Source organism: Pseudorca crassidens, chromosome 7 (genome assembly GCF_039906515.1).
Source record: "Pseudorca crassidens isolate mPseCra1 chromosome 7, mPseCra1.hap1, whole genome shotgun sequence".
In the NCBI taxonomy this organism is placed as follows: Eukaryota; Metazoa; Chordata; class Mammalia; order Artiodactyla; family Delphinidae; genus Pseudorca; species Pseudorca crassidens.
In genome coordinates this window covers 68962367-69471167 of record NC_090302.1, presented here as the reverse complement: position 1 = coordinate 69471167, position 508801 = coordinate 68962367, and the positions used below count along the sequence as shown (strand labels likewise).

The 508801-nt window shown below is 39.6% G+C and overlaps 2 protein-coding genes and 1 long non-coding RNA gene across 6 annotated transcripts; 2 read left to right on the top strand and 1 right to left on the bottom strand.

Moving 5' to 3' along the window:
- Positions 1 to 22429: 22429 nt before the first annotated feature.
- Positions 22430 to 286875, top strand: MLLT3 (MLLT3 super elongation complex subunit). 3 transcript variants are annotated; one of them, XM_067744496.1, is made up of 11 exons: positions 22439 to 22721; positions 24099 to 24279; positions 162112 to 162194; positions 172015 to 172158; positions 209630 to 210331; positions 263961 to 264036; positions 265816 to 265945; positions 268545 to 268644; positions 274182 to 274253; positions 275407 to 275478; positions 282278 to 286875. In XM_067744496.1, the coding sequence occupies exons 1-11, from the start codon at positions 22710 to 22712 to the stop codon at positions 282407 to 282409; spliced, it is 1704 nt and encodes a 567-aa protein (XP_067600597.1). In that variant the 5' UTR covers positions 22439 to 22709; the 3' UTR covers positions 282410 to 286875. The 3 variants fall into 3 exon arrangements, with proteins under 3 accessions (XP_067600595.1, XP_067600597.1, XP_067600596.1); XM_067744494.1 differs by lacking the exons at positions 274182 to 274253; positions 275407 to 275478; positions 282278 to 286875 and adding an exon at positions 269842 to 270180 and having other exon boundaries at positions 22430 to 22721; XM_067744495.1 differs by lacking the exons at positions 22439 to 22721; positions 274182 to 274253; positions 275407 to 275478; positions 282278 to 286875 and adding exons at positions 22948 to 23171; positions 269842 to 270182.
- Positions 286876 to 322208: 35333 nt separating this feature from the next.
- On the top strand, positions 322209 to 379807 carry LOC137227069 (uncharacterized). Of its 2 annotated transcripts, XR_010944682.1 has the most exons (5): positions 322209 to 322451; positions 373453 to 373494; positions 375950 to 376640; positions 377780 to 377884; positions 379063 to 379807. It is a non-coding gene; the product is annotated as an uncharacterized lncRNA (long non-coding RNA). The 2 variants fall into 2 exon arrangements; XR_010944683.1 differs by lacking the exon at positions 377780 to 377884.
- A 20642-nt stretch (positions 379808 to 400449) lies between these two features.
- On the bottom strand, positions 400450 to 401105 carry LOC137227068 (small ribosomal subunit protein eS7-like). Its single transcript, XM_067742431.1, has one exon. The coding sequence runs from the start codon at positions 401062 to 401064 to the stop codon at positions 400486 to 400488; it is 579 nt and encodes a 192-aa protein (XP_067598532.1). The 5' UTR covers positions 401065 to 401105; the 3' UTR covers positions 400450 to 400485.
- Positions 401106 to 508801: the final 107696 nt, after the last annotated feature.

Genomic DNA, 508801 nt, shown 5'->3' with positions numbered 1-508801 from the left:
CACTCCTTCTTGGAGTGGCTTCTGAAAGATTTATCCACCCAGCTGGGTGCAGGTGTGATTTGGGAGGTGATAGAAGAAGCTTGGACGCAGGCCCTGCTGATACACTTCCTATCTTCTTCCTGGCTTCCCATCTTCTATCTGCCTCCTTCACCAGCTTTTAGGGTATCCTTCCCCACCTGCCCAGGGGACAACCACCCATCTTCTCTGTCCTCTGGGAACCCTGCCTTGATAGGGGTTCCTTTTTAGTGTGGTGCTGCCACAACAAAGCTGTTATGATGATTGAAGGGAAAAGGCCAACAGACAAACAACAGAAGGTCTGTTTAACATCCACGGATACAGAAACTTACAGAAACAGTCAGACAAAGCAGGAAACAACATAGGGCGCTTATAGTTGGATTTACAGACTTTTCAGGTTCCCTATTGTGCCCATTGTGAAGAGTGAGACATCTCTTCCATTCTCACAGGGAATTTCCAGTCTTCCCTCTGCCTGATTTTCTGGAGACCGCAATTGTCATGTCTGCTCTCCAGCTGCAAGCAATTGATGCAAATTAACCTCAGCACATTCTGGAGTGTTTACTGGGAGACCAAGTGAGCTGATTTTCCCAGTAGACAATCTTATAACAGCCCAGATTTCAGGTTTGCTTTTGTTCGGTCCACTTCTATGTGTGGTGTTTCCAGACTTATTAGGGTTATCCCTGCATTATTGTGAGGGACATAGCATGTTAGTAGCAAGGAGTCTGGAGGTCAGATCGCCAGGGCTTGAATTTTAGGGTGACCATTCATCCTGGTTTTCCCAGGACTGAAGAGTTCCATGGAGATGCAGGACTTGTCAGTGGACACTTCTGGGCAAACCAGACAGTGGGTCACCCTAGGCCTTTGCTACTTACTAGCTGTGTGAACTAACTTCCACAAAGTATTTAACCTCTCAGGGCCTCAGATTGCTCAGGCCTAGAATGGAGGTAATAATAATATCCTAACATCATGGAAGTATTATTTGGGTTAAAAAGTTAATATTTGTAAAGTGCTTATAACAGTTTCTGGCATACATAAGTGTTCGTTAAATTAAAAAATTAAGAAAGACATAATTTTCCCCTGGGCAAAATCTCAGTGTCCGTGTATTGCTTGTATTTTCTGCCATTATTTTAGGGACTCACAACAGTGAGTTTCTCATTTCTCTGCATTTGCATATACACATAGAAACATTCTAACTAATCAATTTTTTACTGTCAGATTTTCACATGTAACAATACATACTCAAAAACCACATTTTCATAGTAATGTTGAATGACAAAATGATATTATGTAAAGTGATGTGAATAATAAAGAAGGACCGCTGATTGTGAAGAATGTCCTCCAAACCCCTGACCCTCTTTCCCTTCTACTCTCTTGCTATTTTGAACAAAGCCCCATTATAGTAATTACTGTATTGTATTAGAATTGTATGTCTATTACCACAGGAGAGAGGATGTGCAAGGGGTAGCGCGAGCACAAAGGGAGTGCCTGCACTGCAGCTGACAGAAGGGAAGGAAAAGACAGCGTGGTCAGGGGGCTGTTAACACCGGAAGTGAGAGACCCAGTGATCAGCAGACCCTAACCCGTCAGTATGGCCACACCTCCTCCAATGGAGGGGAGTGGCTAATCTAATCTAGATTCTAGAGAAGGCAATAGGAAGTGTTCACTCCCAGAGTCCACCAAAATGAAAAAGATGGATGCATTAGGTATTTTTTCTCGCTGCTCACAGCCTTTTGACTAAGAAACCCCGCCTTTAAAATATTTGTTAATGGACTTCCCTGGTGGCGCAGTGGTTAAAAATCCGCCTGCCAGTGCAGGGGACACGGGTTCGAGTCCTGGTCCGAGAAAATCCCACATGCTGCAGAGCAACTAAGCCCGTGTGCCACAACTACCAAGCCTGCGCTCTAGAGCCCAGGAGCCACAACTACTGAGCCCGCGTGCCACAGCTACTAAGCCCGTGTGTTGGAGCCTGTGCTCCGCAACAAGAGAAGCCACCGCAATGAGAAGCCCACGCACCACAAAGAGTAGCCCCTGCTCGCCGCAACTAGAGAAAGCCCGCACGCAGCAACAAAGACCTGACACAGACATAAATAATAAATTTATAAAAAATAAATAAATAAAAGAAGAGTTTTCATATTTAAAAAAATTTTTTTAAATAAAATAACAAGATCTTTAGGTTTTACTTGAACCCCTTGAAAAGGATCCATAGATACCCAGTACTTCTTAAAATCCTTTCTTCTCTGTTCTACTCAGCGAGGCAGCCCAGCCCTGATCTCCCTAAACCCTGTACCCAGTTCTTCATTCCACTACTTTCACTCACAAATCTAGGGGCATTTGTTCCTACTCCACTTTTCCTTATTATACAAACCGACTTAGTTGCTTGGCTAAAGTGTTGCCACCTCCTAAAAATGTTCTTATGTTCTATATCCGTTCTGTCCTTCCAATTTGCTACCACCATTGTGGTTTCTGAGCACTTGAGACACGGCTAATCCAATTTGAAATATATTGCAAGTATATATACACCGAACTTCAAAGACATAGTATGAAAAAAGGATGTAAAATATCTCATTAATTTTTCTATTGACTGCATATTAAAGTGATAATATTTTGAATATTTTGGGTTAAAAAATACATTATTAAAATTAATTTCATGTTTCTTTTTCCTTTTGAAAATGCATCCACTAAAATATTAAAAATTACATATGTGGCTCACATTACATTTCTATTGGACAGTATAGTTTCAGATCAGGGGTCAGCAAACTTTTTCTGTAAAGGGCTTGGTGGAAAATATTTAAGGCTTTGTGGGCCATATGGTCTCTGTCACAACTACTACATTCTGCCCTTGTAGCATAAAAGCAGCCATAGATAATACATAAACTAAAGAGCTCCACTGTGTTTCAATAAAACTTTATTTATAGACACTGAAATTTGAATTTCAAACAATTTTCACGTGTCATGAAATATTCTTTAACATTTTTATTTATTTAGCAATATAAAAGCTTTTTTTTTTTTTTTAAGCTCAGAAGGTTTGAAACCTGATTGGTCTCCTGTTGGCCATAGCTTGCCCACCATAGATTAACTACATCTGTTCTATGTCAACAATGTGATCCTAGGGATAAGACTATCTTCGCTACCCCAGAAAAGGCCTCAAGGACTAGACTGGTTGAATAAATGGGTGAAATTCAGACGGCAGAACTCTAGGTAACCAGAGGAGGATAACCTAGTCTAATGGGGCAGCCTGGACTCCGTGTCAACTGAGTTGACGGTCAGATATGTGAGCCTTGGGTGGCTAGATCTTCTGATTTTTTTTTTACCAAGAGAAACAGGCGACTCAGATTTTATGGAAATTTTTCCAATTACTAGTTTTTCCCCCCCACTTCTTTTTTTCTTTCCTTTTTTTTTTTTTACATATTGGAGTATAGTTGCTTTACAATTGTGTGTTAGTTTCTGCTTTATAATAAAGTAAATCAGTTATACATTTACATATGTTCCCATATCTCTTCCCTCTTGCGTCTCCCTCCCTCCCACCCTCCCTATCCCATCACTCCAGGCAGTCACAAAGCACCAAGCTGATCTCCCTGTGCTATGCGGCTACTTCCCACTAGCTACCTACCTTATATTTGGTAGTGTATATATTTCCATGCCTCTCTCTCGCTTTGTCACAGCTTACCCTTCCCCTCCCAATATCCTCAAGTCCGTTCTCCAGTAGGTCTGTGTCTTTATTCCTGTCTTACTCCTAGGTTCTTCATCACATTATTTTTTTTTCTTAAATTCCATATATATGTGTTAACATACGGTATTTGTCTTTCTCTTTCTGACTTACTTCACTCTGTATGACAGACTCTAGGTCTATCCACCTCATTAAAAATAGCTCAATTTCGTTTCCTTTTATGGCTGAGTAATATTCCATTGTATATATGTGCCACATCTTCTTTATCCATTCATACGATGATGGACACTTAGGTTGTTTCCACCTCCAGGCTATTGTAAATAGAGCTGCAATGAACATTTTGGTACATGACTCTTTTTGAATTATGGTTTTATCAGGGTATATGCCCAGTAGTGGGATTGCTGGGTCATATGGTAGTTCTATTTGTAGTTTTTTAAGGAACCTCCATACTGTTCTCCACAGTGGTTGTATCAATTTACATTCCCACCAACAGTGCAAGAGGGTTCTTTTTTCTCCACACCCTCTCCAGCATTTATTGTTTGTAGATTTTTTGATGATGGCCATTCTGACTGGTGTGAGATGATATCTCATTGTAGTTTTGATTTGCATTTCTCTAATGATTAATGATGTTGAGCATTCTTTCATGTGTTTCTTGGCAGTGTGTATATCTTCTTTGGAGAAATGTCTATTTAGGTCTTCTGCCCATTTTTGGATTGGGTTGTTTGTTTTTTTGTTATTGAGCTGCATGAGCTGCTTATAAATTTTGGAGATTAATCCTTTGTCAGTCGCTTCATTTGCAAATATTTTCTCCCATTCTGAGGGTTGTCTTTTGGTCTTGTTTATGGTTTCCTTTGCTGTGCAAAAGCTTTGAAGTTTCATTATTTCCCATTTGTTTATTTTTGTTTTTATTTCCATTTCTCTAGGAGGTGGGTCAAAAAGGATCTTGCTGTGATTTATGTCATAGAGTGTTCTGCCTATGTTTTCCTCTAAGAGTTTGATAGTTTCTGGCCTTACATTTAGGTCTTTAATCCATTTTCAGCTTATTTTTGTGTATGGTGTTAGGGAGTGATCTAATCTCATACTTTTACATGTACCTGTCCAGTTTTCCCAGCACCACTTATTAAAGAGGCTGTCCTTTCTCCGCAGTACATCCCTGCCTCCTTTATCAAAGATAAGGTGACCATATGTGCGTGGGTTTAACTCTGGGCTTTCTATCCTGTTCCATTGATCTATCTTTCTGTTTTTGTGCCAGTACCATACTGTCTTGATTACTGTAGCTTTGTAGTATAATCTGAAGTCAGGGAGCCTGATTCCTCCAGCTCCATTTTTCGTTCTCAAGATTGCTTTGGCTATTCGGAGTCTTTTGTATTTCCATACAAATTGTGAAATTTTTTGTTCTAGTTCTGTGAAAAATGCCAGTGGTAGTTTGATAGGGATTGCATTGAATCTGCAGATTGCTTTGGGTAGTAGAGTCATTTTCACAATGTTGATTCTTCCAATCCAAGAACATGGTATATCTCTCCATCTATTTGTATCATCTTTAATTTCTTTCATCAGTCTCTTATAATTTTCTGCATATAGGTCTTTGGTCTTCTTAGGTAGGTTCATTCCTAGATATTTTATTCTTTTTGTTGCAATGGTAAATGTGAGTGTTTTCTTGATTTCACTTTCAGATTTTTCATCATTAGTATATAGCAATGCCAGAGATTTCTGTGCATTAATTTTGTATCCTGCTACTTTACCAAATTCATTGATTAGCTCTAGTAGTTTTCTGGTGGCATCTTTAGGATTCTCTATGTATAGTATCATGTCATCTGCAAACAGTGACAGCTTTACTTCTTTTCTGATTTGGATTCCTTTTATTTCCTTTTCTTCTCTGATTGCTGTGGCTAAAACTTCCAAAACTATGTTGAATAAGAGTGGTGAGAGTGGGCAACCTTGTCTTCTTCCTGATATTAGTGGAAATGCTTTCAGTTTTTCACCATTGAGGACAATGTTGGCTGTGGGTTTGTCATATATGGCCTTTATTATGTTGAGGAAAGTTCCCTCTATGCCTACTTTTTGCAGGGTTTTTATCATAAATGGGTGTTGAATTTTGTCGAAAGCTTTCTCTGCATCTATTGAAATGATCATATGGTTTTTCTCCTTCAGCTTGTTAATATGGTATATCACGTTGTTTGCTTTGTGTATATTGAAGAATCCTTGCATTCCTGGAATAAACCCCACTTGATCATGGTGTATGATCCTTTTAATGTGCTGTTGGATTCTGTTTGCTAGTATTTGGTTGAGGATTTTTGCATCTATGTTCATCAGTGATATTGGCCTGTAGTTTTCTTTCTTTGTGACATCCTTGTCTGTTTTGGTATCAGGGTGATGGTGGCCTTGTAGAATGAGTTTGGCAGTGTTCCTCCCTCTGCTATATTTTGGAAGAGTTTGAGAAGGATAGGTTTTAGCTCTTCTCTAAATGTTTGATAGAATTGGCCTGTGAAGCCATCTGGTCCTGGGCTTTTGTTTGTTGGAAGATTTTAATCACAGTTTCAATTTCAGTGCTTGTGATTGGTCTCTTCATATTTTCTATTTCTTCCTGATTCAGTCTTGGCAGGTTGTGCCTTTCTAAGAATTTGTCCATTTCTTCCAGGTTGTCCATTTTATTGGCATAGAGTTGCTTGTAGTAATCTCTCATGATCTTTTGTATTTCTGCAGTGTCAGTCGTTACTTCTCCTTTTTCATTTCTAATTCTATTGATTTGAGTCTTCTCCCTTTTTTTCTTGATGAGTCTGGCTAATGGTTTATCAATTTTGTTTATCTTGTCAAAGAACCAGCTTTTAGTTTTATTGATCTTTGCTATCGTATCCTCCATTTCTTTTTCATTTATTTCTGATCTGATTTTTATGATTTCTCTCCTTCTGCTAACTTTGGGGTTTTTTTGTTCTTCTTTCTCTAATTGCTTTAGGTGCAAGGTTAGGTTGTTTATTCGAGATGTTTCCTGTTTCTTAAGGTAGGATTGTATTGCTATAAAATTCCCTCTTAGAACTGCTTTTGCTGTATCCCATAGATTTTGGGTCGTCGTGTCTCCATTGTCATTTGTTTCTAGGTAATTTTTGATTTCCTCTTTGATTTCTTCAGTGATCACTTCGTTATTAAGTAGTGTATTGTTTAGCCTCTATGTGTTTGTATTTTTTACAGATCTTTTCCTGTAATTGATATCTAGTCTCATAGCGTTGTGGTCGGAAAAGATACTTGATACAATTTCAATTTTCTTAAATTTACCAAGGCTTGATTTGTGACCCAAGATATGATCTATCCTGGAGAATGTTCCATGAGCACTTGAGAAAAATGTGTATTCTGTTGTTTTTGGATGGAATGTCCTATAAATATCCATGAAGTCCATCTTGTTTAATGTATCATTTAAAGCTTGTGTTTCCTTATTTATTTTCATTTTGGATGATCTGTCCATTGGTGAAAGTGGGGTGTTAAAGTCCCCTACTATGAATGTGTTACTGTCGATTTCTCCTTTTATGGCTGTTAGTATTTGCCTTATGTATTGAGGTGCTCCTATGTTGGGTGCATAAATATTTGCAATTGTTATATCTTCTTCTTGGATCGATTCCTTGATCATTATGTAGTGTCCTTCTTTGTCTCTTCTAATATTGTTTATTTTAAAGTCTATTTTGTCTGATATGAGAATTGCTACTCCAGCTTTCTTTTGGTTTCCATTTGCATGAAATATCTTTTTCCATCCCCTAACTTTCAGTCTGTATGTGTCTCTAGGTCTGAAGTGGGTCTCTTGTAGACAGCAAATATATGGGTCTGGTTTTTGTATCCATTCAGCCAATCTGTGTCTTTTGGTGGGAGCATTTAGTCCATTTACATTTAAGGTAATTATAGATATGTATGTTCCTATTCCCACTTTAATTGTTTTGGGTTCGTTATTGTAGGTCTTTTCCTTCTCTTGTGTTTCTTGCCTAGAGAAGTTACTTTAGCAGTTGTTGTAAAGCTGGTTTGGTGGTGCTGAACTCTTTCAGCTTTTGCTTGTCTGTAAAGGTTTTAATTTCTCCATCAAATCTGAATGAGATCCTTGCTGGGTAGAGTAATCTTGGTTGTAGGTTTTTCTCCTTCATCACTTTAACTATGTCCTGCCACTCCCTTCTGGCTTGCAGAGTTTCTGCTGAAAGATCAGCTGTTAACCTTATGGGGATTCCCCTGTGTATTATTTGTTGTTTTTCCCTTGCTGCTTTTAATACGTTTTCTTTGTATTTAATTTTGACAGTTTGATTAATATGTGTCTTGGCATGTTTCTCCTTGGATTTATCCTGTATGGTAATCTCTGTGCTTCCTGGACTTGATTAACTATTTCCTTTCCCATATTAGGGAAGTATTCAACTGTAATCTCTTCAAATATTTTCTCAGTCCCTTTCTTTTTCTCTTCTTCTTCTCGAACCCCTATAATTCGAATGTTGGTGTGTTTATTGTTGTCCCAGAGGTCTCTGAGACTCTCCTCAGTTCTTTTCATTCTTTTTTCTTAATTCTTCTCTGCAGTAGTTATTTCCACTATTTTATCTTCCAGCTCACTTATCCGTTCTTCTGCCTCAGTTATTCTGCTATTGATCCCATCTAGAGTATTTTTCATTTCATTTATTGTGTTTTTCATCATTGTTTCATCTTTAGTTCTTCTAGGTCCTTGTTAAATGTTTCTTGCATTTTGTCTATTCTATTTCCAAGATTTTGGATAATCTTTACTATCATTATTCTGAATTCTTTTTTAGGTAGACTGCCTATTTCCTCTTTATTTGTTATGTCTGGTGGGTTTTTATCTTGCTCCTTCATCTGCTGTGTGTTTTTCTGTCTTCTCATTTTGCTTATCTTACTGTGTTTGGGGTCTCCTTTTTGCAGGCTGCAGGTTTGTAGTTCCCATTGTTTTTGGGGTCTGTCCCCAGTGGCTAAGGTTGGTTCAGTGGGTTGTGTAGGCTTCCTGGTGGAGGGGACTACTGCCGGTGTTCTGGTGGATGAGGCTGGATCTTGTCTTTCTGGTGGGCAGGTTCACGTCTGGTGGTGTGTTTTAGGGTGTCTGTGAACTTATTATGATTTTAGGTAGCCTCTCTGCTAATGGGTGGGGTTGTGTTCCTGTCTTGCTAGTTGTTTGGCATAGGATGTCCAGCACTGTAGCTTGCTGGTCGTTGAGTGAAGCTGGGTGCTGGTGTTGAGATGGAGATCTCTGGGAGATTTTCGCCGTTTGATATTATGTGGAGCTGGGAGGTCTCTTGTGGACCAGTGTCCTGAAGTTGGCTCTCCCACCTCAGAGGCACAGCACTGACTCCTGACTGCAGTACCAAGAGTACCTTTCGTCCACATGGCTCCTCAATTTGGGATGATTCGTTGTCTATTCATGTATTCCACAGATGCAGGGTACATCAAGTTGATTGTTGAGCTTTAGTCCTCTGCTTCTGAGTCTGCTGGGAGAGATTTCCCTTTCTCTTTGTTCTCACAGCTCCCAGGGGCTCAGCTTTGGATTTGGCCCCACCTCTGCGTGTAGGTCGCCAGAGCGCGTCAGTACTTCGCTCAGACAGGACGGGGTTAAAGGAGCCGCTGCTTCGGTGACTCTGGCTCACTCAGGCCGGAGGGGAGGGAGAGGCACGGAATGTGGGGCGGGCCTGCGGCGGCAGAGGCCGGCATGACGTTGCGCCGGCTTGAGGCGTGTCGTGCGTTCTCCCAGGTAAGTTGTCCCTGGATCCCAGGACCCTGCCAGTGGCGGGCTGCACAGGCTCCCCGGACGGCGGGTGTGGATAGTGACCTGTGCCCGCACACAGGCTTCTTGGTGGCGGCAGCAGCAGCCTTAGCGTCTCATGCCCGTCTCTGGGGTCCGCGCTTTTAGCCGCGGATTGCGCCCGTCTCTGGAGCTCCTTTAAGCAGCGCTCTTAATCCCTTCTCCTCGCACACCAGGAAACAAAGAGGGAAGAAAAAGTCTCTTGCCTCTTCGGCAGGTCCAGACTTTTACCCGGACTCCCTCCCGCCTAGCTGTGGCGCACTAACCCCCTGCAGGCTGTGTTCACGCAGCCAACCCCAGGCCTCTCCCTGCGCTCCGACCAAGCCGGAGCCTCAGCTCCCAGCCCCGCCCGCCCCGGCGGGTGAGCAGACAAGCCTCTCGGGCTGGTGAGTGCCGGTCGGCCCTGATCCTCTGTGCGGGAATCTCACCCCTTTGCCCTCCGCACCCCTGTGGCTGCGCTCGCCTCCGTGGCTCCGAAGCTTTCCCCCCCACTGCCACCCGCAGTCTCCGCTCGTGAAGGGGCTTCCTAGTGTGTGGAAATCTGTCCTTCACAGCTCCCTCCCACCGGTGCAGGTACCGTCCCTATTCTTTTGTCTCTGTTTTTTCTTTTGCCCTACCCAGGTACGTGGGGGGGGGGGGGTTCTTGCCTTTTGGGAGTTCTGAGGTCTTCTGCCAGCATTCAGTAGGTGTTCTGTAGGAGTTGTTCCACGTGTAGTGTATTTCTGGTGTATCTGTGGGGAGGAAGGTGATCTCCGCGTCTTACTCTTCCGCCATCTTCCCGGAAGCCTCCCCCCAACTTCGTATGTAATTCCCCCATCACGGTTTTATTGTTTGTGAAAACATATTCTTTCCTGAAAAATGGATTTTAAATGACTAGTAGATGAGAAGTGACATGGCTCAAACAAGGCCCAATTTTTATTTTAGTTTTACCGTGACTGTTTCACAGAGAATGAGTACTTAGAAAACTGTGTGTGTTCACTGAAGGAAAAAAAAAATCCCAACATGAAAACTGACTTGGGGGCTTAAAAAATACTGCTTTCACCTTTGGTTTAACAGTTATTTGGGGGCCATTTTTATTTCTAGTTTAAATAAATTTTATACTATTAGCTTAATGAAAAGTTATTCTGAAAAAAATTTTTTTCTATTCACAGTAGAATAAGATGTCCCAAATTTGTTATTTGGGGAAAGTCTGCCACTTGGAGACAACTTCTTGATGTCAGAGAACTTCCTTTTTGAGAAATGTGCTTGGCTCAGAATTACTTATGCTCCCCAGTTTTGCCTGCTGGGCTTGCTTATACCCAAGAGTTAAATCATTTTATCTTTTTTTTTTTTAAAATAAACTTATTTATTTTTGGCTGTGTTGGGTCTTCGTTGCTGCGCATGGGCTTTCTCTGGTTGCGGCGAGGGGCTACTCTTCGTTGCGGTGCACAGGCTTCTCACTGCAGTGGCTTCTCTTGTTGCAGAACATGGGCTCTAGGCACGCGGGCTTCAGTAGTTGTGGCTCACAGGCTGTAGAGCGCAGGCTCAGTAGATGTGGTGCACGGGCTTAGTTGCTCCACAGCATGTGGGATCTTCCTGGCCCAGGGCTCGAACCTGTGTCCCCTGCATTGGCAGGCGGATTCTCAACCACTGTGCCCTCAGGGAAGCCCAAAAAATCATTTTATCTTTGATATTAAGGAGTAGTTTAGCCAACTTATATTTAGGTTAAAACTTTTAAAAGGAAAACAATCTGCTAAGATTGATTTAATTCTGTTTTGTAGCATTTTTCATGCATATTCATATGAGTTCAGTGAACTCTTGACTCCAGACATGTAAAATTAAATAATGAAGCCTCTGCAATTACCTTCAGACCTAATTTTTCAAGGTTTCTACCCATGAAACACAAAGTAGCTTTTGAAAATGACCAATTTTATTAAATTTGTGGGTGGAGTGGGGAGAGTGAAGTTAAAAACTGCTGCTATAATAAAACCACACCAAGGTTGTTTTAATTTATCCCAACTGGAAAAATGAAGTTGGGTGCACCTCAACCTTGATGGCCTTTGTTCATAAAGACAGAATCCTGTGTAGGGATAAATAGCTTGCTTCTCCATTCCCAAGTTGTTTTAAATTCCAACTGTGCCCATGATATCTTATTCATACTGTTTCTTGTTTTTTAACAAGTAGATTTAGTCCAGGAAATATATCATCTTGAGGAACTCAAAAACTAAATACTTATACATTTTTCATCATTGCCTTTTAGCAGATTTTCTTATTTCTCTACATAGTTCCAAGTGTTTCTTTCCTGTGCCTTCTCTTTTTTCTTCTCTCTCCTTTAACCAACATCACTCCACCCAAATTGCCTTCCCAACATTACTCCACCCAAATTGCCTTCATTACTCCACCCAAATTGCCTTCCCAATTTAATTCTATATAAAACTGCAAAGTTTAATTCCATGTGTGCTTTACATATAATAGGTGTACAATAAATATCTGTTAAAAAATAAAGCTGTTAGGGAAACTGGTTATTCTTTTCTGTGCCACACTTTTCTAATATATTCCATCAACAGTTTTACAGATTGGTGGATCTAGGAGTAGAAGCAATGTCATCCACTTATATGGTAACTGTAAAAAGTAACCAGTTTTACTTTTTTTTTTTTTTTTTTTTTTGGTACGCGGGCCTCTCACTGTTGTGGCCTCTCCCGTTGCGGAGCACAGGCTCCGGACGCGAAGGCTCAGCGGCCATGGCTCACGGGCCCAGCCGCTCCATGGCATGTGGGATCTTCCCGGACCGGGGCACGAACCCGTGTCCCCTGCATCGGCAGGCGGACTCTCAACCACTGCGCCAACAGAGAAGCCCCAGTTTTACTTTTAATAAGGATTACAGGGATCATAATTTCTTTCCATTCTTCCCAAAATAAAACAACAAAAATCAAAGCCTTGAGTGTCTGACAGTGAAAACATTTGTACCAAGTTGGTGAGTCAAGGAAAACAAAGTGATTTGAGATATTTTGTGTTGTGGCCTGGAAACTCTCTTTACATCATTTACCTGCCAAGTGCAAATGACCTCTGCCTTCATGCTCAACTGAAGTTTTGGCTTGTAGATCAGTGTGTTAGCTCTCTAATCCAAATATCAGGGGTATGGCAGGATCAGTACACAGTTTTAAGTATGGGTTTGTATAAGAGAATTAAAAGTCTTAACTGAAGGAAAAGTTAAGAGGTATGACATCTCTGAAGGACACCCTGGTACCTTTTGTTTACAGAGTAAACAGTTTGGGTAAGAACCACAGTATAACAACTAATTAACTGAGAAACTATATGGACTGTGTTATATGCAGTTATAACTACCACATTGGGGTTACTGAATAAAAATCAAAATCTGTCTTTAAATTCTTTACCCTTAGAGTAAAAAGAATTGTTCTACAATAAAGTTATTATATTTATAATTCCCATACATTTTGTTTTGTGGTCTAGTTTGGATTATTTTTTTCTTAAAGTGATTTGGATTTATCTTGTTTATGTGTTCTTTATTTTGGAGGTTTTTTTTTTTTTTCTCCACTTATTTCTCTCAGTGACCTTCTCTGCCCCTGACTGACATTTTAGGGAATGAGTGGTGACTTTGTGCACTCTCTCGCAAGTTTCGAACGGAAACACACGGCTCTCCACCTTGTTCCTATTTTATCTACTCTTACCCCATTCCTCTCTCTGGTACATGGTTGGCAAAAAAAAAATCCCCATAAGGATCCTGGCCCTAAAAATGAGAGCCTGAAGAGTAATTTTAAATCTGTTATTCGTTCAAAACTGCTGGCCGATCTTTAGACATTGCATTGCCTGTTCTGGATCAAGAAAAGGTCCTATTCCTGATTCTGAGAAGTGCTAACCTGACAGGTGTCAGAGGTAGGTGACCTTTAAAGAAAATATTAACTGGGAACAAAAGCATTAGATGGTTTCTAAATGAGCCAAGGCTACTCATCCAGCTGCCCTTGAGCAATAAAAAAGGGAAGTCAGTGCATTAAACACCGGGTCAGTGATAAAAGCCATGAAAAAAAAAATCTTTCTAAGTTAGGCAATGCTGATATTGGCAGTCCTTGAATGCTATTAAACGCACACACACACACTTCTTTTTGAGAAATGCTTAATGGAGCACAATTAAGCGGTCTGTAGAATTGAATGACCTTTAAATTGCTGTAATCTCATGAGGGAAACCTTTCACATACAGCATCTACTTTTGAAAGAACATTCACATGAAAATATTGTCACTAATTCAGCAGGGCATGCCAGACCCATGTCCTGTGTCTTGCTCCCTTTTGGAGCCCTTCATTGCCAGAAAAGCTGAGACCACTAAAGATGCTGACCTCAAACATATCAGTCAACCAAAAGCCATCCCACTTTTATAATTCAGAAACAAATTTGGTGATAAGCAGAAAGGGGAGATTATAAAGCCTCAAAGGGCCAAAAAAATTTTCTGACCTTCTATCTTTTCTTTCAAACAAAATCCTTTAGATTATAATATTTTCTCTCCTCATTTTCCCTACTTTTGTTCTTGTTAAGCTTTTTTTTTTTTTTTTTAGGAAACAAAAAGACACGCTATTGAAAAACCATATACTGAACTGTGAATTCAGAAATTAGTTTTGAATCTTGAGGATCATTTTCCACCTAAAACTTATATTTTGAAAAAAAAAATCTACAGGAAAGGTAGTACAATGATCACCTCAATTCATTTGCATTCTCTCTTGCTCTCAATTTATAACTATGTATAACTTTATGGACTTATTTATTATTTTGATTGATCTACTTGAGAGTAAGTTATAAGTTACAGACATCACAACACTTTCCTAAACACTTCAGCATGTATTTCCTAAGAACTAGGAGAGTCTTCCATATAACCACAAAGCCATTAGCACATCCACTTAATTTAACCTTGATACCATATATGTAGTACATATTCAAATTTCCCCAATTGTTCCAGGAATTTCCTGTCTGTTTTATTGTTTGTGTTAGTTTTGGGATCTAGAATCTAGTTAACTATTAAGTATTGTATTTAGTTGTCACGTTTCTTTAGTTGCCTTTAGTCTGGAATATTTCCTCACTTTTTTTTTTAAGGCGAGAAGTCAGTTATGATACTGATTTTTTTTTTTTAACACTAATTTTGTATTAATACAGTCAATGTAGTTTTTTTTTTTTTTTTTGAAGATGTTGGGGGTAGGAGTTTATTTATTTATTTTTGCTGTGTTGGGTCTTCATTTCTGTGCGAGGGCTTTCTCTAGTTGCGGCGAGTGGGGGCCACTCTTCATTGCGGTGCGCGGGCCTCTCATTATCACGGCCTCTCTTGTTGCGGAGCACAGGCTCCAGACGCGCAGGCTCAGTAGCTGTGGCTCACGGGCCCAGTTGCTCCGTGGCATATGGGATCCTCCCAGACCAGGGCTCGAACCCGTGTCCCCTGCATTAGCAGGCAGATTCTCAACCACTGCGCCACCAGGGAAGCCCCATGATACTGAGTTTTGAAGAATCCAGGCTAGTTACCTTGTAAAGTGTCTCACATGACCTGGATTTGTCTAATTTCTTCCTCACTGTTAGATACAAAAACTTCTGGCAGGAATACGACACGGGTGATGATACATGCTTTTCATTGCATCATATCAAGAGGCATATGATGTCAGCTCATCTCATTATTGGTGATGTTAAGTCTGATCACTTGGTTAAGTGATGTCCGGCCGATTTCTCCATTGTAAAGACTCTTTTCTCCCTTTGTAATTAATATGTAATATGTGGAATGATGCAATGAGCCATTGTATCATTGTGAATAATATTGTCTCCAAAAATCTTTCATTCTATATGTTCAATACATATTGGTGAGCCTTGACTAAATCTATTACTGCGTTGGTTGCTGCAAAATAATGATTTTTCAAACTCTATCATTCCTTTTATGTATATTAATTAGCTAGTATTTTTCTATAAGGAGACACTTTTCTTTTTACCTGCTCGTTAATTTTTTTAAAGTACCGTTACAGACGCATAGATTCTTTTTGAGAGTCAAATTGTCCCAAATTAACTAATTGGAGCCTTTAGAAATGAAATTTTGATTTGGAAGTGCTCTCAGTACTTGTTTGCGACCTTAGTAAATAATTCCAACCTCCCTTCCTTCCTTCCTTTCTTTCTTTCTTTCTTTCTTTCTTTCTTTCTTTCTTTCTTTCTTTCTTTCTTTCTTTCTTTCCTTCCTTCCTTCCTTCTTTCCTTCCTTTCTTTCTTTCTTAAGGATTACTGCCAATGTCATGGCTAAATCTTTTTTCTTTCTTAAATAGAGATGTAAGTGAATAACAAGGGTTTATTGTTAAGTGCTTAATAACATCTTTTATTTTTTGTAACAACCTGTCAGCTCTAAGGCAATAATTATGAAATGACTTGAAATAAATAATGGTGTTAAAGGCATCCTATGCTTGTATCCTGAGTTTTCAAAGGACCAAGAACAATGGCTGACCTTCAATGGACAGCCAATAAAAGTTAATTGAATGCACTGAATTAATAATAAAACCAAAATGTCAAAAGTCATGAAGCAGAAGCCAAAAGATTGAAATAATATATATTAAGGGTCTAATTGTATAGAAATAAGTAAACTTCTTTTCTATTCATAAGTGACTTTTAACTCCTTGTTAAAACTTGAAATTTCCCCCAAATTGCTACCAGTACAGTTCAGAAGATAGTCCTTCCCAGAGAAAGACAAATACTGTATGTTATCACTTACATGTGGAATCTAAAGAATAGAACAAATGAATGAATATAACAAAACAGAAACAGACTCACATACAGAAAACAAACTAGGGGTTACCAGTAGGGGAAGGAATGGAGAGGGCCAAGATAGGGGTAGGGGATTAAAAAGTACAGACTACTATATAAAAACAAGAATATATTGCATAGTACAGGAAATATAGCCAATATTTTATAATAACTTTAATTGTAGTATAACCTATGAAAACATTGAATCACTATGTTGTACACCTGAAACCAATATAATATTGTAAATTAAATATACTTTAATTAAAAAAAATCATCCTTCCCTAACTTTCCCTTATTTGATTTCGTGAAGAATACATAATAAAACTATGTAATTAGTAATAGCCTCTAGGAGTTCTTTTAATTCAGCACACTGGTAAATGAATATTCCTTCTTTCTTATCAATTTGTGTTGCTTCCTAGATCAATAGTTTTTTGCCAGATCACTCCATCTCTGGGATAACAAATTGCTTATAAAAATTAGAAAGTGGGGTCCAAAAGAGGCATGTGGACTAATATACAAGCTTTTCTGTGAGAAAAGCTATGAATGGAAATTGACAAATTAGATGCCGTCATGCACATTTTGTATAGTTAAAAAAAAACCTAACTGTAACATAAATTTACATTAAAAAAAACGCCACACATAAATTGTGTCATTGTAGATTATCTACAAAGTGGATAATATGCTCATGGATCATTCAGAGCTGACTGTAAATAGTTTAACTCAACCAGGATACCTGATCCCACCAGAAAATACTAAATCACTCACTTCTTAGAGGCTTAGTATTATTTTCAAACCACTCTCAAACCATTTAATATATGGAAGGGAGTAATTTCTTCTTCCTAAATTTCTCTGGCAGTTTTAATTGAAGTTTGACCTCTCAACCTTAGTTCATAGGCCTAATATGTTATTTTTTCATTTTTACCAAATAAGGCAAAATATAATTTATGATTTTAGGATAAAGTGATTATTTTAACTCTCCATTCTTAATATATGAATGAGAGAGGTGAAATCATATATAAAAACAGAATTTACACTGAAAATCAAGGAGGTCCAATCATTATCTAAAGAGAGATAGGAAATTGTACAGTAGCCTTTGAAGAGATGCCAGAGATACATAAAGATAGAGCAAAATGGTCTACTTTTTAGATAGATTGTTTTATAGCAAGCAGTTTCAATTTACCATGTATTTTACCTATAAATATTTCACTGGGATTCTCATATATATTAGGAAGACATTTTCAATCATACTATATCAATTGACCTCCAATATTTATCTTGTTTCATATTGTTGGTCTTATATAATATCCCTGATTAATTTTCAGGCCTTGAGGTGCTATTTATTAAATTAGGGATACAGCCCACTAAATTAATAAATTATTATTGTGGAGGCATTCTTGTCTTCTGAATGTATAAGTGCACTGCTTAAATTACTCTCAGGGAATAATTTACACATGAAGAGGCTCTGGTGGTTAAAAAAGCTTTGTGTATTTCTTATCTCTGGAAATAGTCTTGGACTAGGTGCTTAATTGGGTATCAAAGCAATTGTTTTTTCAAAGTGGTAATGATTTGTACTATTCAGTGGTGCCCAACACACTATCCTAGAACTGTGAATTAAATATAATGTTAAAAAATAACATTTTTAACCAAAAATTTCCATAAGAAACAGAGATTCTGTCTCAAATGAGAAAATATGCTCATGATCTTGAAAAGGCTTAGTAAGCTTTCTTTCATTGTGAGATTTTTTTTTTTTTCTTAAAAGAGCTGCAATAAAGTGAACATGGAAAACACTTCAGATCAAGGAAAAAGAAATTAGACCTTGGCTGCTGTTGCAAAAAAGATATTACTCCCCTCCCACCTTATTTTAAGTATTAAAAGGTAGAATTGAGGGCAATGCCCCTGGGCTTCTAATCTTGTGCCACTCTTTTTCTTGTCCTTGGGCTGTTCGTGTCAAATTTGTATGCTGCTTGCTTATGTGTGACACACATCTCTATCCCAAATGTAGGCATTATAAAAATTTTAAAAAGATATGGTTTTGGTAAAACATTTCCCTTGGGTCATAAACTCTGTGACAGCAGGAACCCTGTCATTCTTATATTCTTAGAGATTAACTCTGTGCATGGCACATGGAATAGGAGAAATATCATTTTGGTGAGTGAATGTATGGGTGAAATACACAGAAAAAGTGCACTATTATGGAAAAAGATCCTTAATTATTCTGAGTCTAATATTTGCAAGATGTTTGGTTATGTCTGTCCCATTATCTGTTTTTTATCCATGCATATTCTTCCTTTTCCCCCAAAATCCAGAGAGCAAAGAATGAGCAATGGTTAATTTTAATTGATTTGATTATTTGAGTTTGTACATCAGTAATCTATCACAAGTAAGTAAAATTCTATTGAGAAGCAACCACTGCTCCTTGACACCCTAATTACTCTTTAAAGGAGTTATATTGTGCTAGAAACATCCAAACTGGCCTCAACTTCTAACTAAACAAACCAATTGCAAATAAAAGGACTGGAGCCAAAATGATGGTGTAGGGCAGTGGCAATGGTGGTGGCAATGCTTAGGAGTTAATATCCATCCCAGACACCGTCTTCTTTTATTCTTCATCAAGCATTTTATTTGATATGATGGTGTCAATTGCTTTTCTTTTCTGCTCCTCAAAACTAACCCTATGTTGCTTCACACTGTGCTAAGTACTACAGTATGAATTTTGGTAAGATAATTGCTTTTTGTATAAATAAATGGTTTTATCCTCATCACTTCCATTTAATTTTTTTTTTGTATTTAGAACTGAAAAAATTTGTCTCAAAATTTATTTGCAAACTCCTTTTTATAATTAAAAAAAATACTTTCTATAATTACATTGTCAAGTACCCAAAAAGTTGTTTCACATTTGTACCTCACTTAAAGTGCAAGGATCTTCAGATGTGCTGGGTACAAAATTAATCTGCTGTTATTTCTGTTTTGAATCCTTTTAATTAATAGCTTGTTAGAATAGGCTATAAATAATATATCGAAAGACTGGCATAAATTCCTTTGCCCAAAAGTTGAATCTACATTATTCATGGTTGTGTTATCTTTCCTTTTTTCCCCCTCCTTGTCCTTTTGTTGCAAAGAGGTCACGTAAGGACGTCCGTGGAAGGGCTCTGTGCGCCATCTACTGACGAAATCTATATTTCCAGTGTCTGGAGAAAGAAAAGAATTAACACCTCCGGTTTTTAAAGCAGTCTCTGAGAAAGGAGGAATAATGGGAAAAGACCTTCTCTGACTCTCTGGTTTATTGGTGACTCCCATAATAAATCCGAATTCAGCAAATACATAATTCAGAAAGGAGACATCAGTCCCTCAGCGCGAGTACGAGTTATAGAGAGAATCCCAAGACATCCCGGTTGGCATTGGAAGAAGTTAGCCAAACCCTGAAGTCAACTCAAACGAAGAATAGATTGGTATTTTTTCATCTGTGTGCTAAGCTAGACTCGCTGCCTAATGGTTGCCACTTTATAAGAAATGGCTTTATTTTTTTTAAATTTTTATTGGAGTAGAGTTGATTTACAATGTGTTAGTTTCCTGTACAGCAAAGTGAATCAGTTATACATATACATATATCTGCTCTTTTTTATATTCTTTTCCCATATAGGTCATTACAGAGTACTGAGTAGAGTTCCCTGTGCTATACAGTAGGTCCTTATTAGTTATCTACTTTATATATAGTAGTGTGTATATGTCAATCCCAATCTCCCAATTTATCCCTCCCCCCTGCTTTCCCCCCTGGTAGTAAGTCAGAGAAAGACAAATATCATATGGTATCGCTTATATGTGGAACCTCATTTGCTTTTCAGCAGTCACTTTCAGTGTCTTGCCTGAAAGGAGGGTGTCCCGTAGGAATGGTAAGCCATGTGGCAGGTCTTTTCAGGGAGGGGGCTTTATCTGGCACCCCTAAATCATGGCATACAGGAAGTTCCTACTTTATTCTTCCCCGCACAAGGCCATGTAAGATGGTAAGAATGCAGTGGAAAAGGGGGAATTTTCCAGGTTTAATTCAGAAGGAACAAAGCACAAGTGGCCCCAGAGCAGGGACCTTTCCAGCCCCACCCCATCATGATACACTTCACCAGCTTGGGCAGAAACAGGAAGTAGGTGAGGGCAACACAGAGCCCTGTGAATGTGACCAGGGCACCAAAGAAATGGCTTTATTAATGGCACATCCAGATAACCATCAGTTTCCTATCTTATTATTCCAAAGGACTTCTCTCCAGTTTGATTATTTTATTTAAAAATTAAATAATGCATAGCGAGTAGGTCCATCCTTCACATAGATCCTAACACATAGCTCGTCAATGTGTATGTAAACTTAGTCCTTATACACACAGACACAACTACACATACACCTACAAGATGACACGCATCAATGTACATGTGGGTCAGCTGCAAAATCTAAGCTCTTGGACTTGGGTTAAAATGTTTCTATCTTCAACTGTTCTCTCCATTATATACTAAATTCAGTAAAAGGGTGGGAGGAATTGGAGTCCACAGGTAAAAGAAGCTTTCTTGGTTGTAGGTGGGAGGGAGAGAGCAGAGTATCAGTTTTAGGGCTTCAAACCGCTTCAATCGGAGGCTTGCACTGGAAATTAAAATTGGCCCGAAGCGGTCCGATGTGATGTGGGTTATCTTCGCGTGAGCAGCTGGGAGAACTGACAAATTAACGTCGAGGATCCCGGATACCCTAGCTAACCTCCTTCCCGCTATATCGCTCTCTTTAATCCAAGGGCCCATACAACTTGCTTTCGTGGTTTGAAGAAAGACAAAACGAAAAGAAGAAAGCAAGAAAGTTGAGCCAAAAAATAAAAGAGAGGCAAGTAAAGAGGGAAGGCAGGGAGAAGAGAATGGAGCCAAGAGAAAGAGTCAGAAAGAAGTTGGGAGGTAGGAAAAAGGGGAGAAAAGGAAGAAGATAAAGAGAGCAAAAAAGGAATGAGGGCAAAGAAGATGCAAGGATCCTTCTTTAACGAACCGAAGTTACACACATATTTCACTTTCAAATCAGTTGTCTAGATCTTATCCGTTTCCTTTCTAAAGGTTGTCTGTGTTGCTAAAGGAAGCTAGTCAGTACTCCTACCCCGCCCCACGCGTGGCTGCGCTGTTCTGTCCCCGGTCACCGAGACCAAGTACAACCCGAGTGGAAACCTTTGCAGGAGCGCGACTCTGGGAACACTCCTGTGACTGGTTATCACCCGGGAGCCTAACAGGATTAATACCCAGAGATGGATTACGTTGGCTGTCACCAATACGCCTAAAGATTATAATCCAATTTATGCACATTACAGCCAGTGTTAACTTTATCTGCTATTTTAAGACTCCCAGTTGCCCCGCGCGTCCTTAGAGGACAATTTGCCACGTTCTTATGCAACCCAGCAGGCTGTCAGGAGTGGGAGCCTCCCCAAGAAAACTCCCAACCTGGTCCCCGAGGGTCTGCACCCAGCACTCCCAGGTATCTCGCTTTCACCTGGGCATCAATTTGTGGTGCATCCCAGCCGGGGATTACCAACGCGGGAGGCGTTCCCTGGGAAGGAACTAGCCTTCTAGTTTCTCTCTCTTGTTCATTTCATTTTAAAATTTTCGGTGGTGGTGGCAGTGGCAGAAGGGCGGGGGTGAGTGGATGGGGAAGGGGGCCAGGGAATTGTTGCCGGTTATAACCGTCTCAGCGACTGCTTTTAGATGCTTGTTTGTAAGGGTGGCATTTCTCTCGCTCTGTCTTTAAATAAGTTTGTTTGGGTGTGAGTTCTTGCCTTTTCAGCACAAAACCATAAAAAGACGTGGTGGAAAGTGAAAGAAAGCCCCCTCCCTCCCCCGAGCGTGCTAACTAACACCAAAGACTTGATTTAACACCCCTTCTCCGGCGGCTGGGGGCTCTAGGCAGTGGCTACATTCCAGCAGTTTTAATCCGTTTTTTATTGTAGGGCGAGAGGAGTTTACACAGGGTCTGGGATGGCTCCCCAGCTGGCCGCTCTCCCTACTCCAGCGCCCCTTCCCCGCCCTTCTCCCTACTTCCCCCCACCCCCCAGCAGGAACCTGTTACTTTAAGCGAGGCGTTCCAGTGTGGCGGTGCGGGCTGCCGGGGTTTCGGGTGGGTGGCCGGTGATTGGCTCTTTCGAGCTCCCCCTGGCTCGCTCGCTCTGCCTCCCCGCCCGCTCCGCCCCGCCCGCGCGCCCTCCCTCCGCCCCGTGAGGCTCGGAGCCCCGGTGTCAGGCGCCACGGCGCATGCTCCGGAATCTCATCCTCTGGCCCTGGAGCTGCTGCTGCTGCTGCTGCTTTTGCTTTTGGGGCTGAGTTTAATAAGCGAGCGAGCGAGCGAGCAAGCGAACGCGGGGGGAAAAAGGCAGAGAATGTCCGCCATCTACCCTCCGCTCCTGGGCGCGCTCTCATTCATAGCAGCCTCTTCATGAATTACAGCTGAGGGGGGCGGGGGAGGGGGGGTACCACACAACACCCCAGCAAACCTCCGGGCCCCCAGGCATGGCTAGCTCGGTAAGTACATACAAAAATAATAATAAAAGACCCCCACCCCCCGCCTTTCCTCCCTCGCCCTGCGCCGCCGCCGCCGCAGCCCAGACAGCGCCAGCGCTCCGCGGTTCCAATTAGAGAAAGGTTGGTACGGCTTGCAGGGAGCTGCTGCCTCTCCCTCAGCCTCCGCTCCCCTCCCTCCCTCCCCCCCCCCGGCGCGCGCACACACACACACACACATACACACTCACACACTAACACACACTCGCCCCTCCACCCCCCGCGCCTCCCTCCTCGCCTCTCTTTGCAATCGCAAGAAGCGCACTCTCGCTCACACGCGCGCACTCACACACACACTCACACACGGTGGAAGGAGGCGAATAATAACTCAGCCATATTTCAGCTGCCGCCGCCGCCGGGAGCCGCGGGCACAGTCCGGGGACGCGGCGAGCAGCCTCGCCGGCCGCTACGATGGTGCGTTCTCCGCGGCGCGCGAGTGTGAGCTGGAGTGTGCGGGCTGACAGCGGCGGGGCCGCACGCAACTTTGCCCCCGCGCCGGGCTGTGCGCAGTCGGGGCTCGGCGGCTGTCCGTCCGCCGCCCTGCCTTTCCGAATTTCATTTTTTGGGGGAGGTGGGAGGTACTTTGGGGCCACTTTGGCTCTTGGAAGTGTGTTGCGGGGGCTCTCTTAGGCTGGCCTCGCCGATCGCGTGGGGCTTTTCGCTGGGGGGAGGTGCGGGGTGCCTTAAGTTATGGACGCCTCGGCGTGTTTTCCTGCGGGCGTGTGTGTGTGCGTGCGTGTGTGTGTGTGACGACGTCTCACTTTTGTTGTGCACGAACCCCGTGGTAAGAGCACGGGAGTTTGTGCCCATCGGCGGAGGCTGCCTGTAGTTTCCATTCCGCCTGGCACAGCGCTCCACACGCACGCACACACACACGTACACAAAGACTTCCTCGGCGTGTGCCTGTCGCCGCGGCACTTTCGGGGTGGGGGCTCGCCAGAACCCCCCTCGGGAGTCCCAGTTACCTCCCCTCCCACGCCGGGCAACCGCCCGGGCATCGCCTCCTAATTGTCTCTAATTTGTTTCCGATGCATTCGTTGTCGTGCTTGTAGTGGATGAGCGTGCTCGCCCCTCTTTACCCCCCAACAACCAGACCCCTCTTCCCGATCGGGGGTAACATTCCGTTACAATCCCGGCGGGTGTGGATGCGGGCCCGGGGGCGTGTATTTGGGGGTGTGGGGTGTGCGCGCCCACGCGCGTGAAACGTGGATGCAGAGGGCACCGCCGTTTCCTTTTATGTGCGTTTCAAGAAGGAGGAAAAAAAATGTCAGGCGCAATGTTCAGTGTCGAACGGTCGCCTTCCTGTTGTTCACGGCTGTCTCTCCTCCCCCCTGCCCGCAGTGTGCCGTGCAGGTGAAGCTGGAGCTGGGGCACCGCGCCCAGGTGAGGAAAAAACCCACCGTGGAAGGCTTCACCCACGACTGGATGGTGTTCGTGCGCGGGCCGGAGCACAGTAACATACAGCACTTTGTGGAGAAAGTCGTCTTCCACTTGCACGAAAGCTTTCCTAGGCCAAAAAGAGGTAGGGCTCGAATACAAAAGGAGCTTGATAAAAAATGTCTTTGCTGGAGGAGGAAACAATCGCTTGGCCCGGGCGGTCCCCCTGCCCCTCTCCCCGCCCCCCGCGTCGCGCTCGCTGGCGTAGCTCGGGACCGGGGTGCGCGGCGCCGCGCTGGCCAGGTCCCCGCTCCCGCCCGCGCGCGCGCCACTTCGGCTCCGTGAAAGTCACCGCAGAGAAAGGACTGTCAGGTGTCGAGTGTTTATTCATCCCAAGCCAGCCCTCACCGGTCCTCTGGGGTTAGCCGCGGGTTCTGCGGGGAAGGTGCAATTAGTTGTTGGGTTTGGAGGCGTGGGGAGCGGGGCTGGAGGGAATAAACAGCTTGCGCCTTTTTTTTTTAAACCTGGAGAAATTGAGATTTACCTGTGTTGTTAGCAGAGGATGCATGGGATGTACTTATTGTTCCCTCTTGAGAAGTCGCCTGTCTTTAGGGTCTTCTCTGCCTTCTTCCCTGTGTATGAGGCTTTAGGTACCAGTTGTCATAGACTTTTCTTTTTGTGGGTTAGCCACCCCGACCTCCCACTGTCAGGATTTTATGTTCGGTTTGGGGGGGGCACTTACTGGTCCCTGGCTCCCCGATGGCACTTGGTTGCTCATTCGATTTTGAGCAGCGTTCAGAAGTGTCTGCCCCATGTGATCTGCAGGGAAGAGTCCCTGCAAAGGTCGAAGCTAAGTTTCAGAGCAACGGTGTTGTCTTGCCTTCTGCTTCATTCCTTCCTCACCTTGGTTTTTAGCCTTGGTGTCTGGTTTGCATAATTCTGCTCAGCCTCTGCGGTCCCAAACATTTTCCATAAAGGACAGTTTTGAAAAAAGAGGAACAGAGTGTTATTTTACAAGAAATTTAAAGAGGGTTTGAGAAATCTCCATTTCTGTTCCCTTCAGCCTCTGGAAAGCTACTGTCTGGTTGTTTTAGTTGGATTAGTGGAGGTAACAGTACAAATACAATAAGGTGCTTTGTTTGTGAGCAGGTTTATTTATCTAAGTCGACACAATGGTTAGTAGTTATCTTCCATTTGATCCGTAATCTTTATTGGCATCTAGAACTCCTGCAGTTTCTTAGCTTAACATCATAATAAATCCATCTGCTTAGAGCTACGTGGAAATTATTGAACATTCAGGGGCTTGAATAAAGAAAGGAGAAATGCTCTGTGCCTTAGAGGTGGCAGAGGTTTATGTTAATGCTTATTTTTGTTTCCAGAGCTCTTGTAATGGGACTTAGGATTGTATGTTTTGCCTATAGTGGTTTGTTTTATAGCTGCTCTTGAAAACTCAAACAGTTGAATTTGATGTGCTTTGCTGGATGGTTAATAAATGAATCCACCATCTAATAGAGGGGTAGGGGTATATGCATGGTCTATCGGAAATAACATTTAGATTTTGTTAGCAGTTTATATCGGAATATAGCCAGAGATATTATACTTAAATTTTCCTTCGAACTGTAATGAAGATGAGTATTGTCAAGTTTCTGTCATTATGTGAGGTTGGGTCTGATGCTTTTTGGAATCTCGCTTTCCCTTTTCCATGTGTCCATAGAGCCACAGCAGAGGAGTTTAAACAAAAGAAACCACCTTCTAAGATCCTTTGTACACACTGTTACAACTACTTGCTGTTGTACATTTCAAGGTGAAATACCCTTAACAACAACAACAACAAAAGCAATATTTATTATGTTAGGAAAAACTAAGCCAGCTGGCCGAAGATGTAGCTTTTAAGATAACTTTGTTTAGGCACCTTAACAATCAACAAATTGGCATTATGAAATTAAAGATGATCAACCTCTCCATATTTCACCACTGTTTCTCTGCTTCAGTGGGTGTGTGTGGTGACGTTTCCTTTTATTTCCCATACTTAATGATTTTCTGTCCAGCCTGAGGGTACCTGAGAGTGCTGTCTGTACAGTCCACACCTGGGAGTTTTGTTGCTAGGTGTGGTAAGTGGCTTGATAACACTGATGTCTTCTCAGACGCCTCTAGTGAGAGATGTCTGCTTGTTGGTTGGGCTCTTCAATTTTTATTCTCAACTGTGGAGTTTCTTTATGTAGCCTATAAGCCATTGTTTCAAAATGTTTATTTTTGGATTTTTATTTGTATGTGTGCTTCCCATGATGTGACAAGTCCTGGGAAAAATGCCAGCTTACATAGCCCAGGAGAGACCTTGTCATACTGTAATTACACATGATTCAGATTGCAAGAGAAGGTTTCTCTGTTCATTGGGAATAGTTAGTTGTAAATTAAGGTAACACCAAACATTCCACCTAATCCTGGGACTTATTTTTTGGCTTATAAGGTCTTTCGAAATGATAAGAATAAATACAGAATAAGAATGCCAGGCATTTCTAAGTCTACTTCCATACTTTTTTAAGGTGTTATATTTTTGATATTATGGACTATAAACAGGAGGATTGCAAATGGGAGAAACTGCAAAAATGGTTTTGTGAAAAATCTGAGTTACAAGAAATGCACATACTGTAAACTGTAAATGGCTATTAATAATGACAATTTAAATCACTTTCAATATATACGGTAGTTGATAAACAGAAGTGGGCTTAGATCTGAGGATGAACTGCTCAAGCCACAAAAATGGATGAGTTCTTAGTTTCATAAATCTTTGGTTTGGAAAAGCGAATTGATTTTCAGGTTGATTTCCTTTATTTCACAGTAATATTATGAGAACTTGTAGAGGAGGAAATTACAGTAAGTTCAACTTGTTGCCCAGTGAGAATTATGTATACAATTTCAGAATTGAGCTAATTGGACTTGAATTAATAAGGTTTTATTCTGTCCTAAAGACAGTTTCAATTTAAAACTACTAGCACAAAGTTCTAAAAGAAGATTTTGATGAAATAGTGAAGACTGGAATAGCCATTAGCCATTACAGAATCGGCAGGTCAAACTATAATGCATTTTAAAACTATCTACTTGCAAAAAAAGACTATATTTTATTTATTAGTATCAAAGATTTATAATAGTCTGATATGACTGAAATGCAGTCATATTCAAAACATTTCATTTAAAATATTAATGTTTTCATTTTCAGCATGATGTGAATTTGAGTGAACTTTCTTTCCAATTATTGCCATCCTTACTATTGCAGTCTGTTTCATTGACATTTATTATATGAAATCTGTTGCTTATTATTTTCTGTAAGCTAATTTGGCTACTGGTATGATTTGATAGCTTTTTATTTGTAGCCTTAGTCCTTTGAGTGGGCAGATAAAGCATGATAAATTTACACTTATAACTTGCCTTTGATTTAAGTGTTTGAGCCCAGCTTTACTGTGTAGTTCTGATTTGTGTTAAATAGTTTTCCGAAATAATTTGAATAACTTTTTATCAGGGTATCTAAAATTTGAGGGGTTACTAGTTGAAAATACGATGTGCACCTGAAGTATTTTCTCTCCTGAGGTATTTAAAAGGTTTATGGAAAAAACAAAGATGGGTGACTACTGACACATTCAGTGAGTCTTCTGAGATTTATGTAGAGTTCTGTATGGAATTAAGATGACCAGTGAGAACAGTTTTACAACTTGACATTTTGAAGCAACATAAAGTATAATTCACCAATTAAAAAGCTGAATTGCTGGAGAAAATCTCATGTGCGGTTAGTGAGAATGTAAACTGGGCACGGACATTTTGGAGGGCATTTGTCAAAATCTATTAAGATTTTAAATGTTTATACACATCAGCCCAGCAATTTTACTTATAGGTATTTTCCAACAGATATGGGGTCACAAATCCACAAAGTTACAGCATATTTTTTGTGACTCTATTTTGATAGCAAACATTTGGAAGCAAGCCATAGAAGGGACCTCAACTGGGTACAGTTAGATTATGGTAATCTACTAAAAAAGAGGGTAAATCTATTTGTAGATAAAGAAAGATCTTCAAGAGATGGTAGGTGAAATAAGGCAAGTAGCTAAATCACTGTGATCCCATTTAAAAAATGTGTTTATACAGATAAAAAGTATGTGTGTGTATGTGTGTAAATAAATAAATTCTGCATGAATGGGCACCAAACTTTTACTAATAGTTTTCTTTAGTGGATGCTATGGTATTGGTGGTGATGAGGAGTTTTTTTTTTTTGTAGTGTTTGATTTTTTAAAATAAATGTTAATTCTTTACATTTAAAGCATTCCAATGAGCACTTATTACTTTTTAAGATGAAAAAACAAGAGTAAAGTCCCAATATACACTACGCCTTTCAGAGAGGGATTACCACGTAGCTCTCTAAAAGTGACCTTGAACTGTCTTGGGTAGATATCATTGCCCAGTGATAATTAGGGTTAGGAATTTCTATGCAAATTGTATCTATTAATATTGACTGTATTCAAACTTAACCAGAAATAGTTTGAACAAATTACTTATTAATTTGTTTAAAGATAACAACCATCAACCTATTAGGTTAGCACATAAATACTATTTTAATGAAAAATTATTTTCTAAAACATAAAGAAGAGTGAGAAGAGTGGCATCATTTATTTTTGTGTGTGTGTGCAAATCTCTAACATTTTGCTTAATAGAAGACAACTGGGTCTGCTTATGTCTTTTATATTCAGTCTGTTGTGTTATCACACATCATGTAGCCTCTGGAAAACTCCACTGTACACTCAGGAGAGAATGAGAGTAAAAATGGCAAATAGTGTCTTAGAGTTGTTATGAAAATAGCTTTAATTTTGCCAGTTCCTGGAAAAGATTTTGGGCATCCTGGGGTCCCCAGACTTGTTCATGGAGAACCTCTAATATAAAATATTCAACTTACAACTTGGCACAGATAAACTGCCCTGTTATGTGGAAGCTAATTTTCTTTGTAACCATTATTATTGTTGCTAATAAAAATACTTGGGCTTCCTTGGTGGCGCAGTGGTTGAGAGTCCGCCTGCCGATGCAGGGGACACGGGTTCGTGCCCCGGTCCGGGAGGATCCCACATGCCGCGGAGCGGCTGGGCCCCTGAGCCATGGCCGCTGAGCCTGCGCGTCCAGAGCCTGTGCTCCGCAACGGGAGAGGCCACACAGTGAGAGACCCGTGTACCGCAAAAAAAGAAAACAAACCTATTTCCTGAAAGAGAAAAGATAAATCTTCCAAGGTATTTGCATGGTTAAATTCCAGTGTAACAATTATCTAGTGATTTTTTTTTTTCTAAAAGGAAAATCCAAACTTGGTTTTACTGGCTATATTTTACAGTTAACATTACTGTCCGTTTTATGGTGCAGAAGCCTTTTACATCTATTATTTTAGGTAACCCTCTGTAGAAGTACCTCTGGGAGGTAGATAGGGCAGGGGGATCCATTGGTTTCATAATTTTTCTTTAAAGATTTTTTGTTCCTTTGTTCTTTGACATTTCCTTCTAATGGTCTTCTATGGATCAACCTTAGCCCTTTAGCTCTTTTCCCGGTCATCTATTACAGATGATCCCCACTACTTAACACAGATTTTACAGTTCTAAGATGTGGAGCTTTTTTTGTTTTTTATCTCTTAGTGACTTAAGTCTTCAAAAGAGAACTTGGAAAGTTTAGATATTTGGCAATGGGGGGGAATTTTTAAACACAATTATAGCAATTATGTAATTAAGCAAGGACTCGATATATTACTGAACTTACTGGACTTTAATCTTTATTGTCCAGACTTTAGGATATTTTTGATCTCTAAAACAATGTTTCACACTGTCCTAATGGAAATACTATAGAATTCTGTGGGTTTTTTCCCCTTGGTTTTTATACTTTCTTTTTGTTTTTATGTTTTTACTACTCAGTGAAGCAGCTAACATGTAGAAGGAGAGGTTCTCTTGTCTCAGTGATACAAATTAATATTCTTTTAAAACATTTTATTTTGTGTGTGTGTGGCCAGAGTGTCTTTACTTCTTTCTTTTCCTCATAATGTATATTTTAATGCTTTAATCTTCTATTCTCTTGTATTTTGTGGTTCTCCTTATTTTGTTTGTAGTGCTGTATTCACTTTTGGGAATATGATTTGTCTGAAAAGAGTTTTTGCATAAATAATTTCCCACTGATGATATTACAGGTACTTGACAAGTTTTTGTTATGTTATAGATCATAGAAATTGAGAAATTACATTGCACAGTTGTACAATTCAGCTTTTATGAAGAATGCAAACATTAATTTTTTTACATGCAAATGAAAATTGTATTTTCTAATTTATACATATGTGTTCACTGTAGAAAAACCAAACCATAGAAATATAAAGAAGGAGTTACCTGAAAATTCTTCATAGATAACCATAATTAATATTTTGGTAGGCATCTTTTTATATTTATGTATACACACAAATATAAATTAACTTTAAATTAACATTAATTCATTCAACAAGTGTTTTTTGGAGCTCCTATTATGTGTCTAGAATACTTCTAGGAGTTGGGGATGAAACACAGATGAGCATTCCTACCCTCATGTTATGTGGTAGGATATCTTTTTAAAGCTGAATTTGATGGTATCACATTAAATATAGATTTATTTATTTGAACATTTATATTGTTCTTAGTTTTAATTTGTTATGAATAATGCTATGATGAACATCCTAGATATTCATTTTAATGGTTTTTCCAATAATTTCCTTATGTATATAGATTTTACATTTTGATATTCATTACCAAACTTCCCTTCAAAAAGATTGTACCAGTTTATACTTCCCTAGGAGTTGGGAGACTGCCCATTTCCCCACGTGGTTGCCAATACTGGGGATTAAAAGATTTTTTTTTTATCTTTGCCAATCTGCTGCATGAAATGATACCTCATTTTTATTTGCACTTATTTGATTAGTAATGCCACATATCTTTATGTGTTTATATATTTACTATTGCTGTTTGTAATATGCTTGTTTTGTGCCCTTTTCGTATTTCTGGAAAAAAAGGGGGGGGGCGTATAGGAAAATACAAAGGGAAGAATGATAGAGCAAACATTCAGATCCCCACTGCCAAGAATGAACAGATGTTTGCATTTTATCATGTTTGATTCCTTGTTGATTTTTAGGGAATCAAGTATTATAGATGTGGCTCGAGTGTTTAAATATTTCCCAACCTTTTCTTCCAATTCTTCAGCCTTTTCCCCATCTATTTATGTACATTTGCACATTTATATTGCTACAGGTAGTAGTATATTGTGTCTTAAAATCTTCATGAAAAGTATCATACCGGGTGAATCTTTTTTTTCAACTGAGATATAACTCATATACCATAAAATTCACCCCTTTAAAGTGTAAAATTCAGTGTTTTTTCAATATAGTCATAAGATTGTGCAACAATTACTATTTAATTCCAGAACATTTCCTTGAGTAAATAATTTTGCATCTTGCTTTTCCCCCGTACTCAATATGTTTTTGAACGTTTTGCCATTTCATCTTTAGAGAGCCAACTCATTCCCTTTAATTTTTTCTGCTTAGTATTTTGTTGTAGGAGTATGTTCTATGCTTACTTTTCTGTTCTTCTGTTAAGGACTATATAGGTCATTTTCTGTTCTGTGCAGTGAATATCTTTGTACTTGGTACCTTGTACGAATGAAAAAGATTTTGGATATAGGCCTAGAATACCAGTTGTGTGTGTGTTTCCATTTGCATTAGACATTGTCAGATTGCTCCACAAAGTAGTTGTGACAGTTCATACTCTGTCAGGGAATGAGTATCATTTTCTCTACATCTTTGCCAATGTAGGATATTTTAAGATTTGTTATTTTTGATATTAGTTGAAATACGGTGTCTTTTTGTTTTTATTGGCATTTCTGTGCTTCCTAACGGGGTTAAACATTTTCTATATGTTTACTGACCATTTAGATTTCCTCTGTATTGACTTCTTTTTATATCCTTTGTCTTAAAAAAAAAAAGAAGATTGGGATGTTTGTCTTTTTCTTATCTGTGGGATGTTAATCCTTTGTTATTTGTGTGGAAAACATCTTGTCCCATTTTTGTTTCTGTTTCTTGTAGCCTAATGTATGGTATCTTTTTGTCATACGTAAGTTTTTAATTTTGTCAAATTGATCTGTTTTATTTTGTTTTCCTGTCTGGTTTTGGGGTTTTGTTGAAGAATATAATTTGTGGGCATGGTAATGTGCTTAACCAATAGGCTTCATATGTGTAGGATACAGTGAAAGGACTGGGGGAGATGTAAATAACAGAAAGAGGAGGTCCCTGCCTTCAGTGTGCTTGTGTCTTTCACAGCTGGAAAGGACACTTGAGATTCTTCATCTTTGTTTACCCTCTCATTTTACTTTTAATCGGAAGCCTAGAAATGTGAAGTGATCTTGCATGTAGACACAATGGTCACAAGTATGCTGGTGCAAAGATAACTAGTAATAAATGGTGGTAAATGTTTACTTTTGAAACACTGAGTAATTATTCACTTATATTAGCAGACACATGTTCAGCCATAACCGCTTTTGTAGACATGATCTAGGACTTAATTAAGTGGTGGTAACCATGGTAGGTACTGTTTAAAAGGAAGAGGTTCTCTAGCTGCTTTCAGGCAAAATCAAATTCATTTTATGGATTAATTGAAGGTTTTCCTTTGAGATTAAATCATTAGGAAAAATTGTGATGGAATGGTAGGTATTCCCTGATATGTTGTACCCCCTCCATCATAAGATTGCAGTTCCTTGAAGGATGCAGAACATTGTGTTAAGAAATAATGTTGCATGACCTAATCCTTTTAACTTAAGTGTGTTACGTTTGTAATGACTGAGGCCTGAAGAAGGCCTCAATTCCGTTTATCATGGAATTTCTAAAAAGATAAGGCTAGCATCTGGGTGTGATTTAGTTGGTATGTAGTAGTTAACGATTAACTTTTTGGATAAAATCAAGGCACCATCATTTTTTTATGAAAGAAAATTATGACTTGTCTTGAACTTAATTCTGAGGGCCATTTATTTAAAATAATGTTCATAAGTGATTATAAAGATGATCAGTTGAATTTAATTAGTTACTACCCAAGAGTTAGAAGATTGATATTCTCAGAGCCAAATAAATTTTAATATATTTAATTTTGCCAAACATGAATTTTTTTCGTTGTTCCTTTCCAGCAGAAATCATTAGTTGGTTATTTTCCCATCAATACCAGGCCAAATGTTATGTGCATGTATTGATTTTTAAAAGCAAAATATACATTAACAATTTCCTAAAATATTAATATAATAACAGTGGCCTAGACAGTAGAGAGATTTACTTTCTTCTTAATGTTTCTGGATGTAAATTTAGTCAGCATGATGCCTTTAATTTTTACAGATAGGTTTTATGCTCTCCTTCTCCTTTCCTCTCAGGGTGGTGTTGGGGAAGATTAACGTCAGATTATTCCAGGTGTCTATTTATTTTGGTAAGCATTTATAACATTTTAAGTGTTTAAAAACAAGGTTCATTGTAGACTTCATGTCATCCATACCTTTTACCCGAAATACTCCGTTCATACGAGTTGCTGCATAATGAAAGCTTTCTTTGTGTTGAAGAAATATTCTTCTATTTTACAAAATGTTTTTTTTCGTTTGAGTTCTCTCCGTGTTCCTATAATATAAGCAGCTGTTTTGTACTGACTGTTATTGAAAAACAGAGAGTCAGGCTATTGGGATTTGTTTGCTTTTAGTGGGATAGGTTATGCAAAATGTTGACATAGCTCCAGATTGTCTTATCATGGTTGTTTTATGACTTTTCCTACCTGTGCCCACAAGTAGCACAGAGCAGTGGGCAGCTACTTTCCTCATCATATGGAGCACCAGGCACGCATTACATGTTTCAGCCAGTCCAGCACTCACCTCTCCTTGTGTACATATCTATTGTTCCTGCTGTGTTGCATTAGAGTTACACATCCAAGGAGATGGGACGTATAGCATCACTGTGGATAGTACTCATACCTTTCATCAATGTAGTCTATAGACAGTAGACCTTTTGGGCAAAAGTATAACATCAAAGAGGATATCACAAGTCAGAAATAGTTTGAGAATCCTGATTTAAGCATCCCCTTTTCTAAGTGATAAATTATTACTCTGTCTTCTGAAACTTATTTCTTCTGTACCTCTAATAACTGGCTTTGTATAAACAGAACCACCACTTGAATTCAGCAGGAAACATTGTGTCCGCTGAGAATCACATTTTCTAGAATGGGTTTTAGCTTATTAGTTATAGGCAAAAATGAATTTTTCTCCTCTTCTATCTTTCCTCCCTTATTCTTTCTTACCTACTCCAAGTGCTTGTTTAAAAGCTGGACACAAATTTGAGCAACTTGGACAGGTCGATCATTTTTTTACTACTTAATCCATGAAATACAACTAGCCTTTTACCTTTAAAAATAGGAGTCAGATTTATTCCAGTAACTGGTACGAGCAGTATTTAGCAGTGCAGCAGGAAAGGCTCTGGCCTGGGAGGCAAAAGGGATGTGTTTGGACTGAGTAAGCTCTGTGTTTGGGCTTTTCCAGCTCTGAAATATTATTTTTCCTTAGGTTTTAAAAAAGGATAAATTCTGAGTGTGTCATTGATCTAGTGTTTTTATAATGATGAAATAACTACCACTTATTACATATCAACTGTATATTGGTTATCATGTTAGGCAATAGGCATGTGCTCATGTGTTTGCTCACTTTTCATAAATGTAGTAATTTGGACAAGGATTTTTTGAAAAAAAAACAAAATGTTGATATGAACTTCAGTATAGTGGAATTTTACCATTTAAATGGTGTGTGAACAGTGGAATGGGTAAAAGACTTGTTGAATATCAGAGAAATAGAAGATAACATGGGTAATTCACCAAGTAGGTTAAGTTTTGGTTATGAAAAGTTACTTTCTGACTATATTGGTGCCATTTATATCAACTGTCAACTACTTTTTGTAGGTTGAAGCAGTCCAAGAACTCATGAGACTCTGTGTTTATTTGAAACAACTTCTTCAAATGTGGCTCTTGACCAGGTCATTAGATCACTGTGTTTTTTTCTTGAAAGTTGACTGACTTTTTTTTTTTTTAATTTCATATAACATAGGCCAGACCTTGAAATTTTGTCACTTGTTTTGCTTTTTTGAAGTATCATGTTTCACATAACTATTAGTGTTTCTGTTATCAATAGAATAATAACTGGGGACTTGGGCTTAAATTATCATATGAACAGGTTAGAAGAAAGTATGTCAAATCTTTGATCACTCAACATACTTGCAGGGTTTTCTGTTTAATAATTCAGATGCTTAATTGAAGTTGCCTTGAAAAGCAAGTACACTTTCAGTCTTTACTTGCAGCATGCTGCATAACTTTTAGGTTAAAGAAAAATAATTCTTGTTATCATTACAACTTGTTAAAGGGAATTGTCAAGTGACTGACTAGAGCCAAGGATTTAACTTATACAAAAATACTCAAATGCAAACATTTTAAAGAGAGCAGCAAATAAATGAGAATATACTTATGTTGTAAAGGCTGCACAGTAGTTCGTAGTTAATGCTACTTAATATCTTTCTGTGGAGTCTCTTTTTTGTGATTTATCATGATCATTGATTTTAGTAGGATTTAGTCCATTTTCTTTATACCAGAATGTTCAGAGTTGTTCATCTTTACCCACATTTGGAGAATTGTATGACAGATAAAAATACATCAGTGAAAAGATGGGAAGAAAATACTTCACACAGTGTTACAGAAGTTATCTCTGGGAGGTGGGATGTCAGGAAATTCTTGTCATCAGTAAAATTTGTTGGATTTTTCAAGCTTCCTTGAATGCTACATATTACTTATGTGAAAGTTAAACTAGATACTTAAATGTACATAAGGATGTGTTTATAATAAACTTTTTAGTTTTTTAAAAACGTAATCTCATTTGGAACATAAACAGGAATGTCTTCCCCAAGGAACATTTTCACATTTTGTTATTTGAAATTTAACCACCATGTCATTCTTAGTGTTTTCTTTTAATATTACTATGAATATATGCATAAATATTTCATAGGTTTATTGTAAACTTTAAAGAGAAGGATGTAAATCATGTTACCTTTCTTGACAATTAATGTTGTGTTAAGGTGTAAAATTAATCAGATTAACCTGACTTGTACGTACATGACACACAAAAATTTTTCTTTGTAACAGAAGGACAACTGTGTTTAATATTTCAGTACAGCATACATTTTTGGAGTACTTAGGAATGTTTTGAGAAGTTTTGACCTTTCTTACCTGTGGAGTTTTGATAAGTATACCTTTGTTGATTAATATGTTTATCTTGATGTGTAGTGGTAGAAAAATTTCCAGAGCCTACATCTGACTTTAAAAATTGTCTACAAATGAAAGGACTCTCATTATGTTTAGATATATGGTGATAGTGTTAGGAATAAATGGGGTCTATAGTTGGAAATAAAGATCCACTTCTAGCTTGTGAGTCTTTGTATATAATTTGGAAGTTAAACATTAAATTTTGAGAAATAAAAAGTTAAAAAATAACTACCAAAACCAAGGCAAAAATAATGTTTGGGGCAGGGAAATAAGTAGTCCTTTTTGGATGGAGAATTGATGCATAATTGCATAAACACAAATAATATTTAGCATTAAAGTGGTTTCAGTACTGTTTTATATATAGGCTACAAAAATAACTGGAAGTTAAAACATGAAATTACATTTTAATTTTCATTTTTTATATACAATGCAGATAGATTGATATGAATATTTCTTACACACAATTAACAGAAATAATTTCTGCAAAACGAGGGAGTTAATTTTAGTTGTCTTAAAAGGTCTCTTTGCAATCTAAAGTTTATCTGATTAAGTACATTATATTATGATTAATGGGAAACCATCTGTCTTTATTTTAACATTAAGAAATAAGCATTACAAGTGTACTATGCTCAGATGCATAGCAAAACTATATGTCAAATAAAAACAAATCTGTTTTCCCTTTAGCATTAGATGCTTTTACAAAATTCATAAGTTATAGTTAGCCAGATTAATTCTGCCTCAGAATATAAAATATAAAAATTGATGTTTGTAATCTGAGCATTTCTTTATTTGCTACTTGAATAAGGTTGCCACTTTAGTTCTGTTGGGTAGCATTTGGAATAACATATTTCATGGGCTTTAATTTAGTTCTGCTGATAAATTTTTACTTAACTATTTCTATTCCTTTTGAGAATGCTAAATGGAATTCATAGTCGCCTGGATTCCTTTCTTCAGGATTAAGGTGTGTATGAGAATGAGGAAAATATACTCTTTGGCACCTTGATTACAACTCACCATATTTGCTTGCTATTGTTCTTATTAAATTAACTTATGTAGATGTCTTAACTGCAGATATAGAAAATAAAGTAATTGTTTTAAAACCTGTTTTAAACGAATACTCAGGGGACCAAGCTGAAGATGTGAGAGTTTGAAAAATATGAAGACTTGGTTAGAATATTGCAGATTGTTAGAGCTTCCCAATTTGGCACTAAATTAAATAAATATGCTCATAGAATTTTATTATAGGACAGACAAAGCTGTGGTCGACTAAGATAATGTGTAACTGGCTCTTATTTGGAGCATATAGAGTGGGAGCATATTTTGCAGTGAAAGGGGAACTAAAGGACAAGGTGTTCTCTACTTGTAAAGACCTCAGAGTTTTCTTTATGTTATTGTAGAAAGACATTATTTTTGCTTTGGCGTGCTTAAAACTAAAGGGCAAATGATCCAAAAGAATAATCTTGAAATTCAATAGCAAGAAAACTACTTGACATTGTGGGCTGGAGGCCAGCAAACGTGTTGCTTTCATTGAATGCGTGGGAAATGGGGCAGGCCTGGAATTTAAAGAGACAGGGTGCAGTACCCTAGAAAAGAAAGCCCTCCTGTATGATTTGCTTACATGGAGGAAAAAAATAGACTTAAAGTTTTCTCTGAGGGATCTTTATTGGATCAACTATTGAAGGCATTGAAAGACACTGAGTGAATTTTTCCCGACTCCACCTCCCATCTCCCTAGCCATCTTCTCTTGTCTGAAATTGGTGCCGAGTAAAACTGTTTACAGCAGAGGAGAAGCAGCTTTTCAAATAAAAGTACTTTCTAGCCTGTTCAAATGGAGGATAATGTAATTCTCTCTGAAACTGAGCACTTATTACTTTGTTTATGTAGCTGTTTAAAAAGGGGGTGCCTGGCATAAGGAAGGGGGGGTAACGTAGGAACCTCTGCTTCAGAAATTACTGTTTTTTCTGTGTCTGAGTTTTCCTCCCCATCCACTCATGAATCCCCCTTCTCCCCCTCCCCCCACCTCCCACAATCCCTCAATAAAATAGTATTTAAAAGACTTGAATCACCAGTCCTATGTAGCAGCTTCTTGCTGGAGGCAGTAATGTTGTACTGTTTTCAATGGGTGGTCTGGAATCTCCATGGGAGATTTTTACAGGCAGTGGGCTCCAAGACCCACTAAGTGTGTTATATTGAACGTAACCCGTTAAGTTCCCGAGCCATCGAGAATATACAGAGATAGTTTTACATTATTGAAGTCCCATCGTTAATTACTTGCAAACCAATTTATTTGATTTTATTTGAAGAATTTATGGCTTAAATCCCTGAAAGTGATTCATATTAACCCAGTATTTGAGGTTTACTTTTTAAAACAAGTAAGACATTCATATATATGTCAATTCAGGAGTACTCATTTGTGTGTATATTTTATTTTTATTTTATTTTTTTAAAAGGTGGTATCAATTTAAAAAAACTTATTTAATTTATTTTTGGCTGCATTGGGTCTTTGTTGCTGCGTGCGGGCTTTCTCTAGTTGCGGAGAGTGAGGGCTACTCTTTGCTGCGGTGTACGGGCTTCTCATTGCGGTGGCTTCTCTTGTCATGGAGCACAGGCTCTAGGTGCACGGGCTTCAGTAGTTGTGGCACGCGGGCTCAGTAGTTGTGGCTCGCGGGCTGTGGAGTGCAGGTTCAGTAGTTGTGGCGCACGGGCTTAGTTGCTCTGCGGCATGTGGGATCTTCCCGGACCAGGGCTCGAACCCGTGTCCCCTGCATTGGCAGGTGGATTCTTAACCAGTGTGCCGCCCAGGAAGCCCTGTGTGTATATTTTAGTTAATGGGTGTTTTTTGTTTGTTTTAATTCTCCTCCTTTAGGGAACCTACACCTAGTAGTCATTTCCAAATGTTAAGTAATTGAAGCCATATTTCTCCTAATTGAGATAGTGTAAAATGATAGGATCTGTTATAATCAGAAAGTATATCAGGTATTTTCATAATCATTATCTCTTAGCTGTGGCATGTGGCATAAATGTATATTAACCTAAAATTTAACTAAAATTGTTTTGGGTCAAACCTTTGTAGAAGCACACAGGATTGGAATTATATATTAAATACTGGATTAAGATTGCTTTTTAGAAAAAAATTGTTTTTTATGCAAACTTAAATAAAACAATACATTTACTTATACACTGTAAATATTGAAATGGGGAATGCTGCAGTCATGCCTGTTCCTACATAATTTAGTTTAAAATTATTTTGGAGTTTCTCGTGAGACCCTGTGGTTATTAACCAGAGTGATAACATAACTTTGTTGGGTCACTGATTTGATTACTTTGTTTCCCTTATTCACATTCTTCACAAAATTAGTTTATGGAGAATGTTGAATTTCTATTTAAAATAAATATCTGTAAGTCCTGATTAGTTAGAAGTCTGAAATACCTGTTTTCCGTAGGCTAAATAGAGAAGAATTTAGGAGTAGGCATCTCGGATATATTGATAAATAAATGAATGATGATATATGATGAGAGAGCATTTTTGTTTGTTTTAAACAGTGTCAGTGGTTTTAGGTGGAAACTTGTAATCCTTAAGGAATTGAGTTTGTTTCTTTTATAAAAATTAATTTAAACTTGTTTTAGGTCATATAAAAATGGTACGAATTCTGCAGTCTTCACTGATAGAATCAAAGCTCTGTGGCTCAACAGTTTATAGCAATGACTAAATGGTTTGCCTTTTCTTTTTTAGTTCAGTACTGGTCCTTGAATAGCTAAAAAGTTTTCCAGTAGTTTTTACAAGTAGCTTTAAAGAAGTGATAGCCATCTGAAGTTTATCTTGTGTAGCCAGTATTTAAAAGTTATTAAGGTTGTCTACACACAAAAAAGGAACAGCTCTTATGGCTATACATGTGAATAAAAGTTAAAGGTTGGTAAAATTAGCTTGTCAAGTAAACTTGACTGAGGAATAATTTTGTTTTCATTATCCATTCCTCTGGCTGAAAATGAAATAGAAACGATCTGGTTACTAAAGACCAGCGCTGTATTGGATCACTTCCTTGAGCTTTTGCTATGATCGTTAAAGGCAGAGTTAGACAGCTGCTGTAGATTTTGCCTGTGGCCTCACAAAAGAAATTGTTTAACCCTGTTAGTTTCAGACACTATCATTTCTACTTTGCAGATACACTTACTATGTTCGATATAAGTGATATACTTGCTGTGTTAGATATGGATCTCTCTGATTATGATTTGAACTTCTGAATTATAGGAAGGCGGTGTAGCAGAAAATGAGTAATTTTAGCACTCTACTACAAAAACAGTCTCATGTCTTGGAATGTGACATATCTCAACATTTTTGCTTATATTCAGACAGATTTAAAAACTTCAACTTCTACTTTTCAAAGTTAGACTTTGCATTTGTATCTGAAGACCTCTAGGGAATTCTGCAAATTGTGAAAGTTGACTTTGACTTATACTCCATTATAATTGGATATTTAGATGTCCTTTTTGGGGCTTGAAGTTCAGAGGAAATACTAAGTCATTGACTTTAAAATCTCATTTTGGGTAAGTGTAAAATTAGAACAAGGCACGTACTCCCGAAATTGATGTCATAATGTTAAAAATCCCAACGATGTTGGGTTCCTTTTGTATAATGCGTTTGCATTATTACTATAGGTTTAAAGGGCAGGGAAATACTTTATTGTTCAAGCTGAAGAGGGCAAGATTTTGAAACCTACTGCTATGAGATTAAATCAGTGTGTTTGCCCTGAGGCTTCAGCCATTCAATCTGAATTCATAGTCTAAAATTTTGGATTCCTTCTCTGTTTGAAAAATAATACTTCTTGAAAATTTTAGGACTGCCTTTTCCCACTCACATGAAAACTATTGAGGCAAATTATCAGGGTTAAGATTTTCATGCAATCAAGACTGCAGGTACACTTCAGAATTTTAAAGAGAAAGTTCACAGCCATTTTACATAAAATTTTACTGGGCTTTTCATTAATCTAAAATAACTGGTCTATAAGTACTTTATCAGTGAAAACTGCTCAGCATGTAAAATGAGGAGCAGAAGAGCACAAAGGCTTCCTGCAAATTAAGGGCACAATGAGTACTAACGGACTTTCCAGCCATCTCCAGCTGTGAGATTATTATAGTTTTTGCAAACCCTTTTCTCTCAAAACTAAATCAAGAATGGTAGAGTCCTGATAAAAAGAAGTGTAGAAAAGCCTAACTAATCCTTAGATGAGTTACTTCAAACGTGCCAAAATAGAATAAAATCAGTTAATAGCATGGATTAAAGGTTACTTTTAATGCATTTTTATCACTCACATTGAGAATTTTGTTGTATGTTGATGCATTTGGCCTGGGTTAAAAAAAAAATCAGAGGGAAAAATATAATTAAATGTGAGAGATTACACAATCACGTTGTTATGAGGAAATTTAGTACCAATGTTAGGTGCCAGATTTGACCTACGAGATAAAAGCTGTGTACTTGAGATCAGAGATGTAAACAGGTGGCTCTAATTTTGAGTGGTAAGTTTTCCGGTTATAGTGAGAAGGCTCATCTGTGTACTACTAAGAGTTGATTTATTATGTAGATGTAAAAAAACAACATGGCTCTCTGTCTTTGGAGAAATATGTACAAGTGGTTCCCTGGATAAGAACGTGGAAGGGTGCTGAAATCAGATCTGGATTAATATTTTAAAAGTGCTTGATTCTTACAAGTGGTGAAGGGAAAGAGAAATAAGAGGCAGGTTTTGGGTGCAGAGGTGGTCTCTACTATTTATGCAACATATGAAATGATCCCCTTTCATATACACAGGGAGACTATCATCTATACTTTTAATTCAGAATCACATGTTTGCCAACTGCTTATTCTGTGAAATACTTTTCCCACTTAACTGGCATATTATGATAGAGCTGCTAAAAATATTGGGTTAAGGAAAAACTGATTTGGCATGCTGCCATTGGTAGGAAGAATTTTAAAAAAAAAGTAATGTCTTCTCTTTTTGGTGCAGATATATAGGTATAGGTATGAGTGTGTGTGTATGTATGTGTGTTTGTATCAACCTTAATAAAATTTTATTATATGAACCTGAGTAGCGGGAGATTTTATAATCATGTCACATTTGCCACTCCTCTAAGATGCCCAATTGTAAGTTTCTCTAATGGAACTTAGCATTTATTCCCTTGTAATAGACGTGTGTAATGTTTTTACTGTGGCTTAATAGGAAATAGGCTGACTGGTACTCCGAGCACATGTGTGTGCTATGTATATTGGATATTTGTATCTGCCATCCCACTTATAATTGTAGTGGTTTTTCATAAGCCATGTGATGATAAAGTCCTTTTAATTTATAGTCAAAACATACAATCTCCCATAAAGTTCCTCTACTTGATATTCTGACCAGATTTAACCTTATACAAAGAGCTTCCAGCTTGAATGCTTTTTGCAACATTGAATAAATACTGCGCTGTATAGTTATTTATGTGCTCAAAAGTTGAACTTTCGTTCCATCCCAGTGTGTTCCCATGGGATATGTTATTCTAGCAAATCAGAAAATTTCTCTGAAAGCAAAGTAATTCTTAATTTTTGGAGGCTTGAAAGTGGGGAAATGCCCTATGCACGAGGGGGAAGAAATTCTAGTTGCTGCCGAATTGTTTTACTCCTGTAGTTATGTCTTTGTGTGTTTATAGGAGTGGGAACATTTTATCTGCTGTGTTTCTGTTGAGGTTGTTTTTCTGCAGTGCCCCAAGAAAAGTCCTGGAAGCTGGCTTTGAAGCCCTGTGGACAAGCTGGATATCAAAGAGCCAGAGGAATTCGGCAGTAATTGTTTTATGGCTGGCCAGAAATCAGACCTATTTGTATAGGTAGCACACAAAATAGCTGTGATTTGACAATTTGGTGCTATTTATACCTACCATAAAAAGAGAAAAGAAAAAGTTAAAGGGGTATTTTGGAAACAGGAACTAAGCTGTAAATGCAAATTGCTTCACCATTTTCTCAAAGGAACAAAAAAGGAAAGAGTTTAGGAAGTTTTTATTGAAGCTGCGTTATTGAGGAACTGTCTGCTTTTAGGATATTTAATATTGTACTCACACTGAAACTACACTTCTTTCTGTTGGCAGTTTTTTTTTCCTATTTCCATCTGATTAAAATTATTTTTGTGGAGCAAGAGAAACTCTCTGGAGGAGGTACAGTGAAAATCTCAAAGTTTTCAGCTCTCTTAACAGACCTTTAATATTTCATCTTACTGTTGTTATTTAGTTTGGGATAAGAACCATTTGTTGTTGCTAGAGTGAATTTTTTTCTTTCCAGATAAAAGTTATGTTTTTGTCAAGCAGTCACAGGTTGTTTACCGGTGTAGTGGGTGGGGATTTGCCAGGTACATTTTCCTGGCTTTTAGGAAACATGCAGAAGAACTTTTTAATGACTATTCTTGATCTGTCAGCTTAGAGAAGTCTTTTTGAATGCAAAGTGCCTAAATTGCGACTCTCACCTAGAGTATATTCCAAGCTCAAGGTGGGCGGTGTATCATGATTTGTCTGTACTTCAGTGAGCAGCCCAAAGTGAAGTTTGTTTCCAGAATGTCATTCAGACCTTCTGAGGTTGTCAAATGCTTCATTGTTTTGCCTTGAAACCCCCAGTCCTGAGAGCAGTCTGAGTCTGGGGGCAACGGTGCAGAGAAAAAGCAAGCACTTCTGTGATTGACTACACTTTTTTTTTTTTTTAAAGAAACCCTAGAAATGCCTTAGGGACTCCTGGGGCTTTGTCACATTTTAAAACCATTTTACCACTGAAGGCATTTCAGTGCTGTCGAATTGGGACTGTATTTATTTGCTTTGGTTTTAATTTTTTTCTCATTGGATTCTGATCCTCCAATAATAAGGAGAGTGGTCTTTGTCAAGTGTACCTTAATTTCTCAGGGGAGGCCCTGTAGTTTTGATTGGATGAAAAGAGTTCACTGAGGGTAGGGAAAAAGAAGAGGAAACGGGTGGAGATAAATCTGGTATTGGGACAGTCAGTTTTGTCTTTACTTGAATGAAGAGTTAGAGTTTAGTAATCTGTGTGAAGGATCAGAAGCATCTGAATGAAGATTTAAAATGGGAATTTTCTAAAAGCCTAAAACCTTAATTGGATTTCAAGATGGATTCCCTCTAGGGAAGTAGGTGTTTCTTCTCTATAGAGAAGAAACATGGTGGACTGCTGGTACTCCTCAGGAGTAAGAAAACTCAGATAGGAAAAGGTAAGGACATAGGTAGTTATAGACCGCCTTTGTGGGTTGAGGATGTACTGTGGGTTTAGGGCAGGCTAATGAATCTAAAGTACTGATCGTTTATTCTGCCAACACAGAGTACATACTATGTGACAGGAACTGCTCCCAACATTGACGATAACAATGGGAACTAAAGCAGTTCTTGTCTTCTTGGGGCACTTAGTCTGGCATCAGGCATGACCAGAAAAAAAAAAAAAAATCGCAATACAGTGAGATGAGTGCTTTTATGAAGCGATGAAAAGCAAAGCTGTGGAAACAAAGTGCTGAGAGATTAGTTCTGCTCAGGTATCAGAATTTGAATTAAGTTAAAAAAAAGTTACAAGTGAAAAGTCTAATTAAAAAGAAGAATTATGTGGATTAAAAAATTATCCTGCATCTCTCACATGGTTGGCATTTCATCTCTTTGATGTTTCCCTTCATAAGGCTGTGTGATGTTTTGAGACTTTCGGAACTCTCGGGGTTAGCATCATAGAATACAAGGTTATATAGCTGAAAGGAGGTAGGAAAGCAATTTATAGTTACTGAAGGTTTAATTCTGTACCCTGTTCTTCACATTTTACAGCTGTAGATCCAAGACTCAATATTAAGTAACCTGTCCAAGGTCCATATCGCTTGAGTATAGTGACCGTATGTCCTGGTGGCTGGGGATAGCCCCAATTTTTGTCTGTTGTTCTGTGTCACTCTCAAAACTGGTGCTTTTTGGGTGATAGGCTGTGTGATCACTTTGTCTTTGAGTGGCATAACTAAGATTTAAACTCAGGCCTGTTTGACTCCAGGTCTTAAGTTCATCACTGTTTTATCCTGTTTATTCTATGGTTCTAGGTCATGTCTCTAGTTCCAGTTTGGTCTCGTAAGGATTGTGAGACATAGGTCTGGCTCAGTACAGTACTCAGTTCTTGGTTGGTGATGCTTCTCATGGGTGATGGAGAGAAACATGGAACTTTCATGCTACTTTTTTTTTTTTTTTAACATCCTGTCACTAAAATGTTTTAGAATGTAATTTTCCTTCAGAAATTTCAAAGGCATTTGAGGAACTTTATGTCTTAGGAACATATTTGTAAATATCAGTCATCATTGCATGGTACTAATCAAGGAAATTGTGGTGATTTGAGTCCTTCTGGATAAATGGAAATTTGGTGCAACTCTTGATCACTGAACAAGTTGCTTTTCCCTTTATTTTTGTTCCCTTTCCCCACCTAATCAGAAGCCTAGAGCAGCAGAACAAGGTTAGAGGAAAGTAACTCTAATTTGGAAAAGAAAATTGGAAACTTATGTTCTGATTTGCTCATACGGGTTAGCTTTTCCACCAGGTTTGCTGGGCAAATACTGAGAATATCACTTTTATTTGGTCCCGTTTAAAAAGGCTCAACACTTCAGAAGGGTGAAGTTTTAGAGGTATACTGTCTATCAGGTAGGTTAGCTAAAACTTAAATAAAATAGATTTAATTTACTAATAATCAGTTCTGGTAATTAAAGAATTTTATTTTGTTTTGTGTCATTTCTCTTACATGCTGTGTCACTTCTCATCAGAAGATGGGGTGATCTGAGCAGTGCTTCACTGAGGCTGTAGTCTTCACTTAAAGAAGGACTAATGTCAGCTCCGTGTTAGCCTTTGAATTACACAGAGGGGTAGAAGCAAAATAAAGCCATTTTCAAGAACTTCTGGGATAGGTTGTGTTGGGGTGGGATGGAAATGCCCCATGTTGCGCACATCCTACTTCTGGCCCAAATTTACAATTCTGTTCAGTTATATGACTTCTCTGCCCTTGAATAGCTCAGAGACTTATATGGTAGGGGGAAGGGGAGATGGAGTTGTAAGCAGATACATTTCAGTATCAGTTAATTACGAATTATAGTTGATGTAAGAATGGAGTTTCTTGGGAGCATAAATGGGCAAATTGAGACTGAAGATGAACACAGTTGTGTTTCCATTTATGTAGCACATGTTTAAACCTGACTCTCTTTTCATCTTTTGTCCCATTTTTGGTTTATAAAGCATTTTATGTTGTTTTGCCTTTTTTTCCCCAGTGACTGTTTATGACCCAACTTGAACAATACAATGAAATTCTTCTTTACCTCTAGCTGTTGTGAAGCCAAAAATAGATCTGGGCTGAGATTGGACTTTGTGGCGCAAATTGTGGTTTGCAGGTTATGGCTGTTATTGTTCCAACAAATAACTGTATCTTAAAAAGTTATTTAGAAGTAAAGCAAATGTTGCTGAGACAAAAGGGGACCTGGCTGATTTTTAAATGGTGCTTTAAAACAATAAGCAGATGTCTCAGTTTAAAGGGCCATTTGGAATGAAATTGTTTTAGTTAAAAAATACTAATAAATTTCTGTGGGATAGTAGGATCGGAGACTGAAGTCGTGCAGGAATCTTACCTGTTATAATCCCCACCATCCCACCCCTGCCCCCTTTCCTGCCTCCGCATTTGTGTTTCCCTTCTTTGGAAATTCAAAGGCATGAAGTAGACTTCAGAGAAAGAAAAAAAACAATGATAGTAATTACAAGACAATAAAACTCTCCCGTCACACTGGTCAAGGGCAGTGCAGGAGCATTGCTCTGCAACAGTACTGTGTTCAGAAGAAGTATGGAAGAGTCCAGTCATAAGCATTGAAAGGGTAAGAAGGGCTAGACCTCATTTGCATGGTTCAAAAGTAAATGACTTCCTGAGGTTCTTAATTAAAGAGTGCAGTGAAGGCCAGTTTGTTGCAAAAGATAGCTCATTTGAACTTTTAATTTGATATCTATACAAATCACTTGAGGGATGTGTAGGATCTATTTCTGTTCTAAGGCTGCTACTTTGTTAATGGATAGGATTTTTTTCTTTTTTTCCCCTCACTGTATCACTCACACTTTTGCCCATCGGAAGTGTTGAATAAACATTTTATAGTAAGATACTTTTGTAAAGCACTTGATATATAAAATTACTTCAGTAGTAATAGCTGGTATTTAACTCCTACTGTGTGCCAGCCTGAGTACTTGAGTACTCTGCAAGAATTACCTAGTTAGTCTAATGGTCACCCTATGAATTAGAGTACTACCAGTACTACCCCCATAATAAATGAGTTCATGAAGGTTATAGGATACAAGATCAGTATACAAAAATCAATAGTATTTCTGTATACTTGCAATGAACATTCCAAGAATGAAATGAAGAAAACAATTCCATTTATAACAGCATCAAAAGAATAAAATACTTAGGAATACATTTAACAAAAGAAGTATAAAACTTATGCTCTGAAACTACAAAATATTGTTGAAAGAAATTAAAGAATATATAAATGAAAAATACCCCATGTTCATCAGTTGAGAAACTTGATATTGTTAAGATGGCAATACTTCCCAAATTGATCTACAGGTTCAGCGCAATCCCTATCGGAATCCTAACTGGTGTCTTTGTAGAAACTGACAAGTTGATTTAAAATTTATGTGGAATTTCCAGGGACCTAGAATAGCCAAAACAGTCTTGAAAAAGAACAAAAAAGTTGCAGGACTCACACTTCCTGATTTTCCAACTTACCATGAAGAAACATTAATCAAGACAGTGTGGGTAGACATATAGATGAATGGAATAGAATTGGGAGTCCAGAACTAAACCCGTGTGCCTCAGGTTAACAAGGGCGCCAAGATCATTCAGTAGGGAAAGAATAGTCTTTTCTGTAAATGGTGCTGGGCAAACAGGATATCCATATGCAAAATAATGAAGTTGGACCCTTACATCACACCGTACACAAAACTTAGGTCAAAATGGATTAAAAAATGTAAGCTATAACTGTAAAACTCTTAGAAGAAAGCATAGGAATTAATCTTCGTGGCCTTGAGTTTGGCAGGGAATGGATTCTTAAATATGACACCAAAAGTATAAGCAACAAACGAAAAATAGATAAATTGGATTTTATAAAAATTAAAAACTTCTGTACTTCAAATGACACTCTCAAGAAAGGGAAAAGACAGCCCACAGAATGCGAGAACATATTTTCAAATCGTATATCTGAAAGTGGCTTGTATGTAGCATACACACACAATATGACAACCCAATTAAAAATGGGCAAAGAATCTGAATAAATATTTCTTCAAAGAAGAGAAACAAACGGCAGTAAGCATGTGAAAAGATGCTCAGTATGATTAGTTAACAGGGATATACAAATCAAAAGCACAGTGAGATACCATATTATATTTACTGGGATGGGCATAATAAATCAGTAACAACCATTGGTGAGGGTGTGAAGAGATCAGAACCCTTCACACACTGCTGGAGGGAGAGTGAAATGGTGCATCCACTTTAGAAAACAGTCTGGCAATTCTTCAAACAGTTAAACATAGAGTTACTGTATGGCCCAGTAGTTCTACTCCTTGGTATCTACTTAAGAGAAATGAAAACATATGTTCACACAAAAACTTGCACATGAATTTTTATAGCAGCATTACTCGTAGCCAAAAGCTAGAAACAACCCACATGTCCATCAGATCATGAATGGATAAACAAAATGTGGTGAATTCATACGATGGAATATTATTTGGCCATATAAAAGAATGAAATATTGATACATGCTACAACATGGATAAACCATGAAAACATTGTGCTAAGTGAAAAAAACCAGTCACAGATCACATATTATATGATTCTATTTATATTAAAAGTCTCAGAATTGGGAAACCTATGAAGATAGAAAATTGGTTAGTGGTTGCTTAGGGCTGGGGAGTTTGGGGTAAAAGAGAAGGTGATAGCTAAAGGGTACAGGTTTCTTTTTTTTTGAGATGAGGAAAATGTGAAATTGTGGTGATGGTCGAGCATATCTGAATATATTAAAACCATTGAATTGCGTGTTTTAATATGTGAATATATAGTATGTGAATTATAACCCAATAAAACTGTTATTTTAAAAAAGTATCCCTAACTTTCATTAATAACAATGTTGACACAGTGTCTTCATGTTTATACATTAGGGAAATAAATTGAACCTTGATGGTATGTCTTCTCTCTTATATAAGGCGCATGTCAACCAACATTCCAGGGTTATTGGTTGCTGCAATACAATTTATTAAAAGCATTGTTGGGGCTTCCTTGGTGGCACAGTGGTTAAGAATCTGCCTGCCAATGCAGGGGACATGGGTTCGAGCCCTGGCCCTGGAAGATCCCACATGCCGCAGAGCAGCTAAGCCCGTGCGCCACAACTACTGAGCCTGCGCTCTAGAGCCCGCGAGCCACAACTACTGAGCCCTCATGCCACAACTACTGAAGCCTGTGCACCTAGAGCCCGTGCTTCACAACAAGAGAAGCCACCGCAGTGAGAAGCCTACGCACCGCAACGAAGAGTAGCCCCCGCTCCATGCAACTAGGGAAAGCCCACATGGAGCAGCGAGGATCCAACGCAGCCAAAAATAAATAAATAAAATTTAAAAAAAAGAGCATTGTTTCCTGGATTGAGCTAGACCTAATTAAAAATGTATATCTAGCTGCTTTGGTAATTTTACTCTATGTTATTTTGTGTGTGTGTTTGCTTTGTTTCCATCCATCAAAAATATAACTTCTTAGTTGGTAGGAAATAGTTAACAACTGTTCATTGAATGCTTACCATGTGTAGATACTTTTCTATGATTTTAATGTGTTATTCAGTACATCTCACAATAACTCTATAAAGTAAATATAGTATAATCCTGAGTTTAATGATGGGGAAACTGAGGCACGGGGTTTAGGTAACTTACTCAAAGTCAAATAGTAGGTAAGTGACAACGTGGTACTAGGTAGCAGCAATGTTTTGTATTATTCTGGGCCAAGCGTATCTTACCTCATACAATAGATGTTTCTAGCTGTGTGTGTTTAAAATAACTTTTTGTAAGTGAAACCATATTTTTAGTGTGTTAAAGGAGCCTATTATTTTAAATGAAACCTGCAAATAAATCAGTTCCTTTTTATCAGTCTTGACAATTGTGACATCTTAAATCAGGGCACTCCTATACGTTTGACTGAATGTAGTAATTTCTCTGGTAATTCTGTTGATTTAGGCTAGGTTTAAAGCTTTATTAGTTTCATTCTGCAAACTTTTAGTGAGGTCCTATTTTTTTGTAGTAAAGAAAAAGTGCTGGGATTCCCTGGTAGTGCAGTGGTCGAGAATCTGCCTGCTAATGCAGGGGACACGGGTTCGAGCCCTGGTCTGGGAAGATCCCACATGCCGCGGAGCAACTCGGCCTGTGAGCCACAACTACTGAGCCTGCGTGTTTGGAGCCTGTGCTCCGCAACAAGAGAGGCCGCGACAGTGAGAGGCCCGCGCACCGCGATGAAGAGTGGCCCCTGCTTGCCACAATTAGAGAAAGCCCTTGCACAGAAACGAAGACCCAACACAGCCAAAACTAAATATAAATAAATAAATTTAAAGAAAAAGTGCTATAAGAAAGTCCAAAGGAGGCAACTCCTGATCTAAAATTAGCTGGTGATAAAAGCTTATAAAATAGTTTTCCCTGAAACCTGTCCTTAATTTAAGGTTTGTGTATATAATCTACAGGTGCACTGTCTAAAACAGTAGCCACATGTGGCTATTTACATTTAAATGTAAATTAATTAGAATTAAATAAAATTAAAAAAATCTGTTCCTTAGTCAGTAGCCACATTTCAAGTGTTTAATAGTTGCCTGTAACTAGTGGCTGCCATATTGGACAGAACTGGACTAGAGAAATAGTAACGTCCACAGGACTTCTTTTTACAGGAATTAAGATGGTATATGTGCTTTTGTGGGGAATGATAAGTGGAGGAAAAGGATCTGATGGTACTTTTTATTTAAACTTATATGTTACATTTTTTTTCAATAGGATGAAAGCATACGTAAGTTTTATGTGACATGGGAGCCTTCATAAGAAATGAAGAACCAAAGATACAGAGCTGTGTATTTTTTGCTACTCTTGATAAAGAGTAGGCGGTCATGAAGAAATAGGATAGATTGGGGCATCTGAGGTAACTGTAGTAAACTGGGAGAAATTTAGCGAGGCCTGTTTGTTAGGATTCTTCTTGGCTGTCCCTTTGTTTTCAGAGATAAGGATGCTCCTTTCCTCTGGGTATGGGGAGGGCACTTTTATGACCTTTCTAAGTTTTTAGCCTCTTATTAGTTACCTTTTTGCCAGTTCAATTTTTTATAATTTTTCCCCCTTTTTTATTGTCTGTTTTCACAGGGTTGTCAGTCAGTGTACCTAGTCTGCCACGTAGATTACCAGTTTATTGTAAAAGGATATAACTCAGGAACAGTCAGATGGAAGAGATGCATAGGACAAGGTATGGGGAAAAGGCATGGAGATTCCTTCCCCACTCCCTCCAAGCTCTCCACTCTCCCCAAATCTCCATGTGTTCACCAACCCAGAAGCAATATGTGTTACATTTTTTTAAAAAGCTTGGAGGATCTTCACAGTGTCCCTTCCAAACTAAAAAAATAATGGGTAACTGAAGTGTTGGTAAAGAATACTTTAAAGTATTAATTATGTTGCTTGTTAAATGGAATTCTGTGTTATTAGAAAGTCCACCCGATATGCTCATAAGAATTTAGTAAGCTAATAAATTCATTAAATGTAAAGGGAAATGTGAAGGCTTTGGTAATATACACTTTCTTAACATTTAATTATGACAAAAATATATGTTAAGAGAATAATGCAGCAGACATTCATATGCCACCATTCATTAACATGTAACCATATTTGGCTTGTGTGTATGATTTAAAAGTGAGTTGCAGTCACCATATTTGAGCCTTTAATACTTAGGGCATGTGTCCCCTAAGACTCAGGATGTTGTCCTGTGTAACAGTGTTATAATTATCACTCAAGAAAGAAAGAATCAATTTGTTTGTAATAATGCCAGGCCTATTTAAACATCCAGCTGTCTCCTAAATATCTCTTTTCCCAAATCAGGATCCCATCAAGTTTTATGCAAGTCTTTAGTTTTGAGCATCCCTATACCTTTTATTTTTTATTTCCATGAAATGACAGCCTCCTCAACTTTATTTTGAAGAATTTGAAACCTACAATAAAGTTGAAAAAGTAGTACAAGGAATGCCCACGTTCATCAATTGTTAATGCTTTTCTCCATGTACTTTATCTCTTTGTTTATAGTTATACCTCTCAATCGTTTGAAAGTAAGTCGCAGATATCATGGCCTCTTACCAAAGCCCTAAGTACTTAACAGTGTATCTCCTAAGAACAATAATTTTCTCCTGTAAACCATAAAACCATTGATCGCATCTAAGATTTAATGTTAGCCTTAAGATGTCATGTCTCCTTGGTATCCTTTAATCTAGGACATTTCCCATGCCTCCACCTTTTTCCCCCTTCTGATCTTGACATTGATATCTTTTAGGAAGCTAAGCCAGTTGTGTTATAGAACTTCTTACAATCTGGATTTGTCTGTTCATTTCCTCATAGTCATTTAACTTGAATTCTCTGGAGTTAGATCTGTAAGCTTTGTTGCATTTAGGTTAAGTATATTTAGCATGACACTTCCATAGGTATTTCTTGTTGCACTTCACATCGGGAGGCACTTAGTGTTGATTATCCCAATATTAGTGATATGGAGCTTATCACTTGGTGGAAGTGGCAAAAGCTATTGAAAAGATACACTTTTCCCCTTGCAATTACAAAGTGACTGTGTGACGATACTTTGTATCTTTCACATGTCATGTTCCGCAATGGTCTTTCTTATAATGATTTTAGCATCTACAGATGATCCATTGTGGATGAACCAGAATTAGCTATTACACTGGAATTGCACACTGGTTATTTTCCTAGTTTTGTAGTACTGTGTTTAAAAGGATAGGTATAGGATTTATTCCATTCCCCATTTTTATCGATTACTATATGGTTTTTGAATCAGTTTGTATCATGGCAAATGCTTTCTGTGTTTGATTTTATGGTTAATTTAGTGAAATCTGTGATAATATAAAATTCTCTATGTAATCTAATTTCTCCAATAATTTTTAAATGTTGAGGTCTGTTGGAGGTGGGTCTAGGGGGAGGGAACTGATTCTAGTCACATGTTTATAGTCATTTTAATTTACAGCATTGAAGCCCTTGTTTCTTGCTTTTGGATATGCTGTGGCTTCTGAAGAGCCATGCTGTTTCAGAAGAAATTTCTGCCTCTGTAGATTTAGCTACAGTTCAGGAAAATTTTGTGACCTTTTATTAAGTTCTGGGCATGGACATCAAGAATGCCATCATACACTTAACAGCTTTGGAAGCAAGTGTTGGAATGTAACTATATAAACTTTTTTTTTTTTTTTTTTTTTTTTTGCTTTTTGCCTTCTCTTTCATTGCTTCTTTGGTTTTATCACCAGGGATGGGTGTGAAAGCAACTTGTCTGAAATTTTGTTGCCCTTAGGGAGTGACTTAAAATTCCCAGGCTAGTTTTAGAGCTGATTCTTGATCTTGGAATGATGGAACAGACCTCCTGGTAATCTTCTCCCTGAAGTGAACGTGGATTCTAGGAGGGGTCTGACGAGTCCTGAGTGTAATGGTGGGGTTTTCTTTTTGTTTGTTTGTTTTTATTTTCTTTTGCTGATGTACTTTATTAAGGAAATTCTCAAACTCTTGGAGGTAATGTTTACTTCAAATTTTAAAAATGTGTAGCCAGCTGTAGTGTTATCTGCTGAATTGTGTCCCCCCAGCTGTCATATTTTTATGTTGAAGGTACAACCCCCCAGCTAAGAATGTAACTGTACTTGAAAGTGGAGTCCGTAAGGGGGCAGTTACAATTAAATGAGGTTATTAGGATGGGCTCTAATCCAGTATGACTGATGTCCTTATAGAAGAGGAGATTCAGAAACAGGCGTAAAGAGAAAAGACCCTGTGAAGGCACAGGGAAAAGATGACCATCCACAAGCCAAGGAGAAGGAGGCCTCAGGAGAAATCATTGTGGCTGATACCTTGATCTTGGACTTTTGGCCTCCCGAAATGTGGGAAAATAGGTCTCTGTTGTTTAAGCCCCCTAGTCTATGGTATTTTGGTATGGTAGCCTGAGCAGACTGATACACCATATGATCCAGCCATAGTGCTACATATTTATCCATATATATATTACATTTTAATAAATTTAATATATAACTTAAATTACATTTTAATAAATTTAATATATAATTATTCTGGCTTGTATCTTAAGCTACATATAAGGCAGGAAAGGGGCAATATGGGTTAGAAATAACCAAATGCTAGGGTTAAGTAAGGATGGATTATGAGCTTAAAAATCCAATTTCTCATCTTCCATTTTATGTTATTGAGATATGTGATTGGAATAGGTAAACTGTCCACCCGTGAACTTGCCCTGTTTTCTCTCTGATACAGGTTTTTATCGGTTTCACTTGGGAGTGAAAATATGTTACTAGGATTGGTAGCTCACCAGTTCCTATTCATTCTGTTTCTTCAGCATCTCTTAAAAAACACTTTTCTTTTGTTTTCCATTGGAGAACTCATTTTCCTGCTTTTAGTTTAATCTTCCTTAGAAACTGTCCTTCACATTTAATACACATCCAGTCATTCACTTCCCTGCTTAAACACCTTTGTCTTAAAAGCCTTTTTCTGTGAAAAATTTTACAAGCAAGATACTCCTCAAAGGCTGAGTCCACTGTTTGGACAAGTTTAATTTTCAGATGATCCTTCGTTCTCCAAACATTTCATTATTTCCTTCCTTTGTGTAAGTTGTCCCCCTGAGTCTGGAATGCCCTTGGTGCCACACCTGGAGTCAGTTCCCTTTTTATGGCCTTCAGCACTCGTAGGTTGTTTTAAAATGTCTGTTTATAAGTTTGTCCTGTGGGCCAGGGTGAGTCCTTTTGTGGCAGCATTTGCTGGACACACCTGTCAGATCACTACCTACAATGGAACTATCTTAAAAATATGCTGCTTCCTGGACCCTCTTCCAGTTGTATGGACTTAGAAACTTTTAGAGTGCAATCTGGGAAGCTGCATTTTAAGCAAGCTCCCTGGTGATTCTGAATTGGAGCGCCTCTGCCCTGGAGTAGGGGGAACAACTTCACTCATCCCTAGAGTCCCTGCCCTTAGTAAGTTAGAAAAAACATTCCGGATAAATTAGGAAGAACAATAAACTAGATTTGAAAAAGCAGTCCAACAGGTTGAAAAATGCCACTAAATTTACTAAAGTGCCAACATTATTTGAAAGTAATATGGATTTAAAAACCCTCTGAAACTCAAGTCTTCAAAATGTTGATATTATTTTGTATTACTTTGGAATAGATATATTGGGGGTTGGGTAATGTGAGTAAATGTCCCTTGCATTCTTTTTTTTTTTTTTTTTAATGTCAGGATAGCAAAAAAGTGTAGAGACTCTCTACTTAGCACTAACGTAAAGGGGATTTGGAATTCCTAGGAGGGCACAACTGCCATTTTCATCTATCCTGGCTTCTTGGATGTTTAGAAGCTTGAAGGGAGTTGTTTGTTGCCCATTGAAATGGATGTAACAGCTGAGGAGGTTAGAGTGCTTGGTGCAGAGAAAGGTAGACAAAGGTTTTCCAGCTTCTAACAACTGGCATAGATGACTTTGCAAACAGGCTGCTCATTACCTGCAGAATGTCTTGTCCTGGCAGATAACTTGCCATGTAGAGGGCTGCCTAGAAATCTCCGGTTAACACCATCGTCTGGAATACTAGTGCTGTTATAGGGGGAACTCAGGAGATACAAAGCTATGAACAGAATCTCAAATTCTCTTTTTAAAAAAAATTTTTTTTTAAGATTTCCCAGTGTACTCTAAAACTACATTATGGATTTTTTTGTGTCTTATAATTTATGTTATTGTATTATTACCAAGTGGAAAGATTAGGGGACTCCTTTGTCTTGGAGATGGAGTCCTGGATTTGAATTCTGGCTTTGCTGTGTGCTAAAGGCCATGTAGTGAGAAAGTTTCCCTAATCTCCAAGAGACTCTGCTTTCTTTTACGTAAAATGAGGATAGACAGATTAGCTTCTTCCACTTCACTCAGAATAGTGATAATGGGATTGAGTAAAAAAGAGATTATGTATGAGAATGTGTTGTAAATGATAAAATGCTAATAAATCAGTGATGTTAAGAAATTTATTACTATCTGCCATTACCGAAAGAATGTTTTGAGTAAATAGTTTGATTTACAGTTGATTATAGCTTAAAGTTTTAGCCATGAAAGAAAATCATTTTTATCTATTTTGTGTCTTACTGGTTTTCAAAAAAGTTTTCTTTGTAGATGTGAACCTATTGGGAAATAATTTTCTCCACTTGCTTATCCCTTGGAAATATGCAGTAATTAAAATATCAACTTTTGTTTAAAATACTTAAGAGAAATTAGCATGTTAACATTATTTTAAACTGCAGAATCATGCCTTTGTTTTTTAATGCCTTTTATTTTGTACTTGACGCCTTAAAAAAGAATTGGCTGGCTACTACCTAGAGAGTTTGAAGAAAATTAATCAATCAGATTTACTACTCAGGAAAGAATCATGCTTTTGGTTTAAAAACAGATTGGAGGTTTCATTGCAAACTTTGAAGAAGTCTAAATAAAGGATGTAGAATATAGATAAGAAAAAAGAGTATTATACTAGGAATAGTTCTTTCCTAGTCTCTTATATTTTTTCTTTCTTTTCTTTTTTTTTCTGCTCCCACCCCCACCTGTTAGAGAAGGGGCAGCTATTTCTTTTCCTGTCCTCACCAGCAAGGCCCACTGCTTCACTACTTTTTCTCCCTTCCTTCCTCTCCTTCTTGGAAGGAAAGAAGTAAAAAAAATTTCTTTGAGGCTTATTAGGGGCTTTAAAAATGAGTTTGATTTGTGACCTGTCATAGTTTGAATAATTTGCTCCCATGGTATTTTGCTTATCTCAGCTTCCCAGCTGCATGCCCAACTTCTGCCTCTTCTCTTCTTGGCAGGTTAGTTTAGCTTATTTTTAAGGAGTAGAACCAGTTGTCCCCCTTCCTCCCCCCCCACCCGCAACCTTACCCCACCCACCCCTCACCCTGCTTCCAGTGATTTTCCAGGGGGATTGGGGTCAAACAACTCAATTCCCATTCCCACCCCACCCCCCCTTTGTTTTCCATCACTGAGTAGCCTTGACTTCCCGATCATGGCAGAGTACCCATCCATATTATATTTATTCTTTTTGAAAGACTTTGTGATTTAAAAGTCAGCTGCCAGTGAGGAAAAGATAATGGATGCAGGTCTCTAACCAGTCAATACAGTAAGAGTGAGGCTGACCATTGGTGATAGTCAGTGTTCCCTCCCTTCTCCCCCTGTGTATCTGTCAATTTAATGTTTCTTGGTCCTGAGTGCATTAGAAAAGTCTAACACATTAGTATTGGATGGGGCCCAAGCGTCTACATCTCTAGCAGGCAGCACAGGTGATCCCACTCTAAGGTGGCCATAGGACCACACTTTGGAAAACATACTTTTAGAATAGTGAAAATAGCATGTTGCAGACACCTCACCAAAGGAAACATACAGATGTCATATAAGCGTATGAAAAGATGTTCAACATCATATGTCATTATAGAATTGCAAATTAAAACAACATGAAATACTACTACCCACCTATTAGAATGGCTAAGACCTAGAACACTGACAACACCAAATGCTAGCAAGGATGTGGAGAAATAGGAATTCTCATTCATTGCTGGTGCAAAATGTTACGGACACTTGGAAAGACACTTGGAAATTTCTTACACAGCTAAATGTACTCTTAACGTGTGTTATGCTCTGAAAGTTTGTATCCCCCTCAAATTCGTATATTGAAGTCCCAAACCTCAATGTGACTGTATTTGGAGATGGAGCTTTTATGGAGGTAAGTAAGGTTAAATGAGGTAAAAAGGGTGAGGCCCTGATCTGATAGTATTAATGGCCTTATAAGGAGAGACTTGGAGCAGTAGAGAGACTGCTCCCCCCCCCCCCCGCTCAGCCATGTGAGGACCTAGTAGCCATCTACCAGCCAGGAAGAGAGCTCTCACTAGAAATTTAATGAGCTGGCACCTTGATCTTGGACTTTCTGGCCTCCAGAACTATGAGAAATAAATCTCTGTTGTTTAAGCCACCCAGTCTATAGCATTTTGTTATGGCAGCCCAAGCAGATTAATACACAATAGCATTCAGCAATCGTGCTCCTAAGTATTTACTCACATGAGTTGAAAACTTACGTCCACACACAAAAACAATATATGAATGTTTAAAACAGCCTTTATTCATAATTCCCGAAATTAGAAGTAACCAAGGTGTTCTTCAATAGGTGATGGGTAAACAAACTGTGGTACATGCATACAGTGGAATATTTTTCAGCAACAAAAGAAATGAACTATCAAACCACAGAAAGATATGGAAGAACCTTGAATGCATATTAGTAAGTGAAAGAAGCCAGTCTGAAAAGCATACATTTTGTATCATTCCAACTCTGTGACATTCTGGAAGAGGCAGAACTTTGGAGGAAGTGAAAAGATCAGTGGTTGCCAGGGGTTTTGTGGGGGAAGGAAGGAAGGATGAATAGGGGGCGCCCAGGGAACTGTTAGGGCAGTGACATTGTTCTGTATTATACCGTAATGGTGGATATAAGGCATTATGCGTTTGTCAAAACTGGTTGAATTACAGCACAAGGAGTGATCACTAATGTAAACTATGGACTTTAGTATTGGTGCATCGGTAGTAACAAACGTCTCACACCAGTGCAAGATGTTAATAATAGGAATGTAGTGGGGTGAGGTGAGATGGAGTAAGGGAAAATATGGGAACTCTGTATTCTCTGCTCACTTTTTTCTGTAAACCTAAAACTGCTCTAAAATGTATAATTTATTAATTTTTAAGGGCATTTTGGGTTCAGTCTTGTTTCATAAGGGAGAGGACTGAAATCAAGATGCTATAAAAATTCAAAATTTTTTTTTCATGGATTGAGCATCAGATACAGACTTTGTTCTGTTTTAAAAATGAGAGAAAAAAGAGAAAAACGGAGACATCTTCAAACTGCAAGGGGTTTACTGTCCTTAAGCAGTGATAGCACCTTCAAATGCCTTTCTGTGGTGGTTTATCATTTAGAGAAAGAACCAAAGGTAATGATATTTCTCTTACCAAATTAAAGGGTTAGTTCTGTGAAGAAATGTTAGATGTGAAATATTTTCCTGGTACCCGATAAAATTGTGTAGCGTTTCCCGGTCATTGAGTGGGTAGCAGATGAAGTTAAGGAGCTTCAGCGACTGAGGATGGATGGAGTCCTCTTCAGTATCTCCTGTTGACTACCAGGGGCCTAACAGCTTGAGCCTATTAATTAGCTGTCCTTGTTCCTGAACTCTGGTTTGAGACCTGCCTGTTAGAATAGGAGCCAGCCACCCCAAGAGTTAGCGAATTGCTTAGCCTCTTTCTGTTGCCCCCCAATTTTTTTTTCTCCAAGCAAATTTTTAGTGTGAGTTAGAGAAGACTTCTTCAGGCTGCCCTTTTAATCATTAAAGTGGCCTCTTAGAACTCCTGATTTAATGAAACGATAAAAATATTTTGTAATTAGCAGATCAAAGCACTACTGTGGCTGCTGTTTACATTGTCAGTATGTAAATGGAACTTCTAAAGGGAGTGAAAAGAATTTGTTTAACACCTCTTTAATTTTGTTTATGTAATTCTTTTGCTTAAACATCTCCCCCACTACCACTTCACATTGATAATGCTAAGGTAAACATTAACTTCCCCCCTCTCACTTTAGTATCAAAGAACTTAAGAAACAACAGTGTCTGAATTGTCGAAGTTTACTATATTTAAGTCAGAATTTACTATATGTGAGTTCAACCATCCTCTAAAATGAAACATGGTCTTGAAAGGTTCATCCATCAGCCCTAAGTCATAAATGAGTCTATTGATAACTTGAATTTAAAGAAGCACCAAGGACTTCCCTGGTGGCGCAGTGGTTAAGAATCCGCCTGCCAATGCAGGGGACAAGGGTTCGATCCCTGGTCCGGGAAGATCCCACATGCCACGGAGCAACTAAGCCTGTGCGCCACAACTACTGAACCTTCGCTCTAGAGCCTGTGAGCCACAACTGCTGAACCTTCGCTCTAGAGCCTGTGAGCCACAACTGCTGAGCCCATGTGCCACAACTGCTAAAGCCCACGTGCCACTACTGAAGCCCGTGCGCCTAGAGCCCTGCTCCGCAACAAGAGAAGCCACCACAATGAGAAGCCCACGCACCTCAGTGAAGAGTAGCCCCTGCTTGACACAACTAGAGAAAGCCCGCGCACAGCCACGAAGACCCAAAGCAGCCAAAAATAAATAAATTTATTAAAAAAAAAAAAAAAGAAACACCAAAAAGTATTGGATGTATCCGTGGTAAATCTTGAATTGGAATTTGGCACTGTCCTTCCATGTGAATAAACAAACGCAACTTAGCTTGCATGGCTTGTTCGGAATATACTGTATATTTAAAAATAAAATCTGTTGACAGAAGCTTTTCTGTTTAGGTGGTTAGGCAGGTTGGCCCTTGTTAATTGCTGTAGATTCAGTGTAATCCCTCACACTGGAGGATGGGGCACTGTCTCCTTTGGCACTCTAATCTGATATGATTACAAGGCTGTGTCTGATATGGCAACTATTTTAAATAAAAATGAACAGTGACCGCTTTATTTCAAGGTGCTACCTGGGCATGTTTGGGGAGGGGAGGCAAAAGGGAAACATTGGTAAGTCTTGCCTGTCTGGAAGGAAAACTACCGTCGACCCATGAACAACACGGGGGTCAATCCACGTATATTTTATAGTCCGTTCCTCTGCATGCTCGGATTCAATCAACCACAGATTGAGGTACTGAAAAATATCTGGTGTAAATGGACCCTCACAGTTCAAACTGCATCGTTCAGGGGTCAACTGGTACATTGTATGTCAAGTCATACAATACATGTATGTATGTATGTATTGTATGTATGTCAAGTCATACATACAATACATACATACCTTTCATATTTTGCTATTTCATAGAATATTAACTTTGTGTACCCCCATAATGGCTCTCGTCAGCTCCCTGCTAAACGTTTCTTTTAAAAAGATTTATTTATATGTATTCTTTCAAAAGTCAGGATTCTTGCGCATAAATTACTAGGGTACTTAAAAGTCTGATTTGGAGAGATGCTTTTTAAGTCTCCTCATGGCTCTTTATAGAAGCCTGTTTCCCCTTGTTTCTCCATGATGCTAATTTGATTTATCCTTATTCTTAACCCTGTTTTCAAAAACTGTTAAACGTTTTACATCCCTTGAGTTAGCACTGCCCAATAGAAATAGAAGACAAGCCATGGTTGTAATTTTAAGTTCTCTAGTAGCTACATTTTAAAAAAACAGTAGAAACAGGTAAAGTTAATTTGTTAAAATATAATTTGTTTAACCTAGTATATCCAAAATATTATCATTCAATTTGCAGTCAATGTAAACAATCACTAAGGTATTTTACATTTTTTCATACTGAGTCTTCGAAATCTGGCGTGTGTTTAGATTTCACAAAATATGCAGTTAAAAAAGTAGATTAGTATACTCGAATTGTTCCAAATATATTCAGGTTTCTTGGTCATTGATCAGTTATATTTTAAACATTTAAATTAATTAAAGTAAAATAAAAAATGCAGTTCCTCAGTTGCACTAGTCACGTTACAAGTGCACCATGGCCACATGTGGCTGGTAGCTGCTGTACTGGACGGCATAGTGTTCTTTATCTGTCATTTTTTCTTTGATAGGTTTCCCATTTTCAGATAGTGAATCTGAGGCCCGGATTATTAATCATTTTTTTTCATTATGCTCTTGTAATATTTAGAACATACCTTAACTCAGAGTGATTCAGAAATTTTGAGCACACATTTTGTGCCAGATATGACCAGGGAAGGGATGATTTACCTAGATTTATTTTTACTTCATCTAGCAGTTCTTAAATTCCTATTTAGTGAAGGTCAGTGGAAGAGTCTAGAGTAGAATCCAGGTCTTTCAGATTGTTGTCTGTCTCTTCTTTTGTGCTCGATTCTACTAATTCCCCTTGCTATGGAGTATTTCCTTTCACGAGTGATAAGAATTTAAAAGGAATCCTTTTCTGTTTAGTGGCATTGACCTGTTGAAACCTGTTGAAACCATACCACTCCAGCCAGTTTTAGCAGGGAGGGATTTGGTATAGGAAATTAGGTCCTTCATGTATCTTGGAGGAGCTGGAAGAGCAGGCTCTGGGTTGAATTTCTAAGAATGACTCCCAGAATAACACTGTAGAACTGGCTAGCCAGGGAAACTGCTACCTGTGCTGTAATCAAAAAGCTGAGCAGTCAAGCAGCCTCCCATCTTATAGTAGCAGGGGTCAGGACCTCATAGCCTAGCTGGCAAAATGATGTGGGTGTTGGCTGTTGGGTTTGAAGCTGGGGACCGAATACCAGGACTTCAGCCTCAGAAGCACAGCCCTGCCTGATAGCGCTACCTCTTCTTTTCCGATCTGTCATGGTTGCGTCTGGCAGGAGCTCTGGTAATGTGGTCTTTCTTCTCTTGCTGTCCTTTCTTGTGCAATAAAGGGGCTAGAATAGATGTGAATGAACAAGCGTGCAATGGTTGCCCAAGTGGTTACTAACTTATTGGTATAGAAGTCAAAGATTGGGCCAGTGGGAATCTTCACTGAACCTGGGGCTATTTGTCTTGCTGAGATAATTTCACTGCGTGAAATCGAAGTGTAGTCAATTTACAACGTTGTGTTTGTTTCAAGTGTACAGCAAAGTGATTCAGTCATACGCACACATACATATTCTTTTTCAGATTCTTTTCCATTATAGGTTATTACAAGATATTGAGGATATGTTGTTTTATTTTATTTTATTTTCTCTTGAGGTCATTCCTCCAGGTCAGTAACTTCTGGAAAGATATGGACAAATTGTAATACTCCTGGACCAAACTTGATTATTCCATACTTTGAAAACCTTAGAGTTCAATTCTACATGAATATATCAGTGTTGTTTAAATATTTATGTTACTGTTCTGTCCTACTTTGTGATGTTTTTGCGTGTCTGAACATTCAAGGTCTTTAAAATGTGGAAGAGGGGAGAAAGCTTGAAATTTTTGCCCTACTATTGTTCTAACTGGGTTATTAAATGCATCAAACATGGGGATAAGTCACTATAAGGAGCAGAATGTAATTTTGGAAGAGGCAAGTAGAAAGAGTTAACGTTTCTTTGGATTGTTGTGGGTCAAAATAATAGACATTGGGCAGTGTTACAGAATTAATCCTGGTATAAAATACAGTACTTTACCATAGCGACTTCTCACAGAACTCTTGTTCTTCAAAATGTGTATAAATCAAATAATTTGAAAATTCAGACACTGGACTTAGGTTCAGTTGTACCTAATTTATCATTCTTTTATTGCATCTCTAAATGTTTAGTGTATCTCATTGTGATTAGTATACGCAGTGGGTCTCTAAATGGGGTCCCCAGCAGCAGCATCACCTGGGAACTTGTTAGAAATGCAAATTCCTGGGCTTCATCTCAAACCTTTTGAATCAGAGACCCTGGGGGTGGGGCTCAGTAACCCACCATCTGCATTTTAACAAACCCCTCCAGGTGGTTTTGATTTTCAGTTTAAGAGCACTGACATTAAATGAATCAATATTCTTCCTATCCCACTCAGTTCTGTCAAAAAAAAAAAAAAGGCAAAAATATTTTGTCCTTGGGCAAGTAACTTAACTTCTCTGTATCTCAGTTTCTCTTCTGTGAAATGGGAAAATTTATAGTTTGGGGTTTGACGAGGATTAAATGAGATAGATGATTGGTGTCATATGCATAAAATAGTTCAATAATTAATTACTATTAACATTATTGTTATTATAGCCCCGTTTTTCAAAAATACTTTTGGATGTAGCAACTTCATTCCAGTTTACCAAGGCGAGACTTAAGATGGACAAACACCCAACCTGTTTGGTTTAGTCCTCTTAAATTATGTCACATTCTATAATTTATATTTCAGGTCACATTTAGCTAATTATAGCTTTGTTTTTAGCCAGTTTAAAAAATGAAATTTAGTTGAATTTCTTCTAACTTCTTTTCTAGGTCTTCTTCTATTTATCTCCATTTTAGTGCTGTTATTTGTATCATGTTTAAGTAGTTTTAAAAAAATCCTTTTTTACTCTGACCTAGTTTTCAAACTTGGTGGGCAACATGAAAAGATCAACAGGAGAACAAACCAGATGGTTTCTTTAGGTAGTAGCCTGGAGGTACTTCTTTTTGTATGCAGGAGTATGCTTTTTAAAGGAGAGATTGTATCTATTCATGGAGAAAACACTTTGAGCTAGAAGAGGTTTTCTTATTTTAATTTTCTTTCAGATAATACAAAGGTAGGTCAGATATTTTCTTTGTTCCTGAAGCTAATAAGTGGAATGAGAAATCTCAGAGTTGTAAGCTCACCTGAGTTCATAAGACTTAAATAAAATACTCCTTTACAAAGTTAAATAGCACTATATGAAAATACATCTTTGTTTGCTAAGGGGTGATGTGTATGTGTGTATGAGTGGTGGTCCTGGTTTTGTTTGTGTGAATGAGCATGTTTCTGTACTACAAAGGCATGTCGTTCTATTTTCAGTGAGTAGTTTTACTCGTAGCTTCTTTGTATGTTATACAGTCTAGCAATTGTGTAGTTAGTTTACAAAGTCTCTGTATGACTCATCTTCAGGCTATGGCTTTTGCAAGTTACACTTAAAGGTCAGAGTCTATTTAGTCTTTAACCCAGCCTTTTCTACGTGGGAAGTGAGAGTCAAAAGGAGTAAAAAGTATGGAATTTGTTGGCTCTGGATTGAGACCAGTATGTTTTTTGGGGAAGGGGCTGCCTTTTAAAGGAGAACAATCAGTATTGCTTGGAATTCCTAGAATTGCCAATTAATTTGAGATGTAAACTTTTTTTTTAAAGTGTTGTTCATTAAAGCAGGCCTTGGGATTTAAATTTTTGCTTAAATGTTTAATTTCTGTATCACACTGACAAAAACAACAAACTAAGAAATTCTTAAGGATTCAGAATTCCTTTTTGCCCTCATGTCATAAATATGCATACATCTAAATCTGTTTTGTTGTCATAGACATTCCAAAAATCTTATTTAAACAAAAACAGTTTGAAGTAATTAGCTTGAAATATTGTTAAAACAGTGATGGATGTAGGAGAAATAATTTTTATATGTTCATTTGAAAATGTAGTGTTTAGCCTTATTTTACTCTTATAAGCATTTATAAGCATTTATAGTAAGCATTAGAATAACAAAATACAAAATTGAAAAAGCAAAATATTTTGAGTACTCAGTTGCTTTTTATTACTACCAAGCTAGTAAGGCAGAAAAAGCTAGTAAGGGAGAAAATTAAGATTCTATGACTTGATTCTTTGGAATTCTGACTGTTGTCACTGTATAAACAAATAAAGCAATCTCTGGCTGCTCACAGAGTTTTTGTCCCTTGGACAGATATAATGTCCTGGCATTTTTCATATTCTATTATCAAAGCCAAGGTCTAGAATTTTAAGTGGGAAGTTGGCTCTGAAATAATGAAATGCCAAACAAAGCCCATCTGAAAGTCCAATAAAGTAAAATTATAGTATTGCAAAATAAGAGAGTTACTGAACTAAATCCCCACAATTTGAGGATCTTTGCTATAAAGATGTTATTGTGTTATGAGAGGGGAGGGGCGGTAGTTTGGGCCAGCTGGGGGCATTACTTTGATCCACAAATGGGGAGCTGAGGGTTCATTTTTCCCTTGGGGTTACTGAGGAGGAAGAATGCTGGCTGGTACCGACCACAGCGCATTATGTGGGGATGAAGCCTTTACTGAGCTTCTGCTTCGTGTTGAGAGCCAAGCACTGAGTTAGGCGCTTTACATATAAATAGGTATTGTTAGCGCCACTAATAGGGACCAAAAGTGAGATTGGAAGTGGCTAAATGATGACATGCCTAGGGTCATGGAGCTTGTAAACCGAGAAGCTGGGACTTGAAATTGTCTCTTTACTCCAAATCTCTTTCTGAAACTGGGTGTTCTGAATACTGAGGACGCTGCTGAGTTTCCCGTAGCGCTGGTTTGCCGAAGTTTCATCATAGGTTGTTTTCGTCAGCTTGTGCATTTTTCGTAACATCCAAGTACAGTTTTAAATATGTTGTAGGAAATCCGCTCTATAATCTTCCTGACATCTCTAGACTTTGAAAAGTCTTAAGATTTCTTGGTAACTGTTTTGTTTGGGTGTTAATTTGGGAGCATAGATGCTTGCTATTCAGGGTGGACTCACTACTTGTATTGAGGGAGTGAGCCTGTTTTACAAGGATCGACACTGTGTCCTGATGCTTGCAACAGCCAGCCCATGGGGGCTTTTGGGATCTAAAAGACAGTTTTTGCTTGTTAGCAGTTACTTTGAGCAAGTTACCTGGCTTCTCTAAGGTTCACTTTTAGTAAAATGAGAATGACAGTGGTTTCTTTAGGGGGGTTGTGAATAACACAGTGCTAGGCACATAAGCACTCTGCTATGGTTGATCTTTACATATAAATACCATATAAATAGGTATTGTTAGCCCCACTAATAGGGACCAAAGTGAGATTGGAAGTGGCTAAATGATGACATGCCTAGGGTCATGGAACTTGTAAACTGAGAAGCTGGGATTTGAAATTGTCTCTTTACTTCAAAATCTATTTCTGAAACTGAGTGTTCTGAACACTGAGGGCGCCACTGAGTTTCCCATACCGCTGGTTTACTGAAGTTTTATTACAGGTTGTAATCATCAGCTCGTGTATCAGTTTATGGAACTTTTAATTCTTCTTGATGTATTCCTTTTACAGTCATTTTCCCTCCCTTGGTCTTGAGGATGGACAGAAGGAATGTAAACGCTACTCTTACATAGGGTCCAGGCTCTGGATCGTTTTACTTTGGGAATTTTTTGAAGTAGATTAATTTCTCTCTTTCTACCTGGGAGTTTCCTCTCCTGTTTTTCTCTCAGACATCCTGAAGACAAAGATGTGATCACATTCTTGGTTGAAATCACTACTCCAACTCCACTCTGTTTAAACTCTCTAAATCTCAGTTTCTTCATTTCTGGAATGGGCATACTACTTGTACTTCATCTCAGGGTTATTAATGAGGATTAGGTGAGAGTACAGTCAAATTATTTGTACATAGCCAGGGCTCAATCAACTTTAGCTGAAAGGGAAAAATAAACCTTTTTAAACAGATGATATTTGCCCTTCAGGAAAAGGAATTAATTTGTTTTACTTTCTATTGGGCTATTTTTGTCAGATTCTTTTCATTCTGTACTTATTACATTCTTGCTTGAAACTTTGTTTATGTGGATTTCTGCGTGTGTGTGCCTCAGAGCACAATGGTTTTCTTTTAAATTTGGACCTTGCTACAGCTTGGTTTACTGTGACAGGAGTGGCTTCTACAGGCATCCAGATGAGAGCATCATTCTTCACCAGAAATGTTTTAGCAATATCATCAGGCTGATAGTAAATATTTACTTCTGAACACAAAGTGGTATTATTTTTGTTGAAAAGCTCACAGAAGAAAATAAAACAATCCAGAATCCCTCCGAGGGGTCGTTAGTATTAGCATTTTACTGTATGTACATACTTTTGTGCCCCTCCCTCGCTTTTTATTATGGAAATTTAAAGATATTCAGAAAAGCGGAGAGAATTGTATAATAATAGTATTCACTACTTAACCTCACCTTCTTGTGTCATCAGTACCATCACCCAGCTTCCTTTTCCCCCTTTCTCTGAATGGATTTATTTTGAATTCATTCCTAGCCATCTATCTCCTCATTTAACCCATAAACATCTCAGTGGCAGATGCTTTTTTTTTTTAACATCTTTATTGGAGTGTAATTGCTTTACAATGGTGTGTTAGTTTCTGCTTTATAATAAAGTGTATCAGCCATATGCATACATATATCCCCAAATCCCCTCCCTCTTGCGCCTCCCTCCCACCCTCCCTATTCCACCCCTCTAGGTGGTCACAAAGCCCCGAGCTGATCTCCTTGTGCTATGCGGCTGCTTCCCACTAGCTATCTGTTTTACATTTGGTAGTGTATATATGTCCATGCCACTCTCTCACTTCATCCCAGCTTCCCCTTCCCCCTCCCCGTGTCCTCAAGTCCATCCTCTACGTCTGCGTCTTTATTCCTGTCCTGCCCCTAGGTTCTTTAGAACCTTTTTTTTTTTTTTTTAGATTCCATACATATGTGTTAGCATGCAGTGTTTGTTTTTCTCTTTCTGACTTGCTTCGCTCTGTATGACAGCCTGTAGGTATGCTTTTAAAATGTGATCGATCACAGTTCTACTCCCCACCACCACCTCCACGTGACCCCGCGTGCCTCTGATACTTCAGGGCATATTCAAGTATCTCTGGCCACTGTATTTAATTCTTCTTAGCTTAGGGGTTCTGTTAGTTGATTTTTCTTTAATTTGGAATTGTTGAGTAGCTATAGAACCAGGATTCCAAGTCAACATCTTATTTGTCCCCAAAGGCAGCTCTAGGTAGGGGATGGAGGTGGGAGATTTTCCTGGATGGAGTTGAGGGAGGTGGGGTTGGGAAGAGTTCTTGAAACGTGGACCTTTCTTTCCTTTTCTTTCTTTCTTTTTTTTTTCTGAACTCTGGAGCTTTCAGAGTTAGAAGCCAAGTGTTAGTCTATATAGCCATTCTCGACTGAACTGAAGGCCTGCTTGGTTCGTGTATGAGCCAATTTGCTCATTTCAAAATATATGTTACTATTGGACATGTACCCAATGTCTTGGTCACTGGCCCATTTTATAAATCTGGGTAATGATGATAATGTGGTCAGGGTTATTTTATTGACCAAGTTGTGTAACGTTTCTTCTGTCCAGTGAATTCTTAAAGTTATGCTCTCTGGAAACCTGGCAAGGAAAAGGTGAACTGGTAAAGATGAATTAATTAATTCTAATTTCAGTGCTCAAATATGAAGATTTGCTAAAACAGAGTTTGACATAGAGTAGTTAACTATGCCGTTTTATGTTTAAGCTCATTATTATTTGGGGTGGCTGTCAGTTGGCAACTTTGATAATTTGAGATTGCAATTAGCAAGGCTATTAACCTTTTTAAAAAAGTTTAGCAAAGTTAAACAGTTCCTACTATTAAATTGAATTGTATATGAATTGGTTAAATAACTTATGTTAAACAATTTTACTGAGTAGAATACTACTTCTAGCTCTTTCGGTTATGGAAGCCCATAAGTTTAGATGCTTGGAGAAAAGAGACCCACCCTAATTTTAATGCTTTAACCCTATGTTTTAACATCGTAAATAGCTTTTTCTTGGCCTTTGAATGGTAATATTTTCTTTTGTTCTTGTGGGTGCTTCTGGAACTCCTTTTTTTCCCTAAGAAGTTTACACATTTTCAAACACAGTTCAGACACAGTTTGTAACCCACGAATGTCCTATTCCTAGGAAAGGTTGATGCCTTGGGAACCCTATAGGGGCTGGGTGGTGCCTTTAAGGCAGTAGGAGAGCCCTTCAGATCAGGGACAGAGCAGCCTTCCAGAATCCCAAATTACTCTGGATACGTTTCACAAAAGACATCTGGATGTGCTGCTGTGCCTCAGTGTCCCTGTATTGGCTAACCATTGGTCGTTTGGTGTACCACCTGGAGGCACAGGTCCAGATGCTATCTGTTCCTTTCCCCCTTTCCAAATTGCACGTGGGCATGGACATAGGCACATGTAAGGATACTGACATCTATTTCCTCTTGCCTCTGGAGCCCCCATCAGGACTCTTGTAGATTCCTGCTCCTCTATTGCTTTAACTTTAATCATTGATTGATTAAATATTTAGTGAGCACCTATTTGTACCAGCAGTGTGCCAGGCACTGGATAAGTAAGGCAGTTCTTGCTCTCATGGAGTGCATAGTTTGTTAGATGTGACAGATCTATAAACTGATAAGCATGTACATGTTTAAGCATAGAACTGGGCTGGAAGGATACATATCAAATGGTTAGCAGGGGTTGGAGGGAGGAGAGAGTGGACCTGTTTTTAATGTTAGATGTCTAGGTAATATTTGAACCTGTTAGAAGCATATACTATTCAGGCAATTAAAGAGAAGATGCTGCTGTGTTAGGTACAAGAAACATACAAAAACAACAGTGGGGAAAGTGATTAGTTCCATGGAGTACAGGGGCCAAGGAATATTTTTTGAAACATTTTTTTCCCCCTTGAGTAGGAGGAGGAAAAGTGCAGGGTTAGGGAGAAGGCTTTTCATGTAGAGTTTCAGCAGTGACTAGCTCACACCAGGTCTCTGCGCACTACAGCTTTTCCTTCCTGGGGAGTGGGGAGGTAGCATGCAATTGTATTTTCTTTGGGGACTTGGAATGTATGTGCTTGAATATATTTTAAATATATTCAGTACTTTTGAAAAGGTGCCATAATTGGTGATTAGGTTTATTAAAACTCATGATTAGAGGCGAACAATTAAACTGGTCTGTGGTTAACTTTGTTTCAATAGGAATATAACATTAAGTTGAAGCTTACCCTGCAGTGTATATTAGATTGGGAGCATGGCAGGTGTGGTCTTTATGGCAGTTGCCCTATAAAGGAAGTGAACAATTAGGTTCTCAGGTCAATTGGGGCACTCTGGAAGCTTTCCCTTTTGGGCAATGAATTGGTAAGTTAATTCTCAGGTCTTCTGCCCCAGGAGGGCACAGTTACAACTCACAGTGGTGGTGTTTTTTTAAAACTCATCTCTCGCAGCTCCTGAACCCCACTTTTTCTAAGTGTAGCTGATAACCCAGTGGAACCTAAACTTGATCATTGTGCAGTTTGATCAGCAGCACACTTGCAGAAGATAATCTTGTTAATTGGAAACACATGCTCAAGGGGGTATCCTTTTATTTTTCCAGTTGATGGGAGAAAACTACATACCCAGAAAAAAATACATGGTCAGTCAATACCCCCGAGATTTTTACCTAATTTATGTGGAATAAAGCACTTAATTCTTTGATTCTCTGTTCTTGTCAATACTGTAGTGATACCATTTCTGGAGGTTTGCAGGGTGTTTTCATTCTTTAACCATAGATAAATGGTAGGCTTGTGAGCTGAGTTTAGTGTAGAAAACAGTCATATTAAGTGCCTGCACATACTGTGTGGTATTTCTTCCCCTTCCTACAAAACATTTGCCTTTTGGAAGAATGGATGGCTCAAGGGATTAGTGATGGGGAAGTGTGGAGGCTTTCACATTGGTTCAGATTTGACCTTGGTCAGTGATGCTTGAAAATCAGCACTATTTAATAGGCATTAAGAGAGCCCACTTTTTGATCCACTTCCAGTGGATAAATATCCATAGTTCTTTAACGCCATAGTTGCGGAACTAATTGGCAGAATTAAATGATTTAAGAACTTTACTCCCCTTTTGCCCTCAGAAAATGGTTGTTGTTTAAATCAGAGTCTTGGAGACGGCATGAGTCATTTCTGAGTCCTGGAGGCTGTAGCTAGCTTTGTAGCTCTTACTGTATTGGGAAGCTTGTGTGCTCTGCATTGCTCTTAGTAGGGGAGACTGGAGAGGAGGGCTGTTTTTCCTTGCAGTTTGCAGTTTTCTCAAATTGGGGGCTGCTCATCCCTAGACCTGCTTAAAAAAATATTGGAGTCATTCATTGTCTAAGATCCATTTTTCTTTTCTCCATGATCAAAATAAAGGGGGTGTTTTCTTATTTTCCCTCCCCTGGAAAATTTCAGCGCATAAAACTTTTCCTAACACCCTCCTTCTGATTGATACTCTGGACTTTTGCATTGTGGCTCCAGTGAAGTTAGTGGTATTTTAAGTTTTAAGCTCACTAGCTGCCAGTCCTGATTATATTTGTAGAGCTTCCAGGGAAGGGTGAGCATTCAGTGACGATAATTACCTGGTAATTTGTTTGCCGAAAGATGGGCCCCTATATTTAGAATGATGACAGATCAGAATATTTGGCTAAGTGTATCAGTCGGTGTCTCATTTTTCAAAACAAGAAAACGCCAACATGAGACTGTAAAAAAAAAAAAAAAAATGTAATGCTGTGGATGGAGTTTCCATGCCCAGTGAATTTCTGTCCTGCCTAGATTCTTTCACTTATTTATTTTGAAAAGTCATCTTTTTTTTGTTACATCCTAAGTTAGGTAACAAAGAACTTCTGGCTGGTTCTTTTTCTTCTTTTGTAGGTTCTATTTGTCATTCCTGCAACTCACATTCCTTTTTCTTATTCAGTTTTGGACACCAGCATCTTTACCACATAAAGAAGGTCAAGTACAGAAATCTATAGGTCTGACTGCCCTTTGTTCTCTCTGTCTGTAGCCAAGAGGTGTAGACAAGGCCTTCACTAAAGGGGAAAGGGAATAAAACAATGGACTTTCCAATCCAGCTGAGAAGCTTTAGGTTGTGGGATGAATTAGAAGTGCTATCAGGAAGGCAGAAAAGCTGTGGTTATTCTTGAGTAGGTAGCGATGTTGCGTATTCTGGACGTCCCTGTGGACTTTTATTGGGCTGTTTCTCTCCCTGACACAGAAGGAATCCAGAAATGTATTTAGGATGGCTTATCTGAATAAACTATCAACCAAAAGGAAAGGAAAAGACTGTCTTCAACTATTGGCTGTCAAATATGGGATGCCATCCCCACCTCAGTAGGGATCCGGCTTGGGCACAGCAAGGTTAGATAGTGAATGAATAAAAGGTATTCTCCATTGTAGTTCACCTCCATATAGAAAGTGATTCTTAAAAAAAAAAAAAAAAAAATATGTAAGGGTGTTTAGAAATAAGCAGATTGAATTCCAGGTAAACCCATTAATGTTGTTACCTGGTGACATGTTACTGATTTTCCTAGGACTGTACTTGCAGTCTGTATGCTTTAAAGGTATTCAAATTTGGAGGTGATCAGAGCATAAGAGATAAAGTTTCTCCCTTGAACCCTGCCTAGTCTGGTTCTTGGGACCATTCCCCAGTCTGCCTGATAGCTCTGACAGGCTGTTGTGCCCCTCCACCCCAGGTCCTTGGGATCCCAGCTCTCATGCCAGCCGGGCTCTGCTGTGATTTGGTGGCAGTGGGATGGGGTGTTGCTGAAAGGTGTTGGGTTGGGTGCAGTATGAGTAAAATAAAGACAATGCCAGGAGTGCTTCGGTGACCCAGGGTTTTGGAGATCCCACAACTCTCATTAGTTATGACCCAAAGCCAGCCCTTCTGAGGAGAACCTACTTAGTCACCTGTTCTGCCACATCAAGCGTTAGGGAAGTGCTTTCACAATTCCAGTCCCTCCAAGTGGAAAGATAGGCAGGACTGCCAGGCTGTTATTCTTAAGAATAGTGTCTTCTCTTAGGGAATCCAAATTATACCCAATCATTCCCTAAATACACTTTCTATATAAAATCGCATGTGTATCCAAGAGAGGTGATTCTGCTGTCTTTAAAAATATTTTGTCCTTTTTTTTGTTGTCACTCTTCACTTGCATTTTCTTTTATTTCATTTCTGGATCTGTTTAACCAAATTGTCTCTGAAACTGTCTTTGCTGGTTCTAAGAGTCCCGTTGGTTGGCTGTTTATGTTTATGAAGTGGCTTCTTAAATCCGGTTAGTGTCAGATCAGATTTTAAATCCCCTTGCTCACTACTTTAGAGATGCCTTTTGCTTTTGGAAGTGTAAATTATTTTTAAGCTTTTATTTTGTAAATGGTAGTTGCGGTGGTGGGAGCTAGTGGCAGGAATGGAAGCAGAGACAGCAAATTTTAACCACATTTTAAATTGCTTAATTTCATTTGTCAGGTCATATTTTTGCTGTTGTTTCTATGTAGTCTCTGAGTGGGGAATTACACTGATTATGAAACTGGTTTTATTCTGGAAATGATAGAATCATTTAGTATAAGGACATAGGCCTTTTTACCAGCACAGCTCTCAGTACTACATCGTAAATGTTGACAGGCGTGGCTTTGTATATTTCCTCAGTAATAAATGTGATTAAATAAAGCACAAAAATATTACCTATAAAATATTCATAGAAAGAGAATATTGAAATTCTTGTGTCTGAGGTTACTCTTAGTATTCTCCCCATCTCCCAGTGGCGATCCACCGTCCTTCTTGACTCTAATCACCCTCCTCCCACAACAGACAAACATGAAACAAAACTCTCAATTCTTCAAAAGGATCAGAGAGAGTTAATTATAGTGATATGCAGCAAGTAGGACGATTGTAGCTGTTGGTCTGTCCCAAAGCCTACAGAAGGTTCTTATTTCATAAGCAGAGATAATTTGTTTTTCTCTGTGTGCCATATGGTTTTGCAACTGCAGAGATCAAACAGATTTGTGGATGTAAACTTCAGTTCTGTACTTAAAAATTTTTTGAGTGGTGTGGAGATTTTCATAATGTGCTTGAATCATTGATGCCAACCAGGTCTGTTAGAGTAAAGGAGTCCTTGTCAGTTCTGTAAGCAACTATGTATCGTGGTTTTTATTTGCCTTGGACTTTAAAGATGGCTTTGGAAAGGAAACTTGGAACACGAATTGTCAACTGGAATGCAGTGATTATTTGTTTTTCATAAAGACGATGATTAAAACCAGGAATCATTAACACAGAGGAATACTAGTTCTGAGGCTGCCCAGGTGGTCTCTGGAAAGGACTGGAGTTTTAATCAGAAAACTTTTAATTATACTAATTTATTTTGAGATTAATTGTTTTGGGGATAGTCTTCAGAATTAAGAGTTTGAGTGTCCTGATGGTTGTTTTTCACAGAGCAAAAAGAATATATGTGTGCCAATGATTTCCCCCTTTCTTTTAGTGACTCTTTATATGTGCTCTGTCCTGGTCACAATAAGTATAATTTTTTTTTTTAAAACACAGACTGGGTGGCTTTTATTTATTTATTAAAAATTTATTTATTTTTGGCTGCGTTGGGTCTTAGTTGCTGTGCGCGGGCTTTCTCTAGTTGCGGCCAGCGGGGTGCTACTCTCTTCATTGCGGTGTGTAGGCTTCTCATCGTCGTGGCTTCTCTTATTGTGGAGCACGGCCTCTAGGCACGCAGGCATCAGTAGTTGTGGCACTAGGGCTTAGTAGTTGTGGCTTGTGGGCTCTAGAGCGCAGGCTAAGTAGTTGTGGCGCCCCGGCTTAGTTGCTCTGCAGCACGTGAGATCTTCCTGGACCAGGGCTCGAACCTGTGTCCCTTGCATTGGCAGGCGGATTCTTAACCACTGTACCACCAGGGAAGTCCCACAATGAGTATAATTTTTAAGGTAGTGTTTGGTTTATCTAAAGTAGATGCAAATTCCCTGCTCCCTTTGTTTTCCAGTTTTTAAGTTCAACAGTGTATCCAAGTTGTCTGAACAGCCTTCATTTATAGAACTAATTTTTTTTTTTTTTTTTTAGTAAAGTAGCTCTCATCGGTAGGGTTAAATCTGGAGGGCAGAGCCGGGATTGGAACTTGGCCCTGTAGAAGTAAAATTTGATTGATTCTAAGGTTATTCTCTGTGTTTGGAATGTTCTTTCCTGTTAGCATGTAGTATCTCCACAATCCCTTACATCTTAGATAAATTATTATTCCCTGGGGAAAGTCTTCAGGACTCTAGACTCAGCTTCTTACACTATTAGATTTTCTGGGCACACCCTTTACATTCTTCTCTGGTGCAGTAGCCAACACATTTGTAATAATTAATTCTTTAATTTTTGTTAACCTGGCTCTCCTGCTATTATCTGGCTCCAGAAAACAGGAACTGTTCCTGTCTTGTTTTCCACTCTGTTCCCAGCTCTTGGCTCATAAAGTGTGTTCAGTAAATATTTGTTGAATAAGTGATAGTATAGTTGGTGTAAATCATGCTTAGTATGTTTAAATATATCACTTTTTCTCTTTTGCAAATTTTCATATAGAGCATCTTCCAAAAAGCAGTTGTGGCTTTTTATTTTTTTAAATGGCTGCATACCTTCTTCTTGCACATATTCAAAAAGATCTGGTGCCTGGGTATCCAGATGTTATTCTTGTTTTTGTTTTTTTTTCCCCCAACTTGTGCATGGCAGCTATTATTTTGCTCTTTCCCAGCCTTATAATTCCAGAACCCACAGCGGAAGCAGGCAGACAGTAATGAATTTGTACCAAAATCTTACAATATGCTTCATCTTTGTTGGTATAGAGAGCAAGACCTGAGACTTTTTGAAAAGTACAGGGTCATAAAGTGAGAGCTCTCAGAAATCATGTCTTCTGACTCATTTTATATTTGATGAAACCAAGGGCACAGGGAGTTTACCTGGCTTCACCCAAAGTAAAATGACTAGTTAGCTTGGTTAGAATATGAGTAGGGTTAAGAACCTAGTCACCTACCTGAGTCCAAATTGGTACTCTTGCTGCTACAAAACCTTTGTATTTGGCAGAAAGTCAGTTTTTCTCTTTTCCACAACTTCTTGAGGAAGTTAGTATAGTATCAAACGTTCATGAATGACTGCCCCATAAATATGTTTTATACTCCTTCAGGCAGTGGTCATAACAGATATCCAAAATTTGATAGTACTTTATCCTACATAAATCAGGTGGAGGAGACCCTGAAATTGAAGGACGAAATGTGACTCATTTCAAAGGTGCAAAGTGATTTGGCAAAAGGTTCCGTAATAGTCAGGTTTCTTCTGGCCAGGCCTCACCATGCCTCTGTGCCGCCCCTCTAAGAGACTTTGAAATGAATATCCCCCATCAAATAAACCCAGCAATTTATTTGGAGGGGAGAGTCAGATAAGTTCAGATGGATTGCCAAAATGAAGAGGGTTTTCACCCTATCAGAGTACGTCTTCCTTCCCCCTGCTCTGATGTAGAAACCCCCCGAGGCATTTTTCGATAAAAGCAGCTTGGAAACTGGAAGGTTAACTTGAACACCGCACACTTCAACCAGTTAACCAGAGCTTGGTTTACTTTATGTTGCTTTTTCATAACAGAAGTTAAAAGGGTCTCATCTTTTGAAAGTACTCGAACATCCGTCTTTAAGGTGTAGGAACCAGCATCCTTTACTGCTTGCTTCAGGAACACAGATATTCCAGAATACTTGTATTTATGTCAGTATTTTAAAATGGAGTCATAAATAAAGTATAATAACTTTATATTTTTATATAAACTTATTTATAATAGACACAAATTAGGGAAACTGCCTAATCAGGAATGATTCCCTAGGGGCCACATCTGCATGGAGCCCCCTTTTTCTGCTACAGGGATCTTGGCCATGCAGTGGACTCAGGACAGGATAAACCAAACTCAGTGCCTCCACCCACTCTCACCCTTCAGCCTTTTAGCAGGAAGACAAGCAGTGTGGTCCCATCATCCAAGCCAGGCCAATTGGGACTCTTCGCCAGGATTGTGAAGCTCTGAGGAAGATGCTCTCCCCTTCCTCTCTGTTTGCAAGCTCGGAATGTTTCCACCCCAAAGCAGTTTGCAGTCCTGGTTCTAGCCTTGGGGAGCCAGAGCTCACTGATGAAAATGACACCAGCACGTCTGAGTTTCTCAAAGTGGGCAAAGTGAATATGAAATGCATTTACTGATATTCCAGGGCTGTCCTTCAGGCAGTGGTTGTAAAACTGTAGTGTATGTACTCAGGAATTCTCTGGAAGTTTGTTTAAAAATGCAGATTCTTGAGCTTCACCACAGACTGAGCCGTACTGGCTGGGGGCTCCCGGAATCTGTATTTCAGACTAACAGCCTAGATGATTCTAATACTCCTGGGTGCTGTTGAATTGATGAGAGCCTGTTCTTCCACCTGGCAGCCAAGGATGTTGGTTTGCATTAGGTGTAAGTTACGTTTAAGTTTATTGCAATTAATAAGGTAGGTTTATGGCAGTTCGGTTCAGAAAGGTGCTTCCTCGAGGCCAAATACAGGGTCACATTTATTATGGCAAATTATTTGTTTAAAAACGCCTTGCTTTCCTAAATATGTGATTTTGGGGGCGGGGTGTTGCAGTCAGTGAAATCAGCTGTCTGTAGCCATACACCTGCCAGCCCATGTTCTCCAGAGCTGCTCTTGTGGTCCTCTTTTTGGCTTCCTTCCTGCAGTTTCCTTTTCTTTTTACAGCCCACTCTAGGCCAGAATGATTGGAGGGGAGCAGGCAGTGGTATCTGTATCAGTTTGAAGAGTGAGTCCATCCAGATCTATTTTGGTTTTCCTTGGTCACTGATAGTGATTATCCCTCTACCTCAATTATTTTCCACTTATTGTCTCTTGATGCAAGATAAGGAATGGAAAGAAGCGCTGAGCATAGAAAGCGTGACTTTTCCCAGGTGTTTGTTCTCAGGGCTCTTTCTATTTCTTGCTACTAGATTTTTCTGTCTTTGAAATGCAAAGGCTTGAGGCCCTGAGGAAAGGCCAGGGTAGACTTTTTTGTTAACTGTGATACCCTTGCTAATGTTCCTCTCTCTTAACACAAGTTGATTTGTGCAGAGTTTTTATGGACCCGATTGTGTTTTCACCATCCATCTTTCTTCAGGAAAGATCAGATGTGGTAGATAGATTGTTCTCGTCTGTTCCTTCCAGCTAAAGGGTAGCCTGACATAGGTAATGAATGGGAAGCAGCTGTTTATAAAGATGTTGGGCTTGAGCCTGTACAATAAAAATCTGGGCCAGGGTGTGATTATAGTAGTTGTAGTAATAATTGTGGTGTTAATACTGATGATGATGTAGCAAAAACTATGCGTCAAGCAGTGTTTTAAGGGTTTTAAATGCATTAGCTCATTCAGTTTTTACAAAACCCTGAACAGGTAATGTTGATTATAGTCCTCATTTGATAGTTGAGGATACTGGACCATAGAGAGGATAAGTAACTGGCTTAAGTTAGTAAGTGGCAGAGCCAGCATTTGAGATGAGGTCACCTGTCACCTGATCCATGCTGTCAATCCCACTAGGTTATTCTACCCTCTTACCAAATTAGCAGTTCATAGCACCTGAGGAGAAGCTGGTCTTTCAAGGGAGAATGGGAGAATTTGGAGGAGGCCTGGGTCTGTCTTCCTGGCAGTCTGGACAGGGGCTAGGAGGTGGGAAAGTGCAGAAGCCAGTGGAGGAAATGATGTCTCTTAGACTCAAAGTGCAGGTACAAGCTAACTGTTAGCTATTGTTAGTTAAAGGCCAGAAAGGTAGCTGGAGCATTCCTCTGAATGAGAGTCCTTGGATGCCAACAAGCTGCTACCTGTGTAGCTCTGTGGTCTTCAGATTTGTGCTGACATCTAAACTTTCACCATAAGTTTAGCTTGTATCAAAAGATATAATTTCAGGCATATTGTAAAAATTCACATTTAAAAGTAAACCTTTTACATGATATCCTTAAATATAGTCGATGAAAATCTAAAGATTTTTGTACCAGCCACCATTCATTAAAAAAAAAAAAAAAAAAAACAAGCTCTTTAATTGGAAACTTATCTGTCCCCGTTAACCTTGAATTCTCTTTTATCCTACTTCTCCCCCAGTTTTTATTCTAATATAATACATGTTCAGGTTTCAGAGTCTTTTGTTGATTTTCATGTCATACTTATAAAAAAATGTATAAAAACTTTAAAATGCCTTGTGCCTGCAAGGATTACTCAATCCAGAAGTAGCTGTTTAAACATTTCAATTGTTAGTAGAACAGAGGTGATCAAAATGACATGATTATATTACAAATTATGATAAATGATAAAACTAAAAAGTAAAAATGTGTTTCGTTTAAAAATTATCTCTCACAAGTCTGTGGGTGCTTTTTTTCCTCCATGTTCATTTTTTAGTAGCTGATAAAAGATTAGACGTCACTTCTTTTCTTTTCTTTCTTTCTTTTTTTTTTTAACATATGCAGGCACTAAAAAATCTTGTTCCCGAAAATGAAAAAGGGAGTATTATGACAAAGACAGCCAATTCCTTATACAATTCCTGAAGTTACGTGGCAAAACTCACACAGTGATCTGTCATCAAAAATTATCTTTAATGATTGGCTGATGACTCAAAGATTGGATCCTCTAGTTTTGTTTGAAGCAGTCTGACTTGCAAAAGTATTTGCTTCCCTGCCTGTAGATGCATCTATTTCTTACACGTTTCTTTGCACTCAGACCAGCTTATATCTAGTGGCTCTCCTCTTTGGTGTCCTGGAAGTTTTATGTCCCTGGTGAGATGTCTGAGAAGTGTCCTCACTTGAGCAAGTGAGGAAAGGGCAGTTAGGAAAGAACTGTTGATGTTTCCAGGCATATAACTTTTGGGACAGAGGACACAAGGAAGTTGAAGATGGAGAAATTGATTTCTTGCCTTTAGAACAGTTTTCATGTACCCTAAAGGGTATACGTAGCCCAGTTTGAAGACCATTGTTGTAGGATGTAGTACACCAGAGAGGTTTAAAGTTTTTTCATTTCCTCAGCTCTGTGTGTTCAAGAATTCAGTTTTAGCTTCTAAAAGTGTCGCTTGGGTGCTTATATACATCTAGATTTACACAGGAGACTGACTTTTAAACCAAAATGCTATTTCCAGTATGAAAGTCAACCCGAGAATCTGGTTCAAGTTTAGATTCAGAGGATGATTTGTGGGGTCACTTAGGTGACCTCCAGGAGGAGCGCTGGCAGAAGACTGGGCTAGCTGCGGGGCAGGGGGGAGTTAATGGGGCTGGCCACCACCATATGCTTTATCATGCTTAGTTCTGTGAAGCCCTGAGTTTGATGTGGCTGAGTTCTCATTAGTTTGTTAATTAGTTAGAAAGGAATAATTAAGATATATACATTTACCTTAGGTATTTTAACTGAATACATAAATACACTCCATTCTCCATTCTCCTGAGGAAAGGTCACTAAATATATATATATATATATGTCCACTGATTGGGGTTCTGAATGGTTTTTCTTGCATTAACCACACGCTGATACATTATCTATTCTAAAAATGGAGCAAGAATTTGAAGCTCTGTAATCTGAGGTTAGAATCTTTCCAGATTAAAATTATTTTTTTCTTCCAGTCTTAAATTCTCTTTCCTAAGTTGTTGGGGCAGATATTAATTTAGATGCTCCCTTCATTAAGCATTTGCTTTAGTTTCTTAAAAGCAATACTTTTTCACCCTCATTTCATTTTTTAAAAGTAGTACTTTTTCATCCTCAATTCATTAAAAATGTAAATAGTCAAAACTCCCCCCCCCCCCCCCCGCTAAAAAAAAACAAAACCCAACAAAACCAAACCAGATTTGGGAATAAACAAAATGCCTGTGCTAAGTACATTATTATGCAAGAGGTATTTAGTAGCTCTGAGCATCTACTGTTTGGAGAGCATCACCTGTGTATTTTATAAAGGGAAAATAGGTACCCTTATTAGAGGGAGGAAACCAAAGTCAGTTAAAAGTTTAAAATACAAATAATTAGCTTTGTTTTTTCCTATTGCATGTAATGTTGCCTATTATAATGTTCCATGAACATATTTTATTCCTATCACCCATTTTTGGTGTTCAGTAATTTATAAAATGAGTTTTAAGGACAGACAGTTGCTTGAATGTGGAACTGGAACTGTTTTTATGATTATACTAGAAGCTTTCCTCTGTCAGAAAGTAGTAACAGAACTTGTAACAACTTGTATTGGTTTATATTCAGCCAGGCTATGAATTTCCTTAAATAATAGAGAACAGAGGTCTTTAAAAAATTGTGAACTGAGATTTTTTTCCAAAGGTGAAATGAAAGCAGTACTGTACAGGAAATTAAATTTTGGGGTAAGGAAGTGAAATTGGTCTGATTGAAATCATTAATGTCTCCTTAATGAGGAGTTGTATGAAAAATGTTAGGCAGAGAGTGTGATGCCAGTTAAAAATTTATTTAGTTTGAACAAACAGTGTTTGGAATTGAACGGAGAAGAAAAGGAAAATTTTTATATGGAAGGAATTAGTTGTCATTCTCAAGGGTATGGAAAGCTGCTGGACCATTACAATTGATTTGCTTTTTTTTAATAATTAATGCTTTTTTTTTTGGCCGCGTTGGGTCTTCGTTGCTGCTCACGGGCTTTCTCTAGTGGGGGCTACTCTTCGTTGCGGTGCGTGGGCTTCTCACTGCGGTGGCTTCTCATTGTAGAGCACAGGCTCTAGAGCGCAGGCTCAGTAGTTGTGGCACACAGGCTTAGTTGCTCCACAGCATATGGGATCTTCCTGGACCAGGGCTCGAACCCATGTCCCCTACATTGGCAGGCGGATTCTAAACCACTGTGCCACCAGGCAAGTTCCACAATTGATTTGCTTTTGTCTACAGTGAAATACTTGATTCAGAGATTTGTGATACCAGTTTTTAAAAATTCTCACAAATTAGTATTTAATATTCTAGGGACATTTTCCTTTGTTAGCAGTGTTGTGAATGTCTATATTTGCATATTGTAAATTAAAAAAATATACACTGTTTCCTGTCTTTTAGAAGTTAGGAAAGCATCTAATGTAGTTCTAAAAACTTGGTGACAGGTTCAAACTCCTGTTTGTTTCTTGTGTTCCAGATCTGTAAGATAAGAGTATTTAAAAGTTCAAGTAATTTGACCAGCTTCATTGAGAAAGCCCCAGTGAATGCTGGTGTTAATATTTAGAGTTGGATATTCAATCATAGGTGAGGGATAAATCCTACTCTAATAGGAAGGCAAGAAAATGAGCAGGATTCTATACGTATAGGCCAAACGTTCATGTGAAACACAGTGGCTGCCCTAATAGGTGCTCAGTATATGTTGTTGAGTGTTATGGATGAGTTGAGAGCAGCTGGGATTTGTGGGCTTCAGGAGTACAGGAATTCTCTCTGACTCAGTGTGTTCAGGGCACCTAACACCATGCATATGGGGCATATGGGGATCAGCGGTCCTTTGTTGTGAATGAGGTATATTCGGGGACATGGATGGCCACCTCCTTCTGGATGAGTGTTAGCTCCTCTAAGTATTTTGGAAGAAGAAATAACCAAAATGATAGCCTCCTCTTTCCTTTTCCTTGATGAATCTGTTTTCTTCAGAGTTATACTTAGTGTTGATAATTGAGGACTTTTTTTGTTTTAAGTGACATTTAAAACTTCTCTGAGATTCATGGAGTTAAAGTACAAAAGTGTGACCATAAAACAGGGACTTACTTCTGGATTCTGACCTCTGGTGGTGAAGAATAAACACCCATTACTCATAATAAAGGTCAGATTCTCAGATTTTCTCTGGTACTTTCTGGATGTCCAATACAAAGAAAGTCTTTATTAGAAAAAATGTTTTAGTGTGTGTTTTCAATTTTTTTTAAAAAAAATCTTTATTTTCCAGCACAGGCTTTTTAATAAACCTATAATAACATTTAGGATATACTTTTATAAGGCTCGTTACTAAAACTGGTTTTGTCTTTGGGAACTGGCCAGGTGAGAAAACAGGATTCTATGTGATTTTTTTTACTATGTAATGCAATTTTGAATTTGACTTCTTAAACTTTCTATTAAAAGTATTTTTCAAGTAAATCTAAGGTTTATTTGGAAAAAAAATTTCATTGTCACCCAATATATACAGGGATATATTACTTGTGAAGAGTGCCAAGGTAGACTGTTTCGGGGTCTTAAAAACAACAGTTTATCAGAAACTCAAAGCTTATCCTTATTGTTGTACCAGTTATTGGCCTTGTAGGTTCTGTTCTCATCCCCTTCATCTCAAAACCTTTATTTTTCCCCTTTTAATCCCCATTAAAACTGGAGTGGGAGATGTCTTAGCAGCTAGAGTCTAGCTGCTAGTGGTGCCAGATTTAATGAGGTGGTTGTAATGATAAAGGTTACTCTGCTTCATGTGAGTGATGTCAGATGTAATTAAATTTTTTTTTTTTAATTTTGGTAGCTTAGGAAATTAAAAGGATAATTTTTTAAGAGGCAGCACTTGCTGCCTGGCATCTGAACGCTACCTTGGATCTACTGGGTGGTCTTCTACAACTTGCTTAACCTTATTTTTTTCTGCGTTAAATAGGATTAAGAATGCTTCCTCTTCTAGAGAGTTGTAAGAAGGCTCTGATACGACTGTAAAGTTCTTCGCAAGCAAGACTCCAAGTAATAAAGAAAAATCTTAAAACGTCTTTGCTTCTGTTGCTTACTATCCTCCCCCTGATAAACTTCTGAGAATTGATCAAAGTTCTGTAAAAGGAAAGTGGTTACAGTGTGTCAGGAAAAAGACATGAGAAATAAGTAATCCATAAACTTTACAGTCATAAGGGGGTTCGGGTGGGTGGATCTGATGACTTGGCAATTGAGAAAGAGAAGCAAGTGTAATCATTGATTTTATCAGAGCAGCTTTGTGTGTTTGTATATGCACACAGGGGGATGGGGATCGAATATAGACTTAACGATTAACATTAATTTCAGGAGGTTACAAAAGTCTACTCTACATAAATCCTAGACAATATTACTGTGTCTGTAGGGTGTGGTATTAATGCTCAATAAAAAACGATGTCAAATTCTGTCAAAATAGAGCTTGTAATAAATATGTGGTTTGCTTCCTTTCCTAGAATTTTTTTTTTTTTTGGTTCGCGGGCCTCTCACTGTTGTGGCCTTTCCTGTTGCGGAGCACAGGCTCCAGACGCGCAGGCTCAGCGCCCATGGCTCACGGGCCCAGCCGCTCCGCGGCATGTGGGATCTTCCCGGACCGGGGCACGAACCCGTGTCGCCTACATCGGCAGGTGGACTCTCAACCACTGCGCCACCAGGGAAGCTCCCTTTCCTAGAATTTGTGTTTTGGGGCCTCCAGGTAAATAATTTGTATTATCACTGGGAGTTTATGAAAGTTGATTTTAGTATAATTAACTCTGTGTTGAATACTGAAATCAGAAACTGTCATCTTGGTCACTAAGCAAGTTATTTTCTGATTCTGGAATTTCAGCACTTTTAGCTTTGAAGGTTGTTTCGGGTTTGTTTTTGAATTGAAAAATGTCACGGGAAAGGATGGTTGTTAAATTCATGACCAATCAGGAGAATTTATAGGGCTCAGAATGTTTGGTAAATTCCTTTAATTAGATGATATTTCCTCTGGACTTTTCCCAAGGAATGCAGTTCCATGTAATAATTTACCGAAAGGGAATTGAAATAAGGAAATATCACCTTTGGGGCAGGAGGCTGAGGGGGGTGGTTGATTAGAGTGCTTTAAAAGCAGTCTTTGCTTTGTAGAATACTTTGGTTTGAAGAGTTGCATGGGTCACAAAAAGAAGCTCATTCAGTTATCAATATGGGAGTATCTTAGAAATTAGACCAGGTATGTTATTATTCTTGGGGGGGGCCTGAAAATAAATTCAAGAATTGGAGGTGTTCCTCTTTTTTTTTTTCCTTTTTTGCGGTACGCGGGCCTCTCACTGTTGTGCCCTCTCCCGTTGCGGAGCACAGGCTCCGAATGTGCGGGCCCAGCGGCCATAGCTCACGGGCCCAGCCACTCCGTGGCATGTGGGGTCTTCCGGGACCGGGGCACAAACCCATGTCCCCTGCATCGGCAGGCGGACTCTCAACCACTGCGCCACCAGGGAAGCCCAGAGGTGTTCCTCTTTATCCTCGTGTCTGCTGGCTGCTAAGGCCATTTGGAAATTTTAGCTAAGATGTTGGTTTATGTTTCTTTACTTATTAAATTTTCATAATGAGGATTTTTTTCCTCAACAGAATGAGTCATTTAGAGAAGACTAAAATATATTAAACAAGCTTTAACATATTAAAGAAATTATATATAAACACACACACACACACACACACACACAGTTAAACCAGTGGCACCAAGGAAGAAATCTAAATGGAGAAAAAGAAGGAGTTATGTAATAAGAAGAAGCAGGGTAGAAAGCCGTGGTTAAATATGTATCTCTGATTTACGAAGGGCTGCATATCTAGGTTCTTTTTTTCTCTTTCTTCCACTTGGGTGTCTCATTATTTATAGCCACTTCCCTCATAAAGTGCTTTGAGCTTTTGGGATAAATAAGAGGAATGAAACTTGAAATAGTTGGCAATTCATTATCAGCCCTATATATATTACAGTATGGGATTGGAACTATTGTCTAAAGTGGAATTCTGAGTTTTTGAATTGTAGGTGAGATTTCAATGCATGCTTCATGCTCCCATTACTCAAAATGGTTTGGGGTTTGTGATATTGGGAGCAAAGACCTGGTTAACAGGTCCTGTAGATCACTGGTTAAGCCACAGGATTTCTGTTGGGATCAACATTCAGTTTTATGAAAGCACTGGGGGTGGAGAGGGCAGTGGGATAGGCATTCCCTAATTTGGTTGTATTGACAGTGTTCTGGAACCAGATTTCCTACATGTGTATGCTAGGAAAAGAGACAGAGGTCCCAGTGGAAAGATCATTGGGCGTCTTAGGTGGGGAAGGTTGGGAAGAAGTATCATCTATTTATAATTCTGTCAGGCTGGGATTTGAGGGTCTGGGTAGTTAGTGGTCTTACAGTTCTTCTCAGACCAGCCAAGGTGAATTCTATAGACTTGGTTGTACATTGTAGTGGTTAAAAACATGTCCTATAGAGTCAGACTGTTTGGGTTCAAATCAAAGGTGGTATTCTGCTAATCACCTGTGTGACCTTTGTTCATTTAACTGCTCTTTCCTTACTTTCCTCATCTTCAAAGTGGGGATCATAAAGTATTTATAGAGTTAGAGTGCAGAGTAAACAATATATGTAAAATATGTAATATATGCTTAAACAATTCCAGGCACAGAGTAAGTGACACACGTGTTAGCTATTATTATTATTATTACTAGGGACTATTTAAGAGTTAGTTGTTGCTGTCATAAACCATGTTGAGTTAGTAACAGAGATGGTGTTTCTTTGTAGAGAAAGCAAAGCCTGTTGTTGGGTCCACACATATTATAGTAGTTGCCTTTTCTCTTTTGAGAAGTTTCCAAGGAAACTCCCATAATTTACTGGCGATTTGAGTGGTTTATGCCTTGCCAAATGAAGGCTGTATTTGTAACACCTTGTTTAATTTTACTATTTTTTGTTAATGTCTTTGAGTAAAATGAGTGTATTGGTCAGTTTGAGCAGATTGAAGTTCCCAACAATGAATACTGTCCATGAGTAACTTTCAAAGACATTCAGGTGGATAGTTTTCTCCCTTTGCAGCTCTTTGCTGCCCTTTGATCAGCCTGCTGACCAGAGCTCTCAGGAAAGATTACACCTGAGACCAGGCGATGACTTCTCTTTTTAACTGAAGTATAGATGATTTACAATGGTGTGTTAGTTTCAGGTGTACGGCACAGTGATTCAGTTATACTTATATACATATATGTATAAATATATTCTTTTTCATATTCTTTTCCATTATAGGTTATTACAAGATATTGAATATAGTTCCCTGTGCTATATACAGTAGGTCCTTGTTGTTTATTTTATATATATAGTAGTGTGTATCTGTTAATCCTAAACTTCTGTTAATCCAAAACTTCTAATTTATCGCTCCCCCACCTTTCCCCTTTGGTAGCCATAAGTTTGTTTTCTATGTCTGTGACTCTATTTCTGTTTTGTAAATAAATTTATTTGTATTATTTTTTTAAGATTCCACACGTAAGTGATATATTTGTCTTTCTCTGACTTACTTCACTTAGTATGATAATCTAGGTTCATCCAGGTTGCTGCAAATGGCTTCGTTTCATTCTTTTTTTATGGCTAATCTTCCATTGTGTGTGTGTATGTATGTATACATCTTCTTTATCTATTCATCTGTTGATGGACATTTGGTTGTTTCCATGTCTTGGCTACTGTAAATAGTGCTGCTGTGAACATTGAGGTGCATGTATCTTTTCAAATTAGAATTTCTGTCTTTTCCAGATGTATGTCCAGGAGTGGGATTGCAGGGTCATATGGTAACTCTATTTTTAGTTTTCTAAGGAACCTCCATACTGTTTCCCATGGTGGATGCACCAATTTACGTTCCCACCAACAGTGTAGGAGGGTTCCCTTTTCAGGGGATGACTTCTTTTGAATCTTACTCTTGATAGGACCATTCCAAATGGATGTTAGGGCAATATCACATAACTAGGGCAAGCATATTTTACCTCTGGTGTTTCCAGCAATTAATTATTACAATGAAAATCCATTTACTGTAAGCACACCAATGGGATATCAAATCTAATCTGCATTTAGCACCCCTCCTGGATGACTTACACTTTTTCCATTTCATTTTGTATTTTTCAAACTTCAAATGCTGAGTGCTTTCCAGAAAACAGCTTCCTTGGGGAGGAGGAATCTGCTTGGCTAATCTGGGACTGTACCAATTAGATGCCATGGGAGCAATCATAAATTAATGCTGTAGGACTAAAGGAGAGTGAAGACTGATGAAATTGATGCCTTTTCATATTCCTATTAGAAACGCTTGTTGTGTAGTATGGTAGTCACTAATTGAGCACTTGAAATGTAGCTCAGACTGAGGAAATGAATTTTAAATTTTATTTAATTAAAATTTAAATCAGATTTGATTCAGTTATTGGAAAATTATAAGTATGTTTAGAACAACTTGGGTATGTGAATCTACTTTTTCAGCTATAAGGTTTTTGAAATCTAGATACTTGTCAAGTAGTGCCAGTGAAAATTTAGCATCTAAATTGAGATGTGCTGTAAGTGTAAAATATACACTAGATTCTAAAGACTTACTGTGAATGAAAGGATGTAAAATAGCTCAATAATTTTTTATATTAATTACATTGGAAACAATATTTTAGATATATTAGACTAAATAAAATATTAATTTCACCAGTGCCTTTACTTTTTAAAAAAATGTGGCTACTAGAAGACTTTAAATTACATGTGTTGTTCATGTTCTTTTTCTATTAAGCAGCCCTGTGTTAGGCTGCTTCCCCCTAATCTGTGTATTTGGAAGCTTTTTAATATACTGTTATGTCCCTGTGTTTTGGGAGATCATATTTTGGAAGAGTGCATGAGAAATAAAAATCATCTGGAAATAAAATGATGAGATTAATGTTTATTGAGTATGAAAACCAGTCTCAACCCTGTCCCTTTTATGATTTCAAATGAGTGTTTTACAAGTAGATTTTCTGCTGCTGTTTTACAAGTAGATTTTCTGCTGATTTAAATCTAATAGGGTTAAAGAGGCATGACTAAAGTATGAGGTCGTTAAATAAGACTTTAGGTATAGGTAGTATATTCCTGTTGTATATTCGTGGTTTGGTCCATAAAAATACATATAACAAAATACACCCTGTCAACAATTTCCAAGTGCACAATGAAATATTGTCAACCACATGTACCCTGTGCAACAGATTCCCAGAACCCCCCAGTCCTGCATGATTGAAGCTCTACACTCAACCTAACAACTCCCTCCATTCCCCCTCGCTCCAGCCCTTGGCAACCACCATTCTACTTTCTGTTTCCATGAGTTTGACTACTCATATAAATACCTCATATAAGTGTAATCATGGAGTATTTGTCTTCCCATGACTAGCTTATTTCACTTAGCATAGTGTGAGGGAGCTTCATCCATGTTGTAGCATATGACCGGGTTTCTTTCTTTTTTTAAGGATGAATAATATTCTAGTGTATGAATATACCGTATTTTATTTATCCATTCATCCATCCATGTACATTCAGGTTGCTCCACCACTTGGTTTTTGTGAGTAATGCTGGAGTGTACACAGGTGTGCAAATAAATAGCTCTTCAAGATCTTCTTTTCAGTTCTTTTAGATATATACCCAAAGTAGGATTGCTACCATATGGTAGTTCTATTTTAATTTTTTGAGGAACCTCTATACTGTTTTCCATAGTGGCTGAACCAATTTATATTCCCATCAATAGTGTATACGGGGGTTCCAGTTTCTTCTCATCTTTGTCAACATTTATTATTTTCTTTTTTCCTGATAGTGGCCATTCTGACAGGTATAAAATGATGTCTCATTGTGGTTTTGATTTGTATTTCTCTGTTGATTAGTGATGTTGAGCATCTTTTCATATGCTTCTTGGCTATTTATATATCATCTTTGAAAAACGTCTATTCAAATCCTTTGCCCATTTTTTTTTTTTTTTTTTGGTGGTACGCGGGCCTCTCACTGCTGTGGCCTCTCCCGTTGCGGAGCACAGGCTCCGGACGCGCAGGCTCAATGGCCATGGCTCACGGGCCCAGCCGCTCCGCGGCATGTGGGATCTTCCCGGTCCAGGGCATGAACCCGTGTCCCCTGCATCGGCAGGCGGACTCTCAACCACTGCACCACTAGGGAAGCTCCCTTTGCCCATTTTTAAATTGGGATTTTTGTTTGTTATTGAGTTGGAGTTCTTTATATATTCTGGATACTAACTCCTTATCAGATGCATGGTTTGCAAATATTTTTTTCCCATTCTATAGGTTGCCTTTTCACTCTCTTTATTGTTTCCTATGTTGTGCAGAAGTTTTAAAATTTGATGTAGTTCCATTTGTCGCTTTTTCTCTTTTGTTGTCTGTGCTTTTGGTATCATATCTAAAAAATGCTTGCCAAATTCACCGTTATGAAGCTTTCCCCCTATGTTTTCTTCTAGGAGTTTTATAGTTTCAGGTCTTAACGTTTAGGTCTTCAATTCATTTTGAGTTAATTTTTGTGTAGGATGTAAGATAAGGGTCCAGCTTCTTTCTTTTGCATGTGGATATCTAGTTTTCCCAGCACCATTTGTTGAAGAGACTATCCTTTTCTCATTGAGTAGTCTTTGCACCTTGTCAAAGCTTATTTGACCATTTACCCACGGGGTTTATTTTTGGGCTCTTTATGCTGTTCCATTGGTCTATATGTCATTATGCTAGTACCTTACTGTTTTGATTACCCTATTATAGTAATTTAAAAAAATCATTTTTTCCCCATGTTTTTAAGGGTCTGATTAGGATTGTTTAGAAATCTCTATTGATAATGCCTTCTCTAATTCTTTATAATTTTTAACTTTTTGCATTTTTGTATCCAGTATCTCTTTCCCAGAAGTCTAAGGCAGTTTGTTATTTCTCTTTTTCCCTTTCACCTCAAGCATGTTTGGAACAACTTGAGTATGTAAATCTACTTATTCAAAAGGGATGGCAGACGGTGTGAATTTAGTTAGGAATGTTTGCCTCGTCAGGTATTCCTGGTCTTCAGATGGAGGTGGGAAGGCAGGGAGGAAGGTTGGGATTGTTTAATATGCTGTACTCTAGAAATGTGGGAAAAAGGTTAAGACTCTGCAGCGAGATTGCCCGGGTTTGAATCTTAGCTGTAAATTTGGGGGAAATAATTATTTTTTGCCTCTTGTTTTAGTTTCCTCATCTATAAAATGAAGTTAGTGGTAGAAGCTACCTCACAGGAACATTCAGAGGGCAAAGTGAATTAAATACAGTGCCTGGCACATATTAAATGCTGTATAAGCATGTATTTTATTACTTTGAATATTAAAAATAAAAGCTAAAACACTTGCTAAATTCTTGGGTTCTGAGCTGACCAACCTTTCTAGTTTCACCAGAAATAATGAACAAATGGGGCACACATTATTTCTGTCCTTGAGAACTCTTAACACCCAGATGGTGTAATAGGTGATTATACATTCTTAGGTCAGTGGAGGTTTCAAAATCTTTTAATGATTATATGAATGTTACATTTATATTAAGGGATATTACAAATGTTGCCATGTAGTTTATCATTTGTCTTCTGTCTTGTAATTAGTTTTTTTAATGTATGTGTAAAACCTAGGGTATGATGAAGATTAATGTATTTGAACAGCATAAACCATGATGACGCTTTGATATTGGAGTGCTTATAATATGCCATGTCTGTCAAATAAATTTTGCAGTTTAGACTTTATTTTCACATGGCAATAAATCATCTGAAGGATCTGAAGTTTTAAATTTAATGGTAGTGCTTTTAAATTTCATTTTCTTGGTGTTTTAACTACGTTTAACTTTTATAGCTTGTGTTGCTGTATATTTGAATTATTCCAATATTTGAAAAATAAACACATGAAAGTCCAGATTGGAACCAAGGATTTGTTTGAGATGTATATATATCAAGGGACAGGACTCCTTTTTCTTTTTTAAGCTGTAAATGAATAAACAGCCTCAGGTGTTTTTTGTTTGTTTGTTTGTTTTGTTTTGTTTTGTTTTTGCGGTACGCGGGCCTCTCACTGTTGTGGCCTCTCCCGTTGTGGAGCACAGGCTCCGGACGCGCAGGCTCAGCGGCCATGGCTCACGGGCCCAGCCGCTTCGCGGCATGTGGGATCTTCCCGGTCCAGGGCATGAACCCGTGTCACCTGCATCGGCAGGCAGACTCTCAACCACTGCGCCACCAGGGAAGCCCTCAGGTGTTCTTTTATTAGGAAAATCATGGACGAGAGCTTATGATTCAAGATGTTTGTGAATGGTGAGATGATCATCTCTAGGGAAGTAAAAGTTCTTTGGATAAGAAAGTGTATCTAAACTGTCTTGTACAAAAGGAATGTTATCCATATTTTCCTCTACATTTTACATTTCTCTGCGTATTAAAAATTACCCCACCCCCTCCCCCAGACAAGTGGAATATTTTCACTTTTGTAGCATACATCTCTGGCATCAAGGGAGACACACCTGTGTATAGCACCAATCCTCTATGGGAGTATACCTTTGTTGAGTCTTAGCAGTTTCTTGCCCAGCTGTAATAACATTGAGTGCTTGTCTGTTTTTTCCAAGCCATTTTGGAATGTGTAATATTTTTAATATCTGTAATTAACTGAAAAGTAACTGTCCATGAATGCGTGTGTTGAACACCTTGTATGTGACCTTAAATAATTGGCTACTGAGTGGCTTCCCATCGATAGCTTGACATGGGCAGTGCAGGCACCTACGTTTCATGGTCCTAGATGTCTGTGTGGCTGAAACCCTAGTTATAAGTGAAGAACCAGATGGTTGTTCTTCATTTGGGCTGCCGATCTTAGATATTCTACAAAGCTGCTCCTGTCTATAAATGCAGCACTTATATTTTCTGCACAGCATGTGCCTGTTGGCAGTGTTTTTGTTTTTCTAGTTAAACAGCCGTACTACCTGCAGGAAGAGTCACACACTGAGCTGAGAAGAAATAGCCTTGGCTGGATAGTTTGCAATAACTTTGTAATAAAAAAAATGCACACAGTAGATTTTATTAAAGAAAAAACCATTCTGTCTACAAAAGATTACCCTTCAGGAATACTCATCAGCATTCAAGAGCGAATTTAAATTGCAGGGACTGTGATTAAAGTGTTGTGCAACCAGGAAATAGGGTCTTTTTGTCTCGCCTATGGTATTACCTTCTCCTTTACTCAACTTTTTCTTCTAAGCTAATTACCGCTTATTAGACTAGTAGCGAAAGAACCATAGGGATATAGCATATTAAATTTACCACCTAGCACAGTGGTTTTTATGAAATTCTCACCGTTAAGGGGGTTGAGGGGACCGGTTGGATAAACACAGTGCCTAAATGATAGCCGTCAGAATCTGGAGTCAGAAATGACTTTTTCGTGATGACATGCTTCTTTTGTCATTGCACGTACTGCTATAACTTGGGACACTTGCTCTTGCCCAAGGGTATGGCATGAACCAGAAGTATGAGCTCTGTCGCAGTTGTAAGATAAATATTACAAAGGCATTTTCCACTTCCTGTTCTGCTATCCATTTATCCACTGTCCAGTGAAAAGAAAAGAAAAAAAAAACAAGATGCCAGTAGTATTGCTTTTTGCATGGCTGAATTAATGAGAAAGCATAGACTTCTGTCTCTTTGATTTTTTAATGGATTGATTGGCTTTTTGCCTGCTTGACTACATTAGGGAAAAAAAATCCCCTTTTAAAAATTACAGTCAGAAATATACCTGTGATGGACTTTTAAAAGCTGTTTCATATTTAATAAGTGCAGGAGGTCCTTATAAGTTTGAGGCATTCTCCCCTCACTACCACAGCCCCCTGTTTAGTAATAGAATCACATAGCCCTGTCTGCCTCTTGACGGATTAAAAGGCCACCCTCATTGGGCCTAATTTATGCCTTGCTCGGATATTTCTAGGCTGAGATGTGGATGGGCGTCCTCCCACTTGTCTGTTTTTAACATTTGCCAGCATCGAACTGTTTTGAGCACGTGGTGGTGTCTGGGATGTGGAGTAGGTGGGAGTTGAGATGATCAGCTAATCAGGTCTCTTGGAGTGTACTGAATTGTGGGAACATCTCCTCCAAGACCCTGCTGCTTCAGCACCTGTCACATTGTACCTGTTGTAATCCTAAATGTGTTCCTTGCAGTGTCTGTTTCTGCTGAGCGATGCAGTTTTCTTTCAGTAACTATTTTGTCTCTCATTACTCAGATATTTTCTGATTGATTTTTTTGGATGTGCATTTCCTTCCTTCCTCTTGGTTTCTATTAAAAGTCCGTTGTGTCTAAAAAAGCATTGCAATCTCTGGCCTCTTTGGCACCAGAGCTTGCTAGGGTAGACCTGATTGTGCTGTTTACGTGCCTGTGGAAGACTTAGAATTTGTTATTTCGGAATGCTCGTCCTTGTTTGTGTAGACCATGGTTAGTGTCAGCTTTAAACAATTTTTTTCTAGTTTTGTGAGTGCTGGTGGGTTTCATTTGCTTATTGAGAGGGGCTCTGCAGAAAACAGCATATTTTTAATTCAAACTCATTTTCCATTCATCCAGGTAGGACAAGGTTGGGTAAAAATGAAGGGCAGTGCTACCGAAGCTCAGAACTTTTCACATGATTCTGTCAATTCATAACTAATTTTAAACTTTGAATTATTTGAAATTGTTTGGTTGCCTATATATAAGACTGAAGCAGAAACATAGGATCACTATTTCAATTGGACCTTTCCCCAACTTTTTCAGACATGGAAAACTCTAAACATGGATCTGTAATGAAGATTTTTGTCCCCATCATTGCCATTGCTGTTTGCCTTACTTGCTTTTTAGAAGTTGGAACAATTCCTTTACAAAAGCAGCTTCCCAAAAACATGTCTTACAAAAATCTCACAAATACATTTGCTAAATATTCCTCCTTTGAAAATCTGCATTTTGTGTAGTAACTGTTAAATTTTCTGGTGGTAGATGTCAGCCACTAAGATGACATTTTCTTAGATACTCAAATGACAGAAGACAAAGTTTATAAGTTGGAAAAGTAGACCCAAATTATATACCATATGACTACAACTGTGTTAATTTTTCACATTTATGAACACATAACATTTTGATGTCTTCTTCTAGTCTATAAATGTTAACAGTGGTTTGTCCTGGTTGGTAGGTTTATGAGTGATTTTAACTTTTATATATATTTCTACATTTTCTAGTTTTTCCATACTGTATATCTAACAACAATAACAACAACAGAAAACTCTTTAAAGTGTTGCTGGTGAATCTTTTTAGTCAAGCAATATTTTCTAGATTATTGCAAAGACTTTATCATATACTTGAATATCTTAATTTTACAGATTAAACGAAGGCTATAAGGTTTAATCTTTTGCTTAAAACCATGACATTTAGGGGCTAGTACCAAATCTGTAATTGAATGCAGCTATGAAAGCAACTTTGAGATTAATTTAATTTGGTCATTTTTGTGGGATTTGGAATAGTGCTGCCTATGACTATATTAACAAATAGTGATGTTTTGTAAATATTTTAGTTATTTAGTATAAGCTAAGATTACGTTTTTTAGCCTTCCTGTAAATAAGTAGTTTACACAGATTGTTAAGCAGATATGATTGAGAGGTCTTACTGGGACTATGAGAGGAGACATCAAGCCATCCTTCGCCTCAAAGATTTTTAAAATTTGTTTTTAACGACTGTTTTGTATATTTTATATTTTGAAAATGACAGGGAACCAACAGTTTTTTAGTCTAATGTAAAATGCAATTACACATTTAGTGTCATACTTCCTGTCTTAGAAATTGATTGAAATTAATATTGCTAGTGAAAGTGAGAAAAAAGAGAAGAGTTTAGGGGAAGATAAATGAGAAGCGAAACTTGCTTCTCAATGAGGAGTCTATAGAAATTAGAGTGGCCACCACCAAGGTGAAATCCTAATTAAGTACTTGATAAAGACAAGCGATGCTTTAAAAAAGATGAAAAGAAAACAAATGAATACAGAGTTGAAAAGAAAATGTATTTGAAAAAGCAACTGTGCAGTGGATAGAGGGTGGAAAACAAGGGGTACTCTGTCATGATAAAAGCTAAAAGCAAAACTAGGCTATTCTTGGATTTTGCTTTTTGAGGGAGAAAACAAGACATATTAAAGAATATAAGGAGATGTATTAAAATAAATTTGGGTAAAAAGTATGTTGTAAATAAAAGATATAATCCATAATTCATCTAAAATGTGTAAGCAGTTTACAAAAGACTTTCAGATTGTGGCTGACTGAATACCAGTTTATATTCAGTAATTGTTTCTGTGAAGTTATTTACCAGAGAACAGGACATGTAAAATAGGTGTGAATTTCTGAAGAATATTTTTCAGATTTTGAAAGAAAGTTGTTGGATAAATTCCCCTTTATGTCATCTAGGAACTGACAGCTTAACCTCTATTTCTTGGCTGATTGAAGCTCTGAAAAATTTGATAGGTGAGTTGGGTGGAATATTTCCTAAGGGGCTTTGAAGTGCTTTTTCCCCTGGGCATACATTTTGCCTTTCATTGTATAAAAATGAAATGCATATCTCAAAGCAAAAGTTTAGTGACTCTTTCTTACAGTTTTCATATTAAAACAGGTATGTTCTAGTGTTGGTAATTTTTTATTCACGTAATGGCAAGTAGGGGTAATAATGGAGAGCCAACCTTTTTATTACTTCCTGATGTGATCCTCCTTTATTTGTGAAATCAGTATATTGAGGTACTGTTTTTTGCTGGCTTTTGTTGATCAGTACTTATCATACTGATCAAAATAAAAATATTTCTAAGCAGAGTTAACAAACAGTAACGTTATATGTCCAACCTTTGACATATATAGGTTTCCCTTTTTCTAATAAGAAGCATTTCAAAAAAAAATACATTTAGAAATAGAATGGACTGACTTTTGAGTTTCCCTTGTTTCTCTGTAGTGGAGATGGTGAAAAACCCTTAGGTAGCTGGATAAAAGAGTAGCTCCAGAAAGGAGGAAGAGGAATCAGAGATGTGAACACAAAATCTCAGTTTGGATAATTAGCCTGGGCGATAGAAAACTGGATTTATCATCTTTAAGTCTTAACTGTCATTTCCCATGCCTTAATAATGGTCTACTAATAATGCCTTAATAATGGTTTTCCATATAAAAATAAAATCGTGAAACAGTAAGCATACTTCTAAAATGATCTCAATTAACATGAATATTTTCATGAGTTGCTTGTTCTAGGCTAGCACTGCTTGATATAGTTAAAGGAGTGTCAACTAAATAAACAAATTTGATTATAATTAGATTATAATAAAATTTCCTTGCAATAAAAGTTTGTACTGTTTCTTCGTTGGCCATCCTGTTCACATATCCTGATTTGGCTAAAAGAGTTATAGATGTAAGTTTTTAGAACTTCTGATCTCAACATATTTTCAAATTAAATTAAGAACATGATTATTAAAGATACTCTTTCTCCCTAAGGAGAAAAAGTGGTTCCATTAAATTGGTTATAAAAACAAAACAAATCTTTCCCTGTATAGTTAAGTATTCCATCTTATTTTGTGTTTTTTTTTCTGCTAGAGATGGCGGTTTTTCAACATTGGTGGCACATTTGAATCACCTGAGTTCAAAAAAACTAGCAAACAAAAATCCCCAAACCTGGGCTGTACACCCAGATTCTAATTTTAGTGGTCTCAGGTGTGGCCCTAGCATCAGTAGTTGTAAAATGTTCCCAGGTGATGTAATGTTTAGCCAGAGTTGATAACCCTGTGCTAGACACTTATTTCTAATGGACATTGATAGTATGACACTGGCAGTCTGATTTTTCTGGACATTACACTTCGGTGCACCCTGAACTTTCATACAGTACAGGTTGAAGTTCCCTACATTATTACCTTTCCTACACTTGGGGCTTTGATATACGAACTGATGAGTACTTTGAACAACCCTACAGTAGGCTGCTGTAGTGGATTGAAAGGTGGTCCAGAGATTTGTCCATGTGCTAGTCCCTAGAATCTGTAAATCTTACCTTATTTGGAAAATAAGTATTTTGCAAATTTGATTCAGTAAAGATCTTAAGATGAGGAAAGAAGAGGGAGATTTGGTAGACACACAGAGGAGACAATGTGAAGATGGAGGCAAGGATGAGAGTGATGAGGCCGCAAGTCAAGGAATGCCTGCAGCCATCAGAAGCTGGAAGAGGCGAAGAACAGATTCTCCTGTAGAGTCTTTGGAGGGAGCGCAGCCCTGCTGACATCTTAATTTCTTCTCAGAGAAACTGATTTCGGAATTCTGGTCTCTAGAACGGTGAGAGAATAAATTTGTGTTGTTTTAAGCCACCAAGTTTGTGGTTAGTTGTTACACCAGTCAGAGGAAACTAACATAGCTGCCTTTCAGCTACCAGTTGGGTTTTGGTGGCCTGCCTTCCCTGTCTACACAGAAATATGTATTTGTGTAATCCATTAAATATTTAATTGCATTACCCCATCTTATAAAAATAAGTTGAAATCACAGAAAGGTTTTGTATATGTATGAGAACACACACGTGTATGTATTTATATATATACACACACAGTAGTGTAGCCTATAATCTTAATGTGATTGAGATAAAGATGGAAATCATTAGGATGGGTCTTTAACCTCAATTAGATGCTCATTAGATTTAAGCTGTGCTTAATGATGAAGCAAAAGAACACAATTAATGAACATGTACTGAATGCTGGAACTGTTTTGTTGAAGATTGTTTCTAAAAACATGAGAGATAATTAGGGATTTTAATAAACTTCTGTTGCACTGGGAATAGATCATCTCTTAAAACATTTACTCTGCTTCTTTGACTCTAAGGTGTACCACTTTTCTCATTTATGATCTTCAGATATCTTAAAATAAATGTGTTCATTTAATGTCTTTTCCCCTCATCCAGAGATGTTGCAAAGTTAATGATGTTGTTCTGAAATAAAGGTGTTTTAGGATTGTGGCACTTCATTAAGTCTGTTTGACTTTTCAGATTTGACTCTTCGATATTCAGTTTGAGCATATTTTCTACAATGCATTATGTTAGAAGGCAAGCAGTACCTATATGACGTTCTGAATGAAGCTTCTAATGTTCTAATTTAGTTACTGTTTTAGGCTTCAATTCCCAAGAGCTACCATAGTAGAAACTATATCTTACAGTAACTTTGCTTGTTAAGATGTAGGATCTTTAGTGAAAAAGTCATAGGCTTTAGAAGTAATAGGTAGACCTTTTTCATATGTGATATCATGTTTGTACCAAATAGATTAAAAGCTTCTGCCCAAGCACTCGTATCCAGAATATATAAAGGACTTGGCCAAATCAATACAGAAAAGGCAGCCAACCAAGAGAAAAAGTGGATAGAAGACATTAACAGACACTTCATGAGAGTGTCCAATATGTACAGCAAACATATGAAAGTTGCCTAACCTCATTAGTCTTTAGGGAAATGCAAATTAAACCACAATGTAATTCCTCTACACGCCCACCAGAATGGCTAAAATTAAGAAAGACAATAAAGTGTTGACAGGAATGTAGAACTGCTGGTAGGAATGTAAATTGGTGCAAGCACTTTGGAAAACTGCCAGTAAAGTTAAACATAGACATATTCAATGATCCAGACATTCTACTCCTAGGAATGTGTGTGTGTATGTGTGGGTACATGTATAAGACATGTGCAAGAATATTCATAGCAGAACTACTCATAATAACTTAAAACTGTCCATCAACTCTAGAATGGATAAATACATTGTAGAATATTCCTACAGTGGAAAAATATAATTCTGTACATCAGTGAGGATGAACCAACTACTGCTATACTCAACAATATGAGTATGAATGAATCTCACAAACATAACAGTTTAAGAGTCCTAACACAAAAGAATGTGTATTCTATGGTTCTTTTATTCTAAAGCTCAGGAAAAGAATCATGCTACCTTTGGATATGTTGAGTTTGGAGGAGCAGGCTTCTGAGAAGCTTATAATGTATGTCTTGAACTGGGTGTTGGTGCCTCTGGTTTGTTGATTTAGTGGGAAGTTTATCAAGCTGTATACTTATGCTTTGTTTCACTTTTCTCTATGCGTGTACACTAAACTTGGGTAAGTTTACTTTATAAAAAGTTCATCATTGTCAGCAGTGTGCTTGGCAGCTCATGGGCTCCTGATTGCCTAATAAATATTTGTTGGTTTTACTTGATTTTTACATTCCTAGTGCCTTATGAAAATTTTCACATGAACTATTATAGTGCTTTCTAATCTTAAACATACATGTCTTCTCCACAGCAACCGTCCCCCCTCCGCCCTGCCAACCTTATGGACCTCCAAACCTTTCTTAGCCATGGCCAAAATTACAAAAGATATTGCTTATTAGGTCTCAGTACAAATATCCTTGTCATGATTTTTAATAAATGCCTTCAAAGAATGTCACAACACGTAAATTTAGAGGGTCAGGCTTCAAGCTAAACTACTATGGGTCTTGTGAGACCAGTTATGAGTAATAGTTTGATGAAAGGTATTAAAAGCCTGGACTGACACATTAAAAGAGCTAAAAAAATCTTACAGCAAGGAGGTTGTATCCCAAACCTATTAAATGGAGAAGCATGTGTGCCCAGTGACCTTGAGATTGACTAGACCTGCATTTGAGAGTTGACAGGAATGGTTTACAGATGAATGGAATAAGAAGCATGTGTAGTGGGGATACTGTTACATTTGATAGGAGGAATGAAAACAAGAGCTTTAAATTTCATTTAAAACCTTGGTCCTGCAAAAAAAACAACCACCAAGAACTGAATTTGTCTTTCTATTAGTAGAAATTATTTTTTCACTGCTCCTTTTTGTCTAGTCCTGCTTCTTTAGTCCTTTAGTTTCTTGTTCATGCCGGCTCCCCTGTCCTCTCTTTCCTCTTCCTCTGCTTGGCTCTCCCCCTTCCCCTTCCTAGTGGGTAGGTTGCTTTCCAGACTGCTGAGGATGCCTTGGCTCCCTCTGCAGCCTGAGGGGGTCTTTTTCCCTTCTGACTAAAGCAGCTCGCAAGGGTCTATCATTTGTTTTGTTCCTTCTGGAAGGAAGAGTTTTAACTTCTTGTCTCCCTTTGGGATACATCTAAACAATTAATCAGGAGTAAAGGGGCTATGGAGTTGGGGAACCATCAGTGCCCAGCAGAAGCCTGTTCAGAGATTGGCTGGATTCCTCTGAATGGAAGGGGAAGCGTAAATATGAGTGGTAATCACACCTGAGATCATTGATAAAACTTGTGGTGGGCCATTCATGATAGCTACCTACCCTGCGCCCCAGTCATTTTCTTTAATATTTTTATTTAGAACCGTTATTTCTAGTTAGTCACAGTAATTCTGTTCCTCTGCTTTAGAAAATTAGGAAGAGAATTTTTATCTTACATAGTAAATTTCATATGGCAGAAATACTTCATTATTCCATCGTACTGTGGAACAGTTTTATAGACATTTTCATGGAGATTGTTATATAAGAACCAGGATAAGGATAACATTAATTCTGTGTCGTGATACAAATAGTATTTTAAGAGGCAGAACACTTGTTTTTATTTGTTTTTGTTTTCTTCCTTATTCTTATGCTATACATGCTGGACAGGAGCTTCCCTGAATATTTGAAACAAGAGGGAATAAATGTCACATATGACCTCAAAATTTGCTATCAGACAAACAGAGCCACCTTTAAGTATTAAAAAAAAACCCCAACAAACCATTAGTAGCCAGTAATTGTATCTTCTAAGGAGTAAAGACGTAGTACTATTGTCCAGAATGGTTCTATCAGTATTTCGGAGAAGAAAAGCTAATTTTTAAAATGTGCCATTGCTTTCTTCCAAATAATGTTTAAGCTTTAATATCCAATTTATCTCTTCCCAAGTACAATACAGGGTTATTTTAATTTTTTAAATTAATGCTTTCTTTGGTGGCTTTCAAAGCTGAAAGAGATGACTTTGGTGGTCTTATTTGAAGTGTGAATTATCAAAGAGATTTCTATATAAAACTTGTTCATCTACTTCAGTGATAATTTAAAAAACATGAATAGTTTGGTGGTGATAATAAGGGGGTCTTTATTTCTAACAAAAAAAATTTTTTTTGTTATCAAAATTTGATTCTGGGTTCTGGGAACAAATGTCCTCTACATTTTTACATTTGGTTTAATGAGGAAACTCCTCACAGCATGAGTTCAAGAGTATTAAAAAACGGGACAGAATTAAATGATAATTTTCCCTTTTAATATCAAATGGCGTCTTTGTTCCTATGCATTTATTCATTCTTTTTCTACATTCCCCCTTTTTTAGATTGCTGTTGATCTTGGATACCGAGCTGCATTGGGTAAACAGAATGAGAATATTATGGCTATTTTTTCAGCAATTAATGAGTTCTAGCTGGTCTTAATTGCTTATGGCATCATGGACAGTAAGGGATTTCTCTTCATTAAATCCAGGATTCAATTCTGATTTAAAGAACAGAAAGCACTGAGTTGTCTTTTTCATACATCACTTGAGGACACATTATCCTACCATTTTCTTCCTGTCTAGACCATGTGCATTTAAAATTCTTTGCAGTTTAAATCTTCCTTTTATGGTAGGGTTACTGTAATATGGTGTTGAACCAAGAGTCTCTTTAGAGACTTGGATTTGAGTTACAATTAAATATTCCTCTTCTGTCAACTTGGGAGTTTTGAACTTAATTTCATCCATTGTCTCCCATTTACACACATACACGCACACACACATACACACACACACCACTGCTTCTGTAGCTTTTTGTGTAGCTGTTGTGCTGTGGCCATGGGCCAGCATTCTCTCCTAACATTTTGCCACTTTCAAATGTGCCTTGGATTCTCCTGTCCCTGTGCCTTTGAGACATCATCTCCCCTTCCCCAAATATCCTGTCATCATTATGGTTGGTGAATTCCCAGTCTTCATTCCAGACTCAGTTCAACTACCACCTTCTCTAGGAAACAGTCTGTTCTGTCTACCAAGTAATCAATCATCCCTTCTTTTTGTGTGCCTAACTCTTGTGTGTTTTTACTGTGGTATTCTTCACCTTGATCTCTATTTTCTTGTGTTAGTCTTTACATGGTTCTCTAATTATTTACATGCCTTTCTATTTTACTAGACTTACGTTACATGAAAGAAATTGGAATTCACAGCACTTGGGATGGGACTTGGTTGGTACAAAGTAAACTCAAAATAAGTACTTTTTAATTGATAATTGATAAGATTTGTGAGCCAAATATGTGACTATAGGTCAGCTTATTCCATTTGAGACTTAATGATATTCTGTGAGTTTAACATGAGATATATATATATGTACATGTGTGAAAAAAAATATATGCCATGTAATCACATAAAACAGTGTGGCTTAATATAACGACGTGCTGCTATGCAGGAATTGTTTATATAACTGAAAGTGATAAGACATAAATTTAATAAACTTTTTCTTTTGGAATAAATGAAGATTTCCAGAAAAGTTGCAAAGATACTACAGACAGTTCCTGTACCTATCACCCAGTTTCCCCTGTTGTTAAAGTCTTGCATTACCGTGATATTTTTGTAAAAACTAAGAAACTAATGTTGGCACATTACTATTAGATAAACTCCAGACTTTATTCAGGTTTCTTTAGTTTTTCCACTAATATCCTTTTTGTGTTTCAGATGCAGTCTAGATATCACATTATGTTTAGAGAACTTTTAGAAGTCTGTGATTTAAATGCTAACCTAAATTTCTTCTGTTTAATAAGTATTTCTATGTTTTCCCCTATTTAATTTTTTTGTTTTTATTGGGGGGGTGCTGTTTAACTTTTATTTCACTTTTTTCATCTTTAATTTTGATTCTTTTGTTGCACTTATATATTTCAATTCCCCTATTTAATTTTTTAAAAAGCATTGTTTTTCCTTTTCTCTATCTTTGTCATGAAGGAAGATTGAGCTCACTGCTAATTAACTGGACCATTAGTTAAAAAGTATTACAGGGTCAACAAAATCAGAATAGTACCTCCCCACTTTTAAATTCAAAATAGTAATCCATCTTAACCTTTATTGAGAACTGTTAGCTTTTTTTATCCTGTGAATTTAGTGTATTTTCCCTACTCCTGCCTTCTTTTTTATGTCCTATAAAATTTTATAATGTTCTCTATAATTATTTTGTAGTTTTTGTCAGGTTTATATCTAGTAATATTTTGCTGCTGGTACAGTTGGGATCATTTTTTTCTGTTGTGTTTTCACAACTTTTATTTTGAGATAATTTTAGACTTAATGAAGATTTGCAAAAATAGGAAATAGTTCGTGTCCATGCTTCACCCAGCTTCTTTTTATGTTAACATTTAAAATAAACATAAAACAGTTATGGTACAATATAGAAATTATTTGAATTTCATAGGTTCTTCTAGCATCCTTTTTTTCTGTTCCAGGATCCAATCTAGCATCCCACATTGCACTTAGTCGTCATGTTTCTTTAGTCTCCGGTCTGTGATAGTTCTGCAGTCTTTCCTTGTCTCTCATGACCTTGATATTTTTAAAGAGTCCTGACCAGGTATTGTGTTGAATGTCGCTGAATTTCGAGTTCGTCTGATGTTTTCTCATGATTAGACCGTGGTTATGTGTCATTAGGAAGGATAGCACAGCCTTGATGAGCCTTTCTCAGTGCGCTGTCCTCATTTGTTACCTTGTTCACGTGGTTAAGGTGGTGTCTGCTAGGATTCTCCACTAGTAAAGTTATTATTTTTCTTTTCCTGATTGTTAAGTATTTGGGGAGAGAAGGAACTTTCCCAGAAGCAAAAGTTGTCCCTTCTCCCTGTTTGTTTGTTTATACCAGCATGCCACATGGATATTTATTTCGGTTTTACTATTGTTGTGTATTTTGTTATTTAAGTTGCCCCAACTTGGGCCAGTGGGAATTCAGGTTGCCTCCTGTGCCTTTAGACAAGTTTCTATCTCCACCTCCCCACCACCCTGCACTGCCTCATTTTTTAATTTTCTGACCCCATGAGACTATCCAAGTGCATCTTATATTTTCACTGCCCCAGCCCTGGGTTCAACCAGTTTTCCAAAGAGCCTTGGTTCTTTTCACTGGGGCTAGTATTTAGAAACGAAGATCTGGGCACTCTTTGTGATCTGAAGCAGGGCTAACGTTCATAGCTGTGAAGACCTGGAGCTGGGTCTGGGGTTTATGGCTGACATTTTCTGGATATCTTTCTTAGTGACTTTGCTTCCATTTTGTATTTCTTTGTCATTTTGTATTATGTTCCCGTAGTACATAATATAACATAGCCAGTGACATTTGCTTGTCCATCATTTTTGTGTGTGAAAACCTTCACAAAATCCATATTGTTCTGCTGCAGAATGTACATCATTTTTCTTCAGACGTAAGCTCTACCACAAAACCTTTATATCAGCGGGTCTGTACATGAACTTGGCGTTAGGGGCACAAGCCTCTTGAAATGGTACAGAAATTTTTATGGGTGAGAACATTTTTTTGCACATATATTTTTGGGTGGATGGTCTGAAGTTTCGTCAGGGTTTCAGAGGTGGTTCAGAACCACTGCGGTCTCAGTGCTCACTGAGACACAACTGTACGTAAGGCCATCAAACTGAAATCCCTGTGAATGGCATTATGACTCACAGCACCAGATGCAGCAACTTGTTCCCCAGTAAATGAATGCCACACCCTCTCTCAAGTCTTCCTTGTACTTTGCTTGGGGTTTGGGGTTGGGGGGATGACAGTCTTTCTCACTACTGTGCTCCTACAACTTCTGCTCTCTCTCTGGTGCCCCCTATAGAGGGGAGCACCTCTCTGTAGCTCCTTATGTATTGTACCACTTAGTATATAAGGATTTATATAGTCTATGAGTCAGACTATGCTAGGCTGCCATGACGAGGAGACCTAAGAATACAGTGGCTTAAATAACAAAGATGTTTTTCTCATTTATGTAAGTCCTTGTAGTTATGATCCAGGTTGGGGGACCTGTGTTTATTCAGAGATCCAGACTCAAGTCTGTTTGCCCCCATCCCCTGACACATTGTTGTCATTTGCATGATTGAAGCCCTGTGGCCACCACGTCCAGGTTTCTGGGGGCAGGACAGAAGGAGAAGCATATTTGATTGTTTAAAGTCTAAGATGTCTAAAGTCATATATCACTTCTCACATTCTATTAGTAAGAGTTATTCATACAAGCAGTGTACTGCAAAGGAATCTGGGAAATATTGTGTAGCAGGGAAGGGGGAAGAACAGATTTTGGTGGAAATCTGGGAGTCTGTGCCACATGCTGCATGGCATTCTCCAAATAGTTTGTAAATTTGTTGAAGTTGGGGGCTTACATGCTGTTCTTCATATGGTATCTTATGTATAGTAGACGTTATATCATCTGTGTTTGTTGAATTGTCCTATACAGTGGAGTATGGATTTATATATTTATTTAAGTAAAGTTATTTTACAGCTGGTGATGCAAAAAAAGGCAAGTACCATAAATAGCAGGAGTTCTAGCCAAAAGGCAGGCTCTTCAAACTACATCATTAGTGTGGGTAGGTCTTGGTTGTGTATTTTGCTTTGTCTGTGGCAGTGAGGTTAGAAGCAATTCTGGTGATGGCCATAGCTATTTCAGTAACTTCAGTTACTGACTTCTAGGAACAGAGTTTCTTGAAAAAAAGAAAATTAGCTACGTTAAAAAACAACAACAACAAATGTACTTTACTTAATGATGTCGTTACATGTTATGCTGTTGAAATAGCGTTATTACTGTTAAACTTTGCAGGCATGCAGGATAAAAACACCTGCACACATAGATGCTGTTTTCACATGGGTAGTTTGAGGCAGTGGTTCTGAAACTTTAGTGGTTCTCAGAATCAGAACAAGCTGGAAAGCTTGTTGAAAAATGAGCTGGTTTCCTACCCCAAAGTTTCTGATTCATTCATTTTGGGGTGAGGGCTGATAATTTGCATTTCCAGTAAGTTCCAAGGTGGTGTCTATGCTGCTAGTCTTGAGGTCACAATTTGACAACTGCTGGTTTAAGGTAAGGAGGACACAAAACCTATGAAAATGGGCAAGTATCTGATATTACCAGTTCATGCTGGTATGCTGTAACCATATAAAATTAAGAAAAATCTATTATGGAATGAAAACATGTATGTTAATGGAATTTCACATCAGCCGCCAGGTAGGGAGGCATCTATTGTTCCACAATCCCTAAAACTACACTATTGCAGCCTTTCTTGGAGGCGGATCAAGAATGAGCATTTTAGTAGCATTTATTGAAGGAATACTTTTGAAAACCTGCCCTTGAACTGCTTAGGCAAGAGAGAGTAGGCAGAGGAGTGCATCTCATCAGTGGTTCAGACTTGGAAACCTTTTTCCTCCAGCAAGGTCAGCTAGGCTAGCTGCCTTCCTGAGCCAGAGAAGGCAGATAGGTTTCTCCTGCTTTATGACTCTGAGTTGGTAGTGGAATTCTGAGGCTGCTCCCAGCTCCAAAGAGACAAGCACATGATTGGTTATTAATGTCTGCTGTGGCTACTCTTGCCATCCCATGCCCTCAAGGTCAGCAGCAGGTGCCTCTCTTCTAACCTTTGCTTTTCTTTCCACTTCAGTGATAGAGTAGGGTGTGTGTGTGTGTGTGTGTGTGTGTGTGTGTGTGTGTGTGTGTGTGTGTGTGTGTAAGCACTTGTGATATCATGCATCTGTAAGTGATATATTTAATTATGTTTCATAGCTTAACTTTTTCTACTTTTACTTCTGTTATTTACTTCTGGTAGCAGTTTGGGACAAGGAATTGTGAGATAGAATATTGTAAAGCATCCAGCATAGAACTCATTATATTATACTTTAACTTTCTTGGTAGATTTATTTTTTCCTATTTGAAAAAAGATATGGCAGGACTGCTTTATTTGTTTTTAATTATGTATTTGCATATATCCTTTCTAATATTGGGTATGATCAGTTTCTCTTGGTCTTAATTACTTTTTTCTTGAAAAAATTTAAATTATAAAAAGTAATGCATTTAATTTTCACAGGTCAGTAACCCCAGAAATTAATAAACATCCCCGCATACACATGTGCAAGTAAACACACACAGTCCTGCTAGTATCATCCTTTCGTGATGACCAGTTTAACATTATAAGTTTCTCCCACATGTTTCTCATATGGCTAATAAAATAGACATGAAAAACTTATATATATGTATATATATATCAAAACTAGATAATACCATTTATATGATTCTCCAACTTGAATTTTTCAAACATACACATACCTTGTACATATTTCAAGATCAATAGATGCAGAGACATAGAATTCATTATTTTTAATGGATAAATATTCTATAGACAGAATCAACTGTGATTTATTCAGCTTCTCTGCTATTGATGGGAGCTGCATTTCCAGTTTTTGTTCTTCTAAACACTAATGAAAATATCCCTGAATATATATCTAAATACCGGTGCTTTTAGTTCAGTTAAATAAATATGAAAAGTAGGCTTCCCTGATTGAGGGATATATGGCTTTTAAAATTTAAATAACATTTTACCATGTATCTTTCCAAAAGACTGTAGACTTTCATACTACCCATTCTCCTTTCCAAAAAACAGCAGTGTATGAGAATGCCCATTTTTGGCAAAATTGATCTTTTGTTTGCATTTCTCTGCCTACCAGCGAGGTTGAGCATCTTTCCACATATTTTTCATTTATTTGCATTTCTTCTATTTCTTTTTTTTTTTTTTTTTTTGTGGTACGTGGGCCTCTCACTGTTGTGGCCTCTCCCGTTGCGGAGCATAGGCTCCGGACACGCAGGCTCAGCGGCCATGGCTCACGGGCCCAGCCGCTCCGCGGCATGTGGGATCTTCCCGGTCCGGGGCACAAACCAGCGTCCCCTGCATTGGCAGGCGGACTCTCAACCACTGCGCCACCAGGGAAGCCCTCTTCTATTTCTTGATCTTTTTTTTTCTCTTGGGTTCTTTTGCTTATCAAATTTTTGGAATTCTTTAGAGGTGTTAATCCTTTGTCAGATGTGTTGCAGGTATTTTCTGCTAGTTTATCATTTGTCTTTTGCCATACAGAAATATTAAATGTTTATGTCATCCAGTCTATCAGTTCTTTCCTTATGGTTTTGTATAGGGTTTTAGGGTATATAAAACATTTTCACATTTGATCCTCATAATTTATCTGAGATAAATGGGATGTAATGTTGATGTTCTCATCTTTAGATGAGGACCCTGATTTTCAGAGAAGCCAAGTGACTTGCCCAGGTGTGTAAGTGGTGCATACCAGATTCAAATTAATTTGTTTTTAAAATACTGTACTCTTGGGGTCTCCCTGGTGGCGCAGTGGTTAAGAATCCACCTGCCAGTGCAGGGGACACGGGTTTGAGCCCTGGTACGGGAAGATCCCACATTCCGTGGAGCAGCTAAGCCCGTGCACCACAACTACTGAGCCTGTGCTCTAGAGCCTGCAAACCACAGCTACTGAGTCCGAGTGCCACAACTACTGAAGCCCGCGCGCCTAGATCCCGTGCTCCAGAACAAGAGAAACCACCGCAGTGAGAAGCCCGTGCACCACAATGAAGAGTAGCCCCCACTCGACGCAACTAGAGAAAGCCCGTGCGCAGCAATGACGACCCAACGCAGCCAAAAATAAATTTATAATAAATAAATAAATAAACAAAATACTGTACCCTGGCCATTGCACTGTGCTCTGATTTATAGTTCTTCTTACAATAAAAGTTACTTAAGTCACTTAACAGAATATAAAACAAAAATCTGTGATATTAGTGAAATAATTGTAATCTGTTTTCAAAGATATATGTGATAGAAGGTACAAGTTATTTTGTTAGTGAAAGATGCATTGATATGTACATAACAGAAATGATTTGAGCTGCAGTATAATTACAGTTTTGCAGTGGTGAACTGTTTTAAACTTGGTATCACTCAGTATTTCAATTATTTGTGCTTAAAAACAACCCCAAACCTCAAGTCAGACAGTTAATGAATATTTAGGAGAAAAAGCAAGGTAGAAAAGATACAACCCTCCAGCAAGGATGTTTTAATGACTCAGACCAGGCACTACTAGAGAGTCATAACCACTTTTATCTGGAGATAAAGAAGAATTACAAAGAATGTAGTAAACTTTTCTTCCCACTATATTCATCTGAAATTTGAACTGAATAAATATACCTTTCAGCACACATTTTAATGAGCATACTGCCCATAGTGAACACACTCAAAAAGTAGATCATCAGCTTAGGTAGGCTTCAGTTACTGTGCTACCAGGATGTGAAGGGGGCCCAGTCTGGCCTCTGAATGGAGAGAGTTTGAAGAGCCCAAGCAGATTTGGTGTTCATTTAGATCTTCACAAAATGTTAACTGTGGGCACCGTGCATACTTGGAAAAACATGGCGCCTAATACAATAGATCTCTCTATTGCATGAAAAGAGTAGAGCCCTAGTTCTTCTAATTCCCACTGGCTTATTTTGGCTTGTAATTCCTTGTCATGCCTTCACCACCCTTCTCCAGACACAAAATCACCTGATTTTTTTTTTTTTTTGCGGTACGCGGGCCTCTCGCTGTTGCGGCCTCTCCCGTTGCGGAGCACAGGCTCCGGATGCGCAGGCTCAGCGGCCATGGCTCACGGGCGCAGCCGCTCCACAGCATGTGGGATCTTCCCGGACCGGGGCACGAACCCGTGTCCCCTGCATCGGCAGGCGGACTCTCAACCACTGTGCCACCAGGGAAGCCCCACCTGATTTTTAAAATGGAACGATTTAAAATGAAATCATGCACCATGTTCTTTTGGTTCCTAGTTCCTTGAGGCTATAGAGATGACAGGTGTATGAATTAGTGATACCATAAAATAGAAGTGGTTTGAGTATGGTAAAATTGGGATTCTTAGCCATACTTTTTTTATCAGTTGGGTTGATGGAGTCTGTATACTTATTTTAGTGAACATGCCAAAATACAGTTTGCCATCTGGGTTTAAAACATTTTTTTAAAGAAATGTACTACTTTTTGTTTAGTTCTTTTTAATTCAAGAGGCTAGTCTCTATAAACTTGAATTGTTTGGAGTCTGACTTTGTAAAGCAGTTTGTGCTTATCTGTCTAATCCTTTCTTATAGCCTGAATCTTTAACCGTGTTTTGTTTTGTCTTCATTCTTTACCTCCAAGATTTACTTTCAGTTCCTCACTGAAGCTATGACTGGGGTTTTGTGGACTAGAATTTCTTCTCTTTAGGTCTCTAGATCCTGGGAAGATAGTGTTGGCTCAGGGGCGGTGTCCTCCCCTATCTCTTTCTACCATCTGTAAACACTTTCATTCTGCCTTTAGTGGATGGGCCTCCCGAGGATACATGAAGCAGAGTGTTTGTGAAAGGAAACTGATAAGACTGAAGACATTTTCCTTTATGAAAGAGCAAGGGTGGAATGTGGGGGAAAGGTAAGGGAATAGATCTGTTGTCCTTATTATGCATTTCAAGCATTCTGTGGGTTTTTCATTTACCTTGGATTTTCTGGGACCAATACAAATGGATTTTATGACAGGAAAGTTGCAATACTTTAAGTTCAGAGCAGTCTCAGAAGCAATGGTACTGTGTGTGATTCTGGTCAATAGTGGACCCTAAAATATTTTATTGTGATGACATTGAAATAGAACCTCCCTTTTTGTATTAAGCAGCAGGCAATGTACCTTTGAATATCTTAATATTTCTAATTAATTTTCAGGTTTAGTATGCCTATTTTAACCCCCATGTAAGCCCCTTTCTTTTATTATTTTTGTATGTGTTACATTCTGACACTTAGCCTAGAGGGAACACTTCATTTGGATTGATGATATATTCTTATTGTAAGATCACTTTTTCTTTACATTTTATTTTATTATGATTTTAACATTTAAAATGTTGAACCTGCTGATTTATCTATTGTCCTGACTTGAGTTGCTGTTGTTTTTGCTATTTTGGGAATAGGCTGCATGGTATGATGTGATTGGTAACTTCTAATACTGCAGCTCTGCCTTTGAAGAAGACAGTGAACCTTGCTATAGTTAGTAAGCAAAATCTTGCATGCATGGGCAGGAGGAAATTGGGTAATCCTGAGAAATCATATGCTAGCTTTGAACATGGGATTAATTTTGGTTTTGATTACTGTGTTATCCCAGAGGTTTGGGAGGGAAGGGGGAAACTAATAAGGGTCTGGTTTTTAAGGCAAGCTTTAGAAAGGTTGTGTAAAATTTGATCTTACTGTAAATATCTTTTGTGGTGATACAATTGTCATCTTTAAAAAAGGATAGAAGTTTTGAGCATAGGCCCCAGTCACTTGGAGCAGGCAATTTTAGACTTAAGAAATATTCCCTCAGCTTTTCATCAGATGCTGATACTCTTTCGGTAGGAAGCGGATTGCTGTAGATGCTCAGCTAACAGATTATGTGAATTTGTAGATTGTATATAAGCATGAAAATTTGGAGTTAGATATGGGTGGAAAACTTGATCTCGGTTCAGCTTGTCCTCTTCTCTCTTAAAAGATCAATTAGCTGTTAAAGTGATGTTTTTAAGGGTTCTTTGCCAAAAGTAGATATTGTCTTTAAAATTTACTGCTCACTTTAGCATTAAGCCAGGGCCGACCTAATTGAAGATTTTAGTGGTGCCTTACGCTCTTGCTATTGCCAGTTGAATAGTAAGTATTGATTTGGAACAAAGAGAATTAATTTTGTGTGTTTGAGAAGGATTCATTTTTAAGTGATATCCTCCCCCCTTCTCAAATAGCAAGTGATTAACTACTACTTTAATTTTCAATTAATCAAATTAGATTTCTACTGGTAGATTTTGATTACATGCAGTTCTAACAGCTTCCAGATACACTTCTCTTTCCCATATGCTTACCATATGCTGAGTAAAACCAATGTAGAATAAATTAGTGTAAAAGTAAGAACACTTAGTTCTTTTGTAGAGTTCATCTTGAATGACAGAAGACAGCTCAGAATCATTTTAGCTACGAGGCACCTTTTGAAAAGTGATATGGAAAAATAACCCATTTATGTGTGCCAGGGTCTGTTTTCATAAATGTAAATTTGAAAGTTCATTAAAATTTTGGCATGTGATTTGGAATGCATAAAAACTGGATGTGATTCAAAGCCAGAAATCTGTATCCTTATACCAACAACATGTTTCACTGAAGACTGGCTTTGTATGGGTGTTTAATATTTAAAAGGTAAAAAAAAAAAAAAGAAATCGTATTTAGTCGATGGTTATGGATCTGGAAACTGTGTTCAGGATGGAGAGGCTGCCGTAGCAAGGAAGAGCCAGCAGTCTGACCAGTGGCCCCAGAATGCTCACCAGCCTCTCCTCCTGGATAAGCAGGGTAGGTGACTTTGGAACACTGACCCCTGTCAGTGGCCACTGTCCCTTATTTTTCACAGATGACAAAACAGAAATGCATATTTTGCTTGCTGTTGTTGGGAATGTGAAGATGGACCATGAAGGACATTTCGGCTCACATAAAAACAGTTGAGAAATGGCTGAGCTGGGTCAGGCAGAGGTGGTATCTAATGCTAGTAGCTAATATGAACAGTTAGTGCTTGGAGATATTCTAATGTTACGTGCCAGGCCTACTGCTAACCTGTAATATAAGCCTCCCACGGTGAGGATAGAGAAGCAAAGAGAAAAAACCCACCGGCTGATGGTGCAACAACAAGCCCATTTCTTGTCTGTAATAAGAGAAGTGCTCGCTTACCATGGTCCTTTCAGACATCGTCAAGTGAGGCATGGGAAGCAGTGCTACAGCCGAGGTAAGAACAAATGAGGAATTACTGCGAGAGGAGCTTTTTTATTTGAGAGCTTACAGGCTAACCTCTTCCAACTCTTATCCTCTGCCAGTTGTTATTTTTACTGTTATATATGTGTACTTTGTACGGCTTCCATTCTGATTCTGTTATTCCTCTTTATGACTTTGTTTTTAAAGTTTCTTGTTCCCTGACATCTCAGGCCCTCTGGTTTCTACAGTACCTTCCAATTCTGTCATAGGAGAGAAACATGGTTTATAAGGGGAGTAAGATCATCACCAGGATGAAAAGTTACTCTCCTTGAGTTTGTGATTATGTACTTAGCTCGTAGTCTGTCACTTAGGGTGCTGGTTAGTGATGTTGTTCTATAATTAACCAAGCTTCCTGCAGAAAGTAAGTTTAAAATCACTGTCGTCTTGGTTTATTTTCTCTCTTAGCCTTTGATCTATTTGACTTTGACACATGCTTCTCACCAACTTCTGTAGATTCTTACTTTGACAGGATGCTTTTATTCCCCCCTCCCCCATCCCCTCCAGCCCTGGTTCAAGTTATCTGTCACCAGATTGGATGTTCTTGTATTTGTTTTGTTCATTCCATTTCTGGGCCCTTTTTTCCTTTCACCCCAACTTAGTAGTTTTTCCTACTTCCAGACTCTCTTCCCACAAACCGTTTTCCACATTGTGACCAATTAACATTCTGAAAACATGGGTCTCCTTAAGTTTTTCTACCTCTTAAAAGCATTTGGTGGCTGTCTGTTGCCTTGTAGAATTCAACTCCTTACGATACTGTGTAAGGAACATTACAGACTGGCACTTGTCTTTCTTTCTAGCCTCATGGTTGGTCACAGCCAGGTACCTGGAGTATATCTATATAAGGAACTTCAAGTTCACTTGTACTTCCTTATCAAGCCATGCATTCTCTGTACTCTGGGCTTCTTGCTTATGTTTTCTCTTTGCCTACCATGAGCACCCTTCATTTTCTTCTTATCAGATACTTAACTACTTTTCTTTAAGGGAATCTCTTTTTGTGTATCGTTTTAACTGAGTCTCTTAAGCCTTAGTGAAGGCTTGCCTGTGGTGAAGTTGTATGGTGGTTGCTGGTAAATTTGTCTCCCTTGTTGGATGCTTACCTATGTAAGGGGAAAGAGACTGTGTCTTACTTTTCTCTGTGACCCAGAACATGGCAGAAGGTCTGGCATGCAGTCAGTGTTCCATAAATATTTATTATATGGAATTTAGCTTATTTTCCATTACATTTTATAGAGAAGAAGGGAATATTAAAGTAAATGAGGTACCTAAAAATGGTGTATTTGAATGAAGATTTGTGATTTATCATGATTTATGGAAGTAGAAAGGATTATAGGACAATTCCTTGGCACTCAGACTAGTGAATAGATATCATGAACCATAATTGATGGATTATCCAAAACACATTCACATTTGGTTAAGGAAAGTGTTGGGGTGTGTGTGTGTGTGTGTGTGTGTGTCTCAAGGTGAGAGATTAACTTCAAACCAATGAAAGAATGATTTGAAACTGAATTATAATTGGTTCTTAATAATTTTTGGTAGGGCTAGAGTGGAACCTACGTTTCTGGGCCTTCATCATGAGGAGAAGGTGGGAGTGGACGGAGTTGCTAATCACAGAGAGTTAAGTGGTTGCCATTAGTTTCTCTGTATGACTTTGAGTAAGGAATTCTTCTGGATCCACATTTTATAACACAGGATACCTGGGGGACCTAAGTCACTAGTGTATGCTAGACTGTAGGAGTCAAGATGGAAAACAGTACCGGCAGAAACAAGAATGGGGAAAATATTGAGCCTTAGGGATTTGAGTATATACCTTGACCTTGGCCTTTAATTTGAATGGAGCATTTCACTGTTCTGGTAGCCCCAGGGAGATGTAGGATATGTTCTGGGGCAAATTTTATTTTCCAAAGATTTCCACAACATTATATCCCATCTGACTTGTTCTTCTTACAGTTTGATTTTTGACACTTTTATCAAGAGGTGTGGTTGATGTTTTCCCCTTTGAAGCTAAGTGGGCTTTTCTGACTGTTTCAGCTGACAGAGTATTACAGAAATGACACGATGTGATTTCTGAAGTTAGATCATAAAAGGCAGTGCAGCTTCATCTTTTTTTGTTGGAAAGCAAGGCTTGATTGTGAAACTTGCAGCCACTATGTGAGCAGTCCAGCTGTCCCGAGGCCATCATGTTGTGAGGCGAGACCACAGGGAAGGGCCCTCAGCCTCCCTGACCCCTGCTGCTCCAGCTCCAGCCACCATCTGACTGCAGCCAAGTGAGAAACTCTGAACCAGAACTGCCCAGCCAAATCTTCCTGAAGTCCTGACTGAAAGATAGTAAAATGGCCATTGTTGTTTAAAACTAAGTTTAGGGTGATTTGTTATGCAACAATTGATAATTAGAACATGTGTCTTTGGAGAAGCATTTTCTATTTTCTTCCAGGTGGTATTGAAGGAAGACAGGGCTGGAATTGGATTAGTGCAGGTTTAGAGTTGTCACTGTACTGACCCTGTTCCCCCCAAATTTCGTACCTTAGTTGGGGGAAGATCAAGGGGGAGAGATCATAAAAGAGACAGTCATGCAACTTTTTTTTCCCTCTTCATATACCTTTACTTAATAGTTGGTAAAGAGAGACTAGCCAAGGGCAGATGCTTAAACTAAACTGACTCTATTGCAACGAACCCATCTGTTTTGGGGAAATAAGACCATGGGCAAGAAATTCTGCAAATGAGCTTGGGGATATCTCTATGGGAACAGTGAGTGAGGCAAAAACAGACCGTTGTCAAGGAGGCTAGCACTTAGGTTGAATAATTTATCATTCAGTGTGCTTTTTTTTAATATTAAAATCTGCGTGCCTGCTGTGCATTGAATTATGTACCCCCCTCAAAACATATGATGAAAGTCTAAACCCCCGTACCTGTGAATGTGACCTTATTTGGAAATAGGGTCTTTTGCAGATGTAATCAAGTTAAGATGAAATCATAATGCATTGGTGTGAACACTAAATCCAATGACTGGTGTCTTTATAAGGAGGCAATATGAAGATACTGATGCCCAGAGACACACGGCAAAGAATGCTATGAGAAGACAGGCACAAAGATGGAGTTATGCTGCCATAGCTAAGGAATTCCAAAGATTGCCAGCAACCACCAGAAGCTAGAAGAGTCAGGAAGGATTCTTCCCTAGAGCTTTCAGAGGGAGCATCACCCTGCTGACACCTTGGTCACCTTGATTTCAGACTTCTAGCATAAAAGATTTTGTGGTACTTTTATGACAGCCCTCGTGCCTAAAATAGGGAAAATGAAAAAAATTTTGCTTTTCAAAAGTTATGAAAATGAAAAGATAAGCCACAGGCTGGGAGAAAATATTTGCTAAACATACGTCTGACAAAGGACTCGAATCTAGAATATTTAAAGGATTTACGATTCAGTAATAAGAAGGCAACCCAACTAAAAAATTGGCAAAATATTTGAACAGACACTTCAGCAGAGGAGATATACGGATGTCAAGTAAGCACATAAAATGATGCTCAGTATCACTAGGAAAATGCAACTTAAGCTACCATGAGATATCATTACACCACCACTAGAATGGCTAAAATTAAAAAGACTGAAAATACCAACTGTTGATGAGGATGTGGAGCAACCGGAACTCCCATACATTTCTGATGGATACTTAAAATGGTTTAATCACTTTGGAAAATAGTTTTTCAGTGTCTTAAAACATTAATCATACACCTTCCTGGTTCTGATCATAGGTACTTACCCAAGAGACTTGAAAGCATATGTCCATGCAAAGACTTTTACACAAATGTGCATGAGAACTTTATTTGAAATAGCCCCCAAGTGGAAACAACTCAAATGTCCACTGATAAGAGTATGGATAAATAAATTGTGGTAGATCCACATAATGAAACACTACTCAAGAATAAAAAGGAGCTATTTATGTAGACAACAGCATGAATGAATCTGAAAGAAGCCAGACTCCCCCCCCCCAAAAAAGAGTACATATTGTATGATTCCATGTATATATATTTCTGGAAAATGCAAAGTAATTATAGTGACAGAATATACATCAGTGGTGCCTAGAGATGGGACTTGGGGCAGGGCAGGGAGGGGAAAGGATTTTAAAGAGAGATGAGAAGGCTTTTAGGGTTGATGGATATGTTCATTATCTTGACTGTGGTGACAGTTTCCTAAGTGTATATTCATGTCAAAACATATCAAAATATGCACTTTAAATATGAGATTTCTTATATGTCAGTTATGTCTCAATGAAGCCAGAACAAAAAAAAGTTATATGGGAAAAAGGTAGGGTTTAGTGATGGGCTTAAATCTCAGGCCCTAGGTTAACACTTATCAGCTGAGCATTAGCAGGTGAAGTTTTGTTTTGCCATTTACTGTTGAATATGCCATGTCTTTAATGGCAAGAGACCATTAAATCCAGAGCAAACAAGTAAACCAAGCCTTTAGAATCAGTTGGGGTTTAATCATGGAAGAAGACTACAATTGATTATGGAGTAAGATTTATTATAGAAATTAAACCTTATGGTTTAATAAGGTTGGAAAGTGAAAGTCCAGGAGGCAAGTTGCAGGGTCAGTGGAGTCCCCAGTTAGTCAGCCTGAGAAGCCAAGCATGAGACAAGGCTCATGGGAGAGGGTCTGTGGAAGGCTGTGCCTCCATGTACGTTACCACTGCTGTGGGTCTGTTGGTGGGCCTGGAGTCACTGTTGACCTGCAGGGCCAGCTTGGGAAATTGGACAGGGATCTGAGAGGAGCAAAGATAAGCTTGAACCCACCCACATAGCCATGTCTGGTCACTGTACTAACCATGACAGCCTTCAGAGAGTAATGGCTTCCAAATCCATGTAGATCCTTCCAAGTCTTTGCAAATTCTACTTTTGGTCAACTTTATCCTAGAACTATACAGCGAAGAAGATACAAGGAAATGCAATTTCTGCTTAATGAAGTTGACATAGTACAAACCACCACAGCTTGCTCATTAATGAGGTTGGTAATTGTAGTACTGATTATGAACCTAAGCTCCCTTGTTCACATGTGATGAGTCGATTATGCTAAACGAATAACAGAATATCTTTGAGAGTGATCTAATTGGGACAGAATGGTGGGAGAGTTAGTCCAGGCGTGAGGAATAAGGGTAGGTCTTTTCAGAATCAGGGCTGATTGCAGTGTAAACAATGGGGAGACTCTGCATCCCCCTCTTACAAGGAAGGTGTTTATAGCAACATAAACACCTTTTCAACACAGTAACATAAACAGTTTCTCAAGGAAACATTCTCTGGCATTCAGGAAATGTTTCTTTCTTTACAAACAAAAAAGTGTGCTTTTCTAAAGATTTAATTTACTTAAGAGCTCTGTTTAGAACAAGACTGATTGTAGAGGGATAAAGTTATTCCCAGAGCCCTTTTGTGGTAGGCTATAGTTGAAGTTCTTACAGAAGCATCTTGTTTAAAAATATGTAGACTAGCAGAGCACGGGTCAGTACAGGTGTACCATGTTACATATTGGATCCGCCTCTGGAAAGTTGTATAAATTACACTTTTGTGAGTCACATTGTATTATGAATTCCCAGAAGCCTGATATTTTCTTATGAAAGTTATTCTTGAAAGTGTGAGGACCCTTTGTTACAGGTACCTACTGTGAGACTTACCGTTAGACCAGGGACTGTGATAGGGGCTACATATTTGTCTTAAACAGGCATAATTAATACATTTGTAAGGTGAATTAAACTGGTTCCTAAAATTGATCAATTAGGATTTTTATATTAAGCCTCCTTAAAACATTTTTAACTTGCAACGATTAAAAATAGATTTTGTCCACAAGATCCATTTTAGGTTTGAAAAGGAGAGGAAAATTATTTTAGCAAGAATGCTTTCTCAATAGAGAATGGAGAACAGATGTACCTATTTTCATCATGTTATTAAAAAGTCTCTAGTTCTGGTAGTGCAGTGAAAATCCTGTTAATAGGCACAAGGCATCAGCCACTTGCATGTTTTTTATCTTTGTGGAAAGACTTGATTTAATTAAAAGATTTATCAACAGGCTCTAGGAATGATTTATTCATTGCTGACTGTAGATTTTCTGCAGCTTTTCACAACAACTTAGAATGCACAAGCCGGGGATAGTTTATCACACTGCCTTCTACCTTAACCTCTAGACTAGTGCTTCTCAAACTTTAAAGTGCAGACAAATGACCTGGGCATTTTGGCAAATGCACATTATGATTCAATAGGTCTGGGGTGGAGTTTGAGATTTTTAGTTCTGACAAGTTCCCAGGTGATGTTGATGTCACTGATTTGTGGACCACACTCTGAGAAGCAAGGGAGTAGGCGTTTCTGAGTGTAATTCTTGGTGTGGTTGAGCATAGTATTCAACATTTTACAGGAAGTGTGGTGGAAACAGAGAGAACTGTTTTCACATATACCCAGTTTTTCCTTGAGGACAAAAAGATAGTGGTGAACTCCCTTTAATTAAGTAGCTGGATTATGGTTTGGCAGGAATGAAATACAAGCATTTCCCATTCAACTAGCTATACATTTATTACCTTTTTAAATTTATGAAAGTGGGCCAGTTTAAAAGGCAACCTCTCATCGAGATGCAAATTTCCCTGGGAGGGAAAAAAATTATTTTGTATATATGTGGCGTACAACTGTGGGCTTACTTCTTTCCCCTGGAAATATCCCTTTGGTATCTATAAAACTAATAAAATAATTAGATCTTTGAAGGTCAATGTATGTAAAATTAAATGAGTTTTTGGTGGGTATTAAACTCAGGGCCAACTTGACTGTTTATGAAGAACAGTTCAATATTGAGGAAATGTTCATGGTGGGGGAACTTGTCTGTCTGAACGATGAAAATGGGAAACTAATTTGAAAATACTTTTTAATTGTCTTTTGTTTTTTACCCTTTAAGATGGGCAGCCAGAAAATGTTGGTAAAATTGCCCCAAGAGCTATTCAAATATATTGGTTTTGAATATTTTCAAAGAGAACTTCAGGCAGCTGGATTCATCTGGGAAATATCATTGAAATGTGAATTTGGGGTTAAGAAAAAAATGTTCAGAGAGAGATAAGATCAACTACTTCAAGTAATTATTTGCTTATTTCTTAAAATAACCTAGTTTTTCTTAAATTTAGGTCAAACGCTTATAGTGTAATTGAAGATTAAAAACAAAGGAGAGCAAATGAACATCTTTAAAACTTTCTGGATTAGTGCATAAATCTGATCATCCCTGAAGAATGGGAAAAGATGTGTCTCTATAGATGATGTGATGGATCATAGAAATCATTCAGCAACAGTGAAAGTTCCTTAGGATCCCAACACATGTGGGAAAAAGAATTCCCAGGGATCCTGGAAGTCAAATTGTGTTTATCTGCTGTAATGATCATTGACAGCCCAATTATTTTTAACTATGATACTTTAATAGTCATCAGATAATAAATAAACACTTTCCTAAGTATGTCTTCCAAAAGATAGAGGCTATTAGTTCCTATCTGAAAAATTTTCATCTGTGTTTCAGATTGCTGAATGTGTTGGAAGTATTCATTCTGGAAAAGTAAGCAAGGAGGTATTTCTCCATGGGGGCTAAGTGTTACATGATAGCTGCATGCTTTAAAATATGAGCAGAAGGAATATAACTGTGGTGTCACAAATAAAAAAATTATATATGTACATTGTATACCATTTGGGGAAAAAAAATTAAGAAATACCCAGTGTACGTTCTAATACTTTCTCTGTGTAGTTTTCAACAATTGTGATTGTCCTTTCCTTCACACTTCCTGTAACATAAGCTGTTTCCCATGTAGTTGCACATGTTTTGGGATGAACATGAGTTTTTATGGCTGCATAATATTCCATTTATAAAAGGAATAACACTTCGGTAGCCGTTCTTCTTGTCAGACATTTAAGTGGATTTTTCTGTTTTTCTAAGATGAATAATACTATAATGAACATCTGTGTATGTGTATGATGCTATTCTTTGATCAGAATTGTCTGCTTAGGTCAGATTGCCAGAACTGAAATTCATATTCTTAATTCTTATAGAAAACCTTTCCTTAAAAGCTGGTGTGTGAAGTTGAGGGACTGTTTACAAAGAAATACTAAGCCTTCCTGGGTGTTAAAAGATAAGGATGTTATGACAGGGTGTTAAAAGCTAAGCTGGATTTGGACAGTTCAGATTAACCTGGTTCTATCTTTGACGCCTATTTTTAACACTGTTGAAATGGGGAAAAAAATAAGGCTACAAACTTGTCCTTTGATAAGTTTTGATAGGTAGGATGTTTTCGAAAGAAATGAGTTGTTTCTGTGGCAGATGCCTTAAACAATATTCTGCTAATAAATAAGAATAAGAGAGCACTTGAAGATAAAGTTTCTGATAATAAGAGCAAGTTTGTAATGTTTAACTCCTGACCCTGTGAACTTTAATTTAGGGCAAAAGTATTGAAATAGTTGTGATTCACTAAGCAAATTTAAAAAAAAAGAAAAGAAAAGAGACAAGAATAATACCTGGAGTAGAAAAAAACAGAAACCAGCTCACAATTCAGACTGTAGACTGATTTGTAATACTCATTCTTAGCCAGTTTTTTAGAGGTAAGATAATCAGTTGGTTAGGTAGGTCATGAATCTGTCGTAGTTACTCCATGAAGTTAAAAACAACCTCAAACTTCTGATTAGTTAGCAGTATTTTAGTTGCCCTACAGTCTTCTATAATGGATTTATAGCCAGAACAAAAGGTTTTCAAGACCAGATCTATAAGCTATATTTTCTATGTATATTTTACCAAACTTCTCAATTTAGTCTAGAAATTTTAGTTTTCAAGTGGATTTACATTTTTCTGGATTGCAACTATTTTGTGCTCTCCTGTATAGTTAAAATTTTGTAAAAGAATGTTTCTTCTGTTAATTCCAAGGCATTAGTGTCTATATGCATATAGGAAGTAATGAAGTACCATGTTCATAATTTTATTTTTATGTTTGTGACTATATTTTGAAGAAATTATATTACCTGTTCAGTTAATTTTAAACTATGTAACACTTAGTACATATAGGAGAATATATGTAATGTGTCAGCTACAAAGCAAGATTATACAATGAACATCCATGAAGTTACCATCCAACTTAAGAACTAGAACATGACCAAGTTATTTCCAAGTTCCTTTCCTAGCCTGTTCAGCTTTGAAGAGTGTACAGGTTAAAAAGATCTTGCCGCCTACTTTTCTAAATTATAATTAGTATGCTACTAGCCTTAAATAAAAACCTAAACAGGTAAGTGCAATTTATGTTAGGAACACCTGCAAATTAATGATGGATGTCAATGCATATACATAATTCATAGTAACAAAGACATTTAAAAATAGGACATTAGCATTGAAAATGTTAACTATGGCTAGATATAAAATTTTTCTTATATATTTCTTAAACTGGAAATTTTTCTCTTTTTTCTAAATAGGCTATTTAAAAAATCTTCTATTACTGAACCTAAAAACAACATGAGTACATTATTCATACATAAAAGACCAAATAGGTGTTCATTTAACAACTTAAATTAACATTACATGTTGGAAATCCAAGGTTGGTTTATTTGAGAGGAAATTTTGTATTTTATCAGCCAAGGACCTTCTGTGTTCCCAGAGCTTTGCCCCAACAATCTGGGAATCAAGAGTTCAAGGTTAAAAGTCCAACAAGACAACATCATCACTAGAGGAAAGTGCTATTGATCAATAAAATTCAAGGTCTATATGTGGTTATTTGAAGGCTTTCTCCATGTTTCCCCTCAAAATATTTGTACTTTTGTTAATTATTCCTTTGGAATATAAGAGTTGTTGATACCTGAATTTTTTTTTTTGCGGTATGCGGGCCACTCACTGTTGTGGCCTCTCCCGTTGCGGAGCACAGGCTCCAGATGCTCGGCCCAGCGACTATGGCGCACCAGCCCAGCCGCTCTGCGGCATGTGGGATCCTCCCGGACCGGGGCACGAACCCGTGTCCCCTGCATCGGCAGGCGGACTCTCAACCACTGTACCACCAGGGAAGCCCCTGAATTGATTTTTGACTGAACCTCAAAGAACAGAAACCCAAATTCTTTAAAATTCTTTGTTGTCTTTAGCAGTTAACACTTTGAGAATTAGGAAACAAATTTTATTTCTCTCATATAGACATCGCAGTGACTGATTATCTGTGTCTTTCCATCTTTCTCACAAACTACGTAATAGATTTCATTTTTGGCTTGTATTTTCCCTCTGGTTTTCTTTCTGTATTGTCATTGTCATTATCTGGAATTTTCTACGTTTTGGAGAAGGAGTGTGAGCATCTGACTAATATGGTACAAATGAGGTGCTCCTCCTTTTTCCTTTTCTGTTAAAAAAAATCTCTCATATGGCTCTTCTAATACTTTAACCTTTTTCTCCTTATATTACCATATTTAAAATAGATTTATGGGGACTTCCCTGGTGGCGCAGTGGTTAGGAATCCGCCTGCCAATGCAGGGGACACAGGTTCGAGCCCTGGTCTGGGAAGATTCCACATGCTGCAGAGCAACTAAGCCCGTGTCCCACAACTATTGAGCCCATGTGCCACAACTACTGAAGCCAGCGCCCCAGAGCCTGTGCTCCACAACAAGAGAAGCCACTGCAATGAGAAGCCCACGCACCGCAATGAAGAGTAGCCCCCGCTCGCCACAACTAGAGAAAGCCCATGCGCAGCAACGAAGACCCAACACAGCCAAAAATAATAAACAAAATAGATTTATGGAGTAAGAATAAAAAGAAAATTGAATTTATATTAAAATTTAACCTTTTACTGACTAAATATCTATCTTGATTTTTGAATGTATAAGAGGTAGTATGTAGTTATGTAGGTTTGCATTTCTTTTTAGCAGTGAGTTCTTTCTATCACGTTGACTGTATACATTCTGGCTTAAGGACATTAAAAAAGTACCCCTTCAATTTAGAGAACTTTTTTATTTTGAACTATTTTATTTAAAGTTTCTTCTTACTTTTTGACCTTTTAAAAAAGTCACTTCCTTGTTGAGTGAAATTTAGTAATCTTTTTATTTTTTTATTTTTGCGGTACGCGGGCCTCTCACTGCTGTGGCCTCTCCTGTTGCGGAGCACAGGCTCCGGACGCGCAGGCTCAGTGGCCATGGCCCACAGGCCCAGCCACTCCGCGGCACGTGGGATCCTCCCGGACTGGGGCACGAACCTGTGTCCCCTGCATCGGCAGGCGGACTCTCAACTACTGTGCCACCAGGGAAGCCCAAAATTTAGTAATCTTTAAGCTGAATTTTTAACTTCATGTTGTAAGTGTTGCAAGCCAATTAGCTTTCTTAAATACTGTATATGTAAGTCATGTTGGTCATTAGTAATTCCTGTTTGTAAATTGGTTATTTAACTTTTCCATTCTCAGTTTCATCATCTGTAAAATGGAAGGTGATAACTTTTAAGAATTGTTGTGAGAATTAAATGAGTTACTGTGTCCAAGCACTTTCATGTAAGTGCTTGCATTAATTTTCTATTGCTGCCAGAACAAATTACACAAATTTAGCTGCTTAAAACAACACAAATTAATTCTTTCAGGGTTCTGTAGGTCAGAAGCTGGGATTGACTCACCTGGTTTCTCTGTTCCGGGTTTCATGAGCCTGAAATCCAGGTGTTCGTCAGCTGGCCTGTTACTAGAAGGTTCAGGGAAGAATCTGCTCCCAACGTTATTCAGGTTGTGGGCAGAATCCCATTCCTTGTGGTTGTAGGGCTGAGGTCTCTGTTTCTTTGTGAATTGCCAGCTGGGTCAGCCCTTAGCTCCTAGAGGCTTCTCTCCAGTTCTTGCTCGTGGGCCCCTACATTTCAGAGCCAGCAAGGGCACACGGCACAGCCTTCTCACGCTGGGAAATCTCTCTTGACTTCTTCTGCTGCATCTCTCTTCTTCCTCTTGAACCACATCCCTCTGATTACAGCTGGAGAAACTTCCCTGCTTTACGGTCTCATGTGATTAGTTAGGTACCATCCGAATAATACAGGATAATCTCCATAGCCTGTGGTCAGTTGATTAATAATGTTAATTACATCTACAAAATCTCTTCACAGCAGTACCTAGATTGGTGTTTGATTGAATAACTGGAGGACAGGAATCTTGAGGGACAGCTTTGGGATTCTGCCTATCACGGTGCTCAGAAATGGTGGTGAGGGGCTTCCCTGGTGGCGCAGTGGTTGGGAGTCCGCCTGCCAATGCAGGGGACGCGGGTTCGTGCCCCGATCCGGGAGCATCCGCGTGCCGCAGAGCGGCTGGGCCCGTGAGCCATGGCCGCTGGGCCTGCGCGTCCGGAGCCTGTGCTCTGCAACGGGAGAGGCCACAGCGGTGAGAGGCCCGCGTACTGCAAAAAAAAAAAAAAAAAAAAAAATGGTGGTGAGTAGTCGTCTTGGAGGTGACTGACAGTGATGAAAGAAATCATATCTTCACCAGAGGAGCAGCACAGAGTAAATTATAAATTCCTTGTAGGTAGGCACTGTATCTTACCTTCTTATATCCATAGGACCTTAGAGTTTGTCATATAGTTATTTAAATACCTACCGTGGCTGATAGCTTGAATGTATTTTTCTTTTGATTCTCTTCATTTTCTTTCTCTGAATCTGTAAAAGTAGTGTGAAAGTTTTGTTTACTATCTCTGGTGCCTCCTTGGAAAGATTAATCATAACATTTAGTTTCCCCTTACCTTTTTTCCTACTTTTGATTTTCATCAAATCACAGAGATAAAATAGCTAGTCCTTGTACAGGAAGCTGCCACGACTGACCTTTTGTCATTGGAGCACACATTTTGAATTTCTTTGCCTTGTGCTTTTTTAGCATTTGTTGGCTTTTATGTACTCTTAGCTATGTCTTCTGTAACTTGTATTTGCAGATAGGTTGTGAGTACAGCACATTGTTGATAGCTGAGTGTGAAGTTGACCACCTGCCCCAGCAGAAGGGAGCACCCTATGCCCTCTTCAAGGTGGCATCCTTAACTACCGAACCTGTGGCTACACACATCGGCAAGGTGATAATCAGCCACCATTCCTCTTACCATTTTTGGATGTTTTCCTGATCAACAAATTTAAGTCTCCCTTTAATGATTTTATTAGACGTACTGGAGACCTGCCAAGAAAGAACGGTATAAATCCTTACCATTAAGATGCCAAGATCTTTGAAAAGGGGTTAAGCCTTCTAATGTCATTGTTTATAGGATATTTACATAGGCCTTTCTCTGTAGATATGAAAAACCTATTTGTCTCTGGGACACTACTCATTAAAATTTTTAAAAATTATTTTCTTATACTCTTTTCATTAAATTGGCTTGCTCAGCCCTCCACTTCTTACAACCTCTACCCCCATAATCCTGTGTTAGGCCAGGAGAAATGAGGAGTTTGTTTAATATACTTTTTTTTTTTAATACACTTTCGTGGAATAGTATTTACTTTGTTACTTTCACTCATAAATGACATCTTCTAATCTTTCTTGCTTTTTCTGACACTTAGCTGTTGTCTATCCTCCCCATCTAAAAAGATGCGTAATATGAAATAACTCTTTTGTGCCAGAAAATTTAAGCATCTTTTGCCAAAGTACCTTGTTTACCTTGCTGCCTTTGAATTTCATGACAAGGGCTGGGTGGGCATTCATTTGGTTAGTCCTTTCAAGAATGCCTTTCTCTCTAGGATCTAGGATCAACAGTGTCCATTCACTGTTCCTTTGATCTTTCTATGTGTTTTGCAGATTCATCTGGCAGTCGAATTTCTGTCATGGAAAACTGGGCATTTGCTTTTTTACTTCAACTACTTTAAACTGAATTTGAGCCTTTTTTTTTTTAAACCGAATTTCCTTTCAGGAGAATAAATCTTTTAGAAGCTCTTTCAAGGAATCACGTTCTCTGTATTCTCTGTATTGCTTACTCTTGACGATTTTTGAAAAGCTATCATGTTATCAGAATAAGTTAAAAGTATATTTGTTTAATTTGTTGAGGAAGTTGTCATTCTTTCTGAGGTCAGTAGTTTATAATCAGGGAATTGATTAGCGCTCTGTTTAAAGTTTTCTGAAGTATTGACAATTTTTCAGTCTTTTTCTATTGGTGTACCTCGTTCAACTTGTCCTATGGATGAACTTGTCTGATTATTACTTTTTTAAAACTGTGGCAAAATATACATAACATAAAATTTACCATTTTCAAGTGTACAGTTCAGTGGCATTAAGCACATTCACATTGTTCAGCTGTTACCCCTCTCCATCTCCAGAACTTTTTCATCATCCCAAACTGAACGTCTGTACCCATTAAACAATAATTCCTCATCCCTCGCTTTCCCCCTTCTCTTGGCAACCACCATTCTACTTTCTGTCTCTATGAATTTGACTTAATTGGTTTGTTTTTGTAATGTTCACCTTAAGAAGCATTTATCCTTCAAGGCCTGAGTGGGGGGTTGGGCCTGAGGACAGAGAGGAAGACTTGATTTACAGGTATCTGATTTAATTTACTGCCTAAGGAATTAATAAGTAACTTTTACCTGTCTTGTATATTTTGATTACTTTTCATCTGCAGGATTTGAACACTAAGAATATATGCCTGTAACTTGTCTTTAAAATAGAGAGTCTTTGAAGGAGAAAAGTAAAGCTTTGAACTTTGATTTATGGGTTTTACTGATATTCATATCTTTCAAATATATATATTTTTTCAATTTGGCTTTTCTTCAGGTTATTTGACTTTCCATCTTGAATGTTTAGTCTATGGCTACTAGCATTTAATGGTAATAATTCCTTGTTTTCTAAGACAGCTAATGCCTTGAGTTTGGACATAGACGTGTCTCGTGTGCCACAGGTTGTATTGAAATTAGCTTGATAAGATTGAAATGTTGATAAATTATAGCATTTGGATTGTGGATACTTTGCCTGATAGCTAAATTATTGGTAGAGACTCATTGTTCTCCTAGAATGGGGACAGATTGTTGTCTTTCTCATTGTAGGGAAGTAGGAGTTTTCCTGAATAGTACTGATTAGGGAATATAAACCAATTTTCTGTTTTTTGGCATGGGAAAGCAAGGCTTGAATTGAAAATGGGTTAGGCTGTCTTCTGGGGAGTGGCTGTAAGCTTCTCCAAGTGCAGGATTATGGCTGCATTCATTCATTTTGTAAACAACTTAGTGATATGTTGAACATAAATATAATTGCATTCTAGTAGTTAAGGTCCTATGATTTTGCCAGAGAGCAGCAAGATTTTGGCCTTGAATAGTCAGAATTACAGGTAAACAGAGACCATGGTTTCACAAAGAGCCCTTTTACCCTTTTCTCCTTCTTACACCTAACAGACCAGGAGAACACATGAAGATGAGATGAGAAACCTTTTAGTATTAACTAGTTCTGTCTTGCAAAATTTCTGTACCACCTTCAGAACCTTTTTAGCTGATGTTCTTTGTGTTATAATTTTAGGTGATAAACATAGATGATTACTACATAAATAATTTGTTTTTCAGCCTAAGTAACTCTGTTTTAGAATCTTGACACATAACAATTGATAATCATGAGTGCGTTTCTATAACATTCTAAAGTGGTTTTGTTTTTGTTGTTACAAAATGTCATGTGTAGATAAGTGGGTTTTTATTTCCTCCCAGATTCCTCTCTATTGCAATTTTCCATTAATCAACAAGTGCTGATACACAGATAGTGAAACGTATGTGCCTTGCCTTTGGGGAATAAACCAGCTGATGGGAGCTTATAGACATTCACTGAAAAGAGTGAGTGTACAGGGCCGCGGGAGCGCTATTGGGAACACCTTCGCCCAACAGTTTAAACTTTCATAAAGGCGAACCATGAGCTGGCCCTTGAAGAATAAGTAGAAAGATTTATTGCTATGTGTCTGATGACGATTTGCATTGTATAAGTGTGACCTTATCTTATTTTAAACTCTTTGCCAATCTTTTAGAAAAATTGTCTTTTGCATTTTTTGATCCCAGCGCAGTGGAATATCCTTTCATATATTTACTAACTGCTCTTTTCTTTGGAGTGTTGCCAGGGAGTGTGCTTTCCCCATTTCTCTCATTAATCATCAAGACCACTTTGTGTTAATGTTGGCCTATAGGGGACAGGATGTTTGTTGGAATTGTGTTAAAGGTATGGATTGATTTATGGGAAATTAATCTTTCTGTGTTATTCCATCTTGCCCATCTAAGAGTATGCTATGTCTTTGCATTTATTCAGGTCTTATTTTATATATGTCTCACTAAAGTTATATAGCTTTATTTATAGGTAATCTGTATTTCTTGAGTTCGCTAAGTTTTTGTTGCTTTTATAAATGGAGTCCTTTGTTCCATTATATTTCGGAAGTAGTTATCCCAGAAAGTAATTATTGCTGCTGTGGAGGAAAGCGATATATTATTGTATATTACTGTTTCTGGAAATCCTTTTGATGTTAATACTTTTTCAGTGGACTTTCTTTGTTTTTCTGAACAGACAATAATCTTCTACAAGTAAATATGTATGGCTCTTGGTCATTTGTTTTTTTAATCTTTATTATATTCACTAGGATTTTCAAAATAATTTTGAATTATGGTGGTATTAGTGGTCATTCTTGTTGAAGACATATAAGAGTTCAGTGCTAACATTTTGGCAAACACAAAAAAGCAGAGCTCAGCACTTGGATATAACTGAAGACAGACAAAAATACATTTCAGGAAATGTATGACTTGACCATAACTTGGCATGTGAGGGAAGTGTTACTTTATGGCCGAAAATAATATATGTGCATCTGTGAGCAGACATCCATTCTTATAATTTTATCATCATTTTGACAACTGATCAATTATAGTAAGAATTTTAGGCCACGTGAAATCTGTTTGCTCAGCTTTATTGCAATTAATGGCACTGATTTATTTATCATTTTAAGACTGTGGAAAGCTCTCCTTATTCCCCAGTTCCACTCCCAGGGGCATATCACTGTTAAGTTTGTTTTGTAGACTTCCAGTGTTTCCTATATGTATTAAATCACTCTACACACACAAATAAATATATGTACATACATACATATATGTGTGTGTTTGTGTTAATATATTCTTTCACAAATATGGAATTTTTTAAAGCAGAAAGTACAGTAGTTTTTTAAAAACTTAGCAATTAAATATATCCTATGTCTCTTTCTATGGGATTAGTGTCATTTTAAATCCCTTGGCTCAGTGTTCTGTACTTTATTATTATGGTGGTGACATTTCATAGTTTTTTTGTGTTTAGAGCATATGAGAAATAAACAAGTTAAGGTATATCACAGTAAATGTCTTATTTGAAAATAAGATAAATTGTTTAGGTTTTCATACATATAGAAATCAATTATTCTAGGAGCCAGTTAGCTGAAAACTGCCTTAAAATCATGTGTGGGATTTATACTTCCCTAAGAGAATTAAACCAATTAAAATAAATTTAAATTCAACAGGTATTTTATATGTAAAAACAAACAATTAACTGAGGCTTGAATATGCTGTTGCTTTAAAAATCTGATTAAGAAAAATAACTGTAGGACTTCCCTGGTGGCACAGTGGTTAACAATCCGCCTGCCAATGCAGGGGACATGGGTTCGAGCCCTGGTCTGGGAAGATCCTACATGCTGCGGAGCAACTAAGCCCGTGCGCCACAACTACTGAGCCCACGTGCCAGAGCTACTGAAGCCCATGCACCTAGAGCCCGTGCTCCGCAACAAGAGAAGCCACCGCAATGAGAAGCCGGCGCACTGCAAGGAAGAGTAGCCCTCGCTCGCTGCAACTAGAGAAAGCTGCGTGTAGCAATGAAGACCCAACGCAGCCAAAAATCAAACAACAAACAAGCAAAACTAACACGTTATGTGTCAATTATACAAAAAAAAAAATAACTGTAGATTTTGCAGCAGGGAATTTGTATAAGTTTGATTCATATTTTCAAAGACGTTTGCCACACTCCTTAACTTCTGAAAATATTTAACTGTGTTCAAGATGTGGGTGCGATTATATAATTATTGTTCTCTGGGTCATAGTGTTCTTACGTTCACAATTTGTTTTTAGTATTTTATCAAATGTTTTGAATACTTTGTGTTAAGTACCACACTAGGGCCTAGTAATGCCAAGCAAAATAAAAGGAAAGAAAAAGAATGGTTCTTTTTACAGATTTTATAGGTTACAGAGTAGTAGCAGGCACAGAGAAGCAGATTTCAAGTTCAGTAAAATGAGGATAATTTTGGGGTTGAGTTTTGAAAGATGAATAGGCTTTTTCCAGGTGGGTGGGTAGTAGGGAGAGGCATTACTGAGGGCACAAAAGCCAAAAGTTTAGGAACCATTGTGGTTCTAGAAACTGCAGGCAGTTGAGTGTGTTGATTGAGGAAATATTAAGCAATGGAGAAATTTCTCCAACCCAGCAGCGTAGAGTAATGATAGTGGAATGTGACTATTCTGTGTTAGAAAAGAAGAGCAAAGAGTTAAAGGAATGACCTGGAGAGCATTTATTAGAGTTCTCCTGTAATACCATTTTCATCAAAATTTCGAATAGGCCTAAGTGGAAAATACAGTGATACCAGAAGGAAAATGAAGTTTATTTGATGATATTTCACCCCCTGATCAACTTTGCTGGATTACCCCTTTGAGCACATTTTCTTTAGCCAAATCTCTTATAATGTGTTCATGTACCCACAAATAGTCAAGTGTAATTATATCACTAGTGTATTTCATAGGCTTTAAGATCTACATTTTAACATCACTGAAAGTCAGGTATGTCTACTAATTAGTACTAAGAGATTTTCTGGCTATATTTTCTTCTTACCGTAGCATAAAGTAATGTTGAATCAGTTTACAGTCGGTGGCATCTTACACTTGAAATATGGTGTTAATGTTTTGCTCGTTTGCCATTTAAAAAAATATCCATATATATTTTCTCCTTTTAAAAATTGTAATTATCTTCAGTGATGTGTTGAGTATCCATGACGCTATGTCATGGAGCATTTCTGATCAGTTGCCTTGATAAGGGTTATTGGATATGGGGTTGCCATTTCGCTTAAGGATTTTGCAATGATTCACAGTTGTTGCCCTCTAGTTGTCCTTTTCTTTTTCACAACTTTTTTGCACCTGAAGATGCCAGGGTCACTTGTCATCTGTCAGTTCCAGTTCTTAGCATCTAAATAGTCAGTTACACTTCTAAGATCAGCAAAGACAATTGGAGATGGGGTGAGTCAAGAGGTGGAAGATCTGTTTTTAGGATATAAACAGTCACCTGACAGGCTAAGGGATAATGCGTTATACTCGTGATTTGTATAAGAAAAACAACAGGGAGTAAGTAAATGGCAAAGACAGATGTGTGGGTGTCCCCTGTCATGAAAGAGGTTCATTACCTGAAAAATAAATGTACTCATTTGAACTCTTTTTATATGAAAAAAACTAATAAAATGAAACCAGTCCTTTAATGCCTCTTACACTAATTATCTTAGTCACTGTGCATTCTCTGGCACTTATTAGAACTTATATTTTTATGATAATCTATTGTTCAACCTCCTGACTGGTAATAGGTAGGGATTCCTAATAGTGTATGTTATCATATATTTATGAAATAACACCATTTAAATATTTAAATTCAGGAGTGACTGAGATAGAAAAATAGAGGATGTGATGATGAAGAGTCTGGTTGTTAACAGGCTTTCTTGGATTGAGAGATAATGTCTAAACAAGACTGAGTTTGGAGCACATTTCTTCAACATGTGTAGGTTAAAGGTTTCACTTGTCAGGTGCAGTGTGTATTGAGACTGTGTATTGAGACTTGTGTATGAACAAGAAGGTAGGCACAAAGCCCTCTGGTTATCAGAGGATTTAGCTTCAGGAGAAATGGGGAGTTATCTCCTCTAGACGGCAAAGAGTTGGGAGAGGCTCATGGGCTTGGCATGCTAATAAGGTAGAATTAGAAGATGAACTTTAAAAAGGCATTGTTTACAAAAATCTTTCTCACTGAACTATGCCCTCTCTGTATGTATTTAAAAAGTTGGTTTCTCATTTGCATAATAAAGTGGAGAGCTAGTAGTGGGAACTTATCTAATTCAAAGTCAGTACTTCAATTTCTAAGAAAAAAATATCTGAGACAGTAACAAGTGATATATTGCCAAAAACTACAGGAAAAAAATGAAATATAATGCCTTGATTTGGAGATAAAAAGAGCTTGAAATATATAAAGTACTTTAAAATTGTAGAAAATATAGTTCGAAATGATGAAGTAAGAAATGATGAAATAAGAATATGCTACAGCAGGAGGGACTTAGGTGAGAAGTCAGTAAATGTTTCCTGAAATACTGAACACAATAAATGGATGCCAACCAAGTTAGGCATTTAAAATGCCTTCTCTGCATAATTTTAAGCAGCTATTAAGTTTTCTTTGTTTGGAGGTGGCTTTAAGGTTTAGTCATCTTGAGTTGCAGGTGTTTTGAATGACCTGTCTGTTCCTTCTGGCCCTAGAATTTAATATTCTTTTGAAAGACAGTTTGCCAGTTTGGTTCTAGTTGTGAAATCACAGGAACGTTAACCAGATGAGGCTGTGGTTGAGAAAACATGTACTGAGGATTTGGCCCAGCACAGTTATTTTAACGGACAGCCAACTCTTTCCCCATTCCATTTGCTCTGTAGTATCCATAATCTCTTTTTTTAAATCGTGTCCTCCTGTGGGTAATAGACCCTTTAAATCATTGACTTTTGTGTTTATATGCTCTGACTGAATAGGAAACCACCCACCACCCTTATAGTGACAGGAAGAAGTTAAGACTTGTTTCTCTGAAGTTGTCATTGCTCAGGTAACCATTAGTGTGATTTTGGCCCAAATCAATGGCAATGCTTATTTTTTAGTGCTAAGGAAGGAACTTTTGTTTGACTTTTAGAAAAATACTGTTTTAACTTTTCAGACACAGTCTTGACTTGGATAAGTAGCTTGTAACCACTTTCAAGTATATGTGAAGTAATTGCAGTTTTTTCCAGTGCTCCATGCCTAAGAAGTAGAAGGGATTTTTAACTGGTGGTATATTATTGAAAGAAGGCTCTACATGGCGGGGGTGGGGGTGGGTATGGAGCAGTTTGATTCCTAACTCTCTCAGTAGGTACCTCACAGTGACATCAGGGATGACAAAATCAGATAATTGTAGAATTTGAGGCTATCCATTTAGGTGTCTCTTAAATTGTTCTGGGTCTGAGGTCCTTCAGATTCCTGAGGAAAATAGTGACACCAACTGGGGAATTAAATCAAGAATTGGCCAAATGGGACTTCCCTGGTGGTGCAGTGGTTAAGAATCCGCCTGCCAATGCAGGGGACACAGGTTCGAGCCCTGGTCTGGGAAGATCCCACATGCCGCGGAGCAACTAAGCCCGTGCGCCACAACTACTGAGCCTGTGCTCTAGGGTCTGTAAGCCACAACTGTTGAGCCTGCGTGCCACAGCTACTGAAGCCTGTGCGCCTAGAGCCTGTGCTCTGCAACAGGAGAAGCCACTGCAATGAGAAGCCCACTCGCCGCAACTAGAGAAAGCCCGTGTGTAGCAACAAAGACCCAACACAGCCAAAAATAAATAAATAAATTTATGAAAAAAGAAGAGAATTGGCCAAGAATCTTTCTTTAATCTAGTTTTTATTGACGTATATTTGAATTACAATGTTGTGTTAATTACTGCTGTACAGCAAAGTGACTCAGTTATACATATATACATTCTTTCTCATATTCTTTTCCATTATGGTTTATCACAGGGTATTAAATATAGTTCCCTGTGCTATACAGTAGGGTCTTGTTGTTTATCCATTCTATATATAGCAGTTTGTGTCTGTTAATCCCAAACTCCCACTCCTACCCTCTCCCACCCCCCCCCACCCCCTTGACAACCACCAGTCTATTCTCTATGTCCCCGATTTTGTTTCTGTTTCATAGGTAGGTTCATTTGTGTCGTATTTTAGATTCCACATAGAAGTGATATCATATGGTATTTGTCTTTGTCTTTCTGACTTACTTCACTTAGTGTGATAATCTCTGGTTGCATCCACGTTGCTGCAAATGGCATTGTTTTGTTCCTTTTTATGGCTGAGTAATATTCCATTGTATATATGTACCACATCTTTATCCATTCATCTGTCGATGGACATTTAGGTTGTTTCCATGTCTTGACTATTGTGAATAGTGCTGCTGTGAACATAGGGGTACTTGTATCTTTTTGAATTATAGTTTTGTCTGGATATATGCCCGGGAGTGGGATTGCTGGATCCTATTCTATTTTTAGTTTTCTGAGGAAGCTCCATACTATTTTCCACAGTGGCTGCACCATCTTACATTCCCACCAACGGTGTAGGAGTGTTCCCTTTTCTCCATACCCTTTCTAGCATTTGTTATTTGTAGGTTTTTGAATGATGGCCATTCTGACCGGCATGAGGTGGTGCCTCACTGTAGTTTTGATTGAAGCATTGGCGAAGAATCTTAATGAGAGATTTAATAACTCTTAGCTGTCTGGCTGAAATGTGTAGGTTCATCATTAGGAAAAGTATATCACTATTCCAGCTCCCCCATACTTAGAGAATTCATCAAGGAAAGCTTGACTTTGGTAGGATGACTGGCAACAGTTTGCTTATTCTCATTTTCTCTACTTACTTTGGGTTCTTGAATCATAAGTAAGTTTTTATTGATAATACTTATTTTTCAAGGCTTAGCTTTAGGAATATCTCTTAAATACCTCCTATGAAACCCATCCTGATCCTTACCTTAACCATTACTTCTAATATTGCAGTTCTGACATTATAATAATTTATTTTTATAGGTTTGCCTTTTGTTCTCCTTCAAAGAGGGTCCTTCTGCTCCAGCGATCTTTGTATTTGTAGCACCTAGTACTTAACATGTGGTCAATTGAGAACTAATTGAGTACCTACTGTGTACCCATCTTTACATGAGGCACTCTGAAATGTTAAAATAAATGGGTTCTTAGTGGATGGCCTTTTCTTGTTTCCAAAAGGGTAGGAAGGCTTGTTCAGGAAGTTAGTGCATGAGTGTTTCGTGAATTAACTGGGTTATGGTTTGATTCCACTGGGCTGTTCAGAAGCACACTTGTGTCTTAAAGAGCAAAGTTGCTCTGAAGTGCCCAGCCAGAAGAGCAAGACTGTCTCCCCAACATATGGAAGAAAAGGAATCCTGACCCTCTTTGCAGAGAGGTGGCTTTGAAATAGGCCAGCAGTGGGCTGGCTCCATCTGAAGCTGTCAATCCGCCGTTGTGGAGTTTCCATGTGGAAATTTGTCATTGCTCAGCTCGGACTAGGGATTATTCAAGGATATCTTTTTGCATGAAGGGAAACTTCCAGAACTAGAAGCCTCCATATGAAAGGCAAGGAGTCGGGTGTGAAAGCAGTGGAAGCCTTGTCGCAGGAGCCAGGGGAGGAACTATTTCACATGCTTACTGATTTCTAGGTCCCCTTGCTTTGGGGAGGCCATAGGAAGGATTGAAATGGAAAGGCCCCAGGTCTGCCCCAACAAGTTAGTGGCCTATGGTTTGGCTCTCAAGGAGACAGCATCAGTTCTTTCTGCTAATTTTCTACGTCTTTTAAGTTCCTGTGTTTTACCTCTACATTTTGCTTCCTTTGTTGCCTTAAACCTGCTTTCCAAAGACCAAGTCAGTGGGAGAAAGGATATAGGGTTTGGCAAAGGAAGGGAGCGGATAACATACCTCCTGTATTTGTAGAAAGGACTGTACCTTGTTATGGGCTGTAATATTTTCACATTTTACATGGTTGCAGTGGTTCAGAGCATGGGCTTTAGGTAATTTCTACTCATACTTGCACATAAGTCAGCCTGTTGTGTTATATATACTGCAGCATTGTTATAAGTTATGGAAATTAAAACATTGTGGTGCATGATTTCCCTGAAAAATATTTCACAGTCTTTATTCAAATTTTGCTCTATCCACAAATAAATATTGTTATCTCTGTGACATTTCAAATGTTGATTTTCATACCCTTTATTTCTAGAATACTTTTATTTTTTAATGAATGTTTTTCACAGCATACCAAGAAAGAAAGCAATGATAGATACTACCACCTGTGTCTGATTAAGGAAATTGAGTCATAGGGAAATTTTGACTTACCAAAACTATCATAGTTGCCTAGTTAGTGGCCACCCAGATCTTTAAACCATAGTACCTGATTTCTCTAGGCCTCATCCTTTTCTCCTGTCTGAATTGCTTGCTGTGAGTCAAATAAGTTAGCTCTTCCCAGGGGAAGGTCTTAGCTTAGAACTGGGCACTAATTTGAAAAAATCCATGTTTCTTTTTTTAGAATTTTTTTTGGGGTGGAGACAGGGAATCACCTGTGTTCTGTCTTGTAAAAAAAAAAAAAAAGCTATAAGAAAGAAGACAGATAGTTTGCTCGAGATATAAAGAGAGGCCAACAGCAGTAACAACATAATAAGCAAATGACTTTGATGAGAAACTAAGAGCATAAAAAGAGCCAGAAATATCTGCCCCCCTTCCCACCCCCCACCCCCGCAAAAAAAACATAAATAAAAAACCAAACCGGCCGGCAGGATTATTTCATACTAGGACATTAAACTTATAAAGGAAAGCATTTTAAGCAGTTCCTTCCAAATTATCCCTCCCCTCAGTAACGAAAGAGATCCGTCATGTTAGGAATAACACGAGGGAACGAGTTCAGGCCCTGCCAGAGGAGGGCAGGCCAGGATCTCTTTAATTGAGAGCCTTCACATTCAAACTGTCATCAGGTCCTGTCACTCTCTTTCTTCATAGTCTCTCAAGTGCATTCCCACAGCTGCTATTCTACTCTGGGTGCTCTGTGGAAAATTCTGTTATGAGTTCCTAGAGCTGGAACTTCCCCTCTGCTGAAGCCAGCCCCCCTCCCTCTCTTCTCTTTACTTTCTACCCCTCCCTCCAGGTGCTTTCACAGACGTGGCGTCCTTTACAAATACAACTGCACTGTGAAGTAAGTACGATTCCCTTGTTACATGGGAGGAGAGCTGAGAGGTTAAAATGACTTGCCCCAGGTCATAGCTATTAAGTGGAGGATTTAGAATTTGAAACCAGGTCATCTTATTCCCAGTCCTGTGCTCTTCTCACCTTGCCATAGCTGTCTCTTCCATCTTAAGTGCAGTGATCGTTTGCAGAGGAAGAGATGTTTGAGGGCATCTTGGAAGCTTTATAAGACCGTGATCAGTAATTTTGAGTTGTCCTGGCCAGGGTACAGTATCCCCTTCTGCTGTTCACCAGCTGTAATTCTGGGTTACATTTCTGGCGAACTTTCAAGAGGCCTGCAAGTCAACTGCTGTAGGGTTATTGAGCACCTGTTCCGTGCGAGGTATTGTGCTAGTCACTGGGGGACAGAACAAGGCGAACAACTCTGTTTTCACAGATCTTACACCCCTTCTCCTCTGGTCACCTCTTCATGGAGAGCCAGCAATGTTTATAGATCCCTATAAATGTCAGGAAGTATGTCATGTTAACCTGAGTGCACATATCAGAGAGGCGAGTACAGAGATAGAGGGACAGGATGCTGCTCCCTAGTGCAGCTACTGCCAGTGTAATAGGAATCTGAGATCACAGATGGGTTGCAAAGGACCTCCTCCTCCCTCATCAGGCTGGAACCCCTACACTCAGCTCTAGGGCAGGGTTTAGGGGATCTTGTATCTGAAGGAGGCTGTGTTTTTCTTGACCCAGCCCAGATGATGATTGTGCTTCCTACTTTTGCACTTGTAAATAGGGGATGGAGTTGGCAAAGGCTGGAATAGCACTTCCTCTGCAACCCAATTTTTAAAAAAGCCCTAAATACTTAAATGTTTTACTGGTTAGTAATCTGAAACGTACAGTCATAGGAACTGTTTTTTTCTCTTTTGGATTTTCTCTGTTGCTTTTATATCCCAGTGATTGGTCATCCCATTTTCAGGTAGAAGTGAGCTTGCAAACACAACTCATACCATTAGGATTAGTTCTTTTCAGTGTCTCCTTGGAATAGAAGGACTATAGAGCCTGAAAGAACACTATCTCCACCGTCGTTTTGTTGAAGAAACTGAGTCTCAGGGAGAAGTTGTGTGACTCTTTCTGGGCCTAGATCTAGGGCCTCCTGGACCCCAGAGCAGATAAGAGAGGAGGGAATTACTGAGCTTTTTTTCTGTGCAGTTTTATCATCCTTCTGGTCATATGCTCTCACAAAGGTGATAGATTGACGGTCAGCTTCAGTTTTGGGTGGCAGAGTTTGTTTTCATTTTTGGAAGTCTACTTTCAAAGATTTTAAATTGGAGATACGAGTGTGACTGCAACAGGGTTTGCTAGCCAAATGCTGTTAAAAACCGGAGCCTCTGTTTCACTCTTCTAAAATACTACTTCAAAAAAAAGCAAAGGTCATAAGCAACTTGACAAGTTTATTGCCTTAAAAAGAAAAGGAAAAAAAAATTAAAAGCCTTGAAATTTCCTATCACAACTGAAGTCAACGCATTAGACTTTTTCATTTTTGTTCCAGTTTTCTCCTGGCAAGTAGAAGAATTTAATAAGAAAGGAACCAATGGTTCCAAAACAAATAGGGTGTAAGTCCAAGACATCTAAAGCTTGTGTGGAATCCCTCTGGCATTTATCCCACTGGGCCCCGGGGAAGGGAGGAGACAGAAGTCCATATCCCTCTTCTAGTCAGAGTTGGTTCAATTGAAGGTGAAACTGTCTGTCAAACTATTTTTAGCATGTTTATAGCATGATGGAAAAAACAAAAGACCATAGGTTTTAATGCCTGGCTTTTATTCACAGATGATAAAGACTGTTTTGTTTTGCTTTAAAGGAGAGACTCCTTAACATACTCTATAGTAGTTGACATGAATTTAAACCATGGCATTTTGGCCAATTGATGATTTTTACCATATTCATTATTAACAATTAGTGTTTGATGTTGAAAACTCAATAAAATATCAGTCTTTAGGATGAAGATGCCACTTATTTTTAGATGGGCGTAGAGGGGCTTCAAGATACTGCCTTAGAATGTAAAATGTTCTTCGTTTCAAATGCTTAGAAGATTGGGTTTCATTGGCGTTTCCAAGGAATTTCAACCAGGTATGATATGATTAATGGAGCTTCCAGTATAATTCTGTAAACTTTTGTTTAATTTATGGTTTATATGTTACCATTTACCCTAAGATTATTCCTCCATGACTCTTGAATTAAGGTGCCATTCCTTTTTTGTCTTAAGTATATAAATTCTTTGACTTTTTTTAGTGGTAGTATTTCACAAGTGACTGCTGTAACTTATATTTGCATAATATAATAAAGAAGGAACGTGTGGTCAGGCATGCTGAAGTGTATGTGGAACTTTTGCTAGATGACATATATGACTCTGGGATATATTCATCAAAGTAAAGTTGCTGTCTCAGGGACTCTGTTTCAAAGTGTTTCTCTGATTTGGGTCTTCTCTAGCTTGTTCATAAAACCGGCCCACAGACTTGCATCTTCAGTACTTGTAGAGAAGACGGCACAAAATCAAAAGAGCTTGTACATTGCTTAAACAGTAGTTTTCCCCTGCGTTTTGTTAGCTTTATTTATCATAAGACATTTTATCCAAAAATGTCTTCACCAAATGGAAGCATTAATGTTTGGACAGTCATTTCCTAACTGTTTTGGGATCAAATAAATTTGGAACAATTGGGAAAATTTTTAGGTAGTGTTCTCATATTTGATATTTAGAAAATATGCCTTAGTGAAATATGTAGTTTGCTCCAGTGTGACAGTTTTGTTGCTAAGTGAAATAACACCCTGACTGATATGCTACCTTCAACACTCAAAATATCTATATTTTGGAGGAGGACTCAACTTTGGTGGGTTAATAGCCCTCATATTTAGAGTATGCCAATTTCCTGGAAAAGGTAGCTAATGTAAATAAAAGCAGTGGAAGTCAAATGTGATTTTTCCTTGAAACCAGTGAGAAATTGGGGGCTTCCATTCCCGACCCAGGGACTTTGGGCCAGTCCCAGTGAGCCAAGCACCATTTCCAGTCAGCTGTAAATGAGATATTTCTGATGCTGTTGGATTGTCTTTAATATATGCGTGATTTATTTCAACACTGTATCAATAATAGCAAATTGTATGAAACTGTTTAATATATGTTAACACACTTTTACATATTTCTTACCTGAAGGTGATTTGTGCCTTATTTTTAATGCAACAGATCAGAATTTGAAAATTATATCATCAAGTGAATAAAGTGCAGGATGGCTTCTAGGAGGGGGAGATTTGATGGTTATCTTTGAGAAGATTTGTTAAGACTTAGGGGTATGTAATGTGCCTTTCTTAGATAAGTTAGTTATTGAGGGATATCTGTATAGCTGCCCTCTTTCACATTATAAAAATTTACTGTAGAAAGCATAGCCATTAACAATCAAGTGGTCGGCATTTCTGCTGTGTTTGAATTTCTCCTTTCTAGACTGCCTTCTCATCAGCACAAGTAACTTCACCTTGAGCCTTAAGGTTGTATAAATCATACCGACCTTTGAAATGCAGGAATCAAATCTTAAGGCAAAGGATTTTTCATTCTTTCTTTTTTTCTCTTGCCATTGTTTCCTAATGTCAAGTGGCCTCAAAACTTCGCCTTGATGAGTGGCTCATAGCCAGTTCATAGAATCAAGCTATTCTAGCTCATCCATGAGCTTTGGATATTGACTTATGACAATAAAGTCCTCCGTTGGTTAGAACACTATTTCTTACACCTATCAACCATTTAAAGATATTTGACAAGTACTGATGGGATTTGGAATCACAATATTTAGAGCATATTCCTGCAAATGAGTATGTTTATTTAAAGTCGAGAAAACTGCTCTCATTAAATTACAGTCATAGGATACTTCTTTGGTCTGCTTTTTTATCCTCTTTCGTCAAACTGCCCTTAGGGCACTGTCTTCTTGAACTAACAGCTAGATCAGAGAGGGAGCTGTATATAGGATGAAATCAAATCAGGGTGGGATAGAAGCTAAGATGTGTAAGATGCTCAAGGTCTCTGCTGATTGAGACAGAGGCTTTTGTGTGCAGATTGAGGCTTGCAGTATATGAGTGAGTGGATTCACGTACAGGAGCAGACTGACAACGTAGGGTTAGTTCATTTATCAGCAATAACTTGAAAGTAATTGACTGAGTGTAGGGAATATTAATTGTGGGCCAGCTAGTCATTGAATATGAAAGTACTCTCAGCTGCATTTGAACATTTACATATCCGCCCAAACCTAATTTTCAAGGTGTTCTAGTTTTCTAAATTTAGCTTGCGTTTGGATTATAACAGATACAAACTCTTTTACCACTACTCCAAAGCTTCTCTTCCAGTTTACACAACTCATTTACTTAAGTAGGTTATTATAAAAGTTTCTGTGTGGTCTTAAGCTGAAGTTACCGAAGAATCTTTGGTTTCAAATCAGTCCAATAATTAGAGTTATGGAAATGATGTCAGGATCCTCAGAATGATATATTGCAAGTTTAGGAGCCAAGAGACAGAAAAAGATACTCCCAGCCGACACTCACAAATCAGAAGCAGCTGCAGCAAGGTCAGGGTCCCTGTGTGTTAAGGGGCTGGTTATTTTATCAGTTAAGGGAGTCGACTTTATTCCATGTCTCTAGGCATTTAACACTTCTATTGGGCATCATCTCTAGCCTTCTAGGAACAGACGTCAAGCAAGAGTGTGGTACAATAAATTCTACTGGTGCAATGACTAGAAAGTACAGTAATAATTTGCAAGTTGCACAATAATTATTTATGTATTGTGCTTCATTGTTGTACATGGGCCAGGCTTTGAGTCCATTACTGTTAAACAGCCTGCAGCTACTTTGCTCTTTGAGTTTATTAGCACAGTTGGGTTTTTTTCTTGTCTTTTGCTTTTTTTTTTTTTAATAGGATTATGGTTTTCATAGCAGTGACATTATGGGATTACTTTGTTCTTGACATTTCTTATGGGAAAAGTTTGCTTATTATCTGGTGGATTAAGCTTGAATATTGGACCTAGTCCTATTCCTACCCAACAAATGAAAAGCAACTGTTGTTTAGCCTCTGATGTTTAGAAAGTTCCTTCTATGACCATGTCTGTGTCTTCCTGGCAGGAACTGCTTGAGCCAGTAAACAGACATACCTTTTGTGTTTTTATCACATTAAGAATCATTAAAAAAAAAAAAAGAATCATAAGCATACTCTTGAGCATTTCGTTTTGTTGTTCATTCATTTTCTTTCTTTCTCTTTTTTTTAAACAAATTACAGTGGAAGAAATTGACTGTTTTAACAGTTTTTCTATTATTAAATAGCATTAGGAAAGGACATTTAGGGGATGATTGTACACAATCCTTTGGTCCTTTCAAAAATAGTCCTGTGTTAGAAAGTGATGTAGTTTATGAGGAAGGAAGTAACTTCACCCAGTTGGCGGAGGAAAAAACAGCCACGTAACTAAAGCAATGAGAAAAAGTGATTCACAGAAAGAGACTTTCTGCTCTGACACGGTTGAGTGTGTGAGAGAATGTCGAGGGGAGTGTTTCTCACACTTGCACAGGCGTCAGAATCACCTGAAAGGCTTGGGCAGCAGATTGCCGGAGACATCCCCAGAGTTTCAGGTGCAAGAGGTCCGGGGTAGGGACTGCGAATTGGCATATGTTGCATGATTTCCTCAGGGGATGCTGATACTGCTGATCCAGAGACCACTGCTGTAGTGTAATTAAACTAATGGAGTCTCAGCTAAGAAATTTTTTAAAGTCTAGTGCTGGTAACCCCACAGAAAATCGAAAGAATGGCAGTTGAAGTTTGTTCTGGAGGGTGGCTAACTGACTTGGTTGACTAGGAGAGGATTGAATTGTAATTAAGTGGCTGAACTAATATGATTAAGGAAATCATATGGTTTAGAACTTTAATATATTTCTAAATTTGGTTTACTTGGCATTGTACTTTAGCTTATAACTTACGTACTTATGAAAAGCTGTTTTTTTGTTTTTTGTGTTTTTTTTGGTTAAGAGCTGTTGCATTAAAACATGCATATGCTTACAATATATGGTTAGTTTCAAACCATCCTGAAGTTTGTTCTACCCGGAATGTTCAACTATTGCTACTAGACACTTGGCACTTCCATTCATTTAATACTGCAACCTGGGGATGGGGAGGGGGGAGTTAATTGAAATTCTTAATTTGGATCAAAAGTGTCTGGATAGAAAATGCCTAGCTTATGATTTCTTTAAGGATAAATTCTCATTTTTTCATGCTTGCATTTTTAGTCATGGTATGTAATGTGTGCAGTGTTTATGAAAGGAATGAATGAATGGCCAGCAGCACACTTGTTGGAAATAATTAGACCATGGTGGTAATGGGAACCATCCCAGATTAACTCACCCAGGAAATCTATTGATGATTTGAAAAATTTGCATATTAGCTGATTAATATAGTTTATCTTATCTCAACAAATTTAAGGCAAACTGAAAATCCTAATAGAGTTAAATGATATCTGAGGTTTTAATATCAAAACAAATCTCAAGAAACATTTATTTTGACAGCCACACTATCTAAATGAAAGTAGGGTTAAAGCCATGGAGAGATAACAAAAGCATTTCAAAAGATATGAAGTCCAAGTAAGCTATATTGGTAAAAGAATTCAAACACTTCCAAATTGGGGCTTCCCTGGTGGCGCAGTGGTTGAGAGTCCGCCTGCCGATGCAGGGGACGCGGGTTTGTGCCCTGGTCCGGGAAGATCCCCCATGCTGCGGAGCGGCTAGGCCCGTGAGCCATGGCCGCTGAGCCTGCGTGTCCCGCAACGGGAGAGGCCACAACAGTGAGAGGCCCGCATACCGCAAAAAAAAACTTCCAAATTTATACCCTTCATATCATTAATCATTAACTAAACTTCCAAATTAAACATAAAATTAATTAAGAAACTTCCAAATTTATATCATTCATTTTAATAGTCTAGCAGAATCATGTTATCCTAATCTGTTTAAAAAAATTTTGTGTTAAGGTCTTTATCTTCCCTGCTACATTGTTGGCAGGGGCATAATATCCACATCCTACTAGAGTCCTAGACCCATCCATGAAATGGTGGGAGATATTCGTAAGGGCAGAGGCTGTGTTTTAATATCTCTAACACCGAACTCTTGGTTTGTCAGAAATTTTGTCTAAATGACACCTTTCCTTTGTCCCTGCTTAGTGAAAATATGCTTAACTGTTGGCAAAATAGTCATGTGTTAAGACTAACGTTCCGTAGGAATTTAGCATTTATAAAATGACTTTCTCATAACTGCTTATATATTACATTGGGTCTACACAGGGGTGCCTTTTAAAATTTTATGGACAGAAGAATCTGAGGTAGAAAGAAGTTAAGTAACTTGCCTAAAGTTAGTTACTCCAGCTAGGAAATGTCAGAGCCAGGCAGAGAACACAGATTTGCTAGTCTAAATTAGGTTTCTTTATAAAATTCAACTACTAATGTATCGTGTTTTTTTCATGGAAAAGGTGTATGGTGGAAGTACACACAGGTGGGAAACCTTAATCTCACTTTTTCTTACTTTCCTAATGTTTTGAATTCCAGAAACCTTGTTCTTCTCCAAATTCATTGAGCATCACATTGTTTTAAACATTTTTCTTTTATAATACAAGTAAGAATTTTTGTTTCTTTGTAGAAAAATGAGAAGCTACAAATAAGCAAAAAGGAGAAAATACTTTTCATCCAAGCGTCCAGCACAGAGTGCTGGGCATAGAAGCCATTAATAAATATCTATTGATTGAATGCCAGGAATTAGCTCCCTGACCTCTGGGTAAATTGCTTAAGTTGTCATATTCCATCTGTAAAAAGGGGTGGCTGGCAGGGCTCTTGCACTACTTATTTCCTTACGTTATGGATTTATTTGACATCAGTGATCTTTCAGGGACTTGGTGAAAGGTGTTAAATAAATCATATCTTTATTATTATCTCTGAGGAGGAAATTATTTGAAATTTGCTGTTTTTAAATATCTTACTGCTCTTTGTCGTAAGTAGGAAAGAAAATGACTTATTTGCAGTGTATGATATGCTTATTTGGGTGGGAGTATGTAGGAGAACAAATGCATTTATTTATAAATAAATCATCATTATAAAATATTAAAAACTTCTTCCTGTGATATTTCAAGTTCTGTTGTTTAGTTTCGACCCTCCCTGAGCCCACACTGCAGTCAGATGGATTTAGAGTTTATCTACCAGCATTTCTTCATGAAAATAGAATAACAAGGAAAAGAAATTGAGAGTAGGGAAAGCTTATTTGATTTCTTGCTATTCTTTCTGGTTGATTGTATTTAGTCCATGGGTATCATAGGGGTATGTGTATATTAATTCATATGATTTACTTAGTTTATTAGGTGATATCAGTGACATAGTCAAAAAATGTGGCTATTTGGAAGAGAAATGAAGTTAGATAGTGGGTTTTCAAAATAGGATATGACAGTACATGAAGAGAATGATTTTTTAAAAACACAAATGTACCTGTTGTCCCATGATAAATTTCAGTAAACTAGGCTTTTCTCCAGGTGGGATTATAATGGCTCCAAAATATTCACTAGCATGATAAGCAGATTTTCTTTTTCCTATTGTTTTAGCACTGTTTTATACTTCCCAAATTTTCTTATAGCTGAGCTTGTATTTCCATTCTATAGGTGGTGTGTGTACATAGAGAGAAATATGTTCATCCATTTAGTTAAATCTCCTGTTAAAACTGGTTGGGACTAGTGGTGGGACAATAAAGTCAACAAACAAAAAAATACCCTGGAAACATAAATTCCTGCCTTATTCTTTATAAATTTTTTCTTTTTATATAAATGAATTGGGTTATAATAGAGTTCTACAAAAAATTAATTGAAAGGCTCTTAGCAAAATTCATATTTCTATTAATATCTGATACATAATAAATCTAGAATAAATTTTTAAAGTATGATATGACAGTAGGATCTTAAAGTGAATTTTTCACTTAAAGTCCAATAGTTTCATAATAGAAGTGGTTCCCTCTAAAGGTTATTTTGTGACTTAGTTCACCTTCATTCAGTTTTATAATGTATCTTCTGGAATCGACTCAGTGAAAATTATTACGGTCACACTTTAAGAGGAGTAATTTTTCTTCTGATTTACACTGAATGAGTGAACATTAGCTAGCTCTTCAAGTTAGGGTCTTAATTATTCTCTTGTTTGACCTTTGCCTATAACATTTGGTTTGAGTTGTGTTCTTCTCTTTGACTTTAAGATTCAGCCACTGGCAGGAGCCTTATTTAATCTTTCTATTGAGCTGTTTCATCTCCTTGAATAGGACATAAACCTATTCATCAACCTATCTTTCATATGGGCATGCTGTTCTGGAATACTATTAAGATTGAGTGCATTGTGGCAGGGTGCATTCTATTTAAAAAGCAATGTAATATGTTTCAGTGTGATTAAGAACAAGGGTTTTACAAGTGCAGTATATAGTAAAATCATAACACTCAAGGGTTTTTTACATAATGTGCTATGCCTAATGTGCAAACGGTTGGTTTAATTTTTTACTTTAGCTTTTTCAAAGCATGGTGTTTCTCATAAATGCTGCCAGTATGTTCTGATGTTTCATTCCTTAATACTTGAGCTGATATGGTACTATCACTAAATTATATCAAGTTCCCGAGGAATCAAATTTCTAGTTTGATTTATACAGGTAAAACAGGGTCTCACTCAGTAGATTTAATCTGACTTCATAATCAGAATGGAAACAAGAAAATGAAAATCTAATTTATAGAATTTTGTGTGTGTGTGTGGGCAGCCTCTATTAAAGAAATTCAGTATTTATTTATTTACTGGTCTAATAAAAATTAAATTCTCTTCTAAAAAGCACTTACCATGAAACATTTTTAAAAATTCAAGTGTGATTCTGAATCTTTGTTTTGTTTCTGTTCTTTTGTTTTGTCCCAATTTCCTGACTGTGTTATAGCAGATGTGGTATTTTAGCTGAGAGTTGTTTTATGCTTAAATGAAGATCCTAAAAAACAAAATGCATTTGCCTTCAAGTTAGAAGTGGCACGTATGACTTGTCTTTGGAATAACAGAATTGTAGATCTAGAAGCTGCCTCTGGGGTGAGTGGTGAAAGGGACTCTCCAAAGGTCAGATGGCAAATTTGTGGTAGAAACAGAGCCAGGACCACGTCTCTTGATTCCTTGCTAATTTATCTGTTACTACCCCACAGGACTCAAATTCAGATTGCATTTCTATTTTCTGTTGGTTTGTTTTATTGCAGTATTTCCGTTACTGCTTTATAATACATAACCTTGGAAACTTTATTTACAGCTTTTTCATAACATGTGCTAGTTTGGGCTTCATGAGTTTGAAGGTGGGCTGACTTTGTGAACCGCCGGCTAGTACTTTTAGTGGTGGGTTGAGCCAAAAGAATTCCAAAGTGAAGAATATTTTCCTTTTTCACATATCCCTGTCAAGAATCCCTAGGGCCAAAAATAAAACCAGATAGAAGAATGCTTAATTAAACTGAGGGTAAGTGTGTAAATTTAAATCTGTTCTTTGGACAGATTTGGGGGAAAGTTCACAAGAAGTTCTCTAATGTTTATGGTTTGTGTTTGACTACTGTTAGATTAGTAGATGATTTCTAGTTTCCAGAAAGTGTTCTCAAGCTTTATAGGGATTATCTCATTTATGCCTTTAGCATGGTGGATGATCTCTTAAAGCTTAATGAATGGTATGATATAGGTAATAGCATTAGCTCCATTTTATAACTGAGAGAATAGGATGTATTATGCTAGTGTCCAAGGTGGGATTTGAACCAAGGGGTTCTCAAAACCCCTGGCTCTCGACCTCTAAGCTCTTCTGCTTCCACATTACACACAATTTCCTGTCAGAAAATGACGCCTCCCACTAAACTGAAGTTTTCAAGGGGCTTTGCTTTAAGTTAGCAAACATTTTTACACTTCCTACGGTAAACCTGAGAATTCCATGTACTTGAGAATTCTCACACTTATATTTGGGATACAGTAGTAATTTCTGGGATCATCTTAACTTGCAGCCTCTTTTTCCTCCTCTTTCTTCATATTCAGTCTTAATTTCTACACTTCCCGTTTTCCTTGCCCTATTTGGAGCAATAGTCAGTGTGCCTTGGGCATTATTTGGATACCTTCATTTCTATTCTTAAAAGAGTAAGTGATTCTCTGTTATTCCCAAATAAGATTAAAGCTGCTAGCTAGCCCTTGGCTCCTAAATTCTTTACCAATGTCCTGTTTCTTTACCTTCCTCTTAGAAAACTTGTTTCCTTGGTATTGTATCTCAAGATTGAAAAGAACCACGAAGAAATACTTACCTCAGTTACCCATCCAGTGGAATGTTTCTCCCATACTCCTGCTTGGACTATAATCTTTTCCTAGAATCATTACTACTCATTAAAAATGTCTTCCTCCTTTTGACAATATCATACCTGCTTTCTTTTTTTTCTTTTGGCTGCACCTCGCAGCTCGCAGGATCTTAGTTACCCGACCAGGGATTGAACCTGGGCCACGGCAGTGGAAGAGCGGAGTCCTAACCACTGGACCACCAGGGAACTCCCCAGACCTGCTTTCTTTAACCACACAACAATGAAACCCAATGACTGACTCTCTCTTTGCTTCTCCCTGGTTTGTTCCCTAAGCTTTTCAGTTTGTGAGTTCCCACCTATAATATTGACTATTAATGGTTTTTGTGTTTGTCCTGATTTCTCTTTCTTTTATATTTGTACTATTTCCCCCTATTAAATAACTCCTGGAATTCAGAGGCCATGAGAGGTACCATGCAATTAGCACTGCATTTGGTAATCGGAAGGTATTTTGTAACATTTGACCCCATAAGAAGAGTAGCAGCTGGTTTTCTCTTGCTCCCTGTCTCTGTTTAGCTCAAAGACATACCAGAGGGCTTCCCTGGTGGCGCAGTGGTTGAGAGTCTGCCTGCTGATGCAGGGGACACGGGTTCATGACCCGATCCGGGAGGATCCCACATGCCGCGGAGCGGCTGGGCCTGTGAGCCATGGCCGCTGAGCCTGTGCGTCTGGAGCCTGTGCTCCGCAACGGGAGAGGACACAACAGTGAGAGGCCCATACTGCAAAAAACAAACAAACAAACAAAAAGACATACCAGAACTGCAAATCTCAGTGAGGAATCAGTGTAGCTCACTCTTATAGTCAGGTCAGACAGAAAACAGTAGATCACTTCTGTGTTCAACAGGAGCAAGCAAAAAATCATACTCTGTGAAAGTAGATTTACTTTAATGATATAGTTAAATTTTTATAGTACTTTTGAGCAGTGGTGTCAGACTTTATTTTAGCAGTGGCTTACTTTTTTTTTCACATAATCTGAAGGGACCCTAATCCTGTATCTAAAACTCAGGATTGGTCCTTAGGCTATTTACAGTTTCATTGTTTGGGGCAAGCACCCTATTGCTTTTGTAAAAGCAATACACACTGCTGGGATGTAGGGTTTTCTGGAACACAGTCTGAAAACCCTTGCTTTAGGAGAGTGGAGAGACAGAATTTTCCTTGCTTTATTTGGGAAGATTGAAAGATTGTCAGACTGAACAGGAACCACATTCTTGTATGCACTGTGTCTAAACAGTTGCCATCATATCAGTATCACCCTCATTCTGTCTTCATTTGGAATATCTAATGGAGCTTAAATCAATTAGGATACTTAGGATAGGCTATCTCTGTGCCAAAATGCCAAACAGAAAAAACGAAGTAGAGTCCACAAGATGTTGAAAAGGAATCTTGTTTTTAGCTCTTTCTCTAAAGTTAGAACAGTTTTGATCCCTTCCCTGGAAGCATTTTTTTTTTCTCCCCCTACTGAAAAGGGAATAAAGCAAAAATTGAGAAGAGAAAAATTGGATCATTGATCTTTTTTGCATGATTATCTTTTGGTGTTTCTGTGAAGTTAGTTTGAGGTGATCTTTTAGGCTATTGTATTTTTTTTTTTCAAATTCAGTAGAAAATGAGTCTTAACTTTAATTGATTATATTTACTTATTTTATAACACATTGCCACTTCTGTCACCCTAATGCAGTTGATAGCTGTCTTGTGTGTAACACCAATTCGTAATCCTCTGCATTGAATACTTAAAGGGTGAGTATTAAAAATTGCATGCTATACAAGAAGAGATGGGTGTACCACATTTAAAAGTGGCTCTTACACATTGTGCACTTATTAAAAGAAAAAACTTAAGCTGAAAAATATCCCTTTAATATGAATGTGTTTGAGGAAATCGTAACCTCTGTATTCTAATATTTTGAGTGTCATCACTTTTGTATCCTTCCTTTCCTTCTTGATCCAGGTAGCTTTTTCCCTTGCAACACTGCTTCCCTCCCCTTGAGTAGGTAGCTTTACAGTTGTGATCTTTCCTTTTCTCAAATTGCACTTAAAATCCACTTCTTTTTTTGGGGTTGACCTTCCTTAGTCCAGATGCTTCCTTCCGTACTGTGTTTAGGAACTCTATTTCAAGGGACATACTTAAAAAAAAAATCTCTTACTTAAGATTAGGTTATACAATTCCCAATAATTATATCTACCTAAAAAAACCTTCATGATGAAGAATCATAACGAAGGTTTTGTAAGTAGATGCAAAGTGTTTTCTTGGGAGTTCGTAGCATTGGGAGAATTTAAGATTAGAGAAATGAGATTGTGAGGTCATAAGAGCCAAACCTATGTGAGTGTTAAATGGTGAATTCAGGATGGGAGAAAATGTTCAGGAAGGAGGAAGTAGCCTTCACTTCAGCTAGAGAGGAAAATCCAGGTAAGGGGCTAAACAGCCCTGGAGGCAGGTATAAAGGCAGGCTTTCTTTAGGTTGTTTACACATCTGTCTCTGTAAGCAACATAAATAGCGCTTTTTTCCTGCCTGGCCAACACATACCCTGCTCTTTTTTTATTTTGAGGTCTCAGCTTAAATGTCACCTTCTCAGGGAGGGTGTATTCATCTAAAGTAAAGAGGAACTCTCCCATTTCCCTCATGTCAGCCTGCTGTATTTTCATTGTAGCACTTAATACTTTCTCGATATTTTCTTGTACGTGTATTCTTTCTTCTCTCCTCCTCACCCTCCCTGCCTCCTAACAGTGGACATAAGGTTAATAAGTGCAGGGGCCATGTCAGCTGTGTTTATCGCTCTATCTCATGTCCCTAGAATAGAACCTGCACTTAGAGGACAGTGTCTTTGGCTAGACTGTCATCTGCTTGAGAGCAAGATTCCACCTTATCTTTGTAGCCCTATGATTATATAGTGCCTGTTAAATTGAATTAATTAGGGTAATATTATTGAGAAGATAGGATAATTTTATAAATGAAGACATTATCTTCCCTTTTTCCCTCTAAATAAAAAGCAGTATCAGTCTTAGTGATAGCAGGGCCAAGTGTAAAACCTGGGATAAAACTGGGTAAAACTTTGATGCCAGAGGACTGTCCCAAGGGTTGTTGACTTCTGCTATTCCAGAAATCATGAGGGGATTATTTTAGCAAGTGAGATTCTTCAATGGCTCTTTATATATTTGATTAAATAATGAAAAGCAATATTAGTTTCAGGTGTACAATATAGTGATTCAGAACTTTTATAGATTATACTCCATTTAAAGTTATTATAAAACATTGGCTATATTCCCTGTGCTATACAATATCTCCTTATAGCTTCTATGCATACATTTATTTTATACATAGCAGTTTGTACCTCTTAATCCCATACCCTTATCAAGCCCCTTCCCCCTTTTCTCTCCCCACTGGTAACCACAAGTTTGTTCTCTGTATCTGTGAGTCTGTTTCTGTTTTGTTATATTCATTTGTTTTCTTTTTTAGATTCCACATATAGGTGATAAATATTTGTCTTTCTCTGTCTGACTTATTTCAACAAACATAATACCCTCCAGGTCCATCCATGTTGCTGCAAATGGCAAAGTTTTATTCTTTTTTATGGCTGAGTAGTATTCCAGTGTATCTATATATGCCACATCTTCTTTATCCACATCTTCTTTATATTTTCTTTGGATATATACCTAGGGTTGGAATTGCTGGATCATATGGTAGTTCTATTTTTAGTTTCTTGAGGAACCTGCATACTGTTTTCCACAGTGGCTGCACCAGTTTACATTCCCACCAACAGTTCTGATGACCAATTTTTTGGATGTAGTAGTACACACTGAAATGAAGATGCTCCTGCCAAATATTGGGAGGATCTTAGTTATTTCCCTAGAAGACCATTTTCCATGTAGCTAATGTTGCTTTTCCAGATGGACCTTATGAAGTATGGTATTCTGAAAAATATTCTGCCCAAGGTTTAACTTTAAAAGTGGTGGTCTCGGGCTTCCCTGGTGGCGCAGTGGTTGGGAGTCCACCTACCAATGCAGGGGACACAGGTTTGTGCCCCGGTCCAGGAAGATCCCACATGCCGCGGAGCGGCTGGGCCCGTGAGCCATGGCCGCTGAGCCTGCACGTCTGGAGCCTATGCTCCGCAACGGGAGAGACCACATCAGTGAGAGGCCCACGTACCGCAAAAAAAAGTGGTGGTCTCCTTAAGATAGAAATATTAAGATTTTTCAATTTAATAGTTTTCAATAAAAGAATTAGGTCTGTCTCTAGGTTGAACTTTCTCTGAAGATATAGTTTTACTCTTTCTTATCAGATTAGCCCGGATAGGTATTTCCACTAGGCCAATCATTTGAAGCAATGCTGTATACTGAGTTATATTGAGGGAACTTGGGACAGGTTGGTTGTTGTGCTATGAATTTTAGTGAAAGATGTAAGCTTGAAGACTTATATTTAATATTTCCTAACAATTTGTAATGTTATGTAGTTTTGGGCACTCCCTGTATTTTGTTGACTTATTTGTTATGTGTTCCTTGAAGAAATGATTATGAAGGTGGTCTTATTTTAATATCATGGTTATATTTTCTCCAGATGAAATGTATTGACTTAACCTCAGCTAGACGGGCCAGTGACGCAACTCCTCCGAAAGCTGAAAACGTGCATACGTATAAAAAAAAAAAAAAAAAATCCTCTCTTTTTCCCCACTACCTGGAGAGAGAGCCATGGATATTCTGAGTCTATACATAAAGATTGCAAATTACTAACCAATGAAGTCATTTTTATGTATCATCATTAAGATTTTTCAACATAGCCAATTTGGAGTCTTGAACTCTTATTCCAAATCTAGGAGTTTTGTGTAACATTCAAAATTAATGATTCCTCTTTTATATGTTATGCATTTTTACCCTCCCTGAGTTTGGATGTGAATTTCTGAGTTTGTATGGTACGAGTTCTCTATAGAAGTATAAACTTTATCCATATTATCTGTTTTTTTATTCATCATTTTCAGTGTTTCTTCTTATACTGACTGTTCCACTATGCTGTTACTTTCCTAATGCCCTTGCTCATACTTTCTGTTTGCCACCCAGGCATTTCTTGTCAGCTGCCAGGCTTGCTCCATCTCTTCCTTTGAGGTCATACTAAAGTTACGTTTCATTGATTCTACTCAATTTCATAAAGGGTGGGCTGGGTTCAGAGATGAAAAGAGTCCTGAGATACAACCTTAGCCCTTGGAAAGCACACAGTTAATCTAGGGTGAGGATGGGGCTTGATAGTAGCATATATATTAGGATTTGCTAATAAGATCAGTGAGAAAAAAGGTTGAACCCAGAAGAGGGACAGTACCATTTTTGTTTTGGAGTATTGACAGAAGGCTCTCCAGAGGAGGTCTGTTTGAGTTGGTCCTTAAATGGTGAATCCTGAGGAGGTAGACATGTGTTTTACATCTGCCTAGTTAGCTAACTATATCTAGTTTGTTTCTTTGTAATTTTATGAAAGTTATTTAGAAAGTTATCTTGTGTGGCCACAGTTCTTTATTGTATAGGAAACAATTAGATTTTCAGAATTGCATTTGAATTTTTTAAAAAGTCAACAATTGCATTTGAATTTTTCAACAAGGTGAAAACAACTCAACAATACAATTCAAAAATTGCGCGATGTTATCTTTAATCCTTTTTCAGGGAAATGAGGAAGTGGCACAAAGGGGGAAAGCATTTTTTTGTTATTTGGAAATACCTGTTTTGAAATGGGCTGAATAGAAGCAATGGCAGAATCTGTGTGTGTGGGTGGTGTGTGTGTGGTGTATGTGCGTGCATGCGTGAGCTTATAAAAACAAAAATAAAATCCAACCGTTGATTTTTGTTCTTTTCAAAATGTCAGGAGTGTAAAGACTGGGCCATGTTCGGTGGCAGGGTGATGCCCAGACTGCTAGATGTTAGTCTTTGGATTTCCAGACGCACAGAACAGGGGCAGCAAGATGGCCATGTAGTACCCTGCTTCCCTTTTCTTAGGGGCTCTGATGTGGTGGAACTGAAGCAGGAAGAGAAGGAGTCCAAAATGCTGAAGCTGGAAGGGACATTGGGCACAAAGCCATGGTAATAACCAGTCTGTATATATAGAGAGTTTGGTGTGGGAGGGCTCTGCACTGTAAATAAAGTAAAAGCAATAATTACCAATGGGCAACTGGGCCATGTCCTTATCAAAAGTATTCAGATGTGAGTAAAGTCTAGTGTCTAAGCAAATAGACTGGAGAGAGGCTCTGGAGAGGAATCTGCCAGCTATTTTCCTAAGGATTTGGGAAAAAACTGTTGCCTAATGATATTTTCTAAAGCTTATTACTTGATGGTCTTGTGGATCTGGAGGAGTTTGTTCTTTTCTTTCTTTTTCTTGTTTTTTGTTTTTGGTGCTAAAAATGAGATATTTTAATAAATTAAGTTTACTTATTGTATATGTAACATTATATAAGCACAAATTCATTTATTCATCTAAGGAGCACTTATTTCTTTGTATCAAGCATAGCTATTTTTCAAGCCTTTTTCTCCTAAAGGATTAATATTAAAAATCTCAGGTAATAAGTAAGGATTTGACTTATTCCAGGCTAACCAAATCATGACTTTTTTTCCTTTTCATGTGTTTTTCTTCTTTTTGTACATTTTCCACTCAACTTAAAAATTAAATAGATTAATGGTCAATGTATATAGTTAACATCATTCTAAATACTATGTATATGGGTTTATATTGTGCCTGTTATTTTGAAAAGCTATTTTGAGGGGGGAAAAAAGCCCAGTTACTCATTATTTATGAAAACTTTGGTCTGTTCCTCTCAGGCCTAAATTTTGGGTGTTGTGTGTGGGTAGATCTACATGGATTTTTGAAAATGTATTCTAGTTAGAGCTTTGGGGTACATGAGTAGTAATGTACAGAAGGAGAGGAAAAGGGAAATGTTAGTTATGGCTCTAGAGTGTTAGTTTCAAAATGATGTTGGAGATCTTCTGGCCCAATTTGTTAACTCAGTTTCTTAAAATTTGGTACTATAGAATTAGAATCAGTCCCACATTAGATACTCAGCTTTCAAGAGACTACTTCTCTGTGGCAACACTTTCTATCACCTCTACCAAATTTTAAAAGATTATTTTGCTTGTAGTGAATTTGGAGAAGAATTTGACTGGCTAATATCAAATCATTGCTGCTTGTAGAAAGCAACTTCTTTAGCAATGGTAGATCAGTGAAGAGTGGCATGAATCCTTTTTTTTTTTTTTAATTGAAGTATAGTTGATTCACAGTGTTGTGTTAATTTCTGTTGTACAGCAAAGTGATTCAGTTATACATATACATACATTGTTTTTTATATTCTTTTCCATTATGGTTTATCACAGGATACTGAATATAGTTCCCTGTGCTATACAGTAGGACCTTGTTGTTTATCCATCCTATATATTACTAGTTTGTATCTGCTAACCACAAACTCAAGAGTGGCATGAATCTTTAAGAAATTCAATTCAACAAATATTTATTGGGCACCTATTATTTGGTGCTCAAATAATAATGGTGGGGTTGCTGACCTCAAGTCGCTCAGTCTAGTGAGGAGTCTGAGAGGTGAATGAACGTTATCAGGCTGCCTGATAAGTGCAACAAGAGAAGCTTGGAAGAGGAACAGAGAGACGTTCTGAGAGAGCCAACATCTCAGAATTTTGGCTGGATTTTGACAGGAATAAGAGTTCCCAGTGATTTCTACTGAATTAATGTGCATAGTTTAAAGAATGAATATGAATCCTCCCATTTTATTGTCACCTAAAAAAATGTGATGGCTTTCTATAGATGGGTATCCCTTCAGTAACTTACGACATTTGGCCTTTTATTACATAGATCTTAATAGATCCTTAAGGTTAGAAACTCATGTTAATGATTCTGATTATAAAACAGTCGAATAAATAAACTACTTCCCCTAATTTGACCTTTTTTCAGATTAGAACTGTAAATTTGTATTTGCATTGCTACTGCTTTTCTGTCGTGTTTATTGTGAATAAAAAGTTTCTATTGTTTGCTTCTAATTGAGAACTCAGGGTGCTCAACAGACATTGTTCATTGTTATTTATGAAAATACTGCATTTAAAAATAATTGAGGTATGAGTTGGTAAACAGTTTCTTATAAAACTAGACTTCTTTGGAATAGTAATACATAACAGATCATTTCCTTTAAAGGGTGGGAAAAAAATTTAAGACCTTCAACTATAAGATGTGCTCACTAACAGCTGTTTTCTATAATAGGAGCATTTTGCATGCAGAATAGAGAAAGTGAACTGTACAAAAGGGTGTAGAGAGGAACAGTTATAACTTCTCTGGCATCTACAGCAGCCCACAGAATAAACTTCCTTCGAATGGCATTGGCACGATTAATCCCAAGCAACCTGGACACTGAAACTGCTGTTCTGAAAAGGGGCTCTGCAGCCTGGAAATGTCACGGATGTAATGCTATCTTTCTAGCTGGGGTGGGGTGCTCATTCATTTAGTGGCACCCTGCTCAGTGTTCAGGGTATTTGAATATTCATGATAGGTTGGCAGGTGGTCAGTGGATGCAGGGCTGAAGCCACTCTGAGTCCTTTTGCTTTTTCATTTTTTATTAGAGAAACTTGTAAGGTCAGGTGAGATGCCTCATTCGTCATCATTTACTTCTTCTGATGTCAGTTTGGGGAAATTTTCCTAAGGTGGGCTACGGGAGACTGCCAAGTGTTAAAATCCTGTCTTCAGGATACCTCTTTGTAATCATATTTGTATTCATGGAGTGTCTAACCAATTTTTAAGTACATCATCCTCCTCCTCTGCATTAAAAATGCCTCAGACTTGTATTTCCCCACATATATAATCTTCTTGAGTCTTGATAGCCATGCTGACAACGTGTAGATGGTGTTCTCTCTTTTAAAGGGAATGGGGGCTTCCCTGGTGGCACAGTGGTTAAGAATCCACCTGCCAGTGCAGGGTGCCCTGGTCCGGGAAGATCCCACATGCCACGGAGCAACTAAGCCCGTGCTCCACAACTACTGAGCCTGTGCTCTGGAGCCTGTGAGTCACAACTGTTGAGCCCGTATGCCACGACTACTGAGGCCCACACACCTAGAGCCCGTGCTCTGCAACAAGAGAAGCCACCTCAGTGAGATGCCCGTGCACCGCAACGATGAGTAGCCCCCGCTCGCAGCAACTGGAGAAAGCCCGCGTGCAGCAATGAAGACCCGACGCAGCCAAAAAAAAAAAATATATATATATATATATAAAGGGAATAGAACTAGAGCTGTCTAGAGAATCCTTAGTCCAGGGCCGTGGAACTGAGTCTTCTAATCCAAATCCAGGGCTCTGTACTATTCTCCTTTCTATTTTCATCCAAAAGGTTTACATGACAATTGGGTATTTACAGGTTAGATTTCCTGCCTTACTTCTGCCACTTCTTTATGTGTTCCAGGACCTATCCTGTGTCTTTTACATACATCACCTTGTTTAGTTCTCACATTGTCCAGGCAAGGCACCTGAGGTTCAGAAAATTGGAATAACTTTCCAGAGGTAGCCTGGCTAGTTCGAAGTGGATTCCGGATTGACACCCAGGCATGCCTGAGCCCTTGACACTCCTTATGTTCCTGAGTAAATGTTTCTGTCCTTATGAATTGGGAGATTGGGATTAACATATATACACTATTGATACTATGTATAAAATAGATAACTAATGAGAACCTACTCTATAGCCCAGGGAACTCTGCTCAGTGCTCTGTGGTGACCTAAATGGGAAGGAAATCCAAAAAAGAGGGGATATATGTATGCGTATAGCTGATTCACTTTGCTGTACAGCAGAGACTAACACAACATTGTAAAGCAATTATACTCCAATAAATATTAATTAAAAAAAGTTTCTGTCCTTGGGGAGTGAAAGGGAATTAGAGATGAGGTTCCTGAACATATGATAATAAGGAAGTCTGTTAAGTGTCAAATCAGTGATTCAGACAGTTCTTTGGAAGGGTAAAAGGAGAAGAGAGGATAGTACTCTGTGGTCTGGAAAGGCTTTGTGAAGAAATTGAGATTTGAACTAGCAGAGGATACTAAGAGTAGCATCAAAGTGTGATGGAAGGAAAGAGGACAGAGCATAGGTGGGAAATACTGGGCATGTTTTGGGGGAATTGATGCAATTGAATGAAGCATAGGAGGATTGGTGGGTGACAAAAGGAGGAAGGGTTTAAAAGGCAGACTGGAGCCCTGCTGAAGTGGACTTGGGCTACCAGGTTATGTGCTATGTGGTATATGGCCTTGATGTTCAACATGTACATTTTTAATTCTTTGTGATACTTACCAGCAGAATGCAGTCTTAACTAGAATAGCTCAGTTGGCTTGCAACTGATTTTTTTTTTTCTTTTTGCTGTACGCGGGCCTCTCACTGTTGTGACCTCTCCCGTTGCGGAGCACAGGCTCCGGACGCGCAAGCTCAGCAGCCATGGCTCACGGGCCCAGCCGCTCCACGGCACGTGGGATCTTCCCAGACCGGGGCACGAACCCGTGTCCCCTGCATCGGCAGGCGGACTCTCAACCACTGCGCCGCCAGGGAAGCCCTTGCAACTGATTTTGATTTAATGGAAATTTTAGTGGGGTGAAATCATATTTAGCTTCTTAGGGCATCTCTCATTTCCCAAGAGCTTGCCTAAATAGTCTTGTCTAAATAAGTCTTTCTTCATAAGAATACAAAAGCCTTATTGTTTCTTATGTATTCTTACGATGTGAATAGATTTGAAGTGTTTGTATGTATTGCAGTATTTCAGTAAGTATTCCTTTGGGGGGTAATGGGGGATAATGAGTCTTAATGAACACCAATAACATTGGGAGACACTGGGTTTGGGATTTCTCTAAGGAAGGAGGGTGGTCCTGCCACCTTTTGGTACGGAAATTAGGATATCTCAGAGAACTGAGGGGTTTGGGGTAGTGTGATGTCCATCAAAGACTAGACATAGATAATATGTTTGTTAGGTAACTTATAGTTGTTTTCAAGCTTTCAGTCACAAGGTGCTGTCCTCAGTGTCCCTAAAGTGTTAGGGCAGGGTGATAATCACTAAAGTCCAGTCATTCATGACCATGGTTGACTGTGATGCACTATCCCCCATCAAGATTTGAATAAATAACTTACATATTTGATTTACATAGGAATATTATTATTGTAGATTCTGAACAAGAAGTAAAGAACAAATCAGAGAGTTAGCTGGGGCTTGGCAAAGGGCTGTGAAAATTGAGAATGATGTAGGTGGTAGGATAGGATTTTTTTTTTTTCGTGTTTTTAAAGGAAAGAAGAATGTGTTTTTGCCTGTTAATCTCATCTCACTCTTTTTCTCTTTTTTAATGTTGCAGTATGCAAAGATCCACCTTACAAAGTAGAAGAATCTGGGTATGCTGGTTTCATTTTGCCAATTGAGGTTTATTTTAAAAACAAGGTATGTAATCTTTACTCATTAATCTTTCAATAGAAGATCCTTCATTAACCAAATGATGTTTAAAATAGTTTTGATTCATAAGCACTTCTATCACTAGATGATTTGAAAATAAAAGTTAAAATTTGTCTTCTAGGAATTTTGGCTATTGTTGTCCTTAATTAAAGAGGAAGTGGCTAGAGAAAGATAATTTCAGTTCTGTGAAGTCAGATTATATGAAATTCATTAAATGTTTCTTTTAAGAGAAGAGTGATTACCTTTTGAAAAAGAAGATTAATATATGTTTGTACAATAGAAAAGAGAAATTACAGCTTTTCGGTGAAATGATCCTTTTCTCATTTTCATAATTCTAGAATTTGAGACTTACAAAGAATAATCTCTCCTTTACCTTCATCTGATACACACATGTGACACATATATATACAATTATATCAGCAAGTAGATATTATGGATTCTATTGGATTTTTAAAATTTCAGCAGTGCATATATGGCAAAACACCCAGACTGTATAATATTGGACACATTGCTCAATCTCTGTGGGGCTCACTATCATTTATAAAATGGGGATAGGATAAGTGTATCTACCTCATAAGGTGGCTAGGAGGATTAGATTAAATAAAGCTATGCAGGATTTTTAGAATAATGCTTCATATGTAAGTAAGCACTTAGTAAATGCTAGCTGTTATTTTTAATCACCCTGTTTCTTCCTTTTATTCCAAGGTAATCATAGTTCCTGAAACCTGCCCCAAAGTGAGAGAATTCACATTTTTCTTTTTAAAGGGACTGAGCAATTAGAATGTTGTGTTATCCAAGCCAGTGCTCCGTAAAGTCTGGTCCTTGGACCAGAAGCATCAGCATCACCCAAGAGCTGGTTGGAAATGAGATTCTCAGGCTCTATCCCAGATCTACTGAATCAGAATCTCTGGGATGGGGCTTAGGAATTTGCATATTTACTGGCCTTCCAGGTGAAGAAACACCACAAAGTATGAGAACCCCTGATAAGCCACTCTTTAGTGATCAGTATCTTCCACTGGAACAGTGTCCCACTGACTTTTTCTTTTTTTCTTTTTAATTGAAGTATAGTTGATTTACAGTATTGTGTTCCACTGGCTTTTTCAATGTATAGAAGGCCCAGCCTTCAATTCAGTAAAAATCTCTTTGTGATTAAGAGATAATTAACTTTTAAATAAGCTATAATGAAACGATCTTCAAAAGTTGGAATGTGTAGAAAATAGGGATAAATTTTACTTTTCATATTTCTTGTTTTTTTCAAGCCGGTCTCCTCATGTGCCACATTCCTGCCCCACGGCCTTCCTACACACATGATATCCCTGTTAATTATTTTTTCTTTATATTTATATTTTGGGTACGTATTTGGTGGTAACCTATTTCTGTGTAGTTAAATAGCTGAGTGCTTACTTTGTCCGTGGCAGTTTGCTGAGCCCTTTACATATGTTGCTTTGTTTAGTAGGTTTATAAGACCTTTTGAGAGGTTATTATTCCTATTCTACAGGAAGGGAAACTGAGTCATGGAAAGATTACATGGCTTGTCCAAGGCCACACACAGTTGGAAAGTGTTAAAACCAGATTCTTGATCTAGATCTTTCTCTCCACTGGCAATTCTCTTGACTTCTCTGTCTTTGAAGCAGTAACTCTTTGCCAGAATAATGATTACCTTCCTCAGTAGTAACACCACTGAAATGTTCACTTGTTTTTCATCAAATCAGAATTTGTTGAGATGCATTTATGTCTGTTCATATGATATGCTTTCACATTTGATGTATGGATTTGTTTTTTCTCATGTCAAGATTTCCCTTAAGAAATTAGTTTTTAGCTTTCTTTTTTTATTAAAAAAATTGAGATATAACTTACACACCATAAAATTCATCCTTTAAAAATGTACAGCTCTGTGGGTTTTAGTGTATTGTGCAACCATCACCACTATTTTGTTCTAGGACATTTTCATCACCCCATAAAGAAACCTTGTACCTATCAGCAATCACTCCTCATTCCTTACTCTCCCAGCCCCTGGGGTTAATCTATTCCCTTTCTCTGTGTAATATCCTATTCTGGCCAATTCTTATCAATGAAATCATACAATATGTGGCCTTTTGTGTCTGGCTTCTTTCATTTAGTAGGTTTTCAAGGTTTATCCATGTTATAGGATGTACCAATACTTACTCCTTTTTATAACTGAATGCTATTCCATTGTATAAATAACGCCACATTTTTGCTTATATTTGTATTCATAATTTGATGGACATTTGACTTGTTTCCATCTTTGCCCTATGAATAATGCTGCTACGAACATTCATATACAAGTTTTTGTGTGGACATATGTTTTCAAGTCTCCTGGTTATACACCTAGATGGAGTCCTTGGGTCGTGTGGTAACTCTGTGTTTAATTTAACTTTTTAAAGAACTGCCAAACTGTTTTCCAAAATGACTGTACTATTTTACTTTCCTACCAGCAATGTATGAAGGTACACTGAAGGCTTCAGTTTGGAAATAATGCTGCAATAAAGTATCTTCTCTCCTACTTTGTTTTTAACTTTTCTGGTCACTTTTACAAGCTCTTATTTCTTCAGAGAAATATATTTTCTGAACTGCCCAATTCCCTCCTTTACAGAAATAACTGGAATCTCCTCATCCGCCAGATTTAAAAAGAAAGTAAATGAAGGATGAAGAGGCTGCAAGTAATGTGTGCACATGTGCGCACACACAAATGCAGTCGTCTTGGTACTTTGGGTAGCAATTCTTATGACTGAAAGACATATTATTTATTCACTCTGTGAGGAATTTTTAGTTTCTTAAAATATGAAAGAAGAAAGATGCACCTGAGATGGAAAACAGTTATTTCTTTGGGGCCATTGTAAAATAGACATTCAGCTGACCACTGTGTAGTAGATACTCTGTTTAGTGTCCAGATTAGCTGATTTTTATTTTTAGATTTTCTTTAAGATTTGATACATAATAATTATTGCTTTTTTCACAGGTGCACAATGAAACATATTTCAGTGTTTGTAATATGAAAAAGTAGTATACACCTAATTGTAGAGATGTGGATCAATTACTGGTGGGTTAATAATACACAAAATGCTATTTAGCAATTAATGTAGCAAGATGGATAAGTCTCAGAAACAAAAATGATGATTATATATTATATGGTTATGATATCACTTATGTATGGTTTTATAAACCACTGAAGCCAAGAATAAATGAGGTGATGGAGACACATATGTAGTACAAGAGCATGAGTTGAAAGGACAGCACAGGAACTAAAGGGCATGGCTTACTGGGGAAGGAGGGATGGAGAAGCTCATACTTACAAAATTTTATTTCTTTAAAGAAAAATGTAAACTAGCATGGTGAAAGTGTTAACATCTCTTTAAACTCAGTGGAAAATGTATGGGTGTAGTCTTAATTTTTTAATTAAAATTATTGCTCTGTCATCTCTTTTTAATTTATCTTCTTAGAGTGTCTTAGAAACCAAATTTTTGCTATCTTCCATTCTAGATCTCCATCCTACTGAAATGATCCATGTGTGAAAATTTAATAGGTCTAGGCTGTTGCTCCAGAATGTTCATTTCATTTCTTCTGAGTGTATATCATTTTATTTATCCCTGGAGTTTACTCAACTCTGTCTTGTAGAAAGAAAATCCATTATAATAATGGTTTATGAAAAAGTATTATTTCAAGTTTACATAGGAGATGAGAGAAAGCAGCAAAAAGACCTCCACCTGATGTTGGAAGGGGCCTGTCACTGCATATTCAGTGTATAATATCACCCTGCCCTTGGTCCCATCTCCATCCTTGTATTTTTCTCGCTTACAATAAGCTTGTCTTCAGTTTTGCTCACTTATTTGAGAGGTCAGAGTCAAGAGGGGTGGTGGAGTGTCAGTGCTTCTTATGAGTTCATGTTTGTTTATTCTCTTATTTTGTGTTTGTATTCAACAAAACAGGCCTATCCATGAGAATCTGTGTGTTTCAGAAACTAAACCAACAGGCCCACTGAAACATAATTGACTGTAGCACTTCAGGTTTGAAAGGATCCCCTGCTTCTCTCTTTCATTCTGTCCTCAGAAAAGTACACGAGTGAATGTCAAGGACTGAAGCAGAGGGATAATTTGATATTGCCAAAACCAGGTTTCCACCCTCTAGGAAATGTATCAGCTTTATATGGAGAATAAATACATGCTTCCTTGTTTGAACTTTGAAGAAGAATCTTTTCTATGGAGCATAAATTGACCTTATATTGATGTCAGCCCTCTAAGAAAGATATTCAGTTGGTCAGACCACAAATTTATGGTTACTTTTTACTTTCTATTAAAAAAAAACTTCAAAAGAAAATCACACTCAGGATTCATACAAAGATTGTCACTGTCTGTGGTACTTAGCCTTAGTTTTACTGAAAAGTAACTTTTTTTTTTTTTGGTTTTAAACTGGTGTGAACTGTAAAGTGTTGTTACTACCTCACTCCTTTTCTGCTGGTAATTATTATATTCATCAATGTATTTTTCTCTTTAAAAAAGTATACTGGAGTATACTCCTAGTAAAAGTGAATGGAATAAAACTTAGGAGTTACTCCTTTCACTTCATTTAATCATTGTTAACGATTTGGTATAGCCTTTCCAGATTTTCCCCCATGCATTTGCATGGATAAAAAGTATGTCTATATAGAGATTGGCGAGGGCATAATATATCATATTTTAATATTTTTTCTGTGACTTGCCTTTAATTCACTTAGCGATATGCCTTTCCAAGACAGTTTTTAAAAATATCTGCATAGTATTCCATGGTAATGATATACTTACATGCAGATCATCCCTGTTTTTTGCTATTATAAACAATGCTACCGTGAACATTTTATTTTACATCTATATCTGTCTCTATATCTTTGCACATATATTTGAATATTTCTGTGGAAGAGATTCTTAGTAGTAGAATTACTGGGTTAAACATTGCATGCATTTAGTATGTTGATAGATATTGCCAGTGTGTTTTCCCAAAGGCTTTACCAATTTACACTCCCAATTGTAAGGTAGAAAATGGCCCTTCTTATTTTTTAAATTAATTCTAAAGTTGTATTGACTATTTTACAATTTGGAGGAAAGGCAGGTAATTAGTAAAAATGGTTGTGATCATTACATTAATAAAGGAATGCTGTAACAGGGATGTCTAATTCAGATGGGGTTGGGAGGGTTAGGAAGACTTTTCAGAGGAGTTCATGCTTCAGCTAGGTCTTGAATGATGAGTTTGCACTAAACAGGTAAAGGATGGAAGTATGCTGGGAGGGAAGGCATTTTAGACAACGGGGAATACGACATGTGAAAAGCAAAATGAATGAGATAATATGAAGCACTGGGGAACAGCAAGTGCTTCAACATTGTGGAAGGACAAGGTAGAGTAAGAGAACAAAAGCAATGCAGGAAAGGTATTAAAAGACTATAATGGTTATTACCAGGAGGTGGGATTTCATCCTGTAGAAAATGATGAGCCGTTAAAGGCTTTTATATCAATGGGAAGATGTAATCTGATTTTTGTGTTAGAAAGATCACTCTCTTGTCATTGTGATAGGTAGAAAGGGGTAAGTTCAAAAACAGGGAGGCGACCAGATGAAGAGTGATTAAGGTCTAAGCTAAGGCAGTAGTTATCGTGACTAGAGCAAAGGGCATAGATTTGAGAGTTCCTAAGGAGGAATACTAAACAGAACTCAGAGACCATTTGACTGTGATGAGTCAGGGAGAAGGAAGCGTTAGTGATGACTTTTGTGTATTTTATCCTTGGGAAGCAATTAAGATTTCTGTTTGTCATGATATAGAGTATAGGAGAAAGGACACATGAAGATAACTTCAGTTTAAGATAATGCATGAATTTGCTGTTGCTGCCGGTCACCCCAGTGGAGGTGTGGTTAGACTGGAACACAAGCATATGGCAGTCAAGTGGGAACTGGGCTGGAGGTAGAGAGGGGAGTCATTGTCATGAAGGAGGAACTAACTCCCTGTGAATGGGCGATGCCTCCCTGGGGAATTTTGCAAAAAGGTAAATGCATTTAAGAGTCAATGAAGAGGGGCTTCCCTGGTGGCGCAGTGGTTGAGAGTCTGCCTGCCGATGCAGGGAACACAGGTTCATGCCGGTCAGGGAAGATCCCACATGCCGCAGAGCGGCTGGGCCCATGAGCCATGGCCGCTGAGCCTGCGCGTCCGGAGCCTTTGCTCCGCAACGGGAGAGGCCACAACAGTGAGAGGCCCGCGTACCGGAAAAAAAAAAACCAGTCAATGAAGAAAGAAGGGAAGCTTGTGAAGAAAACTAAGGAGGAATGCCAGTAAGTGTGAGGAAAACCGGGAGAGAATGGCACCCTGATTAAGGAGAGAAGGAGCAAGTTTCGTGCCAGATTAGTAATAGAAGTGAGAGGTAGTGAGTACATGAGTGTAGACTGTGATCTGGGGAAGTTTGGATGAAGAGGTGAAAACCATGAATTTGTAGTAGGTAATGTCTGCATTCTGACAGTTGGAGGTGCTAAGACTTTTCTTTTTTTAACATCTTTATTGGAGTATAATTGCTTTACAGTGGTGTGTTAGTTTCTGCTTTATGACAAAGTGAATCAGCTGTATGTATACGTATGTCCCCATATCTCTTCCCTCTTGCGTCTCTCCCACCCTCCCTATGCCACCCCTCTAGGTGGTCACAAAGCACCGAGCTGATCTCCCTGTGCTATGTGGCTGCTTCCCACTAGCTATCTATTTTACATTTGGTAGTAGATATAAGTCCATGCCACTCTCTTACTTCCTCCCAGCTTACCCTTCCCCCTCCCCGTGTCCTCAAGTCCATTCTCTAGTACGTCTGCGTCTTTATTTCCATCCTGCCCCTAGGTTCTTCATGACCTTTTCTTTTTTTTTTAGATTCCATATATATGTGTTAGCATATGGTATTTGTTTTTCTCCTTCTGACTTACTTCACTCTGTATGACAGACTCTAGGTCCATCCACCTCACTAAAAATAACTCAATTTCATTTCTTTTTATGGCTGAGTAATATTCCGTTGTATATATGTGCCACATCTTCTTTATCCATTCATCTTTGTCCATCATGTTGATGGACACTTATGTTGCTTCCATGACCTGGCTGTTGTAAATAGAGCTGCAGTGAACATTGTGGTACATGACTCTTTTTGAATTGAATTATGGTTTTCTCAGGGTATATGCCCAGTAATGGGATTGCTGGGTCATATGGTAGTTCTATTTTTAGTTTTTTAAGGAACCTCCATACTGTTCTCCATAGTGGCTGTATCAATTTACATTTCCACCAGCAGTGCAAGAGGGTTCCCTTTTCTCCACACGCTCGGTGCTAAGACATTTTAGTCAAAAGAACTGGGTTCAGATCACTTTGTTTCATCAGGTGTTAGTAATATAACAAATTCTTTTATAAAAAAGGAAAAACATTGTTTTATTTGACTATGTAATTTTAGAAAATATTGTGTTTTAAAAAACCATAAACACCTCATACATTGCAGGTGGGATTTTAAAATGGTGCAGCCACTCTGGAAAACAGTAAGGCATTTCCTAAAAATGTTCAACACAGAGTTACCTTATGACCCAGAAATTCCACTCCTAGGTGTATAGCCAAGAGAAATGGAAATGTATGTCCATACAAAAACTTGTACACAAATGTTCATAGCAGCATTATTCACAATAGCCCAAAATGGAAATAACCCACATTTCTATTTATTGACAAATATATAACCAAAACCTGGTATACCCATATAATAGATTATTATTTGGCCATAAAAAGGAACTGCCACATACTACAACATAGATGAACCTCAAAACCATCATGCTGAGTATAAGAAGCCAGTCACAAAAGAGCACATATTGTGTATGTATTTTATGTATGTTCATGTATTTATATGAAATGTCGAGAATAGGCAACTCCATAGAAGCAGAAGTAGATTAGTGATGCCAGGGGGTGTGGGATCTGTTGGACCACTAATGAGTTTGAGATATCTTTCTGGAGTAATGAAAATGTCCTGAAATCAGAATGTGGCGATGGTTTTATAACTCTATGAATGTACTAAAAACCACAAAATATTATACTCTAAATGGGTGAATTTTATGGTATGTGAATTACTTCTCAGTAAAGCTATTATTAAAAAAACATAAATAGCTGTTATCAAAAACACATAAAATGGCAAAGCTAATGACAAATGAAAAAAGTAACATTTCACAGAGATGGTTAATATCTATAATACACAGGGAGTTTTTTTATAAAGTAATAAATTCTAAGTGCTTTAATTTCCTCATCTGCCAAACAGAGCTGACAACTGACCCAAAGGAGAGCTATGAGAAGAAAATGAGATAAATGTTAAATACATAATATTGTTATTATTATCCTCAGTATTCATTTCCCCTTGGATGCCTGAGAATCTGTCTGTAGAGAGGTTTAGATGTTTAGCCAGCTAAAGTAATGGCTGGAGAGTAGAACTCGAGTATCATGGAATTATAATCACTGTGTTCTCTTGGATATGGTGCTGTTTTGTCCTCCAGGAAAATGCCGTATTTTCATTCATTTCACAGACTTTATTGCATTGCTACTATGCATGGGGCACTAAACTAGTTGTTGAGGGTACAGTGAGGACTCAACCATTATTCCTGCTTTCAAAGATCTTATGATTTAGCAGGGTAAAGGGAGATAATAAGACAGTTATTCTAAGATGTTTCAGGGATAAGAGAGAGAGGCACACAGAACAGAGGAGAGGCAGTTGGGAGTGCTTCCCCCAAATAAAACCTGAGTGGAGAGGGATGAGTAGAAGTTATCCAGGTAAAGCAGAAGGTGGAGGAGTGGAGGTCGGCAGTGGAGGTAGTAATGTAAAGCAAGGGTGAAACCCAGAGTTAATCTAGAATGAGTAAATTCTGGGAGCAACCAATCACAATGTGTGGCTGGATCACCAGATGGGTGGAAGGGGTGTGGTGAGACATGGAACCAAGAGCTAGATTGTGAAAATCCTATGTGGCATTTAGGTGAGCTCAGATTTTTATTCTAAGGGCATTGGGAACTTGTGAAATTTTAATCAAGGAGTGAAAATGGCTAGATTTTTGTTTCATATGGACAGTTTTGAGGCCTGAATGAAGAAGAAAAGTGATCGTCTATCCTGAGGTAGGAAGAACTACTAGAGGAAGGAGTTTATAGTAGTTTGAGGAATCAGTAAGAGCATGGCAGTATGGGTTAGACGGCTTGTTCAAGAAGTATTGAAAAGAGAAAATGTCAGCTGTTGATGATGGGTGTAGGCCCGTAGAGTGGGAAGGGGAAGGAGTGGCTTCAGGGGTGTCTTAGGTTTCCAGTTGGGTGGCGGTGGTGGTGGTGTCCTACCACTTGAGAGACTGCAAGAAAGATGATGAGTTTATTCTTTTTGGTTTTCCTCTAAGACAAGAAACTAATTTTTCAGATGTTTCCATTTTGCTTTGTAGATAGTTCCATGGTGACTTTTTCCCCAGTACTTCCCCTTCCTTGACACTGTAGCTGTTAGATGTCTGGGTCTCTTTTCTTTCTTTTTCTTTTTTATGAATGAATTTTTCTTGGCGTATAGTTGCTTTACACTATTGTGTTAGTTTCTACTAACTAGAAAGGGAATCAGCTATACGTATACATATCTCCCCTCTTTTTTTTTGGATTTCCTTCCCATTTAGGTCACCACAGAGCGTCGAGTAGAGTTCCCTGGTGCTGTAGTCTGAGTCTTTTCTGATCCTTATCAGGAGTAAACCTTTGCTTTCCAAATTTCTATTTATGCCTAAGTCTCTGTTTTCCTTCTTATTTTTTTTAACCTCTAGGAAGAACCTAAGAAGGTTCGTTTTGATTATGACTTATTCCTGCATCTTGAAGGCCATCCACCAGTGAATCACCTCCGCTGTGAAAAGCTTACCTTCAACAACCCCACAGAGGAGTTCAGAAGAAAGTTGCTGAAGGCAGGAGGGGTACGTGACGCTTGGCTTGTGAAAAGTCTTCCCATAGAAAGCTAGTTGCTAGTGTGTCAAGAAGTACAGTAATGTTTTGAGGGAGGTAAAAGCAGTGAAGCACCTTAATGACCACGCTGTGGACTCATGGTTTGAGAAGAGGTAATTAAACAATATTTTAAGTAGGTATGAGTCTGAAATTACATTGTTGGTTAGAACAGCCTTATAGTCTATGCAGTTCAACTTTATTTCAACAACAATCTAAAACCAAACTATCCTCAGTTAAGAAAAGAACAATGCCTTAACTGTGTTATATCAGTGTACGGAAAAATTTTAAAGTTGAAAGTTACATCAAAAATTATATGAAAAAAAAAAGAAAAAAAAATTATATGAAAACGAGTTACTATCCAGATTTGCTTGGTCAAAATGAATAGAAAAGGTGTGTACCCATTCAGATTACTTGTTTGGGTCATTTAAAAACACATTTTTGTTTGTTTGAATTCTGTGTAGGTAATAGATGGATTTTTCTTTTTAAGATAATGATAATATAGTGCCCAGGTGAATTGGCTAGGATGGGGAAAGATTTTTAAGTGGAATTTCTCACAAGCATATGGAATGTTTGCTTGTAGTTTGTGCAGACAAACACTGTTGATGGGTCAGAATCTACTTTACATTGGATACTACCAGGATCATCAGCTTCTATTGAATACAGATGAACTTCCTGTGTCATCTTACATGGGCAGTTCAGACCCCATAAAATGTGGTAGTGCGTTCTTTTTTTTTTAGTTATACATTTTTTTCCTTTTTTTTTTTTTTTTTTTGCAGTGCATTCTTTACACCAGGATTTCCTTCACTTAGTTTTACTGGAAGGTTTTTGATAGTTTTTCATCCATGAGCTTATCATTATATGTAAGCATGTGTAGACCATAACTTCTCAAGATGCCTCATTTCACTGATGAACTCTACCTGAGGGCTTTGTAGGGAAGAATTGAATTTTATATAGCACAGAAGCCCTTTCCCTTTATGGGGGTATGAATAACCACTCTGAGAACCTCAGGAAAGCTGTGGACCCTCTCATAAGAAAACCACCCATATATATATAATTGTGTAAACATTTTGGGTTATATGTAACCCCTGGAGTCCACTTTTTGGGATCTGTTTTGCCAAGCTCCCATCCTCTCAGCTGAACTATTGATACTAATATGCATTTGAAGTGTTACAGGTACTTTTACCACATTTCATTCCACATTATGCTGTATGTCGGTAGATTGTGGGTTAAATAGGTATTGATGGGCCAGCTTTGGAAATGAATGACCATTTGTAGTATTTTATGGGGAAATGCATCTTCGTGAAGAACTGGGCTTTTGTAGTACAACTCATTTTAAAGGTAGGGATTTATTATATGTTTATTAAGGAGTTTTTTTAAACAAACCCTATTTGATTCTTTTATAGTTATGTAGAGCACAGTGTGGGTGCTACTTATCTATGGCTATGCCCTTAAAAATGAGCCTGTCCATTTTAAATCCTAATCATACCCATTGCGTTTCTTTTTATGAGGGTGGCATTTTACGCCTCTGATTATTCCTCTTGGGTATGAAGTTAGGTAGGTAATTGGAGCATGTGAATTATGGAGCTTGAGTACATCAGGCTTCTAATAAGGGTCGTCGGAAAAAGTAAATATGACACAAGAACTTTTTAAAACATCCACTTAGTCCCAGAGTACTCAAAAGTTGTTTGTGAGCCAGAGAAGAGGTTACAGGTCAGTGATAATGTGGCAGAGTTCAGCACTGCATCCTGATAAGGTCTCTAGTAGATTTCTGTCTTTTTCTCCACTCAGCCTTTATCTCAGAATTATCATCCTTGACTTCTAACTTTCCTTCTTTGTGTTTCTTTAAGTGCTATTTGAAGCCTGCATGTTTTTTCCGTTAGATTTAGATTATGTCTTGACAACTCTAAAATAATAAGTTGAAATGTGAAATATTCGAGCACACCAGTTATTTGACATAAGTTCCTTAAGTGACTGATTCTAGTAAATTTTGTAGTAAAATTAAAAAATTCATTCGAAATACTAGTAATCCCATAGATTCTGTCCATTTCGCATGGGAGGATTAAAATAGTCTTTTATGGAAATGGGAGAATCTGAACCAGTAAACGTTTTTTGTCTTACCAAGATTTTTGGATATAGTACCTTATGTTTAACATTTATCATTGTTAATGCAATCTATCATGATGTTACTAACTTAGCCATTTTGATTTTATTAGAAATCTTTTTTTTCAGCTTTTGTGGAGATACCATTGACATATAACTTAAGGTTACGACATGTTGATTTGATACACTTGTATGTTGCAAAATCATTATCACCATAGCGTTAGCTAACACCTGCATCACATCACGTAATTACCATTTCTCTTTTGCGATGAGAACATTTCAGACTTACTCTTTTAGCCAAACTTCAAGTATATAATTCACTATTATTAACTGTAATCACCATGCTGTACATCAGACCCCCAGAACCTATTCATCTTATAACTGGAAGTTTGTGCTCTTTGACCCACACCTCCCCTTCTCTCCCACCCCCCAGCCCTTGGTAACTACCAGTCTAGCCTCTGTTTTTATGAGTTTAACTTTTTCAGATTGCACGTATAAGTGACACCGTACAGTTTGTCTGACTCATTTCACTTAGCCTAATGTCCTTAAGGTTCATCCATGTTGTTGTAAATGGCAGGATGTCCTTCCTTCTCATGGCTGAATAATATTCCATCATACACACACACACACACATACACACACACATCTCCACATCTTCTTTATCCATTCATCTGTTGATGGACACTTATGTTGTTTCCATGGCTTGGCTATTGTGAATAAAGCTGCAGTGAACATGAGAGTGCAGATATATCTTCAGTATCCTGTTTTAATGTCCTTTGGATATACACCCAGAAGTGTGATTGCTGGATCATATGTAGCTCCGTTTTTAATTTTTTGAGGAATATCCATATTGTTTTCCATAGTGGCTGCACTGTGGAGTTTACAATCCCTCCAGCAGTGCACAAGGGTTCCCTTTTCTCCATATTCTTGCCAATATTTACCATCTGTTGTCTTCTTGAGGATAGCCATTGTAACAGGTATGAGGTAATAGCTTATTTTGATTTGCATTTTTTGATGATTAGTGATGTCAAGTACCTTTTCATATACCTGTTGGCCCTCTGTATATCTTCTTTGGAAAACTATCTATTCAGATTCTCTGCCCATTTTAAAATCATATTGTTTGGGGTTTTTTGGTATGAGTTCTTTATATATTTTGGATATTAATCTCTTACCACATATATGATTTGCAAATATATTCTCCTATTCTGTAGTTTGCCTTTTCATTTTGTTGATGGTTTCCTTTGCTGTGTAGAAGCTTTTCAGTTTGATGCAGTTTCACTTGTTTATTTTTGCTTTTGTCACTTTTGCTTCTGATGTCTATTAGAGATCTTCTGTTCATGACTATGTCTCTCCATATAAACTTTTGTTTTGACTGGGTTTTGGAGTGAAAGGGGGGTGCTTTTGCTCCTTATACTTAAACATTACCTAGGTGACATAGAGGTATATGTTCTATTTTTAAAGGAAACATTTGATCCCTTCTTCATAAGTACTGTGTGAAATCATTATGTATAGCTTGAGGCATGAGTAGGGTAAACTTACCATTTTGGCTGTGGTTCCTTCTCTTTCACTTTTTTCTTTGAAACCAAAAGTACATAGCACTATTAAAAGTAGAACTTGGCTTTTCAAGAGATCAGAAAGGTTGTTTTTAGAGCTGGCAGCATCTTAGAAAAATGCTTTTCAGCTCTCAGAAAAAAATGATTCCAAAGAATGTTTTGCCAGAAGAATCTTGAAAAATTGCAGATTTTTTTCCCTATTTCATAGCCTATAAGTCTATAGCTATATGACAGCATTTTTTTGGTCAATAACATTCTCTTCTTTTCACTCTTTTTTTTTTTTTTTTTTTAACGTTGTAACTCTATTCTAAATACTATCAGAGAAATCTTGGTGTGCTTCCGCCTTGGAAGAAATGTACCCTGTGTTCTTCTCTTGAATAGCTCCCTGAAATTAAGGTTATCTTTGCTTTCAAAGAAAAGAGTAAAACTTTCGTGGGGAGGGCATTTTTGGATTTAAGCATTATTTTCTGAGAATATTGAAATACGGAATGAGTTCGTTTACAAGACCCTGAAGGTAGTTCTCTCTAAATGAGGGATGTCTTTGGAACTTGCTAGGGAAACTGTAGATTTGGTTTACAAGCTAGCTCCTCTCAGGCCTATGTAAGAAAAAGAAGATGGGGGTCAGAAAATGGGAAATAATAACCTGAGTACTGGGAGGAGATGCCTTCGTTTTTTGTTTTTTTTTTGTGGTACGCGGGCCTCTCAACTGGAGAGTTGTGGCCTCTCCCATCGCGGAGCACAGGCTCCGGACGCGCAGGCTCAGCGGCCATGGCTCACGGGCCCAGCCGCTCTGCGGCACGTGGGATCTTCCCGGACCGGGGCACGAACCCGTGTCCCCTGCATCGGCAGGCAGACTCTCAACCACTGCGCCACCAGGGAAGCCCGATGCCTTCGTTTTGAGGTCTTGTTTTCTTCTTTGGTTGGTAGGAGAGGTAGAGGACAGTGAGCAGTAAACTTCTGAGGGCAAAACTTGATGTCATCTATTTATACTTGAGTTTTAAGCAAAAGGACCAAATGTATCCCATTGAGAAGCACCTCTCACTTTCACTGCGATATTTCTATTTTTTTTTAAATGAACTGTTGAATCCCTGTAGAAGGATTTTCAAATATGCTCTTTATGATGTCAGGATTTTTTTAAAGGATTATGATCACAATAGATGATTTTCTGTTTACTTGATCACCTTCTTAATAGCTGGAATTCAGTCATACTGACAAAATGCAGACGGATTTGACATCCATTACTTTTGATTGAAAGAGGATGAGTTTTTCTTTTGGATGTTGGCAAAGCAACGATACAGTGTTTGTCATATAACTGAAACTTGTCATTTTACTAACTCGTCTCTCCGGATTTTCTTTTGGGAGGGAGTATGATACAATTAGAAATATTTTGAAATCAGGCAGATTTAAATTAAAACCTCATCTCTGTCATCTTCTAGGTGAATTACCCTGGGAAAATGTTTACATTCTTTTGAATCTCAGTTTATCATCTGTGAAATGGACGAGACATTGTTTTCTTCATTGGGAATGTGTAGCCATGGTGTGTGGCTCATAGTAGATACCCTGTCCCTTGATTCCTTTTCCTTTGATTGCTGGTTTAGAAAATCAGAGTTCTATCCATTTTTATATCAAGCACTTAAAAGTACAGTGGAAAAGGTTTGTTATGTAGTGTAAGCTACTCTAGTTTATTCACAGGAGTATGTGTTTAGCATCGGTTAGTGTGACCAGCACATTGATGGACACATGTTGGGTTTAAAGGGAATTGTCCCATTGTATCTTTTCTTTTAAATTTAATTTAATTTATTTTTTTATACAGCACGTTTTATTAGTTATCTGTTTTATACATATTAGTGTATATAGCCCATTGTATCTTTCTTCAAGGAATTTACATTCGGGCTGTTAGTATTTTGCTTGTATAAACTGAAACACAGGTCTGTTTGGAATACCGTTTTTTTAAGATGTCCGTTTTCATCAGAAAAATTAGGTGTTCTTACCGTTGTTCTTACGTCTAAATTTCTAGCAGATGAAAAGCTTCTCAAAGCCCTAAGAAGATTTCCTAAGTAGTATGTTCAGCAAGTATATATGTGCATCCTTGTGCTTCTATGAAGAAAGCACAAAAGGGGCAATCATCTTTGGAGAATTGAGTTTGTTTTACAGCTGCTCCCTTTTTTTGGCCTGGAAATCAAGTGGTCTGCTTTGGTTCTGTTGTTCTTTATAGGATGGTGGTAGGGTGTTGGTGGGCTTTTTTTTTCTTTCTTTTTCTTTTTTCTTTCCTCAATTAGACAGGGCAAAGTCTAAACGTGTTGTTCAGTCTATTTCTGAATCACTGGCCAGCAGTTAATTTTGAGGACTGAAAATTAAAACTAACCACAGCAGTTGTTAGAACTAGGGTTTCTATAGGCAGAAATCCAATTCTGTTCAGACACCACCTGTTTCAATAGGACATTTCAGACGCCCATTTGGCAAGATTTGCTGGAGAAGACATGGGGAACATGCTTTCAGTCTGTGTTAAGTCTGCAGCATAATGCAGTCCTGTTTCTCAAAGTGACAGTTGCATTTATATCTGATATGTTTTTGCAAGGAATAAATTGGAATCTTTCTGAAGCACTACTTATTGTGAAGTAGAAATCAGATCCACCGTGGACCCCCCAACAAAGGGTTTTGGTTACTAAAGGGCCAAAGGGATCTTATGATAAGGAGCTTTCACTAATGCAGCCATGTCAAACCATCTGAACGTAGCATTTTATCGCAGGGTTCTGGAATGAATCTTGTGTAGGATGGTTTAGTATTTCCTTTTGTAGGGGAGTTCAGAACACTTTGAATTTCTAAACAGTATAGATCGCATTCTCTTCCTCTCAAATTTTAATTTTTTTGAATAGGTAAATACACATCCAATACAAGATGACATATAGTGAGCCTTTCTTCAGGCCACCAATGATGCTATAGTGAATAACCTTTTATATAGTTATTTGTGCACATGGATGAGTGTATCTGTAGGATAAATTCCTGGGAGTAAAATCGTGGCTCCAAGGCAAAGTGGAATTTAAATTTTGATAGACATTTACAGATTGCCTGCCAAGGATGTTATGCTACTCTATGCTTGCATCAACAATGTGTAAGAGTGCCTATTTCTTCACCACAGTGATTCATTAAACATCTTTCCGCCAATCTGATGAGTGAAAAAATATCTCATTTTTAATTCACATTTCTCTTACGAGTGATGATGAGCATCTTTTCATATGTTTAAAGCCATTTTCATTTCCTTTCAAATACCGCATTTTAATGTATTTTAAATTGGAAATATTCTGAATGTTTCGGTTCAACTTAAATTTATGAATACTCATCCCACATACTTACATTTGGAAAGGTTACAAAAAGATACGGAAGCCTCTTTAACCAAGGTCTGTATTTTCAGGCATTCTTCAGCGTGTAACAAATTATGTTCTTAGGAACTGATTTATCAAGACTTTGGCTTCTAAAAATATGTGGCTTTTGTGGCAAACTCATCTTTACAGTGCCCAGAGATGGATAGCTGGCTGCTTATTTTAAAAATAACTCAAAGAAAATAATACATAGAAAATTATTTTAGTGGCTGTTACTGGACAGCTTCACTGGATTTTTGGATATTTGTTTGGGGACAAGTGTGCCTTTCTGTTATTTTCGATATATATCATCCTGTAAATGTCTGCCTCAAAAGATAAAAGGATGCTGCTGTTTTCACCAGCACTGATAAAAGGTGATTTATTTAAATAAATGTAAGATCAAGCAGGCAGCCTCATCTGTTCGGTTGTTTCTCAGAGTTGAGGTCAATTTTATGTCATATTTGGTATTTTCTTCTTTCTGTTTCTTTGGCTTCTGCCCCCCTGCCCCCCACCAAAAGTCTGTAAAATTAAATCATGAAAGTAGAACATACATATAAATGAAAACTAGAATGTCCAAGTTATGAGATCAATTCTAAAGTATGATCATGATAGTATAAGTTATGTCACTCAGCATACTTAGTGGTTAATTTATGGTTTAACGTCTTCTGAAAGTTGCATAATTTGTTTGAAGGACAGTTAAAGACCTTTGAAAATATGCACCAAAAAGCATCTCTGGTATAAATCTTCCTGCCTTCATTTGTTCCTTTCTTCCCGATTACCTGTTTACCTTTTCAGTAAGGAGGGGAAAAATAGGAGCACACTTTTCACTCAGTCCAAAGCTCAGATATTTTTTACTGCATAAGTTGAGCAAAGGCTAAATGAAAAAGAAATGAAACAGGTAGATTATTCCTAGAGTGTGGAATAGGAAAAGCTCTGTCAAGTGTTTAAGCTGTCAGTGTTGGATGGTGTGCCATGCTGCTTTCTGTCGACCTCTCAGGAGTAGCAGTTTAGCTGCCCATGCGTAGGAACCTTAGTTTAGTCTTGAAAGGAAATGCTGTAACATCTGAAAGAAAACCATCACATAACCCCGCCCCAGCTCCTGTTTCTAATGCACAAAAAAGCCAAGAAAATAAGCAATGAACAGAAAGGGGGAAAAAAATTGGAGAATTTCAAGTTAAAAAATGAACACTTCTTTCTCTTTTTAAATACAAAAATACTGTAACTGAAAACTGTTGGTTCACTTTCTCTCTCCCTTCTTGGCTCAGGTAGTTCTTTATGCCCTTGTTTCAAAGCTGCATTGAAAGTTTATCTAATGTATCCTAGTCTGTTCCCAGACTTCTAAAATGGTAAAGGAGTTGCTGTGTTGTTTGTCCCCACTGGATATTTTTTGGGTTCATATTCTATAATATTAAAGAAAAACAATTTGGGGCTAGGGAGTAGAAAAGGGGAAGGGAAACTACGATTAACACTTTATTTTCTAAATTTTTTTTGTTCTGTAAGTTATAAGAAAACTTGACAGTGATCAGGATCTGTAGGTAGCAGTTTAGAAAATAAGTGTCTGAAACTCTTAAAATAGATACTTGTTTCATTTTAGAGGACAAATGGTAGGTGGTTTAATATAATACCCTTTATTCTACAAGGGAGACGGCCATGGTGTGATATAAGGAATGTTTGATTTGAAATCTGAAGGCACAAATTCAGTTCTTGGATCTGCTGCTAATTTACCTAGGGCTTTAGGTTGGTATAAATCTGAATTATCCCCTTCCTTCCACCTTAGATATTAAATAATATGTGGTACATAGTTAAGCAGTCAGCAAATAGTTGCTTTATTCACTGACACGACCTCTTTTTTTCTATAGGTTTTTATTATGCTTTGTTTGTTACCTAGAAAGGTGAAAGTGAAAGATTTCCATTTCAAGACTTTGACATAATAATGGTGTTCTGCTAGAAACAACATGTTTTTGCCTCAAGAAGGAATGTTTTTTTTTAACAGATTTTAAAATAAATATGTGCTAACTTTAGAACAATGTAGACTTTCTAGAAAAGCAAAAAGAAGAAACTGTTTATAATCCCTCTAGTGATTGTAACTACTATATTTTATATTGTATTTTTCATGTAGATAAGATCCCACAAAATGTTTGTATTTTACACTTAATATGTTAAACATGAATTGCATAAGTTTTAAACTACATGACTTACTTTATTTTTGTTCTTTAAAAACATGTCCTCACACTTCAAAGGATTGATGTAAAAATTGTGGTGGTTTGTTGAGAAGTTACCAGTGATGTGTTCTATGTTTTTTGTTTGTTTGTTATTCTTTTCTCCTTAGGCTCTCAGCTTCTCACAAAGTTACTGGCTTAAGGCGTAAATGCTATAAATGAGATTAGGAACAAAAGAAATGTTTTTCACAAATTTGAGGTTGTTTCTTTTTTTTTTTTTAATATTTATTTATTTATTTTATTTTGGGCTGTGTTGGGTCTTAGTTGCAGTGTGCGGGCTTTTCTCTAGTTGTGGCGCGCGGGCTCAATAGTTGCAGCACGTGGGCTTAGCTGCCCCACAGCGTGTGTGGGACCTTAGTTCCCCAACCAGGGATTGAACCCGTGTCCCCTTAACCACTGGACCACCAGGGAAGTCCCTGAGGTTGTTTCTTAACGGTTCTGACAATACAGAAGTATGATGTTCTAGGTTTTTTTTTGCTTTTTTTTTACAATGGGACGGGCCATATTAGATCTGTTATCTGGAAAAATTTATATTTTAATATAGATTATCATAGGTGTAGATTTGGTAACTTGTCTTTCTAAATGTCATTTTTGCCCTTCTTTACCCTTGTAGGGTAGATTGGGGACCTGTGAGTAATACGAAATGGTTAAATATATAAAGTCTTCATTAATGGAAACATTGAGTAAAACAAGGCTGCCTCATCCATAAAACAAACTGGTTCATTCAACTACAGTTTGAGTAAAAATAGAATATAATAAAAATCTGGTTAACCTTGCAAATTTGAGTGTTAACATGAACTCTTGGTGACTCAAGAGATGGATTTGAGTGGGTTATAGAGACAGAAGTCTGCCCATACGGTGTCCATGGTCTTTGGGCAAACAGAAATAAGTGCCTCCACCTCTGTGTGTCCCTTGAAACCCTAGCCTGGGGAACATGGCATGGCTAGTGTGAGCATAGCTGGATCTCATCTAGTTCTTATCCCCTTGGCCAAGCATCCTTGTGCAGTGCACCATCTGGACAATCATTTACAGTTGTGGCACTATTTATCGGTCCAGACAAAAAAGTGATTTTGATGTTAAAACTATCTTGCCTAAGATATTCTGGACAGGAATGATTTATTATTTCTAGAGAAATAATAAATAAAACTTTCTTGAAAATTTGATCTCCAGTTTTGAGTAGCCATGTCCTTTCAAGGTTTAGCCTGGCCTCTTGTTCTGTTTTAAACACAGGGAACAAGAGGACTTTGGGATCAGACCACTGCTAAACCAGGGGTTTCAAATGTCAGTGACTAAGAGACCAGGCTAACCCTTTGGAAAGACATGGCTACAAAAACTGGAAGACCAGCTGAATAATGTGGCCCTTGCTATTGTGAATTTCACACAATGGGTGGTGATTTCTTATTTTTTTAGAGTAATGATGAAGTAAAGTAGACTTTTCCTTTTTGATAATTTTGAGCTCTGAGTGCTTTGGTAAAGAGAGCATCAGTGTGCTCCAGATTAGGGTTCCTCTAGATCTTAACAGTGACTGTTAATAAGAATGCCTTCCACTTTGTTCCAGTTTTAAGATGCACTTTTTACCTGCTTTGACTCTTGACATAGGGCCCTGGGCTAGGGCTGGAGCTAGTTCTTGAGTCTTCTTTCTCTTATGTCCCTTCTGTATTTTTTTCTTCCTAGATTTCTGTTCCTCCTCTTGATAAAGAAGGGCTTCGTTTCTTATGTCCATCATAACCTCTGCCAGGGTCGTTTCCTGGCCTTCTCTTCTCTATGTATACTGTCCCCTGGGATGATCTTATCTGAATCCTGTTCTTGCATCTTTTCTATTCTTCTCCTGAAGGGATTTTTGTGGTTTATATACATACTCCCAATTTTGGCTTCAGTTCTTTTCTTTTTTAATTGAAAAAACATGTTACAGTTAAATCTTTATTCTGATTTACCTTTCTTAAATGAAAATGCATTGAGGTTAAAGATGTGTGTGTCTCTGGGAATTCCCTGGCGGTCCAGTGGTTAGGACTCCATGCTTGCACTGCAGGGGCCATGATCCCTGGTTGGGGAACTAAGATCCAGCAAGCAGCGCGGCGCGGTCAAAAAAAAAAAAAAGTGCCTCTGAATTACAGAGCAACACAGGAGGTGAATGTCTCACAGGCACAAAGATAAATGCCGCCCTTGATTAATCAGCCCTGAAGGCAATGATAAAACTATATGGATTGTTGTGATAGGTGGTAGCTTTCTCACTGATTTTCTTTTTTTCCACATCTTTATTGGAGTATAAATGCTTTACAATGTTGTGTTAGTTTCTGCCGTACAACAAAGTGAATCAGCTATATGTATACATATCTCCCCATATCCCCTCCGTCTTGAGCCTCCCTCCCACCCTCCCTATCCCACCCCTCTAGGTGGTCAGAAAGCGTCGAGTTGATCTCCTTGTGCTATGCAGCTGCTTCCCACTAGCCATCGATTTTACATTTGGTAGTGTATATATGTCAGTGATACTCTCTCACTTCATCCCAGCTTCCCCTTCCCCCCGGTGCCCTCAAGTCCGTTCTCTACGTCTGCGTCTTTATTCCTGCCCTTCCACTAGATTCATCAGTACCACTTTTTAAAATTCCGTATATATGCGTTAGCATACGGTATTTGTTTTTCTCTTTCTGACTTACTTCACTCTGTATGACAGATTGTAGGTCCATCCACCTCACTACAAATAACTCAGTTTCATTCCTTTTTATGGCTGAGTAATATTCCATTGAATATATGTGCCACATCTTCTTTACCCAGTCATCTGTTGATGGACATTTAGGTTGCTTCCATGTCCTGGCTATTGTAAATGGTGCTGCAGTGAACATTGTCGTACATGACTCTTTTTGAATTATGGTTTTCTCAGGGTATATGCCCAGTAGTGGGATTGCTGCATCATACGGTAGTTCTATTTTTAGTTTTTTAAGGAACCTCCATACTGTTCTCCATAGTGGCTGTATCAATTTACATTCCCACCAGCAGTGCAGGAGGGTTCCCTTTTCTCCACACCCTCTCCAGCATTTATTGTTTGTAGATTTTTTTTTTTTGCGGTATGCGGTCCTCTCACTGTTGTGGCCTCTCCCGTTTCGGAGCACGGGCTCCGGACGCGCAGGCTCAGCGGCCATGGCTCACGGGCCCAGCCGATCCGCGGCATGTGGGATCCTCCCGGACTGGGCCACGAACCCGTATCCCCTGCATCGGCAGGCGAACTTTCAACCACTGTGCCACCAGGGAAGCCCCTGTTTGTAGATTTTTTGATGATGGCCATTCTGACTGGTGTGAGGTGATTCCTCATTGTGGTTTTGATTTGCATTTCTCTAATGATTAGTGATGTTGAGCATCTTTTCATGTATTTGTTGGCCATCTGTATGTCTTCTTTGGAGAAATGTCTGTTTAGGTCTTCCGCCCATTTTTGGAACTGCTTGCTTTTCTGAACACCTTATTCTGATTTATTTTGGTGAAGAGAAAACATAGCACAGCAGTTGAGAGGGCAGACTTTGTTAGGAAAGAGACTTTTTTTTTTTCCAGATGCTGGCACTGGCACTTTGTAACTGTGTAACTTTGGGCAAATTACTAATCTCTATCCTCCTGATTTCCTTATTTGTAAATGAGGAAAACATGCCTATACATACAGTTTTATAGTTGAAGAGATTCTTTGATATAATAGGTCAAGCTCCCTGTTTTACAGATGAGTAAACTAAGGAATCAAGTACTGAAATGATTGGCCAACCAAGGGATAGCAGAGTCAGGGTTTTTTTGTCGTGCACTGTTCTTCTATAGTCTTTCTATACAACATAGAGTAATGCTAGTTTTCTTTTGAAAATGGAACTAAGAGACAAGGAATTAAAAATAATCAAACCTCCAGGGTGACTTCTCTTAGTTGCCTTCGGGCCACTAGGACAATCTTGCATGAGTCCCCTTCCTGAAGACGAGCTAGATAAGTTGCCAGAGTAGAGCTGTGTGTTTGCTGCTTGTAGCCAACTTTATCCTTTTGTTTCTTGCTTCGTAGACTGAAGTTCTCTGTATTTTTCCTGTTTCTGAAAATCCAGTTTGTGTGAAGAAAATGATAATTAGGAATTTGCTCCTTTTACCACCCAAACTTTCTTAAGCCAGCATCAATGTATCTGTGGGGATTGGTTACATTTTCATTTTCCATAAATTATAGACAAGCATGATTTTTGGAGTCTTTTTTTTTTTCTTTCAGCTGAATAGCAAGGGTATGCATGACTTTAGAAGTGGTTTTTCTTGGCATTAACCAGCATGTGAAAACGGCTATAATAAAGTCAACAAATAACTTTGTAATCTCCCAGGTTTTTGAAAGTAGAGATGCAAATAAGTCATGGGGTAGGAGTGATTCTTTGAGTGCTTAGATATTAAAAGATTTTCTCCTCAGGGTTGGAAAGTTGACTGGTAATACACTTTATTAGAATCAGCTTACTGAGGCTGGCTTGCCACTTCTTTGGGGAAGCTGCTCTTGACTTCTTGAGATTCTCTCTCTCTCTCTCTCTCTCTCTCTCTTTTGTCTCTCGCTCTCTCTCTCTCTCTCTCTCTCTCTCTCTCGCTCTCTCTCGCTCTCTCTCACACACACACACACACACACACACACACACACACACACACACACACACACACACACACACACACACACACACACACACTCAGGAAGCATAGGATACATGACCTGAGATGGTTCAGAGTATTTGAATCTAGGACAAGTAGGACAGGCTTAGGAAATCCAAGATGCCTTTCAAGTCCTAGAAGACTTCTGGCAGAAGATTTTTATCCTTTTGTTTCTTGCTTTATAGATTGAAATTCCCTGAACAAAACTGATTTCCCTTTCTTCTGAAAATCGAGTTTGAGAGAACCTTCTTAAGTCTTGCTAAGTCTTGTCCTGTCCTTTGTCTTCAGGTACCAACCTGTATATGTGTGTATTTTTTTTTAAGCTTAGCACTTGCCTTATCCTGAGAAAGTACAAGTACTTTTAAAAATATTAATGGGCCACACTTAATGCAAAATGCTGAGTATACAGTGAATGAACACTGGATTTTTTTTCTTTCTTTCTTTCTACCAAACTCCACTCTTGGTCAGTTTTCAGGGGATAATACAGTCTCATCTTCTCAGAGGACTAAAATAACCCAGCTCAGTTTCTTAAAAAAAAAGAAAGAAAAAAAAAACAACAACAAAGAGAAATTTCTAGCTGTTAGTCCAGGCTGCCCTGCTGTGCTTTTAGGAGAAAAAGCTGCAGTACTTTGAGACATTCACTTCTTTTACTGGGGTGCCAGAAACTTTTTTTACTGGACCCCATCCCCATCTTACTCCAAGCAAGCTCTGTGGGCTTCTGAAGACCAAGAATGGCAAAAACAACGTTTTCTCATTTGGCCTTTTGTGTACATCTGTTAGATGGTCAAAGTAAATGTATATAAAATTGTTTTGTTTCTACAACAGATTCTACCAGGTGTTTCCCAAATAAGCCATAGATAAGTTGTTTCCAAATACATCTTTGAATTTATATTGCAAATTTATATAGTCTTTTTCTTCAACAGAAACAATTGGTTTTAATTGAGAGGAGATGAACTAGGACTTCAGATCACGTGTGTTTTTTGTCTGTTTTCTTTGTTTTTGTGTGTGGTATAAAAATGCAACTTCATTTGGCATTTTTGAAAGCAAACTACTGCCTCTTCTGATATTAGGAAAGCCTTGATTTAGTTGAGAAATCTAACTTGTTATTAGAAAGCCTTAGTTCTTTTTGGAATGGTATTTAGATTCCACTTAGAAGAATATGGTGCAATTTAGCTCTTCTTAGCATGATATGGGTCCTTGGAGAGAGAGCCAAGTGGAGCAAATTGAACAGACTGAGGTTGCTTCTTGGACACCCTCGGATTTTGATGTCCTTCCCAGGGTCCCTTAGTCTACTGGGCACAGATTGAGACCTGGGGCTCTTCTGAATACTTGTATGTACTTTACAATTTTTTTGTTATTTTGACATAATCTCAAACTTATAGAAAAGTTACTAGTACACAGAGATTTTCTTTCCTGAACCATTTGAGAGTAAGTTGCTAACATGATATGTTCCATCATCCCTGAATACTTCAGTGTTTCTTTTCTGCAAACAAAGACATTCTCTTATTTAAGCATGGTAATACTATCAGGAATTAGCATTGATGCATTACCAGCCTCTACTCCTCAGATCCCATTCAAATTCTGCAGATTGTTCCACTAGTGTCCTTTATTTTTGTACCAAAAGCGTCCTGTCTAAAATCATCTGTAGCATTTGGTTGTCATGTCTCTTAGGTCTCTTTCAACTGAGAATAGTTCCTTGGTCTTGTCTTGACTTTCATGAACTTGAAAATTTTCAGGCCAATTATTTAGTAGATGGCCCTCAATTTGGGTTTGTACGACGTTTCCTCACGACCAGATTCAGGTTATGCATCTCTGGCAGGAATATTCCAGAAATGATACTGGGCTCTTCTCATTGCAGCCAGTCACACAATCATGATTTCCATTGTACCCTTCCATTACTACTGCGATATTACTCTGATACTTGATTCAGATGGTGTCTGCCAGGCTTCTCCACTGCAAATTACTTTTTTTTTTCTCTTTGTAATTAACAAGTATTTTATTGGGAGATAGAGAAAATGTAAATATCCCATTCTTCCTCAAATTTAAGTTTATTCTTTATATATCATCATGGACACATGCATATATATGTGTTTTTTAGTGAGTTATAATCTGTTACATTTGTTTCCATGCTTAAATTGTCCTGATTTGGTCAGTGGAAGCCCCTTTAATCTGGTTTCTGTGTCTTTTTGACGTGCTGTGATCAGTCTTTACATACTTCCTGACTTTTTGCTACCAGATGTTCCAGGCTCATTTTGTACTTTCCTTGTCCCAGCCCTGGATTTAGCCATTTCTTGAAGGAGCAAGCTCTTTTTTAGTGGCTCCGAGCCACCGCATTGATGCCCCTCCTCACATCACTGCCCTCTCCTCCCCTGCTGTTGCCTACTTTGCTTGGTCACCAATAGCTCTTGGACTGAATTATTCTGAAAGAGGAAGGGCACATTTTGTTTAGATTTAATCATTTATGTTAGCTCTGTGTGGATAGGGACTATAACATATTTGATCTCTCATCCCCCAAATGCCTGTTACATAGTAAATGCTCAATAAGTGTATAAGTTCATTCAAAGACAAATACTTAACTCTGCATCTATTAGGAGTTGGTCATTATTCCAGGTGCTGGGAGTGGAGGAACACACATGAACTAAATTTGAAAAACAAAAAGCATACATGTGTGGGAGCCCTGTGAAGGGAAATAGTTCTTTGTGAAGGATGGAAATAATTTTGTGAGGCAGCCGTTTCCCCGATTGTGTTCATCTATATTAATATGTATTCAATGGAAAAAAAGGATTTGACTTTGCACTTTTTAAACTGTAGTTCTTATTAAAATGCATAGACTAAATGTGTCACAGATTTTTTTTAGCCTTGGTAATTTCTTTTCTTGTATTACCGTAGCTCTGCTTTTCCCCACCCTGAAGAGAGCTGGTCCCTTGCATATAGCTAACTCAGCTTTTAAATGCAAAATAGAGATCCTAGTAATGTATTGATAGAAATGTTGTATTAGTTAGCTCTACCCTGTAGGTTGTTAGTTTTTTTTTAACCTTTAGGCAGAGATACTTCCAGTGAGGAAAGTGATTTTTCTCATTATGTTTTTGGTAATAAGTAATAGAATGTAGAAACAATAAGAATAGACCATGAGCTCCTTTCTATTAATAGAGTTAATCATCTGTGTTATTTTGTTTAACTCCTATGGGTAGGACCATAATACATAGCATATAATCAAACTCTTTCTCTTTTTGAATTATAAAATTATTCAAGCATTTATTCACTCAAAAGATATTTGATTGCCTATTCTTTGCCAAGTGCCAACCTCACAGGACTCTTAAAGGATTCAGTGAGACAATGTGTATGCTTTGGTCAAAGCAGCTAATAGATAAGTGTCCATTGAATCTGAATGTGAATTTCCCTTACTAAAATCTAGAGGATTCTGACATCAGATATTATAAGTTTTTCTTAAAAATCTTATGCTATAATTGATACATATGAGGATTATATGTATTTTATATGTAAATTATAAAACAAACACCATGAATCCACCCTTCAACTTAATAATGAGAAATACAACATTAGTGCCATTCAAATTACCTGTATACAGCTTCCTAGTCCATCACTTTGTGTTCCCCAGATATAACTATGCTCCTGAATTTTCCTGAGCTTTTAAGTATAGTTTTACCACAAATGTGTGTATTCTTATATTTGTCCAACTTTCCTTGTTTTTGGTCTTTATGAAAATGGTATAATACTATATGTAATTTTCTGTGACTTGCTTTATTTACTCAGTACTGTGTAAGATTTGTCCTTGTTATTGCATGTTATTGATTTCACCGTGGTATTAGTCCATATGGTATGATTGGTATATCCATTCTCTTATTATCTAGATATCTAGATTACTGCTTTTGATTTTGTTTTATTTTTGCTGCTGTGAATAATGCAGTTATAAACCTTTTTGGGCATGTCTGCAGTACACATATATTAAGAGTTTCTCTAGGGTGATGGATTTCAAACTTTTATGACTGTGACCCATAGTAAGAAATATGTTTTCCATAATAAGCAGGTACCCGCTTACGTAAGTATACGTACACAAATGAGACAAAAGTTTTGCAAATCAATGCTTAAGTTTACTACATGGGCTTCAATCTACTCTGTTTTATACTGGTTGACTTATAAATAGCAATGCGATCCACTCTTGCTTTGCAGTCTCACTAACAGGTTCTGTTTGAATAACATGGCTCTAAGTACGTGGTTGAAACTCTAGGGCCCCTGAGAATCACCTGGAAAGTTGGTATATGTGAGGATTCCTGGGCCTTGCTGCATAGATTCATATTCCATAGGTCTGGGATGGAGCTTAAAAATCTGAATTTCTAATATGCATCCAGGTAATACTAATGTTGCTGGCCTGCTGACTGAATTTGAGAAATACTGCTATAGAGTATATACTCATGAAAGAAATTGCTGAGTCATAGTGTTGCAGGAAAAAAAGTGGGAGGCAGGAGGATGGTCACGTCCTGGGTCTCAGGTGAGTCCCTGGGATGGGCCGCCAAGTGTGGGTTGTTGGCTTCGTGTAGGAAAGAATTCAAGAGCGAGCCGTAGTAACGTGAAAGAAGGTTTATTCAAGGGGATACAGACTCCACAGAGTGTGGGCCATCTCAGGAGGCAAGAGGCCACAGAAGAAACACACTCCAAGTGTGGGCCATTTCAGAAGGCGAGAGGCTCCAGGGTACAGGGTTGTCAGTGTTTATAGGGGTGGGTAATTTTATAGGCTAGTGAGTGGGAGAATTATTCCAACTATTTTGGGGAAGGGGCAGGGATTTCCAAGAATTGGGCCACCACCCACTTTTTAGCCTTTTATGGTTGGCCTTGGGACTGTCATGGCACCTGTGGGTGTGTCATTTAGCTAACGTATTAACAGTGAGTATATAATGAGGCTCAAGGTCCACTGGAAGTTGACCCGTCCACCATCTTGGACCTAGTTGGTTCTAACCAGTTTATGTTGTGCCCTCAACGACTATGTCATTCTTTTAAAGATTGTGCCCTGCCCCCTTCCTGTCTCAATAGGGCATTCACATATTTAGCTTTTTATTATTTTACATAGTTTGTTATTTTATATAGCTTTTTATTATTTAGGGTCCTATGTCTGCAATGTATAAAGGGGTACCATTGCTCTCTTTTCTAGTTAGACTTGTTCATTAATGCTCATTTAGTAGGCGTTAAAATGATATCTTACTGTTTTGTTATTTTGTATTTCAGTGATTAGTAATGAGGCTCAGCATACATTTCAGTGGCCATTCATGTTTCTTTCTCTCTGAAATGTTTGTTCATGCCACCTGCTTATTTTTCTATTTATTTGTTGAAGGTCTTTGTATATTCTGGAAGTATGAATGCATTGTTGGTTATACTCACTGTAGATATCTTTTCCTAGTTGGCCCATTTAGTGGCTTTTTAACTTTCATTGTGGTATCCTTTGATAGAAATTCTTAATTTTAATGTGGTCAGATTTTTTATGGCTAGTTCTTTTTGTGTCCTGTTAATATGTTCTCTACCCCATGCTCATATAGATGATCTCCTGTATGTTTTTTCCCCAACACGTTTGAAAAATTTTGCCTAACATTTAAATATTTTCAAACATCTGGAGTTGATTTTATGTATGGTATGAGGTAAGAGTCTAATTTAAATTTTTTCCTATACAGAAAATCAGTCCCAGCACATTTTATTGAGTTGTCTATGCCTTACTCAATGATCTACAGTGCCTACCCTGTCAAACTTCAGATTTTCATATATTTGTTAATCTGTTGGAGGGATGTGGTTCAATTCTGTTCCCTAGGTCAGTTCATTGATCTCTGCAGCAATACCACAATGTTGTTGCTGTAGTTTTGTAATTGCTATATGGCATGACAAGTTCTATTACATCTTTCTCTTTTAGGATCAGTTTAAGTTCTTTGAAAAACTCTGTTAGGATTTGTATTGAAATTACATTGAATCTGTAGGTAATGAGTATTTTTATCCATGAAACTAATCTCTCTATGAGTTTATTTAGGCATTCTTTAGTGTTGTTGAAGTGTTAAGATGTTTCTGATAAAAGTGTAGATAGTTCTATGGTTTGTTTATTCCTAGGTACTTTATTTTTTTTAATTGCTATTATAAATAGCATATTAAATGTTCCCTGTTTGTTGCTGATGTGTAAATATGCAGTTTACCTTTGCATACTTCTAAACTTATTAATTCCAGTAATTTTTCTGTATAGCTCCTTTTGTTTTTCTATGTGGACAGTCATATCATGCGAATAATGACATATGTCTCTCTTATTTTCTTTTTCTTTTTTTAAAAGAATGTTTTTTAAAAAAAGTTCTTCATTGAATTTTTAAAAAATTAATTAATTAATTAGCTTGCTCTGGGTCTTAGTTGAGGCAGGCTGGCTCCTTAGTTGCGGCTGGTGGGCTTCTTAGTTGCGGCTGGCAGGCTCCTTAGTTGTGGCATGCTCGCTCTTAATTGCGGCATGCATGTGGGGTCTAGTTCCCCTGTCAGGGATTGAACCTGGGCCCCTTGCATTGGGAGCTCGGAGTCTTAACCACTGCACCACCAGGGAAGTCCCCTCTCTTATTTTCTTTTTTAATAAATTTTATTTATTTATTTATTTATTTTTGGCTGCGTTGGGTCTTCGTTGCTGCGTGCAGGCTTTCTCTAGTTGTGGCGAGCCGGGGCTACTTTTCATTATGGTGCGCAGGCTTCTCATTGCGGTGGCTTCTCTTGTTGCGGAGCACGGGCTCTAGGCGCCGCGGGCTCAGCAGTTGTGACTCACGGGCTCTAGAGCGCAGGCTCAGTAGTTGTGGCGCACGGGCTTAGTTACTCCGCGGCATGTGGGATCTTCCCAGACCAGGGCTCGAACTCGTGTCCCCTGCATTGGCAGGCGGATTCTTAACCACTGCGCCACCAGGGAAGTCCCCCACCCTCTTATTTTCAATTTTCTTTTTTCCCCTGACTTTTGTGGTCCTGTGTCAGTAGGATTACCAGTAAAATATTAGGTATAAATGTTCCTGATTTTAAAGGGAATAATTCTAACAAGTGTCCATTTAGAATGTTGTTTGCATGGGAATTCAGTAGCTACCATTTGTCAAGTTAAGGAATTTGTCTCCTAGTACTAGTTGGTTAAGAGTCTCGTTTCCTTGTTAAAAAATAAATCGTACATGGATGTTGATTTTTATCAGACTTTTTAGTATCTCTTAGATGAACAGATGGTTTTGTTCTCCTTTAATCTGTTAATGTGGTACTTGACAAGCATTTTTATCATGCTAAACTCCTCTTGAATTCTTGAGATAAAACCAGTTTGGTCTTGCTCTGTTAGGGTCGTCACCCCCACCCCTCCACGGCATTGGATTAATTATGCTAATAGTTTTTTTAAAATGTTTACGTTCATATTCTTGAGGTTAAAATTGTATGTTTCTTTCCCTTACTCTTCTTGGCAAGTTTTGTACTCAATAACATTCACTACATAAAGTGAGAAATGTTTTCTCTTTTTCAGCTTTTGGAAGAGTTTCTGTAAGTTTGAAATGATCTCTTCCTAGAACTTGCTTGTAAAACCTTGTGGGCCTGATATCTTCTTTGTAGGAAGATTTTAAACTACTTATTTGACTTTAATGAAGGCTTATTCTTGATTTTTATTTCTTTTTGGGTCAGTTTTAGTAAGAGGACTGGATTTTTATTAGTTCTTCTCAAAGTTCTTTTCATATCTTGTTGAATTTCTTTTTAGGGTTTTTTTTTTAAATCTTTGTAGTCTTGCTTTTGCTTGAGTTAATTATGCAAAAGTCTCTGTCAGTCGTTTTTTCAAATATAAGCATTAAGGCTAAAATTTTTCCTCTAAGTACTGCTTTAACTATATTCCACAGGTATTAATGTGTAGTATCTTCTTTGTTCCATATGATGAATTTGAAATTTTCCATTTTAATTTCTTCTTTTACCTGTGAATTATTTAGAAATATGTTTTTACAATTCCAAATATGTGGACTTTTTTTAAATTAAAAAAAAAAGTTTGATTTTTAGCTTAATTGCATTAGCATAATTTCTTCTTGAATTCACTTTCCTTCTTCCTGAAGTAGATCCTGTTGAAGTTGTTTTAGTGAAGTTTTTTTTTTTTTAGTGAACTCTCAATTTTTGTTAATCTATGAAGTTTTGACTATTGCCCCTATTATGAAAAGTGGTTTTGCTGGTTATTCAATTCTACGTTGACGTTTACTTTCAATGCTTTGAAAATACTTCTTTTGTGTTTTTGAGGTCTGATGTCAGTTTAATTCAGGGTTATGCTGCTAGAGGTATAGCAGCTACCTCTCTGGAGGAAAAATTCCTTATTTTTAGTGTTTGCTTATTTCCGTGGTGTAAATACTCTCTTACCATGTATGTCAGTTATTACAGAGTTGAGAAGAGATATGCAGTAGCACACAATTGTGAAGTATTTCCACCCTGCTGATACAATAGACATCAATAATAACCTCAAGAGCACAGATAATAATATGTAGTCAAATAATTAGTGATGAATTTTGATTATCTATCTCTGCTTTTAATATTTTTCATCTTATATTTTTATATAATTTAACACAGTAGTAGCCTTGTTTAAAAACTGCTCACAGAATTCCTGAAAATTTAACAATATGTTCATATGAGCCTACATTAGCCAGCTGTAGCATACCACCCTTGTACTTATTCTTTTTTCTAATGGGTGCTCTCTGTGAGCCTTGGGTGACTGCTTTTACAGTCTTTTTGTCTTTAGTGTTTTTAACTTTTAGTACAGTGTGTCTAGGAGCAAATTCCTTTTAATTTATGGTATATCATTATTTTTATATTGTACTTTCTTTTTTTATGGGTTCATGAATTTTATTATTTTGGAAAATTATCAGCCATTGTATCACCTGTATTCTTTATTTTTTCTGAGTCTCTAGTTAGATAGTTGTTATTTTTCTTCTGTTCTCCATGTCTCTTAATAGTTTTTATATTTTTCATTTTCTTGTGTCTTTGTGTGTGTTCTGGCAGTTTGTTTAGATCTGTCTTCCGGTTTGTTCATTCTTTTCAGCCATGCTTAATCTGCTTTTCAGTCCATTAAGATATTAATTCCAAGAGTGCTTTTTTTCCCCCTCCATTTCTTAAAGTCTGTTTCTTTTCAGTCACATGGTCATTCTTACTCATCTCTTATTGCTTGGTCACCTTTGGATTCCAACTGTCTTCGTTTCCACACCTTGTATGTCATTATTTTATATTCTGCATCATGATGATTCCAATATCTGAGATCCTAAAGACCCTTTTACATACTCTCAGATCATGGTGACTTATTTCTTTTTGTTTAGGGATATTTTAAAATTGTGAGTTCATATTTGATTTAGTTGAACTTTGGGAATCCTGAGGTCTTAATTCAGAGTACTTTTCCCCAACAGATTTATAAAGACTTCTCCCGAATTTCTGAGAGACTCTGAAGTTCAGGTCTCCAAATATGCTATAGGCCCCAGATTTGGTCTTAAAAGAGACCCAGGAGAATGTGGACCTATCAGTGCCCTTTAAGCAACTGCACCTCTCATGCCTAACTGAAGCTTACAGTTCACGTTTCAACTCCTCCCTTCTCTTTTCTCTTTCTGTCTGTATCTCTTTTATATACTCACCACTCTTGGAATTTTCTTTTATTTTTTTAATAAGCTCCACAATGAAGAGTTTTGTATTATCCAATATATAATTGTATTTGCAAAGAGTCCACTATATTCCCAAATTAAAAGGATTTTCCCCCGCTGAAACCATGGTATGTCTAGCAGTTTCAGCATTGTTGTTTGCATTGTTGGAGACTCAATGAATATGAATTGAATAACTATTGAGAGAAGGTGAAAAGACAGCATAACCCTGATTTTATTTTCCCCTTGTATAATTGTCTCTTTTTGGGTTTTTTATTTATGCAATAGATCGAATTTTTATGTGTCAGGCACCGTTTTTCATCTTATACTTCCAGTTACTCTATTGTGATTAGTATTATACATTAAACATTGAAGGTCGACTGTTCTTTGTAACGATTACTTATCAAGGCTCATTGTCAGAATTCCAGCTAGTACTGAAAGAAGACCAAAATGATTTGGCCAATATGTTTTAAAGCTTGTTTAAGAAAACGGAAATTATACAAAGCTAAGTATACATAAACCTAGAAAGAGAAGTGATATAATTATTACTTTGAGTTTCTAGTTTCAAGCCACAAAAGTAACAAGTTTGCTTGAAACTGAAAAGTCTTCTAAATGTAACTTACTGTTAACAGTACTTAATTATAATTTAGACTTAAAGCCATAGCAAGTCAGGAAATAGTATATACCTAGGGCCATTTTATTATTCATTTATTTATTTATTTTGAAAGGAGTCCCAGTTTTTTTTTTAATTTATTTTTCCTAATTTATTTATTTATTTATTTATTTCTGGCTGTGTTGGGTCTTCGTTGCTGTGCATGGGCTTTCTCTCGTTGCAGTGAGCAGGGGCTACTCTTGTTGTGGAGCGTGGGCTTCTCATTTTGGTGGCTTCTCTTGTTGTGGAGCATGGGCTCTAGAGCACAGGCTCAGTAGTTGTGGCACATGGGCTTAGTTGCTCCGTGGCACGTGGGATCTTCCCGGACCAGGAATCAAACCCTTATCCCCTGCATTGGCAGGCGGATTCTTAACCACTGCGCCACCAGGGAAGTCCTAAATAGGACCATTTTAAATGAGATTGGATTCTGAAGTAAAAGTATTTTTTAGTACATAGAGCATAGCTGAAACTAGTCATTTGAGAAAGGGAGACTTTTAAAATTTATCTACTTGGAATATTATTTTGTAAAATATTGAATATTCTTGCCAAATGATACTTTACAGTTAAATTTCGTATTTACATGCAGATACAGTACTTAAAGATATTTTTAATATTGAGGAAGACTTTTATTAAATTAACTCTTAATGCTTTTGAACAGAAGGGTAGGGAAATGAAAATTTAACTGCTTTTAATTCTGTTCGCTTTAGAACTGAAAGAAATTTTCTCAGTTGTTTCCATTTCTCAATTGTGAATATGATTTATAAATTTTATCTTCTTCATCTTTTAATGATCTTAGTACAATGAATAAAATTCAAAATGCAACCTAAGTATCCTCAGCTAAATTTGTAGCTTAGAGCTTGATTGTAGTTTGCTTTTAAAAAAAAAAGAAAGAAGGAAAAGATAACATTGAAACCACATCAGAAGGAAAATGGAATTTTTTTTAAAAAGCACAGGAAGATAGCAGTCACATAGTTGAATAGCTTCTCTTTTTACTTTTCTAACACAAAATTTATTTCACAAAATCTCTGAAGTGCAAATGGGTACATGAAAGAGGAGAGATATAAAAGTACTTTTGGGAGGTTGAAGAAATTTATCTTCTGTCAAAATAGTGCATTTACATGGTTTAAAGAATTAACTAGCAAAGGATGGTATTAGAAAAAACCCAAAATCCTATATTGTATTCTTTGCCAATCCTCTTTCCAATTCCTAGAAGGAAGCACTTTAGCTTTCTCTCTTTCCTTTTTCTTTTTAAGTTCTAGGGTTACTGCCCAAAGTTTCCAAACTATATGCTTATGCTTCTATTTCTTCATGAGAATTTAACCTATTTGCTCCATCTCCTTTTCCTCCCAATATAATACCATTGTTAATTCTTACCTTGGATATAACTTTCTAGATGTTGAGCTTAGAACTTTATCTCTTGTTTCACTGACCATGGACAGTGTTTCTTGATTCTAAACTTTGTAGGCTCAGGTTATACTAGAGTTGCTTTCACTTCTCTGTTCATGTTTCTACCTTCCATGTTTGTCATCCATACATTTACTTTTGCATTATCACAGTTGATAACATTGTGTTATGTAATACAAGTCTTAAGTTTTCTGTGCTTGTCTGTAGTAGTAGTAATAATAGTGGTAGTAATTGAAAGTACTTACATAGTTCAGGCTTTGTGCCAAGCACATTGCATGTTTTATTTATATTATTTTATAATACATACATATATATACACACAGGTACTTTACATATATTAAACTTACTTAATCATCAAGTCGACCTTGATGGTATAGGTAATATTATGGTCTCCAGTTTACTGACAAGGAAATTTAAGTCACTTAGTAAGTGGTAGAGCTGAGTAGGTTAAAATGTAGAAATTGAAAATCAGTAATGTTGTTTACAGCTATGACTGTAAAAGTTACCACAGTTAAGATGTATACTGTTCTCATATCTTCTTTCTTATATAGCCATTTATTTTGTGGTTTTAAAAATTATTGTTTTTCTTTATTGCTTCCTTGTTTTTGTGCTAAAATTCCCAAATTTCCTCTCTTTACAAATAACTCCTATTGAGGCCCTTATAGGATCCCTCCAGTTTTCTTACTCAGTGACCTCCCCCAACCCACCCTTTTTGGAGGTTAGCATTTATTTTATGCGAACACTACAAATTTTTGTCATTTCAAATTATATAATGGGGCAGGTTTTTACATTGATTTTGAAAACATTGAATTATGAGAGAAATGTGTCTTATAGTTTTGTGATACTCTTTAAGATAATTAAAGATAATGTGTTCTGCAGGAATATTATAGGAAAGGTTGATTTTCTAATATCAAATAAGCCTCTTGACACACTGTTTTAATGTCTGTCAAGTTTGAAATATTTATTTGGTAACAAAAGACTTGAAGTTTAAGCCACTCGAAACGTATACAGGAAGAGCCTCTGATTTCAAAATTAGTTATTTGCTACCTGCCCAAAAGTAATATGTTGTACCCCCTCTGCTGGAACTAAATAGAACTTCCTTCTATAGTTATGCTTAGACGGCAGGCAGGTTCAATGTTGTTCTTTTAAAGCCACTGAGTTCCTCTCCCTTTCTTCCCATCCTTCTTTCATTTACAGTTCAGGCTGTATTGGCAAGATTAACAGTTGGTTTTGAAACCAACTGCCCTTCTGAGAGTCAGTAGAAGCATAGTGGTTGAGAGTATGGGCATTGAAGCCGGACTACTGGAACTTGAATCTCAGCGGGGGTATATTGTAGAGTTCTCTCAATTTCCTGGTGGAGTATCACATTCAAGAATAGTACAACATTATTAAAAAAACAAGTAAAACATTCCAGAGCATTGAGTCCTATAATGGCAGGCTTTTCTTTTTCCTTCTTGTGTGTGTAAATATTTCATGTTCTTTTTATGTACAGACTATTTAGATTGTTATTGAATGAAAGACCCTTGTTACTATTCTCAAATGCCATTTCATTTCCATTTGTGCAGTGTTCTTTCAGTCCCCTATCCATTGACTGATAAACGTTAAATTTGGGGCCTTGTTGCCTCTATTTAGCCTTGATGTTTAAGTTTTGATTCTTTTTTAAAATTAGTCCCATTATTTGTTATTGAAATGTTTTCTGCTTCACCATCTTATTGTGTTATAAATTCTTTTTTTTGTTTGTTTTTTCATTTTAACATCTTTATTGGAGTATAATTGCTTTACAATGGTATGTTAGCTTCAGCTTCACAACAAAATGAATCAGTTATATATATACATATGTTCCCATATCTCTTCCCGCTTGTGTCTCCCTCCCTCCCACCTTCCCTATCCCACCCCTCCAGGCGGTCACAAAGCACCCAGCTGATCTCCCTGTGCTATGCGGCTGCTTCCCACTAGCTATCTACCTTGCGTTTGGTAGTGTATATATGTCCATGCCTCTCTCTCGCTTTGTCACAGTTTACACTTCCCCCTCCCCATAGCCTCAAGTCCATTCTCTAGTAAGTCTGTGTCTTTATTCCTGTTTCACCCCTAGGTTTTTCATGACATTTTTTTTCTTAAATTCCATATATATGTGTTAGCATACGGTATTTGTCTCTCTTTCTGACTTACTTCACTCTGTATGACAGACTCTAGGTCTATCCACCTCATTACAAATAGCTCAATTTCGTTTCTTTTTATGGCTGAGTAATATTCCATTGTATATATGTGCCACATCTTCTTTATCCATTCATCCGATGATGGACACTTAGGTTGTTTCCATCTCCAGGCTATTGTAAATAGAGCTGCAATGAACATTTTGGTACATGACTCTTTGAATTACGGTTTTCTCAGGGTATATGCCCAGTAGTGGGATTGCTGGGTCATATGGTAGTTCTATTTGTAGTTTTTTAAGGAACCTCCATACTGTTCTCCAGTGGCTGTATCAATTTACATTCCCACCAACAGTGTAAGAGGGTTCCCTTTTCTCCACACCCTCTCCAGCATTTATTGTTTCTAGATTTTTTGATGATGGCCATTCTGACTGGTGTGAGATGATATCTCATTGTAGTTTTGATTTGCATTTCTCTAATGATTAGTGATGTTGAGCATTCGTTCATGTGTTTGTTGGCAGTCTGTATATCTTCTTTGGAGAAATGTCTATTTAGGTCTTCTGCCCATTTTTGGATTGGGTTGTTTGTTTTTTTGTTTTTAAGCTGCATGAGCTGCTTATAAATTTTGGAGATTAATCCTTTGTCAGTTGCTTCATTTGCAAATATTTTCTCCCATTCTGAGGGTTGTCTTTTGGTCTTGTTTATGGTTTCCTTTGCTGCGCAAAAGCTTTTAAGTTTCATTAGGTCCCATTTGTTTATTTTTGTTTTTATTTCCATTTCTCTAGGAGGTGGGTCAAAAAGGACCTTGCTGTGATGTATGTCATAGAGTGTCCTGCCTGTGTTTTCCTCTAAGAGTTTGATAGTTTCTGGCCTTACATTTAGGTCTTTAATCCATTTTGAGCTTATTTTTGTGTATGGTGTTAGGGAGTGATCTAATCTCATACTTTTACATGTACCTGTCCAGTTTTCCCCGCACCACTTATTGCAGAGGCTGTCCTTTCTCCACTGTACATTCCTGCCTCCTTTATCAAAGATAAGGTGACCATATGTGCGTGGGTTTATCTCTGGGCTTTCTATCCTGTTCCATTGATCTATATTTCTGTTTTTGTGCCAGTACCATACTGTCTTGATTACTGTAGCTTTGTAGTATAATCTGAAGTCAGGAAGCCTGATTCCTCCAGCTCCGTTTTTCATTCTCAAGATTGCTTTGGCTATTCGGGGTCTCTTGTGTTTCCATACAAATTGTGAAATTTTTTGTTCTAGTTCTGTGAAAAATGCCAGTGGTAGTTTGATAGGGATTGCATTGAATCTGTAGATTGCTTTAGGTAGTAGAGTCATTTTCACAATGTTGATTCTTCCAATCCAAGAACATGGTATATCTCTCCATCTATTTGTATCATCTTTAATTTCTTTCATCAATGTCTTATAATTTTCTGCATACAGGTCTTTTGTCTCCTTAGGTAGGTTTATTCCTAGATATTTCATTCTTTTTGTTGCAATGGTAAATGGGAGTGTTTTCTTGATTTCACTTTCAGATTTTTCATCATTAGTGTATAGGAATGCCAGAGATTTCTGTGCATTAATTTTGTATCCTGCTACTTTACCAAATTCATTGATTAGCTCTAGTAGTTCTCTGGTAGCATCTTTAGGATTCTCTATGTATAGTATCATGTCATCTGCAAAGAGTGACAGCTTTACTTCTTCTTTTCCTATTTGGATTCCTTTTATTTCCTTTTCTTCTCTGATTGCTGTGGCTAAAACTTCCAAAACTTATGTTGAATAAGAGTGGTGAGAGTGGGCAACCTTGTCTTGTTCCTGATCTTAGTGGAAATGCTTTCAGTTTTTCACCATTGAGGATGATGTTGGCTGTGGGTTTGTCATATATGGCCTTTATTATGTTGAGGAAGGTTCCCTCTATGCCTACTTTCTGCAGGGTTTTTGACATAAATGGGTGTTGAATTTTGTCAAAAGCTTTCTCTGCATCTATTGAGATGATCATATGGTTTTGCTCCTTCAATTTGTTAATATGGTGTATCACGTTGATTGATTTGCGTATATTGAAGAATCCTTGCATTCCTGGAATGAACCCCACTTGATCATGGTGTGTGATCCTTTTAATGTGCTGTTGGATTCTGTTTGCTAGTATTTTGTTAAGGATTTTTGCATCTATGTTCATCAGTGATATTGGCCTGTAGTTTTCTTTCTTTGTGACATCCTTGTCTGGTTTTGGTATCAGGGTGATGGTGGCCTCGTAGAATGAGTTTGGGAGTGTTCCTCCCTCTGCTATATTTTGGAAGAGTTTGAGAAGGATAGGTTTTAGCTCTTCTCTAAATGTTTGATAGAATTTGCCTGTGAAGCCATCTGGTCCTGGACTTTTGCTTGTTGGAAGATATTTAATCACAGTTTCAATTTCAGTGCTTGTGATTGGTCTGTTCATATTTTCTTTTTCTTCCTGATTCAGTCTTGGCAGGTTGTGCCTTTCTAAGAATTTGTCCATTTCTTCCAGGTTGTCCATTTTATTGGCATAGAGTTGCTTGTAGTAATCTCTCATGATCTTTTGTATTTCTGCAGTGTCAGTTGTTACTTCTCCTTTTTCATTTCTAATTCTATTGATTTGAGTCTTCTTCCTTTTTTTCTTGATGAGTCTGGCTAATGGTTTATCAATTTTGTTTATTCTTTCAAAGAACCAGCTTTTAGTTTTATTGATCTTTGCTATCGTTTCCTTCATTTCTTTTTCATTTATTTCTGATCTGATTTTTATGATTTGTTTCCTTCTGCTAAGTTTGGGGTTTTTTGTTCTTCTTTCTCTAATTGCTTTAGGTGCAAGATTAGGTTGTTTATTCGAGATGTTTCCTGTTTCTTAAAGTAGGATTGTATTGCTATAAACTTCCCTCTTAGAACTGCTTTTGCTGCATCCCATAGATTTTGAGTCGTCATGTCTCCATTGTCATTTGTTTCTAGGTATTTTTTGATTTCCTCTTTGATTTCTTCAGTGATCACTTCGTTATTAAGTAGTGTATTGTTTAGCCTCCATGTGTTTGTATTTTTTACAGATCTTTTCCTGTAATTGATATCTAGTCTCATAGCATTGTGGTCGGAAAAGATACTTGATACAGTTTCAATTTTCTTAAATTTACCAGGGCTTGATTTGTGACCCAAGATATGATCTATCCTGGAGAATGTTCCATGAGCACTTGAGAAAAATGTGTATTCTGTTGTTTTTGGATGGAATGTCCTATAAATATCCATGAAGTCCATCTTGTTTAATGTATCATTTAAAGCTTGTGTTTCCTTATTTATTTTCATTTTGGATGATCTGTCCATGGTGAGAGTGGGGTGTTAAAGTCCCCTACTATGAATGTGTTACTGTTGATTTCCCCTTTTATGGCTGTTAGTATTTGCCTTATGTATTGAGGTGCTCCTATGTTGGGTGCCTAAATATTTACAATTGTTATATCTTCTTCTTGCATCGATCCCTTGATTATTATGTAGTGTCTTTCTTTGTCTCTTCTAATAGTCTTTATTTTAAAGTCTATTTTGTCTTATATGAGAATTGCTACTCCAGCTTTCTTATAAATTCATTTTTAATAAAACATTTATTGTATGAGTCAAATTGTGCTAAAAGCCAATAAAAATCATCAGCAGTCCACTTTGCTCCGCCCCTTCCCTGAACTCTCTCAACCATTTTGAACTGTTTGGTGATATCTTCTGGTATATGCCTATCTATTTTGAAATATTTATAAATTGCTATCCCCTCCTTAATTTTATTCCTTTTATGGTAGATCATGATTTTACATGTAAGAAATCTTAAATTCAAGAAACTTGACCTCTCTTAGTTGGTTTTAAAAAGTAGATTATAGATCTCCTTTAAATCAGAATTAACTTGTTAAATTTCTCTTTAGAATTTGATTCCTAAGTATATATTTAAGGCCATTATTTTAGAGCAGAAATGTTGGTGAAATTTGCTTCATTTACTTTCTTCATTATATTTGGTATTATATTTGTGGATCCTCTTCTAGTTTCTCAGAGTGGGTGCAATGTGTATTTTTATGCCTGGTTTCTCTCCTCTCCTTTCCTCTTCTCCTTTTAAAAATAATAAATGCAATAAAGACAATATATTTTATTTTGAGCATATGTTTTCTTGTGCCCGTAGATTTTTTGTATGAAATGGTCTTATCATTATTTTCTTTTGACTGATTTCTTTTGTCTTTATTTTTCTAATTTTATTAGAGTATGATCAGCCAATACAATCTATTCAGATATTTTTAAAAGATTATTTTAAGTTCATTTTATGGTACCTTTATGATTGATTTTTGTCAGTGTTCCATGGACACATGTAAAATTGTAAGCTTTATTCAAGAGATTGAAAGTTTTCTATATAATTATTAAATCAAGTGTGTGGATTGTATTAATCAGTTTCACTATATATTCATTTAACTTTATTAGATCTGTCTATTTCTGACAAAGCTGTACTAATTTCTTATTTCATTGAAATATTTTTCAAGTTTTTCTTGCATATTCAATACCCTTTGCTTTATGTAACTTAGCTTTTACATTGTTTATGCTGTTTGGTCATCTTAACCTTGAATTTCACATTGTGTGATATTAGTATAACACTCATGCTTTCCTTTGGGGGCATTTAGCTGATATTTCTTGGCTCTTCCCTTTATTTTAAACTTTTCTCATCATTCAATTTTAAGCATTTTTTTTTTTTTTTTTTTGGCTGTGTTACATCTTCGTTTCTGTGCGAGGGCTTTCTCTAGTAGTGGCTAGCGGGGGCCACTCTTCATCGCGGTGTGTGGGCCTCTCGCTGTCGCAGCCTCTGTTGTTGCAGAGCACAAGCTCCAGATGTGCAGGCTCAGTAGTTGTGGCTCACGGGCCTAGTTGCTCCGCGGCATGTGGGATCTTCCCAGACCAGGGCTCGAACCCGTGTCCCCTGCATTGGCAGGCAGATTCTCAACCACTGCGCCACCAGGGAAGCCCTGACCTTTGTCTTTTTAACTCATCTGACAGCCTATCTTTTAGTGGCAGAATTCAGATTTCTTTTAAATTCTAATGAGTGATGCCTGATTTTGTTACTTTTTTATCTTGTTCCTTATTTATATTTGTGACTTTTTACATTTTTTAAAAAATTTGGCTTATATTTTCAAGTTGATATTCATTTCCCAGTTTCCCCTTCTTTATGTGTCAGTTGTTCTGTAGTTTTCCATTTCATTATTGGCCACCTTCCTTTTCAATTGCTCATAGATCCAATTTTTCCCCCCTACTTTAACATGAATAATGATACCAACATTTTCCTTCACCTTCACACACTAATCCTCTCCTTTAATGTTCCTAAATTTCTTTGGAGATAATTTAATTTTTAGGTCCAGATTTTTGTTAGACGTTTGTCAAAAATTCATATTGAGCACTTACGTTACATATTCCATGTAGTTTATTATCCATTTAGATTTAGTTCTGTATAGAAGGCAAAGTAATTGCAGTCCTGTTTCTTCTTACATGAAAGGTTTCATTTCTGATTCAGTTATTGTTCCATTAGAATCCCTTCTTAAGTCCTTTCCTTAGATGGAGTGGTAGCTAATGTGATCTTTGAATCCTTAAATTTTGGAAAACACTACTTTCCCACTGAAGGATGTTTGGCTTGTACTGCTTTTTTCCTAGCAATCTAGATGTTACTGTTCTTTCTTTTTAATTCCAGTGTTACAAATGAGAAGTCCATTGTTAATTTGATTCTTTTTTAGTATTAAGTAATTATTCTTTCTGGTAGCTTGTAAGGTTTTCTTTTTATCCTTAAAGCTTAGGAATTTTAGTGTGATGTTCTTGAACATGTGCCTTTCCCTGCATTAGTCCTGGCTGGATCTTGGAGAGCCCTGTAAATTTGTAATTCAGTCTCTTCTTTAGTTCATGGGAATTTTCTTTCATATTACTTTAATATATTTTCCTTTTCCCCCATCTGGAGACTCCTTGGGAACTTTTCCTATAGTTGGTGTGTTAGTTAGGTTGCCTTAAACTGTTCTTCAAGTCCTTTCTCGTTTCCTTTATGATTTTCATCTCTTTGATTTTCAGTTTATGCTTTGAGATTTCTTCCAGTTGGTCCTTCATTCACTCTAATTCATCAGTTAGACCCCATCTTCTCTTTTAATTTATCTACTGAATTATTCAGCTTAAAGATTTTACTTCTTTAAATTTTCATCTAATTAATTTTCTAAAATTCTGTAGAAATTAATTTTTGCTCTCTACTTGACTCTCCTTAAGTAGTCATACTATTTTTGGCCTCAGTATTTTGTCTCTATCCTTCAGGAGATCTGTTAGGTCTGCTCTCTCCCACTGTCTCCTGTCATTAGGTATGTTGTTTATATGTGCATTGGGGTTCAGGTTGAGCTGTTAGGGGACCTTAGTTTGTTTTAATCCTATAGGGGATCCTATAGGGGATGGAAGGTCCAGGCATCTCAGCCTGCGCTATAGCAGCAGGCACGTTGTATATTTCATGTGTACTTGGAGGACCTTGTCCCTTCCTTCTGGTCTTCTTGCATTCCTAGTTTCAGGCGTAGAGGGGACTCTCTCTCCTCTTGAGTGCCCCCTGAGCACTTTTGGGGCCAGGAAGACTGGCCACACTTGTGCAGTTATGTATGTGTAGAACTCTTCTGGGTCTTGCTTGATATCCAGAGCAGACCAAGCCCTACACCAGTTCTCTCTCAAGATGCTTATAATCCCAAGGTCACATTCTTCAGGCCCCACTCACTACCTGTTGGCCCCTGGAGCTGACTGGCTGAATGGTAATTAGTCTGTGCTGCTTAGTGGCACTTAATATTGAGGTTAATAGTTCAGTAAAAAAATTTAAAAGCCAGTGACTTGATCCTCAATTTGTATGGGATAGATAGGCTGAGAATCAGTGAAAGCTTTTATTCTGTGTCAGTAACAATTTAATTCCTGACGTTGTATCTAAGTTTCTGTTTTACATTTATTACATGTAAGTCTATGGAGGCAGGTGATGTACATTTGAACTTTGCCATTTATCACAGGCCCAGACCAAAGAAAATGTAGCCCTCAAGAATAGAAGCTGTTCTCTCAGTTTTTGTTATTTTCTAATTTTTTTTTTTTTTTTTTTTTTTTTGCGCGGTACGCGGGCCTCTCACTGTTGCGGCCTCTCCTGTTGCGGAGCACGGGCTCTGGACGCGCAGGCTCAGTGGCCATGGCTCATGGGCCCAGCTGCTCCACGGCATGTGGGATCTTCCCAGACCGGGGCACGAACCCGTGTCCCCTGCATCAGCAGGTGGACTCTCAACCACGGCGCCACCAGGGAAGCCCCTATTTTCTAAATTTTTGTCTTGGGTGTTTTTATGGAATATGTTTCCCTTGTTAACTCTTGAGTTGCTTTAGCTTAAAGAGTGCTTTTTGGTAAAGTGGAAGGAACAAGAATAATTGGGTCACTTGCTTATACCAAGATTTGTTGGGTGGGTGAAAAGGTGACAGTAGGCATTTAATACCTAGACCAACATGGGGAGTAAAGTTATAAAATTTCTTGAGTTTTGTACTTAACATCATATGTATGTAATTAAGATGAGAACTTGAACTTTCTATGACACAAGAATCTGTGTCGTATACCACTATGTACTTTGCCTTAAGAATTCAGTTTGTCCTACAAAAGGATTTTAAAAATAAATCATGGAAGGACCCATATAGAAGTCATTTTTTGTGTGTGTGCTGAAATGTTATATTTTTAAACGCTTAATGCTAGAAAATATGTTGGTAGCTTAAATTTGTGTATTTATAAAAATGTGTATAATACTCCATGAAGGTTGAATATTAAACAGCAGTGCTTGGGTGTTCTAGAGCCATAATTAGAATACCGTTTGCAAATTGACAAAATTCAGTGGGTCAACAAACCAATTTAAAAAAAAAACTCAAGTATATTAGATTTCAAACTGTTCTCTCTTAATTTAGTTTGTCCATAATACTTTTTTAAATTATTCATAGTATTGCTTAACATGCCAGGAAATGTCTTATAATAGAATTTATAAAATAATGTCCTTTCAGTAATATGAATATGTACTCTCTTTAGCATTCTGCTTTTAAATCTCAGATTAAGGTGTTTTGTAAGGAATTATCTAGTTTAATGGACAAAAACATGTCTTAGTAACTTTATCCATTTTAGAATTTTGAAACCAAATGCTCACTTGGGAAAAATAAATGGAATAATTGGTATATGTCATTTTGGAGCAAATAAGACAAAAATTTTTGTAATAAAAAAATACGTATTCCCACTAACATAGAACAATAATTTTTCATTTTGGGTATGGCTTTATGATGTTAATCTATATATATTTGTTTTTGTTTTTTTGCATAGCCCCAGTTAGTAGATTGTTCATTTTCATGAAAAGCATGGCCCTTGCCTACTGTCTTTCCTGTGTCCTGCTAGATATTTAAGGAATACAGTATTGGTTTACATATCATTGGACTTAAGTGGGTAAGTTAGAGGTGCAACATAACAGGCCTGAAGATGTAAATTCTAGTTGAAAATCTGGACATTTAATTGTCTTTGGTTCCATTAGGAGGTGGAAGTAAACAAGAAAGAGCTCTTCTTTTAGTATTGGTGTGGATTTTTGCATGTCCAGGATCTACTTCCGTTTCTTATTCTTACTATGTGAATGACTGAGGTTCAGAAACATGGTAAGTATGGACTTAGATTGTGTTCCTAGATAGAAAGCTTATTTATAGGTTATATATTCTGAGGTGTTTATATGAGTGAAAAAATTGAACACATTTAAAATGAAATAGGCAGTGATTAACTCTTTCATCATGATTACACAACATGATTGCCAAAGACTTTTCAGTCCATTTGATGACCATTAGGTGAAATCTTTGTTCTTTTAGACTTCTCTTTTCTTTTTTCTTCCCTTTTGTTGTTGTCATTGTTGTTGTTGCTAGTGGATGGGAGATGTGTTCCTTAACTGAAGTTTGGTCAGGAAAAAAAACTGCTTTTTATCTAAAATTGAGAATTATTTTATTTCTTTTTTCAGTCTTGTGATTCTTTATATTAAAAAGTCATTTAAAATTTAATATTATCTGGCCTCACTACGTGACTCTGGCCTGTTTTTCTACCTCCTTCTCAATCCTTGCTGTTGTTGGATGCTGCTCCCTAAATATAAGCTGTGCTTTGATCCCTCATTGTTTTAGTTCATTCTAGTCCCTGGTCTCCATGGGACTAGAATGAGCTAGTACCTTTTCATTCTTGCCTTTCTAGTAATCACCTGCTTCTCTTGAGGACCTCGTTGAGGTGTTAATTCTCCATAAATCTCTGAATTATTCTTCTCTGCCTCTCCCAACAGAATTAATTTCCTCTGTTCCTTTCGTTGTGATAGGTGGCTCCTACAATAACCATGAATCATAGATGTGTCATAGTTACTGAGAGTAGGAGCCATGTGTTATCCAGCTTTGTCTCTCCTGGGACAAGTGTGTAGTGAACATTTGTTGACTTGAAATGGTTAGAACTCCATGCTTGTCATGATTAAGAGAACAGCTTGCCTCATTCAATTCCTCCATCACGGTAGCCCACACGCACTGTTGCTCGCACACCCTGCTCCCACCCGTTCTATTGAGGTTGTCGGGTTCTATTCCGATGCATTTGGGAGCAGTCAACGGAGGATCCTTTTGAGGAGCTGTAGTACAAGGAGACTGGCTCTTAGTCTTCATGGATGTTCCGTTTTGAGAGTTTGCTTTTCTCCCTGCCTTTCCGCAGGACCCCAACAGGAGTATCCATCCCAGCGGCAGCAGCAGCAGCAGCAGTTGTAGCAGCAGCAGCAGCAGCAGTAGCAGCAGCAGCAGCAGCAGCAGCAGTAGCAGCAGCAGCAGCAGCAGCAGCAGTAGCAGCAGTAGCAGCAGCAGCAGTTTTTCCAAGCCTCACAAATTAACGAAGGAGCACAAGGAAAAACCTTCTAAAGACTCCAGAGAACATAAAAGTGCCTTCAAAGAACCTTCCAGGGATCACAACAAATCTTCCAAAGAATCCTCTAAGAAACCCAAAGAAAATAAACCACTGAAAGAAGAAAAAATCGTTCCTAAGATGGCCTTCAAGGAACCGAAACCCATGTCGAAAGAGCCAAAACCAGATAGTAACTTACTCACGATCACCAGTGGACAGCAAGATAAGAAGGCTCCTAGTAAAAGACCCCCCATTGCAGATTCCGAAGAACTCTCAGCCAAAAAAAGGAAAAAGAGTAGCTCAGAGGCTTTATTTAAAAGTTTTTCTAATGCGCCACCGCTGATACTCACTTGTTCTGCTGATAAAAAACAGATAAAAGATAAATCTCATGGCAAGATGGGAAAGGTCAAAATTGAAAGTGAGACGTCAGAGAAGAAGAAATCAACTTTACCGCCATTTGATGATATTGTGGATCCCAATGATTCCGACGTGGAGGAGAATATGTCCTCTAAATCTGATGTGAGTAGCCTGGCTGGTTTTCCTCCTTTCCCTTATTAGTTTTCCAATTTTATTTCCGATAGCTTCAGCATAAAGACAGAGGAAGGAGAATGACAGTTGCACCAGAAGATGGTAGCATGGAAGCAGAAATGGCCTAGAAATGAATTTCCTTAACTAATGGAAAGAAGGAAATGAAATCATTAAGGAATCTGCAGACTTGTAGGCTATGATTTAAGTTGTTAAAGGAAAGATATGTTCCAGAGTATAATAATGGGTCATTTGAATAGCAGCAGAAAAATCTAGATGCTTATCAGAGCTTAGTTACTGTGCTTTCCAGGAAAGTGAGAAGAATGCAATGAAAGTAGAATACACCAGAAAATCAATTTTTAAAAGAAACAGGAAGTATTAGGGTGTAGCTACAATGTTGATCTTTTTGATCAGTGTAATGAAGTAATTTGTTTACATAGATTGAAAACTGGTGATAGTATTTTTCAATACTTTTATCAAGGCAAAATTGATATAACAATATACTGTATATTTAAAATGTGTGATTTGATACATTTTGGTTTTTATATGTGTCATGAAACCAGGTAGTGGTATTTTGGAAATGAAATATTTAATTTTTTCTCCCATTGTATAGCCACTGATTTGGAAGGGGCAGGGTATATATCTTCAGTACAAGGTTTGCTAATGGGTAGGATTATCTTTTGTGGGCTCCTGAAAGAACATTTAGCCATCTGATAATCCCCCAAAATATTATTTGATGTTGAGATTTAAACTTTTTTTTGGCCTGCATTGGGTCTTCGTTGCCGTGCACGGGCTTTCTACAGTTGCGGCAAGGGGGGGATACTCTTCGTTGCGGTGCGCGGGCTTCTCATTGTGGTGGCTTCTCTTGTTGTGGAGCACGGGCTCTAGGCGCATGGGCTTCAGTAGTTGTGGCACGCGGGCTCTAGAGCTCAGGCTCAGTAGTTGTGGCGCACGGGCTTAGTTGCTCTGCGGCATGTGGGATCTTCCTGGATCTGGGCTCAAACCCGTGTCCCCTGCATTGACAGGCGGATTCTTAACCACTGTGCCACCAGGGAAATCCTGAGATTTAAACTTATAATTACTATTTCTCAGAGTTGGAAGGGAATTTCAGGTTACCTATTCTAACCTCCTACCAATGTAAGAAACCCTACACTTCTAGTGACAGAACTGTTAGTAATTCAAGTATTCCATTCTATTTCTGGAGAATGAACATTATTTACCATGAAGTTATCTCCTCCTCACTTCCCTTTTTTCTCTAGCTTTGGCCTTCTACTGTTAATTATCAGTCATGATCGGTCCCGGTAATCTCTTTAATTTCAGTTGTCAGTATTTCTAGACAACGGTCAAGGAAGATGTCTGGCTAAAAATTGCTGGCCATTTTAGAATACTTCTCTTCCTTTCCCATAGCGAGGCTCCACAAAAGTTCCTAATTCAAATGCTGGCAAGGGCTAGGTGGGCTTAGCAGATTCTCTCTTCTCCATTTGCATTCTGGGTAGAAAGGCAGCCAGGATTAGGACATGGCATCAGTACCGATCCCTAGTCATCCAGAGACCACCTCCTTCCCCCCCTCTACTCTCTATAGCTAATCTCAAAATTTTAAATCAGATTAGAGGCAGAGTAGCATATAAAATACTGGAGATGGAGTAATTCGTTCCAGTGTTTGGTAAAGGCCTTAGAGTGATAGTTTGTGAAATGGAGACAAAAGCCTAATGGGTTTGTCCTAATATCTCAAGCATTTATTTTTCCTTCTTTGCTTTGTACCCCTCCTCTTAATTCACAACTTGCTCTTAATGTAGATGTTCCTTGGAACGTTGTTTGTATGTTTGACTTTTTATCTCACATCACTCTGAAATGTTCATTGATGCTATTGGGGTGTGACTAGTCTATCAAGATTGTCAAGTTTAGCAATTTTGTCTCTCCATATTCTGTCGTGTTGCAGTTTTTCTAGAACAGAGGTTTTCAAATTGTGGTTTGTGATTTACTAGTGAGCCATGAAATCAATTTAGCATGTCATCACCAGGATTAAAAAAGAAAATCAGAATACATTGTAACTAGTATGGGTAAGTAATGGTTTGTGAAAATTTTATTTCAGAAGCTGTGTTTATTTCTTATGGTAGGTCATCATCAAAATTTTGAAAGACACCTTTCTTGAATGTTTGCTGATTTGTGAGAAGATCAAATAGCATTCATAAAGCACTATTGAATGCGCTTTCTACAGGAAATTATCACAGGTGATCTTCCTCTTTAGCTAATTCTGTGTATTCTTACTTTTGTTTGCCTCTTGCTCCCTCCCTTTTATATATGATTTATAAGGTATGACTTTTCCTAAACATCATGTTCAACTTGATAGGTTTATCCAAAGCAATACCTTGCAAGATCTTCTGGAATGAAGAGTGAGAATTGTAATTCCATACAGTAGGTAGCAAATTTTCAAGATGGTTCATGACGTGTCAGAGCCACCTATCCAGTGACCATAACAGGAGTTTTTGTAATGTGAAAGCCTCTAAAGACTTTTGGGTATTATTTGGGTATAAAACCCAACAACTGTACTTTCCTTATTAGTTTTCTGGTAGTAATGCTTTTATTGTTGCTGCTTTGGTTTAATCTTCTAAATATAGGTGGTAGAACAGAAGAGAATTGACAGAAGTGTTTCCAAGTAATCTAGCGCCCAAAAGACTTTCTGTGAACGAAGGAGGATAGAGGAGAGCTGAAATTCCCTTTCTCCAGTGGTAAAGGTAGCCTGTGTTTGGCCTTTCTCCTACTTGGTGTCCCTCCTGTGGTTAAGACCGAAGGAGCAGGAAGAAATTGTAATGGAGAGAACTAAGCACCCCGTAGTCTCCCTTGGCGAGGAACTGATTGGATAGCTTGGGACAGGCCCACCTTCAGGGGGCACCATTCACATTGTCCTGGTGGTGAGTGTGTCTGCATCTGAGTAAGTAGGATCAGATGACCTGATCTGTCGAAGGACCTTTACAGCTTCATTATTTGAATATGAGCCAGATTTATGTTCTTTTGTGGAGGGCGGGGTAGAGGGTAATTTTAGACATAGCAGGCAGAGATCATGGACTTTGGAAACAGAAAAAGGACACAAAAAGAAATTGGACGAGTGTGAAGAATTGGGAAGGACCAGGGAAAAAAGGTTATTCACCTGATATGTCTGTAAAGAAAATATCTTGCCTTGGTACAGTTTAGTTACGATTAAAAGGAAGAACTTTTTAAAGAAGCTTTTCCATAATTAAGTTAGATTCAGGTTTTATATAAAAATAAAAATCAGTGCTACTAAGAGGGATTGGGAGGCTTAGATCGTTGATTCATATAGTTCTTCTCAGTTATGATTTTTATATACGTTGTATGTGAGTAGAGAGAAAAAAAGTGGTGCATCCGTGGTTTATATGCCTGCATGATTTTTGGGGAATCACTTATTTGTTGATGAGTATGTAGGTAGGTAGGTAGTAAAGTAATCAAATAATTAGGAGTATGCACTCTGGTGTCAGACAGACTGTGTTTTGAATCCCCGCTCCACCATTGATCTTAGTTAAACGATTTGACCTTCTGTATTTCTTAGTTTCTTTTTTTGTGAAATAGAGATCATAATAGCCTTTACTGTGTAGGATTATTGTGAAAATAGTCAATCTGGGTAAATCACTTAACATACTAATCAAAAATGTTATGAGGGACTTCCCTGGTGGCGCAGTGGTTAAGAACCCACCTTCCAATGCAGGGGACACGGGTTCGAGCCCTGGTCCGGGAAGATGCCACATTACGCAGAGCAACTAAGCCTGTGCACCACAACTACTGAGCCTGTGCTCTAGAGCCCGCGAGCCACAACTGCTGAGCCCGTGCGCCACAACTACTGAAGCCCGTGGGGTCTAGGGCCCATACTCCGCAACAAGAGAAGCCACCGTGATGAGAAGCCCACGCACCGCAAGGAAGAGTAGCCCCTGCTCACCACACCAGAGAAAGCGCGTGGGCAGCAACAAAGACCCAACGCAGACAAAAATAAATTAAAACAAAAAATGTTATGAGCCATTTGTTACATGATTTGGCTTCTGGCAGTCTTTATAACATATAGCTTTGATAGAGTATTTTTTTTTAAAGATTTACTTATTATTTACTTATTTATTTATATTTATTTTTGGCTGCATCAGCTCTTAGTTGCAGCACACAGGATCTTCATTGAGGCGTGCAGGATCTTTCCTTATGGCGCTCAGTCTCTTCGTTGCAGCACTCGGGCTTCTCTCTAGTTGTGGTGTGCAGGTTTTCTCTCTCTAGTTGTGGCACACAGGCTCCAGGGCACATGGGCTCTGTAGTTGTGGCACACGGGGTCCAGAGCACATGGGCTTTGTAGTTTGCAGCACACACAGGCTCTAGTTGAGGCGTGTGAGCTCAATAGGTGTGATGCTTGGGCTTAGTTGCCCAGTGGCATGTGGGATCTTAGTTCCCTGACCAGGGATCGAACCTATGTCCCCTGCACTGTAAGGTGGATTCTTTACCACTGGACCACCAGGGAAGTCCCTGAAAGAAATTTTTTGATATTCAAAAATACAGCAGAGGGCTTCCCTGGTGGCGCAGTGGTTGAGAGTCCGCCTGCCGAAGCAGGGGACACAGGTTCGTGCCCCGGTCCGGGAAGATCCCACATGCCGCGGAGCGGCTGGGCCCGTGAGCCATGGCCGCTGAGCCTGCGCGTCTGGAGCCTGTGCTCTGCAACGGGGGAGGCCACAGCGGTGAGAGGCCTGCGTACCGCAAAAAAAAGAAATACAGCAGAATTCTAGTGTCCTTTTTCAAGAGTGGGTTAAATGTTTTAAAAGAGAAAAAGTACTTGGAATATATGTCACATTCCTCTGAAATTTGTCTTGAGGAGGTATATGGCCTTGATATTGATGTGCATATGTAACATGGAAAAATATAGGACAGAGCATCTCAGTTTTATTTATTTATCTATCGATTTTTAACTTTTAAAAAAAGTACTTATTTATTCAGTTTTGGCTGTGTTGGGTCTTCGTTACTATGTGTAAGCTTTTCTCTAGTTGCGGCAAGCGGGGGCTACTCTTTGTTGCGGTGCACAGGCTTCTCATTGCGGTGGCTTCTCTTATTGTGGAGCACGGGCTCCAGTAGTTGTGGCTTGTGGGTTCTAGAGCATAGGCTCAGTAGTTGTGGTTCACGGGCTTAGTTGCTCCACGGCATGTGGGATCTTCCCAGACCAGGGATCAAACCCGTGTCCCCTGCATTGGCAGGTGGATTCTTAACTATTATGCCACCAGGGAAGTCCCAGCATCTCAGTTTAAATCAGTAGTTAAGCCAAAGTTTCCCAGGATTTTTTAGCTTTTTAATTAAATGAGAAAAAGGGCAAGGACTTACCTAGTACTGCATTAGTAGGCACTTGGTAGATTTTTTTTTTATTGTTGTTACTATTAAATCATTTCTTAGGATGTCTTCTTTTATCTTTGTATTAATATTAATATGACTGAAAGAGTAATTTTTAAATAGGATTTGAAATTCCTGAGATGTTTCTCATTTTATAAAGAACTCTAATATTGTCACATGAAAGTCCATCAGTAATTTTCCTTTACAGAAGAATTCGGGAGGAGGCAGCGGGGAGGGTGGGGAGGGAGGCGGAAGGACTTTTATAGTGGTTGAGCGTTTAGCAAAGACTGAAAACATGATAAGGGCCTGTTTTTGTTATGTATGTAAATGTTAGCATTAAGAATATTTTGCATTCAAGAACTTAGGTAAAGCTGTTCTTGGTTGAGGAATTCATCTTTTTGTGGCCATAATGGTCACTTATGGCATGTGACTGTTCTTACTAGTCACTGGCGCTAACTAGCAGCTAGAAAGGGTGAGGCTCTTGAGTGTATCTGGGTCAACTAAAAGTTTGTAATTGTGTTTTGCATTAACTTGTTTAAACTTTAATCGAGAATAAAAAAGCAAACATCCTTTACCCTTCCTGTAATTCCCTAGTTTTTGTTTTTCATGTAACTCTGCTTCTAAAGAGAAGTTTATTGAGTTGATCTTGTTTTGTGATACGAGGAAGTTTAGTATTCATAGCAGAGAAGGGGGAAAAACAGTAAAAGAAAATTGAAATAACCATGTATGATCAGATTTGGTTATGGTAGTAATTTCCTTATCGTTGCCTTCACTTTTTTTTCACCTTGCTTTATAGAGATTTAATTGTAATTTAAAAGTGCAGAAGTTAAAAGTTTTAATTATCTTTCCTTGTAAATGGTCAGACTACATTTGGTAAAATGTTACCCACTTCAACCTGAAGTGTGAGAAATGAAATTGTAATCGTGTCTTGATAGTTTGGCTTACCAAACTGTTTTCCTGGATAAAATCTTGAGAGAGAAAGATGAACTCTCATCTAATGGAGTGGGTTTTCCCAAGGGTGGGTGGTGGTTCAGATACAGGGTAAAGACTGCAAACCACCTTAGCAGAAGTTTCTTTGGAAAAGAAAAAAAAGTAAGGAAAAGGAAAAAGAAACTTCCCTCCTTTGGTGGTGCCTCATTTCCTCCAGCCCCACCCTGTGCCTTGCTGTGCTTACACTGTCTGGAGCTGGCAGTAAATGTCCTGCTGTTGAAGCACTGTCCTTAGGTTTTTATGTGATGGAAGGCTGTCACAGTCAGAGAAGAAGGTCCTTATTGTGCTTTCAAAGTGGTTTTTTAATGACTTGTAATTCCAGCACATGCAAGAGCTCTAAAGTCTGTAAGGATGGTGAGTGAGCAGCTAGAGAGGCCCTTCATTAAAGGGCTGCCCTGACCCTCTGGCCGGGGGCAGGGGGTTGGGGGCTCTCGTTCTGGACTCCTGTTCTCTGCATTTTATAACTGGAAGTAAACATACCTGAAGGGGTGCAATTCTCCTCTGGTAGATGCAGCCCAGTGTGGAACAACATTCATTAATATAATTGGCAGAAAGTTACCTTTGTTGGATACATGGAGATATTTCACCTGACCTGGTCCTAATGCTTGGTTGTGTGTTGTCTGTGCTAGATGTGATCAGATGGAGGAGGGTGCAGCCTAGTCAATCAACTGATCATGTATTCAGCCACATTCCTCACTTGTTCCATAAAAGATTTGAAGCAATTAAAAGGGAGATTTTTTTTAAAAAAAAACTACGTTAGAGGCTCTTTCTCTTCCTTGTTTGGGTGCCACACTAAGCCCCAATGGTTTTTCAGTTTTTAAGTTAAATAATTCCTTAGAAGCCCTTAGGTAGCTGAGGGTCATGAACAGACAGGGGGCCCTATCATTGAAGAGTGGGTTGTCATCAGTAATTGCCAACACTCGGCGTTTTCACTTGCTTGTATTGAATTTTATCTCTCTCCCAGTAAATTCCACGAGCCTCCGTCAAGGAAGCTGCATTGCCTATTCAGTGCATTCTTGTTTCTTACTCTAAGGCCCATGATCTTTATGTAACTGTCCTATCTGTCATCTTTAGACACAGAGTCAAAGATGTGACTCAACATGGTCTTTGCACGACTCGCTTTACCATGTCATTGGGATGCCTGATATTTGTAGCTAAACTTTCCTTCGGTGCTTTCTATGTGCTAGTCACCCTTCTACGTACTTCATTTGTTTTAACTCATTTAACTCTTAAAACAATCTGTGAAAGAGACTCTTATTAGCCCCATTTTATAGATGAGGAAACTGAGGCTCAAAGGTTAAGAAACTTGGGGGTGAAGCAAATCTTATTTTCCCAGGAATTCCCAATATTATAATTGCAGAGATGTGCTTCATGAAATTGGCATCACTGCTATGAAAGCCTTATTTGTTTGTTTTTTTGGCCACACTAAGCAGCATGTGGGATCTTAGTTCCATGACCAGGGGTCGAACCCGTGTCCCCTGCAGTGGAAGCGTGGAGTCTTATTAACCACTGAACTGCCAGGGAAGTCCCTTTTTTGTTTTGTTTTGTTTTGTTTTGATGAAAGCCTTTGATATCGTATTTCTTGTTCCATTTTTGAATTCTGTTTCTTTGACATGTCTATTGGTTTGGGCTCTAACAGCAGCCTTCAGGAGGTGACAGGTTGTCCTCAGGTGGATTTGGCATACGTGTTCAGAACTGAGGGACATGCTATGAAACATCCAGGAACCTCTCACTTCTTATATATCTTCTTCTTATATATATTTGCTTAAAATAAAACAGACCCTCATAGTTCTGAATTTTAGCATTATTAGAGTGTATCATCAGCACTATCTCCCTGCTCTCAGAATTTTCCCCACTTGCTTTTGTGTGAGAATTTATGTTTAACAGAGCTGAGCTGTAATATCAAGCTTTCCCAGAAGGTGCCACCAAATAACAAATGCTGTCCTCCAGTTTGAAGATTCCTTCTTATTGACTCTTCTAGTTCCATTTTGTAATTTCATTTTATAATGTCTCTAAGGTATTCAAAATAACGGGTGTGCTTTCTTTGAATTAGGAGATAAGATAATGCAATGGATCAGTAGAGGGTGGTTTTCTTTTGGTGTCTATGTAATTATTTAACCAAGTTTGAGAAATTGTTCTCAGTGGGTAACAATTGATGACTGTAAACTTTCAAGGCAGTGTCAAGGTCCACAAAGAAAAATTACCCCTAAGAGGCTTCTTTAGGTCACTAGAGGTGACTGCACAGTGAGATGTTCCCAGATAAAGTCAAAGATCCCTCCACTAGGCGAAAAAAAATGGAAAAGCATTTACTAAAGTGTGTGGAGATAAGCAGACTTTTGCCTTTGAATTCTGAAGACATAGGGGATGGGGATGTGTGGGGACTGGGATAGGGAGAAATTTTCAGAGTCGGTGACACAGAGAGAAGAAAATTTCCTTGCCTTACTTGGTCATGGGAAGAAAATGTATTTATGGGGTCCTCAGATGTTACTTAAGTAAATAAATAAGGTATTTACTAGAGTGCCCTGGTTTGGGACCTCGGTGTTTAGAATCACAGTACTGTTTTTTGGACAACTAACTTGTTGACCCTTGCTTTATTTTCTGACCCTTCTATTTTTGCTTTAAATACGATAAAACTGTCATGTCACTTTGAGTAAGTACAAACATTTCCTTCTAAACATGTTTAATTGTTTTTAATATTCTTTAATTACTTTAGTCTTGTTTAATAACATTTGAAAATGTTTATGTACTCCTATATATAAACCCTGTATTAGGTAGTACAGATGGTACAAAATTAGAATTTAGGCTCAGCTTTGAAGGAAGGGAAGAATGAATTAGTGGAGATGAGAGGTAGGTGTGTAGGAGAAGGCATTCCTGTTAGGGGGAAACAACTTGAGAAAAAAAACCACAACTGATGACAAACGTAGACAAGTCTGTGTTGTCCTTACTGAAAATGAAGAGAACTCCTATACACGAATCCCTGCAAGTTAATTTATCAAACTGGATAAATTCCAGTTTGGAATTCCTTGTCAGGAATGAAGGAAACCTTATTGAACTGTACTTCATGTGAGGTGTGTCCTGGACACTTTCACTCTGTAACCTCTTATTTCATCCATACATTGTGTGAGATAGCTTTTTTCCTCATCTTACAGATGTGAAAGCGGCAGAGCTAGAATTTGAATCTGGGTCCGACCCATGCCAAAGCCCATGCTTTTTCGTACAGTACCATGGATTAAACCTTGTTGAGAGAGAAATCGCGTCAAATTATAACCACTGTGGGACTGATTAAACCTCTTCAAGAAAAGAATCGAATTAGCAGCATTAACTCTCTGACCTTCTGCCTACCTCTGGTCCTCTGATAATGTTACCATAGTTCAGTAAAAGGGGGAGAATAAGAAATAAGATGTAGTAGCCACAGTACTTGGGTTCTTGGCTATGAATAAATGGGTGCAGGGAGACCTGGCTTTGATTTCCACAGTCCTGATCAACTCGTGCTTTATATAATTTTCTAAGCAGCAGAACTGCAGAAAGTTTTGAGAGGTGGTGGTACCTTAGAGCCTATCCAGGGGCACTTACTTACCAGTTTATTGACTTACTACATTTTTTCATACGCCTTATACCAGAGGCTAGGACACGGCCAGTGTGACTGTGAGAGCTCCCATCTACTATATTGCATTATCTTAAGGTTGTACTCATGGAGGATATAAAGAAGGAACATAGGGCTCCCTTGTCCTGGAACATAGCCATCCCTGGCTAATAAATTATTTTCTCTTCCTGGGCCCAGGAGAGGTGGTCCAGGAGGCACGGCCCTAGTGCATACACTTGGAATCAAAAGATGAGACAGGATCAGCTCACTAGTGGTTAACTGTAAAATGTGGATTTTAACAATAATGATGAGATTATTGATGCAAACTGCCACTCAGGTATTAATTCACGCAAAAATATTAATTACGTCATAGACAAAGACTTAACCTTTTTACTTGGTAATTTATGAATTGTATTCTATGAAGATCCGATGTTGGTAGGTGTTCTTGTAAAGATTAAGAGGCAAAGCTACAGTCTAGGAATTTAGTGATTTATAATCCATGGCCACAATGTAATTTTTACTCCAGCACGTGTTTTTAAAATGTCATTTTCCACTCGGCCCAACCTTAGATTGTATTAGGAATCAAAGCAAAGTCTTGCTGGAAGTACACCCTGGTTTAAAATGTTTAGTATCTGACAAATTCTGCTCGAGGTGACCTGACACATTTTCAGGATTATAAAGTGTTCACTCTACTTTCAAGTTTCCTCCTCTTTCTCGTTATTTTCCAGGATTGTTTTAATTAAAGGTGAGCATCAGACTTGTTGTTGATCTTGTGATGGGAAAGTGCTAGGTTATCCAATAATCTTAGGTGAGAGTCACGCCTTATTCTTTTTTTTTTTTTTTGCGGTACGCGGGCCTCTCACTGTTGTGGCCTCTCCCGCTGCGGAGCACAGGCTCCGGACGCGCAGGCTCAGTGGCCATGGCTCACACGGGCCCAGCCGCTCCGCGGCATGTGGGATCCTCCCAGACCGGGGCATGAACCCGCATCCCCTGCATCAGCAGGCGGACTCTCAACCACTGCGCCACCAGGGACGCCCAGTCATGCCTTATTCTTGCTTACCAAGCCTGTATTCATGGTCCAGCCACTTTCAGAGACATGCAACAAGTCCCCTCCCTGCTTTTAAAGATAAGCCATGCACAGTCCTCCTTGGGTTGTGTAATAAAACCAGTGAGTCTCATAAATCCCTCCCCCAACACTAAGGTTTGAAGGAAAGAGGTGGTGTGTCCCATGTTGCCCATCTTTTTATCCTCATCATATTATTAGGTCTGTTGTCTCTCTTTTCTCTTTGGAAAACCTTCCACAGCTTACTGTGTACTCTTTTAAAGATTTAAGACCCAATTTGGAAACCATGAACATCTATTTTTAATACAGCATTTACTTCACAATTTAGAAAATTATAGGATTTTTAAAAGCAGGAAGATTTCGGAAATTCCCTTTAACAACTTGTATTTTGCAGAGCAGAACCTGAGGCCAAGTTTCATAACCTGCCCAAGATCATTGCCCCCCAAAACCCTGCCCCTGCTCTCATTGCTCCCCAAAAAGGCCCTAGGAGGCAGGTCCCTAGTTGATGTGCCATTGTCATTTCCAGTTGGAACAGTTTATAATCCTTCTTACGTTCTGTCCTCCCTTCCCCAAACTCTCCTCCACTTGAACATGTTAAACTGCTTCCTAATGAGTGGTTTATGCCCATTAGGCATAAGACCTCTTGGCCCTGCATCTCACTCTGTGTCCCCTTGTTGATTGAATGGACCTTACACTTCACATCCTCAGCAGAATCCCCCTGAAAAGCCTCATGCCATGTCTCAGTGAGGGTAGGGTGTTAATCTCAGGGGATATTACAGAGATTAATTGGTGAAAAATTTGATAGACTTGTTCCCTGGTCATCCTTGGTTGTCTTTGGGAAAATACCAACCAGAATAATCATGGCTTAGCATATTTCAGGCGAAAAATAAATCAGTAGACAAACCAGAAAATGACACATATACCTATCTGGCAAATCAAAGATCTTAATATTGTTTAATAATAAAAACATGGAAAGAGCTTTAAAAACCTCCAGTGTAAATGAAGTCTTTACCTGGACAAGCTGGTATTCTTAACAGATAAAACTTGATTCCCGCTCTCTCCTATGCTCCAGTGTCTTCAGTATCTGCCTCTGTGTGCTGTGTTCCCCTTAGTCTCTCTACAAGAGAGGCATCCCTCTGAGGCAAACTGAGACATCCCTCATACCAAACAGCCAGCCTCTCATACTGCCTTCAACTCGCCTATTAACCCTGATGCTCTTCAGGCTATAATCCCTTCACTTCCTTTCCTTCACTGACAGACATCTTAAAAGCTTACTTCTCAACCCGTTGTGGTCTGGCTTTTCCTCTTGGAAACTATCCTTAAAACTACCACTGGGAGGGCTTCCCTGGTGGCGCAGTGGTTGAGAGTCCACCTGCCGATGCAGGGGACACGGGTTCTTGCCCCGGTCCGAGAAGATCCCACATGCCGCAGAGCGGCTGGGCCCGTGAGCCATGGCTGCTGGGCCTGCACGTCCGGAGCCTGTGCTCCGCAACGGGAGAGGCCACAACAGTGAGAGGCCCGCGTACCGAAAAAAAAAAATAAAACTACCACTGGGGAAAGGTCACCAGTGCTTTCCAGATTCTTATGTAGAAAACATCTTCTAAGCATTGGATTTTACCTTTCCGTCATCTTTTTTTTTTTTTTTTTTGCGTTATGTGGGCCTCTCACTGTCGTGGCCTCTCTCGTTGCGGAGCACAGGCTCCGGACATGCTGGCTCAGCGGCCATGGCTTATGGGCCCAGCCGCTCCGCGGCACGTGGGATCCTCCTGGACCAGGGCACGAACCCGTGTCCCCTGCATCGGCAGGCGGACTCCCAACCACTGCGCCACCAGGGAAGCCCTTTTCCGTCATCTTTGACTTGCTTTTCCATTCTATTCCTTGGCCCTGTTATACCTACCCTGATCCCTCTAACCATTCTCTGCGAGTCTCCTTTGTCAGCTGATCTTCCTCTACCAACCTTAAGCTGCCATTTCCAGTTTCTTTCTTTTCTATTATATAATCTTTCCCTGGATAATCACTGCTTACCTGTCTTCTGTTTCTTTCCTTTATCAGACCCTTCTCTATATAGCTATCTATAACACAGACAAATTGTGGAAGGAAATATGCAAAAGGATGTAAAACAACTGGCTAAAATGGTATTATGGGTCATTTTCAAAATATATTTAATACTGCTGTTTTTAAACAACATCTCCTTGTTTCAAAATCTTAGATCCTCTGTGGGCTAAACACTAAATTCTTTCTTTTCTTTTTGTAATCTTTTATTATGGAGAATTTCAAATATACACAAAATATGCAGAATAGTATCACAAGCCTCCCATTCATTCATCACTCAGCTTCAACAGTTATTAACTGATGACCATTCTTGTCTCAACTGTGCCATCTACCCTTCCCCCAGTATAATTTTTAATAAAATCCTAGATGTCATATTAATTCGTTCATAGATATTTCAATATGAATCTCTAAAAAATAAGAACTTTTTAAAAACAGAACTAAAACATCACTATCACATCTGAACAAATTAATAATTCTTTTTTAAAAAATTAATCAATTTATTTATTTTTGGCTGCGCTGGGTCTTTGTTGCTGTGTGCGGGTTTTTCTCTAGTTGCGGCGAGCAAGGGCTACTCTTTGTCGTGGTGCGTGGGCTTCTCATGCGGTGGCTTCTCTTGTTGTGGAGCACGGGCTCTAGGTGCACGGGGTTCAGTAGTTGTGGCGTGCGGGCTCAGTAGTTGCGGCTCGCGGGCTGTAGAGCGCAGGCTCAGTAGTTGTGGCGCATGGGCTTAGTTGCTCTGCAGCATGTGGGATCTTCCCGGACCAGGGCTCGAACCCATGTCCCCTGCATTGGCAGGCGGATTCTTAACCACTGCACCACCAGGGAAGTCCAAATTAATAATTCTTAATATCATAAAATATCTAGTCACTGAGCAAATTTCCAGTAGAATCAAAACATCATAAATTTTCTTTTCTTACGGTTTGTTTGAATGAGGATCCAAAAAAGGTCCACGTCTTGCCATTTGTAAAAATGTCTTTTAAGTCCTTTTCAATCTATAGGTCCTCTCATCTCTTTTTTCATGTAAAAGTTCAAGAAAAAAAAAAACTAGGTTGTTTGCCTTATAGAATTTCTCAGTTTGGACTTTGCTGATAGTATCTTTGTGGTTTATTTTCTGTAAATTAGGGGTATAGCCAGGTTTAGTTTAGGTTTTGTTTTGGGGGCAAGACTGTTTCATGGATGGAGTTGTTAGCTTTCATTGGGACGCCTGTAAGGTGAGGTTATCTCTTGTTTTGTGACGTTAGTGCCCATTGACGCTCAGGGCCTAGATGCATTAATTCATTAGGGGTTGTCAGTTAGTGGTATTTTTATTCTACCATTCTTTCTTCATTTATCAGCCAGAACTCACCTGTCTAGAGAAACTCTCCCTCTTCTACCCTTTGTTTAACCAACTGTTAGTTTGTCTAGGAAAAGTAAAACATTCTTTCCCTTTTTAAAAAAAAAGTTTTCAAAAGAATGGGTTTGGTTCCCTAGCATCCTTTAACAATAGCTTGTTTTTTGGGGGGTTTTTTTGCGGGCCTCTCACTGTTGTGGCCTCTCCCGTTGTGGAGCACAGGCTCCGGACGCACAGGCTCAGCGGCCATGGCTCACGGGCTCAGCTGCTCCATGGCATGTGGGATCTTCCCCGATCGGGGCATGAACCCGTGTCCCCTGCATCGGCAGGCAGACTCTCAACCACTGCGCCACCAAGGAAGCCCAATAGCTAGTTTTTTTTAAGCATTACTTTTAAGACTTCTTCAATCTGTCCTTTCCGCCCTCATCTTTCTTTGCTCTCCCTTATACTTTAGTGATCCTAAAATATTAGCAATCTTCGGTTCCCTGATCATTCCATGCTATTTTATGTCCTAGTGAAATACCCTTGGTCCTTTATGACCTGGTTAACATTCACCTTTTCTTTGAAGCTTTTCTAAATAATCTGCCCCACTTAAATGAATCCCTCCCTGCTTTGTGCTCCCTCCATTAACAGTTTATATTTTGATTATAGTTGTTATTCTCTCATATTAAAGTGTTTTTCTCCTGATCAGTAGGGTGTTTTGAGGGCAGACTCTTAACTATCTGATTTCTCAGCTCTTTGCACTGTGCCTGGTACTTAATTGGTGCTCAACAAATATTGAGTTAAATAGTGTAAAGATTTATTTATACTTATGTGTTATGTATTTATAATTGAGTTCTCTTAACTGACTTATGTATTTATAGGTGTCTTAACTATAAATACATCCAAATGATCTGGAAATGTGATAGTTGGCCCCTCCCCTTCAAGAGGGTAGAGTAGATAGGCCACAATGAATGGGAGAGCTCCCTGTATAAAAAAGACAAATCTTGGCCCTCTTAGAGCACACAGTTCAGGGGATAACCCACCGTTATACAAATAAGTTCATACAGTAGAATCCTGGGATAACCTAGCGGCCAGGGTAAGCAAGTTGTATAAATAGAATTGCACTTTACCAGTCTTTGTAGCCCTTGCTTTTGTGTTGGAGGACATAAACTAGCCAAGGAGCATGGAGCTCTTGAAAACTCCCACGAAACGACCCGAGATTTTCTTGTTAACTGATTCTACCATGAAGAGTATTAAACCACAAAAATAACAAAGGGGAGGCAAGGACCACAGATTAATCTTTTATTGAGACAGCAGAGGGATGTCATAGTCTAAAGTCCCAAAACGTTTGCTTCTGTATTTTAAAAAAGCAAATAGTTTTCAGAGAAATTTCAATAACAGGATGTCGAAGTGAAAGAAATTTCTGCCTCCCTACTTCCTATAGCGACTGTGTGGAAGCATGATAACGTGAGAGCTATACGACCACCTTGTTTTTGCTGTCTTTGTGATCATGAAATATGATTACATTCTCTCTAATGTTTATATGTACTCTTGAAATTATTGGAACTGGTAAAATAACACTTGCACAGTGTATAAAAGGAACTATTTTTCCCCCCTTCTGTTTCCTTAGGTTGCATAATTACCATGACAGATTAGCTTTAAATTAATAATGTTAATTTGGTTGTTAAATAATTATTAAACCATCACATTTGAGTATCAGCAACTGTGCAATTAAATGCTTATTGTATATGTGGAAGAATGAATGAAAAAATACAAAAGATTTAAGTTCCTAACCACAAGGGGCAAGAATTGTAAAAAAAAAAAAAAGTTCTACTGAACACTAACACTTAATGCTGAGAGAAATCAGATGTAGGGGATGCAGTTAGTTTCCCCAAAGAATTAGCATCTTAGTCAGTTTTCAAATATATATTTAATTGTACTCATCGGAGACTTAGCATTTCTAAGGGTGGTTTTAAGAGAGTCATGATTACACTATAAAACTAAAATTATAACCAAGTATAATTTATCACTGTGGGAGGTTGAATGTATTAGAAGAAAAAATGGACTGAAGACAGCAGCCATCATTTTGAAAAGCAAAATGTTACCACATCCGTCTTCTCTTAAGGAAAGACATCTCCCCAGCACATGTACTTTGAAACCTTATTAAGGTATCCTAAAACTTACACAGGCATATCTCTTTTTATTGTGCTTTGTTTTATTGTACTTCACAGATACTGTGTTTGTTTTACAAATTGAAGGTTTGTGGAAAGCCTCCTTTGAGCAAGTCTGTCAGCGCCGTTTTTCTACCAGCATTTGCTCACTTCGTGTCTCTGTGTCACATTTAGTAATTCTTGGGATATTTCAAGCCCTTCACCAACCAAAAGATTATGGGTCAGATGATGGTTAACAATATTTAGCAATAAATTTTTTAAAAATTAAGATATATACATTGTTTTTTTAGGCATATTGCTATTGCACACTTAATAGATATGCGTTGGGAAACCAAAAAGTTTGTGGCACTCGCTTTATTGCAATATTCACTTTGTTACAGTGGTCTGGAACAGAACCTGCAATATCTCCAAGATGTGTTCTCTCCTGTCTTCAGTCCTGGGGATCTCCTAAGTTGGAACTTGCATGCTAATGCATCCTGAACAGCAGCCCTTCTACCAAGCTGTTAAGCGACCCTACAGGGTCTGCAACCAAAAGCTCCACTAATGGGCCTGCACTGGTAACAGTGCTCACCATTCCTCTATGAAACATCCTCACTGTTGCCCATCAATGGTGGGTGCTTTCTTATACTCTACACTCCGCAGGTTGAGTGGTATACTCACCGAGAAACCAAGTAGTTGTTCCCAAACATGTATGAGTGTTCCACTTGTAATTACATTAGTTAGTTAAATAATATACACAAAAGGTAATTGTTTCTCAGTTTCTAAAACTAAGTTGAAACATGAAGTTTTTTACACCAAGGGAAAAAAAATCTTAAGAATCTAGAAGGACTCTGCATTTCCAATAGCTATGCAAGTCTCTGAATTATTGCTTATAGAGGGTGATAACTGATAATGTATTGAGTGTGGTTATGTAAGGCTTTTCAGACTCCACTCAAAGAAAACTCCTTGATCTTACATCAAAAGATTGGTTGGGGACTTCCCTGGTGGCACAGTGGTTAAGAATCTGCCTGCCAATGCACGGGACGTGGGTTTGAGCCCTGGTCCGGGAAGATCCCACATGCTGCGGAGCAACTAAGCCCGTGCGCCCCAACTGCTGAGCCTGTGCTCTAGAGCCCGTGAGCCACAACTACTGAAGTCTGCACACCTAGAGCCCGTGCTCCGCAACAAGAGAAGCCACTGCAATGAGAAGCCCGCGCACTGCAACAAAGAGTAGCCCCCGCTCGCCGCAACTGGAGAAAGCCCGAGTGCAGCAATGAAGACCCAATGCAGCCAAATATAAATAAATAAATTTTACAAAAAAAAAAAAAAGATTGGTTGATTAATGTGTCTTTATAAACTTTTAGTTAAAATAAAATATTTAAGGGATGTGGGTTATTTTTTTAAACTAGTTCCAGAATCTTCCACCTGACAGATGTTCACTAGCCAGAAATCTTGACTGCTCTTCACCTGTTATTCTGGTACCTTCTTTCTTGATCCTTGAGTTAGGGTGAGAGTCCATCGACAGCAATCTCTTGCCTCTCCTTTTCTGCATTATTCCATTTTATGAATGGTGATCTTATTCGTATCTGACCTCTCACATGGAGTTTGTAGGATCAGTTTGTAGGATCAGTCTCCAGATGAGTATAATTAAATATATATTTGAAAACTGACTAAGATGCTAATTCTTTAGGGAAACTAAATGCATCCCCTACATCTGATATCTCTCGGCATAGGTGTTACTGTTGAGATGAGTTTATAGGATCAGTCAGTTGGGCAGCATCCCTGCCCCCGACGTTTCCTTCAGCATTAGAGTGCTTATGTAATGCACTCTGGACACAGGAATCAGCTTGTAACCATAGTGTGTTAGGCCCTGGAAAGCAGGTTGTCCGTATTTTGGTGAGGAACACAGACCATGTGTTTTTATACAGCAAGTGAAAAAGGTATCCCAGAAAGAGTCTTGAGAGCTGGGAAAAGGCTCCAGGTCTGACACTTGTGCTAGCTTTGTGATCTGGGGCAAAATAACCTCTTTGAGTCTTAATTTCATAATCTCTGAAATGTGAATAATAGTTCCCAAAATTGTTGTGTGAACCAAATGACACATAGTTGCTAGTTTGTAAATGTAGTAGAAACTGAGTATTTCTAAACTAGTTTCCCCCTTCCTCCTTATTTTTAATAAAATGGGGATTCTGGTAACACCCACCTCACGGATTGTTAGGATTATTTGTGTAAAGGACTTCCCCAATTTTAAAATGCTGCTCAAAAGATTTTAAAGAGATGACTTTATGTAAATACATAACTGCAAACACAATCTGCACTAAGCATTTTATTCTTCTAGTTGACAGATTTTGTTCTGCTTTGATGTAACATTGCTATTATGGATGCTTTGTTCATATGTGTTAGCTAACTTTTGCCCAGTGTGCTTCCTCTTGTCTCCTGATTAAGCTTGTGAATTATTAAGGTGGGGACTCTGTTTTCTCAGAACACAAGCCCGGGTCTGTCCTGACTACAGGGTCAGAAGATCCCGAAGTAGACTTACCAGTGGTTTTCCTCACCTTGTTTACCTGCTGCTCACCTGTCACTAATTCTGTTGGCTTTTTAGCAGCCTAAAGCCTATAAAAATGCAGACTTGGATAGCATGTCTTAATCCATCTAAGGGCGTGTAATGTACCGCATAGGAAAGATTTATTTTGCTTTCATTGTGTGTGGTTGTGAACCGTGTCAGTAAGTCAAAGGAAGAGCTTTTAATTGTTACAAAAAGGATTGTTAAAAGGTGTTTAATCTAAATTTCTTTCCTGAATGCCAAATAACTTTCCAGGGCAGAAGGATGCCAAGTCTTTTCTGATTAGTTCATTAAAGAATAGTGAACACGTAGCCAAGATCAAAAGGCAATCGGGTTATGCATTAGATTCATAGCTGCATGTTCTAAAGTAGCTTTTAAAAGTTATCCCATCGGTACCTTTTTTCTTTTTCTTGCGGTACGCGGGCCCCTCACTGCTGTGGCCTCTCCCTTTGTGGAGCACAGGCTCCAGACGCGCAGGCTCAGCGGCCATGGCTCACGGGCCCAGCCGCTCCGCGGCATGTGGGATCTTCCCGGACCGGGGCACGAACCCGTGTCCCCTGCATCGGCAGGCGGACTCTCAACCACTGCGCCACCAGGGAAGCCCCGCATCAGTACCTTTTAAAGCTAGACGCCACTTTACATCTGGCATCAGATCTATTAATTTGACTATTATGAATATGTAGGAATATTTTGAAAACTCCCATGATCTTATAAAGCCTCCAGGCCCTTATTAGCAGAAGAATCTTGCCTTCTGCCAGGGCATGGAGCCAAGGTAAGATCCTTAAGTAGATAACATTTAGCATTTGAAATAATAATAATGAATGGGAAGTCCACATGAAGCTTTCAAGTTGTTACCCGTTTGAAATACCCAGTATGGAGTTGGAGTCCGAGAGAGAAGATTAAGCAGATGTCAGGCTTGTGTTGGCAGGATGCACTGCTGAACCACCTTCCCTCCAAAGTATTGTACGCCCGGCACCCTGGGAATGGCTTGGACTAATTCATTTGAGCCGCCTGTTGCCTTGGGGGACACTATGGATTGGTCCCTCCAACTACAGTATTAGCTTCATAGGTGGTGACCGATGAACTTGGAGAGATTATGGCCTTTCATTATTCCTGTGGGGCCTTTCTTTTACCTGCCCTTCTCTCACATGGGTCACCTTAGACTGAAATTCCTCCCCACCCCCCAACAAAATATTAGGACACAGCTTCTTTAATAGATCCATTAAAAAAAAAAGATAAAATAGCCCAGGACTTTCTCTTTTTCTCTGGAAGTTTTCTTTCTCCAAACTCTTGTTTTCTATTACTCTATTCCTTATTTTCCTCTTATCTGGGGAAAAAATTAAGAATACTTTCTGTAGTTTTTACAAGTATATCTTACAACCAAGGTCAAATACTTTGTAAATAAAGATAACCCCTGGCCAAGGTGATCTCTCTTAGTGGTGGAGGAAGGTTGCGACTAGTTCTGTCATCTGAGTAGGGCAGTTCTCTCCTCCAGGTGGTAGAGTTATACACCAAGACATGGAGCTGGCGTCTTCTTTGTGGACCCCAAATTTTCCTATTAGGGGTATTGAGTTAAATTATCACCATTTAATTCTCCTCCTTACACAACTCTTCCCCGCCGCCCACCCCCAGCACCCCACCCCCGATTAAGGCTTTCTGGTAGACTTGAACTGTTAATTCTCTAATCAGGGCCAGGCTACCAATTGGCTCCTCGTCTAAGTAGAAGGAACCACAGCCAGTTTTCTTAAAACTTCTCACTATCCCATTGTTTGGCACAGAGAGCGTCTTTTCTGTGTTCAGTTTGAGAAGAACTTCTCTGTCCCCCTGCTTCTACCTGGAAACTTGGTTCTGATTCTGGAAGAGGTTCCCCCCACCCAACCCTCCCCTCTCTTTTCTGGGGAGGCAAATCCCCTTTATTTGGTCTCTCAGTCTGCAGCCAGTAGCCTATGTGGGAGTCCAGTCAGCCCCTTGAGGAAGAGTTGGTGAAAATTCTACAAACTATGCAAGAGTCATTTTCCTCACCTGGCTAGGAGCAGGGAATGATGGCACTGAAAGATTTGGTTGGATGTTGTAAAGGATCATTAAAATGGTTATAAATCTTTTTTAGATGTGAAGCTTTGCAGGAATGATAACTCTTATTAATCAGTGATGAAATGCTTTCAAGTAAAGCATCAAATAATCAGAACCAATGTATTATATACGTTTAAAAATTGATAATGTCAGTTACAAGTATATCTCAAGTTAGAATTATCACTTTTTCTTGTTACTCCAATTTTCTGTGGTCTTAAAGTTAGCTGTTCCTTTTAAGTGATTGGTACTTGAAAAAAAAAAAGCATGAGTAATTATTACATAGGGCCAATAATGACTTTTTTCTCTCTCTCAATTAGTACTACTTTTGTCAGGCAATTAAACGTAGTTATGTCAGGCACAGCTGTTGGGACAAAGAATGGAGCCATTGCACGTATTTACAGCCTTCAGTCATTGGCCTTTTCTTATCAAATAACCTAAAACATTCAGACCTCTATTTAATTACATCACTGAATAATTTTAAAATTGATGGGTAATCTTGTGGACTTGCTTCAAGATTATTTGAAGATAATATAATGTACTACTGTTAGAGATAGTGTTACAATGAGTAATATGAGTATTTGGCCTTGGAAGTGCGACAGTAAACATACAATTATAAAGTAAGCATGATCTCCTATGAGTAGACCTCACAATTCCTTAGTCCTACATTGTTTCCTAATAAAATTCTAGAATTGAATTTGAACTGTGTAGTCAAGGAGCATTTAAGAAAGATTGTGGCTGTCACTAAGTTCTAATGGCTTGTTATACCTAGGGAATCTAATATTCTTATTATAAGGTTGACTAGAGAATACAGTGACTCATCCATCAGTCTTTTAATGATACATTAGGATAAGGTGGAGGAGATACGAAAGCTGGGTGATTCTTGAGATAGGTGGATTTGTACTGCCTGAGCAAACACATTTAGAGTCTATGTCAGCCTGTCAGGAGACCCCTGTGGAGATGAGCTTTGCATTTTTGCTGTTCTGTTTGTTATTTTTATGGTGAGTTTCATAAAGATATGGAAGGCATGCTCACCAGTGACCTAAAATGGGAGGGATCATATATTTCATATTATTCCAGAATTATGATTAAAAAGTCTTATCAAATAGAAATGCTAGGCTAAACCCAAGAAAGGGAAATTTAACTGAGATAATTGTAAGTTCCTTCATTTAAAATCAAGTAGTTGTTTTGATTAGTTAAGTATAGGGAGATTGGCCTTCGAGACAGTTTTTACTGGGGGCAGGGGTGGTGGGGAATGATGATCTTGGTTACAGTGGCTCACCAGTGCTCTGTGAGCTAGTTTAATCTGAGCCTGTATTAATAGAAACATTGTATGTCAGTCATGGAAAATTACAGCTCCATTACCTTCTGCCCCCATCAGACTACGTCTGGGTCTCATGTTTGGTTGCCACATTTTAAAGATGCTGGCAAAGTAGAAATAGAGCTCTTAGAGCAGTCAGTGGACCCTGATGGGTCTGGGAACCACCAGGCATGGTTTAAGAAAAAAAGATTGAGACAAGACATAATAATTTTCTTTATTTTTTGAGATAGTGTTCTTGGAAGTATTTCAGTGCTCTGATCAACAGGATTTGGCTTCTTGACAACTCAGGGAGTTGAGGCAGGATAAAGCAACTTGGGAGAGGCCTAAGGTGAGCAGGTTGCACAGTATTTATCCTGGGAGGGTCCCTCTTACCTGCCAGGTGTGCTGATGTTTGTGGCAAGCCACCATTGATAGGCCCCTCCTTAGCCCCCTCCCCCATTGAATTCCATGAAGTTTTGTCTTTTCCTTTAGTTGTTTTCTATCTTTAAGCTTTTGTAGCACCTGGGCTGTAGTGTGTCAAAGTAGTACAATAAAATGGGAGAAATATAAGAGTAGATATATACTAAAATCTTAACTTTCCCAAAGTTGCATAATTTCTAGCTGTTCATTGGACATCTGTCACCTCCTTGTCTTCTTTCAATTAACTTCAACGTTAGAGAATGACGTTTGATAGTGACAAAGAATTTTATATTTTTTTGCCCTACCTTGTAGAAAAAATAGTGTAGCTCATAGAAATAATCCTTAGATGCAACAACATGTGATTAGATTTAAAAGAGGTAGGTGTGGAAAGTGGGTCGGGAGACAGATAAATTCAGGGTCTTTTTCACAGGCTGGAATATTTTCTCCTGAAAATGTTAAATAAATACATAGATGGATAGGTAGATGGGATGGAACAATTATTCCGTGTGTTTCAGGCTGCTGTTTGATTCTCCTAGGCTCACTTGATGCTGCCCCTCAAATCTAGCTTTGATGTCTTTGGTTTCATGTCTTATAGCAACAATTCCCTACTACTACCTACCTTCCCTGCAAAATAAATGTGAGGAGAATCAACAGAATTCCTCCCACGTGAAGTCCCTCTTATTTACCACTTACATTTGTCCATTCTGCAGGAGCCTGTTCTGCTTCCTTTTCTTCTTTTTCCCACTATTTTCCCTTTCCTAGAAATGAGCTAGTATTTTCTATGCAGAGACAACCAGTTATCCAGATTTTTTTTTTTTTTTTTTTTTTGCGGTACGTGGGCCTCTCACTGTTGTGGCCTCTCCCGTTGCGGAGCACAGGCTCCGGACGTGCAAGCTCAGCAGCCATGGCTCACGGGCCCAGCCACTCTGCGGCATGTGGGATCTTCCCGGACCGGGGCACGAACCCGTGTCCCCCGCCTCGGCAGGCAGACTCTCAACCACTGCGCCACCAGGGAAGCCCCCAGATATGATTTTATTTCCACAAAATGATTGACTAATATCAATTGGTTTGCCTTTTACAAAATCTCCTACCCAATGCCCTAGGAGAGTTGCTAGGAACAAGCAAGCAATCCAGTATCAACACTTGGCAAACCATCGTCCAGAGTCATCATCCAGGGAACTATTCTGTGTCTTGAACTGGTGATATTTACATTGGTGTATACATATGTAAGAATTAATTGAGCTGTACACCTAGATTTGTACATTTTACTGCGTGTAAGTTACACCTCAGTTTAACCTATGAAATATATAATTTGTCCTACCATGATAGGAAGGAAATGATTTATCTGACTACTCATTCATACTTCTAGCTTTGATTTTAAATGTTTGAATAAAAGCAGCCAACTTGTTAGAGTTCTTTGTAAATGTGAAATATTGAAGCAAAAGGCAGGTAAATGTTAAATCATAAGCTAGACTGGAAAGCCTCTGGGTCAAGGATCATATCTGGATTGTCCAGCACTGTTTCCCCAAGGTGCTAACACATTTCCAGACACATAGTAGGCATGTAAGAACAAGTCAATAAAAGACAGCTTTTGATGTACAGAATTTGCGGATACACTTTACACAAAGGAATTAATGTATGATTATTTTGTGATCAATACTTTTATCTGATTTTTGTATACTTAAATCACTGTTTTCATTTTACCTTAATGCTACTTTTTCTTTGTCAGTAAGTAGATCTCAGTCTGTGTTACAAGGTTTAAGTTTTAGTTTCAAAGCCCTGTCTGTATTTACAACCTTGGAGAAAAATTAATATCCTACTTTTTAGTTTTCTATTTAAACTTACCACCTTTTACCTCTAAATATCTCAACATGTTTTTCTAATTTATATCCTTCTTAATGTAACACTATCAAATCTACTACTATTTTCTTTGGCTAATATTTTACATTTTATCTGTAGTTCGTTGGAAACGTTACTGCCAAATTCGCCATTAAATTCTCTTGGTTGATTCTCATAACATTTCCTTTTTAAAAACTGCCATAATAATATGATGGGTTAAATATCCCCAAAGTATACATAACTTAATTATGTTTTAGTCTTTAAAAACATAGGGATTGAATTAAAATTGCCTTACTGGACACAATTGAAGGAGCAATTGTCAGTATGTTTTCAATACAGTTTTCTCAAAGCAACTTTATTGAGATACAATTCACATACCTACAATTCACCCATTTAAAGTGTACGATTCAGTGGTTTTTAGTATATTCAGAGTTGTGCAAACATTACCACAATTAATTTTAAAACATTTTCATTGCCTCCCAAATAAACCCTGTGCCGTTTAGTTATCACTTCCCAATTCCCTCATCTCCCCCAGCCCTAGCCATCCGCTCATCTACTTCCTATCTTTATAGATTTGCCTATTCTGGACAGTTCATGCCAATGGGATCATGTAATACATGGTCTTTTGTGATTGGCTTCTTTCACTTAGCATATTTTCAGGGCTCATCTGTTTTGTAGCATGTAGCATAACTTCATTCCTTTTTATGGCTGAATAATATTCCATTATATGACTATTCCACATTTTGTTTATCTGTTTATCAGTTGTTTTCACCTTTTAGCTATCGTGAATAATGCTACTAGTTTTACATAATGAGTAACTGATGAAATATTACCTTCTGATCTGACAGCAGCATTCAGAATCCCTGACATTCTTATTGGTGTAACTTTTCTATTTCTTCTTAACTCTGAACATCTTGAGAAAGTTTGGAGAATTTTGATAACTGTTGAGGGAGATGGGTTGTTTTTCTCCCCATGGAATATCCCTCTGGGTCAGTCATTTAGGTATCCTCAGTATGAAAAACAAGGTAAACTACGTGCCCCCATCCACAGCTTTATTACTGGTAGGGATAACTTAGGTAGTTATGCAACTATTTGGAAAAACATGAACATTTTAGAAATAGGCAGCTTGTTTTTGAAAGTTACCTTATTATCATTGCTCTTTAATGGGAAATCCTTTTGGGGGGAAATTTTTTTTTTTTTTTTTAAAGACAAATTCTACCATCTTCATCAACCTTTGGGTTTTCTTTTTAGTTGATCAGTTTTATTGCTTTTGAGAATAACATAAGTATTCAAAAGAAGCAATCAAGTACAAGTTTTCTAACTCATCTAGTACTTGATCTGCATTTTTTTGTTTTGAGGTTTACACAAGAATCAGTTTGGTTAAAGATTCTAGTGTGGGAAGTTTCTTCCAGGTGAGAATCAAAACATTGATCTTCGTAAATGTTAATTTGAACTTAAAGCACAAATGTTTATTTTACTTGGTTAGATATTATTTTGGGTGATTGTGACATTACAGACTCCCCTCACCTCCACCATGAGCCTCTCCTATATTTCTGTTTACAGAACTTGAACTTCCAGATATCTAAAACTTACCCACTTTAAATACTTGAACTTTCAAAACAGTTAATGAATTGCACTTGGTAAATGAGTGATCTTTGGACAACTTTCCTGTAGGGGTTTGTAGTGGCTTTTTTTTTTTAAGAAGATGTTGGGGGTAGGAGTTTTTTATTAATTTATTTTTGCTGTGTTGGGTCTTCGTTTCTGTGCGAGGGCTTTCTCTAGTTGCGGCAAACGGGGGCCACTCTTCATCGCAGTGCGCGGTCCTCTCACTGGTGCGGCCTCTCTTGTTGTGGAGCACAGGCTCCAGACGCGCAGGCTCAGTAGTTGTGGCTCACGGGCCCAGTTGCTCCGCGGCATGTGGGATCTTCCCAGACCAGGGCTCGAACCCGTGTCCCCTGCATTAGCAGGCAGATTCTCAACCACTGCGCCACCAGGGAAGCCCTGTAGTGGCTTTTGAATTGTAAGTTTGTACTTTTTTCCAGCTGCTTTTTCCAAGATGTTACTGTGTCAGAGGAGCTGCTGTTTATCTGGCGAAGAGTAATTTATTTTATTGATGAGACTTTCATTTGTACACATTCAACAGTATAATTGGTTTGAAAAGTCACTTTCCAACATAATGTAAAACAGTTATGTCTCCTACAATAACTCTGAGAAACTTGGACAACACAGTCAGAACATTGCTCTTTTATGGGTTAAAATTTAGTTGCCAAAGGACAGAGTGTCTTAAAGGAGCTAAAAGCCACATAGCTAGTGATTGAGATCATTAAGCTGCTTTTTTCTGCAAAACAAAAACAACGTATGTTGTATATATAAACAGAAATGGAGCAGGAGAAATAATATGGTAAATTAAATCGAGAAATTGGTTTAACCTACTATAAGTATGAAGTTATGCTAAGTACTTATAAGTTAGGGATCAGCAAACTACATTTCTTGCACCAAATCTGGTGTGCTCCTTGTTTTTGTAAATAAAGTTTTATTGGAACACAGCCATGTTCATTTATTTATATATAGTCTGTGGCTGTTCTCACACTACAAGGTCAGAGTTGAGTAGTCCTGACAAAGAACGTACAGAAGTGAAGTCTAAAACATTTACTATTGGGCTCTGTACAGAAAAAGGTTGTCAACCCCTTCTGTAAAGGGTAGAAAGTAAGTAAGATGTACTTTATATCCTCACCGTCATCCTTATGTAGCAGATTGTGGGAGGAAGTGGTTAATGTAAGTATTCAGATAACTCATACACAAAGCAAAATACAGAATAGTAGATTATCAGTGATGAAAAGGATGTAAAAGGCATTTTCCCCAGGAAGCAGAATCTGGTTGGCCTGTAATTCATTATCTAGGTTGTATATATATATATATATATATATATATATATATATATATCTCCAGAAAGTAGTGTGGCTGTCACTATAGGAGCAGATTAGCTAATACTAATAGCCCTAAAAGGCAGTTGGCATTTCTTACTGGGGATTCTCTGGGGTCTGGAATATTCAGTGCAGTCGTGTACTCCCTGGGTTGTATCATTCCAGCACATCTTTAGAATAGAAGTTTGGGGCATCCACGGAATGGGGTCTGTCACTTCCAGTGATGTCTGTGTCAGCTGAAAGCTTCTATTAATAGGCTTTGTCCAGTCTTGCAAGGTTCGTTACTACAGCGATGGGGCCTCCAAACAAATCTTGATGACAGGAACCAGGCCAATTCTTTCTTGGTGTTTCTTTAGCAAAGCTATAGCCAAGAAGAAGAAATCCCCAGATTTCAGAGGCTAACTCGTCAGACTTTGGGTTTATTGGCTTCTAAAGGGAGTAGGCTTGGGACTCCTGACCACAGTGGTATTTGAATGATCCTTCTTCCCAGTCTGTGACATACTGTGCCTTGGAAACTCTTCTCTAAACATTGTTTTGTGTCACTTCAGGCATGGAACAGGCTTTCTCTAAATGTAAACTGACTCATAATACCACTCTTGTATTCACCAATTCTAACTGTAAGCTCTTTCTCACTTCATATAACATTATGTAAAGTCTCACAAGGTGCTTTCTGGTCCCTGTTTACCAAATGGCACGCATCTGTACTTGTCCCGCAGTGGCAGTGCCAGCTGGAAATGGGAATTTTGTTTCAATCTAAGGGACTGCAGTGGATCCAACCCAGAACTAAAATGGAGTGATAGGCCAGAATCCTAAAGGGAGAGACTGAATGCAAATATTTCAGAAGGAAGAGGTTTTAGTTTTTTCCAAAATGCATCTTTACATAAATACCAGAGAGAGACCATGGAAAAGGATCTTGTCAGATCAAAAGTGTAATTTCAGGGAGATCTCAGAATTAGAACATTATTTAAATAGAATGCTGTGCCAATTAATGGTGCATGATTATATGAAACTCCTGTAGTTGACTTGTAACGAAAATATTAGTCTGGAGTAGTGGTTCTCGACGTGGGGTGACTTTCCCCACCCCGTGATATTTGGAGATTTTTAAAAATATATATTCATTATAAATTTAAAAAAAAAATTTTATTGAAGTGTAGTTGATTTATAGTGTTTCAGGTGTACAGGTAAGTAATTCAGTTATACATATACATAGCTATTCTTTTTCAGATTCTTTTCCATTACAGTTTATTACGGAGTATTGAATATAGTTCCCTGTGCTGTACAACAGGTCCTTGTTGTTTGGAGACATTTTTAAGTATCATGACCTGGACAGGGCTTGTGGGGGTAGAAGCCCGAGATGTTCTGAACCTTCTATAAGGCACAGGGGAGCCCTCACAACAAAGATTTTCCAGTTCAAAATAATAACGCCAATGCTGAGAAACTCTGGAGAGTGGGCAAAAATTCTTAGCTGAGATTTCAGCTTATTAGGGCAAATTATTACACCTTTCCGAAATCCTTTTGGACATGAAAAGGGAGTATTTCTTACTGCTTTAGGGTGGTTTCAGTTGAGCCAAAGAAACACATTTTGGTATTTCTCTTTACCTATTTTAAACATAATTATGTAAAAAATTTTGAAAGGTACAAACTAGTTTTATAAAGAAAAAACAAAACGCAACCTGATCCCATCACTCATTTGTGTATTTCCTTCAAGATTGGAAATATTATGGAACAGAATGGTTTATCTATCAGAATATCCTCTTTAGAGAAACCAACCAAAAGAGAGTAGCATTTTTCCTGGGCTTTCATCCTGCTTATAATATCTTTTCCTGGCCCCTTCTCTTTCAAGTAACACCACCATCACACAAAGTTTAGCGTCAGTTTATGACAAAGTGATTACTTAGACTATAAATACCTTTGTAGAATTCCCAACATCAGGAATGGTTACTGGTATTTGAGTGAGAAAAAAGTTTTGTGAGATATTTTAGTATTTTTAGGGTGATATGTTAATCATAACTTAGAAATTTTATTTAGTACCTTTATTTATGTTTGGTTTTGTTAATAAGTCAAAAAGTATTTTGTAACTTTCCAGTCTGAATCTAGAGGTAACTTTTTACTTGCCGGATGAGTTTTTAGTTGATTGTGAGATGTAAAAAAACAAGGGAGAGGAAAAGACCAGATATTCTAGATCACCACACAATAGTATCCCTGAACTTCAAAAGCCCCACCCAGGAGGGTGCAGCTGGGGAGTGGTATATTTTCTGTACTCTTGGTAAGCTAAATTTGGTTTGGCAGAGAATTTTTAGCAGTAGATAAGGCTCTGTGAGTAAAACTTTGCAGTTTTAGCCAAAGAAAACAGACTGTAGATTTAATGACTCTGTTTGATTTATTAGTGCCATATGCAGGGCCTTTTTATCTTCAGGATTCAGTAAACCAAGGAATTGATATTTATCAGAACTCCATCACATGGGAAGAAATCTTAATTTGCCTGTAGTGTCGATACTAATATAATTATCCAACACCTGCATCCTATTGATGATAATTGTGTTAGGTTACATTTTAATGATAGGTACAGACGAACATTAAAAGTAAGTCTTTGAAAAAAAAACAAAAAAAAAACAAAAAAAAGTCTTTGGAGAGCATTAACATTGGAAATAATCTTATTTCTCAAATACCTCAAATTTGCTTACTTGAGTATATAACAAAACCTCTTATGAGGAGTGCAAGAACTTCATGTAGTTATTGTGGTTTTAAAGAAAAAAGGGAAATAACTTGACATTGATGATACCACATGAGCAGATGTTCTGTAATAAAGGCTACTCGCAATCTTAATTTGTCAGACAACATAAAGGAGATTCAATTAACTTTGAGGTTTTACCCCACTTCTGAATTCCTTTCTAATACTTTTATAAAGTAGCAAAAACCACAGGACAAATATTTCTGCCATTAAACCATCAGAATCCATCTGTTTTTGTCTTTTTACTACTAAGACAAGTTAACATATGACAGAAGTGTATATGTCTATGAAATTGAGATGAAATATCAAGAACATATCATGGTATTTGTATTTTCTTTAAATGGATCTTTTTATTGAGACTCTTGGAGCCCCACATTTTTGTATAGGAGGAAAAGCTTCTGGGTCTCAATCAGTGGGATGCCCTAAATGAGTTTCACTTTATTTTTTCTGTGAATTCTTAATTATTACTTGACCAGTGAGTTACTTGACCAGTAGTTATTACTTTCCTGTAGATGATTTATGTTTAGATTAACTATCATGTTTTAATTCTCATCTTTCTTAGGCTGTTTGCATAGACGTCCTTTCCAGGATGTCTTATACACCAGGCATTGAATGAGGCATTTTATCAGCTCCCTGCTCCAAGAGAAGTTTGAGGGAAAATAGATTTTGGATCAGTTGAAGGAGGTTGCCTTATTTCTTGAAGTGTCAAATATATTTCAGGGAAGACTATCATAGGGGGAGAAGGTGGACAAGCAAAACGGACTCAGACATGACTTTTCTCATATCAGACTTTCATGGTTCTTCTTGATGATAGTAGTAGCTAAATAATAGTCATCATTTATTCCATGCTCTGTCCTAAACACTTTGCTTGCATTATGTACATTCTCATACTAACTATGAACTAGTACTGTTATTAATTCCATTTTCCTACTTCAGAGATGAAGAAACTGAGACCTGGAGAGAGAATATGACTTGGCTTAGGTCACACAACAAAAAAAGTGGTAGAATCAGAATTCAAACCAGGTCTGACGTTTCCAGAACCAGAGCCCCAAGTCATTTTATTATTCCACTCTTTCACCTACATCCTCGTATTAATCTTTTTTTTTTTTACAGCTTTAATGGACTATAATTGCTTTACAATGGTATGTTACTTTCTGTTTTATAACAAAGTGAATCAGTTATACATATACATATGTTCCCATATCTCTTCCCTCTTGCGTCTCCCTCCCTCCCAACCTTCCTATCCCACCCCTCCAGGCGGTCACAAAGCACCGAGCTGATCTCCCTGTGCTATGCGGCTGCTTCCCACTAGATATTTACCCTACATTTGGTAGGGTATATACGTCCATGCCTCTCTCTCGCTTTGTCACAGCTTACCCTTCCCCCTCCCCATATCCTCAAGTCCATTCTCTAGTAGGTCTGTGTCTTTATTCCTGTCTTACCACTAGGTTCTTCATGACTTTTTTTTTTCTTAAATTCCATATATATGTGTTAGCATACGGTATTTGTCTTTCTCTTTCTGACTTACTTCACTCTGTATGACAGACTTTAGGTCTATCCACCTCATTACAAATAGCTCAATTTCATTTCTTTTTATGGCTGAGTAATATTCCATTGTATATATGTGCCACATCTTCTTTATCCATTCATCCGATCATGGGCACTTAGGTTGTTTCCATCTCCAGGCTATTGTAAATAGAGCTGCAATGAACATTTTGGTACATGACTCTTTCTGAATTATGTTTTTAATCAGGGTATATGCCCAGTACTGGGATTGCTGGGTCATATAGTAGTTCTATTTGTAGTTTTTTAAGGAACCTCCATACTGTTCTCCATAGTGGCTGTACCACTTCACATTCCCACAAGCAGTGCAAGAGTGTTTCCCTTTTCTCCACACCTTCTCCAGCATTTATTGTTTCTAGATTTCTTGATGATGGCCATTCTGACTGGTGTGAGATGATATCTCATTGTAGTTTTGATTTGCATTTCTGTAATGATTAATGATGTGGAGCATTCTTTCATGTGTTTGTCAGCAGTCTGTATATCTTCTTTGGAGAAATGTCTATTTAGGTCTTCTGCCCATTTTTGGATTCGGTTGTTTGTTTTTTTGTTATTGAGCTGCATGAGCTACTTATAAATTTTGGAGATTAATCCTTTGTCACTTGCTTCATTTGCAAATATTTTCTCCGATTCTGAGGGTTGTCTTTTGGTCTTGTTTATGATTTTCTTTGCTGTGCAAAAGATTTTAACTTTCTTTAGGTCCCATTAGTTTATTTTTGTTTTTATTTCCATTTCTCTAGGAAGTGGGTCAAAAAGGATCTTGCTGTGATTTGTGTCATAGAGTGTTCTGCCTATGTTTTCCTCTAAGCGTTTGATAGTTTCTGGCCTTACATTTAGGTCTTTAATCCATTTTGAGCTTATTTTTGTGTATGGTGTTAGGGAGTGATCTAATCTCATACTTTTACATGTACCTGTCCAGTTTTCCCCGCACCACTTATTGCAGAGGCTGTCCTTTCTCCACTGTACGTTGCTGCCTCCTTTATCAAAGATAAGGTGACCATATGTGCGTGGGTTTATCTCTGGGTTTTCTATCCTGTTCCATTGATCTATCTTTCTGTTTTTGTGCCAGTAACATACTGTCTTGATTACTGTAGCTTTATAGTATAGATTGAAGTCAGGAAGCCTGATTCCTCCAGCTCCATTTTTCGTTCTCAAGATTGTTTTGGCTAGTCAGGGTCTTTTGTGTTTCCATACAAATCGTGAAATTTTTTGTTCTAGTTCTGTGAAAAATGCCAGTGGTAGTTTGATAGGGATTGCATTGAATCTGTAGATTGCTTTGGGTAGTAGAGTGATTTTCACAGTGTTGATTCTTCCAATCCAAGAACATGGTATATCTCTCCATCTATTTGTATCATCTTTAATTTCTTTCGTCAGTGTCTTATAATTTTCTGCATACAGGTCTTTTGTCCCCTTAGGTAGGTTTATTCCTAGATATTTTATTCTTTTTGTTGCAATGGTAAATGAGAGTGTTTTCTTGAGTTCACTTTCAGATTTTTCATCATTAGTGTATAGGAATGCCAGAGATTTCTGTGCATTAATTTTGTATCCTGCTACTTTACCAAATTCATTGATTAGCTCTACTAGTTTTCTGGTAGAATCTTTAGGATTCTCTACGTATAGTATCATGTCATCTGCAAAGAGTGACAGCTTTACTTCTTCTTTTCCAATTTGGATTCCTTTTATTTCCTTTTCTTGTCTGATTGCTGTGGCTAAAACTTCCAAAATGATGTTGAATAAGAGTGGTGAGAATGGGCAACCTTGTCTTGTTCCTGATCTTTGTGGAAATGGTTTCAGTTTTTCACCATTGAGGACAATGTTGGCTGTGAGTTTGTCATATATGGCCTTTATTATGTTGAGGAAAGTTCCCTCTATGCCTACTTTCTGCAGGGTTTTTATCATAAACGGGTGTTGAATTTTGTCAAAAGCTTTCTCTGCATCTATTGAGATGATCATATGGCTTTGCTCCTTCAATTTGTTAATATGGTTTATCACATTGATTGATTTGCGTATATTGAAGAATCTTTGCATTCTCGGAATAAACCCCACTTGATCATGGTGTATGATCCTTTTAATATGCTGTTGGATTCTGTTTGCTAGTATTTTGTTGAGGATTTTTGCATCTACGTTCATCAGTGATATTGGCCTGTAGTTTTCTTTGTGACATCCTTGTCTGGTTTTGGTATCAGGGTGATGGTGGCCTCGTAGAGTGAGTTTGAGAGTGTTCCTTCCTCTGCTGTATTCTGGAAGAGTTTGAGAAGGATAGGTGTTAGCTCTTCTCTAAATGTTTGATAGAATTTGCCTGTGAAGCCATCTGGTCCTGGGCTTTTGTTTGTTGGAAGATTTTTAATCACAGTTTCAATTTCAGTGCTTGTGATTGGTCTGTTCATATTTTCTTTTTCTTCCTGGTTCAGTCTTGGCAAGTTGTGCATTTCTAAGAATTTGTCCATTTCTTCCAGATTGCCCATTTTATTGGCATAGAGTTGCTTGTAGTAATCTCTCATGATCTTTTGTATTTCTGCAGTGTCAGTTGTTACTTCTCCTTTTTCATTTCTAATTCTATTGATTTCAGTCTTCTCTCTTTTTTTCTTGATGAGTCTGGCTAACGGTTTATCAATTTTGTTTATCTTCTCAAAAAAACAGCTTTTAGTTTTATTGATCTTTGCTATCGTTTCCTTCATTTCTTTTTCATTTATTTCTGATCTGATTTTTATGATTTGTTTCCTTCTGCTAACTCTGGGGTTTTTTTGTTCTTCTTTCTCTAATTGCTTTAGGTGCAAGGTTAGGTTGTTTATTCGAGATGTTTCCTGTTTCTTAAGTAGGATTGTATTGCTATAAACTTCCCTCTTAGAACTGCTTTTGCTGCATCCCATAGATTTTGGGTCGTCGTGTCTCCATTGTCATTTGTTTCTAGGTATTTTTTGATTTCCTCTTTGATTTCTTCAGTGATCACTTCGTTATTAAGTAGTGTATTGTTTAGCCTCTATGTGTTTGTATTTTTTTACAGATCTTTTCCTGTAATTGATATCTAGTCTCATAGTGTTGTGGTCAGAAAAGATACTTGATACAATTTCAATTTTCTTAAATTTACCAAGGCTTGATTTGTGACCCATGATATGATCTATCCTGGAGAATGTTCCATGAGCACATGAGAAAAATGTGTATTCTGTTGTTTTTAGATGGAATGTCCTATAAATATCCATGAAGTCCATCTTGTTTAATGTATCATTTAAAGCTTGTGTTTCCTTATTTATTTTCATTTTGGATGATCTGTCCATTGGTGAAAGTGGGGTGTTAAAGTCCCCTACTATGAATGTGTTACTGTCGATTTCCCCTTTTATGGCTGTTAGTATTTGCCTTATGTATTGAGGTGCTCCTGTGTTGGGTGCATAAATATTTACAATTGTTATATCTTCTTCTTGGATCGATCCCTTGAACATTATGTAGTGTACTTTTGTCTCTTGTTATAGTCTTTATTTTAAAGTCTATTTTGTCTGATATGAGAATTGCTACTCCGGCTTTCTTTTGGTTTCCATTTGCATGGAATATCTTTTTCCATCCCCTTACTTTCAGTCTGTATGTGTCTCTAGGTCTGAAGTGGGTCTCTTGTAGACAGCATATATATGGGTCTTGTTTTTGTATCCATGCAGCCAATCTATGTCGTTTGGTGGGAGCATTTAATCCATTTACATTTAAGGTAATTATAGATATGTATGTTCCTATTCCCATTTTCTTAATTGTTTCGAGTTTGTTATTGTAGGTCTTTTCCTTTTCTTGTGTTTCTTGCCTAGAGAAGATCCTTTAGCATTTTTTGTAAAGTTGGTTTGGTGGTGCTGAACTCTTTCAGCTTTTGCTTGTCTGTAAAGGTTTTAATTTCTCCATCAAATCTGAATGAGATCCTTGCTGGGTAGAGTAATCTTGGTTGTAAGTTTTTCTCCTTCATCACTTTAATATGTCCTGCCACTCCCTTCTGGCTTGCAGAGTTTCTGCTTAAAGATCAGCTGTTAACCTTATGGGAATTCCCTTGTGTGTTATTTGTTGTTTTTCCCTTGCTGCTTTTAATATGTTTTCTTTGTATTTAATTTTTGACAGTTTGATTAATATGTGTCTTGGCGTATTTCTCCTTGGATTTATCCTGTATGGGACTCTATGTGCTTCCTGGACTTAACTATTTCCTTTCCCATATTAGGGAAGTTTTCAACTATAATCTCTTCAAATATTTTCTCAGTCCCTTTCTTTTTCTCTTCTTCTTCTGGAACCCCTATAATTTGAATGTTGGTGTGTTTAATGTTGTCCCAGAGGTCTCTGAGACTCTCCTCAGTTCTTTTCATTCTTTTTTCTTTATTCTGCTCTGCAGTAGTTATTTCCACTATTTTATCTTCCAGGTCACTTATCCGTTCTTCTGCCTCAGTTATTCTGCTATTGATCCCATTTAGACTATTTTTAATTTCATTTGTTGTGTTGTTCATCATTGCTTGTTTCATCTTTAGTCCTTCTAGGTCCTTGTTAAATGTTTCTTGAATTTTGTCTATTCTATTTCCAAGATTTTAGATCATCTTTACTATCATTATTCTGAATTCTTTTTCAGGTAGACTGCCTATTTCCTCTTCATTTGTTAGGTCTGGTGGGTTTTTATCTTGCTCCTTCATCTTCTGTGTGTTTTTCTGTCTTCTCATTTTGCTTATCTTACTGTGTTTGGGGTCTCCTTTTTGCAGGCTGCAGGTTCGTAGTTCCCGTTGTTTTTGGGGTCTGTCCCCAGTGGCTAAAGTTGGTTCAGTAGGTTGTTTAGGCTTCCTGGTGGAGGGGACTAGTGCCTGTGTTCTTGTGGATGGGGCTGGATCTTGTCTTTCTGGTGGACAGGTCCACGTCTGGTGGTGTGTTTTGGGGTGTCTGTGAACTTATTATGATTTTAGGCAGCCTCTCTGCTAATGGATGGGGTTGTTTTCCTGTCTTGCTAGTTGTTTGGCATAGGGTGTCCAGCACTGTAGCTTGCTGGTCGTTGAGTGAAGCTGGCTGTTGGTGTTGAGATGGAGATCTTTGGGAGATTTTCGCCATTTGATATTACATGGAGCTGGGAGGTCTCTTGTGGACCAGTGTCCTGAAGTTGGCTCTCCCACCTCAGAGGCACAGCACTGACTCCTGGCTGCAGCACCAAGAGCCTTTCATCCACACGGCTCAGAATAAAAAGGAGAAAAAGTAGAAAGAAAGAGAGGATAAAAGAAAAGAAAATAAAGTAAGGTAAAATAAAATAAAGTTATTAAAATAAAAAATAGTTATTAAGAAAAAAAATTTTAATGTAAAAAAAAAAAACGGATGGATAGAACCCTAGGACAAATGGTGAAAGCAAAGCTATACAGACAAAATCTCACACAGAAGCATACACATACACACAGACAAAAAGAGGAAAAGGAGAAAAAATAATAAATCTTGCTCTCAATGTCCACCTTCTCAATTTGGGATGATTCATTGTCTATTCATGTATTCCTCAGATGCAGGGTACATCAAGTTGATTTTGGAGATTTAATCCGCTGCTCCTGAGGATTCTGGGAGAGATTTCCCTTTCTCTTCTTTGTTCGCACAGCTCCCAGGGGCTCAGCTTTGGATTTGGCCCTTCCTCTGCTTGTAGGTCGCTGGAGGGCATCTGTTCTTCGCTCAGACAGGACGGGGTTAAAGGAGCCACTGATTCAGGGGCTCTGGCTCACTCAGGCGGGGGGGAGGGAGGGGTACCGAGTGCGGGGTGGGTGCCTGCAGCGGCAGAGGCTGGCGTGACGTTGCACCAGCCTGAGGCACGCCGTGCGTTCTCCTGGGTAAGTTGTCCCTGGATCCCGGGACCCTGGCAGTGGCGGGCTGCACAGGCTCCCCTGAAGGGGGGTGTGGATAGTGACCTGTGCTCGCACACAGGCTTCTTGGTGGCGGCAGCAGCAGCCTTAGCGTCTCCCGCCCATCTCTGGGGTCCGCGCTTTTAGCCGCGGCTCGCGCCCGTCTCTGGAGCTCCTTTAGAGCAGCGTTCTTAATCCCCTCTCCTCGCGCACCAGGAAACAAAGAGGGAAGAAAAAGTCTCTTGCCTCTTTGGGAGGTCCAGACTTTTTCCCGGACTCCCTCCGGGCTAGCCGTGGTGCACTAACCCCTTCAGGCTATGTTCACGGCACCAGTCCTCTCCCTGAGCTCTGACTGAAGCCCGAGCCTCAGCTCCCAGCCCTGCCCTCCCCAGCGGGTGAGCAGACAAGTCTCTCGGGCTGGTGAGTGCCGGTCGGCACCAATCCTCTGTGCGGGAATCTCCCCGCTTTGCCCTCCGGACCACTGTTGCTGCGCTCTCCTCCGCGGCTTTGAAGCTCCCTCCTCCGCCACCTGCAGTCTCCGCCTGCGAAGGGACTTCCTAGTATGTGGAAACCTTTCCTCCTTCACAGCTCCCTCCCACTAGTGCAGGTCCCGTCCCTACCGTTTTGTCTCTGTTTATTCTTTTTTCTTTTGCCCTACCCAGGTACGTGGGGAGTTTCTTGCCTTTTGGGAGGTCTGAGGTCTCTGCCAGCGTTCAGTAGGTGTTCTGTAGGAGTTGTTCCACATGTAGATGTAGTTCTGATGTATCTGTGGGGAGGAAGGTGATCTCCGTGTCTTACTCTTCCGCCATCTTCCCCTCGATACTCATTTTTCCTGTCCTGGTGCTCGGGTTCACCATTCCAGCCGCTTTACTAACCCCTTGTATTAATCTTGAGTTTTCAAAGTATTTGACGTTAGAGCTAAGGGCAAAATTGTTTGCCATTTTTTGTAACCTGTCCCTCTATCATAGAGCATTTGGCTATTTGCATCTCATTTGCTAACACATCTTAATATGTATGAATCTCAATATATGTGCATATATACAACACGTATTATATAAACATATATATATATATATATATACACAAATCTACAGTGTTATAGGTGTAGTTCATAGCTGTCTCCAAATAGTGCTGTGTGTGTGTGTGTGTGTGTGTGTGTGTGTGTGTGTGTGTGTGTGTGTTATTTACTGGAAAATGTTACTAGTGGCCCAGTAATGAATAGGAGCTTAAAGTTCATGTTCAGTATCTCTACCTTTTCTTCTTTTTTTTTTTTTTTGCGGTACGCGGGCCTCTTACCGCTGGGGCCCCTCCCCTTGCGGAGCACAGGCTCCGGACGCGCAGCCTTAGCGGCCATGGCTCACAGGCCTAGCCGCTCCACGGTATGTGGGATCCTCCCAGACCAGGGCACGAACCCACGTCCCCTACATCGGCAGGCGGACTCCCAACCACTGTGCCACCAGGGAAGCCCGGTAACTCTACCACTCTTTATTTGCACAAGCAAATGTGATCCTCTGTAGTGACTTTGCCCTGTTTACAGACTAGGAGTGTGTGCTCTTACTGATAGGATAGTCAGGTCTTACAGTTAAAATACTCCTAAGACAAATAGATCCTGGAACCTTCACATGGCCATTTCTTTATAAAAGAAATATATACTTCATAAAACTCTGCAGGTTACATAGAGCAGGGAGTTTACTCAACTGACCTAAGTTGATAAGTCAGACTTAACTTTAGAGAAATGTCCTGGAAAACTAAAGCAATGTGATTCAAGATCCGGGTATACTAGGAGAGACAGTTAAGTGTTTGACATCTGATCTCTCTAGCAGAATGTATGCTTACCACACATACGGTCATATCAGATGGAAGAAGCTAGTTTCTAAAACAGTTCGGAGTGGATGTTTGCTTCTGATTAGCCTGTGTGTATGTGTTGGACGAGTGAGCAATCGGGAAGTCATGACCATGTGTTTGCTGTCATTTAAACTGCCAATCTAATCTAAATATACATGTGGGTGCCTAAGGAGACTTCTTTCTTTTCAAGAGGATCATTCTTAACAGCTCTCAACTCCTTGCTGACACACGTGAACTTTGGGGCACTTCTGTTTTCCTGAGGGCTACTCTGTTTCCTTTTAAAAGAGGTGAGGATGATTTCTTTGCTTGCTGTATTTCTGATTTTTAAAGGCCAGCTGTATGTAAAGTTTATTTATTGTGAGCAGTAACTTCATAGGAAAGATAGCTTCTAGGATGTTCTACAAGGTAATGAAAGGGAGGGTGGGGGGATGAGGGTGGTGAGATGAGTAAAAGAACTACAGGGTTTCGATTTATAGAAGAATTCAGTTTTAGATCACTAATTTGCAGGTAGCATGCTATAATCTAATTAAGAAAAATTAGAGACAATGTTTATAAAATAGGAGGTATGATTTTATAATACCTCACTTTATAATGGAGCCCTGCTGTGATTTAAGGTAGGAAGAAAAAAAAGAACCCTTCTCCTCTGACTTTGAAGCATTCACACATATTTTATCTACTCAGGAATTACTAAAACACGTATTAAAGAAATTGAAGTTTTTTCTATTCATGATTATTGTAGACTTTTATTTTTTTAGAGAAGCTAAGGATTAGACATAAATATCTTACTAATCTGAAATGAATCTTTTCATTTAGAAAAGAATACTATTCTTCCATTTTTTTCATAATTACATAGCTTATCGTATTCTACAAAGCCATACACCCAAAATGTTTTTCTTTCCCCATTCACGTATTTTTAGATGTAAAAGCAAACAGTGTACTGTTTTTGACTTACGAAAAAATAACAGGACACCCCTTGTCATCTAACTGCTAGAGTATTTGATACAAATTAGCTATCATTTAATTGCACGTTAAAATGTTGTTCCCTTAATATGTTTTGATAATCCTAGAGAAACTGACTTATTTTCTTAAAATTTATGAGTATATAAATTCTTACACAAGTACATGTATTTAATTTTTAATTTCTTTAACAGTCATATTGTATGACAGTTTGAATGGAATTAGGCTTACAGATTAATATATGTGACAAATATAAACTAAGAGAAGTAGTAACAAAATTTAAAGAACATAGCATTTGTTCAGAGTTAGGCAAATTTTCCTAGAGAAATATGAGAGTTACATACTTTTATATTTGGAATGTCAGAAAGCATGCACATTTATTGGCAGAAATAAATTTTCCTGGAACCATATTCAAGGATAATGTACCATATGGGTGTCTATAAATTAAATGCAGTTACTTGATGCCCAAATAGTTAATGTTATATATAAATGGGCAAAGTAATTTCATGTAAATACTAAACTCAATAAGTTAACATTGTTTTTCTGATGTAGTAGAACACATTGTTTTTATCCAGACATGGAGATATCTAAAGGCTTAAGAAACTTTTTTTAAAAACAACATTTCCTTTTTTAAATGTTTTCATTCCAGCATAATTTCAGAGAAAACAGAAGCTGATCATAATAATCCCTTTCATTTCAGGAAGAGTCGTATTTAGTAAATTCTATTGTAGAGCAGTAAGTGGAGCTTTAGTGCTCCTTCAGAGCTAGTTTCTCCCCTCTCCCTTCTCTGCTCCCCACCCCACCTCATTGCTTAGCACACACTCAAGGAATTGTGCAATTTGCTCAGTTCATCCAGAAGTTTATGAGAGTAATAATATCAATATTTCTAGTTTTCTTTCAGAGTTTTAGTTGATCAGAAAACACCATTTTCTAGAGTAATTTGACTTCCAAGCTTCCAGCAGCCAGCTGGTAAAGAGGACGTGATCTATTACACATTTCACATTGTTCATAAGATAAAAACCAATCTCTTAGGAGATGTTTTAAGTCAAATGCAATTAAGTGGAAAGAAGAGTCTGTGTTTTCTACTTGCTTTTCAGCACTTGGTTCTTTTAAGTAGAGCAGACAAAAAGGTAGTAAGTAGCCTTTACAAGATAGGAAGAAATTTGAATGCCATATTGTGAACTAAATGTGCCGAAGTTTTAAGATATAATATATATCTTTGAAACATTCATGCTTGTGTACACTAAGGTTTGTGGAATTTGTAGCTGTATAAATACTGTATGTATGTAAGGTTTGTAGCTTTTCCTGAACAATGATTCTATGAGTAGGAAATGCTCTTGTTTCATGAAGATTAAAAACAAGTTTAGGTCTTTAAATCATCCTTGAGGTATTGAAATTGAATGAGCTTCTGAGGATCAATTCACAAACGGTTCTAAACCATGCTCTAAGAATGTTGTAAATCACTTGTGCTGTTGATCTAATTGAACAGCGTGGATCTGGACCCTCATTAACTTGTCTGTAAGGAAGAGAAAATTGAGGAGAGCAAGGAAGAGGCCGTGGAAGACCTTTAGCTGATACTGTCCTGAGCTGCCATTGTCGAAGGACATCTTTTGAGCTAATTTCAGTCCCATAAAAAAAAAAAATCTATTTAGTGATTAGTAATCAGTGGATGAGAGCAGAAAGCCCAAGTGAATAAAGGCCATAAATACTGAAGTCCTTGGGATAACAGCCTGTAAAACTGTCAGAAAGCATTGCTTAAGTGACAAAAGATAGCCCAAAGTAACAACAAGTGTTAGCTCACTAGGCAATACTCCATATTCATGGACAGAAGACATAATTTAGTTTTCCTCAAAAATGGAGGTTCTCCCTTGACTCCAATACCTGCCTCACTTTATTTACTTGTTTTGGATGGTGTCTGTTTGCTTTTAATTTATGGTCGATTGCATTTGCTAGTAGGAATCACGATGCCTGTTTAAAGATAGCTGTGTTTCCAAAAGTAGAACTATGATTGCTGAAACTTCTGTTTAGATCCATCAAGATCTACTTACTTGCTAAGAATGTTTAGCCTAACTAGAGTGAGTGGGTGAGTACATGTTTGTATATTTTTAAAAGGCAGATGGTTAGGAATTAGATGCTGACAAGTGCCTTTCTCTTGTTTTTAAATTGAAGTCTAAAGTTTACAATTCTTCAATATTTCTTCCTGAGGGAAGAATCAATTAAGTAAATAAAAACAGAAGAATGTAAGGCTATATTATAAACTCTTTTGTTATTACCACACAATACTGAGATGACAAATGGTTAAAGTCTTACTTGCCCGTACTTTAGGTTTGTTTTCAGAGTTAGAGAAAATTCAAGATGATGGAATCAAAGGTCTTTATTCGAAACTCCTATTGTTCTAACTACGATGATGATTTCATAGCATTTGCATTATAATGTTAGCAATCAAAATGATATGTTTTACCGTTTTTACAGTATAACCCTCAAATCCCAAATGCGTGTTTTAGAGATGTGTATGTCTTCAGTGTATTTCAAGTGTTGTGCTTTTTCAAGTTAGAGAATTTTTATCAATGTACCGGCGTTTGCTTTTCAGCATTCCGGCTGTGAGAACTAGAGGTGTCATTCACTTGAAGGGAGCAGATGTTAAAGGTTCTTGCCCCTGCCTCCCTAATGGCAAACACCCTTGAAGAAGAGAAATGTTCTATTACCCAAATAGGCATCTTTCTGATGGTGAGAAAAGGCGGTAAAAGGCAGTAAATCTGCCTTCTCATTATGAAGTGCAACAATAGACTGATTTATGAAGAAAAGCAACTGTTAGGCTTATATAAGATGTGTGCATGGAAATGTAGGTTCCTTTAGAGCCTTATAAGCAGTAACATTCCTCCTATTCTTGACAAGAATCTAATATTACTAATAGGGAATGTGTTGATTCTAAATACCACGTTTTTTAAGGGGGTACATTGAGAACAAAAAATTCACCTCCTAATGTTTTCACATGAGAACAGTCTCTTAAATGTGCTGTGTTTTTACTATTTTCGTTTATTTTCATTAAGATAGAAGGGAATTTTTAAAAATAGTTTTATTTTTATAAACGTTTTGTTGTATTTAACATTTTAATAGAAGTGAATGCAAGTATAACATATTTAGATGTTAGACTGTTTATAAACTTTTCAGTTTCACTTAATAAATCGTGTAACTTAAATTTCAGCACACACTGTAAAATGAGAGTTTCAAGTAGAGCCGCAATGAATTTCAAATTTCAGGGGAGAAGGAGGTTATGTGAAGTATTTTTTGTTGGGCTATTGTTTTAAGAAAATGTATGTGCACTTTATCTTTTAAATAAGTTTGTGTTACCTCTTACTTGTTAAGGAGATCTGTTAAAGTATTTTCGTTTAACTTAAAAATTAAAATTTTAAGCTCTAAAGTCAATTTTGAGCATAAAGTACAAAAATCTGGACAGTCCCTGAGTAAATTTTAATGATGCTGCCTTATATGTTTAGCACACGTCACTCCGGAATTTGAAATCTATGTCATATAATTAAGATTTGAGCAGGTAAATTACAGAATTAAAACTGATAATTATCTATAGACTTTTAACTCATTTGTTTTAGCAAACATGTATCCCCTATATATGTATATTTCCAAATTATACATATAGTAATAGCCATATTAACATGTTATATACAAGAAAGCATATACAAAAATTTGAAAATTTAAAAGGAAAAGACAGAAAATAAACATGAGTAAAGGTTCTATTTTCTTTTACCCCTGTGGATTACCTTACACACATCTTTGTGAACATATATGTGCATATCCACACCCAAGGAACTTTGAAGCCCTCTCATCCAGAAGAAAGGGCTCCAGTATGTTACCTGAAAAATGCACTGTTATTCTAATTAGGAAGATACAAGGCTTGTAAAGAAACAGTCCTTGCAACTATTAACAATCTTTGTTGTCTAGACTGATCATGAGAAGTGTTGCATTTTTAACCTGATGATGATTGGTTAGTTTTCAATCAAAACTTTTTTTCCCAGTGGGTTTTGGTTATTTTGGAAGTCCAAGTACCATGGAAATAAGGATTTAGCAAATAAAATGAACTCTTGATGCTGCTGCTGTGGTAGTAAATCTAAGCTTCACATTTAATGGGGAAAATTCTCTAAGATAGTCGAAAGATTAAAATTAATAAAACTTCTTGACATTTGTCTAAGTCTATAAAGATTCTATTGGTGTCAGTCAAATACTCTATGACCATTTTTAAGTAAGCCATTTTTAAAAAGGTCTAAAATTAATAAGGAAATGCAGTTAAATATCTTGTCAAGATCTCTTTACATGTATCTGTGTTTTACTTCATTTCAATTAATTGTCATGTTTTTGATACTCTGAATTTATTCTGTTTAATTTACTTTAATATTTAAAATTTTATAATCCCAAACTGAGAGTTATAACCACATATAACGTACTTTTAGGACTTTGTTCAATTCAACACTGCCCTTATATAGAGCGAGAATCCACTAATACTTTTTCATTATTTCAAGTGCTTGTGAGCTACACAGGTGGGTTATTTCACAAGTAACTGAATAGTAGTTCTGACAACAGTTAAGGGATCTTATTGTTAACTGATGAGCAGTGGTGTTTTGATGTTCATTGGTCAGCTTCAGTAGCAGTTAATTATGGGGCAGTTCTATCAGGAAACTCTTTTTCTTCCTATTTCTTTTTTGTGAGGCATTACAGCTCTAAACCCTCTCACTTGTAACTTTTTTCTTCCTCTGCCCTCAAAACACACAAAAGAGAAAAAGAGACCAGTTAAAAGATAAGTCTCTAACATTACAACCAAGTGGTATATTTAATGGCCAGTTGTGAAACTCAACTTCTGTGTGCACAGTCTTTGCTCAAGGAATAGTAACATGCTTATAGGTGGTACAACTGTAAATGGTCTGTTTCCAGATGATTTCTCATTCCTAAAGCTCTTAACAAGTGAGCGATTTTCAGAACACATCTGGCACATGCACCATCTTGCAGCAACTGGATTTTTTTTGAAAGATCACATGTTCTGGCCACAATAGTCAGTAGCAGCCTTCAAAGTACAACTGGTGATGAGAGATAAAAGACTTGAGGCTCCTCTGTTTAAAAGAGAGGAAGCTAAAAGAAAATTATAGCCATCCCTAAGTGTGGAAAAGGGTCTTATGGAAAGATTTATAGACCCTTGTTCCCCAAGGCCATTTCGTTTCCTAATGGGATTTTGTGTTCTCAGACAGGGAGTACAAAATGATGACAGCATTTAATAATAATAGTGAAGATGACGGTAATAACAAAGAAAGCAAACGCAATTGTAAAAACAGAGGCACCTCAATATAAAGCCAATTATCTTGGCACCCAGGATAATTTTGTCTGTAAATTGAAAATATAACAGAAATAAAGATCTTTGCTCTTTTGCTAACCAGGGGGGAGGGTAAGTCTTAGGATCTTGCTCTTTTACAGGCAAATGATGGTTATAACAATAGCTTTTGATAATACAAGGGCCCAAGAGACTAAATACAATTATAATGTAACATCAGGTTCACTCAAGTTGTCATAATACTTACAAATGGAGAGGATTTGCCAGAGAGAGATGTGGTTTCTTCCGTGTGGTCACAGGCCTGAGTAATTAGCAATAATGGTTCCAGCTTCCTATTCCAGTGTCCTTTCTCCATTAAACCTTGTTTTCAAAGAAAGAATTGTTGACAGGTTACTTAAAGCATGAATTCTGTTTTGTATTTCTGTTTTTTTTTTTTTTTTTTACCCCTGGAGTTTATGGGAATTGTATAGAAGGGTTGGGAAAAGAGAGTAGATCACCCTTGAAGGCAAATAAAATAAATGATTGTAGTGTGTTACCTGATGTGCTTGCTGGTCCTCTCGATCACTGCCAATGTCCAGAGGATCGGGAAAATTCAGAGGAGAAACTAACTTGCTTTTTTATTAAAAAACAAAACTTACTGTACTAGAGAGGCGAGTAGCCAAAATACATTGTAGTATTGATTGGACGAATGTTAGAAGCAGTTGATACAGACACATTCAGACCCAGGGATGAAGTGTTTTGTCTTACCACTGGTTTGCTTTGGGTGCTGATCACAAGATGTCCCTTAGACAGAAGAATATTCAGTTTCACAGTGACATAGAAAACTTTGTTCCCTGACACTAGTGTTATAAAAGGGTGTTAGTGTGTTCAGGACCCTGCTTTAAATTGATAGCACTTTTTCAAGGTCAGTAGGTGTAGTAGAGTGAGCACTGGATTAGAAGTCACAAAACTTGGTTGTAATCCACCTATTGGGCTGGCCAAAACGTTCGTTTGGGTTTTTCTGTACCATCTCATTTGTCACTTAATAAATATTACCCACTGGCCACTTAATTTTATTTTGCTTCAGTTTCATCATCAGTAAAATGGAGATTAAAAAATGTGTTCTATTTTAGTCAGCTCTGGCTGCCATGACAAGGTACCATAGACTGGGTAGTTTAAGTTACAGAAATTTATTTATATATTTATTTATGGATGCTGGGAAATCCAAAATCAAGGTGCTGGCTGATTTGGTTTCCCTGTGAGGGTTCTTTTTTTTGGCTTGCAGCTGGCCACCTTCTCACTGTGTCTTCACATGGGAGGGGTGATGGAGGAAGCAAGTTCTCTGGTGTCTTGTCTAAATAAGGGCACTAATCCCATCATGAGAGCCCCACCCTTATGACTTCATCTAAACCTGATTACTCACAAAGACTGCATCTCTAAATACCATCACATGGGGGTTAGGACTTCAATATACGATTTCTTGGGACGGGGGCACATGTAGTCCATAGAACTTACTTGCCTTTCTCATGGCAGATCATACGAAATAAAGACTATGATAGAGCTACACAAAGATACATTAAGAGGTTAGAGTTATTGACTGATTTTTCCAATCTTATTCCCATATACCTTTCTATATAAGGTTTTGTTCTTTTAGCATGTTTATTTTGAGTTATTAATGTAAAACCAAATGAAAATAAAAGTTCTCTTGTTTCTAGCCTTTTGACAATTCACTCTTGCATTGACCTTGTTAAATTTAAGTGTTATTTTATAACTTTTAATACTTATTTCCTTGCTTAACTTTTTACCTTGAATTGACATAGCTATCACAATATATTACCTATTAACAGAAATTGGTAAGAGTGTGTTCATAGGATGAAGAACATTTACACAATTGTATAGAACGGATGTTATAGGTCATTTTTCTTTAAAATCAAATGTATATTTGAAAGTTGAGTTGGATTATCTTCAGTTTCTTTATAGTAAAGAAACTAAATGATGTAGTCTCTCTTTTTTTTTTTTTCTTATAAATTCATTTATTTATTTATCCATTCCTGGCTGCGATGGGTCTTCGCTGCTGCACATGGGCCCTCCCCAGCCACGGCGAGCGGGGACCACTCCTCGCTGCGGCACACAGACCTCCCACTGCAGTGTTCTCTCCCGCTGCAGAGCACAGGCTCCAGGCGTGCGGGCAGTTGTGGCACACCAGCTCAGCAGTTGTGGCTTGTGGGCTTAGTTGCTTGAGCAGCATGTGGGATCCTCCCAAACCAGGGATTGAACCCGTGTCCCCTGCATTGGCAGGGGGACTCCCATCCACTGTGGCACTAGGGAAGTCCAAGGTAGTCTCTTTCTTTCAGTTTTGTTGAGATATAATTGACATATAACATTTATTAGTTTAAGGTATATAACATAATGATTGGATACATGAATGTATTGTGAAATGATTGCTACATAAATTTAGTTAATATCCATTATGAATTAGTCTTTTAAAAGTGTATGACATTTGTATTTTCTTCTTTGATTAGTACTCATCCTTGACACAGTCTTTCTGAATATTTGTGCAAAGAAAAGATGATCTGTATCACAGGGTATGTGTTTTCATTTTCTAAACAAAATAGAAATTTGTGAAAAAAAAGGTAGCAATGTGTCTAAAATAATTTAACTAGTTACACGGTATTCTCTTCCTTTCTCCTGAAGAAAGGTATATATAATTCTCCCCCCTTTTCTTTATTTTTATTTTTTTAAAGATCAAGTTGAAGTTTTGTTCATAAATATAGTTGCCCATTAGAAAAGATGGAAATTCTGCCTTCTGATTACCTAAGGAGGAAGTCTGCTCCCAGTTTAAGGAACAATGGCAGATTTTATAAGTCCTGTCATGTGACCTGCCTTGACAGGTGTTCTTGTTTGCAGCACTTAACTTCTAGGAGTTATAAACATGCAGTTTTTCTTATTTGTCTTGGACAAAAATAATCCTCTGTAGAAAATCCATTACAGAATGATTTTGCATAGCCATTTAATGTTGAAGATTGCATTGCAAATCTTGGTAGGCCCATTGTTTTGGTAGTAAAGATATATCTTATTTTAGGCAGTAGAGGAATTTGCGATCTATTGTAAATAATAGGAGCAACTAAGTATTGATTAGCTGCCATTGTAACAGCAGTGGGCTAGGAGTTTTTACTTTATTATATCAACTTAACATTATCGCTTCCACGTGAGGTTCAGTGCCCTCACTCTATGAGGAAACTAACGCTTAAGCGTTCTTTCCAAAAACATATATTAGTGAGCAATAGATTTGAGATTCTTAAGCCTATAGTTTTGTCACTGTGGAGCACACCATTTAAAGAAACTTCATGTATAGTGTGTGATTACTCAGTAAATCAGCTAAACACGTGCTTAGGGCATCAGCAAAAAGAAGCAAAAAATTTTTTTTAGTGAGGAGAATTTTGATATTCAAAAACAAGTCTTAAATTAAGGGAAAATTCAGAACCTCATTGGAATTCCCTGCACTTAGTTTTTGGCATACCTAGGGAGGGAAAAGGAAGATACCATAATCTCTTCAATCCTTAGGGCCTATACAAATCTTAATCTAGGGCTTCCCTGGTGGCGAAGCGGTTGCGAGTCCGCCTGCCGACGCAGAGGATGCGGGTTCATGCCTTGGTCTGGGAGGATCCCGCGTGCCGCGGAGCAGCTGGGGCCGTGAGCCATGGCCGCTGGGCCTTTGCATCCAGAGCCTGTGCTCTGCAACGGGAGAGGCCACAACAGTGAGAGGCCCGCGTACCAAAAAAAAAAAAATCTTAATCTAGCCCTGTTTATGGTGAATATTTTTGTAAAGCACACAACCTTACCTAGTTTATATAGTCATCCTTGACTTGTATTTTTGGGGGGTAAATCTGATTTTTTTTTTTTTTTTTGAAAAATACAAACTTAAAGTGAGCGGCAGCTCTGTTTTGTTGGACTTGTTAAAATCTAGAGCTGTGTCAGCCTCATCTAGTAGCAGAGTGGCTTTTTGAGCAGTTAACATCTAGTTGAATTTTGTCCTGGTCAGCTTAGGTTAGTTTAAGGTCCATCCACCAAAACACAATTGTACATGCTTCATAAATGTTTTTATTTACTGGTAACCATGTTCTGTCAGGGTGCTTTCTTGCCAAATACTTGGAAGAGTAGGCAGGGATACTATCTCTGGATAGAGCAGTAAGTTTCTATTTTTTCTCATGATGCAAACTCTTACGCTTTCTTAAAATTAAGATTCTTTCAAAAACGTGTTTTTTGCCTGTATAAAAAGAGAAGTGATCAACTTAATATCAGTGGTGTTCATTAGTATCATTTGTTGAACTTTTAAAATATAAACATGGCTGGCATCCACACCCCACCCCACCAAACATTGAATCAGAATCTCCTCATGTGTAGAATCCACCCAGCTGATTCTGATGAAAATTCACAGCTATGAATTTCTGAGTCTTTGGTCAGTGGTTCTCAAAAGTCTGGTTGACCCTCAGAACAGCAGCATCAGCATCACCTAGGAACTTGTAAGAGATCCAGTTTCTCATCACTATCCCAGACTTAGAGAATCAGAAACCCTGGGTGGGTCTGCATTTTAACAAGTCTTCCAGTTGATTCTCTAATGCTCAAGAAAGTATGAGAATCACTCCTTTCAATCATCTCAAAGGTCTCCTCAGCTCTCAAATTCTACAAGTCATTGTCCTGATTGCAAAAAGCTTCCTGGACATTGGAATTTTCTGCCCATCATTCAACATTTTATCCTCTTCCATCCACTTCTGTTGCTTTCAACTTTCCATTTTAATATTCTCATTGAATGAATATGTCTTCTACTGTAAGCCTGCTCGAATGTTTGGTGGAAGAGTCAGGGTGTTAATGATAAACATTGCATAGAAAGCCTTTTTCTCCTGTTGTGTTGCGTATTTTTACTGTTTTCCAGTTAGCAAACTATGGCATTATTATGATGGTTAGCAACTGTGGCATTATTAACCTTGTTTATGATTAAGAAACTAAAAGAAGGCTGCCTCCAGATTTGGTTCGGGCATTGGCATGATGCTTGAGACAGATGGGTCACATTTAGCATGGGGTAGTTGGAGAGATGGCCACCGTCCTCTTGATCCTAATCAATGTCACTCTCAGCAAATAGCTCTGGCAGAACAGCTCCTTTAAAGTCCAGTGCGACGACGCGTACTGGCCAGGCAGGATGGGGATTAGAGCTCTCTCTGCTCACTATAAGGAAACCTCTTTTTTGGCTCCCAAATGGTTTCCAGAGCTATCAAAATAATACCATTTGCAGACACTTTTCATGGCTGAAAAGAGCAACTTCGAGAGGAAAGGGAGTGCTCTGTGGACCACAGGAGAAATGTTTTGCAGCTGGGCATTGCACGTTGCTGCTGACCGCGTGCCCTTTCAGTTGTGTGACTCACCATAGTGACTGGGCAGTGGAAAAGCCACTTGACAGAAATGAAGAGTACCTCCCACAGGCCTCTGTCCTTGTCCACCAGCTCTCCTTTGTGGGCCGCAAACAGCAATGTGTAGGACATTGTACTGCAAATCTCAAGGAAATCTTGCAGTGGTGATGGGTTGGTGGGCCGCCTGCTGCTCATTAGAGATCCCGTCTGGCTCTTTTCCTGCAGGGTGAGTGGTAGATTACTGACACCTGTTTTCCCATCCAGCCTGGGGATGTGAAGTGTGCATTAGGAATGCCTGAAAGTGCTTCCTTGTGTCTGAGTCTGTGGAGCTTGGTGTTGCTTGGAGAGGGGGGAGTAGTGGGTTCAGTGCTGAGAGGAGAGATGAAAAAATCAGGGGTGAGAAACTGTAATACGAGCTGAACTGAGATTCTCACCTTCATGGAGTGGCTTCTGATTGTGCTGTTTGTTTATCCTCCACGTGGCCGTGATAAACGTAGTCACCCACTGAGCAAAGTAGAAAGATGTTTCTTGTCCATGAGAAGACCTCAAATGTTTCTCAGATAACATGAGTATGGGGACTTCCTGGTGGCGCAGTGGTTAAGAATCCGCCTGCCAATGCAGGGGACATGGGTTCGAGCCCTGGTCCAGGAAGATCCCACATGCCGCGGAGCAACTAAGCCCGTGCGCCACAACTACTGAGCCTGTGCTCTAGGGCCCGTGAGCCACAACTACTGAGCCCATGTGCCACAACTACTGAACCTGCGCTTTAGCCTGCAGGCCACAACTGTTGAGCCCATGTGCCACAGCTACTGAAGCCCATGTACCTAGAGCCCGTGCTCCACAACAAGAGAAGCCACCGCAATGAGAAGCCCGCGCACTGCAACAAAGAGTAGCCCCCACTGGCTGCAACTAGAGAAAGCCTGGGTGCAGCAACGAAGACCCAACGCAGCCAGAAATAAATTAATTAAGAAAACCAAAACATGAGTATGTAGTTGAAACTATGAGCACATTAAAAATGGAATAGAAATGGTCCACTCTTTCAACCAATTTTATCAACATTGTTATTTTAGACTAAATTGGGCCTTAAATATGTAAAATTCAAATGTGTGGATGGCATGATCAATTTCTCTGCACAGTTCTGTCCATGTGTTTTCTCTTCCCATCTTTACCTACTATAAAGTCTCATAAAAACTGGCAGACAGGGCTTCCCTGGTGGCGCAGTGGTTGAGAGTCCGCCTGCCGATGCAGGGGACACGGGTTCGTGCCCCGGTCCGGGAAGATCCCAAATGCCGCGGGGTGGCTGGGCCTGTGAGCCATGGCCTCTGAGCCTGCGCGTCCGGAGCCTGTGCTCCGCAATGGGAGAGGCCACAACAGTGAGAGGCCCGCGTACCGCAAAAAAAAACAAAAACAAAAACTGGCAGATGGTGGACCAGAGGGCCTAATGTGCCGCCAGTCACAGATAGAGTGCCTGCTGTATGCAATGCATGTTGCTGAGTACGAGGGAATAACAAGCAGCACAAGACAAATGCCCCAATCCTTGCTTTTTCAAGTGCTTGCAGGCTACTAGAAAGAAAAGACATACACGTCGGAGGTAGAACGATACTACTGCATATCTTCGAAGCAGATGATCCATATTTTCAGTGGGTTTGGGGAAGGACGAGAACTCTGAGTTGATGGGTCAAGGAGGATGTGGAAATTTATTCTGGGTACTGAAGGATGAAGGGAATGCATTGAGAGTAAGAGAGTGGGGTGTGTATGTGATGCTCTTTCCCTGCATCCGTGTGCTGTGGAATTAAAAGGGTGTTTTTTTTATTTTTGTTTTTTGTTTTTTTAAGTAGTGGGAACATTCTCCCCTGACTCATTTGTGGGACTTGGCCAGGTCTCCTATTTGTGAACTGGATGAATGGGGTTAGGGTTGGGTCATGGCCTTGGACCAGAGTGAAATTAACTGGCTCATAATGTGATTGAACTAATGACCTTGGCCTCATTACCACTATGTTTTAACCAGTTGAGTCAATCAAACATTGCAGAAAGGGTAATCAAGGTATCTTTCAGAAAGAGATCCGGATAGCAGTAAACATAGGAGTGGAATCAAAGCCAGGTTCTTGCCTCGTATCACACCCAGGTGTTTCCCTCTTTATCCCTGGGTTTTTATACTTGTTTCTGCATCTAATAAAAATATGATGGGCAAAATGAAAAGGACACTGACTCTCTGTGTTAGGGTTTTCGACATAAGGCAATTTATAGTCATTTTTCTTACACAGTGTCAGACTGTTTCTGTGGGGTAAAATATGTTTGAGCAAAAACAGTGGTTTTAATTTTAGACATGTAGTGTCCTGTACATTTATTGATGATAACTTTTTCTTCTTTCAAGTCTGAACAACCCAGTCCTGCCAGTTCCAGCTCCAGCTCCAGCTCCAGCTTCACACCGTCCCAGACCAGGCAACAAGGTATCCACATCTCCTGGGCCAACTAGGAGACATTTTTCTCATATAACATCTTAATGAGTTGATTTATGGCCTATTTTCTACTGTTTTATTATTTGAATGATAACTTGGCTTTTATGCAGTTGTGTTTATTTCCCGTAGGAATGCACTTGAGTATTGTTCTGTTGTATGAGGCCGACCTTTAGAAATTCCCCTTTTTCCAGTCCCTGCCATCAGAGTCCCATTTTACAAAGGGATTATAGACACAGCCCATTCCAGGGAGTTCCCAAAGGAAATACAATAACAAAAGCTGGACTTGAGAGACTTTGACAGAGAGAAATAGGTTTTTAGTCTCCCTCCTGGACATCTTTCATTTTATTATTTTTCTACAGATTAGTAGACATTTTTCTTTGGTGAGTGTTAATTTGCTGTCTTTAAAATATATTTTCTTCTACTCAACTCAAAATAAAGAAATTTAATAAAAAAGTTTTAACTGGAACATTAACTAAATATATGTTCCACTTTTTCATGTGTGGAAACTCTTCAAATGTGGGCTCCTTTTTTCTGTTTGTTTGTTTTTTTTAACATGAAAAGTGAGATGGTGTCAAGAAATAATTTGTTTCTGAGCATCATGTCACACATTGCCTTTTTCATTGACCACGCTGAATTCCTGATGGCCTTGTATGTTTTGAAAAGGATTAAACTGTTGTGTGTGTTCAGGCTAAGGCTAAGCTTCCAGGAAAAAATAAGACACTGTTCATTTTGGGTGTTCAGAGTTTTTGTTCCACTGACTTCCAAAGATAAAGGCCCATTACAAAAGCAGAGAAATTTGGGTTTTGCAGAATGTGAGATTACAGAGAGTCAATACTTATTTTAGAAGTGAGTTAACGATAGCTCAGATAGTCCTGTCACAGATTAGACTTTAGGAATTGGCTAATCCAGAATGAAAATGCCTCTCTCACTTTCTTGATTGCCTTTACAATCTCTTCTGTTAAGATTAGAAATATCTATTTTGTTTTCATCACATTTAGAGTAGTATGACGAAAATAAGCCACACGATGCATTTGTTTGTTTGTTTGTTTTTTCAATTCTAGAATAATCTGAATTGATTTTTCTCTCCCATCTAATACTGGATACTCCTTTGAATATTCTGGGTGCCTGATTTATTACATGGTCTTCTTTATGTAAATACATGCCAGTATTTTGCCAGGAATTTCTTAAAAAGTAAAATAAAATTGGCTACACAGAATTGTTGCAACAAGACCTTGTGTCCAAGATCAATACAAGATCAGAGATAGGACATTACACCATGGAATTGAAATACTTTATAATCTGAACTTGACTGAAATGCTTGCTTGACCTGAAATTGACCTTGAAATAAAAGGAACAGCTAAACCTTAACAGATCAAAAACTACCACACAAAGGCTGCGCTGCTAAGAACAAGTTACAACCATGGTGATTTATTAGTCTCAACTTTTCAATACACGGATTAACCTAACAAAACATTCAATTTACTAACAGAGCTTTCTTTTTAGGTGTGATTTTTCTTAAGGAAGAAAAATGCATAGAAAAAATCCCTAGGAAATAGAGATTTTCTAAAGAACATTTTCGGGCATCTGTTATGAAAGCAATAGTGTTTTGGCAGAGGTTGCATTCCAGAAACTACCAAATTTGTCATGTAAATTGTATAAATCTATATGATAGTGGTAATTTTTAACCAGTGCTCTGTGCTGGTGAGCATTCCTCTGTGTCTGATGTGGCTAAGTGTGTTTGATTGCCTGTGGTTCGTTGTCATTACTCAGGTCCTTTAAGGTCTATAATGAAAGATCTGCATTCCGATGACAATGAGGAAGAATCAGATGAGGCAGAGGATAATGACAATGACTCCGAAATGGAGAGACCTGTAAATAGAGGAGGCAGCCGAAGTCGCAGGTGAGTGTCTTGGAAGGAATGAGGTTCCCTGTAATGGAAACATACCTTTTCACTCCGCCTAATTGTATAACCACAGCAAAAGTGTGCAACACCAAAAACAATGGCAGTAAATGGTCACATTCATTTTTTAAGTTGCAGTACCTTGGCATGCTTACGCAACTTCTCCAGGGAACTATTTATTCTTTTTTCTCAGAAAGGAGAGGCTTTTCTTCCATAAATTGTATAGGGAAGAAGTCCTATTAGAAGTCTTTGCTCTTCAAAGTAAATGCCAAGGTGGCAGGACTGGCTGCTGAAATTAACTCTGCTTTCATTTGAAGAATTTGTGTAGATCCATTGCTGCAGGTAGCTCAGAATCTGAGGAAATGTGTTTGCTGTTTGTAGTTAGAAATGCATAATTGGCTTCATTGCATTATGTGTGTGACCTAAGTAAAACTAGGATCACCTGTGTGTTTTCCAGAAAATAAATTCCTTTTAAGTGTGCTGACAGTTAGGTTCCTTAAGTAGCTTTAATGCGGTGAGGCATAATTCTACATTATAAGATGGTAATTCATGTCACTTATAATTAATAGTCAACTTGAAATTGCCTTGAGGATTTTATTTCTTTATCATGAGGAAAACAAATAGGCATGCTTACTTTAATGCGTTTTGAGTAGAAAAAGTATGGATCTATTTGAACTTAAAAATTACATTTATAATTATTGCGTTAAATCTTTTCCCATTATCTGTTACCCTAAAATTCCTATAAAGAATGCGATCTTAACCCATACTGGACAGACCATATGTTGCTAATTGGTGATTCCTTTGTGTCCTTTGAGAAGAGGCTCCGCAGAGTATATGCCCTATCAAATCTCTCAGCGATTCTTCCTTATGGCCGTACTCAATATCTCTTTCTCCGCCTTGTCTCCCAAACTCACCCATCTGTATTCCTTTTAAATAGGAGAAAATAAGGAACCTTATGGCCTTGGCCTTATAATATTTCCCTTTAGAAGTCTTTAATCTGACAAGAAGGAAACTGATAGGGCAAAAAAACCCTAAAAATGGACTGAAACTTGTAGGTGAGGAGCGTCTTTATAACAACCAACATCCTGACCACTGGCTGCTCTTACGTGTAGCTGGTGAAAAATGCATGACGCTTAGACATTTACTTAGACACTTTCCCAAGTTATTGTTACATAGAAGATCTCCATATTCTGTGATGAGCTGGGGCCTGCCCCCTTCCTGCCCCATCCCCTGAATCAATGCGAGTCAGATGATACACGTTTGTGAGTTGGCCGATGTGGCGCACAGTTGTTGGAAAGGCTTTTCTCCCCTACTGACATGTGCTGTTAGCACAGTCCTCACCAGCATAACATTTGATCTTCGTTGCACTTGTGAAGTCTCAACTGTTTAATCAGTTTAAATACTCAGCCTCCACTTCAGTCAAGAAGCATTTTAAAGCAGTGCTTCAACTGAACACTTCATTAATGCAATTTAGTTAAGAAAAACAAGTTCCATCAGTTTTTGCTAAAAGGATGTCTCAGTGTATCCTTTTCATTTCCTGTCTTGTATCTTGTCTCTCTGAATATATTATAGAGCTGGAATGTGATTGCCTATTTAGAGCAAAAGAAAAACTATCCTGATTTCTAAAGCATCTTCTGTTTCTGAGAAGAATATTATATTAGGTTACTATATAACCAAGGAGAGGGAGCAAACACTGAAGGGTATTTCTAAAAGAGGGCATACATTCAAGAGTAGAATGAAGAAATATCTCCTATTCTGGCTAAAAGAAAATTCCATTTTGTTCTGAAAAGGAAAAAATTGGGGAGGAGGTGATATTTTTATTGTCTTTCATTGTTGAAAGATATTGTATTTTTCTAAAGCAGTTATCCCAAACGTGCTGTCTCTTCATGTTGCTGTGGTGTATTTACAATGAATTGTTGTATCAGAACTAGGGTCAGCTTTGCATCATTACACTATGGAAATGATTGGTGATGGGTCTATCGTATTGGGCTTCACACATCCCATCCTCAGATGTCACCCTGAGCTGTCAGTCCTGCAGGGCTCTAGTCCGCATTCTTCTTAGCAGTTATTTCCATTCCTGCAGCCTGTATTTTAGCCATATTTGTAAAAATTTCACCTGTAGCAAATAGGCTGGGGGAAAGGAGGAAAAGGTAGTAACCTGTGAACTGTCTAATTTTGCTAACCTGCAAGCTTGGGTGACATGCTTATGATAGTAGGTGGATGGAGCTGGAACAGGGAGATGAATGAATAAATGAAGCCAGTAAGATATACTGGCTGGGCACCAGCTTCAGGTCCCATTGCTTGGGTTTGAATCCTATAACCTCCACTCTTACCTCTGTGACGCTAGGTGAGTGGCCTAGTCTTTCTAGGTCTCAGTTTCCTCATCTGTGAAATGGGGATTAGTAAATGAGAAGTAGTGGATAAAACACTTGACCCTATTCCAGATACAAAGTAAAACGCCAATACATGGTAGCGGTTATATGAGTTAAGACAAGTTCACAGTGACTAGTGTTTGGATTCCTTACTCTCTGTGCTTAATTCTTTGGATATTTCAGGAACTGTCTGTAATGATGCATATGACTTCTCTGTTTCTTTTCAGAGTTAGCTTAAGTGATGGCAGTGATAGTGAAAGCAGTTCTGCTTCCTCACCCCTACATCACGAACCGCCACCACCCTTATTAAAAACCAACAACAACCAGGTAAGTTGCTGGGTTTGCACTTCTCAAGATTCTGCAGAACTAGAGGTTGATCATTTTTACTAAGCACGCAAAACTTTCCACCCCTTGAGTTTTAAACAAAGTCCCTCTTGATAGCAAATAAGTGGGAATCTACAGCCTTAGGAGTAAACATAGTTAGGGTAAAAGAACTTCTGTTGTCATGAAAAGTATGTTCCATTGGATGGGTTAATTAATTAGATGCAGGACGGGATGGTGACAAAAAGTGTTGCCCATTTATTCCTGATTTCTGTATATTTTCCCCCTCAGTTGTAAGGAGGCTGTTAAGTGAATAAGAAAGAATATGACTTTTGGAGCTATTATAAAGCCTGGTTCTTTGTTTTACTAATTTACTAGTGGGAAAATAACTTCTAACTTATCCTCAGTTTCCTCATTTGTAAATGGGGATATTAATATCTACCTTGCTGGTTACTGGGAGGATGACAAAAAATATATGTAAAGGGCATGAGGCATTGTTCATACCTTCTTGGCAAACAGTTGATGATAGATGGTTATTATTATAGGTGTTCTGCCTCTGTGTGCTCATCCAGGAAAAAGGATTATCACTTGGGATTGTAAGGAATAGTTTATAAAATACACAGTAAACAGTGGTCATTATCATTGCTGTTATAAATCAAGGTAAAGGAAAGCTTGCGAATTTGATGATCAACTCAGAATATAGTTATTTGGATAAGGTCTAGGCAGAACTTCAAAAGCTGTGATGAAGAGCTTTTGTTAAACAAATGATTATTTTAAATACTTGCTAAGATAAACTATTTTCAAGTATTGTAAAACCGTCATTATGCATTGCGTTGATACTCTATTACCATGTTATTCTTATTTCTTTGTTTAGACAGATTCCACATGACCTCTACAATAATTGCTTAATTCAAGTTACTGTATGAATGTTAACTTGAAAATAAAGGAAATGTGGTTTTGTAAAATTATTCTGTTTCACAGGTGTCCTACCTGTGATTTTAAATACACTTGCCCTTGAATTTGTGATCTTTGTTTTATGGGGAAACTGTGATTTTATAGCCGAAGCCTTTTTCATTTTAAATTTTGTGTAAAGCATAAGCAAAAATCTCTCAAAATTTAAAATTCCTCATTTATAAAGTTTATCTACAACTTAAAGCCTGCATTATTAAGTAGAAATAATATCAGTGTTCTTTACCTCACCAGTTACAGTTCAACTGCAATTTCTTTGTGACTGCAGGCCCAACCTCATCATCCATTACAGACTGGCCATTCAAGGAGGTGTGCATTCTTCTTCCTTATCCTAACTCCCCAAAGTCCATGTGCTTCCCCACCTCCAGTGCCAGCCATGCCCTTGGCCCAGCCAGCTTTCACCTCCAGTGTGGCTCCAAGTCAGGCGTTTCAGGGGAAAGTGAGGGCAATGGGTATAACCATCACTGCCACTCAGTTGAGAAGAGCCCGGGGCTGGCTAAACTAGGTTACTTGGGTTTCTTATATTTATAAGTGTGTGCTTCAGTATGAGCTGGCAGAAGAATAGCATTCAGACCTCGAATATATTTTTATATCCAGTTCAAACCTATATAGGCCTAATTTCTGCTTCCAGTGGGTGGTATATTAAAATTAGTGTACTTCCTGGGCAGTGGCAGTGCCAGGAGTGAAGGGCATTAGGGTGTGCTTTTGTACCCCACAGTAGTCTCCTTCAGCGTATTTTCCAGTCAGAGTTAAGACTATGCTTGCTAAATAAATGCAGCTCCAACAAGCCCCCATCTTGCCCTGCAGACAGAACTGCCCCTAATCCCTTCCTGACGGGCAGTCTTGAGCTGGCTCTGGTTTCAGGGAAAGGTTTAGAGTCTTCGTCAGACTTTTTTTTTATTAACCTGTCTAGCAGAATGAAAACAAAAATAAATGGTATCATCTATCTAGAAAGGGTAAAAATTACTTTATCCGATTAAATAGCATACCACTAGTTCCTTGGCATATGTTTATTTGACAAATGTAGCTTCACACATGTGAATCATCAATCTGTCAGGAATACTCAGTTATATGTCATTTTCTCCATACACCTATAAGCATAATAAGGAGGTCCATATGCTTTCACTTTTAACTAGTTTAGGGTAGGAAATAAATGTACCACAGGGTGCTTTCCTCCTTGGACCTATGTCTTAGAACTGGAGTGTGTTTTTTAGTCGTGTGTGTGTGTGTGTGTGTGTGTGTGTGTGTGTGTGTGTGTGATAGTGATGATGATGATGATCTGAAATTTCACATAAAATAGATGAGAACATACTGGGAAGGCCAAGCTGTGACATGGGAAGACTCTTGAGTTTTCTTCTTCCATATCCCTTGGCTGTTCTCTGTCTGTAGGTTGATAATGGTCTCTCAAGTTTCTGTAAATTATCAGACAGAGCTGTGTTTTCCTTACCTTTTCTCAGTCTTCTAGGGACTAGGGAAGAGAGAAAGTGCTAATTGAGTCAAACATTTTCTAACTCTTGGAAAAAAGTGAGCAGAGAGAGAGCCACATGTCAACAAAGCAAGTAATTAACCTGAGTATTGTTAGGAGCTACTAGTGATCATTAACATGAAAGACCCATCAGTAGAGAATCCATCTGCTGAATAATTGAGTTGTCAGTCCTCACAAAGGAATACAGAAAAATAATAATCTTGAAATTTTGACTCTCAAGCCATATCCTCAGATTAAGGAGAGAAGTGCAACTCATCACAGTTCTATTTTCAGAGACTACCACGTGCATAAATGGTGCATCTCAGCAGTCTGGGTGGCTTTTTCTTCCCATACAGCTTAATAGGAAATAATAGTGCTGTGCCATTTTAACCAAAGCTTTTTGTTTTTTGTTTTTTTAACTTCAAACCTTGTTATGTGAATTTCAAACAAAATCAAAATTCCAGATCCTTTTTGGCTGAAAGTGTAGAAGGGAGGGAGGTGAGGGGGCCTTAAAGGAAGGAAGCGATCCATGGGACCTGAGTTAATATTCAGAATATGATAAATCACTTATCAGCCTGCAAGGCATGTTGAATGAAATAAAAGAGTCTATCCAGTTAAACTGGTTTGAAATCAGCCCGTGGAAGACAAGGTGCCGTACTTTTCTATTCTGGAGTCGTTTCCTTAAAGATAAGAAATGATCATAAATAAAACAATTGTCTTCAGCATGGCTCAGCTCTCAGAATGAGGTTTTGACAAAGCTGTTTATTTTGGAGCAGGGAGAGATCAAAGCAGGAAGATTAACTGAGCCCTCTCTGGGCAGCCACTCAGTAACTCGAGGCGGATCACTGACACCCGGGGCTTTTGTTCCTGCCACTGCAGCTTCAGAAGAAAGAAACTAGGATTTCAATGTATTTGGGCCTTCTGTGCTGTAGCACTCACGGAATGTGTAGGGTGGGACTTCAGCGCCCTGAATGTTCTGTCTATTTTCTGCTTTGAAGAGAAGGTGGTGGAACTCTCTCAACCTAGTTAACAGCTCTATATGGCAAATAGTTCTCAGTCACTTGGCCCCCAGAGGGCAATGACTTGGGGGCCTGGAATGGAGGGGGGCATTCGGGGGTGGGATATGATGGGAACAAAATTCCATTTTCTAATGCACAAGGCAGGCAGGCACTGTTTTTTCCTCTTGCCTGAAATCGCAGCAGATCTGCTCTGCTTGGGCCCAGCCCCAGATCTGAGTTGGTGAGCAGTGCCATCTACTGACCTACTTACTCCTAGGTCTCAGCGCCAGTGTTCCCTTGAGGTCTCATTTTCAACAATAGAGAAGGAAATTCTGAACATAGTGGGGTGTTTGGTTTCCTTTACAGTGAAGCATGTTAAAAAACTATTGCTTTACCTCTGTGATTAAGTAATTTCCTTGTGTTGCCAGAAGTGTTGTATTTGAAGTTAGCTTGGTCACATTGGTCTTCTGGTTATCTTAATGTTAAAAATGAAGAAATAAAGGCTATTCTCAGGCAAGATTCTGTTAGGAGCTCACTTCTTACTTATACATTTTCCTAAATTCAAAGGAATATGTACCCTTAGAGAAGTATTTGGTCTTTTCTAGAATGTCATCCTCAATAGATAAAATGTTTATTTGTAGTAGAAAATTTTACAGCTGAATGGAAACCTGGATGTTATCTTGTTCATCTCTCTCATTTTATCTCATTTTTTGAGGTTCAGAAATGATGAATGATGGGACTGGTACCTGAACTTGGGTTTCTGAGCCCAATCAATGCTCTTTCTACAAATTAAATTACAAAATAAATGTGAACTCATTTTAAAAATCTTTTTTGTGTTTTGGAAGATGGTAGACCTTTGAACAGAACTGGAGAGTGGCGTGTGTGTGTGTGTGTGTTAAAGCAGAAATGGATAAAAAGAAGAGCAGTAGGAATATGAGACTGCTTAAATATCTCCTTTATTTTGCATTTTCTTCCTTAATATTAGCTTCAGGTTATAATAACTCACTTGGTAATGAGGATATAATGAAAAAGGCAAATTACTTTGCTTTTTATGTTTCTATACATTTGTAAACACTCATCAAAAATTTCAGTGGTTCTCAACCATTTTAAGCAAGGGCCATTTAAAAATATTTCCCTCATAATTCTCAATTTTGAAAATTCTAATAAATCAATTGTATTTATTAAGTAATAATTTGTTTCTCCTTTTTATTAATTAGAAACGTAGCTCCCAACAGTCTGAACAGTATGCAAAACTGCTCTTCGTAACCTAAGCTACAATTGGGTCAGATAAAAGGAAAGGCACTTGATATTTATCATGGGTAAACACATCATTTCTTGAAATACGGAAGATAGTCCTAGCTCTTTATTTCTTGAGTGGGAGGATCCCAAGTTGGGAGCAACCAGTGTCACTGATGGCAACCTTCATTTCCAAAGCTGCCTCAGTTTAGTGGATATGAGTGAGTACTTTTTAGAATCTGAAAGTCAGGTACTAAAAGGGTATTTGAGTGTTTGTCTTATCATCCTTAGTGTACCGAGCACTGGTAGTCATGCTGAAACAACAGAATGAATAAGAAAAAATTCTTGCCAGAAAGGATTGTAATCCACTACAACTCAGCTGCTGTACATATGTGTGAGAGTGTTGTCACAAAAGAGAAGCAGCCTTGGAAGCTTAGATCAATTTCCTTATCTTCACCTTCTTTTTTTTTTTTTTTAAGTTCTATTGCCCTGACTCAGCATTTCACATATACGTAATTTATTTTCCCAGAGAAAGTAAGATTAGAGGAGAAGAAAGAAAATGTATGGAGGAGAGATGCTCTTTGGAAAGGGATGTTATTATATGACATTTCATTTTATTTTAACATCTTTATTGGAGTATAATTGCTTTACAATGGTGTGTTAGTTTCTGCTTTATAACAAAGTGAATCAGCTATACATATACATATATCCCCATATCTCCTCCCTCTTACGTCTCGCTCCCACCCTCCCTATCCCACCCCTCTAGGTGGTCACAAAGCACTGTGACATTTCATTCTTAAGTCCCTTCGTTTAGGTGGCTGGTTAGCTAAGAAGTGCTAGAAATCAAATTTAACTGTGTTCTCTTTGATCCCTAGATTCTTGAAGTGAAAAGTCCAATAAAGCAAAGCAAATCAGATAAGCAAATAAAGAATGGTGAATGTGACAAGGTAGGTGTCCAGTCCATTACTGTGAGTGCTCCAGCACTGACCCTCTTCCGTTTCTTTGTGTTTCCCTTGATCATCCTTGCTGGTTCTCCTTTCGTTTTCTTCATCAGAAATGCCTGAAACCTCCAAATGACAATCACTTCTTCCCAATGCTTTGTAGTTTATTTTCCAAGTCTTGTTTATATCTCCAGTGTTAAGCCTGGCCTTACGCTATCCATGATTGCCAAGGGATTTCAGGCACATTGAATTGGGAGGTGAGAGAATTGTAGTGCAGGTGGAGGGTTAAGGAATCTCAGACTTTAGTGAGCAGGACATCTGATCCCAGTGCAGTGTGTTTTCCCCAAGTGTGCAGTCACGCATCCAAAATCTGACTTCAAGGGCTGTTGGGGGTTTGTGTCTCGTTGTGGGCAGGGTCCTCACGTGCTTTGCAGGGGCGGGCCTGGCTAATGCTTCACAGACCTTTCTTTTGCCTTCATTGCAAATGGCACTCGGAACATGCAGGCATTTATGCTAACAAAGACCATGAGTCTGAGTATAGGGAGGTGCACCTCTGCCTTTTCAGGGGAGCTCTTGACAAAGCAGATGCTAATGTGGATAGTGACCTCTATTTTTCATAAGACATTCTTCTGTCCTGTTACTTGCTGTTCACTAGCAATGTTAGATATGACCAGGAGGGACCCAAGAGGGCTTTTTTCTTTTCAGTTTGCCCTGACATAATTGATAATGTGCATCAGTACTTCCATATTCAAACTTGGGCTTTTTTCTGTTAAAATGCTTCTAAGATGGAAGAATAGTTAAAAAAAAGAGTGTAGACTGTGATAATACATTTAAACTCACAATTTTTCATTGCGTTCCCCTTCTCTCTGTAGAGGCGTTGTTGGGAGAGGGGGCACCTGCTCACTTGAACCTTGTTGAGAGCAAATAAGTGCAAGAATTGCCCTTTTTATCAATAAAAAGCTGGCTTGAAAAGTTAATAGTTGGCCAAGAGAGATTTGGTCTGCAAAGGCCTTGGGCAGTGCATCCACACAGCCTGGGGTAGAGGGTAGTATGTGGAACCTCTAACCACTGCTTGTATGTTCTTATTTGTTTATTCTTTTATTTTTGAACTGCTTCCTTAAAGTGCTTGTTCTTTGAGGGGGATGCTGTTCTCTTTCAGGCATACCTAGATGAACTGGTAGAGCTTCACAGAAGGTTGATGACGCTGAGGGAAAGACACATTCTTCAGCAGGTGAGAAATGCTTTTTAACACAACCCTTTCCAGAAACATCAAGGCCTAGTTTGTCCTGGGCTAGTGTAATAGCACCTGGAGGCCACGCCAGGTGGCCTTCTGAAAGCCCCACACTCTCAGAACTGGCCCAGTGCCACCTGCGAAGTAGGTGGTGGGGGGGGGTTCATTTCCGAGGCTGCCCAGAAGTCTGCTTTGGGGCTTCCACGGTACGATGAAAACTGGGCACATGGGGAGGTGATGATGCTGGGATATACTGATCCCTCAGCCGTCTGATGCTGTCACGTGGGCTGAGGGAGGGGAAGGTAGGAATGCAGAAACCTTTGGGGCCAGGCTTCTGGTTTCGTGGGAAAACAGTGATAAGAATTGCAGTCAAGTGCTGTAAACATTTGTGATTCAATTTAGTAACCTTTGCCAATGCTATTCTAAGGAAAATAAATATTTTCCTCATTTGTCTTATCTTGTATAACATACATTCTATTATTATGAACTCAACTGTAGAAGACTTGTAGAGTGGGGAAACTTCTATTAGTACGATTTGATGTTTTGAGAAGATAAGAAGGATGGTTTTTAGTTCTCATAGTTACAGCACATGCGTCCATTGCATTAACAGTGGCTATTGATAAAATAATTTTTCTTTAACACCCAAAGAGAAGGTTGGGTTCTAAATTCCAGGGTGCGTTTGTAGATTTTTTTGCTGCTTGAATTTTTTTTTTTTTTACTACTTTCAAATGACTTGAAATTAGTACTTAATCTACCCCAGCTGTGTATGGGTTTTTTTTTTTTTAAATGTTTAATGGCTGATGGTCACATTTCTATTTTGTGTACATTTTTGCTTAAATCTATAAATACATGCTCTCAAACTTTCCAAGTTCCCTGATTGGTCTGATAAGCTTTTTAACCCTTCTAGAGTTCCAGATTTGAACAAAAGACTATAGACCTGTATAATTCTTAATTGGGGATAAGTTGCATTTCTATCTCAGTGCGTAATGGATCGGGGAGCAGGGTTTGAGTGGCTTACCCTAAGACATATCCTAGTATTTTGATAGCATTTTTCTTCAGCTTTCTTCTGTGTCACTGAAAATTGTTCAGCCTGCCACTTACCAATTATTTGGGGCTCATTGCCTGAATGGTGATGGTAAATCTATTAGCTGACCTTCCCATCCTTTCCCGAACACCAGCTCTGAACCACTGTGGAGCAGTTGTCTAATAAAGCTATTACAGCACAAGTTGGGCCCAGATAGTGCGTCTCGTAGGAGAGCGAGACAGATGTTTGGTCAGGGTTGGGACCCCTTCACCAGGAAAGCCAACCAGTGAGTTGAGGATACTAGGCTTTTGAGCAGGGTCTTACCTTGGGATGTCATTGGCATTCCTAATTTCACACTGTCCTTTATTTTGACCTTTGAAAGACTTGTGAGGGAAGGTGGCTTACTGGAGAATTCCATCGAAGCGGATTATTTTAGTGTTCTAGAGGGAGAGAGTGATATCTATGAATTTTTAACCTGGCATAAAGGCACTCCAGGGCCCACAGCGTTTCACCCTAATTGCATTCCCAGGCCAGTTGAAAGCTCTCCGTCTTTGGCCTTTTGCCTTGTAATGCAGCTGAGACTTGTGATTATGATACCATGATGCATGTCCTGTCACGGTTTACTGCTTAATTAATTCCTATTGTAAAACATAGAACTATTGAGGACTAATGTTATTCTCCACCTTGAGCACTGCTCATCTTGTGGACTGCATTCCACAGAGTCTGTGTATTAGCCACACAGACCCCAGCACCTGAGACAGGATTTCTGGTGAGCGCAGGATCCCATCCCAGGTCTTTTCCTATTAAATACATCCTGTGAAAAAATCTGACCTGACACTTTTCTTTGGCTCACAAAAGGTGGTTAATATCTTTATTTTATTCTGGGGACATGCAGTGCTGGCACCCAGCATCTAGATTAATGAACAGAAAGCGCTGGATCAAGAGAGGCTGTGTTCTTAAGGCCCTTTTCCATGAGGTAAAAGTATAGTACAGTAGACACAGTCAAAACCAGAGGTGTTCGTACCTCGGACTGACTAATAATTTGATTCTTCTTTAAACCACATGTTCCACATTCATTTGGAAAGGGAGATTGAACACTTCTAAACTCCCTTGGAGTTCCAGCTCTGAGTCTGGATTTGCATCCTCCTTAGGAGAAAAACAAAAAACCTCTGAGGAAAACCAGGGCTTCCTTAGAGGATGGTTCGGCAATTTAGGTAACAGCTATTATACATTTAGAATTTTCTTCAGGGAGTTGGGGAATAAATGGTAGATCAGAGTGTTCTAACAACATGGAAAACTCTCCCTGAGAAGTGTTTTCTCCAGGATGCCTCTTAACCCAGGGTAGGGCACACGCTGTCACACGGTAGACAGGGCTTCCCCATCCATAGCTGGGGCCATTCTCCAGGAAGTCCTAACTTACCCCAGACCTGACTCCCCGCCAGACAGAAGCAGTTAAAGCAAAGCTTGTTCATTACTTCCCACTCAGCAAAGAGGCTGCTTCGGGTGGAAAGAATACTGTTTTGTTTTGTTTTTTTAACATAAAAAAGCATAATCAGACTACAATGCATCTGCCTTTTAATAATTTTTATGACTTTTATAACCAGGATTGGGGGAAGGAGCTACAAACTTAACAAGTGGAGCTTACCCTGTTTAAAAAAAAAAAAAAAAAAAAAGCCCTGCGTGGTACCCCCTCCAAAGCTGACGTGGCAGGAAATAATCCATCACAGATGTTTTCACAACACCATCATCTGAAGAATGAGTTAAGCAGTATACATACGCCTCCTTTTCCACTACCTATAATATACCATGTGCCCTTGCCTGCTTTCCTTATCTGCACTCAGTCTGTCTTTTATTATTGCTATTATTTTGGAGCTGGATTCATCATTGCAGTACGATGCAGGGTAACGACACCAAGGTAGAGCCACGGTGCATCAGCAGAGCGGGGATTCCTATAGACAGGCAGCGTGGCGTCCTTCAGGGACCAGCAGGGTGGTGCTTTTAGGCTTTGTGGCTGTGTCATTGCAGTGAAGCACGTTAACGTGGTGTTTCTGATGTTCTGACTCTTTCAGGATTCATGGAAAGGCACCCACATTTATTTTTCTTTATGAAGTCTTTACTTAATTGAGGGTGTAGGTTCATGCTCTAATAATTCAAATCATTAATGCTGTTCCCATTGGAAATAGTCCTGAACGCCCCATCTGTTGCCACCGCTACTACTTTAAGGCTGTCTCTGCCTCCGCCTTGATGCATTCTTATAAGCTCCCATAAAAATGTAGGGCTCATTTAGTGAGATTGATAAGATCCCCTTCATTTCTTTGCGTGTTGTGGCTGCAGGCGGGCTGGGGGGTGTTGGTTGTGGAGGAGACGCGAGGGCTGTGATTGAATCCCCAGAACCTACAAGGTAGTACAGTGCACGTGAGATGACGGGGCCGAATATCCTAGTGGGCAAATTTGTTTATTTGCTTTAAAAGCAAGTGGCCTTTTCTAGAAGGTATTTTTTATTACTCTGTCTTCTGCCTATTGCTAAGTAATTAGTGAGCAACTATATTGAGTCACAGAAATTTATTTTTTTAAAGGGGTGAGTTACCTGCCATTTTCAAGGGAAAATGGAGGGCTGTACTTCTTTATCCCCACATTGTGGTTTTAGTTTGTCATTTCAACCACTTTACTTCAGCTACTGCTCTCCCTGCTTTCTTCCCTCCCTCCTGCAGACTTTTATTATAATTTTTTTTTAATTTCAAGGAGGTCTTTTCTGAGCTTTAGCTTCTGGCATTTTCCCTGCTTCATTTGTTTTAGTGCTAATGAAATGGCTAACAGTCAATGAGGGGCAGAGGGAAAAAAGCACTGGGTCTGAAAATTCATGTGCTATATAGTTACCTCCCAGATAATTAAGGATAAGTTTATGTTTACATGGTAATCATAATCATGTTGCCCTAATCTGTGTAGCAATTTGCAGTTTATAAAGAAGCTTCATGTTCCGTATATTATTTGATCCTCTGAACAACATTGTATGATAGGTAGAACAGGTGGCATTGTCCCCATTTTACAGATGAGGAGACTGAGGCCCAGGGGTTATTGTGTTCTGTCCAATGCCATTCAAATAGTGAGCAGAGTCAGAATTTGATATGCCAAATTCAGGATTCTCTGTTCTGAGTGCTTGGTCATTTACCTACTGACCAGCTAGTTGAGGAGAGGATTCACACTCTGGAATAATTGTCATTTGGTTCCATTGTATAAATTGAAAGGCTATTTGTTTTCATCCCGAAAGAGCTCTCTGAAGAGGCTGTTTGTTTCTATACTGAAGTTTACACATTTTCACTCCGTCTATAGTGTTTCTACACAATGTAGCAAAAAAGATAATTTACTCTGGAAAGTACTTTTAATTCAATCGATGTTAAATATGTATTATAGTAAGTATTTGATTGCCTTGAAAGTCTTCTGTTTGTGGACAGAGCTGTGTATGTGTGTTTCTCTATGTATATAGACGTGTGTGGCTGACTTACCTAAAGCGCTGTTTTAACTATTTACTAATAAAGCAAATGAGGGTTCATTTTAGATCTTTTAGTGTTAATAATAAGATCTAGCTTGATAAATTCTTATGTGAATATCACACTTTAACCATTACTGGGAACACCCCTTCTGATATTCTCTTGATGCGTGTGATAGAACGCTGAGTCCAGTGGTTTAAGCAAGTAAGGCTCCCTCTCCGCCCTGCATCCCCCCCCTTCCCCACCACCCCATATAATAATAAGCCTGGAAGTAAGTGATTCATGGTCAGTGTGGTGGAAACGATGCTACTGAGGACATAGACTCCTCGCCTTCCTGCTCTGCCATCTTTCACATCTTGCATTCGTCCACTTGAGGGGACGACAACTGCTGCACTTCCAGGATGGCATCTTCATTCCAGACAGGAAGGAGGAGCAGAGGGCAAAAGCCTCATGCCCATTGTCCATACCCTTTCGAAAATTTTCCTACAAGGCCAGTGACTTCTGACAAATAAACTGTAAATAGCAGTGTCTGCCCAGTGCTGCAAGTGGGTCTCGGAGGCAAGTATATAGCTGGGCATATTGCCACTCCCAGAAAATCAAGCTTCTGCTAGTAAAGAAGAAGGGATATATGGATATTAAGTAGGCAGTTCGCTGTGTCTGTCATGATTTTGCAATGGGAGTAACTGATTTTGTTATTAAACCCATAGTTATATCTGTAAAAAAAATAGTTCCAGAGGTTGAATAAGGCAGTAACAGCTCAGTCTGGAGTTGCACAATTAATTGGATTGAGGTTCACTATGTCTTATGTTTCTGTGGCAAATATGTCAGGAATAGGGAGCACATTTTCTATTGAGAGCCACTGACCCATAGGGAATAGTTCACAAATTTACTGTTTTTTTAAAGAAAACTAATTGTAAGAAGAAAAGGTCAAAAGTTTCCTTTCTGCTTTTTCAACCGGAAATTAGGTAATCTAAAACTTCATTGAATAAATAATAGGCTGAATAATTAAAATTATTCCTTTTAAGATGATTGTACTAAAGAAAACAGAAGCATATGATAGAAAAGGAGTAACAGACAACTAAAAATAAGCGAAATGGTTTGCCAGTTGGTTTCTCTGTGCAAATACTTTTTCTTTCACCTTGATGTGGATTTTCCTCTCTCCCCCACAAAGCTTACTAAAATCAACCCCCCTCCATCCCAATTTACTCACAACAAACGTACCTAGAACCCATACTATCCAGGCATAGCATCTATTTCTGTCAAAATTATTAGTAAAATAGGAATAGAAAGACACGTAACATGATAAAAGATTCTTTCAAACCCATAACCAACATCACTGTTAATGTTGAAACCTTAGAGGCATCCTCCCGAAAGCCAGGCAAGACCAATAGTGCCTCTGTCACCACTTTCGTTTATCATATTTCTGGAAGTTGGAGCCAATTCAAGAAATGAGGTATAACTATTCCCAAATGGGGAGACAAAGGCATCCTTTCTTTCTGCAGATGATACTTATCACCCCAGATACTCAAGTGCATCAACTGAACGTGACTAATGGAACGAATATAGATTTTTATTTATTTTTTGTCAAAGCATAACAAGATGTACAGCTAGATGAATTTTAACAAGGTGAATGCATCTTTTGTAACGAGCACCCAAGTCAAGCAACAAAACAGTTCCAGCACCCCAGAAGGCTTCCTTGAGCCCCTTTCTAGTCACTACCCATGATCTTCAGGAGGTGGAAATGTAGACGGTTTTATTCTTTTTCTTTGTGGGTTCTTGAGTTTCCTAAACTTTCAACAGTAATGTAATCAGAAAGAAAAATGATCATTATATATATATGTGTCTGCGTGTATGTACTTTTTCTATAAGGAGTTCTGTTATTTCTAGGCTGGAGTTTCCTTTCATCTATTAAGTACAGCCACTGTCCATTGAGTCAGTAACTAATTTTGAAAAGGGGTCTTGAAATTCTATCTCCCACTAGCTACCCATTCTCACTCCCACCCCTATAGTAAAAGGGTCTGTTGATGACTTGGAAGTAGGAATCAGTTTAAAGACTATGAATGAGAACAGGTAGTTTGCTCTCATTGAGAAATTCAAAGGGTTAATATTCCTTTGACCTACCAAATTGGCTAAGAAGTAGTTTGGTGCCATTACCAGTATAGGACCTTCCTGCTGTAAATGAGACTATTAATCACTTGGTTCCATATTTGACTCCCTCCATCTCTCTCTCTTTGCCTTTTGATGTCTATTGCTTATTGCCTAAACTTTCTCTTATTTACTCCTCTAGATTGTGAACCTTATAGAAGAAACTGGACACTTTCATATCACAAACACAACATTTGATTTTGACCTTTGCTCGCTGGACAAAACCACAGTCCGTAAACTACAGAGTTACCTGGAAACATCTGGAACATCCTGAGGCTACAACAACTGGATGCATCAAAAACTCTGGGTTTTTTTTTTTTTGTTTTTTTTTTTTGGTTGTGATTTTTTTTCTTGTTTGTTTATATGGAAACACTCAGAATGATGCAACCAAAAGGGAAAAAATAAAAAGCAAACAACCTTCAGCTTTATTTTTCTTTAAAGCCAGTCATCATCTCTTGATAAAGGAGAGGTTAAGCAAACCAGCCTCAGCGGACCACTCTTCTCTCCAAGGAAATCCCCGGGAAGAGTTAGCCTGGATAGCCTTGAAAACAAACAGATCAAATACAACACGAGAAAACTTAAAGAATGTGTATGGTATCATGTATCTCTCTCTGTGGTGGTTCATTCCACAGGACGAATGCATATTCAACACACTGCCTTATTACATAACTGATCTATTTATTATCGCATACAGATATTCTAGAGTCGTTGAGGGAATGACACCACAAGACATTCTAAGTACTCGGTCCCGTGGATGCTCTTTCAATGCAGCACCCTTGCCATCCCAAGCCCAGTGACCTTACTCGTATACCGTGCCACTCTCCACCAACTTTTTCCAAGTCCCTTAACTCGTTGCAGTCTGTATTTTCCACCTTGTTTTTCCAGTCCCAGGACACAAATGATCAACTGGGGGGACCAAATAGCCACCCTGATTTTCTTCTTTGTGGTCTTTTTCCTGAAAGTTGGGGCCCAGTCCTTGGCTGTATCCATATAATGATCTTGGACCATGGTTAGAAAACGCACCAAATAGGATCATACGAATTGCTGTCTAGCCTTAGTCAATAAACCTGTAGGACTTTTAAACGAACGTGTACCTGTAAACGTCCTGCATCCAGCATTGTTGAGATATCATCAACATCCTTGTGTCTGTTTTACTGTTACGGTATTAGATAAATATGGAAGTGAATGCATTCCACAGGATCATAATTTTTAAAAGAGGAATTCTGGTTCTGTTTTCTAAAGAAATGTTGTAGAAATTCTTAATTTGGTTCTATTTATTAGTAAGAGTTTCAGCTTTCTTCAGCTGCCAGTGTGTTACCCATCTTTACCATAAAACCTGGAAGAAGAGATTTTTGTTTGTTCACATATGATCCTCTTAGACTCTTTTATATTTGAAAAATTAAAATCTTTCTTTGGGGGAAAATTCTTGGTTATTCTGCCATAACAGATTATGTATTAACTTGTAGATTCAGTGGTTCGATACCTGTTTAGTCACTTGCTTATGTTTCCAGAAGGATTTCTTGTATTGGTGAATATAAAGATGGTTGGGGAGGGGGGGATATTTTTGTTCTTGATGTACCCTGTTTTGAAACTAGAAATCTGTCCTGTGGCATGCAAAAGAAAGCAAATTATTTTTAAAAGAAAAAAAAAAAAACCAAACCAAAGTACTTTTGGTGTCATTATTCTATTCTCTCCATAAGTGGAGAATGCAAAATGAGAACAGTTCATCTTCCAAGTTTTTGCTAGGAATTCAACCGAAAAGAAAAGAAACGAAGAAATACTTCTGGATCCAAAGGTTCGTTCACTGGATCAGCCTTAAGAAAGTCTCTATGTGTGCTCATGGACCAGTATCTCCCTTGTTTATTCCCATGCCAGATGCTGTCTTTTCATACAGAGATTAACTAGTGTCTGTACAGAAAATGGTCTTTCCAGACCCATTCTTTTGGGCAGGAATGTAAATGCAGATTGATAATGGAGTTATTTCTGCATTTCAACAAGGGGATTTTTTTTTTTTTTACATTGTTTCTTTCTATCCAGAGACACTATCTTTTCCTTTAAAAAAATTATAATACAGCCATGCTCCTTGTAAATTACTTTTCAGAAGCATCCCATTGAGGACAAGTGTACTTTTTCAATAATGTTATGACTCTTGATGATTGGCATGACCGACCTTGAAGCATTTGTTTTGTAGTCGACTTCTCAATGTTTAATTACAGAGAAACTTTCTGAGTCATTTTGGACATCAGGTGACTGATGAATTGAGTGGTTTTAGTTGTGTTTTGTTTCCTTTTTTAACTTTACAGGTGAAAGGGGTGGGCAATGCTTATATGGAATTTTTTGCAACATTTAAAAATCTTTAAAAATTTCTAAATGCTAATCCACATATTCTAATTAAGCCAGAAATGTATGTGGTTTAACTAAAATATCTATATAGCTTAACTAGAAATGTATATATGTAGTTTGGGCCATTTTTATTTTTGTATCTAAATTGTGTGGCCAAAACCATGATTTGGCAATGTAAAGATTTTTTTGTTCCCTAGGTTACTAACCAAGAAACTGGTTAACATAAGTAACCAGACAAAAAGGATAGCAAGAAGGGAAGCTATTACAGTGATAAACTTTAGACCTAAAATTTAGGTAATAAAGTAAATGTCTTCAGAATATCATCTGTAAATTAATGAAATTCAGGAAAACTTGCCCTTCTGTTATTCATAGAGACAGCAAAATGAATTTTCCATGAAATTCCAATAGAATAAGAGTCATGCTGTTGAGTTTTTAGAAGTTGAACTCTTGCTCTCATCTAATTTTTAAATGCAGAAATAATAAATCCCCTTTCCATTAAATTCAAATAGTTATACTTAACCCACTCAGTTCTGCCACATTTATATACACTCACCTTTGAAACCTGTTAAAAGATTTTTGGCATGCGTGTATTCTAACGGTGGCTTTGGTTTTTTTAAGCACAAAGGGAAAATGGCAGGGTTTAATTTTTTGGTCTAAATAAAATTAATTGGGTGAGTGTGACTATGGTTTAAGCCAGCCAGAGTATGATAAACGTTCTTTAAATTTTCCCCCAGTAATTTGAGGGGAAGGAAACATGTACAGAACTTTTACCCCCTTATCAATTACCTTTTGCCCCTGGTTTCGCAGCAGGGTATGTATGAGAGGGGGTGCTTCTATCTTAGCATATAGCAGACGTGTTAGCAGCAGAAATGCTTGCAGCTGTTTTGTTTCTTCACCATAATCCACCTCTCTCTCTCTATGCAGACAAATAGAGATGTCTATATATGCTTGCATATTGTGTCAAAGTTGGGGAGAACATAAAAACTTAAGATCAGGAAACAAAAACTGTAGAGGAAAAAAGTCCTAGGAGAGTGTCCTAAACATTTTAAAATTGCGAAGCAAATCTCTCTACTCTGAATAATTACCCACATTTTGTAGAAAGAGCCAATAAAGTTGGTTCTCTTGCACTAAAAACTTTCTTCCACCAAAAATGTTGCTCCTGATAACTTTTACAGACCTAGCTACTCTTTAAAATAGACAGTTTAGGCGGGCATAACATCCCACATACTGTTTCAAGCCCCGCACATGTTAACAAGTTGACATATTGTTTAAGAGAGACTTTATTCGTAAATGTTTTAACTCTCCCCAGGTGACAGAGTTGGATGTTCAGTGTTGGAAGTGGTCAGTGCTGGTGTTGGGTGATGTGTGTTCCTTTTTCTCACTGTGGAGGTGACCAGCTCTGGACTAGTTTGCTGCATGCTCGTTACTTTCCACCCTTAGCATTTTTGTGTACTAATGCTTTGTGCTCCATATGTACACACATCTTATCATCTTGCTTTGGACTGTTGCTCTAAAGCTATGAGTATAATGACTACTACAGCTGACACGAATGCTGAGGAGTCGATTCCCATGATTTAGTCTAGTCGGGCTGGAAGTCTACATCTTTTGACCTCTTTTGTTTTATATGATGCCTTTTTATCACGTAGGCACTGCCGTCCCCAAATATCCCTTGTAAAGATGCATTGAAGAAGTCAAAGGAAGACAAAGCCACCTCTGTCTGTAAACTGTAAATATGTATTTTGGCGCTTGTACTCCAGTATTCTGAAAATAGAGTTATGATGGAAATGCTGACAGATCCTTAACGGTGGCCAGAGCTACCATGCAGTGCAAAAATAAATTAAGTAAATTGTATTCTTGAGATTAACAGTGCAAGGCCAGTACGTTTTATAAATCTGTCAGTATCTTTTTTTTAATGGAGTGTGTATGTGTAGTTATGTTGAAAGATACACTGTGTATGTGTGTGTAGATGCTATTATGTGAACTACAAGGCATTCATCAGATGTATTTCCCATCTCTAAAACCCATGTTGAAATGTAAGTACAGATGGACAGAAATAGGTGTTTCACTTAAATTCATATCGAATGTGTTGTGGCTCCGTTTTCTTAAGAATTCAGTAAGACTGTACGTTGTAAAGAGTCATTCGACCGAAGTTTGGTTTCCCTTTGCATACAGGAAAGATGAGCCCCCAGCCTTTCTCAAGAAGTGACGCTGGTCTTAAGGAAGAAAGAATGGCGAGATCAGAACCAGCTGAGAGCACAGTTCGTGCCCCATTCATCTGTGAGTCCCTAGGGTCTAGCACCACTTTCTGTGTCCTAAAACCAGTACATTCTTTAAGCTCTGCAGAGACTGGACAAGAAATGGTAGGGTACATTCTTGGAATAAACCAGGTTACTTGTGCATGGTGTTTTTTTTCTTTTTCCCCCTATTTCTCCCAGAGGTTTTGTTCATAAACTAAACAAAGGCCTTGCGTTTATTCTAGTGACAAGAAATGCTACCTTGCTTGGACAGGAAGGAGAAAAACTACTTCAACAAAGAGAATAGAATACTTTCAGTTTGGCAAGGAACCAAGGAATTGGATGTAATGCTCTATGTAATGCTCTTTAAGAGTAAAGAGACATTAGATTTGAGAAACTCACCTTATCTTCAGGCAACAAGCCATGAGGGGATGATAGTGGACTGCCTGGTATCTTATCAACTAGCAACTGATTTTAGGTGTGGAAACACCAGTCCCAGATGGGCTTGGCTGACAGTTAAGCTTTTGAATGACCAGGCTTGAATTGGACTGATCTCTTCCCTTGTTTCAGCATAGATATTCATTTGTTTATTTTAAAATAATGGCCTGGAATTTTCTGCAGCATGGAGAAAGTCAGGGTGGGCATCCTGGGCCTGCTGAAGACAACTCAGGTTGTCGTCTCCAAGTGCTCTCACACGGGAAGAGCACTGAGCCCCAGTTCCCCCCAGTACATTTGTTTCACCATCTCTCAGAATTATGGTCCCACTTGGATACGCAAGGGGTCCTGGAGAGAGATGGCAGCTCAACTGAGGCCTGACGCCAAGACCTCTCTGCTTGGGAATTTGGGGATATAGTGTCCAAAACTAATGAGCTGACTAGTGGAGTAGCTACGGGTATTTTATGGGTCTCCTTGCCTGGAATACCACCCAAATAGAGAAGCCTGAGCACATTTCAAGGCTTCTGCCTTCTCTGCCTGCTAATAGTATCCACACCTTCCTGTTTATGTGGCCCCTTCCCTTTAGGGCCATTTCCAGTCTTTTCCAGAGGTTGTTAACTTGCCCTGGGCTGTCGGCTTGGCCTCTTGGTCTTAATTTCCCCTTAATTAGAGAAGGGTGACCAATGTGGTTCCCACGCGGTAGGGAGAGACGTACGTGGCACAAACGGAAAAGCACTCCAGTAATTATAACTGGGCCCAAATAACAACAAAAATAATCTACCACCTGAATGGGAAGGCTCCTTGAGTCCACGTTGATGATAACGCAGGGCGCTGGGCCATCAGCACGGAATAGGTGGCCACAGGGACTGGGGAGATAGTGGTGAGTAAAGGCAAAGCAATTTGCTCCTTTTCCCTCGTAATCATGTCTTCCAGCACATGCGGGCCTCCACTGCAGGGCTCTGAAGTTTCAAAAGGGTAGAAAAGGATAAATCCAGGCCATTAAAAGAAAATAATCAAAGCTATTGAAAAGATAAAACAAATGAGTTGCACTAAAAGGGCCGTCTGTGCAAGTAATAAGGTTGAAATACTGATACTGATTTCCTAGCCGAACAGCATTCCTCACACATGTGGTTTGTGTATCCGCGTCTGGGTGGGTGGTCTGGTGAGAAGTGCTAAATGCAGCAAGATGGCTTAGTTTTTGAGCAGTGGAGGGAAGCTTTGGGACAGGCTCAGCCCGTGGCATCTATAGCCCCTGCAACATAAAGAGGCTTTCCTTTTGCTTTGTTCCAGGAGGGAAAGTTTTAACTTGGCTTATTCATTTCAATATGAGTCTCTGTTCTGCACAGAATCAAAGGGTAGGAGGTTTTTGTGTGTGTGTGTGTGTGTGTGTGTGTGTGTGTGTGTGTGTGTGTGTGTGCATGTTTTTTTTTTTTTAAGCACCTCCTTGTTCCTCGTCCCACCCCTAGGGGGTGGGAAGTATGGCATAGAATGTGATAACTCTCCGTTTGTTCTAATTTATTCTCTGGGTGCTAGGCAACTATACACGTGTCTTTGGAAAGAAAGTGATGCTATTTTAAATAGCACCTCAGTCTACATAGGACAAGAAAGAGTATTAAAGGCACATATGATGAATCCAGTCCACAAACAAAAGCCAAAGGCAGATGGACTCCCCCAGAGGCACATATATATTAATGACAAATGAAGTACACTCAGTTCAAAGGGGAGACTTGTTAAGGGAAACTTCTACTCAGAAAACAAGGTGCCCATCGATTCATGGCTTTTGACAGACATGGATCATTGCCAACTCATATCTGAAGACAGATTGCTTCATGAATATTCCTCAGAATTGGTGACTGTTGTGGTCTTTATTTTGAATATCCACCACTTGGGGGGATAGATCATTGTTTTCCACGTTATAATATTTATTTGTTTACAGGTTTATTGCCTTTCTTCCCCACTAGAATGTAAGCCTGATGAGCACAAGGGCTTTGTCTTGTTATACTGCTGACTCCAGGACCTAGAACAATTCCAGGACAGACTAGGCACCCATATTTGTTGAGTGAAAATGTGGGAGTATTCTGTAAAACATGGACCTCTTTTGACATTTTATGAAAAAAGGTTTTGTGTTTAAGTAAGTTTAGAAAAACTGCCCAGGATTTGACCCTCTTGGAAATTCATGACGTGCTACTCTGTTAAATTTCTGGGAAGCCATATATTCTGCCAACAACCACCAAACTTGTTTACTTGAACACAGTATTTCTCAAATTGTATGTAACACAACAGTAGTTAACACAAGACAATAATAGATGTTTTGCTTTGAAGTTCCTTCATCAACATAATTTTTATACGATATTTCATTCTTCAAGGTTTACAACATAAGTTGGCATGCTACAGGTTCACAGAAGGACAGCACAGCTGTTAATATCCCCAGAAATGATTTTCTGGGTTAGGTGACCATGGTTCAAACTGGAACATTTTTGAGAAGGAAATTGGACACTATTAGTAATTATCCCAGGACAACGTGAGTAACTGGGGCTGTCTTTGACAAACCAGGGTATGTGGTAGGTCATCCTATTTCCAAGGAACGCACTTTGGGACATGGCAGAACTGAAGATTTACCCTCAGATTTCTGTTTCTATCACTTAGGCATGTACATGATAAAGGGTGGTTGGGCTCTTTATGGTAACAGAAGAGCATCCCCATGGTGGTAGGGGCAGATCCTTAGGATCCAGGGTGTAAAAGCCATTTCCAATGTTGCTGAAGAGCCATGGTGGTTGAAGCCATCCCTCACTCCCCCACCGCTTCCCCTGTGTTAGCCTATCATTTGAATAGATGAATAGGCCAGTAGACGATCAGTCCTTTCTACAATATATGCAACATACAACATATTGGGTCCCTGGCCCTGTTCTCAGAGCCTATTGCATGCTGAGGTTGTGGTGTTTTTCCAAACAGGATATCTGACGCCTTTGCTCAAGATACTACCTCTTCATTGCCACCTGCTGAGTCACTCTGCCTGCTGCTGCTGCTTCCTGGGAGTCGACAACCTCTCCCCACTCATTGCTGGAGCTGCTCAGTTGGCAGGTTCTCTCACTGTTGGACCATGTTCTGGAATTTTGGTGCTCTCTACTCTGCCTCTAGGTCCTGCTACCTGGTATCCTTTGATGTTTTAGTGGTTCCAAGTTGCACGGGTATAATTGCTAGTATAGATAGAACAAATACTCCAAAAGTGTTGAATGAATGAATGGCTGTAAATAAACCTCTTGGCTTGCAAGGGGGTTGCTACATAGTCATTCTCTGATGCCTCTTTCTCCAAACTTCTCTTATTCTGCTACTGTTTTAAAGGTAGTGTATTATGATGACAAAAATCACAGACATTGGAATCAGAAAGGCTTGGTTTTGAATCCCAGAGCTGCCACTCCTAGCCCTAAAGCCCTAACCTTTCCTGCCCCTTGGTTTTCTCATCTGTGAGATGGGAATAACAAATTCATCCTCAAGTATCTTTATCCTAGTTGTCCACGTGTTGTGATGTGCCCACTACTCAAACAGCCATGGCCATTGACCATCCTCACATACAGGTTCTTGCAGGATAATTATCAGCTACATAACTGTCTGCTGCCTTTGTAGCTGTTTTCAGCCTATGGAAAGGAAAAGGAGGCAGAGGTAATACGTCACAATTTTCAGGTTTCTTTCTGGCCTCAGAGCTAGGTCACATAAAACTGGATCGAACACATTTCCCCTTGATGAGCTTGGTTGCTATAGAGATAATGTTGTGAAGCTGAGGTCAGAGGTTCAACCCCTTTAGGAGCCCATTTGCTTTGTCCCCTTGTATGGCTACAAACTTCCCAGTCTTATACAGCCATGCCATGAATGAGTCTCGGGTCTTAGAAGGACAGGGAGACAGCGTGCCCTTTCAAACATGACTTTATAACATCTTCTGAAGGGGGGCTATTGTATGGTTTTATCATCGTTGCCATCTTTAGGCAACTGTGGCTTACCATTTTGGTGAAGGGTGTTTGGGTGGGAGACCATCCTCTCAATAATATTGGCCATTTCACCTGGAATAAGCCCAGGTTGTGACCTTGGTTAGAGAGACATTCTGCTCAGTTACCATATACACCTTAGAATGATATCAGTCCTTTTGTTTTTAAAAGCAGACATGTATACCAGGTGGAAATGGCCACTGTTATTGTATAGTCCTGTGATTTGATTTATTGTGAACATCTCCATTACTCTTATTTCAGCATTGTACTCTTAAAAGCCATACCACAGTTTTGATGGGATGTGGTCAGCCACATCACTTTGTAGAGGACCCCAATATAGCCCTTTGCTATGTTGAAATGCAAAGAAACGCCACCTTAGTCACTATTTTCCCCTGTATTCTTTTTTCCCTTAAACATTATGTGATGTGGTAATGTTCCATTGCTGCTGTAAGATATTACCACAGATTTAGCGGCTTAAAACAACACAAACTTCTTATCTTACAGTTCTGAAGGTCAGAAGTCTGAAATGTGTTTCACTAGGCTAAAATCAGAGTGTCCGCAGGGCTGCATTCCTTCCAGAGGCTCCAGGGGAGAATCAATGTCCTTGCCTTTTCCAGCTTCTAGAGGCTGCCTGCATTCCTTGGCTCCGGGTCCCTTTTTCCATCTTCAGCGTCAACAGTATAGCTTTTTAAAATATTTCCCTGACTTCCACCTTCTGCCTCCGTCTTCCATCTTTTATGAACTCTTGTAATTACCTTTGGACCACCCAAAGAATCCAGGATAAATCCTCCATCGCAAGTTTCTTTACTAATCATAATCGTACCTGCCTCCTTTACCATTTAAAGTAATATATTCACAGGTTTTAGGAATTAGGATCTTTGGGGGGCTAGTACTGCGCCCACCACAGTGGGGAGATGCCAGTGTTGAAATCCCCATCCTTCTGGAAGTTTAAGCAGATAAACTTCTACTTAGATATCTAAGTAGAATTTGTCCACCCCACATTAAAAATTAAAGAAATTTTGCTGCTACTTCCAGTTGTTCATGATATCATACTTTGTGATGATGACTGTAGTAGTGATTTTTTTTTCAGAAATGGGAGAAAAATCTACAGTGAACCATATTGAAAGGTTATTTAATGTTTTAGCTGTGGTGATGGAAATTCAGTCATTCAACAGGTATTTATTGAGTACCTACCGTGTGCCAAGCACTCTTCTGAGAAGCTTGTGAAAATGTAGCTGCGGTGGCCACAGAGTTTCCTTTCCACTTTGCTGGGATAGAGACTCTTTACTCCTGAGCGAACCATCAGGTGGTTAGGACTTGTTGGAAGCAATATGGAAATCCCTAACTGGCAGACAGACTGAACAGCCTTTCTGGGCTCCCAGCCTTCTTATTCCCATTGCTGATGGCAAACTCCTTAAATCTACTCTGAGTTTTCACAAGCCCTGAATAAGTAGTTCAACTTAAAGCAATGCACAGAGAGCAGTCTGGGGCACTGACAGGACAAAGGAACCAGCCTCGCAGCGTCTGCCACCAGGTCAGTGTGTAGTTGCTCCTTGTTGCTCTGGTTTGTCGAATAAAGATGAAAACCCGATGAGGTCAGCATCATCCTACACCATCTACCTCTGTGGTTCCCACAGGCTGAGCTGTGGTCTGGTTTTCCCAGCATCACCCAGGGAGCTTTTACAAGCTATTCCCTTTTCAGAGGCTCTGATTCAATGTTTTTTGCACAAAGCCTTGGGTATCGGTAATTTCAAGTGGTCCCTAGATTATTCTAATGTGCAGCCAGGGTAGGAGTGTAAAAATTGAAGTCCTGGTTCCCACTGCTAGAGATTTTGATTCAGGCAGCCTAGAACAGGGGCCACAAATCCCGATCGTTAAAGTTCCTAAGGTGCAGCCAGGTTTGGGGACCTAGCAACAATCTTCTGGTACCTTCAGCTATCAGGATTCTGTTTCCCAGGGGTCCCTGATGCTAGTCAGGGACTTATTAGGGATACAGATTTCTGGAGTCCATCTCCATCCTCGCCTTCCTGATCCAGACTCTGGGGGTTAGAGTTAGGTTTAACAAGTTCTCTAGGCGATTCTTACCAGGGAATTGTAGGAAACACTGTAGAGCTAATTAGGATCCTGAGACAAAGGACTTAAAGTTGTGCCTTTACTTCCAGTGACTTAGAATTTAGCCCACAAATCCACTCTCAGTCCCTGCATTTGGCTGATTTGCCCGTGTGGCCGATATTCCTGGGCTGGGGTTGGTGGCGTACCAAGGATGGGGCATTGCACAAGTAGCACGGCCTACTGTGCTCAAGTGATTCTCAGAGTTTCTATGTGTTGATGGCTGCCTGGAAAGTGATGTGTAGTTCCCTGTTAGGTCATCTGATAGGTTCACAGTAAGAAAGAGGGAGGGATGTTCTAAAGCAGTGGTCCCCAACGTTTTTGGCACCAGGGACCGGTTTCGTGGAAGGCAATTCTTCCACAGACCGGGGGTGGGGTGATGGTTTCGGGATAATTCAAGCACATTATATTTATTGTGCACTTTATTTCTATTATTATTACATCAGCTCCACCTCAGATCATCAGGCATTAGATCCCAGAGGTTGGGGACCCCTGTTCTAAAGCACAGTGCGTGGGAAAGAGGCAAATCAGATGCAAATCCATCTGGATAAGAATAAACCAGAAGTACTTAAGAATGCACCAACTGAATTTTCTCTGGTGGAGACAACATGTTGGCACTGAAACCTTGAGTCTGTCCTGATTCCACTAACCCGCACCAAGTATAAATTTTTAGTTTCTTTGACATGATCCAATTTGTTACCAATTCTAGCATAAGAAGATTACTGTTTATTCTTACTGTTTTAGTTTTGCCTTTCAGTAAATGAGCTATTTCCTCATGTCTTTACTCAGTAACCAAGGTCGAAAAATTGTTTCCCTGAGATTATGTATGTAGCCTTCTCCTTTGTAGCTTTGTTAGCCTCAAATTGATCTCCAGTTTGGATGTTCAGGCCCAAGAATTTTTGTACAGAATCATCCAAGTCTTCCTCACAGGTGGTTTTCCAGCACATGTACACAGTCAAGTCCCCAACCCACCGATGGTGTCCTCACACCTCACCAACTTATACAAACTCAAAGCCATTTGCCCTGCAGAGTCTCCACAGACTTGACTGTAGCACTGATTTATGACCTAAAGGAACAGAGATTTCAGCTTAGGTTTTGGATGTTTTCTGTGGACCAGTGACGATGGTGATTCCCAGTAAGTTGACTGAGCAGGAATAGTATTTATTTTTTCAAGTCATCCTACTTTCATAGGATTCAAAGCCTTTTCTGCAAGGGTCATTATTGGTCATGATTGATCTTGCATTGAAATCCTTCAGGACAATAAGCTTATTTGTATGGAAACAAATTTTTGACAAACTAAGTCATCAATTTTTCTCTTTCTTCAAAATGGAAAGCTAAGATGCCACTGATTTTAAGGTATTTAAAAGGTTCATCAAATATCTTTACCTGATGGCTACACCTCATAGGAAATATATTTGCTCTAAGAAAGTGTAATCGCTACCTTCTTCCCTGAACATCCCCTTATGAGGAAGGTGTTGGTTTCATTCCTTGAGTGGTTCCTGTGTTGATTCCTAACTCTGGGTCAGCCTGTCCATTGCAGTTGGTAGCAAATGAGAAGGAAGGCGGATTTCTTGAAGGGCATTAAAATTAGATATTGATTTTTTATCCCCTCCCCTTTCTCTTGGTTGATTTGGTTATTGGTGAATAGAACTGGTACATAGGATGGAAACTTGAATAATTGTGGAAAGTCTTGCAAAAGCCATTCTCTTCTCTTAATGGAGTTCTCTCAACAGGCACCAAAGCTCAAGGGGTAGGAAAATTAATAATTCTTGGAAAAGCTTGCTTGTCTCAGGGCAAACTTAGAGTGACATGTCATCCTCCATTGTGACAAATATACCATCAGCTTTGGAGGCTTTTCTTTTTTATCCTCCTATGTGGCTTTGATTTTGTGTGCTCCTGACTTTCCTGAATGCAGGTCTTCTTATGAGCTGCCTGTTATTTCAATAGTGTGATAGAAATTATAATTAAACCAATAAATAACTGTTCATCTTCCTAGCAGGTCCACCCGATGGTTATTCTTTCATCAGCTGCTGACTGAAGTGATATTCCAGGCTGTGAGCTAGCTCTGAGGATACTAAGTTGAAGAAGCAGCTCAGTTACAGGTCTTAGAGCTAGAGGGGGTGCTAGGCAAGAAAATCAAAGCTTGCAGGCAGGGCAATGTATGGCATGAGGGAGTCACTGCAGGGCCAGGTATAGGGGTTTGCGTGGAGTTCCACAGAGCACCCAGGAGGCATGTAACAGCCTGTACAGGAAGGCATTCTAGGAAGAGGGAACAGTATGGACAAAGGGGAAAGTACTGGGGGCAACTACATCTAGTTTGATTTGACTCAAAGATAGGCTACAGGTAGGGGGAAAGCAGGAGATAAAACTGGAAAAGTAGGTAGAGGCCAGATGATGGCAGTCCTTGTTGCCAGACTAACAAACTTGGGCTTCATTCACTGGAGACATGGGCAGCTGTGGTGGGTGGGAGAAGCATGGACGGCTTTGCTTTGTTAGGTGGGGTCCCATACTCCTCCCCTCCACAGGGTGTACGCTGTAAGTGTCCTGCAACCCCAAACTTCTGTGCTCTCGTGGCACTTTCAGCATGAACCTCTGCTACCCGCATCTCACAACATTTTCATTACCCTTGTATTAGTTATCTGTTGCTGTGTAACAAATTACCCCAACATTTAGCAGCTTAGAACACCACATATTTTTTTTATCTCACAGTTTCTGTGGAATCTACGCCTAACCTAGCTGGGTCCTCTGGCTCAGGGCCTCTCACAGAGTTGCAGACAAGCTGCTGGCTAGGCCACGGTCATCTCAAGGCTCAAGTTTGGTATGATGTGCTTCCAAGTTCATTTAGTGGTTGTTGGCAGGACTCAACTCCTCACAGGCTGTTGGACTGAGGGCCTCAGTTCCTTGCTGGCTGTTGGCTGGAGGACACCCTCACTTTCTTGCCGTGTGGGCTGCTCCAGCTGACGGCTTGCTTTATTAAGGCCAGCAAGCAGAGAGTCTGCTGGCAAGATGGAAGTCATAGTTTTTATAACCTAATCATGGAAGTGATCCATCACCTTTTTCTATATTCTATTCATGAGAAGCAAGTCACTAGGTCCAGCTGACACTTAAGGAGAGGTTACTTCTGTTGCCATGTCAGTAAAAGGAATCTGGACCTGCCAGCTGGGTAATCCCTCATTTGGGGGGATGAGCTTCCCTCTCAGCTGGAGCTTGGTAGTGGATAAGGAGCAATGTTGTTTCTTGACCTGAAAGTGCTGTGGACTTGGAGGCAATTCCTGATATCCCAGACCCTTGGAGAGACTCAAGGAAGCAGGGAAGGAATTTTTGCTCCTTAGCTAGGCTCCATCCTCCTCCCCTGAAGGGAAATGTGGCAGAGCTCTGAAGCCTGCATGAAGAGAGCAGAGGAAGGAAAAAAATATATATATATATTATATATATATATATATATATAATATATATATATTAGAAAGTATCAGCTTGGATTTCCATAGACAGCCTGTTTATGCTTCACCGACTCAACTTTCTGGTTGGTAAATCACGGCCATTTGTCTTTCCTTCTGGGATGTTTTTAGTGGTTGGAAAGCAGTCCACCTCCCAGCTTGGCTTTTGGAGCTCCCATCCCATCCCTGTGTATCCCTGTGCAGGACTAATGTGACATGTTCTGCTCCGGGTTTCTCTCTTGTCATTGAGGAGATTCCATTCTACTAGTTATATATATTTTGTTTTTCAAACTTTCTATTGGGATTATGACTTTCCTCAAATGTGATTAACTCCTCGACCCCTAATCAAATTTCTCAGATGGTTACCACCCTTTTCATAGAGGTGGATGGAATTGGCTGGCCCGGACAAGATGACCTGTATCCAATCTGTTCCTAGGAAAAACTGAAATTTCTTTTCCAGTGACATTCATTTGTTTACTAAACTATTGAATGCCTGCGATGGGTCAATCTCAGTGAGATAATCAGGGAGAAGAAAGCATGGTATCAGCCCTATAGGAGCTTATAGACTCTAGCATATTGTGAAGTTGCCTCATTTTATATAAGCTTTCCCTCTCTACAGAAGTGTCATCTGGTAAATAGCTTCAAAATATCTACAAGGAACAACAACAACAAATTGTTCCTCAAACTGTTGAAAAATTTGTGTGATCTCCACTTTAGTGCTCTATGGTATATATTTAAGGAAGGATTTAATTTGGTTCATGTCAAGAGTGAGGAGAGGAGAACCCATGAGTTAAGTGAGTTTGGAGGAAATGTGAGGCTGCGTGGCAGCCTGGCTTCCCGCTGATTTGTTGGTCGTCATCTTCCACATCTGCTTCCTCTTTTGGTCAAAATCACCCCCAGTTGAAAGAGCCTGGCAAAAATATTTCTCACAAAGGCATTTTGTGCTTGGGGAGGGAGTTTGATAAGCCCTTAGTACTATTTGTGCAGCTCTGTCATATATCGGCTTTATGACCTTAGACAGGTGAACCCGTCACCCTACACCTCTTTCTCAACTGTAAAATGGAGGTAAGAAGAATACCTTCCTTCATTTATTTATTCAGGGATGTTTCATTACGAACGCTGTTCTAGACTGTGGGGTTCAGAAGGGAACAAAACAAAGTCCTCCCCTCCTGCAGCTTCATTCTAGTTGGACGAGACAGTAAACAAATGTGTAACAGGTTGGGGTAGGGTTGGAATGGAGAGAAGGTCAGCAGAGTGTCGAAGATAGGGTGGAGGTGAGGCTCTCTGTATACCGGGAGGACAAGGGAAGCTCCCACAGAGAAGGTGACGTTTGTGTAGGGACAAGGGAGAGTAAAAAGGACGAGTGATGTGACTCCCAGGAAAGGGAGGGAGCATCCCACATGGGAGGAGCAGCAGAGAGAGCAGCACAGCTGGAGGGGAGAAGCTGAAAGGCAGCTACGTAGGAAACACGACTGGTCAGAGAGATCACAGGGGTCTCCCCATGGCTTGTAGCCAGGACTTGGCTTTTCTTCTGAGTGAGACAGGAGGCCTTTGGCGGGTTCTGTGCAGAGGAGCATCATCATCTGACTGCTGTTTTAAGGATGACTCGGAAGTTTGGGGGTGGATTAAAAGAGAGAATGCAAGAAAATCAACACAATGCCTAGAACATAGCAAAAACAGAATAAATGCTAGTTTCGGGGAAGAGGGGTCCTGATCCCAAAGATTAAGCCATTGGAAGCATATTTGCAGAGTTCTGTGTCTTCCAGATGTATAGCCATGGATCCTAAAAAACTAAGTTCACTCCGTATCAGTAGGGTTTACCCTCTTATGGGGGTAAGAGGGAACATAAGTGGTAAAGGAGGCTTGGCTGCTCAGAGTTTAATGGCTCATAATGATAGCTATGTTTAAGGATGCCTTTGGAGCACGCTCAGAGAAGGGGGAGGTTGACCTGTGTGCATTTTTGCTAGTTGCTTCGTATGGACTGGATTTATTAACTGCCACCCCATCTGCTGAGCCCCACAGATGCTCGGCAAAGCTAAGGCTGGTTCCAATGGCATAGAAGCGGGAGAAAGCCAAGCTGAGCCTGATGCAGGGAGAGGCAGAAAGGGCAGTGCTGAAGGTTGGGAGCTGCTCTGCCTAATCTCATGTCAGTGACTGAGCCAGACTGTAAAAATGAGTTTGTACTGAGAAGTGGCAAATTAGAGCTTGCTCACGAGGCTTGCTGAGAATAAGTGCTTCTTAATGGATTAGGCTGTAACTGGAAATGCAAAATGAATACACAGAAAGAACGGAGCCCAGAGAAGGGCAAGCTGCCTGCTCACCTCTGGTCTGAGTGGCATCCCCGGGGAGCTGGGGAAGAGAGGGTTCCGGTTTGCCAGGTGAGTGAATTTTATAAGCAGGGGCTGAAGTTGGGTCTTGAAAGCTCAGTCCTGCCGTAAGTGAATATCTTGAGGTGCTCGTTAAAGTGGATCTTGAAAACTGTGGTGTTGATGGAGGAGTTTCTCTGAAATCTAGAAAGGCAGGCAACGGGACTCTTTTTCTCTGTGCGTAAAGTAAAAAGGATCCACGAGGCATCAGAGAGCCGAATTCTTTCCAGGCCATTTTGCCTTTTGTAACGGCATTGACATCAGAGGTGTTTGGGTAGACTTGAGTGTTTCAGCGCAAGTGCGGTGCCTTAAGGTCAAATAAAGCAAGTCCGGGCACTGCCTGTTGCCCTCTGTTCACTTCTGCCTTCCTGTCCTCATTTCTGTACTCCTCTGGTTTCTCTCACGTCTCTCCTTGCTGCTCCCTTTTCCCTCTCACTCACTGTTCTCTTTCATGTGCTTTCTTCCCCTGCCATTCTTTTATGCTAGATTTCTCTTCTTTAATCACCTCTCTTAAGCGTTGGAAGCAGTGAGGGATGCGTGTATTCCCAGCCATCGTTCTGCACGTTGGTCGTTGCCATAGTGTTACTTCAGCCCGAGGGCAGAGAAGTGCAGGAGGTGTTTGTGTTTCTGTCCTGGGGAAGTAGGGCAGCCTCCTGAAGGGGTCTGAGTGTGGAGCAAGAGGTTGATAGTAATTTAGGAAGCAGAAATTTGCCTTCAAAGCTTTGGGAAGGTTCAGAGCAGGCTATTTATAATCCATCAGGGGATTAAAAAGAAAATGGGCAGGTTCTGGGATATTGCTATAGATCACCTAGACCAGATGAAAAGATAGAGCAGCTCAGGAAATGTGTTTACAGATAAGAGGCCAATTTAAAAAGCCGGGCCACGATCATGGGGACTTTGACTGATTGCACCTACTAAATAATGTATAAATGAATGTTATTCAACAACTACTGATATTGACTGGAAAAATAACAGTGGACAAGTGGAGGCAAAAGCAGAAGGCTTAGCAATAAATCTTGGCAGTCCAGCCTCTGCTAGGGCACTGGCGGCCCTGACCTTTCTCTCTCGTCCTCCAACTAGACTACTTTGAGCCAGCTTTGTGCGGAATTGATTCTTCATTCATTGGGTCATTCTTCATAGCCACACATTTGAGTACTTCCTGTGTCCAGCTGGATACATTTAGAAGAAAAGATGCAGCCTCAGCTCTGAAGGACCTCGTGGGAGGGAGACAGGAAACAAACCCAGCCATGATCATGAAATCTGTAGAGATGCAGAAAATACGTAGTGAAAATCCAGGAGGCCCAGCTCAGTCTGGGAAGTATCTCAGAACTAGGACCTGGTGTTTTGACTCTGGGTTGAAAGAGTCTTGAGATATTCCTGCATGGTGGAGAACACATTTTCCACCTTTTGTAATCAAGATTAAATGTAAGTATCAAGAGATGGCATATATTCGAAGTTCACTGAGAAACTAGAAGGGAGCCTGAAGTGAATCCAGCCCTCACCATTTCTTCCCCTGACCCACAACATAAACATTTTTTTAAAAACTCCCTGAGATAAAAAGATTCAAGCAGGTCAGACAATTGACAGTTTGTTTCTTCTTTGTTAGATGGAGAGGGTGAGAATGTAGCAAAATTTGGGAGTGGATTTTTCTGCAGCTGCAAAAGGCATCGTTGATGACGAAGAATTTTGGATTAAAGTTGGATTGGACAATTCATGTTGCTTCGATGTCAGTACTTTTAAGGCCATTAAATACAGAGAGAGTAGGAAGATGGCAATGAGAACTCTATCCCGCAAACACGCCCTCCCGTTTGGGGTCAATAAACTCTAAGCTACCAACCTTCAATGTTGTGGGAGATTCTTAGAAACCTCTCAGAATAATTTCACCAAGAACAGTTGGTATATTTTAGTTTCATTAAAAATGTCAGGCTTCCCTTGGGCAAAGAAGGTCCTGCTAATCTTCAGATTTCCACTTAGAGAGCTGGAGATGGCTAATTGCTAAACGGTGTCGAGGAGGAAATGTAGGGGCTGCGTTTAATCAGGCAGGGAGCTTAGTTATAAGCGCTCACTCACTAAAAACGATGAGCAGTAATTGATTGAAATATTAAGAAGCCTAGTAAAGGTTTCAAAAAACAACCACAAACCCCACCATCACCACTGCCCCAGCTCAGCACAGTTAAATCAGAATCTTGAGTGGTGGAAGACCAGGCACCAGCCCTCTTTCAAGCTTCTCGGGTGATTCTAATATGCAGCTAGGACTTAGCACGGCAGCTCTTGGGGGCTGCTGAACTTGGAGAGAGAATAGGGGACCCAGTAACAGAGATGCAACATGATTTATTAAGGGATAGTTTTAAGTGTTGCTCAGTGTAGAAAACATGGGATTGGTTACTCTGAAATTGTGAGAGCAGTTGATCATCCTTGGGCCAGGAGTGTGGTTGGGTTAAAGCAAACAGGTTGTCGTGGCGAGAGTCCCAAGGGAGTGTCAGTGATCACAGGATGGGATCACTGGGACACTAGGCCTCTCTTAGTTTCTGCTTTGAAAATCCAAAGTTGTTCTTCTCCCAGAAAGGCCTGTGAAGGGAGCGGTCAGGAGACTTGCGTAGGAAGCCCGAGTGAGACGAATACCCAGTCCCACGCATGTGAGAACATAATACAAGTCAACCTTCAACATATGGCGGAACCAGCTCTGGCGGAAGGTTGTGAGTAGCATAAGCATGCCCAGAGCTTCAAGCCCAGAGCTTTGTTTATGCGAGCTACCTCTCTGCAGCATTTTAAGTACAGTGACTGTCATGATGAATTTTATGTGTCAGCTAGACTGGGCTAAGGGACACCCAGATAGCTGCTAAAGCATTATGTCTGAGCATGTTTGTCAGGGGCTTCCAGAAGAGATTAACATTTGAATCAGGAGACTGAGTAAAGATATAATTCCTTACCCATGTGGATGGGCATCACCTAATCCACTGAGGGCCCAAATAGAACAGAAAGTTGTAAGAAGGCCAAGTTCTCTCTCTCTCTCTCTCTCTCCCTCCCTCCCCCTCCCTCCCTCCCTCTCTCTCTCTCCTTGGACTGAGACATTCCTCTTCTCCTGCTCTGAAACACTAGAGCTCCCGGGTCTCAGGCCTTTAGACCCAGTCCGAATTAGACCACTGGCTTTCCTGCTTCTCCGGCTTGCAGACAGTATATGGTGGCATATCTCAGCCTGCAATGTCACATTAGCCAGTGCCCGTGATAAATCTCCTCTTAGGTCTGTATGTATCCTATTGGTTCTGTTTCTTTGGAGAACCCTAATTCAGTGACTAATTCTTGCAGGTTTTCCAGAGCAGCTTAGATTTTGGCTCTGTTGTCACTGTATTACATCAAAGTCCCGTGTTTTGAAATCCCAAGACCTGATGCCCAGTAAGTATACGCTCATTTTGTTGACCTGAACCGAAGCCCACCTCCCCTTCCAAGTTACCTGTCATACACAGAACCAAACTATAGCCACGGAAGACCTTAAGCACCCAATGAGCTGAGGGCAGGAACTCCCCAGGGATGAAGGTCTGTCCCTGGGGCCAGCCTACTGGGTGTGCAATGTGGAAACTGGCTTCCTTCTGGCTACAAACCATTGCTGCCCTTCCCTTCTGACAGCCCTGCTGGTGTCCCCCTTTTCCACTACCTGGGCTTCCTTTTCGGGCTCCTCACCTGTATCTCACGGTAAAGATCTAGCTTTAGCTCTCCCCTTGTGATCAATCTGGGGCACTGACATCTGCTTTGGGATTCACACATCTAGCTCCTGGCAGCACTACCTCCCTACCCCACAGCCATCCTTCTCCAGCTGTCTTGCCACCATCCCTGGATGTGACAAAAAGCAGCTTCTCAGAGCACTTATTTGCATTATTTGTCTGGGAGACAGGGCGCATTATTGGCCCGTATATCTTGGTCAAGAAAGGCAGCTGTTTTCATCGAAATCAGTGGTTCTCAGCCCTGGAGAGAACCCGTGCCTGGGCCCTACACCTAGAGATTTAGTTGGGCTTTAACAAAACTCTTTGTGGTTACCTCAGCTTAAGCTTTTGTCTCTGCCTTGAAATCACATAAGGAGCGTTTGCACATTTCAGGTGGGATCATTAGCTCATACAAAGGTCATGAGGGAGGGAGTCACCCAACTCCTGGAAGGCAAGGGCGGGGAGTTGCTCCCCACGGGGCTGTGGCTGGTGACTCGGTGGACCCCTCGTGGGGAGCCTCAGACACTCAGATCCACAGGGGACTGGGGTAGGGAGCCCGGGTTCAAACGTTCTGCTCTGTTTTCACAGGAATGCATCCTGGACGCAAGGTTGCTCTGCTGGTAGTTTAGATTCTCTGTTAAGGCAAAGGAATCGGTCCAACCAAGGAGAGCCAATTGCTGGGGGAAGAAGTGATTGTCAACATGGAGGAAGCTGCTGTTGCTCTTTGTGTTTCTAACTGTTGAAATGTCACATAGACAGTTAAAGCCTCCCACCATTTAATTCACTTCTATCCCATTTCATTTCACAAAGGGTTCACGGTGGCTAAACTCCCAAGTATATAATTTTATACCTAAATGACCATATTCAAAGTATGACATCACACAGTATTAAAAAAAAAAAGAGTAGTCTCTTTTTTGTTTTTTTCCTAATTGAGATGCAAGCCTGATTCTTTTAGTCTGGGTTACAGCTCTCTGGTGTTTTGGCAACTCTTCGCATGGCTCAGACAGTTTGATTTTCTTCCGTATAGAACATCTTGGCTGGTGAAAGTCTGAGCTGAAAATGCACCAGTTTCTGTTAAGACAATCCTGTTAACCTGTCCTTACCTGCCAATTACATCATTCCTTGTTTTAGAAATTCAGTTGAAAGAGACACGCTAAGAACTCCATTAGGAGTTGGGTTGTTTTACGTATGGGTATAGGGAATCTGCCTGCAGCAGGTAACACGAGTGCCACGTGCCCAGAAAATTCCAACTGGAGTTAGGAGTAAGTGGCACTTGGCAAAGGTGTCCTCTTGTCCCCATTGCCTAGTCTTGATTTAAAAGTATATTGTGTGTATGTCTATTATTGTGGGAGACATTATGGTAAGCCTTTCAAAGATAGTTTCCACCGAGAGGTCTCTTCTCCAGCTGGATTTTCTCAGGGCTTGAGGCTAGCATTAGATGGTACATCTAGAGGTGGGGCTGCTGGGAGAAGACTTTACCTCTCCAGAGCTGAAAAGTCTTCAAGATGAGGCCACCTGCTGGCCTTGCAGACTCAAATCTCCTGAAGTTTAGCCACAATCCAGCCAGTGCTCTTTGCCTTTTGGTCTGAGCTAGTGTGAGATGAGAAATAGGAAGTGCAAAGCACGTGCAAACTTTTCCCCACTGTGCAGGGACATAGGAATTTTGTCAGATCAAAAGAATCCACTCCTATTCCTTTTACTACACAGTTGGGGTAAAAAAAATAAAAGGAATATTTTTATGACAAATTTCGAATCTTCCCATTGAGAGAAGGAGAGAGCGAGTGAGCTATTCTGTAGACTCTAAGCTGGGTGAGGGCAGCTAGCAGGCAAGCCTTGTGTGCACTTGAATCCAAACCCCTGGTAGTGCCAGGGGTGCTTTGCTTGTCGTCAGTAGTAGGGGCTCAAAACTATTTGTTGAATTAATCATTGATCTGAATATGAAATGTCCCCTTTGTGCACGGTTGTCAATGTCATAGGTGTCTTCAGGTGTTACAGAGCCCTGCATGAATATCAGTAGCCCTAAAGCAAACGAACAAAAATGGCATTGCTTTGAAAGATCTGTTTAGCACCTTAGTTACCTCAAGTGCTCATTAAGGTGTTCTTTTTTCTTGAAGGTGTGCATCTGGCTGAGACTGTGTAAGTGGGCTCTGAGCCTAGCCAAATGCCTTCTCTCTTCTGTACTTGAAACCCTATTCTCCCAAGCCAAAGAGTGGATGACTACAGGAAAAATGTGACTCATAGCAAGTGCTGTTATTAAATCACCTTGAAGTGTCTCTTGTAAAAGATAACTCCCTGCATTGTAGAAATGTCTCTGACAAGAGAGGATTAGGGTAAAATTGCAATTACCTTGACATAAAGGAATGAATTAACTTTCCAACTTGCATTTTTACAAGGCACAGATTCAAGCATCTTGGAATATAAACAGAGAATGCACCCACAATAGCTTGGGGCACTTGAAAATTCAAAAGATGGGCACGGAGCCCTGAGATGCGAGGCAGCTTCGGAGGTATTGCTCTCCAGGAAGGGATGCCTGCCTGAACAGAAACCCCTCTGAGCAGTCTTGCAGCGTCTGCTCCTGCAGCAGCAGGGTTTAGAGGACAGTCAGCCCCAAGGCCTCCTGGAGCCGATGCACGCGGGGCATGGCTGCAGGAAATAGAGAAACGCTCTCGCAAGATCTGCCTTCCAAGACTGCTCATTTGCTCCATTCAGCAAATATTGACGGAGCACTTACTCTGCGCTGGGCCGTGAGTTAAGGCAGACTGTCTTGGCTATCAGGGGACTTGGGGAAGTCAGACATGAAACAAATTGAGTGGCCGTGAACCTCAGTCCACGATTCATGTGTGAGAATACACACTTTTGTTTATTTTCTTGAAATCAAAGCTGACTCTAAGCTCTCATCCTGCCAGAGGAGCAGGAAATTCCAGCTCCTAGGTTTGTGCCAGAAACCCAGGGCTTTCCTGAGGATTCTGAAAACACAGATAGGGCCTCTGGACCCTGCTCCAGGGTAGCTGCTGGTGGCATCCTTATTTTGCCCAAGGCGCTAGGTGGGTGAGGAGGCCCGAGATGGCAGGCTGCTCAGAGGAATTCCTCTGCCTCCAGCCACCTGTGGGCACGTCAGTCTCTGCTGGAGCTGGGAAGGCCATGACCAGGCGCTGGCTTCCCTGGGCGTACCACTCGGCCATCCCTCTGACATCTATTCATCGTGTGGGCACTGCCACATGACAGGCTTCAGTTGAGACACAGACAGATTCTCCCCTGCATGGGGAGGGGGCGGTCTGCAGGATAGAGCCTGGGCCACCCTTGGGTGGGGGGGGGAGTGGACATCACTGTGCAATTTCTGAGGTGTTTCACGCTCTCCCCTCATACCTTTTTGTCCTATTCTTAACAGCAGCCATATCAATATATGATTTAAAAGCATTAAAAAGGCCGAATTCTTTAGAAAATGTTCTTGGAGGCGAACCATTCTACTACACTTGGCTACACTTCAGTCTGCTTTCCACTGAGCTCAGGATCTGCCAACACTCCTCCACCTTCTCAACCTCCAAGAGGACGGCTCCTTTCCCGCTGCCTGTCCTGGGAGGCCCAGTGCCCTCCTCTGCCCCACCCCGCACAGAGCTCAGTTTTTTACATGAAGAGCAGCATCTTCACTCAGCTTCTACTTTCCCCCTGGAAAAATCCCCACAGCAAAGGAATACAAAGCCTGGAAGCTGGTAGAAATGGAAACATAGAGGAACACCAGCCCAAAATGAACAGTTCAGTAGGCCACCACACCAGGCCCCGAATTAGAAACTCCATGAGGATTATGAAAGAGGAATTATCCCAGCCCAGGCGGCATAGGACAGGCTGGTCTGCGGGGTGGGAGGAGGCCTCTTTAAGAAGTCATGATAGTGCCGAGACCTCAAGCATGAAAAAGGAGTCAGCTGGGGGAAACAGGATTCAGGTGTGGAAAGCTCTGGTGCGGAGTGAGTGACGGCGAGTGAGCAGGCCCGGCCAGAGACCCGAGGAAAAGTCCAAAGGGCAGGAGGAGAGAAAGCGAATAGATGTGGTGACCCAGTGGCGGGTGAGTTTGCCCTTTTCCTGACTGGCGGGCTTCTCCTCAAGTGGTTGGTTTGCAAAGGCGGTTGTCTGCTCGGGGGCAGTACAGATTGAGAAGCAATCAATTTGGAACCTGCCGTAGTTGAGGGAAGTAACTACAGGCCCTGTAACAACCCCATGTGCAAACCCAGGAGAGAAAGGGTCGTGGAGCCGGTGACCTGGAGCGAGCTACTTAGGTTCTTGGAGTCTCAGCCTCCCCACCAATGAAGTTAGGACGGTAAGCCCTACCTCACAGGCTGCTGTGAGGCTTAGGTGAGCCGGCTGGTGCACAGTAAGTGGGCCGGTCCTGGGTCAGCTTGCCCTCAGCTCCACTCCTTTCCCTTCCCTGCTCTCTCTGAGTGGCCAGGGGCCATCCCTGCAGGCTCCGGTGTCCTCGGGACAGAACTGTAGTGATTCTCCCTTGCACTTGCTGGGCGATCAGGGCACCCAGACTCCCCTAACACAGACCCTCGCTTTGTCTCTTCACTTTAGAGGTGATGATAGCTTTCTGCTTTTGCTAATTTGGGGGTTCTCCACTGTCTCCTATTTAGCGTTTCAGCCTCTTTTACCACCTGCGTTACCACGGACTCCCCTCTGTTTTAAACACTCAGAGTGGGTTTTGTGTTCCTGGATGGATACTAACCAATGCAGTGAGTGGCAGTAGTTCTCCTCCCCAACAGCTGTTATGAATTCAGTTGTGTTCCCAAAAGATATGTTGAAGCCCTAACCCCTCGTACCTGCGAATGTGACCTTATTTGGAAATAGGATCTTTGCAGGTATAATCAAGTTCAGGTAAGATCGTGAAGGTGGGCCCTAATCCAAAGACTGGTCCCTTGTAAGAAGAAGGAAATTTGGACACAGACACCCATAGGAGAATGCCACGTGAAGACAGAGACACACAGGGAGGTCACCATGTGATGGCAGAGGCAAAGCTTGAAGTCATGCCGCCGCTCGCTGCAAGCCCTGGGTGCTGAGAACTGACGGCCACCACTAGAAGCCAGGAAGAGGCAAGGAAGAATTCTTCCTTACAGGTTTCAAAGAGCATGGCCCTGCTGACACCGATTTCAGATTTCTAGCCTCCATAATTGTCATACATACACTTCTATTGCTTTAAATCACCCAGTTTGTTACGGCAGCCCTAGGAAGCAAATACAACAGCCTCAGCAGACTCTTTGTTACTATCAACGAGAGGTTGAGATTTACTCTATTTTCACTGCCTGTATTGGTTTGGATGTTTTAGCTGAAAAAAAAAAACCAGAAATCAAGTTAACCTCGCCTAAGGGGGAAAAAAAGGCACAAACTCTAAGAACCCAGAGACACCTGAGAAGAAACAAAGTCACTAATGTAATGTGCCTCTGGAAGGAATTGGAACCAGAAACTGGAAGCCCTCTGTTGTGAAAAGGAAAAGGCTTCCTTTTTTCTTAGGGAGGACAGAATTTTTCTGCTTGTCTAATCCACAGCTCTCATGTGTACAGATCATACTTCTAGCCTCACAGGGAAACTGACTTGCTTCTCCTTTGGTTCAAGTTCCTGTATTCCCAAGGAAGAAAATCTGATTGGCTCAGCTTGAGTCAGGTGTCCATGCCTTATCCAATTGCTGTGTTCAAGGGGTGGGCACACTCCCCTTTAGGTCACGGGGAGTTTCAAGTGCTGAAGGGATGGACAGGTGTTTACTGCAAGGTCTATTTGCCTAAGAAGAAAGATGTGTTCTGGGTCGATGCTGGGGTATGAAATGTGGCTCCAGGCCATGCCCCAGCTCTCACCTCACAGTCAGGGCTCTCCGGACTCACAGCTGGCTCTTACCAGACTCCACCATCTGGATGTGCAACACAAAAAGAGTAACTGGAGAATTTGCTCTACCCGAGTTAAACCTGCAAAATCAAACCTCCCACCTCACTAAATGATGTGCGATTCTGTTATGTAATCTGTGGGTAATAATTGCTAACATTTATTGGACACCTAAAACGGGCCAGGCACTCTGCTAAGTGTTAACAACATTCTCTCTAATGTTCCTAATTCCACAAGATCGATTTCATTATTCAGTTTCATCTCTGTTCCTCCCAACGCACACTGTAATCTCAAATCGCAAGGTAAAACAACTACTGTCTTCATCTTTCTGCTACTTAATTGGTTTTTAAGAGGTAATGCATGTACATGATTCAAGACTTAGAGCTCCAAGTGTGAAAAGTAAGCCTCCTTCCCATCTCCATATCCCAACCATCCTATTCCTTTCCCTAAAGGCAACCACTCTTACTGGTCTCATATACACACACATAAATGCATGTATCCTTTTTTTGTTTTGTTTTTGCAGAAATAGTAGAGTATTATTCTAAATTTCTAAATTCTAAAATTTTCACATTCTAAAACTTTTAAACACTATATCTTGGTAGTAATTCCATATTTATACAGATAGAGCATATCATCTCTGAATGGCTTCTGTTGAAACATTGTAAGGAAATGCCATAATCTATTAAACCAGTCCTTTATTGATTATCACTTAAGTTATTTCCTTTGCTAATATAGACAATGCTGCAAGAACATCTCTGAGGCTGTATCTTTGTGCATATGTGCCAGTATATCTGTAGGATAAATTCTCAGAAGTGGAATAGCAGGGTTGAAGGATATACATGTTATACTTTTTATGTAAGTGTTCAACCTACCCTGCCCTGAAGTTGCATCAATATACAGTCCCAGCAATAACACAAGTGATGGCTGTTTCCTCACACTCTCTCCAAGAGGGTTGCATTCGGGGGTTTGATAGTTGCCAATCTGAAATGTGAGAAATCGGGTGTATTTGCTTTCTGGTTTATTTGCTTTCTCTTAAATATCTTTTTAAGTGTTCTAGATCTATTTGTTACAGGTGTATGTATGCATGTGTGTGTGTTGTGCAAGCTGTCTGATCAGGTCATTTGTCCATTTCTCAATTGTGTTTGGCCTTTTTCTAAAATTGATTTACAGTGTTTGTATATATTGATATTTAGAGAATTGGTCCTTTGTTACATGTGATACAACTGCTTTCCTCGGTCTGTTGCCATTGTCTTGATTTTTCTTGTGTGTGCCTGTGTTTGCGACACAATTTTAAGATTTTATGCATTTGAGTTTATCAATTTTATTCTTTTTTGTTTCTGGGATTTCCCCCCCATACTCAGGTTTTTCCTTTTCTAAGATTATAAAATAATTCTTCCACTATTTTTTTTTTTTTAGTGATTTCCACCTAACTAGAATTTACTTTGATCTGATGAGTAAATTTAGTAATCCAGCTTAATTTTTTTCTAAATGGCTTCCTAGTTGTCTCAACGTCATTTGCTGAATTGTGTGTTTTTCAACCACTGATATGAAATGCCACCTTTGTCATATTATACATTCTCATATGTTTTGGAGTTTATTTCTGGATTTTATTTTCTTAATCAGTCCCATGATGTTTTAATTACTCTAGCTTTATGTAACACCAGCTGGTAGGACCAGTCTGCCTTTTTTACTTTTCTTTTTTCAGAATTTTCTAGGTATTCTTGTTACTATGTATTTTTCATATACAGTTTAACATTAGTTTGTTTAGTGAGAAAAAGTTCTGTTGGTATTTTCTTTGAAATCAAATTTTGGGTCTATTTCTAGTTATTCTAGTTGCTGTAAATAGGATCTTTTCTTCTACTATATTTAAAAGCTGATCATTGTTCCCATATGTAAGGCTACTGATTTGTTGGTACTAATTTTGATCATAGCCACCTTTTTGAATTTTCATATTCATTTTAATTTTCCTATTAGTTCTTATTTTTTCCCCTTAGGTATATGATCATATCATCTACACATACTGAGAATCTAACCTCCTGGCAAGTTTTGAACTCATTAGTTCCTTGTCATCTCTAATTGTGTTGGCAGATCAGTGTTACAAGGTAGTAGTGAATATGGAAAACTTTGCCTTGTTGCAGATTTTAATGGGAATGTTTTTCATGTCTTTCCGTTAAGCACGGCTCCAGCTTTTGGAATAGGAAATATAGATATATATTTTGTTTGTTTCATGGAACTTCACCAATATGGCCTGCCTCGTGCCTTTTCACATGTTGTTTCCTCTCCTTTACTTGGGAAATCCATACTCAGATTAGCTTTTTTCAAATACCTTCTTCAGCATGGAGTCTTCCTTGTGACGTAGGCTATTAGTCATCTTCTTCTCTGCTTTCCCACAATACCCAGCTCATCTTTTCACATCATATAACACATAATACACTGTTTTGTAACCACCTGCCTGTCTTTCCTCACACGCTGAGCTCCCTTAGAGAGCAGGAACCCTGTTCGGAGCTTGGTAATTAGTGGACAAGCCAAATAGCTTCCAGGAGCCCTATGTGAGAAAGGACACTAATGCATCACTGGACTTAACCTCTATCTACACTTTCTTCCTGGCCCCATGGCTTTAAATACTCTCTACAGCAAATGATCCCAAATTGATATCCCTTGCCTTGACCTGTCCACTAAGCAAGTACAACTGCCAACTTGATGTATGTACCACTGTATGTATCATGTCTAAAATGGAACTCTTGATTTTTTGTGCAACCCTACCCCCCCCCAGTTGTCCCCATCTCAGCCAGTGATACTGGAGTTGTCCTTGACTCCTTTCTTTCCCACATCTTAAACATGGTAGCATCAGTAAATCCAGAAGGCTCTACCTCCAAAACATCTCCTGATTTCAACTGCTTCTCGCCACATCCACTGGACAACCATAACTGTAGTCCAAGCTGCCCTTATTTTTGGCTTAGACTCTTGCAATGTGCCTGAGCGTTCATCCCATTTCTACTCCTTTTCCCACCGTAATCCATTCTCCATTCTGTAACCGGCATGATCTCTTAAAAGAGTGAAACAGATCATGTCACTCCCTTTATTAAACCCTTTAATGGTTTCTATCATACTTAGAATAAAATCTAATCTCCTTATCGTAGCCTATAAAATTTGGGTCCCTTCTCCCCTTTTATTTCCCTAGCACTTACCCCTGGCTTACTAGGCTGCTGTCCTACTGGCCTTTTGTCTGCTCCTCCATGCCAGAAGCTCACGTGGGCCTTTCCATTTGCTGTTGTCTCTGCCTGGACTGCTTTCCTTCAGGGCTTTGCTTGGGCAGCTCCTTCTCACCAATCAGATCTCAGCTCAATTACAAATAAAAATCTAAATCTGCTCCCCATTCCACAGTCACAAGATAGAGTATCTGTTGAGGTCTTAAATACCTGGCACTTTTACTCTTTATCACATCTCCCTATTTTATGTCCCTCATTGAACCTATCGCTACCTGAAATTAATCTGTAGATTTATTTGTTTAATTATTTATTATTTTGCACCATGCCATTACTAAAATACAAACTCCATATGAACAGCGTCATCATCTGAGCTGTTCTTTGGAGTAGACTCAGTACTTGGGACAGTCCTGGCACATAATAAATATCTGTTGAATAAATGAAATAAAAGATATGTGTGTAGTGCCAGTTAATTCAGGTATATGATATGATTCCTCACATAAATGACAAATGGAAGTTAATTCCTCTCCTGCTGTAGTAGATAGCATCCTGGAATGGAAACACAGTGTCTCTTTCCACGGTCCACTGAAGCTTGGCAATATATGAGTTATTTTCTTGCCTGAATTCAAAACTCTTCAATATGTCCCTCTGCCTAAGAAGTAGTCGGTTTGAAAACAAATTGCAATTTAAAACTGGAGAAAAAACCCCCAAACTCTAGAAAATGGCAAATTTTTAACAAAACATTTTTTTTTAGCCAGTAGAGGTAAAGTAAGTGAATTTACTTCTTCATACAGTGATTATTAAAGCATTTTCTCCCCATCCCCACTAAATAAATGTCTAACAAATACTTAAAGAATATTCATTTAAAGTGGCACCAAATAATTGGGCTGCTTGAGATCCCCCATATACTGGCCTGCCCTGAGTTATCTATCCATCTTTGTTTTTCCCATATCATCACCCAGAGCTCTTGATAAAGGCTGATGTTCAGTAAAGGTTTGTGAAATGAAAGAGACAGGTGAGAGTCTTGAATTTTTCCTTGGCATCCAAAGAACTGAGATATTTGTGCTCTCGGCACAGAATTCTCTAAAGGGAGCCATCCAATGAAGAAGGCACACTCTGTTCCTTATGGCCCCTTCAAGAGTTTACAGCAGGAAGAATCAGATACACAGAGACCTGCCTTGTGTTTATATTTCCCCAGACCAACAGAACAATGTGGCCAGACTCCATTACAGCCTTCTTTCCAAAGCTTGAAATCTTCAAAACCACTCTCTGGGTGTATTGGAAATCTTCGTGTAGATGCATTTACTGTAATTAGATTCAGCCAGCCCTGGTAACTCTGGTATGTGTGATGTAATTAGCAAAGCAACTAGGTGAATGCATTTGTGCAGCTTCGAAGGCATTCTTCAAAGCAAATGGCCCCATTTGGGAGGAGGCAAGATGCTGCACACTGTACAGAGACTGTACAGCTATAAACATTGTCTAGGTTGATTGTAAAAGGAAAGCGTGTTCTAATTAAGACTGTGAAATGGCTCCCCTTTCTCCAGCAGAGATGTTCTCAGTGCATTTTCCCCCTGAAACTGAATCTTTCAGGTTTGGGCTTCACTCAAAGTGGAATTTAACTTTCTCTAAGTTTCAACATTTTGGAGGGATGGGGGTGGGACTCTTCTTCCTTCCAATGTAGGAAGGTTTTTTTTAATTTTTATTTATTTTTGTTAGTTTCTGCTTTATAACAAAGTGAATCATTTATACATATACGTATATATGTATGTTCCCATATGTTCCCATCTCTCTTCCCTCTTGCGTCTCCTTCCCTCCCACCCTCCCTATCCCACCCCTCCAGGCGGTCACAAAGCACCGAGCTGATCTCCCTGTGCTATGCAGCTGCTTCCCACTAGCTATCTACCTTACGTTTGGTAGTGTATATATGTCCATGCCTCTCTCTCGCTTTGTCACAGCTTACCCTTCCCCCTCCCCATATCCTCAAGTCCATTCTCTAGGAGATCTGTGTCTTTATTCCTGTCATCCCTAGGTTCTTCATGACATTTTTTTCTTAAATTCCATATATATGTGTTAGCATACGGTATTTGTCTTTCTCTTTCTGACTTACTTCACTCTGTATGACAGACTCTAGGTCTATCCACCTCATTATGAATAGCTCAATTTTGTTTCTTTTTATGGCTGAGTAATATTCCATTGTATATATGTGCCACATCTTCTTTATCCATTCATCCGATGATGGGCACTTAGGTTGTTTCCATCTCTGGGCGATTGTAAATAGAGCTGCAATGAACATTTTGGTACATGACTCTTTTTGAATGATGGTTTTCTCAGGGGGTATGCCCGCTAGTGGGATTGCTGGGTCATACAGTAGTTCTACTTGTAGTTTTTTAAGGAAACTCCATACTTTTCTCCACAGTAGCTGTATCAATTTACATTCCCACCAACAGTGCAAGAGGGTTCCCTTTTCTCCACACCCTCTCCAGCATTTATTGTTTCTAGATTTTTTGATGATGGCCATTCTGAGTGGTGTGAGATGATATCTCATTGTAGTTTTGATTTGCATTTCTCTAATGATTAATGATGTTGAGCATTCTTTCATGTGTTTGTTGGCAGTCTGTATATCTTCTTTGGAGAAATGTCTATTTAGGTCTTCTGCCCAATTTTGGATTGGGTTCTTTGTTTTTTTGTTATTGAGCTGCATGAGCTGCTTATATATTTTGGAGATTGATCCTTTGTCAGTTGCTTCATTTACAAATATTTTTCTCCCATTCTGAGGGTTGTCTTTTGGTCTTGTTTATGGTTTCCTTTGCTGTGCAAAAGCTTTGAAGTTTCATTAGGTCCTATTTGTTTATTTTTGTTTTTATTTCCATTTCTGTAAGAGGTGGGTCAAAAAGGATCTTGCTGTGACTTATGTCATAGAGTGTTCTGCCTATGTTTTCCTCTAAGAGTTTGATAGTTTCTGGCCTTACATTTAGGTCTTTAATCCATTTTGAGCTTATTTTTGTGTATGGTTTAGGGAGTGATCTAATCTCATACTTTTACATGTAGCTGTCCAGTTTTCCCAGCACCACTTATTGAAGAGGCTGTCCTTTCTCCACTGTACATTCCTGCCTCCTTTATCAAAGATAAGGTGACCATATGTGCGTGGGTTTATCTCTGGGCTTTCTATCCTGTTCCATTGATCTATCTTTCTGTTTTTGTGCCAGTACCATACTGTCTTGATTACTGTAGCTTTGTACTACAGTCTGAAGTCAGGGAGCCTGATTCCTCCAGCTCCGTTTTTCGTTCTCAAGGTTGCTTTGGCTATTCGGGGTCTTTCGTATTTCCATACAAATTGTGAAATTTTTTGTTCTAGTTCTGTGAAAAATACCAGTGGTAGTTTGATAGGGATTGCATTGAATCTATAGATTGCGTTGGGTAGTAGAGTCATTTTCACAATGTTGATTCTTCCAATCTAAGAACATGGTATATCTCTCCATCTATTTGTACCATCTTTAATTTCTTTCATCAGTGTCTTATAATTTTCTGCATACAGGTCTTTTGTCTCCTTAAGTAGGTTTATTCCTAGATATTTTATTCTTTTTGTTGCAATGGTAAATGGGAGTGTTTTCTTGATTTCACTTTCAGATTTTTCATCATTAGTGTATAGGAATGCCAGAGATTTCTGTGCATTAATTTTGTATCCTGCTACTTTACCAAATTCATTGATTAGCTCTAGTAGTTCTCCGGTAGCATCTTTAGGATTCTCTATGTAGTGTCATGTCATCTGCAAACAGTGACAGCTTTATTTCTTCTTTTCCAATTTGGATTCTTTTTATTTCCTTTTCTTCTCTGATTGCTGTGGCAAAAATGTCCAAAACTATGTTGAATAAAAGTGGTGAGAGTGGGCAACCTTGTCTTGTTCCTGATCTTAGTGGAAATGCTTTCAATTTTTCACCATTGAGGACGATGTTGGCTGTGGGTTTGTCATATATGGCCTTTATTATGTTGAGGAAAGTTCCCTCTGTGCCTACTTTCTGCAGGGTTTTTATCATAAATGGGTGTTGAATTTTGTCAAAAGCTTTCTCTGCATCTATTGACATGATCATATGGTTTTTCTCCTTCAATCTGTTAATATGGTTTATCACATTGATTGATTTGCGTATATTAAAGAATCCTTGCATTCCTGGAATAATCCCCACTTGATCATGGTGTATGATCCTTTTAATGTGCTGTTGGATTCTGTTTGCTAGTATTTTGTTGAGGATTTTTGCATCTATGTTCATCAGGGATATTGGCCCGTAGTTTTCTTTCTTTGTGACATCCTTGTCTGGTTTTGGTATCAAGATGATGGTGGCCTCATAGAATGACTTTGGGAGTGTTCCTCCCTCTGCTATATTTTGGAAGAGTTTGAGAAGGATAGGTTTTAACTCTTCTCTAAATGTTTGATAGAATTCACCTGTGAAGCCATCTGGTCCTGGGCTTTTGTTTGTTGGAAGATTTTTAATCACAGTTTCAATTTCAGTGCTTGTGATTCGTCTCTTCATATTTTCTATTTCTTCCTGATTCAGTCTTGGCAGGTTGTGCCTTTCTAAGAATTTGTCCATTTCTTCCAGGTTGTCCATTTTATTGTCATAGTGTTGCTTGTAGTAATCTCTCATGATATTTTGTATTTCTGCAGTGTCAGTTGTTACTTCTTTCTCATTTCTAATTCTATTGATTTGAGTCTTCTCCCTTTTTTTCTTGATGAGTCTGGCTAACGGTTTATCTATTTTGTTTATCTTCTCAAAGAACCAGCTTTTAGTTTTATTGATCTTTGCTATCATTTCCTTCATTTCTTTTTCATTTATTTCTGATCTGATTTTTATGATTTCTTTCCTTCTGCTTACTTTGGGGTTTTTTTTTTGTTCTTCTTTCTCTAATTGCTTTAGGTGCAAGGTTAGGTTGTTTATTCGAGATGTTTCCTGTTTCTTAAGTAGGATTGTATTGCTATAAACTTCCCTCTTAGAACTGCTTTTGTTGCATCGCATAGATTTTTGGTCATCGTGCATCCATTGTCATTTGTTTCTAGGTTTTTTTAAATTTCCTATTTGATTTCTTCAGTGATCACTTCGTTATTAAGTAGTGTATTGTTTAGCTTCCATGTGTTTGTATTTTTTACAGATCTTTTCCTGTAATTGATATCTAGTCTCATAGCGTTGTGGTCGGAAAAGATACTTGATACAATTTCAATTTTCTTAAATTTACCAAGGCTGGATTTGTGACCCAAGATATGATCTATCCTGGAGAATGTTCCATGAGCACTTGAGAAAAATGTGTATTCTGTTGTTTTTGGATGGAATGTCCTATAAATATCCATGAAGTCCATCTTGTTTAATGTATCATTTAAAGCTTGTGTTTCCTTATTTATTTTCATTTTGGATGATCTGTCCATGGTGAGAGTGGGGTGTTAAAGTCCCCTACTATGAATGTGTTACTGTCGATTTCCCCTTTTATGGCTGTTAGTATTTGCCTTCTGTATTGAGGTGCTCCTATGTTGGGTGCCTAAATATTTACAATTGTTATATCTTCTTCTTGGATCGATCCCTTGATCATTATGTAGTGTCCTTTGTCTCTTCTAATATTCTTTATTTTAAAGTCTATTTTGTCTGATATGAGAATTGCTACTCCAGCTTTCTTTTGGTTTCTATTTGAATGAAATACCTTTTTCCATCCCCTTACTTTCAGTCTGTATGTGTCTCTAGGTCTGAAGTGGGTCTCTTGTAGACAGCATATATATGGGTCTTGTTTTTGTATCCATTCAGCTAATCTGTGTCTTTTGGTGGGAGCATTTAGTCCATTTACATTTAAGGTAATTATCGATATGTATGTTCCTTTTCCCATTTTCTTAATTGTTTTGGGTTCGTTATTATAGGTCTTTTCCTTCTCTTGTGTTTCTTGCCTAGAGAAGTTCCTTTAGCAGTTGTGGTAAGGATGGTTTGGTGGTGCTGAACTCTCTCAGCTTTTGCTTGTCTGTAAAGGTTTTAATTTCTCCATCAAAATTGAATGAGATCCTTGTGGGTAGAGTATTCTTGGTTGCAGGTTTTTCTCCTTCATCACTTTAAATATGTCCTGCCAGTTCCTTCTGGCTTGCAGAGTTTCTGCTGAAAGATCAGCTGTTAACCTTATGGAGATTCCCTTGTGTGTTATTTGTTGTTTTTCCCTTGCTGCTTTTAATATGTTTTCTTTGTATTTAATTTTTGACAGTTTGATTAATATGTGTCTTGGCGTATTTCTCCTTGGATTTATCCTGTATGGGACTCTCTGTGCTTCCTGGACTTGATTAACTATTTCCGATATTAGGGAAGTATTCAACTCTAATCTCTTCAAATATTTTCTCAGTCCCTTTTTTTTCCTCTTCTTCTTCTGGAACGCGTAAAATTCGAATTTTGGTGCGTTTAATGTTGTCCCAGAGGTCTCTGAGACTGTCCTCAGTTCTTTTCATTCTTTTTTCTTAATTCTGCTCTGCAGTAGTTATTTCCATTATTTTATCTTCCAGGTCACTTATCCGTTCTTCTGCCTCAGTTATTCTGCTATTGAGCCCATCTAGAGTATTTTTAATTTCATTTATTGTGTTGTTCATCATTGTTGGTTTCATCTTTAGTTCTCCTAGGTCCTTGTTAAATGTTTCTTGCATTTTGTCTATTCTATTTCCGAGATTTTGGATCATCGTTACTATCATTATTCTGAATTCTTTTTCAGGTAGACTGCCTATTTCCTCTTCATTTGTTAGGTCTGGTGGGTTTTTATCTTGCTCCTTCATCTTCTGTGTGTTTTTCTGTCTTCTCATTTTGTTTATCTTACTGTGTTTGGGGTCTCCTTTTTGCAGGCTGCAGGTTCGTAGTTCCCTTTCTTTTTGGGGTCTGTCCCCAGTGGTTAAAGTTGGTTCAGTGGGTTGTGTAGGCTTCCTGGTGGAGGGGACTAGTGCCTGTGTTCTGGTGGATGAGGCTGGGTCTTGTCTTTCTGGTGGGCAGGTCCACGTTTGGTGGTGTGTTTTGGGGTGTCTGTGGACTTATTATGATTTTAGGCAGCCTCTCTGCTAATGGGTGGGGTTGTGTTCCTGTCTTGCTAGTTGTTTGGCATAGGATGTCCAGCACTGTAGCTTGCTGGTCGTTGAGTGAAGGTGGGTGCTGGTGTTGAGATGGTGATGTCTGGGAGATTTTCGCCATTTGATACTATGTGGCACTGGGAGGTCTCTTGTGGACCAGTGTCCTGAAGTTGGCTCTCCCACCTCAGAGGCACAGCACTGACTCCTGGCTGCAGCACCAAAAGCCTTTCATCCACACGGCTCAGAATAAAAGGGAGAAAAAGTAGAAAGAAAGAATTAGTAGAAGTAGAAAGAAAGAAAGTAAGTAGGGAGGGAGGGAGGAAGGAAGAAGGGAAGGAGGGAAGGAAGGAATAAAAGAAAGAAAGAAGATAACGTAAAATAAAATAATATATAATAAAGTTATTAAAATAAAAAAATAATTATTAAGAAAAAAATTTTTTTTAAAAACGGACAGACAGAACCCTAGGACAAATGGTGGAAGCAAAGCTATACAGACAAAATCTCACACAGAAGCATACACATACACACAAAAAGAGGAAAAGGGGAAAAAATCATAACTGTTGCTCTCAAAGTCCACCTCCTCAATTTGGGATGATTCGTTGTCGATTCATGTATTCCACAGATGCAGAGTATATCAAGTTGATTGTGGAGCTTTAATCCGCTGCTCCTGAGGCTGCTGGGAGGGATTTCCCTTTCTCTTCTTTGTTCTCACAGCTCCCAGTGGCTCAGCTTTGGATTTGGCCCCGCCTCTGCGTGTAGGTCGCTGGAGGGCGTCTGTTCTTCGCTCAGACAGAACGGGGTTAAAGGAGCCGCTGATTGGGGGTCTGTGGCTCACTCATGCCGGGGGGAGGGAGGGGCACGGAGTGCGGGCGGGCCTGCGGCGGCAGAGGCCGGCATGACGTTGCACCAGCCTGAGGCGTGGCGTGCGTTCTCCCGGGTAAGTTGTCCCTGCATCCCGGCACCCTGGCAGTGGCTGGCTGCACAGGCTCCCCGGAAGGGGTGTGTGGATAGTGACCTGTGCTCGCACACAGGCTTCTTGGTGGCGGCAGCAGCAGCCTTAGCGTCTCATGCCCGTCTCTGGAGTCCGCGCTTTTAGCTGTGGCTCGCGCCCGTCTCTGGAGCTCCTTTAAGCAGCGCTCTTAATCCCCTCTCCTCGCGCACCAGGAAACAAAGAGGGAAGAAAAAGTCTCTTGCCTCTTCGTTAGGTTCAGACTTTTCCCCGACTCCCTCCCGGCTAGCCGCGGTGCACTAACCCCCTGCAGGCTGTGTTCACGCCGCCAACCCCAGTCCTCTCCCTGCGCTCCGACCAAAGCCTGAGCCTCAACTCTCAGCCCCGCCCGCTCCGGCGGGGGAGCAGACAAGCCTCTCGGGCTGGTGAGTGCCGGTCGTCCCTGACCCTCTGTGCGGGAATCTCCCCGCTTTGTCCTCCGCACTCCTGTTGCTGCGTTCTCCCCCGCGGCTCCGAAGCTTTCCCCCTCCGCCCCCCGCAGTCTCCGCCCGCGAAGGGGCTTCCTAGTGTGTGGAAACATTTCCTCCTTCCCAGCTCCCTCCCGCTGGTGCCGGTCCCGTCCCTATCCTTTTGTCTCTGTTTATTCTTTTTTGTTTTGCCCTACCCAGGTACGTGGGGGGTTTCTTGCCTTTTGGGAGGTCTGAGGTCTTCTGCCAGTGTTCAGTAGGTGTTCTGTAGGAGTTGTTCCACGTGTAGATGTATTTCTGGTGTATCTGTGGGGAGGAAGGTGATCTCCGCGTCTTACTCTTCCTCCATCTTTCCGGAAGCCCTCCGTAGGAAGGTTTTTTAAAAAAGAATTGAACCAATTGAGTTTACAAAATTAAAGATTCTTAAGGATTAAGTCACCCCAAACTAGAAACACCTGGCTGAGTGTTTGAAGACGTGAAGGTGATGATGACAGTGGTGACTTATCAAGCGTGGCAGTAAATCTTCCATAGTGTAAAGTCATTGCCAAGAAATGGCAGCTCGGGGGGGATACTGCGTGTGGTCGGCTGAATAATCACGTCCCCCACCCCCAAAATGCCCCTGTTCCCGGAGACTGAGAGTGTATTAGGTCACATGGCAAAGGGAAGTTAAGGTGCTGGTTTTAAACTAGGGAGATTACCCTGGATTATGCTTTGGACAAAATGAAGATAGCAAGGAGACGATAAACCAAAGTTAGCAATGGCAGCGGTGGGAGGGGCAAGCAGGAAGCTGGAATGATGGAAAAAAAGATGTTCTTGAAGGAAAGTTTGTGAAGGAAATTGGCATGCCGCCCATGGCAATGCCTCATCCACTGAACAGGCCGCTGGTCAGGGGCCAGATGATCTGCTTTCAAGTCCTACTCCAGACTGTTTCTGAGCATTAGAACTATTGTTTGGGATGTGAGACTTGCCCTGCCTCCCAGGGTTGATAGGATCAAGTGAGGGGCGGCACCAGTTATCGGTAAACTTTAATTCTGGATCCATAACATGGTGTCGTAAGTGAGACTTAAGCCTCCGAAGCAAGCTACTTGTATTCCCTTTTGCCCAAAACTTCCTTGAATTCTGGCTGACACAGTTGACCTTGGACTACCAGGTCTGGCTCAGAGCTAACACCCTAGATTTGGTGAAAACTCCAAATCTGATCTTGCTGGCTGCTTTCAGAAGACTTTTCATGCTATTTGACATCTGTGGCTTATCTGTGAAATCACCAGAAAATCATCCCACCCTGGGGATGTCGACTCCCTCTAGCCAGAGCTCATGGAGCTCTCTACCTGGGAGAGCCTCATTTTCCCTCCAAAGCACTCGGGGTTGGGTCTGCAGTGCCTCTTTCCTGAGTTAGGAACTCAGGGAGGTACATCCCTATGAAGCTGGACACTGGCACGAGGAGCCCTCTTGGTCTCCAAGCCACTTGTGGGTAGATCTGAATGGCTTTCTGAATAGAGCTGCTGCACAGATGTGGATGATCGCAGAGCTGAAGGATGAGGTCTCAGAGATGGTTATGGTGGTAGAAATGAGGCCACTTATCTCTGCAGCCTCATCTCCTAACACCTACACTCCGGCCAGCCCGACCTTTCTCTTCCTCTTCTGTACCAAGCTTGTCCCAGCTCAGGGCTGTTGCCCCTCTGCCCGGGGTACCCTCTGTTCAGAAGGCTCGGTCTCCACATCACCACTGTGGCTGCCCCTTTCCTCCATTTGCATCTTGGCTGGAATGTCATTTCCTCAGACACACCCTGCCTGACCATCCTGCTAATGGTGCCTTGTACCACTCCTGTTACTCTCTCCTGGGATTTCTTTTGTTCTGGGTCCTTATCACTACGGAAAATCTTAAGTGTTTGTTTCTTCTGTCTAGCCCCTTGAATGGAAGCCCCAGGAGAGCAGGATCCTGTCTGTCCTGTTCAGTGCTGTAGCCCCAGAGGCTGGAGCAGAGGCTGGACGTTCTGAGTGCTCTGTGCCTATTTGCTGAATGATCATCTTGCCTCGCCATGTGCGGGACCACTTCTCTGGGATGTAGGTTTTCTTTTCCTTGTTTTACAGGTGAGCCAACAGAGGCCCAGAAAAGCTGAGTGACTTGTTCAAGATGCCCTCGCCGGTGAGAAGGGGACCCTGGGTAAGTACTGTGCTTATAAAGGTTGCAGCATTCAGAGCGGTGGCTCCTAGCTCTGGGCTTGAGGGCCACATAGCTGAAGGATCCGTCACCTGAATCCAGGGTGACCTCTTGACCACCGTCTTTTAAGTAGTGCTTTTCAAAATGTAATGTGCTTTCGAATCACCCAGCGACTTGCTGAAGCTGGAGACTCTGAGTCCATTGAGCTGTGCGGTGGGGAGGGGTGTGGGGAGGGTGGAATGATGACTGAGATTCTGCGTTTCTAACAAGCTCCCAGGTGATGCCAGTGGCCACCCTTTAAGAGCCAGGGTTTAGGGCCGCTGATTTGAGAACTGGGCTGGCTATTTGCAAAACAAAGGCAGGAAAGGAAGGACCCGGTAAATCTTGTGGTCAAATTAATTGCCGCAGCTGAGCAAAGAAAGCAGAGACGGGTCCCTGCTTCCCTGGGAGAAGCAGATACTGTCCCTGTACCCTCCACAGCCTGGTCAGACGCGGTGCCGGAAACTTGGGTCTAGCATGTCTGTCTGACCCTAGGTTTGTTTTCCAGTTGTGTAGCACTTGGCTCGAGACCAATGAAGGGGCTGAGCCAACTATAGGAAGTCATCTCTTCAGTAATAAGTGTTTCCTGCCGTCCCCTCCTCCCCCGGTTTGGATTGCATTCCTGGACCCCGAGTGCAGTTGTCCAACTCTCAACTCCAATTAAGAGGCTTGCCTGGGGTTTAGGAGTTTCTAAGAGTGCCTATAATTTGCTGGAATTTTCTCCACTTAGAAAACAAGTGTAAAATATCTGCTCTGCTTATATGAGAGGGTTGTCGTGAGAGTGCTTTGAAAAGTAGAAAGTAGCATTTCCCAGATGTGAGTGGAATTGATTTTAGATAGGACAGAGACCCAGAGAACATTGATCATCGGGTGAGAGAGCTATTCCCGTTTTAAGTTTGTTTCAGCCTTGCAATTAATTTGTAAGAAAATCTCACTTCAGTATTAGTATGTCTCAAACACTTCTTTTTATGTTTCCTCATCTCCTTTCCCCCTGCACCCACCCTTTTTTCATCTTTATTGGAGCATAATTCCGTTACAATGGTGTGTTACTTGCTGCTGTATAACAAAGTGAATCAGCTATATGTATACATATATCCCCATATCTCCTCCCTCTCACCCTTTTTCTTAAAAATAGAGGCAGTGAGCAACTCTTTCTAGTTACAAATTAATAACATTATGCTGTTTTCTTACTTTTTTTTGTGGTTACCTTCTATCTGCGGCAAAACATAATAGGTTTTCCACTTAAGACAATTACATAAACCTTCCCTTTGAAGAGAAATTTAAATAAAGCATGTAAGATGATTTCAAAGAAAAGTAAATAATATTATAGGTTGAATGTAGATACGGTAAAAATTATACAGGTAATAGTCAAGTGAGTCCATCTCGGATGGTAACATAAAGGAATGTCAAGGGGCGTGGCTGTATTATTCACGGAGGGAGACAAAGGCACCTGACCCGGCCATCTGGCTGTGCCCTGCTCTATCTGTGGGCGCTCCACATGGCTGGCTCTGGGCTGGTAATTCTGCCTGAGGGTCCTTAGGCCGAATGTGGAGATAAGTCTTGATCCCAATCAAGAATGTGCAGCTAAATCCCAACCATAGATTAGCAGATGTCTTCAGGTCTTTCTCTATCTGTGAAGCCTTTGGGGGGAAAATGAGCAATCTGGCTATATAAAGGCTCATCGTCTAGCATTTGCCTGAAGTAGAGACAAATCAATTGCTGTGCTTTGGGCCTTGAGTTTTTTTTTTTTTTTTTCATATGGTTAAAAGAGCTATAGTGATTATAATTAGATACTGTCATTTTTGTGCTTCCCTAAATCAGTTTGAAACAGGCCAAAGGAGTTAAAAAATCTTGCAGAATTCCAAGGCAACATAGGGCAGCAGAAACGATACCTGCTTCCAACATGGCACATTTGGGTGAGGATCTTGGCTCAGCTACCTGTTATTAGCTGAATTGTGTCCCCCGCACCCGCCAGATTCATGTGTTGAAGTCCTAATGTCTAGTACCTGAGAATGTGACTATATTTGGAGATAGGGTCCTAGGCTTGTACTCCTGAAAGCCTAGTATTATTCAAAAGGTATATAATTAAATAAGAATAAATCTATAGTGAGCTTTATATTTATTCTGATGGGTAAAGTGGGCTTTGCATTATTTTCACACTTTTAACTTTGTACCTTTCTGAATGATCTAAACTTTCTAAACTTACATAAAATAACCATGAGGATTATTTGGCTGATGAGAGTTTTTTGGGTTTTTTTAATTCTTCTATTTCTTAAAAACTTAAGTTTTAAATGTGTTCAGTACAATGGACTCGTTCTCAGTATCTTCTTTTCCTTTTAAAAAGGAGAACTCAGGCCAGACGGTCAGTTTTCCTCTGTGTTTTATAAGCCTTTGCAGAATGGACTCCTAGGGCTGTGAGCTGGGGGTCAGGGGGATGGGGAATGGAGCTGGTATCCAGCAGTGAAGTAGTTAACCTGCCTGTCACTTAAGTGGAGAGACCCAGCTTGAGGCAATCTGTGTAAGGCAGCAACAAATCCAAGCCAGGCCTTCAGAGTGCAAACTGATGCTAGCCTCTCTAATCAGATACTTCAGTCACTCAACATAAAACCTGAAACTAACAAGCGCCCACCTCCCTGTCTCCGAGTTAGCTTCAGGTAGGATGCAAAGACCTGGAACACTGTGAGGTTATGCCAGGAGGCTCCCCCTACCCGAGAAAAGCATCACTTGCGTCTCTAAGAAGAAAATAGAATCTTCTGATAGCAAAGCTCAGTTAAATGTCAAGATATGGCTAAAGTCAGGTGGAGGAAACTCTGGTAGGAAGGAATAATTGGGCAGCTAAGTGCTGGAAGATCTCCAAGGCTCTGGTGCGAACGTCCTTTTGCTTGATTGTTTTAACAAACCTCCGGTTATTTGAACCACCCCTGGCTCTATAGAGGCTGGGGGCTATCATCTTTTGTGGCCCCCAAACCATGCTGTCAGAACGTGGGAACCACATTACTTCATTCTGCTCCTGGGAAAGGGAACAGACTTGTGGGATTTTAAATGAATGCGTTAAATTTGTTGAGTTTCAAAGGGAGAAGTAGAGAAAAATAAACAAACTCTTAGAAGATCTTGGCTGCAGTACAGGGGCCAAAGTTTAAATCCCTGCTCTCAACCATGTTAGATTTTGCAAAAGACCCTCAGTGGTCCCTCCCAGTTCACTCAGGTGCGAGGAGGGGTGCACCCTTCTTTTAGGGGGACCCAGAACTCTTTTCTCATGTAAATGGAAGGACCAGCAGAGAGGGGGGTAACTGTGCTCCTATGATGCATGAAAAGGGGCAGCAGCCTCCTGATGGTTTTCTGCTTTAAAAAATGTAGCTATCTGTATATCTTAGTAAAAAAACTTTTTTTTTTTATAAGTGTGGTGAGATATATATTCTCCCATGTAGGTAAGAGAATACAGTGTGTACAGCCTTTTGGGAGATAAATTTAGCAAAAGTTATCAATACTTAAAAAATATTCTTAGGCTTTGATTCAGCTGTGCCCTTTCGGGGAGTCTGAAGGAGATAATCCAAAAAGTGGACCAAGACTGATGTATCAAGATGCTATCATTGCATTGATTACAACAGTGAAAAACTCCAAGAACCTCCATGTTTATCACATGGGAAATAACTGGTTATAGTCATGGTGGTCCAGCCCACAGTGGTATCCTCCTCTGTGATGAAAAAGAAATGACATACAGGGAAGTGCTCAGCATGGAGTAGTAAGAGAAAAGAGGCAGGAAACCAAGTGGAAATGTGTGGGGATCATTGTGTGAAACTGCAACGATCCCCACACAGTGAAATGCGTCCGAGTCACCTCTAGGTGGTAGGATTATGATTCATCTTTATTTTCTGTTTCCTATTTGTTCCAAAGTTTGTGAAATCGAGCCAACTCTATTCTTATAACAACAACAACAACAAAAGTCCTTCTCTAACACCAAAATATACAAACAAGCATTTGCCAGTCTTCGGTTGGGGCAATCAAGGTGGGCAGGGGGTGTGCCTGCTTCCTACAAAGGCAGGATGGTTCACCAAGGTTCCTCTGACTTGCCCAAGGCTGAGAAGCCCGGAAGATGCTGGAGGGAGAGAGAGCAGAGCGAGTGCCTCTAGGTTTGGCTCTTGTTTGCTTGGGGAGCAGAGTGCGCTTGTGGCCTCTTCAGTGGGGAGGTGAGGTAAATGAAGTGCTCATCCAAGTTTTTAATCCCCTCGGCTAATCACCAGACCTTTCTTGTGGTTTTACTGGGACTCCTTTTACTAAGTGGGTGGATTTACACTGTTTGTGTTTGTATGTTGTACTTGGATTATGCCTTAATGTGTCACTCTGATGACAAAAGGGGTTGCAGCAATGGGCAGACAAGCTTCCCTGCTCTTAATAGAAAGCACGCTCCAGCACTTTATTTTATCTGTAACACATAGAGCTGCTTAGAACAAAGCGTTGCCCCTAAGACATGGTCCCTAAGAGTCTTTAATAAGGACCAGACCGCTGTGAAGGTATTAATTAAATATTTTAAGCAGAATGGCTTTAGCTGGCTGGGGCATTTTTATGAGGAGAGGGAGTATATTTAAAACCGGGGCTGTTCCTGTAACAGGAACCTGTTTTGAAGGAAATGTTCTTGGGTGGGACGCTACGGGTACCAGGCTGTTAAACCTCCAGGCCAACTTGATGTCAAAAACAGACGCTCTGAACGTTTTAAACAATGTTTGAGTTGGGTCCTTGCTGTGGAATCTGGACACAATTCTAGAGCAGTTTTAAGACAGAGAAGAATAGTGAGAGTCTGTGAGTGCCCCAGGCTCTGTTAGAGACCGTTTTCTCACAAGTCCCGCGAGAGAGGGTTTGACGAGGTCATTTTTACCGAAAAAGAAACTAATTAATTGTTTTCCAAGGTCACTAAGTTTGATGGAGGAGCTAAGACCAAAATTCAATTTAAAGTCTGTCTATCCATCCATCATCTACCTATTATCTATCAATCATCTTATCATCTATCAATCATCTACCTATATTTCAAAATACTCTACTCTTTCTCAGAAATTACTAGAAACAAAGATGAGCTTAGGGCTTCCCTGGTGGCACAGTGGTTGAGAGTCCGCCTGCCGATGCAGGGGACACGGGTTCGTGCCCCGGTCCGGGAAGATCCCACGTGCCGTGGAGCAGCTGGACCCGTGAACCATGGCCGCTGAGCCTGCGCGTCCGGAGCCTGTGCTCTGCAATGGGAGAGGCCACAACAGTGAGAGGCCCGCATACCGCAAAAAAAAAAAGAAAAAGATGAGCTTATACTGTGGATCTTGGTCCAGTTGATAGGCATTTTTCTGAATTCAGAGTAATCAGTTATTGAACATAAAGTTTACCATAAAAGCACTGAGTTGGCTGATTTTTCTGGAAGGCAGCATGGTGTGATGAGAGCTTGGAGTAAGAGGTCTGTGGTTTGGATTCTGGCTCTGCCACTTAGTGATTTCTGTGACTTTGGGCATGTCCCTCCCTGAGCAAGTTCCCTTGTCTTTAACATTAGAACTGCATTTAGCATCGGGCCTAGCAGATACCTAGTGAAGGTGAGTTAAATTTAAATTTGGTGCTGGTACTGGGGTGAGGAAGAGAGAGAGGGTTGTCTTCCAATCCCTGTGGACCATTCTAGGTCTTCAGGAATCAGCAGTTCAGCAACTTCATAAGGAGGCTCTCCTCCCTGGCCCACGATAGCCAATGTGACCAGTAAAGTGGAGAAATGCTCACATGAGATATTGGATGCCTCTCAAGGAGTGATCGTGTTCCAATGAGTGTGAGGAGGGTGGCTGGACATAGCTGACGATGGGGTAGCTTCTGCCATCATTCTTTTGATTCATTTCGGAGCCCATCGATCCATATCCTGGCATGGGAGGCCCCTCTTGGGACCAGCCTCAGTGTGTACCCACCTGCTCAGCATCCCTCCCCAGGTTCCCATGCTCCTTTCCCATGTGTCGTGCGGCCTTAAACACGAAAGCTTCGAGTCTTCCCTAAATCAAATATGTGTTTGAATCTGTGAAGGTCCTTTGTGACCCAGCACGAAGGGCTGCCCACATGGAAGGGCTAATTTTTACTGTGCCTTTGACGGGCCTGCCCTGCCGTCTCCTGCCTACTGCCATGGGTCTTCAGAAATTTCCAAGCTTTCCAATGTAGACATTCTTGCCTCTTTAGCTCAAGACCTCCTCACCCCACCTTTCTTTCTCTGTTTTTCTCAGGGAGCAATTTTATGCAGCCGATATATATATTCAAATACATATCACAGCCTCCGAGCCACTCCATGGCCGCACATCCCCTCAGATCCTCCCCCCCACACACCCCCAGCAGGGTCTGTGGAGGACCTATTAAGGACTTGAAGTTATATGGGTCTGAGTCTGCCCAGATTAGCTGAGTGGTCTCTGGCAAGGAGAAGGGCCGAGGAAATGAGGGACGCGAGGGATGGCTCACCTGCTTCTTCCTCATGCTCTCCTGCCTGCTAACCTCTCTGTGCCTGAGATCCTCATCTCTAAGATCATGATCCTTACCTTCCTCGAGGCTCTTTGGAAGGATTAAACGACTTGATGCATACGAAGCACTTAGCACAGTGTGTAGCCCACAAGCTGCTGCTATTATTATGACTGCCTATAAAAAGTATTTGGAAATATAATGATTTGAGATGGAACGTTGTCTATGAGAAAGAACACGTCTAGTTTTGAAGCTCTGCTCTCTCACTCACGTTAGTGTGTGTTTGTACGAAATCAGCCTCCCTGAGCCCTTTTCCTCATCCTTGTCATGAACGTGATACTCTCTTGCTCACAGACCTGGGGGAATGCAAAGCCTCTAGGGCTACGCTGGCACAGACTCTGCATCCTGGGTCTCAGTCACCCGACTTTGTGGCTGCCTTACCTGCTGTTGCTGAATGTGGCAGAGAGTTGGGAGCTGCTGTTTCTTTGGGGAGTTGCCTCTATCAGCACTTGGAGAGGGAGGTATACGGGGCAAGCAGATGAAGGTACAAGTCAGGGAATACTGTGTACTTGAACTGACAGTGATTCACAACACATCTGCACAGATTGCCAAGAGTCCAGCCATTCGCCAAAGGGAGGGAGCTGGTGGGTGGGGTAGTGGGGTGTGGAGCGTGGGGCTGTGAGCATAGGATGTTCCATCCCCGGGAGTATAAACACAGCATCTCTGTGACCTAAAAAGGCTCGGTCGGGAGCACCACTGAAGCCTGCCGTCCGTTGTTTGGACTGTGCTCGGCCTCCCCAAGGAAGCGCCCAGGCAGCTACCTGCGTTGTGTCTGAGAGCTGTCACAGGCCAGAGCCAGCTGTGCTGGACTCTGCATGGGACTCCTGGCAGCTGCCTGTGTGAGGCCTGCCACTGCTCTTCCCTGGGAACGTGGTTCTATTTGCTGCAGAGGGAAACGTGCCAGCTACCTGTAAGGCCCACGGAGGGAATTTGCTGGATCCCCCGGGTCTCTTCCAGACCCGCATTGTCACCTAGGCCGGCGGGCCCACCCAGTGACTAACTAGAAGAAGCCCTGACACCCCTGCCTCATTCCCAGTCCACATGCCAAACCCTCCCCAGGCCCAGCTTCTATCCCCCTCCCCCCAAGGTTTCAGACCCCTTGGCCTTCAAGCTGCAGCCTGGTTTCCTGTTTACAGCTTCACCCTGGCCCCTGGATACAGCTACTTTGGTCTCCACGTGTGGTTTCTCTCCCTGACCAGGATTAATGTGTAAAACTGTGGTGATGCTGACATGGTCTCTGGGAGTCCAGTCTGGACCTTGAGACTCATTCTAGAACCTTCCCCCAAGGTTGTCTTTGGAATGCAACCGACCTCGGTTTGAATCCTTGCTCTGCCATTTATTGAGCCAATTGCTTGTTAAGCTTCAGCTTCCTCACGGGTAAAAGAGAGAAAATTATGGACCTTTTTCTCAGACCTGAGGTAAGGATTAAATGAGATAATCCAAATACATGGATTAAATAAAAGAATGATGTGAAACATATATGAAATGCTTGGTGTGCGGTGAGCACTCAAACGGTGACTAATTTTTTTCTCATCCTCATTAAAGATAAAATGTCTTTCTTTCCTTAATGTGACTTTTCTGTGCTATTGACATTCTCGGGTGACCTTGACTTAGGTTGGGCACACCACACTTGAATGAGTGTGGCTATGATAAGGTTGGTATTATTTTCAATGCCCACTTGGCTTTTTCTTTTTTTTTAATACACACACACACACACACACACACACACTATAGTTGTATAGCTCTATGTGTATTATACACACACTGGCACAGATGTATGTGTATTTGTTGGATTATTTTCACCGGTTCTAAAATTGGTGTGCTTAATAGCTGACAACCAGAATTTTGCAGTTATCTCAACAGAGTGGTACAAATGTGATCTGAGGTTTGGGGGAAGGAAGAGCTTGGGTTTGAAGGAACGTGACTTCCTGACATTGTCCCCCAGCGTCCTGTGGCCTTGTGTGTTGTGCTTCTGTCACCACCACGCACTCCTTGACATCAGGATGCCTTAGTATTTTTTATTTTTTTTGCGGTACGCGGGCCTCTCACTGTTGTGGCCTCTCCCGTTGTGGAGCAACAGGCTCCGGATGCACATGCTCAGCGGCCATGGCTCACGGGCCCAGCCGCTCCACGGCACGTGGGATCTTCCCGGACCGGGGCACGAACCCGTGTCCCCTGCATCGGCAGGTGGACCCTCAACCACTGCGCCACCAGGGAAGCCCAGGATGCCTTATTTTTCTTACTAGGTTTCAGGCAGGAAGGATGCATTTGTCCAGCAAATGTTTATTGAATTAAACTGTAGCTCTGAAGTAATGACCAGGGTTTTTTTTTTCAATTCATATTTTTTCTTTAAGAAAATCAGTAAGTGATTTCTGATGTCTTTAATAGAACTCAAAAAGGGTTATGCTCACTCGGGTTTTTCTCTTAATCCAGAATTGTTGTTTTCAGCATTTAGCTTATGATAGTATTGGTTCATCAGACCTAAAAAACGGGGTTTTGAGGGAAAAGTTTGAATTGTTTTAGAGACAAATAAGAGCCCCAGCCCAGGTTTTTCCCAGAATAATGAATAATAGCTCTGCCCAGGCTGGTCAACTGGGTGGAGCAAGTTACAGTGCTTCGCTTCATAGGGTGATGTAAAGCAACAATCAGACCTTTAGAAATAATCCCCTGGGATATGACTGGTGCCCTTTTAAGAAGACAGCCACGTGAAGACAGAGACACATGGGGAAAATGCCATGTGACGTACAAGGCAGAGATTGACATTACGCATCTACAAGTCAAGGAATGCCAGAACTGGCCAGCAAACCACCAGCAGCTAGGAAGACGCTTGGAATTCTTTGAATCCACTTGACACTGTTTTCTAATTTCTCCTGGCTCTTCTCTTCTGCTCCCCTGTATTTTCCACATTCATATGCTAGCCTTGCTCCTACTGGTTGCTTGAGAGCAGGTATTGCTCTCCCTGCTTCTGATGGTGACCTCCTTAGGCTGCCTTTGAACTCTTCCTCTGTCCAGAGCTAGTGTGTATGGTTGCACAGGTGGTTCACTGCACAAGGACCCCTGGTCAGGGGGGCAAGTAGGGCTGAAATCAGCCTACGCTGTGCTTGCCAGGCTGTGTACGCTGGTGGAAGGTCACAGTCCTATAGGGGACTGCATTTAAAATTTTTCATGAAGATGCTGGCCAGCCCAGTTCTTCTCTTGAAATTAGCTGTCCTCTGCCTTTTCTGTGCCCTTGGGCCTCAAGGTCTCCAGTGGCCTCTGTGGACTCCACCCCTTGCCCAGCATAGCCCCATCTCTGTCTCTGCCTTTCCCCAGGATCCCCCACAGTACTCTCACTGGCCTTCAAGAGCTTTCAGAATGTGTTTCTCTGGTAGGTCTTTCGGTGGTGGCTGGTGGGCATCTCAGGGGCAGCTCCCTGTAGCATCCAAAATGATTTGTCCCTGTTCTTTCCGCTCACCCCACAGCATAAGCCGGCAGGAGCCGCAGGTGGTGGCGTCACCACAGCTTAGGATCCAAGAGATTCATTCCAGCCGCTAAAGCGCTAAGCTTTCCCTGTGATCACACATTTTTGCACCAGCCAGAGCTCACACATGCCTCCACAGACCCGTGGCCAGAGGCATGTGGGTATCAGTGACTACTTAGAGAAGCTGGCCAGGACTGGCCGACAAGGGAGGGAGGGCCCAGAGCCCGTGCAAGATGAGAAGCATTTGCAACAACTGACAAGAAACGGTGCGTTGTCGGCAATCAGAACAGCTGTGGGCTCCTCGACGCAGCAGATGGGTATGCGGGGAATGCTATGCAGCTTTAATCACATTTAACACGCCTGTCAGAGAATTGGGTCCATCTCAGTATTAATTCAGGTTTTCTACATTGTTGGTTTGACAGAGTTCAGGCTTACCCTGCATGCTGCGCTCAGCATGGCTAGCAAGAAAATGATTTCTCTCCCTGGGTTTCAGCAGAGAGCAGCGAGTGCAGTTCTGCTGGGCTGGGAAAGTGGTGGGGTTCATGTTGGGGTTGGGTGCAGGGTGAAGGGGGCACTGTTTACCCTCCTTCCCGGCAGCTCAACTGAGTGCTCAAGAAGCGGGTGTCCCAGCCCTGATATATGATCACGGTGTGACGGCACCAGTGAGTGTGTGTGTGTGTGTGTGTGTGTGTGTGTGTGTGTGGAGGGGGGGCGCTGCTGTGATTAAATTCTGAATTTTTGAGTGCTTCTATGAATCTACTGTCCTAATATTTCCATTCTGGGGCCAAGCCAGCACACAGTTTCTGGCCAGGAAAGGGAACTGTGCTGGCTCCAAGCCTTAAGAGTGGCAGCATGATGTAACAGGAGGAGGCGCTGGGCGTCAGTAGACCACAGGTCAGTGCCTGCTGTGGTCTTCTCCTTTGTTCATTCATTCACCCCCAATCATCCATGGAGCGCCAACTCTGTCAAAGGCACTTCCTCTGCACTTGTTGCCTATGAGGGAAACAGCCCTTCATTTGGTGAAGTCATCGTGGCTTGGGTACCAACCACACCTGTTCCTAACCCACACGGAGACATGAACAGCCACCTTGGGTCAGTGTCATGAGGATAAAGGAGGGAGTGCATGAAAAGCACATAGCACCTGCAGGGATAAGGGGCTCAATACATGATGGCTGGCAGTAATAAAACTGTTTTCCCTCCCTACCCAGGAAGAGAAAATTTTTAGTTCTTTCCTTTGAGAAGAGGTTTCTACACGGCATACCATCTTGGAAAGTGGTATGTCATCTTCTGCCCATCCTACTAGCCCTGGCCTATGGTCTGGGTCTTTTGGCCTGCTGGTAATAAAAATAAAAACCTTACATACTCCTTGTACTATAACATTTTTAAACTGCTAATGAAATTAAATTTTGCTTGTTTGAATTGCAAAGGCATAATTTTAAAAAGCTGGCTCCCAAATAATACCACTGTAGTTGTAATGTCCCTAAAACTCTCTGTAAGGCATGTAAAATGGAAACCAAATGCCTGTAAACACACACATGCCATCCTCAGGAAAAACAGTCCTTTTGTCTCTATTTGATGAAACCAGAGTCGGTGTAGGGCCATGAGTTCAGAGAGGCTGAGGAACCCACCCCACTGTACTTCCCCTCCAGCCCTTGAAGGCCAGCACTGGATAGCATGTTATTTTGCTTGGTTCTCTAGATGTAGCCTTCGTTTCACAGCTTTTACAGATTCTTTTTTGGACACTTCAAAAGAAAAATTGTATCTTCTGCTTTAAGATCTTTTCTTTTGCCATGTAGTTAGTATCCTGCCGGGCACAGAGGCTGAATTCGCAGGGGCCGCCTTCGCTGTGCCACCAAAAAATGTGTTGTAAGCTTCTTCACATGGCCAGGTTTGAACAGTTACATTCAACTGTTCTCTCTGCAGCTCTTAATGTACCTGAAAGTGCATTTGGCGTGATATAAATGAGCAAGAGTTTCCTGTGAGGATTCCTGCTGGTTTTGACACGTCATGGAATCCAGTGCTGACTCTTGGTTTGCGGCTTCCAGGGATGCAGAGGCAGGATGGAGGAGGGTGATGCCTACCAAAGTCTAGAAGCATATGAATTGCCAGCAGAGCGCTAACAAAATCAGATTCCCCTCTCGGGCCACCGCCCTGGCGTCTGGTTAAGTCTGGGTTGGAACTCAGGAATCAGCCTGTACAGTGTGTACCCAGGCATTCTAGTGCAGTTAATCCAGAGACCATCCTTTGAGAAACAGTGGCTTCCAAAAGGGGAAATACACGTGACCTATAAGTAAATGCTCAACATCACTATTATTTAAAGAAATATAAATTTATATAACATGATTTTTAACCTATCCAATTGGTAAGTATTTTTCTAAGTGATAATATCCAGCACAGGCAAAGACACAGCAGTGGCACTCTCCCAGGCAGAGGGGAGTGGGAACATTGACCCGTCTCAGGGGCGTGGGGCACTGGGGGCGGGGGAGGACTTGGCCATGTGTATTAAAGAGCCTTCACAGGTCTCCTCTATCCCTTTAACCCAGGAGAGGACATTGAGGAATTTATCATAAAGGAGAAATCATAAGTGTGTGCAAAGTTGTAATGATACAGATGCCTAAGTAGAATTGCAGTTATCAATTCTATGGAAAACAGAAATAATCTAAGTATCCAACATGAAAGATATCTGGTTAAAAAATATGTTGGATTTAACTGATAAAAAACTATGCAGACATTAAAATGATGTGGTGGAAGGATATGTAAAGTATTGAGGTAGTTACCATGAAGTGATATTAACTGAAAAAGAAACATATATTTATAGAAACCATTTGTCCATACTTTTGTATATTTTTCAAAATTTCTGTAATGAACATGCCTTTAATTTTAATAGTTGGAAAGATACTAATTAATGTTACTTTTAAAGGAGGGGGAAATTACCTTTGGCATCTGTCAGGCCTGGATTTGCATTTCTATCAGTGATGGAGTGTGATTTGGGGCATTAATCTCTCTGCATTTCAGATTCCTCAACTGTAAAACTGAGTAAATGCTAACAGCATATGGGTTTATCATGAGAATTAAAAGAGATAATTATGTAAATGCACTTGACACATAATAGAGTGTATAAATGTTGGATTTTGTCTCCCTTTTCAAATTTCTGAAATCAGAAAAAGCAGTAAACTCTGGCCAAAGATCAAAAGAATTCATTTATTTTACACAAACCATGAAATTTCAAGTTGTTTCTTTTGGGTACTTTTCTGAGAAAGGGTTTCTTAGGGCTTATTAGATACTGTTGGAGGTGAAAACTGGAATTTGTCATTGACACTGTAATGGGCTATTTGCAGCCTCTGGCCCTATTTGTTTTCCCTTTTGTCAGCTTTAACAATTTGGAATATTTAAATAATTTTCCTCCTTCTACAATTTTAATAAAAGGAAATCTTATGTTCCTTGTCTAGAGAGGCAGTAAAGCTCAGACTATTAAAATTTCCCATCTCCTTAAAAATCCCACAGAGTGCCAATACCATTTACAATAGCATCAAAACTGCAAAACACCTAGGAATAAACCTAAGGAAAGATGTGCCAGACTTCAAAGAAAACTATTGATAGAAAATATGGTTGAGAGATATTTTAAAAACACCTAAATAAAAGGAGGGATGTACCATGTTTATGTTCTGGAAATACTGTAAGGAGGTCAGTTTTCCCAGATTAATCTATATGTATGTTTGCCAAAAGGTATAACCTAGAATGTTTACAGCAGCACTATTTGTAATGGCCAAAAATTGGCAGCAACTCAAATATTCAACAACTATGGTATATTCCCCAAACGGAATGTTATACAGCAATGATAATGGACAATCTACGATTGTAGGTAATAAAATGGGCGACTCATCAACATGATGTGGCACAAAAGAAGACATGCACAAAAGAATACATGTTGTCTGATTCCATTTACATAAAGTTCAAAAACAGGCGAAGTTAATCAGCATCATGGTTTACCTTGTGGGGGACTAGTGATGGGGAAGGAGCACAGGAGGAGTTTCTGGGGGGCTGGTAATGTTCGGCTTCTTGATCTGGATTCTGGTTACATGATTGTGTTCAATTTGTGGAAATTCATCAAGCTTTCTACTAATAATATGTATATATTTGAATATATTTGATACTTCGATAAAAAGTGTAAAAAATGGGGCTTCCCTGGTGGCGCAGTGGTTGAGAGTCCGCCTGCCGATGCAGGGGATGCGGGTTCGTGCCCCGGTCCGGGAGGGTCCTGCGTGCGGCAAAGTGGCTGGACCCGTGGGCCGTGGCCGCTGGGCCTGCGCGCCCGGAGCCTGTGCTCCGCAACGGGAGAGGCCTCAACAGTGAGAGGCCCGCGTACTGGAAAAAAAAAAAAAGTGTAAAAAATGTATAGTTTCCTTAAGACAAGAAGTATAAATAAGTCAAAGGCTGTCGTTGAAGTTATGTTTTATTAAAAACTTTCTGTTTGGTATTATTGTGATCTTTGGTGGCAAAGCCCCACCATCCATCTGAGAGAGGAGAGGTGCTGTGCTTATGGTGTCAGGATTGCCACAAAGGAAAGACAGAGTGAGAGCCTACTTCATAAAGCTTCGTTTAGGGCCACTCTAGGTAGGAGAAGAGAGATAGGCAAGTAAGATTTATTGAACATCTGTTATGTGTCAAATCTTGACTGTCCATGTGCTTTTCTCCCCTGCCTCCCGATATCTTAACTCACATAACAAAACTATGAGATTATTTACCCTTTTTTAAGTATTAGAAAACTGAGGCTCTGAGTAGTTAATTAACTGGGAAAATGCCAGGCAGACCAGGAGAGGACTGTGTTCGTTTCCTGAGGCTGTCGTAATAAACTACCATAAACTGGGTGGCTTAAGACAACCGCAATTCATTCCTTCCTAGTTCTGGAGGCCAGAAGTCCAAAATCAAGGTATTGGTAGGGCTGCACTCCCTCCAAAGGCTCTAGGGAACAAGGTTCCATTCCCTGCCTCTTCTAGCTTCTGGTGGCTCTATCTAGGCATTCCTTGCCTGTTGATTGCATAAATCTAATCTGTCTTCATCTTCACATGGCTGTCTCTTTTGTGTCTTTGTTTTCTCTTCTGTCTCTTATAAGGACTCTTGTCGTTGGATTTAGAGCCTGACTCATCTTGGGATCCTTAATTATATTTGCAAAGACTCCCCCCATCCAACCTTTTTTTTTTTTTTCAAATAAGTTTACATTTATGGCCTCTGGGGTTTAGGACATGGATATGTCTTTTTTTGAGGAAGACCACAATTCAGCTATAGGGTCCCAGGTTTAAAATGAAAACAAAGACAAAATCAAAACCATAAAATCTAAAATCTGTGGTAGCTCTAGAACTGGAGATTTCTTCTCTTTGGTCATAGTGGTCACAGCTGATTCTTCTATAATCATTCAGGACAACTTCTCAGGTGCCCAAAAGTGTCTTCTGTCCTGAGAAGAAACAGAATGCCTTGGAAATTTGCTACCCATCTTTCTTGCTGCTTCTAGAGGATGCTGTGGGACCCAGACCTTCCCCAGCAGGCCGACGCACCCTGTTCTCCAGCACTCTAGTGGCTACTAGCAGCTGACAGCTGCTGCCTTCTTCAGAGAGTGGCCCTTGGTCACATGGGGGCTGTCTCCATCTGGAGGTTATGCACTTCCCGCCTCCCACCAGAGGCTGATGACTGACAAGGGGTACAAGGTGCCCCTTGCGTGAAGATAAGATCAACTTTGTGGTACAGTTTATGTCCCAGAACTCACTATGGGACCACGCCAAAGCTATCTAAGCCACATCCTTGGTTAATTTTCTCTCGGCCTTATTCTGATTCTCTTGCTCTTTTTCTCCTGAGCGCACTCCCGCAATAAATCACCTTTTCAAGAATCCCCATCTCAGACTCTGCTTCTTGGAAATCCAAACTAAGACAATACCTCTGCCAGTGGCGGCAGCCTACCTTTCCTGCCAGACCCTGCTGCTTCGTTTATTTGGCAGGTGCGCACAGGTGAAGATCCTAAGGATGGGACAGTTCAGTAAGCTGAATCTCAGAATTTTGACCCTGAATGGTTCTACTGGAAAATTTTTATAAATACTCAGCTTGAAAGATCAAAATCATTAATGCTATGAGAGCAGGTCCCTGGGGCCAGGACTTGTGACCAGCCCCACAAGCCACTGGAAGGAAGATTTATTTTTATGGTGGGGATGAAATGATCAGTTCATTAATCCGAGGAAAGATTTTTCTGTCTCCTAAAATGTGATCTTATCTTTCTAATTATACTTTAAACAAGACAGTAAAACTATAGAACTCCTCAGCATTTAATTCTAGTCTGGCAGGAGGGTTGTCCAGACATCTTGGTTAGAAATGGATCAGTGGTCTTCCCTGGTGGCGCAGTGGTTGAGAGTCCGCCTGCCGATGCTGGGGACACAGGTTCGTGCCCCGGTCCGGGAAGATCCCACATGCTGCGGAGCGGCTGGGCCCGTGAACCATGGTCGCTGAGCCTGCGCGTCTGGAGCCCGTGCTCCACAATGGGAGAGGCCACAACAGTGAGAGGCCCGCGTACTGCAAAAAAAAAAAAAAGAAAAGAAATGGATCAATGAGTTCCTGATGGACCTACACAATCAACATTAGTTTTTTTTAAAGGCAGCCTTGGAGGGGCATCAAGGCAGTGAAGTAGGAAGACCCTGAGCTCACCTCTTCCCACAGACACACCAAAATTACAACTACTGTCCAGCCTCCAGTAAGTGGTGTTGGGAAAACTGGACAGCTACATGCAAAAGAAACCAGACTTTCCCACACCATATACAAAAATAAAATGGATTAAAGACTTTTATGGTTTCAGGTCTTACATTTAACTACTAGAAGAAAACATAGGCAGAACACTCTTTGAAATACATTTTAGCAATATATTTTTTGGTTATGTCTTCTCAGGCAAGTGAAACAAATGCAAAAACAAACAAATGGGACTACAGCAAATGAAAAAACTTCTGTACAGTGAAGGAAGTTATCAACAAAAAGGCCGCCTACTGAATGGGTGAAGATATCTGCAAATGATATATCTGATAAGGGGTTAATATTAAAAATATACAAAAACTGATATAACTCAACATCAAAAAAAGAAAAAACCCAATTAAAAAATGGACAGAGGATCTGAATAGACATTTTCCAAAGAAGACATCCAGATGGCCAACAGACATGTGATAAGATGCTCAACATTACTAATCATCAGGGAACTGCAAATCAAAACCACAATGAGATATCTCCTCACACCTATCCAAAAGGCTATTATCAAAAAGACAAGAAATGACGAGTGTTGGCAAGGATGTGGAGAAAAGGGAACCCTGGTGCACTGTAGTGGGAATGTAAATTGGTGCAGCCACTATGGAAAACAGTACGGAGGTCCTTCAAAAAATCAAAAGTAGAACTACCATACGATACGGCAATACCACTTCTGGATATTTTACTGAAGAAAATGAAAATACTAGTTTGAAAAGATATATGCACCCCTATGTTCATTGTAGCATTATTTACAATATCCAAGATGTGGAAGCAACGTAAGTGTGTGTCAACAGATAAATGAATAAAACAGACATAGCATATACTATATACAATGGAATATATATATATATATTTTTTTTTTTTTTTTTTTTTTTTTTTTTTTTTGCGGTACGCAGGCCTCTCACCGCTGTGGCCTCTCGCGTTGCGGAGCACAGGCTCCGGACGCACAGCCTCAGCAGCCATGGCTCACGGGCCCAGCTGCTCCGCGGCATGTGGGATCTTCCCGGACCAGGGCTCGAACCCGTGTCCCCTGCATTGGCAGGCAGATTCTTAACCACTGTGCCACAAGGGAAGCCCTACAATGGAATATTGCTCAGCCATAAAAAAGAACAAAACCTTGCCATTTGGAACAACATGGATGAATGTAGAGAGTATTATACTAAGTGAAATAAGTCAGTCAGAGAAAGAAGAATACTGTATGATCTCACTTACGTGGAGGGGTGGTTTAAGAAGGGGAATGTGTGGTGTTATCTTACCTGTGTTCTTCTTGTGTGGAAACTGGCTGAGCAGCGGTGGATACTTCTAAGGCCTGAACATTTAGAAGCAGATGCCGCTGCACATACACCCATTTTCACACAAAGCAGAACCGCTGGTCTCAGGGCAAGGTGACTGGGAATTTGAGCAGAGACAGTTTGAGACTCTCCTGGTGAGTGCTCCGGCATTAGTGTGATCCAGCCACTCCCTGTGACTCCTGTGGCTACCATGATACTCATGGCCTCTGTGCTTTTCTCTGCAGGTCTGCTCCTTCATCACTTGTTGCCATAAGCCTTAACCCAACTATATGTCTGTATTTACTTTTAACTTCAGATCCCACTGCCGAGAATCTCTTTTTATCGGTATTTCTTAGTTCATATTCTAGAAAGGGAATCTGATTGACCATTCCTATCTTTTTTGTGCCAGGCTGCATCATCTCAGCTGCCTGGCCAGCCTTCACATTCCACATCTTGGATCAAGAGTCTACCCCGAACCTATCATCCAGGGTCTGGCTGGGGTGCAGGTTGAGGAAGAAACTCATGTGTTGCAATACATAGCTGTATAAAGGCTGCCTCTTTCACGTGGATAGTATCTGGGGCAGGAAAAGGTACTGATATATCTAGTGCTGCCATTCAAGCTTCCATTCTTTTCACAATGTGCGGGAGAGGCCTGAGAAAGGCAGAGTCTCTTCAACCCCAACATGTAAGCCATGCTCCATCATCCTTAGGCAACCAGGAGGGACCAAGTCTCCTCTATTGTCATGTGGCTTAGTGAAAATAGCCCAGGGCCAAGTCAAGAGGCCTGGTTCCGCCTCAGCCCTGACAGTAAAATGCAGTGGGCCCTTCACATTCCTAGGCTTCATCACAGTTTAGATTAGACCCTTTTCAGGGTCCCCTTTGCTCGTAAACTCTCACAGCCATAGTGTAGCGTTCAGGAGAGGGACCTGAGAGTAACACTGGCCTCCCCGCTTGCACCTCAAAAGTTGATTCTTAACCCAGCAGACTGAGGTATACTGTTAAAACATTAGTTGCATCAAGCCACTCTTCTGATCAAACTCTTGAAGGGCTTCTTAGCTCACTTAGGATTAAAGCCCACGTCCCCAATGTGGCCTAGAGCACCCTGCATCATCTCACCCCCTCACCTCCTCTCTAGTCTCACCATCCACTTGGCTCATCCTACTCCATTCCAGACACAGGCCCCCTTGCTGGTCCTCAAACGCACTTGCTATCCTTTGTACACTTGCTATCCCTTTGACTGGAAATGCTCTTCCCCCAGATACTCGTGTGAACCCCCTCCATCCAGTCTATATGGACTAGCAGTCCCCAGCACTCCCAATCCCTGTTCCCCTGTTTTTGTTATATCCAGAGTCCTTAACAACTGGTATCTTTATTAATTTGTTCATTATGTACCCCACCACCTACCGATACATTAGAATATAAGCTTCAGGAAAGCAGAAACTTTGGTTTCCCCACTCTCACTGTGCTCCTCAGTGTTCAGAACAGTGTCTGGTACACGTCTGTTGATTGAATGAGTGGAGACATAAATCAGTAGATGTTGGGGACAAGTGTCATGTTTCAGCTGTCCACATCCTCTATTGTGTGTGATAGTGTCTGAACACACAGCTTGCCTCCCTCTGTAGGTGGGTGGATCCTCTTCCTCCTGCCCCCTGGCAGGGTGTGGGCATGTGACCTAGGCTTGCCCAGTCAGATCCCAGCCTGGGACTTTGGATCAGGATCGAGTGACAAACACTGAGGGCTCTTCATCTTCATCTACAGTAGCTGTGCCGTGCCCAGGGCATCACTGCTGGACTCCATGGCAAGTTTCCTACTGCTGTTTCTGTTGGCTCTGGCTTCCCATGCATTCCATGAGCCTCTGATAATCTTCCAACAAATTTCCTTTCTGCTGAAGGGAGCCAGAAAATTTCTAGAGCTTGCAACCAAGCACCCTGACCAAAACAAGAGATGTCATTAATTTGGGGCTTCTCAGAGGTTGCTGCCATAGTTATTCTTCTTTTCATTGTTTTGAGTTGCCTAATCAATCTATTGATTTATTTCAAAGACTGGTTTATATGTTTATAGGAGAGATAAATGAGACAGTTTGGGGTTTTATTTGATCAATTTCCTGACTTGCTTTCAAAGGGATTGTTAGCAGATTAGCTCCTGGAGAGAGGGACGGGGTGTTTTTTTTTTCCTTTATTTTTTATACAGCAGGTTCTTATTAGTTATCTGTTTTATACATATTAGTGTATATATGTCAATCTGAATCTCCCAATTCATCCCACCACCATCACCCCCCCCCCCCTGCTTTGGTGTCCATACATTTGCTCTCTACATCTTTGTCTCTCTTTCTGCCTTGAAAACTGGTTCATCCATATCATTTTTCTAGATTCCACATATATACGTTAATATACAATATTTGTTTTTCTCTTTCTGACTTACTTCACTCTGTATGACAGTCTCTAGATGCACCCGCATCTCTACAAATGACCCAATTTGGTACCTTTTTATGGCTGAGTAATATTCCATTGTATATATGTACCACAACGTCTTTATCCATTCATCTGTTGATGGGCATTTAGGTTGCTTCCATGACCTGGCTATTATAAATAGTGCTGCAATGAACATTTTGGTACATGAGTCTTTTTGAATTATGGTTTTCTCAGGGTATATGCCCAGTAGTGGGATTGCTGGCTCATATGGTAGTTCTATTTGTAGTTTTTTAAGGAACCTCCATACTGTTCTCCATAGTGGCTGAACCAATTCACATTCCCACCAGCAGTGCAGGAGTGTTCCCTTTTCTCCACACCCTCTCCAGCATTTATTGTTTGTAGATTTATTGATGATGGCCATTCTGACTGGTGTGAGATGGTATCTCATTGTAGTTTTGATTTGCATTTCTCTAATGATTAATGATGTTGAGCATTCTTTCATGTGTTTGTCGGCAGTCTGTATATCTTCTTTGGAGAAATGTCTATTTAGGTCTTCTGCCCATTTTTGGATTGGGTTGTTTGTTTTTCTGTTATTGAGCTGCATGAGCTGCTTGTAAATTTTGGAGATTAATCCTTTGTCAGTTGCTTCATTTGCAAATATTTTCTCCCATTCTGAGGGTTGTCTTTTCATCTTGTTTGTAGTTTCCTTTGCTTTGCAAAAGCTTTTAAGTCTCATTAGGTTCCATTTGTTTATTTTTGTTTTCATTTCCATTACTCTAGGAGGTGGATCAAAAAAGATCTTGCTGTGATTTATGTCAACGAGTGTTCTTCCTATGTTTTCCTCTAAGAGTTTTATAGTATCCGGTCTTGCATTTAGGTCTCGAATCCATTTTGAGTTTATTTTTGTGTATGGTGTTAGGGAGTGTTCTAATTTCATTCTTTTACATGTAGCTGTCCAGTTTTCCCAGCACCACTTATTGAAGAGACTGTCTTTTCTCCATTGTATATCCTTGCCTCCTTTGTCATAGATTAGTTGACCATAGGTGTGTGGGTTTATTTCTGGGCTTTCTATCCTGTTCCATTGATCTGTATTTCTGTTTTTGTGCCCGTACCATACTGTCTTGATTACTGTAGCTTTGTATAGTCTGAAGTCAGGGAGTCTGATTCCTCCAGCTCTGTTTTTTTCCCTCAAGATTGCTATTCAGGGTCTTTTGTGTCTCCATACAAATTTTAAGATTTTTTGTTCTAGTTTTGTAAAAAATGCCATTGGTAATTTGATAGGGATTGCATTGAATCTGTAGATTGCTTTGGGTAGTATAGTCATTTTCACAATATTGATTCTTCCGATCCAAGAACATGGTATAGCTCTCCATCTGTTTGTGTCATCTTTGATTTCTTTCATCAGTGTCTTATAGTTTTCTGAATACAGGTCTTTTACCTACTTAGGTAGGTTTATTCCTAGGTATCTTATTCTTTTTGTTGCAATGGTGAATGGGATTGTTTCCTTAATTTCTCTTTCTGATCTTTCATTGATAGTGTAGAGGAATGAAAGAGATTTCTGTGCATTAATTTTGTATACTGCAACTTTACCAAATTCATTGATTAGCTCTAGTAGTTTTCTGGTGGCATCTATGTATAGTATCATGTCATCTGCAAACAGTGACAGTTTTACTTCTTCTTTTCCCAATTTGTATTCCTTTAATCTCTTTTTCTTCTGATTGCCGTGGCTAGGACTTCCCAAATATGTTGAATAATAGTGGTGAGAGTGGACATCTTTGTCTTGTTCCTGATGTTAGAGGAAATGCTTTCAGTTTTTCACCATTGAGAATGATGTTTGCTGTGGGTTTGTCATAGATGGCCTTTATTATGTTGAGGTAGGTTCCCTCTATGCCCACTTTCTAGAGAGTTTTTATCGTAAATGGGTGTTGAATTTTGTCAAAAGCTTTTTGTGCATCTATTGAGATGATCATATGGTTTTTATTCTTCACTTTGTTAATATGGTTTATCACGTTGATTGATTTGTGTATATTGAAGAATCCTTGCATCCCTGGGATAAATCCCACTTGATCATGGTGTATGATCCTTTTAATGTATTGTTGGATTCTGTTTGCTAGTAGTTTGAGGATTTTTGCATCTATATTCATCACTGATATTGGTCTGTAATTTTATCTTTTTGTAGTATCTTTCTCTGGTTTTGGTATCAGGGTGATGGTGGCTGAGTTACCAGAATGGGTTTGGGAGTGTTCCTTTCTCTGCAATTTTTTGGAAGAGTTTGAGAAGGATAGGTTTTAACTCTTCTCTAAATGCTTGATAAAATTCACCTGTGAAGCCATCTGGTCCTGGACTTTTGTTTGTTGGAAGAGTTTTAATCACAGTTTCAATTTCATTACTTGTGATTGGTCTGTTCATATTTTCTATTTCTTCCTGGTTGAGTCTTGGAAGGTTATACCTTTCTAAGAATTTATCCATTTCTTTCAGGTTGTCCATTTTATTGGCATAGAGTTGCTTGTAGTAGTCTCTTATGATGCTTTGTATTTCTGCGGTGTCTGTTGTAACTTCTTTTTCATTTCTAATTTTATTGATTTGAGTCCTCTCCCTCTTTTTCTTGATGAGTCTGGATAAAGGTTTATCAATTTTGCTTATCTTTTCAAAGAACCAGCTTTTAGTTTTATTGATCTTTGATATTGTTTTCTTTGTTTCTATTTCATTTATTTCTGCTCTGATCTTTATGATTTCTTTTCTTCTACTAACTTTGGGTTTTGTTTGTTCTTCTTTCTCTAGTTCCTTTAGGTGTGAGGTTAGATTGTTTGAGATTTTTCTTGTTTCTTGAGGTAGGATTGTATTGCTATAAACTTCCCTCTTAAAACTGCTTTTGCTGCATCAAGAGGGATGGGGTCTTATTCAGTTTTATAACCCTCAGGGTACCAGGGCAGTGTCTTGAACAGTACCTGGTACTCATGTCACCTTCATGGGATGGAATCGAAATTGGGGAGGCTGAGCAAGATAAACTTGTCAGGCTGAACTTCCCCTCTAAGGGATAGGTGAAACCATGAAACTCCTCAACAGCAATTCTCTCTGGATGATGTTAGGAGTGGTTATAGGAATCTCCTTATATCTGTTAGAGGGTCTTGATGTTGTCTGCTACACCGCTGAGTCCCTTTTAGAAGGTCTCAGAAGGACATTGTTTTATGGTCTCAATGCCAGTGCTTCTCTTGAACTACTAGTTTGAGTTTTTGACTTTTGGACATGATGAATCACACAAGTCAGCCATTCTCAAAGGTGTGCAGTTGGCATTTTGGATGGGACAGTTCTGCTATTTAGGACTGTGTTATGCACTGTAGGATATTTAGCCTTCCTGACCCCACACACTAAAAGTACAAAGCAGCCCCAAGTCATTCTGAAGAAATAAATGTGTACTAATAGGACCTCCTTCCCCACTCCAGATGGGTGGCATCTGAAGCTATGTTTTTGCTCTTTGCTTTGGCCATTAGGAAGCTCAGAGCCAAATCTAGTGAGTGCCTTCAAGAACTAGAAAGGCTCTCATAAGAGGCAAATTTATACTATTCTTGCAAAAGGATATTTTAATTTTTCTTTCCATATTTTTTCAACTGAATTTCCTTATTGTTTTTCGTTGGTTTTTACATATTTATATGCATTCTATAAGCCTCATCAATTTTTTTTAACAAGATGGAGTCCAAGTAAATAATAAAATAGTGTAAAATCATTTGGGTAGTTCATGTTGTTAGATGCTTTCCTTTCATTTGTGACATCTGCACCAGTCTCTTGCAGGAGCTTGTCTTTCGTGGGATGCTTCAGGAATATAAGCCCTCGTAGAAACACATCTAATGTCATGTGTCTGTTGCACCTAGTAGTGCTGTGAGAGAGGCCTTCTGTGTCCAGATAATCTCAGTCAGTTGTAAAGTGACTTTTCAAAGATGATCTGTTGGGTATGGGCTGGCGAAATAAAAAAGGAAATCCCCTAAAAGAAACAGCAGTATGTATCTGGTGACACCCACTAGCTCAGGAGGCGAGGAAGAATAAAGATGCACAGTCTAACTCTTAAAACTGCAGGAGCGCATATTCTGGCTAGAATGTAGCTCCCCAGACATCTGTTGGTGACATCTACAGTCAGACATGCATCATTGGAGGGATCTGTAAATTATCTGGGGGACAGTTTAATGACCTACAGAGCAGCACATCCCAGCAGCACAGATAACATCTTCAGAATAGGGCAAGAGAATTAATTTAGGTGGGAGAAGAGAGACTGGTAAGGTGGATGAGTGGGCAACAGGGCTCAATGGGAAGGACCCCTCGGAAATAATAACCTTGAAAGCAGGAGTGTGGGAGACGAGTAGCGCAGTTTTGTGTATTTCAGCTAGGGTTAAGCAGGAAATAGGAGGTGACTAGCACAGCTTAGGAGAACAGAGGAGGAAACGGTCCTTTCAAAGAGGAGGAAAGTAAAAAAGGAAACTGGATTCCAAAAAACAGAAGCCAGTTCCTCCTTCCATCCCCACCTTCCATTTAAAAGGAATAAATAGGAAGAGTAGCAACCCATTATGGTCGACTCTGAATGTTTTCTTAGATATCTTAAGACAACAACTTTCAAGCTTTTACTGTGTTGAAACCTTTTTATTTCCCAAATGAAGTTTTGCAGAGTTCCCTTAGCGTGTAAGCTCTGTGAGGACAGGGATTTTTGCCTTGTTGCTTACTCTTTTATCCCCAGACTCTGTCACCCAGTAGGCACTCAATAAATATTTGTTAAATAGACTAATGAATAAGTAGGATGGTAGTTGGGCTGAAAAAAATCACTGCTTTTCTAGCAGATACCAGAGTTCCTTAGGGAAAGAACCTTATTTTAGGGAAATTCCTTGATAAATCACCTGGGGGAAGAAGGCAACCAAGACACAACTAAAGGCTTTGTGTAAATAATAAAACTGAATTTGTTGGTGGCAGGGGTGGGTAGCAAAGAGAGAGAGGAGGAAGAGGGACGGAGAGGATGAGTGACAGGGCTGGTTATGAACAGCTGTGACTAATACTCTTCCATTACAGGCTGTGTGGTACTGTGTAGAAACTCCTTATCATTCCCAATCCTCCAGCAAAAATATAGTTCAGACATCTTCCTTATGTGTGAGATTGGGAAGCATATCAAGAGGTAAGGGGCTGAGTTCTTTGTCTGGGTCAATACGAAGAAGATAAAAAACAAAGCAAAACAGTAAAAACCTACATGACCCTGATTGACAAAGTCAGTAAAAACAAAGTATGAGATACAGGTGACTAGGAAAAGGTACACCTCTAAGAAGTTGAAGAAATCTTGAGGGGAGCTTTTATTTCTCCCTGGTTGTAGAATGGGGGGTGGAGCTGATTTTGTCTAGATATTAAAGGATGGCTGATGTCAGGGAGACAAACAAAGCAGAAGAAGCAGACGAGCAGACGAAAAGAGACACCCAGAACTCTGCTCCTTCCCCCGTCCCCCTTCTCATTGTACCCCAAGTCCTGTGGAACTTTTAAGAGCTGAGAACAGATCAATGAGAAGGAAGTTTGGGAGAGTTGGGGGCTGGTGGGGGGAGGGAAAGATGAGCTGAGGAATGGGGCACTGGGGTTTAGATCCAGGACCATGGTATAGTGGGGATATTCCTGAGATGGTTATATCCCCAATTCCCCGAATCATGTATGTCTGTCATTTCCTTATCTATACAACTGGGGTAACAACAGCTACCCTCCAGAGAGGGTGAAAGGTTCATACACATTTGTATTAAGAGAGCCACAAAACTGTTGAGGTTTAGGTGACATCTAGACCCATCCCAGTTAGGACGCCTTCCTCCACACCAGCCTGGATGTGTGGGCATTGAAATTCACACCTCAGGCAAAATAACCAATGGCTGCTCCCCAGTGGTCTATTGGGGTCACTTGCAAATTGTCAAAGCAGCAAATTTTAAATCCTTAGCTGCAAAATTGTGTGTTTAAAAAAAAAAATCCCCAGCTGTAAAGGGTTCAGAGTGAGTGCCACTCTTGTCGGCTTCTTGTTGGAGATGGTGTCCCAGAACGGCAGGACCTGAGTGTCCCACAACAGCACCCGCTGAGAGCCCACTTTCCTGCTCCTCCCCACACTCAATACCTGTTTCCGGTAAGAGGCTGCCTACTGTGAGCAGTAGGCAGATGGGAAGAGATCCTAACTAAATGTCTTCAGGATGCAGGCATCCTTCCAGGGCCCATCTGTACACGTGGAGAGGTGGGACCAGAAACCTGACGCGAAGGGAGAAGTGCTTGTGGCGGCTGCCAGTGACTGGGAGGGGGCTCCCTCCCCTGCCGCTCCCCAACTCCCCATCTCCCCCCTCCCCCTTCCCCCTCCCCCCAACTTCCCTCTCTCCTTTCCCCCTCCCCCCTTCCCCTCTCTTCTGCTGCCCCTGGATGTCCAGTTTTCCAGAGCGGCCTCTGGCAATGCACTGTAAACAATCTCTCCGGTGCCTGAAAGGGAGCTCGTCCCCAAGCCCGGTGCCTTCTCAGGCAAATGTGGCTAAAGGGGCTGCCTTCTGTCTCAAGGCAGTCCTGTCCCTCCCTTCCTCCAGCACAGGAACTGGGTAGCAAAGAACCTGGCTGAGGAAGAGAAAGTGGAGGAGGAAGACGAGAAAATGGAGAGAGCGCTGGGTGCTCTCCACCCATTTCTTGGCACCCAGAAGGAAGGCCCAAGAAGCTTAAGGTCGTTCACTCATCACCTCATTCACTCAGTCACCCCCTTGTTGGTTAAGTTCCCGAGCGGGGCCCATTGTGGATACTGGACACACAAAACTAAGAGCAATTGTATTTCCCCTTTTGGGGTTCACAGTCCAGAGGCAAAGATCTCCCATACAAGGAACGGAATGATGTCCTGCAATGTGCGATCGACTCATTCATTCACTGATCATCCACCATGTGGTGGATGTTGCTCTAGGCTCCGGGATTGTGCCTTCAGAGGGTGTTCGGGGAGCTCCCGGAAGGGTGGGGCATCCAACTCATCACCTCGGAGTCTCCCCTGCCTGCCTCCCCGACACCCAGTTAAAGGTGGGAACCCTGTAGTCAGAATGCTGTTCTGCCCCTACCACCAATGAGCGACCCCATGCCCCCACGGGGTGGTGGCATGTGGAGGGGGCCTGGCCCTGCAGTGGGCTAAGAGGCCACACTGCCCTTAAGGGTGAGTTCCCCATGGGATACAGACAAGCAGCGGCCATATTCTTATTCCAAAGTTAACATGAGACCTAGACAAGTTTGCGATGGGGTGGGGGTAGATGATGGTGATGGTGAGAACTATTTGCAACATAGTGAAAATATCTTTATTTGTGGTAAAAGAGGACATTTAATCTCCATTTACAAATGTCATAGGATGGCATTTTCCAAACTGGGTTTGAAGAATACTGGTTTCTCTATAGAAACATTTTAAAAAATGTCTTATGTTTTATGTTAATTTTTCATCTGTCAGTTAAATAAAATCCAAGTAGCTTTCTTTTAATTGCAGAACTGCTCAGTGCCTTGGCTGTTGTGAAGCACAGTGTGACTCTCCAAGGATGCAGAGATTTTCAAACTTGCTTGTGTAGGACCTATCGATTTGGGGAGTCTCTTGGTGTTCAGGAGAATATAGGTTATGAAATGTAGCTCTGATGTTTTGGGAAGTTTTGGAATACTGTGGCTTATGATGGTGTGTGTTCCCTGAATTGCCCTAGAAAGAAACATGTATTAGGTGCTTAACAGATGTGCAAGACAGGAAGATCTGGGCCTTGGCGGAACCTCGAAAAGCAGTTATCTGAAGGCAGAGATGGGGTGGCTTTTCTTCAGCTCCCTTTTATCAACAATCGGGGACACTTAATTCTCTGCCTTTGCCCAGAATCCACACAGTGGATGGCAGTGCCTGTCCAGTGTTCTGCCAGCAGCCATGCCTGTCCTATAATCCTCACATGACTGGGGAGGCCTCAGTGGCACAGACAGTCATTTATGTGGATCCCCTGCCGTAGAGCAGGGACATGCCCCAGGCTGTTTGCAGCATGCTACTTCTCTGACTTTCCTGGAAGTATCCTTCAAAAGATAAAAGCCCCATGCTGATGGACCCAAGGCTGGGGGCTTGGTCTGAGCCCTAGACTCTGCGCTCACTGTTGGAGTAGAGAGAGTGCACACGTCTTCATCAGGAGGATACTCTAACAATGGTGACTTCATGCGTCATCTGTAGCTCAGAGGTTTTACATGTGTTAGAATGGATAGGCCCTCAGAGGCCTTTTATATCGACCTCTCTATTTTCTAGGCATGACCGTTCATAGAGATTAAGTGATGTGCCTAACCTCTCTAAACCTCAGTTTTCTGTAAAACGGAAACTTTAGGGATGAGGAACTAATTATGAACACTCACATTTTGTCACAGAATATCTTCCATGTTATCTCATTTAATCTTTGCAATGGCAATCTGATGTATATATCATTGATTGCTCCATCTTCCAGAGGAGTAACCCAAAACTGAGATTGCCCCTTGGTCCCAATTCCAGTTAGTGAGTGATGGAACCAGCGTTTTCAATGCTTTAGCTCAAGCTCTTGTCACCCCATCATTCCACAGAGAAAAGATTTGTTTTAGAAATTCTTGACTTGGTGTTTTAAGAAAAATCTTTGAGGAAGGACAAGGTTCAGCTATAGTATGTGAACCAGGGTCAACTGTTCTGACGTTTAGCTTTTTGCTGGTCCTGCCCACAGTAGATGAGATAAACTGAGTTATGTGAGAATGAACAGCCCACAGTTATTGATCATCAAGGGCTTACTAGGAGCCCAACTTTGTTCAAAACACTTTAAATGAATAGGAACTCTAATTCTCCCCACGACCTTGTGGAGTAGGTATCATCATCCTAAGTTTATAGGTGTGAAAACTGAGGCTCAGAGTGGTGAATGGAATTTGCCCCAGTCAGTGGCTCAGCTTGCGTCAGAGCTATTTGATTGGGGGCGTTGTCACTTCAGTGCCCCTGCTCTTGGTGGCCTTTGTTTTACCTCAGCTTCTCCTGGTCTCTTGCATCATTTATTGAGCACTGACAGTTTGCCTGGTGTTGCTGGAGATGGGGGCCCTCAGGGCTGACAGTGATGGAAGTCACATTGGCAGGAGGAACTGGTATCTGGGTCTCTCTTGTCAAAATTTAGTCATTCCAGACACCTGGCCAGCCCAGAGGTGCAGAGCAAGAATGAGACCAGTAAGAGCCTGGGGCAACAGAGGAGGTAACCTGTATCTCTCAGCTAGGTTTGAGATTCACCCAGAACTTCACTGTGTGGGGTTTGAAGGACACCAGGAAGGGATAAGGGGAGAGGAGAAGCAGGTTTTCTCCCTGTAACAATGGAAGTGTTTCAGGTTGACTTTGTCCCAGTGGCACCAAGGAGAGTTGCAAAATTCTCCCTAAAGGAACATACATTAGAGAGTGAAACTAGTGCTGCGCTATGACTGCTCCAGAGGGCATTATTCGTATAAAAAGAGGGCGTTGTGATGCAGGAGCTGCCATTCACTTGGAGTCCAGTGGAAAGGGTGCCCTTGGAATTCTGCAAGCTTCCTAGTTTCTTACAAGAAAGCACATGGTGACCTGAACTGTAATGAATTCTCCCCCAAAGACTCCCACACCCAGGTCTTGGTTAATCTTACTGGTCAATACCTCCCTGGCTTAACCTCAGAACAACTCAGTAGTGAGGAGAGGAACAAGTACATATGAATTGCCTATGAGCTGGAGAATGGATTGGGTCTCCGGTTACAGAGAGCATCCAGCATTACCATAGACGCAGACTCCAGTTGACTGAGGGCACCTCCTGAATCTACACATTCCATTTATCCACCCTTTTCTTTAACTGATTCATTTACTCACTCAGCAAACATTTATTGACATTTATTAAGTGCTGCTCTGCTAGACACTAGGGATGAAGATAAGGTGACTATGATTCCTGTTCTCCAGATAAAGAAAAACAAAACCAGCTTTGCAGATTAGAAAGAGACATTAGTAGAAAAATGTACCAACTCCAAAGTGGATGGCAAGGAAGGTGCGGACGAGGGGCAGGGAGTGGGAGGGGAATGAGGGAGAGCATTCCGGCAGAGGAAGTTCATTAAGGGGAACCAGAGTGAAGCATGCAGATGGCAGATTCTCTAGCTTGATGGGTTCTGTTTCATTCAGGCTGCTGCCCAAATAGGAAATGAGAAAGTACCTGTGATAGGGTGTTGTACTGATAAATCAAAAAGAGCCACTTTTCCACTTTTAGGTATTAGACGATTATTTCTGGGCCGTGCTGAGGTAAAGGTCCCTTTCTGGCAGGCAGCCTAGTTACAGGTAGCTCAGGCTCCTGGGGCTGCAAAGCTGTTAGGAATCCCGAAAGAATCCAGTTCACAAATTCACTAAAAATTACTTTTGGGCCAACATTGACCACTTTCCTTTGCTAAGCACTGTGCTAGGAGCTTTACGTATGTTATCTCCAACCCTCACAAAAGCCCAGGAGGCAGGCCTGATGATTCTCATTTACAGAGGAGGAAACTGAGGCTGCTGGAAGTAACTGATTTGCCAGGGTTGCACAGATAGGGAAAGCCAAAAACCAAGATTCAGATTGTGTATATCTGACCCCAGTGGAACCCTACTCCTTTGGGAGGGTCAGTTTTATTTCCTCAAAAGTAAAATTCTGAGTAATCTGGGAGCGAGCTTGGTCCAAGGATAATGGTGCTACAGGGTTATTTCTCCTTTTTCTCTCAGTTCAGGGGAAATATAACGTGAACAATGTTGTCTTTGGTTTATGGGGTGATTTTTAAAAAATGATTTGGTGTTTTCCATATTTTCCAAAGGCCAGGCTTTACTTTACCAATGGAAAAGAGCAAACTTTACATGAAAAAGAAAATACAGTTATGGTAGTATTTTAATCCTGACCTATGTCCTGTAGGTTTCTAAAAATAAAATTGGGAATTGGTATCTAATTGTATTTAGCTCCACAGGGGCCAAGATCTCTAGTGGAAAAAAAGTTGTCTCCCCCTACTTCAAAAGTTATTAATTCCCCTTTACCTCTCTCATGAGAGTTTTTTTTGGCTGACTGGGGACTCTTTTGTTATATAATTACTTGAGATGGTTAAATTCTAGTAAATGTCTTTGACAGCATCCCAAACAGTAGGTATATGATTCATTCACCTTTTGAGGAACTTCCAGGGACCTTTCTTCAATACTCACCTACCTTCTGTCTTGGGAGAGGGCACTGTGAACATATTAAAACCACGCTTTTAAGTTTTGATTAATAAAATTTTAATCCTCCCATGATAGTGGTATTAATAAGAATGTTCTCTGGGGCTGGGGTGGTTATTTTGTCAAAGTAGTTGTAGTAAGTATCCCCAAGTATTAGTTTTCTATGGCTGCTGTAACAAATTTAGTGTCTTAAAAACACAAATTTATTATTTTACAGTTCTGGAGGTCAAAAATCAAAAATGTGTCTCACTGGGCTAAAAGCAAGGTGTTGGCATGGCTGTGATTCTTTCTTGAGGCTCTAGGAGAAAATCCTTGCTTTTTCTAGTTCTTAGAGGGCACTACATTTCTTGGCTCAGGGCCCCCTTCCTCCATCTTCAAAGCCAACAATATTGTATCTCTCTGACCATTCTTCCAAGGTCACATCTCTCTCTGATTCTCTTCTGTCTCCCTCTTCCACTTTTAAGGGCCTTTATGATAATTTTGGGACCACCCAGATAATCCAGGATAATCTTCCGATCTCAATGTCCTTAACTTAATCACGCCTGCAAAGTCCCTTTTGCCATGTAAGTTAACACATTCACAGGTTCTTGGGATTAGGGCATAGGCATCTTTGGGGGGTCATTATTGTGCCTACCACTTTCTGTGAGTGTGTGTGGTGAGGGAGGATACTGGGGAGAAGGAAATAATCATCATGCAAAAGGTTTTTAAGGCAAGGAAACCATTGACTTATTCCCAGCACTCAGCTTGCTCTTCTAAGTTAGGTCTTGAGGATCTTTCTGATGGCCTCCTCCTCAATTACTCACACCCAGACTCCATGAGCTGAGGGCCCATGCCAGGGCCATAGTGAACACTGGTCGTTTCTCTCTGGTGATGTATATCCAATGGGCTCACTCATTTTTGAAAATGCAGAGGCCCAGGGGAAGGGAACCATCGTTCACTGAGGGTTTGCTATACACCAGGTTATTTCCATGTATAATTTTATTGTCAAAACAAACTGATGGATTGGGTGCTGTTGCCCTCATTTTATAGATGAGGGAAAAAGAGATGTTAAGTAAACTGGCCAAATTAAAAAAGCCAGTAAGTGGCAGAACTGGGATTCAAACTCCATTCAATCTGGTTTAAAATCGGCTTTCTTTTCACATTTATGAACGTGCTGTTTCTCAGGGGCCAAGGTCACACCACTAGTTTAAGGCCGGAGCTTAATTCCAACACTAGTGCCTTTTTGTCTCTGCTGTATTTATGCATCTGGTATGATCAGAAGGGTTTGGACCACTGGTGTAGACGAAGTCAGCTACCGAAAAAGAAAGTGCACTGGATTCTTCAGTTTGGCTAACAACTATGAAGAAGTAGATTTTAATCTTAGGAGGTTTAAATTTCTAGAAGTTAGGTGAGAGTTTCTTCTATTTTTGGAGTCTGTTTGTAAATCTCTAAGCCTTAATTTTTAAAAATTTTACAATGTATTTATCGCTAATTGCAATTAGGATCAAACCAGTCTGGTGGTCTGTATGACAGACCAAGAGACTTGGGAGAATTTCTAGGCCTTGGGGATAAGCTGAAATAATATACCCCAGAAAACCCACAACCGATTTTAAAACCAGGTTGATAGTGCCTCTAATTTACAGTACCTCAAAGTGCTGAATCCTCTGATTATGTGAAATGATTAAGCTTTCTCTAACCAAAGGCAAATAGAAGAATCTTTTTACCGTGCAAAGAACAATAACACTGGCTGTGCACATTCATTCAACTTAGGGAAGGATGTGTGTGGGTACGTTAGGGTTTTATTATTATTTTTTTCTTTTCACTTTCCTTTCTTTCTTCCCATTTTATGCTCAATGGGCATGGCAGGAGCAAATAAAAACAAAAAGAGCCACAAACTTGTTCAGAATTCATTAACTCCAAAGGGTGCTTCTACTACTTGGGTAAGGTAGAAGAATCCTCCCCAGGGTCATCAGGAAACCCTCCCTGAATGCACAGCTCTAGAAAGTATGAGCCCAGCCTCTCTGCTGCACCGAAGAAGTATACAGCTAGATTTGGAAAATCACAGCATTTATAATGCTTGATGACAGAGCCTGTAAGAGTGGGGAAAGTAAAGAAGAGAAGCTTTGGGACAATCACGCCAAGAAGTGGGTGTTGGGCAGAAGACAATGTGAAAAGTGGAGGCCTCGGTTGGTAAGAGAGAGAAAACAAAATAATTATGAAGTACAGGCCCAGACACCCACTTCCTGGAAGGACTGGCAAAGGCTTGGCAGTGCTCTGCCTTCACAAAGAACTCTGCCTTTGAAGTTCTTGAGTATGTACAGGAGAGCAGAGGTTTAGCAGGAAGGACACATCAGAGTAGAGCAGAACACAGTTGACTGCAAGGATGTCTCACGTGCTAAACCATTTTTCCCAAGCCGTTAGTCTTGAGCCCCCACCTCCCCACTTTTATTATAAATTCAGAAAACAATTGAAACTTAGACTCATCTTGCTTCACAAAGATATAAGATTTGGTGGATTAAAGCTGGCCACAGCTTCGTTGCTACTTTTTCTACTGCTTTTAACATGAGCAGGCTCTGTGACTGTTTTGACCAACAAGATATGGCAGAAGTGGTGCTGGGTCAGTATCAAGGACCAGGTCATGAGATACCAGCAGCTTCCACTTACTGTCTCTTGGTACCCAGCCATCATGCTGTGAGGAAACCAAGCCGCCTCTTTCTCTCTCTTTTTTTAAAGGAACATTTATTTATTTATTTACTTATTTATTTATTGGCTGTGTTGGGTCTTCGTTGCTGCACGTGGGCTTCCTCTAATTGCGGCGAGCAGGGGCTACTCTTCGTTGCAGTGTGCGGGCTTCTCATTGCGGTGGCTTCTCTTGTTGTGGAGCACGGGCTCTAGAGCACAGGCTCAGTAGTTGTGGCACACGGGCTTAGTTACTCCGCGGCATGTGGGATCTTCCTGGACCAGGGATTGAACCCATGTCCCCTGCATTGGCAGGCGGATTCTTAACCACTACGCCACCAGGGAAGTCCCTTTTTTTTTTTTTTCCAAGACACCTCTTAAAGAGGCTCACATGTAAAGGAACTGAGGCCCCTGACAGATAGCCCCAACTGAGCTCCCAGCCAATAGGCAGGACCAATTTACTAGCCATGTAAGTGATCCATGTAAGGCCAATCCTGCCTCTTGGCCTTAAAGTGCTGAATCCTCTGATTATGTGAAGTGATTAAGCTTTCTCTAACCAAAGGCAAATAGAAGAATCTTTTCTCTAACCAAAGGCAAATAGAAGTAGAGCTTCTGGCCTCAAATGACCTGTCCCAGCTGATGCCATGCCAATCAGATATGAGCCGTCTCCTGTGAGCTTTGCCCAATTGCAGATTCATATGGAAAATAAGCCACTAACTTGAGAGTGGTTTGTTGTGCAGCAATAGATAACTAGAACAAAGGAGATTGGGCTAAGCGAGGGATGAAAACTACTGTTTAATGCCACACCACGGCAGACATTACCTATCAGTCACCAAACTTTTTGCCTCCCTGAGTTCAGAAACCTTATCAGCAGTACTCTGGGCAGTCATTACCAACTGATCAGGGATGACATCAAACAATGTGTCCTCTCTGGGCTAAATGGTAAGTGGCTGAGGTATAGATATTAAATGCGCTGACCCTGAACTTGGGAGTTCCTTTGGTCACATTCCATTCTAGAGAGAGAGAATGACATTCTCCATGCAGGAACCTGCTTGGAACCTGATTGCATTATGAAATGGAAAGTTGTCACCTCTGCCTCTTTCATGACTCACTAGGTGGTGGTAACTCTTGACACTCCCTGGTACCTCTGGAGTCAAGGATGAATGCATTTTCCATTTTCTTCCCTTTACCACCCGAAGCAGCCTAATGGATATCTGATGGGTTACACCCAAATGACCCTACTACAAGTAATTGCCTGTATTCTTATCAGTCTTATAGGGATATCTCAACCCCCTACCACCTCACAGGGTACCTGGCATGCTGTTGCTCCTGAACGTATTTGTTAAATGGATGTGGCCAAGGGATGGGGTCAGCCCTTTTCATCTACTAATACCCAGCTCTTAGCACACAGCCTGGCACACGATGGGTGCTCAACAGATGCTCATTAAATGGATTTTGACAGCATTATTTCCAAAATAGTTGCTTGATGAACAAGTGGAGTCTTTCCCTCCCTAAAAAATATCAACTCCAAACAGAAGCATAATAGAGCTGGAGCTCAAAGCAAAATTATTCACAAATTCCAAGTGCCTCAATCCATGGGTTTTAATGAAAGTCATTCTGCAGTTGAGAATGTTGTAGTAATTACAGGCAAGCTAATATCTCTGCCATATGGTTTGAAAGCAGGTCTGAATTCTGAAAGCCATTATCAGCAGTTTTATTTTCTGCTGCTGCTTCTCAGCACCCCACCCCCTGCCTGTCTTTGTCTCTTTTTTTCCCACTTTTATCTCTTTCTTTCAACCTCATATTCCCTTTCTCCCACATGATTCTTCCTCCTTGCCCTCCCTCTTTAAGCCCCCATCACATTTTTAAAACCTTTGATACGAAACCTTCAGTAGTTCTGAGAAGTAATTGCCATGACCAGAGTGGGTCATGACATAGATTGCCCATGCTGACCCACTTGGCTCGTAAGAAAACCAAGGGTGCTCTGACCCCTTGTGAGTTGACCATGTCACTCTGTCCCTCAAGTGTGGTTGCACGATTGAAGGAATAAGACTCCAATTAATCTCTCTGCTACTGACTCACCCTGGTGCAGTGGTTCTCAACCCCGTGCATAGAGAATCGCCTGAGGAGCTATGAAAAGAGTAGTGATGTCTGGGCCCTACCTCCTTAGAGATTAGGTTCTGAATTAGTTGGTTCAGGATACAGTCCAGAGAATACAGGCTATAAGCTTCCCCCAGATGATTCTAATACAGAGCCTGGGTTGAGAACCCTGCCCTAGAAACTTAGCCTTGGATAAATAGCAGTGGAGTCTAGTCTTTCTCCTTTTGTCCACCTGTTACACTCAGAAGTGAGACAGTGCAAGCAAAAATTACCAAAGTCAGGCCAAATTACAAGGCATCTAGGCCCCTAAACGCAACTCTTTAATAAAATAGCTATCCATCTGTTTAGCTAAAAACTCATTCACAAATGATTTGATAAAGTCTTACAAAAGCTCTGGGAAGTGGGCTGGACTGTAGTTAGTATCTTTATTTTATAAATGGGAACCGAGATACTAAGATCATATAGGAGACATGTCTTCTCTAAGGTCAGGCCTCTTCCTGGGCTGTATCATACTGTTCCCCCCTCCCCTCCTCTAGGATACTTATGGGAGTGGTGTCTACCCACTTAAGGTCTAAGGGTCAAGACTTCCCTCTAGCCTACCCTAAAATTCTCACTATAGAGATAATTGCCCCGGGATAAACTACAAAGGTGGGTGCCCTATTTCTAGAATTCCATTGTTATTCTTCCCTAGAAGGCCAAGAGCCTGGAGTCTTTCCTCAGCAAATTAGTTGGTAAGATTAACTAAAGATCCCATTGGAAGGTCAGAGAGCCTTCAGGCAACAATGAAAGGGGAGATGGCAGGAGCTCAGAGGGAAGCACCAGGGGCTTAGTCAGGCATACCAAAGGTTGATGGAGCCTGGAGCCAGAAGGGGTCCAGCGTGTGAAAATTTGGAATGGGTGTCTTTATATTTTTTGGAGACATTCTTGATGATTTAGGACTAGATGTTGAAAGGCAGCTAGGAGTATATAAGAAGGAAATAGGGCTTCCCTGGTGGCACAGTGGTTGAGAGTCCACCTGCCGATGCAGGGGACACGGGTTCGTGCCCCAGTCCAGGAAGATCTGCCGCGGAGCGGCTGGGCCCGTGAGCCATGGCCGCTGAGCCTGCGCGTCCGGAGCCTGTGCTCCGCAACGGGAGAGGCCACAGCAGTGAGAGGCCCGCGTACTGCAAAAAAAAAAAAAAAAAAAGAAAAAAAAAAAAAGAAGGAAATAGTTACCACTTGGTAGTAAAAAAACAAAACAAAACCAGTTCAATTCACCTGAACCTGAGCTGGTTTTTTTTCTTGTTTGTCATCAGCCTGCGTGAGCCCCGTATTCCTGTCTATAAAATGAAGGTAATTCCATTTTCTCTGCATGCCTCATGATATTGTTCTGGGAATCAAGTGAGATTATGTGTGTGGTTACTTGGGAAAAATCAAGGGGCTCTGCCCAATTAGGCATTTTTATGAAGGGAGTAGTGCGGTATATTAGAAAGCCCAGTGAACTAGATGTCAAAGTCCTGGCATCCTGTCCCATCTCTTTCCAGTTTTGACACCAGACACAATGATCAACTGCTTCTTTTTCTATAAAATGCAATAATAGTTGCCACGCTACCCCTAGAGATGTGAAATACCAATGGAGAAGCTTGTGGGAAAGCACAATTCAGACTATTACTTTCTCTATAAATGTAAAGTAATATTAGGATTACAACCCATATGCCTTTCCAGACACACCTTTTAATTGAATATTGCCTTATTTGTGAATTTTGAGCTCTTCAAAATGACCTTTACAATGATCTTATTGTTCACAGCAGTCTACTTTTATTTACAATGTGAACATACTATCTTGTAGCCTTGTGACTGGTTTCCCAGTATCAGTTCTCTCCCAAATAATTTGCCTAAGCTATTCATGGCAATTTCATTCTCTTTGCCAGTGACTGGTCTAAAGATGGGCAGGTGATCCAAGTCATGACCAGTGAAGCATGTGGTCAGGTCTTCTCGGGGCTTCTGGGAAAGATGCCCTTGCTCTCAGGAGACAGAAGAAGGATAATCAATTTCTATCTCTGGACATTGTGGGGCATGGCTACGATGCCTGGAACAGCAGCAGCATCTTGAGTCTCTGAGGGAAGCTGCCTTATAGTACAAAGGGAACATTGTGGGTGGCAGAAGGAAGACTTAGGAAGAACCTGAGACCACTGAGAATCATCTACTAAATCAGTCATTCCTGGAGCCATCCTACCTCTAGATCTCTTTTTTCCAAAAATATATTTTTTTGTTTGAGTCAACTTGAGATTTAAAAAAATGCTGCAGACAAAAGTATCTTAACTGATAGACCTTGTAATCTGACAATTAATGTTACATAATTCTTGATACTTACTTTTCCTAGTTAATATTTTCTCTTTGTGAAAAGTATCCTCCCTATTGTAAAAGGGAGGGTTGTTAATGATAGTAGACTTGGTAAATATGGACATATTTAATGGATATAAATCATAATAGCCTCCCAACTTGGAGAAAGCCATGGATAACTTTTTGATCCATTTGTCCTTGGTGTTGGCTTTAACCTGATCTTACCTGTTCGAAAAGTTTGGGGAGAAGAGGAGGAAACTCACAATAGATTTTACTGGACTTATGTCCTCCTTCAACAAGGGATGCCAAAAAAGAGATAAGAGTGAGGGCAAATCTGGGAAACCTTGTTGGGAGGAAGTACCAAAGACTGCAAGATGTTTGGGAAGAGAGAGAATTGGAAAGGAAATTCTCAGACAAAATGTAACCTTGGAGATTTTCCCAAAGTTTGGTCATGGCCCTCTCTCTGGCTTCCCTTGCCAATGTTAAGGAACAAGGGCCTTTCCTTTTCCACTATCTTCTTGTTCACCGTCAGCTGCGCTGGACAGAGACTAGCCCTGACCCTTCTGTCTGGAGGAGGTGAACGCTGGAGCCACCTGGTGCCTTGCATATATGAGTAGCTCGTCCAGATACATCTCAGGGATCTCATTAATCGAGGTGAGAGCTGTGCTTCCAGGAAATCAGGCCATGAAACTTACACAGATGCTCAGAATTCAGAGAAAGGCAAGGATCTCAAGACTTGGTTTATGGCAGAGACTACAAACTGATGGCCTGTGAGCTGTGTGGGACCCATACATGTATTTTGTTTAGGCTGCACAGTGTTGAAAAATTGGGAGATTTGAGATACATGCTCAGATTTCAGATTTCTCTTTTCTCTCTTTTTGAAAAAAATATGAAGATAAGGCAATGTTGAACATGCACTTCAACATGGGAAGACATTAGCTGGAGGCGACTTGGCTGCCCCTTCATCCAGGACAATGCCCTTGTGTTCGGCACACTCACATGAGGTATTCATAGGTACTGACATCCCACCCATTTTAGTTATTTCCATGACCAGCCTGGTCTCTGTTGGAGGGATTTGAGTTTTCATTCTTTAAGGTCTAGTGCCTAGGTGACAGAGAAGTTTCACTTCACTTGCCAGATTTGATTGTGTGGTATTGATTCCTGTGGGCTGAGTTAAAAAAAGTTTCTGGGGTTCATTAGAAAAGAGCCACTATTGATTGGTGATGTCTGCCATGGGCATGAGATGGGGGGCTCATTGTCACCTACAGTCTGAAGATCAACCACTAAGCATTTTGAGGAGAAGACCTGTAGGACTTCTTAAGTCAGGTAGAGGGTAGCTTCCAGAATAGCTTGGAAGAAGCAGTGGGCCAGGCTAGCCAAGTTCTAATTCTGATTCTGCCACTATGCAGCCTGGTTGATTATTCCAGTTCACAGTTTCCTCACCTGGGAAATGGGGTTAGTGATCCTTTCTGTATCTACATCATAGGGTTACTATGGGGAACTAAGTATGATGCTATGCATAGAAGGGCTGGGATAACCATAACAAGAATTCCTTTTGTTCTCTTGTGTTGATTTGGTTTAAAATCCTTTCTGAAGTGTGCTCATTATTTAGCAAAATTTGGAAATGGACCTCTACCTAAGACAACTGGTAGATGTAACTTTTAGTTTCTGAGTTGCTAAGGGAATTTTGTAGCACACATTTTTTCTTTTATTCGAATGTGGAACTGGAAGGGGAATCTAGAGATCAGTCTATGTCTGTGTAAGGCCTATTTCCTGATTCCAAGAGGTCAGTGTTGAGAGGCAGCTCAAGTGCTGTGACCACCACTTCCTCATTTCCTATTAGATATAATAGTCATCATAGTAATAATGATAATAGCAGATATTTTCTCGGTACTTAGTAGTAGTGAAGACACTTGAGATGGATTATCTCATTTAATCCTTATGATAAACCTATAAAGTATTTACTGTCCCCTAGATTACAGAGGAGCAAACTGAGACTCAAGACATTTAAGTAACCTGTCCATAGTTCATGGCTATAAAATGGCAGAGCTGTGATAAGTATAATCACAGATGAACTGTATTGAGCACTCACTGTGTGCCAGTCACTATCCTAAGTGTCGACATGCACTATTTCATTTGATCTTTGAGTTAACCAGGTTAGGTAGATACTTTATTATCCATGTTTTTGTCCCATGAAGAAAACCCAGGATCAGAGAAGTTAATCACCTTGCCCAAGGTCACACAGCTCTTGTAACTCATAGGCAGGCAGGCTAACTCCAGTGTCGACTATACTTCATTGTTTTTGTCTTGAGCACAGGATTGCCAGATCTGAGCCTGTGCTGTGTCTGCTGTGCTCCCTGGCCTCTGCAGGCTGTGGCTCCATTGAGCAGCTTCCATAAGGAGAGGGGGAGATAGACCAGGGGCAGGAAGAATAGAACCATGAGCAAATCTCCAGAGGAAACAACTGTTTAGTGGATCCTTTATTGTCCATAAAGGCCCTATAGGAGCTCTGCCATGTAGGTGCCTCAGAAAAATAAATGCCAGCGATATAGTTGTACGTACTACTGCAGTTAGGTAGTATTTTGTTCCTGAGAAGAGGGGATATGAAGTCTCAGAATTCTACTTGTGAGGCAGAGCCAGAGAAATGCTCTTTCTTTCTGGGGATTTTTCTTCAACAACTATTAAGTCCCTGAGGCAAGACAAACATTCCTGCGGTGTAAGATCCACGTCGTGGACGGGTGGGAGCTCCCACCAGCGTCTGACGGGTGGGAGCTCCCACCAGGGTCCATTGCATCCACCACTGGCCCCAGCTGCAGCCACCTCCCCCAAAGCAGCCAGCTGCTGAGAACAATCCGGTCCATATCAGGAATCAGAAACTGAGTCTCAGAGAGCTTGACTTTGTCAAGAACACACACCGAGTTGGTGAGAGAGCTGAGTCTGGAATCCAGATCCTCTGACATCCACTTCTGGGCTCTTCGCTTCATACACACATGGACAGACAGGTGGATCTAATCAAGCACTATTTATGGAGGGCTCGCCATGCGCAAGCATTCTCCAAGCACTTGGTATGTAATAACTCTCATGAGCATATTGGGAGGGACTATTATTATTCCCATTTTACAGATGAAGACACTAAGTTTCACAGATGTTAGAAAGCTTGACCAAGTTTACACAGTAAATGAGTTTGACTTCAAGCCCACGCTCTTAACCGTTACGCTCTGTTGCCCCTTGGTTTTTTTGTGAGTCACCTGAAAAGGCTCTGAATCTGGAAAACCGTTGGAGGTAAGATGTATGGAGGTCAGTGGGAGAGGCAAGACATACTATATTAGAGTTCCTGATGAGGGTCCACTGCTGCTGAAGCAAGAATGGTACCACCATGGGATTTGCTTGAAAAGAAAATGATCTGTTGATTCTCCAGTAGAAGAATAGATCAGTAAAAGTTCTCAACTAGGGTATGTCTTTCTTTTTATTTTTTTTTAACATCTTTATTAGAGTATAATTGCTTTACAATGGTGTGTCAGTTTCTGCTTTATAACAAAGTGAATCAGCTATACGTATACATATGTCTCCGTATCTCCTCCCTCTTGCGTCTCCCTCCCTCCCACCCTCCCTATCCCACCCCTCTTCAACTAGGGTATGTATTCATGGAAATGCCTTTGCCTTTTATGCCACTGAGGAAAAATGTTTCCAATATAGAAATCTGTGAAGATTTAATGAGATAATATTTGAAAGTCAGTTGAGGTACTTGGCAGAGGGGGCTAAGTAAGTTCAAGATATAAATTGTCTCGAATGTTTATCTGTGAAAGGAATCTCATTTTATAATAATGCAGTACACTGGTAACGGTCATCGGGCACCAGGAAACACTACAGGAAAGCCGTGTTCCCTGGAAACAGATAGGGATCCTGGTGCCACGAGCCCCTTTAAAAAGCTGAGCCAGAGCGGGTTTCACTCAGCAGCTGTGCTTGGGGAGCTCTAGTTGGGGTTGGTGGGAATGCAAGGAACCCTCGTGGGCAATTCTGCCAGGCCACAAAGTCTAAGAAGTGTTTGTGAATGGAGTGGCTGGTGGTTGTGCAGATGGTACAGCTGAGGCCAAGAGACTGGGGCAGACCAAAAGTCAGCGGCTGCTCCCTTCCTGCCAGTGACCTTCAACTTCCTGACTGAATTTCTTCCCTCTTTTCTGGAGGGAGATCTGCATTCTGCTTACCTGTGAGGAACCCTTCACTACTGTGGGCTTCCTATGAAGTTCTATCAACATAACTGATGGAGACATTTATTTTGTTATTTCCTGAGCCCAACACGTGTGCTAAGTGGTTCATAAAATTAAAATGAACCCTTTCTTCCTGACTGAATTTTTACACATTTATAGGGTGTTCTGCTTTCATTGAAAGCCAATAGGCATCATACCAAAATTGCAAAAACAGGTACTGAAGGGGTGAATTATTTATTTCATAGAAGGAGTTATCTTTGAGTTATTTTAAAGAGTATGTGTTCAGGTCTGTGATGAAAATTATTAGCTTGAATAAAATTTGATATACTCGGCCAAAAAAAAAACAAACAGGCAGGGGGCGGAATTCCCTGGCGGTCTAGTGGATAGGACTCTGCGCTTTCACTGCCAAGGGTGCAGGTTCAGTCTGTGGTCGGGGAACTAAGATCTTGCAAGCCACGCAGTGCAGCCAAAAAATAAAACAATAAAATTTGATGTACAGGTACTTTGCATTATGGGTGCTAAGTATTTTGACGTCATAACTCCAGCTCTGACACAGAGCTGGGTACATAATAAGCACTCAAATACTTGCTGAATGAATCTTTCTCCAATGCCAGGCCTATTTTTCCAACTATTTATTGGGCATTTGTCTTGATATCTTGCATCAACCTCAAAATTTACATACATACATGATCTCACTTCTTTGCCTTAAATACCGTGTCTCCTTCTCCGTGAGTGTACATGTAGAAAGTGTCTAGGGGACTGGATGGCCTTCATTTAAATTCTGGCTGCCTCATTTAGTAATCTGCAACCTTAGGCTCTTAATTAAAGCTCTCTTTGCCTCATTTCCCTCACCTGTAAAATGGGTACGATAATAGTGCCTGCGCTATAAGGTTGTGGTGAGAATTAAATTAGCATGGCTCTGGCACGTAGCAACACATAGTAAATGTTGAATGTTAGCATTTCCTATTTTAGCCAACCACTTAGTTAGGAAGTAACTGTGTTAGGAACTTTGTTGTTAAGCTCACCTTTCCTTTCTTCTCACTAGATCCAGTCTGACTTCACCTCTCACTGTTTTTGGTCCACCCTAACTCTGCCACAGTACAAGTGCTTCTTATTGCAAAATCCCTTTCCCTTCCAACACAACTTCTGAAGACCAGGGTGTTCTTTCTAAACGGATTATTCCCCTCCCCACCGCTTAGGAGTCACCTTCCTTCGCACAGCAATCCAGACCTTTGATGAACTGCCTTCTGGCTGCAAATCCACGTTCCCAGCCCGTCTTCAGCCATTCCACACCTCTCTCCATCTCTATAGTCTAGCCACATTGGACTCCTTTCTGCTTCCGGAAGATACCAGATTTCCACTCCTCTTGGCCTTTGTTACTTTTCTCTGAGATTTCCTTACCTTTCTGGTTTCACCAATATCATCTAGGTGTAGTTTTCTTTCACACAGTCTCATCCTACAGAAAGAATTGCTCCTTCGGGTATACCCCACAGAACTTCATCACCTAACTTGGTTATAACACCTAATCATTTTGCCCCTCTCCACCTACCTTTCTTCCACTACTGGATACAAGCTCCTTTAGGTAGGAACCACAGACCGTGAGGTCTTTAACCATTTCTGTGTTACTAGGGCCTAACACAGGATTGCTGTTCAATAAACTATCTTTTTCTATTTTTCCTATGGTAAAATTAAAATGTTCTCATCAGAAAAGAAAAACTCTATAGGAATAAATGATTTAGGATGTGAAAATTCCCTGTAATCTGCACCTACTGTTAACTCCTGCCAAGGTTCATGGGCATCATTTCTGACATTTGCCTTGCAAACAACACAATATTTTAAAGTGGAATGGGAGTAAATAATTATGATGATTCCCTATCAAGAACACAGATTTTTTTTTTTGTATAACTTGTACTATGGTAGACTTTCTGTTGCAAAGAAAATATAGAAGTAGTTGCTTTTATAAAGGAGCAATACTGGGCTTCCCTGGTGGCACAGTGGTTGAGAGTCCTCCTGCCGATGCAGGGGACACAGGTTCGTGTCCCAGTCCGGGAGGATACCACATGCTGTGGAGCGGCTGGGCCCGTGAACCATGGCTGCTGAGCCTGCGCTTTGCAACGGGAGAGGCCACAACAGTGAGAGGCCCGTGTACCACAAAAAAAAAAAAAAAAAAAAGCAATACTGTTATTCTGTCCTACCTTCTATTTTTATAGGATGCCTCTCATAATTTCTCCTCTTCACTTGAGAAAGGGAAACACAGATGCACAAAGAAATGGGAAGGATACTAATTTCTCTTTTGAACCTAAGGGGAAAGCACATGTTTCTACCAAATTTCCATTAGGCTTTGAAGGCAGAACGATTTTTCATTTGGAACCCAAGCAGAATTTCAAAGATGTTCAACGCTGGTACCCTGTCTCTGCGTCACTGCTGAAGGCAGGCGTAAGGCTGGCAGGATCCGAGGGCGGCATGCATGTGCTTCACAGGAGGGCGGTGTGTGGGGCTGGGCGCTTCTCTGGCTGGCCTGGGGGTGAGGTCCATCTGGTCTCCTTCCTCCCCCACTGGTGGCTTAAGGGCTCCCTTTCTGATACCACTCCTTCCTTCTGCTGTCCCTAATGCTGAAATCATCATCTGGTTCTTCACTTGTTCCCACTTCGTTTAATTGTCTCCTTGAAAGCTTATAAAGACTCATTTTGGTGTCTGGCCCATAGCTATATAAAGGCACATATTTTAACCTGATAGTTTAGGTTTTTTTTCCTTTCCTTTTTCCCCCCTGAGTTCGTATGTTCTTCGAAACCACCTTGGCTGGACTGTTAGTCAGGGGTGCTCGTCGGAGGTTTGGAGCCTCTCAAAGGAATCAGTTCAGCTGCCCAGACTCACCGGATTAATTTAAGCCCTCCTGCACGGGCCGCTTGGCCATGTGAGCACAGCTTCGCGGGCTGGGGCAGCAGCAGGACACCCCGCTTGACTTGAGAAACTCCCGCTTGGTCCCCCTCCTTCCTATTCCCGGTTCCTTGCTGTCCTTCCTCCAGTCCACCAATAAAACAAAGAAACCTGAGAAATAATCTCTGAAAGAAGAGACTTCTCGGACCTTGACTGTCACACTGGCCTCGAGCCAAGCCTGAGCCTACCTCAAAATGAACCGAGGATGGGGAGCTACTGGAAGGCAGTCAAAACCCCCGAAAAGTGAGGTCGTGGACAACCCTTACCAGCAACAAACTTACTTGCTCTGCCTTCCTTTTCTTTTACAGGAAAAACGAAAAGTCTAAGACATTAAACTCCAGAATGCCTTGTTCATATATCTAACAAAATTGAGAGAATGTGCGTGCACATGTAAATGTGTGTGTGTGTGTGTGTGTGTGTGTGTAAGCATGTTTACAACCTGGCTAGAAAAATTATCCTGGGTCAAAGGTCTTCTCAATTGCTGAAGGTGATGTTTATCATTTTCAAGGGACGTTTGAATTTTTTTTGTTTTTGCGGTACGCGGGCCTCTCACTGTTATGGCCTCTCCCATTGTGGAGCACAGGCTCCAGACGCGCAGGCTCAGCGTCCATGGCTCACGGGCCCAGCCGCTCCGCGGCATGTGGGATCTTCCCGGACCGGGGCACGAACCCGTGTCCCCTGCATCGGCAGGCGGACTCTCAACCACTGCGCCACCAGGGAAGCCCATGTTTGAATATTTTTACTACTCATATACATGTGTATCCACAAACAGTATTGTGTACTGTTTAGTATGCTATAGTTTTATAAGCAGTATCTCATATTTATGAAATATGATACATACAATCACAGAAAATGAAGGAGCCAGGATGTCAGTATTCTGCTTATGTGCTTTTTTGATAATGATAGTTTCGTGAAAAGGGTATTTTAATGCATTCTCACTTGAAATGCAGCAGATGCCAACTATGAGGGAATGAAGGTGCTAATTTATAGTTTTTAAAAAATTGTGCACAGAAACTTGAAAGAATGTAAGTGCAAGCTTAGCAATAGAAGGAGAAGTGAAAAGACGCAAAATGGGGGGTGGAGGGGTGGGAATGGAGTCCTTTCGTCTGTAACCAAGGAGGTCTGTAAGAAACCACGGAAGCTTCTGCTAATTTGAAATTCCACCAGCAGAGAAACAAAACTCTGCTGGGTTATTGAAGAAAGGTCTTGGCACCTTATGCACGGGAAATGAAACTTTTCGTTTTGCAGTTGGCTTGTAGATTGGTTACCACCCCTCCCTCGCATGTTTCAAAGGCTGAGGATCCGGCTGTAGTTAAGAGATGTGGTTTGCATACATTGCCTAGTTGACAGCAGCAGATCAACAGTGAAAGGCTAATTAACTAAATGAAGGCAGCAAAGAAGTAAGGTTTTGGCAAATGACAAAGCCATTCATTGAGCCACTTTACTTCTCCTTTAGCTAAATTCTGTTTTTAATTAGCCTCAGGATGTTTCTTGCAGCCTTTTAGAAGGAGGTTCTTTCCCTTGTCAGGTGTTGCATCCCAGAGTCAGATGTGGTGAGGAGAGGAAAACCTCAGCACATCCACCACAAAGCAGGAGTTACCAGGCATCTCTTGCGCTGTCCCTTCCCCTCCCTGCACTCACAGCCTTAGAGGCCGAGGCCTTCCTGTAGGAGAGCTGGCTTCTCCTGCTGGACCAGCTACAGTTAGTTGTTGACTTGGAGGATAATTCTGAACACATGCAGATTCATCTTGCTGGAGCCCAAGCTCTGGATTTCCTTACTTCCAGTTGATCCATAGGAAGCATTCAACCTTGGATGTCATCAAATCAGCCCAGCAACCCACAAGCGAATTGAGTCAGATGCCGTTCTTCTTTTGCTCCATACTTCTGTTTTTTTTCCTGCCCCATTTCTTGGGACTTTGTAGGCCTTTGTAGCTTTTGTCTAAATGGCCAGAAAGCATGCATCTATTTATAAACAGGAAGACTGAGGCAAAGTTAGTATTTTAGCCAAGCTCATGTGGGGATTGTGGAGAAGGACAAAGATGATCAAATCTCCTGGGGCTTGGCTGAGAACTGGGCCAGAACTACTGGATTGGGATGTCAATTTAGCCCACAGAATGGGGGATGGTGGATACGATGCTCACGGCAGAAGATGTGTCTGGTGAACGAGACTGGTAGGTCATTAGAATTTAGAGAAGACCGTGAGGAGAATGAAGGAGTAAGCTGTAGGAGTAGTGGCGACTAGATTTCACTTAGAGGGGACTGGGTATTTGTAGAAATGAGACAACAACAAATACAGTGACCACGTTTTTTAGAAGTCTTGATGTTATGACTTCTCTCTGCTCTTCCTGTTCTTTCAACCTGTTCAGTCAGTGCAGGCTAATAAACTTTCAAGGCCTGGCTTGGCCCTCCAGACTCCTCCAACTTCCCTCCACCCACCCCTATGCTGAGTTCAGTGGCTCACGGGCCCCCGTGATGATGAATTTTATGTGTCAGCTTGACTGGCCTAAGGAATGCCCAGGTAGCTGGTAAAACACAGTTTCTGGGTATGTGTGTGACGGTGTTTTATTTGAATAGGTAGATGGAGTAAAGAGGATTGCTTTCACCAGTGTGGGTGGCGTTGTCCAATCCACCTGATAGAATAAAAAGGCAGAGGAAGGGTGAATTTGCTGTCTACTTGAGCGGGGACATCCATTCTCTCCCACCTTTGGACATTGGTGCTCCTGGTTCTTGAAACTTCGGACTTGGACTGGATCTTACACCATGGGCTCCCCCCAGTTCTTGCGCCCTCAGACTGACCAGGACTTACGCCACTGGCTGCCCTGGTTCTCAGGCCTTCAGGTTTGGACTGGGACTACACCACCTGCTTTCCTGGGCCTCCAGTTTGTAGACGGCAGATCGTGGGACTTCTCAGCCTCTCTGATAGCATGAGCCAGTCCTCATAAAATATCTCCTATATGTCTATATATCTCCTGTGGCTCTGATTCTTTTTCCTTTCTTTTTTAAAACATCTTTATTGGAGTATAATTGCTTTACAGTAGTGTTAGTTTCTGCTGTATAACAAAGTGAATCAGCTATACATATACATATATCCCCATATCCCCTCCCTCTCACATCTCCCTCCCACCTTCCCTATCCCACCCCACTAGGTGGACACAAAGCACCCGAGCTGATCTCCCTGTGCTATGTGGCTGCTTCCCACTAGCTATCTATTTTACATTTGGTAGTGTATATATGTCCATGCCACTCTCTCACTTCATCCCAGCTTACCCTTCCTCCTCCCCGTGTCCTCAAGTCCATTCTCTACGTCTGCGTCTTTATTCCTGTCCTGCCCCTGGGTTCTTCACAACCTTTTTTTTTTTTTTGATATTCCATATATATGTGTTAGCATACAGTATTTGTTTTTCTCTTTCTGACTTACTTCACTCTGTATGACAGTCTCTAGGTCCATCCACCTCACTACAAATAACTCAATTTCCTTTCTTTTTATGGCTGAGTAATATTCCATTGTATGTATGTGCCACATCTTCTTTATCCATTCATCTGTTGATGGACATTTAGGTTGCTTCCATGTCCTGGCTATTGTAAATAGGGCTGCAATGAACATTGTGGTACATGAGTCTTTTTGAATTATGGTTTTCTCAGGGTATATGCCCAGTAGTGGGATTGCTGGGTCATATGGTAGTTCTATTTTTAGTATTTTAAGGAACCTCCATACTGCTCTCCATAGTGGCTGTATCAATTTATATTCCCACCAACAGTGCAAGAGGGTTCCCTTTTCTCCACACCCTCTCCAGAATTTATTGTTTGTGGATTTTTTGATGATGGCCATTCTGACTGGTGTGAGGTGATACCTCATTGTAGTTTTGATTTGCATTCCTCTAATGATTAGTGATGTTCAGCATCCTTTCATGTGTTTGTTGGCAATCTGTATATCTTCTTTGGAGAAATGTCTATTTAGATCTTCTGCCCATTTTTGGATTGGGTTGTTAGTTTTTATGATATTGAGCTGCATGAGCTGCGTGTATATTTTGGAGATTAATCCTTTGTCAGTTGCTTCGTTTGCAAATATTTTCTCCCATTCTGAGGGTTGTCTTTTGGTCTTGTTTACGGTTTCCTTTGCTGTGCAAAAGCTTTTAAATGTCATTAGGTGCCATTTGTTTATTTTTGTTTTTATTTCCATTTCTGTAGGAGGTGGGTCAAAAAGCATCTTGCTGTGATTTATGTCATAGAGTGTTCTGCCTATGTTTTCCTCTAAGAGTTTGATAGTGTCTGGCCTTACATTTAGGTCTTTAATCCATTTTGAGTTTATCTTTGTGTATGGTGTTATGGAGTGTTCTAATTTCATTCTTTTACATGTAGCTGTCCAGTTTTCCAAGCACCACTTATTGAAGAGGCTGTCCTTTCTCCACTGTATATTCTTGCCTCCTTTATCAAAGATAAGGTGACCACATGTGCCTGGGTTTATCTCTGGGCTTTCTATCCTGTTCCATTGATCTATATTTCTGTTTTTGTGTGTTGCTCTGTTTCTTTGAAGAACCCTTACTAGTACACCCACTGAGCACAGTGGTGTATTTCTTTCCCAGGAGAGACGGCAATTTTCTGCTTTTATTCTTACTTGAGGTAGTGAGCTCCTTAAAAGGACAGAGACCATATGATCATCTTTGTTTCCTTGACCAATTTATTGAACAATAGCGCCAGGCACTGTGATGGCTGCTTGTCATATTGCTTCAATGAATCCTCACCACAACCCAGTGAAGTAGTACTCTAACTCACATTATAAGGGAGCTGGGCTCGAAGGGATTAAAATAATTTGCTCAAGGTCTCACAACTAGTAGGTAGTGGAGTCAGGATGCACTCTTGATCATGATGCTACTCACTTCCCTAGTGGACCCTCAAGAAACATTTGCTGAATTGAACTGGTAATTTGTATGGTGCTTATTTTATTGCATGTAGTGGGTGCTTAATTACTTGATTTCAAAACCCATTCAAGCTGAAAAGCCATGTAATCATCTAAGGGAGCCATTTCTCATAGATCCTAATATGAATAGGGGGCAAAAAAAACACAAAAACCCACAGTGTTACCACCAGGTAAGCAAAACGGTTACATGTCTCTGCAGGTGGTGGTGGATTCTGAAGACATGTGGTTTTTACTGGCTGAGGTAACTACACTTTATTATTTCATTATCTTCTCTTTATTACTGAAAAAATGTTGAAGGAAGAATCCCTTCTTCTGGGAGGAGGGTGGATCTGAAAGGAGGAGAAGTGGAAGGGACGAGAAGCTTCTTTTTATGAAGTTAAGACTCATGAATCTATCTGTCTATGGCAGAGGGGCCATCAGCACAATGGTCTTTCAGGGGCAAAGGCTGTAAACTTGGTTATGAGAGACCCTCAGAGGTGCAGAAGAGGCTGGTGAAAGTGTTATTACCTCAACCGACAGATCTCCATCTTCACTCTGGTGTGACCCCCACTCCCACCCAAAGAACCCTTCTTCCCGGGACCCCCGTCTCATCTGCTTGCACCGAAATGCAGAACCACCCTCGTTCGAGGGACAGTCCAAAACCCCTAAACAACCCCCAGGTCGTTTCAGTCCCTAGTCATTTTAAACCCTTTTGTAACCTGCAAAAGAAAGGAACCTGAGTTAAAAAGGAAGCTCCTGAGTTTGGCTCTGAGCCAGCTTGCCTTCACACCCGCGCCCCCCAACTTCTTACTCTGGACTTTTAAGCAGAAAGACATCCTGAGTCAGATTCCATGGGGTAGTAGTTAGGAATGAGACTGTGAAATTAAGAAAGGAGTCTTAGCTTTCATGACATTCCAAGTTCAATTATATCTCTCTTCAGACACTCAGCACTTGGCCTTAGGGTTAGCTTGCTTGGGCCCCCTTTGTGTGCACCCCTGCAGCCCTGAGTTACGACCATGGGCTTAAATTCTCATCGAAGGCTGGCTGGCTCCTCCCAAGATGGAAGACAAGTCAGTGAAGTGAGTGAGTGAATACTTCATAGCGCCTTGGGCCAGGGGAGGTGTCTGCTCTGCTCCCCGTGCCCCCTCCTTTCCCACCCGCCTTGGGAAGGACAGTGCCTCACCTACTCAACAGCCCAGGGACAGGTATGAAGAATAGAGAGGGAGAGAAGAGCAGGGGGAGAGGAACGGATCAAGCCCTCACCTCTCCTGGAATACTTAGCCCCAGTCTCTGTCTTTTTCACTGGCTGCTACATTGAGCAGAGTGATTTCTCCTAACCCAGGTATAAGCAAAGAAAACATTGATACCTTTTCCCAGCTCAGCTAAGGTGAATCAACTCAACAAAAAGCAGGAGGCAGAAGAGCTCAAAGTATTTTCCTAGTATTGCTCTCTCTTTAAGGTGATAATGAAAGCTGTCAGTGTTGAGACCTACTGTGTGTTGAGCACAGGCTAGGTTTCTGACAAAGAGGAATCCACGTAAGCCTCCTTTTTACACAGTTCAGATAATTGAGGCTCAGAAAAATAGTGACTTTGCCCAAGGCTCACAGTGGGGCCCGGGTCTCTGTTTCACGTGCTTCCTTTCCAAGCCTCCTGCTACCAGTACTGCTCTTAGATCTGGGCAAGAGGGATCCCTGCCCTGGGCCCCAGGCTTTAGCGGGCCCCTCCCAGGAGGTAAGGAGTCTGGGGAACCGGGCAGCTCTGCCTACCCAGGGCCCACCTTTCCCCCCTCCCAGGCCCCCTTACATTTTAGATGTAAGGATACCTCTGGATACCTAGGCCTCAAGCTTCCTCACCAGAGAGTCCCGGCTGGAGTTGCCAGATGTAGCAAATAAATACAGGCTGACCAGTTAAATTTGAATTTTAGATATAGCAAATTTTTTAGTATAAACATGTCCCATGAAATACTTAGGACATGCTTAATGCTAAAAAGCTCTTCATTATTTATCTGAAATTCCAATTTAACTGCATCTTGCATGCTTTCTGGCAGCCCTAGCCCCAGCCCACTTCCAGGATGTGGCTGTTTGGGCGGCACGTGCACAGAGCTTGGATGTGCACACTTGGGTGTCCAAAGGCAGGCAGGCAAGGCCCCTCCTCTCAGAGCTGGAAGGAGCCCAAGAAGGGGGTAAAGGGGGCCGACTGGGACCCTCCACTTGCACCCTCGTTAAGGGTGTGCCTGCTCCCCAGACCCCACGTAAAGCATAGATTGCTTTATCGTCTCTCTCAAATGCCATTTGCAATTTCCATAGTCATTTGAGTTCCCAGAACATGACCCCTTTTGTTTTCCTCACCTCCAGCTGGATCAGGGGTGAGGGGGTAGAACAAGCACTCAGAATCCCAGTCTAAGGGATGCTTCCATGTTGACGCAGTTGGCTTACTGGGGCTCTCAGTCTGTGAAATGGAGAAGCGGCTGGATGTGAGGGTTAACGTTTTCAGCGTTCCTGAGTAAAAGGTTCCTGACCATGAATGAGGTGCTTCACCTCTCTGAGGTCGTTTTCTTTCATTCATAACATGTGAGAAATACCCCAGCCTCCTGGAGTGGGCATGAGGGTAAAATGAATTAACACGTGAAAGCATCTAAGCATTTGAGGTGTCAAGCCTCATAAACGCAGTTGGGTCTGAACAGTCAGGAACAGACCCCTCTCATTTTTGTTTTTAAGGCTCAGCTGGACCACCCACACATCTGTTTCCAGCCTGGGGGCCCTTGGATCTTCCGTGAGACCGAGATGGCTCCTGAGTCATAAGTGATGTCACCTCCATCCAAGCCTCCTGGAGCATTTTGTTAAATGAACCTGGGGCAGCGCCTTCCAGAACAGTCTGACTCTAGGTTTGCAACTCAAAATTACACTACACCACAGGACCTATGAGATGACTTCTGTCTAGAGGACAAGGCGGACCCGTCCCACCAAGATAGGGCTAAGTCACTCATCAGAACACACGTCTGAATTATTCCCCTGAACTTTATGAAGACTGCTAAGATCAAGTCTTACTAAGAATGATTAAATAAACAAAAACCTGACTTCTTTCCAGTGCCAGTTGAATGCTCTTTCTTGAGCACAAGTAGCAAAAAATGAAAAGAGAAAAGCAAATCATTCCCAACACGGGGCACGGAGTTTCCCTGGTCTTCTCTAGTCCATGTTCTCACATCTTCCTAATTCCTCTCTCCCTTTTCCCTCCCTCTCCTTCCTCCTGCTTCTTCTCCTCCCAAAAAATGAACTTGTAATCATCAGTTAGCAATCCTCAGGAAAATCTTCAAGAGGAAGGCGGTGTATTGTGAAGCAGGAAACAAGGACTCTGGTATCAGAAAGACTTGGGTCCCAGCTCTGCCATCTCCTGGCTGTGTCATCACAGGTAAGCTACTGAACCTTTCTGAGTCTCAGTTTTCTCTTGTAACAGTGATAATGCTACCTACTTTCACTTAGCACAGTGCCTGGCACCTAGAAGGTGCTTGTTAACTGGTGCCCATTGTTATTGAAGATGATGCTTAATATATATAAGATCATACTTTATGCTCAATAAAGCATAAACACATGAATGAATGAATGAAACACTTCCTGAAAAGTTACCTTTTCAAATTTTCCAGTGTCACAAAAGCAGAAGTCAGCCAAAGGAGTAACTTGGGGGTTTCTTCCAGCCCTGAGTCCCCAGGTTGGAGGGCTCCTTTGAGCCTCTGGCTTTTGTGACTCAGTCTCCAGCGTGGTCTGACAGTGTGAGACACACCTTGCTCTGCTGGATCACTGTGCTTGTCTGTCCCCACCTCCTCCATCCTTCATTGATCTGGCTCACGTTTACCCGTAACCATCCTTGATTACCTGCAGGACTAAACAAGTAGGCAGCCATCATTAAGAAATCACAGGCGCATACCTTTCAGATAGCATAATCACCCCACCGGCTGGTACCAGTGCCCCAACAGGCTTCCCTCTGTGGCCCACTATGCCAACAGTTCCACCCGCCAGAGGTGAAAACAATTCTACTTTTCAGGGCTGGAGAAGACTGATTTTATGCAGCAAAATCCATTCAGTTATTCAGGACGCTGCTGTCTTTTTTTAGTTCAATTATTCAGGGGTTTCTGAGTACACGATTGTAAATTCAGCATTGGCTGGTCCTAAAGCTTAGACCTGACTGGTTGAGATTCAACTTGTTCAGTGTGTTTCTCAAACATGACAGTGAATCTGGACAAGAGAAACAGACATCCTTTTGGAAGAGAATCAAGTACAGAGAAATTTATCTTTAAAAACTTTTGATTCACAACCTCTAGCTAATACAAATAGAGTGCTTACTTTCATCATGATCCTTTCCCTTTCAAGCCAACACTGGCAGAAAGATTTTTGGAAATCAGTAAACAGCCATCCCTGTATAATGAGTACATTTATTTCAGATAAATTCCTCTCTTTATCGCCTACTAAAATAGTACCCCCATGTCCTCTCTTGAATATTTAAATTGAGGGTAACGTGCTTGTCTACCACGGTACCACGTTTCCTGGTTTCAGATGAGAAAGTAACCTGAGGATGAGGTAACAGGGATTCCATGTTATCTTTTGGAGAACAGAGAAGCATGTGGTTTCCTCTCAGAAAGCACGTCTTGACTGCTGGTGGTAAGTTATTTAACACTCACCACCGGTCTCCGTCCCCTGTGCTGCGTTTTAATGAGAGCTTCTGGAAAGTGATACCTCGTTACTTCTCTTGGCTCATTTATCCACTCAAACATTCATTGAGCATCTCATAGGTGATTTGGGGTTGGACAGTGGGGATACAGCAATATACAGATCCCAGTCCCTGCCCTTGGAAGGCCTACAGTCAGTGCAAGAGACAGATATTAAAAAAGAAAAAAAAAATCACACAAAATATCTAAATTTACTCACTGCGATAAATGCTTTGTTGCCAGAATAACAGTAAAGAAAAAAGCATACGATAAGGAACTTAAGATGGTAAACTGTTCCAAGAAGATGTTGACAAAGTCATGAATTGAGTAGTTATTATTTTTGGTATTTCTAGACCCTTGCCCATGGCCTAGCACATTGTCAGTCTATTGTGTGAATGAAGACTCTTTTATGAGGCCCTTTTTACTCCAGAGTCTCCAATTTTAACAAGTAAAAACTTATACATATTGTTTGAGTTCCTAACAGGGACCAGGCACTGTTCTAGTTCTTTATGTCTATTAGCCTATTCACCCCTCCCTCAAGGTTCTGAGGTGGGTACTAGCTATGCCTTCATTACATAGATAAGAAAATCAATACACAAAGGGGCTAAGGCATTTCATCGAGGTCACACACTTGATACAAGTTACTGCTTGCTAGAGTATGGATTTGAACCTTGATCAGCAGACCTCAGAATCTCAACCTCTAACCAGTGTGCAGCACTACTTCTTGTAAAATTACTGAGCTCTGCAATGACTCCAGGAATGTGACGAGCTGCAGTGAAGTAAAAGAAACAAATGTAAATAGCATGTCTTCCCCCAGTTACTAGCACTGAGGGTTACAAGACAGCAAGAGAGAAATAGCACAGCTTATAACAACTCACTCCCTATCACCTGCCCCCAGGTTCTTCCTTTGCTAAATCCCTTTCTTTGGCCCAAAGCAGGCATCTCCTTCCATGACTCCATAGAGTCCGCATTCTCAGGGCCAACTAGCTCTGGTTGGTGGCTTTGGGGGTTCCTGGAAGAATCCACACACTGCAGCCACTACAGTGCCTCACCTTGCGTGGATGGCTAGCAGATGCCCCTTCGCCAGAGTGAGCAGCCTCAGCATCACCATCACCTCTCCTTCCTCTGCAGGTGGCTCTTCTCTCTTCTACGTGCTTCTAGCTACACATGAAGTTGGGGGGGACACAACAGTTTGGGCCCTGGGTGCCAGACTGGATTGAACCCACTTGGAGTCAACACAATCTGCTTGTCTAGACCTCAACCCCTTCCTGGATCAGGGAGAATGGGATTCCCCCTCCTTCGCTCTCAGGGCAATAGCAGGGAGCATCTGAGGAAATCGTCACTGCGAGTACCCATCTTCCAGGAAAACAGCCTACCCCTCCCACTATGAGTTACTGTAACCTCCCCATTCTCCAGACTCATTCGTTTCCCTTTTTTTTTTTTTAATTTGTGTGCCTATCCCCTTACTTGGGAATTCATACTCCATCATCAACTTTCCTGCTCTGGGTGTATATATGTACGTGAACTGGATTTACTTTAGGTGTAGCTGACTAGTCTGTGACCCTCCTACCACAGCCAGTGTGCTGTACCTTAGGGCAAGAGCTGGAGAAAAGCTAATGTCTTGCAGAGGAGAAAAGGAAATCTGAGGACTTTGATTTCGAGCCCTAAGGACTGATCCTTGGAAAACACAGTTCACCATCTCTTTGAGTTGTGGAGGTATTAAGTCAAAGCAGTTGCAAATTCCATTTGTTCAAGTCCTGTGATAAAAAGGCTTTGTTTATAATATCTGAAAATTAGTAAACTTAGAATATGCAAGTGAAGAATTTTGTCATGTCAAAGCTTCTAGCATTTCTTTGTGCTACAAGAGGTGGAGATATGGGGGAAAATATAACCTGTTTTTATGGAAAACTGACCTTGGGCCTTTTGATTTTGCTAAGGGAAGTGAAGGTCCTATCCTGGAAGAAAGGCTTTAGACGTGAACTCCAAACAGCTAAAATGGCACAAGTTATTTTCATGGACTGGCCCCTGCCCAGCGCGGCCCCTCGCGGCTCACCCCGTGCCTCGCGCAGCCCTCGACCACCCCGTTGCCCGCGCCGCGGCCTCCACCTCTCCGGGGCCCCTCTTCTTCCCACCGCGCCCCACTTCCCTCTCCGGTCCTCTTTGTCCCCGCTGCCTCGGAGTGCTCCTTGCTCCCCTCCTTCCCTCGGCCGCTTCGGCCAGTCCCGTGCCCGGTGTGGACCCCCACCCCCTTTCGGACCACCGCAGCCCTGGGCCCCCGGCTCCTGCCAGCAGCATCCACGCGCCGTCTGCTCCCTTCCAATCACTCCTCTTTCCCTCGGTTTCCACTCCTCGTCCCCATTCCTTCCTAGTGGGTCCCCCGATCCCTCTACCCCACTCCGCCTTCCCCCACGAGTGTCCCTTTCTTGGAGGCACCTAACCCAGCAGGTAATCTGCACGATTGCCTCCGAAGAGCTGGGAGCTGGGAGCCCCGTGTACACCTGTGGTGTTTTCCAGGAGGGGTATGGGGGCCTAACCTTTCACAGGAGGGGAAGATGGCGGAAGAGTAAGACGCGGAGATCACCTTCCTCCCCACAGATACACCAGAAATACATCTACACGTGGAACAACTCCTACAGAACACCTACTGAACGCTGGCAGAAGACCTCAGACCTCCCAAAATGTGCGCGAGGAGAGGGGATTAAGAGCGCTGCTTAAAGGAGCTCCAGAGACGGGCGCGAGCCGCGGCTAAAAGCGCAGACCCCAGAGACAGACATGAGACGCTAAGGCCGCTGCTGCCGCCACCAAGAAGCCTGTGTGCGAGCACAGGTCACTCTCTCCACACCTCCCGTCCAGGGAGCCTGTGCAGCCCGCCACTGCCAGGGTCCCGGGATGCAGGGACAACTTCCCCGGGAGAAAGCAGAGCGCGCCTCAGGCTGGTGCAACGTTATGCCGGCCTCTGCCGCCGCAGGCCCGCCCCACACTCCGTGCCCCTCCCTCCCCCCCGGCCTGAGTGAGCCAGAGCCCCCGCATCAGCGGCTCCTTTAACCCCGTCCTGTCTGAGCGAAAAACAGACGCCCTCCAGCGACCTACACGCAGAGGCGGGGCCAAATCCAAAGCTAAAACCCGGGAGCTGTGCAAACAAAGAAGAGAAAGGGAAATCCCTCCCAGCCGACTCAGAAGCAGCGGATTAAAGCTCCACAATCAACTTGATGTACCCTGCATCTGTGGAATACCTGAATAGACAACAAGTCATCCCAAATTGAGGAGGTGGACTTTCAGAGCAAGATTTATGATTTTTTCCCCTTTTCCTCTTTTTGTGAGTGTGTATGTGTATGCTTCTGTGTGAGATTTTGTCTGTATAGCTTTGCTTCCACCATTTGTCCTAAGGTTCTATCCGTCCGTTTTTTTTAAATTTTTTTCTTAATAATAATTTTTTAATTTAATAACTTTATTATATTTTACTCTATTTTATTTTACTTTATCTTTCTTTCTTTCTTTTTTCCTTCCTTCCCTCCTTCCTTCCTTCCTCCCACCATCCCTCCCTCCGTCCTCTTTCTTTCCTTCTTTTCTTCTTTCTTCCTTCCTTCCTTTCTTTCTTCCTACTTCTAATAATTCTTTCTCTCCACTTTTTCTCCCTTTTATTCTGAGCCGTGTGGATGAAAGGCTCTTGGTGCTGCAGCCAGGAGTCAGTGCTGTGCCTCTGAGGTGGGAGAGCCAACTTAAGGACACTGGTCCACAAGAGACCTCCCAGCTCCATGTAATATCAAATGGTGAAAATCTCCCAGAGATCTCCATCTCAACACCAGCACCTAGCTTCACTCAACAACCAGCAAGCTACAGTGCTGGACACCCTATGCCAAACAACTAGCAAGACAGGAACACAACCCCACCCAATAGCAGAGAGGCTGCCTAAAATCATAATAAGTCCACAGACACCCCAAAACACACCACCAGACCTGCCCACCAGACAGACAAGATCCAGCCTCATCCACCAGAACACAGGCACTAGTCCCCTCCACCAGGAAGCCTACACAACCCACTGAACCAATGTTAGCCACTGGGGACAGACCCCCAAAACAACAGGAACTACGAACCTGCAGCCTGCAAAAAGGAGACCCCAAACACAGTAAGATAAGCAAAATGAGAAGACAGAAAAACACACAGCAGATGAAGGAGCAAGATAAAAACCCATCAGACCTAACAAATGAAAAGGAAATAGGCAGTCTACCTGAAAAAGAATTCAGAATAATGATAGTAACAATGATCCAAAATCTTGGAAATAGAATAGACAAAATGCAAGAAACATTTAACAAGGACCTAGAAGAACTAAAGATGAAACAAGCAATGGGGAACAACACAATAAGTGAAATGAAAAATACTCTAGATGGGATCAAAAGCAGAATAACTGAGGCAGAAGAACGGATAAGTGACCTGGAAGATAAAATAGTGGAAATAACTACTGCAGAGCAGAATTAAGAAAAAAGAATGAAAAGAACTGAGAACAGTCTCAGAGACCTCTGGGACATTAAATGCACCAACATTAGAATTATAGGGGTTCCAGAAGAAGAAGAGAAAAAGAAAGGGACTGAGAAAATATTTGAAGAGATTATGGTTGAAAACTTCCCTAATATGGGAAAGGAAATTGTTAATCAAGTCCAGGAAGCACAGAGAGTCCCATGCAGGATAAATCCAAGGAGAAATACACCAAGACACATACTAATCAAACAGTCAAAAATTAAATACAAAGAAAGCATATTAAAAGCAGCAAGGGAAAAACAACAAATAACACACAAGGGAATCTCCATAAGGTTAACAGCTGATCTTTCAGCAGAAACTCTGCAAGCCAAAAGGGAGTGGCAGGACATATTTAAAGTGATGAAGGAGAAAAACCTGCAACCAAGATTACTCTACCCAGCAAGGATCTCATTTAGATTTGATGGAGAAATTAAAATCTTTACAGACAAGCAAAAGTTGAGAGTTCAGCACCACCAAACCATATTTACAACAACTGCTAAAGGAACTTCTCTAGGCAAGAAACACAAGAGAAGGAGAAGACCTACAATAACAAACCCAAAACAATTTAGAAAATGGGAATAGGAACATACATATCGATAATTACCTTAAATGTAAATGGACTAAATGCTCCCACCAAAAGACATAGATTGGCTGAATGGATACAAAAACAAGACCCATATATTTCCTGTCTACAAGAGACCCACTTCAGACCTAGAGACACATACAGACTGAAAGTAAGGGGATGGAAAAAGATATTCCATGCAAATGGAAACCAAAAGAAAGCTGGAGTAGCAATTCTCATATCAGACAAAATAGACTTTAAAATAAAGACTATAACAGGAGACAAAGAAGAACACTACATAATGATCAAGGGATCAATACAAGAAGAAGATATAACAATTGTAAATATTTATGCACCCAACATAGGAGCACCTCAATACATAAGGCAAATACTAACAGCCATAAAAGGGGAAATCGACAGTAACACATTCATAGTAGGGGACTTTAACACCCCACTTTCACCAATGGACAGATCATCCAAAATGAAAATAAATAAGGAAACACAAGCTTTAAATGATACATTAAACAAGACGAACGTAATTGATATTTATAGGTCATTCCATCCAAAAACAACAGAATACACATTTTTCTCAAGTGCTCATGGAACATTCTCCAGGATAGATCATATCTTGGGTCACAAATCAAGCCTTGGTAAATTTAAGAAAATTGAAATTGTATCAAGTATCTTTTCTGACCACAACGCCATGAGACTAGATATCAATTACAGGAAACGATCTGTAAAAAATACAAACACATGGAAGCTAAACAATACACTACTTAATAACGAAGTGATCACTGAAGAAATCAAAGAAGAAATAAAAAAATACCTAGAAACAAATAACAATGGAGACACAACGACCCAAAACCTATGGGATGCAGCAAAAACAGTTCTAAGGGGGAAGTTTATAGCAATACAAGCCTACCTTAAGACGCAGAAAATATATCGAATAAACAACGTAACTCTGCACCTCAAGCAATTAGAGAAAAAAGAACAAAAAAACCCCAAAGCTAGCAGAAGGAAAGATATCATAAAAATCAGATCAGAAATAAATGAAAAAGAAATAAAGAATAGCAAAGATCAATAAAACTAAAAGCTGGTTCTTTGAGAAGATAAACAAAATAGATAAACCATTAGCCAGACTCATCAAGAAAAAAAGGAAGAAGACTCAAATCAATAGAATTAAAAATGAAAAAGGAGAAGTAACAACTGACACTGCAGAAATAAAAAAGATCATGAGACATTACTACAAGCAACTCTATGACAATAAAATGGACAACCTGGAAGAAATGGACAAATTCTTAGAAATGCACAACCTGCCAAGACCGAATCAGGAAGAAATAGAAAATATGAACAGATCAATCACAAGCACTGAAATTGAAACTGTGATTAAAAATCTTCCAACAAACAAAAGCCCAGGACCAGATGGCTTCACAGGTGAATTCTATCAAACATTTAGAGAAGAGTTAAAACCTATCCTTCTCAAACTCTTCCAAAATATAGCAGAGGGAGGAACACTCCCAAATTCATTCTACAAGGCCACCATCACCCTGATACCAAAACCAGACAAGGATGTCACAAAGAACGAAAAGTACAGGCCAATATCCCTGATGAACATAGATGCAAAAATCCTCAACAAAATACTAGCAAACAGAATCCAAGAGCACATTAAAAGGATCATACACCATGATCAAGTGGGGTTTATTCCAGGAATGCAAGGATTCTTCAATATACGCAAATCTATCAATGTGATAAACCATATTAACAAATGGAAGGAGAAAAGCCATATGATCATCTCAATAGAAGCAGAGAAAGCTTTTGACAAAATTCAACACCCATTTATGACAAAAACCCTGCAGAAAGTAGGCACAGAGGGAACTTTCCTCAACATAATAAAGGGCATATATGACAAGCCCACAGCCAACATCATCCTCAATGGTGAAAAACTGAAAGCATTTCCACTAAGATCAGGAACAAGACAAGGTTGCCCACTCTCACCACTCTTATTCAACATAGTTTTGGAAGTTTTAGCCACAGCAATCAGAGAAGAAAAGGAAATAAAAGGAATCCAAATCGGAAAAGAAGAAGTAAAGCTGTCACTGTTTGCAGATGACATGATACTATACATAGAGAATCCTAAAGATGCTACCAGAAAACTAGTAGAGCTAATCAATGAATTTGGTAAAGCAGCAGGATACAAAATTAATGCACAGAAATCTCTGGCATTCCTATACACTAAGGATGAAAAATCTGAAAGTGAAATCAAGAAAACACTCCCATTTACCATTGCAACAAAAAGAATAAAATATCTAGGAATAAACCTACCTAAGGAGACAAAAGACATTTATGCAGAAAATAAGACACTGATGAAAGAAATTAAAGATGATACAAATAGATGGAGAGATATACCATGTTCGTGGATTGGAAGAATCAATATTGTGAAAATGACTCTACTACCCAAAGCAATCTACAGATTCAATGCAATCCCTATCAAACTACCACTGGTATTTTTCACAGAACTAGAACAAAAAATTTCACAATTTGTATGGAAACACAAAAGACCCCGAATAGCCAAAGCAACCTTGAGAACGAAAAACGGAGCTGAAGGAATCAGGCTCCGACTTCAGACTATACTACAAAGCTACAGTAATCAAGACAGTATGGTACTGGCACAAAAACAGAAATATAGATCAATGGAACAGGATAGAAAGCCCGAGATAAACCCATGCACATATGGTCACCTTATCTTTGATAAAGGAGGCAGGAATGTACAGTGGAGAAAGAACAGCCTCTTCAATAAGTGGTGCTGGGAAAACTGGACAGGTACATGTAAAAGTATGAGATTAGATCACTCCCTAACACCATACACAAAAATAAGCTCAAAATGGATTAAAGACCTAAATGTAAGGCCAGAAACTATCAAACTCTTAGAGGAAAACATAGGCAGAACACTCTATGACATAAATCACAGCAAGATCCTTTCTGACCCACCTCCTAGAGAAATGGAAATAAAAATAAACAAATGGCACCTAATGAAACTTCAAAGCTTTTGCACAGCAAAGGAAACCATAAACAAGACCAAAAGACAACCCTCAGAATGGGAGAAAATATTTGCAAATGAAGCAACTGACAAAGGATTAATCTCCAAAATTTATAAGCAGCTCATGCAGCTCAATAACAAAAAAACAAACAACCCAATCCAAAAATGGGCAGAAGACCTAAACAGACATTTCTCCAAAGAAGATATACAGACTGCCGACAAACACATGAAAGAATGCTCAACATCATTAATCATTAGAGAAATGCAAATCAAAACTACAATGAGATATCATCTCACACCAATCAGAATGGCCATCATCAAAAAATCTACAAACAATAAATGCTGGAGAGGGTGTGGAGAAAAGAGAACACTCTTGCACTGCTGGTGGGAATGTGAATTGGTTCAGCCACTATGGAGAACAGTATGAAGGTTCCTTAAAAAACTACAAATAGAACTACCACAATACCCAGCAATCCCACTACTGGGCATATACCCTGAGAAAACCAAAATTCAAAAAGAGTCATGTACCAAAATGTTCACTGCAGCTCTATTTACAATAGCCCGAGATGGAAACAACCTATATGCCCATCACCAGATGAATGGATAAAGAAGATGTGGCACATATATACAATGGAATATTACTCAGCCATAAAAAGAAACGAAATTGAGCTATTTGTAATGAGATGGATAGACCTAGAGTGTGTCATACAGAGTGAAGTAAGTCAGAAAGAAAAAGACAAATACCGTACGCTAACACATATACATGGAATTTAAGAAAAAAAAAAAGTCATGAAGAACCTAGGGGTAAGACAGGAATAAAGACGAAGACCTACTGGAGAATGGACTTGAGGTTATGGGGAGGGGGAAGGGTGAGCTGTGACAGGACGAGAGAGAGTCATGGACATATACACACTAACAAACATAGTAAGGTAGATAGCTAGTGAGAAGCAGCCGCATGGCACAGGGATATTGGCTCGGTGCTTTGTGACAGCCTGGAGGGGTGGGATAGGGAGGGTGGGAGGGAGGGAGACGCAAGAGGGAAGACATATGGGAACATATGTATATGTATAACTGATTCACTATGTTATAAAGCAGAAACTAACACACCATTGTAAAGCAATTATACCTCAATAAAGATGTTAAAAAAAAAGATTAAAAAAAATAAAGACGATTAAAAAAAAATTCTAAATCATTTTTGAAATAAAGGGCTATAATGATTCTATTGTTAATACAAGGATCTGTTTAAAAATTCTAAATCATTTTTGAAATAAAGGGCTATAGTGATTCTATTGTTAATACAAGGATCTGTTTAAAAATTCTAAATCATTTTTGAAATAAAGGGCTATAATGATTTAAAAAAAAAAATTTTTCCAACAAACAAAAGCCCAGGACCAGATGGCTTCACAGGCGAATTCTATCAAACATTCAGAGAAGAGCTAACACCTATCCTTCTCAAACTCTTCCAAAATATAGCAGAGGGAGGAACACTCCCAAATTCATTCTACAAGGCCACCATCACCCTGATACCAAAACCAGACAAGGATGTCACAAAGAACGAAAACTACAGGCCAATATTCCTGATGAACATAGATGCAAAAATCCTCAACAAAATACTAGCAAACAGAATCCAAGAGCACATTAAAAGGATCATACACCATGATCAAGTGGGGTTTATTCCAGGAATGCAAGGATTCTTCAATATACGCAAATCTATCAATGTGATAAACCATATTAACAAATGGAAGGAGAAAAGCCATATGATCATCTCAATAGAAGCAGAGAAAGCTTTTGACAAAATTCAACACCCATTTATGACAAAAACCCTGCAGAAAGTAGGCACAGAGGGAACTTTCCTCAACATAATAAAGGGCATATATGACAAGCCCACAGCCAACATCATCCTCAATGGTGAAAAACTGAAAGCATTTCCACTAAGATCAGGAACAAGACAAGGTTGCCCACTCTCACCACTCTTATTCAACATCGTTTTGGAAGTTTTAGCCACAGCAATCAGAGAAGAAAAGGAAATAAAAGGAATCCAAATCGGAAAAGAAGAAGTAAAGCTGTCACTGTTTGCAGATGACATGATACTATACATAGAGAATCCTAAAGATGCTACCAGAAAACTAGTAGAGCTAATCAATGAATTTGGTAAAGCAGCAGGATACAAAATTAATGCACAGAAATCTCTGGCATTCCTATACACTAAGGATGAAAAATCTGAAAGTGAAATCAAGAAAACACTCCCATTTACCACTGCAACAAAAAGAATAAAATATCTAGGAATAAACCTACCTAAGGAGACAAAAGACCTTTATGGAGAAAATAAGACACTGATGAAAGAAATTAAAGATGATACAAATAGATGGAGAGATATACCATGTTCTTGGATTGGAAGAATCAACATTGTGGAAATGACTCTACTACCCAAAACAATCTATAGATTCAATGCAATCCCTATCACACTACCACTGGCATTTTTCACAGAACTAGAACAAAAAATTTCACAATTTGTATGGAAACACAAAAGATCCCGAATAGCCAAAGCAATCTTGAGAACGAAAAACGGAGCTGAAGGAATCAGGTTCCCTGACTTCAGACTATACTACAAAGCTACAGTAATCAAGACAGTATGGTACTGGCACAAAAACAGAAACATAGATCAATGGAACAGGATAGAAAACCCAGAGATAAACCCACGCACATATGGTCACCTTATCTTTGATAAAGGAGGCAGCAACGTACAGTGGAGAAAGGACAGCCTCTGCAATAAGTGGTGCTGGGAAAACTGGACAGGTACATGTAGAAGTATGAGATTAGATCACTCCCTAACACCATACACAAAAATAAGCCCAAAATGGATTAAAGACCTAAATGTAAGGCCAGAAACTATCAAACTCTTAGAGGAAAATATAGGCAGAACACTCTGACATAAATCACAGCAAGATCTTTTCTGACCCACCTCCTAGAGAAATGGAAATAAAAACAAAAATAAACAAATGGCACCTAATGAAACTTCAAAGCTTTTGCACAGCAAAAGAAACCATAAACAAGACCAAAAGACAACCCTCAGAATGGGAGAAAATATTTGCAAATGAAGCAACTGACAAAGGATTAATCTCCAAAATTTACAAGCAGCTCATGCAGCTCAATAACAGAAAAACAAACAACCCAATCCAAAAATGGGCAGAAGACCTAAATATACATTTCTCCAAAGAAGATATACAGACTGCCGACAAACACATGAAAGAATGCTCAACATCATTAATCATTAGAGAAATGCAAATCAAAACTACAATGAGATACCATCTCACACCAGTCAGAATGGCCATCATCAAAAAATCTAGAAACAATAAATGCTGGAGAGGGTGTGGAGAAAAGGGAACACTCCTGCACTGCTGGTGGGAATGTGAATTGGTTCAGCCACTATGCAGAACAGTATGGAGGTTCCTTAAAAAACTACAAATTGAAGTACCATATGACCCAGCAATCCCACTACTGGGTATATCCCCTGAGAAAACCATAATTCAAAAAGAGTCATGTACCAAAATGTTCATTGCAGCTCTATTTACAATAGCCCGAGATGGAAACAACCGAAGTGCCCATCATCGGATGAATGGATAAAGAAGATGTGGCACATATATACAATGGAATATTACTCAGCCATAAAAAGAAACGAAATTGAGCTATTTGTAATGAGGTGGATAGACCTAGAGTCTGTCATACAGAGTGAAGTAAGTCAGATAGAAAAAGACAAATACCGTATGCTAACACATATATATGGAATTTAAGAAAAAAAAATGTCATGAAGAACCTAGGGGTAAGGCAGGAATAAAGACGCAGACCTCCTAGAGAACGGACTTGAGGATATGGGGAGGGGGAAGGGTGAGCTGGGACAGGGCGAGAGAGAGTCATGGGCATATACACACTAACAAACATAGTAAGGTAGATAGCTAGTGGGAAGCAGCCGCATGGCACAGGTATATTGGCTCGGTGCTTTGTGACAGCCTGGAGGGGTGGGATAGGGAGGGTGGGAGGGAGGGAGACGCAAGAGGGAAGACATATGGGAACATATGTTTATGTATGCCTGATTCTCTTTGTTATAAAGCAGAAACTAACACACCATTGTAAAGCAATTATACCCCAATAAAGATGTTAAAAAAAAAATCTACAAACAATAAATGCTGGAGAGGGTGTGGAGAAAACAGAACACTCTTGCACTGCTGGTGGGAATGTGAATTGGTTCAGCCACTATGGAGAACAGTATGAAGGTTCCTTAAAAAACTACAAAGAGAACTACCACATGACCCAGCAATCCCACTACTGGGCATATACCCTGAGAAAACCAAAATTCAAAAAGAGTCATGTACCAAAATGTTCATTGCAGCTCTATTTACAATAGCCCGAGATGGAAACAACCTATATGCCCATCACCAGATGAATGGATAAAGAAGATGTGGCACATATATACAATGGAATATTACTCAGCCATAAAAGGAAACGAAATTGAGCTATTTGTAATGAGATGGATAGACCTAGAGTGTGTCATACAGAGTGAAGTAAGTCAGAAAGAAAAAGACAAATACTGTATGCTAACACATATATATATGGAATTTAAGGGGAAAAAAAGTCATGAAGAACCTAGGGGTAAGACAGGAATAAAGATGCAGACCTACTGGAGAATGGACTTGAGGTTATGGGGAGGGGGAAGGGTGAGCTGTGACAGGGCGAGACAGAATCATGGACATATACACACTAACAAACGTAGTAAGGTAGATAGCTAGTGGGAAGCAGCCGCATGGCACAGGGATATTAGCTCGGTGCTTTGTGACAGCCTGGAGGGGTGGGATAGGGAGGGTGGGAGGGAGGGAGACGCAAGAGGGAAGACATATGGGAACATATGTATATGTATAACTGATTCACTTTGTTATAAAGCAGAAACTAACACACCATTGTAAAGCAATTATACCTCAATAAAGATGTTAAAAAAAAAAGATGTAAAAAAAAATAAAAAGAAAGACGATTAAAAAAAAACTCTAAATCATTTTTGAAATAAAGGGCTATAATGATTCTATTGTTAATACAAGGATCTGTTTAAAAATTCTAAATCATTTTTGAAATAAAGGGCTATAATGATTAAAAAAAAAAAAATCTTCCAACAAACAAAAGCCCAGGACCAGATGGCTTCACAGGCGAATTCTATCAAACATTTAGAGAAGAGCTAACACCTATCCTTCTCAAACTCTCCCGAAATATAGCAGAGGGAGGAACACTCCCAAACTCATTCTACGAGGCCACCATCACCCTGATACCAAAACCAGACAAGGATGTCACAGAGATGAAAAGTACAGGCCAATATCCCTGATGAACATAGATGCAAAAATCCTCAACAAAATACTAGCAAACAGAATCCAAGAGCACATTAAAAGGATCATACACCATGATCAAGTGGGGTTTATTCCAGGAATGCAAGGATTCTTCAATATACGCAAATCAATCAATGTGATAAACCATGTTAACAAATGGAAGGAGAAAAACCATATGATCATCTCAATAGAAGCAGAGAAAGCTTTTGACAAAATTCAACACCCATTTATGACAAAAACCCTGCAGAAAGTAGGCACAGAGGGAACTTTCCTCAACATAATAAAGGGCATATATGACAAGCCCACAGCCAACATCATCCTCAATGGTGAAAAACTGAAAGCATTTCCACTAAGATCAGGAACAAGACAAGGTTGCCCACTCTCACCACTCTTATTCAACATCGTTTTGGAAGTTTTAGCCACAGCAATCAGAGAAGAAAAGGAAATAAAAGGAATCCAAATCGGAAAAGAAGAAGTGAAGCTGTCACTGTTTGCAGATGACATGATACTATACATAGAGAATCCTAAAGATGCTACCAGAAAACTACCAGAGCTAATCAATGAATTTGGTAAAGCAGCAGGATACAAAATTAATGCACAGAAATCTCTGGCATTCCTATACACTAAGGATGAAAAATCTGAAAGTGAAATCAAGAAAACACTCCCATTTACCATTGCAACAAAAAGAATAAAATATCTAGGAATAAACCTACCTAAGGAGACAAAAGACCTTTATGCAGAAAATTATAAGACACTGACGAAAGAAATTAAAGATGATACAAATAGATGGAGAGATATACCACGTTCGTGGATTGGAAGAATCAACATTGTGAAAATGACTCTACTACCCAAAGCAATCTATAGATTCAATGCAATCCCTATCAAACTACCACTGGCATTTTTCACAGAACTAGAACAAAAAATTTCACAATTTGTATGGAAACACAAAAGACCCCGAATAGCCAAAGCAATCTTGAGAACGAAAAACAGAGCTGGATGAATCAGGTTCCCTGACTTCAGACTATACTACAAAGCTACAGTGATCAAGACAGTATGGTACTGGCACAAAAACAGAAACATAGATCAATGGAACAGGATAGAAAGCCCGAGATAAACCCATGCACATATGGTCACCTTATCTTTGATAAAGGAGGCAGGAATGTACAGTGGAGAAAGAACAGCCTCTTCAATAAGTGGTGCTGGGAAAACTGGACAGGTACATGTAAAAGTATGAGATTAGATCACTCCCTAACACCATACACAAAAATAAGCTCAAAATGGATTAAAGACCTAAATGTAAGGCCAGAAACTATCAAACTCTTAGAGGAAAACACAGGCAGAACACTCTATGACATAAATCACAGCAAGATCCTTTCTGACCCACCTCCTAGAGAAATGGAAATAAAAACCAAAATAAACAAATGGCACCTAATGAAACTTCAAAGCTTTTGCACAGCAAAGGAAACCATAAACAAGACCAAAAGACAACCCTCAGAATGGGAGAAAATATTTGCAAATGAAGCAACTGACAAAGGATTAATCTCCAAAATTTACAAGCAGCTCATGCAGCTCAATAACAGAAAAACAAACAACCCAATCCAAAAATGGGCAGAAGACCTAAATAGACATTTCTCCAAAGAAGATATACAGACTGCCGACAAACACATGAAAGAATGCTCAACATCATTAATCATTAGAGAAATGCAAATCAAAACTACAATGAGATACCATCTCACACCAGTCAGAATGGCCATCATCAAAAAATCTAGAAACAATAAATGCTGGAGAGGGTGTGGAGAAAAGGGAACACTCCTGCACTGCTGGTGGGAATGTGAATTGGTTCAGCCACTATGGAGAACAGTATGGAAGTTCCTTAAAAAACTACAAATAGAACTACCATATGAGCCAGCAATCCCACTACTGGGCATATCCCCTGAGAAAACCATAATTCAAAAAGACTCATGTACCAAAATGTTCATTGCAGCTCTATTTACAATAGCCCGGAGATGGAAACAACCTAAGTGCCCATCATCGGATGAATGGATAAAGAAGATGTGGCACATATATACAATGGAATATTACTCAGCCATAAAAAGAAACGAAATTGAGGTATTTGTAATGAGGTGGATAGACCTAGAGTGTGTCATACAGAGTGAAGTAAGTCAGAAAGAGAAAGACAAATACCGTATGCTAACGCACATATATGGAATTTAAGAGAAAAAAAATGTCATGGAGAACCTAGTGGTAAGATAGGAATAAAGATACAGACCTACTAGAGAATGGACTTGAGGATAGGGGGATGGGGAAGTGTGAGCTGTGACAAAGCGAGAGAGAGGCATGGACATATATACACTACCAAACGTAAGGTAGATAGTTAATGGGAAGAAGCTGCATAGCACAGGGAGATCAGCTCAGTGCTTTGTGACGGCCTGGAGGGGTGGGATAGGGAGGGTGGGAGGGAGGGAGATGCAAGAGGGAAGAGATATGGGAACATATGTATATGTATAACTGATTCACTTTGTTATAAAGCAGAAACTAACACACCATCGTAAAGCAATTATACCCCAATAAAGATGTTAAAAAAAAAAGTTATTTTCATGGTGGATGGGGTGCAATTTTTGTGACTCTATTTCTTTTGGGGAAAGATATGTACTTCATACCGCCCAGTCCCTGAGCAGTATTGTTAGCTGTTAGGCCATGAGTGTGAGACCTGTTTGAAGCAATTGTCCCAATAGAGATGTGGGAAAAATTCAGTTAGTCACATGAAGAGATTAATTCTTCAGGCCTGAGCTCCGGTGGTTATTGAGCATAATTGGCTGCCTAGATTGATTCTGCAATGTCCCAAGGCCACGCTGATAGGTGTGTATGGAAGGGCAGAGGAGACACTATTTTTGTTATAGTGCATTACAGAAACATAGCTGCTTCTGCAGCAGTCATCTTCAATTCATTGTGTTCAGGGTTTTCCTCTGGAATGTGTAAGTTTGCTTAAGATTATACTTTAGTTCTCCATGAGACCTTCAACTCAAGTGGTTGAGCTGTCATTAAATATTCTTGTGGCTGAATGGTTATTAAAACACCAGAAAGATGATGCCAATAGGTATGGACCACTTTGCCAGGTTAGTACAGCATCACAAGCCTGAAGAAAAGTGAGGTTACACACCATCACATACCAAAGAAACCATAAACAAACCAAAGATTTTCATTGGCAAAGGGTAGTTAAAATATTTAATTGAACCCAGCAGCAGAGTCAACATAGCATATTTATATTTTAAAGCAATTGAGTGTGTCATAGCATATATCAAAATTTGACCATTTGCAGAGAGGCAACACTTCAAGCCCATTCAGGACCAACTAGAGTTAAGTAGTCTAAAAGGGACTTGCTTTATCAGAATTCTAAGATGAAGTTACTGCAGATGTTGGATTTACAGAATGAATAATATAAGCCATCTATTAGAAAAGATTTGGGAATTTTGCTTTGATACAAGGACAAGGAAGACAGCTATTCAAGTAGGTCCTTACTATTAGGTCCCCCCGACCCCTTCTGTTACATGAGAATAAATACTCTAGTCTTAAATTATTTCCCTGATGTTAGAGCCCACCTCCCTGGCTAGAAATACCTATTTGCGAATGGTCAGGTTTCCCCATAGGGGCTGTAAGACACACACATGGTTGATAGAGATTACAAAAATTGCATAGGTCCATGAAATATATAAACATGTATCTGTAACGTATTTAAAATAAAGACAGATGGAAGAATGTGCCCACAAGATGACGAAACAAGACTATGTATGTGTATTGGTCCAAGTCTTCCATCAGTATTGCTCCAGCTCCACACCAGGTATACGTTATGGCCTAGAGAGTATATGCATGCATACACCCAAGGGAGCCTCAAAGAAAGGAAATTGCAGTAGGCACACAATTCATCTCTAGCTGCCCACCTGCTAAATGTTGGCAGACTACTCTGGGTCACAACCCACATGTTGTGAACTACAGTTTTACCTCCCTGGGTAGCATGTGGTTTTGAAGGCAAAGGCTGTGAGTTTACGTTCCCGGATGCCATATGTATGCAGTTAGCGGACAACTATGGTCTCTTTATATGTACATGGCCACAAATCATTCCAGATTGATGCCTGGATGATGGACTCCATGTCCTGCAAATTTCCCATATGCTTCACCTGACTCCAGAATGAGTTGGAAGAAAATATGCAATATTGGGAGCTTTTAACAGAAAAATGGGAAGCCTCTACTTGTGGAACTACGGCATGTGAAGCTACAATTGGCAATGAAGGGAAAGTCAGCTTTTCCTGAATTTCCTTATGCATTCAAAAAGCAAATCGAAGAAAAGGAAACCACCTGCAGTGAAAATATAATAGACTGCAGGGGCTTTCTCCCAAGTGGTTCTGATTCATCCTTAGTATCTGCAAGGGAAGAGCCATCCCCATGTTAAACTATGGCGTTTTCACAGATCAAACTGTGGGATTCCCAGTTTCTCTTTTTCTTCTCTCTCACTTTCCTTTTGTTCTTTCTTCCTTCCATTTCTCCTTCCCTCCTTCCTATGTATGTACATATTATTTTTCTCACTTTATGAGGGACTTGGGAGAGTAAACAAGAACTACAATTAAACAATAACCTCAGCACCATGGCAATTGAGAGCACAAGCTGACCATAAAGACCAGGAGTTTATTATTACTGAGCCTCCAGATAACCTACTTCTCCTGTGAGTGTCCTTAGAATAAAGAACAAGAGAAACCTAACTTACATGATTTGTTATCAAAGGGGGGAAACGCATTGCTTCCTCATACATAGGTATCCATACGGGTGTATCAGGGCAGGTGAGTGGGGTGGGTTTGAGTGAGGCTTTAGGGCCCCTCTTTTTTTCATGAAATATTTCAAATAAACGGATAAGTACAGAAAAGATGAGAAACACCCAGTGTACCCCCCCATTTCGTATAAAGGCTAAAATTTCCCAAGTTTCCTCAGGCTTTGTAAAGAAAATATTTCAGATATAAGTGAAAATTCCTGCCTACCACTCTTAACTTTCATTCCCTCCTTCCTTGCTCACGGTGAGTACAAGCGAGGGTTATTCTTATGCACGTTTTATCCGTGTAGAGCTCAGGCTCAGTAGTTGTGGCTAACGGGCTTAGTGGCTTCGCGGCATGTGGGATCTTCCCGGACCAGGGCTCGAACCCGTGTCCCCTGCACTAGCAGGCGGATGCTCAACCACTGCACCACCAGGGAAGCCCAGCCCTCAAACTTTTAAAACCCTATTTTACATTATAATCTACCTCCCCTACACACACCCTTGAAAGTATTTACCCCTCCATCTTAAGGCAGTTTCCCTAACAGCAGAGCTTGAGACAGAATTGCTAGTGGGAGAAAGTGAGAGAAGTGAGGAAAGGAAGAAGCTTAGCAAAGACTTGCCTTCTGCTGAAGATTAACTTCAGCGCGACCCCGCAGGAAGTTCCAAGCTCCGCAGGAAGTTACCTCACCGAGGCAGGGGTTGGGTCTGGCCTTTATACCCCTCATTTATCAGCCATTGGCTGCGGGCCACGGTGGAGGGGTTGCACGGTGTCAAGGGGATGCGGGTGGGGTGGGGACGGTGCAACCGCCCAGGCATTTCCAGTTAAAGAGGCTCAGCTTTGGGAAAGAGTGCAGCTGTGAGCAGTTAGCAGCTAATAGACCAGGTGGGGGTGAGTGCGCTCGCCCAGTAAAGGAGATCTGGGCAGGGCACCGCTAGCACTGACTGCACCTTCCAACGTGTGATACGTCCTGATGTTTTTCTCCCTCCCCTCCCCCCTCCCCTTCCTTCTGTTCATTGCCCACTAAATTGATTTCATTAATTTAGCGAGTTAGCGGGGATAGGATAGATTATTCAATAAATGGTGCTGGAATAATTGGCTATTTATGTAGAAAATAAAGCAAAATTATATCCCTCATCTACACACACACACACCCACGCACACAGATTCATGGATGAGTAAAGATCTAAAGTTAGTAAAGATCTAAATCTAACCTTCCCTCTCATCTCTTCCCCCTCCCCCTTCCTTCAGTTCACTGTTCACTAAAATTGATTTCATTACCTGTTAATGGATCACAACCTCAAGTTTTAAAAACACTGTCCTGGGATATGCCTAGAAGGGGAATTGTGGGTGTATGAACATCTACATTAGACGATACTACCACCTGGCTCTACAAAGCAGTTTAATTGATTTATTTTTCTGCCAGTAGTCTGAGAGTTCTGGTTTTATCACATCTGTGTATGGTGGTACTTGTCATTGCTTTCAGACTTTGATTTTTTACAAAATTTATGGCTGTGAAATGGATATATCATTATTGTTGTAAACTGAATTTCTCTGATTACTCAAATTGAGCAACTCCTTGTGTTTGTGAATCAGTAAGTTTTCCCTTTTGTAACTTGACCACTCATATTCATTGCCTTTTGTTCTTGTTGGTGATTTCTAGAAGTATAACTGAGCAGGGCCCTGTGAGGGCTTCCCAGGACAAACATACCCCCCCCACCCCCCCACCCCCACCCCCCGTCCCCACATCCTCCCCCTGCCTGTTTGCAGAAAAACATTAGCTTCCTAGGTCCTCCCTGAGTTCCAAAGAACAGATTTAATCAGAGCAGTGAGAAAATACGCAAAACAAAGGAAAACGGTTAAGCAAGACAAAATAATAGTAGTTTAGCATTAAAGCCAAGGACATTTAGTTCCTCCTCAAGGGTTAGAGATAATATTCTGAGCCATATCCTTGAGCTATTTTGCAGATACTGAAACCCTCACCAGGTGGAAGAAGTTAACTGCATGCTGCCCACAAGCACGTAGACCCCAGACCAGGTGGAACCAGGTTGATGATGTTGACTCCCGATTACCTTACCATCCAGCAAGCAGAATAATGTGCACAAGGTGATCGCGTAGCCCGCAACCCTCTCCCTCACCCTGTCTCTAAAAACCTTTCCCTGAAAGCCATCCAGGAGTTCAGGCCTTTTGAGCATTAGCCATATTCCTTGCTTGGCCTTGCAATAAACCTGCACTTTCCTTCACCAAAACCTGGTGTCAGTAGATTGGCCTTACTGCGCAGGCGAGCGGATTGTAGTTTGGTTCAGTAATAGGAGTTCTTTATGTATTTTGGGGAAAAAAAAATATATAAGTTTTTTGTGTTTTGGTTTTTGTTTGTTTTTGGTTAATGTGTTGAAAATACCTTCTCCCCGTGTTTGACTTTTTACTTTATGTATCTCTTGATGTGCAGAAGTTTTAAGTTTTTATAAAGTCAAATTTATATTTTCCTTCAGGTTTTGTGCTTTTTTGGGGGTACAATTATGAAATTTTTCTCTAGCTTGGAGATATAAAGATATTCTACTTTATTTTCTTCTAAATAATTTAAACTTTTATTTTTCACACTTAGATCTTTATTCATCCATGAATTTTTTTTTTAGGATGTAGATTAGGGATGTAATTTTGTTTTATTTTCTACATAGCCAATTATTACAACACCATTTATTGAATAATCCATCTTCTCCCCACTAATTTGTAATGTGTCCATTTTCCCCATATACATAAGTCTGTTTATAAGTCTTGCTATCCGATCCCATATATCTATTTGTCTGTTCACCTGCACCAAGATCATGATCTCTTACTTTTTATAGCTTTATGATAACTCATGATATTTGATAGGGCCAAACTACCCATTTTGTTCTTCAAAATTTTCTGGGTGTTTTTTGTCCTTTTTTTCTTCCATATAAATTTTAGGATCAGCTTTTTAAGTTTCATAGAAATTTCTGTTGCATTTTTATTGGAATCAAATTGATATATTAATTTGAGAAGACTTTATGTTATTGAATCTTTCCATCAATGAACATGGTATATCACAACATTTATTCAGATCCTTCAATGCTATTTTTAAGTCTTCCCCATAAAATTATAGCATATCTTTTCTTAGATTTATCCCTAGATTTAAAAAAAACACACTTTATTGATATTTTGAGGGGTATATTTTTTTCTATTACATTTTCTTTGTGGTTATTGCTAGTCCATAGGGACATAACTGATGTTTGTATAAACTCTTCCTGAGCTCTCTTATTGATTCTAACTTTGTATAGACTCTTATTTTCTTTAGGCAATCACATCATCTACAAATAAGAAGAGGTTTCAGGTTTCCTTCCCAAGTTTTATGCTTTCCTTTCTTTTCTTATTTCATCAGTTAGGACTTTTATCACAATATTGAAGTGAAGCAGTCATGTAGGTGAAATGTTTTATTAAGATAGTGCTTGCTATAGGTATATGGTGTTAAGGAAGTTCCCTTATAATCCTGGTTTGCAGAGATTTTTAAAAATCTTGATGAATATTACATTTTATAAAATGACTTTTCTGCATCTATTAAGTATATACTTATCTCCTTTAATCTGTATTTAAAGTGTATGACATAGATTTTCTTATAAACTCTTTGGTTTTTATACACTGACAAATGATTTGCTGATGTTTTATTTAGGACTTTGTATCTCTCTGCAAATATATGCTTTTCCTTTACAATCCTTGTCTGGCTTTAATATTAGTGTTAGACTAACCTTACAAAATGAGTTGGAAATATTACTTCTTTTATTCTCTGAAGCAGAGATTACCAGATGTGCTATAAAAACACAATCTACTTTTAAATTGCCTGCAAAAGACTCACAAAACCAAGCTTAATTTTTTATTAGGCAAGGTCAAATACTTACATTGACTGAGTTTTCTGACATATTTGGGTTTACTTCTACCCTTTTATTTTAGGTTTCCTGATTGCCTTTTTTTATTCTTGCTTATTTTCTTTTACTTCCTTTCATCTAGTGGACTAACAAGATAACTACAATTTTTCCTCCCTTATGCTGTTTTATAAACTAGATTGTTTTCCTACCATTTTAGTTATTACTCTTAAATGTTTACCAAAATATTTAACCATACATTTTTCTAACAACATTTAGCTATGTAATATTTCTATCTTTCTGGCGAACATTACTTTCCGCTTTTACTACCAAGGAACAATGCCCCCACTCCATCTTTTTTGTGTGTGTCTGTGAATAATATTTTAGTCATCTTTGTTTACAGCTGAAACTCTGGGAACTCAAAATTAACATCCTTGCCCATGAGCTTGTTATAGACACCAGAAAACGTTTCAACCTTGTGTTCCACATTGTTCTGCTGTGCTTTATTCAAACGAACCTTTATGAGTCGGCTGCCATCCAGCTTCACGCGGATTCTCTTGCCCACGATCTCACTTCGGAAAACCAAGTCCTCCAGGATGGCGTCATGCACGGCTGTCAGAGTGCGGCTCCTGGGACGTTTTTGCTTATTTTTTGTACGGCTTTTTCGAGTTGGCTTAGGCAGAATTCTCTGAACGATAAAGACAACGTGCTTCTCGCTGAACTTCTCCAACTCACACACTAGCCAGACCTGGATTTTCTGGAAGGATTTCAGATGAGGAACGGAAACAAAGATTATGATAGCTTTTGGACAACCAACATCTTCAATTTCTTTGGTGGCTGTGATGTTCAGCTCCCGCAGCTGGGCCTTGAGGTCCGAGTTCATCTCCAGCTCCGGGAGAGCCTGGGAGACGCCAGACTCGAACTCGTCCGGCTCCTCGCCATTGGGCTTCACGATCTTCACGCTGGAACTGAACATAGCCGGGACCTTGATGACGCGGCACCCCACTCCATCTTTTTATTGTGTTTAGAGCTTTTATTGTACTTAAAAAAATTCAAAATAGTTATTTTTATTTTTGTGTGTGTCTGTGTGTGTGTGTGTGTGCTGTTTCATTTCTTCCTTCTGGGTTCATTTTTTCTTCTTGAGATAAATCATTTAATAGTTCCCTTTGTGAGGATCAGTAGTTGGTAAATACTCCAAGTTTTTGTGTGGTGAAATGACTTTTTTGTCTCTACAACTGAAAGGTTGTTCGGGCATAAGAGTGTAGATTGACAGTTATTTCTTGTCAGCCCTGAAGATATTATTGTTATTTTTTGGCATTGATTGCAGCTGAGGAAAAGTCTGCTATCTGAGAGCTTTAAAAGTCTTATTTTCTTTGATGTTCTGCAGCTTCATTTTAATGTTGACATGTGGATTTATTTTTATATATTCAGTTCAAGACTTTGCACTTCCAGTCTGAGGACTTATGTCTTTTTCAATTTTAGAAAACTACTATTTATTATGGTTTCAGATCTTTCTTTCTCCTTCATTCTGTTTCTTCCTAAATTACTATTTCATAACTTCTCCTCTTTCTTCAAACCTTTAACACCTCCGGTACCCTCATCATCCAAAACGAAACCTTCACCTTCTTCCCCAAGTTAGCTTCTCTCGTGTTAACTTTCTTTTCTTTCTCTTAAATTCAATCTATTAACAATCCTATTGGCTCTAATTTAAAAATAAACCCAGTAAGTGACCACTTCTCACCTCTCTCACTATCACCACCCTATGCTAAGCCACCATTGTCTTTCTGCTTCACCCTTTTTCCCCACAGTCAATTCTTAGCACTTAAAATTTTAAATTGCATCTCCTCCCCTACTGTCCTCGTCTTCTCCATTTTTCATTTTTCTCCATGGAATTTACACAATTAAAAAAAAATATATATATATATACACACACACACACATACATAGTCCCTTCTTCTTTTTCTTCTTCCTCTCCTCCTTCTCCCTTCTCATTCTTATTCTTATTCTTTTCACTGTTTCTCTTTCTCACTAATATATAATAAGTTCTGGTGAGATAAGAATAAGGATGCTTAGAAGCATAAGGATTTTGATTTGTTTTGTTAACCCTGTATACTCAGCACCTAGAACAGGGTCACACATAGTAAGATTTCATTACATATTTGTTTAATAAATACATATATATTAAAAAAAATTTTATTATTTATTTTTGGCTGTGTTGGGTCTTTGTTGCTGCGCACAGGCTTTCTCTAGTTGTGGCGAGTGGGGGCTACTCTTCATTGTGGTGCACGGGCTTCTCATTGCAGTGGCTTCTCTTGTTGCAGAGCATGGGCTCTAGGAACAAGGGCTTCAGTTGTTGCAGTATGCAGGCTCAGTAGTTGCAGCACATAGGTTCAGTAGTTGTGGCGCACGGGCTTAGCTGCTCCACAACATGTGGGATCTTCCCGGACCAGGGCTTGAACCCATGTCCCCTGCATTGGCAGGCGGATTCTTAACCACTGTGCCACAAGGGAAGTCCCCAATAAATACATAGATGTTTTCCACTTAGGTAAATGAGAGCCAAGAAATTCAAATAAATGATGAGAAATATATCTCAAATAATTAAGAACATGACATTATTTCAGAGAATCAGCAGTCCATCCTGGATCTTAGCATTCATGTACTTTTTAAAGGAAAGGCATCATGACTGCATTCTAAGTTAGGAGATGATGCCGCAGGCAGAAGAAAAAGAAATAGGAAACTTTGTAACCAACTGCCCAAGCGAAAGCTAAATAAACAAACAAATTAACCAACTGTCTTTCTGGGCTTATGATAGAGCTGCTGGAAATCACAGGAGACTTGCCTGGGACATGTGTTGTGTAACAAATCCTGACAAATACATGGATCATCAAAGAGATTTCTATTTTATATACTGAGAAGCTTTATGATCCAGGAAGTGGTCAGGCCATCTGGGATCTCCTGCTTACCCATCTGGAGCTCTGATTGAATATGTGAGAATAAAAGGAAAGCTCAATTTTAGTGAACATGAGCTGTTTGGAGTCAGCATGGGGGTGCATCAAAGGTGGTGGTGAAACAAAGGGATTACTTTTCCACCAAGCCCTTGTAAGGGAGGGCAGAGGGTGGTCAGTGTTGGAATAAGAAGAAGGAATGACAAAGAAGGAAGCAATGACCTTCATTTCTCCCAGTGATGATGTTATAGGATGCTGTCACTGACCTAAACAGCCAGGCATTTTCTTGGGATGGGGAATTACTGAGAAATACATGGAAGCATCATGTTGTCAGGAAAATAAATTATTTTAAACTATAGGAACCTTCAGTAAATGTAGTAATAAATTGTGTTTATATAGCACGTTACACTTTTTCAAAGCATATACACCACCCCATTTAGTATTTTCAACCCTGTAAGGTAAGGAGTACAGACCACTTGAAGCCAGGAAGTAAGCCATAATTCTTTAAGCATGCTCTCCTACCCTCCCGGCCCCACCAGGGTCTAGTATAGTGCTGGATGTATAAATCGCTTTTAATCACTGTTATATTAATTCCCATTTTACAGTTGGGATTGAGGAAATTATGAAGTTTTTAGTTGCCAAACATCACACAGCTAGTCGTGGCATAGCTGGATCCAGGAGCAAGTCTACTACCTTTTAAATCTTGTGCACTCAATATTCCATCATGTGCCCTGCCAAGCGTGCCAACATCCAAAGACCACACAGATGCAGGAACAAGAAATACAAGTGTTCTTGGCAATTATCCTGTGCCAAGGGTCACTGATCTTCTTGATGAAGAGCTACTGTTGATTTACCTAATGTTTAGTAATCTACCAATGAAGGCACCATTAAGAATTGCTTAACATAAATACTACTTGCCAGTTAGGGGAAGCTTGGCACAGACAATGTGTTGGCTAGAATGCCCAAGTCCATCCAAAGCAGGAAAATTTATTAAAATCTCCAACACTGGCCTAGCTTCAAGGAAGCATGCCAAAGAGGCTCTAGGAAAACAAAACAATGTTTCTTCCAGCCCTAGGTGACTTATTCAAAAAGCCTCACTTTTTTTTCTCTTAACTTCAGTGTCCTGCTCCAACACTGGCAGAGGTAATAGACCTCCTTGCTTCAGGCTCCCAGTGTGCTTCCCATATCTACATGGAAACCCACTCCACACTGCGGGCATCCACCTGCTCATAGGAGGCTGTCCCTCGGTTCACTTCACCAGCAAGTATACGCAGTTTTCTCTTCCCATACAAGTGAACGATGTCTCTGCGAAATTATCCACCAATGGGAATGTCCTGGGGCCTACTCAACCCCACTGAATAACTCAAAAATAGAGACCTCTATCTCCCTCACCCTCACATATACAATAACAGAGGTAATATCTTTCACTAACACTTTTCCTTTCTCAATTCCCTAACTTTCTCATCTTGTTAATGTGAATCAAGCCATCAACACTTCATCACTGGGATCCCCTCATACACAAAATCATTTTCTTTGAGTTCCAAATGATTCTGGGTCACCTTGGCTCCACTAAAGCTGTAAATGGTAAGGGTTATTGTCACTCATTCATCCCACATTTGCCTAACAAGATCTAGGGTCCTCTGTATCTCCCCACCCTTTCCTTTTGCTATCCTGTTCTGGAGGGACCCATTTCTCACCATGTGCCATTTAGGGGCTACGAGCAGCTAAAGGGCTTGGTGATGACTCTATCTCCCCATTAGGAGTAAAGAAGGGACTGACTTGGGGGCTAATTCTCAAAAAAGTGAGAATTCTAGATTGACAAGTTGAGTCCCTTGCTTTATTTCAATGTCTAATTAATATTGAAATATCTTTTAATTGAGAAGGCAATGATTGATAGGAGAGATATATTTAGAAATTCACAAAATATTTTTCTAGGTTTTAACCTTGCATCATAGTGAAGTTCTAGAATTAAAATATTGGGTTTTATTTTTTGAATTTTTATGTTTTGCAAAAGGAATGTAAAGTTGCCTGTAACAAAAGATGTATCAACTGCTTAATGAAGTAAATATAAAAAACAGATCCCAGGGCTTCCCCAGTGGCACAGTGGTTAAGAATTCGTCTGCCAATGCAGGGGACACGGGTTCGATCCCTGGTCCGGGAAGATCCCACATGCCGCGGAGCAACTGGCCCTGTGTGCCACAACTACTGAGCCTGCACTCTAGAGCCCGTGAGCCACAACTACTGAGCACGCGTGCCACAGCTACTGAAGCTCGCGCACCTAGAGCCCATAATCCACAAGTGAAGCCACCACAGTGAGAAGCCCACGCACTGCAACGAAGAGTAGCCCCTGCAACTAGAGAAAGCCCGCATACAGCAACGAAGACCCAAAGCAGCCAAAAAAAAAAAAAAAAAGATCCTAGCACTGCTTTTCAAACCAGGGTAAACCAGTCAGAAGAAATAACATATCCATAGAGGCAGGGAGTCAAAGTAATAGAAGCATGGCTGAGGTTTCTAGGGCATCAAGGAGGGGCTGTTAACTGAACGTTAACCAATAACTCAAATATCAGATGTTGAAAAAGCCAACAGCAGACCATGGCCTGGAGGATGCCAGAGGTCTATTTTTTGATAATGCCAGTTTCTCTGTAAAGAGGTTCCCTGGAATGTGAGAGGAGATGTGTAGGTCAAGCCAACACTGCTGCTGTGATTGAGCTACAGGTCTGGCTCAGAGTTTCCTAGTTTTCAGTCAAAAGGGGCCACATGGTCAGTAATCTAGCTTTTGAAAGCAGAATGCAGGGAGCCTAATAGGTCCTTAGGATGATACATTTTTATTTTGGCAAAGAAAATATCTCTTTCCAGTTGTAAGATTAACAAGTTCTGGGACCTATTGTACAGTATGATGATTACAGCTAATAATACTATGTTATATAGTTGAAAGTTGTTAAGAGAGTATATCTTAAGTGTTCTCACCACAATAAAGGAATGATAATTATGTGATGAGATAGAGGTGTTAGCTAATGAGATGGTGGTAATCATCTTGCAATACAGAAGTATATTGAATCAACGTGTTGTACACCTTAAATTTATACAATATTATATGCCAATATAATACTGTATAAATTTAAGGGGTACAACATGTTGATATGCCAATATATTAATAAAATAAAATACAACTGGGGGAAAAAAGAAAAAGTATCTCCATTGCTGGCTTTTAAGAAGTAAGTTACCATATTATAATAGGGCCCATAAAAGAGCCACATGACAAGGAACTCTGAGAAGCTTCTCAGAGTTGAGAACAACCCTTACCCAACAGCCAGCAAGATAGGGACCTCGGCCCTACAACTGCAAAGAGATAAATTCTGCCAACAGCCTGAGAGCTTAGAAGCAGCTCTTTCGCCAGTTGAGCCTCTGATTAGACCTTAGCTCTGGCTGACACCTGGATTACAGCCTGATGAGACCCTGAGGTGGAGAACACAGTTAAGCTGTGCCTGGATTTCTCACCTACAGAAACTGTGAAATAATACACGTGTGTGTTGATTTAAACTGCTAAATTTGTGGTAATTTGTTATAAAGCATAGAAAACGAATACAACTGAACATTAAAAGACATGGCCCCCGTTCCTTGAGCCAATCCTGTATGAACTTGACTCAGTTATTTTACCGTATCCAACGTAAGAACTAGAGCTTTATAGGACGTTAGAACTCCAGGGAATAATCTTGTGACAACTACCCCTGTTAACATTGCTTTTCTACTGATCCATAAAATCTAAGTCTAAATACCCCTGGTTTGAGGACATTCTTCTGGAGTGGTTTTCAATGCTCCCAGCACAAGCTTGAGTGTGTGTGTGTGTGTGTGTGTGTGTGTGTGTGTGTGTGCGCATGCGTGTGTGTGTGTGTGTGTGTGTGTGTGTGTTGTGGTGGTAAAGCAACTTTTTAATGGGGTCAGAACAGCTGGATGGGGAATTAGAAATCCAGGCGGGTGTAGAGCAGAATATCGAAGTCTAATGTTAGATCAGTGACATGGAAAGTGTTCCATCACCAGGAGTCAAATGGGAGATACCAATGACTGAGTGGACAAACGTGAGAGGCAGAATTCATGGAGCTTTTGATGTGACAACGAACAGGAGTATCTGAGTGGATGGATTTGGAGATTTAGGTTCTAATGATGGTAGCCTGCGGTGACTTCCTTGTTTAAAATTGATTTTCCCCTGAATATCTTTTGAAAGCTCAAGGCTCACCATTATGGGAATCTCCTTGCCACAGATACTTCTCTGATAGAGAGCCAAGAAAATGGTTTCCTCGATCCACAGATCATACCCAGAGAAGGCAAATTGCTTGCTTAAAGCCACATAGCATCATCGTAGGAAATAAATCTGGGGCCTCTGATTGCAAGCTAACTGTTTTCTTTGAGATTGTTGAAAAATGGATATAATTGATTTAACAAAATGCATAAAGGATGCAAAATGGGAGGTGTTGAAAGTTCCAGTGAAGATAGAAAAGAAATACAAAAGCAGACTGAGATCAGGAATATAGGCAGGAAATAGCCAGATATGATTCAGATTGGAGAAAGAGAACCCAAAACATCTGGGGAACAATAATTTGAAACAGATACTCTCCTGGAGAAAGAAATCTGGAAAGCAGTAGCAGGGTGAGAGACCTGGGTAGCACTGTTAAGACAAATGGGGTCTCTAATGCTCGTGCAATGGTCAAACCTGGCTAATTGAATTTGGAAGCCACGGCTAGAGAGGTCAATGGATACAAAGGGAGGATGCAATTCTTAGGGTCTACGTGTCTGACACCATGCTCTTCCAGTCCTTCCTGGCTGTGCACTCAGATCCCTCTGGCTAGAAGGGAAAGTCATAGATTCCCTGCTAATGAAGACAAGGAAAGGTTCTGAAAAATTGATCCTCTCAGCCCCCAGGGCAGCTGGAGCCCCTGGGCCAATTCTTCAGTTTTTAACCAATCTCTCTTTTTACTCCAATCTGCATCAAATATTATCATGGTCTCTGTGTGCCATAAATTAAAAAAGGACCCACAGGCCTAGAAGAAACTCCCACTCTCTGCTTGTTCTTCTTTCTAAAGAGTATCAATTAAAATTTTTATATCAAATAGTACACACATACAGAGAGGAGCACAAATAATAGATTTACAGCTTGATGAATTATATAAACTGAACACACCTGTTTAACCAGTACCCAGATTAAGCTGTTGAACACCACCAGAACTCTAGAAGTGCCTTCCCCCCACCTGCTATGATAACCTTCTTCTGATCACTACTCACCCACTAAGAGCATAGATCAGTTCTGCCTGATCTTGAACTTTATATATAGTTGGTAATTTTTACATCTGGCTTCTTTTGCTCAACATTATGTTTGTGAGTTGCAGGTATGCTGTTGCATGGTAATACATTTTCATCTTCTCATTGTTGTATAGTATTCCACTGTATGAATATATTTATTCATTCTGTTGGTGATGAACATTGGGTTGTTTCAATTTGGGTCTATCATGAAAATTTTTGTTCTTCTGGTAAGCATACGTACAGACTTCTTTTAGTCTTAGCCAGCTTTTAAGAGTCTTTCAAGATAACCTGGTCTGAATTCCATCATGTGCCTGAGGCCTCACGGGCTCAAAACACATTTAATTATTTCGCCTCCCTCTCTTCCTTAAAAACAGATGAAAACAGCCAATGATCACTATTAACAATTATTCTCAGTTGAGGCCAAGCTCTTTATATACTTGCTCAGAAGCATTATTACAAATGGAATATATAATATTTACAAGCGACCAGTGAGAAGCCTTTGTTCAAGAATTGAGCCAGCTTTCTGTTTGATGGTGTTGCTGCAGAAGAAAGGGTACCTGTTCATTGAACCTACTACAGATGAGGCATAGATGGAATCAGTGCCCCAGGGGAGACAATGAAAGAGGGTCAGAACCAAGGGTTGTTACCTGGATTGTCTTTTGGGAACCCCACAACCGACCTCAAAGAGGGTGACCAACCTCTTTGTTTACCCCAATATGCAATTCACATATTATCATGGTCTGTGTATGCCATAATATCAAAAAGAAATGTTTCTTTTTTAACACTTTAACAGAAACACTTGGTAATTCTCCCTTCTCTGATAAACACCGTAGAGCTTTATTACCTGTAGAGGCCAAGATTTGTATAACTCAAATCTCTTAAATATGCTTATTCCCAGACACCAGGCCCCTACCTCTTGCCTTAGAAGAAATTCGTTTTCCAAGGAAGACTAAGGCTGTTCTATTTCTTCGTTGGGAGAGGAGACAGAATGAAAACAAAATCAAGGTTAATGTCTGACAGGTCATCCTGTTCTTCTAGTGCCCGTGTTTCTGTCACAGCACATGTTTTCCTGAGGCAAACCGGATACAATATGATGCATCATTTAGGAAAGACATTTTGCATTAGACTAACTGCCCAAGGCACCATTGATATCAGGTACTAACACTGCAATGGTAAATAGAAAAAAACAAACCCCAAAACTCTTGTTTTGTTTGAATGTTTTTAGGATTTATCATTAAAAAATGGGTCTATCAATTAAGGTTTTTTCCTCCCTTGTAAGTAAAAGAAATGGACTCGGGCTAACTTGAACTACAACCAACACAACAAAAGGATTTATTGGGAGGATATTGGGAACATCACAGACTTGAAGTAATGGCTGAACAGTAAGACTTTAGGGCCAGGAATAAATGTGAGGAAATGGCATGCTTTCTCTCTAGGGTTAAAGGCCCACCTATTTCAGATTAGTGTTCATAACTTGGGTTGTTTCACTGTGGCTGAGGCAGCCTCAGGGGACCAGCATGGGTCACGGACCCTCTACCTCAGGGACAGAAGACGGTCACAGACAAAAGCAGTAGCCTAGCACTGCAAGGGTGATAGCTGAAGTCATCAGCCTACCGATGGAAATAGTACAAGAAAAAAGGAAAAGTGGTTTGATAAAGGTGATAACATGGGTAAGCAATATAAGAAGACCTGGGCTAATGACAGTACCGGAAGATACATGAAAAGGCTTGATTTCTGCACATACGATAATCAAAGGGTAGATATGCTCAGTGTAGGTTTGCTACAGCTACACATTTTTTTCTATTAAAAATTATTCCACTTCCTGCAGGAAAGTAACTTTGTTATTGTGTCTTCTCCTTCATCTCATTGAAAGAATTTTTTAATAACATAGTTCTCAATAATATGAGGTTTCTTAGGAATGCAACTATTACGTTATAGTTAAACACATACACACATATATGTTGGGTAGGACTTTCATATCCATATACATAAGTGAGACTGTACTGTAATTTTTCCATACTATACTATACTATACTATACTAACTATACTGTATTATGGGAGTTCCCAGTGTTCTCATTCTCTCAATAGTTTGTTGAGTTACCCTTATGTGACAGGCTTTATGTGAATGTAGGTGCTGGGAATACAGGAGGTGCTCATGGAGGACACTTAGCCTGGTGGAGTTTAGAGTATAGTAGGGAAGACAGATGACAACAACAGAATGTAATGAGTTTTTTGATAAGAGAAATACAGGGTGATATGGAAACAGAGCAATGTACATAATAATACCTACTTTATAGGGTTGTTATATCGGGGTAATGAATAAAGTACCTGATCCAAGGCAGAGCACATAGTAGGCACTCAAAAATATTATTAATAATGTTTCACAACTTTTTCTAATTTTTTAGTTGGATTACTAGTTTATACAAGTTTTTAAGTTCCTGAGCCAATTTTGGTAATATCTATTTCTTGCAAATATTGTCCACTTCATCATTATATTAGCATAAAATTATGTTGAGTATGATCTAATAATTAAAAAATCTTCATGTCGATGGTTACCCACACCTTTTTCTTCCTATTTTTTCTCTTCTTTAGATTTAAGGAGAGGTGGTTGGTAAATTATGTTAACTTTTAAAAGTCTTTTTTATGCTTGAATGTATTTATTGATTTTTTTGACTTTTAAGTCAATTATTTATGTTATCCTCCTCAATACCTTCTACCAATTTTTCTTACAAATTTTCTGTTTTCTATCTTAAATTTAATGCTTAGCTTATTACATTTTGTCCTTCTTAATACTTAAAACATTTAAGAATGAATTTTTATCTGATATAAACTTGGCTTCATCCTAAAGGTTATGATGGTTATTTAATTAATTATTTAAATTAATTAATTAATTAATTATTTAAATTAATTAATTTAATTAAATTTATTTAATTTAATTTATTAATTAATTAAATCATTTGTAACTCCAGTTTTTATTTTTTCTTTTAATAAAGAGTTACTTAAAGGAGCATCTTAAAACTTCCAAATGGCTGGCATTTATTTTGACTTTTAAAATGAAGGTTTTTTTTTTTTTTAAACAGGTCAATTTAATAAGAGATTGATAAAATTTCTGTTTTTCTTAAAAGCATTTATATCTTCTCTATAAACGTTTATCTTTTATATAAACATTTAATTGTAAATATTTATAATATATGTATTTATGTACATTTTATACACGTACACAACACACTCTGGTTTTTGTTAATATTTCATGGGAGCCAAAAAACGTGTTGTCTGTAGGCTGCAATGTTTGAGATGGATATCTGTACATACATATTTAGTAAGTCACTCACATCAACTGTTATTTTTCAGCCCCTCCATGTCCCGTGTATATTTGGCATTATAGAGCTATCTAAAACTGAGAGCGTTCTTTTCATGGATCAGTTCTATTTTATTTCTGTCACTTTCTCCTACTGCAAACATTTTCCTTTTGTACATTTGGATGCAATGAGTTTTGGCACATAAAATCTGTTGACTCATATCTTCATTATGAATTGAACCACTTATCAACATGATAAGTTGATATATATCACAAGTTATATTTGTGTCTCATGATTATTGTGGTGAATTTTCCTTTTTGTTGTACTAGTATTGTGACACCTATTTTTGGTGGGAAAAGTGGAAAGGGAATACATTTAATATCTTTTTATCTTTTTGACTTTATGTTTTAGTAAACTTTAATAAATTTTCACTTCTAATAAACTATCATTGAGTTTTAAAAATTTACTTTGAAATTCTTTGTATTTTAATAGGGAGTTCAACCCATTTATTGATGTAACTATTGTGATTTTACTACTAGTATCTATTTTAATTATTCTCTCTAGGCCTCTTTATTGTTTTCCCCCATGTAGACTATAATTTCCTTTTATTTTCTACAGTGCTTGGAAGGTTCATTTTCCAGTTTAATTCTATTTCTTTTTAAGTTAAAAAATTGTCCATTGACCAACATCTCTTTAATTATTAAAGTCAAAAATAAACATGAATCTGGGCTTCCCTGGTGGCGCAGTGGTTGAGAGTCCACCTGCCGATGCAGGGGACACGGCTTCGTGCCCTGGTCCGGGAGGATCCCACATGCCGCAGAGCGGCTAGGCCCATAAGCCATGGCCGCTGAGCCAGCATGTCCGGAGCCTGTGCTCCGCAACGAGAGAGGCCACGACAGTGAGAGGCCCACATAACGCAAAAAAAAAAAAAAAAAAAAAAACATGAATCTTTAAAACCCTGTATTTTAGACAAAGAATTTAATATTCTTATATTTTTTCATGCTTTCTTCCAGCTTCTTATTTCCCAATTTTTGAAAATATAATTTGGGGGTTAGCACTAAATTATTTTTATTCAATTATTGCTATAATTATTTTTTTTACATTTTATATCTAATATTTTAAGAACAATCTATGGACACATTTGCTTTTGCAACCATACTTAGTACAATTCTTTAGATTGACATCCATGTGTAACTGGCTTTAATGTTCACTACGAGCTTCTTCTTAGCTGTGCAATTAGCATGTATTATTTTACAATCATAAAAATAAGAGGGCTTTTTTTTTTTTTTTTTTTTGCGGTACGCGAGCCTCTCACTGTTGTGGCCTCTCCCGTTGCGGAGCACTGTCACTGTTGTGGCCTCTCCCCTGCGGAGCGCAGGCTCAGCGGCCATGGCTCATGGGCCCAGCCACTCCGCGGCATGTGGGATCCTCCCGGACCAGGGCACGAACCCGTGTCCCAACCACTGCGCCACCAGGGAAGCCCCTAGAGGGCTTTTTTTTAAAGATTGAAAAGTTAAGTGTCCATACCAATCAGGATAGCAAATGCTTGTTAAAACTTTGTACATTATTTTCTTACCTTGAGCACCAGCAGCTGTTTTTGAGGGAGGTCCTAGAATCAGATGTATGTCTAGTGGCCATAATACAATGATTTTTTTCTTCTTCTTAAAGCCAAAGTCAAGTTTCTCCTCATAAAACCTAAAGTTCTGCCTATTCCAGGACACATTCTAGAACTGAAGGATTTACATTGACTGTTTGGACTGAGGTAGAACAGAAGAGTCTGGCGATGGCAGTGTGGCTGCAATGACAATCTTATTTCAGATTTCTCTCCCCCTCTCATTACTTATAAGCCCTATCACTTGGCACTCTTCACATGCACTAGAACATTCTACATGATGATCCTGTCCATTTTTTCTTCTTTGAACGCTGTTTAGCCAAATGTTTGTCTTTTGTCACTGCTTTCTATCACCCTACAGATTTTTTTTTAAGAGCCATTTGTTTACTGTCATAAATTACTTTTCCAGTTGCCAGCACTTGCTTTAAACTGTGTATGTGATGTTAGTGTGGCCCTAACTATGGGAGGCCATCTGCCTCTCTGCCATCTTGCCAGGCACTGGGTCTGGGCGTGTGTGTACGGGTGTTAAACCTGTCCCTCAAACAAAACCACATCAGGTATTTTATCCTTTTTAATGCTGTGGTGGGCTTGTTCATCCTGCGTGAATGTAAACTTCAGAGCACTTGGTTCTTGGAATTCAGGAAGAAATAACACTTGCTAGAAACTCCTGACAACGAACTGTTTCACAAGACCCCTCACATTAAGCTGTCTGCAGGTTTTAAAAAGTGTTTCAAGGTTCTAAGTACTTTCTTTCATTTGAGGTCCTGAGATATTCCTGTGAAAGGCCCTATGCAAAGGTCAAAGGAGGGGTGTTATTCTAGTTATTTCATATTTCAGGCATGCTTAAGCCAAATGTACACTTTTGGAAGTCTTGCTAACTACTTACCAAGCACAATCTTGATGTGGTTTCTATTGATCCTTGTTCCACTGTGGGTTAGGTAAGAGAGAGTCACTTTTCTCTCTCGGATGCATTGGACCTTGAGGGGGCTTGTGGTTGGAAAAATACCAAAGTCTGTGATTACTTCATGCTTTGCCCAGTCTTGGGGGAGTGTGGCAGGCTCAGGGTGTTGGTGGGTGTAAAATGAGGGCTTGTGAAAGTGCTCTGCTCAGAGTGGGGATTCGGGTGCCCCCCGCCCCCGGGGGTGTGGGTGAGTGACAGGAGAGGGGCTGCTCTTCTCAAAGCTGCAGTGTCTGTTCAGAGCCGTAAAGGAAGCAGTTGGCAAATTCTGTGAAGAGAGGGCTCTTTTAGAACCATGTTTCAGATTTTAATAGAGAGGGCTTTCTTAGAATATTTTTACAGGGTATAGAGGTTACAGCAGTAAGGAAGGGGGAAAATCTTGTATGGCTGCTTGGCTAGGATTTCATGAAATGAGTGTTATCTGCACGAAGACTAAAAACAGACTGATTCATTACAATAACTGTGTCCTTCAGATGCCAAATGAGTGGTTACTCATGGGGGTAAAACAGGCAGTTAAGCTGGTCTTGAGGCCCAGCATGCTGAGACTTGACATGTAGTGAATGCTTTGCTAAGCACTGACTTACATTATCTCATTTAATGCCCATAACACGTATTAGTTCATTTTACAGAGGAGGATATGAGTGATGGATAGATTAAATGACCAAGGTCACAGAGCTAGTTCATGGATAAGCTGGGGTTTGCCCTTAGTCAGTATACCTTAATTACTCAACAGGACCTAGGTTGTTGAAATGGCCAGCCCCATTTTCTCCCTCCCCATTTCTAGCAAACCAACTGAAGTAATCCGTGCAACTTTGCTAGTATTCCTCCCATTTGAGGGGCCAAACCTTAAGTAAGAGTTGGTCCCAGGCCCAGGATGGGTGTTCCCATAACATTGCCATGAATCTCTTATGTTTCAGCTTCTGGGCAGTAGCCTGAGTAGGGGTCTATCTACTCCTTCTGGAAACAACCATAGCTGGGCTATTTTTTCCTTTATTTATGGTATGTGATCACTGCCAGCAAATTTCTCTGAGGAGTGCATTTAAATATGCCACATTTGTGTTACTGTATATGTATTCTGGGTGAAACATTTATGATAAATCAAGTTTTTAGATGCCCTATGGGGAAAGTGCTGATGGAAACATACATCTGAAGAAAACTTTTCTCTTAGCAGTAGTCACTTGAGGAAACAGGCTCCATTTATCTTGTGAGGGCTTATGTGAGATGAATACAGACCACCCAGAATCACAGCTCTGCGTATCACAAGAGGAAAGTGAAGTATCCAGACTTAGCTCTGGGCCTCTTCAAGCGTCTGTGCTGTGCTGTGTTAGTCTTTCTCCCCTTCCTCCAGCCCTCACTCTACCTTTCCAGCCTGGCAAGCCTGGCAACTTTCATGGCAAGCCTTCCACCCCTGCCGAATGGCACCCCCCTTCCCACTGCTTGGAATGCTTTCCTCAGTATTCTGCTTCTCCGGTGGTTAACACCTACACTCCTGCATATTCATGGCACATTCTCAGAAACACCCATTCTGATCCCTTTTCCCTCCCCAATCTAAATTAGACCTTTGATAATAGTATCTTCTTATGATTTTTCCTTCCTGGTCCTGCTCACCGTTTGTAATTACATACCTCATTTGTATGACATTTGTTTAATGCCTGTCTCTTAATGCCTGTCTCTGTTTAATGCCTGAAGACTTTAAGTTCACTGAGGGCACATGCTTCCATGAGTGTCTTGCACAAGTGTCTTGCCACATGGAAGGCGTTCTAAATATCTGTTGGAGAAATATGCTTCTCCTGGGCTCTACAGAAACACATGTATATAGCTTGCTTATTATATTCTGCCATTTAAAGACTCTCTTCCATTGGACTGTAAGCTCTCTGATATAAATATTTGCAATCCCCAATGCCTACCATAGTGGCTGACACATGTAAGTGCTCAGTAAAAGTAAGTGAAGTTGACTGGGGCTTGCATGACTTATACCTAAGCTTTAACATCATGGAGAGGAAGTATTTCAGTTCAGTGTAATTCTTATTAAGCACCCATTAAGTATCAGACTCTATGTATGGCACTGAGGATATAAGAATGTGTGTAAAACCTTTTGCACAGCAAAGGAAACCACAAAGACGATGAAAAGACAACCCTCAGAATGGGAGAAAATATTTGCAAATGAAGCAGCTGACAAAGGATTAATCTCCAAAATATACAAACACCTCATGCAGCTCAATATCAAAGAAACAAACAACCAATCAAAAAATGGGCAGAAGACCTAAATAGACATTTCTCCAAAGAAGACATACAGATGGCCAAGGGGCACATGAAAAGATGTTCAACATCACTATTAGAGAAATGCAAATCAAAACTACAATGAGATATCACCTCACACCAGTCAAAATGGCCGTCATCAAAAAAATCCACAAATAATAAATGCTGGAGAGGGTGTGGAGAGAAAGGAACTCTCCTACACTGTTGGTGGGAATGAAAATTGGTACAGCTACTATGGAGAATAGTATGGAGGTTCCTTAAAAAACTACAAATAGAGCCACCATGTGACCCTGCAATCCCACTCCTGGGCATATATCTGGAGAAAAACATGGTCTGAAAAGACACATGCACCCCAATGTTCATTGCAACGCTGTTTACAATAGGGAAGACTTGGAAGCAACCTAAGTGTCTATCGACAGATGAATGGATAAAGAAGATGTGGTACATATACACAATGGAATATTACTCGGCCATAAAAAAGAATGAAATAATGCCATTTGCAGCAACATGGATGGACCTAGAGATTGTCAAACTGAGTGAATTAAGTCAGAGAAAGAGGAATATCGTATGATATCCCTTATACGCGGAATCTAAAAAGAAATACAAATGAACTCATTTACAAAACAGAAACAGACCACAGACTTAGAGAACGAACTTATGGTTACCAGGGGGGAAGGGATAGTTAGGGAGTTTGGGATTGACATGTACACACTGCTATATTTAAGATGGATAACCAACAAGGACCTACTGTATCTAGCACAGGGAACTCTGCTCAATGTTATGTGGCAACCTGGATGGGAGGGGTGTTTGGGGGAGAATGGATACATGTATATGTATGGCTGAGTCGCTTTTCTGTGCGCCTGAAACTATCACAACACTGTTAATCGGCTATACCTCAATATATATATATATATTTTAAAAAAAAAGAGAGAGAGAGAGAGAGCTGAATGACAACAGCAAAAAGGAGTATGATTAGTAGCAGCTTGATTGCTGAAACATGAAGCATTAGGCAGGGAGTGGTGGAAATGAGGTTAGAGGGGAAGCCATGGAGGGCATGGCTTAGAGGGCATATGAAAGAATGTGTGATCTTTCCTTTATGTTTTGCTCCACAACCTGGTCATTGTGACTGCTGGAGTTTTACTTGGCCAGTGAGACCAAGGACAGCATTACAGAATGCAGGAAAATTTCAGACACTGAAGTTGAATAATTTACTCATTCATTCCTGTAGTGAATATTTACTTAGTATCTACTAAGTACCAGGCACTAAGGATAGTTACAGACTCAAACAGGATATAGTGTTCAGCCTTCAGGAGTTCAGTATAGTGAGGGAGACAGAGTAAAATACAATGAAATAAGTCCACAGTTTTCAAATATTTTGGCTTTAGGACTCCTTCATTCTCCTGAATATTATTGAATATCCCCCAAAACTTTTGTTTATGAAGGCTATATATATTATTATTAGAAATTAAAACAAATTTGTAAAAGATGAATTAAATGAATCTCTTAAAGAAAGTATATGCTAACATAAATATTTTCATGAAAGTAACTTTATCTTATCCCTATTTTTCTTTCAGAAAAAATGTAGTGAAAAGAGTGCCATCGTTTTATACTTTTGCGAGTCTCTGTGCTGGCTTAACAGATTTTAGATTCTCTTACCTGTTTTTTGCATTCAGTCCATTGCAATAATGTTGTTTGGTTGAAGTACATGAAGAAAACCCAGCCTCACACAGTTCTGTAGGTGGAAAAGGGGGGAGTATTTCAATAGCTTTTTCAGATAATTGTGAAAATTCTTCGACACTACACCAAAACTTGACAAGTGGTAGTTTCCTAAAAGTTAGATGAAATGTGGACTCTGAAACTAATCCATAACATTTTTTTATTCTGTCACATAAAAGTTTATTGGCCCACTTTGTACTTTGGACGGATCTTTCAGCCAGGCATGATTTTGTTAACATCGGGTGTTAGTTATTTGGAAGATGTTGGTTTACTGAGTGAACCACAGATGTGTTTCCTTGTAAAACATCAAATCATAATATAAACAAAAAATATATAATAACATAATAAAACATCACAAACATAAGAAATTACAAAATTCATACATATCACTGTTGACTTCATCAGAAGAATATATAAGCACCAGGAAGCTATAAAGCTCATGGTGACAAGTTTACCAAAATTCGAAGTTTTGTTTGAAAGTTCAGCTTTCATCACTGGCAACGAATAATATCAGCTGTTTTCTTTAAAGTTATAGGTTTACTTAATTCATTTTCTAGAAAACATCGGCCAAATACCCAATGAGAAACAGCCATAGTTTTTACATCATTCTTTCAAGTAAAAATGGCTTTCCATGAAAAAAGTAATTCAGCTTGCAACTCAAGCACATAAGCGCTTTTCTTCAATACATTTGTAGAAGTAAATCATCTTATCTCAACATGCAGCAGTACTTTGTGTGTGCTTCCCGTTTTGTCACAGAATTTTAAAATGTGTACTGAAGGGTCAAGTTTAATAGGAGTAATACTTTTTATTGCTTCATCAGGCATAGTCTTAAGTGAAACAAGCATTTGTTTTCACTTTAAGTGTGTGGTGGTAAAGAATACAGCAATTACTGGTACAGTTTGGTGCCACTGCCATGATTTGTGCCAAGATGCCAGTAGGTTTATCCACCATTATTTTTGCAACATCAACATGAGGTCAACGTGGTTGTTCCAGAATTAATCAATAGATTTTTAACAAGGTGTGGAACACTATTTCAACACCACTTGTGCTTGTTATCAGACATTCAAATAAAAGACAATCTTCTTTAATAATTAGACAAATACAAGCAAAATCGCTATGTTTGTAGATTCTTCCATTTATGAGGTAAAAGTACAATTCTGCAGAAGAGAGGGCAACTCAGTCTGCACGTTTCCAGCGAAATCTTTAAATCAACAAGTTACTGTATTGTTGGAACATGACAGTGCTTGAATTCTTTTTACTGACTTTTCATACAGCAGGTATTCTGCAATTCAACCGTAGAAGGCTTTATTGTCTCAGCTACTGTATATGCTTCTCCAGCCAATGCAGTTTAATGATTTACCCTGTAAGATGCCTCTGGGGCATCTTCATTTCTGGTTCAAAGAATGTAAGCAATAATTTTTGGCTTTTAAGACCTCACTACATCTATACTTAAAATATATTTAAGTCCTTTGTCTTCAAACTCTGAATCTGCTTCCTAATATATTCTTGTTGATTTTTTTTTTTTGTATATTGAGTTTAATTCAGCCAAGGAAGGTAAATTAGTAATGTGAATCTATTTATGAACACACTTTGTTACTAGGAAAAGAGTTTCTGTCCATAAATACGTGTTGAAAAAATATTCAAATAATGCTGATTTGAAAGGGCTCCACGTTAGGGGTTTGCTAATGTGTACATACTACAGGTCATCCCAAAAAACATGAATGATGAAGTGTCACTGCCCCAGAGTTTGGGTTGAGATGTATTTTTTTCTAGTTAGTGATAATGTGTTTGCCCATTTTACCCTGCTACTCACTGGGCCCCAAGGTCCAGGACTGCCAGTGTCCGTTCAGAGTGTCAGGGGCCGCTTCTGGCTCCAGAACAGAGTAAAGTTGGCTGCCCATATGCTGATGATCTCTCCCTACTTGAGTGACCCTGTCAGTGACCTACAATACGGCATACACTTAACGCCCAGTATGATTCTGTCAGCCTAAAGATGAGGTTTTAATTGTAGCAGGAGGGATGGTTCTCACTGGAGGGGATTCAGAAGCCATCTAGACCACAGATACATGGAATTGTAGAGATCTTAAGTGACTTGCCTGAGTTCACCTGCTAATCAACGGTAGGGCTGAGCCAACAAGCTAATGCTTCGATAGCTGAACTAGAAGCAAATTTACATGCAACTTTAGGGACAACTCCCTGCCATGAGAAGGAACTACATTATCTAGCTTAATTGTCACAACAACAAAAGAATCACAACATGCATTAAGGTAATGGGGGCTCCACACTGAAAGGGGTAGGAATAAATCCTATCGCCAAGCCCTAGAGAGATCTCCACTCTTGCCCCCATCACAGCTGGACTGGATGGTGCTGTGAAAGGAAAACTGACAGGCTAACCCAGTCTTTTTGTTTCTTTGTTTCTCCCTTTAGGTCAGTGGTTCTCCAGCCTTAGTGTGGATAAGAATTATTATTCATGGATATGTGTAACTAATGGGAGATTTGAGGATATTCAAGCCAATTTTGCTAATAAGCAATATCTGCCAATCTTGAAACCTAACTCTGGGTAAATGGAAATCCACTTCACTCTAGTGCATTAGAGATTCAGTATTCAACACATTGGAGCTGTTTTCCAAGTTAGAATTTTGAGGATAAATTTCAAAAAGTAAAATTGGAAGAAGTGTTTTGGGGAAACCCTGAAAACGACTGCTTTCTATGTTAGTACCTGGTCTCAATGCCAGTTACCAAGGGATTCTATTATATTACATACATTTCTACCCTTCCCTCCCCCTTCTTTTCCTGTAATCCAGCAATACATCCCTCTTGCCTTTCCCCCCTCTTTTTCTCTGCCCCAGAACACTCTTTTTTGGAACATTCAAGTCCCAGAGGAGAACTGTGAACTCTGAACTCCCCCCAAATCCAAGCCAACTTTTACAGTGTCTTATTCTGTGTTTTTATACATAGACAACTCCTCCCCAGCTCCCCTCTGCCCCCAACTCACAACTGTCCCCTCTGGCCCCATTATCACTATGTTTTCCCACCTGGCAAACAGCCTCACTGAATTCTGGGTGGTAGGCATTGACCAGACTTCAATACAAATGCTCCTGTCGAAAATGGCACCAACTTAGGTGAAGAACAAAGACGCTCCGGCTTCAAAGCGGAAACTCCAGTTTCTGCACAGAAGGGGTTTCACACAACCCCGGTTAACAATAACAACCACCTCAGGGGAAGAAAAGACCCGGACTACAAAGAAATGCCAAGCAAGCAGCCATCAGTCCTCCCTTTCTTCTTCTGGCATGTTTAGCACAAAACCTGATCAGGAGGGCAGTTCTTTGATAATTGGGTAGACCATGACTGCTGCTAGTAGCACTTCTTCTGCCTCATATATCCCAGCAATTCATGAAGAGCTGAGTGTTCGGTGCTCACCCAGGCTTAGAGATGTTGCAATGCACACACGCACACACACACACACCCGTGCACATACACACCATGGAATGGAATTGGTTTGCTAGCAAAGGATTCTGGCAACTTCCCAAAGATTACAGGTCAAGTCATGTTTTTCCTTTCCTTTTCTTTTCTTTTTTTCGGTGATTCTCTCTTTTTCTCCCCATTCTAGTTAACCACTGAAGTGTGGCCCTACAACACTGGCAAACGCATATTTGCTGTAATTGCCCAGTTTTTGAGGAAAAGAAATTGAGAATAGTGGGAAAGTAGAGGCTGATGACATAGGGGGAGAGAAAAAATGAAGTTTTAAAATAACAAACAATTTTTAACTGCTATATTTCCCCCTCCCTGTAAACCCAAAGAGAATGAAAAGGACAGTTTCAGCTTGGTCAGGCCCTAACTCAAAAGAAAAGGGGGGAATCAGTCCTTTGTGGAACGTGGCAGGCAATAAATAAGTAAATAAATCAGACAAAATATTCTCAAGTTTCCATTCTTTTTCTGTTATGATACTTCTCCCAGCTTCTAACATTATCACTCTCTTTGCACCCCTCAATCCCTCACTTCCCTTTTCCCTCCTCCACCCTAAACTGTCAGGCCGTTTCTGTCCCCTCCACCCTCCCTTGTGGTCTCTGTTATCAGCGAGGTGGACAAGAGCCAGGCTTAGCCATGGTTCTTTGCCATGTCACTAGCTATACCAGTTGTTGTTGAAAATCTGGCACAGAGAGATGAGGCCATCTGTGGTGAAGTTTAAACCTATTTACCTCTCTGGCAAGCTGGTTGAAGCCTCTCTTTCTCTGTATTCAGTGAGGCTGAAGATGACAAATGCAGTGGGATTAAAGCCATGGGATGAAGTTTGGGCAAAACAAAACCCTTCCCCAAAGACAGCTCCTGAGAGCTGTTAGCTGTAAGGATAAGCAAATCCTCTGTGTCTGGTGTGTGTGGCCAAGGGCACCCCAGCCCTGGGTTCCATTCTCTGTACACTGGAAGGAACAAGACAACTGGCTGAGTTACAGGCTGGACTTAGGGTCTTGGGAGATGCGAGTTCTTTGTTGAATGATCTTGGAATGATCCCGGGCCGTATTTTGTGGTTTGCAGGGCCAACACCCTGTTTCAGAGAACTGTTCCCATATAGTTAATGAGCTACACATGAAAACCTTCTGCCTTTAAAACGGGACTCCACAGCCTGACCAATTACCTGAACCCCATGACACTCAGAGTCCAAAAGACTTTGGTTGTTTCCCAAAGTCCAATCAACCCATAAAGCTACCAGCGAAACAATTCAGACAGTCATGAAGTAAGCTCTGAAGTCAATGCCAAAAGCTGTGGACAATGGCAGGATCCCTGGGCAGAGGCCAATTTACCGTGAAGCTAATAAAGCGTAAGCTTCTGTGCCCCTTCTGAGGCCCTGAGAGGGAGCCTAGCAATGTGTTCACATGTTTGTTGCAAAAATAAGGTATTTTAAGCTCAATGAGTTGACTGCTGTCTTCGTTTCAACTTTTATATTTCCCCTGTTTCATGGAGTTGGAGTGATCCTAAGCAGTTGAGTTGGAGATTCATTTAGTTTGGGCTTAGTGAGATAGATTTATGAGGATCAAAGTCACTTCCATGTATGGTTACTTTATTGCTGTCCATCTTGGTATAGGAATGGCTTCCAGGAACATGCCTTCAGCCTGCCTGGTAATGTGACACAAAGAGGCAGGGCCAGAGGTAACTCTCCATATGAAAATGTCCCATGGTGCTTGGCACTGAAAATACGTGGTTAATGGAGGAGGAGAAACTAGGTTTGAAATGTGTGGAATTAGAGGCTAGTCTGTAAAATGGGGCTAAAATATATTGTCAGCTTATTATGAAGATTAAACAAAATTAGGTGTGTGGAAGTATTAACCAGAGTCTAGTATGAATGGCAGGTAAATAAAGGTACTTTTCTTTCTTACTTGAAGCATCTCAGTATCTTCCCTATGAAAACTAGATATCAGAATGCTTGGGAGATTGTGATAGCCCTTGAAACATACTATTTTTTTTAAATGTCTGACGTTACTTTTTGCCCCTTTTTTTGCCCATCTATTCTCAAAGTGAATTGTTGGAGAAAATATTGAGGATACTGGTTATTTAGATTCCAGATAATTAGAAGTGCTCTCACACTAAATGATTGAAAATTTAAAACACCCTCAAGATGCTTCATAGTGACATAGTGACATAAGAATCAAGACCTCTCAAATGCCACTGGGAAGAAGCAAAGTCCATCTGATATTACCAAGCAGCTCTCTGCTTTATTGACTGCTAGATTCTCTGAGGAAAGGAGGAACATTTTGGGGCTTAATAACATGGCGGCTGTTCCATGACATAGGTGCCCCTATGTGACTATTACGTCTCTCTGTTCTTTCTATTGGTCCATGGTACATGGCCTCTATCCAGCCTGAGTTTTAAAGATGAAGTTGTAATGGACCACTTACTCTCCATTTGGTATCATTTCTAAAGTAACGGCTGAAATCATCCCTAACTGGAGAGAGAGAAAATAAAATGACACCTGAAACATTCTTGTCAGTTAATAAGCAATTGGCTGGCTAGAAATGAGCTTTTCTCTGCAGAAGAAAAGGCCATGTGTCCCTGTCCCTTGCCTAGGCTACCTTCTGTCTCATTCCTTTCTGCTTTCTTTTCCCTGCACCATCCAAAAGAAAAGAGGTGCCTCATTGAACTGCAAGCAAGTTTCCCCACATTGGAGAACCGGCTCCCCATCCCTTTTAGCCCCGGCATCACCTTGGTGAAACTTCAAGAATGTGCCCATACACAAAAGAGAATTTGCTCCTCCTTCTGGGAAAAGGCTCCCTCAGGGCCCCATCAGGTTTGTCAGAGCCAGCTGAAAGTTCAGCAATCTTAACTGTGCTTCAGGAGGTCAAATCCAGCTAAGGTCCCAGCTACTAGGTGTTAGCACCTCGGGGTGGAGTGCGAGAGAGAGGGAGATGCAAGGGGACCCCAACGTGTTCCCCAAAGTGCATCTCTCCCGCACCAAGCCATGAGTGTATGAAATAATTCCTCCTTTGTCCTCCAGCTGGCTTGCAAAGCTATCAGGATGAGTCTGCAGGACCTGTCTGGGAAGCTTGTTAAACTGCACAGAGTAAGTCAGCGAGAGGGAGGGGTGGGGAAAAGATTAAAGGGCGAATACAATCTGTGTGAGGCAGTGGCCCTGACTCTAAAGAAGCAGATGATCTAAGGAAAGGAAGAGCTTCCCTTTAAAACCAGAGACTGCATGCAATGCAAATGACCCCGCATGCAGCTGCCTCTGGCAGGCAGCCACACGTCTCCTAGAGAATAAAGTCAGAGCAACAATTCCCTCCTGAACCCTGAAGCTTAGTGACTTCAAACAAGAAAAAAGAAAAGTGACATTTTTTTTTCCCTTTCCCCAGTGAACTCATCCATTCCCCGAATTGTGCTGATGACCTCATCATCTGCAGCTGTGTGCTCCAAGCTCTTCCCCCACCTCAGCTCCCAGGGATCACATCTGGTGCAGAGCCTTGGTACCTGGGACTGACACATCTGGAGGGAACTGTCTTTGAAAGTGGAGCATTTTGGAACCCCTTTCACTCTTGCTGATGCAGCCAAGTGGCAGGAAAGTCCTCAGCAAACTTGTGCCTGGGGAGATGCCTCTCTGGTCTTCATATAGTGAGAATTTATAGGGAAGGACGGGGAGGTCACGGTTACTGTTTCTGGTACCTTTTCATTTTTCACCTTTTACGTTCATGGGCAAGTGCAGATCTGACCTTAGAAATGATATTGAATCATCTGAATCAATTCTGCCTGTGTTCGTTCTAGAGTCTGGCAAGACCCTGATTGACAAAGTTTATTTAGGTGTTAACTGACATGGGTAATGATCCCAATCAATGGAATTAAACTGACTTTAGAAGAGTTCACAGTATATATGGCCCCAAAGTATCTGTATCTTGGGGAAAACATATAAACTTAAGAAGGGGCCCTTCCCCTACTGTGAGAGTACAAATTGATCCACTAACCCTTAGGAAAGCAATCTGGCACTCCTCTCTATATCAAGGACCTTAAAAAATGCTCATACGCTTTGATCCAGAAGTTCCATTTCTAGGAATCTCTCACACAGATAATACAAAAAAGCACTGAACCATAGTAAAAGATCTTCACTCCAGCATTATAAATTACAGTAAAAACAAAAACAAAAGACCCCCCCCAAACACAAAGAATCTAATTAAATGTCCAATTTTAGAAGAATGGCTATGGTACATCCATACCACAGAATAATATGCAGTTATCAAAAATGATGGAATACTGTTCATGTTGCCATGTCTTTGACATGCAAGGCTGGAAAACAGCAGAATACAAAACATGATTTCAACTTTATACAAGAAATATATGTATGGATGAAAGACTTAAAAGAATCTATACATAAATTCCACCAGAGTTATTTTTAGGAGGGATCATATTACTGACATTTATTTTTTAGGCATTTCTGTGCTTTTAACTCTTCTACAGCGAGTATGCCTTACTTTTATAATTAGGAAAAAGAACTTATTTAAAAGAGGGGGAGAATCGAATCTTTGGCAGCTCAATGCCCTTGGCAAGATGTAATGAATTATTAGCCTAAGTGTTGTAAGCTAAAACGGCACAGGTATTAGGTAGGTAAAATACATGAGTGGACCAGGACTAGTACAAGAAAATGGCAAACTATGGAGGAGACTGTCTTCGGTTTCAGCTAATTGTTATCATGTGGAGCTACAGGTAGCTCAGAGTTGCTGAATCTGATTTTCCTAAAGAAGTTCTAAAGCAATACTTAAACGGAAATCTATTAATTTTTAAATGAAGGCAATAAACTCACATTAGAAAAATTAACTACATGTGTTGGGCAAACAAAAAACCTAGCTACTGGACATCATTTTGAAACTTCCTCATAGACAATGCAAGTGTAGTCCTGTGGAGCCATCCACCAGCCTGGGGGGCTTCCAGGCATGTCACTTCTCTTCATTACTATTAATAATGCTGCAATGAAGAGTCTTCTGTGTCTGTCTTTTCATATCTAGGCAATTATCTCCTTAAGGTGAACTTTAAGAAGGTGGGTTTTAGATTCAAAGGGTATGGACATAGTTTTATCTTTTGATGCACGATGTCAAATAGTTTTCCAGCAAGTTCAAACAAATTATATTCCCATTAACTGTTCATAAGAGTCTCCTTTTCTCACATTCTCACCAGCACACAGTTTGGTCAAGCTTTTTCATATCATTGATCTTAGAGATGAATGTTTATATCAAATTATATTTACTTGCATTTGTTTAATTAATGGTATTAAACAGACATTATATGTTTATTGACCTTTGGTGTTTTTTATTTTATAAATAGCCTGTTCATATTTTTTGCCCATTGAAAAGTTGTCTTAACTTTTTCTTATGGTCTTATGACTTTTTTTGTATACTAGGGATATTAACCATCTCTCATATGAATTACATTTTAAAAAACTGGTCATTTGCCTCTTAACCTTGTATAATAGGGTAAAATTTTTATCATTTTAACACCTGTCATGACAGTATTTTAAGGAATTAATTTTGCTTAAGAGAATACCTTAAGAAATCATTTAGATTATAAATGTAATTGTGCAGGTATATGAAAACAATGAAACACAGAGACAGCCAAACATAGTGAAGTGCAGGCAAATGTTTAAAAACAGATGATAAAAAAGAGAGAAAAGTGGGAGGTTTTGCAACCCAATATATATATATTCCTAGCAAATTGCATGCTTTTTTTATATCTATATCTATATCTGTATCTATATCTATACACACACACAATAATGCTCATTGAAGCCTTGTTTATAATTTCCTCAAACTGGAAAGAACTCAAATAGCATTAACATAGAATAGATAAATAAATTGTGGTATGGAAAACTATACAGCTGTGAACACAGATGCATTAAAGTTACATGCTACAGCATGGATAAATCTTACCAACATGTGTTGGGTAAGAAAAGCGAGACACAAAGAACATAGCCAGGGTTATTCCTTGTACACAAAGATCAAAAAGAGATTAAATTATATGGTTTAGGGATGTATGCTCAGGTAGTAAATCTATAAAGAAAAACAAGCACATGATTACTATTTAAAAAATTAAGGACATGATTAATAATTAGAATACTGGTTGTTTCTAGGAGATGGAGTGGTGGTTGTGCCGTGTGTGTGTGGTTTTCTTTTGACAAGGGTCCTAGGGTGTCAATGATGATGTCTTTCTTTTTTTTTTTTAATTTTTAAATTTTATTTATTTTTTTATACAGCAGGTTCTTATTAGTCATCCATTTTATACACATCGGTGTATACATGTCAATCCCAATCGCCCAATTCATCACACCACCACCACCACCCCTCTGTGGCTTTCCCCCCTTGGTGTCCATACGTTTGTTCTCTACATCTGTGTCTCAACTTCTGTCCTGCAAACCAGTTCATCTGTACCATTTTTCTACGTTCCACATATATGCATTAATATACGATATTTGTTTTTCTCTTTCTGACTTACTTCACTATGTATGACAGTCTCTAGATCCATCCACGTCTCAACAAATGACCCAATTTCGTTCCTTTTTATGGCTGAGTAATATTCCATTGCATATATGTACCACATCTTCTTTATCCATTTGTCTGTCGATGGGCATTTAGGTTGCTTCCATGACCTGGCTATTGTAAATAGTGCTGCAATGAACATTGGGGTGCATGTGTCTTTTTTTTTTAATTTAATTTTATTTATTTATTTATTTATGGCTGTGTTGGGTCTTCGTTTCTGTGCGAGGGCTTCCTCTAGTTGCGGTGAGCGGGGGCCACTCTTCATCGCAGTGCGCGGGTCTCTCACTGTCGCAGCCTCTCTTGTTGCGGAGCACAATCTCGAGACGCGCAGGCTCAGTAGTTGTGGCTCACGGGCCTAGTTGCTCCGCGGCATGTGGGATCTTCCCAGACCAGGGCTCGAACCCGTGTCCCCTGCATTGGCAGGCAGACTCTCAACCACTGCGCCACCAGGGAAGACCCATGTCTTTTTGAATTATGGTTTTCTCTGGGTATATGCCCAGTAGTGGGATTGCTAGATCATACGCTAATTCTATTTTTAGTTTTTTAAGGAGCCTCCATACTGTTCTCCATAGTGGCTGTATCAATTTACACTCCCACCAACAGTGCAAGAGGGTTCCCTTTTCTCCACACCCTCTCCAGCATTTGTTGTTTGTAGATTTTCTGACGATGCCCATTCTAACTGGTGTGAGGTGATACCTCATTGTAGTTTTGATTTGTATTTCTCTAATAATTAGTGATGTTGAGCAGCTTTTCATGTGCTTCTTGGCCATCTGTATGTCTTCTTTGGAGAAATGTCTGTTTAGGTCTTCTGCCCATTTTTGGATTGGGTTGTTTGTTTTTTTAATATTGAGCTGCATGACCTAGGTGTTTGCTATTTAACTATTAAGCATTTTTCTAATACATTTTACATTTAACAATAAAATGGAAATTTCAGAAGTTAGAAAAAGCAGAGAAGTGAGGCTACAGGAGACAAAAAGAAATACTGGGAGAGAAGGGGTTAGATGACATAGCAGGGGGACTGAAGCCTACAGAAAAATATTGTTAATTATATAGTCCAAGCAGTGGAGTGTATGAAGGAGATTTTAGGACAAAACTATCCAATATTCAATTTGCTATTGTTAGTATATCTTTCCTCACTCTAGACATTTATTACATTTTGTTAAATATGTAGTCTGAAATTTCGAGGAAATCAAAGAAAAGTAACCAAGTTGGCATGAAAAAGAGAGGGAGACGTATGTAGATTTAGATCAAGGATTCTTCAAGAAAGGTGAGTAGTGGCCATGAGAATGTGAGCCTAGGGCATGTATAGAAGTCTTGGGGAGGAAGTGGAGGGTCTCACAGAATCAGGTGCCAGGGTTTAAGCCAAAGAGATTTAAGTCTCCAGAGAGTGCTGCCTTATCTGAAGCCCATAGATATTGGTTTATAACAGAATTTTCTCTTCTTCCTCCTTCTTTATTCCACACAGAAACTAAAGACTTACAGATAATCAAGTTTATTAGTCTTTACTTTTTTAAAAATTAATTTATTTATCTATTTTTGGCTGCATTGGGTCTTCGTTGCTGTGCACAGGCCTTCTGTAGTCGCAGAGAGCGGAGCCACTCTTTGCTGCAGTACATGGGCTTCCCATTGCGGTGGCCTCTCTTGCTGTGGAGTGTGGGCTCTAGGTGTGCGGACTTCAGTAGTTGTGGCACGAGGGCTCAGTAGTTGTGGCTCGCAGGCTCAGTAGTTGTGGCACATGGGCTTAATTGCTCCACGGCATGTGGGATCTTCCCGGACCAGGGCTTGAACCTATGTGCCCTGCATTGGCAGGCAGATTCTTAACCACTGCGCCACCAGAAGTCCCTATTAGTCTTTACTTTTTGACTTTTAGATTTCCTAACATGCTTGAAAGATATTTCCTCATTTTTAAACATTTAAACTCCTTGATTTGCCTAGAATTCTATCAATACTTAGGGTAAAAATCGAGGGAGAGCTCAAGTTTGTTTTCCCAGAGAGCGAGCTCAATCTTTTTCTCTGATAATTTAAAATGCCTCATTTAATCACATATTAAATTTCATATTTACATACTCTCCATTCTGTTGGTTCTCTTCCTGTGTTATTCCTGTTTTTTGATTACTGTAGTTTTAGGATAAATTTTAAAATCTGATAGGGAAAGTTTTCTTGCCAGTATTTTCTTGGCACTTCCTCTTTGATGATTCTGTCAAATACATCTTAAAATCATTTTGCCAGGTTCTAAAGCAAAATAAAACAAAAACAAAACCAAACCCCATTGGGACTTTGATAGAGAAGTCATTGAATTCACAGATTACTTTCAGTAGCAATACAGCATATTCTTATTCAAGAACCTTCTGTTTCCAATTATTCAATTATTTTTGTATGTTTCTCCATTGTGTTTTCTATTTTTCTTTATTAACATCCTAAATATTTCTCATCTCTAAACAAACTCTCTTGTTTATCAGTTTCAGCATCCAGTATTAATTTTAGAACCTCGTTTGATAGATATTTATTTTTACATTAAAGGAATAGCTCTACTTCATTAGGGGTATCAGTAGGGTTTTTAAAAATACATTATATTTCCTTCTATTTAATGGGAGATCTTCCTAGATTCTGCCACTGAGTTGACAGTCTTTGTTTTGGGTAGTTTGAGTTTTCAAGTTTCCTTGTTTTTCTGTCTCCATAGATATTTTAATGGGAAACTGGGGAGGATACAGCAGGAAACACCAGCCAGGCACAATTTAAAACCAGAAGTATGTTCACTGACTAATAAATAATAGAATCCCAAGGCATAATTTATGTGTCTTAGTGCTGCTCAAGGGTGCAAATCTAGTCTGTTGCTTTCTTTATTTCAAACCCATTCCTGTCACCTTAATTGATATATGTGTATCATATCTGTATATGTCTGAGCTTTAAATGTATATGATTTCAAGGTCTACTTAATATACAAAGTATGTGGCGTGTTCTACCACCTGGCATTGTTGCTTTTCATCAGACCAAACCAGAGCAGGGATCTTGCTACTTTTATTTAATTCCAACTTTAGTCTTTTTATGATAATCAAATGTCAGTTGCCCAGAGCCAGGGATGGAAAAGCACTATACTGTGTGCCTGGGGGTTCTTGAAATAAAAGGTTGGGTAATTTATATTTTTAATATAAGTGATTTAGAGCCTGAGGCTTTGATCCAATTAAGAAGAGAATCAAATTAGCTGGAGATTAAATGAAGATGGAATAAGGGGAAGTCTTGCTGGCTCCTGAGTTTTCTAAAGAAGGCTTGTTGGGGTGCAGTGGTTCTCAGCCTGGGCTGCACATTAGAATTGCTTATGGGGCTTTAAAATATACTGATGCCCACACTCCACCCGAGAGGTTTCAATTTAATTGGTCTGATGAGCTGCCTGGGTATGAAGAATTTAAAAATCTCCCCAACTGATTCTCGTATGCTGCCATGGTTGAAAATGACATAGTTCTTAATCCCCAATAAGCTAAGAGTCACCTGGGAGCTAGTTAAAAAATATATAGCTTCCAGGGCTCTACCTAGACACCTCCTGGTACAGTGACCTGAAACAGGGTCTAGGAATCTGCATTTAAAACAAATGTCCACGTGACTATGATATAAATGATTCCCGCCCTACCCACTGTAGTCTGTACTCTCCTCATCTACCTTTAACTTGGCTTTCAGAATATCTTTCTTAAATACATATGTTTTCCCAAATTTAAAACATTCCCTGCTTGCCCAATGTGTTCAAAATGCAGTCTTTAGTGTGGCTTTGAAGGCCTTCCCCTGCAGTTTTCATCCATCTCCGTGACCTTCTCAGTGTCTCCACTCCAACTCCTCTCTGATGTGCACATTGGATCCTTTTCTGAATTGACTTCTTCTTTCAGAGCCTTTGCTTATGACTCTGCCTTCAACAGCCTTTTCCCCCTTGGCCCATGTAAATCCTGCTCTCGAACAGCTAGAATGCCATGGCTTCCGTGAAGCTTTATTTCATCTTTTCAAATTAGGATAATCAATGCTTTTCTCTATGTGCCTAGTGCAATTGACCTGCAGCTCTCTTGTATTTTGTTTGCTTTGGTTGGACTCGAGATGTGGAAAGCTGAGTTCATCCTGTCCCTCTGGCACAGCACATTATCTTCATCGGTCAGTGCAAGGCCCCTACTGTTCGGACAGTATCCATAAGTATGTGCATACCCTCCAAAAATAAGTCATGTTGTCTTGTGCATAGATGCTTTTAATATACCTAAATGGTTTTGTGCTAGAGACCTCACTCTCTTTTTCCACCCCAGATTTTTTTATGATCTATCCACATTCCTGAAATTAAGTCGAATTCATTACCTCTACCAGCCACATAGTAATCCTTAGGGGACATTCACCACAACATTTTAGCTGTCAACATAACTTATTTTCTCAAGGAGGCCACAGTGAACATTCTTGTAGGTGGCCTTGGATGAATCTGTGTGAGAATTTCTCTGAAATACCGACTGAAGAATGGGATTACCTAGTCACATGTGCTCTCTTGGTTTCACCAGATACTTCCAGAATGCACCCCCGGCAGGCTGTGCAGTTTCTTCTCTTCTGGTCTCAGGCACTCACCTCCTCATAAGTGCATTTATTCTTGCTGAGGATTTAGTGCCTGTCAACCACCCTGGCAAAGGAAGTCACCACTTATGAACTCAAGATCTTTTAGGAAAAAGTGAGCCAGGATCTTAAAGTTGTGATTCTACAAAAATCCTTTGAGATATTTTTATGTCAGTTAAAACAGTTAAAAAACTTGAAAACTGCTAAGGAGATCATCAATGATACTTTACAAACTAAAAGGAATAATGGATATTTTCATGAGTGGAAGTGAGAGATCTAAAAGTCTGTCCCAAGAAACAGTGATCAATGAAACTTAAAAGCTTTTGCACAGCAAAGGAAACCATAAACAAGATGAAAAGACAACCCTCAGAAGGGGAGAAAATATTTGCAAATGAAGCAACTGACAAAGGATTAATCTCCAAAATATACATGCAGCTCGATATCAAAAAAACAAACAACGCAGTCCAAAAATGGGCAGAAGACCTAAATAGACATTTCTCCAAAGAAGATATAGAGATTGCAACAAACACATGAATGGATGCTGAACATCACCAATCATTAGAGAAATGCAAATCAAAACTACAATGAGGTATCACCTCACACCAGTCAGAATGGCCATCATCAAAAAGTCTACAAACAATAAATGCTGGAGAGGGTGTGGAGAAAAGGGAACCCTCTTGCACTGTTGGTGGGAATGTAAACTGATACAGCCACTATGGAGGTTCCTTAAAAAACTACAAATAGAACTACCATACGACCCAGCAATCTCACTACTGGGCATATACCCTGAGAAAACGATAATTCAAAAAGAGTCATGTACCACAATGTTCATTGCAGCTCTATTTATAATAGCCAGGACATGGAAGCAACCTAAGGTCCATTGACAGATGAATGGATAAAAAGGATGTGGCACATATGTAAAATGGAATATTACTCAGCCATAAAAAGAAATGAATTGAGTTGTTTGTAGTGAAGTGGATGGGCCTAGAGTCTGTCATACAGAATGAAGTAAGTCAGAAAGAGAAAAACAAGTACTGTATGCTAACACATATATATGGAATCTAAAAAAAAAAAAAAAATTGTTCTGAAGAACCTCGGGGCAGGACAGGAATAGAGAATAGACTTGAGGACATGGGGAAGGGGGAAGGGTAAGCTGTGACAAAGTGGGAGAGAGGCATGGACATATATACACTACCAAACGTAAGGTAGATAGCTAGTGGGAAGCAGCCGCATAGCACAGGGAGATCAGCTCGGTGCTTTGTGACCACCTAGAGGGGTGGGATAGGGAGGGTGGCAGGGAGACGCAAGAGGGAGGGGATATGGGGATATATGTATACATATAGCTGATTCACTTTGTTATACAGCAGAAACTAACACACCATGTAAAGCAATTATACTCCAATAAAGATGTTAAAAAAAAAAAAAGAAGTATAACTCCCAGCATATGTGTTTCAAAAAAAAAACAAAAAAATCCGCTTTTCTAGAGCAGGGGTTGGCAAACTTGTATAAGGGGCCAGGGAGTAAATATTTTAGATTTGCCTTGTGATCTCTGTTGTATCTACTCAGCTCAGTCATTGTAGCCAAAAAGCAGCCACAGTAAAATGTAAATAAAGGAGTATAACTGTGTTTCAATAAAACATTATTTATAGACAAGGAAAAAAAGAATTAAAAAATAAAAAATCTTCTCGCTATAAAAAAAAAAAAGAAATGAAAAAGTGATCCAGAAAACATGGTGACTACAGCTTGATTAGGCCAATTTTATGACCTTGAGTGATTCACGATCACTCAGTCTGAGATTTTTCTTATTGGAGAGACAATCTTCAAAAGTCAGTTCACAAACATTAATTTTAGAAGAGGGGAAGTATATTGGTGAAGGAATTACCGTGAGAAGGTAAGTCTCTTGAGAATAGCATGAAAAAAATAATCATGTGTCGTTAATACTTTTTGAGAAATTATTATTACCAAGTACTGTACTAAAAAACACATAAACATTATCTTATTTAATCCTCATTAATCCTATGAAATAGACTTTATTTTTATCATCCCCTTTTAAAGATGAAAACACTAAGGTTTAAAGAATTTAATTGGGCCTAAGTCATATAATTATTCAATAGCAAAGCCAAGATTTGAACCTAGATTTGTTTTGTTTTGTTTTTCATTCCAGATTTCTAGCTCATAATTAGTACAGAAAAAGCCCAGGCTTGGAGTCAGGCAGAATAGGTTCGAATTCTTGCTTTGTCCATGACTTACTAGTTATATGATGCTGGGTAAATTATTTAACTTTTCTGAGCCTCACTTTTCTCATCTAAAAATGGGGCCAGGAGTCCACTTCATGGAGTTGTGAGTATACATGAGCACACTGTGTGGCACATAGTAGATGCTCATCAAATATTATTTCCCTTATTAATCTGTTCTTTCCAATTTCTGGCACAGAGTAGATATTTATATGTTTATTACATAAATATAACAGGCAATTAAAAATTTTCATATATTACCTGTCTCATCTGGATTAATTTGGTAGGGCATAGATCTGAGAGGGGTAGGAAGATGTATATAAAAGGAAGGGGCCCTAAAAGGGTTACTTTAAGAAGCCAGAGACAAACCTAGTCTATTTTCCGTGAAGACTGCGCTGCCTCCTGTGCCTTCTACGGAGAGCCAATGAGTTACCTGACTCACCTCGAGAGATGGAGAAACAAAGATACCAGTGAGCAACAAGCTCATTTTGCCTCTTTCACTAGGTCTCCTGCAGGGAGTGTTGTGGGTTCATACAGCTAGGAACTAATGCAAACTCTCCCAGGGAACCGCTGGAGAGGAAATTAATTAACCCCCGCCTCAGCTTCCCGGTGGGGGACTGGGAATTAAGCTGTCATTCGTGCCTCGGGCCCCTCTCTGTGGCTGAGACCCCGAAAGACAGCCCACCTCCCCTCCCCGTCCTGCTGCCCTTGAACGCCGCTCTGAGCAGGTGAGATGGGCATTCCCCTTCGGAAGCAAAATCGTGCAGTCACTGCCACTTGTATGCAGGGTTGGAAACGCTGGAGACACTGCCTCTAAGGGGGCTCAGAATCAGTTACCCGTAGCTAAAGTAATGCGATTTGCAGAGATCTTGAGAAAGTAGCTTTCGCTGTGGGCACCAAGGAAACTGTTCAGCGTTTGGGATTCTCCGGCATCTACAGCATTGTTAGCTCTCCAAAGGGAGGCTCATGCCCTGTGAAATTCAAAGCTGCTGAGAGCTCCACTCTTAATGAGATCTTTCAAATAGGAGAGCTCAAATGGTCCATAAGAATCATAATGTCAGGTGGATTTCATGGTCTAGACAGATTTGAAATTGCCGCCCCCCTCTTCTTTTTTCTTTAAGGTTTCCCCATAAACCAACAGTAATAAAAAATTTTAAAGTTCTTCTGGGAAGGGATTGATTTATTAATAGAAACTACTGTTTTTCTGCATTGATGGTCCCAGGGATTTTCATTCCATGGTTATGATGACTGGCTTTCCCCAACAAGCCTCCAGAGTTCCCAGCGGTCGATTTATCAATGCAGGATGACAAGTTCATTGTTGTTCTCTGGAAGTTTTGTCTCTCAAGAACTACTTGGGGTTTTAGGCTAGGAAGATGCCTTTGGGAGAGCATTCTTGTATGGAGTGGTAAATCTGCTTGAAAAATGCTGGATCTTTTGAAATTGAGATAGAACCAACCCCTTGCTTCTCCTCCACCCCCACCCACCCAAGGGAGTAGATTTCTTTCTAGAGCTTTCCAAGAGCCAATCAGCTGGAAATATAACCAGTTTCTGCAAGTCCAGGACTGTAGGAGTTAACTTGAGTATCCCAGATATTACCACACCACAGCTTGTGTAAACAGAGAAATTGACATTAATATGAACAACTCAGCCTTCCTACTTGTACCAGTTTCCCAGTGCTACTGTAACAAATTACCACAAATCTGGAGGCTTAAAACAATATACATTATCCTTACAGTTCCATAGGACAGAACTCTGAAACAGGTCTCACTGGGCTAAAATCAAGGTGCCGGCAGGGCTGGTTTCTACAGGAAGCTCTACGGAAGAACCTGTTTCCTTGCGTTCCCCAGTTTCTAGAGGCTGTCCTCATCCCTTGGCTCGTGGCTTTTCTTACCTCATTCCAACCTCTGCTTCTGCAGTCATTTCTCTCACTCCAACTTTGATTCCTCTTGCATCCCTCTTATAAGGACCATTGGGATCCCGTCAAGCCCACCTGGATAATGCAGGATAATCTCCCCATCTCAAGATCTTTAACTTAAATAACACTCACCAGTCCCTTTTGCCATATAAGATAATATTCACAGATTCTGGAGATTAGGATGTGGACGTACCTGGGGGGCCATTTTCCTGCCGACCACACTACCTTGGTCCCATTTGCTTATTCAGGACCTTCAACTCCTGCAGTTATTCCTAAAGGGTTATTTGGAGTTCCTAAGGAGTGCCTTCACCCGCTTCAGGTGCTTACAACAGATTCCCCCTGTTAAACTCGGCCGCTCCTCAGAAAGCTTCACCTGAGGAAACTTCACCGTGGCACCCAAGATGAGAACTCTAAGGCCTAGACCTGGAATGTGACCTCCAAGGCTCCCAGGGGCTCCTCTCTCCAACAATGCTGGATGGATCCCATGGGAAAGAGGTGGAGAATGTTCTTCTCTCTGATTTGGGGCTCTACATAGTCACGTGGGACCCATAAATCATTCTTTGTGGCAGGAGTCCTACAAAGGCCCCTCTTGTAAACAGATTTTTGCTCAAATCCTCTCTCAATAGGGATGCAAAACCAAATCAGGAGGCCAGGTGGGGTTCAGGTACAGACATGGTGCCAAACAGCCTCTATGATGTGCAGATAACATGGTAGATACTGGGGATTCAGAAATGAAAGACAATTTTTCCTCCTGAGGCTCTTCATAAGTCTACCTTAAATTAGGGAGGCCTTCTCACAATGAGCCTAGGAATCACCTGGCTATCTTGTTAAAGTGAAAATTCTGATTCAGTGGTTCTGAGATGGACCTAGAAATTCTGCATTTCTAACTCTTTGAGTAGCAAAGGTCTAGGGGAGACTGAACATCAGCCGATGTTTCATTACGATACAGCCTGATAAGTGCTTTGCCACCAAATCCACAAATGTTTTGAGCACAAAGGTGCACCTAGTCAAGGCTGGGGGAAGGGGAGGGGATGATTCCTAGAGGAAATGACAAGTTTGAATGGAAGTGTTCCAGGCAAAGAATTGAGGGAAAGGATGGAGTCAAAGGGAACAGCATATACAAATAGAGGGAAACAGGAGAGTTCTAGAACTGAAAGAATTGCACAATGATGGCAGCAAAGAGCTTAAGGATGGAGGGGTGGCATGAGATGAGGCCATTGAGGTGAGCAAGATGCATCTGATCACATATGACCTGTGCCCCAGGCTAAGAAGTATGGACTTCATCGAGTAAGCAATGGAGAGGAGATACTTAGACTAAGAGAAAGGAGAAAATGTAGGCAGAGAATTATCTCTGTTACTATCCATTCTTGGAAATGTCAGCCTTATTTTGACTGGCAAATTATAGGGCAATTAAATGAATGACAGGAAACTTTGCCTTCAAAAAACAGACCTTATTTAGAACCCATGGGCCTATCAGGATAATACCATATTTTCAGTCAGCCAAGCTCTGTTTCACAGCAGAGTGGTGGCAGGGGTCGAACTGGTTCTGAAACCATTGGAAACAAGCCTGGGTGAATGGATGGGGTGTAGGTGGGGGAGAATAAGACCTGCTCTGCTAGTACATGAGGGACATTTTCTCGAAGTTTTGCTTGCATACTGCTTCCCCTCATGTCTTTTCATCTTAGCCTTGACAGTGATGTAGTTGCATATCACCTTTTAAAAGTTGTGCAGGTGCCACGTTCGCAGACTGTACATGGGGCCAGGACTCAGAACTTGGTCCCCATCCCTGCTCAAATATCAAAATGGAAGTTGTGGAAACAGGTATGGATATAGGTGCTAAAAGAAAATTACAGTCTGGAAGGCAAAGGTGCCAAGATGAATAAAAATGCCCCTCATTGTTTTGTTTTTTTATAAATGTATTTATTTATTTACTTATTTATTTATTTTTGGCTGTGTTGGTTCTTTGTTGTTGTGCACGGGCTTTCTCTAGCTGCAGCAAGTGGGGTCTACTCTTCCATTGCTGTCCGTGGGCTTCTCATTGCGGTGGCTTCTCTTGTTGCGGAGCTCAGGCTCTAGGCGCGTGGGCTTCAGTAGTTGTGGCATGCAGGCTCAGCAGTTGTGGCTCGCAGGCTGTAGAGCACAGGCTCAGTACTTGTGGTGCACAGGCTTAGTTGCTCCGCGGCATGTGGGATCTTCCCGGACCAGGGCTTGAACCCGTGTCCCCTGCACTGGCAGGTGGATTCTTAACCACTGCGCCACCAGGGAAGTCCCAAAAATGCCTCTCATTGATTGAGCACACGTTATGTGCCAGGCTTTGCACTAGGAGCTTAAAATACACCATCACATTTAATTCTTTGTGATCTGGAATGGCATCATTATTACCATTTTAGATGAGAAAACTAAGGTTCAGAGAAATAATTCTATTTCCTAAGGTTACGTGGCTGACAATGCAGGAATTAAGATTTGAACTGAGGACTGCCTGACCCCAAAGCCAACTCTACAAAACCACCTGGATCAACAGCAAAAGTTGATTGTAGTTCAGGTAGGTAGTTGGCAAAGGAAGGGTTCAACTTGAAGGAGTAGTGAGGTGGTCCAGGCATAGTGACTGGGAATCTGCAAGTGGACACACACATGGCTCCAGGCAGGGAGATGTCGAGGAGGTAGTCTGTACCACAGAGGTCAGCTGGTCAGCTAGCAGGACCTCAGTTAGAATGCTCCAGTTAGAGTGGTAAGAATGCAGTGGCAGTGAAGAGATGATGCAGGTGGCCAGGAATGAGTGGGTAAACAGAAGAGAGGCACAAAGAGATGGACTGAGGCAGAAATTTAGTTACCTGAATAGGGCAGTAGGTGGAGATGGGTCTTGGGAATAAGGCAGAAGCCAAATTTTCAAAACTGGTCAATTGGTCAGAGGCAGATAAAGTGTGTCAATAATTGACCATTGGATGTAATCCCCATGACTGTTGTTTTCCAATCACAAGCACAAGGTATAGCCAGCACCTTGGATAGGTCTCGGCATACAGCAAGTGCTCACTCAATACAAGTCAGATGAATGAAAGCATGAGTGTGCAGGTGTCAGCTTTATTTTTCAATTAAACTTTATTTTCCTGTCAAATCTTTTTTTTTCCTTCCCTAGCCTGGCTTCCAGTCTCTATAAACTTTAGAGTACTTGAGAATCACCTGGGCCACTATTTTAAAATGCAAATGTCCAGGACCCACCTTTCGTAGAACTGAGGTTGGGGCTGAAGACTTTACAACAAGCACCCCAGAAAATTCAGGTGTTGGTGGTCCTAGGTGCACTTTGTTTTTTTTTTTAACATCTTTATTGGAGTATAATTGCTTTACAATGGTGTGTTAGTTTCTGCTGTATAACAAAGTGAATCAGCTACACATAGACAAATATCCCTATATCTCCTCCCTCTTGTGTCTCCCTCCTACCCTCCCTATCCCACCCCTCTACGTGGACACAACATTGCTCAGTTGTTTTTTTTTTTCCTGCTTTGACTCCAGTATTTTTTTGTACCATCTCTATTGGAGTATAATTGCTTTACAATGGTGTGTTAGTTTCTGCTGCATAACAAAGTGAATCAGCTATACATATACATATATCCCCATATCCCCTCCCTCTTGTGTCTCCCTCCAACCCTCCCTATCCCACCCCTCTAGGTGGTCACAGAGCCCTGAGCTGATCTCCCTGTGCTATGTGGCTCACATTTTGAAGACCACTGTCTGCATCCTGACCCTTACACCAGGACCACGTGACTCCCCCCTCCCTCCAGGCCCGCTTCCAGCTCTCAGGATCAATCTGGATCCTACTTATGATGTCTTGAGTCTGTGCTTTCACTCCCAGAGGATTCTTTCCATCCTCATCAGCTGCTCATCAAAAAAGTTATCCATTCTTCAATGCCCAGAATGAGTACATATCCTGCATAAATCTGTTTCTGATATCATTAGCTCTGAGGTGAGGCAACTCTGCAAGATGCTAAAGCTATTCCCTGAGAAAAGAGCTTCTATTGTCAAATACATTTGGGAAATGATAGTGATTAATAGTTATTCAAAGTTAAACAGCTCCCTTTACTGCAGACTTCTCAGAACCTTAAATATGCTAACAATATGACTGTCTTAGAGGAGGATCCTTTGTGTCTGTAGAGGACACTTGGAGACATTTTGCTCCCATTCATGCTCATCTTCCTATTCTCTGAACTTCTTTTTTATATTTATGATTCATAATATGAAATAGGACACTTATTTATATTACAGTTAATCTTTTTTCAGCTGTGCCAAATGCTCCTTGAAATCAGGAATCAGGTATTATATTCAGCCTCTCCGCCCCCCAGTTATCTGAGGGCTGAGCATGTAATAACTCAATACATGCTCAAATGAAAATAACATTTCTTTTCCCAAAACCAGTTATGAGTCACTACACTGGATCTCGATTTTAGATTCAATCCAACATTGTCTTCTTCCCAGGAGGTGTTTCTTCAAAGTAACTTTTAAAAACAGGGCAGTTTAAAAAAGACAAAAAACAAACTCCTGTCTTATCACCATCCTAGGGAGCACTGAACTATTAAACTGTTTGTATAAAACAATCTTAAAAGTAATTCTTGCCTCTTAAAGAAATCTTAGAACTTTCAGACAAATAGAAAGGACAGAAGATTGTGTCTCAAATATATCAATCGTTAAGATTTTTGTTATATACTTTAAATTGTTTCCCCACCTTGATACTTATGTACTGACATGAATTTGTTCCTTTTCTCCTGAGTTTCTTTATGCGTCCCCTGGGGCAAGGTGACTAGGTGATGCTGGAAGCATGTTGGGCTGTACTGGCCTTGCCAATGGGCACCAGTGGGGCTTTACGCCCTGCCTTCCAGACAGTCAGTATCCCTCATGATTCCAGGCTCTGGTTGGGTAACTGGAGTTGTCTCAAATGCCAAGAACTTTCCTGCACAGGCTCTCTCTCTGAAGACAATTTCTATTTGACATGAACACGTGCTGAAGGTGGCAGGAAGGGCTCATGACCGAAGAGCATAATTCCCAAGAAGACTGTCAGTGTGAGGAAGACTAGCGCCCAGGGTGAGCTGAGGTTACTTTGGGGCAAGGAAGAGAAATGCAAAGGAAAGAGCTCCTGTTGGCAACACATTATGCCATATTACAAGAGAATGAAGAGAAAGCAGAGCTCCTAACTTCTCATTTGTCTCCTCTCTATTAAGGAAGATTATCTTCAAACTGGAGAGGAGCAAACCAACATGGCTGAGAGGTTCATGTATTTTGGTTGATGTAGGGAAAGAAAAACAGGTTAGCTGAGGAGCAAAAAGGATGGGGATAATTATGCCCAAGTCTTTAAGGCTCTGATTACTAATGTCTCAGGAAACTTAAAAGAACCGCGAATGTGATCATTGAACTATGCCAATAATCTCCATGGAATCAAGGAGAGCCAGAGAGATGCCAAGAGTCCTTGTTTCCAAAAAGTAGACATACTCAGTCTCCTAAGTATGAGAGGACAAAGGATTTCTGAAACTATCCTTGGCAAAATGTTTGAATTTTTGGAATTTTAAAAATGGATGGCTTACGCCTAGCACAGGGAGATCAGCTCGGTGCTTTGTGATCGCCTGGAGGGGTGGGATGGGGAGGGTGGGAGGGAGGGAGACGCAAGAGGGAAGAGATATGGGAACATTTGTATATGTATAACTGAATCATTTTGTTGTAAAGCAGAAAGTAACACACCATTGTAGAGCAATTATACTCGAATAAAGATGTTAAAAAAAAAATGGATGGCTTATAAGCACTTGGAAAGTTAGAGATCACTGGGAGCCCACATGATTTATTACAAAGACGTTTCTAAATCAACCATTTCTTTTTACAATAATGAGATTTAAATAAAACTCACCCGTATAACAAGAGATAATAATCAACATCTATGTGGTGATTAATATTTACTATATATGTGACTTCAATTGATTCTCACATCTTCATAACAAATCTTTATGAGTCAGGTACTATTACTGAATTTGACACTCATTTTACAGATAATAAAACTTAAAAAAATGGAATCTTAGAGAAATTAAGTAATTTATAGAATCTTCCTTGGCTAGTAAATTACGGAATTAAGGAGATTTTCTGACTCCAAGGCCAACACTTACTTCTTTTGTTACACTTTCTGTAAATATTGTGTATCTTGATTTCAGCCAGGCAAGGGCCAGATCTTTATTGATATCCTCATGCAAATTGTGAAGGATAATGGAAGGCTGCAAGTATATTGCCTTGTGATCGGTTGAACCAATGTAATCAATGGATATTGATTTATAGATTGACGTCATCTTAGAAGGAATTCTTCAGTCATGCATGTGCCAAGCTCTCTCCTTTTTCCAGTTTTGTTCAATAATTTTAAGGAATAGACAAAACATGAACAGCGTTTGTCTCAGGTAATACTAGTGCACTCTGCAACTCAGGTGTACCAAAATGTAACTTCCTTCTTTTTTGTATATTTGAATTCAACTTTGCTCGTAAGTCCTAGAGTACACAATCTATTCTATTCCATTTTGTGATGCTCATTTTTTCTAGTCAATTTACATGTTATTATCTCAGTCTTAATCCATTCACTTTGGCATAAAGCACAGATTTTCAGGACTTCTTTCCCCTTCCCTCTCCTTTCTTCTTTCTTCCAGAAGACATCTGTGCACAGAGGGAAGCTTTCAGAAATAACAAAATGGCCACAGGAGGAGGCCTTTCTGGTCTCTGTGTCCTTGTCCTGTCTCTGCTGGTGATGAAATGGGTCCCACCTGGCCTCTGGACCTGGACCAGCATCTGCTGATGTTTGAAAATCCTACCTTGGCTCTCAGCTGTGATGACATCGTAGTCTGGGTCTCCTGTAGGTACCCCAGGCCACTTCATTCCCTTTGTCCTCTCACTAGGGCCCGTGGGGACTTCTCAGTCTCTCGTGCGCTCTGACCAAGCTATAGGGAATGGGGTGCACTACCTCAGAACCACTGTCCTGACAACATTCCAGTTTCTCTGTACCCCAGGGCAATCTGTGAGTGACTGCTTCCAGGCAAGCAAGGCATAAACCTCGTGTGCCCCAAAAGTCTTGCCCCACCTACTCAGGATGTCTATAGCCTCCTCTTTCTTCCAGCTGCCCTCAAACTTTGAGCTTCTAAATTGTGATATTAGAAAACCTGGTAGCACATGAGGAAATGGAGGTGGTCACGATAATTCTCTTCACCTAGATGAAGGTCAGCCACATGGAAAAGAACTTTTCAAACTGAAGGAAACTCCCCAAGTGACAGAAATATGATTTTGGACACAAGTCTGTCCAACCTCAAAGCTGGTGTTTCAGTGTCGTAGGAGTGTGTTAATAGTTCAACCTTGAGGATAACTAAGAAAATATACACAAAGTACCTGACATATAACTGATCCTCAATAAATGGTCATTATTCTGAGCATCCTCCTAGGTATTTGGGTTGACTCACTCAGGTTTCCTTAAGAAGCCATGAATCTATCAACTTGCTGAAGAACCTGAGCCACACCCAATACCCAACACATCTCCTAGCATTTCTACTACATAAAAGAGTCTTGAAAGCGTCAGCTGTTTCTCCCTCACAAGTCATTGGATGTGGAGTGTCAGAAGCAGGCCTGGTTGCCGGTACTGAAAAGGTAAAGGCAGGGGTCAATGTCAGACAGGGTGGAAAAGCTCTGCTAAGTTTTCCCTCTAGACATAAGTCTATTCCTCCTTATCAGTAGTTTGTCACGGTGAGTTTGCCATTTTGCCAAAGACAGCAGCAGAAAGTGAGTTCCTGAGGGGTGAGGTAGGGGAAGATAGAGAAAGGAAACCCACAGCCAGCACTTGTCTCATTAAAATCTGTCAACGTCAGAAGAACAGAAGGCAGTAGAGAGCTAAAATCAGTTGTCACTAGCTTTCAGAATATGTTGACATGTGGAGGAGAAAACTGTAGTGACAATGTACCCTTCAGCTGCCGTGGCTCTCAGCCGGCAATAATAAGGCCCTTTGCAGGCTTCACTGGGGGGGCAGGCAGCAGTCCGCACCTCCAAGAACAGTCACAGCTGATGGGCTACAGGACCCTTGCAATGACTTATGCCTTTTAAGAAACATTTCGCCTTGCCAGAATTGGCTTAGGAAACGCAGTGCGATTTTGTTTGTGGATAGGGACTCATCATGAACAGTTCAGATCATCACCTTTTTTCCTGTATCTGTAAGACTGAAAATATTTAAGCTTACATTAAAGGACTAAATAGAAACTTATCGATCCAAATTCTTGAATTCTTGAATACTGGATGCTATAAATGGTAATTACTTAGAATGGATGAAGTAGAATAATGACTTGCATAAAAGTAATGTGATGGAGTGGGAAAAGCAGGGACCCTGGAGGCAGACAGATAGGGGCTCACATCCTGGCTCTCCACTTACTGTTTCCTTGGGCGACTTATGTAATTTCCTTGCAACTCAGCTTCCCTCAACTTCAAAAAAGGGATGCTTATTTCTTGCTTTCATAGTTATTGTGAATATTTATTGAAATAATATATAGTATATTGCATATGGCATAATATGCACTCGATAAATACTAGTTTTCTTGTCTTGCATATTTTATTTATATTTTAGAATATGTTTTAATTAATTTATTATTCACTTGAACCTTAAAGGATCAACTTAGGACTTGGAGCTACTGCAGGTTAGAATTTGATTCCCCAGCTTTACGCCTTACTCTGTACGTTCCAAACACACCACACACTTCCTCTCAAGACTTGATCAGATCACATAACCAGTGTTGACACCTCTTCCTGAACTCCTGCTCCTCAGGAAAAAGGGTCATTTGTACCTCTTTAGCTGCTCTGATCTGGGTCTTTAGAGTAGGTATTGTTCTATTGCTGCAGAGAAGACAAAGTAGCTCCTTGGGGGGAAATAATTTATAGAAAGGAAATAAATATTTCCTTCTAAAGATGGTGAGCAGGGACTTCCCTGGTGGTGCGATGGTTAAGAATCCACCTGCCATTGCAGGGGACACAGGTTCGACCCCTGGCCCAGGAAGATCCCACATGCAGCAGAGCAACTCAGCCCGTGCACCACAACTACTGAGCCTGCGCTCTACAGCCTGTGAGCCACAACTACTGAGCCCACGTGCCACAATTACTGAAGCCTGTGCACCTAGAGCCCGTGCTCCACAACAAGAGAAGCCACTGCAATGAGAAGCCCGTGCACCTCAGCGAAGAGTAGCCCCTGCTCGGCACAACTAGAGAAAGTCCATGTGCAGCAAGACCCAACGCAGCCAAAAATTAATTAAAAAAAAAAATTAAACAAATTTTCAAAAAAAAAAAGATGGTGAGCAGAGAAATTGGTGAAGTAAATGCAGTACTGGCATAGCTTTTGGTGACCGTTTCAGAAGCCAGGATATATAGTTTGATAAGGTATTTTTTTATTGTTAAAGTTTATATAAAAAGTCTTATGAAAATATAAAACTTAAATTCACATATATATGTTTAACAAATGGTCCATATTATGAAGAACAAGAATAAACGAAAAGAGTGAAGCACTTCACAGAAATGAGTAAAACTAAATACCATCTTAATCTAATATTTGCTGTGGAGACATATAGTCAAAATAACCAGGCTAATGGTTCAAAATATAAATTTTTGTGAATCAATGACTTTTTTTTAGTAGTAGATTTCTTTAAAGTGAATATACATTTTTCTTTGTTCTCTGAGGCTACTGCATGAAATTCTTTCAGCATCAAAAGTTGAAATTCTGGGCCCTCAAAGCAAAAATATCAAAATGGTTCTCTGTTTGCCTTGATTAATATTAATAACATTAATATTGTTGCCACATGCAATAACCAGATCAAACTAGTAGAGGTAAAAACATTTAAAACCCAGGTCAGAGCTTCCCTGGTGGTGCAGTGGTTAAGAATCTGCCTGCCAGTGCAGGGGACACGGGTTCGTGCCCTGGTCTGGGACTATCCCACATGCCGCGGAGCAACTAAGCCCGTGAGCCACAACTACTGAGCCTGCGCGTCTGGAGCCTGTGCTCCGCAACTGGAGAGGCATCGACAGTGAGAGGCCCGCGCACCGCGATGAAAGGTGGCCCCCGCTTGCCGCAACTGGAGAAAGCCCTCGCACAGCAACGGAGACCCAACACAGCCAAAAATAAATAAATAAATTAAACAAAACAAAAAAACCCAGGTCAAAATTGCATAAGCAAAAAAGGGACTGTAAGAATGATGGAGGGTCTCAGGAGTGACAGAGGTGTGGAACAGGCAAGCTGTGGGAGAGCAGGCCTGCCCCTGGGCCTTGGGGATTACTGTAGCTCAGGACGCAGGCGATCTCTATCCAAGGTCTCCCTCTCCGATGCTTCTCTCTTTACCCGCTGCCTTGTTTCTCACTACGTGTCCTCCACGGGGCGGGAAACATGGCTGCTCTGACCTTCGGAGCCTCACAGACTGTGGCTCCCACCATCTGAAGGGGGTCTCTATGCCCCTCCAGGTCTAGTTGAAGAAATCCAGGAGGACAATTCTGATTGGACAGCTTGGGTCAGGTGCCACCACTCTCCCCATACCCACTCAGCCCTACCCACTCTGCCCCTAGGCTCAGCCAATTGTGATGAGGTCAAGAAATTCAGCAGCAGCTCCTATGATAACGGTTCTGGGCAGGAGGACTAAAAAATGTATGGTCCAGACAGCAATAGTTCTTTCAAGTAATTGTCTTGCTCCTTTCATGAGTTGTGATTTTGCTTCTTCTCTGGGTATCAGATTGTTGGGTGTTTGAAGGTACAGTTCAGGGAAGCCATTCTACCTGGGTTTGAATCTTGGTTCCTTGACTTACTAGTGGTGTGACCTTGGGCAAGTTGCTAACCTTTGGTCCTCAGCTTCCCTGTTTACGAAATGGTGATAATGATAGTTCCTACTTCATGAGGCTTAGGTGAATATTATATGAGTTAATGCATCTAATGTACACTTAGAAGAGTGCCTAGTGCATACCAGGTGTTAATAAATAATTGCTACTATTAAAACACATGAGGAACAATAAATAGTAAGGAAGTTCTCTCTAATTCTCCCTGCTTCTCCATCCTCCCCACCCACCTCCCACTTTAAGTAACTATTAAAAGTTTAGCATAGGGCTTCCCTGGTGGCGCAGTGCTTGAGAGTCCGCCTGCCGATGGAGGGGACACGGGTTCGCGCCCCGGTCCGGGAAGATCCCACATGCCGCGGAGCGGGTAGGCCCATGAGCCATGGTCACTGAGCCTGCGCGTCCGGAGCCTGTGCTCCGCAAAAGAAGAGGCCACAACAGTGAGAGGCCCGCGTACCGCAAAAAAAAAAAAAAAGTTTAGCATATATTTCTCCAGAATTTTAAGGCTTATATTAGAAAAGTGTGTATTTACAGATTTTGCAACCTGCTTTTTTTCATTTAGCGTCTTTCAGTTTCAATATATTATAGATCAAGATAGCTATTTTCTCAAACTAGTGAGAGAAGAATAGACGTGTAGGTGGATATTTATATTCAAAGTAGACCTAAGAGCCATAGTCATCAATGTCAACTAACTCCCTCATTTATATCCCTGGCTGAATTCCTGGAAATAAAATTTATGCATGTCCAACAGCGTCTATGGCTGGCATTTCTCATTTGCAAGACAGTACACTGTGTTCCCAAGATGTTGCTGTTTCCAGACCCTTCCAGAGTTTATTTCTAGTGGGGGAGATTACAGGAAGTTATTTTAATGACTACGTTCCTGAAAGAGGTTTCTTACTACTCTCCCAAACCTTTGCTGACCTCTCTTTTTATAGTTGAAATTTGAGTTAGAATGGTCTCTGATTGATCCTCAGGCTGTTCATTCTTTCTGTGTTTTGATTTACCATCTGATTCATCTAACTAAAATCGCAGCTACAACTTTATAAATCATAAATCACTTACCTTAACTTAAAATTAACTAAATCAGAAGGTATCATTTTACTCAGAAATATGGCTAATTTGGGGAAGAATGGAAGAAAAGGCTCATTATTCCATTTTTAAGCTTCTTATTTGATCATGTGACAAATCTGAGCCTCACTGAGGCTCTCCTCTAGAAGCAAAAGATTTTACTGAAGTGTCTCTAAGGTAAGAACAAAAATGTCCTGGTGCCACATTGCTTCATGGAAGCATGAAACTGGTCAAGGCCACTCTGCTTCTCGTGCTCAGTGGGTCCTCAATTTATCTTTCTACCCTCCCAAATCCTCCATAGCCTCCTAGCTCAGATCGACTCCCCTTCATGATCTCTTTTCTAACTCTCTCATACTTTTGTTTCTCTCTGCTCATAATAGCTCCTTAAACCCCTAGTCCAATGAATTCATCCCTCTGTCATTCAGTTATTTATCCAATAACTGGTCTTAGAATACAAAGGTAAGTGATGATTTTCAACCTAAAGGAACTTAAAGCTTCATTAAATTACCATTAAAAAGTAATATAGTAATAGCCTATGATAGGTGCTATAATCATTTCACAACTCAGAGTCTTCTTTCTCCCAAAATAGATTTTAAAGTTTTGGGGGTTTTGTTTGTTTCTTTTAAAGAAAATGTGTGCCAGTTTCTTTGTACAGTATTCAAACTACAGAGAGCACTTTGAGGGTTTCTAGTGTATCTGGCATTGTATTTGAAGTTACATGATCATTTTCCTACATATATTCCTGTTTATGATTTTTAATATTGTGGTAAAATATACATAACATAATTTTGGCATTTTAACCATTTGTAAGTGTACAATTCCATGGCATTAAATATTTATAATGTTGTGTAGCCATCACTACTATCTATACCCAAAGCTTTTCATCATCTCAACATAAGCACTGTAGCCATTAAACACCAACTCCCTAATCCCCTGCCCCCTAGAGACTTGTAATCTTTATTCTACTTTCTGTCTCTATGAAATTGTCTACTCTAGGTATCTCATATCAGTGCAATCATACAATAGTTGTCCTGTGTCTGGCTTATTTCACTTAGCTTAATGTTTTCAAGGGTCATCCATGTTGTAGCATGTACCAGTACTTCATTCCATTTTACAGCTGAATAATATTCCATCATATGAATATATAAGCATTCCTCATTTTATTGCACTTCACATAATTGCACTTTGCAGATATTGCATTTTTTCAAAATGAAGGTTTGTGGCAATCTTGTGTTGAGCAAATCCATTGGCACCATTTTTCCAACAGCATTTGTTTACTTCATGTCTCTGTGCCACATTTTGGTAATTCTCACAATATTTTTAAACTTTTTCATTATTATTATATATGTTATGGCAATCTGTGATCAGTGATCTTTGAAGTTACTATTGCCAAAAGATTACGACTTGATAAAGCCTCAGATGGTGGTTAGAATTTTTTTTATCAATGAAGACTTTTTAAATTAAGTTATTTTTTTTACACATAATGCTATTGCACACTTAGTAGACTACAGTAGAGTATAAACATAACTTGTATATGCAGTAGGAAATTAAACAATTCATGTAAGTTGCTTTATTGCAATACTTGCTTTACTGTGGTGGTCTGGAACAAAACCCTTAACATCTCTGTGGTATGCCTGTACCATATTTTTTTATTCATTCATCTATTAATGGACACTTGTGTTGTTTCCACTTTTGGCTATTCTGAATAATGCTTCTATGAACACTGGTGTACAAATATCGAAGTCCCTGCTTTCAGTTCTTTTGGATATATACCTGGGAGTGGAATTGTCATACAGTAGTTCAATAGCTTTTTGTGGGACCATCAAACTGTCTTCCACAGCAGCTGCATCATTTTACATTCCCACCAGTAATTCATGAGGGTTTCATTTGCCAACATGTTATTTTTCATTAAAAAAAATTATAGCCATGTGGGTTTTAATTTCCCTAATGACTAATAAAGTTGAACATCTCTTCATATGCTTATTGGGCATTTGTATATCTTTGGAAAATGTCTGTTTAAGTCCTTTGCCCATTTTTGAATTAGATTGTTTTCTTGTTGTTGTTGAGTTATAGGATGTCTTTATATTATCTGGATATTAATCCCTTATTACATATAGGATTTGCAAATATTTTCTCCCATTCTGTAGGTTGTCTTTTAACTTTCTTGAGTGTGTCCTTTGATGCACAAAAGTTCTTAATTTTGATGAACTCCAATTTATCTAGTTTTTCTTTTGTTGTCTGTGCTTTTGTTGTCATATCCCATATATTCCCTGTTAAACCTTTTATTTTGAAATAATTTTAAGCTTCTAGAAAAGCAGAAAGAATAATATAGAGAACTCCCATATACTCTTTATCAGACTGACCATTTTTTAGCATTTTGCCATATTTGCATTTTGCTCTCACGTGTGTGTGTGTATATATATATATATTATATATATATATACACACACACATATACATGTATGTGAATACATCTTTTCTGTAAAATTTGAGAGTAGGTTGTATGTATAATGCCACTTTATACCTTAATATTTTAGTGTGTATTTCCTAAGAACAAGGATATTCTCTTATATAACCAAAACAGAGTTCTCAAAATCAGGAGGGTTAACACTGATACAGTGCTTTAATCTATAGAACACATGCCAATTTTGTTAACTGTCCTAATACTATCCTTCATAGTGTTTTTTTCTCCTCCAGTCTGGAATCTCATATGTGATTATTTTTATATATATCGCTTACTCTTTTATTATCTGGTTTGCCTATATTAAATAGATGTTATCTATTGACATACACCTCTTATCTATACGGTGGTAAATGATTTTATTTGACTTTACCCTTTCTCTTTCCTTTTTCACTTTCTCTTTTTTTGGGTGGGGGGTTAATATTCTTTATACTTTATCATAACATAAGATATTTACATACTACTTTTCATCCCATGTCCCCACCATTGCTTTAGTTCTAACTCTACAATGATGTGTATTATATGCTTTGTCAGTGCTTTTCCTAATTTTTTTTTTTTTCGATTAAGGATTTATTCCACTTTGCAAAACAAACATTCCTTGGCCTTCCTGGGTAAGGAAGTTTTCTAAAGCCTGGAGCAGTTTGTAATTTTGATGTCACTCCTTTGAGATCATTGTTCCAAATTTCATTTCAAAGCTAGTGTTCAATGATACAGCATCCTTCTTCCCTCCAAAAAAATTCCTGCAACAACATTTACTTTTTAAATTGTTGGTAATAATATAAAATATACTTAAATGATATTATAGTATCTTATAAATTAGGGTTGCCAGATTTAGCACATAAAAAGACAGCATGCCCAGTTACATCTGAATTTCAGATAAACAAAATATATATCTCTTTTGTATAAGTTTGAACATTGTTTTACTAAAAAAATCCATCATCAGAAATTCAAATTTAATTGATCACTATTTTATCTGGAAAACTATATTTTAAATACTAACATTAAGTTCTTAAATGAAATTTCTTAGCTCAACCTTTCCACAGTTTCCTATGTTTATTTTTTTATTTTTTTACATCTTTATTGGAATATAATTGCTTTACAATGGTGTGTTAGTTTCTGCTTTACAACAAAGTGAATCAGTTATACATATACATATGTTCCCATATCTCTTCCCTCTTGCGTCTCCCTCCCTCCCACCCTCCCTATCCCACCCCTCTAGGTGGTCACAAACCACCTAGCTGATCTCCCTGTGCTATGTGGCTACTTCCCACTAGCTACCTATTTTACATTTGGTAGTGTATATATGTCCATGCCACTCTCTCACTTTGTCACAGCTTACCCTTTCCCCTCCCCAAATCCTCAAGTCCATGCTCTAGTAAGTCTGTGTCTTTATTCCTGTCTTACCCCTAGGTTCTTCATGACCTTTTTTTTTTTTCTTAGATTCCATATATATGTGTTAGCATACAGTATTTATTTTTTCTTTCTGACTTACTTCACTATGTACGACAGACTCTAGGTCCATCCACCTCACTACAAATAACTCAATTTCGTTTCTTTTTTATGGCTGAGTAATATTCCATTGTATATATGTGCCACATCTTCTTTATCCATTCATCTGTTGATGGACACTTAGGTTGCTTCCATGTCCTGGCTACTGTAAATAGAGCTGCAATGAACATTGTGGTATATGACTCTTTTTGAATTATGGTTTTCTCAGGGTATATGCCCAGTAGTGGGATTGCTGGGTCGTATGGTAGTTCTATTTGTAGTTTTTTAAGGAACTTCCATACTGTTCTCCATAGTGACTGTATCAATTTACATTCCCACCAACAGTGCAAGACTGTTCCCTTTTCTCCACACCCTCTCCAGCATTTATTGTTTCTAGATTTTTTGATGATGGCCATTCTGACTGGTGTGAGATGATATCTCATTGTAGTTTTGATTTGCATTTCTCTAATGATTAATGATGTTGAGCATTCTTTCATGTGTTTGTTGGCAATCTGTATATCTTCTTTGGAGAAATGTCTATTTAGGTCTTCTGCCCATTTTTGGATTGGGTTGTTTGTTTTTTGGTTATTGAGCTGCATGAGCTGCTTGTAAATTTTGGAGATTAATCCTTTGTCAGTTGCTTCATTTGCAAATATTTTCTCCCATTCTGAGGGTTGTCTTTTGGTCTTGTTTATGGTTTCCTTTGCTGTGCAAAAGCTTTGAAGTTTCATTAGGTCCCATTTGTTTATTTTTGTTTTTATTTCCATTTCTCTAGGAGGTGGGTCAGAAAGGATCTTGCTGTGATTTATGTCATAGAGTGTTCTGCCTATGTTTTCCTCTAAGAGTTTGATAGTGTCTGGCCTTACATTTAGGTCTTTAATCCATTTTGAGTTTATTTTTGTGTATGGTGTTAGGGAGTGTTCTAATTTCATACTTTTACATGTACCTGTCCAGTTTTAGCAATTGCAATTTTGATTCTGGTGAACAGAAACATTTCTTTCCCTTGGTCTTGGATCTTTGTGTTATTGACTTGGGAAAAGGTTAATTGATATGTTGCAATGCTGCGGCAATAGTTACATTTAAAAAGAAATAGCTTTCTTACACTTAGTAGTAAGAGAACAGTACAAGGGTGCAAGACTTTAATACACAGGTAGACTCTAAGCATTGGTGGAGCATTCAGTAGGTGGAAGGGCATATGCAGGATTTAATATGAACAGGAAAGGAGAAGAAAGCCGTATGATGTCACTGTCTTGCAAAAGGAAGTTTCCCTTCTTCTGAATTACTGGAGAGAATTCAGCAACATATGTGCCTTGGGTGGAGAACTGATGAATGAAAGATCTCATATGGTCTATGGCTTCCAAGAAGACAAGTAATAAAGACATCATAAACAGAAGCCAGCAGGGAAGTGGAATTGGCTCTAGTGGATTAGAGAGATGAGGGCTTCACTGAAAAGGAGCTGAAGAGAATTCTCCTGGGTCATTTCATAGATTCACTGTGTGATATGGAGTCTTGGGAATCTGTGTGGTTAAACACAGAATCAAATGCTTACCAAGGCCTTGAATGTCTTCTCTGAAGAAGGATTATGGTGTCAAGGTTTGTGAGGTAAATTTGGTTTGCCTAATTTGGTGATCTAGGAATACTTAGGGTCTCTATGCATTTTGCCCAAGTAATGTTTGACGTGAATATCATACAATATTTTCTGTTAATTACATTTCACAACATAACATTGTGGTAACAGTGCTTGTATTTTATGAAATCTCAGGAGTAATGAAGAGGGGGGATGTGCCATCCAGCAATATTTCATGAAGCTAATTACCTGAGGGAATTTAGGAATATTTGTGCAGATGAATGCACTATACAGGTAAAAAGCTCTTATAAAAGATGAAGTGTTCTAATTACAAAGCAATTATTATAATGCATGACAATTTTAAATTGCTCTTCCTATTTTGTGTTGCATTTAGTTTTTATTGGAAAGCAAAACAAAACAGATAAAAAAAATTGTCACCTATTTTTAGTTTCACTGTTTAATTATTCTTAACTCATTCAGGACAGGCAGCTTTTAATTTCAAATACTATTCAGAAATAAGTTTTATTTGTTTAAAAATTAAACTATTGTGAATGTATATTCACCTTTGGTTTTTGAAGTTTCATTGATGGCATCTGAATGAGTTAACAGAAGCTACTTTAATTATGCACTATGTTTTTGTCTAACTTCTATTTTTGCTTAATTTTCTCTCAGTGCTTAGGGAAAAACAATGTTCATCACTTACTGTATGATTTCAAAAGTGTTTATGAAATGTTTCTTTCAAACTTTACAAAAAAAAGGTAAACATTCACAGAAACCACATATTCTTGGCTTCTCGTTTTTTAAATTAATTAATTAATTAATTAATTAATTTTTGGCTGTGTTGGGTCTTCGTTGCTGTGTGCAGGCTTTCTCTAGTGGCGGCGAGCTGGGGCTACTGTTCGTTGTGTGGGTTTCTCAATGCAGTGACTTCTCTTTGTTGTGGAGCATGGCCTCTAGGCACGTGGGCTCAGTAGTTGTGGCTCGCGGGCTCTAGAGCGCAGGCTCAGTAGTTGTGGTGCACGGGCTTAGTTGCTCTGCGGCATGTGGGATCTTCCCAGACCAGGGCTCAAATCCGTGTCCCCTGCATTGGCAGGTGGATTCTTAAACACTGCACCACCAGGGAAGCCCTTCTGGGTTTTTGTTGTTGTTGTTGTTATCACAATTCCTTTAGTTACATGTGAAACCAAAAAGGAAAGTCCACAAAAATCCAAAAAATAAGTACTATCTTTTGTAATTGTAAGATTATCCTGTTCTGCAATTTCAGCCAAGGAACAAATATTTGGGGAAGAGCAAAGAGAAAAAATAAAATCAGAGGTGAGTATTAGGAGTGCTTGCTCTGTGTGTGTATGTGGTGGGGGGAGCGTGGTATGAGGAGTCCAAGTACTTTTATTTTAAGCAATATCTGCTAACGTAACCCAATTGAATCATTTGGTGAAATAGCAAATTTTCTGTAGGAATAGAGAACTTGGGAGTAAATTAACAGAAGGAAGGTATTTTAATATATTTAAAAAATAGTAGTTGTAAAGCCTACTGTTGATTCTCTACACAACAGCTAATTGCTACCCTGTTTTTTCCATGCAGGTAGAGACCACAGCCCACATTAGACACTGAAAATGTAGACTCTTGCTTTCCTAACTTCCTTGTTGGAGGTGGCCATTTTACCCAGTGGTGACCATTGAACATAAAGGGGAGTTTATTGGGGGAGCTTCCGTGAAATACCTCTCTCTCTGATAAAGAGAGAGAGACATATGGGGAGAAATCCTTTTCCACTCTGGCTTTCCTTGCCCATCTCCACCACAACTCTTTCCTACTATCTAGAAGGTTGTATAGGGATATGATGCTTGGAATGGTTATAGCCATCTTGCAGCTATGCAGGGAGCCATGACGCACAGAGAATGGCAGAAAGAAACCTACTTGGAAGAGTCTGGATCCTTGATGCTATTGAGTCACTGAATCAACCTTGCGACCACCTTACCTCTGGAATTCTATTATTCAAGTCACTTTTAGTGACACATAGAGCCAAACACATTTTGATTAAGTAGGGTATCCAATTTTTCACATTAAACAACACTGACCTGGCGAAAAAGCTAACATGAGTATAGCTGCATCACAGGTAATTTTGTTATGTAACAGAACTGTAGAGGCACAACTCTTTTTTTGCACCCAAGTCCTGTGAATTTCTCTACAATCATTATAATTACAGAATCTCATTCCCAATACCCCTCTCTACCGCATTTCTTTCATCCCTAGTGTAAAGCTTTTAATAATTTTTAATTCGCTTTTTAACCTTCCCCAGATTCTCTCCTCCTTTGTCATCTCTTCCACCAACATGAAGTACTCCACTGGAACCAGAGTTCTCTGCCTAAAAACACACTGTGCTGTCTGTATTTAGTATAACTTCCTCACTTACCACTTTCCAATGTGTTTGCTTTCTGCTTAGGCATCACATCGTTTGATTTTATTATTTAATATACACACAGGACTTTTTTAGGCTCTAACTTCCCAGATAGGTGGGATTGCGTATGTTTTCCCTAATGTGATGTAGCCTTTGGTATATAGAGTAACCATATACACCAGAGCAAATCAAACACATGGAATGGAATATCCTCACTTAGAACTCTCCCATGAAACCTGGAGTGTATGTCTGCATGATTTATGTCTAACAACCTGCAAAGGGCTGCTTAATAACTAGTCTACTGATGACTCTGTATTTGTTGATCATTCATTCTTTTCTTTCTAGCCAAAAATATTTAGTAAAATGTTTAAAAGTAATATGTGCTTATCTAGAAAATATGGAAACTGCAGACAAAGAGAAACAAACAAAAATCATCTAAATCGTCCAAATGGAGTCCCTGCACTCCACAACACTGTTAACCTTTTGGTGTTTTGCTTTCCAATAATTTTTTTCTTTGTGTAGATTTCAGTGGGATTTTGCTTGTTGTTTGCTTGCAGCCATTGACCAGGCAAAATAGAGAAGGTAGGAGAAACTGAAGGAATATATGTTATTAGGAAAGACTCCCTGGAAGCTCCTCCTAAGCCCCTATTCATCACGGAAGAATAATTACAATTTTGATTGCTTATTATATCCATGATGTCCTTTAGTTCTCAAAATAATGAAGCAGTGTTATAATTCATATTTTAAAGATAAGGTGCCTAGATCAGGGAAATTAAGGCATTTGCCCGAGGTAAAACAGCTGCTAAGTTCTACAGCTGGAAATGAAGCCCACGTCTGACTTGACTTCCAAGCAGGTGTTCTTTTTTACCCCACTACCAAATATCAGAAATAGCAGGCAGTTAGTTGTTGGTCATTCGGTTCCAATTCTTTTATTTTATAAAGGAGGAGACTACTAAGCAGAATGCTTTGGAAACAAGTACCCTTGCTTGCTCTTTCTGGGTTCTTGTTAAGCTCTTTCGGCCGGTCCTGGTTCTCTTTGGGCCCCTTTCCTCCATATCATCTGTGTGTGTATATTGAGCCCTTATTTTGAGCGGGGCCAAGTACCTGGCGCCATACCAATCACTCCAAATGGTGAACACCAACAACTGTTGAGATTCTAAATTCTCAGAGTTTTTGAGGCACTCCTTGGTGAAAGATAGTCTCTGATTTAGGTTTCCCTACCTCAGGTGCCATCTGGAGAAGCAAGGCCATGCTCTGTGCCCCATCCACCTTTTAAAGAGGGTGAACCTTTCAGGGCAGGGCAAAGGGGGGAGATTCTAGAGCCTGAAGCTGACAGAGGACAGCCAAGATCAGTTTCATTTGGTGTGTGTTTGTTTTCTTAAGCCTGAACCATAGTCAAAACTGGACACAGCTGTCCTTTCTCAAGGAGATTTCACTCTCAGACTGTTTGGATTTCAGCACATTGTTTAATAGTTCTAGAATTCAAATGGTCACCTTGAGGCAGGGAGGTTAGCACTCCATTAAGATGGATGGGGAAAGTTCACACCTCTCACTTTCATTTTATTTCTTTGCTTTTCTTTCCATTTGCCTGCAAACTCAGCAAAGCTGAAGCCCATTCACTACACAGGCCGTTTTTATACCCACTGGGCTGAAAAACTGATTTACTGAAGAACTTGGATTTTCCAGGAAAAGGAAAAATCTACAGAGAGTTTTAAAATCTGCAAAATACAACAGGATCATCAGAGGAATAAGAAATTTTATGCCAGATCCTTCGGTTCTTAAATCAATCCCACAGAGATTTTAAAGCCCCATACACTTTTTGGATGGTTCTTCTGGACCTCCGCATAAATGTTCTTCATATAATATCTGCTAAGAGGGAGAGCTAAAACCCGCAGCATTTATGTGAGACACTAGGCCAATGCATTTTTGTTCGGTTAGCTTTCACAAATGTTGATTGAAAGGCAAAGGAAGGGAGTTAACATTTGCTGAGTGCCTACTGTGTGAAAGCACCATGCAGGCCCCATGGCACATTGTGAAGGATGACACCTTCTCTCTGATGAAGGAAAAATATACAAGGCAGACTCTGAGAAGGGTGATAGCAGAGATTCATGCAACAGGACCCTAGGGAAAGGAACAAGTTCACTCTCATTGGGGCAATTTAGAAAAGCTACTTGGAGGTCAGATTCAAAACCAATCTGGAATCTGGCAGGAAAAGCTTGGCTGAATGGAGGAGTTCATTTAGTGAAGAGACGGAGGTGAACCAGAGTATGTAGTATTGAGAACTGAGAGCAGACAGCTCCTCGCAGCTGCCTGTAGTGAATACAGCAGAGACAGCCTCGATGTTTCCCAACCCCATCCCCTCTTCCTGAACATACAGAAAGACTACATTCACAGCCTCCCCTGTGGTTACACGGGGTTACATGACTGTCTTCTGACAAATGGAATGAAGGTAGAGTGACTGTGTGCCATTTCCTCCTAACTTTCTCTTTTTGCTTGTTCGACCAGCTGAATGCAGAGGATCCAGCAAGAACCCCTGAGGAAGCCCTGGCAGATGGTGGTCCCATGAAATGGCAGAACCTGGATGCTGGCATTATCAGACAGAGGCTGCCCACCAAATACTTGATCAGACTGTAAAGTGAGCAAGAAATACTATGTTAAGCCACTGAGCTTTGTGGCTGTTACAGCAGCTAGCATTAGAGTGGGGATGGTAAGGTTGAAAAGGGAGGTTCAGAAGGCCTATGAAATCCTCCTGAATCAAGTCATTTCTAAGAATTAAGAAAATAAATTAATTTAAATAGTAATAAGTTTTGAATTAATATGCCAGCATCAGGAAGAAAGATCAGCATCATAGCTCATTCTTTCCAACGTGGACCTCTAACAAGTCATGACTTTTTTTGGCTGGTTTGATGCTGACAACTTAATTTGGGGTCCTAAGTGAAAATTTTAGGAAGGGGAGTTTCATCAATAAAGAGAGCTTATGGAAAGAGGGAAAGGACTTGGCGTGCTCTGAGGGGGAGCCTAAAGCTGGCTGGCTTGGGACTACTTTAAAAATACATTTTATTGCTTTTTTGATTATAAGAGTAATACACATTCCTTGTAGAAAAATGGGAAAATATAAAAATGTCAATGGAATAAAATAATAACCATTTGTAATCCTACCACGTTTTGGTGTTTTTCATGCCAGTCCTCTTTTTCACTTTCTGTTTCTTTCTCTCTCTACATATATCATATGTAATCTACATAGAAGACACTGAATTATTCTAATTGTACCAAATATAATCTGTTTCCGTCATTAAAATTCTTTACAAACTAAATTTTAAATAGTTGTGTAATTTTTTAATTATATGAATATACCATAATTTTTGGCCTTTCCTGTAAAATTGGGCATAATTATTTCCAAGGTTTTTGTTGTTGTTATTTTAACAAGAATGTTGTTATTATCATTATTTACAAATATTTGCCTGGATTCTTGATTATTTTTTTAGGATAGAGTCCTAGTAGTAGAATTCATAATCAAAAAGTTTGAAAAATTGTAAAAGATCTTGATATATAGGAAAACAGCTTTCTAGAAAGGTTCCAGGAGTTTATTTTCCTACCAGCAGAATATGAAATTACCTATCTTATAACACTTTCATCTGCACTGAGTAGTATCATTTAAAAATTATCTACTACTTTTTAATGGTTTTCTCTACAGTCGGAAGAGCCAAGGATAATAAATTGATGATATATTTGAGTAACTGATTTTTCAGTTGCCAAAGTGACTGTCTCCTGCTGAAATGGGCTTAAATGTTTCATTTTAAGAAACCATAGGTGTCCTCTGATCGCACTATATAATAGGCTGATTGCATTTAGTACAGGCTGGGCTAAACTGTGATAACAAATCACCTCAAAATCTCAGTGGCTTAATACAACAGAACTTTATTTCTTGTACGGAAGGTCAATAGTTGGTACTTTGCCCATTCGTACTTGCTCTAACCTTGAGAAGGGAATATGGTAAATCATGTATTTGCTCTTTCATTTTTCACCTGTAAGAGACACATGTCACTTCCTCTCATATCTCCTTGGCTGGAGTAAGACGTGTGACCACACTGACTACAAGGGTGTGGGAAAGGACAATTGCTATCCTGTGCCCAGGTACAAACCAGGGAACAGTCAGTGGACAACACTAATGACTATCATACTTAGTTGACCTTAACCTTTGAGGAAGGGGGTTGTATCCTGTAATGACTCCCGGAAGTGTCCTTTGGCACTCTCTTCCCTTCTGAGGTTCTCAGACAGGGGTCAGCAAACTTTGGCCCATGGGCCAAATGTGTCCTGCTGTCTGCTTTTGTATGGTCTGCTAGTTAAAAATGGTTGTTACATTTTTACATGGTTGGAAAAAATCCAAAGAAAAATAATACTGCATAACACATGAAAATTATATGAAATTCAAATGTATGTCTAAATAAAGTTTTACTGAAACACAGCCTTACTTGTTTATGTACTGCCTATGACTGCTTTTGTGTTACAGTGGCAAAATTGAGGAGTTGCAACAGAAAATTTTACTATCTGGCCTTTTATAGAAAAAGTTTGCCAATCTCTGATCTTTGACATGGCACTAAGGAAAACCATGGTCATTTCAAGATGGCTGCCTGAAAAATCACCTCTTTGGAAGTGATTATTTGCTAAATGTTGCAAATTCAGCTCATTAGATTAAAAACAAACAAACAAAAATATTAAATCTCCTCATGGTTGATGTGCATAGTTACTGTGGTTGTGGCTGAGCCATGAGTAGAAGCATGATGAAAACTGAGACCCAACAGCCAAGCTGGACTGGAATTAGAGAGGAAAGCTATTGGAATTACCAGGAGGTCATCTGAATTAGATATTGTGGTTACAAGCTAGACCAGATGAGTTTCTCATCAGGACCTTTCACATCCTAGAGGCTTTGTTACATAAATCCACTCAATGTTTTAGAATCAACCTGGATACAAACATAAGCCCTCATTGCCTCCTATTAAAATAAATAAATAAAAAATAAAGGATGAGAAGATTGGCTCCTTCAGTGGAGGAAAAAACCCAAGTTTTGCCATTCACTTTCCCAGCTTGTTGCTGCTGGAAGACTATATTTCACTTTCAACTGTGATTTAAAAAAAAATTTTTGGATTTTCCCTCAGAGGTTTCATAAGCATTTATATAGAATTGGCTTTCTGGGTGATTTACCAGCTGCTCTGTGTGAGGTTTGCGGAGAGTGCATGCTCCATCCATTGTCAACATATTCCTTGTGTTAAAACTGGGATTTCTAAAATAACATGTTGATCCAGTGACGGAATGCCATTTCTCTTCATTTAGTGTCCAAGTAATAATGCACCAGTTAGTGATGTTAGGAATGAGATGGGAGACACATCACATACATACTCCAACTGAGGTCAAGATCTATTCTTTTAAAATGTCAAAAATGACACTCCTAATACCCATGTATATAGATTCCATTTATTTGTGCACTTAAATTAACTCCTTTCTAAATCCAGCTTCCACAGCTGCCAAAGACTTCCTCTGAAAGGCATTTTCTTCTAAACTAGTCATAATTCACATTTGGCTCTCATTGGAGAAATGTCTCTCATGGCTTTGTGCCATCGCCAAAGGTACAGGCAGATAGTTTTATCTAACTTCAAAGGGTAACTTGTACCTGATTTGGAAACAGTCACCTCTGATAGCTCTTTGTCCCTTTCCTCTCCTGAGATAGTTCTATATTGCCTTCTCTTTCTTTTTGCACTTGGCCAGTTTTCTTATAAAACCTTTCCAACTATTGAGCATTCTGTCTTTTAGAAAGAGATTATTATTAAAATATTGTTTGTGTGCAGACTTCTAATTACGTGGTGTATATTTACACATCTCATTAAAAATTAAGTGCCTGTGATTTCCAATCTAAGTAAGGACAATGATTTGAGGGGTATACTCATGAGGAAAGCAGGGTAGAAATGTTGAAATCTGGGTCATCCAGGAAGATGTAGGACATAACAATTATTCTGCCCATATAGTACTGTACAGTGACTGTATATACTATATATATGTCTATATAGAACATAGGAGATGATTTGGGGCTGAAATAGAAAATGATATTGTGATCACAACAATAATGTATTGTAGTTGTAAAGCATTTTCACATATATTACCTCATTTAATCCTCTCAATCCTCCTTTGAGATAGGGAAGGCAAATGTTATTACCTACATTTTATAGTAAGAAAAATGAAACTCAAAAACACTAAGTGATGTGCCTAAGGAAGTCACCACTGGGTAGAGATAAGATCTGGTTCTCTTCGTTCCTGGTTAACTTTGCTCTTTTGTGATGCTATCTGCTCAAGACTGGTAAAATAGGTACTGAACACAGGCTGTCCTATGAAACTGGTAGGTGGGTTTTTCTATAAGAAAGAAATCCTTAGCTCTGATTAAGGGCTTGAATCTTTGAGTTGGGTTCTCTTTGATCATTTACTGCATATCGATATTGGACACTTGCCAAACTCAGAACTAGCTCCTTTCTCTTGCTTTGGCCCAATTTTTATTTCTTCCAAAATAAGATATAAGGCAGAAATCTCTAGACATTGAGATGTAGAAACCAGTCAAGTTGTTACTATGTTGACCATTTATTTTTGTCTCAGAACTTAATTACACAAAATACCTTGTCACATAGTTTTCAACGTTCTGTGAAATTTTTACCTTTTTCTTATGTCTAGCAGATCTGCATATCCCAGTTTTGGAGGTGGGTGTTCTCAGAGAACTGGACATCTGATTCAAAGGAGAGAGGTGTCCTGGATCTTTTTATAACTTTCTTGGGGGCAGAACTGATTGGCAGCAAAGATATCCAAGCATAAGTCTGTACTTCATTTGAGATGGGTTCATGGTTGTGTCTCTCTCTGTTCTTTACAGCAAGGTAAACAGCAAGTCAGGGCAACTTTTAGACAAAGATTTATCCTTGGAACTTGGAAAGCATTACATGTTCCACATAATATAATAAAGTAAAATAAGAATCCTTTTGAGAAAGGTACTCAGGATCTTGAATTGCCTTATACTAGAAGAATATTTAACAACTTGTTAAAAACCTCTATGTTTTTCTCAAGGAAAAAAAAAGTTAAATTTATAATGAGTATTAACATGGAGAATTTGACCAATTTGACCAAGTTTTTTTCTACAACAATTTCATAAATGATTGCTTGGTGGCCGTGTCAGTTAACCAAATTCAAAAAGAAAATAAATGTCATATTGGTCGATTTTAGAAAGTTATTTTTCCTCCTCAATGAATAATTCACTTATTATTCAGTTCTAAGGGACAGTATCATGTTAATGCAACAAATGCAGATGTAAGTTTTGAGTTTCATAGCTCTTCTATCTTGGTCACAAGAAAAGTTGAGATAAAATGCCAATTTTATCTTTATAAAAAGTAATATAGGTATACAACAATGACTATTTATGAAAATATTTTTTAAAGACCTTACTTTTTTTTTTTTTTTTTTCAGTACGCGGAGCACGGGCTTCGGATGCGCAGGCTCAGCGGCCATGGCTCACGGGCCCAGCCGCTCCGCGGCATGCGGGATCCTCCTGAACCGGAGCATGAAGCCGCGTCCCCTGCATCGGCAGGCGGACTCCCAACCACTGCACCACCAGGGAAGCCCATAAAGACCTTATTCTTTTGAAAGACCTTAACCTTATGGTTAAGCACCACAGCTCAAAAGAAAAGCCAGGGACATGAGGGAGGGGAGATAGATCTCTGTGACTGGTTAGTCCCAAACTCTTCCCCATCCCTACCCAAGTCTCCAGTCTTGTCAGTTTTTGCTTTACTACAGAACTTCCTGCCCTTCAGAGAGACATTTCTACCTTCTATCTTACAAATATATTTTATATTTCTCAAGGACAGGGGAATGAGAATAGAAGGGTCTTTCAAGTGGAGAGAATAATACAAGCAGAGACCTGGAAATGGGAATAAAAAGGTATAGTGAGAAACTGGACCACTAAGTTTATGGACTCAGACCTTAAATGCCAGCTTTTAGGGGATTATACTTTAGTTTATAAATAAGAGGATGCTATTTTAGCATGCTTTTGAGGAGAAAGAGACTGAAGACAGTGGAGTCAGCTGCAGGCAGTACTGTCGTCATGGATGAGATCCTGAACAAGGAGGATCTCAATGTGGAGGATGTTGAGAAATTGACTTGGCAACCAATGCTCCCTCTGCCATTGTTCCCTAACTATAGGGCTGACAAACTCAAACCAAGGTGTCTCTTGCCTTCTAGACGCTTGGCATCTATCCAAGTATGTAACTGAAGATACATGATGGGGGCAAGTTGTTGCCATATTAATGACAGGCTGTCTTTCAAATGACCCCACAGGATGGTAATTCTGTACATTCAAGAATTGTATGGGCATGCTGGGAGGATCCGTGTCTCCGGGGTGGATTTACCCAAACCCAAAACACAGGCTTGGCGGAGAGTTTATTATTTACCTTTTTTCTATACTCAACTTTCTCTCAGGTAGTATCTTTGGAGAAATCATATTGTATTCAGAATGTTGCTTAGTGAGCATAGAATCTGAATAAGTTATAGGAATAAGATGCTATTAAATTTATCTAATTATCACTAGAATTAAAATTATCACCTAAGAGAACTAGAGGCACTACTCCCCTCAGAGAGATCCCTTCCCAATGAGACCAGATACCTGAAGTCAGAGACTCCTTTTCTCTCAATAGCGTTTGGATGGGCCCTGCTAACATTTGTCTTCCAGACCCTCTGTGCTTCTGTTGCTGATGATCCCTCCCCCTCAATCTCAAATTCTTTCTGTTGAGACATGAATAACTAAAGGCAAGTCCCAGTTGTCAGCATCACTATTTCTAGGAATCTATCTTTCAGGAAAAAATAACTAAAATCAGTGAAAATATATATACAAGGATTTTTTTTTATTGGACTATAATTGCTTTACAGTGTTGTGCTAGTTTCTGATGCACAGAGAAGTGAATCAGCCATATGCATACACACATCCCCTCCCTCTTGGGCCTCCCTCCCACCCATCCCACACAACTAGGCCATCACAGAGCACCCAGCTGAGCTCCCTATGCTATACAGCAGGTTCCCACTAGCTATCTATTTTATATATGGTAGTGTATTCACGTCAAACCTAATCTCCCAATTCATCCCGCCCCCAACCCCCTTTCCCCACTGTGTCCACACGTCTGTTCTCTAGGTCTGCGTCTCTATTCCTGCCCTGCAAATAGGTTCATCTGTACCATTTTTCTAGATTCCACATATATGCATTAATATACGATATTTGTTTTTCTCTTTCTGACTTACTTCACTCTGTATGACAGACTCTAGGTCCATCCACATCTCTACAAATGACCCAATTTCATTCCTTTTTATGCCTGAGTAATATGCCATTGAATATATGTACCACATCTTCTTTATCCATTCATCTGTAAATGGACATTTAGGTTGTTTCCATGTCCTGGCTATTGTAAATAGAGCTGCAATGAACATTGGTGTACATGTGTCTTTTTGAATTATGGTTTTTTCAGGGTATATGCCCAGTAGTGAGATTGCTGGGTCATATGGAGGTTCTATTTTTAGTTTTTTAAGGACCCTCCATACTGTTCTCCATAGTGCCTTTATCAATTTACATTCCCACCAACAGTGCAAGAGGGTTCCCTTTTCTCCATACCCTCTCCAGCATTTATTGTTTGTAGATTTTCTGATGATGGCCACTCTGACTGGTGTGAGGTGATACGTCACTGTAGTTTCGATTTACATTTCTCTAATAATTAGTGCTGTTGAGCATCTTTTCATGTGCTTCTTGGCCATCTGTATGTCTTCTTTACTGGAATGTTTTCTTAGGTCTTCTGCCCATTTTTTGATTGGGTTGTTTGTTTTTTGATATTGAGCTGCATGAGCTGTTTGTATATTTTGGAGATTAATCCTTTGTCTGTTGCTTCATTTGCAAATATTTTCTCCCATTCTGTGGGTTGTCTTTTCATCTTGTTTATGGTTTCCTTTGCTGTGCAAAAGGTTTTAAGCTTAATTAGGTCCCATTTGTTTATTTTTGTTTTTATTTTCATTATGCTAGGAGGTGGCTCATAAAAGATCTTGCTGTGATTTATGTCAAAGAGTGTTTTTCCTATGTTTCGTCTAAGAGTTTTATAGTGTCCAGTCTTATATTTAGGTCTTTAATCCATTTTGAGTTTATTTTTGTGTATGGTGTTACGTAGTGTTCTAAAATTTCATTCTTTTACATGTAGTTGTCCAGTTTTCCCAGCACCATTTATTGAAGAGACTGTCTTGTCTCCATTGTATATTCTTGCCTCCTTTGTCATAGGTTAGGTGACCTATGACACATATAGGCATGGGTTTATCTCTGGGCTTTCTGTCCTGTACCATTGATCTATATTTCTGTTTTTATGCCAGTACCATACTGTCTTGATTACTATAGCTTTGTAGTCTAGTCTGAAGCAGAAATAAATGAAATAGAAACGAAGAAAACAATAGCAAAGATCAATAAAACTAAAGGTTGGTTCTTTGAGAAGATAAAATTAATAAACCTTTTGACAGACTCATAAAGAAAAACAGGTAGAGGACTCAAATCAATAAAATTAGAAATGAAAAATGAGAGATTACAACTGACATCACAGAAATACAAAGGATCATAAGAGACTACTATAAGCAACTATATGCCAATAAAATGGAGAACCTGGAAGAAATGGACAAATTCTTGGAAAGGTACAACTTTCCAGGACTGAACAAGGAAGGATTAGAAAATATGAACAGACCAATCACAGGTAATGAAATTGAAACTGTAATTTAAAATGTCCAACAAACAAAAGTCCAGGACCAGATGGCTTCACAGGTGAGTTCTATCAAACATTTAGAGAAGAGTTAACACCTATCCTCAAACTCTTCTGAAAAATTGCCAAGGGAAGAACACTCCCAAACTTGTTCTATGAGGCCACCAGAACCCTGATACCAAAGCCAGACAAAGATATCACAAAAAAAGAAAATTACACACCAATACCACTGATTAACATAGACGCAAAAATCCTCAACAGAATACTAGCAAGCAGTATACAAGGATGTTAATTGCAGCCTTGTTTGTCATACCAAAAGTTGGCAATGAGCTTCCTGTTCATCAGTTGGGGGATTAGTTAAAGGTATACTATGCAATCATTAGAAAGAACGCATAGAACAATATGTACTGACTTTACCAGATATACATATAATAAAATGGTATTATAAAAACAAGTTGTATATCAATAGGTATAGTAGATTCCATCTTTGTGAAAAAAAGTATATATGTGGCTGTTTGTGTAATATATGTGTAAATGTCCACCTATAGATCAGCTACAAGCACCAGAAAAAAATCTAGGAAAATAATGCCTTTAAATGCCAATAGTGGTTAGTCCTGAGGGAGGGGTGGGATTGTTAGAGATGATCTGAGACTGTCGCCTCTTCCTTTATATGCACATACATGCAGGCGTGTGCACATACATGTGCGCACACACACACATGCAATGGGATTATGGGTGCAACTTACTTTTTTTTTTTTTTTAAGAACCTCTTTCTTTCCTTCTCTTGCCCCCCAGCCCCTGACAACCTTACAATTTTAAAGAAGTCACTATGTTCTGGGATAAATTACTATTCACTGCAGAAACTGATGAACACTATAAAAGAAGTATAAATTGAGTCTTTGGACTCCTAGAAAACTGAGAGATTGCTTCCAACTACACAAGGGTGGGAGCCAAGAGACAGTGCAGAGATGAAGAAATTTTGTATTTCCCATAACTGCAGAGACCGTAAGCCACGCTTTTGCAGAGCAAGCAGCCCGGTTTTAAGTAGTCTTCAACCTTGCTCCCCGAAGTCATCAAATTGCCTGTAAATTCCAGTACCTGAGGCACCCACACTTCATCTCCCCAACTGCCTCTTGAGTTGGAACCTGCCACAATTATTTCGTGTGAGACTCTGAATTCCAAGTTTTGGTTCACAAAATATGTTCACTTTACCCATAGATCAAGTCCAGCACTTTTGAGGGTAACAGTTCCTTGCTAAGTAGTGCTGCTTCATGGATTATCAGTCACATTGAAGAAAAATAACACGCCCTGATGGTGATCTTTGAATTCAAAAGTCTGTTATCTTTCCTCTTTAGAGGGACAAGATGATTGCTTGCAGCCTGCTGGAGCCCTCTAATCAAGAATAGGAAGCTACCAGAATGCAATGAATTGCCACTGAAGATTCTTTTTCTTACCCACATTACCAAAGAGCATGGACAGAATATTTCATGAGTGAATGCAGAATATAACACGGAATGAAGCAAAACCCTTCCTGAGGATGGTCACAGAGTTAAGCCCAAGCATGCATGATGGAATGACCCCAGTTGGCAACCCCTGCACCCCGTTACAAACAAATGGGACCAGGAATGCAGTCCTCTCACACTTGCCAGGAGGTGCTTGCACCCACCATGTCCCACCATCCATCTCCTCCTTCCCTGATTTGTGTGTTTTTGTTAAACAGTGGATCTTGCTATGCTTTTCAGAAAACTGACAAGAAGCAAGCTGAAAATTAAAAATGGGTGCCGAGAGGCTTTACAGGAGTCTAAATAAACAGCCCGACAGGAAAGACGTGTGGCAGGCTAAGGTTTCAGGCTAGTGGTTGGAGTGAGTTAACAGACATCCGTATAACAGAAGGCTGTGTTTGTTTTCCCTGTCCCTGCTCTAGCAAATTTATTGGGTTATCTGTCTTATTTTGACACTTGGGTGTTTAAGGTTTCTGTTCTAGGTGTCTAAAGACATAAAAAAATTATTGTACAGTTTACATTCCTGGCAGAGGCTTTGACATGTGTTAGCTGAAAAGTTCCTATCTGCCAGTAATTTCGTAGAAAAAGCCTCGTAGAACTGGGTTTTCATAGAAGGTCCAAGAATCCTCTGTGAAAAGCACCAAGAACAAAAGGTTTCTTATTTTATTTCTGACCATGTCATTCTAACATCTAGTGAAATGCTGCCACCAAGCCACTTTTTTTTCACTGTACTGTTCTGACTTACCAGGTCACATATAAGGGACATTATCAGTGTCCTGTAGGCAGACAGGTTTTTCCATCAGTAGGGCTTGCACTCAATGTAGACCCATAAGGTAAAGTTTGATTTGTTTCTGAGATCGGGAATGCACGGAAGGGTTGACTGAACACTAGGTGTTGTGATAATGCGCCATAGAAATATTAGTCATATGTGTAGAAATATTGACGTGTTGATGACTGATGTACTCAGCCACCCACAAGCAATGTGATATAGTTCTTCTTTTCAGAATACAAATTTTGAAAGAATTTTACTTGTAAATGCCTTGTTCCTCATAGATATTGAGGCTGGTGTAACTAATTAAGGGGTTGGTAGGGAATTTAAGTAGTTCTCTTATATAAACCTATTTTCATTCATTCAAGTAGCATTCAATGAATACTCATGCATTTAATTGTTAGAAAGTGGGAAACACATGGTGGAAAAGAATAAAACAGTCAATGGCTCTAATGGAATCTTATAGTTTCTTCTTTCACCATCTTCTGCAACAGACAACCTGCTTGCCATAGTTGAGTCAAATTTTCGTGATACCAGGTAATCAGCATGAAGTCAAGGAGAGAAAAACAGTTTACAGTTTATTTTTTTCCCTAGAGCAAACAGCTTTGCAGGAGCTGAGGCAATTTGATCACGTTATTGATTTTTTTTTTCTTTGTTCAGTCTTCCTTCATTCTGGTTCTTCATGGCTTAAGACTGGGACTTGGCCACTGGTACCTACAGTTCCTGTTCCTCACATGACTCTTGGCAAATACGATCACCCAGGCCACTGGATGAATGGTGTTTTCTTGGGTGACCTCCCTTTTCATCAAACAGCATTTGCGTGTTACTTCTGTGTGCCTCACTATTTGTAAAGGCTTCAGTTTTGTGCAAAGAGCAGAGATTTTTAGAATCAGCCTTCCTGAATTTGAATACAGACAATGACACTTAATTGGCGGGTGACTCTGATCCTCAGTTTATCATCGGTAAATATGTGTATAAATCGTGTCTGTTCCATAGGTGATTTTAAAAGTCTGTTCTTCCTTCCTTCAAGTCATATAGGATATGGAGAAATGAGGCATTTGGGAGAGTCAAAGAAAATATTTGTGTCATAGACTTTATAGTTCATTGCCTTCCTATTCATTTCAGACAAATGTGGTATAAATTAAATTTTTTAAAGCAAGAAAAAGTCATGCTTATACTAGTGACAGAAAGCAACTTGGAAATCCAGTTGATATTGGTCACACACTATGTCTAAGTCCTGGAACAGCCTCGGGGAGGGATGCAAACAAATATAGAGCACAAAACCTTTATTTTAGTAGCTTAAAAGCAACTTGAAACAAGATTTGTACAGTAAAAAAGTCAGTCATAAAAATATGTTGTGGATATTACTGAGCAATAGGCAATTACTTATTAAGTTTTCTTTCCTGCAGAGCTCCTCATAGAGCCTTTAATATCACAATATATACTAAGAATCTCTAAGAAGGGAATAGTAAGCAAAGTTTTCTGTACTTTATTTGATCATGGGACTCTTTATTTTAATTTTGTCTTTATGGCAATATCAGGTGTAGAAAGATAAATTGGGGTCATGGAAAGCAAATGCTAAAGTGAAGACTCAGAATTTTACCCGAAAGCACTGACATTTCTAGAAAGGGAAGTGTCATGATTCAAGGATGTAAGTAATGTTTTTGGAAGGGTGGGTCACTGGGGATATATTGATACTAGGTCATTGATGAGAATCAAGAGAAAGGGCATTTTCAAGTAGAATGGTCAGGATATAGCCTAGATTACAGTTAATTAAGGAGATTGTAGGCTGTGACATAAAGTCAGCAGGTAGCTGAACACTCTTAACAATCATTCTGGAAGTGAAAGTATGAGACCAAGCCAAGACAGCTGTAGCTTGAGAAGGTTTTGTTCAGGATAGGGAAGACAAGGGCAGGTTAGATGATTAAGGGGTAAACCACAACAAAGAGAGGACCATGAATGGTCCTGGAGGGCAGAAGGATAATTGTGGTGTCAAGTCCCTAGAAAGGGTGGAAGGGAATAAAGTAGAGAGCACAGGTATGGGAAGCAGCAAAGACATGTAGCAGATAGAGGAAAGGCAGGAGTATAACTCTGATTTCATAATGTGGTCTACTGGGTGTACCAAGCCAGATTCATCATGTGGTGTATTAATTCTTAATTATAACAATAATTAAGTGTCATAGAAATAATGATCCTCAATTTGTAGACAAGGAAGCTTGCTCAAGGTCACATAGCTACTAGATAGCAGATCAGGCATTTGAAAAGCATAAAATCACGAATAATAATCTTGTTCAGACACTGACTTCCTGAATGTGGACAATCCAGGAGATAATAAAGGCTTTGACAGGGGCCAGAGATGGGATAGAAGGCAGCCACCAGCTGACCATGCAGATAGGAAAACTAGGTCCAAAGATCATTCCCAGCCCAGCATAGGGCCACCATGGGTGATCACTTCAGCCTACAGCTTTATATTGTCATGCTAGAGCTTGCTGGGTCCCTCAAGTAAGATCGAGGAAATTGATTTATTTTTTTTCCCACAACTGTATATATACAGTTGACTCTTGAACAATATGGGTTTGAACTGCGTCAGTCCACTCATATTAGGATTTTCTTTTCAATAAATATGTACTATAGAACTACACCATCCACGGGGCTGATTGTGAAGTTATCAGTGGATTTTCAAACAGTCAAGGGTTGGCACCTCTAACCCACGTTGTTCAAGTGTCAACTGTATATACTAATGAATATACTCATTCAGGCTCTCTCTCTACCCAATTTTCTGAGGCCCACTTCTACACCACTACTAGGTGACTCTATGTTGGATTCATGTCTTCTTATGAAGACTGCAGTATCTGGCATAACCATAGTTAACTAGAATTTCTGCTCCTCTACCTTCCTCTCTAATTTATCCAAGGTTTCAAATTTTTCACTGAACCCCACCCAAACGAGTTGAATCCTCGGCGAGTCGGTATCTTCCCATTTCTGATCTCCTTCCTCTTCTTCTCTTTGAAGTCTCCTTTCCTCGCTCAAGGACTGCTATTCCTATTTCTTGTTGGGTGGGGTTTTCCTCAATTTTAGCTTCTCTCTTACTTATTCAAGCTTCACGACTTAGCCATAATGGCAAAGAAATATGCAGAAATACTTGTTGCAAATATCATGTATAAAAAACCATGTATCATTGGTTTATGAATGTCTAATGCGTGAAGGCTGAAAATTACCAGTATTGTCAAGTGATAATTTGGTTGCTCAGCCCAAATTAATTAAATGAAACACATGTACAATGGCAAAAGCAAAAGAGTAGGCTTGAGATGAATAAAACATAATTCCTGCATTCAGAGAGTCATAATCTTGCAGGAAAGATAAGACTATTTAGACAATGGATACACTGAAAGGTGTAGGGATGTAAAAGGCTGATGAGAAAAGAGCTGTGGGAATTCACAGGTAGGAGAAGTCAAATCTGGCTAAGACTATCAAGAAGGACATCTAGAAGGAAATGGCGTTGGAGGAGAGCCTGGAAGGATGACCTATATGGGCATGCTATAATTGCAATAGTTAATTCAAGACTTCTCTCCAAGTCCTGTGGAACAAACTCAGAAATGGAACATATTCTACAGATGGTTACAGTGGTGGGGCATGGGTGTTACCATTTGGGTATGAAAGCATTTGAAAGGGATGAATGAGTAAAGGTCATCTGAATGTGTCTGACCTCAGAGCCCAAGCTAGATCAGGAGGACAAGTGCAGCCAGAAGCAGGCTAATGGACAACTGAGGCAGGGAGTGAGTGAAGGAGCAGGAGAGGAATCACCTGAGCCAGACGGGGACATGGGAGAGAGGGAAGGTGTGGATGAAGAGGAGGAACACCACGCACTTGGAGATGGAGTATGATCATGGGACGGCTCAGACTAAGCCTGGTACAGTGAGCAGCTAATATGGATGCAGGAGGCACAGAGCAGGAAGGTGAGAAGTTCTGAGGTCAGGGTTTCAGGTGGCTAGTTAACCGAGGGCTGGAAATAAGGGGCTCATATTTTCTCTTGTTTTTCGCCTGCTGTTGGAAATGCATCCAACAGCTATAAATACACTGGGCTGTATTTTTCACTGGGCCTTGGTCTTTATAAAGGCATAGAAAGGTCACCACTGGAAGAGGCCAAACCTAACCCACATCCAGCTGTGCCCAGCTGTGAATTCAGCAGTTGCTGCAGGCACCAAAATCTACCGTGTCACTTGATTGGCATGTTTCCCCCTTGACATGAGTGCTTTTCAACACGGGCAGAAGCAAGGTTTGAAAGAAATGTATTCCACTCTCTTTGCCTACAAGTCTGGGGGATGGGGGTGAGGGGCAGGGGTGGGAGGAAGACAAAACCTCGGGAACACCTGAGTCAGCTTCAGTAGCTAGAAATGCAGCAGTCCAACACCAAATAAAGGCCCGTCTAATGGCTGGTGATTCAAATTAAATTCTGAACAAACAACTCTCCAGCCACATCTCAGTCAGTTTTAGAATCAATGCAGGTGATTTATGGTTCCTTAGGGTTGTATTCTCTCCTCAATGTGCTGGGATTTCCACACGTAGCTACCATTTACAGCTAATGAGTAGTGTGCATGGGTCCCTGGGCACCTGGGAGGGAACGCATCACTTAGTCCCATTCAGCAGTGTGGGCTCTTTCCATGCAAAAGGGGCTTCTTAGCTGGGTCAGGAGTCTGGGTCTACCAGGTGGACGCTGTTAATGCAAAGTGCTGATATGTTCCAGCCCTTTTCTCTCAGAAGCATCCATGCTTTTTCATTTAATGAGTCTCTGGTGTAGGAGAAGCCTTTGGGAGAAACTGGGTCCTCCCAGCCTCAGCACTCTGATTCAGACAGAAGCTGGGGAAGGACAGAGGAGAGCATTTGGTTTTCTTTGTTACCATTTGATGAAAGTGAGTCTTGAGTCTGTATTTTTAGGAACAAAATAATACATCAACACTTATCACAGAGTCTGCCACATACCTAGAGCTCCACAGATATTTGTGGAATAAATGGCAGGTAGAAGCACACATGGAGTGTACGTTTCTTGAAACAAATCTTTGAGAATTCTCTGAAGGGTATTGCTAGCTGAGGGGCAAGCTAGTCATAAGGGAGAGAGATCCTGGTAACGCTAGTGCTTTCTGAATGCCTGACTTTATGCCTGTTTAATTTCATTCTTTGCTCATAATAATCTTTTTGGGTCGGTACTGTATCCATCCCCATTTGACATATGAGGAAACTGAGGCACAGAGGGATTAAAGTGACCTGCTTGAGGTCTCACAACTAGTTAAGTGATGGAGCTGGGATTTTAACACAGGCAGTCACAGCCTCGGAAGCCCTACATTTAATCATGATGTGAGAGGGAATTCTCTCAGGCCTCTTCCATTTGGGTAGTAGAGTATTTTTCCCCCCAAGGCAGTTAAAAGACTAGCTCTACTTTAAAATGTCAAGAAAAACAAAGGCACATTTGCAGCCTCTGAGTTCTCAGTTTCCACAGCAATTAGCAATATAGAAGCGAATTCATTTACACAGTTGGTTTCAGACCAAAGAAAGTGGAGGGTGACCACGAGGCAGGGAGAAATGGGGGTGAGAACAGATTTCTGTGCTGTTCTTGAAACAGATTTTATCTTTTAGAAGATAAAAGTTGGAAAAAGGAGGAAATAAGGCAGAGCTTCTGAATTGGCATCGTGAAGGAGGCCTTCGCCTGGGAGCAAAACAACTTCTCTGAGGTTAGAACTTGAGCCACATCCATTGGGGGAGGATTATTCTTGCTGAAACAGACATGTCACTTCATGTCTGCATGATGTGAGTTAACCTTCCAGGGCAGTAGCATAATGAGAACCCTGAAAAAGTAATTTTCTAAATGAAACTTTAGTTCCCTGGGAAAATACAGCCTGCACATACAGAAGGAAATGTAGGATCTTTCCATTAGCTCCTGGGATTCTTGCTCCTAAAAAAAGTTGTGAAATGAGACCTGACTAACATTGCTTGCATTCTTTATTTGTCCTTCTTCCCCTAAAACAGATTTTAAGCTCCATACAAAGCTGAGATGACTTACCCACTAAAATGGGTCTCAGAACAAGTGGTCTACAAACAAAATAAAAGGCACAACATTTGGAATCACTTTTCAAACCCAACCTAAAATTTCAGGATCCAGATTTCATAAGAAAAAGAGAGCCTCCTGTTTTGAAACCTGATTTAAAAATAGTTTCTAGAAAAGTGTTAAGTAAGCCCCAGGATCTCCTGGGAAAACAAGTGGCTCAAAAAATCTTAAACTGCATTGTAGAGATTTTTATGAATGAGCAACATATGGATTAAGTTACCCATATTTGAAAAACAAAATCAAACGACAAAGCACACTTGGCAGTTTTCTTGAGCCTGAATTATTTGGAAAACAGTCCCAGGATATCTTAGAAATCCCAAATGGAACCCAGTTTACCAACCATCTTTGAAAAATGAAATATAGCCATTCATATAAAGAAAAAGACTGTCTCTGTTACAGTGTGTAGAGGTTAAGATTAAAGTTAGCTGGTTTTCCTAAGTTCTGAGGGGTCCACATATGAGTGGACCTGAGACAGTGATGATCATACACATAACTTCCTAGAACTCTTAGGGTGCAGCCAGTGGGGCAATGTTGATTCTCATTTCCTCCATCTGTCTCCATCTCCCTCTTTTTTTCCTCCCTCTTAGTACCAGTTTGGCAGATAGGCTAAAACTTGGTTGTTTGCTCTGTTCCCTAATTTTGGAACTCAGTCATTGTCAAAGCTGAATGAGACTCGCTTCCTGAAAAATAACTTGTGGTCAGCTTATCATATACGTTATGAGTCCTGTGGCTGTCTTTCATTCCATATATGAAGCTGTGGGGAAACCTCTTTAACTCTGTTTAAAAATTGTGTTATAGTTTAAAAATAGTCAGCTCTAAAAATAGTCTAAAAATTTATTGAGCAGTAAATGAGAGAATGAGTGAAGGTACCCAAGGGAATTTAAAAAATCCTTGATTAGTTTTTATTACTAAGCACAGAAAGGGATAGAAGTCATGGGTTCCTGGCTGAGCAGCCCAGGGCTTTTGTATACCCATGTCTGGTGCATGGTGTCAACACATCAAATGTCAAATAGAGACATGAACTTTTTCTTTCTTGAACAAACACTACAAAGGCTTTGACACCAAAGTATTTATAAACCCTTAGGCCCTTTTGGTCAATAAGTGACTGAGGCAGGACTTGATCCCAGGTCTTCTGATTCCGAGTCCAGTGCTCTCTCTGCTGGAATAAATTCCTTAGGCCTGTAAAAATCCTAGGTTCCTGGATTGACATTAAGCATTGAATAGGGATTTACAGAGACCCATCATAAGTTTTTAAATTCAACTCTCCAAGTGCTCTTCTAAATAATTTACATGAAAATGCCTTAAATTTTATTTTGCATATAGGTCATTTATTATAGACTTTTATTACTGTATGCATTATACATTTATACACACACAATACTGAAGAACAGTGTTGTCAACATGAAACATGCACATTATTTTTTGCGGGTGGCTTACGAGATGTTCAAGAAAGGACTTTTGACCACATTCATTGTGTGTCTTATGTCTAAACGTTAAAACTAGACCCTGTGTGAGATGTGACTCCATTCAGTATATTATCATAAAATATGCCCTTTTAGCCAGGCGTTCTCAATGTGCCCCTCCCCACTTCTCACCTTTATGCAATTGAAAAGTTCATGATTGGAGGTGAAAGGCACTAAATGAAAACTGTGCAGATGCGTTTTGGGTAAAGGTTCAGGACTCTTGGTTCCTCCAGTGGAGTCCATCTTCTGCCAGACTAACATGGCCAAGAAAACCAAGGTACTAGTTGATGCTCTCCTCCCTGCTCTTCTGGGTCACTGTTATTGTTCTGTATTTCTTGGAAAGAGGCCACCATCAAGGAGCAAAGTGGTGAATATTTGGGGGTAATGTCAGAGTTAAATCTTCCTTTCTTCTCTGGTGAGAAAAATTGATAATTGAGAAAATTCGTTTAAATTCATCTGAAGAACAATTCCAGAGAACATAATATAAATATGAAGTGCAGAATGATTGTTTTTGGCTGTCCATGATCCTTCATGCTGTTTCTTTGCCTTTGCATATACTTTTCTTTCTTCTTGGCATAACTGCTCTGCTTTTTTATCTAGCTACTCCTCTTCATCCTTCAGAACTAGGTTTAAGCACGACCTCAGGAAGCCCTCTCTAACCAGCCAGTCTGGTTTAGGTGCCTCTCCTCCAGGCTCCCATAGTAGACATAATTCTGTGGTAGGATTTTCTTGTTCTGTAATAATAGATTTATTTGTCTGTAAATACCAGAAATAGACCCCTCGAGGGCAAGAATCACATCATTTCATTCCGAATGTGCAGTCACTGGCCCAGTGTCTGGCCCATCACAGATCTTCAATAAATGTTTATTGAGTGGCTAATGATTGCATGGCTAATGTAGTGAGGCTGAACATCCAACCGCAAGGATGCACTGAAACCGAGAAGTGTTGCTCTTCCATTATTATGTTTCAAAATGTGTCTTGCCTTTGGAAAAAGAAAAACAATCACACTCCCCAACACAATGAAACATATTAATATAATTCAGAATCTGGAGCTCAAAGTTTCATCTACAGAACAACAGTGTAGGAAATTAAAATTAAAAAAAATCCAAAGGGCACATGTTTTTTCAGCCTCGTTCTCATGTTTATAAACTTCTATGTAGTTGTAACCCTTCTGTGGTTCAGGGGAGACCATCTTCATGATTGTTTATTAAGCATCTTCATGTTCCAGGCACAGTGATAAACTCTACATGTCTCAGTTAATTACAATGATTTACAATGACTTCATACGCTAGAATCCTTATTTTTATATTACTGATAGCACAACTCCAGGGAAGCTAAGTCATAGTCTACTAAGTGGCAGAAACAGGATTTGAAATGACATCTGGCTGACTAAAGCTATTAAACATTAAAATTTTCAATTAAATTGAAATTAATTAAAAATTAAATTTAAAAAAGATTTTTAATGATTTCATTTTGTCAAATTTCTGAGAATGGATTTATTGGGTTGGGAGAAATTTGTATGCTTTTTAATAGTTGTTGCTAAATTAATTTCCAAAAAGACTGGAAGAATCAGATCACAGTCTTGCCCACCAGGCTGCAAATTTCTCAAAGAAAGCGTCTGTGTCTTATCTCCCTAATCTCAGAACCTAGCACAGTGCTGAGCATGTGATAGCTTCTTCACAGATGTCTGCTGAATGAATTATTAAATAAATGGACACTACCACCAGTATTATAAATTTTCTTTGAAACCTACATAATGCGGTGCCTGAGAAGTATATCTACAAAAAGCAGATAGGTTTCTCGTCCCCAAATAAAAGGAAAGAGATGACCCCTTGTAAAGCAGATTGGCTTTGCTGGAAAAGCAACTGATAAATCTGTACTTTTTTCAAGCAACAGAAAGTATTCTTCTCCATTTCTGCATCTAAGAATTTAGTGAATCACTTTCCAAAATATGTGATCTGAATAAATACCAGGCTGCCTAGTGGCCCAGACTCAGACTGTTGGTGTAGTTAGATGCAGAGTCCAGCCAGCGCAAGTTTCTAAAATGCAGTTCCGGGCTTTATTTGAATTTTCAAAGGAAATTAAAGGGAATCTAATAACACTTTAGAAAATTCTTTTTTCTCTTCTCCAATGTTCTTACATCTTCGGCTACTCTCATCCCTACCAGTCTCTAAATCCACATTTTCAAAACTTTATGCAAAATTCAGTTTAGATTCTTTAACCCAAGGCTTTTTTTTGTTTCCTTTCTTGTGGTCCCAGGGGCCTCACCTCCCCTGGAAATTCTCCTGGCCTCTGAGACCCCAGACTTCTCTTCCTCAGCCTTGGAAGTTTTTTTCTTCTTCTGGTGGTTTTTCTTTTCATTTCTTCCCTTTTCCCTTCCTCTCCTTTCCTCCCTCCCATTTCTTCCCTCCTTCCCTTCCTCCCCTCCCTTCCCTTCTCCCTTGGAAATTTTTTCTGGAGACATGTTGCTTAAAAAACAAACAAAACAAAACTTTAACTATATCCTACACAGTTTTCGTAAAGTTGAGATATAGGTAGTATTTACAATCAGTTCATTGACCTGAAGCATTGTTTCTCAAATTATACCAGAATTTTCCTGTGTCCTCACCAAGCTTTGCCAGTTTTTCTACAGGAAGCTTTCTTAAATGTCCCCCTTGCCCTCCATTTGCACAGCATCAGCTCTCTATGTCGTAGTTTTCATGAAGGTTATGACAAATATTTGTCCTTCTTTGGTTCAGTTCCCTAAACTCTGGCCTCTCTTTTCTGTCCCTGTTTCCTTTCATTGACATCCTCTTCTCTCCACTTCAGACACCTCTAGCTTTTTGGCAGTTTTTCCTCTGACAAAACAGGGAAGATTCAAATAGAATTTACCTTATTAGGTCAAACTGAAATTCATGTTCAGATACTTCTCATAAGTATTTGTCTTTAAAACTCTCTGACACATCTGTGAAATGAGATCTCTTGAACGTATTTTAGGCTGGCTGAGGTTACTGTTCAGTTGTTTGTACCATTTGCCTGAGTTATAAATTCTCTTACCCTGATTCAAATTCAAATTTACTTTTATGACCTTTAAAAAGTTGGGTAAGTGATGTTATAACTTTGGCAGCTTATACAAATAAATACAGATATAATGAAGTAAATTAAACCTATAGTTATTATATTTTGAGTTTTTAGGAAAAAATTTTAAATTATCAATCTATTTTTTTAACTTTTCATTTTATTTTGGAGTATAGTTGATTAACAATGTTGTGAAAGCTTCATAATCTATTGTATCAGTTATTTTAGGCATTTGAAATATTAAGAAAATTCAACACTTAGAGAAACTGGCAACTTTTCTTTGTGATTTTAATTTGCAATGCTCAATTACTGGATTTGTGATTTTTTTTAATTTGAAAAAAGAAGATTAGTTTTGTAAACAGTTTTTCAAGCTTAAGAAAACCTGTTTTTTTTTTTTTTAAATTTCTTCTATTAGATTAATAGAAGTTTTGCTTACAGGGATTGTAAGTCTGCCCTGTCAGGTATTTGAAGTTTTTGAGAGAATCGGCTTTACAAATTTGAAATGTGTTATCAGTCTCTGAGAAGCAGATCCAGGAGGAGGTATGATGTGTGTGTGTGGTTTATCACAGAGAAATTGGCCTGTGTGATTGTGGATGATGGCTAAGCAAGTCTGGGGTCTGTAAGGAAGGTCATTAGGGGAGAAGATCATGTGTAGGCTGGAACTCCATAAACATGGGCCAAAGCTTTGTCCGCAGGAGGAGTTCCTTTTTTTGTTTTCCTCCTGTGCAAGCGTCAGCCCTGCCTTTAAGGCCTTTAAACTAAGTCATGTTCACCCAGAATAATCTCCCTTGCTTAAAGTGAACTGAATAAGGGTGCTAATTACATCTGCAAAATCCCTTCACAGCAGCACCTAGATTAATGTTTGGTTAATTAACTGGAAGACTGTAGCCTAGCCAAGCTGACAGATCAAAGCTCCATCATAAAATGTTTAAGATGTTTTAATTAATTCATAAATGGGTTGGACCATTTAGTGACATCTAATCTGTTAAATTTATAATTAAACATAATACAAAGTAAAAAGACAAGTTATATTTTTCTTTTGAGATAGAATTGCTAGTTTTCTAAATAAAATTACACCATTTATAAATTGAACCTAAAGAAATGAGAAAACCTAGATTTTAGGATTTATGATTTTAGCAGTTATAATCGACCAAATAGCTGTAAATAGTCTTTTCTGTGCACAAAGCTTTCCACATACAGAAAAGAAAATCCTCATTTGAGAGAGACTGGCAGAGTAGAACTGGATAGAGGACAATGGTCCACAGCCCTGGCATATAGTATGGGAATGACAGAAAATGGAATTCAAATGATTATGGAGTAAGATCTGAGACCTTTAACAGATATATATATATACATATCAGTATAATGTCGTGATCCATGTGGTCCAGTTTCAAAGCTGTATCACGGTAAAAAAAAAATATCCAGCAGTCAAAAGAAATTTCAAGATAACTTGAAGGTTTTACTTGTGTTTCTTGATGCAATAGTGGATCACTCAAAGAATCGCTCTTTTGTCTATCACCCAACTCCCTTAAATAGCACTTCTGCAATTTCCTCTGCAAACTTTTCACTAATTTTTCAGTATTGGTTTTTCTTTTCCTCTTTCTCCTTCTGCACAGAAAGCCCCAATAACTGTTCTAACCAAAAAGGAACTCTTTGGGTGACAAGGGATATCTAAAGTCTTAGGAGTAGGCAGAAGAGAGAGACTGAACATTCATACATTAATTGGTTTGAGTCTTCCTTAGGATGGTGATAATTGTGTTAATATCAGGGAAAATCAGCCATACTAATAGCAGTATGGATACTGGAAAACCTAAAGTGAGAAAAGAAAAGCTAAAATGTGTTCAGTTATGTAAAAGTAAAACCAATTACACTTAATTATGTAAACAGTTTACCATTTATGCCTAATTACCCCAAAGTGCAGTCATGATTATGCACTCCATTAGCTATGTATGTCAGATGAAACTGCCGGTAACTTCTATTCTATTACAATACTAAACTTGCACGTTCAATCCACTTAGATTACTGCTTCTTTTACTCAATAGCCTGCACATGCTCTCTGGTTATCTGCTTATAAATTTAAAAAATTTAGGGTGACCTTTGTTCAGGCTCTCACTGCCATATCTTCAAACTTCTGCAAGAGACCACGGGAGCTTTCAGCCTCTCTTCCTTTCCAATTTCTTATACCCACTGAAATAAGAATAATTGGAAGCCTCCTGTAGCTCTCAGCTCTCTCTCATCACACAAAAGCTCCTGAATCTTACTTTCTAGGCCTTTGACTTCTTGTTACACCAAAGTAATATTTTTCTTTAAACATGGAATCCATGTGAGGCATCTTCCTTTAAGACCTCGGCCTTCCCTAATGAAGTTGAAGTGTGAAGGGGTTTTGTTTTCCAAGGCATATCTTGATGGGTGTCATTTTCCCTCCATTCAAATCCTTTGTCTAATTTGGGTTACTTGTCCACTTTATCTGCCTCTGGTTCGATTTGAGAATGAGCAGTTTGAAAGGAAAAATAGAGGGGACCCAGAAGCTGGGCACCCAGTCTGGGGCTCACCATTGATAATGGGATAAATAAACTGCTTTCCAAGTTAGGATGAAGTTGTGGCCTGTGGGGATCGCCTGCATGGAATCACAACAGAACCCAAGCCTCCTTTGAAAGCAAGCCCTGCTCTGAACTGCAGGACCTCCTTTCATAAACAGGAAGTGTCTGGACCACTGTATTTGTAACAGAGCCCACATTCTGGAAAATAGAAGAAGTCTTGGCTACTGTCCTTTCTTGTATTTCTTGTTTTTGTTGCTGTTATGGATGTGCTCAGACCTCTGCCTCTCTGCGCTCACAAGCAGACCAGGACAGGGCAGTTCCTGCTAAAGTACTGGCAGGAAAATCAGGATGGGACAGGGTCCTGAGGCTGGGTTTGGAGAACAGGATATCATACATTATGTCCAAAAGGCAGGAGTGGCCAAAAAATGGGAAGCAGGGGACAGGGCAAGGAGTCTTGGGAGATTTTTCCGCCTCTAAAACTCCCACACAGCTCTGGCCACCACTGTCTCTCATGTGGAATCTAACACAACTCCTTCTCCTACCTGGTCTCCCCACTTCCACTCTGAATCCTACAAAACCTCCACACAGCAGCAACTGGTGCTTTTTAAAGCACCAATCAGATCATGGTTTCTCTTGCCTAAAACCTTCCAACAGCTTCCCAATAAACTTATAGCCCTTACAGGATCTGATTCCTACATTTCCCACCTACTATGCTTCAGGCACTCTAGCCTTTTCTGAACAAGCCAAAGCCTTTCCTGCCTTGGACTCTTGCACATGAGTTCCCTTTGCTTGGAAGGCTCTTCTCCTAACCAGCTCCTTCCTGAATTTAGAATCTCAGCTCAACTAGATTCCCCCTCTCCCTATCATTCTCCATCACGTCACTGTTTTATTATCCTCATAACACTGGGCACTTGTGAAATTATCTATTGTCATTTATCTATTTCCTGTCTGCCTCTTTCCTATGATTTAAATTCTCTGAGAGTAGATTTCTCATTTGTCTTGTTCACTGTGCTATCTCAATGTCTTATGTAGAGGGTATCACATAGCAGGAGTTTTGTAAGTAATAAGTAAAATATTCCTGGCACACAATTATTAGCTATTTTTAGAATTATTCATGGGAGGATTGGGTTAAGGTAACAAAGGTGTGTGGCTGAGGACTGTTTTAGAGTCAAAGAGAATCTCTTCACAGCAGCTTCAGGTTGAAGAGACTGGGAGTGGCAGGCCAGAAAAAACATTTTTAGGAAATCTTAACTTTTTGTATTGTGGTAAAATACACCTAACATAAAATTTGCCATTAATAATGTTTAGTACATTCACAATGCTGTGCAATCATCGCCTCTATCCAGAACACTTTCAGCACCTCCAAGGAAACCCCGTACCCATGAAGAAGTCACTCCATTCCCCTCTCTACCTCAAAACCCTAGGAATCACTAATCTACTTTCTGTCTCTGGGTTTGCCTATTCTGAATATTTCATGTAAATTGAATCATACAACATGTGGTATTTTGTGCCTGACTTCTTTCACTTAGCATAATGCTTTCGAAGTTCATTCATGTTGTAGTATGTGTCAATACTCCATTCATTTTTATGACTGAATAATATACAATTGTATGGATATACCACATTTTGTTTATCCACTTATCAGCTGGTCGACATTTGAATTGTTTCTACCTTTCGGCTCTGTGAATAGCGCTGTTTGAATATTCTTGTACAAGTTTTTGTTTGAGCACCTGTTTTCAATTCTTCAGGATAAATACCAGGAGTGGAATTGTTGAGTCATATGGTAATTCTATGTTTAACTTATTGTGATGGTTAACTTTATGTGTCAACTTGACCGGATCATGGAGTAACCAGATATTTGTCTAAATATTATTTCTGAGTGCATCTGGGAGGGTATTTCTGGATTAAATTAGCATTCGAATCAGTGGACTCAGTAAAGTGGTTGCACTCCCCAATGTAGGTGGTCATCATCCAATCTGTTGAGGACCTGAAAAGAACAAAAAGGTGGAGGAAGGAAGAATTTTGCTCTTCCTGCCTAAATGCTGAGCTGGCACATTGATCTGCTCTTGCTTTCTGTGCTCCATGTTCTCAGGCCTTCAGACCTTGATTGGCATCTACATCATCACCTCCCTTGGTTCTCAGGCCTTTGGATTCAGACTAAATTACACCAATTAAAAGTCCTTTTCCCATTTAAAAATTGGTTTTTTTGTCTTTTTTACTGTTGAATTGTAAGAGTTCTTTATATTCTAGATATTAGATCCTTATCAGATCAATGATTTGCAAGTATTTTCTTCATTTTGTGGAATGTCTTCACTTTCTTAATAGTATCCTTTTATGCACAAAAAGTTTTAATTTTGATGAAATCCATTTTATCTATTTTTAATTTTGTTGCTCATGCTCTTGATATCATAAGAATCTTTGCAAATCCAAGGTCATATACATTTATCCCTATGTTTTTTTCAGAGCTTTATGTCTTTGATACATCATAATTTCTGTATACGGTGTGAGGTAAGGGTAAGGCTTCAATTTTTTGCATGTGGATATCCAGTTGTGTCAATATGATTTGTTGAAGAGGTTATTCTTTTCCCATTGAGGAGTCTTAGCACCCTTGTTGAAAATCAATTGACTATAAATGTATATATTTATTTCTGGACTCTCAATTCTATAGGAATCTTACTTTTTAAAAAATAGAGACACTACTAATACATTCTGAGATCCTGGAGAAAGGAGCCTTTGAAAATTCCAGGCTCTCTTTTGAATGTTGTTCTGATTAATTTGGTTTTAATACATTATAGGAATGTAGCTTAATAGTCTAGTAAATTATAATTACTTTAGTTTGGGATTATTATCCTCTTGCTGAGATGATATTAACACTATTATTAGTAGTGACAGTAATAGGAATTTTAGACAGTCCCTATTTACATGAATCTGAGCAGTCTTTTAAGACATATGATCCAATAATAAATATTAGGTTAATGTTACTCCCAGAGCCTAAGTCTCTTACCTGGCCACATTTGAAGATGACATTTTTCCCCCCACCAGTCCCTCCACAATTCTAAGAACTGAAAAATGGATAGAGGGGAGAAGAAAAATTGTGTGGAATATAATATGTACTCATTTCTAAGTCTCGTGAATCACCTGCCTTTCTTACTCTTTCTTTCACCATGAAGACTTAAACGGCTGACCTGGACCTGATAATATGGGTCCTGCTGAAATCAATCTGTGATCACACTGTTCCATTTTACATGGTTTATACTCTCATTCCTAGAGCAGACATTATTTATGGGTTTTCAGGCCCTGGGGTGGATTGTGGGATTGCAAGAATCTGAGAGATATTCACGCTTTTGAGGCATTTACTATTTGATGAGAGACATAGATACATAAGCACAGAGCTATGGTATAATGGGATAAAGGCCTCAATAAAAGTTAGGTACAAAGTATTTGGATAGCATGGAGAAGACAATGATTAATCCTGCCCAGGGCTTCACAGCTCCTCCATTAGACAAAGCTCCTTGAGGGTAAGAACTCTCTCTCTTCATCTTTGAACCCTATTGCTGAGAAAAATTTTTGAGCATTTATGTGCTCTACAAATGTTTGTTGAATAAACGGACAAGCTAAGACCTGAATGATGAATAGGAATTTTCCATACGGAAAAGGAGAATTCTAGGCTGAGGGAACAGCACATTAGCAATACAAGGGCAGAGTAATGAGTATGATTCTTTCATTGAATGACAATTGGTGGGAAGAGTCTGAGGGTGGGGTAGCAGGAGGTGAGAATGAAAGCAGCCAAAGGTTAATCTGTAGCAAGCCTCAAATGTAACACTAACAAATTTGGAGATTATCCTGCAGGTTTTGGGGAACCATGGATCATATATAAGTCCAGGTTGGTGGCAGAAGTGGGAGACACAAATGGTTACATGAAAATTGATCTGTGTTTTAGAAAGAATACTCAGGGAGTACTGTAGAAAGTGGATTTGGGGATGGGGAGATAGGCAGGAAGACCATTTAAAAGACTATTACAGTCCAAGGGAAATTTGAGGAAAGTCTGAATTAGGGCAATGTCTGTGTGAATACAGAGAAAATGATGCGTCCCCCAAATATTTTGAAGGTAGAATTGGCTGTTAGAGATGGAGGCTGCTGTTGTTGAGGAGTGAGGCCAAGTTTCTAGTTTGAGCAACCATGTGGATTACGATACCAACAGTGGAAATAGAGAATAAGAAGTGAAACAGGACGGGGCCATATGCACGGGGAGAATGGGAAGGAAGATGATTGATCCATGAAGACATCTATAACCTAATTGAAAAATCCAATCCCCAGGTCACTTTTCATCCTTTTTAATAGCAGAATCAAGAAAGGGAACCATTCAGATAATCTGGCAAAAAGAAGGCTTTGTGTAATCTATAGATGTGATTTCCTTGTCCCAGGTTTTCCAATAGTAGTGAAGTCACCTGAAGCTTGAAAAAGATCATGTCCATTAGACAAATGATGTAAAATTACTATATTTGAGTTTACATTTTTCTTCCCATTTCACAATATTCTAATCCTTGATTCCAGTTCTGTTAGTTATTAAGTTTTAATATTAATAATAGCTAGCATTACTATGTTCCTGGCACTATGTTATATACTTTTTGTGTATCGCTTCACAGTCACTTTAAGTAGAAGAAAGGGTTTGTTATGATTCCTATTTGACACAATCTGAGTTTCAGAGAGGTAAAGTGACTTGTTTAAGTCCACACATCTGAGTGACAGAGTCAGGTCTTGAATCTGGTTCCTCCAAGTCTATAGTCCACATTCCACTAATAGGCTGATGTTTTTCAAACTGTTTTGTGAAACTCATCAGTGGATTGTGAAATCATTTTAGTATCAATCAGCACTAAAAAAATAGAATAGAACTTTACAATATCAATATGCATCACACATATTAAGGCTAAGTATTGTTTTGTAAGGTTTTTGTTTCTCACACACACACGCGCAAATAGCTAGGATGGCAACGTGTGTGTTCAGTATTGGTGTGAGTGTGGGCTGGAGGTGCTCTGAGAGAGGAAAGCCCTTCAGTTTGGGATGGTAGAGGCAAGTTTCATGGAGGAGGTGATTTTTTATTGAACCTTAAAGTGTGTTAAGATTTGAGCGGACAGAAGACCTGGGTCATTATGGGTGGCTGACTGTGTTGTATTTCACACGAAGTAGGTATGTCTCTTGAATCTCTTCCTAGGAATTGTATTGATATTTTGGGGAATTTAAGTATAAAGTCAAGATTCAGAGAATGAAATTAGCTCTAAGAACGTATGTAGTTGGCACTGGTTGATTTGTGGCCATCAAGCATCCTCATCCTCTTCCAAAAAGAGTCCCCATTTTCTTTGGGAAATTAGCTATACGGTTGGGGAAAAGATTTGGGTGTTGATAGGGGAACCATTTCTCCTTCAGTTAAGGAACTGCCATGGGACTCTAATGGTTTTAGTTGATTCATTCACATGCCTGCTGCCTGGGGTTACTGTAGTTGCTGCTGCTTCATCCTCCAGAGCAGCCTGGTTAGTGCTCCTGGTGATGCATATTTCCTAATCTTCCATCCACCTCTTAGCCCCCATCATCCTTCTAATTTCCTTCACTTTAAGTTACAACTCTAACTAGAACAATGAGAAAACATTTTTTTAAAATTTTTCTTACTGAAAATCTCCACAACATAGCTATGCATTAAATATTTTATACAGAAGGAAACTGAGGCTCAGAGGGAGGCCCTGCCCCTGGGAAGAGAGCAAACTGGGTTCTGAACCCAGGTCTTAATAAGGATAATGTTCTTTATTTTTTCCATCATTGTAGGCTGTCTCCCCAGAGCTGGATAAGCTTTTGTGCTTAGAAGTTTTTATGATTTTAAGGAGCTCTCAGTTGTTGTTAAAATGACCCAAAAATGTAAATGATTGCCTTAATATAAAAAGGATGTTTTCTTAAAAGAAGATGTTAGACTTAAACTGAAGTTTCCTGGTCTCAAAAAAAAGAAAAAAAAATCAAAACCACTCAATCAACAAGCCTGAGCCCTCTCCCTCTTTCCAAACGTTTATTAGAGATTCTAGGCAGAGGCTCTTAGATAATTGAGAGGATTACAATGAAGGAATGAAGGAGAGAAGAAAATCTTCCCTTAGGCAGAATGGAAACCAGAGCAATTGGAAAATGTTTTCTTGACAAAGCAGAAAACGTATGCAAAGCAATATTATTTTTAAAGACATTACGAGGAGAAGGGTCTGGGGTGGGGTAGAGAGAATGGGGAGAAGGCAAGGAAAATCAATGGAAGAAAAAAAAAAGATTTGGAATGAAGTTTGGTCTGGTTTTAATTTATGTCAGTTGGCAAATAAATCCATGAAAGCTGTTCTAGGCATGGATATCCCCTCTGTAACGTAAGTAACTGAAACCAGTTCAGAATGCATTTTTTTCCTCCTTTTCCTAAAAATATGATACACCCTATAGACAGAGGCAACATCAATAAAGTTCCCTGCCTCTGGCTCCACATTCTCCCTGCCTTTCCCCGACACCTTCTGTTTCTGCTACAATTCAGAGCTGGTATAAATAGGGGAATTAAGGATACTCATGGACATAAAATATATGTATGTTTAATTGTGCTCTCAAACCAAAAAGATAAAGATGAGCAGTGAATAAGCAAAATTCCTCAACTAAGATTCTGTTGAAAACTTTTGACCCTTTAAAGACTCACCCATTTCTGGCACTTTCCCTAACTTTGGGATTAGGATGAAAGAAAAAGAATATTCAGTTGTATCAATTGTGTTCAAGTGTATTTTTAAAATTTTCCTTGCTGAATTCTGAAAAGAATTCTGAGACAATTAGGTAGACACGTATCATGAAAGTTTCTATAGAAAGTTAACCTTGTTAATTGGCTGCCAGGGATAAATTAGTGGAAGTGGGGAGATTAAAGACAATTAACTGACAGAATTTCATATCTAGACAAGAACTTTTACAAGTTTATAAGATGAACAACCTAATTTAAAAAAGGTTAAAGTTATGATGAGGCTTCACAGAAGCAGAAATACACGTTTTCATAAGAGACGCTAAACCTAATCAACATATTGTAATTTGAAACCACAGAAAGATATGTTTTCATACCTACAAGCCTGTCAAAATTAAAAACTCGGGTAATGCTAAGAGTTGGTAAGAATGTAGAAGAACAGGAGCCTCATACAGTATCCAGAGAAGTATAAAAAGGTTGAATCACTTTAGGGAGGAGTCTGGTATCTGCCTTCCTAGTAGTGCTGTCTACTTTATCCATTAGAGCCCTTAACATAGTAATCATCATCGTTTCAAATTCCTGGTCTGATAATCCCAATATCCCTGCCATATCTGAGTCTAGTTCTGATGCTTGCTCTATCTTTTCAAATTTTGTTTTCTCCCTTTTAGTATGCCTTGTAATTTTGTCTTCATAGCTGGACATGATGTACTGGGTAAAAGGAACTGCTATAAATAGGCCCTTAGTAATGTGGTGATGAGGTGTGTGGGGAGGGCCAGCTTTCTATAGTTCTATGATTAGGTCTTAGTCTTTTAGTGAGTCTGTGCCTCTGGACTGTGAAATTCACAAGTGCTTCTCAGTCCTCTCTAATGTGGGACAGGATGGCTAGAATGGGCTAGAGTTGGATATTCCCCTTCCTCCATATGAAGAGTGGCATGGACATATATACACTACCAAACGTAAAATAGATAGCTAGTGGGAAGCAGCTGCATAGCACAGGGAGATCAGCTTGGTGCTTTGTGACCACCTAGAGGGGTGGGATAGGGAGGGTGGGAAGGAGGGAGATGCAAGAGGGAGGAGATATGGGGACATATGCATATGTATAACTGATTCACTTTGTTATAAAGCAGAAACTAACACACCATTGTAAAGCAATTATACTCCAATAAAGGTGTTTTTAAAAAAAAAAGAATACATAAGAATGTGGATGGAAAAAAAAAAGTCTAGAGCCAACTGGCCTTGGGTCTTTCCCTTCCCCCAGGTCAGTTAGGCTCTGATAAAACCCCTATAGGTGAAGCTCTGGGTAAAGTTTCTCCTGAGAGCAACCTTTTTAAGAGAATCTCACACCAGTCAGAATGGCCATCATCAAAAAATCTACAAAAAATAAATGCTGGAGAGGGTGTGGAGAAAAGGGAGCCTTCTTGCACTGTTGGTGGGAATGTAAATTGATACAGCCACTATGGAGAACAGTAGTGAGGTTCCTTAAAAAACTAAAAATAGAACTACCATATGACCCAGCAATCCCACTACTGTGCATATACCCTGAGAAAACCGTAAGTCAAAAAGACACATGTACCCCCATGTTCATTGCAGCACTATTTACAATAGCCAGGACATGGAAACAACCTAAATGTCCATCGACAGATGAATGGATAAAGATGTAGTACAGGGCTTCCCTGGTGGTGCAGTGGCTGAGAATCTGCCTGCTAATGCAGGGGACACGGGTTCAAGCCCTGGTCTGGGAGGATCCCACATGCCTTGGAACAACTAGGCCCGTGAGCCACAACTACTGAGCCTGCGTGTCTGGAGCCTGTGCTCCGCAACAAGAGAGGCTGTGATAGTGAGAGGCCTGCGCACCACGATGAAGAGTGGCTCCCGCTTGCCACAACTAGAGAAAGCCCTTGCACAGAAACGAAGACCCAACACAGCCAAAAAATAAATTAATTAATTAATAAACTCCTAGCCCCAACATCTTCTTAAATAAACAAAAAAAAAGATGTAGTACCTATATACAATGGAGTATTACTCAGCCATAAAAAGGAATGAAATTGGATCATTTGTAGAGATGTGGATGGACCTAGAGTCTGTCATACAGAGTGAAGTAAGTCAGAAGGAGAAAAACAAATATTGTATATTAACGCATATATGTGGAATCTAGAAAAATGGTACAGATGAACCTATTTGTAGGGCAGGAATACGTTGTAGAGAACGGACATGTGGACACAGCGGTGGAAGGGGAGGGTGGGACGAATTGGGAGATTAGGATTGACAGGTATACACTACCATGTGTAAAACAGATAGCTAGTGGGAATCTGCTGTATAGCACGGGGAGCTCAGCTCAGTGCCCTGTGATGACCTAGATGGATAGGATGGTGGCGGGGAGTGGGAGGGAGGTCCAAGACGGAGGGGATATATGTATACATACAGCTGATTCACTTCGTTTTACAGCAGAAACTAACACAACATTGTAAAGCAACTATACTCTGATTAAAAAACAAACAAACAAACAAAACCTGAAAAAAAAAAAGAAAAACACAGTGCTCTGCATATTTCAAAGTGGTTACTTTCCTTTCCTCCTGCAGGAAGCAAGAGGGTTGAGCTTCTGGAGGTAAAACTCAGGTAGCCCCACAGCAGATGGCTGGGTACCCCTACACCAGATGGCTGGGTACCCCTATAGTTTTTGACTCTCAGACTTGTCCACACTTAGCCTTCAGCAATTCATCAATTACAGTTCACGTTTTTCTACCCTGGCACTTGTTCCCAAAGAGGTTCCTGCTCTGATGAGTTGTGATTCTCTATATCTGCCTGTCTGTCTCTCCCATTTGGGGGGCACTGGTTTGCCCTGTGACCCAACTTGTGTTAGAATTGCTGATTTTTCAATTTGTTCAGTTTTTTCTTGTTATTAGGATAGAGTTGCAATTTTCAAGCTCCTTTCTTGCCAAACCAGAAACTGGAAGTCCCATAACCTTTTTTAAAAAAGAAAGTTTTAAGCCAATGAAACATGGAAATCCTCATGATCAAAGTGAGTCTGGTCAGAGTTTTCATGCTGTTACCAGAAAAGTTTTCTGTTGAGAATAATAATGCTGCTACCTGGTGTGTGTGACAACCCAACCTGGGTGAGACCCAGAGGGTCTATATAGAGACCTAGAGGCCCTGATGACTCAGCCTGCTGCCTGGCCACATGGTAATGGTAGAAACACTGTTCTAGTGGAAATTCCCTGGTCCTAGAAGTCTTTGGCCCTCTTTCTTAGGGTGCAGTGTTATTGAGGAAGTGTGTGGGCTGTATGGAAGGACTAAGGTCCTGCCTATGTGATGCTGTGATTCCCTTCCTGTTTGGGCCTTGATGAAACTCAGAGTATTGATTGAGAGAGGCACAGCCTTTTCCATTTTTGAGGCTCTCAGAATAAAAATAACAAAGTGACAGAATACAGTTACAAAAATGTATTTTTAAATATTTAAATTGAACCAATGTTAATTTGTATAATGCAATATAATTATGATATTGATATGATGATATAATATTTATGAAAAATGCCAGCACAGACTGTGTAAGCCACCTTGCAAACCAGTAGCGGGACTCGTTTTAAATCATGTGATTGAAGTTGTCACAGTGTATCTCTGTGACTGTATGTATAGTCTCATCTGAAAAGGGGGTCAAAAATCTAAATTTGAGGCCCTAGATCTACTGCCCCAACTCCCAACCCCTTTCTATGATGGGTCATGGTCTAACTTTTAGACAAAATTTCAAAATGGGACCTACAGTTTTGCTTGAGTAAGATGATGTTTTCTGGCATCCAGGGTTAGTCTTATAAATAGCTTTAAAGCAAGTGCCTGTGTTGTATTAGTCAGTATGCATTGGTGCAGACTAGGGTTCAAATTCTGGCTATGTAATTTCCTACTTGTGTAACCCTGGTCAAGTCATTTCTCTTCCTCTGAGCCTCAGTTTCCTCATCTATAAAATGGGTTTATAGACCTGGGTCTTAATAAGAGTTTAAAAATTCAGTATTACTGTTATTTTTATGTGTGTCTTATTTATTCTCTTAGATAGTAAGCTCCATGAGGACATGAATCATGTCTGATCCATTTAAAGAAAATTCACAGCACTTTTTACTAATTTAATCTTTTAAAGGAACTCTTGTAGACCAGGCATTTTACACCTGTCATTTTTAAAAGCTCCATGGCAAGCTTATGATGTGGGCCATACCACTTCACTGAGGCTCAGAGGGGTTAAGTTAGTTGCCTGTTAGTGAGCAGTTGGATTTAAACGTAGATCTGTTTGTCCACGTTCTTTTTACTGTACCATGATGTTGCCTCCAGTTGTACTGAGCATACATTTGTTTAATGCATTTGATGGTCTTATCTCCACTAAATGGATCTCTCATTGGGCTACCTGAAATTCTTATCCCCTGATTTCTCTTCTGAAAATAGTGAGGCCCCTGTGGAGTACAGTTACCAACCAAAAGCAGGTGCGTTACCAGGTTAGCTTGGGCAGAGGGCTGAAGAACTAGGAAAGGGAGCCCAGGGCTTGCAAACCTTTTACAGAGTGAGAGGATTATGAGAAGCCTGGTGGATGGGGCTCCTCTGGGAGGTCAGGTTTCAGTGCTTGGCCATAGCACTCTAGGAGTGTGTAGATGGGGCAACAGTGAAAGATGGCATGAAGGCACCAGGTGTGTAACAAAGGAAGGAGGAAGGAAGGGACAGAAGGAAACAGGCAGAGACTTGGTAACAAAGCCCCTGAAGAAAAAGCATCAGAATATGATTGGCTTTGAGGGTAGAAACTTGGCTGATTTTTTTTTCTTTGAAATTTCTCTACTCTTCTGTATTATCCAAATTTTTTATAATAATAAGTTTTTTTATATAATTTTAAAAAACCCAGTAAGCTTAAATTTTTAAAATGACATATTTGCCCTTTCTCTCTACAGGTTTTCAGTAAAAAACCACAGATCTTTTTGAGAACCTGGAAAATACTCTGGTCCAATTCTCCTCTCCCTTGCCCTTTCTAATCTAAAACCATATTATACTAGGCAGTGACATAGGCCAAGTATCCACCATTGTGTCTGGGATGGATAGAAAGTATTGGAAAGGCTGTCAACTCATTTAAGTGCATCTATAAGACAACTCTTCATACTCTTCTATGAGTTAAAGATTCTTCTGGTGTTTTAAGCCTAATAATCAGGAATAGGGAAGAATGTCAAGGCCTTGAACACTTAGGTGTGGTATTTTCAAAATGCTAGTCAGCACTGTATTTTGTGAGTATCTTCTCCAATATTTACACGTAATAGTTTCTTGTCCTAGCCTCAAGCTCAACTTTAAGGTAATTGATGCTTATTGCTTTTTCTTTAATCCAGGGAGTATCTAAAACAAGAGCGTGGAAATTTACCAATGCTCTCTTTAGAGAAGGAGGAAAAATTCGAGCACTGCTACTTACTAGATGTGACTTTAATAATAAGTACCACCGTTTACTGAGTGTTTACCTTGTACTAAGCACTTTGCTCCTATTATCTCAGTCCACATGACAATCCTATGAGGTTTATATTACTCTTTCCATCATATAATTACAGAAAATCTAATTCATAAGAGTTTAGTAATTTTTCCCAAGTCTCATGCATATAACTGCAAACATGAGATTTGAGTCCATGATCTTAATTACTTCTCTGTACCCTCTCGGACAAGTTATTTAACCTCTCTGAGACTTAGGTTTGTCCTTTGAAAAGTAGAGAAAATATTTCCTCCTTTATAGTTTTACTGTGAGGGAAAAAAATCAATATAAATTAGAGGGTGCCCAGTAGATAATGCTCCTCTTTAAGACAAGAGCTGAAAGCTGCAGGAATGGCATTTAGTGACCGGCTCTCAGATAAAAATGGAGTTGAACTCAGATCTGAGTCCTCAACTCAGATTTTTAAGTTTTATGGAAACTGGTCAATAAAGAAAAGAAAACTTACAATATTAAAAATATGTATGCTATCCAAAACAAGAACAGGAAGATAGGATAGTTCTGTCTCAAATGAGTTTTCCAGAAACCAAATGAGGGACTAAATCAAAAATTAAGAACTAAAGAGGTTTTTTTTCCTTTTTTTTTTTTAACACAGCTATTGGGATGGAAATGCAATCAACTGCTTTACTTTGCCTTCCTGATTACCAGCAAGTGTGCAGAACTGCTGAGTGTAAACCGAGCGCTCTGGTCCTTGGAACCAGGGCTGGCTTCATGGACAAGTAAGCTGTGCGACTGCACAGGGCCCAGCGCTTAGAAGGGCTCCATGCTTGGATAAATGCTCTCCTATCACTGTCTCGAAATTCTTAATAATTTTAGAACACGACACCTACATTTTCATTTTGCACTTGGCTGGGCAAATTATGTAGCCAGGCTTGTTTGGAACGTTTGGTGTCCCCTAGCTCACCTCACTGCAATGTCCTCAGTCCAATGAACACATTCCCAGGGGAAGGCTTGGAAAGCTGCTTTAGCAGATTTCCCTTTTCGTTTTGTTTTTGTTAGCAAGCGATCACCCACCAATTCTTTGAGGTTATGTATAATGCATGCTATGTATAAAGCTTTAGGTGTGTAAGAAGGAAAGTAATACAGTAAAAAGGGGCCTGCGTGGGTTTTTTTAAGAAGGAAGAATAACAGCACTGTGGCCAAAATGAACGTATCAAGGACAATAATACTTTGGAATGACTTCTCTAGAGAGAAGTTTTGAATTTCTGCTTACGAGTAGCTTTGGGTGGGTTCTGGGTATCTTTGTTTCCTTAAAACACCCCAGGTCCTTCTAATGTGTAACCATGATTGGGAACCACTGAGTTAAAAACTCACTGGAAGAAGTGGACGGTTCTAATAAGCACTGATATAATGTCTCCAGAAAATCCCCTAGAGGATTTGTATGTGATCAACTTTGTATTCTTGGGGTAACTAGAGTTTTGCAAATAGTAGGTACTCGACCAACTTTTATTGACAGATGTGAGATCAAATATGACTTTAATTCATTTGTTAAAGGATATTGTAAACACAATCTGCATCTAAACTTTTTGGCCTTAAATTTTTTTTTTTTTTTGCTTGCCCCTGGACAAACAGTTGTGAAATTACACTTAAAATCTTCCATTTATAATAGCATCAAATAAATCAAACAAAAAGTTACAAAATGTCTACACTGAAAACTATGTATTATTTCCGAAAAAAAAAGGCCTAAATAAATTAGAGCTATACAGTGTTTATGGATTAGAAGACTACCTATTACTAACATGTCAATTACTCCAAATTGACCTATAAACTCAATGCAATTACAATTGAAATCCCAACAGGCTTTTTTTTGTGTGTGTAGAAATTACCAAGGTGATGCTAAAATGTATAAGGAAATGCAAAGCATCTGGAACATCCAAAACAATTTTTAGAAAGAACAACATAGTTGGAGGAGCCACACTACCTAATTTCAAGACTTACTATAAAACTTCAGTAATTGAGACACTGTGATATTGGTTAAAGGATAGACAAATAGATGAGGAATAGAATAGAGTCTGCAGGGCTTCCCTGGTGGCGCAGTGGTTGAGAGTCTGCCTGCTAACGCAGGGGACGCAGGTTCGAGCCCTGGTCTGGGAGGATCCCACATGCCACGGAGCAATTGGGCCCGTGAGCCACAACTGCTGAGCCTGCGCGTCTGGAGCCTGTGCTCTGCAACAAGAGAGGCTGCGATAGTGAGAGGCCTGCACACCGCAATGAAGAGTGGCCCCCGCTTGCTGCAACTAGAGAAAGCCCTCGCACAGAAACGAAGACCCAACACAGCCAAAAAAAAATTAATTAAAAAGCAAGTTAAAAAAAAAAAAAAGAATAGAGTCTGCAAACTGACCAACACATATACAATCAATTAATATACAAGACAGATACCAAGGTAATTCCATGGAAAAAGGATAATCTTTTCCACAAATGATCTGGATCAACTGGGTAACCAACTTGACCCCTTTCATACACTATATAAAATTTTTAATTTGAAATGAATCCAAAAATGATCTTAGATCTAAACATAAAAGCTAAAACTATAAACCTTCTAGAAGCTATGCAACTTAGGGTGAGCCAAAGATCCTTAATAGGGCATAAGAAAGAGCTAACCATAAAAGAAAAACATGTTAAATTGACCTAACCAAAATTTAAAATTTCTAGTCTTCAAAAGACACCACTAAGAAAACTGAAAGGTAAAACACCCACTGAGAAAAAATATTTGTATGTGAAGAATGGTCAGAGGATGCAATGTTACTGTCTTTGAAGATGGAGGAAGGGGGTGACAAGCCAAGGAATGTGGGTGGTCTCTAGAAGGTAGAGGGTCAAGGAAGCAGATTCTCCCCTAGAGCCTCCACAAAGAAACACAGCCTTGCCAACACTCATGATTTTAGCCCTGTGAGACTCATATCAGACATCTAACCTATAGAACTGTAAGGATAATAAATTTGTGTTGTTTAAGGCCACAAAGTTTGTGGTAATTGTTACAGCAGCAATAGGAAACTAATTCCTTATAATTTTCTATGTAAGCAATCATGTTGTCTCTGCATAAAGACAATTTCACTTCTTTCTAATCTTTAGGACTTTTATACTTTTGTTTTTCTTTATTGCATTGGACAGAAACTCCAGTACAGTGCTGAACAGAAAAGGTCAGAGTAGACATCCTTGTCTTGTTCTAAATCTTTGGGGAAAGCATTCAGTTTTACACCATTTAATATGATGTTAGCTGTAGGCTTGCCCTTTATCAAATTGAAGAAGTTTTCTTTTTTTCCCTAGTTCACTTAAGAACGTTTGATGTGGAGGAGTTTAATTTTGTCAAGTGCTCTTTGTGTACCTATTGAGATGACTATATGACTCTACCTCCTTTGCCAATTTTTTTTTTATTGATTTTCGACTGTTGAACCAACTTTGCAATTTTGAAACGCACTAATGAGTTTAATTTGCTAATATTTCGTTGACAATTTTTGCATGTGTATTATTTATTGCTGCATAACAAGTTACCAAAAGTTTAAAACAACACATATTATCTCACAGTTTCTGTGGGTCAGCTGGGTTCAGTTTAACTGGGTCCTCAACCTAAGGTCTCAGAGGCTGCAATCAAGGTGTTGGCCATGCTCTATTCTCATCTGAAGGCTCAACTAGGGAAGGATCTGCTGCCAAGCTCTTTCAGGTTGTTGGCAGAATTCATTTCCTTGCAGTTGTACAGTTGAGGGCCCCAGTTGCTCACTGGCTATTATCTGAAGGCTGCTTTCAATTTTTTGAGAGAACCCTCACTTCGCTGCCATGTGGGCCACCCAACTAGCAAGACATATTATATAAATGCCATGCAATCATGGCAGTGACATCCCATTGCTTCTGCCATAGTCTGTTGGTTAGAAGAAAGTCACAGTTCCCACCTGCACTCAAACTGGAGGGGATTATAGAAGGGCATGAACGCTAGGAGGCAGAGCTCCCCGAGATCTGTTTATCACAACATCTATGTTCATGAGAGATATTGGCCTACCATTTTCTTGTCTTATAATGCCTTTTTCAGGTTTTGTTATTAGAGTTATGCAGATCAGTTTTGAAAATGCTTTTTATTTTCATGTATTCCTTTCCCTCTTTCTCATTTTCAACTGATTTTCGAAGCAAATACCAGGTGGAATTGTTGATAGGAACACCTAAGCTTCTGTTCATAGAATATATGATTTAAAATAAAAGCAAAAACAAAACTCTATGTTTGAGAACAGCATGAATAGTTTTATTGTCGATATAAGGGGTAAGTCCACAATGGCCACCTAAAAAGTACTGATCACCATTCAAGCCTCAGTCAAGGGCCTATGGAGGCTTATTCATGTCTATATTTTGTCAGCCATCCTTCATAATATCCCTAGCTTCTTCATAGGATGTTAGCAGAATTAAACTTAGTTCAAACGTGTATAATGAATTGTTTGCAACTTCTATACAATGACTCGTTGATCTGGGTCTATACATTATCAGCAAGTAAGAGGAAGGTATACACTGGCAGTGGCAGGTAGGCAAATGAGTCTTACTGCAGTTCTTGTGCATTAAATAACTCAGGAAAAAAATGTTTTTGCCTTTTAATTCTCACCAGCTCTACACTGGTGTCAAACTGGCCCCATGTGAGTCACCAAATGGTGATTAGACCCTTGAATTCAGAAGGATGATTTACTCTATAGCCTAAGGCAAAGACTGGGTATTGTACATTCCTTTTCTAACTAATAATTTAATCTAAACATGTGCTCATAGTCAGGTAGAGGGTGGGACCTGTAGCTCAAGTCAGTCAGATGACAGTTTAAACTGCGACACTTTAAACTGCTTCTTACTAGCTTCGTGACTTGAGGAAAGTTATTTAATTATACTCTAGGTCCCCTTTCCTCAACTGTAAAATCAGTGGTATAGTGTAGCTCCTATTTCAAAGGGTGTTTTGAGAATTAAACGAGATAATTCACCCATAATGCTCAACACAGATTTTGACATAAATAATAATAATAATAAACATCTAATAGATGTTAGATATTACTATTACTGTTACTATCACTATTCCTGTTATCCTAAAGTGGAAAGAGTACAGGCTTTGGAGTCAAACAGACCTGGGTACCACTATGTACTTGCCATGTAACCTTGTGAAATTAGTTGACTTCTCTGAACTTCAGTGTCCTCATTTCTGAAAGGAGGACTAATCCAACACCTTTTCTCCATTACCCTCTTAGAGCTGTTATCCCATAGAGAGGTAGGAGCTGGCTTTTTTGTTGCCTAAAGAACAAGTAGTAGTTAAGATATAGGCTAGACCATGGTTACAAAAACCCTGAAATCATAAAATAACAAAATTATCTCCTTTCATGGAAGGGGCTGGTATGTAGCCTAATATCAGGGATGCAGTCTCCTTCCATACTGCTGCTCTGCCCTCCTCTATGTTACAGGCTCTGAGAAATCGATAGAAAGGAGGGGAGAACATGCTTCCTGCTTTTGTGGAAATTTTCCAGAAGCTGTATGCCTCACTTCCGCTCATACCTCATTGGCCGGAACCGAGTTATTTGACCACACCTAGGTGGTAGGAAACGAGGTGTTACCTTTGGCTGGGCATGATAATGGGTGTAGGTGGAGCTATCAGCCTCTGCCAAAATACATTTCTAGCCTAATCCTACCAGATGAAATGAGAGTGGCAGGCTGGATTTCCCTCTAAAGTGGTGGAGGTGAGTTTCCTGGGGGATGAGAGTAGAAAAAAAGATGGTATTCAATTGTACAAAAGATGGAGACTGGTTTTGCATAACTGATCTTATATGTTTTGGATGTTAACAGGGCTTAACATGACTGTGGTTGCTTTTGTTTCTCATTTCTTTCCTTTATTACAACTCATGCTTGCTAAGGATGATCTGAGTTACCTATTATCCTCAACTTTCATTAAGCACAGAGGGAAACAATCCTTCTTCTGCTCTCTTGCACTAGAATCAATGAATTGATCAACAAGGAGTAATTGAGCTTCTAGAATTCATTCATTTATGCATCCATTTATTCATTCTCTCACTTATACTCTTTCCGTAAGTATCCATTGAGCTTTTATTTTGTACTATGCTCTGGGAATGTTAATACATCCTAGTCATGATCTCAGGCCTCAAGGAATTGTTGTTCAGTGGTTGAGAGAGACAAGCATTGAAAAGACCATAACACAGTGTAGTGGGTATGAGAAGGAAGAAAGCCCAGGGTGCTGTGAGAGCCCCCTGGGGAACGGCCACTCAGAGAGGAGGTAGCCCCTGAGCTGGTTCCATGTTGTGATGGACAATGTGGCATTCTCCATCACGACAGTCCGAAAACAATGAATGCTCTTTTGGTAACCACATCTCACTAAATGCTTAATGGTCCTAAGGTCTGCAGGCATTTAGAGAGGTGGATACATGAGGGCTGGAGCAGACAGAAAAAAGCTTTTGGATAAGGTAAGTTTCAACAAGTTTTGGATCAATTTAGAGGTGTGAGAATGGCATTCCAGTGTGGGAGCAGTTTGAACAAAAGCCTGGCCTGTGCTGAGTTCCTGAGGTGGGAGAACGGACTAGACATTATCACTAAGTTTCCTTCAAATGGTAGGTACAAGTATCTCACTCTTTGGTCTTGAGAAAACTGCAGAATAAATCCTAGTAACTTCAGGGCTTCCCTGGTGGTGCAGTGGTTAAGAATCTACCTGCCAATGCAGGGGACAGGGGTTTGAGCCCTGGTCTAGGAAGATCCCACATGCCACAGAGCCACTAAGCCCATGCACCGCAACTACTGAGCCTGCGCTCTAGAACCCACGAGCCACAACTACTGAGCCCGCGTTCCACAACTACTGAAGCCCGCGCGCCTAGAGCCCGTGCTCTGCAACAAGAGAAGCCACCGCAGTGAGAAGCTGGCGCACCGCAACGAAGAGCAGCCCCCCCTCGCCGCAACTAGAGAAAGCCCACATGCAGCAACAAAGACCCAATGCAGCCAAAAATAAATAGATAAATAAATTAAAAAAAAAATCCTCGTAACTTCTGCCTTGTCCTGTGTGGCTCTTCACCAAATACAGGTATAGAAATGGACAACGGTAGAGTTGTGTTTAATGCTGCTAAGCTTTCCATTCTGAGTTGGCAGCTTCAATATATAATTTTCTCAGATAGAAAATCTCCTGGCTTGGGATTTTGCCAGAAATTACTTTCCCCCAATTAGACTCTAGTTTGATGCAATCATTGCTTGAAAATTGTCTCAAATTGAAACCATCTAAATAGACAATTTTGGAATGAAGAAGATGAGAGAAACTCAACACACCACAGAGAGTCCATTCATTGAGTGTGTGATCCAAGAACAGGAGAAAAGCAGAACTCTCCTGCCTCGGACACAAAACGTCAGCAAATTTCATAACAGGGTGGTCTCAACCAGCAGATCCTTTTGTTGTTTTAGCACAAATCAAATCAAACTTTCAGAGGAAGCACAGTTTGATCTGATCTTAGGAAACCAGGTTTGATGTGTCCATTGGATGTTTTTCTCTCCCTTCATCATACAGGCGTATACCAGAGAGGCTGGCCAGAGGGTACAAAGCAATTGGCCATGTCCTGGTTCCCCAAATAGTGGCTGAGCACCAGCTCTGTAAATGGAGTGACTCTACTGTTTGGTGCTAAAATGTATGAAGGCTCATGGCACATGATAGGTGCTCATCATATACTTGAATGAGTGAACGAATGAACGAACGAACGAACACTGCTGGACCGGGATATTCTCCCTCCTCCACGGCAGTGCAGGCTTGTCTTCCTCCAAACATTTCTCCCTACGTGTCAGAGTGGCACTTTTGTGATAACGTGCTACATTCCTCTGGGACTTTTTTCCTGATTTCACTTATGAGAAAAAACTAGCAGGTGATGCAGTTAAGTTCCTTGGAAAGTTTGTCCTTTCTGGTCTTTGCTTTTAGGCTTTATTAGGTGGAAGCAGAGCAGGCTTTAGTCTATAGCTAATTGTGCCACACAACTGAGGTGATTCCCTTCTAAGTACTCTTCCTGATAGCCTAGGTATTATGAGGTTTTTCCAGAGGGTTGGTGGGAACGTAGATTTTCCTGGCCCTGTGTGAACTGCATGGGTTAGTCCAACTGCTCCTCTGAGGTGGTCCTTTCCTTGGCCTCAGTGTATTCTCACACACATGTGCTGGGTGGATCGCTGCAACACTTTTTCTAATAGCCAGTCTAATGGCCAGCTAGTAGATGCAGCTCTCTCCTCTCTGACATTCCGCCACCTAGATTTCTTGAACTCCCAACCCCATCTCTACTACCCAGGATAATCGCTGACGTTCGATTAATAAACTGGGGCAACTGAAGGACTTGTCTCATGTGTTTCTCCTCTCCCAGGAATCACTGTCCTAAGTTGCCTGTTGTTCAATGTCTGAAACATTGTTTCATAGTTTTTCATATTGTTTTGGTCTTTTGATGCGGGAGTATAAATCTGAGCTCTGTTACTCCACCTTGGCTGAAAGCAGAACTCAGTGCATAAAAATTTATGTAGAAGAACATTCATCAAAGAATTACTATTTAGAAATAGACAAAAAGCAGGATAAAAACAGAAAACAGGGGATGGTATAATTGTGATATCCACATAATGTATATTGTGGTATCAGTATAATGTGATGCTGTATAGCCATTAAAAACCACATTTTCAAAGAATATTTGCTGACATGGGGATATATTTGTGATATTATGTTTCTTTTTAAAGGGTACATATAAATTTATTTTTATGATTTCAATTTGAATCAAAATCATGTTCAGAGAAGATTTGAAATCAAATATACTAAAATGTTAACAGTGCTTTATTTTCCAAATTTGTACAAAAATTTTTATTGTAAAATTTTTACAATTTTACAATATAAAATTTTTACAATTTTATCTAGTAAAAATATTAATAAAGTTTTTCAAAAGTGAGGATTTCAGTAAAGAAATAACCAGCAAAGCTAAATTTTACCATAAGTCAAGACGTTTACTGGGGAATCTATTTTTAATGAACTTAATAATCATAAACATTATAAAAGCCTTCTTTTATTTAACAAGCACTATTCTAAGTGTTTTTTATATATTAATCATTGAATCCTCACAACACGTCCTTAAAATAGTAATAATTATGTCTTCATGGGGGAAACTGAGGCACGGAGCATGTAAGTCATTTTCCCCAGTTACTAAATGGCAAAGCCAGGATTTGACTCCGGGCAGGCTGGGCCCAGAGTGTGTTCTTTGTCACCATGCTATGCTGCTTTGCTACCTAGAACTATGGGGTAGAAAGGACTAAGGTAGCTTTCTTGACCAAGCCTGGGGAAAGAGCCCTTCCAGGTGATTCCTGGAAGATCAAGGCATCAGTAGTAAGATGGGAAGATACTCAATTGCAAGAGAAGGCTCTGTGTTAGAAAAACTCTGGGAATCAAGCAGATGACAGGGCTGTTACTGAACATGGCTCGGGTCAAACAGAAAATGTAATAGAGCCATGATCTGAACCTAGAGCGACCTGCTTCACCTGTACTTTTTCAGCTCTAACCAGGTGCCTCTCACCACATGACTGTTGGCCTGACATCTAGGGATTGAAGGCCTAACCTTGTTTTCTTACATCCTACCACCTCGACAGAAGATACAGGGGGTGGAGGTGGGCATTGTTGCAGGGGAGGGGGGGTGCAGGGGGGGTGAGGGGAAGGGTTGTTCCAGATTGACACGTGAAAAATCAGCCAAGCCCCTTCCTGGAGCCCCAGAGACCACACTTCCCAGCAGTTCCGAGCAGGGAGGAAAAGGGCTGACACAGACTCTGTGGAACGTCCATCCAGGCAAGGCTTCCCGTTTACTGACACCCTGGGGTTATTATTGCTTCGGGCACATGAGATCACTCAGACTGGAACGCCTCATTATAGGTTTAAACCCAAGTTATAAATCAAACATTTCTTCTTGATATAAGGAAGTTTCAGACTATTTTCAAAAACACCTGGTACAAAGTGAGGTAATCTTATATGGTAAGGAGGACGAATAACTTCAACTGCATTCCCATAAATTTCTTTAACCTAGAAGGATGCCTTAAAAGCTATCTGCATACATGGCATGTCTGATTTTTCCTTGAATAATGTGTGAAGCATTTTAAACAGACCAACAAATTTGCAGGTTCTAAAACCTCCTGCGGATTCTGTCTTGCTTTCTACATCCAGACAAGTGTCAAAAATGATCGAGGATTGCTTTCTTTTTTTTTTTTTTTTTTTTTTTGCGGTACGCGGGCCTTTCACTGTTGTGGTCTCTCCTGTTGCGGAGCACAGGCTCCGGACGCGCAGGCTCAGCGGCCATGGCTCATGGGCCCAACCGCTCCGCGGTACGTGGGATCTTCCCAGACCGGGGCACGAACCAGTGTCCCCTGCATCGGCAGGCGGACTCTCAACCACTGCGCCACCAGGGAAGCCCAAGGATTGCTTTCTTAATTTGACTAAATGTTCTTTTTTTCATCCAGAGATCTTGTTGACAATCATTTCTTCATTCTGCATCCCAAACTTCCAGTTTGCAGTAGAAAAATCAATATGAATGGCTTAGTGCTGACAAATGAGGCTCCAATTCCCAATACTTATATACAATATGGCAAACGTTTTCGTCCAGTTAACTCTACTCTTTTCTTATTTTAATGGTGTTTGGCATAGGTGGACCTAGTTGTTGTTCATTACCATATCTGTAAGTACTGTTCCCCTCTCCTTTTCCTTCCAAAAGCTCTACTGAATTTAAAATGAAATTATTTTGAGATGAGAATCAAGAACTTTTTATATAAGCTCCTGCAGGTTTGCCAAATAAGGACATTTTCATTTTAGACTTTGTATTTTCTTTTTGGTTCAAATAATGGAGGAAGAGTTGGGGAAGCATCCCATAACAGACAGTAAGGACCAGATAATCGTCTCTTAATAAGCCATTAACATTCTGATGTTAGATTTGATTGTATCTACTGATATGTTAAATGAGTGATTTTCAAACTTTAATGTACATACAAGTCATCTGAGGATCCTGTTAAAATGAAGATTCTGTTTCAGTAGGTCTGGGAGGGGTCCAAGTGTCTACAGTTCTAAAAAAGGTCTCAGCTGATGAAGATCCTTCTAGTCCATGAGAAGCAAGGGCTAAAGAATGTGTGTATCAGTTAGGGTCCTGGCAGAAACAGATGGCATACTGAGATTGGAAGTTTGAGGAGAGATTAATAAAGGACTTATTTATAAACGTGTGGGCATCATCTAGAAAAGCAACAAGAAATGGTGCAGTGCCCAGGGCTAGTAACACCTGGATAGTGACACTAACCCTAGATCTCAAGGATCAAGGACAAAGAACAACTTGGAGAGGGATGGATGGACTGACGGCAGCCTTGGCCTTCAATGGAGGGACCCAGCCTACCCATAGTGACCTTGCAGGGGGACGAATGGGAGTATATATCCCACTTCACTCTCCTCCTGCCCTCCAGCTTGCCTGCCAGTGCCTCTCACTAACCAAATCCAACCAAAAGCCGTAGGGTAAGGGAGCCTGGTTGATGCCATGTGCACAATTCAGCTTCCTAGGGCCCCAAGATGGAAAAGAGGAAAGTAGAACTGGAAGGACAGCAGGAAGGTATCCAACAGCATATTTTACTTGAATTCATAGGTACTTTAAACATGCCTACTGTATTTCATCTTAAAACCAATAGCATTGTTTATAAGAGACATTCTTTTTTTATGTAGCAGTAAAGACAAAATGCTGCCAGTTAAACCTCCGATATGCCATTGATTGTAAACTGAATCCTGATTTGAGAGATTAAAATTTGAAAAAATGTGTATCTTAGAATTGGTGAAACACAGAATTATGTTTTTCTTAAATCCTGCCTCAAACGAAGGAAAGACCAATGTGAAACTTTATAGTCGTTTGAGCAACTGGATACAAAATGAATTTTCACAGGGCCAACATTTTCCCTCTTCCATAAAAATAATTTAAAATTTAATTCATGCACCAATGAGTCATGATAATCCACCAAAGGGAACATGTAAGAAGAATATCCCCACATGTTACTGTTTGGGTTGCAGGCAGTTCTCTCATAGTTCTCTTGCAGTTTGGAGACCAAGAAGAGGAAAAGATTGGTAGGACTGTAAGAGGATAAAAGCACACAAAACCAGCCTTTGCACAACTGTTTATGTTAACGTAAGAGGAAAAACAGCAATGTATGTAGTGGAAGAAGTTGGACTACTTTGGATGAGATTTTATTTTGGAGTTGATTTGATTAAGTATTTATATAACTTTTCAATAGTTTTCATTAGGCTGATGGTACCATGTATCAGCAGATTTCCTTAAACTCCTAACATAATTGGGTCGATTTTAAAGCAAGAGTGAAATTTCCTGCTATAAATACATTGATACATGTATGTCAGTTATTTTTCTTCCTTTAGTGTCACAAATTTAAGTACTATATATGTGACTTTGTATGTAGGGTTTAAACGGTTTACAAAAGCCACATGTCCTGAGTCATCACTTCTAAAGCTAGTTGAAGCCCACCTTATATTTCTTCTGCTGTGGCTTCAGTTTCTTCTTGAAATGAGTAGATAGGACTATATTTCTTCTAAAATCCCATCCAGTTCAGATGGCTTGACATTAAAGTAGAAAGCTTTTTTTTTTTTTTTTTTTTTTGCGGTACGCGAGACTCTCACTGTTGCGGCCTCTCCCGTTGCGGAGCACAGGCTCCAGACGCGCAGGCTCAGCGGCCATGGCTCACGGCCCCAGCCACTCCGCGGCATGTGGGATCCTCCTGGACCGGGGCACAAACCCGCGTCCCCTGCACCGGCAGGCAGACTCCCAACCACTGCGCCACCAGGGAAGCCCAAGTAGAAAACTTTTTTTAAAAAATTAATGTAACCCTGTTAATGTACAAGAAAAATGAATCAAAATTCTGTATAAAAAAGGATACCATAATAAATATATAAATATCAGAAAATGTTTTAAAATGTTAATGGAAATATTTGGCTAAAATTTGCTGGTCGCACTGAAAAAGTGGCATCCCATGGGGTTGATATTCCTTGTGTGTTTTGCTTGTGTGTTGGGGGCTCCCAAGATAACACCCTATGTTTGATAATTCCCTAGGAGGACTCAGCATATAGTCATACTCATGGCTATGATTTATTATAGCCGAGGGATACAAAGCCCAGCCAACAAAGGGAAAAGGTGCATGGGGCAAAGTTGGAGGAAACCAGGCACAAGCTTCCACTCCCACAGTGGAGTCACACACCTAATTCCTCCAGAAACGAGTGGTGACAATACATGTGACATCTGCCAGGGAAGAACATTAGAGACTCAGGACCCAAGGTTTTCACTGGGACTGATCACACAGACACCCTCTGCTTTGCATGTACTGAAATGCAAGACTCCCAGAAGGAAAGCAGATGTTCAGTATAAACCACATTGTTTGTACAAACAGTTTAGGCACAGTGAGACCCTCTTATCAGTTAGGGTCATGGGAACATTCCTGAAATCCAGATCACCAGATGCCAGCCAAGGGCCAATCTTGCAAATAGCCCTTTCTAAGGGTAACAGTCTCAGGCCTACTATGTTAATTCTCTTTGTTCAACTTGCTTTACCAGTCTGGGGAAGACTAGAGGTTATGTGCATTTCTTAAATTATTTTTATTCATAT

Coding starts and splice junctions, on each gene's coding strand:
- MLLT3 (XM_067744494.1), top strand. Junction 162,195..172,014: donor AGGTTTATTTTAAAAACAAG/GTATGTAATCTT, acceptor TTTAACCTCTAG/GAAGAACCTAAGAAGGTTCG. Junction 172,159..209,629: donor AGTTGCTGAAGGCAGGAGGG/GTACGTGACGCT, acceptor GCCTTTCCGCAG/GACCCCAACAGGAGTATCCA.
- LOC137227068 (XM_067742431.1), bottom strand. CDS start 401,064: ATGTTCAGTTCCAGCGTGAAGATCGTGAAGCCCAATGGCGAGGAGCCG.